The 497,546-nt window shown below is 45.0% G+C and overlaps 4 protein-coding genes and 1 long non-coding RNA gene across 15 annotated transcripts; 1 reads left to right on the top strand and 4 right to left on the bottom strand.

The window, feature by feature from the left end:
• Window positions 1–13,311: 13,311 nt before the first annotated feature.
• MMP12 (matrix metallopeptidase 12) lies at window positions 13,312–26,008 on the bottom strand. The gene is made up of 11 exons (XM_044260604.1): window positions 25,830–26,008; window positions 25,593–25,652; window positions 24,213–24,460; window positions 23,487–23,635; window positions 23,275–23,400; window positions 21,202–21,363; window positions 20,602–20,725; window positions 15,902–16,035; window positions 15,372–15,531; window positions 14,557–14,660; window positions 13,312–13,643 (listed from the first exon to the last, which is right to left on the bottom strand). The coding sequence occupies exons 1-11, from the start codon at window positions 25,932–25,934 to the stop codon at window positions 13,543–13,545; spliced, it is 1,473 nt and encodes a 490-aa protein (XP_044116539.1). The 5' UTR covers window positions 25,935–26,008; the 3' UTR covers window positions 13,312–13,542.
• Window positions 26,009–76,982: 50,974 nt separating this feature from the next.
• MMP13 (matrix metallopeptidase 13) lies at window positions 76,983–87,773 on the bottom strand. The gene is made up of 10 exons (XM_044260603.1): window positions 87,546–87,773; window positions 87,214–87,455; window positions 86,371–86,519; window positions 86,074–86,199; window positions 83,989–84,150; window positions 82,543–82,660; window positions 81,873–82,006; window positions 80,732–80,891; window positions 79,292–79,395; window positions 76,983–78,258 (listed from the first exon to the last, which is right to left on the bottom strand). Exons 1-10 carry the CDS (start codon window positions 87,672–87,674, stop codon window positions 78,158–78,160), a joined length of 1,425 nt encoding a protein of 474 aa, XP_044116538.1. The 5' UTR covers window positions 87,675–87,773; the 3' UTR covers window positions 76,983–78,157.
• A 95,000-nt stretch (window positions 87,774–182,773) lies between these two features.
• Window positions 182,774–209,090, bottom strand: DCUN1D5 (defective in cullin neddylation 1 domain containing 5). Of its 3 annotated transcripts, XM_044257773.1 has the most exons (8): window positions 208,741–209,090; window positions 206,639–206,730; window positions 201,685–201,755; window positions 201,183–201,274; window positions 187,127–187,235; window positions 186,938–187,042; window positions 184,831–184,933; window positions 182,774–183,112 (listed from the first exon to the last, which is right to left on the bottom strand). In XM_044257773.1, exons 1-8 carry the CDS (start codon window positions 208,824–208,826, stop codon window positions 183,057–183,059), a joined length of 714 nt encoding a protein of 237 aa, XP_044113708.1. In that variant the 5' UTR covers window positions 208,827–209,090; the 3' UTR covers window positions 182,774–183,056. The 3 variants fall into 3 exon arrangements, with proteins under 3 accessions (XP_044113708.1, XP_044113709.1, XP_044113710.1); XM_044257774.1 differs by lacking the exon at window positions 206,639–206,730 and having other exon boundaries at window positions 208,741–208,809; XM_044257775.1 differs by lacking the exons at window positions 201,183–201,274; window positions 206,639–206,730; window positions 208,741–209,090 and having other exon boundaries at window positions 201,685–201,757.
• A 2,293-nt stretch (window positions 209,091–211,383) lies between these two features.
• LOC122912249 lies at window positions 211,384–221,851 on the bottom strand. The gene is made up of 3 exons (XR_006385586.1): window positions 221,486–221,851; window positions 211,879–211,969; window positions 211,384–211,779 (listed from the first exon to the last, which is right to left on the bottom strand). It is a non-coding gene; the product is annotated as an uncharacterized LOC122912249 (long non-coding RNA).
• On the top strand, window positions 220,833–495,014 carry DYNC2H1 (dynein cytoplasmic 2 heavy chain 1). Of its 9 annotated transcripts, none has more exons than XM_044257764.1 (90): window positions 220,833–221,047; window positions 224,751–224,921; window positions 225,329–225,464; window positions 227,076–227,194; window positions 228,367–228,511; window positions 229,207–229,439; window positions 231,819–231,953; window positions 232,060–232,173; window positions 232,291–232,402; window positions 232,728–232,852; window positions 233,991–234,166; window positions 236,210–236,405; window positions 238,539–238,634; window positions 241,552–241,704; window positions 242,255–242,353; window positions 243,325–243,464; window positions 243,547–243,775; window positions 244,607–244,734; window positions 248,297–248,412; window positions 249,269–249,396; window positions 251,305–251,454; window positions 252,299–252,504; window positions 254,051–254,206; window positions 254,293–254,407; window positions 254,929–255,099; window positions 256,954–257,336; window positions 258,864–258,996; window positions 259,098–259,215; window positions 260,649–260,761; window positions 262,949–263,068; window positions 266,429–266,555; window positions 267,910–268,115; window positions 269,314–269,496; window positions 271,177–271,359; window positions 272,890–273,113; window positions 273,852–273,967; window positions 277,224–277,423; window positions 278,555–278,819; window positions 280,110–280,317; window positions 281,327–281,456; window positions 284,170–284,325; window positions 285,577–285,836; window positions 286,684–286,930; window positions 287,988–288,139; window positions 289,113–289,257; window positions 290,876–290,978; window positions 291,374–291,541; window positions 294,900–295,030; window positions 296,300–296,548; window positions 297,051–297,159; window positions 298,817–298,930; window positions 300,202–300,344; window positions 304,492–304,573; window positions 306,495–306,649; window positions 307,728–307,865; window positions 312,483–312,596; window positions 313,141–313,301; window positions 313,884–314,007; window positions 314,819–314,940; window positions 317,229–317,315; window positions 319,738–319,864; window positions 324,802–324,943; window positions 325,526–325,635; window positions 330,894–330,914; window positions 332,296–332,394; window positions 333,985–334,108; window positions 344,453–344,616; window positions 346,296–346,415; window positions 347,170–347,304; window positions 349,462–349,605; window positions 352,698–352,787; window positions 359,223–359,288; window positions 361,011–361,061; window positions 361,834–361,911; window positions 365,754–365,885; window positions 366,808–366,880; window positions 379,901–380,061; window positions 383,145–383,270; window positions 384,245–384,355; window positions 385,186–385,341; window positions 389,998–390,073; window positions 394,673–394,881; window positions 397,675–397,779; window positions 415,970–416,086; window positions 437,576–437,785; window positions 443,978–444,067; window positions 456,478–456,587; window positions 457,501–457,582; window positions 469,814–469,930; window positions 494,447–495,014. In XM_044257764.1, exons 1-90 carry the CDS (start codon window positions 220,853–220,855, stop codon window positions 494,603–494,605), a joined length of 12,918 nt encoding a protein of 4,305 aa, XP_044113699.1. In that variant the 5' UTR covers window positions 220,833–220,852; the 3' UTR covers window positions 494,606–495,014. The 9 variants fall into 9 exon arrangements, with proteins under 9 accessions (XP_044113699.1, XP_044113701.1, XP_044113698.1 ...); XM_044257766.1 differs by having other exon boundaries at window positions 266,429–266,558; window positions 291,395–291,541; XM_044257763.1 differs by having other exon boundaries at window positions 266,429–266,558.
• The last annotated feature ends 2,532 nt before the right edge of the window (window positions 495,015–497,546 follow it).

Here is a 497,546-nt window from a genome sequence, read left to right as displayed (position 1 = left end):
AGTACTGCTGAAAGAATTAATAATCTACTAATTATGAGTGAAAGTTTCCCAGGAAAAGTCAAAGAGGCGAATGAAAAGTCAAAAAAACTTCATCAATCATGGAGATGTTTCTAAATCCCCTGATCTTACCAAATACCCTATTAACTGAATTTTTTTCTTTTCTTGACTTTGAAAAAGATGCAAGAGACCATCTTAAGTGTGTCTAATGAAGAATAAACTGAAGGGTTATCTACACCTCTTCCCCATCTCCATGTCTGTAAAATTCTCAGACGGCAGCATCGGAGCAACATTGCATGAGAGAGGATTTGCATTTTGTAGATTTAATTTTAAAAGACAATGCATTGTATCTTAGGGTTTCTGAACTTGGAACACTCTTATTGGAGATATCTATTTACTTTTATTTATTTTGCATGTTGATATAAGTTCACGTTCATTACATTGAAAGTCTGGGTGTTAAATAATATCAATGACTCACGTATTTTTTCGAGTATTTTAGTTTTGAAACTCATAAACCCTAAGATACAAAGTAAAAGACTGTCCATGAATCTGTGTTATCTCTGCATAATCTAATCCAGTGCTATTTTTGGGTCATACTAACTTGAATAAATGTACTCTACAGTAAATTAGTAAGTAAGTAAATAAAAGTTCGAGAGGTAGATTACAGAGCAGCTGAGCGGGAGAGAGAAGGAAGAGAGAGTAACTACACCAAACGCAGAGGGGATCTGTGAACACTGGGGAGAAACTTGGGCTTTTCCAGCGCAGGGACGAGAAGGACCATCCGGCAGGATTTGTCGCACGGCTGAGCCACGGCGGAGCCGGGGAAGGGCGGGAGGCGCAGAGCGGACCCGCAGGGCTCCGAGACGCGGCAGGACACTCAGACGCGAGGAATCCAGCTTGGACTCAAGAACAGCATCGGTCCAAGTCACAGCCTCTTTGACAGCCTCCCCCGTTTGTGTCTCCGCTCGCCGCGTTCTCTAGGACTGACACGACTGGGTAACACGGGCGCCTCCACCTCGGTGACGCGGTCCTCTCTCCTGAGTCTGAGTCTCTGTCTTCCAATCCTTGCGTCCCCAAACCGAGAGCAAACGCTTGCAGACCACAGGTAACGCAGAAACATGGAGAGAACAGGACCCAATGACTCTTTAAAAGTAGGAAGGAAGGAGGGAGGATAAAACGCAGGCAGGAGGGAAGGAAGACGGGAAGGGTCTCGTCCGGCAGGGCAGGGCGTGCCCAGGGCGTCGAGGGAGGGGCTGGCCCGGTGCTCTGCCCAGGGAAGGTGTCCCCTGCAGGACAGGCCACCGAGGTGCGGATGGGGAGGGAAAGGCAGGAACAGCATGAACGCTGATGCAGAGTCAAGGAAGCTGAATGTCTGTCAGGAAAATGACAGAATTCATTTCCTATTGAAGTAAAACGTGCGTGGAGATAGTGACCAAAAATGAGAAATGAAGTCGTGGGCAGACAGGCTGGAACTCATTCATGAAAACCCGCTAGTCTCTGGCTAAGATGTTTCGTTTATTCTGTGGTGATGGAAAGTCATGTCTGTATACTACGTTTTAAATAAAGTTTTATATATTTCAGTAAAGCTTCATATTTTTAGTATAGGAAATTACAGAATATAGAAAAAAGTAGAAGGTAGAAAAGAGATCATAAATAGTCATGCACAAGGAGGAAAACGATGAACACTTCACTGTGCTTCCTTCTAATTTTTACTTTTTTACATCACAGTGATCAGGGGAAATTATAAAAGTGCATCTGTTTTTCCACAATTCTGAATCTCCCCAGCCAGAGAGGAGGACTAATCAGGCAATATATCCTCTCTGAATCATAGGATAAAACATGTTGCTTACACGTTTTTTACATTCCTCAAATTATTTTTTATTTTTTGCACTTTTATTTTTATTTTTAAAATTTTTTATTATGTTAAGTTAGCTTCCATATAGTACATCATTAGTTCCTGATGAAGCTTACAGGTTTTCTTTAATCCATGTTTTTCATAGTTGAAATCCTACCCTATACGCTAATCTTCATGGCAGTTTGCCGCAGAAATGTCCAAACATCTTAGCTGGAAGGTGAACCAGAGCAGAAGAGGAAATTAGGAACAGATCATCTAAGCACGTGGATGCCTCGGTCTTCTTTCGTTTATGAGAGCATAATGACTCAGATCACTACACAGGAGTGGTAAAAATGTCGCAATCCATCCCTGACATTCCTTGGTGGTGGCAACGGGCTTTGTGTGGCTCCGGGCAACTCTGGTATTATGGAAAGAAGGAGACTGTTTTGTAATATTCTTGGCAGAGGTACCGCGATTGTGCAAACAGAGGAACACGAATTAAGGTTTCTAGTGGTTCTCCAACAGGCGGCATGTTCCATCTGATTGTACAAAGTGTCACTCGAGAAGCACGTTTTCTGATGTGAGGGTCACCATGAGCCCAGAGGGGGACTGGTGGGAGCAGCCGTGTGGGGCAGGCATGGTCCCAGACTTCCGAGCTCACCTGCAGGGCAGCGTTCCATGGGAAACGGACTTGTCAAGCACACTGTGGAGAGACAGCTCTGTTCCACTTCGTAGGGCCTGCCCTATACATTCTGGAGATATTCCTTTTGAGTCAGTTGGCAATAGTACGCTTTTATGTAATTTTCTTCCAGGGCAGGTGCCCCCATGTCTGAGCACATCCTTTGTTGACCTTTCCTGCGGGACGTGCCTCGGATGGGTATGAAACAGGTCACAGATTGTTTTTTGTCTCTTTCCAAATCAACACCTCCCCAGTAGAGACGTGGCTTCTGCACTGTCTAGTGGGCAGAAAGTACTAGAAAGCAAGTGTCCTGGTGCCTGAGCACACGTGAGGAGCAAAGTCTCTTTCTCATTCCTTCTGATTACCAGAGTTCCCAAGGTTTCGTAAGACATAGATGGGCCATCAAATCTTTTCCAATACAACTTCACCATCCCCAGAAGCTGCAGAATAATTCATTTTAAAGCGGGAGACTTTGTCTTCAATGTCACAGCTGTTGGGTTTCTTCTTATTGTATGTGCGAGGCTGGGCGGGCTTGCTTCAGTGACTACCGGCCTGGGTCTTTCTTGTTTTCCTTCTAAAGGAAATGTCTATTGTAGAGGCAAGTAAAAATATAGAGGCAGATAATTTCCAAATTTCTATTTTGGACCATAAATTAAAGCACACCCTAGTGGCTGCCCTTCGACTGGCCATATCCATGTGTCACTGTGGACAATGACGACAGCATTTGCTCACATTAACTTTCTAGAAAAGGATTTATTCTTTTAGTGTAGTTTGGTTTTGTAGCAAAATGGAGGGTGGGTACAGAAACTTTCCATGTACTCCCTGCCCCCAAACATACGTAGCCCCCCAGGAGGAACCACCCCCCTCAGAGTGGTACCTTTGTCACAATTGGTGAACCCACACTGACATGTTGGTGTCACTCCAAGTGCATCACTTATTGACATGGGGCCCACTCCTGGTGCTGTACAGCCAGCAGGTCTGGACAAGTGCATGATGACCTGTGTCTCTCCTGATGACATCACACACGACACCTTCACAGACCCAAGAATCCTCTGTGTTCCCTTCCCTTCCCCAACCCCTGGCAACTGCTCATCGTTTTACTGTCCCCATGGTTTTGCCATTCCCAGAACATCATATAGTTGAAAACACAGTATATAGCCTTCGGATTGGCTTCTCTCAGTGACATGCATTTAAGTCTCTATATCTTATCATGGTTTGATAGCTCATTCCTTTTTTATTTTTTTTAAATTTAATTTTATTTTTTCAGTGTTCCAAGATTCATTGTTTATGCACCACACCCAGTGCTCCATGCAATCCGTGCCCTCCTGAATACCCACCAGCAGACTTTCCCAACCCCCCATCTGTCTCCCCTCCAAGACCCTCAGTTTACTTCTCAGAGTGCACAGTCTCTCATGGTTAGTCTCCCATTTCCCCCAACTCACTTCTCCATCTCCACATGTCCTCCATGCTATTTGTTATGCTCCACAAATAAGCAAAACCATATGATAATTGACTCTCTCTGCTTGACTTACTTCACTCAGCATCATCTCTTCCAGTCCTGTCCATGTTGATACAAAAGTTGGGTATTCATCCTTTCTGATGGAAGCATCATACTCCACAGTGTGTATGGACCACATCTTCCATATCCATTCATCTGCTGAAGGGCATCTTGGTTCTTTCCCCACTTTGGTGACTGTGGCCATTGCTACTATGAACACTGGGGCACAGATGGCCCTTCTTTACATCTGTATCTTTGGGAGTAAATACCCAGTAGTGCAATTGCAGGGTCATAGGGAAGCTCTATTTTTTATTTTTTAAGGAATCTCCACACTGTTCTCCAAGGTGGCTGCACCAACTTGCATTCCCACCAACAGCGTAAGAGGGTTTCCCTTTCTCCACATCCTCTGCAACACTTGTTGTTTATGGTCTTCTTGATTTTGGCCATTCTAACTGGTGTAAGGTGGTATCTCAATGTGGTTTTGATTTGAATCTCCCTGGTGGCTAATGATGATGAACATTTTTTCATGTGTCTGTTAGCCATTTGCAGGTCTTCTTTGGAGAAGTGTCTGTTCATGTCTTCTGCCCATTTTTTGACATGATTATCTGTTTTGTGTGTGTTGAGTTTGAGGAGTTCTTTATAGATCTTGGATATCAGCCCTTTGTCTGTAGTGTCATTTGAAAATATCTTCTCACATCCTGTGGGTTGCCTCTTTTTTTTGCTGTTTCCTTTGCTGTGCAGAAGGTTTTGATCTTGATGAAGTCCCCAAAGTTCATTTTTGCTTTTGTTTCCTTTGCCTCTGGAGACATATCTTGAAAGAAGTTGCTGTGGCTGATGTCGAAGAGGTTACTGCCGATGTTCTCCTCTAGGATTCTGATGGATTCCTGCCTCATGTTGAGGTCTTTTATCCATTTCAAGTTTATCTTTGTGTATGGTGTAAGAGAATGGTCAAGTTTCGTTCTTCTATTCATAGCTGTACAATTTAAGGGAAAAAATTCCTACTTTTAGGTAAAATAAGATAGCCCATTATAACACTGTCCACCATGTTTGGAACTTATATTCCCTTATATTGCCACAGAAGTTACTGTTTGGTGTCCTGGATTGTTACTAGAGATCACAATCTGGCTTCCAGCAAGTCTGACTTAGAGCAGGCTGCCTTCCTGAGCTATTTAGTGTAGATAAGGGAATTGGTTTCCTGGGCATGTTGTCACAGATTGTGGGTCAAAATTCTGTTTTTATATAGGATCTGGCCATTGTCCATCTGTATATTCAGACTTGCACAGGAAAACTTGTCTCTACCCCATGGCTTATGCACCTCTATAACAGAAGAAAGCCTTGGTTATGTACTGAATGGCCTCTTCTTCTGCTATCCATATATTCTTTGCTGGAACTCTGAAATTTGTAAGTGCTTTCTCCTGGGAATTAGGTTTCTTCAAGTTCTCTCAAATACCTAAAACCAGTAATGTCCATCGTCCTGACAGATCTGCTGCAACGGTCCTAGGCACTGCCCTGGGACACCTCTTCTTCTTTGAATCATGATTTTTAAAGTTGACACTTCTTCAGGGGAGGGTGTCGCATTATGTAAGAATGACAAAACGAAGGTTTATATTGTCATCGCTGGGGCGCCTGGGTGGCTCAGTGAGTTAAAGCCTCTGCCTTCGGCTCAGGTCATGATCCCAGGGTCCTGGGATCGAGCCCCGTGTCAGGCTCTCTGCTCTGCAGGGAGCCTGCTTCCTCCTCTCTTTCTCTCTCTCTGCCTGCCTCTCTGCCTACTTGTGATCTCTGTCTGTCAAATAAATAAATAAAAATCTAAAAAAAAAAATTGTGTTATATTGTCATCGCTAAACTGAGCGCTGGGTACATACCAAGGCAGGATGAACTCATTCAATGTCACTGGTGTTGGTGTTCTGGATTTTTCCCCACTAAAACTACATTGTGAGAAAAACGGAATCAAGTTTCTGAACTTTCATTACTTTATATGTTTTTAGGTAATTAATGTCTCGGCGTGTGTAATATGGTCAAACAGATGTATATTCAGACCCGTTCTTCCAGAAAGGCAGAGACCATCTACGATGTGGTGGTGTGTCTGACCCCCACACCACCTGCACCATACGGTGAAGATCAGCATCCTCATTTCACACGTGAAAAAAACAGAAGCTCAGGAAATGCAGTCATTAGCTCAAGACCACGAATAAACTAAATAGCAGGGATGATGCGAACATTGTCCAGTCGAAACCCCGAAAACCAGAAGCCCGAGTTTGCAGCTTCTGCAGACTAACGCCGGTCCCTGGATCTCATTGCTTCCTGCCCCTTCCTCGGCTGGACTTAACTGTCCTCACAAATGTCATCTCTCAAGCTTTCACATTTTAAAAACTGCATCCCTCTATGCGTCTCTTAACCCAGTGTCCGTCCGATAATCTGTCGCAGTTTGGAGGGCACCTCTAATCAGTTTCAGTCCCCGACTTCCACGTCGTGTTTCCAAGTCCAGGCTTTCCTGCCCTCGCCCTTCACTCATGCTGCCCAGATGTGACCCAGTTAGGACCCAGGAGCAGTCACAGTGCGTCATGGAGCTTCAGAAATCCACAAAGCCTCCTCGTTCACCAAGGTTAGTCAACGTTCCAATTCCTGAAACAGTTCGCAAAGCCTCGCTGGCCGCGAATTCCGGAGTGCTGATCAGAAAACCCAGTCCTCAGGTTCTGAGCATAAACACCCACTTTGATACCTTTGTGTCCCAAAACACATTTCACAATCCTTGTTTCTTTTCAAAGTCATATGTTACTCAGTTACGGGATGGGAACATGCTGTTCTAAGTTATGAATTTAGGGCTTAAGTAGAAAAATGTCTCTTCAGACCTCACTTGTATTCACATCTCTCCTAAGATGTCTTCTTGCTAATTTAACTGCTGTAAGAAAGTACAGAAGCCTGGGATTTGGGGGTTTGATGATAATTTACTGATTTTTTTTATTTTGCCATTAGTCATGGGGCCAATTACTATCATATCGTGCTCCTTGTTAGTTAAAAGATTATCAGCCAAAAGAAGGAACGTCGGAGTTTCCGACTGGAGTCTGGAGTTAAACAGCCCTCAGTTTGAGTCTGGCACCTACCAGCTCTGTGACCCAGAAAAACCACTTATGTTCTCTATGCCCTTTCATTTTTGTTCTTAAAAAGGCAATAAAAGTCTATCCTACAAGCTTGATATATATTACAGAAACAAATATAATATATACACACACTCCTAGGCACATAGTAAACATGGTTATTCATAACAATTGGATATCTAGAGTGATGGCAAAAAAATGATGTGACCGTATTTCTAACTTTGAACAATTTTTAATAACTGGGAAGGAAAGAAATATGGAGAAAATGGCAGAGGGAGACCCTGAAAGTCAGAGAAGTTGCTGGGATGTGAACAGACTGCTGGAGGAGAACAGCAAGTCTGGGGAGTTCTGGGTCAGGGAGAAGACCAGATGGGAAGAAACAAGCTCCAGGTGAGTAACTACGAAGTACCAGGAACACTGCCGACGTGAATCCTCAGAACAAACCTCACAAACGTGTGCTGTTTCCCCTGAGATGCAAAGAGGTCCACGAACCTGCTTTAGGTCAGTGAACCACAGTGCAAGTTTCCTGACTGATCAATACCACACATGTCCCCCCCACACTGGAGCAGATGACACAGTCTAAAACGTCCCCTCCCTGTGAAACAGCCTCAGACCAACGAAGCTCACTTTTTAATGCTTTCCTGGGCTTGGAGGAGATGTTTGACATCTCCAGGGCTCCCCATTCCCCCATTCCCCCTGCACATACTCACATACGCATGCACGCACACACACACAGACATATGGGTTGAAGCTAGATTAAGGAGGAATGAACAGCTTGTGGAGAACAAATTGGGGGGGGAGGGAAATTCTCCAAGGTCATGTGCTTATGTCAGAAGGACCCGGAGGACACTAAGTCTTGAACAATTTGCAAGGCAGAGATTTTGCACCTAAAAGCTCCTGCCACAAATCCTAGAAAGAGACCCAGGTGGTTTCAGATGAGAAAAATCCTTTTGCTTCCTAACAGAAGCAAAACCAATATTCTTGAGGGGGAAAAAAATACCAGCATGCTCTTTTTAGAACCTCTAGATTGCTGCAAATTAAGATTCTTAAAAATGGATCCCACAAATTCTCCTAATATACAAGGGAACAAAATCTAGGAATGAAAGTCTATAGAAAGATCAAATACCACATTTAGATCCACAAGGTCTTTGGGAATTTTTTAAAATTATGTTCAGTAAGTGAACATATAGTTAAGCACGTCATTAGTTTTTGATGTAGTGTCCAGAGGTTCATTAGTCATGAACCCCCAGTGCTCATTATGAAATCTATGTATCATATGTTATATACAATGTATCAGTGTATGTTGTATGTACTGTATGCGTATACACATACACACACACACACACATACACACACACACACATTATAAAGGTATAAAGACACGAAAGATGAAACCACAAACAGAAGCAAGCAAGAAGAGACTAAGAAGTGATTAGTCTGATCTGAAAATGAATCCAATGGAAATTCTTGCTTTCCAGCTCTGGTTCCATTTACTCACTTTTCATATCTTTCATTTCTGTCTGTATTATGTCTGTGTTTTCCAAGAAACAGTGGAATTTGTTTATAACTGTTTTTAACATCCTTTTTCTGTAAATCTCATCATCTCTATCATTCCTGCATATGTTTCCATTGACTCATTGTTTTTTGTATTATGGGTCACATTTTCAGACTTCTTTGCATATCTGGTGAGTTTTTATTGGATGATAGACATTGGATGCTATATGGTTAGATATTTATATTTTTAAATTTTTTCTTTAAAAAGTGTTCAATTTTTAGTAGGGGCAGGCAGTTAAATAACCTAGAGCTCACCACGATCTTTTTTCCAAGGTTTGATTTTAAACATTTTTAGGATGGGTTTAGTGTAGGCTTCCTCTGAGGGCCTTCCAGTCCTCCTCTTATGGTAGCTTTACTGGTCCCCGCAAGCGTTCTCCGTCCTCCCCTCCAGCTGGATGGGGCAGAAGCTCTCCCTGTCCTGTGCGATGCCTGGGGCTTGGTCAGTCTGGGGCTTCCTGGAGATACATATGTAGCTTAGCATTCATTGACAGACCCATGGGGACTCCTCTCTCAATTTCCGGAATGTTCCCTCTGCACAGCCTGACAGCATTCTCTTCTTCCACTCTGCTCTGCCAAGTACAGCCACGTCCGTCTACCTGAACTTCAACGGTGGTCTCCTAACTCAGGGAGACAACATGCTCTGCTGGGGTCCCTTCCCATGTGCTGTGTTCGGAAACTCCCTGAAGATAGAAAAGCAAGGGAGATTTTTGGGCCTGCATGGTTTCTCTTCTCTCCTGGACTCTACTTCCTGGCACCCCGTGAACGGAATCAGCTGCTTCATACACTTTGCCCAATCTTTTAATTGATCACAGCGGGAATGAAAATTCAGTACGCGTGTCTCCAATACGACCAGAAACAAAAGTGACCCTGGCGAGTTATGTTTATATGCTAACCACAGAAAGACAAACCCTGGATTTTAATCTCTGTGAGCTGGACGTTTTCTTGGATAAGTAAGCACAATCCTTCCCTTCAGTACCTTACAACCACAGAATGTTTTGATATTCTAGTAATAACGCTAGCAAATCACCCCGAGGGATAATGCTTCCTGTAAAGCCTATTAATTGTGCTTCTGCTACATCCCGTTAACTACTAAGTTGTTACCCTCCCCCTACGCACTGTGGGATACAGTATTTTCATTTCTTTTTACTGGGCCTGATTCTGCCCTGTTAACTACTGCACATCCCCACCTGAATGTCCTAAGGCTCCCAGACCCAGCAGACCCGAGGATCTCCCTTCCATCAACCACACCACTACCTCCTCCTTGACCTGCTTCTCCTCACCTAGTCCCTATTCAAGGTAAGTTCTTAAACCAGAGCCTGAAGATAGCATCCTCTGTCCTTGCTTTCCAGTCATCACCCACATGCAAAGCAGTCACTAAGCCTTCCGCATTCTCCCGCCCAGTGGTTACAGAACCCCGCTCCCGCATCGCCTCTGCCCTACCCACGCCGAGGACAGGTGCCCAGGTCTCCCATGTTCCTCAGCAACAGTAGCTGTTCTCCCTCAGACTGAGCCGTAAGCCCTTTGATCTACGTCCACACTGCATCAGAACGACCTCCTAATAAGCAACTGAGTCATTTCTCTCTCGGGTCCCTCCAACAAAGCCAGGTCATTTATGAGACAAGGGTCAGACTCATGGCAATGGTCGCTCATGACGTGGCGGTTACCCTTGCCGGCCTTCCTCCGCACCGCGCGCCCCGGCCCGCACAGCGCTACTCTGTGCGCTACGGATCTTTAAAGAGGTTGCTGCTTCCGTCTTGGATCCCCTTAGTTTAACATTTTTCTGCTTGACAGATTTCTCTTGTCTTAAAGCACGTCAAGAATACCATTTTCCACAGTATTCTGTGCCCCGTATCTGCTACATACTTGTTAGTCTACCCTCTTAATTACAGAGTGATTTGTTGTTTATGCATCTTTTTTATGTTTTTACATTTCGTGCCTTCGAGGGCAGAAGGGCAGAAGCCGTCTCAGTCCGCTTAGGCCCCTCATGCCTTTCATAGTCTAGAATCTGTAGATTCTCAATAAATACTTTTCAAGGAAGGAACAAAGGCAAAAAAGGTGAAACTGGGAAACCGTAAGCCTCCCAGAAGGGACAGCGTCCCCTGCCGCACGGTTAGAGGTAGAAAGCAGACAGGATGAGGCCGGCTGGATATGGGTTCTGTCTGGCTTGAGGAGTCGCTCCGGCAGCATGTGCTCTTCCCCACCTGGGGGCCCAGACGGGGGGAGCGCTCTGTGCTCCTGGCGGCTGACTGACGCTCAAGTATAATTTTCAAAAAAGTCAAAAGTGACTTCAATGTACATATGAGATGAACATGTTGAAGATATTATCCAGCTCATTAACTAATGAGGGAATTGGTCTAAAGAAAGATCTTCAAAGTATATGTGCCGTAAGAGATGTTAGGACGAATTTTCTGATTATGTAAATGCATTAATGTCTTACAGGGCAATGAAATGTCATGTTTGGGGTTGTCTCTTCCACCAGGCAGAAATCAATTATACTTCTAACAGGTACCCTTTATTTGAATTTATGTGTATTGCTGTCAGAAGAAACAATTTTCATTATTGCCATTTTTATACTATTTCTGTCCTTATGGATTTATAAAATCATCCGGTTGATGAGAAGTCAAAGGCGCTCACGCTCATAAAATCAGCAGTTCTCCAGCTGATGTCCAAATGCCCAGCCCTCCAGCCTCCAGGTGTTGGATAATTTCTTCCAGACATTAGCTTCCACTACTTTTCCCAAGCAAAGTGATATTCCGTGGACTGGACACACAGGAGAGCCCTTCTGACGTGTTAGAGACCTTTCCACTGAGCAGCCCAGTGGAAGTGCGACGTGCTGCGGAATGCCACGTTTGCTTGGACTTCAGGACATTGAAAGGCAGAATTTTGTGGCGGTTAATAACAGAGTCTAGAGTCAAACTGGCTGGCTTTGAGTTGCAGCTGCAAGGCTGTGTGACCTTGGGCAAGTAAGTTCACCTCTCAGGGCCTTGGTTTTTGGATCTGAAAAATGAGAAGGATGGCACCTGCCTCACGCTGCCCACGAAACCATGTGTGTGCATCACTCAGAGCAGTGCCCGGGCCACGGCGACCGCTGTAAGGGTTTGTTAAAACGTAAAGCTGTAACGGAAACAGAGGCCGACGGAGGAGGGCCCCATAACTCTCCAGAGGCCTTTCTCGCGAGCCCGGCGAGACGGAGCCCAGCGCAGTCCTGGCTTTTGTTCTAGCGCCGTCCTCATTTAGGAGAAACAGCTCCCCCACGAGCTACCTAAGGCCAAAGACAACTCAAGCCAGATACCGCGGTTTTCTTTTGATGCTAATCCTACGGGGAACTCTTTTCTTTTGAAGGATGTCCAGTACGCAGTTCCCTGCGGGGAAGTGACATTTCTTCTCAGAATGACGCGACCCTATGCCTTGCAAAGACAACGCTGGGACTATTACATTGAAGAAGCAAGTACTTGAGGACAGAGCTAAGCTCCGATGAGGGGAGAACTCCAACCCCATGCCGAATCTCTGATCTCCACATTTTCTGACCTCAGTTCTTTCCATTAATTAAAAACGATTAATGCCAATCAACAGTGTCTGCAAATAAATGAAAAATTCCAAGCATTCCACGAACCCACATCCTCTTAGCTGGTGTGCGTATGACGCAAAAAATGGGGAGTGTGGGTGTCAAGGCAGTGACAACGGGCAGGGGCAGTCCACACCACCAGCACGATGGGTCTTTTTCCTCAGTCCATCTACGAGGCAGCTAACGCTACTGCTTCTTCCTGAAGTTAAGGAAGCTGAGAGGTCATGCAGCGATTACACAGTGAGCCCGGCTGCCGTGGAAATTACACGAGAACGGAGAGCTCCCGTTCCATCTCTCCTGTCTGGGCTCATTGTCGAGCGCTGGGAGTGCTCCTCGGGCTCACACGTGGTCTGGAGGACGCGCCCCTGACCCCAGACTAGGTGGCCTTCAACATGTGCCAAGACAAATACAACGTTTTTCCCGTTTGCCATTCTCATTCACTCGATGGTAGTTATGTAGAGACTTGCTTTATTCAGGAGCAGGTCCAGAACTATTTTCGAAATACACATTGTTTTTCAAGAAAAAATTCTCAGAAACCAAGTACTTTCTTTCAAAGTTTTTATTGGAGCAAAAGAAAAAAATATACATATATACTTCATTTAAGATTTAGAAAAATCAACACTGACAACAAAATAAATAACATTATCACCATGATTATATAATCCGCATCTATGTTACTTACAGTAAATGTCATTTTCTGGTATATTCTGTTTCTACTCTGAAACAATTGAAATGATACACTTGCTGAAGCACTTAATGGCCACAGAAACTAGTCATTGCTTAATGTTAGTTAAGGCAAAGAAATAATAATCATTTCTCAGTTCTTGGTTGTTCTAGGACCAAGATATTCTGTTGCTCCTCAATAAAGTGCCTGTTTCCAAGCTTAATAGTTGAATCAAGTAAAAGTTGACAATGAGGGTTTTCTTTTCTTTTTCTTTTTTTAAACAATTAGTTATTTATTTATTTGACAGACAGAGATCACAAGGAGGCAGATAGGCAGAGAGAGAGAGGGGAGGAAGCAGGCTCCCCGCCGAGCAGAGAGCCCAATGTGGGGCTCCATCCCAGGATCCTGGGATCATGACCTGAGCCGAAGCTAGAGGCTTAACTCACTGAACCACCCAAGCACCCCACAATGAGGGTTTTCAAAATAAAAAAATCTTACGTAGTTTGTATAGTCACTGTCTATATGATAGTTTTTCTATAGGGTTTACCTTAAGACACATGTCCCTGTGGTATTACACACACTAGCCACGTAGCAAGGATGCAATAAATACTTATTTGACTGAAGGGAACTGACCATCACCAACCACACCATTCCTAACAACCTGACTTGATATTTTGTTTCAGCACTTTGGTGACACGTTGGGATACGACATCATATTCAAATATGTTTGATCCTTGGAAGAAATAGTAGTGTCCTAAAAATGAAAACAAATCGAGTTGTTTAATCCTTCACTTGCATTTCTTTAAAAGAAAAAGAAAACACAGATCTGTGCTTTTATGGGTTATCTATAGGAGACCGAATGTTACAGAGCATCTATACTAGACATTTGAGAATGTAGATGCTGGGGACCTGTGCGGGGGGCTGCTCCGGATATCTGGTTATGGCCCTCATTTCACCAAAAAATACCTTCATTAATGTCATTGAGACGATAGTTTCATCTTAAAACTGACTCTGAAGATGTGATTTTGAAAAGCCGCACTCCAGGTGCAGAACTCACCTGGGAGGGAGGAAATTGGGTGTGGTGGGGCACAGAGGGGTCTTGATGGAGGAGTAAGAAAGACATGGTCGGGGGGGTAAGAAACCTAAACGCCTCGGCCCAGCTGACCATTCGCTTCGGCTGACTTTGCCTAAAGATATTCCCAGACACAGACACCAACAGACTCAAGTGTTTCATATCCCACCCGGAGGCCTAGACCACGAGGGCCCATGCAGGGTGGGAGGGGATGCGAGGAAGGTCAAAGATGCGAGCCGTAAAGAAGAACACGAGCCCAGCTTGCCTGAGTCTTGCCACTCGCCCGCCTGCATACGCCGCCCGCCCTGATGCTATCAGACGCTCCAGAAACTCCGGCGCTCAGGGGCCAACAATCACGCGCTCCCACACGCTAACCCACACTAGAAACCAAGGGTTTGCGCTGTGTTACTCAACCTTCAGCCCACCTGTGCTAAATCAAACAGGCTCTGAATTTTCCCTCTGCAGCCCTACAGAGAACCGCAGGGTCCTGCTCTTTTCCTGCTTGAATCCCTGTTCTCTGACCTTGAAGTCTTTATCATCATCCGTGTTTTAAAAAGGGATTTTCAGTATCTTCATGGCTTCCCTATCTACTTACTGTTGTAATAGTAGACGGCATCGATTGTGGGTCCAAGTCCCGGAAAGTAGTCGGTTATCAATTTGGGATAACCAGGGTCCATGAGTCGTCTCCTCTCATTGTACCTGAGCGAGGAAATCATCAGTAAGGCCTCCATTTGAAAAACATCTCGTGGTGAAGAGCTCGGCATTTCCTGACACGAACCACCAAACCCACCCAGTCTCTCTTCAGACGCCACAAAACCCACCCAGTCTCTCTTCAGAGGCCTCTCTGCACCGATAAGAAAACCAAGGACCGAATTAGCTCACTGACTGATTCCAAGTCCCTACAGGTCAGACCCTAACGGTCCCGACTTCTGGTCAGGAACTTTCCCCAGCCCACACAACGCCTCTGCCAGGGCCTGGTCCTGCTTTAGGAAGTCTGATGGTCCCATTCCCTGCAGGTGAGGACCTTGCAGGATCCACTGCCCCTCAAAGATGGTCTCCTCATTTGTCTCCTTGGGTCCAGCGGTTATAAAAAGGAACCTGGAAAGCCACACCCCCTGGACGGACTGTGTGAACACTGTGTCTCGTCCGTCTGTGCCCCTGCTCCCCAGTGTGCTTCCTGCTGTGACTCACGACGTGACATTTTATTGAAAGTGCCATCTCAAACCAGAATCCCGAAGTGCAGGGAACAGAACTAGGATGACAACAGCTAGTCGGGATCTGTGTCCTCTTCATCCCTCCTAGGAAGGGGGAGGTTCCTCGGGAGTTCACAGAAAGACTACCTACCGAACACCCCATTCCCTGCCAGTTTCAGGAATGTTAGGAGTCACGTTACCAGTCATTAAAGCTCACCTCCAGTACTGGTTACCTACAAAGAAGTAGGTCTTATAGAGAAGTGGGTTAAAAACAGCTGCATCAATTTTTTTCACAAAGTCAGGAAAGCCCAAAGAATGTATGCTCCTGGGATAGCGCGGCTGTGCTCTCAAATTGCTAATTAACCAGTACTTATCATCTGTGAAGAGAAGGAGAGAAGATCGGCTGGGCGCACACCGAAAGAATAACAGAAACACTGACTCAGTCCGGGCGACACCGCTCTTCACCGCAGCTCCGTGCTCGCCAACGTGCTTTGTCTCCTACGGTTCTGTAGCTTTTCCGCAAGGGTTATGATCTTACATTCGACAAACTTCTCTTGAAATTTTTACACATTACTTAGGTATTTAAGCTCTTTTTAGCTCATAGTTCAGACTCACCATGAATTAAGTCTGGAGTGTTTCTTTCTATGTTTATAAAAATTAGTAGCATTTCCTTCATTTATTCTCTTCCTTGAATATTGCAAGTAGCAAACTCAGTAGACTCCGTAGCAAACAAAACATTAGAGTTACCTTTAAAAAGAAAAACTTGATTTCTGGGTCCAACTTCATAAGCAGCTTGAATGCCAGATGGTAAGGTCGGCCACAGAGAAGAAATGAAACTAATGTTGCTCATTGGACTCTCAGGGTACCTCCACCAGAAGAATCTGATGAAAGACATTTAACACATGTTAAAAATCACGACAGACTCAAGAAGCATGACATGGTCACTGGGAAGGACCTGTGAAATGACTTAATGGTTTTTTTCCCCCAATATCCTCACGTTCTGTTCCAGGATGTCTTGATAGCAGCACCACAAGGAATGGATCTCAATTAATTCTTTTATAATAACAATAATGTTAACAGTGGCTAACTGAACATAATAAAAAAAACACAAAAAGTAATAACAATAATTTAATGGCCAAGTCACCTTGTGAAAATCCCCTGATATTTGAAAACAAGGGATATAGGTTTTAGTCTGCACCCACAATTCCCTTACCAGTTTTGTAATCTAAAAGAACCTATTTATCCCAAATGTCTCAGTTTTTGAATATCAAGAATGAAGAATAATGAGACTAGAGATCAATGACAAGAAGAAAACTGGAAAAAAAAAACCTCTATAAATGTAGAGACTGAATAATGTTCTACTAAACAACCAATGAAGAAATCAAAAAAGAAATAAAAAAATACCTTGGGGCAAATGAAAGTGAAAACACAATGTTCTGAAATCTTGGGGATGCAGCAAAAAAGTTCTAAAAGGAAAGTTCATATTGATGCAGGGCTACCTCAAAAAACAAGAGAAATTTCAGATAAATAATATTTATTTTAAAAAGATTTTAACTACCTATTTGACAGGGAAAGAGAGAGAGAAAGAGCTTAAGCAGAGGGAGAGGTAGAAGGAGAGGGAGAAGCAGGATCCCTGCTCAATCCCAGGACCCTAGGATCACGACCCTAGGATCTGACTGAGCCACACAGGTGTCCCTAAAATAAATAATCTAACCCTACACCTGAGGGAACTAGAAAAAGAACAAACAAAGGCCAAAGTTAGTTATAAGAAGGAAATAATAACGTTTGGAGTAGAAATAAATGAAATAAAGACTAAAAACATTTTCAAGATCAATGAAACTAAGGCTTATTCTTTCAAAAGGATAAATAGAATTGGTAAGCCTTTATGCAGACTCAAGAAAAAAGATAGAGGACTCAAGTAAATTCAGAAATGGAAGAGCAGTTACAACTGATTCCACAGAAATACAAAAGATCATAAAAGACTACTATTAACAATTATATGTGAACAAACTGGGCAACCAAAAAATGGATATAAATTCCCAGAAATATACAATTTTCCAAGACTGAATCAGAAAGAAATAGAAAATTTGAATAGACCCATTACTAAAATGGAATTGAATCAGTAATCGAAAACTACCAACAATCAAAAATTCAGAAGCAAGCAGTTTCACAGGTGAATTCTACCAAATAATTAAAGAAGACTTAAAATACTCCAAACTATTCAAAAGAAGAAGAAGAAGAAGAAGAAGAAGAAGAAGAAAGATTGTTCCCAAACTCCTTGCACAAGACCACCACTACCCTGATACCAAAGCCAGACAAAGATACTGCCAAAAAAACCCCACAAAATTACAGGCCAACATCCCGGATGGACATGAATGCAAAAATACTCAGCAAAATATTAGCAAATCAAACTCAACAACACATCAAAAGGGTCATATACTACTACCAAGTGGGATTCATTCCAGGGATGCAAGGATGGTTCAATATTCACAAATCATTGCAATGTACCATGTTAACAAAATGGGGAATAAAAATCATGATAATTTTAATAGGTGCAGAAACAGAATTTGACAAAATTTTTTATCCCTCCATGACAAAAACTCTCAACAAAATGGTCACAGAGGGACCACACTTCAACATAATGAAGGCCATGTATGGCAGACCCACAGCTAAGCTCATACTCAGTGGTGAACAGCGGAGTTTTCCCTGTTAGACCAAGAGCAAGACAAGGAGTCCACTCTTGCCCGTTTTAGGCAAGTGCAGCAGTAGGAGTGCTCGCCCCAGAAGCTCGGCGAGGAAGGTAAGACGTGTGAGAGCTGGAAAGGAAGCGCTGACATGGCCGTTCTTGCAGATGATGGGGCACCAGCATCAGAAAACCCTCAAGACGCCACCGAAAAACTAGCAGAACTAATAAGCGAGCTAACTCAGTAAAGATGCGGGATATAAAATCAACATTCAAAATCTGTTGCATTTCTATATGTTAATAACAAACTATCAGAAGAAATTAATGAAATAATTCCATTTATAACTGCATCAAAACGAATGAAATACCTAGGAATGAATTTTACCACAGAGGTGAAAGATCGGGACTTTGAAAACTATAAGACACCGATGAAAGAAACTGAAAAGGACACAAACAAATGGACATACGTACACCACGCTCACTGACTGTGAGAAGCAATATCGTTAGAATGTCCGCACTATCCAAAGTGATTTACAGATCCAGTGCAACCCTATCCAATACCAATAGGATTTCTCACAGAACTAGAACAAAGGGTCCTAAAATCTGTATGGAACCACAAAAGATCCCAAATAGCCAAAGCGATCTTGAGAAAGAACAGAGCTGGAGGTAACATGCTCCCAGATTTCAGGCTACACAACCCAGCTAAACTGATCAGAACACGATGGTATCAGCAGAACAACAGCCACACCAATCAACAGAACAGAGTAAGGAACCCAGAAATAAACCCACACTTATATGGTCAATTAATTTATGACAGAGGAGCCGAGAACAGGGTAAAGACAGTCTCGCCAACAAATGGTGCTGGGAACACTGGACAGCCACATGCAGGGGAATGAAACTGGACCAGCTCCTCACACCGCACACAAAGACTCCAGACGGACAGAAGATTTAAATGCAGAAACTGGAAACCATCACACTTCTAGAAGAAAACAGAGGCCATGAGATCTGTGACATTGGCTTTAGAAATTTCTTTTTTCTTCTTTTTCTTTCTTTCTTTCTTTTTTTTGGGGGGGGGTTTCTTTTCTTTTTTTAAAAAATTAATTTATTTATTTTCAGAAAAACAGTATTCATTATTTTTTCACCACACCCAGTGCTCCATGCAAGCCGTGCCCTCTATTATACCCACCACCTGGTACCCCAACCTCCCACCCCCCTGCCACTTCAAATCCCTCAGATTGTTTTTCTGAAAAACAATCTTTTTTTTTTTTGATCCATCCCCTCAGCAAGGACAACAAAAGCAAAAATAAACAAGTGGGACTACATCAAACTAAAAAGCTTTTGTACTTTTGTACAGCAAAGGAAATCATCAACACTATGAGAAGGTAAACAACCTAATAGGAGAGGGTATTTATTTGCAAGAGACATACCCAAAATATATAAGGAACTCAACTCAATGTTTTTTTGTTTTTAAATTAAGCAATCTGATTTCTAAAAATCAACAAACTGCATGGATATCCTTCCAGAGAAGATGTGCAGACGGCCAACGGGTACATGCAAAGATGCTCAAAACCACAGTGAGACGTCGCCTGACACCTGTCAGAGGTCTAGGGTCAGAGAAGAAAGAGCGATGCGGAGAGAAGGAAACCCTGTGCCCTCGGGGGGAAGGCAAACTGGCGCGGCCACTGTGGAAAACAGTCCGGAGGTTCCTCAAAAACTTAACTATAGAAACACCGTACGATCCAACAATTCCACTTGCAGGCACTTATCCAGAGCAAACAAACCCTAATTAGGAAAGACAGAGGCAGCCCCACGCTCACAGCAATGGCGGAGATATGGAAGCGACGTAAATTCCACCGGCGGCTGAACGGCTGAGGAAGATGCCGCCCGCGGAGGAGGGTCAGCCGTACAGAAGAGTGAAATCCTGCCGTCAGCGGCAGCGTGGCTGGACCCAGAGCACATGCTAAATGAAATACGTCGGACAGAGAAACGTCACACGGTTTCTCTTAAATGTGGAATCTAAACAAAACAAAACAAAACACATGAACAAACAAAACAGAAACAGACTCACAAGAATGAAGCGATGGTTGCCCGTGGGGAGGGGTTGGGAGGGGCAGACCCCAGGGCTGTAGTAAGACACGGGCATGAAATGCACAGCTCAGGGAACAGAGTCAGCGATGCTGTAACAACGCCATACGGTGAGCAGGAAACCAGACCACTTTGCAACACATACACGATCACCCAACTACCGTGTTGCGCGCCTGACATGAACACAACAGAGCATGCCGGTTACTCTTCAGTCTAAGAAATGGAGACTACTGTCCCACCGACCAAATTCTAAATTCTCCACACCCCACGCCTCCAATCTCCACTGCAATCTGTGCTGTATTTATCCTGGAATTCCCTTCTCCGTAATCAAGAGTCAGGACTTTTCAACTGGTGCTGTCCCGATTTTAGTCCTAGACGTAACCATTTTGACTGTGAGTCAAGGGGTCTGGCTTCACGTCCTACCTAGTCTTTCCTCACCCCAGATTCCTTCTGCCAATCCATTTTTCACCCGTCAGTCTTCTCGCTAAACAAAGTATGATCACACCACTCTCTCCCTTCAAAGCCGCGAGGCTGGCTACTTCCTACAGAACTGAGTCCATGTCCCTCCTCAACTGTCCTCTACATCCTTGTCCATCATTTTGCGCCATTCTCTGACAGAACGTCCTAACAATCCAAGGACAGAGCCTTTAATGTTGGTCAGATATGAAGATGTTTTTACCTGTCTTTAAAGAAAAAGATTTTATTTCCCACTGTAGTGACAGCATCAAAACTCAAGCTGGGGTTGCAGGTGGGTGTTTGTCTACCGTCAGGATCTGATGAGGGTTGGCGCCTTTCTGGACGTCCTGAAAATACATTTCAAGGAGCATTAGGGGGAAAAAAATCTGCATTTTAGCTACTAAAAGGAAGAGCTATTCTTCCTAAAACATTATCTTCCTGGATGAAAAAATGGATAAAAATCTATATATGTGTCCTCTGACATTCATAGGAAGCAGACAATAAGATCTTTCCACCTTGGTTTTCCTGTTCCAGGCCGATCATTTGTCTGCGTGCCTTCTCCAAAGATGGCACTGTGGTGGATGGAAAGATCTAACCTGAGGCCCAAGACTCAGATTCTGTTCCTCCCATGGGCGTGAGCACAGGAGGTCTCCTGTGCTTTTCCACAAAACTCAGGTGACGCGCGGGCTACCTCCCTCACAAGGTTTTCATGGGGCTCCAGACAGAAGACAGAGAGGTGAACCTTTTATGCAAATGCAGATACTATGACATTATTCACAAGAGTGTCTTTGTAAGGCAAAATGGTAAAAAAAAGTCAACTCACCATAGAGAGACTGAATACCACGTATGTCATCAGCAGCGAGGCGAAAGGTGTTGGGGTCAACGTAACTGTAAGTCGGGAACATGATGGCGTTTCGGTCATTGGAATGGCTAAGACCCAAGGAGTGGCCGAGCTCATGAACGGCAACGAGGAACAAGTTTGTGCCTGAGAGGAAACCAACCAGAAGGGGAGGAAGAGCCGTGAATATGTCTGCGTCCGAGGACAATGACACAGCTGCTCTCTGGCATGAGGAGAAGGGACACATTTGGGAAGATTTGACTCATCTCCTTTCCCTCTGACCCAAGGCTTTTTGATGTCGGCACAGCTAAAGTGTAGGCCAGATCATTCCTTGTGCTTATGGCTGTCCTGTGTGTCACACGTGTTTAGAAAACTCTGGGCTCAACACGTAAATTCAAGTAGTAAATCCCTTCCAGTTTGGACAACCCAAAATGTCTCCACATGTGTCAAATGTCCCAACCTATTACAATTTGACCTAAACCTGGATTTCTCCTATTTTCAATCCCACAAGGCTTTGCACAAAAGACCACCATCAGCCCTGATCTCAGATCATGGGTTTCTGCATGTGCTCTGTTTCCTTCTAGATTGTGCGCTCTTCTGGGTTGGGACTGTCCTCTTTGTCTCTGTATCCACACGCTCCTCCGTCACCCAACGCGGTGACAGCAGCCACTGAGGGAACTGTTCACTTAATTACTGGGTCAAAATTAGGCTGAGAGTGGGCACTCGAAGTTACAATTTTCATAAATAATTTAGCTTTTTGAAAGGACAAAACTGCGCCAGATAAAAACAAGGCAACATGGACAGGTGGGAAGTACACCCTGGGTCAAAATAAGTGAACCAGGAAATGTGTGCTCTGCCCCAGCTTTACCACGAGCTGGCTGCTAACCATCTCCTGCTCTGAATTTCCTCTTTGTGTAAAGATCTGTACTATGTTATTTTTCCTAAAATCCTTTAGAATTCTAAAACATTTCATGAGGTTAACCAACCCAAGTCCATTGAATCAGATGAAAAGATTATACACCCAAAGTAACCTTGGATGAAATGCAAGCAAATTTAACCTGATCAATGAGGCTTTGAAGCTCAACGAGGACCTAATTCTGCATCAGTTGTCTTTTAACAATATAAAACTCCTCTTCTCAATCAAGAATTTGATAAACCTTGGGTCATGGGTCAGACTAAAACAAGGAGCCTTTCTGGTCTATGGAAACAGCTCCATCTGGGGCGATTTCAGCCAGGGAGAGGGGATCTCCACAGAGCCCATTCTTGAAGACTTTCTCGCCATTTACTTTCCATATGAGTCAGCCATATAATCTAGAATTTCCGCTAGAAACATCAGGAAGGTTTGTGATGGGAGGGTGAGAATTTTCCAGTAGAAGGTGATTCCTCCAAACAGGGGAGGCTGGTTACCCCTCTCCCCAAAATGTCGGAGAGGGCTGGTTAATTACAGTGTCCTCTGCAAATACACACAAGGCATCATCAAACAATCACTGGGAGTTCTGTAATTCCTATCCCGGAACCTCGGAAGACCATGTAACCATACAACTTGGTGTTTTGATACAGGGATTTCTAAATTTTCTACAATGTAACTCCATCTTTCTGTGTCACTATAAATCAAAGAAATGGTCGGCATATAATGGACCACGCAGATGACCGCCTACCCTAAGAGGTCTGCTACACCCAGCATCTGCATCTGTGTTGGCTCAAGTTGATGGACTGCCCCCGCCAAAAACTGACGGCCTCAATCAGTTTTTACCTTTCTAAACTGTGGCTTTTAAGGTTCCTGAGTTCACACAAAGGAACTAGCTATGTCTCAGATTCTTAAAACTGATCTTTAGATAATCTAGTCCAATATCCTCAATTTATAGAGGATGAAATTGAGACAGAGTGTTACATTTTACTTAGTGACACGATTACAGTCAGAATGAGTTTTCCACCCTATAATAATTTCTCAGAATGAAGCCTTTCAAAATTGGGAGATAATTTAGAATTTGTAAAGGGCGTGTCACGTGTGGTTTTGCTTTTTTTCTGTTTTGTTTTGTTTTTGTGTCTTCTGCTTACCTCTGTAGCTTTTAGTCCAGATTTCAGCCTCATCAAAATGTGCGTCTCCCCCAATCCCCAGTCCAGGACCGAAAGCATGGGCTATGACCCCACCTCTGCCATCAAAAGGGCTGTAGTCTCCATGAGCTTTTGGAAAGGAAAGAAAATTAGTCCTTCTTTACAGGCTCTATGTCATGCTGATGACACAGATGAAATAAGTCCACATTCTTTACCTCCAGATGCAAAAAGTATCATAATGTCTGCCTCTCCTGAATTAATCTTTCTGAATTTCAGGGGGGTCACGTCACTCCACACTTGAAAAGCTTTCTGGATGGCAAAGTCGACATCTGCAGGCCGCATGTCAGGAGTGTAATTATTGATTCTTTACCAGCAGAACAAAGAGAGAGAGAGAGAGAAATCATGTGTTAATTCTGTCTCATTGTGACACTTCATTTTTGCCTGCACTGGTGGAGAAAGAATCGTTTTGCAAATTGATAGTCCAGGTAACAAAATCCTGCATCATTAGCTACAGAAACGTGTATCCCTGGACAGCTTCTTCCTTAACCAAAATCTAACTGGAGTTCTTCTCATTCGTGATTGATGGGTTTTCTTTCTGCAGGACTGACGTTCACGGAAGCGTATGCCTTTTACCCTCACTTCCCGGCCTCTTCATTTCTCTGTCTTTCCTGTCCTGTAAAATGTTCTCTTGTCTCTTGTTTATTATAGATCTAGCTTCATTCTCCTTTTATTTGCAACCTTCCTACTGTGCTCTGGACTGACAAACAACTCCTCCTTGAGTGGACAATCCCCCTTCCAGAAAGAATGAATTTTCACACAGGGCAGTGCGGACAACAGGAGGCTTCTTATCTACCTCCCGACTGAGGGCTTTATCGAAACGGTTCAGGTTTCTGGAGGTGGGACCTAAGGGAAGGCAGAGAAGCATACAGCTACCATGTTACCTGTAGGTAATTAAACGTTTCCTCCACACTGGTCTCCCCGGCATCGTCCTGAAATGATGGACGTCGGGAACTCCGCATCGGGGCATGTGCATCATGTCCAGGGTAGATGGGTCCAGTTTTCCAGTCACTTTCAGTCCCAAGAACTGTTGCATTTCCTGAATTTTATCCTCCATGAAGTCCCTGCTGACTTTCATTTTTGTCGTTGGAAGTGTGTCCATCACGAGGCCATAAAAGTTTTCCAGGTACCACTGGAAAAAATACATTGAGTTGGACATTGTCACGCATGCAGGGGCTTCTGAAGGGGCTCAGCGTAGCTGACGCAGCTGCACTTTGGTGCTTCTGAAACAGGCTCCAGACAATTCATCATCATGAGAAAAAATCTGAGTTCTCGGTGCTGTCATGGTGAGTCAGAGACTGTCAGCAGCACTGGTCGCTGGAAGGCCCTGGAAACACCGTACGTGTCTATCTCTTTGAACTCGCTTCTATTCTTTAAAATCTGTTCCGGCAGCTGGCCCATCACAGCATCAGGTAAGCAGCAAAACCTTTACTGTCAGGGTACACAAACTATTGATTTAAGTTGGGATGAAATTTTCCTGCTTAAAAATCCAAAGCTCAACGCAATGGGCAACTATGGCAAATGCAAAGTTAAAAGAATCTTAGAGAACGGGAAGATCATCTGGACTCATGTAATTAGGGAAATGAAACAAATGGAAAAAAACCCCTATTTTTAAAACAGGCTCATGAAGAAATATCTGGGATGCCAGAAAGTAAAAATGTTCTTGAATCATCGTGGCAGGCTGCAGTGGTTACATAATCAAGCCGTTGCTCAAATCTCAGATCATTAAATGGCATTAAATGATTATTATAAAATACTGAGCAGAGGTTGAACTCTAATTTAACTCTCCTTGGCCAAACCTATCTAGTAAAAGCTTTTTAGTAAAAGGAACAAATTCATCCACCAATTTTATAACACTGTTTCCAATACTTTCTTACATTCATCTTTGCCAAAGAAAAATACAGTGTTGAAGCCTCCTAAGCCAGTTTTCAACTAGTACTTTTCAAGATAGAACTGGTCAAATGCCATAATTTTAAAAAAAAATGTTTATTTATTTGAGAGAGAGAGAGATTGTGTGTGTGTGTGTGTGTGTGTGTGTGTGTGTGGAGAGAGAGAGAGAGAGTGAGAGCAAAAGTGGGGGGAGAGGGAGAAGCAGGTGCCCCAAGCAGGAAGCCCAAGCCCAACTCAGGACTCCACCTCAGGACCCTGAGATCATGACCTGAGCCAAAGGCAGATGCTTCACTGACTGAGCCACCCAGGTGCCCTCAGTGCAACAAGTTTAGAGATCAACCAGGCTGGATCAACACTTGAACGTCAGAACTTACCTGAGCATATGCTTCAGAGCTGGAAGCGTTAGCCGATGGAGCTGTTCCGGAAGCAGAGACCTAGGAGACAGGGTCAATGGGAGAGTTTCAGACCCTCCTCTCCAACTTTTCTCGTTGGCAGAGTGCTTCAGTGCTAAAAGCAAGTCGTCTCCTAAACTAGTTTTCAAGTAGTACTTTCCAAGATAAAACAAGTTCATGCAATACGTTTTGAAGACAAAAATCAGGCTCAATACTTACTTGAGCCCACAGCCCACCATCTTCTTTAGAGCCTGCAGACTTGGTCAGAGGAACCGTCCCCGAAGCAGTGACCAGCACGGTCAACACCAACAGAAGAAACTTCATTCTGTGCTTGTGAATGGCTCAACCCCGCTTACCCGGTTCCTTCTCAGCACAAAGTTCCCCAAATGCCCCGACTTATATAGCCCTTAGGCCGTGTTCTGTGAATATGAAATCCTTCAAGTGACTCACGGTTGATATCATCCCTTGACTTACCTCAAAAACACGGAAACACAATCACATATCCTTTTCTGAAAGGACCAACAATGGGTCACTTCGCACCATACTCAAAACTCGGACAACTCTGATATATTCCCCCACAAATAAGCCCACCAAAACAATGTCTCAGGAGAAACACTGCACACCTGAAATGTTACGATAACTTACAGATGTAGGTTTAGAAAGTTCAGCATCTGAATTTTTACTGTAATTATTTTCTTATACTTTCTATAGGTGATGGGCTTTTAAAGGAACAAAAGGTAAAACGTCAGATGAATAAAACCCTTTTGCTGGAATAGAAGAATCCTCTCCAAGGTGAATCTAACTCCTTCTCGGCCTGGCTTCCTCTGGCCTTGGCCCGGTTGCTGGGTTCACTCAGGATCTGCCCATGAGTCGGTAGAGAAGCCTCAGAGACTGCAATAGTGGAGAATCCAGGCAGAAACTATGCAGGCAGCCGTGGGAGCCAGGGGGCTGCCTCCCTGTTCTGTGCGGATGGGCTGGAGGCGGAGGAGCCCCGGAGTGGTGGGTTACGATTCAGTCACGGCTGTGGCCCTCCTCCCCGGCCCAGGAACCGCGGGCTGCTCCCCGCCTTTCCCCGAGGCAGGTGCTCCAGGCAGCCCAGGGGCACCGGCAGCAGCATGGTGGCTGACTTCCCACCTGCAGCTTGGCCCTGGTCAGGTTCTGCGGTTTGACCCCTAGGACCTTTAGATATCTCATTTGAAAATGAGGGTAATGATCTTGGCCTCCTTAAGCTTTTGCGATGATGAGAAGAGAGGGCGTGTTATGAACGTGAGTGTGTTCTGCACACGCTCGTGGATATTCACTTCCTTCCTCTGGGCCTGAAAGGACACCGAGACTGTACAATCCCGGAGGGGACGGTCATGTAGAGGTGTTGTTAAGGGAATTCTGTCAGACACCGATCTTGACTCAAGAACCGTGAGAGGATCATGGTGGTTTGGCTAGGAAGCTGGAGAAGACGGGATTGATCAGAAAGTCAGGGAGGGCCAGGTCCTCCGCCAGCAGGAAAGGTGCTCCCTGAGGGCGGGCTCCATCCGCCTTGACCACCCTATTTCTGAGCCAAAAACTGCCGTGACGTTGGTAGGCGCTCGAGAAATACGCACGGATGACGTTTGTTGGAGAAGAAGGCCTAGCGCTGGTCAGTAGTAAGCTTTCTTTGTGGGAGGGCTTGCTGCACAGAAGACGTGCTCCGAAACCACACCGAAAGCAGCCAAGAACCGGTCTCACTCCTAGCAGGAACCGGTCTGGTTCAGGGAAGACTTTCAGGAAGTCTAGAAAGTGTCGGATGTCAGATACAAGGCAAAAGCTGCCCAAGATACAAAGGAAGGGGGAAAACGTCCTCCCTGGTAGGTGTCTAAAAAAACCAGAAACAAAACTATACCCCAGTTTTAAGCCACAGGTCTTGGCTTACCAAATACCCCCACGTGGGCTGAGAATGAGGGAGGAGGACGACTCGCACAGCCAGAGAGCACCGCATCGTGAGGGCTATGCGCTTAGGTTCTGCGGGTCAAGTCCACCAGCCTGAGAATCTGCGCGCGTGTTGCCATCTTTCACAATCATTAATCTCCTAAGCCTTAATCTCTCCGTTTGTGAAACTGAATAAAAACAGCAACTACCTCCAGAGTTGCTACCAGGATTATGTTAAATTATAGGGAAGAACACTTAGCCGCACGCCTGACACACCTTACGGGTTCCGCGACCTGCTAGCCTCCTTCCTCTACGGCTCTCATAGGTATGATGCTTACAAGAGGCTGGTCATGGAGACGAGAAGGGCGGTCTCCTGCGTGCCCAGACCTCTCTCCTGTGTACGAAGGAGCTACACGGTTATGACTGGCTTCCGGGGGACATACTGACGGAAATTAGAGTCAAGGGGTCCCTGGCGAGCTCCCTGTGAAGAAGGGCGTTTCTACGAAAGCACAGAAAATGGCCAAGGCCAGAGACCCTCATGACGGGGACCACTTGCCGATAAGACCTTCCTTAGTAAAAAGCAGATTCCATAGCACAAGGCTTCTCTGTTGTGTTGTTTCCTTCCTGGGCCAGACACCAGGACCTTTGCAGGCAGCTCCCTGATAGAATCACCTGCAACTCTTTGGGGGTCATCCCTGAGGCTCTAGAGGCAAATGTTGCATGGTCATCGGCAAGGACCAGAGAGGAGGGATGTTCCCGAAAATACGAAGAAATCCCTTAGCTGACCCTTCCTCCCACAGTCTTCATGCAGGAGGAACACTCAGCTGGTTAACTCTCTCCTTTTATGGACGAAGAATTGGGAGTCCAGAAAAAAGGAAGTGAATTGCCCAAGGAGACATCTGGGAGGTCTCCTGACTCTGTCCTGCCTTGTTGCTACAACACATATGATTTTGTCACGGCTCCCTTTAATTTTTCCTCAGATTTCCGTCTTCCTGTGGGTTTCTCACCACTGCGAACACCGCACCGATGACCCTATGAGACTCTCAGTCTCTTCGGTGAAAGCCACACTTTCCCTCAGCAGCGTGGGGGCCAGGAGGAGCTTGCAGTCCTGACTGAGTCTGGATGCCCCGGGGAGGCCGACCTGGGCTGCTCTCGGGAGAATCGCCCCTGCCCTTGCTCCCCGGCCTGGGCGGCACGTCGTCCTGCTGCTAAGGGGGCTTTGCGCCCGAGCTCCGCAGGAATCGGCCCAGAGCGCCCCTGAAGAACACGACACTGAGTCACCCTTGTCAGCCGTGGGCCCGTGGCTCATTTTCCATGCTTCATTTCCTTTCTACGTAAAATGGGGATAATATGAAGGTCTTGTAAAGAATTAATGACCTGATCCACTAAAAGCGCCTTCCCTCACGTGACAAGACCTCGTGAAAGTGCACCGTCTGCCTTCCCCTTGACCTCTGTCCCTGAACATCTGTCGCGCCGGGGCTGGGTTAGACCGGCCAGCTTTTCCCACAGAGGAGCAAAGTCACCTCACTGACAGTTTTCAACCTCAAGTGCCCCTACGTCCGCCAGCACGGACCCGCACGGAGCCGGCCGCAGTGCGTTCAGATGCGGGGCGCTCGCGGAGTGCGAAGGATGGCGGAGCCCCCACCTTCCTCCAGAACGACCTGGAGCGCGACCCGGCTTGGAGCTGCCCGGCGGCGGTCCGCAAGAGGACGTCAGAGCCACGGGTTAGAAATCTCAGCCTTTCAAACCAGGGCTCGGCCCCAAACCGTGTCGCCGGGCTCACCCCGCCCCCGCGGGAGGATGCGACGGACGTCCTGGCGGGAAAGCCAGAGCGTGTCCGTTCGGGGGTGAGGATGCTCCCACGGGGCGCGGCCCGCGGGAGGGAAGTGGAGGGAGGAAGACGGGGACGGTCCAGGTCACCGTGCTGTCCCTCTGTGGTCTCCTTCCCCAGCGAGTGCAACTAAGACACGAAACGCAGCAGGAAGCCCGCGTCCTACGCGCACCTCACGAAGCCGACAGGGCCAGGGGGACACGCGTGCTGTCAGCCGACTGTGACTTCTCCGGCTCCTGCTCTCCCGCCGCAGGGTCAGCACGCAAGGAGGGGACGGACGGTGATGCAGAGACGTCCATGATCTCGAGTCCGCAGCCTGGCTGACCGAGAAGAGACACTTGGCAGCGCCCCTCAGCTAAGCCCCCTGCAGACTGTGTGGTTTTGGGCAAGTCATGTAAGTCCAGCTTCCTCATCCGTAAACAGCCGTTTGGAGGGCTAAGTAAGACGATGCCCGGAACTACGCCGGGCCCCTTAGCAGGCTGTCCGTGAATGCTGGTTCTCGTCCTCTCCGGACACCCACGGCAGTGACTCCCAACACTTCTTTCCTTATTAAAAGAAACAGATCTCCTGCCATGAAATTTTAATACCAGAGACATACTAAGTATTTGTTTATCGGTTCTACAGTTATCTGTCCTTTATACATGAAAATGAAGATGTTCTTGCGCCCACTGACCAATTTTCACCTACTTGGGGGAGATGCGGCACCGAGCGTGTATGGCCTGTGGTAGCATGAACCCCATGGGGCTGGTTAGTAACTGACCGAAGAGCCCGGTTCTGCCTGGTCCGACGTGGCGTCTCACAGGGGGACGATACAAGGCTCGGCCTCCAGGAGACGTGTGGGAAGCCAAGAGCCCTGGATCCCAGAGACACTACAGAGACTGCAGAAGGCAAATCTGTCCAACTTTGTGTCAGTAGAAAGTAGTGACCGTCACGCAAACTACTGACCAGCTGTACTGTGGTTAGATCAACCCAGAGAGAAAACAAACCAGCAGAAGGAGGCTCAACTAGAGAGAACACACACAGTTCTCCTCCAGAGGGAGGCAAGATAATTTTGAACCACGACATTACTCTTCCTCTGCCTCTCTCCTGCCCCTCAGGCCGCACTCACACAGCTCACCAGCTCCGTGCTTCTTGCCTCAACTGCTGTGCTGGGAGCGCACTATCCTGGTTCTGATTTCTTTCCGGGCACTGGAATTCACCGAAATGGCTATGGGTTCAGGACAGCAGGATGTTTTCTACACGGAGCCAATGCTGGAAGTGGAGGGGAGGGTCCGTGGGTTCCAAGTGCCAGGCAGAGCCGGGGCACATGCCACAGCAGCCCTGCAAGGCCGTGCTGGGACCGCAGAGCCGTCGCGAGGGGCAGCAGGCAGACGGAATCGGGGCCTGGGGCTTCTAGCTCCTCCGAAGGGGGCCTGGGGCTTCTAGCTCCTCCAAAGGGGGCCTGGGGCTTCTAGCTCCTCCAAAGGGGGCCCTGGCCACGGAAGCGACATGTGGCAGAGGTGAAAGTGCGTGCAGCCTCCGTGACTCAATACGGAGACCACGGAAGGCAAGCACGGTTGAAGCTTCGCTTCCCACCAGCCCACTGAGATGGAAGCTCGGATTTTGGGCTAAATGTTTTAAAAATGCATCCTATCTGGCACAGCCGGACTGAGAGTCATACGTGTTCCATATACAGGCTAGTTAACATGGTCCTTTCTACAAGGATGATGATGATGATAAAGCAGGTGTGCTCTATCATCATCATCATTAATATCCATATAGTTTAAATTTAATATTCTAAATGTTTTATCTAACTTTTCCAGAAGAGTATCTGTTTTATAAATTAGCAATCGTCGTGAACCCTTCTTCAGCCTCAGAGAACACGAAGAGATAGTATTACGAAGCCATCAATAAATGGATGTTTGATATTAAAGGAATTTAAATAAAAACACGGAGGGGACATTCCCAGACCTAGTGTGGACACAGGTTCACAGGTCTGCAGCAACGAGTCCCTTTGCTAGGACTGTCCTTAAATCCGGGGTGATCTAAGGCAAACTGGTGAAATATTTAAAGACCTGCCCACTCCAGTTCCTGAGCCTTTTCCATCCCCCAAAATTAGAGCCCCCAGAAGCCTCTCTCGCTCCCAGCTGCCTTTCAACAAATTTTTCTACCGGGTATTGTTCAAGGACGCCTGAAGGAGCTACCAACACTGTGGACATTTTCACAGCCACAGAGCACTCTAAAAGACACGAAGAACTTCAAAACATTGACCGAAGGCTCTCCACTGGGGAGATGTGCGGTCCTAACCAGTCTTCACCAGAAGACTCGGAATCACTAGCTTGCAAGGGAGACCGTTTTGGGGCAAGAACTCTCACTGGGATATGCCAGGGTCTTGACTGGAAGTAAACTGTGTGGGGCCGTGCTGGACAATCACACAGGCCCACACAGAGGAAGACAAGTGGGGCCTCTAGGGAAGGGAAAGCACGAACCAGCAGCAGCACACACACACGCGTGTGCGCACACACACACACACAAGCAGACACCGAATGAAGTCACCTGGGTATGGATTCACGAAATTGGAAGGGGGACGCTCTCTGTGCACACCGGCTACCTCATGTGTCTGAGACAAGTACAGATAAAGGAGAGAGGCCCTTCCTCAGCCCCAAGAAAATTCACAAACCCAAGTTTCACATCTCAGTTTCACTATGAATAACAAGCTCTTGGGATTTCCAGCCTGAGATGCCCTGGATCCCCTCTGCGGAGACAGCAAAGAACTTCCTCCTTCCTAACACCAGCTCCATCAGATGATTACTAAGCCCTGCAAGGAAGCATGAATCATGCTTAGAATCCATTTTACAAATGGAAAATATCTCCTAGTGAGTGACAGCAATGCCCAAACAACCGTGTTTTAAACATAAGTCAAGGAAGTTCAGAGAGCTCCCGAAGTGTCTGGTCAAGTTCTTGTCTGCTTCGGGAAAGACTCTGATCCTACTTTTCGTCAGTCCTAGGGCAGCTGGTCTTCCAGGACATATCCGTGTGTGTTCTGGAAACACGACGTCCACGAAGCCCACACCTGTGCTTCGAGCTTCCGCAAGCCTCTAGCAGACTCTGTGCTTCTTGCTTCTACGTCTCAGGCTGAATAGATTGTTTTCCTTCTGACTTCTTTCCTAGAGTCTGAAACACTCAAGGAGAATATGTCATCCTAAAATGTGTCTCTTTGGCATAAAAAATTGTTTTGAGCTGGAGACAATTAAGAAACAGCAAAGGCAGAAAAAGCTCCCCCTTTTCTGCCTAAAGGCAAGACATCAATTCTCCTTTGACCAGAGTCAGGCTGGAGGAGTATGTGAACAAATCTCACTTCATTAATGTGCTCCCGTGTGCTTACGGTCCCTCAGTCGCTGCTCTTGGAATCCCAAGACTGCTTTGCTCTGTCTCGCTCTCTGCAAACGCACTGTTCCCTGTTGAACACGGACTACAAGCGGGAACTCTGAGCAGGCATTCTGAGTTACTTTTCTTTTAGGATTTTCCTGCATGATGTGGGCTGCACGCAGTTCACGGTTTTTCTCTTGTTCATCTGCCTTTTTGTTAAGAGTTCTGGCTGAACCCCTAAGGTGGGTGGAGGTCATGTTCTGCCTCCCCTACACCATGAATGTAGAGTTGTTCCCTCCCGACTTCAAAGCCCTCTGTTGACGCCATATCCTTGCGGAGTCTGCCCGAGTGCGGTGCCCGACACAAACGCTGTGACTTCTGTGCCCCCCCCACCCCGCCGTCCAGTTTCTGCACACGGTGAATTCAGTGGCTCCTGGAATGTGACAGAGAGAAAGAGAACCACCACCTGGAATGAAAATAAGCAAACATTTCTCTTTTTCTGACGATGAAATTTAAACTATTTTCTCTGATTTATATAATAATGCATGCCCCTCATAAATCACCGGAACTACAAAAGACGTCTGGAGAAGAGTAAGAGGTCAACCGTGCAAAGCCAGAAGCATGACTGTCAGCTACTGTTCCAGGCATGAGATGGTCACCACGTGAAGCTCTACTCGGCTTTATTGAACGACTCACGAGTCAGGCATCCTGTCTAGCAAGGACGGGGAGCACTGTTGAGCCGCAGAAAAGGACAGTTTTTATTTTTTTTTTTTAAGGCAGAGAAAGAGTAGGGAAAAAAGGAAATTATTAGCAAAGAATACATTGCTTTAGGCAAGGTTGCTCTCTAAAGGGAACAGGAAGGGTCTATGAACAGACGACCTCCTAGTGTTAACCAGGATGTTCCAGATTGGCTGGTTACAGACTACATTCCTGGGGGAGCTGAAACTGTAACAAGTTAGATACTAAGTCTTGGTTTACTGGGTGAGAATTTAACATAAGTGATGCATGCAATCTAACTTCCCCACACTGTTTATGCTTTCCTCTTGGCTAGAGTTCTTTTACAAATTTAATTTTATTTATTTATTTGAGAGAGAGAGAGAAAGAGAGACAGAGACAGAGAGAGAGAGCACAAGCAGGGGAGCAGCAGGGGGAGAGGGAGAAGGAGGCTCCCCGCTGAGCAGAGAGCCCAATGTGGGGCTCGATCCCAGGACCCTGGGACCATGACCTGAACAGAAGGCAGGTGCTTAACTGACTGAACCACCCAGGTGCCCCTTGGTTGGCATTCTAGTGGCAAAAACCAGTCCCAAACCCCAGCCAAGAGCTGCTGCCTTCACTCTCCTGTCCCCACCGACAGGACAGGAAAAATCTTTGTAGCATATGCTCAGATTGATGGGTGAGAGGGCAGGAGCCTTCCAGAGAGCCAGTCCCTGCTTCTGTAGTGACAATAAACAAACGGGCTGGAGACGTTGAGGTCAGAGAATCAGACTTTCCTACATCTGTTTCCCCTTCATATGGCCCTAAAGAGGTAAAGGTCAGCCCAAGGCTGTAAGGCACTGGGCACAGTCAAGGTCAGGGGTCCTACTGAGCCAAGGCTGGGACCTTATCACCCAACAACATATATGCTATCACCTCTGGAGTAACTTTTGCACTTAAACATGACATAATTTTAAATAACAAATTCCCTGTGTTTAAGTCACAGGTTGATGGGATCGATCATTATATTGAAGTGAAGGAAAGGAAAAATTCCTCCTCTGAGTTTCAAGCTCTTCCAGCTGGATGAAGAAGCAAATTTACATGATGCAAATTAACAGGAGAAAAAAAATGCCCAAGTTTATTACGTGTACACAGAGTCCCGTTACGAGACTGAGACCTGAAGACATGACCCGGGCGGGCAGCTGTTACACTTCCGAAGCAGAGAGCGCACGGAGCTGTGAGGCACCGGCAGGATAAAGGAAACGTAACTCTGGGAGCTTTGGTTGCTAAGGAATTGTAAACAGACTTGGGCTGGCAGAGCCCAGTAGTAACAGGTCGCAAGGGCTGTGGACACGGCCTTCTTGCTCTAAATGCCCCATCTCCAGTGATGAGGACGTGTCTTTACCTCCTGGCACAGGGAGGGCAGGGCGCCCTTCACCTGAACGTTCGCCCCCTGCTTTCAGGGACAGAGTCGATGGTCTCAGTATCCCTCCTGCCCAGGCTGGCTCCTGCGTGACTTTCATCTATAATCGACATGCGCAAGTGGCCCCTATATAAGAAACATGTCACAGAAAATACACGCTGCTGGGTCTACGGTGGCACAGAAGTTATGGAGACCACAACCTCCTCGTCCCAAGGAGATGAGCTGTCAGTGGGGGACACTGACCCCGTCATGTATGATGTGGAGGAAATCCCTCAGGTCACCGTGTGAGCCCACCAGTCTGCAGCTTCGGGCCAAGGCTATCCGTGACATCAAGAAGGCACGGAAAAGCAGAGAAGATGAAGGCCACGATGGGTCCCCCAGGAAGGAAGGGAGGAACCGGGAAGGCTTTAGAGCTAATGACTATGCAAATTCTATTGCTGCATGAACCTGGATCGGGTTAGCTCAGGCACCAAATGCAGGAGAATGGAAAACTCAGGGAAAATCATCGCAAGAAAAGCAAATTAATGTGACATGCTGCCCACAGCAGACGATCCCAAACCCCGTGTCAGAAGACGACACACAAGAAAACAGCCATTGATTCGATTTTAATGAGTCAACCAGAATTCCTGTAAGACTAGCACCAAAAAGTAACCCCAAATTCCCTGCTCTACTCACACCATGGGAAAGTCCACTGTTTGGATATATCGTATTGCTATATTTTGACTTATTCCCCCTATTTTTCTGTGGGGAAAATCTGCACAGTGAGCACATACTATAATTTCAGCTTTCCTTGTTGTCATTGGCATCCCGGCGGCCGCGTCTGGCTGGCCTTCAGTGATGACAGGGAACCCTTCACATTTTCCTTGCACTCACGAGTGCCAGCGCCTGGCGCCTCTCCTGCTTTCCAGTCTTTGGCTCATGTGTCCCAGGAGCATCTCCCTTTGACCTCACTGGGTGCTCAGACCCGGGCATGTCTGGGAGGGTGTGAAAGGGGCCATTTCTGGAGAAAGTGAGGCTGGGATATTCGTACACCAGACCAGCCCCTCCACACGTCACCTTGTTCAGGCGCGGAGTAGCTCTGGGACGTCGATGGCACTCCCATCTTGCAGAGGAGCTCCGTGAAGCTCGGAGACTGAATAATCTGCCGGCAGCCAACCAGCTCGTGCGGGAAGTGGAACTGGAAGGTGACATGTCCACATTCACCGACTCCCGAGTCGGAAGCCAGGAAGGCGCTCCTCACCGACCACGCCAATGGCCTGTCCCCAGGCAGCCACCATTCTCCTTGTCAGAGAAACAGAGAAGGGTCTTTCTGGTTTGTTTTGTTCTTGTTCTTTTTGAGAAGACCCTGTATCTGGAGCAATTTTGCTTTTAAATAAAATTTGTATTGCTGTATGATAGATACACAAAAAGTATCCAAGTTATAAATCTCAAATTACTGATCTTGGAGTATTTTCACAAAATGGACACTTGTGTAAACCAGTGTTACACAAGTGGGCCATTTTATTTATTTAGTGTTTTTTTTTCTTCTGGAGTTTCTGAAATTTTCTGTGGTTTTTCTAGCTATTGACTACTAATGGAATTTTTTATTAGAGGATGTCTCTTCAGAGTGAGGCTAATTCCCAATTTTCATCATGAAGGAACTGGCCTGTTCACATCTGGCACCAGCCAGAAACTAGCCATTGCATAATGAAGGGTTTTTACACTTCCATCAGAAGCAAGTGTCTTCTTTCTTCACTGGCCAAAAAGACGCTGGCTCACAACTTGGGCTGCAGCCTTGATCATATATGCCTGCATGTGGGAATTAAAGGAATTGTCTACTCTTGGAAAATTCCACAAAGGAGTTTTTAACTTTCCTCGACTGCTCTCCCAGCCTGAATCTGCCCGTTCTCTCCACGGGACCAAGCGGCGGCCACCTGAGCAGAAGCTAGAGGAGGGTCAGCGGTTCGCTGCTGTGCTCAGAGATGCACCTGTCACGCCAGAAATACAGAGCTGCAATTTGGGGAGCACAGTGCTGACGGATACCCAGTCGCGTCCCACTGCAGGGCGAAAGCTGGGGGCTTGGGGGGCAATTACACGAGTTGGAGGGAAGAAGGTGTTCCGACGGTGCTAGCGTGCGGTGCTGCCCAGATCCATACAGACGGACGACTCGTTTTACCTGCGGAGAGTCTGCAAGCCCCGTCCCGTGATCAGGAAGTCTGCTCCCGCACTGACCTCTCCAGAAATCACGGGGACAGCTGCCGTCTTGCACAGTCTGGAGGTTACGGTGCAGCTGACCTGAGGACAGAAAGTGACTTCTCTGCTGTGGGACTCTAGAGTGGCCGCAGTCCTGTCCAGTCCTCACCCTCGCCCGCAGACCAGTGCTGGGAGCAGACCAGCACCTGATAAATATTCGATGAAGGAACAGATGATAGTACGCCACCTCCATTCATCCAATCTCAAAATCTTCCATTTCTGTAACAGTTTATTAACCTTTAGGTCAGCAGACCGTGTCCCCCTGCTTCACGTCCTACTATCCATCCCCTCCAATCCATTTCCAGGTCCTGCCACCACGCCTCCTACTTCCTTCTCCCATCCCTCTGCCGGCACACTTGTGATTTTACACCCAGAGCTTGAATCCTCAGCTAATTGGTCTTTCAAGTCCACTCCCTATGCAAGACACGTTGTTGCCAGAAAGCTCCTACATTCTCCTTTTTAAGTAGTATCCCAATGTAAAAACTAAAAGGAGCTACCTCAGTATCCCCTGATTCAGGGGATTACAAATGATTTTCACTTCCTTCTTGGCATGCTGTCATATTTTCCAAATTTTCCAGAATAAAAATTTTAATTCAAAATTTCCATGGATATTGTTTTTTAAAAACACAATAGTCTTCATCCATTAATTCTGTTTTTATTGACAGTGTGTGAGGTATGGTTTCAGGTTCTCGGGACACGATTCTCCCTCTCAAGGAGCCCACAGTGTAATGGGGGAGAAAGGAGTAAACAGATCCTTGCAATTAACTGAGAAAGATACATCCTAGGGGAGCCTCCCCTGGGGGCCTGTGGGGATCAGGCCATCACTGTGTCGTTTTGGAGCCTGCAAGGGACACATAGCCTCTCCTCTGGGTCAGGAGAGGCTTCCCAGAGGAAGTGTAAGGGGGGTCTTAGATGGGGTGAGACTATAGAGGGAAAGCAGGGGGTGAGGGAAGTGAAGGGGGAAGAGAATGTGTGAAGCCCAAGAGAACAGTGGGGAGCAGAGGGGTGTGTGTGTGAGCGTGTGCGTGTGTGTGCACGCATGTAGGCATGTATGCGTGCATGCGTGGGCGTGTGTGTGTGTGTGATGGCAAGGAGGACATCTAACATGGAACTGGGGAGGAAAGCTGGGTCCTGGGTTGCTACAGTTCCAGTTCAGTCCTGAGGTCACCAGCTGGATGTGGAGGATGTGAGCCAGGGCAAGACGGGGTTGATGTTTATTTACATATGTATGCACATGTGTGTTATTTCCATCATGTCCAGTTAGCTGACATATAGGAAGCACATCATTGATTTTTGATGTAGTGTTCGCCTTCTAACATCCAGGGCTCAGAAGTGCCCTCTGGCCTATGTAGAATGCAGGAGAGAGAGGTGAAGCTGTAGGCTAGTTTGCTGAGGGCAGATTTCTTTGTCATCCGAAGTATCAGTTGCTTTCGTATACACTAACGATGAAAATACAGAAAGGGAAATTAGGGAATCAATTCCATTTACTATAGCACCTAGAACCATAAGATACCTGGGAATAAACCTAACCAGAGGTAAAGGATCTGTACCCAAGGAACTACAGAACACTCATGAAAGAAACTGAAGACACAAAAAGATGCTCATGGATCAGAATAATAAATATTGTTAAAATGTCTATACTGCCCAGAGCAATCTTTTTTATTTTCCTTTTTTTTTTTTTTTTAAGATTTTACTTATTTACTTGAGAGAGAGAGAGCATGAGAGGGGAGAGGTCAGAGGGAGAAGCAGACTCCCTGCTGAGCAGGGAGACCGATGTGGGACTCGATCCCAGGACTCCAGGATCATGACCTGAGCCAAAGGCAGTTGCTCAACCAACTGAGCCCCCAGGCGCCCTGAGAGCAATCTACACTTTCAATGCCATCCCAATCAAAATTCCACGGCATTTTTCCAAAAGAGCTGGAACAAACAATCCTAAAATGTGTATGGAACCACAAGAGACCCTGAATTACTAAGGAAATGTTGAAAAAGAAAAACAAAACTGGGGGCATCACGTTGCCTGATTTCAAGCTTTACTACAAAGCTGTGATCACCAAGACAGCATGGTACTGGCATAAAAACAGACACAGAGACCAGTGGAAAAGAGTAGAGACCCCAGATATGGACCCTCAACTCTATGGTCAAATAATCTTTGACAAAGCAGGAAAAAATATCCAGTGGAAAAAAGACAGTCTCGGGCGCCTGGGTGGCTCAGTGGGTTAAGCCGCTGCCTTCAGCTCAGGTCATGATCTCAGGGTCCTGGGATCGAGTCCCGCATCAGGCTCTCTGCTCAGCAGGGAGCCTGCTTCCCTCTATCTCCCTCTCTGCCTGCCTCTCTGTCTGCTTGTGATCTCTCTCTGTCAAATAAATAAATAAAATCTTTAAAAAAAAAAGAAAGAAAAAAGACAGTCTCTTCAATAAATGGTGCTGGGAAAACTGGACAGCTATATGTAGAAGAATGAAACTTGGCCATTCTCTTATACCACACACAAAGATAAACTTGAAATGGATAAAAGACCTCAATGTGAGGCGGGAACCCATCAGAATTCTAGAAGAGAACATAGGAAGTAACCTCTTCGATATCAGCCACAGCAACTTCTTTCAAGATATGTCTCCAAAGGCAAAGAAAACAAAAGCAAAAATGAACTTTAGGGACTTCATCAAGATCAAAACCTTCTGCACAGCAAAGGAAACAGTCAGCAAAACAAAGAGGCAACCCATGGGATGCGAGAAGTTATTTGCAAATGACACTATAGATAAAAAGCTGATATCCAAGATCTATAAAGAACTCCTCAAACTCAACACACACAAAACAGATAATCATGTCAAAAATGGGCAGAAGACATGAACAGACACTTCTCCAAAGAAAACCTGCAAATGGCTAACAGACACATGAAAAAATGTTCATCATCATTAGCCATCAGGGAGATTCAAATCAAAACCACATTGAGATACCACCTTACACCAGTTAGAATGGCCAAAATCAACAAGACCCTAAACAACAAGTGTTGGAGAGGATGTGGAGAAAGGGAAACCCTCTTACACTGTTGGTGGGAATGCAAGTTGGTGCAGCCACCTTGGAGAACAGTGTGGAGATTCCTCAAGAAATTAAAAACAGAGCTTCCCTACGACTCTGCAATTGCACTACAGGGTATTTACCCCAAAGATACTGATGCAGTGAAAAGAGGAGCAATCTGTACCCCAATGTTTATAGCAGCAATGGCCACAGTCGCCCAACTGTGGAAAGAACCAAGATGCCCTTCAACGGATGAATGGATAAGGAAGATGTGGTCCATATACACTATGGAGTATTGTGCCTCCATCAGAAAGGATGAATACCCAACTTTTGTAGCAACATGGACGGGAGTGGAGGAGACGAGGCTGAGTGAGATAAGTCAAGCAGAGAGAGTCAATTATCATACGGTTTCACTTATTTGTGGAGCATAAGGAATAACACGGAGGACATGGGGAGATCAAGAGAAGGGAGTTGGGGGAATGGAAATGGGAGGCGGAGACGAACCATGAGAGACTGAGGACTCTGAGAAACAAACTGAAGGTTTTGGAGAGGAGGAGGGTGGGGGGGTTGGATGAGTCTGGTGGTGGGTATTAAGGAGGGCACGGATTGCATGGAGCACTGGGTGTGGTGCAGAAACAATGAAGCTTGGAACACTGAAAAAATAAAACTAAATTTTAAAAAAAAGTATGACCTAGACATCTCCAGGATCGGCCCCTCCCTCCCTCCTTTAACAGCACCTCCCCCCCAGGGTACTAAATACACACCCTGCAGAGGGGTGGGGGTGGCCAGCATTATTTCCTGGGGGGACAGCTTCTTTTCCACGTAGATGAAATTCCTCTTGGAGAATCCCTCCATTAGCTCAAATATACTCCCTCTTCAAGGCTGATTCCTACATGTTAACCAAAGCTTTTGTCAGTTTTTCGTGCAACAGGAAGGAAGCTCGTCGGGTTCTTTGTGGTGATTTGGTAGATCCTGTTTGGTGGATTTAATCCTCTTTTGTCCAGGCCAGAGCTGCGACGTGGCGGGGATGGAGACCCAGGGTTTGGGACTGGAGAGGGGAGGCTGCAGGCCACCAAGGCAAAGGACGAACTCCCAAACTGCTGGCAGTGTAGGAGGGCTGCGGAGCTGATCTTCTGGAACACGCGCTCCGGGCTCCCAAGCCATGGTCCCACACCAGCAGCAGCAGCCTGCCCTGGGGACCTGCTAGACCGGTGAGATTTTGGCTCCTTCCCCAGACCTTCCTGACGGGAACCTCCAGGGAGGGGTCCTGCAGCGGTGCTCTGGGGCCCACCGCTGTGGAGTGTAAAGGGGCATCTGTGAGGATTCACATAAAAATACTACTCTAGTTTCTTCTCCTTTCTGTCCCCCCATGATCTCTCACGGCAAAGGCAAAACCTGACAAAAAATCAGGCCTTTCAGAGACCTTTGAACGGCTGCATTAAGGGAGGTGCCATTTAGAAGCCCCTCCGAAAAAAGGAAAGGAAAAGCTGCCGAGCCCTGTGGTGTCCCAGCTCCCTTCCAGGCACAGTAAATACAAAGATGAGCCCTGGACCTGCCATGGCGGAGGCCTGCCCTGGCCTGTGCGTGCGTGTGTGCGTGTGCACGTGTGTACCTGCGTGTGCACGTGTGTGCCTGTGCGCGCGAGTGCATGTGTGCATGTGTATACCTGCATGTGTGCACATGTGTGTGCCTGTGTGTGCACTATGTGTGTCTGTGTATGTGTGTGCACATGTGTGCACCTGCGTGTGTGCCTCTGTGTGTGCACGTGTGTGTATCTGTGTGTGTGCACGTGTGTGTGTCTGCACGCATGCGTGCGTGTGTGTGCACATGTCTGTGCGCGTGTGTGCGTGTGCGTGTGCGTGTGCGTGTGCCGGGAGCGAGAGGGCATGGAGAGTGAGGAAGACGGGAAGCGAGCCATCCGTGGGAGACCCCAGTCCAACAGCACGAAGGGGCCCCTTATCAACGGATCAGCCTGGAGAAAAGGCACGAAGCTTCCCTCATGGGCGCCTGATCCTCAGAGACACAGAAGGGCATTGCAGGCCCCAGGAAGTCAGAGCTGGCTTTTTTTGGTGGCTTCGCTGTGACGGCAAAGGGGCATCTGTCTCCTAGTTACTCCCGATCTTAGCCAAAGTGCTATGTGGCACTTGTGTTTCAGGGATTTCTCTGAGGTGCCGCCCCCTTTGCTTCTGCCTGAACCTCCCACCTGCTCAAAGGAGCAGCCGTCTGTACCCAGACCTTCCTCGGGCCGGCTGGTGCCCTGCAATCCTCTTTCCCCTGCTTAGCGTCCATCGAGCTTGCTTTGCTCCCAACAATGAACCTGGTGCTTGAGAGGTTTCCAAGGAGTGTGAGACACCCGCCCTCAGCCTACCACCTGGTTAAGGACATGAGACCCGGAGCAAACGACACAACAGCAACAGTACGGACGGCAGACGATCTGCGGAGGAGCCACAGGACCCCCACACCAGAGGCGGCTGGAGCCGAGTCCGGTCCACCCACGGCTCCCCCACAGCCTCAGGCTAAGAACGGTTTTCCATTTTAAAATGGCAAAAAAACTGAAAGAAAAATAATACATCAAGACACATGAAAATTATATGAAGTCCGAGTTTCGGTGTTTACGAAGAGGATTTATTGGAGCACACCCATATTCGTTCCGTTCTGTCGCGTCGACGGCTGGTGGTTTGCCACCAAGCAGAGCCGGGCAGTTGGGACAAAGACCACACAGGCTGCCAAGTCTCACATGCTGCCTCCCGTATGAGGAACAGGCCCTACAGCAGGCGGCGGGGTGACGTGCACCACCACCAGCAGCACGTCCCTCTCACTTTTCAGCGTTCGCCTTTGCCCAGCCTCCCAGCACTTTCAAGAACCCTCAGGGCTCCTGGCTGGAAAATGTGGTCACTCTGGTCATTCAGAGCAGGTAGAGATAGTCTGGGGCGGTTAGAGATCCCCAGGAAAAACGAGCACCAGGCGAGGCTTTGAACACTGGAAAGCATGAAGCAAGAGTACGGAAGCCTGGGTTTCCAAAACTTAAAAACGCGACTAATGTAAGCGTCTATTCAACTGACTGATGAGAGAATGAGTGGGATGGCGCAGCCAGTCCAAAACCTGTTTGGGAAACGAGGGGCCCACGCGTTTGACAGAAGGATCCTAGATTAAGTTGGGGCTACACAACTGCGTACGACCCTACAAGACAATAAAACCACAACCTCTGGGTTTGCTTTCCTACAAGAAACAAATCACTGATATTGCCAATAGGCAAAAATTATCCATTCACATGTGGCTTCGCTGAGTCTGGACTTCCAACCAACAGTGACTAAGACACCGAATAAAACCCGTTCTCCCGCACGAGCACATGGTCCTGGGGCGGGCCAGTCCCACCATGCTCTGACAAGACATCAAAAGGACACGCTGCGCTCTCTGCCTTGCCCACAGTTTTGTCCACAAGTTTTGTCTTTTTCTTCACAAAGGGTAGAAAAGAGTATCTCTTAAAGGAAGAAAATGTTGAGAGGTGAGAATGTACACGGGTTCTGGGGGCTGTTTGAGGGGCTCACTCCTCCCTAGGAGCTGGATACTGGGGGGAGGCTCCAGCCCTGCCTTCCTGTGTGTGAGCAGCTGCCCTCTGCTTGGTTGGGCTTCCAACTACGCTATTGACCTTCTCAACCAGAAGTCCCCCAACTTCTGAGGGAAATATTAAGTTTCCCTTCACCCTTTGAAAAGCATTTAAGGATGAAACGTCCCGGGACACCCGGGTGGCTCAGTTGGTTAAGCAGCTGCCTTCGGCTCAGGTCATGGTCCCGGCATCCTGGGATCGAGTCCCACGTCGGGCTCCTTGCTCGGCAGGGAGCCTGCTTCTCCCTCTGACTCTGCCTTCCACTCTGTCTGCCTGTGCTCACTCTCTCTCTCTCTCTCTGACAAATAAATAAATAAAATCTTAAAAAAAAAAGGATGAAACGTCCAAAAAACTCCCTAAAGAACCAAAGAAATGACAGTGTGAATTCATTTTCGCTCATCTGGCCGATTTCATTTTCGCCCATCTTGTCAATACCAGAATCGCATCTTCCTGCGGTCTGACGTGTGTTTTGCGGCTACGAGACATCTGCAGGTACACGTGTTCTCCGCGTTTCCTGATCATGCCTTTAGTCTTCATATTTCCATTTTCTTACTGAGCTGCTTTCTTTCATCTCACAAATCTGTAACAGCTCTTCTATATTTATAAAGGAAATGACTCTTTATCTATTATATTCACAGCAAATATTTTTTCCAGGTTGTCATATTGACTCAGCTTACGGTGTCCTGTAACACTGCAAACATCGGAGGAGACGTTTCCCATGTAATAGTGTCTGCCCATCTTTCTCCGCGGGCGTCTAGACTCGCTCCACTGCTCAAGTGCGTCTCCCCCTCACTCTCAGACCGATCGGTAGATTCTCGTAAATCATCTCCTCACATCTTATATCTTTTCTTTCTTACACATGGATCTTTAATCGATCCCAAACTTAATTCTGTACGTAGTATGAAGAGGAAGCTAGCGTTTTCTTCTCGAGGCCACCTGACTCAGAACGACTTTGCGGAGTTCACCATCAAGTCCCCAACAGAAATCGAATGCTGCCTTTGTCCCACATCGAGTTCTCTTGTATACTTGACTTCTCAAATGTCGTTCTCGTTATAGATTAATTCCCAAACTCTTGTGAAAATCCCCGTTTTGAGTGCAGGTCAAAGTTCCTCCGGATTCCCCTCACACATGATTCAGCTCCTCACGGCCGTCTAGACGTGCTGCTGAGAACCAAGCCGCGGTGTCCCGGGGGCTCTGGAACTGCCGCACAGCTGGGCAGCCGCCCCCGGGACCAGGCCAGGGAGGTTTTCCCTGCACCTGCATCTGTAACCGGGCTCCTTCCGCAGACAGTCCCTTCGGAGCAGAACTCAATCGACAAGCAACGTGTCTGAAGGAAAGTAGACCCAACACTGAAATCTGGTTTGTGGCTCCTGGGGTCTGCCCCTTCCCTGGGAAAACGGAGCGGTTCACGTTCACTCATACAATGTCCGTCACTCAACCCCGAGCACTCGCCACATGGCAGCGACGGACCAGACAGTAAACACAACAGACAGAAGTCCTTCTGCTCAAGGGGCGCGCTGGAAGAGACTGGGACGTGTGGGGAGGTGGGCAAACCTTCGGCACACAGCACAGGTGACTACCTGCCCCCTCACCAGGAGAGAGTATGTCCGGCTTCCCAGGCTTCCTGGCTCTGCCCGGCCCTCCGAAGGAAGAACGCTCCAGAGGGAACTCTATCTGATGACAAGCGCTGAGAAGCTGCTTTGCCGGGTCCTGAACTTTATATAAACAGAATCCGCATATGGGCTGCCTTGGGTCTGACGTCCTTCTCTCGTGCTGCTGAATCCAGCTGAAATGCGTTCTTTCTGCTGTGTGGTATCCCAGATTAGGGAAATGTCACCATTCTTCTACCCACTCCGGATATTTCATTATTTCCAGTTTGGGGGTATTGGGAATCGAGTTGGTCTGATCATTCTTAGAAGTGTGTATGTGTGATCATGTCATTTATTTCATTTTTCTAAGTCAGGAATGGATTTGGCCAGTTCGATGACACATACAGTATATTCTTATAGTCAATTATATATATAGATCATATACGGAATGCAACATTATGTATTTTTATATGTGTGTGTCTATATATATATATAGACACACAGCGTCTGTTACATAACATGGTGTCTTGGTGTCTTTCATTATTCTGAACACCAAAAATTTTGTGTGTGATGGTATCTGTCCATCTTTTATCTTTTGGCTTTCAGATTGCCAGTGTTGTTCATTAATCTCTCTATATATTTTTATATAATCTATAAATATACACACATGTATTTATATACTATACACGAGGCAAAGAATTAATATACAGAGTATATTTAAAAACTATGGATAAATAAGAAAATGACCGATAATTCAATTTTTAAAAAGATAAGCAAAAAAAACTAGGACACTTAACAAAATAGAGACTATTTAAATGGTCAATACACACATGAAAACATTCAATTTGGAAATGCACATTAAAATTATAGTGAAGGGGCTCCTGGTGGCTCAGCTGGTTGAGACTCTGCCTTCAGCTCAGGTCATGATCTCAGGGCCCCGGGAGGGAGCCCTAGCTCGGGTTTCCTGCTCAGTGGGAAGCCTGCCTCTCCCTCTCCCTCTGCCGCTCTCCCAGCTTGTGCTCTCTTGCTCTCTCTCTCTCTCTCAAATAAATAAAATCTTTAAAAATATATAAATAAATAAAATCACAGTGAAATGCTACCACTCCAAGTTACCAGAATGGCTAAGATTAAAATGACCCAACACACTTCCCAAAGCAATCTACAGACTTAATGCAACCCCATCACAATACCAATAGCGTTTTTCACAGAGCTGGAACAAACCATTCTAAAAATTTTCCTGGAACTAGAAAAGGCCTCAGATGACCAAAGCAATCTTGAAAAAGAAAAACAAAACTGGAGACATCACGATCCCAGATTTCAAGTTATATTACAAAGCAGAAGTAATTAAAACAGTACGGTACACACAAAACAGAAACTTAAGCCAATGGAAAAGAACAGAAACACAGAAATAAACCCACAGTTATATAGTCAATTAATCTTCGACAAGGCAGGGAAGGACGTACACAAGAAAGTCTCTTCGACAAATGGCGTTGGTCGCAGGGTGATGGGTACTAAGGAGGGCACGTGATGTGGTGAGCACTGGGTGTTACACACAACTGATGAGTCATTGTACCCTACACCAAAAACTAATGATGTAGTGTACAGTGGCTAACTGAACATAATAAAAAACAAAAATAAATAAAAACAAAAAACCATATAGTGTTGGGAATACATGGATGAGGAGGTCAAGATGGCAGAGCACAGGCTGGAACCAGAAGCCACCTCCAGGACATACAAGAACGCACGAGGCCAGAGGACGGCGCACGCAGGACTGCGAGCCTCAGGCTTGTAGAGGAGAGCACACGGAGTAAGGTCTGAGCAGACCAGACGCCCCCCGCCCGGGCTCCACTCTCCCTGCGGTTCTTGAGATCTCAGTTGGCCAAGGAGAGAGATTTGAGAGCATGAAAACAGCTGTACACGTGCAATCAAAGAAGCCAACATTTACCGCACGTCTAGTTCATGTAGCCACTGCAGACTCTATCAACCGTGAGCACTAGAAGTCAGTCATGTAATCAGATTGAGGGGAAAAGTGTAAGTTTTAAAAAAACCAGTCTAGTTAGCATTTCAAGTGTCTTGAATGTTGATTGGAATGGAGACAAATCACGGGTAATCAGCCGATTACGATTATTGTGTGAAAAGAACCAGTGAGAATTCTTATTTGGGTAGCGACACTCAGACAATGGAAAGCTGTGATCTGTCCAGCTGGCGGGGAGCTCACTACGTGTGTGCAGGATTCTTCTTACCCCATTCTGCAGGCGGGAGTAACGAGCTCAGACCAAGACCAGGCAGCTAACTGCACACCAAGGTTCAAAAACAGGATCGGACTTCAAGGCCGAATTTGCGTCACTATTTTGACAGTGGACTGTCGGAGAAGAAACGTTTACTCCTTCAGTCAAAGAAATGTTACTGAGCATCTACTGTGTGTGAGACATTTGTTCAGGCACCGAGAACGCAGCGCTGTGTGTAGGAGGCAACTTACTTTCCATTTAGAAATGGCGGTGCCCCCGTGAGGACCTCCTCACTGTCCTGAAAACACAGTCTGGCTGGAATCAATCTTGAGAAGAGAGAAATAACCAGTAAAAGTGAGCATAGCTCATTTATCGGAAAATCTTATCCAAGCAATGTTATTTCTCCGTGGAGTTTCGTGGTGGATTTGCAGGCTGCTGTGTACTGAAGGAAGGTATCTGGGAGCAGTTTAGGCCATACCGCTGGTCTCAAACATTTTTTTTGTTACCTCACTTTTTTATGAATTTATTTTTAGTCAGTTTTACTGATGTGTATAACGTACATGCAGTAAGAGGTATATTTTGGTGATTTTGTCAAATGTATCCAAACCACCGCCACAATGAGGATATGAACCTTTGTGTCATGACAACAGCACGAAGGCAGAACGGGGGTCCTTTCCCACCTGAAGACTCTGATTCAACAACAGCTGGACCCACTCTGCTTGTGAGAAACCCAGAAACCAGTTACACGGCGCCTGCGCCCCTGCTGAGGGCAGAGTTAGCCTGACCAAAGCCAGGAGCAAAATTCGTGGCCTGTACTCCCCATAGCACCTCCTGCGGGGTCGGCCCGGCGGGTGACGAGAAAACTCCCAGCTCCCAGCTTCTGCCTGGGGAGAAAGAGAGAAGACGACATTACACCCAGGGTTCAGGCTTTTCAGGGAGCTGCCTGGGAAATGGTTTCTGCCTTGCTGAAACCGTCAGGTGCTGACGGGAAATGGCATCAGCTGGGGGGGGTGGGCGCCGAGAACACGGGCTGTGGTGGCAGCACTCGCTCACCGTACTGCCTCCCCCGGGCTCAGTGCAGTGAGTGGAAGAGAAACCCCAACTCCAGCTCCACTCTGGGGAGTGTCTGAACTTCAGGCTCTGCGGGGCTTCCCGAGGGAGTTACTTCTGTCTCCCCTGTCTCAGAGCACAGGTGGGACCTGACAGACGGACACACAGCAGCCTCTGAGAACAAGGACAGATCAGCAGCAAGCTGCTGCTTCAGAAGGCACAGAGTAGAGCAGACAGAGGTCCCCTTCTCGGGAGAAGGAGAAGGCTGGAGTGTTAAGTCCAACATTCTGACTTTTCACGGTGCTGCCCAAGGGACTAGCATTTGTCTCGCCTGACACAGTGGGGCTTGGAATATTCTAGAAGCCTTGGCAGCGCTGGAAACAAAAGTGGGCTCAAGAGAACCTGCATTACTCCAGACAGATCCCCAGGGAAGCAAAAACTTGCAAGCTCCTGAAACAAGAAGCAGGCAGATGTGCCTAATTCAGAATTGACAAGTCCAAGCACGGAGAAGATATGTCCCAGAAAAGGTCTGAGAGGTCTTCAGGTCCGAATAGAAGGGTGTTAGAAGCACCACCAAATATGAAAATGGAAATCTCACTGGTAAGAGCAAATATACAGACACATGCAGAACATGGAAATACCGTAGGAGTGGTGTGTAAATCACTTCTAATGCTGTTTGACAAGTTAAAACAGAAGTGTAAAAATAACTTTAACTATAAAAATATGTTAATGGATAGACAATACAGAAAGACATGGTTTGTGACATAATATCAGGCAGTGGGGGGCAGACGTTAAAGTGTAGTTTGGGTGTGTGCAGCTGAAATTAAGTCATGGTCAGCTTGAAGCCGGGTGTTGTGACTTTAAGATGTTCTAGGTCAGCCCCACGGTACAAAGAAAGTTCCCCAGGAAGATATACAAAAGAGAATGGGAATAGGATGAAAACATGTCATGCAGACACACAAAATCAATAAAACTCAGCCAGAGAGGCAGGAAGGGAGGGACTTGAAGAGCTACAGGACAGAGGACAACAATGACCAAGAAGACACGGCATGTCCTTCTCTACCTAATTATGTTAATGAACCTGACCCAAAGACACACAGTGACAAAGTACGAAACACAAGATCCAACAGCACACTGTGCACAAGAGACTCATTTTAGATTTAAGGACACGCAAAGTCCGAGAGTGAAGGATGGAAAAGGTATTCCCAGCAAACGACAACCTAAAGAGAGCCGAGGTGGCCACACTTGTATCAGAATCGGAGACTCTAGGTAAAACGCTGGCACAGAAGACAAAGAAGGACATTCTGCAACGGCAAAGACACAGCAGTAGTACGTACACACGCGCCCGACCTTGAACAGCTGCGTCCACGAGGCAAACACTGCCAGACGGACGGGGACAGGGACCGAACGCAGGAGATCTCTACTCCCTGCCTTGCGCAGCGCACACAGAAGCCGGCTCACAGCGGATTAGACCTCAGTGTGAGACAGCTCAGGGGACGAGCTTCAGAACATGGGTCTGGGCAGTGATTTACCGGGTCTGATACCGACAGCACAGGCAACAAAAGCCCCCAAAATAGGCAAGCCGGATTGTATCAAACTAAGGGATTTCCGCATGGCGCAGGGAACAGCCAGCAGAGTGACAAGGCGACACACAGGACGGGAGAAAGGATCTGTAAACCGCACGTCTGAGAAGGGGGAACCCCCAAAGCAAACATAATGATCTCCAACAACTCGAGAGCAGTAAGCACGTTAAGTACTTCTAGAAACCTAAGGGCCCAATTCAAAACTGGGAAACAACTTGAATGACCATTGCCTGAAGGAGACGCGCAGGCACCGGAGAGGACGCCCGTGAGTCCTCGTGAGGAACCACCAAAGAAACGCACATGGAAACGATCCCACACCCGGTCACCCCTGCCAGGACGGTCGCTGTGGAAACGAACCAACATGGTCAGCGCTGGCGAGGGCGCGGGGGCCTAGAGGCCGCGGCGCTGCAGGGCCACAGAGTGGTGCGCGCCGTGGAAAACGGTACAGAGGTTCCTCGGAGAGTTAAAAACAGAGCGACGCGCGATGCCGCGGTGCCAGCTCTGGGTACGACCCCGAAGCCCGGACGGGCGGGTCTTGGAGAGGGACTTCTGCTCCTGTGGTCGCGGCAGCATCAGGCACAAGGGTCAAGAGGCGGGAGCGTCCTCGATGTCCGAGGAGGAGCGACCGCATGGAGGGAACGTGGTCTCGCCTGCAGCCCAACGCGACCGAGCCCCGGGAGGAAGGGGCCGCCGCACACGACAGCACGCGTGAGGCTTGAGGCCGGCGCGCTGGGGGAAACAGCCAGTCCCGGAAACCGAACCTTGCTGGCTCCCCTGGCCAGAGGCGGATCCAGCTCACAGGACGGCCGGGGCGGTTTGCAGGGGAAACACAGGGGCTGTCCAGGGTGGGTTTCAGTCATGCAAGACGGAGAAGTTCGAGACACCTGCCTTCCCTCTGGATGCCGTTAACAGCAGTGGACTGCACCCCTCAAACATTTTCTAAAAACACAAGAGTGTGTGTCATATGTTCTTCCTATAATAAAAAATGGGGAAAAATAAATCCCTCCCTCTTTGGGACATTCCTGTCTTTAGAAACACTAATTACCGTGGAAGTATCTTTTGTCCTTCCCTGTGGGACAGGATCTGTCATCCCACACAGTCTTTCATCCCTCACTCCCGGGAGACAAACAACCCAAATCCTGGTGCTGAAACTTCGTGTAACAAGCCAGCATCACTTCAGAAGTCTGGGCCATCCCGACCTCCAATCAACACAGTGTAGTGGGGGAAAAAAAGACATAAACCATCTCTATTACCTCAAAAAATTCCTTTGACCTTTTGCATTAACCCCTTTCTCCCACTCTTAGTCCCTGAGAACCAGTCATTTGATTTTTGTCCATGTGCTTTTTTGTCTTTTCGAGAAAGCTGTAGAAATGAATCGCAGCATGTAACCTCCTGTGACCGCCTTCTTTCACGTGCTACATTTTTAAGAAGGATGCATTTTGTCGCCTGTATCAAAAGTGGTTCATTTTTGGTTTCCTGCCACGTCCCGACTTGTTTTGAGTTTTTCAGGGATGTGTTTGCAACCACGCCTGCACGGTGGTCTCCCAAAGACACCTGATGGGGAAGTCAATATCCAAAGTCGGGCAGACTTCTTTGCTGAGCGACTCTGCACACTCTTCCTGGAGAGCCCAGCATCTCCCCGCCCAAAGTCACGTAGGGAGCTCCTGCTCCCTGGTGGAGCATGGAGTAAAAGCAGGTTGTAAACCGCTCATCCAAATCACTGGTTTTCAACCCTACCTGAGCAAGAATGTTACCATTAGAATCTTCAGACAGGTCCACATGCCAGTCCCCACCCCGACCTCGACATTAGAAGCTCCAGGTTGGGGCTACAGGACGAGCATTGTGGACATGGTGGCCGGTTCCAAGTGAATCGCCAGAGTTGAGAAGCCCGTGTTGGAAGCTCTCCTTGCTTCTGAGAACTTGAACTCTCTAGTGCACAAGAGACTTAAGGCTCCTGTTTTCTCATCTGTCTCTTCCTCTTTCCCCAAGAAAGACGAAGACTTTGGAGTCTTTGGAGAAGTCGGAGGAGAAGCCTGTCCCACCCACGTCCATGCACGGTAGAACTGGCTGAAGGGAGTCTGGACCCATGACTCTGGAGGGTCCCAGGGTGCCCGTCACCCGGCCCTGCTGCCTCCACTGAGCGGGAAGGCCAGAAGAAGCCAGTGTCAACGTGAGGAAAGACTGAGGTCAACGTACTGGTTTACTCTTGAGCCCGGAGCAGTGCCCAGAAACAGCAGGGGCTGTAGCACTCTAGGAAGGCTGGGCAGGTCTGGGTGCCCAAACTGCTTCACCATGGAATGGCCAGCCTCGTACTTGGGGCAGCTTAGTGAGCAGACCAGAGAAGCTCTGTAGCTAACTGTATGGTGGAATTCTACAAAACTAGTCATGAAAAGTGCCCCAAACTACTGTGCCATGAAAAGCAGTTAATCTGTTGTCTACATATAGACATGGATTTTTCCCCCTCACTGACTTAATGTTATGGTGACTATTACTGGCCACTGTAGAGGAAATGAAATCATTCCCGAACACATGAGGCATCGCTGAGACCAGAGTGCATTTACAGAGAAATCGCAGACCACACCTTCCTAAATAATGTGAACAACTCTAAATCTGGTATTGAAGTCTGAAGGTTCTTATTTTTCCTTCCTCTTTTGCAGAAGACTCAGAATGATTTAATTTAGACTCTTGTACCTTTCCTTGCCTGGCATAGTTAGGTGGAAATGAGAAAAACTGCATACGTGACTTTAAAAAAGTTACTGTGACAGCAGGCTTCAGCGGGACGAGGGCAGCAGCACGTCCTGGGCCGGGAGCTCGGGACGCCGGCTCTGCTCACGGCCTCTGCACGGCCCATGCCCAGAGAGCTTCTCTCAGCCCAAGCCCCCATGCCTCTGTGGCCCCCTGACCTGCCATCGCCGCCGCGGGTGTGTCCCACAGAGGGACGCCTCACCCAAGGCCCCCACGGGCTGGCGGATGGGCTCGGGGCGGGCGCAGGAAAGGTCTGCTGCAGAGGGGCTGCACACCGAGCAGTGCCTGGCCGCCAGGGGCTCCTCTCTGAGAGCACCCTGAGAACGAGCAGTTCAGTTGGTCCGCGCAGACAGCAGACTCGATACAAGCCCATGTTAGAAGACGAGTCAGTCCTTGAACAGAGTCAGAGGGAGGGACGATGCCCACTTCCAGGGACGCAGTGAGCATGGAGTCTTGGACCAAGAAGCCAGACTGTGTGCAGGGTTACCTGAAATACTGTTGGGGAGCCACAGGGAGCCACGGGGCAGGATCCAAGGGGAGACCCGCCTACTGCACGTGTGAGTAGTTAGAAGCTCCCAATCAGATCACGCCCGTGGCTCCTCTCTCATTCCCAGCCCACGACCCGCAGCCGGTGTGGGCTCACGGACCGGAGGGCAGGGAAGCAGAGGACCCCGCCTCTTCCTGCCCTCTCTCCACACCCTCAGGTCCCCCAGTCTCCTGGGTCTGCTGTGCCAGCATGGAAGCCGGGCTCTGGAAGTCATACTCTGTAGTATGACTGGCCCTGTCCGAACCTGGGATCAGGACGCATCAGGTCGAGCGCTCAGGGGACCGCCTCAGCCTGTCCCTTTCTGACTTGAGATTTCCAGGGAGTCGTAACCACCTTCCCGGACTGCACGACGCCAACAGAGAGGAGCAAAGGAGCAAAGACACCGGGAAGCCTCGTCCGCAGAGACGCACACGTCGCGGGATGGGGGCGGCCGCCTCCTTGCCCGAGCCCACACCGCTCCCAGGCACACCCTGCCGCCCGGCCTCCACGGACGTGCAGGGCCAGTCCGCCCTGTGCTTTCTTCTCCCAGGTGCTGCTCACTGAAGGGGCGAAGATATGCTCAGAACACCTTCTTGGAATGTCAGATAGAAAAATCGGCTTCTCTAGGACATACGAGGCTCTCTAAAGCCTGGGGCCCACATTGGGGCCTTTCTTGTCCTGCTCCCAAGGTGGCACTGGCCGTGCGCCCACAGAGCTTCTGACCTTCCCTCTGCCCACAGCCCCTTACCATGAGCTCCCGCGTGGAGTAGCCCAGGGCTGTCCTAGCCCCGCGCTCGAAAGACCCTAACTGCAGGGCATGAGGTCGTGACGGGTGAGACCAGTCATTTCCCCTCTCTCCTGCTCGACGTGTGTGTAGATAGAGTATCTGTGTGTATAGAATATGTGTGCATATATAACATGTGTGCACTACATGTGTGTACGTGTGTACACCTGTGTGATACATGTGTGTAGAGTACATGTGTGTATCTGTGTGTATATGTATGTGTATACTGTGTGTATACTATGTGTGTATATAGCACATGTGTATATAACACGCATGCATATACTATGCGTGTATATATGTCTGTGTATACGTGTGTGTGTGTGTGTACAAGCATAAATACATTTAGAGCTTTCATTTCCCTGCCATGAACTGAGCTCACATCTGAGCGGAGAACCCAGAATAGAAACAGGCAATTCTAACGAACAAAGGAGGGTCATGCCCCGACCCAGACCTACGGCCAGGGGAAGCTCCCAGCTAAAGTGACGTTTAAAGGAAGACATGAAGGTTGAAGAGGGAGTTAGCTGAGGCAGGAAGAATGGCGGACACCATGGCCAGGTGGGAAGCAGACTACGGCATCTCCAAGAAGCTGCAGGCAGAATGTCGGAGGAGGGCGGGAAGGGGGCGAGAGGGCAGAGGACGGGGGCCACGGAACCAGAGACGGAGCTAGAGCGGAAGCGGCCATAAGGCCGGACCAGGTGACGTCTGTAAGACACACTGCAGAGTCCACACTGAATCCGGAGAGCTAAGGGCCTGATGGGCTTCAGACAAGGCGGGGACACATCGTTAAATAAGGAGGAAACGACCAGACCCTCCCGTCTCCTCCGTGAACAAAGGCCTGTGAGTAGTACATGACTTTGGCCTCCTGTGTGTTTGCACTCTTGACGGATTTGGAACTAATCTGAAATTCTGCTTATCTATCAATTATTAATGCAAGAAAACCATGGATATAAGCTAGATGGAAAGCCGAAGGAGGTGATGTATTTCACCTCTCTAGATAATGTTCTAAGTAAAATTAATAAAAAAAATTCACCTGAGAAAACAAAAAGATTTTAAAATTCCACTTTCTCGGATTTTTTTTCTAGAGTGTTTTTAATAATCCATATAAACAGGTATGGGAAAACTCTGTTTTGCTTCTGGCCGGCCTTTCAGCCTAGGAGACAAGTCCTTCTCATTCAGACTCAGTCCTGACGTTCGCACAATGGGCACGGAAGGCGCTTCTGTCGACTTCTGGCTGACCCTGACCGCTCAGGTGTGCTTGTGAACAGCGGAGGTACTCCTTCAGGGGCACTGGAGAAAGAAAACATGCATCTCCGGATCTCTAAGATCACTATCTAACTGGGGGAAGGAAGACTGGGCGGAAGGAGAGAGAAGGCCACGCTGGTCCAGCAGCATGTGGGCAGGTACGAAGCCCCATCCCAGACTGAGAACAGGGATGCCCGTGTCTCAGTCTGAGGGCCATGAGCGTGTATGCAATGCGCATTTCTGGGGAGGACCCCAGGTAAGACACACGCTAGGATCTCAGAGCCGCCTGTAAGTTTGCGGGGGACCAAAGAAAGGAACGAGGATTCCGTGTGCCCACCGTGGAGCAGAGCCCGAAGACAGCATGGGAGCTGGGTTAGGATGTGAGTGGTGAGTCAGGACACGGAGGAAACCACCGGCTTCCATGGAAACTGCTCCCTTCCCCTGGATGTGGGTGAGCTCCTCGTGAAGGACACCCAGATAAAGGAAATCTTCTACTACTAATGTTGGTGGGCCCTGCTCCCAGGCTCCCAGGAAGGCTACACCTTTAGCATTTATGGAGGTCAAAATGATTCAAAATGATTCGAGCAAACCTCAGTGCAGGCTCTGATTCTGCCCTGAGTGCACGATGCCCATCTGCTTCATTTAAAAAAATAACCAACAAGCAGCATACCAAACAGAAAGGTAAGAAAAAAAGCCTCCCTGGTTCCCATAAGATTACAGTTGAACATACTTGAACATACTAAAAACGGAAGATAAAGTCTGCAACTTTCCGGGATGTTCTTCGTTAGGGTAATCTAACCCGTCATGTAAAAACCACATATAATCCTGCACCAAACGGCCCTTCCCAGGAGCTCTTACTTCCCTGTGGAGACGGAGTATCCAGGGCACCTGTCCTTACTCGGGCTCAAGTGACACTGTTTTCTTTCTCTTTATAATTTGTAAAAAGGTTTGTCCATCTTGCACCTGCAAACCTCAGCTCCGACTACCTTGATGAGACACAGAGAGGGGAAAGGCCGTGACTCGTTGCCGTGAAGACCAGTGCCTAGGTCAGGTCACCTGGATCCCCAAAAGGCCCTGGATTCCACTCATTTCAGGTCAGTCTTGCCCAGGACGCCTCCTCGCCCCTCCCCACCCCCACCCCCGGCCAGCCTTCTCGGAGCACCAGGGACTCACCTGAGAGCGCCTCCAGGTGCACTTGTCCCCACCGTGTGTGTGTCCAGCAGGTGCTTAAAAATCGTGTTTCCCTTCTCTGGGGAGGAGTCGTGTTCTAAGAGCACGGGGACTGCGGCGCCAGGTGAGGGGTTCCCTCCAGCCCCGGCCCCGGCCAGCAGGAAGCTGGGCGGTGGGAGATGCAGCGGCATTCGTCCCCGAGAGGAAGGCAGCCCTCGGCCCTGTGCGGGCCGCACGCGGACTGAAAACTGGCCGTTTGAGGGTTTCCACCTGCTCCAGGGGTAAGAGCCAACAGAACCCCGTCTCCTCTTTCAGAGAAGCTGACGGCGCACAGAACCCCGTCGCGGACAGCTCATGTCTGCTTCACAAGCTGGGCGGTCCCTGAGCCGCGGACACTGAGGCTGACCCACCAGGTAGCCCGCGGCTTCCCACGAGGCTCCCTTCTTTCCTCGGCCACTTCTCCGCTATCCCCGGCTCTCGGCGGCGTGTGTCTGCGTGCCTGGGTCTTCGGCAGGCGGCTGTGTGCAGGAGCCAGCGATTCCCGGCGTCTTGCCCTCGCCTGCTTCCCAGCAGGGGCCTCGGTGCTCTGCCCTGGGGAGTCAGCACGGCGGGGAGGCAGAGCGAGCTCTGGGGTTCCGCACGCTCGTGGTCCTGCTTCCTTTTCTTCCCGACTGCCTTGCGGTTCTCCACCGCTTCAAGCCACGGTGTCCCCGGCAGCAGAGTGAGCTTAGTGACACAACTCCGTCAGCGTCTGCTAAGAAAATCAGGTGCGACCTGGGGCGTAGGAGGGACACTCAGTCCCGGCCCTGACTCCCCGTGTTTGCTCAGTAAGCGGGGGACACAGTCATCTTGTGGTGGGGAGCAGACAAAGTTGGCAACGAACCGTGCCCTGGAGGGGAATATGCATTCCCTGCCTTCTCCGACGGAGACACGACTGCGGAGAAGAACCGGCAAGTCTTGTTTTGTTTGCCGGCAAACATCCCCCTCCTTCTTGTAGTAAAAAGCAGTCCTCCTGTGCAGGGAGCCGCGCTGTCTCCCCGTCCCACGGGCTCCCGGGGCTGTGGGACTGTCCAGCTCAGGCCCAGCGGGGCCAAAGGTTTTAGGCCAAGAGAACTCCGCTCACGTCCTGGAGTCTGCCCCCGGAGTGGGGAGCCCTGTCGGTGTCGCCGCTGAGCAGAGTCACGTGGACGGCGCGGCCTGGAGACTGCGGGATCCTCCCCGACCTATCGGGACGGTGCTGCAATCTGTGTTTTCGGAGAGCAACGAGGGTGGCTTTCGCTGCAGCGCTGCGGACGCCCCAGGACCCTTCGCCAGGATGTAGCTCTTTATTGCCTGCCCTCAAGGAGCTCCCAGTGGCGCAGAGAGGAACAAAAGACAAAGCAGAGGGCCTAAGTGCTGCGTTCAGGTGGCTTTTGTCTGGCGTGAGGAAGGGAGGCTTCCAGGAAGAGGTGGCGCCTCCATCGGGCGTCCCTCCATGTAGGGCAGCCGCCGTCTTCCTCCAAGCCCCCTTGCTCTCCTACAGCCGAGGACCTGCCTCTGCGCTCCTCGGCCAACGCCTCTTCTGTTCCTCTTCCTTCTTGTCCGTCCTGAAGTCTGCGGACTCCCCCAAGCCCTGCATTTTCACTTCCCAGGAGGAAACACCAGATTGATTGATGGCCACCTTTTAGACAAAATTCTTTTGCCAGTAGACTTAGAGGCCATGACCCAGGCTGTTAATGCCTCACCAGGAAAGTGAGGTCCCGCGTCCCAGGGCCTGGTGACCCCAATGTACAGACCCGTGACAAGGGGCTGTGGTGAGCAGGAGTAGCCTGTGTCCAAGATGGGCTGTGGGCACATCACTGAGATGCTTGACAGCTGTGGCTGATCAGTCGTTGTGTGGGTCACAGGTCGACGGGAGACACACAGGGAGAACTGTGAGGCGGCCACTGTAGCAGGCCAAGGCTGACTGGGTCCTGACCCCCTGCACCCCGCTTACATGGGGCCTTATTTCCATCCTTGGGGAACGGAGATAAGAGGTCAATGAGGAAGTCACTTAGGACCATTGGGCAAACCCTTGTGTGGAGAAGGGGAAGAAGGAGGAACTGTTAAAAATAACTCGGAAGCTTTGAATTTGGGTGATGATTCCAAAAATATTTAGTAGAAATAGTAACAGGAAATTCGATCTGGCTGTGGTAAGTTGGGAGGGGTGAACGCTCCAGGAGACACGGTCACAATTTGAGATGGAAGGGGACTTAATGATCAGAATCAGTGAATTTTAAACTTTGCATTTTTAATAGTGATATGGATGACTTTCTTCGAATGAAATCTTGAGAGGGGTCCAAATGCACCGCAAAGTGAAAGCAAAAGGTTCTTGTTGCCGGGCCAGTGGGTAGGAGCCCAGGGTCTTCCCACTCAGGCGCCCCCTCCTGATTCCCCATCTCAGCACGTGCCGGTGGGGGGGACCTCTCGGTACCTGCGCCCCAAATGCTTGGGGAACAGCTCCTTCCCCTACAGACCACGAAACTGCTGCACGAAGAGGCCAAGTGAGTTTCCTCAGTGCACACAGCCGCTCTGCGGCAGGCACAGGACGGCGACCCAGACTTCTGAAGGCCGAAGGCTGGCTCCTCCGGGGAAGGTGAACCGCGCGCCCGGCCTGCGGATGTGATGCGCTCGCAAGGGACACAGCAGGCTGCGGGAGAGGCTGGCCTGGGGCTCTACGCGGTAGAGGGGCCGGGAGCCGGGGAAGGGGGCTCACGGAGGAGCGGCAGGGGCAAAGTCCGGGAGGTGGACAGGAGCTCCGTTTGTGTGCAGAGCACAGAGGTGCCCTGCGCTGAAGGGCGAGACCCAATAAGGAGACAGAGAGAGGCCGAGTGAGGTCAGAGAAGGAGACTGTAGTCACCCAGGCCCCTCCTGCCTTGTGCTCTGCGGCCCGCAAGGCCTCTGGGGCGAGGCTCACACACCACACAGGAGAGGCGTCCTGAAGCCCCACCAGACTTGGGCATACAGCTGCCCCTAAAGGACAGCTCTGAACTGCACGGGTCCACTTACACACGTTTATTTATTTTAGGGAGAGAGTGAGCTTGTGGCAGGTGCCTGGGGGGACAAGGGGGAGAGGAAGAGAGAATCCTAAGCAGGCTACGTGTCCAGTGCGAACCCGTCAAGGGGCTTCATCCCACTGCCTTGAGACCATGACCTAATGGAAACCAGGAGTCAAGGCCCACTGACTGAGCTGCCCAGGTGGCCCTCCCCCCCTTTTTAAGAGTTGACAGCAAAGCCACATGTCTTTATTCACGACGCACCCAGGCTCCCAGGATCTTACTAGGCTGTGGGCGCAGGGATCCCCCACACACCGCCCCGCACGCGTGCACTGGGGAGGGGAGGGGCAGCACTGCAGCCAAGGAGGGTGCCCGGGGGGCCAGCCGGCGCTGCACAGGACACCCCAGTCCTCCCGACCCACCAGGACTGCGCTGGGACACCGAGGCCCCAGCCCCACGTCCCCCAGCGGACGCTCAGGAGAGGCCACAGCTGCGGGCTCAGGCCCACCCCCGGGCAGGTGCACAGAGCCTGTGCTCACGCAGCAGCTGCCCAGCGCCCCCCATCCTGGCTCAGCCCCCGGGCCCTCCTGTAGCTGCCGGCCTTCCAGTCAACACACGTGCGGATGCGTAAATGTCTTTTCTCTTCCTTACGATTTTAAATACCTTTTCTGTTCTCCAGCTGACTTTACTGTCAGATACGGGTTATGATAGAGGTAACATACAAAATACCTCTTCACTGACCCTCATGCTACCCTGAGGCTTCCCAGCGACAGTAGGCTACGTAGTTGAGTTCTGGGCGGGGATCAAAATTGTATGCACCATTTGTTGGGGCAGTGGCTGCCACAGAGTCCTTCTGTCCAAGGGCCAACTGCGTCCGTCTCCTCACCGTCTTGCTCTGACTCTTCTGGGTCCTATCACACTCACTGGCGCAGAAGGTGATGGCATAGCAGGTGCTCCCCACCCCCCACAAAGAAAGGATGTCCCCCAGAACAGAAATGCAGCTTGGAGCAAGGACGTCAGGGTCATTAATTAAACATTTGCTTTAAAACTCTTCTCTGTAATAAAATTTACTTGTACTGTAATTGGTTTTCCTCTTTCGTATGAATTAGTCACTCTTTGAACTACAGGTGAATTACCAGCTCTGGCTTGTTCCCGGGGCTCTATGTTCCCTGTCAAGTTTGCACCGGGTCCACTGTCACGGAATAACAGAACTCTCCCTAACCCGCTGGTGTGAACACCCAAGAGGTGCCAACAAAAAGTCACGGCCTCTAATGGAACAGGTTTCGCAGGACTGAAAGCTACGAAGGACGGCGGAGTCTCTCTCACTATGGAAATACCAGAGGCGCTTTTTTATAAAACATCTTGGCTCTAAATGCGGTGACTCGCCCGCTCTGGCTTCCTTCTTCCCTGTCGATCAGGGGTAGCTCCTTGAGGCTCACTTGGGTTACGTGTGGGGACGCAGCAGCTAAGTCATGCACCTAGCTCCGCCCTTGGCTTGGCGAGCACGGCAGGATGTGTGCACCCCCCTGCGCCCCGTGCTGCAGGACTGGAGGGTCGCCACACCTCCCCGCCGCGGACACACACAGAACATGTCCCACCTCTGTCCTGCTTCCCGTGTGCCCGTCTGGGGACAGACACCTTTCCCCAGCATCCTGCAGGCACAGCGGTCGATGGCAGGATAAGGACCTGCAAACAGCACATTCTCCTCCCCCCGGGGACCCTCGTGCTCTCGAGTATCCCCTCCTCTTTCCCTCACCCCTGGCAACTCCCACATCCTGTGGACAGGCCTCTCCTCCAGGCCAGGGGGCAGCACCTCACACACAAGGGTCTCTCTGAGACCAGGAACCTGGGGAGTTCTCTAGTCAATATGACTGTCTCTGAACAGAACGACTGACCGCCAGATCCGTTCAAGGCCGTACAACTGGCCTGGGCTGAACATGATGATGTCCAGTCACCAGCTTGCCACAGTTCAGGCTGCAGGACCCCATGGAGACCACCCTCCATGGGGACCACCACCTCTGGGGACCACCCATGGGAGGACTCTTTGGAAGTTGCATTGTTTGTTACAGATAAGGACTGACACTGCTCAGTGCCACACAGGAAAGATGAGCACCTGTCTTTGTCCTAATTCAGTGATTGTCTGGATTGTCTCCTAGACCGCCCCAGAGAGCGGCTGCTTCGGGAATCACTGGGACTTTGGCTCTTTCATGGAGGGTGGGAGGGGAGGCCCAGTCCATTTTCCAGCCTTCTCTACCCTCAATCACCAACGATGTTGCCAGTGGACAGGGACTTTAAGTATTCACCCCCTCTGCGGTGAGAAGCTTTAATCCCTGTGTGTAAAAATAACCTAGTATTTTGTAACTCTAACCTGCATTACCAACTCACATGATTGACTGATGATGTCTCTGGCACTTTTTACTTAAACTCCTTACTTGGGTGGCTTGGCCCAGTTTTACACTAACCTCATCTCTGAGAAATATGCCCACAAATTCAGGAAACAGAAATCGTCTGCTATGTACACAGAATGTGTGTTGTGAAGAGGAAGCAACAAACAAAACTCCCAAAGTTAAATTTGACTCCAAGAAACCTGGGTGATGGTCTTATCACTGGTAGTGTGCCTGTCTCCCAGAGCTTTGACTATGGGAACGAGTCTCGAGGGCATAGACCAAGAGCCTTCCCAAGCTTGACTCAATTCTGACGATCATGATTTCATGTCTGTAACAGGCAATCAGCGGGTGTAAAACATGCCGCCACAGGGAGTGTTTTTGCCCCCAGGACCAAAGTCTTAACTCTTCTCACTAAGCAGAGAATCATCTGGGATTATTGTCAAAGGAAACACCTTAATGCATCGTCTTCCTTTTCCTAAGGAGGTAGAATTCAGGAACGGATGGCCCCAGCCGTCCGTTCAGGCTGGCAACGGGTAAAGAGACGGCCGGCGCATCCCGCAGGCCGCGTGGGGAGTGTCTCTAATGCTGGACCCGGAGGGCGAGGCCATGCGAGCGTGCCAGCCGCGCAATGACTACATCTGCTCCACATGGTTTTAAAACGAGGGGATTAGACTCAGAGGATTTGGTGAGCTCGACTATGGCATGAATGTTCAGAGCTGACTCAGTCACTAATACTGAAGTAGAGTCAGGCACGTGGCTAGAAAATAGGACTACGTGTGCTTCAGCTGACGGGATCACAGGGCACGGCTGTGCGGTGTATGGGAGGAAATGGGTTTAGGATACCAACATTCCCGTTCGTGCCCGTTCTGAGGACGCAGCAGGATTTTAGGCTCCGCCAGGCCATGCCCCAGAGCGCGATGCCTCCGTCATCCCTCCCGTCCCCACCTTTCCTTGGGAGAAATTCTTGATGACTAGCTAGTCTTCCTTACACTTTAGGAGCCACTGGCTCTTTCCCCTAGGGAGCGTCGAGGAACCGCAGGAACATTTGCAGATGACATCTGAAACTTGCCCGAAGACGTCCACTAAAGGGAAACTGTCTCCTCCCGTAGCCTTAAGGCGTATTTCACAGACAGATAACAGTAAGTCCGTGTGGGGTGCTCTGCCTTGTTTCTGAGCTGCTGCGTTCCCTGGCTAATCCCTGCTGCTGGTATGGGACAGGACGGTGGTGGACAGATTCATCCCACCGCAGGAGGAAGCCTCACTCTGCCCGGGGATGGAAGGAGGCAGGACTCACTCACTGTGAAGACGTGCCTGACAGACGTTTCTGTTGATTCTGCACTGCTGCTTCTTGGAAGTTTTAAGACAGAATTCCATATCCTCAAGAAGCAGAACAGATCTAGAAACACTTAGTCATTGCACTAAACTGAAGGGAAGTGGCCTGCGGCCTGTGTGAGCAGGAAGTGTGGAGGCCTTGCAGCTCTAAAGCAACAGGGTGACCTCAGCTTCTGGTCTAGGGGTGTGCTGCCAGCCACCCCCACCCTACCAGCCTCTTCCTTGCTGTCCTACGAGAGGCTGTTATGTGTCCCTGCTACATGCCCAGGAGTCCACAAAATGCTACAAAGGCCTCGTTGCAGTGCAGTATGAGGTTCAGATCCCCAGTTTTCCCCACACCAGTTGTGTGACTTAGGACAAGGCTCTTGGCCTCTCTGTGCTTGGTTCTTCATGTATAAAGGAGGAACGAAAATAGAAACGTCGTGACCATGAGTAAATCAATACATGTGAAGCCCTTAAACAGCTGTGGGACCCAGGAGAGTGTGGGTTTCCATTACTGTTAGTCTGTCTGTCGTTTTAGATGAGGTGAGGTCTGTCCCCGAGACCCAGAGACGCGGAGTCTCTCTGCGCGTTGTGCACCAGCCATCCTGGGCAGGGCAGGTGTTGCCCTGAGGCACTGTGTTCTCCCCATGGCGCATGCATATTGTACTCTCCGCTCTGGCCTCGGGGACAGCCTCCCCACCCACCGCTAATCCTCCCCAGGGTGGACAGTTCACACGGAGACCCCGCGCTCGGCGGGTTCCTCCCAGACCCTCCACACTCTGTACCTGGAAGGGAGACTGGAAAGGGTTGGTGGGCTGGAGTGATGGAAGGACGCGAGAGGCGGCACGGAGGTTCTCACGAGGTTGGGGCTAGATGTGCAATATGCTGAAGACAGAAGGCAGCTGTCAGAGAGAACGGGGCCGGGGGCGAGGTAGGGACAGTACCGCACGTGGAGGGTGTCTGCTGCTCTCCTCTGCCTTCCAAGGTGCAGGGATGAGGCCAGCCGGCGCCTATGTCCACTCCCTCCCGCTCCATGCCTTTCGCAGCGGCTCGCACAGGGCACCCCTGGGCATGACAAACGAGATTTGCTGTAAGTGAGAGACAGGCGCTGGAGGGCCAAGACTCCGTGCGAAAAACAGAATGCAAAATACCTCACTATTAATTTCTCAGAATCTTAATTATATCTGAAATACTGATATTTTAGATGTATCGAGTGAAATAAAATGTATCATTAAAGCTTATTTTACCTGTATTTTCCAACTTGTTTAATGAGACTTCTATAAAATTTAAAATGACATATGTGAATGGTGTTCTATTTCTGTTGCACAGGATTGCTCTAGATCACGGGTGCCCTGAATTCCCCACTGCCAAGGCCAGGATGGGTCTCATCCACTGCCTGATCTCCCGAGGGTGGACCCCTCAATGATGGGGTCATCTCCAGTGGTGGCCCAGGAGCTACTGGGGACAGCAGGTGGGCACAGTATGCAGGTCTGGGCGTCCCTACGTATGTGTGGGGGTCTCCTGCATCGCCAAACAAAGCCAGAGAGAGGACAAGAAGACGAAGCTGCTAGAAACAGGGGCCTCAGAGATATCAGGGACAGGCATAGGCTCTGGGTAAAGGTGGCCTGGAGGGGGTCCAGAACCCGTAGATTCTAGGAGGTGACGCTGATAGACCTGGAAGGAGCAGAGCTTGTGACCAGCTTTGTGCTGACACCGTCCAGAGTGGGGCCCCCGGTGGGGGGCAGTGCCCAAGTGCTGGTGGAGGCCTCTGCAGGTGGCAGCTCTTTCCTTTGTGAAGAAGCCACTCGACCACTGAGAGGAAGAGGGGGAAGAAAACTTGAAGACACTCAGGATAGACCAAGCAAAACTGAGATAGTCATATGTACTTGTCTCAGTATTTATGTCTTCGCTGAAGGAAAAGGCCAGCCCATCATTAGCAAAGAAGGGTCCCAGCCTCTGGGTTGAGGCAAAGACCCAACGGTGAGTTACCCAAGATCTGGTAAAAAGAAAGCAGAATGCACTGGACACAGAGGGGGAATGTAGAAGGGTACAGTCTGGAGCAAGAGTAGGGAGTCCGACTCGAGAGAAACAGAAGCTGCCTTGTCAAAATTGGAGGCAAAGCCAAAGTTGCTCTGGCAGAGAAAATACTTCGCTGAGCCCCAGGCCATTGAGTGGGGGCTCCCTCAATTGCTACCAATCAAGGTCGCTCAGGGTCAAGCAACCTCAGCTGTGGGGAGAGGACAAGCCGGGAAGGCAGAGAACGCGGCGGAGTGTGGCTGTGAGCTGAGGCCATCGCAGTAGCAGTGTCCTTCTGGAAGAACCGGGGCTATTTCACAAGCCCTGATAAGCAGTGCGGGTCTCAACACACTGCGCCATGGCGGGTGGAAGGCAGGGGAAGCAGCAAGTTGGACGGAGAAAGGTGGGACGATGGTGTTATGGACCAACCTCTGCCATTACTGCACGATCTTGGAGAGAACATTTCTTCTGTCTTGGCCTCACTTTCTTATTTGTAAAAAGAAAGCCATGAATCGGATGATCTAACTGTTTCCTTTCATTGTTTTTCATCTTCAGTAAACAGAGGACACACAGTGCTGTTCTGTCCCCCCTTCCCCAAGCTGGCTGCTCTGGTAGACCTCATGAAACATTTCGCACCTCAGTGTAAACATCAAACAGAGCACGTAAGTATACAGAGTGCAGAGTGGGATTCCAGTAAAACAGCTCGGACTTCCTAATTCGTCTTCCAGCGAATCCCACACAAGTTCTGAGTCATTTCGTTGTTCAAATACTCTGCCTCCATTACTGTTACGGTGTAATATCGCCCAGCATTTCACTTCCCCATCACCCGGCTTCCTTGGCCTCTATCTTATCTCACCGTTGCTCAAACCATGAATGTTCAGATGTTCCCTGTGAAATCTGCAATAAACTACTTAGCCGGAAATCGTACTTAGAAGGGGTAAGTTAGAAGGTGAGTGGACTCAGAGAAGCGAGCATGGCTGCAGGCGTGGACGGTTCCCGAGGCCAGTCCTCTGCTCCGCTTGAAATGACCCAACTGGAGCTTTCCACAGACAGAGCCAGCATAAGCACACACTGTTCCCCTCGTGCTCAGAGGTACATGGAGCTCTCAGAACCCCATTTCCTTGCGCTGCTGTGCAAAGAAAGGCACAGGCTCCCGGTGCTCATCAGGTGAGGGGCAGGCTGGCTCGAGTCCGCAACCCAGAAAGGCCATGCCTTTAACCACAGACAGCAAGTCCTTGGAAGGATTGCAAGGGTTCCCTCAACTGCTTTGTCGGTGGCCTGTGCTGGGCTTTCAGCACTCAGCATAGCCAGGCAGAGGGAAGGCTGTCCAGTAAAGGAATCTTGCTGCTGTGCGTAAACACTGAAAAATAAACCGCAACACACTTGTAGTTACTGACTGCAAATGTTTCTGGCACAAGCAGAAAGGACATGGCTGAGGATGCTTGGACAGTGTCCTTAAAGCCAACATGGAGCTGGGAACACAGGAGTAGTAAGACCTTCTAAAGAACTGCTGAGATCTAGCAGGTGGGCTCTGACTCACACAAGCCCAGTTCCAGGTAACCCAGACTTGAGAGACCCACAGATTGGCGGGGTATCATGTACACCTTAACTGTTTCTTGACCAGCTGATGTGTGGTGACATTTTTAAATGACTGATTCTAGAGTGGGCTACGATGAATTCAAAATAGATGGAAGTTTTCCTTCTCTCAGTGCGTAATGTTAGGGCGTAATGTTGTCCTTATGGGTTAAATACGAGGGCTTGTGAGCAGGGAGGAATTCAAGATCAGCATTCGGCACACTCCAGGGTATCAGATATAAAGAGTCCCCCCAAATCAGAAAAACCAAATCATGAGAGTGAAAGAAAGTTTGGAAGGCTTAAGCATTCTCTTCCCCTAAGGGCTGAGTGTCCAGGTAACAGGACACTCAGGACCAGATAACAGGCCCGAGGGTTCAGGGGTTTTGTCCCTCTTGCTCCCTAGTTAGTGGGTTCCCTCCTGCTCCCTAGTTAGTGGGTCTCTGTGGTCTGTGCACGTTGGGTATTTTGTACTTAAAGTTCAAGTCTGTCACCCAGCGTCCTGTGATGACTCACAGGCTCAGGCTCCAAGGGTCTTGCCGCCGTCTTGGTGGCCGGGGCAGGACGCATGCGTCTGACGCCCATCTCCGAGAAGGAAGCTTTACAGTTGAGGGGTAAGTGACAGGGACACAAAAATCAGTGGCATAATGTCAGGAATTGAACCACTGGTAATTTGGCCAAGTTCCTCATCCTACACTAAACAAAGCCCTCCTTCTGCGACTTAATCAATCTTCCCAACTGTTCATCATCCTCAGAAGAGTACTGCCAGCGCCACCTAGCGGAGCTACTGTGAATCTCAGTGTTGCACAGACTCCTTAACACCGGGCGATTTCCTGTGACTGGGGCTTGGGTTGGAGAGCGGGGGACGCTGCTGTCTCCTTCTATGAGCTTCTGCTCTGTGTGTTTCGGCGTTTTTATTCTGGCAGAAGGATGTGCAGATCCAGAACACTGTTTTTAATTTAACAGAAAAATTCTCCCCAGATAGTTTCAGGGGCAAACTGGGTCAGCCTAGCATGGGATCTTGTCCGTGGCTCCTAGTCCAAATCCATCTGGACGACAGACCCAGTCTGCGAGGCTTTTCAAACTTCCCAAACCCAGTGCGGAGGCTGTTCCTGGGCGGTCTTCCACTTGAGGGAGGCTGGACATGAACGCTTATCTGTGCTCCAACATTCGTGGGCCTGGAATCTCTTCTGCAGAAGTCGTCCCGTGGTTTCCTCATGCCACGCGCGAGCAGCCGTGTGCATGGGCTCTGCACCTGAGCTGACACGCCATAGCAGATCCTCGGAGGACCAAGTGCTCAACTCAGTGAGCTTCTCTTAACCACGACTCTCCCCTCCACAGGTGCGCTCCAAATACACATTTGGTATCATTTGAATTTGATGTTCTGGCCACAATGGAAGGAGGCCAATCCAGGCAGCACTAGTCAAACTGGGAATGTGCAGCTGAGACTGGAAGGAGATGGGAGTTGGGAAGGAACCCTGACCATCTATCTCTCTCCTCTATCTACAGAAGGCACGCCATGCAAGCACAGGAGCGAGTTTTTTTCTAAAATCAAGTTTAGCATCTTTTTTTAAAATGACAGTGTAAGAAAGGAAATAATGTATGTACAGATACGTTTGGGAAATCTTGTTCAACAAAGTTAAACCGTTTCTTGGCCACAGGACTGGTCGTAGCCTAGTATCCTAGCACCTACTGTGTACTACACCTACTACGTAGCTGGTACACCTACTGTGTACTACACCTACTACGTAGCTGGTACACTAGCACCTCCTCTGACTCTTCCAGACGGGCGCATAGAACCCTACGCTCCTAGATCTTGCCAGGAAGTTTTGAGTCCCAGCAACACCCATGTAATCTCTCAGAAGTGCTACAAAGAGCACTTCTTCATTTGCTTTTTTTATTTTTTATTTTAATTATTCATTTTAAATTTTGTTAGTTAATATATAGTGCAATATTGATTTCTGGAGTAGAATTCAGCAATTCATCATGTACATACAACACCCAGTGCTCATCCCGGCAAGTACCTCCTTAATACCCATGACCCATCCACCTCCCTCCATGGACGCTGGATTGTTCTCTATCACTAGGAATCTCTTATTATTATCAATCAATCAATTGATTTCTCTATTTCCTTTTCTCCCCTTCACATAGGTTCATCAGTTTTTCTCTCTCAACTTCCACATCTGTGTATTCCACATAGGAGTATGTATCTTTCTCCAATTTATTTCACTCAGCATAATTCTCTGTTGCTCCATCCACATCACTGCAAATGGCAAGATTTCATTCTTTTTGATGGCTGAGTAATACTCCGTTGTCCACAGAGACCACATCTTTTCTATCCATTCATCAGTTGATGGACATTCAGGATCTCTCCAAAGCTTGTTGCTATAAACATTAGGGTGCTTGTGCCCCCTCTGAATCAGTATCTTTGTATCCTCTGGGTAAATACCCAGTAGTGTAATTCCTGGATCATATGGTAGCTCTATTTTTAACTTTTTGAGGAACCTCCATGCTGTCTTCCAGAGGGGCTGTACCAGTTTGCATTCCCACCAACAGTGCAAGAGGGTTCCCCTTTCTCCACATCCTCACCAACATCTGCTGTTTCTTGGGTTGTTAATTTTAGCCATTCTGACATGTGTGAGGTGATATCTCATTATGGTTTTGATTTGCATTTCCCTGATGATCAGTGATATTGAGCATCTTTTAATGTGTCTGCTGGCCATCTGTATGTCTTTTTTTGGAAAAGTGTTCATGTCTTCTGCCCATTTATTAACTGAATTATTTGGGTTGGGGGGGTACTGAGGTTGATAAATTCTTTATAGATTTTGGATACTAACCCTTTATCAGATGGGTCATGTGCAAGTATCTTCTCCCATTTGATAGGCTGCCTTTTAGTTTTACTGACTGTCTCTTTTGCTGTGTCGAACCTTTTTATCTTGATGAAGTTATAATAGCTCATTTTTGCTTTTTTCCCCCTTGCCTACAGTGACATCTAATGAGATGTTGCTATGGCTAAAGTCAAAGAGGTTGCTGCCTGTGTTCTCTTCTAGGAATTTCATGGTTCCAGGCCTCACATTTAGGTCCTTCATCCATTTAGAAATTATTTTTCTGTATGGTGTAATAAAGTGGTCCACTGTCATTCTTCTGCATGTGGCTGTCCAGTTTTCCCAACACCATTTGTTGAATATACCATCTTTTTTTTTCCCACTGGACATTCTTTCCTGCTTTGTCGAAGATTAGTTGACCACAGAATTGAGGGTCCATTTCTGGGATCTCTATTCTGTTCCATTAATCTGTGTGTCTGTTTTTGTGCCAGTACCATGCTGTCTTGATGATGACAGCTTTGTAATAGAGCTTGAAGTCTGGAATCGTGATGCTTCTAGTTCTGTTTTTCTTTCTCAGAATTGCTTTGGATATTCTGGGCCTTTTGTGGCCAAATCCAAAATGAATTTTGGATTACTTATTCTAGCTCTGTGAAAAATGCTGGCGGTATTTTGATAGGATTGCACTAAATGTGTAGCTTGCTTTGGTAGTATAAACATTTTAACAATGTTTGTTCTTCCAATCCATGAGCATGAAATGCTTTCCCCTTTCTTTGCATCCTCTTCAATTTCTTTCATAAGTGTTTTGTAGTTTTCAGAGTATAGGTCATTCACCTCTTTAGTTAGATTTACTATTTATAATGCAATTGCAAATGGGATTGATTCCTTAATTTCTTTTTCTGCTGCTTCATTACAAAATGCAACAGATTTCTGCATATTGATTTCATATCCTGCAACTTTGATGAATTCATGTGAGTTCCAGCAAATTTTTGGTGGGTTCTTTCAGGTTTTCTACACAGAGTATCAAGTCATAGTGCAAATAGTGGAAGTTTGGCTTCTTCCTTGCTGGTTTGGATACTATTTACTTACTTTATTTATGTCTGATTGCTAAGGCTAAGATTTCCAGTACTATGTTAAATAATACTGGTAAGAGTGGTCATCCCTGTCATGTTCCTAACCTTAAGGAAAGTCCTCTCAGTTTTTCTCCATTGAAGATGATATTAGCTGTGGGTCTTTTGTATGTGGACTTCATAATGTTGAGGTATGTTCCATTTAGTCCTACTTTGTAGAAGGTTTTTATCAAGAAAGGATGCTGTACTTTGTCAAATGCTTTCTCCACATCTATTGAAAGGATCCTATGGTTCTTACCCCTTCTTTTATTAACATGGTGTATCATTGTTGATTGATTTGTGAATATTGAACCATCCCTGCAGCTCAGGAATAAATCCCACTTGATTGTGGTGAATGATTATCTTAATGTACTGTTGGATTCGATTTGATAGTATTTGACTGACACTTGTTACATCCACGTTCATCAGTGATATTGGCCTGTAATTCTTTTTAGTGAGCCTTTTTCTGGTTTTGAAATCAAGGTGATGCTGGTTTCACAGAGGGAGTTTGGAAGTTTTCCTTCTGTTTCTATTTTTTGGAACAGTTTGAGAAAAATAGGTATTAACTACTCTTTTTTAAGAAACATATTTATTTATTTGTTTGTTTGTTTATTTAATTATTTGACAGAGAGAGATCACAAGTAGGCAGAGAGGCAGGCAGAGGGGGAGAGGGAAGCAAGCTCCCTGCTGAGCAGAGAGCCCGATGTAGGACTCGATCCCGGGACCCTGAGATCATGGCCTCAGCCAAACGCAGAGGCGTAACCCAGTGAGCCACCCAGGTGCCCCATGTATTAACTACTCTTTAAATGTCTGGTAGAATTCCCCAGGGAAGCCATCTGGTCCAGGACTTTGATTTATTGGGAGATTTATTACCAATTCAGTTTCTTTGCTGGTCATGTGTTTGTTCAAATTTTCTATTTCTTCTTGTTTCCATTTTGGTAGTTTATAAGTTTCTAGGAATTTGTTCATTTCTTCCTGGTTGCCCAGTTTGTTGGCATATAATTTTTCATAGTATTCTCTTATAACTGTTTGTATTTCTGGGATGTTTGTCATCTTTCCTCTTTCGTTCATGATTTTATCTATTTGGGTCTTTTTTCTTTTTGTTAAGTCTAGCTATGAGTTTATCAATATTATTAATTCTTCTGAAGAACCAGCTCTCAGTTTTGTTAATCCATTCTACTGTTTTCTTTTTGTTTCTGTATCATTTATTTCTGCTCTGGTCTTTATTATTTTCCTCCTTCTGTGGACTTTAGGCTTTGTTGTTGTTCCTTTTCTAGCTCCTTTAGTGTAATTTTATGTTGGGTATTTGAGACTTTTCTTGTTTCCTGAGATAGGCCCATATTGCAATATACTTCCCTCTTAAGACTGCCTTTGTTATATCCTAAAGATTTTGGACTGTTGTGCTTTCATTTTCATTTGCTTTCCCGTGTATTTCTTTAAATTCTTCTTTAATTTCCTGGTTAAGCCATTCTTTCTTTAACCTTTAGTAGGATGCCCTTAACCTCCATGTGTTTGTGGTCTTTCTAAATTTTTTTCTTGTGGTCAACTTCAAGTTTCATAGTATTGTGGTATGAAAATATGTGTTGTATGACTTCAGTCATTTTTTTGTACTCAATGAGGCCTGATTTGTGACCCAGTATGTGATCTTTTCTGGAGAATGTTTCATGTGCACTTGAGAAGAATGTGTATTCTGCTGCTTTAGGATGACATGTGGAGTCTGTCCTTCAAAGCCAGTTTCCTTGTTGATCTTCTGCTTAGATGATCTGTCCACTGCTGTTAGCATGGTGTTAAGGTCCCCTACTACTACTGTATTATTATTATAATTATTATTACTATTATTATTGTATTGAATATTTCCTTCCACTCCTTTCTGGCCTGCCAAGTCTGCCGCTTCCAGTCGGTGACGAGAGAAGAATTAGGCACAAACAAGTCAGCTGCAAAAGACTGGGAGCAGGGGACAACAGTCGAAAAGGACTGCTGCCACGGGCAACTCCACAGTCTCACTTTTATTAGATAAAAAACAATAGCCAACAGAAGGACTGATGAAGGTCAAACGTGAATCCCGTCTTGCAGACAAGCAAGAAGGAGGATAAAGTTTACAGTTAACCAAGCACATTCAAAGGACTCATCTAACTAACAACGGGCGCTTCTGGGAAGAGAAAGGAGCGAGAACGGACAAGGGAAGCAGACGGTTTTCATTCCACCCTGAGCTGACCGGGCGTTCCCGGGTGCTCGGCTTCCCTGAAGCAGGCGGCGTTCCACCCTGAGCGAGCCGGGCATCCCCCGCTGCCCAGCTTCACGGTCGTATATTGTCCTTCTCCCCAAAGACCTGCTGCCAGTATATGTATTTCTTAAGGCCATATCTAAATGTGCTTGGCAACTAGTAAAATCCTCCAGGGGTTACAGTTTAAGTAACAAATTGTTCCGAGGGGCAGCAGCAAAGTCTCTGTGGGCAAATCCACTGTGAATCTGATCTGATCTGTTTTCCCTTGTTAAGGACTTTTTTTCCATTGCTGCTTTCAGGATTCTTTCCTTGCTTGTGTATTTTGTTTATTTATTTAACTATGATACACTTTGTCAGTGGTCAGCTTTAGTTGAAGTCAATGAGGGTTCTCTGAGCTTCTTGGATTTTGATGTCTGTGTCCTTCCCCAGATTAGGGAAGTTTTTGGCTATAATTTGCTCCAGTAACCTTCTTCCCATTTTTTTCTCTCTTCATCTTCTTAGATGTTATTCATCTTCTAAAATGTTATTACATTTAAATAAGTCACCAAGTTCCCAACATCTACCTTTGTGGTCCATTACCTTTCTTATCCTCTTCTTTTCAGCTTGTTTTCCTTCATTTTATGTTTAGTATCACTGACTCACTCCTCTACTTCATCCATCTTCATTTTTAAGACTTCCACTTGGGATTGTGTCTTGGTTATAACAGTTTTAATTTTGGCCCGACTAGATTCTTTTATATCTTCAGTAAGGGATTCTCTAGTGTCTTCTTTTTTCAAGCCCAGCTAGTATCCTTATAGTCATTGTTTTAAATTCTAGTTCAGACAACTTATTTTTGTGTGTATTGATTAAATCCCTGGCCATGAGTTCTACATTGTATTCTTTTTTGTGGAGTAAATTCCTCCATCCCATCATTTTGTGCAGAAAAGAAAAGAACAAAGAGAAAAAAGAACCATCACCAACACACACACACATACACACACACAGCAACAAACAGAAACAAGAAAAACAATAACAAAAAAGCTGAAAAATTAGATCTGGGTATGTTTTGGTCCGCTTGTTAAAAGAATCTAAGTCCCAAAATAAAATAAAATAAAAGTAAAGAAAAATTAGAAATATACATAAAAGTGTTTATGTAAAAATAAAAAATAATTTTTTAAAGTTTACAAAGGATTGGAGCCTATACGAACATCAATGAAAAGAAGAAAGAAGTAGTGAATAAAATAAGAAGGTCGGCCCTCTTGCCCTGGAGCAGAAGCTCTGCAGCCCTGTAGGCTCCGTGAGCTCGGGGGCAGGAGCTGCTGCCCCGGGGAGCCGGGGGACGGATGGGGCACAGGCCGGGGAGGCGCCGCGGGGCAGGCAGGCGGGCTGCGTGCACAGCTAGCGGCCTGCACTAGGGGGCGCTCCTCGGTCCCCGGATGGTCGCGCGGCCGCGAGGGAGGAACATGGCGGCGCCCGCGCTGCACGTCAGCCCGCTAGTCGGCGAGCCTCGCACACAGGCCATCACCCTCCCCGTCTCCCCGGTTTCCTCTGAGCCCCGCTCCCCCTGCCCCGTCCGAGGCTGTTTATCTCAGGCGCCCGAGTCTCAAGACCCCACATTTTGGGGCGGCCGCGGGGCAGGCGCTGTGCCCGGGGCGCGTGTCCGTCCGGGAACTGTGGGTCCCGGGAAAGCGGGGCTGTGGGGGGTGCGGGTAAGGGGGACTGCGGCGCGGGGGGGGGGACCAGTTTCCCGCAAAGCCCGGCGTCGCGCTCACCGCCCCCCCCCGCTGCTGTGCGCAGGAGCAAGGCCGCGGCGGGGTGTCCCCCTGTTCCCGAGCGCGGTCCGACGGCCGTCCTGTCCCGCCCCCGCTCCTGCCACGGTGACCCTCCCCGCCTACCTCCCCGAGGACCGCCGCCTTCCTCCTCCGGACCGCGCAGGCCGAGCTCCTGAGCTCCGCGGACACCCGCAGGTGTGTCCCCCCCCCCGCGCCTGCGCCGTCGTCGGGGGGGGGGGGGGTGGGACCGTCTGGAGTGAGCGGGGCGGGGGGGGGGCGGGAGCGGGTGTAGGGGTGAGGCCGCCTCCACGCGGTGGGGTCCTGAGCCCCCCGCCGGGAAGGGGTGCATGAGAGTCTTTGGTGCAAAATGGTGGCTTTTCCCAGCCAGGGGCAGGCCCCGGGGCGGGGAGGCCGCTGCAGGGCGTCCGGAGTCCCGGCTGCCGAGTCCCGGGGGCTGGGGGGGGTTGGGACAAAGGTGTCTGCAGGGACTGCCGCCCGCTGAAGAGGACTCGGGGCCCTGGGCACCAGCCACGCCGCCTCTGCTTCTACCGAGGCGCAGGCGGGGCGCGGCTGCGCTTTCCCGGAGGGAGGGATCCCCGCCCGCCCCAGTTGGCACCGGGGCTCCGGCGCGGGGAGCGCGGTCGCGTGTGCGTATCCGTCGGCCCGGCCGCAGCTCATGCAGGGGAGGGGGCGCGTGCGGTCTCCAGTCGCCGGGCTGCGGGGACCGAGGCTCGTCCTGGGAAGCCGCCGGGACACCTGTGAGCCGAGGGGGCCACCGCGCCCCAGAGCGAGGTCGAACGCGCACCCACAGGCTCGGAAAAGTGTCTGCGTCAGGCCCGGCTCCCAAGACGCGGCCCGTCGCTGGCCAGTCCCCCGGGGACCTCAGCGCAGGCCGCTCTCCCCATCCATCCGCGTATTGTCGGCGCGTTTGCGTGTCACGGGAAAGCGTGAGTTCACGCAGCTCCGGGAAGGGCCGCGGGGCAGGGGGTGTGCGGGGGCGCGGGGCGGCTCGCCCGTCTGCGCACCGCGGGAGTCCGCCGCGCTCCCCCGGCCTCTCCCGCCGCGCTCCCCCAGCCTCTCCCGCCGCGCTCCCCCGGCCTCTCCCCGGCTCCTCGGTCCGCGGGGCGCGGTGGGGCCCGTGCCGACCCTTCCTGCCCTGCATGCGTGATCCACAGTCGCCGCGTGTCCCTTCCGCCCCGAGGACTTTCACCCTCCGGGGCCCCTCGGCCCTGCACGTGGAAGCTAACACCCGTCTTACGGGAGGGTCTCGGGGTACCCGCTCTCTCGGCGGCATCTGTCGTAGCCGTATCTCATACTTACTGGTCAATGCCCGGCTGCCCAGCCAGACTCTGGGCTCCAGCAAAGCTGTGAGGTCTCCGCTTCACTGCAGCCACGGCGTCTCCTTACGGTCCCGGCACGATGCAGGTGCCCAGGCACGATTTACCACGTGCACGGACGGACGGACGGGCAGGCATTTCTAGTCCAACTGCCAGCCTCGGAAGAACCCTAGCACAGTCCAGGAGGACCAGCAGTGCGGAGACCGACTCTGAGGGCTGTGCCGGGAGCAGTCAGTCTGCAGCCCTCTCGGACCGGCAGTGACTAGTCACCCGCCCCTCAAAACCACTTGCTAACTTTCAGTCGCTGCTGAACCATACAAGATCTGTGGGCTAGAGAGCAAGTTTTTCCAGTTCATCTCAACATCTTAGCTGCCTGACCTTTAACAGACATTTGCTAAGTGTCCGGATGGACAGTGTTTAGAGAAACAGAAGGGACCTAGTCTTAAGCTCCGTGGACCCTGAGGTTCCCAGACAGGGTTTGCCGTCCTCAGGAGAGCTGCCTGCCTCCCCGTGTTTCCTGACTTCACCAACTTGCAATACTCTCATTGTAAGCCTCAAGAGAGTCAGGCCCCAAGAGCGTCAAGGTATGCATTAGAACACAGTCTTCCTTGCTCCCAATTTAGTACTCCTCCCTCTTCATTTCTAAACGGTGCTCCTGCAGGGGAGTCTGAGCACCCGTGTGCTCCTCCTGGGGAAAGGGCTCACCAGCACAAAACGAAACAATGAGTGAGTTACATCCATCAAGAAGTCTGAGCAAGAAAAAGGAATACTTTAAATGGATCCCCCTTGTGTAAGGAAAGCCTAAAATTACACCAAAAGACAAAATACACTATATAATAATGTCCATGGAAAATATTTTTTATTATAAACAGTATAAGTGCTTCCTGATACATCTTGCAAATACCATACACTTTCTTTTCTTTGCCTGAACTTCTGTGAACAAGAGGTCCCAGCACGTCCGAGATCGCTTGTGGCCATTCCCCCGTTCAGCGAGCTCCCCACGTGGGGCAGGTAAGCTGTGCCCGAGGGGGAGAGGACAGCACGGAGAGGGAGAAGCTCATTTCCACATCCGCAGGAGGACTGTAGTCCAGTGGGATGTTCTCTTTATTTTGGATGTTTCCTTATTTTGGAAGTATGTTTTTGCATGCTTCCAATTTACAAGATACACTTTCTATTTTTGGAAAAGAGCCTGTCCATCCATGGTGAAGGGGACAATTAGAGCCATTATCTAGGCACTACCTTTCATCTTAAAGAATCTGTTGATTTATGGGAGAATGACACCTTAGATCATTGTGATAGCCATTTTAATCCTTTGGTATTTGGGGGAGACCAGGAATGTTTGAATACAAAGAGAGATGGGCTGTCTTTATCTTCTTTGTGGGTAGGCCTGGGATCACGGTCAACAGCGAGAATTAAACCGAGCCCACAGACCACTTCTACTGTCCTCGGCCTCGGGCCCTGTGTCTCATCCGGGGTGACTGATCCTAGTGTCAGTAGGAACGGGGCACATACATTCAAATATTCTCAGTGCAAAACCCAAATCACTGCTTTGGGAAGCTGTCCACAATGTCTTTATTACAGATACTCCCCTTGGGTTTCTGTCTGTTCCTGGTATCATATGCTTCCCGCAGACCCCATTCACACACTATTATACTTTTTAATAAAGATGATTCGTTAATTACATAACTGTGACTTGCTTGTATGCCTGCACAAAGTGTCCTTATAAATACATTTCAACATTGTGCTCCCTTTGACACAGCGCACCTCCCGTGTCTGTGGTGGGAAATAGCGTGGGCCGTGGCTCCGTGCAGCGCACGAGAATCAGGTGATCCTCGCAGCCGCTGGATTCCGTTCCTTCAAATCCACCGTGGTTCCAGCCACGGCTCACTGTACAGATGCCCTCTATTCTGAGATAAGTTACTGAAGCTTGTTCCCAGAACTAAGCTCTCCCGACCTCCCCTCCCCCACACCCGGATCGCTGGAGGTGTTCTGTCCAGTGCTCACCAGGATTTAAATAGCAATATGTGGAAGACACTTAACACCACAACAGGGAATTCGCTGGCATGACACGCACAACACGCTTGCTCCAGGTGCTGTACTCAAACTGCACGGGCCCGCTGAAGAAATAGATATAACCTGGAAGGAAAAGTCCAAAAAGAAAATTGCAGAGTCTGAAAACAGGAAGAGTTTACGCCAGCTCACACTAAAAGTCCAACCTGTTAGACCCCACTGTTTTCTCACACGTCAGCGTCTGTGATTAGAACCCTCATAGATCGCTTATAGTTACAGGAGGGAAAAAGTATACAAGTTTCCCAGGTCTCCTAAACTGTCACCTTGAACGAGTGCTCATTATTTTTAATAAAACTTTTTAAGATTTTATTTATTTATTTGAGAGAGAGAAAGAGCGTGAAAAGAGGGAGGGCTTCCTGCCAAGCAAGAAGCCCAATGTGGGACTCGATCCCAGGACTCCGGGATCATGACCTGAGCCAAAGACAGATGTTCAACCAACTGAGCCACCCAGGTGCCCTGAAATAGTGGTCACCTTGCCGTGAGTTCCAGTTTTGATGCTTGACATATTGATACTACTTAAGTTTGGAGAAATGCCCCTTTTCATAATTAAAGCAAAAATAACCATGTAGTTACGATAGTCACTGATCTTTCTATGGAAATGACTCCCCTCTCTGCCCCTTCTTTGAATTATGGCAATAATTTTTGTCTCTTGGCATCATTAAGCACAATTTAAGATAATGTTGGGACACCTGAGTGGCTCAGTCGATTAAGTGTCCAACACTTGATTTCAGCTCCGGTCCTAACTTAGGGTCATGAGATCGAGCCCCACATATGGCTCTGTGCTAGGTTCTCTCTCTCCTCCTGCCCCCACCACTTTCTCTCCCTGTCACTCTCTCCAATAAAAAATAAAATCTTAAAAAGATAAGTTAAGATCGTGTTTAAAGTTTGCATTTGTATTTGTGGAATTAGCAACCATTTAAGCAACATTTTCGTTTATTCTAAGTGTGGTATGTTTTGTTTCCTATGTAACTACTCCTTAACTGGTCTCTTGATAGGTCTCTTAGCACGTGTAAGTCCTGTGTAAAACCGCTCTCTAAGGGAAATGAGTTTGAGGGGCTACAGAGCCCCTCGTTGAGGTCAGCGTGATGGAACTCGTTACCGTTTTTCTCGTAGACGGCATCCACTTTATCACCAATGCCTGGGAAGTCGTCTTCTATCAGCCTGGGGTAGTCTCTATCCATGACCTGGTTGGTGTCATCATAGCTACGCAGTAAGAAATAGAAACTCTTGAGTATTTCTTAGGAATTGTCTTAGAAATGACACAGTGGATTATCATGACACCTTTCAAAACTGACAAGAGTTACAGAATTTTAAGTCCATTTAGAACATCCAGTAGCTTTTTCAAACTCGGAGTCAGGATGCTGAGTGCAAGGCAGATGCTTGCTGAGTGGCCTTGTCTCGGGCCGTCTTTCTAAAGATTGTCACAGGCTCCCTTCCATTTCACGAATGGCTTACCGGTTATAAACGTGGTTATTAGGAAAGTGTTCTTTAGTGCATTGAACAACTATGTACTGATCTCCTAGACAACTCACTAGGTGTGGTAATGGAGGCAGGAATATTTGACATATAACTTCTGGACTGAAAAGTTATCGGGGTGTCTGGTGGTTCTAAAGCAACGAAGGGGAGCACGGCTCGCCCCTCCCATTGCTACAGTTCCACAGTCCACCTGCCCTGTACACAGGCACACCTGAGCAACCACACACATCCTGAAATCAGCCTGGAACGGCCTCCCGTCAGGTACCGCCATTTCTGTTACTGATGAGAGCTTCTCGTCCTTGCGCTATGTTCCAGTAGGTGAAAGACAAGACGCACTGAACCGGGAAGGGAGGCGGGGCGCGTCTACACAGCAACACTAAGCAGTGGAAGCCAAGCGTCAAGACAAGGAGACACCAAGGGCCATAGGAGGACATGAGAAGGGACGTAGCCTGTGGATGGGGTGATCCAAAAGACTTTGAGCTTAAATGGTATTTCCAGTTAACTTTGACCAGAGGATAGAATCTCAAGAGAGAGAGATGCAGGGAAAGATGTTCCAGCCAAACAGGGGGATAAAAGCACAGTGTTCTTGTGACATGGTAAGTCACACACCCTCACTGCACCACGAACCTCACCTGGGCATAGGGACTGGAACAGCAGGACCAAGGAGAACCCGACTGTAGTACTTAGACTGTCGTGAATGTCATTGTCAGACTAAGGAACCCAGACAACAAAGACGCCACATACAGGGATGTGCGTGTGTGCACATGTGTGTACACATAAAGCTACTAATGTAAACCATTCAAGTATGGGATTCCTATGAGAGACTCTCATCCCCAAATACATACATGGCTCTAAGCTCATAAATGCTGCCAGTGTCAGAGCTGCCTTCCTGCTGACCTACGCTCGGAATATTCCAACTCCGCCTGTCCTTCTAGAAGGGGCTGACTTTAAAAAACCACGGGCTGGCGGCTTCCTGGCCCACCTCTGCGCTGGATGAGGAGAGCGGTGTGGGTCTCACTCAGCCTCTGGGACACGGTGCGATGGGTCCGTGAACATGGCTCACCTCCAGACCTGGTTTCCCGAGAAGAAGAGCGTCTTCCCTGTGTCTTCAAAGTGGACGGCTGCGCTGATCTTCTTAACCTCTTTTGGAAATCCCAGTTCGGATATTTTTTGGGGATAACCTTCCAGAATGTCATAACCATTAAGAGCCCAAAATTTTCTGCCTAGAGTAAGTGAAAGGATAGATTTATTACCCAGGGGACTTCAGTAGGATTCATATTATATAGATATTTACTTTAACGAAGAAACTCATTTTACACATTTAGAAATCGATTAGGGTCTGTGTTTGTGAAACACAGAAATATGAGCATTCTTCAAACAAAAAATAGGATTTAAGATGCTAATTTCCTAACTATGAGTACAATTACCACCAAATATCTTAATCAATTTGGCAACATCTTACGTCCGACTGCTAATCTGGAGGTGGGTGAAAAGTGTGTTAAAATTTCTTCATGAATAAGCAGGAGAGTGGGAACAGCGAACTGGACTGAAAAGTCAGATTTCATGCCAGATAATGTGATTTTATTGTAGCATTAATTATGATGTCAGTAGAGTGAATGAATGATGATCCGGAAGACAGAGCAGCGGTTTGGAAAACTGTCCCTAATTTGATGTCGAGAGAACAAATAAAATATGAAAATGTATATATACTATGAATATAAATATTCAAAAATCCCTATGACATATGGTGAAGGGCTACAAAATAAAGGTGAGAAAATGAATAAAACTGACTTTTCAGAAGGGGGAATTATCGATCATATTTTTTCAGTGTTTCAAGAGGTGCATGATCATAACGTTTGCTCAGCAAATAATTTTTGAGAGGAAGTAAGAAAAAACTGACATGGCTGTTACAAAACAAACAGTGAATTTGTAATGGTAAGAAATAATGGTGACTTTTTACCAGTCTGATTTGGGGACATTTGGTAGAAAGTTTCCAAATATGTTCTGTTTAATATTTTGTTATACTTGGCTCTTAATTTAAGTACTTTTTAATACTTTTTAAAATACTTTTAAATAATTTTTAAAATTTTTTAAATATTCCAAGTATTTTTTTTTTTCGGGACTGGTCATCGTGCTGACTCCGGCAGCATCGGGTTCATCCCCGCCTGCCCGGGGCATGTGGGGGCCCCTGGGGAAGGGCTCACCTCGGAAGATGAAGATGAGGTCCCGGGAGGGGTGTTCGTAGGCGGCGTCGATTCGGTTGGGAAGTTCCGGCCAGAAGGATTTCGTCAAGAACAGCTCGGCGTCCACCTGCTGAGGGTGCAGGCGCCAGAAGAATCTAAACCAAAGTGAAAATCCAGAGTTTGATGAATGAATACACAAACACAGGAACAAACAAGCCTACCAGACCACGGTAGAAGCGCAAATTTCATCTCTCGTGTCTCGGTACCCCCAAGTTTAGGTTGTAAACATGCTCTTAAATCACCACATTTGTCACCAGGACAAACTTTCCAGACCCAAAGGAATTCGTGTGGACGCTCTGACAGTTTACTGATGTGGAAACTGATTCCAACACTTGGGTTTTCAAGTAGGTAAATTGGGTTCTCGTACTGACGTGGTTATCTTTATAAAGGGAAGCTGCGCCACGCCCCGATGAGCCATGGACAAGGTAAAAGTAAAGTGTTCATCCCTTAGTCACTTATTTCATCCGAAATACATAAAAAGAAAAAAAAACTACCCCTAAATCTATTATTTTCATTGTTAACGTCGCCTCTGGAAATGCGACTGGATGTTAGGCACGTTGCAGACACAGCCTCACAAGTGTCTCACAAGTGTCCAGGACACGCGGACGGGGGAAGAGCGTAGCAGGAGCACCTGTCTTTAAAGATCATCATTTCTCCTCGGAGGCTGGTGATGGCATCCAGGGTCAAGGCGGGGTCACATTTTTCTGGTGTCTTGGGATGTTTCGGGTTGGGGTCTTCGTCTCCTGGGCCTGCAGGCATGAAACGAAGGGAAGAAGGGGGTGAGGCCGGCCTTCCCCATGCCGGCCCCGGCTAGCGGAGGGTCACAAGGTCCCCTGGGGCGGGGCAGGACATCCCCAGCTTCCACGCCAGATCCAAACCCCTGTGACCTTCCTCCTTTCCTGTGGGTCACCAAGCTCTTGCGGGTGGGCTGGCTCCTCCCGCTTCCGTCCTCAAGACCCTTTGAAATTCGACTCAAGCAGATTTGGGTTTCTTGAGGTTGGAGAGAGAAATGGGAGGGAGGGCACAGGAGCGAGACTCTGAGGAAAGCTTCCCCCTGCCTGGCACGAGCTATGGCCCAGGCTGCTCTGCAGACGCACCTTTCTCCTCGAGCCGTTTCTGGGGGCAAACCGTCCCCGCGGGAGTCCTCCCTCTGCTCTATCTCTCCTCTTTTACCAGCTGGCAACGTCGGACGCAGTTTTACCCCCGTGTCACGGCTGTGAGTGAGAAGCCAGGCCTTCGGCAGCCCTGATGTGCCATGAGTTAGCTTCCCCCGGCTCGGGCCGTGCCCAGTACCAGTCCTGGGCTGCTGCTTGTCCACCCGGCTCCCGCTAGCTCTAGGGTCTACTGCCTGGTCACAATATTGTAGAGATAACAAGAAACACAAGGCGCTTGTCCACACCCACACTAGCTGCTAGAGTCGATTTCAGTCCAGAGCGAGAATGGTTGGCCGCGGGCTGTGAGCAAGGCTTCTGAGCTTGCGGCTCTGAAGAGTTCACACTGATGACTTTAACTCTGTGAATAGCGGGCAATTTTGCTAGATTGGGTGAGGTTTAATTATTTTGTAACTATTACTGAAAATTTGGAAGAAAAAAAAGAAGAGATTCTTAACAATGGTCATCTATAATAGTAGATGTGGATTAAAAGTTACCACAGGCCACTTGAATGGATTCTACTGTGGCAAACTGACATGGCGGAAGAAATACCCAGAATTTTAAAAAGCTGGTTAAGGCCATACCTGCACCCTCAGCCTCGGTACCAGCAACACGCTCTCTAAGCGCTACAGGGTGTAGTTTCTTCATTGGTTAAATGGGGAATAAAATAGTTTCCTTCCCTACATCAGAAGTGTTTTGTGGGAATCAAAGCTACCCCTCGCAGTAATAAAATACAAATAGGAATCTGCAGAAGCTTTGGAGGATAGGATATTTTCTACTTGCACAGATGCTCTGATTCAGAAAGGGAAAGTAGGCATGTCTTCCCAGGTTTTAGTAACAGAACCAGGCCAGCAACATTGGTAACAATAACCTCACTGACGATCTTCAAGTCTATTGTGTTTCTGGACTAATAAATTAAGAGTTACCGTAGAGAGACTGGATGCCTTGTACATCGTCATCAGGAAGCATAAAGTGGTTCTTGCCCGTGTAGGTGTAGATGGGAAACATGAGTGCCCCCGGGTCCTTGGAGTGGTCGAGGCCCAAGGAGTGGCCAAACTCGTGGGCAGCAACAAGGAACAAGTTGTAGCCTATAAACAAAGCGACGATGAGAAAGCAAGGCAGTGACCCATTAATGGAGGGAATGCGACTTTCCTCGCCTCTTTCTCTTTCTTGGCTGTTTCACTCTTTTTAAAAAAAAAAAAAATTAAGATTCAATATTTGGTTGCTTGAAGGAAGAGTCAAAATACTGATTTAATCCTTATAAATCATTTAATGTTCTCTTTGATTATAGCCGCCTACGTCATTAGGATATCAGTAGAGTGCTGTCAAACAGTGAGCAATCAGTGAAGGTTTACTGGGTGGACAGTAGGAATCCCGAGGTGCTCTTTGTTTTATCAGGTCAGGTGAGGAAAGCAGACAATGGAGGCCTTGAGGGAGGAGTCGTGGGAAGTCACATAGGGAGCTACCTGTCGGGGTGTTTCTAGAACATTGGCTGAACCAGAGGCATCACGCAAATAGATGATGACCAAGTATGGAGCATGCACTAAATAGGGTCTCTGGAATCTCCCTGGGAACAAATCCTAACCAAACGATTCTTTCCAGAGTATCTCTAGACTCTAAAGTTTAAAGAAACAGAAACTCTGGAAATGATCGGGCAACTTTCCTCAACTTTAGAAGACTCCTGTGGCACTGTATTTACATTGTTTCCTCTAGTCATTCTTTCTACCAATTTCTGATCCTCCTACTACAGATATTTTAAATTGAAAAAAAAAAAAAAAAGGATGAAAAGTTCGGGAAAAAAATACGTGGAAGCTGGAGTCACTGGTTTCAATTTGACCTTAAATACCATTTGCTGCCAGAGCCTGTCCCTGAAGGAAATGTACGAGCAGCGCAGTAACCCTGCAGACCATAAGGGCAATCAAAGTGCACATCATCTGGGTATAAAGCAATTCTTCACTGAAATGACTCATGATGGGTCCCGTTCTTGGCCTTTAGCTGAGAAATCAATCATGGTTTGTTTGTGAATATTTTCATTCATTTCCACTAGCTGTTTCAAATCCAGGAGCCTAAAGCTGGGGTTTACTGTGGCTCTGTCTGAACAGTACTAGATGTTAAGATCCTTCTTACCTGTGTAATATTCAGAACACAAATGCATGAATCTCACCTTTCTTTCCAAAGATACATGGAAGCATTGAGGCTGAGGCACTGGTCAGCCAAGGCCCAGTTTTACTCTTTGGAAAAACAATTCATCTGATTCTAACGAATAACAAAAACGAGCTGCCTTTGAAGACTAGCTCTAACCATCACAAGCAAGGGTCAGCGGAGATCCGCAGGTCCGTCGGTGTTGGAACAATCTCGCTTTTCTCCTTACATTAATATTCTCAATTCTTTTGAGCTTTAAAGATTCATCTACTGACTGAATTCATTCAACACTGAGTTTCATTTTGGTCTCATAAATGTAATTTTTATCTGGTCTGTCTCATGCTGTTTGGAGCAAGACATCATCTTGATTTGTTGGAAAGGTATTTGTAAAATCAGTGACATGCATGTGTCTGAAACTAGGAACTAACATAACAGGACAGAAAACACACTGCATTTGTGCTGTTAATAGTTCTGTCAAGGAAAAGAAAACTCTTTCAACTCACATCCAGTTCATCTGGGACCTGCCTCTCCAGCCCTAATAGTTCCTAGGCATGTATTTGTAATAAACTTTTCTTCCTCCGCACAGCGAAAGGAAACCCACAGTAACACCACCTTGGCTGACAGAAAGACATTTGGGTCCAAATTCCCTCAAACCACTAAACTAAACCACTCACTTTTAGTGATCTGCATAGGTTTGTAGAAATGTCCCTTGTAGAGACTAATAAGCATAAGGTAGACTCGTGCTTTTTTTGAAAACTATAATCAACTATGGAACGTAATTTACAGTATGCTTCCTCACTTCTTATCAATGGGATCACCGTCTAACCTAGTCTAGTAATCATGAATCATCCCTTTGTAAGAAATATTACCTTTGGAACTACTTGTCCAAGTTTCATCATCATCAAAATGGGCATCCCCTCCATAGTTTGGCCCAGGAGGAAAAGCATGAGCCAGCAGGCCGGAAGGTCCATCAAATGGGTAGAAATCGCCATGTTCTACACACAAAAAGGAAGAGTTAAGAATCTAATTATATCCAGCAATGCCTGGCACAAATGCTTGGTGAATTCTGCAAAAAAACAATGAATGACTGAAAGTAGGAATTTAAAAATGGAGACAACTAGGGGGAAGAATGTAAAAATGTCTCAAAAATGATTCTGCACCATTACCTTTAGTTCCAAAAGAGATCATGATATCAGCAGTGCCATTGTGAAGTCTGGTGAAATTCAGAGGGGTCACATCTGACCAAACTTTGAAGGCTTTTCTGAATGCCTTTTCAACCTCAGAATGAGTCAGATCAGGGGTATAATTCACAATCCTATTCAAGAGAGAAAGTTTCAATTACATTTTTGGAAGGAGAAAGCTATTTGAGAATATATTTTCTTGGGATACTACTTTGCAACTCAAAATGCAATGGCTTCCCTAAAAGTTCTACCAGAGGTCCATTATTTCAAAGAACTTAGTAATTATGATGCCATGCAGAGATAACAAAATGAATTCAGACATTTGAGTATCTCCAAATATCTGACCACTTGTAATTTTACACTTAAAGTATTCAGATATTTAATGAAACTTATATTTTATGATACAGGTTTGGAGTTGTATTGCTATGATCTAAATAATGGAAACAGCTTTGTCAAGTTCCTAGAGAGAGTAGTACTCTCCATTTTTGAGCACTCTTAATAAATATGCCTCATGTAGTACATATGCAAATTTTATTACACCTACTTTTACTTCTAACTTGATTTCTTTCCTAAAAAAAAAAAAAGCTTTGCGATTTCCAATGAAAAATCATGCTGGGTTAATGGAGCTATAATAGATGTCATGAGATATTCTCACCAATATTAAAACTATTACTGGGAATTATTTAACCTCTAATTAAATATGTAAAGCCTACCTAAAATAAAATGGAACCAAACATGTTCTGTCACCTACGGCTTGTGCTGAAGATTAGGCATCTGATACTATTTTAAACACTAACAAAGATCCCAGAAAGATAGCTGACGGCTCACCTGTAGGTCAGATTCGTCTTGGGCCACTTGAGAGCTCGGGGGAAAACATTGTACTCGCCCACATCGGGGACCCCACATCTTGGTTTCTTCATGATGTCCAGGGTGTTATCATCAAGTTTGCCAGTGACCTCTAAGCCGAAGAAGGACTGCATTTCTCGGAGCCTGTCAACCACGGAGCCTGCGCCCGACTTCTTCAGGATTCCAGCGGGATTCAGGGGGTAGTAGTAGGATTTCAGGTAGTGCTGGAAAAGAGACCAGAATGACCTGCCTTTAAAAAAGAGAAGGGCACATGTGAGATGCAGCACCCCTTGGGGATTGGCAAGACACCGTACCTCGGCAAGCTGGAAGTCTTCCTCGGACAGATCGTCCTCGCCATCGCTGGGAAGGGGCAGGGACCAACATTGAGTCCAGCTCAAGAAGAGCACGGCAGCCAGGACGCCCGGGAGCATCGTGATGGACATGCCTGGAGCTTCTGCCTTCTCCCAGACAAGCACCTTTACTTTTATAGACCTGCAGGGTGACTCACCATTTGTGGGCAAGTTCCCGCTTCCTAGTGCATCTAAAGTAAACATGCTTACATGGCGACTTTTTTTTTTTTTCTCCCAAGAAGTGTGGTTTGTGGTAGAATTTGAGGGAAATATAAAACGAGGGCTTCTCTCATTTCAGCAGGGCCTCCAAAACCATCTGGCAAAATAAACGGCCTCAGCATTTTTATGGACACTGTGGGAAGAAGCAGAGTTGTAAAATTTTCACTTTACTGGGCAAAAATATTTCTCCCTCCTTTTTTTTCAGATAAGAGTGTCAAGATGCTGCACTTGCTTCCATGAAGAGTCCTGCTTCTAGAAGCTCCGTAACCTGGTTCATTTTCCATAGGGCGACTCCAGAGGGAGACGCTGTGTGTACCTAGGGGCCACAGAACTGCACCAGACCCCAGCATGGAGGCCGGGAAGGGCCAGGGCACAGGCGCTGGGCTGAAGGCTGCAGTGGACATTTAAAGACGCTGGTGTGACTCTCAGCAACCCTGGGATCCCACCTGAATTCCCTGCAGGTCCGGGAAGAAGTGGGAGACTGCATCCGAGTAGGAGATAAGGGCCAACACAGACGGGGATCACCACCCACTGGGCTGGACAGGCATGATCTCACTTAATCTGTAGAAAAACCTTGGAAGTAGGGACTACCCCAGAGGGCTTGTTTTCATTTTACGTATGAATAGTCTGAGAGGCAGAGAAGTTAAATGCTTGTTTGAGGTCAGGGAGTTAATAAATGGTACCGTCAGTACTTGAATCCCAGCCCGTAGACTTAAGATTTCATGTTTTTTTAAAATACCATCTGGTATGGCTTCTCCCCCATTAACTCTCAGAAATTTCAAAAATGGAGTGTCTTTGGGACGCCTGGGTGGCTCAGTTGGTTAAACAGCTGCCTTCGGCTCAGGTCATGATCCCAGCGTCCTGGGATAGAATACCACATCGGGCTCCTTGCTCAGCAGGGAGCCTGCTTCTCCCTCTGCCTCTGCCTGCCATTCTGTCTGCCTGTGCTTGCTCTCTCTCCCTCTCTCTCTCTGATAAATAAATAAAATCTTTAAAAAAAAATGGAGTGTCTTTGTTCCCACACCACTGGGAATACCCAGGAAAACTAGGGGTCTAGGTAACTCAGGGCCAATTTCAAGTGTCTTAATTTTGACTTTTAAATGTAAGTAGTAGAAGTACCTGAGGTCCAAAACCTCAGGCAAATCGTTCACGAGGGGATTTCAAGAAATCCCACTTTTAGAACCATGATGTCAGAATGTCATCTTCGGTGCCCCACACATGTAAGTGGATAGAAAAATATGAGTCATGATCTTCAGACAGAATGACTGAAATTGTAAGTTAATTTACGTGATCCAGAGTCGGAGAGCGGCTCGGGTCTGGGACGTGTGAGGACAAAGGCACGGAGCGGGAGTACAGGTGAGGGTGGGTACGGCAGGGAACCCCCCACGTGGGGACGTGCCATCATCTGGATTGGCCCAGGCCTCCGAGGTAACCAGAAAAGCCTATGAGATGTAAGCAGTCGGTGGAGGGCAATTTATAATGCTTTTTCCAGAGCAGAGCCAAATAGATCCTTACAATCTTAAATATTTTAAATTTAAATTTAAATAGAATTTTAAATATTTCCAATGAGTTCAAGATTGGATTTAGGCTTAACCAACAATGCAAAACTATCACTTGCTTGAAGCATCGTCCAAGAGCATCAGTTAATTTTAGACTGAGTGTTAATGATCGAAAAGTTTGGCTCATCTATTGAGCTTATAGGAAATTCGTTCATTTGAAATCTTTTTTTTTAACCAATAAAATTTCATAGTTTTTTAAAGTATCATCATATTTTTAGAAAGAAGTCCTGACAAAGTTCAGAAGCGAATGACATTAATGTTTGGAAGTGGGGGAGATGCATCAACTAGTTGACCGTACTTGTAGGTTGAAGCCACAATTTTTTAAAAAGCCACTTTCGATGAGGCATTGACTATACGGGATATCGTACTGGTCACTATGAAGATAGAATGAAGGAAAAAAGCCTTTTTCTTAGGATGATGCCAGTTTTCTCTCCCTGGGAAGACACGTTTTCCATGAGCAGTGACTGACAATAAACAAACGTCCCTGTTTACCCACTTCAGAATCCGGGCTTATCACCCAACATCGCTGGTGTTCTCTTAGTTTCTTGTTTCGCCTAAGGACAGACTCAGTGCAAAATAAAGGATATAGGTCAATGGCACATGGTACTCAATTCCGCAGAGTTCTGAGTAAGGTAAATAAAATTGGAAGGGGAGGTGAACCATGAGAGACTATGGACTCTGAAAAACCATCTGAGGGGTTTGAAGTGGCGGGGGGGTGGGAGGTCGGGGTACCAGGTGGTGGGTATTATGGAGGGCATGGATTGCATGGAGCACTGGGTGTGGTGCAAAAACAATGAATACTGTTATGCTGAAAAAAAAAAAAAAAAGTCGTCCAGACGATGAAACCAGAAATCGATTCCTTCAGGAAGGGGCCGGGCTGCTTGTGTCCGGCTACTGTTCACGGGGAGCGAGCTGAGCCGGTGATCGCGATGTGTCATCCACAGAAATGTGTCGGCTAGTCTCCTGTCAGCACACGTCCTTATCTCGGGCTATTAATGGTGAGGATGGAAGCCGGGCCTTCTGGCTGCGGCGGCTGAAGTGGTTGGCAGTTTCTGGTGACACCTTTGACTCCGAGAGGCTGAGCCCGTGTTTACAAACACTTTTCCCGGGGTCCCTGGAAATCGGAAAACCTGGGGAATGGGCAAACAGAACTGGACTGAATAAGAAATGTGTGTCTCCTGCTGATTCAGACATAAGCAATATGGGACTTTTTAAAACAGACGTCATCATCTGTTTCTAAGTCCAAAACATCACTCAAGAGAGAATCAGAAATGTCCGTGACCCACCCCTAAGTAAAGCGTGGGGTTGGGGGGGGGCGGTTCCAGACCAGGAAAAGTAGGAACAGAGGCCATTGGAGTTGGATTAAAATTATGAAGATTCTGTAAGTCAGAGAACCTTTAGGATAAGAATTCCGGCTTTAGTTTACAGGTTGTACATTAACTATGTTGACAATGACACTTAGTATCGTTGTTTCCGAAAGCTAAGCCGTCTGATGGTGCCAGGGCAGGAAGTGCTGGTTTCTGTAAATACCCTCTGATGGTTGCTTTGTTCTAGTTTCTGAGTTTTCCACCCACAGCCCCAGGGAACGGGTAAGGCCCTTAAACAGGAGCACGAACCTGGAATGTGGACCCTGGACCGCAGGGACACGAGCGTCCCACCAACCCGCTAATGCACAGCTGTGATATCCACCCGGGTCAGGTGCTGAGCCCAGAGGGACTCCAGTCAGAAGCTGCAGGTGCCGAGCAGGAGGCCAGCAGCTGAGGGGTGCGCTGGCCTCCCATGTGTGGACCCTACACTCCCCGGGGCTGGCTGGGTTTGTCCTGGGGGTCCCCTACAGAAAGAAAGGCAGTCTGCAAGAAAAAAGGACATTCTTTCTGTCCTCTTACTCGCGGATGACATGGGGAAGTCAACACTTAACTTTCTGGCCCCACATTCTTCCTTTTTTAAATGTTTTGGAAGATTTTATTTATCTATTTTAGAGAGAGCGAGTGAGAGCGGGATGGAAGGAGAGGGAAACTCAAGCAGAGCACAGGGCCGGATGTGGGGCTTGATCCCACGACCCTGAGATCAGGACCTGCGCCACAACCAAGAGTCGGATGCTTAACTGACTGGGCTGCCCCAGGTAGCGCCCTGGGCTCAGTGTCAATGAGCTGTGATTTTACGGTGCTTTGTTAAAAAGACTGGATCCTGGATGTCCACGTCTGCCCCCATTGAACCAGAGCTGCGAGAGAAAACAACCAGGAATAGCACAGTCATTCTAGCCCATCCCTGTCCAAATACCTCTGAAAAGGGAAAAATCTGGATTGCTTGGCAATGAATAATGGAAATGAAAACAAACTAGGAAATGGGAACTTCGTGGTTTTAACAACAAGTAATTGTAATATATTTAAAGATCCCCAATATTTAAACAAATGAAGCAGTAAGTCTATTTTTATAGTAGCCTGGCCTCACCTTGACACCCTCATTCACTAAAGTCAAATTTGGTACATATTCTTAAACAATAATTTTTTTTTAAAGATTTTAATTATTTATTTATTTGAGAGAGAGCACAAGCAAGGGGGGAGGCAGAGAGAGAAAGAGGGAAAAGCAGACTCCTCACAAAGCAGGGAGCCCGATGTGGGGCTCGATCCCAGGACCCTGAGATCATGACCTGAGCTGAAACCAAGAGTCGGATGTTTAGCTGACTGAGCCACTCAGGAACCCTGCCCCCCATGTATATTTTTTAGGTTGAGTTACTTAGATAGTAGTCGATCGTAAAGGTTTTTTTAAACGGTACTTTCTAGAACAGAAAGCTTCCCATGTTGTTGGTATGCTGCATCAACTTTATTTTCAATTCCAGGAAAGCCATCTGGAAGGAATTTTGGGTGCTGTTTCAGAGTTTGCCCTTTTCCCCTGAATCTACCATAAAATTAAGAATGAACTCAAAACCACACAAAATCTGTCTTAATAAAACTATGTGTTAAAGAGGTTTAAATTTTAAACATTTTCTATAAGCTCCAATCAGATGATTTCAGACAATGGTAGACAGGAATTCACTGCAATCACGAGCGGCCAACAAAGACTCCTGCAGGTCAGCCCAGCCGCGGGGCTGATTTCCTGCCTCCGTCTGCAGGGGCGAAGGCGGCCGTCGCAGGGTGAGGACCACGGGCAGCATCTGTGCCTCGGGCGTCAGCCTGGAATGCCAGTGCCCTGACTTCCTGCGGATACCCATCAGCACTACGGAGGGTCCCCACCAGTTTCCCCGTATGACAAGGAGGGAAAGGCCTTATTCTCGGCCTGAGAGTTCTGACCAGGCAACTAAAACACGGCTAAAGTGAGGATCATGGTGAGCTGACCTCTATCTGGCAAGGAAATCCCTTCACGCTGTGGGCTGCCGACGGGTGTGTGTTTCTTTACCGTCTCTGGGGATTCTGCTCTTGATCAAGTCTGTGGGGACCATGCGTGGATTGAGGACACGGGCCTGGGAATCAGTCACAGCAGCTAAAATCCCAGCCCTGCATTTGGGAGCTCTCTGACGCAGGCGATGTGTTTCCTCTCACTGATACAGCGGTGAGCAAAGCACATGCTAACCCTAGCCCGGAGGAAGGTGATGAGATAATGAGAGAGAAAAATAGCAGGAAAGAGGGGTCACGGGGGATGTTGCAATTTATTGACAGTGGCAGGAAAGGCCTCAGGGAGAGGGGGCTTTTGAGTTGGGATCTGAGGGAGATGGAGGTGGGGGCTCCCGCGCTGTCTGGGGTAAGAATGTTCTCAGCACAAAGAAGAGCAGGTTCAAAGGCCCTGAGGTAAGAATGCTGCAGGCAGCAAGAAGGCCAGCATGCCTGGAGCAGGGTGAGAAGAAAAGTTACTGAACCTTAACTCTACAGACGGGATCTTCACAGTCCCTGTCCTCCAGCTCATTTGAGGATTCCAAGACATCACGATGAAGGGCGCCGGCACGCGCGCCCGGCACTCGGTCCGTCGCCTACACAGCGCCCATCAGAACCACTGTGCTCAGCGCCCTTGTAGGCGCAGCGGCTGTTGCAGCAAGGGTGTTGACGGGCATGTCACCTACACGTGTGGAACAGAGACGGGAGGACAAGACAGGCTTGGCCACGCGAAGACCGGCGAGCAGAGCGCTAGCCCCGGCGACAGGAGGAGCAGGCACAGAGGCCCTGGGGTGGGGGCCAGCTTCCGCGCGGGGACAGAGAAATGCAGGCTGGAGCCCAGTGGACCGAGAGTGAGGGAGGCGGGGCCGGGCACCTCACAGGGGCTCCCTCGGGGGCTCTGCCCAGCCTGCTCTGTCTACATCCCGGGAAGTCATTGGGCCCAAACCTTGACTTTCGTGTCCACTCTCCGGGCAGCTCCACCACAGGTCACCCTGCTCCCTCACCTGCAGTGACCTGGAGGTCACTCGGGCTCCCGTTTGGTCAGGTGACCTGCTCCCTGGATCGCTGCTGCCCCAGGGGCCAGTTTCCAGGTTGGCTCACTCTTCTCTGTTTATCTTCCGTCACCTGTGAAACTCGATCCTTTAACACCTAAGGTGGCTTCTGGTTCCCAGTTGGATCCTGACGAGTACAGGTGACAGTATGAGGAATAAAATGAGAAAACAGAAAAATGAACCCATGAACACTAACCAGGAACTAACGATGTACTGTATGTTGGCTAATTGAATTTAAATAAAAAATTTAAATTTAAAAATTTAAATAAAAAAATAAAAAGGGAAAACAGAAGTACATTTTCTAGTTCGAATTAGCACTGACTTTACTATATCTTTTTGTGTAACTTAATGTGTATCTTCATGTACCAATTATAGATTTATTTTCAGATATGAATCAAGATAATGCTCTCTGCTCTTAGATCTCACAGAAAGTGAGAAAATACAATGGAATAAAACTTCCATTTGAAAGAAAATGTAATTATTATTTACCCTATTCCCAAAGCTTACAGATGGGTAAGGAATGTTCCATCCTAGCTGTGGCCAAAGACGGATGCCCCGTCCTCCGCTCAGTAGATTACACATAAGTGACGCGCTATGTTAGCTGACCAGAGTTTATTTATTCATTAAAAAAAGAAAATTTGTTTATTAGAGTAGATCCTATGACAATGCTAAAACTATAAGCTCCTTTAAAAATGGTCAGACTTCAATGGGAAACTATGGACATCTACATTCTTCCCATAAATGTCCAACGATCGATACATTTTTGCCCTAAAATCATGCTGATGGAGTCATTCACTCTTCCCTCCTGTGACCTTTGGCTCTATACCCCTGGGGACATGAACTTGACGGCCACAGGGGCACCTGATGAGGGGTGCACAGTCTCTTTTCACGTGATCGTCTATGACCTTCAACACCACATGGAACTTTGTCTTCTGATTCTCTCCTCTGACTTGGATGCGGAAACTTCTCTTGTTGCCCTTTGCTTCCCCACTGGAAAGCTCCTTTTGGTTCCTTTTCTTTCTTCTGTTTCTTCTTCCTTGAGCACTGTTGAGCTTGGTTTGCGTGTTTCAGAGAAACTCTCAGAGGAGCCCATCATTCTGCTGCAACAACTTAACATAGTAAATATGAAGATTTTACTAGGTCATTCTGGAACATAAAACTTACAAAAACGATACAATAATAAAATATATTCATCTTTTTTTTATTATGTTTCGTTAGTCACCATACAGTAGTTTTTGACATCATGTTCCATGATTCATTGTTTGAGTATAACACCCAGTGCTCCGTGCAGTCTGTGCCCTCCTTAATTCCCACCACCAGGCTCACCCAACCCCACAACCCTCTCCCCTTCTAAAACCCTCAGTTTGTTTCCCAGAGTCCAGAGTCTCTCATGGTTCCTCTCCCCATGAGTCTCCCCCTTCATTTTTCCCGTTCTTCTCCTAATGTCCTCCATGCTATTCCTTATGCTCCACAAATAAGCAAAACCATATGATAATTGTCTTTCTCTGCTTGACTCATTTCCTTCAGCATAATCTCCTCCAGTCCCATCCATGTCGATGCGGATGGTGGGCTTCATCTTTTTCAGGTAATTAACTCAATGCTATTAGTAGACTCAGGCACTCAGTTTAATGAAGACTAGATTTTCTTAAAATGAAAATGAACTATTAAAAAATACATCTCAAAAAACAGAGAATTCTAAGGGTTACCTAGAAAATTCCTTGGATGACCTAGTAGTAAACTTTATAAAAATTTTTTTTAATTATTAAAACAATCCCTGTAAAAATTTGGAAAATAAGGACATTGTGAATAAAAAATAAAAATTGCTCATAACATTAAATCCTGGAAATAATCAGTGTTAATATTTCTTCCAAACTTTATATATATATTTTAAATTGCATATTATACTCAATTTTGTATCCTACTACTTTACTACATTATGATATAAACACTTTTCACTGTCATAATATTCTTTTTTTCCATTTTTAAAATTTAAATACAATTAATTAACATAAAATGTATTATTAGTTTCAGAGGCAGAAGTCACGGATTCATCAGCCTTAACAAACCACGGCTCATTCCATCACGTGCCCTCCTTAATGCCCACCCCCCAGTTACTCAGCTCCCCACACCCCTCCCCTCCACCAACCCTCAGTTTGTTTCCTAGAGTTAAGAATCCCTTATGATTTGTCTTCAAGGTGCCCCTACACTTCAATCAGCTTTGTTGCTACTTAAATTATTACTACCTAAAGCACTTGGCAAATACTAAATGCTCAGTGTAAAGTAGTTACAAAGATTAGAGTCCAAATGTAATGATTATGGAGTTTATCCAAAGTTTGTATTATTGGCATTTATGAAACAATTGCTGAGCTGCAAATGATAATGGGCATGGGAGGGAAATTCATATCTGAGGCATGAGGTTGCTTTATTTAGTGACGTTTGAATCTCCCTGATGGCTAATGATGATGAACATTTATTCACGTGTCTGTTAGCCATTTGTATGTCTTCTTTGGAGAAGTGTCTGTTCATGTCTGCTGCCCATTTTTTGACGTGATTATCTCTTTTTTGAGTGTTAAGTTTGAGGAGTTCTTTATCGATCTTGGATATCAGCCCCTTGTCTTAGTGTCATTTGAGATTCAAATCAAAACCACATTGAGATACCACCTTATACCAGTTCAAACGGCCAAAATTAACAACACATTAAGTAAGTGTTGGAGAGGATATGGAGAAAGGGGAACCCTCTTACACTGTTGGTGGGAATGCAAGTTGGTGCAGCCACTCTGGAAAACAATGTGGAGATTCCTTAAGAAATTAAAAACAGAGCTACCCTATGACCCTGCAATTGCACTACAGGGTATTTACCCGAAAGATACAGATGTAGTGAAAAGAAGGGCCATCTGTATCCCAATGTTCATAGCAGCAATGGCTATAGTCACCAAACTGTGGAAAGAACCAAGATGTCCTTCAACGGACAAATGGATAAGAAAAATAAGGTCCATATACACTATGGAGTATTATGCCTCCATCAGAAAGGACAAATACCCAACTTTTATATCAACATGGATGGGACTGGAGGAGATTATGCTGAGTGAAATAAGTCAAGCAGAGAGAGTCAATTATCATATGGTTTCACTTACTTGTGGTGCATAAGGAATAACATGGAGGACATGGGGAGATGGGGAGGAGAAAGGAGTTGGGGGAAATCGGAGGGGGAGATGAAGCACGAGAGACTGTGGACTCTGAGAAACAAACTGAGGGTTTTGGAGGCAGGAGAGTGGGGGGTTGGGTGAGCCTGCTGGTGGGTATTAAGGAGGGCAAGGACTGCATGGAGCACTGGGTGCAGGGCATAAACTATGAAGCTTGGAACACTGAAAAAATTAAATTAAAAAAAATTTAATGACATTTGCATAAAATTATAAACATGCCAATTACAAGAGTTTTTGTTGATTCAGGAAAGCCTTCTGGCAAAAAGAACTGGACAAACATAAATGTTAGTGTGTGGCGAGACAAACACACACACCTTCCTAGTTCCACATTTGCCCCAGTTAGGGACGTTTTTACATCAGATGTTTCCTAGACAGATGTTTCCTAGCTGGGAGCCAGAATGACCCATTTTTTCTCTAATAAAGACAGAAAAACTGTAGGCAGACATTTAATGCTTGTATTGTCTAACTCTTAATAATACAATATTTAGGGGCATCTGGGTGGCTCAGTCAGTGAAGTGTCTGTGTTCAGCTCAGGTCATGAGCTCAGGGTCCTGGGATCAAGCCCCGCATTGGGCTCCCTGCTCAGCTGGGAGCCTGCTTCTCCCTCTGCCTGCTGCTCCCCCTGCTCATGCTCTCTCTCTCATTCTCTCTCTGAAATAAATAAATAAAGTCTTTAAAAAACTACAACATTTAGTCCATACTGAGTGAAGAGAAGGAATGTGGTACAAAACAGGAAGACATGCAATAAAGATCTATAAACCGAATGATGTGTTTTAGTCGTGAATCACTATAAATTATTTTCACCACATGAAGTTTAAATGATCAACAGTTGCCAAACTCTGTTACACTTTCTTCAACCACAGGGGGTGAAAACCGGGTCAAGTCACACCCCATAGCGGGACCACACAATCCCCGCGGCGTCAGCGTGAGCCTCCGAGACCTCAGAATGCATCTGGGCTGATTCTGTTTGTTGCTTCACGTGCTGTTTGGGGCTATGAGATGGAAACCTCGGCGCTCCAACCGTTTATGTACATGAGAGGAACAAGGCAATGTTCTCCCAAATGGGAGATTTCTGTAAGTTTGACCACTCTCCAAGGTCAACGACTACACAAGGCCAGTGACTGGGCTCACACTGGTCTTAACCTCGGAATATTCACCTCATCCTCAGTGCAAAGGCTGCCTCCTCCTCGGCAATGACCGGGAAGACAGGTATGAGCCCGCTGTCCAGAGGCCCCATCAGATGGGGGAGAAAACTCCATGTTCTAAAAGGGAAATGACTCGGAAAATAACTGAGAAAATTGTCAAAACAAGAACAAAACCCATCACTTCGAGTAGAAGGTATTAAGGAATGGGAAGTCTTCAGTAGACACTGTTCATCCTTATTCTCTCTTGCCAACAATTCTTTTTTTTTTCCAATTTATTTATTTTCAGAAAAACAGTATTCATTATTTTTCACCAATTCTGATGCCAGCAGGGTCCCAGAAAACTCCAGGGAAACTGGGTTGGGTCTCAGGTCCCCACTCTTCACTGATGCTCAGACAGTGTGGTCCACTGTTCCAGGGGAAAGATCTGGAACATAAGTCACTGTTCTAACACACGTATGCAAAGGGGCATTTCGGGAAGCTCCCAAACGTGACATTTTAAGGATTGTCATACTTTGAGAAGCTGTCCTTTTGAAGGTTTTTTATTTCCTTATAGAATCAAAAATGTAAGATACATCACAGTATAATAAAGTTTCTTTAGAGATAGCCTTAATTTTTATGTATTTCCAAATATTCTTGGTTTTAAAAAATCTGAACTGCACTATAATTGCCCAAGATTTAAAAACTACTGGGGTGTTCGGGTGGCTCAGCTGATTAAGTGTCCGACTCTTGATTTTGGCTCAGATCATGGTCTCAGGGCCATGAGATTGAACCCCGCATTGGGCTCTGCACTCAGCACGGAGTCTGCTTGATAGCCTCTCTCCCTCTGCCCATTCCCCAGCTTCTGCTCTCTAAATACACACACATATACGTAAAATGTTTAAAAAAATTTTTAAAACTACTGTAAGACATGAATGTTAAATACAAATATGTAAATTCTGCTTACGATAAAACATTTGAATATTGTTTTAATTTCATCACAGTGTAAGGCCAGAGATAATGGAGAACAACTCGTGAATCAACATTGAACCTACACTACGTATCAGTGACACACTGAAAGACCTAATTGGTGGTCCCAGAGTCCTGAGCCACAGCTTTACAGAAAGACTATTTTAAAACACCGAAAATCTGTACTTTGATAGATTCTTGCAAAGTTAGCTACCACACCCTAACTTGCTTTCTCCTTCAAGTGCAGCTAAACATAAGCACAGAAAGACCATAACGCGTTTCTCCAACATTCTGCTGAACGAGATTTACACACACTACATTAACTACTACATTAATGAACTCTATCAGTAGCCTTGAAATGAGTGAGGGTTTACTGTAAACAGCATTCAGTAGTAGACACATACCATTCTGAGCTACTTGAAATTGAGGGCACAAGGTCTGGTACGCGTCTTTTATCCTTAAGGACTTGGGCCATGCTTGTCAGATGTCTTGCTGAAATTATCTCACATCCTAATTGTTTGCTTCCCTTGAGAAAGAATCAGACCCACCCAAGAATATGGCTTCAAGATTTGTTGTTTCTGAACTTTCTAAATTCACAAGAGAAGTCTAATGTACTACACTACTGTTGTTAAGAGACAACTGACTTTGACTTTTACTTAAAATTCAGTTCTTACTGGGAATTATTAAATAAAGGGGAAAATGAAACCATTCATTCTCAGTAACATTTTTTAATTGAAAAAATAATGTAAAGGTATTTTAAGCCACCTAGACAAGATTTATTAAGTCAATATTCAAGTGAGAGAGACAAGCAAGGCCTGGTTTGGAATGCACAAGAGTGTGAAGTGTGGATAACTGAGGATTGTAGACCCCAAAGGACCTCCAGAGATCATCTAACCTGATCCCTTTATATTCCACTGGGAAACAGATCGAGAAATTTCCTCAAAGCCACACAGTCAAATACAGCCGATGCCAGGGTTAGCATTCCAGCCTCTTGACTAGGACAGTCCAGGATCCTATGTGTTACTCCCAAAGTACTTAACCCGTGAGGATATGATCTGCCAAAGGTCATCCTGCAAAGACTTTCATTTGGGGCTGAGGGTGTGGAGGGAGATCATGTGAACCTCTGCCTCCTCGAGCTGCCTTTACAGGGTCAGAATATTCACAGAGGATTCATTTCTTGTCCTGATTTTGTTTGTGTTTCTGTTTGTTCAAGGAGAGCGCACGTTTAGCCCATTTTTTTTTTTTTTGCCCAAAGAAAATGTTTATGGATAAAAAAAAAAAGGTTTCCCTCCTTGTTTCATGACCATAAAGGCAGACTGTCAGTTTTGCCTGTTTTGAGGACGTTCTCTCTAAAATTGGTTGAGCAGCAGGGGACTTGTAATTTGCTCTCTGCCGCGGGAAGAGAGGGAAGGAGAGGAAACGGAGAGAGGAGGAAGGGGAAGAGGTGGGGAGGAAGGGAAGTGGGTTAGGAAAGACATTTATCCTGGAACAACAGGGAACTGGACACTGCCCTGGGGCTTTCTGTCTTGTGTCCTAGTGAGTGGCAAGAATCCGAGCGAGTCCGTCCCAGTGCCGTGACCCCATGAGGCTACAAACACAGCCAGCCGGGCCTACAGGGCGCGCGAGAGCTCTTCCCACCAGCCAGGCCACGGCCGCTCACACTGTGGGCCTCCATGGAGCCCATCTCGTCCCCGCTGCCACGACCACTCTAGCCACGGGTCCGAGCGGGAATGGGATAACTGAAGCCAGATGTCGGAAATGAGCCATCTGCTTAGGAAAGCAGAGTGAAAGATGTGTCAATTTTTTCCAAAACCAAGATTCTTTCCACAATTTCCAAAACACTGACCAACACAAGTGATTAAGACGTGACCCTGCTTGCACAAACACGCAGCTGATGAAGACAATCGCGCAAGAGATTGAGCACAGGATCCGACCCGCTGTTCTCCGGACCGTACACAGTTCACCTGCATTGGAAGGGCCTATACCTGCCTGTTCCGGCTGACCTCATGGTGCCGTCGGCTCGGAGGGGTGGCACGTTACACAACCAGCAAAAACGGAACCGTCATCCAGATATCTCATTTGCCCTATCCGTATCCAGATTAAATAAGTTATTTGAACCAGCGCGCTCCATCACTAGCCACGATCTTACCATAGACCCCAAGTGAGTTGACAGGGACGGAGGCAGGTTCCCCAGGTTAAGATGACCTGCCCGTCTGAGCTGAGGCAGGGGTTCTCAGAAACCTGGGGCCATCAAATAGGACTTGGGGACGAGACCTAGGTGGGCTCACCCCACTCTCCCCCCGTCTCTTGTCATCCCAAGCAACGGCCCACAGTCATATGTGCACGGCACGCTTCCTCGACCAGCACAGGATATGACCTGTACCCCCGCTTCCTCTGCACTGGCGAACAACACACAGAGAGCAGTCAGAGTGATACCATCACACGTGGTAGCCCAGAACACGATACAGCAAATTTTAAAATGTCCGTTGCTGGATGTCAGAACTTAAGCACAAGCATACAAATCTGTAAGTCCACGCCAAAAGAAGGTAAATTGTTGGAAAAATTCAGCACTTTATTATGATTCCTCATGATGGACATGAGGAGGCAAATGATTACATTACAACCAACAGCAAAGGGGGAGATTTCCCCAAAATGTAGCCTATGAAGACAAGAATATTGAAAACTGATACCGGAAATCTTAATCTACAAATGATGAAACTAAAGACTATGAAAACAATTTGTCTTTTATTTCAATAATGCCCTTTTTGACTATTTATTTTGGTTATTTTAGAAAGATAACACGTATTTAAATGTTAATACATTTTAGCTTCTGTAATAGGTCTATAAATTTGTAATTAAAATATTACAATTACCTAATTTCGATTACTTTTTAAAATGTTATATATCCTGGACATGTTTTAAAAACGTGAGGGTTTTTTTATGATTTTATTTATTTATTTGAGAGACAGAGAGAGCACAGAAGCAGGGGGAGCAGCAGAGGGAGAGGGAGAAGCAGACTCCCCACTGGCCAGGGATCCCGACATGGAACTCGATCTCAGGACCCTGGGATCATGACCTGAGCTGAAGGCAGATGCTTCACCATCTGAGCCACCCAGGTGCCCTAAAAAATGTATTAAACAAAATTTTATGAAACAAATATTCCCATTTTGTTCATTTCAGAAATTCACTGAAATCTCTCCGGTGCTAATGAACCCTCCCGTTCTCTTGGTTTGATTGTGCTTTATGAATGTTACTTCTTCTATATAGTTTTAACAGAGGAAGGATTTACATACGGGCAAATTTGTCTTCTGCTTGGACTGTATACTCCGTGACAGAATGAAAACACTGTTCTTGATTATGTTTCTTATATTTCTGTGTGTCTCATGCGTATCCGTCAGTGGGAAATAATACATAGGTTATTGGATATGACTCTCTGTCACTCATACGTTTACCGAGCAGCTGTGTTCCTCGGTCTGAATACTGGAGCACTGATGGGTCCATTTCTCGTGAGTAGCTCTGGTCCAGATTGAATTGCCATGACCTAAAGATGAGTTTTGGGGTAAAGACGTTAGAGCAGAGGAGATGCCAAAAAACAAACTGGTGACCCAATCGAGCTGGGCTGCCACCTTCCATCCCCACCAGTCTGACCAGCGTACTGGCCTACTCTGCTCTGCGGTCGAAATGCAGTGACCCTTGGTAGGACACACACGGACGAGCTCAGGAAAACAGAGACAACAGAATGGGACACAGCAGCTCCCTGATCAGGCGATAATGAACCAGGAGGAGTTCTGGGGACTGGTTTTATTGGGTTTTGGTTTTTTTCTTTAAAATTGTTTTTAGTTGTCTGCAGAGTGTTCCCTCTGAACCTAACCTCCTTCTAATTCATAACTGTTTCCCTGTGAGCTGTATACTATTTGCAATTATTTTTTAATTCCTGAATTTTTGAAGTCAGTGATCAAAAATTACTTGGTTAACAGATGGATTAAGCATAAAAGTCGCCCAATTTCAGTTCCAATTGCAAGTAACCTAATATTCAAAATAAGTGAAAAACTAATAAAACTGAACACCAAAAAGAGCCCAGTTGGATTAAAAAATGGGCAGAGGGCATTCATAGAGATTTTTCCCAAAGAAGACATCCAGATGCCAACAGAGACATGGAGAGATGTTCATCATCACTCATCATCAGGGAAATACATCAAAACCACATGAAACACCTCCTCCCACCTGTCGGCATGGCTAAAAAAAAAAGACAAGAAATAACAAGTGCTAGCGAGAATGTGGAGAAAATGGAAACTTCGTGCACCGTTGCTGGGAGCGCAAGTCGGTGCAGGCACTGTGCAACAAAGTAGGAGGTTCTTAAAAGAATTAAAAATAGTTTCCACGGGGTCCAGTAATTCCACTAGATACTTGCTCCAAAGAAAACAAACACCAACTTGAAAAGACAGATGCACCTGTGCGTTTACAGCAGCATTATTTACAGTAGCCAAGATATGGAAGCGGCCCAAGGGGCCACCCACAGATGAGCGGGTGATGTATACACCACACACACACACACACACACACACACACATTGTGAGGCTGAAAAGAAGGATGAGATTGTGATATCTGTGACAACATGGATGAATTTAGAGGGTATTATGCTAAGTGAAGTGAGTCGGTCAAAGACAGGTACCATGTGATTTCAATTATATGTGGGGAAAAATGAATAAATAAACAATAAAGTAGAATCCAACCTATAACTACAGAGACCAGACTGACGGTTGCCAGAGAGAAGGCATGGGGGGTTGGGAGAAATGGGTGAGGGGTGCTGGGAGGTCCGGGCCTCCCGAGAGAGAGAAGGGAAAGGCACAGCACAGGGAACGGAGTCAGCGATGCTGGGATAGCACAGTGTGGGGCAGATGGTAGCCACGTGTGGGGCGAGCTCAGCCTGAGCTCCAGACGCACGGAATCACCCTGTTCTACACCTGAAACTCGCTGTGTGTCGACCAGGCTCGGAGAAAAGAACGTGAGTCCAAAAGTAAGTGAATTGTAAGTAACCTTATTCAATTAGAATGTTTGTGGCCTAAACATTATTATTCTATCATTGGCACGAGTACCTACAGTTGGATGAGGATGTTTACCATCTTCTACACATTGATAAGATTTAAGATACAAAGAGTCACCAAATAACATGAGTCATGTCGTCTGAGTTCCGCTCTAGACGGTATTTGTGGCTTACAATGAATAAAAATTTAAATGATGCGAGGGGTTTGTGAACCATGCCCTTGGGACAGGGAGGAGGGTGCGGCATACCTTTCGTGAAAACTTTGAAATGGATTTCGTGTGTATGAGTCACCACTGGATTTTCCACAACCACAAAACAGAGAGAGGGAGAGCGTGCTATAGATATAACATAAGTGATTTTTCACTTCCTTAAGCACCATTTAAGGAAGAGAAATACTAGTTCAGAAATGCAGAATGTGTTCAAAATAAAAAGTAAAATGGTAAAAACTCACATTTCAGTCTACAGAGGACAGTAGCACCTGAGACCTAGGGTCCCCTCAGTTAACACTGGAAACATGAACTGTCCATATCCATGTAAGTTAAACAGGCACCCAGTTTAACTTGATGGGGTGACTTAATGGCTGGGCGACTTCGGCAAAATTACTGAAACCTCAGTTTCCTTTTCCTCACCTGAAAACCAAGACTGAGAAGTGTCCTTGTTTCATCTCCGCGTGAGGCACAGCGGCCAAGTGAGCGAGGGGACGGCAGCAGAGCAGACACTCAACAGGCCGTCCACACTCGCGTCACTCACCCTGGGACGGCTGGCATTGCGGGTCAGTGAGGACGCGTCAGCCCACGTGGAGCACCCGTGATGCAGGACGCACAGCCCCTGAAGTTTCAGAAGATGCGCACGACATAGAAGACGCAAACTTTCAGACACAAACAAGGGGACACACCCACGGACACACCTGTCACGGACAGGACAGACCCGCAGTCTCTCCTGTAGGATGGCAGAGACGCAGGAGCTGGGACAGAGGGGTGGAGGTCTGTCAGCGGGAGGCTGTGAATTCTCACGGGGTTCTGCAGGGGTTGGGTGAGGGGTCTGTCCCGGCAGAGACAAGGACAAAGAACATTTTGGATGGACAAAGTGGCATACGTGGCCATGCACAGAGGTAAGCAGGGTGTTTTCTGTTGGACAAATTACACTCCTTCTGGCTTTAATGTCTTCACCGGAGTCTCCCCCTTGACTCCTTGCCAGTCTTGACCTTGAGTACGGGGTGCAGGGGGTTTCACAGTCAAGGCCAGTCGGAAGGGAGGCTGAAGGTACGCAGTTCGTTAGATGTGCTGCCGGATGCTTGGCCAGAAGTGTTGGCAGTCTCGCCCAAGAAAGGAAGTAAAGGCACAGAAAGAAGTCAGAATGTGGTCATCTGTAAGGGCCAGAACCCCCAGAGTCTGGCAGTCTCCCTCCCTCTCTCTCTCTCTCTCTTCCTGTCTCTCTCCCCCCTCTTTTTTTCCCACTGTTTCCCTCCCTCTCTCTCCCTCTCCCTCTCTCCCCCTCCATCCCTCTCTCTCTCTCTCCTTACCTCCCACTCTGATATACTCTAAGAGAGAGAATCTGATTAGTTCATCGGATAACTCTCCAACATAGAATTGTTCCTCCTGCATAAGGTTTTCCAGGAAGCCTAAAAACAGCTCCTTTTGGGTCAAGGGTCCTGCTAAATTAGGTGGCCAGGATGCTGCTCTGGCAGCCGACATAAAGTATGGCATAAGGAGTACGTAAGGAGTCAGTCCTGGGCAGGTGGCTGCGGGCATGGTGACATGGAGCTCAGCATTAACTCCTCTAAGATTCTGGGCTGCCTCACAGTCTTTGCTGGGTTTGGCTAATCTTCCTATAAGAATATAGACGATGGTGTAAGAAGGTTACAAGGTCAAGGTTAACAGACCCCAAGAGGACAGCGCTTAGATCAATCCCTTCTGCGCTGAGGAGCTTTCTGGGGGCTGATGTGTCCCTACACCATTGTGCTGCATTACGCACGGTCATACGGAAATTGGATGAGAAGACGATGATGATAATCGCTAATATTTATTTAGTAGCTAACCTAAACAATCTCATTTTAGTTATATAATAACATAAAACTACATTTTACTGTTATTATCATTCCTTTCTTATAGATAATAAAACTGAACTTTGGAGAAGTCAAGTCTCCCTTGTCAGAGCCGACAAACGGTAGGAAGAGGGTTTGAGCCTCGCTCTTTCTGACACCCACGCCCCTGGGCTTAGTCACTGTCCCACAGGGTTTCTCAACTAAAAGGAAGAACGTGGTGGGGGAGAGGCAGATCTCGCAGAAGAATCCAGGGACTTGAGATCAACGCGGGTGGAAATGAAACCCTCCAGATCGAACGACTCAGAAGATCTCTGTGTGACACTCGGTCCGTCACCCATCGGGTAGGGGACAAACACCAAATCAATGGCTTTCTGCTGATGGTGACTCAGGAAGCTGTGTGCTTTGAGAGTCCGGGGGCAGCAAACAAAAACCGGCCTCAACGGCCAAGCGGGGAGAAAATGAGAACTGTCCCAGGCCCGGGAATTCCTGGTGAGATGCTACTCCAACACTCTTCACCGGCTGACGCAGCTGAAGCCTTCTGCTCTCATCACCAAGTAGGCATCCTGAAAACCAAGTGTACGCTTAGTTGTTCTGCAGAATTCTGGACTCGATCCTGTCTTCGCCATGGCAGGTTTTGTTTTATATAAGCCAAACCGGTCCAGATCAAAATTACCATCCCGAGCTGCATACTGGCTTACACTAGACGCGTGGTAATCACACACAATGCCACTAGTCAGCCTTTGGGTCAACCTGCCCTAAATAATTACCGGGGAAGGGCTCTGCAAACTTCGGGCAGAACAAAACTCCGTGTCACAATAAAGAGGACTTGTCACCCAGATCCCCGTTCTCCGTAAAACCACCACCAACAAGCCAACCAGGAGAAACACAAGAGACTCAAAACAAGCAAAAATAATTCAAGGCTCATCAAGGCCCCATTATAAGGTCTAGAATAGTATTATCAAGGCAAACATTTCACTGTTTCTGTTTTGAAGAAAGTGTCTGTCACATTAGGAAAACAGTTTAACATAATATTTTTCTTTAGGTTCCTGGAAGCCACTGTGGGGCTACCAACAGAAAGTTGGCACCACTCTGCTGTGGGATGAAATGCCCTCCACTTAGGGCTTTTCCTTTTTTCATACCCCACAGCATATAATTTGCACCATAGAGACATTGAGCAACACATTGGGTCTATGTTTGTCTGGTAAGAAGCCTGAGGAAATTTCTGTATTTGCTAAACCGTGCTTTCCCTGAACCCCTCCTTCCAGAGAACGCATGGAGGGAACGGAAATTGGGGGCTCAAGCACCCAGGAGCTCTCCTTGACCGCTCACCTCTTGTCCCAGCTCCTGCAAAGCCACATTTCTTGGGCTTTTCTTTTTTTAAGCCCAAAGAGTAAGAATTCAATACAAACACTAACTGATCTCCTGACCTCATTCTAGCCCTGCTGGCTACAGAAAACAAAACACTCCTGACCTGAATCTTCACCATTTTGACCCAATTCCTATTAGTGGGCACCTGTCTTCTCGCTGGACAAAGCCACAGAGACCCAGCCAGCCACCGGCTAGGAAAGTCCCCGAGTTGAACCGTCAAGATCTGAACCATTAATCAGGAGACAAAACCCGGGGGTGGCAAGTCATTTCCAGGAGGCTGAACAAGGGGCTGGCGAATTGATAGGACATTGGTCACTGCAGGTCTGAGAAGCTGAAAAACAACGTAATGGTGCCTGTCTCAGGGCTGGCCCATTCCACTGTGATAGCCAAGAATGGCTACAGAGAAAAATATTATGACTCACATCCTGGCATCGACGTGACACAACACCTCAAGGTTAATTAAGGAAATAAAAACCAAATATCAAGGCAGTGTTAAGCTGTATTTTTAATTTGCCTTGGAAGGTTGGGCATATTCTCTTTTTCCTCTTACAGATGAGCGTGTTTTGAAGAGCTGACATTCACACAGCATCTAGACGCCAAAATGGTCCTTGCACCGGGCTCACGTCTCTTTCCTCTTTGTCAGACTGTCCCAGAAACAGACAGGTGTCTCCAGCTCTGCCCTTCTGTCCTCTCCTTACCCACTGCGCTGCCGGCACGTCCCACCGGGTCAGGAACCCTCCACCGTGCCCTGAGGTATGGGGTTGTGCTTTCTGTATCCAAAGAGCGTCCTTCTGACTCTTCTGCCACTGCTCGTCATTCCATTACATATATAGTTGGTCAAAATATACTAAATTGCCATTTTTGTACGTGAAAATGGTCCGTGCTGGTGTTTTTAGGAGGCCTGACCTGACATTGGTGTGTGAGTGTGTATATGTCTTATAGGTTGAGTGTCTTTACATGCATATGTGTGTGTGTGGCAGAAACACTGTGCATGCTTTACGCCCATTAAATTCTACCACCTCCTGTAAGGCAAGTCAATTTCTTTAAGGTACACACATGAAAACAAGAGCTAAGAAAATACGATAACATGTTTCCTAAGGTCTTCCAGGATTTCAATTCTGATTTCCAGCCCTGGGTCACATGCTCGCCATTCTGGGCCCTACGGCACGTGCTTGACTGAGACCACCGAAGCGTCTGGACCTCAGAAGCCCCTGCTGAGCGGTCCTGTGCTCACAGACGTGTCCTCCTGCACCCCTCCCTGGGACGCGGCACACACAAGGGAAGAAGTCGGCATGTGTGTGCTTAGCCCCTTAGCAAGCATTGGGACAATTAATGGGGAACGTCTCAATGACTGAATGTTTCTTTCTCCAAGAAACTTTGAATTAATTCTTCAAATTATTGTGCTGTGTGGGGCTGGGGGGGCAGGTTTGGGCAAAATCTTGCATTGATTTTAGAGAAATGCTAGTTTTCCCAGAAATCTGAAGGTGGAGTATGCTTATACTATAGTGAACAAAGGTGTCCAGACACTGTGAAATCCAGTCTCTCTCCTCTCCCAAATTACAGAGCGTGAGAAGTGGTTTCCCGGCTTTCCGCTTCCTGCTCCGAGCATGTTGGGAAGTGAGACCACAAGAGTCTAGATTTACATTGTTGGGATTTTTTTTTTCAGTAAATGCTTAAACAAATCTATCCTTTCCTGTTGGTTTTTGACTAGTTTGTTTGCAACTCAGATTCTTGGCTGAAGTTATTAAGAAAATAAAAAAGCTTTTGCTCGATTATGAAACGTGTTAAACCATATTCACAGCTCACAGGTTTTGTGATCATTGGCAGCAAGAGAGCTGTCTTTGCTGAAAATCACAGCGTCCTCAGCACCCTCTAGCACAGAACAGGACATGAGGAAGCCAGCGTAACACAGACCAGCAAACCAGAGTGAGGGCACTAAGACAATGTCTCTGCCCAGTGACCTCGTTCATAACTGAAAGGCAGGAGAGGGAGAGTCATGGCCAGTGCAAACCTTGCCAATGAGAGGGCCCTTTGGGATCACAGTTTTCTCAAAATGGGTTAATCAGAGGTTCACTAGTTTGTTCTCAGTCCAAAGGGTCTGCAAGCTTCCTGAGAGATTTTTTTTTAAATCTTCTGTTTTCATTTAATGGTTGCCTAAAAGTCTTCAGCGTAAGCACATCCCAATTATGTGGCTGACCACCTCGTAACCAAGAACTAGGCATGATTTCGGGGTCCATGTGTGTTGTTGTCCCTACAATTGGTTGAGAATTATTGGGGGAAAAAAAAAACAAGCAGGGAGACCTGAACCGGCCAGGTAAAAGCTAACTGACATAATGAGCGTTACACGCAGGAAGCTTCTGGTGCAGCAGGAAGGGGGGCAGAAGGACGCGTTCCACCCGCCCGGGAGCGGGGCGGTAGGGAACGTTTGCACGTGAGGAGTCATGACAGAGTTATGGCCAAGTGGCACCGGCTGTCAGGTTAATACACTATAGTGTATTTAAGACTTTTTGGGTTTATGGTGTTAAGTGTCTGTATTTTGTAAATTTGTCTTGCTGGGACGGCCACAGATGCGCGGGTGCTGGGTGGAGGCAGGACTACATCCGTGACGTGCTGGTTTGCCAGAGAAGCCGTAACCAAGCACCGCACACTGCATGCTCTAACAGCAGAAATCATTCTCTCGCCGTTAGGCGGAGTCCAGATGTTGGCAGGGCCCTGCTTCCCCTGAAGGCACTGGGGGAGGACCTGTTCCAGGTCAAACTTGGTAGTTCCTTGGCATGTGACTGTGACTCCGGGCTTCCCATGACGCTCTCCCCGTGTGCACGTCTGCACCCAAACTCCCCCTCTCTGGAGCAATACCAGTCATGGTGGATGCGGAACCTGCCTGACCCCATCGAGCATGACCTCATCTCCAGTAATAACACGGGTCACAACCTTACATCCAAATAAGGGCACACTTAGAAGTCCTACGGGTTAGGACTCTGACATATGAATTTGGTGGGGAGGGGACACAATTCGATCCAAAACAGGAAATAACATTAAAAAAAAAACAATTTACGACATCATTAAATAGCCCAAATATTTCCCCCCTTTAAAAGTGGTCGAGTATTGCTCAATATGGAGAAACCGTGCTCAAGACTAGAGCATTCTGGCGAGAACAAGAATTTATGACTTCTCATTCACCCATAAGAAACCATTTAATAAATCTTCAGCTCTTAAAAATAAACTCCTGATGGTTCCAACCATAAAAAGCCTAGGGGGAGAAGAAGACTTCAATATTAGTCAGACCTCTTGAAGAGGCTGAATCTCTCAGCCTAGAGGTAAAAGAAGAGATAAGATGGAAAAAGCAAATAAGCTTAATGGTAAAAAAATGAAAAAAATGGACACTTTAAATCACAGACTAGGGAAAAATATGTACAACACAGAACAGAACAAAAAAGGCACGATATGCTCATTTGACAGGACACAGACAAAATGATAACAGATGCACAGACTGCAATAGACAAATAAAAAAAAGAAAATTTTAGATGAGAAATGTGAGAAGCAAACAGTCAAGGAAGGGGCCTTCTTCACTGAAGTATTATTTGCAAACATAGGGACAGGTGTACAAAGAGGAACCAGGACCCTCACCCTGCTGCCAGCTGCTTAGAAAACACTACACTGAAAACACCCTCGGGTTCTCAGAGTTGAGAAACGTACAGATGACTCAGGAACATGCTGCACTGAGGTGAAACGCACACACGACGAAATTACCCGCCAGAAAGTGTGCAATTCCGTGACATCTAGTGCGTTCACAGGGTTGTATGAAGAGCACTTACACTGAGTTCCTAAACCTTTTCACCTTCCTGCGGGAACAGCCTGGGTGCGTTAAGCCGTCACAGCCCGTGGTCCTAGTGCTTTCTCTCTCTCTGGATTTGCTGCCTCTGGCTATGTCATGTAAATGAATTTGTACGATACGTTATCTCTTGTGTCTGGCTGCTTTCACTGATCACCGTGTTCTGGAGGTTCATCCCCTTAAAGCACGTCCTTCGTTCTGAGGGACCGGTGACTAACGGGCCGCTGCACGTACACACCCCAGCGCTCCTCTAGTCCTCCGCTGGTGGCTGTGTGGATTGTGCCCCCCTCCTGGCTACCGCGAAGAGTGCTGGTACAGACCACCCTCGGGAAACCAAGAATCCTACCTTTTCTTCAGTCGTTCTAATTCGGGAATTCTCCCCAAAGAGAATAACCCAAACTCTGGAAAAAAGTCTATATCCTTCTGTTTATGGCAGGGCTATTAGTATAACCAGGAAAAAACATAGCTGCAGTAAGACCGAGCTGACCGGGGGCTCTTGCATCTTGGTTACAGCCTGCTACCTGTTACCCACGGACTCTCCCCTCCCTAAAATTTAGTCTTCCAACAAGAACCAGAGCAAATGTTTCCTTACAGGTGGTCAGGATATCTCACTTCCTGGTTAAAATATTTCCATTATTTTCCATCTCAGTCAAAATAAGCCCAAGGCCACGGTCCCTGATGATGAGGTCCTGAGTGGTCCCACCCGAGCCCCATCTGTGCACACCCTGTCTTCCCCGCTGAGGACCACTCGCGCTTCCCTTCCGTTCCCGAATGACGTTGGCTGTTCTCCAGGTCTGTCATACTCCTCCTCTTGGATGCGCTCCCTCTGCTCCCTCCGCGCTCACTCACCACTGCCGTCTGACCTCTGTCCTACCGCTTGAGCAGAAGCGCAGCCTGGAAGGGGCTCATATCAATGATGTGGAAATAAAGACCCATACGTTAAATCCTTGTGAGGGTCTCCAATGATGATGACGGCCATAAAAATAAATTGCTAAAAAACGTAGTTTAAGACATGTTTGAGCTTTTCTTCCACTAGCTGGTCAAGATGTGTGTGTTCCCATCTTCCTGCAGCGTTGTCTACCACAGGCAAGATGTGGGAATAGGCTCAGTGCCCATCGCGGGACGAGAGGGTAAAGGAATTGTGGTGCGAGTGTGTATAGTGGAATACTATTTGGTCATAAAACCAATGAAGTCGCGCCCTTCGGAACAACACGGATGGACCTTGAGGGCATCATGCCGTGCAAAAGAGAGAAATCCCAGTTCCATGCGATCTCTCTTACCTGTGGAGCCAAAAGCAAACAAAACCAGGCTCATAGATACGGAGAGCAGAATGGTGGTCGTCAGAGGCGGGGCGTGGGAGGTGAGAGAAATGGGGAAGGGGGTCAAAAAATAAAAAGAACAAAAGGAGTAAGGTCTACGAACACGTGACAATTAAGCAATACACATTTCACTTAAGGTTACACGTGCATCCACTTTACAGAGAGAGTAAAACCTGATCCCTGCTGCCAATGCGAACCACAGACCACGTATACACAGTCATTATCCATGTGTGTAGTTACTATGGACTATGCGTATTACAAAACATACCCTGAATCGAGTTCTTTAACGTAGTAACTGAAAACATCGGAAGATGCAGGGAATGAACTGAGACAATGTAGGACTATTATCCTTGATTTTTCAGCACAGTTTGAAGGTGATTTGCTCATTTGCTTAATTAAATCCAAAAACCACATGGTGGCCGGCTGCATTAGACACAAGATGATTCTGACAGGGTCTCGGTTCTAAAAGCTTCACAAATAATGTTGAGAAGACAGAAACGAAGGAACAAAGGAAGCCCAACAACCAGCATCTTCTTCCCCACCAGGCTTCAGAACAAACTGAGAAATAAGATTAAGAAAAAACCAATAAAAATTCGATAAGTAACACATCAACTTTGTTAACAACAAAGACTAGGTTGAAGGACAAAGCCTAGCGTGAAAGCCAAATTGGCTTTGGTGCACTTTTTGGGTCCCTATTTTCCACTGCTCCTTGATCCTGTACTGTAGACTTCAGAGCAGCCCAGCAGAGGGCAAGGCGGGGTCTGCAGACACACTGGCTTCAGGTCTTACCTCCCCTGGTCACCGCGGAGATGAGATGAGAAAAGGGGCCAGATACGCAGCCTCGGGACCATCGGTGGATTAACTCCACCCAGTTAGATACGTGGACCAGTCTTTCACCCCCCCGAGCAGGGACCTCCTCTGAGATGAAAAGTCAGCGAGGAGCGAGATGCCAGAATGTTAAGGGAAAAATCCTTCTCCATGGAGATGAGTGCGAAGGAGACCTGCACCCCAAGAAGATATGCACACAGCCCTCTGCGCCTCAAGCCTGACTCTGATAATCTGTTCTCAAAGTGGTGGGAAGAAGGCCTTCCGGAGACACAGGAAAGAAAGGAATTGATGCCGACAGTGGGAGCAGGACCGTTTGTGGAGAGGAGGGGTCATCTGGATGCGTCGAAGAGATGAGCAGGTTGGACGCGTCTACCCAGGAGAGGAAGAGCAGAGTGAGGCACAGACTCAGGGGCAGAGGGAACCAACATGACCAAGGCACAAACGTGACCATTCACGGAGACCCAAAGAAACAAGCATCCAGCAGGACGAGGACAGGGTCATTGCACGAGGCCAATTTCATCTGGATGGTTCTGGGCTTGGCCTAAAGAGCAAATAGCTTTTGACTGAGTTACTGAGCAATGGGCCAGCGCACTTCACCATGACTCAGGATGGGGTTAAGTTTGAGGGGAGGGGAGATTCAATCAGTGGGTGCCAAAAATGGGGATGGGAGTATCTGTTGTCCGGGGTCCTTGATGATTAGAAAACAAAAACAAAACAGCGATGGACGTTCTGATGGGCCATGTTGAAAGCCGATTCGTCAAAATGTCTCCTATCCCAGAACAGCCTGCTTCGTACGTATGGGGAGGGGTGGAGAAAGCAGGAGACGGGGTGTTTTTAAAAGATTGGGTGAAATTGCAGGGAACTGGAATAACTTTCAGGTTGTGATGGGAAGTATTCAGACCGATCACCCGGACGCCCAGCAAACGGCCTTCTCTTTTGTTGATTTAACTCCCGGGTGACCCAGCTGTGAAAAAGTAATTGGGCTGACCAGGCTGCCTGTTTGTCCACTTAGAAAACTATAGGTTAGACTCCCCGAGGTTTCTATTTTGCCAGGAATCTGAACCACAGTCAACGCAAAATTATGAAACTCGATGGTCAGGAGAGTCCAATGGGAAGCTCCTCTCGGGCGGAGGGAGGGGAGGCAAGTGCACATGACAGAGTGGACAGAGGCAGGGGACCCGTGGACTCTCATCGAGAACTCTGCACTGCAGGTGACTCTGCAGCAGCGCTTCAGAGCCTGTAAACTCAGCGGCCCTCAGGGACGCTCCTTCCTGCAGTGCTGGCCCGTCCTGAGCCACCAGCGAGCCGCCGCTCTCCCAGGAGCTGCGGGAACAGTTGAACGGTGACAGAGAACGCTGACTCTCCGGGACGTGCATCTCAGGGAGAGGAGAGGGTAGAGATTCGCATGGGAGGTCGGGGGTGACAGTCGCTGCGGGGTGAGCGCAGCGCAGGGAATCTTCCTGAGAAGCCGACACGGGCATCGAGGCCTGGAGGTGGGAGAGAGTGTGCTGGGCTAGCTCAGGAGGCCACCGGCTCTGCATGGCCTTGGGGAGCCCCGGCCAGCCGTCTGCGCCTCCACCCTTCCAAGCTCTCCACCCAAGTCTTCTTTCAAGCGAGGAGGGTTCCTTTCCGACATCCAACCTGCAGCTGCGTTTCCGCCCCCGCTCGCTCGCGTCGCCCTCTGCCCTGAGCATGCGGCCCTTCCTGTGCGTCTCAGTCCCCTGCACACTGCCCGCCGGCCGCGACCCACCTCCTGGGGAGGCCACTGCCCGTGTGCGTGCCGGCAGCCACTGTCGCACCCTCCTGGCAGAGGACAGACCAGCGGCAGTTCTCTCTCTGGAAGCGCCCGTCTCCCCAAGATCTCAGCGGCGAGCCCGCAGCAGGTGCCCATCTGGTCTCCCCAGGCGCTCAGGGCTGGCTCGAGGCTGCGGGAAGTGCTCACGTTTGAGCCCAAAGTCCGACGCTTCCTCTCCTTGAAACTCGGTCCAGGAGCAGCAACCTCAGGGGCTTGCAGGGCGGTTTGCCCTTCCCCGCGCAGGCAGAGGGGAACATGCTGCTCGGAGCCTTCCTCTTCGGGTCAGAGCAGAGGCCACTATGTGGCCTGCCTGTGGGCTGGTTGGTGCAGGACCAGGGACAGGACTTCCTGCTGATTCCAGAAGCGAGTCTGCGGGAGCTGAGCCCGTGAGGCCGACAGGGTAGGGCAAGCAGACAGAAGCGGGGGTCGGGCAGAAGGCTGTGGGCGCTCACTGGGATACTGAGCAATGACTCCAGTGTCACGACGTGTATAAAACGCTCAGGGCACAAGGACCGGCACGTGCCCGTGTGTGCATGCTTACGTGCGGGGCTGGGGTGCGCGCAGGGGAGGGCCAGGGATGAGGGCCTGGAGGGGGGCTGCCCACAGGGGTGCAGGACCGGAGAGGGGGGACCCTGTCAGCAGCGTTTGCTCTCGGACGGGGCGGCGGCCGTGGGCTTGGGTGACGTGTGGACCTCCGCGTGCTTTCGGTTCTCTGCCCAGCCCCCAACAGCCGTGTCGCCTCCATCCGCCGTGTGGCCTCCGGCCAGCCGTGTCAGCTCTCCAAGTCTCTCCCTACACAGAGCGGGTCAAGAAAACCATCCCAGGCTGCCGCAGCGAGGCGGTAGGCACCCCGCGCTGGGCGGCTGTTGTGGGAAGACGGACCGACAGAAGCCAGGAGAAGCTACAGACAAACTGACAGGAGGACAGCGAGCCTTGGCGAGAGAGGGGCCCGAGAGTCTGAATGCAGGACAGGGTGGGGGACCGGAGAAGGAGCCCCGGGGAAGGCAGGACTCAGCCGATCGCATAAGCCCAGCCGAGAGGAAGGAGGGTGTGAGCGGGACGCCCAGCCTGCGGGTCCGCGAGAGCCATGAGCCCGCTGAGCCCGTGAGCCCGGTGCCGGGTGTCCCATCGTGTGTGCAGGCCTGGCCGCTCCCAGCCCGCTGTTCTGCCCGGCGCTCCCGGCCGACGGCCTGGTCCCCGAAGGCCTCTCTGGCCACCCCAAGCTCAGCTCCGCCGCCTCCAGTCAGTTCTGGCCACAGGCCCGTTAAGGACCAGGTCCTTCACTCTGCTGCCTTCTGGGGTTTTAGGCCTGACGGGCCAACCCCATTTTTGCACCCCTGCAGTGAGAGCCGAGGCTCACCCACTTCCCCGTCGTCATCTCAGCCTCAGGTCCACGCCTACCCACGGCCTCTGTGACTCACACTCACGCCTCCTTTGCTCTGGACCTTCCTGCAGTGCTTGAGAAAAGGATGCGGACCGCCGTGACCGCCTCATCCGGAAGGGAGGGCGTTTACGAAAGGAGGAGAAGAACGAGGCCCGAGCCCCGAAAGAGCAAACAAAACCCAGTCAGAACCGTTGGACTCAGCCCTAGGGTCCCCACCACCGAGGGCCCTGAACCCCGCCCCTTTCTCAGGTTTGGGATCACCCCGTTTAGCCCTCCCAGCAGCCCCGTAAGGTAGGGAGGTACTAACCCTTCTCATTTCTCAGACAACGGTATTCACTGCTAGCGGCTAGTGAGCGATGGCCGATGGACGCTCGGGCGCTGTCACCCGCCTCATTGGGTTGTGCCGCTCGCCAGAGGAAAGTGAGTGTAGGGGAGGGCGAGGGTAAGACAGAGCTCAGCGCGGCGGGCAGCACTGGGCCAGGAGTCAAGGGCCTGGAGCTGTGCCCAGAGCGAGGCAAGCTCCTTCATCTGGAAGGTTAAGGGGTGACACTAGACAACCCCCTGAGACACATCCCAGCCCCCAAGTTCCGTCTAGAAAACATTTGCTCCTCGACGTGATGAGAGGTTGACTCATGTCACTCCTTCACACAGACGCACACATTCTAAGGGGGTCACGGAATTCGGAGGAGCAGGTTCATCTGGGAAGGTCACATGCAGTTTTGAGAAGTGTTTTGAAACCAGAAAGGAAATGGTACGAAGTGGAGACATAACAGGAGGTCAGGGAGGGGATGGTCAGAAAAATGACTAAAAGGAAGCAGCGCGTGAGTCATGCCCACAGGATCACCGGCAGATTCGCCTGGCTGCAGGGGGCCGCCCCGTCCCCGCAGGAAACAGGCACCATTAGTCAGGAGAGGACCAGGTGGGGAACAATCACAAAAGCAAGGCCTTGAGGCCCCAAACCTGGTGCAAAGCCTCTCCAGCAAGGTTTCTGAGTTTGTGCGGATGACAGATTGATTAGGTAAGTTCGATAAGTGCATCCGTGAACGTCTTATCTGGGTGTAACAGGAACACAGCTTTCTAACAGGGCTTCTGGGAAATGAAAGGTAGGGACTAGAACGTCGTTCAGGCAGGACATTCTGAAAGCCACCTGAGCCCCATGAAAGGTTTTGGGATACGAGAGTGAGCTTCCCTCGGGCCATGCTGAGAACTGTGTGCGTGGTCGGGGGGAGGGTGCGGAGCATGTTCTGAACAAGGCATGTGCACAAATGTAAAAGGAAATTGTTGAGGTCTGCGTGCTCGGGGGTGGCTTTTTAAAAAAATCATGGCTGGTGTATTTCTTAATTTATTCCCAGAATATAAAATGAACTAGCCTAAGTTCCCCAATACCCCACATATCCTTTACACTTTGCTTTACCGTTCTGAAATCTTAGAATTCAGTAAAAGATTTTTATCAAAGAGGAATAAAATTAATGAAACCTTGTGAATTCTTTTTGGAAGACAGCTGCACTTCTGAATCATGAGAAAACACCAGGGCTGTTTCACTTTCAAATCCTAATAAGACATTTGGTTTTTTTTTTTTTTAATATTTTATTTATTTATTTGACAGAGAGAGATCACAGTAGGACAGAGGAAGGGAAGAGATCACAGAGAGAGAGGAAGGGAAGCAGGCCCCCCGCTGAGCAGAGAGCCCGATGCGGGACTCGATCCCAGAACCCTAAGATCATGACCCAAGCAGAAGGCAGCGGCTTAACCCACTGAGCCACCCAGGCGCCCCAAGACAATTGGTTTTGATAAGAAGTTAGATAGGCTAAGTTCTTATCGGACTCAAATGTTTTTCCTAAAACAGACATCATAAAAATAATTATTTTCTATGCTCCTATTTCTGAAACACATTGTCTTAATTTATAAAAGTGACCAAGGCACGTTTAAGATTTGGATTTCCACTCACGTGGAGCTTAAGAAACAAAACAAATGAACAAAGAGGAAAAAAAGAGGCAAACTAAGCAGACTCGGAACCCCAGAGATCACGCTGCTGGTCACCAGAGGGGAGCTGGGTGGGGGATGGGCACAGGGGATGGGGAGGAAGGAGCGCACCTGTCGTGACGAGCACCAGCGATGTCTGGAAGTGGTGAACCACTACACTGTACCCGTGAGACTAGTATTACACTGTGTTAACTAAATGGAATTTAAATTTAAAAAAAGAAAAAGAAAACAAAGAGATTTCGATTTTCCAGTGGGTTCATGGGAAAGGTTCCTGGGCGGAGCCGGAGGGCGACGTTGGACGGGAGCAGGAGAGGGTTTGAATATGAGTGTGTGTTTACTGCGTATCAGGCGCTCTGCTGGACCCTGGCGCACACTGTCTCACTGAGCCGCGATGCCCCACACGTGCCAGCAAAGCCTCTGAGTCGTGGCCTGAGTCGCCACAGCCTGTAGGAGAAGGCGTAAGGCTGTAGCCAGGCCTGCTCCGCTCGACTTCCAAACCCATGAGCCTTCCAACCCCAACAGATTGTTATTACCGACCACTCAGGTGGAGGAAAGGGAGTTCCTGGCTGCAAACAAAATTAATCAATTCATTGGTGTTAAAAATAATACATGCCAGAAGAATATATAATATATAATGTCATTTTTTAAAAGTTTTTTTAAAAAGATTTTACTTTTTTTTTCTTTTTTCAGAGCCTTTATTTTTTTTCCAATTTATTTATTTTTTGAAAAACAGTATTCATTATTTTTTCACCACACCCCGTGCTCCATGCAATTCGTGCCCTCTATAATACCCACCACCTGGTACCCCAACCTCCCACCCCCCGCCACTTCAAACCCCTCAGATTGTTTTTCAGAGTCCATAGTCTCTCATGGTTCACCTCCCCTTCCAATGTACCCAAATTCCCTACTCCTCTCTAACACCCCTTGTCCTCCATGCTATTTGTTATGCTCCACAAATAAGTGAAACCATATGATAATTGACTCTCTCTGCTTGACTTATTTCACTCAGCATAATCTCTTCCAGTCCCGTCCATGTTGCTACAAAAGTTGGGTATTCATCCTTTCTGATGGAGGCATAATACTCCATAGTGTATATGGACCACATCTTCCTTATCCATTCATCCGTTGAAGGGCATCTTGGTTCTTTCCATAGTTTGGCGACCGTGGCCATTGCTGCTATAAACATTGGGGTACAGATGGCCCTTCTTTTCACTCCATCTGTATCTTTGGGGTAAATACCCAGGAGTGCAATTGCAGGGTCATAGGGAAGCTCTGTTTTTAATTTCTTGAGGAATCTCCACACTGTTCTCCAAAGAGGCTGCACCAACTTGCATTCCCACCAACAGTGTAAGAGGGTTCTCCTTTCTCCACATCCTCTCCAACACATGCTGTTTCCTGTTTTGTTAATTTTGGCCATTCTAACTGGTGTAAGGTGATATCTCAATGTGGTTTTAATTTGAATCTCCCTGAGGGCTAATGATGATGAACACTTTTTCATGTGTCTGATAGCCATTTGTATGTCTTAATTGGAGAAGTGTCTGTTCATATCTTCTGCCCATTTTTTTTGATATGTTTGCCTGTTTCATGTGTGTTGAGTTTGAGGAGTTCATTATAGATCCTGGATATCAACCTTTTGTCTGTACTGTCATTTGCAAATATCTTCTCTCATTCCGTGGGTTGCCTCTTTGTTTTTTTGACTGTTTCCTTTGCTGTACAGAAGCTTTTGATTTTGATGAAGTCCCAAAAGTTTATTTTCGCTTTTGTTTCCTTTGTCTTTGGAGACGTATCTTGAAAGAAGTTGCTGTGGCTGATATCGAAGAGATTACTGCCTATGCTCTCCTCTAGGATTCTGATGGATTCCTGTCTCACGTTGAGGTCTTTTATCCATTTTGAGTTTATCTTTGTGTACGGTGTAAGAGAATGGTCAAGTTTCATTCTTCTACATATAGCTGTCCAGTTTTCCTTATTTATTTGACAGACAGGCACAACGAGAAAGGGAACATAAGCAGGGGAAGGGGGAGAGGGAGAGGCAGGCTCCCCACTGAGCAGGGAGCCTGACGCGGGGCTCGATCCGGAGATCCTGACCTGAGTCGAAGGCAGACGCTTCACTGACTGAGTCACCCAGGAGTCTCAATGTATAATATCATATTAAATATATATAATGTTTACGTATTTTACAAGGGCTATTTACAGTCAATTCCATTGAACTTTCTCATTTGCTAATTTGCTACTGGAGGGTTGGGAATTGGGGGAATTAATGGGGGCAGATGACTCATTCTGCTCCATGGTAAAACTCACGTCCAGACTCAACCTACCTCTCGGGGCTGCCGGCTACTGCCGGGACCCAGCTTCCTCCTGATCTACCACAGTTAGGCTTTGTTCATCCGCTTAGTATCCCAGAGGGACCTTTACAGTTCCAGACACAAACTTGTGGGCTCAGACTCTGTGGCTTTCCATCTCAGTAGAACACAACACAAAATGCTTAAGGGGCTGAAAGGTCCTACTTGATACAGCCCTGGGGCACCCCTCTGATGGCTTCTCCTGCAGATTTCCCCTCTCCCCCAGGCAGAACTTCCCTGTCCTACAATACAGCAGGAAGGACCCTGCCTCAGGGCCTTTGCTCCTGGTTTCCCTCTCCCAAGGTCCAGAACACTCTTCCTCAAGATGGAGGCGTGGCTTGTTTCTTTAACTCTTTCAGGTCTTACTGGGATGTTAACAGCTAAAGTAAGGCTTTCCCCGAGGACCCTACTCTAAAATTGCGACCCTGCCCCCACCCCTGCCGCACATGCACATCCCTTCCATCCTCCCCGGCTTTATTTTTCTCCGTAGCACGATGCTGCTTGAATTGCTGTCTTTCAGTTAATTGCCTTTATTTGTACTATTTTATTTTCACATTTAAAAATATTTCATTTTCGGGGGCACCTGGGTGGCTCAGTGGGTTGAGCCGCTGCCTTCGGCTCGGGTCATGATCTCGAGTTCCCGGCATCGAGTCCCGCGTTGGGCTGTCTGCTCGGCAGGGAGCCTGCTTCCCTCCTCCTCTCTCTGCCTGCCTCTCTGCCTACTTGTGATCTCTCTCTGTCAAATGAATAAATAAAATCTTTTTTAAAAAAATAAAACTTAAAAAAAATTTCATTTTCGCATTGAAAATTACTCCAAGAAGGGATCCAACACTAGGTTGCCAAGAGTTCATGGCCCCAAATCGCTGAGAATCCCTGACTTACAGCTTCAACTTTTCTGAAAAACAGCTTTATTAAGCTATAATTCACATACAATAAAATACACCCACTTAAAGTGTAAAATTCAGTGGTATCTAGCATATTGACAGAGTATGCAAACATCACCAAAGTCAAATTTTAGAACATTTCCTCATCCCTAAAAGAAATCCCATGCTCATTAGTCACTCCGTACTCCCTTGTCCCCCACTGATGGGCAGTCACAAACCCACTTCTCGTCTCTATAGATTTGCCTGTTCTGGACCTTTCATATAAAAGAAGCCATACAGTATATGATCTTTCACGACTGGCTTTTTAGTATAGCGCTTTTGAGGTTCCCTCACCTTGTAGAATGTATTGGTGGCTCATTCATTGTTCTATTTAACGAGTATATTACATTTACTCATCCATTCATCAGCCGACGGACATCTGGGTTGTTCCACGGTTCTATAACTGCAGCTAGTTTGTGACTGTGTTTACTGACCATTTCCCTAGTGATTAATTTGCATTCTTTACATATCGAGGAAATTAGCCATTTGTCTATGGTATGAGTGGCAAATTTCCCCCAGTAATACTTGTATTTTGACTTTATGTTTTTCCCTCGATGGATTCATTTTTTAACTTAATGCAGTCGAATTAAATGTCAGTGTTTTCTTTTATGGGTCCTGAGTTTTATTTCAACTTAGGAAGACTTTCTCTATTCTCAAATCATATTAAAATTTATCCTATATATGTTTTATTACCTTTATGATTTTGTGTTTTACATTCAAAGCTTCGTACCATCTGAAAGTATTTTAAGTGAAGGTAGAGATTCAGGCTGGTATTTTTTCCCCTTAGGTAGCCACCAAAGGAAATGTCTTATTGTCACCTAAGGAAATTGTCTTATCTATATTCGATATGTCTTATCGAATACGATAATAGATGCTTGTCGCTGTTCTGAGTACATGCTCATAAACTGTCATATGAATCACTGCCTACAAAAGCCGTGATAAATACTGGTAGAACCAGGATAGCAAGAAAACAATAATAATGACAATACTAGCCACACCTACATGATGCTTACTATGATCCAAGCACAGTTCTAAGCACTTGGCACAAATACTAGCGGCTAATCATCTTGAATCCTTAGACATGCCAGATCGACTGAAGGAGGGAGGCAAGAAACCAGATTGTTCCCGTGCGCTGGGATGACCTGGGGAGAATGGGAATGAAAAGAGAACAAAACTCCTCATCTTTCCAATGGACTGGCTAGAGCTCCTGGAATTCAAGGAACATATTCTCTTAGGTCCATGAATAAACAGGGGTTCAGCTGGCATTCGTCTGCACCAGGAAATGGGATAGACACCCACAGGCGCAGTCTGTGTGCCAAGCACCGCAGACCGTCCCCGCCCCGCACTGGAGGGCAGCACTGGTGGGCTCTGCTCGGGTGACCGAAGCCAATGCTGTAACTGTCCTTGAATAGTCTGAACGTGACCACAGTGGCCAGTGCGACGGCCACACTGTCCATGCGCTGCTACCTCCCTGTACTTCTTCACAGCACTTCCTACAGTTACACACTTCCGTACGATTAGGTCGTCTCTCTGCCACATTAGACTGTAAGTTCCCTGAGAGCTGTAACACATCTGCTTTGTTCCATATTTTATCCCAGTATGTAGCATCTAGTAGGTGCTCAATAAATGTGTGTCCATTGAGTGGCTTCGTCAGCCATGGTAGACGGACCCAGATCCAATTTCTAGCTGACTCCTCCTGTTCGACCTCGGTCGGGTTTCAGGGTTCCCTCCACTTTACTCTCTGCACTTGAAAATGGACGCTGTAATGAATAGTACCTAATAGGGATGCTATGGGAATTAAAGGAAATAATCCAGCATCACCATCACACTGGGTTCTAGTTCTCCTTGGGGGACTGCTCCGAATATGCCCTCATGTCTGGAAAGCCAGCCCTGACACGGCTCATCCGAATATTGAGGCTTCCCCTAATCCTGTGACTCAAACTCTGCCCAGCACAGAGTCGGAAGGGGGCACGTGGGTCTTTTACATACGTGTTTGGATTTTGCCAACGGTGTTTGTCTGAGACTTTTAAAACCACAGCAACAGACACGTACTCTATCTAGTGAGCAGACGAGGTAGCAAAGCTCCCGTCAGGCAAGTACAAACAATTCTGATGAGAGTGTGCATGCTTTCCCCTGGGGGTTTCTCCTTCGCTATGCTGCAAAACCAGGTGACGCCTCCCTTGCATCAGCTCCGTGAGGGCCCGAGGGTTTACCGAGCTGCTTTGGCCCTCAGCTTCCCTTTCCTATCACGAACTTGATACTATCTCAAAGGGCTTTAAGAACTATAGGAACCTACGGACTCTCACAATGAGAATCTGACAGTAGACAAAAATGTCATTTTGGGGGAAAAGTGCTCAAGGGGGATCATAAAACAACTGAACTCATGTGGCTTCTCTCTAGTTGTGGTCACCAGCCGGAGCGTCGCCTCCTAGAACAGCGAACCTTCAGTGCGTTCGTCAGATTTCCTACCGACGTGCACTGTGAAAGGTGACCAGGGAACATTCCACATGTCTGAGCTCCCCTACATGTCTTCCTGCACGGTGTCCGTCCAGGGAGCTTTTTGCCGCATCTTCAACCAAATTCTGTTTGTTCATTCATTCAACAAATACTTACTAAATGGACATTTCTATTAAAAAGTAACCAAGTGAAGGTTCAATAATAAGACACGGCCCATTCCCTTAAGGGGTTTATAATCTAGTGAAGAAGAGAGACAAGAAAACTCAGTGATAATGGAGTTGCTCTTTTCAAAAGTTTTTAAGTACTCAGATGAGCCACTCAGATTTACAGTCTGACCCGTTTATCACTTAGGCATTCACTGAGTCCACCACATACCCAGAGCACAGCAAGGACACCCCGGGGAACCTCCCAGAAGCAGCCACTGGACCCTTGACCTCAGGAAGCTTCTTCACTTCCCATCTATACCTCCTGTGTGTGTGTGTGTGTGTGTGTGTCTGGTCCAGTTCTTGCTAAGTTTCAGGCTGTTGTATTAAAATGCCTACTGGACGTCTCCACGAACTGTACCAGAGTCTCATCTGCCTCGCATATTCCAGACAAAATCCACTAACCTTTGCCCCGATTAATGTCCCCTTACCTGCCCAGGTGGCCTTGCCAGAAACTTGGAATGGAGCTTAGTGTCTCCCTCCCCTCAGTTCCCCACGTGCAACCTTTCAGAACACCTGTCAGTTTTTTTTTTTTTTTGCATTTTTCCCCCAATTTATTTATTTTCAGAAATACAGTATTCATTATTTTTTCACCACACCCAGTGCTCCATGCAAGCTGTGCCCTCTATAATACCCACCACCTGGTACCCCAACTCCCACCCCCCCGCCACTTCAAACCCCTCAGACTGTTTTTCAGAGTCCATAGTCTCTCGGTTTTATCATCTGCACATTTTCCTTATGCCCTCCACTGCTGCCGTCTAACTCCCGTCTTCATCGTGTCTGACCTGGACAACCTCCTATGTCCCTAGCTCTTCCCTCTGCCTGGAGCACATGTTCCCCTCCTGTTCTCCGTCTGATGCCCACCATCTAACCATCATCAAAGACTCCGTGCAGAGGCTCAGGCACCTCCTCCTCTGAGACCTTCTGTGCCTTCTCTGAACTCCCATTGAGGACACCCTCCTTCATCACATTGGTGGGGTTCACGTGTCTTTCGGCAGCATCTCACTGGAGAGCTGTTTTTATACATCTTTCTAGATGGGGAGGGCCTTAAAACTAACATTAGGCATCTCTCAAATCCATCAGGCTCTCTCATCACAGCCCTTGCTATGCCACCATGACCCCTCCTTAGAATGGCTGCAATAGATTCCTGACTGATGAGGCTCTCTGCTTCCAGGGTCTCCTTATAACCTAGTCTTCACCCTACATTTGGTGATGCACACACAACCGATCCTGTGTATGTATGTATGTATGTATGTATGGTGTGTGTGTGTGTGTGTGTGTGTGTGTGTCTCCTTTGCTTCTTAACATATGTTAATGACTCCACATTTTCCTTAGGATAAAGACCAGAATCTTTGGCATGGACCTTATACCCCTCAAGATCTCTCTGGCCTTACCTGTGCTTTTGTTCCTTCCCTCTTCCTGTCTCTACTCCAGCCAAACCAGCTGCATTCCATCCCTGTGTCCTACCATTTATCACAAGGAGGGTCTTAGATTTTCTACTGAAGGAAATAAGGTCAGTGCAGACATTTGATCCCGTGGGCACCATGATGCAACAACACCAGAAAGAAGAAATCCAGACCTATATTAATCAGTTGGATGAATCCTGTGTGACCAGCCACAAAGCCGGCACACAAGCACATTGTGACTTGTCTGACAGTGGCGCACACAAAACCGGCCATAAGAAAGAGGAGATGTTTCAGAGAAAAGATCTGTAAGACTGGGTGCCTGGCAGGTTGTGAAGAATGAAGGGAGAGGAAGAATGAGCCGCATGAGAATGGTTCTCCTGATGGAGAGGGAACATGCGGAAGGCGGGGGCGGTTCTTGGTTGAGAGGTTTGGATAAAGAGTCCTGCTGGACACTTGTTAGGTCAAACTGAGGGACACCCGAGAGAAGGAAATGCTCCCGTGGAGGGACGGACTGTATAGGAATACAGACATGGAAGCATTCACATGGCTCAACGGGAAGGGCAGAGGCTTGAGCAGATCTGCTGTCCTGGGAGAGAGCACAGAGCAGAATCCAGAAGGTCAAACAGAGCCTGAGGAAGTGCCCAGAGCAATGAGTCAAGAGGAATATGAGATGCTCTAAAGGAAGCACTAGCAAAGAGGTAGGCAGGGACGAATGGTGACGTCTTGCAAATCAGAACAGAGGAACATTCAAGGAGGAGCAGTTAGTCAGTGACATCAAGTGGAGCTCATGCAAGGTCATAGAAAACCCAAGACCAAGAGTACACTTTTGGGTTTGGTAAAAAAGAATATCATTCCTTGACTTTTGAGGGAACATCATCTGAAGACGAAAAAGAATAAAACCAGAGAAGAGAGTGTTGAGGAAGAGGTCCTAACTCCTGAAAACAAAAACAGTTTTGTGATCAGTTTAATTTACATATTTTGAGAAGAAGAAGGCAAACCACTGTTCATTCAGCAGGCATCCTGAAACACCTCTTTGTGTTCCAGAAGAGGCTGCCATACTTCGCAAGCAGACACCAAAGACCACAGGAAACAATTCTCTCAAGACCTTTAAGGCTGGGAAAGCTTTGAAAAATCCAGTATGAAGTGTTTTCCAATGCTTTCCCCACTTCTGCTCCTGCTTATTCAGGAGAATATGTGCAGTCCATTGTTTTTCTAAATGATGTCCATGTTCTGACATGGCGACATACAAGAAGGCAGCCAGCTGCATTCCTCCTATTTATGTCTTGCTCTTAAGTAACTCAGACCTGAAACAGTCCATGTCTCCAGGCTTCTTGAAGCTTCAGGAAACACTTACACTCTTACTGCTTCATTCTAAACCTCAGTATAAACAGTTTTGCTCAGAAATACATATCTTTCAGGGTGCCTGGGTAGTTCAGTCAGTTAAGCTACTGCCTTTGGCTCAGGTCATGATCCTGGGGTCCTGGAATTAAGCCCGGTGTGGGACTCCCTGCCCAGCAGGGAGCCTGCTTCTCCCTCCCCCTCTGCTACTTCCCCCTGCCCATGCAAACTCTCTCTCAAATACATAAGTGAAATCTCTAAATAAAAGTAAAATAAAATATAATAAATACCTGTCTCTCAGCTTTCATTCAAGGAAACCAAGTGGCTGTGTCCAAAAGGTTTTTTTAGCACTTTTATTTTATTGGATCATGACCTGAGCCAAAAGCAGATACTTAACTGACTGAGCTACCCCAGAGCCCCAAATCACTTTTAGTTCACCATTTAGTGAATTTCAAAGTGTCAAATGCACTTTGCTAGTTTCTGAAAAGGAAATGAGTTCCTGACCTCAAAGAGTTCACACTCTTCCCCCCTTAGAAGGTGTGATTTCTAAGAACAGCAAATAGGAAAGTATGTGAAGAATCCCAGCCCAGCGCATCCCAGGACCCCACTGAGGCCCTGCTCAAGAAGGGAAAAACCACACAGCATAGCTCTTTCCTGAAAATTACTCTGTCATTACAGTAGATCAGTGGGGTAGGAACCAGGGCAGGATGCCAAGGGCTCCGAGACAACAGATTATTTCACTTGAATGGGCACATGGCTTACACTTTGTTCTTTTCACTTTGGAGTAGATGTTAATGGTTGTTCTCTTCTGCTTACTGGGAACCTAATTATTATGTGCTCTGAACTCTGCAGAGAATAAAATTATTAGAGATACACAGGCACTGTCAGTTCTTCATCTAGATGAGCAAATGTATTCCCCCCTTTTATTGGAAGAGCTCGGCCCAGTTAGAGCAACAACTTCATTCCCCCTACTGCAGGGGAGAAATGTCAAGCAAAGGAAAGCTGCCAAATCAACAAAATGTTTCTTCAAGATGTTTGATGTTTCCAAGAGCAAATCCAAAAGGCTGCCATTCAGAACCTGAATTGAGTGTGCATCTCACTTTATCCTATAATGTTTAGAGTTCGTCATTGTGAAATGTCTACACAGGCAGCTTTTCCTCTGGCTGTATCCCTTCCTCCCCCAAATATGAATTCAGCCCTTCAATATTTGAATATCAATGACCATGATGATGCCATGGTGAATTTCTAAATCTGTGCATTTTTTGGTATTGGTAATGTTTTCTAAAGGTTAAATTTCATTTACCTAGTCATCATTTTTAATGTATGAGCATTTTGTATCCTCATGCTCCAAGGTATTTCATGCCTTGAAATTTCTCTTATTCTTCTATTCTCAGTTTGAAGGTACCACATACACTGCAAGCTTTAGATAATGGTGGCCAGGAGAGCAGTTACGTCCCACCTTCTTGGTAGAATTCTCAAAAATTCAACAACCCTTAGGAATTCCCTAGAAATATTGAGTTCGCCTCGGGCTCCCTTGCTTTTCTTTACATCCTACTTAACAGATCCAAGCTAATTTTTCTCTAGTTGCTCCATGTGTGCTGACCCTCATGTTACAGTAGGCATTAGAGCAGGCGCTAATGGTTCCAACATCAGTCCAAGATCTCATACTTAAGTTTAGCCTTTATAGTGAGATTCTGAACTTCTTGAAGGCAAGAATCACTTTAAATTCTCTCTGGATCCTTTCTCCTGAATAACTACCAGAAATCAAAATGTTTAGGGTCATGGGACTGAGGAACCAAGAAGGATATTATCCATCCGGGAGAGCGGCATTGGCCAATAGAAATATGGCATGATTCATAATGAAGGCCACATTCTAAGGTCCCTAGTTTTCACATTAAAAAGGCCAAAAAAAGTGATATTAATTTGATAATATATTTTAATCAAGTTAATGTATCTAAGATATTGCCATTTTGATATACATTCAGTAAAAGATATGAATAAGATATTTTATAAGTTTTTATTCTAATGTTCGAAGTCTGCCATGTACTTTCTACCGGCAGCTCACCTCGACTCTGACTGACCACATCTCATGGGCTTTGTAGTTGTGTGCAGCCGGCACAGCAGACAGTGCAGGTCTGGGTGTAGATGAGAACACAGACGCACAGAGGTAAAGCACCTGGTCGGCGGAGGAAGCGGAGATACACACTTGGGAGAAAGACACTGCATAACCTGAAATTTCAGAATTTCCCTCCTGGGAAAGTTGGAATGACTTTTCCCACTTACTAAGCCCATGTAATGCCTCTCCTCCTTTCCCCCGCCTCCAGACACCTTAACCCAGCAGTCGGGGGAATGCTGATGAAATCACTGCCTTCAAGTGTAGGCGGGCGGCGTCCTCCCAGGGGCTGACGGCATGTCCTCGCTCCACTCACCATTTTTGACGCGGCTGCTCTCACCGTTCTCCGGAAGAGCATTTTCAGATACTGACTAACTGCTTTCCAAGGGAAGAACAATTTCAAAGAACTCTCCATGGGATGGTCTCTCTCGCCCCTTGAAGACAAGATCACCTCTCTTTCTGTTCATGACCTTGTTTTTGGTCAAAGTAAGTGAAACCAGAAGTTAGAGAGGGAACCGAGAAGGTTTCCAAAAGGTCCAAAGAGAAGGAGCAAGGTGTACATGCAAGGTGGGGTCTGACAATTTAGAATATATTCCTAAGGGACACCTGGGTGGCTCAGTCAGTTAGGCATCTGCCTTCAGCTCAGGTCATGAACTCAGGGTCCTAGGATCGAATCCCACATCGGGCTCTGCTCCGTGGGGAGCCTGCTTCTCCCTCTGCTGCTCCCCCTGCTTGTGCTCTGTCTCTGACAAATAAATAAATAAAAATATTTAGAATATATTCCCCAAAGGTTGTGGACAGGCATGCGATGAGCACCGGGTGTTACACACAACTGATGAATCACTGAACATGACATCAGAAACTAATGATGTACTGGACCTTAGCTAGCTGAATTTACATGAAAAAATAAATGTAACTGAGAGACTGTGAACTAAAAACTAGCAATAGACCATAAGGAATGATTCGGGGGAATGCCTGGGAGACTCAGTAGATTAAGCATCTGACTCTTGATTTCAGCTCAGGTTATGATCTCAGCGTGGAGCCCCGAGTTGGGCGCCACACTCAGCGGGGAGTCTGTGTGGGATTCTCTCTCTCTCTCTCTCTCTCTCAAATAAGTAAATAAATCTTTTAAAAAGGTGATTTGGGGGATTTTAAGGACAGATCGTCTGACGAGTGATGAGGGAGCCCTTCACACTATCAGTGCGTCCCCAGCAGCGTGGCTGTCATTAGAGAGTCCCTCAAGCAAACACACAACAGATCAGACTGCCCCTCCCTGACGGGAACACCAGCCCCACCACGGGCGCCTGCCAGATGGGGCCCCACCTCCAGCTGCCTTTCCTTAAGGTTTCACTTTACATTCACCAAATGAACCCAGCTCAAAGGCGACTTTTCCTAAGAACCCTCCCCGGACTCCCCCAGGACACAGACAAGGACTCAGTCTTTTGTGGGCCCCATCCCCTTCTTGGAGCTACTTGGGAAAGCGCAGTGGGCTTTCCCTCCTCTTGACTGGTGAGGTTTTAAGAAGTATTAAGGAAAGTCTCTTAGAACAATGAAAGTACAGCCTCTGTGGGTAGAGTCTGCTCTGTCACTGGTATTTTGCTGAAGACCGAGAAATGAAGTCACACTTGCATTCTGAACAGTGAGACGTATGGGCTCCAGCCATTCCCCAGGGTCACACTCAGCCCTCGGAACCCTGGCCGTCAGGCTCATTCCCTCAAGGCAGCCCTGAAGGAAGGCCGACAGATACAGACACTTGAAGGGGAGGAGGGCAGGAAGGGTCAGGCTCCTGCTTCCACCGATCAGCCCTGCTCACACACACAGCTCTCACTCAGCTTCTGACTGTACCTCCCTATTAAAAATAAATGCAGAGCCAAGGACTGCCCAACACTTAAGTAAGGGGTCTAGTGTGAGAGGTAGGGACCAAAACTGACAAACAAGAAATAAATATCTAAGGAAAGAGGCAATGCAGAAAAAAACCTGAAAAAAAATTATAATGAATAGATTAAAATCCTCAGAAATCTAGCATAGCTAACTCGTCATCCATGAGGCGAGCAGGGGACGCTAAGGGAATAAAAGGAGCATTCAGAAGAAAAACTCAGGGGATAAAAACACCCAAAGTAGAAAATAAAAAGTCAGTGGAAGTATTGAGAGAGGAAATTTGAGGATGTTTCCTAGGACAGAGACTAGAATAAACCATCACAAAGATAACAAGATTACAAGATCAATCCAAATAATACTAGTAATTAATTATAAATACTAGCAGTTCTTTTTTTAAATAAAGATTTTATTAATTTGACGGGGCACCTGGGTCACTCAACAGGTTAAGCATCTGCCTTCAGCTCAGGTCATGATCTCAGGGTCCTGGGACTGAGGCCCACATCAGATTTCACATTCAGCGGGGAGCCTGCTTCTCCTTATCCTTCTGCCTCTCCCCCCACTCATGCCCTCTCTCAAATAAATAAACAAAATCTTTTTTAAAAAGAGTTTATTTATTTGAAAGAAAGACAGAGAGAGCAGAGGGAAAGGGAGAAGCAGCGTCCTGATGGGGTACTCAATCCCAGAACCCTGAGACCATGACCTGAGCTGAAGGCAGACGCTTAACAGACTGAGCCCCCCAGGTGCCCCAATAACAGCAGTTTTGGGGGAAAAATGGAGGGGAGAAATCATCAGAGAAATAATACAAGGAACACAAGGGTACGAACAAACCAAGCCCGGAGATGGCATGGGCCCAGGGAACAGGGGATGGAACACGAGGGCTGCACAGCTGACCACAGCAGACCCTGAGCGTGACCCTGGAGTGGGGAGGGTGTCCCTAAGAAAGAGTATACCCCTGAGAGGTCACCTGACGTGTTTGGTCCAGAAACACTTCAAAGCTCTGGCAGATGGTTCTGGATAAGTTAGCGATTTGTATATAAAAGGGTAATTCGGCAAAGGTAAAAGTGAAGCAACTCTTTTTTTTGCCTGCAAGAATAAAACTTGTACAATATGAAAACATAATCCCCGGACATCAGAGGGCTCAGCAGTGCACAGTTTGTACGAGGTCCTCACGGACGCCCTCCACAGGGCTACCTCCAAAATGGCGGTGTCACCAGAGGGCGGTGGCTCCCGACGGGGCTGCCCTGGGAGCCGCGCAGGAACTTGCACAGAAACACTGATGCCAGACATCCTGATCTCCACGGTGGGGGATACAGCCGAGGCCTTGACGATTTATAAAGGCCTCCAGTGGTTCTGAGGTGCCACGTGAGGTGATCTGCATTGGGGGAGGACGGAGAGGGGAGCCAGAGCTTGCTGTAGGAGGGCCAAATTCCACTTTGCGGAATCAGAATTCCTCTGCTCCAACATGGGAAGTTTCTCTGCAGATAGACTCCAACCCCACCCTCCTACAGCTTGGCTCTGCTCACTTCCCCTAATTCCAGCCCCGTTGGGTCCTGCCTTTATTGAAACTTTGGTATTTTGCTTATCATGGATCTTTGGCTTAATTTTAATTTTTAAAATATTTCATTAAAATGTTATTTATTTTGATGATGGCGTTTGGGGGCATCTTCATAAACACTGTGCCTGAAGCAAGTGCCTCCCTTGCCTCACCTGAATTCTGGCACTTGTAAGGATGCAATTATAGCAAATTATAGAATAAATTCATCACTCAGGATGAATGAGAGGGCTACCAGGAGAAAGCGCTCATGGAATTAAACACTGTTGCCTCGTGGAAGCAGGACTCGAAGGCGGGGAGGGGTAAAGCAGGTGACTACTTTTTTCTGACTTTACAACCCTTGATTTATTACTTGACCTTTGGGGCTGAAGGCAACTTTCTCCTGCCAACAGTGACACAACCATAAACTGTCCCCAGCCTCTCTCATGACCACTTGTAGCTCCTACCTGTCCTTAGTTCATGCCTCCATGTGTTCCCTACCAGAGATCAGGGCCGTTCTAAGATCTTGAAAGTCCTGGGCATTCCGAGTCTCAGGGGTCCGTCCACATCGTGTGAAACACAAAAACATGCCCGCAGCTCCATAAAATCATTTTCATGTTTATTTTCATGTATAAAGGGTTTTTTTTGAAATCTTCTTTTGAAATTACCTGGAGTCACCCATTTTGGTTGGCTAAGATCTCTTAGCAATAATTCGGCATTCTTTGCAACTCTTGTCAAGTGAGAAAACCGGCCCACTAACTGTCTTTGAAAGCACCGAAGTCCTCGTCACTCTTCATTAAACGATTCATCAAATGGACACAAGGGGCATTTTGTAGTAATTTTAATGACGCACATCAATTTTTAGTTTTTCAGTTTTCCACATTCTAGAGAGCACCCTTCCCTTCCCAGTCCGCAGACCTCTGCTCAGCTCTTTCTGAGAACAGATCCCAGCTGCTCCGCATTTTCCACGCTGTCGAAGAGGTTGAGTCATCTGTGGGTCATTGCGGCAACCTTCCCCCGGCGCCTGCCTTTGGGGACTTTCCACCCCTCTCCCAGCCGGTCAGAGTAATCGTGTCCCTCCGTGGTTTCAGACTCTTCGATGGCAGACCACACAGGCATTTCCTTAACTACCTGCCCCGGTGGGCTTTGTCCTCCTCACCCCCTCCTCCCTGCGGTGGTCCCACCGACAGGATTTCTTTCTCCGCTGAAAGACCAGGCTTGATCTTGCCTGCATGTCTGGGTTGGTGGCGTATCTGCTGTTTGGGTTGCTTCCCCTCATCCCAATGTCACCTATCAAACTGGCAGGTTTTGGTTTTTTTTTTTTTAACTTTAAATATTTGGGTTTTCTTTGCATAATTTCTCTGCTAGAGTACTTAAATTACCCTACTGTCGTGGTCCACATTGTTATGTCTGTCTTGTCCAATAATGCCAGGAGGACAAGCATCAAATTCATCTCGTATCTCCAAACGCTTGGCCCGTGGTAAGCACAGAACCTGTTTGTCTGAGCAAAGGTCTGCAGCAACACGGCGGCTGTGTGGCAGGCGGCAGGACGAACTGCGCATTGTTCTGTCCAGGACGCATCACAGGTTTACTGCGCTGGAAACACGCTGAAGCCGGAGTGAAAGCTTCTTTGCTCTGCCGTCCTCCAGTTAAGGGACTCTGAGAAGCTTAAATGAATCCCAAACCTTAGTTTTCTCACCATTTCTGTGGAACTGAGATGATACCACCAACCCTGCCTGTTTCCCAGAGGCGCCAGGGACATCAGATGGTTCTTAGGGCACACACCTGTACACAAGCCCAAGGTCACGTCACAACAACACTGGGACGTGCTACCCCGGTTAGTGACAACCCGATGCAGCATGGGGGTCCCCTCCAGCCCCTCGGCAGACTGAACTTGTATGTCTCCCTCGGCAGCATGGACAGCACCCTAGTAGGTGAGCGTCTGAGGACCAGGACACAGGAAACCCCAAACCCTTTGAGCATAGCACTCCAGACTCATCAAAGCCGGACCACGGGAGTAAGAATACCTCAGGGGAAAGAGGTTTTATCTTTATAACCTGCAGCGGGAGATTAGAAATTAAGTTTCTAGTTTGAAAAGAGAGCTCTTTATTTCAGAAGAAAGGTACAAACATTATAAACATATATATATATATATATAAACGTATAAACATTAGCAGCAAGCTTCACTCGTGGAAACCCCACTGGCCATCCAGCGAGGGCCCCTGTGTGTTCCTGGCTCCCGGCCCCCGCGGTTCCGAGTCGTCCGCTGTAAACCGGGGCTGGTGTGCGCGAGCTGCTCTTCTCCTTCCAACTTGTAGGTCCCTGGTGCCCGGTGACCGGGCTCTAACCGTCCTGCCCGGCACCGCCTCGTGTTCTCGGGACGAGCAGAGCACGACGCGGTCTCATGCTCGGTTGGGACAGAGAACGACAGGTATGTCCACAAGGGCCAAGAAAGCACATCCCTTCTGACACACAGAGAAGATGTGCCTGAGAACCCAGTCGGAGCAGCGGGTCTCGCCCCAAACCCAAAGCGATTTTCCCCGGCGAGGCGAGAAGCCAGGCAGCTTGAGGAAGGGCTCGATAAGGCTTGCTCACTCCCTCCCTCGCTGGCGTCCGCTCTGTTTCAATGACTGCCTCTCCCAGACCACCTGGGAGGCAGACGTTTGGTCCTCCCAAACCCTCCGGTACGTCCCTGAACCCCCAAGGCCCTGCTTTAGAGTTGAGTTGAACAATGGTCCGATCGCTTGTGACGAGCAGAAGCAGGGCACGAGCGTCACCAGCAGCCCCCGCGCACCTTGGGCCACGGTCATCAGGACAGAGTCTATTCACTCACGGAACAAACGTGTGTGTCGTGCACCTATTCTAGGTGCTGTGTGTGTAGGAACTTAAAAGAAAAAAAAAAAAAAGATAAAACACCAGGCAGTTAACCCTGCCTTCTTGGAGCTTTCCTTCCCGTTAGGACGGCAGTGAACCGATAGCAGGACAGACGGTGAGGCATCGGCTCCCAGAAGGACAAGGACGCAGCCGGGCCGTCGGGAAGAGCCTCCAGCAGAGGGAGGGGCAGGCACATGGGCAGCCGGGCAGTGCGGGGACACCGGGGACAGCGGGGAGTCTGCATCCGATGCGGCGGGCAGAGGGCGGTAGGGACTGAGGTCAGAGCCTTAACAGAGGACAGGCTGTTCAGGGCTGGGCAGGGCTTTGCTTTTGTCTCGGGGGCTGCTGGAGTTGGAGATGCTGGGTACACAGAGATGTTGTAGAGGCAGTTGGAGATACGTTTCTGGAGTTCAAAACCAAGGATGTCAGCACCAGAAATATACATGTGGGACTGACTCGTGCACGGTGGTGTTCAGTGTGATGAGGCTGCGTGGTGGGGGGGGTAGAGTTCCGAGGGTGGGCAGACGGGGCATTCAGAGGTTCGGTGGGCAGCAAGGTAGGAAGGAATGGGCAAGGAAGCCTGAGAGAAAGAGACGGGTGAGGCAGGAGAGAAATCGGGAGAGCCCACTGTTGGGGGAGCCCAGTGAAAACACGTCTTTCACCGAAGAGGGATCCGTCAGATGTGGCTGATCAGCCAAGAGGAGGAGAGAGAAGTGGTCACGGATTCATCCATCATGCAGACAAGAGCCGCCTCGGTGATGACCCGAGGGACGAGGCTTCGAGAGACTTGGAGGAGAAGAAATGGCTCCATCTGGTGTAGGTCACTGAGGGAATTCTCCAGAACAGAGAACCGGGGCAGAGCATGAGGGGAAATGGTTAAGAGAGGGTCTTATCTTCTGGATGGGAGACTCTACAGCCTGTTTGCCTTCTGATCCGAATAATTAAGGAGAAGGAGAAGAAAGGAGGGGGAGAGAGACGGAGGAAGGAAGAAAAGAGAAGGGAAGGAATGAGGGAGGGGAGAGTCGCACAGGGAGGAGAAGGAGAATGGGAGGGCAGGGGAAGGGGGGAGGGGGGAGGAGGGATGCGGTGGGGAGGGGCCACTACACACTCATGTTGTACAGAGAAGGAAAAGAAGGGGGAAAGAGGCAAAAATCCAAAATCAGAAATGAAGGTGGGGGACATTACGACCAACCATCAGAAATAAAAAAGGACTGTAAAACCATCTATGAAGCTATAAACCAACAACTTAGACAGCCTGCATGAAGTGAGTAGCTCCCCAGAAACATTCCAGTTACCTAAATGGATTCAAGAAGAATGTAGAATCTTAACAGACCCGTCAAAAGTAAGGAGATTGAATCAGTAATCAAAAGCTGCCAACAAGGGGTGCCTGAGTGACTCGGTAGGTTAAGTGTCTGCCTTCTGCTCAGACCAGGCTCTCAGGGTCCTGGGATCGAGTCCTGCATCGGGCTCCCTGCTCAGCAGAGAGTCTGCTTCTCTCTCTTCCTCTGCCCCTCTCCCCACTCAAATAAGCTAATAAAATCTTAAAAAAAAAAAAACCTTCCTCAACATGATAAAAGGTAATTATGAAAAACCCAAACTAGCATCATATTCGATGTTTTCATAACTGAAAGCTTTTCCTTTCTACATTCATGAACAAAACAAGGAAGCTCACTTTCACCATTGCTATTCAATGTTGTATTAGAAGTTGTAGCCAGGGCAAGTAAGGAAGAAGTAAAATGATCTCCATTTACAGATAAAATGATCTCATCTATAGAAAATCCCAAATAATCCACAAGAAAGCTATTTGAGCTAATAAATAAAATCAGCTGTTTCAGGTACAAGTTCAACACACAGAAATCAGTCATGTCTCTACATGCCATCAATGAAGAGTCTGCAAAAGAATTAAGAAAGCAGTTCCATTTATAATCACATCTAAAAGAATAAAATGTCTAGGAATAAATTTAACCCAACAGGTAAAAGAGTTATACACTGAGAACTATGCTGAAAGAAATTAAGGACGACTTAAATAACGGAAAAGACTTCTTGTGTTCATGGATCCTTTGTTCAACTTACTGCTATTAAATTCATGTTAATACTACCCAAAGTGGCCCATAGATGCAATGCAATTTCTATCAACATTCCAACAGCTGGTTTTTTTAGAAATGTAAAAGTCAGTCTTTAAATTCATATGGAATTTTAAAGAACCCCAAGTGGCCAAAACAACCTTGGGGGAAAAAAAAAAAGGACTCTTCAAACTTCCCAATCTCAAAACTTGTCACAAAGCTACAGTAATTAAAACAGTGTGGTCTTGGCATTGGGATAGACATGAGGTCAATAATGCAGACTTGAAAGTCCAGAATTAAACCCATACATCTACGGTGACCTGACTTTTGATGAGACTGCCAAATTTCTTCAATGCAGAAAGAAGAGTTTCTTCAACAGACAGTACTAGGACAACTAGATGTCCATGTGCAAAAGAATAAAGTTGGAACTATACCTCGCCTCATATACAGAAATTAACTTGACATAGATCAGTGACCTAAAAATTCCTAAAACTCAGAAGAGAGTATAGGAATAAATCTTCAAGACCTAGAATTCATCAATGGATTCTTAGATAGGATACCCAAAGCAGCAGCAACAAAAGAAAAACAGATAAATTGAACTTCATCAAAATGTAAAGCTTGGGGCGCCTGGGTGGCTCAGTGGGTTAAAGCCTCTGCCTTCGGCTCAGGTCATGATCCCAGGATCCTGGGATCAAGCCCCACATTGGGCTCTCTGCTCAGCGGGGAGCCTGCTTCCTCCTCTCTCTCTCTGCCTGCCTCTCTGCCTACTTGTGATCTCTGTCTGTCAAATAAATAAATAAAATCTTAAAAAAAATTTAAAGCTTTGCACACCCAAGGCATTCTCAAGAAAATAAAAAGACAACCTCTGGGATGGGAGAAAATATGTACAGATTCACATATCTGATAAGGGATTTGTGTCTCAAATATATAAATCGGTATGTAACTCAACAACAAAGACAACTCAGCTTCAAAATAGGCATCAAATTCAAACAGATGTTTCTCTAAAGAAGATATGCAGATGGGAAATAGGCACATGAAGAAATCCTCACCATCATTAGTCATCAGGGAAATACAACCCAAACCACAATGAGATATCACTTCCTACCTTTGAAAATGGCTGTAATCAATGAAGCAGTAAGTGTTCCTGAGGATGTGGGGAAATTGGACCATCCTACACTGCTGGGGGGGGGGATGCAAAATGGTGCAGCCACTGTGGAGAAGAGTTTGGTGATTCCTCAAAAAGCTAAACATGGGATTACCACATGACCCAGCAAAGTCACTCTTGGGTACATGCACAGCAGCACTGAAAACAGGGACTCAAACAGAGATTTGTACACCAATGTTCACTGCAGCATTGTTCACAATGGCCAAGAGGGGGAAACAACCAAGATGTCCACAACAAATGAATGGATAAGCAAAGCATGGCACGTATGTATAAGAAAATACCATCCCACTGTACAAAGGAACAGAGTTCTTGTATATGTTATAACATGAATGAACACTGAAGACATTAGGCTAAGGAAAATGAGCAAGGCACAAAAGACCAGATACATACAATTCATTTTCTGTGAAACATCTAGAACACAAGTCAAGTTCACAAAAACAAAAGAAAAGGGTTGAGGGGTGAGTAGAATGGAGAGTATTGCTTCATGGTTATAGAGTTTATGTTTGGGGTGATAATAAAATTATGGAACGAGATAATGGTGTTGGTTGAACAACCATGTGGATGTTATTAATGCCCCTGAGTTGAATGGTTTAATCAAATGTCAGTTTTAAAAATTAATAACATAACTTGCCAACACAACTGAATCATGCACACTAAATGGGTCCACTGTATGACATGTGGATTATATCTCAGTAACGCTGCTTAAAAAAATCACTGATGGAGGGTGCCTGGGTGGCTCAGTGGATTAACACTTCTGCCTTTGGCTCAGGTCATGACCACAGGGTCCTGAGATCAAGCCCCACATTAGGCTCTCCGCTCAGCAGGGAGCCTGCATCCCCCCCCCACCATCTCTGCCTGCCTCTCTGCGTCCTTGCAAGCTCTGTCTGTCAAATAAATAAATAAAATCTTTTTTTAAAAAAATCACTGATGCAGAAGACAGAAGGGAGAAGGCTAGAGTCCTACCCTTGAGAGCAGGAGAAGATGAGATCGACCACTCATTCACAGGGCCGTGGCTAGGATGGGGACGTGGGCAATTCAAGCACAGTGACAAGGACATAAGTCAGAGAGTACGGACACAACAGCAGGGAGCATGTTGGGCAGTTGGGAGCAAGTCTGTCAGCTGTAGCTGCCTTAGAGTCGCCCTAAAGCCACCACGCTCATGGAGCTTATTCCACTCCGCCAGGTGAGTCCTTGTCCCTCTGCCCGTCAGCCCTCAACTGCAAGTTTCTCGACTGCTTGATTCACTTTGAATTTCCATAGAAGCCGGGATAGCATGCTGGTAAACCAGTGAATGAATGGGTAAGTTATGGGTATAATAGACACGTGGCTTCAAAGAGCTCAGTTGGTTCTCACTCTCTATGTTCATTTTAGTCCCCACTCTGCTTCCGCGTCACACGGAAGTCAAGCGGGCTTGGTGAGAAACCTCTGTAGCCTCCATCCCACTGTAGTCACCCTTCTCCCGTTCTTGTCTAAAATTTTGTTTATTTGTTTGTTTTGTAGGTCTTTTAATCTTAGGTGGGATCTCATCCAGGGTGGCCTGTTGCAAAGAGCAGAGGGAAAAATGCCCCACGGGAAAATAACCACTGGAGAACTGGTTGTCTGTTGAAGACAGAATATGTGAGATAGAATTAAAATATTTATGAACATCGTCATGAGCAAGTTCTAAATGATGTTGGCCCTTGGTACAAGCTGCAAAGGGCTTCTACCCTTTGGGCTTTCACACTCAGTTGGAATCAGTCAGAGAAGACTTTCTGGAGAAGCAGAGTTTTGAACAGTTTGTTAAAAAGGGGATAAACCCAGATTGCAGCAAAGGCAGTAAGATCTTCTCAGCAGGTAAAAACAGCTCGAGCAAAGAGATGTAATGAAAAGCCAAGTAAGGGAGCGGGATAATGGGGGAAAGCAGGTTTGTTTTCATAAAGCGGAAATTTAGGGGCACCTAACTCAGTCGTTCAGTCAGTTGAGGGTCAGACTCTTGATTTCGGCTCAGGTCATGATCTCAGGATCGTGAGATCGAGCCCCATGTAGGACTGTGCGCTGAGTGTGGAGCCTGCTTGAGATACCCTCTCTCCCTCTCCCTCCGCTGCTCGGGCACACACTCTTTCTCTCTCTCTCAAAAAATAAGAACAAAATAAAGCTAAAAGTTAATAACGTAACATTTCAAACTTTAAGTCCTAATTCTTGTGTAACTTCATTTAAAGCACAACATATTGAGAAATAATTAAATAAAAATGAGAAAACGACTCCAAAAATCACTAACAGAATGATGCAATCCAGGAAATGTTTTGATACACTCAAAGGAACCCACAGAGTCGGTCTTATTCTGCCTGTTCTTATAAAACCGAAGCGCCATCCCAGCATTGTTTTGGAAATGGTATTAGAGCTAACATTTATTGGGTGCTTACTCTATCCCACACACTCTTTGATGTGGTCCACATGTCTTTTGCTACTTCCCGCAACCATCCTCTGAGGCAAGCCCTACCCTGTTAGCATAGTGAGGAAATGAGGCACAGAGAAGATAAGTCAGTCCTCTCCAGGTCCTACCACAGGTCAGGATGAGACGACACGTAGCAGCTTTTCTTCAAAGCCACGAGGACACGTGGCATCAGATTCACCTGATGGGGACAGATTATAGGCCAGCGCCAGAGGAGTAGGGGGCAGGAGAGGAACGAGCTTGGGTCATGTCAGCCCCGGGATTTGGCTATGGCCTCACACCGTTTCTAGTTGAATCGAGGTGTTTTTGCTGCCACAGCAGAGGTGGCCTCTGCTTCACATTGTGCGGGGCGTAGAGAAACCCGCCTCTGTCATCATCGGGTGAGAGCCTGGCTTGATAGCTTTTCATAAAAAAGAAAAAAAAAAGAACAAGGTAGGAGAAATAGTTTTTGCCTCTAAAGCATATAATTTCTGGGTGCCTGGGTGGCTCAGTGGGTTAAGCCGCTGCCTTCGGCTCAGGTCATGATCTCAGGGTCCTGGGATCGAGTCCCGCATCGGGCTCTCTGCTCAGCAGGGAGCCTGCTTCCTCCTCTCTCTCTCTCTCTCTGCCTGCCTCTCTGCCTACTTGTGATTTCTCTCTGTCAAAAAAAAAAATCTAAAGCATATAATTTCTGGGAAAGTACTATTAAATAGAAGGACAGTGTGTGTGATTATATCAGATAATTCAGCACGAATGTCCCAGGGCCACTGTTTCTCTATGGTCTCCGCCGGCGGGAGAGTCACCGAGCCCTCCCACGGAAAAGACATGTGAATCAGTTCCTGCCCTCAAGGTGTCTATAATCGGATGGGAGAAAAGTGCTGATCATGAACATTTATCCCACGCCACTCAAATAAATCCTGTTCTTGAGGCATCAGTCCTGTGAGAGCACAGGGAGCAGAATGATTAGTTCGGAGTGGGCGGTGGGCTGGACTTCAAAGTGGAGCGGCCTTTGAGCTGAGCTTGGCAGGATGAGCGGGATTTTCATGCGGTGAAGCAGCTGCAGAACCACAGTCTGCGCATGAGCAGAGGGCGGGCACATGGAAGGCTGCAGGACAGTCAGATGTGAGTGCTGCACCCGTGGGGGACAACGGTGCAGGACAGGAGGCTGGAGAGGCCGAGAGTCCTCATGATGGACGGCCCTGAATGCACCACATCGAGCACAGGACTTCATTTTTACGGCAGTGGCATCTGGCTTGTGTTTTCAGTTATAATGTAAGCTCTTTCATTTCTGAATTCCCTGCATCTTCTACAACATCTAGAACACGATACATACACAAGATGAAGAGATGGATGGATGGACAGATGGATGTATAAATAGATGGATGGATGGGTGCATGGATGGACAGATGGATGGACAGATGGAAGGATGGATAGATGGGTGGATGGGTGCATGGATGGGTGGATGGATGGACAGATGGACGGATGGATGGATGGATGGATGGGTGCATGGATGGGCGGATGGATGGATGGATGGATGGGTGCATGGATGGGCGGATGGATGGACAGATGGACAGATGGACGGATAGATGGATAGATGGATGGGTGCATGGATGGGTGGATGGATGGATAGATGGACAGATGGACGGATGGATGGATGGATGGATGGATGGGTGCATGGATGGGCGGATGGATGGATGGATGGACAGATGGACGGATGGATGGATGAATGGATGGGTGCATGGATAGGCGGATGGATGGGCAGATGGGGCAGACTCAATATCAGCCTTAGAAGTATAAATGACAAAATTTAATGACTAATTGGATATCTGAGCATCAGGAGAGAGTCAAAGATGGCTTGAATTTCATAATACAGATTACGGGGAGTACAAAAGACAAGCTGGTTTGAGGAGGTGAGAAATATTTTAATAAAACTGCATCCTGCATCTGAGAATGAGGGGTGAGCGGAGAGGGGGAAACACACCACACAGAGGAAACAGGAGGCATCAAAGCGGGTAAGCACAGCCCAAAGTCCCTGTGTCTGGGGAGGGGGGGTACAAGGACGCTCATCATTCTCCTGGGTAAGCATCTTCCAGGGTTCCTTCAGGTAAGATGAATGCAGTGTCCTGGGCACAGGGGAGAGCAGGAAGAGTGTGGATTACGCCCTTGGGCACAGGGGGAGGGTAAGGAATCCCTCAAAGCTTCCTCTTCTCCTGTCTTCAGCTTTACCTGAGATAGCCACCCCATCTCTGCCCCTAACCACCTCCTTGTTTTCCTAGTGTTACTGCTACCCCACAGGCCAGCCCACTGGGGGACGAATGAGATGGGCTAGAAATGTCACTTGTAGACTATCGGCTTCTCATAAGCTTTTCATACTCCACCTGGATTTCTCTGGCGTTTTGAAAGTCTGCACAGATCACTGTACTCTGAGAAGGAAAAGGACCAAGTTTCTATGCATATGGATAAAAGGCGGAGAAGGCATCAGCCAAGAGAAAAGCTATTAGCGAAACCCGCGGAAAGTGCAGAACCACAGGAAAACTCCACTAAGTGTGAGAGTGTAGCCGGGCGCACAGTTCACACAGGAAGGACTGTGTGTAGCACAGAGCCCGCAGGTAGCCCCAAACTGCAAAGAACTGGGGTGCAGCCTGGACAGACGGGACTGAGTCTTGCCTCTACCCCAGAGCCTCTGCGTAACTAGCCACCGAGTGGACTCTTCCGAGCCTCCATCCCCTCATCCCTCGGATGGGTTGCATGATCCCTCCTTCCCAGGGTGCCCGCCACAATGAACCGAGGACCCGCACACAGCTCTTGGGGCAACTCTCGGGCTGGCACAAAGAGGTGTTCAGGAGTCCCCACTGTGAACGGACTTGCTGGGCGCTGGCTCATGTCCACAGAGAGAGGAAGACGCTAAGCCCAGGCTCGCATGTGTCGGAAGTGTGTGCGACAGGGGAGGAGAAGGGGCCCGGGACAACCAAGGGAGACACTCTGTGCTGGGGGCACAGATTTCGAGGACCCCGCAGGTTGCTCTTGCCATGCCCTCCTCCTCTGGCTCTCCCCGCTGCCTCAAGATGACTAACCCCTCTTCGAGACCTTCGCAAGGAGGGAAGAAAGAAGGGAAGCCCAACCAACAGGCAGTGACATGCCCCTGAACTGCTTGGGCTTAACTGGAGTTTGATGATATTGTTGAGGTGACTTGAGGACTTTGACATTCCCCCCGCCCCAGTTTTGAGAATATGATAATTACATAAAACCCTGGCTGACTGAGTGCATTTTAACCTCCACAGCTGTATCCTTGCTAATGGAACCTTTGCTGCGTTTAAATAGGGAAAAGGCAATAGGAATCTAGTTTGTAGCAGAGAAGTCATTTGGGGGAAAACTCGTTTTAACCCATTCTCCACAACCTTCCAACTTGGTTTTTTTGCCCCCACAACCTTTTCATCTTTTCTCTGTGTCTTCCAGCTAGTAAGTCCCAGTTCTCTCAATCATTTGTTAGGTCAGTCGTTCATTAACGAATACTAAGTGCCTACTGTATTCCAGGCACTCTCTAGGTACTGAGGACTCAGTACTGAGTACAGCTGGACCCCTGCACTGTAGAGACAAAGAGAGGGACAGGGAATAGACAAATAAGCCTATAAATATCATGACTGAGCAGGTGCTTCATGCTGGCAGCGGCCTTCCAGACGCTCAGGGCTGCAGACTTCCCCGAGCCCCACTGCCCCTCCTCACTGCCGCTCAGCAGAGACCGGTGCTGACGTGTGGGAATGTGCGATGCGATGCCCCCACTTCCCAGGGCCACCCGTTTCAGTTAATCCCAAATACTGATATGAGGGCTAAAACATTTCAGCAAATGAGCCAGACTAGATATAGAGTAAGAAAATAATTGAAGCACAGGGTTGCCTGAGTAACAGCATGGCAGGCCCCTCCCCCAGAAGACAGGCTGGAAGAACAAGAGGCCGACGACCTCACGGTCCCTATGAAACAGGTGCATCTTGCTTGGGCTGTGGTCAGTACTTTGGACTCAGTACATTTCCTCAACCACCCCTCACCAGAATGACTAAGAGGAGGAACACCCAACAGAGGCAAGAACCAGAAAATGTGGCCTCTGCCACAGGACTAACGGATATGGATATAACCAAGATGTCAGGAATAGATTTCAGAGTAACAATTATCAAAGCAAAATTGCACTACTGGGTATTTACCCCGAAGATACAGATATAGTGAAAAGAAGGGGCCCCTGCACCCCAATGTTCATAGCAGCAATGGCCACAGTAGCCGAACTGTGGAACGAGCCAAGATGCCCTCCAACAGATGAATGGATAAGGAAGATGTGGTCCATATACACTATGGAGTATTATGCCTCCATCAGAAAGGATGAATACCCAACTTGTGCATCAAAATGGATGGGACTGGAGGAGATTATGCTGAGTGAAATAAGTCAAACAGAGAAAGATAATTATCATAGGGTTTCACTTATTTGTGGAGCATAAGGGATAACAGAGGACTTTAGGAAAAAGAAGGGAAAAATGAAGTGGGGGATATCAGAGGGGGAGAAGAATCATGAGAGACTATGGACTCTGGGAAGTAAACTGGAGGTTTAGAAGGGACGGATGTAGGGGGATGGGTGAGCCCAGTGATGGGTATTAAGGAGGGCACGGATTGGATGGAGCACTGGGGGTTATACACAAACAATGAATCATGGAACATGACATCAAAAACTAATGATGTACTGTGTGGTGACTAACATGACACTAAAAAAATTATTTAAAAAAGAAGGAAAGAAAAAGATGGACACAAATAAGTAAATAATTTTGTTAAAGAATCCAGGCATACGTAAAAAAATCAATCTAGAACATCAGGATCTAAGAGAAAGAGTGTTTTCATGGCTCTGATGCTAAAATGCTCTCAGTGATTGATGATAAAAGGGAAAGGAATAACCTGGATGCAAAAATGAACAGATAGCCGAGACCCTCAATACAGACAAAATTTCGACACATATCTGCATCAAATTTCTCACGGGAGCATCACACAGAGAACAGACTCTTCGCACCAGGGACAGCAAGGATTTAGGAAAGGCAGCAGAGAGGAAGAAAGAGGTCTGGACTGTGCACCAGATTAAGTAACTGGCAGCCAAACAGCCCTTTCCAAATTGACTCGTAAGTGCTCACCGGAGAATCAAGGCAGTATGAAATCAGAACTGTATGAAATCTAGGCTTGATTCTCAGACAAATCAGGTTCCAAACTCTATCTCTACCCTTCAGGAAAAAGTCGAGCCTCGCTTGCCACATTGTTAAAGTTAGAATACTGATGCTTCCTCAGCAGGCTCTAGAATTTGCAAGGTCTAGGACACAGCAACTGCTAAATGAATAGAGGCCTTTATTATCATTGTTAAAAATTTTCGGGGCTCCTGGTGGCTCAGTCAGTGGAGCATAAGACTCTTGATATCGGGGTTGTGAGTTTGAGCCCTACGTTGGGCTTAGAGATTACTTAAAAATAAAAATCCTAAAAAAAAAAAAAATTTTTCAGACTCATGACCAGTTTGGCTCTATAATCTTTTTAGACGATGTTAACATTAATAGGCTACATTTTTATGATTCTTCATACTGTCTAAATTTATTTTTTACAAAAGCATTGCCAGATATTATATTATATAATTCTATTGCCAGATATATATATTATATAATTAGATACTATGATATCCAAGTAAACCATAAGAAGGAAATTTTAAAATCATAATCATCTCACTACTTAGAAACAGCTAAGGGAATACACAGCACACACACACACACACACACACATATACATACACATATGTATACACACATACATATATTATTTTAGATCTTTATAAAAATGGAGTCATACTATCGATACATACAATAATTAATTTTTAAATGCAATAATGTAGAGTGACAATCTTGCCATAAATATTGATCTGAAACATTATTTTTAATGGCTGAGCTATCTTCCACTGGATCAATCACTAACATAAATATTCAGTGCCCCTTTTAATTAGCATTTAGATTTTTACTGATTATTAGATACGATGAAAAGTTTTGTGGTAATCTTGGTGCACATCCTTAATAATTTTTATTTAATTCAATATTTATTTTAATATTTTTTAAAAGCTTGATGAAACGTCTTGCAAAAAAAAATGGTTGTAAATGTTAAGGTCTTAAAAACAGGGTGTTAAATTACCATTCAAAAGCAGGTGTCAGTTTACACCCTCAACAGCTGCGTGTGAGAATAGCCTTTCCCTGCACCTTCAATCGTAAATATTTCTTCTCATAATCTTTGTCAGTCTGATAAGTAAAAATTATGTTGCTTGAATTCAGTCTTTTGTATTAATAAGGCTAAATTTTTATGTTGATTGGCTATTTTTTCTTCTATAAATTGTTAGTTTAAATCCTTTATAAATTGGTATGTTCATCTTTGTCTTATGAATTTATAAAAGCTTCATTTTCCTTAAAATCTTTTTAATTTAAAAAAAAATTTTAAGCAGGCATCACCCCAATGTGGGACTTGAACTCACAACCCCAAGATCAAGAGTCATGTGCTCCATACACCGAGCCAGCCAGATAGCCTGATAAAAGTTTTATATATCAAATAACACTTTGTCTGTCTCATGTGTTACAAATATTTTTGCCCAATTTGTCATTTGCTTTTAAGAAAATTATTTTGTTATATTTTAAATTCAGGTTGAGGTAAAACTTAGAAAAAGTGAAATTTACCCTTTTTAATGAATCTTAACAAAAGCATACACTCACGTAACCACAATCAAAATATAGAATAGTTTCATCACTCTCCAAGAGTTCCTGCTTATTCCCTCCTCCACTAACCCTTCTCCCCAGTACTCACTGATGTGTTTTCTGTCCCCGTGACCTGCCTTGCCTGAAAAGTCACATAAATGAAAGTGTGCTATACACAGCCTGTTAACCCCGGCTTCGCTCACTTAGCATAATGCATTTAAGATTCATCCACGTGTCAAGAAGCTTTCCGTTTCTGTCGCTGAGTAGTGTCTGCTCTGTGTGTGTCCACAGGGTCTTCTCCCATTCCCCAGCTGATGGACACGGTGATTGTTTCCAGTTTTTGGTGATTATGAATTTAATTCATGAAGTCCCAAGGTGCCCATGGAGCACTCTTGGCTTCCGCTCAGGGCCTGAACTCGGGGCGGTGGGATGGAGCCCTGCCTGGGGTTCCACAGTCAGTGCAGAGTCTGCTGGAGAATCTCCTTCTCCCTCTGCCCCTCCCCCCACCACCGCGTGTGTGCACGCACTCTGAAAGAAAGAAAGAAATCTTTAAAAAAATAAAGTCTGCATGACCATTCACATAGATACTTTTGTATAGGCCTATGTTTTCAATTCCTGTGGCTAAGTACCTAGGAGCGTGGAAAATGTACGTTGAACTTTTTAAGAAATCGCCAAATTGTTTCCCCAAGTGGCCGTACCATTCTGCCTTCCCCGCCACAAGGTGTGAGAATTCTAGTTGCCCCGTGTCCTTGACGGTGCTTGATGCCGTCAGGTTCGTTTCCTTCATCCTCTTCCTCCTCCTCGTTTGTTTCTTTTCATGTAGCCATTCTAATGAACGTATGATGGCATCTCACTGTGGGCTTCATTTGCACTTCCCTAATTATAATCGTGTTAAACATTTTTCCATGTGTTCATTTGCCATTCTTACATCTTTGGTAAAGTGTCTAAACCTCTTGCCTACTTCAAAAATGAGGTTGGTTGTTTTCTTGCTATTGAGTTATGAGTGAATCTACATACTCTAGATGCTAGTTCTTTATCAGATATGTGTTTGCAAACATTTTTTCCTAGTCTGTGGCTTTTCTTTTCATTTCCCACAGCATCCTCTCCAAAGAACGTAAGTCTTTAATTTTCATTAGGTGAAATATATCAAGTGTTTCATTCATGATTCCTACTTTTTTTTGTCTTACCTAAGAAATATTTGCCTAACTCAATATTGCAAAGATTCTCCTCTATGTTTTATTAGAAAAGTTTTATGGCTTTGGGCTTCACATTTAGGTCTATACTCCCTTGTCAGCTCATTTTGCCTATGGTGCAACATAAGGGAGATTATATATACACACACACACACACATACATACACATATATGTAGTATACAATATATACTATATACCATATATACATAGTATACAATATGTGTATATATTTCATATGTATGTGTATGTATGTATACAATATATGTATATATTTCATATGCATGTCTACATATGTATGCAATATGTATATATATTTTGTATACAGATGTCCAGTTGTTCCAGCAGAATTTATTTAAAAACACTATCTTCCTTCCATTAAAATGCTTCAGCGCTTTTCTAAAAAACCATTTGAGTGTATATGCATGGATCTATTTCTGAACTGTATTTCTCCACTTACTTTTGGTCAATCCTTTGCCAATTCTATTCTGGTTTGATTATTCTCAATTTACAATGAGTAACATCGAGAAGTGGGAATTCTTCAACTTTGTTCTTTTTCAAAATTGTTTTGACTGTTCTAGTGCTTTTGATTTTCATGTAAATTTTAGAATCAAGTTGTGGATTGCTACCAAAACAGCATGCTGGGATTTTGTTTGGAATTGAATCAAACCTGCCACTCAATCTGGGAGGAAAATTTATCTGAACAAAATTGTCTTCCAGTCTGTGAGCACATCTCCATGCACACTGCATCTCTCGAGTTGTGCAGGTCTTTTGTGTCTCTTGTCAGTGATTTACAGTTTTCAGCACACATATTTGTAGATTTTTATGAAGGCACTTCAAATTTGTTGGTACAACTGTAAATGATACTTTAAATGTTTCCCATATTTATAGCATTTTTGTATTTATATATTTATTGTAATTTCTTGTATTTATATATTTATATATTTATTGTATTTATTGTAATTTTGTATATTTAACAAAATTCGTCTGTCCTAGATGTTACCAACATTTCTCTCTTCGTTGTTTAATTTTATTTGTAGCCAAATATTTAAGTCTTTTCATGCATGGTTCCTCCTTTTATGTCAATTTTTTGTATTTCAAATTATTTTAATTACTTTTATCTGTATTATTTCATTTTACTGTTAACAATACCATAGTGACTATTTAAAAACACTGTTTTTAAAACCATCCCTCCTCTATGGTTTATTACACTGATATCAAAAGATTAATTTGTCAAGGTCACAGTTTCTTAGAGGCATTGTTTAAACCAGACTCTTAGGTACTGTGATTCTCTTATAAACACTTTTCACAGACCCTACACTCTACACTCAAGAAGCACATGGTCTGGGTGCCTGGGTGGCTCAGTTGGTTGGGCAACTGCCTTTAGCTCAGGTCATGATCCTGGAGTCCTAAGATCGAGTCCTACATCAGGCTCCCTGTTCAGCGGGGAGTCTGCTTCTCCCTCTGACCCTCCCCCATCTCATGCTTGCTCTCTCTCTCTCTCTCTCATTCTCTCTCTCTCAAATAAATAAATAAAATCTTAAAAAAAAAAGAGCACATGTTCTAATAGGAAAACAGGTAAGAAAGAGAAAGTGATAGGGGTCAGCTGTGAAGATGGTGGAGTAGGAGAGCCCTGAGCTCACCTCATCCCACAGCACAACCAGACAGCACCCATGTCAGTGTAGACAACCCAGAAAACAACCTGCAGACTGGCAGAACACCACCACAACTCAAGGTAGAGAAGAGGCCCCATCAAGTAAGGTAGGAAGGAAGAAGTTGTGGTCTGGGAGCAGAATGGACTGTGGCCATCCTTGATGGAGAGGGAGCTGGTATACAGAGAAGGGCGAAAAACTGACTTTCATACCAGCAAGCCCATGAACTAGGAGAACAAATCTCTGTAATATTTGCCTTTGAAAGTGAGAGGGGCCAAATTTTGTGAATTCTTACAATCAGTAGGATTTATAGCCTAGAATTTTAAAAAAATCAGTGGGCTGGGCTCTGGGAGAACTTGGAGGGCATTAGGAAGTGGGGTCTCTGCCCTAACAAGGCAGCACAATATGAGTCCTTGCAGATACAGTTTAGAACCAGCGGTTTGAAAAATGCCTGGGCAGACAGGAGGGAGAGTGATTTGCTCATTTCAGAGCATGGTCATACAGACAGGGATGGAGGCAGGGGGACCACTGTAGGAACTAAGGAGCTGGCATTTCTTCTCCCCTTCCCAGCATAAACACAGGTCACCTGTGGGAACAAGTACTGTACCCGCACTTGCTACCTTCCTGGCTTGCACCAAGTCTTGCCATGCCCCTCACTGCACTTGGGTGCATCTGCTCTTGCCAGCCACAATGGCTTTAGTCCCAGCCCCGTGGGCCTCTTCCCCAGAATACCAGCCCAAATCCCTGACAACACTACATCTCCTGACCTGTGTGGGTATTTTGCCAGACATCAGTTCTGGCGCAGGTCTCATTTCGTGAGCAGACCACCACACACCTTGTTAAAATGTGCTTCCCCCAGGTGCCTAGGTGACTCAGGCGCCTTTGGATCAGGTCATGATCCCGGAGTCCCAGGACTGAGTCTTACATTGGGTTCCCTGCTTGGCAGGGGATCTGCTTCTCCCTCTGACCTTCCCCCTCTCATGCTCTCTCTCTCTCTCTCTCAAATAAATAAATAAATAAAATCTTTTTAAAAAATGTGCTTCACCCCTGCTGGGGACCAAACACTGGCCACAATAGGCCAAGTGAGCCTCTGCAGACAACTGGACAGAAGGAAAATAGGCCAAGTCTCGACAGCAGAGCACACAAAACACACATACAGGAAACACCCCCTGAAGCACTAGGCCTGAGGAAAGAGGGAACACTGCACCCCAGGCCACTACAGGACCTCTTCTTCATTAGGCTGTTACTGTTAATAGCAAGGGATGTAGCTGACTTTCCTACCGCAGACACAGACACAGAAAGTGAGACAAAATGAGGAGAGATGGAATCACTGCCCAAAAGAAAGAACAGGATGAAACCACAACAAGAGACCAAACAGAAACAGACAAAAGTAATATGCCCAATAGAGAATTTAAAGTAATGATCAGAGACATACTCGCTGGACCAGAGAAGAGAGTGGAGAACATCACTGAGACCCTTAACACAGAGATAGAAAAGAAGAAATCGGAGATTAAGAATATGAGAAATGAAATTAAAAATTGATAGAATAAATGGCAGGCTAGATGAAGCAGAGGAATCAATTAATGTCCTGGAAGCCAGAGTAACAGAAAGTAACCAAGCTGAGCAAAGCAGAGGAAAGAAATTTATGCAAATTGAGAATAGACAGGGAACTCAGTGATTCCATCAAGCATAATAATATCTGCATTACAGGGATCTCAGAAGAAGAGAGAGATAAGGGAGCAGAGAACTCATTTGAATAAATGATAGCTAGAAACTTTCCTAATCTGGGGAAGGAAAAAGATATCTAGATCCAGAAGGCACAGATATTCCCCCCAGCCCTCAAAATTCAACCGAAGGAGGTCTACACCAAGACACATAGTAATTAAGATGGCAAAAAGTAGTAATAAAGAAAAAATTTAAAAACAACTAGAGAAGACAGTTGCATACAAGGGAAACCCCATGAGGCTATGAGCAGATTTTTCAGCAGAGATTTTGCAGGCCAGACAAGAGTGGCCTGATAATATTCAAAGTATTGAATGGGAAAAATCTGTAGCCAAGAATACTCTATCCAGCAAGGCTATCATTCAGAATAGAAGGAGAAAGAGTTTCTCAGACAAACAAAAACTAAAGGAGTTCATGACCACTAAATTAGCTCTACTAGAAATATTAAAGGGGACTCTGAATGGAAAAGAAAGACCCTAAGTGGGATTATGAGAAGTGAAAACCAAAAAGCAGTAAAAATAAATATTTCTGTAAAAATTAGTCAAAGGATCCATAAAATAAAAGCATATAAAATATAATACCATATACCTAAAACATGACAGGGAGAGGAGTAGAATGTGGATTTAAAAATAAGTGACTGTCAAATTAATATGACTGCTATATGCAGAAGAAGCTATATACAAACCTAATGGTAACCACAAATCAAAAACCAGTAATAGATATATGCAAAGAATAAAGAGAAAGGAATCCAAGTATATCACTAACGAAAGCCAGTAAGCTATGAAAAAAGAGCAAGAGAAGAAAGGACAGAGAAAATCTATAGAAACAACCACAAAACAAGTGATAAAATGTCAATAAACACATAATTATCAATAATTACTCTGAATGTAAATGGACTAAATGCTCCAATCAAAAGACATAGGTTGACAGAGTAGATAATAAAATAAGACCTACCTTGATGCTGCCTACGAGAGACTCATTTCAGACCTAAAGACACCTGCAGATCAAAGTAAAGGGATGGAGAAACATTTATCATGCAAACTGGATGTCAAAAGAAAGCCAGGGTAGCAATACTTCTTCAGACAAAATCATCTTCAAAACAAAGACTGTAAGAGAGACAAAGAAGGACTTTATATAATAATAAAGGGGACAATCCGACAAGAGGATATAACAATTGTAAATATTTACACATCCAAAACAGGAACACCCTAATACATAAAATAGTTAATAACAAACACAAGAGAAATATTTGATAATAATACAATAATAGTAGGGGACTTTAACATGCCACTTGCAGCAATGAACAGATCATCCAAACAGAGCAGTGGCTTTAAATGCCATATTGGATCTGGTGGATTTAACAGATACATTCAGAACATTCCATCCCAAAACAGCAGAACACATATTCTCTTCAACTGCATGAAGAACACTGTCAGGGTAGATCATACATGAGATCATGAAACAAGTCTCAACAAACTCAAAAAATCAAAGTCATACTATGCATCGTTTCTGATCACAACCCTATGAAATTAGAAATCAACCACAAGAAAATATCTGAAAAGACCACAAATACATGGAAGTTAAATAACATCCTACTACACAATGAATGGGTCAACCAGGGAAAAAAAAGAAAAAAATACAAAAAATTATGTGAGAACAAGTGAAAATGAAAACACAACAGTCCCAAATCTCTGAGATGCAGCAGAAGTGGTTCTAAGAGCAGAGTTTATAGAAGTACAAGCTTACTTCCAGAAGTAAGAAAAATCTCATCTTACGCCTGAAGGAGATAGAAAGAGAAGAACAAACAAAACACACACCCAACAAAAGGAAGGGAATAAAAAGATCAAAGCAAAAATAAATGATAGAGAAACTAAAAAAAAAAAAAAAAAAAAGAACGGACCAATGAATTTATCACAAAATTGATAAATGTCTAGCAAGAAGTATTTCTAAGAAGGACAGAGAATTTACTTTTTATTTTTATTTTTTAAAATTTTATTTATTTATTTGACAGACAGGGATCACAAGTAGGCAGAGAGGCAGGCAGAGAGAGAGAGGGAGAAGCAGTCTCCCCACTGAGCAGAGAGCCCGATGTGGGGCTCGATCCCAGGACCCTGGGATCATGACCTGAACTGAAGGCAGAGGCTTTAACCCACTGAGCCACCCAGGCGCCCCAGGAGAGAGAATTTAAATAAAATTACTAAGAAAAAGGAGGAAATAACAACCAATACCACAGAAAAACAAACAATTGTAACAGAATATTATGAAAACCTATATGCCAACCAATTGAACAGCCTAGAAGAAATGGATAAATTCCTAGAAACTATAACCTCCCAAAACTAAAGCAGGATGAAATAGAAAATTTGAACAAATTGTCAGCAATGTAATTGAATCAGTAATCAAAAAACTCCCCCAAAACAAAAGTTCAGGACCAGATGGCTCCACAGGTGAATTCTACCAAACATTAAAGGAAGAGTTAATGCTTATTCTTCTCAAACTGTTCCAAAAACTACAAGAGGAAGGAAAACTTCCAAATATATTCTATGAGGCCAGTATTACCCAGATACCAAAACCAGACAGACACCATGGAAAAAGAGAACTACAGGCCAGTATCTCTCATGAATACAGAGGCAAAAATCCTCAACAAAATATTAGCAAACCAAATTCAACAATAAATTTAAAAAACCACTCACTCTTATCAAATGGGATTTATTTCCAGGTTGCAAAAGTGGTTCAACAGTCACGAAACCATCAACATGACACATCACACCAATAAGAGAAAGGACAAAAACCATATGTTCATTTCAATAGATGCAGAAAAAGTGTTTGACAAAGTACAAGATCCATGCATGATAAAAATCCTCAACAAGCAGGGATAGAGGGAATTTACCTCCACATTTTAAAGGTCATCTATGAAAAACCCACAGGCAATGTCCTAGTCAATGGTGGAAAACCGAGAGCTTTCCCCGTAAGGTCAGGAACAAGACAAGGATGTCAACTCACCACTGCTATTCGACATAGTCTCGGAAGCTCTAGCCTCAGCAGTCAGACAACACGAAGAAACAGAAGGCATCGAGACTGTCAGGAAGGAGTGCAACCTTCCCTGTTTGCAGACGGCATCACACCACACACAGAAAACACTGAAGACGCCACCACAAACTCCTAGAGCTGATAAACAAATGCCACAAAATGCAGGATACAAAATCAGCTCACAGAAGTCTGCTGCATTTCTATACACCAATCATGAAATGGCAGAAAGTGAAATGAGGAAAACAATCCCGTTTACATTGCACTGCAAATAATAACAAAATACCCAGGAATAAACTTAACCGAGGAGGTGGAAGAACTGTACTCTGAAAACTGTAAAATTCTGATGAAAGAAATGCAGGATAATGCAAAGAAACGGAAAGTCATTCCATGCTCGCAGACTGGAAAACAAATACTGTTAAAATGTCTGCATTAACAGCAAAGGAAACAGTCAAAAAAACAAAGAGGCAACCCACGGAATGGGAGAAGATATTTGCAAATGACAGTACAGACAAAAGGTTGATATCCAGGATCTATAATGAACTCCTCAAACTCAACACACATGAAACAGACAAACACATCAAAAAATGGGCAGAAGATATGAACAGACACTTCTCCAATCAGGACATACAAATGGCTATCAGACACATGAAAAAATGTTCATCATCATTAGCCCTCAGGGAGATTCAAATTAAAACCACATTGAGATATCACCTTACACCAGTTAGAATGGCCAAAATTAACAAAACAGGAAACAACATGTGTTGGAGAGGATGTGGAGAAAGGGGAACCCTCTTACACTGTAGGTGGGAATGCAAGTTGGTGCAGCCTCTTTGGAGAACAGTGTGGAGATTCCTCAAGAAATTAAAAATAGAGCTTCCCTATGACCCTGCAATTGCACTCCTGGGTATTTACCCCAAAGATACAGATGGAGTGAAAAGAAGGGCCATCTGTACCCCAATGTTTATAGCAGCAACGGCCACGGTCGCCAAACTATGGAAAGAACCAAGATGCCCTTCAACGGATGAATGGATAGGAAGATGTGGTCCATATACACTATGGAGTATTATGCCTCCCTCAGAAAGGATGAATACCCAACTTTTGTAGCAACATGGACGGGACTGGAAGAGATTATGCTGAGTGAAATAAGTCAAGCAGAGAGAGTCAATTATCATATGGTTTCACTTATTTGTGGAGCATAACAAATAGCATGGAGGACAAGGGACGTTAGAGAGAAGGGAATTTGGGTAAATTGGAAGGGGAGGTGAACCATGAGAGACTATGGACTCTGAGAAACAATCTGAGGGGTTTGAAGTGGTGGGCAGGTGGGAGGTTGGGGTACCAGGAGGTGGGTATTATAGAGGGCACGGCTTGCATGAAGCACTGGGTGTGGTGAAAAAATAATGAATAATGTTTTTCTGAAAATAAATAAATTGAAAAAAAAATGTCTGCATTACTCAAAGCAAGTTGCAGACTAATACGATCCCTCTCAAAATATCAACAGTGCTTGGGGCACCTGGGTGGCTCAGTGGGTTAAGCCTCTGCCTTCGGCTCAGGTCATGATCCCAGGGTCCTGGGATTGAGTCCCAAATCGGGCTCTCTGCTCAGTGGGGACCCTGCTTCCTCGTCTCTCTCTGCCTGCCTCTCTGCCTACTTGTGATCTTTGTCAAATGAATAGATAAAATCTTATTTTTTTTAAAGATTTTATTTATTTATTTGACAGAGAGAGATCACAAGTAGGCAGAGAGGCAGGCAGAGAGAGACGAGGAAGCAGGGTCCCCACTGAGCAGAGAGCTCAATCTCAGGACCCTGGGATCATGACCTGAGCCGAAGGCAGAGGCTTAACCCACTGAGCCACCCAGGTGTCCAATAGATAAAATCTTTTTAAAAAATATATCAACAGTGCTTTTCACAGAGCTACAGCAAACAATCCTAAAATTTTATGAAGCCACAAAGGACCCCAGGTAGCCAAAGCAGTCTTGAAAAAGAAAAGCAAAACAGGAGGTACCACAACTGCAGATTTCAAGTTATATTACAAAGTGGAAGTAATTAAAACAGTATGGCACTGACGTAAGAACGGACACATAGATCAATGGAACAGAACAGAAGCCCCGAGATAAACTCACAATGACACACAGATCTACAATGGAGGCAAGAATACACAATGGGAGAAAGGCGGGCTCTTCCACAAAAGGGAGAGCTGGACAGCGATGTGCAGAAGAATGAGACTGGGCCAGTTTCTTTCCCTGTACACACAAAACCACCTCAAAGGATAAGACCTAAATGTGAGACCTGAAACCATAAAAATCCTCGAAGAGAGCACAGACACTAACTTCTCTGATGTTGGCTGTAGCCACGTTTTTCTAGACATGTCTCCTGAGGCAAAGCAAATAAAAGCAAAAATAAACTATTGGGACAACATCAAAACAAAAATCTTCTGCACCATGAGGGAAACGATCAAAACTAAAAGACAACCACTGAATGGGAGAAGGTATCAGCAAATGACATTTCCAAAGGAGGGTGCGTATCTAAAATATATAAGAACTGATACAACTCAACATCCCAAAACCAAATAATCCAGTTAAATAATGGGCAGGAGCCATGATGAGACATTTCTCCAGAGAAGACATCCAGATGGCAACAGAAACATGAAAAGACGCTCATGGTCACTCATCGTCAGGGAGATGCCAATCAAAAATACCATGAGATACACCTCACACCTGTTGGAATGGCTAAACTAAAACCCACAAGAAAGAACAGTTGTCGGCGAGGGTGCGGAAAAAGGGGAGCCTCCTGCACTGTTGGTGGGAACGCAGGCTGGTGCAGCTGCTCTGGAGAACAGCAGCGAAGCTCCTCTGGAGGAAGGACCATAACGCAGCATCTGACTGTGGTGAGGCCCGTATGGGCCGAGAGCTCCCCTGTGCCTTGTACACGCAGCCCCTCCACCCATGACAAGTTAGCTCCTGGCTGAGGCAGAACTTATAGGACTGAATTTTAAGGCTCCCTTTACATCCCTTTTTTGGACATTCTGACTTGTGTAGATTAGACACAGAGATTAATCTCATCATGTGACAGCTCCCAGATGGGGTAAACCAATATTCTTAAGTGTAAACTCTTGTATTACTTAAGTGGAAAATTAAAAAGCAGCACTCAAAATGACCCAAACCTAGAACATACTATCATGATGGATAAGGCTCTGGAAAGGCTTGCATGTGGACTAAAATGGAACATAATATTAACGGGACTCTTGACTTGCCCGGTAAAATGTATGAATATATATTAAAAAAATGAACCGCTAATTACTTTCAGATTAAGATCACATTAAGCCTGTAAGAGAATGACACATATTTTCCATCCTAGAAAATATTACTAATTATCAAAATACAGGAAATAGCAGAGGACTGTGAACATGATTTCAGCAAACAGAGGATTATTTCCTTAAGCTAAACATAAATTCTGATCAGTGGCCTCATTTCACTCTATTCCCAGAAAACCTGCCCAAGCTGAGACGGCCCCTCACTTATGACAAAACCCAAAGTGACTCAAGAGCTCAAGTTAATGGTCAACAAGACAGAGTTTACAGTGATTTAAAATTCTTAGTCTTCTGGGGCACCTGGGTGGCTCAATAGGTTAAAGCCTCTGCCTTTGGCTCAGGTCATGATCCCGGGGTCCTGGGATCAAGCCCCACATCAGGCTCTCTGTTCAGCAGGGAGCCTCCTTCTCTTTCTCTCTCTCTATCTGCCTCTCTGCCTACTTGTGATCTCTGTCAAATAAATAAATAAAATCTTAAAAAAAATTCTTAGTCTTCTGAGGGAAATACAATTAACCTTAAAAAATATCAGAAATCATAATTATTCAATGGGGCGCCTGGGTGGCTCAGTGGGTTAAGCCGCTGCCTTCGGCTCGGGTCATGATCTCAGAGTCCTGGGATCGAGTCCCGCATCGGGCTCTCTGCTCAGCAGGGAGCCTGCTTCCCTCTCTCTCTGCCTGCCTCTCTGTCTACTTGTGATTTCTCTCTGTCAAATAAATAAATAAAGTCTTTAAAAAAAAAAAGAAATCATAATTATTCAGAGGAGTTCCCATTTGGGTCTTTACCGATCACCCAGATTGCAGTAAACCCTCTGGAAGGAAAGGCCTTTCCATCTGAGGACCACTGACCCACTCACCTGTCTACACAATTCAAGCAAACTAACGTGTTGGTTGCAGGGATTTTATTTAGGTCCAGAGAATACAGTGTTTTTTTTTTTTTTAATGAGATTTTGGGACACAACATTTTATTCAACACACTTATAAATATACTTTTATTCAACTTTGTTCCAAAGAAGGGAGGAATCCAGGTAGGGAAAGAGAGGGATACGGACCAGGGAACTAAAGGTAAGAGAAGCCTACTTTCAAGAACACATTTAAGGAAAACTGTTCAACTTGAAAAGACTGACTGGAAAGAGTAAGGAGCAGAAATGGGGAAGCACAAGGGGAGGGAGGGGTGGACGAGAGACTACGATATACCTCCTACAGGTGCACTAGTAATTAGGGAGAAGATCACGAAGCCGAAGTGGGGGAAATTAAGTAAGCAGAAGCTGCGTGAACACTTGGAGAGGAGATACGCGTTACCCACAAATAAATACGGAGGAGTGCACTAAACTCTGGTCATATCAGTGGATTTACTTCCTTCCTGTAACAGGCTTTTTCCGTCTTTAGACAAAGGGGTTATTTCCATTGATTTGGGATATATCTGATAAAGCAAAAATAGAAAATGTAACCTGGACGTTGGCCAAGTAAGACGGGTCGATGTCGGATAACCACAGCCAAGGAAGTGACAAGCAGCTCTCCACTAAGCAATCCATTCCCTCTCCGGTGACAGACTCTCACGAAGCAAACACTATCTACCAGCCACGACACGACCTGAGGGCCCCTATGGGGACCAAGCTCACAGTCTATACGGGAGACGCACTCCTATCAGAAATAACCAGAAGACTAATCAAGAGTAGCGGGAATCCTTTAATGAGAAGACGCTCACAGGGTCCTCGCAGGCCATATCTTCTTGGGTGTTTTTATCAATAATGTAGCTAACAACAAAAAGGACTTGTTTATCATTTTTGCTGATGTCATAAGACCTCTAGAGGTAGCTACTCATTGGTAGGTAAAAAGAAGAGGTCAGAAACACTGCAGGGACTGGTATGACAGGCGAAAACCATGATGAATTAAGTCAACTATAAGTAAGCACAGTGGTCTACATTTCGGTTAAAAACCACAACCTCACAATCACAGGCCCGGGAAGACAGAGCAGGACGGTAGCTAGGACCTGACCCCCACAACACACAATCTGGACCTAGCTTGGCTCCTAGCTTGGCTCCTGCTGTCAGGGATGTAAATGCGGGCACAGCCCAAGGCTGCCTTATCCCAGCGGGAGCGTCCTGGCCCAGGGCCGCCATGACGCTGATCCTGGGCTGGCATGGCAGAGCGACCCCGCGGCGTGGGGGCCAGTCCTGGGCACCCGTCTCGGAAACATATGATGTACCAGAGAGGATCCATCAGGGTCCTTGTCCAGGAGGCAGCCAGGACGAGTTTTTACATGAAAACCATCACTTTCATATTTTTAAAGGTACATAAGGAAGCAGAGCTCTTTCGTATGAAGAAGACAAGATGTAATGAGGCGCACCCCTGTTTTCTTTGATGATGAGTAGAATTGTTCTTCAAAGTCCAGGAGGTAGAAGAGGAACAACCAAGCTTTCTGTTTGGATTTATTCCTAGTAAAGGAAGAATAAATCCCTGCTGGGTGATTTTGGTTCTCGTAATGCCCCTGTGGGTTAGGTAATGCAGACGTCTTCACACCTATTACCAATTACGGAAGCTCTGCAGGTGAGGAGGCAGGTTCAGAGAGGTTGGGACGTGCCTCGTGTGAAAACATTGGAGGCCAGATTCCTATGTTCTGACCCCAGGCCTAAGCTTTCCCCACAACTCCATGCCATCTTTCCACCTGGAAGCAGATTTTATCTCAGTATAAGGAGAGCCTTTCTAATAGTAAAGACCACACAAGAATGAAACAGACCACCTCACCAATTAAAAAACGACCCAGCTTCGCCAGAAGACCAATAGGGGCTGGCCAACTTTGTGACAAAGACAGTTTGGAGGTGACTTCTAGTCACAGAGGAACTTGGGTCAGGGGATCCCCAAATCCACTGGAATCAAAGTTTGCCATGGGGACGAGAGGGAAAGCAAGCAAATGAGAATTCAGAGACTGATTCAAGGTGATACTCATGAGTCGTTCACGGAATTCCCTCGTTCATTAGGCAATATCGTATGACTATTTCATATGTGACACTAGATCCCGCAACAACGACGAGCATACCAGACTTGAAAAGAGAAATTACCAAATCAGTTACCAAGCATGCGCCTTGTTGAGGATGGAATTTTCCACACGTTCACTGTGAATGGTAAAATCCACCTCGAGAATTGTTAGGACTGGATGAGAGAACATCTTTAAAGGACTAAGCACATGGTAGGAGCTCAACACTCATGAGGTCATGTCTCCTCTTCGATTACGGGAGGTGCCAGGAAGTTCCGAGGGGAAGTTTGGAGGGACTGACTGTGGCGAGCCAGGACCTGGCTGTGGGGAAAGGGGCGTGCAACAGAACATCTCTTGGAGTTCACATCATTCGGCAGGTCTCAGACTGAACTTCGTAAGAACAGGACAGCGTGTTAATTTGCAAGCCTGGGGTAGAACATGCTCTGAAATGTTATTTGAACTTGAATTCTCAATCTAAGATCATTTCCTTGATTCTTGCACCCTGTTGAGCAAATTAGACGAGTTTTTTCCTCGGAACTGGAGAAAAGAAGGTATTTGTCTGTTGGCTGCTCTTACAGATGAAATGCATACAGGCAGCTTACCTAACAGTGATTACACATCTGAAACCATATCCATCTAAATATATTTTTAGTCAGAGAAAAAGAAATCATTTGCCTGCAAATAAGGAATGTTCCCCTCAGTAGATCCGCCAGCTGCATGGCTCCACGTTGACAACCGAGCTTTTGGCTGTATCTAGAGCGGCTGAGCACACAATATTTTAGATAGTTTTGCCAACTGCATGATCTGGCCAGATACAAGAAAACAGCGGGGACAACGGCTCAACTGGTTGGTACACAAGCCCCACCCAGCTGTGGAAACCAAGCCTGTAAACCAAACTGGGCTCAGCCCTGTTGAGCTGTTCTTCCAGAAATAAGACTGGGCAAAGAGTCATTTGATGTATTTTTTCCTATTTGTCTTCAACATATAAATTAAATATTTGCTTGGTTCTGACTTAAATTGTTCGTGGAAACGGTGAACTCTTACTGAATACAGAACTGGTTTACCGACATTCGTCTCTACTACGTGCACAGAGGGTATCTATTAGACACCACAAAAATGTAGGCCCGCACATGTAAGTCTACACTGAGGTGTTTTCCCATGTTGAGAATATATAGTCAATACACAGGAAGTGATTAAACAGTGATACAAAATGTATCTGATATTTAGAACAACAAATACATACTCTGTGTCTAACCTCTCAAGTGCCATGCACCCATCCTTGAGTGACGGACAGTCTGAAGGTGGAAGGTGTGAGATACAGAAACACCTGTAGTAATGGGATGATGTGAGGTGGGTTTTGTTAGTGTTTAGGACTATGGGACCATCGGAGGCTGACAGGATAAAGCTGTGTGTCTGTGTACACACACACACACACACAGAGAGAGAGAGAGAGAGAGAGAAGGCCCCGCTCTCAGACATCACTGTCTTACTGAACCAAGCATCATCCTAAGTAGCTTGAAATTACAGAATGGAAATTTTAAAGGAGTGCAAAACAGGATTTCATTTTCTAGCATATTAAGGGTCAAAACAATAATTCTCACCTCCTAAATATCTAAGAAGTACCTGAGAGCACACTAAATGCAGACTCTCAGGTTCACCCCAAGACCTTCGGTTTGGTAGTTCTGGGGTGGGCCCCTGGATACCACGGTTTAAAAACACCAGGTGGTTGTAATATAGGTTAATACTAGGCAGATCTTGTTTTGAATTATTCTACCAAGGGGATAAAAGTTAGGAAGAATGGGATACAGCTTTTTCAAATCACAAACTCCAAAGACTTAAAACACCTTAAACAAAACAAAACAAAGCAAAAAAGAAAAAAAAAATCAATTCCTTAAAAAAAGAACTCTAGGAAAGAAAGAGCTGTTTTTAAAAATCAAAATAACTAACCATGATCATAACCACATTTCCTCCTTTCATTTCATCCAGATGGTAACATCCACGGAAACAGGGTGAATTAGGATCATCTCCAAGAGAAATCTTCTGACAAAAAGAGTATATTTTGGATGGTAAAAGGAATGATAAAGAAGAGAGAATCTTTTTTCCCTGGTATAACTAGGTAATGACTCCATGACATCAAGCCATTGAGGAACCTAAACTATTGCTTAAAAGAAGAAAGACAAGCGCCCAAAGCACATACATACAATACAGGAAGCGTGCGGTTCGGGCAGGAAGCACTGGATTAGTTGGTTCCTGTGGTCTGGATTGATCTAGGAAGAAAGCACGGGCAGCCTGATGGAGGGGGGCACCGCTGCTGCGCCAGACAAGAGGAAAGAGCGCCGCAAAGCACAGCACCCTCCTTCACTCCCAGGCTGCTAAACACGTGGCAAGGTCGAACTGACCAGTCGTTTTGAGGTCACCAAACCACACCGTTAGCTTTTCAACAATAAAAACCAGTAGTAACATGAGGTGACAAGAGTGAGAAGCATGAGACAGACACAAATAAAGGGGAAAAAATTGCAATGTAGAAAGAGTAATTTCGGCTGTTGGGCAGACGACACGTTTCCTCAGGGAATACTCTTGGGTTGATTTAAAAGAACAGTCTGAAGAAGTAGCTAGTATTTATGCACACTGATCTGCATCGGACACCGTTCATTCCAAGCACTGACACGATCAATTCCTTTAATGTCCCGACAAGCATCGTGAGGCGGGAACTCTTCCCACAATATCATCAGGCTTCCTAACAGCCCAGGAATCCCAAGGCGGATCTCTAAAACAAGGAGCTTTCAATCCAAGATTAATGTCATTTGGTCATTTTCAATCCTTCCTGTTTTTATGCATCAGAGAAGTTCGCATTAGGAAAATATCCTTTATTTTCCATGAACAGGACATTCAATCCATTGACACGTGAGTTTTAGAAGTTGTAATCATAAACAATGAATCTTGGAACACTGAAAAAATAAAATTTTAAAAAATTTAATATAAATATAAGAAAATGAAATAAAGCCATGATCAGGAAATTCCTATTGGTTGTTTTAACATAAACTTTACTTGTGTGTCTTCTGTATACAATGTTTAATTATTCGTGTTGAAGAGAAACAAAGTTATAAACTGATGTATCGGTCTTAGAGCATGGGCGGTCCCTATGGGACCGAGGAAGCAGAGGACAGTATCTGAATAAAGCCGTGTTAGGATTTAAGAAGTGAGGCCAAGCAGAGTAACCCCGTGGCCTAACTGGAGAATGTATCTTCTGTAATTTTGCATTTATGCTCAGAGACCAGTTCTATCTGTAACAATCATGGGGGTTTGAGAATTACAGCTTCTACTACTTGAACTTCCCAGCAGTCCAGAAAAATCAATTTTTTAATTTTTGCAATGGGGTTTTAGGGTGACTCTTTTGAATAATATTCACAATTCCAAACTTCTCTGATCTTTTCCGAAATTTAATGAGCAAAAATTAATGACTTAAATGCAGATTCCCCCTTGCTTAATGATTACCGAGTGTCCTTCAGATGTTAACAATCAATTTCCCCATGTATACCAAGCAAGTTGTCTCTTCGTTTTTCTTTTTAAGATTTTGTTTATTTGAGAGAGAGAGAGAGAGAGCACAGAAGGGGGGATTGGCAGAAAGAGAGGGAGAAGCAGGCTCCTCGCTGAGCAGGGAGGCCAAGGTGGGACTCAATCTCAGGACCCTGAGATCACGACCTGAGCTGAAGGCAGATGCTTAACCAACTGAGCCACCAAGATGCCCTGGTCTCTTTTATTGACTGAATAGGTTCAAACCACTAAATGGCTTTCGAAGTTGGTGAAATGGTCAGTGATGTGTTAATCACAGTTTTAGTGACATGTTTATTAGATTAGTTTCCTAATCATAGAATTCTGCCACAGTTACATGCACTTCACACTGTTAACTGCTGCATACTGACTTATTCATACCATCTGAACTCGCTGAATGGTGCTTTAGAGCCTATAAAGTGCTCTGCCAGGCCTTATCTTATTAGAACCTTATGACAAACGCTGGAAAGGATCCTGGCAAATGGTCTGGCTTCTAATCCAGAGCTCTGTTGACTGGTAATAACTAAGGGTATGAAAGTACAAAGAGAATGGTGAACTCCCAGCTGTAAATGGTCATTTTCTAGTTTTCTCCAGCTTAACTTTTAAAAGGATCAGACCAGCCCCACAAAGAGGATGTGCAAATTCCCTTGACATATTTATAACACGACAGACCATTCTCCCCTGAAGCACACAGAACTTTATATTTAAAAGAAGTAGTTGCTGATTTAAAGAATCGATTTCTTTTTTTTTTTTTTAAGATTTTTATTTATTTATGAGAGAAACAGCAAGAGAGAGAGTGAGCCAGCATGAGAAGGAACAGAGGGAGAAGCAGACTCTCCGCTGAGCAAGGAGCCCAATGCAGGGCTCCATCCCAGGATCTGGGGATCATGACCTGAGCTAAAGGCAGACACTCAGCTGAGTCGCCTAAGAGCCCAGAAAATAAGTGATTTCTGCTGATCCCTTTTTACTTTTAGATATTACTGGGCTTTTTCTCAATCACTTCTATTTTTTAAGTACTTAAGTAATCTTTTAAATTCACATGTTAAGTAGTTGGAATCTCTGGCAAGGCCAGAATCTGGTCCATGTGATTTTCTTTCCCCACGTGTCATTCTTTCCACTTAGTTACCCTCTGGAAACTGGATTGTGTCATAAAGTGATACAATACGGATCTGTTTATACTTCTGAAGTACCTCCTTCCTGTTTTGTTTTTCTCCTATTCCGATTACATACATGTATTAGAAGTCCAAACAATTTACTTGTCTTCCACTAGCCCCACTGGTTTCTTTCATGTTTTTCCGATCAAAGGAACAGGACGGACAACTCATAGAACCCACAGCGAGAGTTGGTGTCATTTCCTTTGCCCTTTCCCATCCCTGCTGCACACACACTGTGCTCTGTGCTCCCACTTCCCCGTGTTATGATCCACCACCACCTGCCTTCGCAGAGAAGACGTGGAAGGCCTCTGTATGTTAATACTGGAAGGGAATAAGGAGTTCAGGGCAGACAGCACATTAATGAATATTGGGAACCACATTAAATCACAGCTCTTGTTCCTAAGAAAGCTTGTATCACTTTAACACATAACAGAGGGTTGCTAATCATCACTTTTTTAAAGTCTTACATTAACTTAAAAAAAAAAAGACTGATTTATTTACTTCTTTGACAGAGAGAGAGAGAGAGAAGGCAAGAGCACAAGCCGGGCGAGTGGGAGAGGGAGAAGCAGGCTCCCTGCTGAGCAGGCAGCCGGATGCGGGGCTCGATCCCAGGACCCCAGGGCCATGACCTGAGCCAAAGGCAGGTGCTTAACCCACTGAGCCCCCCAGGCGCCTCTGGTTATTGACTTTTTCATGTTAAAGAAAGGCGTGCATGAGTTTAGCAGGACCTTGAGGAGGAAGTCAGAGGACGGTGGCGTGGCCCGTCGCAGCGGAAGGCAGCAGAAAGCATGGGGTGCAGGACAGAGGCCAGGGCGTCTCAAGAGCGGCCTCACGAGGCAAACAGAGAATGCGGGGGGCGTGGGCAGTTGTGGGCTCCCTCGGCTACACTCGGGGCAGAACAGCAGAGAAAGGCACCAGGGCCAGAGGAAGGACCAGGCAGGTGCTTGCCGAGTTTCCCTCTTCTCCTAGTAATGTGAATGTGAGTCTGAAATTAAGTTAAACACAGAGCTGCCCTATGATCCCTCAGTCGCTGCTGGCTATGTACCCAACACAAAACACCCACTCGAAGGGGCACGCGCGCACCCGTGCTTACAGCAGCAACCAAGACAGGGAAGAGCCCGAGTGTCCGTGGACGGATGACTGGGCAGAGAGGGTGTGGTCCACACAAACAACGGACTATGACGCGGCCATCAGAAAGAATGAGATCCTGCCATCTGCAGTGATGTGAACGGAGCCAGAGGGCATGATTAAAGTGAAACAAGTCAGTCAGAGAAAGACAAGCACCACACGATTTCACTCATGGGTGGGATTTAAGAAACAAAACCAATGAGCTAAGGGGGAAAGACGTGACTACGCCGGCCCCTGCACCTATACTGGAGGTGTCACCTCTGGAGTCTTATGGTTCTAGGCTCAATATTTTCAGAGGATTCAAAGGATCATGAGACAAGCATGTATTTGTCTGTTCACCGTGAACTCATTTATTCTTCAATAAACATTTCTTGAGCACCCACTGTTTACCAGAACCCACAGTACATGCTAGAAAATCATTCATTCATTCATTCATTCATTCATTTGCTTGTGCATGCCCACTATGTCCTGGGCCTTGGGAACAGGTCAGTGAAGGCCCCCTGCCACATAGATGTGTAAGAAACTTAAGGTACAATATAAAATTCACTGTAGCAAAGGTTGTGTAAAACATAGTAAAGCAAGAGAGAAGCAGAGAGGACAGAGGACACGATGTGGCTGGACGAAGAAAGGCTCTAGTTGGGTCTTGAAGGATGTGGTTGCATGTATGAAGGGAGAGAGAAAGATGGCTCAGGCAGAAGAATGGCGTCTTCAGGGTCAAACAGGTGTGGAGGTACGAACGGGCCGCTCCAGGGATGAAGAACCAGTGGGTCCCAGGAGAAACTGTTAAAGAAACTAGAACTTTCCAACCTGGAGAAGATGAGACTCATGGCTGGGACACTCCTGTTATTTTCAAATTCCTCACAGTCTGTCACGTGGACAAAGGAGTCCACTCCACAGGACAAAGCAGAAACAACCCCGGAAGCTTCGAAGAAATGTGTAAAGGGTCAGCATCAGGGGCGACCCGCAGTGAGTGGGACAGAAAACACCCACACACAGCCTGAACAAGTGTGAGGCTATGGGGCAAGCCCTCCTCTGGCCTGAGCACTGACGTTCGAAGCCAAGAGCAATGAATTAATTCTTCAGGTCCTGTGAGAGCAAACGTCAGGTCACGGTACTCCAGGAGAACACACCAGCCTGCCGGAGAGTCCTGGAGAAGGAAGGGGCCATGGCCACCGAACCCCGTGCTCTCCCGTTACACTGAGTAGCAGAAGCCTTGGAAAGATGCATGGCCAGCCGAACGTCCCCCAGCAAACTCACGGCTGCACCTGGACCAGACTCACCTCTTCCATGCCCTGGGAGGCGATCGTCGCACAAGATCAGCGGCTGCTCTGAAGCAAATCCGCATCTGGAGCCTGAGTCCCCGGGGAACACACACACACGGGACACCCAAAGCATGGTCTGTGATGTGCCGGGAGCTTGGAACGAGAAGCTGCCGTGCTAGACGACAGGGGAGTGGTTCGCATTTTCCATGATCGTCCACAGCTACCGAGGGCGGCTTCTCCAAAATGTGGCCCTGTGAGATGGTTCTCTCAACCCAGGAGAAATACACAGCGCACTCCTGACCAGTAATGAAGAAGAGGCCGTGATAATAGATCACAGGGAACCGTGCAAACAATTCACTCCAAATTAACCTCTGTCAGCCTTCTAACACGGTAAGCAAATAGACGTGTTCATCCTGCCGCCATCTCCTCATCCAATCAGCAAGGAGGCAGGCGTGTGCAGACCTGCTGGCCTCACACGGAACTGAGCGCGTCCGGAGAATACCAGGTCCTGCTGGCGGGTCTCACACGGAACTGAGCGCGTCTGGAGAATACCAGGTCCTGCTGGCGGGCCTCACACGGAACTGAGCGCGTCCGGAGAATACCAGGTCACAGCAGCGGTTTCGAGGAGCTCCGAGCAAGACAACGCCACGTGACAAATGACAGAGGAGCGAGAAGATGCTGGGGACTGGTGCGGGTGAGCGAAGCCTTCCCAGAAGACGCAGGATCTTCCCTGGTTGAGGGGTTTGGGAGGAAGAGAAAGTGGTGGGTCAGGGCTATGCTGTGGAAGGTAGCACACAAGGAACGTGTCCATGGAAAGTTGCCGTAGCGCCGTGCCGGGCTGTAAGGAAAGTGTCTGGATTTCAGCAAAATCTACCTAAATCATCTTTTCGCAGAAAACAGATATACTCAATAGATGGGTTACTGACCGGCTGAATAGCCGCTCTCCACATGTAAGAAGCAAGAAGTTGATATGGAAGGAAGAAAGGTTTTCATCGGCTTTGTCCAGTTGTATTGACGAGTTAAATACAAAGCAAAACTAGCATTTGAGGGACAAATAACTTAGTAATGGCTAATATAGAAATCTCCTGGACACGAAGCTTTAGTTCACTACAAATCCTGTGAGACCAAGGGAAGCCAGTTCAGGCCTCTGAAGATAGGAGGCAAGAGACACAGGCATCGGGTCCAAGATGTCCTCTCAGTTTGCGGGTCTGCCACGGCGCAGATGGGCCTTTACGACAGGAAGCCCAGGTGACCAGAGAGAGGGAACATTTCCCAGGTCCCGTCTAGATGTGCTGTTTATGGTCTGTTCAACCTTGGGCCAATCTCTTTGGGATCCATTTCTGACTCCAAAGAGAGAGAGTTTTCCTAAATCATCTTCATCGAACTCCCGGTAAGTCTGTGTGCTGATGGAGGCCGCCAGGCCTACCCTGAAGGCCATGCCATGAGGCGTCAGGTGCCCAGACACTCTGATGTGTGCCCGGAACCATGTCAATCACACCTTAATGAAAACAAAACCCCCCAAACACTGTGAGCCTTCAAGATTTGGACACTTCTCCTTATACCCCAAGTCCTGAGGTCATCGCAGGACGTCAACAACTACTTCCTGGATGAGCGAGTGATGAGTGAACCAGTGTTACTTCTGGAAGCCTCCAGAGTGTCCTGTGAGGCCCTGGGCACCAGCGAGACAGCGGGGAGCCTGGCCCGCTGCACCGGGTCCAGGTGAACGCTGTTTTCAGCTCGTTCCCTCCTCCTCCACTGGGAGGGGCGTGTCATCAGCAAAGGGGGAAGCACGCTTCTTTATCACACCTTTATTTATTTTTTAAAATTACACAAGTGATACATACTCATGGTTAGGAGAGAAAATGCGGAGGATGAAGCAAACAGGAAACTCCTGGTGGTCGACATTTTCCAGTTCTGGAACGCAGACGTTCAGGCTTCTCCTGGTCCGCTCACACACATGCCAGAGCAGCCGGTGGCGTGTGCCGTTTCCAAGCCCGTTCCTCCCCACTCCCACGACGCAGCGTGGATTCTTCTCAGCAGAGTACTCCAAAGAAGGATTGTAATGTGCATGACCAGCGTTCGTGTGGTTAAACATTGAGACGATTTCCTTCCCTCCCAGCTAGAAACTAGGTTATGATAAAAAATCTTTTGCAATTTTTTTTATTTATCCTTTTGGATAAATTTTCAGGCATAGAATTGGTGGGTGAAAGGAGATAAGCATTACCAAAGCCTTTGATTGTATCTCCCCCTAAATGCTTTCCAGAAAAGGTCCTGCCAGTTCATATTCTCCTTAGAAAATACTAATATAAAATGTATTTCAGCAAAATTCAAAAATCCTTGTTTCCCTGGACCTTTATCAGCCAGGGGTGTGACTAGTTTTAAAAATTTGTGCCAGTTCCGGAGGCAAAAATGTCCTGTTTTAATGTGCATTCCTCACTTGGATTTACACCTGATGACAACTTTCAAAGGTCCACATTAAAAACAGGGCTGTAATGGAATGCGTACCATACAGTAAGAAAAATACACAGAAGATCATTAAACATCTTACAGAAGCAAAATCGTTTCTTATCTGTCCATCTTTGTTCCACTGATTGCCTTCCCTGGACTGTGCAGCTGTGAACAGTGGACAAGCGAAGGCAAGTACCCCGGCCTGCTCTCAAGGTCACAGTCTAGTTAAGAAAATGAACTTGTAAATTGTACGTTACAATACAGCGCTGTCAACACTCGAAAACAAGTTCCTACGAAGTGGACAGCGGCTCAAAGATGGGCAGGAAGGGAGGGAGGTTTCTCGGGATGAGGGGAAGGAACCCCCAGCGGCTGCAAGAGGCAACAGAGAGAGAGAGAGAGAGAGAGAGAGAGAGATGCCTGTGCGCCAGAGGGACCAGTGACAACAAACCCAATCCTGCGTCACAAAGACCAGGCTTGCTATTCCAAGTCATACATTCCGAGGTAAAACAGAATCCTACTTTCCCTTCTCGGCGTGGCCCGCCACCCGTTACGTGTCCACTGTTGGGCAACAGGAGTCCAGTCGGTGTACAGCTGACGGCCACAACGTGAGACAAGTTAGCAGCGGAGGAATAAACACAACAGAGGCCGAAGGAAGCCCAGAGACGAGCCTTTAGCGCCAACGGAGCAGCCACCCCCAGGAGGGTTTTTGTGAAGCTCTCCGGCAGGGTTTCCTCTGGGGTCCGCCTCTCTGAGCGCGGCGCCGTCCTCCGGAATCGGGTCGGCACGAAGCGCTCGTGACGGACTCACCCCGACATAGCTTGGCGGAGTCTCAGCGCAGCTTCCCGCAATCCCCGAAGCCCTTCCTGGACCGTGAGATCTGGTGGCTTCGCGTGTTCACTTTCCTTCCCCTGGGACAGCCTCACGGGCAGATGCCGGAGCCGACGCTCCCGAGCGCCCTCCTTCCCGTCGGCGGGTCCCTCGCGCGGTCCCTCCACAGACGCGCGTCTGGAGGCCAGCGAGCGGCGGGGGCTTTCACGAAGTGTCTCACCGGCCCCTCGGGGCGCGGCGTCCTCTGAGCACCGGTCTTCCCTCTGCTTCTGCGACAGGGCCCGGGGAGCTACGCTACTCTCGAGCCACGGGGCCGGGAAGCGGCAGAGCCAGGGCCCCCCAGATCCCGCCGCTTGGAGCCCAGGGCGCTGCGCGCCGCGCCTCCCTGCTCCAGCTGTCTGCGTCCGGGTTCCAAACACCCAAGTCGCCGCTTCTCACAATACACCTCCCTCTAGTCTCACTGGCTCTGAGAACCCGTCCTGGCCACGCTGGTCCATACTACTGTCCCTCCTCTGAGCCGCAGTGGCGTGTCACTCAGCACGCAAATGGTGCGGGCTCAGACAACGCTTCATGGGGCACCGCTCCTGGGTCAGAAACCGCGCCAGGGCCAGCTTGTCCGGGACGACTCTGGCTCCGCTGGAAGTGAAGCTCGTTCAGGTCTACAAGCACAGCTGACAGCCTCTGTGAGTCAGGCCACCCGAGCCCGAGCGAAGGAATGGGGTTCCCTCCAGCATCTTAACTCAAACCGGAAGGCACACCAAGCGTTCAGGCCCACAGGCACACGTTTGCTCATTTATTCGTCCCCTGATGAATTCTGCAGACTAGCTCTTTAAGTTACTGGCCACGTGCCCCCACTGGGCACAAAACGACCAACAAGGCAGACACTGGGAACGACGGGGCCACACTGAAGCCTCAGCCCGCAGACGCTCACTCACTCCTGTGTCTCCTGTGTCTCCTCCAAACCTCTCGTGGCAGCTCTTACAGCTCCCACCTCTCTAGACCAACTCTAGGTCATGAAATGAAGACAGAACAGTCACAAAACTTATCATTCTAGTATAAACATTTCCAGTGCTGCTCGAACTAGATTTCCTCCCATTCCGTGCTAAAACAATGCCAGCCACTTCCTGGCTTCTATACAGAGAATGAAACCAAAGTTTCTAAACAGGGTCACATGTTCTGTTCACATTTGACAGGGCAAGGCACAAACGTGGGTAGACTGATTTTCACAGTACGCTTGTCCGAAAGCAAGGAGCCCCTCTGAGCCTTCCCGAAGCGGTCTGGGTCTTCCACTCCAACTGGAGCATGACATCTTTGTTGTAAATACTGTGCTTCTAAATACAATTCCGTTTGCAAAGCAGTTCTGCTACTTAAAAAAATTTTAAACAACTAGTTTAAGAGAATCAAACAGTCTAATAAGAAATTCCAGTGTTTTGGCTTTATAATTTTTATATTAAAAAAAAGTCCCTGCTATGAGGTCAAATCGATCCACTTTCAAGAAGCCACGGCAGCCGGTGTTGCCAGCACTCAGTCCTCGCTGCCGACTACACTCTGCACCGTCATCTCGTTTAGGTCTATTTATTGTCCCTTTGAAAATCCATTTCACTACATAGCCCCACGGTAACAGAATAAAACGAATTAGTTTTTATCATTGATTAAAGACTAATTTCCTGAGAGATTTGCATTTTTTAATCTATCTGATTTAGTGGATCTTTTCCCCCATTTATTTGATTCTATTATAGTAACACTCACTCAGTGACCACAAACCCATCCTACACAGTCCAACTGATGCTTTTCCAGATGGCAATAAAGCTAATACTCGCTGCACCCCGTTTCAGGTCATCCTCAAAACAATGCTACGAGGTCACTGTAAGATCCTCATTTTACACGTACTGGAGTGAGGAACTGGCATGTACACCTAGTGGCCCTAAGAGAACTGAGCGAGAAGGGTCACGTGTGTACAAACTTAGTGGGTGAGAAGTGGGAAAAAGAGAATTGGACCCTTATTCCTGCAAGCTCCTTTCTCCTCATACTTCTCGAACAGACACAAGCCGGACAGGAAGATGTGTCCGTCTTCCGCACCGATCTTCTCCACTCAGAAGCAATAAAAAGCCTAGCCCTCCTCCATGGAGAGCGAGAGGTCATCTCCCCTAGCCACGCCAGCTCATGGAGGGCGCTGGGCAGTTCGGAAGAGGAGCAGGTGCCCAGCCGGAGCTGGAGTCACCTCTCCCACCACGCCAGCTCCTCACAGGTGAGCCTTCCTACAGGGGACTTTTTTTGCAAAGGAACCAATCCCCTCACTGTCCCCCTGCCCCTTAGTTCTGTGTCTTTTCATACACTACGAGTTAGGCAGCCTAAGTGCGGGCCCTGTGAGGGGCACGTGCAGGTGCCAGCGATAAGCAAGCCTGAATCTCTAACATTGCGGGGAACAAGACAGTGAAACCGGGCACGAGACGGTAAATGCTGAGAGATGCTACAGCAAAGCTGCTTTAGGCAGGGGCTTTCTCACACTCAGCTCTGCAGCCCCAATTCTTACAGCACAAAGCTAATGGCACGACATTCCCTGAGTAAATCCAGTCCAGAACTCCTCCCGACCGGCTTCAGACGGTCTGATGGACCTGTGGGGCTGGGGGCTCTGTACCAGATCCTACCTGAAGTAAAATACACCTGTCTCCTTGAACTTCACGTGCAAGTATTTATCAGCCCCCATCCTGGATGCTCTGAAACCAACCATCAGAATTGGATGCTTTCCCAGCAACAGAAAACACACAGCATCTACTGAACTTGACCCTCTAGAAGCCCGTGTGTCATGGAGCAGGGCCGAATTCAGGTGCAGCTCTGCAGAAACGAGAAGCAAGCCTGCCCCCTCGCGCCCAAACGGAGGAAGTGAAGCAGAAGTGCCACTCCGGGCCAGCAGAAGGAGCGCGGAGGACAGCTCCTCACGTGCAGAGCTCTGCCGTTCCGGAAATACGACGGAGTTCATCCTCTGAATTTAAGTGCCACGTGCATACATGTGCTTCCAACCCGGACTGGTAAGCGTCCGTGCTTCCATTCCGTGCTTCCTGTGTGTAGACAACAGGAGCACTACACGTTTCGTCCTGAAACATCACAAGTCAGCTCTCAACGTCACTCGTCAGTGTCTTTCTGCTCTGCTGCACGCACTCTCGCCGCGAGCTCATCACGGCCTGACCTAAAAGAGGGCTCTCCACCGGTGACTTCCAGGTAGGGTCAACTCTCCAACAACGTGGCCACGAGGGGCACCACCCATGTGCCATCAACCACCTGCGTGACATCTGACTCCCCCAAACCTTCCATCTAAGCGCCTGATAGCCAGAGCCCCTAGTGAGAACACAAACAGCCCATTCACGCGCATTTTGTACACTGTACGTATAGCGCTGCATCCTGATGACTTCTGATGTAAATCATAAGGAAAATACATTAACAGTAATTTATCAACAAAAAAATCCACATATGGAGTAGACCTGCACAGTTCAAACGTGTGCCGTTCCCGGGTCAACCGTGTGTGTGCGTATCCAGCTGAGAAGCCCCCTCCAACCCCAGACTCAAGTACCCCCGCTCCCCGGCCTGTCCTACACGCCCCTGGGAACACCTACCAGGTCTATCTACCAGACACGTCCTGCGCCAACCTCCCCAGCCTGCTCTTGGGGGGTCTTCCCTCTAGTAGCAAATGGCTGCTTCGTTCCTCACAGGTTTCCAAAAATCTGAGCCTCTCCTGACTCATCCTTCTCATACCCCTCATCCAACTCCTCTGTGTAGACTCTCTCCTCTACTATCAAAATATATGCCAAGTCTACTATTTTCATTGCTCTTGGCCTCCTCCGAATGATGCCCTTTTTCGTCTGGATTATTGCATTACCCTCCCACCTGAAGCGCCACCTTCTCTCCTTGCTTTGATCAGAACCCCATCTGCTTCCCACCTCCCTCTGTGAAAGCCTGTCCTTAGAAAGGCCTACAAGGCCCTCTATGATGACCTGCCATGAGGCATGATGACCACCCCCGATCTCTCTAACCTCAGCTTCCTAGTGCTGGCCACTCCTCTGTTCCTGCTCTGTACCGTCACAGTGATCTCCTTGCTGGTTCTTGAAGACACTACGCACACTTAGCAGCTCAGGGCCTTAACGTGGAATATTCCTTCTGCCTGGCAAGCTCAATCCCAGATATGCAACCAGCACAATGGTTCATGGCTTCAGATCTCTGCTCAGTGTCACTGTCAGGGCACAGTTTAAATAGCGATCCTATATTCACACACGCCCCAGACTCCTTCCTCAACTTGCTTTGCTATCATATGATCAACTGCGCATGCGCACACACACAAACACACACACACTCGGGCCTAGAACACTCGCTGGCACAGAGCAGATATTTTGGGTTTACTGAAATATTTAGTCCCAGAGGAATATGAATAAGCCTAATCCTAAAAAAAAATGGGAGAATAAAACAAGAAATCCTGACAGTTTCAGTTTATACAGGACAGAAAACTTTTAGAAAAGCTATTAAAACGAATCATTTTTTTGTTCAAATATCAAGGTGTATTATTCATCCAACACTTACTGACCAATGCTAGGACAAGGCCCTGCTGGACTCCTAACAATTCTGGCAGCTGTTAATGCTATTCTATGTATGGTGAAGCTGAAGAGAACACAGGTCAAGTGACTGATGTAACAAAATATGGCAAAGACAAAACCCACCCAGGTTTCTCTGGTATTACTTCCAGGTCTTTCAAGGAATGATGTGAATCCAAAACAAGTCAGGTTTCTGCACTCATTTGCTTGACAGTATTATACAGCTAAAATACTCGAGGCATGCTGACAACACCCACAGAAATTAGTTTTGCTAAGCTTGATGAATTAATGATACTAAGTCTCACATGGCTAGCTGCTCCAGTATTAAAGTCCTTCGTGTTTTGTGGTTCAAATACATGGTGGTTGCCACAACACATGAAAGCGAAATCCTTTTACCTTCAGACTTGGAAAGAGCTGCTACGCACAACCTTGTTTCCTCCACAGAAAAACAAATTACAGGTAATAGTTCACACACATTAAGTCTCTGTCTCTCACACACACACACACACACTTACACTGGATTTCGAGTAAATCTGGCTTTCTACATATCCACCTTGCTTCCTGCTGTTAGCTTCTAATATGGCATTTGGTTATTTCACAGTATCCACAATTTTAACTTAATACTTGAAACAATCCATGGAAAGAGTTTCATTAATATTTTAAAGTGAGAAAGCCAAAACGTCTTCAAAATGGCAGAATTTGGGAGGAACTAAGACATTTCTAATGAAACTGTTTTACTCTAACTCTTCCATTTACGGACCACAGACCCAGAACATAAATACAAAAAAAGGTCTAATAAAATTGGCACTGCAAGATAAGATTTTATACTCATATTAACATCTAACTTTACTATATATTTTAAAGAGTACTTAAGACATGGTAAACTAGAACTCACGCAAAAATGAGCCATATTATAGATCCTGGATATCAACCTTTTGTCTGTACTGTCATTTGCAAATATCTTCTCCCATTCCGTGGGTTGCCTCTTTGTTTTCTTGACTGTTTCCTTTGCTGTGCAGAAGCTTTTGATTTTGAAGAAGTCCCAGAAGTTTATTCTCCTCAAACTCAACACACACGAAACAGGCAAACACATCAAAAAATGGGCAGAAGATATGAACAGACACTTCTCCAATCAAGACATACAAATGGCTATCAGACACATGAAAAAATGTTCATCATCATTAGCCCTCAGGGAGATTCAAATTAAAACCACATTGAGATATCACCTTACACCAGTTAGAATGGCCAAAATTAACAAAACAGGAAACAGCATGTGTTGGAGAGGATGTGGAGAAAGGAGAACCCTCTTACACTGTTGGTGGGAATGGCAAGTTGGTGCAGCCTCTTTGGAGAACAGTGTGGAGATTCCTCAAGAAATTAAAAATAGAGCTTCCCTATGACCCTGCAATTGCACTCCTGGGTATTTACCCCAAAGATACAGATGTCGTGAAAAGAAGGGCCATCTGTACCCCAATGTTTATAGCAGCAATGGCCACAGTCGCCAAACTATGGAAAGAACCAAGATGCCCTTCAACGGATGAATGGATAGGAAGATGTGGTCCATATACACTATGGAGTATTATGCCTCCATCAGAAAGGATGAATACCCAACTTTTGTAGCAACATGGAAGGGACTAGAAGAGATTATGCTGAGTGAAATAAGTCAAGCAGAGAGAGTCAATTATCATATGGTTTCACTTATTTGTGGAGCATAACAAATAGCATGGAGGACAAGGGGCGTTAGAGAGGAGTAGGGAATTTGGGTAAATTGGAAGGGGAGGTGAACCATGAGAGACTATGGACTCTGAAAAACAAACTGAGGGGTTTGAAGTGGCGGGTGGGTGGGAGGTTGGAGTACCAGGTGGTGGGTATTATAGAGGGCACGGCTTGCATGGAGCACTCTGTGTGGTGAAAAAATAATGAATAATGTTTTTCTGAAAATAAATAAATTGAAAAAAAAATTAGCCATATTACAAAAGGCCCTAAGAAATTACAGACAAAGCACACAAAATAAAGACAAAATGGTCAAAACAGTAACAAGTGGTCTAGTGAAGGAGCAAGGGAACCACTACAGGATTCAAAGGATCATAAGGTGGATATAGCAAATTGAAGATGTTTTATTAAGACTGGTGTTTGGGAAAAGGTAAATCATTTGTGCTCATTAAAAGCTCTAAAGATATGCGCCAAAGAAATAGAATTTCACTAGAAAAATCGCTAGAATTAGCAAATTAGTGACAATTTGCCTAAGCTGTGGGACTGAAGCTCTTCGTCCCACAATCTTTTTTTCTTTTTAAAGATTTTATTTATTTGACAGACAGAGATCACAAGTAGACAGAGAGGCAGGCAGAGAGAGAAGGGGAAGCAGGCTCCCCGCTGAGCAGAGAGCCCGACGTGGGGCTCGATCCCAGGACCCTGAGATCATCACCTGAGCCGAAGGCAGAGGCTTACCCCACTGAGCTATCCAGGCGCCTCCATCCCACAATCTTTAATCTACATAAATGTATCATACAAGGGAGACAGCTTTTGGGGTTTCCACAGTACCACTCATAGGTAACTGTGACTGTGTGACCATCAACAAGATAGACTAACCCTTAAGCAATCTCTTTTTCTGGTTGTTAGGAAGCATTTATGAAACTAATAAAACTACATTCATTAAAAAATTATATGATTCAGAAAATTCAGATCAGCATTCCCTATTGAGGAAATCAATGTGATTTTGCTGTTTTTCTTTTCTGAAAAAAGGAAAATTAACTCTAATGTGAATGTTTCCTTGTAACGATTTCCAGTATGACTCAAGAAGTACTAGTTCCTTAGGAATTCTTTAGGAATAGGTTAAGAGATTACTGTGCCTTCTCTCTTAGTTAACAAAAAAATGCATTTGAATTGTTTTAACATATCCCTAATTTATTTGACACTTTAGTTATCTGATAAACATATGAATTATGCCACAAAACTTCAGGCGACAAGAGCTTGCAAAGCCCAAACAAAACTTGACCCAACTATGAGTTACCACAGTTTTGGAAAGTACACTTCTTCAAGAAAGCAGTAAAACAAATCAGCAATCTTATCTGCTTCTCAGGCTGACCACAGAATATATTCCAGTAAATCCATTCATAAGTTCACATGAGCAGTTAGAAAGGAACACTTGGTTCAAAGTGCAATGTTTCATCGCAAACACGCTGCTTCTGTTCGCAATCTAAGCTACTCCACACATCCTGTATGCCTTGAGATGCTGTGCCCTTTCTCCTCCCCTCCTGCAAAATGATGGCATTCAATGTTGTTAAAGATAAATTTTTGGTCTTCTAGATGTAAAGGCATTTGTTTTAAGAGAAATAGTCCTCGGGGTCCCTCTCACATCCCCCAGGAGACTCTCACATCCCAGTTTAGGAAACACTCATCTAGAGGACTTCAAACAGAGTAAAACCCAAATCAACACAGTCTAGGCATTATCCATAAAAATACTATCACTGTCAAAAATGTATGTCAAGAATTTTACTGGCAGCATTTAAAAAAGAAATTAGACCATAGAAGACACTGTGATGCAGATCAGCCCATGACTAAACATCCTTTTTATCTCCCATTCAGGTCCAAGTGTGGAAGCTGCTGGGAGCCAACACTGTGTGACCCGAATCCCTGGCAACGTCCTGCAGAAACCAGGTCTGGTCAAACAGTACCGGCTCCAAGGGGCCAGGGGACAAGCTCCGCCCCCGCTCACAGTTGGGAATACAACCCCACTCTACTTCCTTCCTGCAGGGTCACACCGATGTGCTCTTCTAGAAGCACGTCGTTCCCAACCATAAAGCACCAGTGAGATTTCATCCAATACAAAGAATGTAATTCAGAAAATTGTACAACAACATTCCTGGGAAGGCACTTGTAGCTAACTAAAAAAGAAGAGCCTCGGCAGTTAGGAGACTTTTTCGATACACCGCAGGCTCCTTACTACTGCCCTATTTGCTTACAGCACTCAACCTCTTCTACTTTTCCCAGTAAATTAACTGCTGTTGAAATATGAATCAAGAGATGAAAGATAAGGAAGAAGCCCACATCCTGACTGATGGATTAGGGGGGGTAAATCTGCCTCCCCAGTAAGCAAATGTTAGGAACCTAAGGAGTGAGAGAAACAGCAGGAACAACAGAGTAAAGCAAGTATGGCCCTGGCAGGACTGGGCTGTTGACTTGAAGGGAAAAAAGTTTCATTTTAATTTTGAGATTCCAAAAGTCAAAATGTACTTTGGGTAAGTGCAAAGTAAAGAGTGTTCTTTCTTTTACTTAAATAAGGAGGACAGCAATGACATTACTATTACTTCATGTTATAAACTGACAACTTTTAAGATTTCACTTATAGGTTTTGAAGTTAAACAAAAGTGGGCGACATTCTTCAAGTTTAGAAGTTGTGCTTTGCAGAAGGACTCAAATTTAAAGATTCAAACATCTAAAAAATCTAAATGCTTTACTTATAATAAATTTGATATTAAAACCTCATTCGTGTAATTGAATCATAGCACTGTCAATATACACTCGGTTCTAATAATTCAGTGGTTCTAATACTTAGAAGGAACATTTCAGGGAAATTATCCTTATTGATAAGACATTTAGGAAAAATAAGTTTTTGCACTGTCGTATCAGTGTTTTACAAAGCTGTACAAAATGTTAGCATTAAAAAGCAAGTAAAACATAATCACTTTCTCCCAGCTCATTAGCCAAATAATAAAAATCTTTAAAATGCTATTTTCCCTTATGCAGTCAATACTGAAAGTCACTCATTAAATAAATTCACCATTCAAAAATCAACCTTTATCTTAAATCCCAACAGAAATGTCCTTATTGTGGAAAAATAACCTATTTACTTCCTTCCACTCATAAACTGAAATTAGCAATGCTGCTGAGGGTTGCGGCTGGACCGTGAATGGGACGCGCGATGGTCTGAAAAGCAATGTCCATGCAGCTCCACTCCTCTTCCGAAGATGCCTTTTGTGTGAATTCAGAAAGGCTTTCCTTTCCTCAAGATACTTTACTGCCAACATTTAGAAAGTTATGACAATTAACAATACTGTGATTATACCCATATAAACAGCATCCTTGGTTGTGCACCCTTACACCCAGAGCTCTCCCAAGACTTCCTAATTTAGTATCTTCTCTTCCTGTATGTATCTTAACTGAATCCACAACATCAGAGCTAAGGTTCTCTTTTAAGACAAAAAAAGGGCCCTCAACAAAGCTTTCCGTATCACAAAATGACAGTTAAAGAGATCACACATACGCCACCAGCAATGACAACAGTGATGATCATACAACCTTGATATTGCTCTTGAGTCTCTCATCAGCTGACTTTTGAGACCATTAACACAGGAACCTTGCTCTCTCAAACAGAAATGGAACTCTGTAATTGACACAGTGCAGAAACTTGAAAGTCATACTAAGAACATACATGCAATGCCGATGAATGCTCACTGATGACACTATTTAACAGTTAGGAAAGCAAGATACTGGGACAAAATCATTCCAAATCCCAACTTTTCAGATAAAGCGTGTGCATAAGACCATGGCCGGTTTCACAGAAAACCAGAGCTGAGAGCCGGGGAACTCCCAATTCCAGAAATGTTTTGTATTCGCTGTATCAGAACATCATTTTCCCAGAAGCTAAGGCCAATACTCTTCCTAATTGTTCACAGCTGATCACAATGAGCCGTACCATCAGTGGACTACGTTGCCAAATATTAAGGTTGTTCAAAATCTTTTTAAAATTCCAAATTCATGGTGAGAAACATCCTCTGAAATTCGAGAATTAAAATGTACAAAAATAAATACCACTCTGACACTCAGGGGAGATCTTCACTTTAAGGCCTTTGTCACAAATCTGAATCTTTATTGTTCTGAAATAAATGTTATAAACATAACTCAAAACAAAAGCTTCAATATTCAGTCTCAGAAGAGGTGTGGCTCAATGCCCATCACATGTAACAAGAAAACTTCCTTTAAAAAAAAAGGAAAAAAAAGTACTATGAGAAGTCTTTCATACGAATGAAAATGCACCCTTTGGATTTTTTCCTCGTCTTGTTAGTCTGTGTACACATGGGTGCCAAAAGGTTTGCATTTTCTTCACATTAGTTCTTGCTATGATGTTTGACGGATTTTTTGCCACTCAACAAATTCATCGAGAAGAACAGGCCCTAGAAATAAAGAAGCAATTCTTGTTAGAATGAAGTGAACTCATCCCTCCAACTATAGGACACCCTGTCCACAAGCCCTGTGCCAGCGTTGAGGATGGACCCTCTGCCACTGCAGGGGTTCTGCTCCCCATTCTGCTGCTGGACTCCCCAGAGCTTGCTTCCCCAGCCTTTTCTTTCCAAACAGATGGGACTTCCCACCATGGGTATTTGCTGCAACCTTCTTCGCAAGGTTCCGGTGTTCAACTCTCCAATAACTAAGTCAAGATTAACCTCTCCCCTTCTCTAAGTGTTCATAGCATCCTGCTATTTAGTTACTAAGGAATACTAAAAGTGTTTAACGTAGCATTTCCAGGTTCCCTCACCATGAAATGTGTAAGCTTGTTGAAGGGGTGGCCGGTAACAGGCCCCAGTATGAGTCTAAACACGCAGCAGGTGTCTAATCAACAGCTGGCCTAAGAACTACTCTACAAAGACATTTGTATAAGGTGCGGGGGCGGGGGGGGGTACAAACTCATTTCCTGACAGAAGCCAGGTAGGCAGTTTAAATGACCTCATTGTTACCTCTTTTTTTAAATAGGGAAAACTCACTGCCAGAAAAAAAAAAAATTGCTAGCTCTATTTTCCTCAAAACACACAACGTTCTGGTGGTCTCTCTTTTCCTCCGGATTTCACAGACACACTTCTCTACACTAAGACAAGCAGCAGGCAAGCCCGGCTATATATGGCTGCTGAAAAGGAAGCTGGCTGTTGGCATAAGCTGCGGGCCAGCAAAGCAGGAAGCGAGTCTAACACGGGCTACTACTCCGCTTCACTCACTAATTCCAGGTACAGTTTTGTCAGATTTTCTGATTTTTCAAACAAATCTGGAAGCTTTATTTTTATCCAAAAACTCTTAACTTAAAGGTTGCCTCAAACACACACAATATACACATCTGCAGGCCACAGATAGTCCTTAGGCTGCCGGCTTACGGCTGCCAAGGTACTGTCTCTAAAAAATATTATTAAGTGTTACACCATTCTGTAGGGAGAGGTCACTACACACTCGCACATGCGCGTGCATGCGCTGAGAAATAAAGTTACCCCTTCTCTAAGTAAGTCCACACCTCAATTCACGTTTATAGGAATGTGTCTCACCACAAAACTTCCCAACAGTAACACAACGCGTGCAATCGAACTGGAGGAGGAAAGGGAAGACATCTTGTACCGTCACAGAGAACACGGCTTACCCAACTGATCATTACTTCACAGATCTGCTAAGGCATTGACAGTTAACAGTTGAGACATGCTGTCCTTTCCACTGAAGAATACTGACAAATAACTTGAATGACTGAAAAATTGCATTTCTTTTCAAGAGATTTTATTTGAGAGAGAGCAAGCATAAGACAGAACAAGAGCAAGTGGAGGGAGAGGGATTACAGGAGAGGGAGAGAATCTCAAGTGGACTCCCCACTGAACACGGAGCCCAAGATCATGGCCTGAGCTGAAATCAAGAGCCGGACACTTTGACTGACTGGGCTGCCCAGGCGCCCCTGCTTGTAATACACTGCTCAGTCGAAGCTCTTGATCTACATTCTACACCCGCTCTCCCCACACTTTCCATATGATTAAATAATAAAAGTTACTGCTAGAAAATCTAAATCCTTTATGGCAATGCTACACAAATGTATATTCTCATTTAAGGCTGTAAGAATTTTATTTTTGTAGGAAAACATACTTACAAGCACCATCTTCATCATAGTTACTAAGATCGGCATGGACAGTTCTGCTGAATTCTAATACGTTGTACCACTGATCTTTGTTCATAACACGATACTTTGATTGCTGTAGAAAATGATGTAAATATTTGAATACAGAACAAGCATTATTTATTAGGAACTGACTTTGATAAATCTAGTTATAACATTTTTTGTGATTTGGTCTTTCTTAAAACACTTATTCCTCTTTAAATTACGCGTGCTTCTAAGACCAATCTCAGGGACATTTACAGGTTTTCCTTTATCTTTCCTTCATTTTAGATAAGTAACAGGAACATCCAGTAAGTGTAGAACTCGAGTCTGCTTGGGAACATACTTTGGAACCACAATGAGCTCAAGATCGACAGCCGACTGCACAACTGCACCCCTCCTGCTCCCACGACACCCGTCTTCACTGAGGTACTGTTCAGCCACATTTTGAAGTTGGCATCTTTGCAGGCAGTGCACAGAGTACTGGCTTCGGTTCTAACCCACTTCTCCACTTACTTGGGTGACCCTGGGAGCATTATTTAACAACAGAGCCTGCTTCTTCATTTACTGAAGGGGGATAAGACATAATTCAAAACAGTGTTACAAAGAACTAAAGAAGCACTGCAGGTCGAACACCCTCCACATAACGAGCACTGAAAATATTTACTTCTCTCAGCTCCCTTGAGAGGTTACTATTTTTACACTCAGTCTATTTATTTATGCCCAAAACTGCTAATAGGAGGAAGACGGATAACAGCTATCGGCATCTACTTTACTAGCATTTACATCCACTTTATTATGTTTAAAGATTTAAGCGTACGTGAAACCCACTCACTTAAGTCTTTTTCTTATTATTGTTTTTCTTTTTCATTTTCTTTAAGATTTTATTTATTTAGTTGTCAGAGACAGAGAGAGCACAAGCAGGGAAGAGCAGAGGCAGAGGGAGAGGCAGGCTCCCCACTGTGCAAGGAGCTGGATGCAGGACTCAATCCCAGAACCCTGGGACCATGACAGGAGCCAAAGGGAAAAGCTTAACCAACTGAGCCATCCAGGCACCCCGTACCATTGCTTCTTATCAGATGCTTTAAACAAAATTATTCTGAGGAATTTGCTATGATAATCAGCTTTATGAAAAATCAAAGCAAAAACAAAAAGCATCTGTACTCAAGAAATGGTGACCAAGCCATACTGTGAGAAAAGACACAAAAACAGATAGAAAACCAAAGAAAGCGGTGAAAGAATAAAAGTATTCTCAGAACCACTGCTGGCCATGGGTGCTATGCTAAACCTTCTAAAAGAGTATTTTCTCCATGAACTCAGCGTACATCACTCACTCATCAGTACACTTAAGTACAGGATTATAGCCATTCTCATATTTGTGAACATAAAATATTTTAATTCTAATTATTTGGATTGAACCTAAGTGAAAAATAAAGTTTTATTATTACTACAACTGGTTCCCTTTTGTAGATTTCAGCCTCAGATCTCATATTAAAGAAACCTGATGGGATTGTCTGGGTGGCTGAGTTGGTTAAGCGTCTGTCTTCCACTCATGTCATGATCCCAGGATCCTGGGATCAAGTCCAGCGGCATCAGGCTCCTTGCTCAACATGGAGTCTGCTTCTCCCTCAGCCTGCCTCTCCCCATGCTTGTGCACCCTATCTCTGACAAATAAATAAATAAAATCTTAAAAAAAACAAAACCAAATACGATTTAGAAGCTTGATATTTGTATACCAGCATCAAACCTCTTCTGCCAAAAACCCAAGAAACCAATTCTGCATAAAGCACATTTTTGCTAAAATTTATTTCTTGAAGGTTACTTTTTTTTAATGAGAGGGATGCAGTGCTGGAATACAAGTATCTCATGTACAGACTGTATTAATGAACATGAACTTGTGTCTAAAAATGACAACGTATATGTACACATTTTAATGGAAACTTTTTACTACTTAAGCAGATTTTTTTAAAAGCATAAGTATTTAAAAATCTGTTTTTCCTCCATTAAAGGTATATTTTCAATCAGATTAAGCTTTAAAATAAAAATTAAAATTTAATATCCATTAGGTTAATATTTTCAAAAAAATAAAGAATATACATACCTCCAGGTACTGGTAAAATACTGAGAACAATGGCCATGTCCTTCCAAGCAGAAGAGCTAGCATAGACTTTGCGGTATCAATATCAAGGCTTCTCTGATCTTTATCCTAAAACATAAGGAAAAATTCTCCTGAGTGTGGTTTCAAGATTAAAAAAATGTGAAAATTACAAAACATGGAAATTCCACCTACCCTTGCAAAATCAAAGGCATATCTGTAGATATTCTTAAACGAAGAAATATCATTCAACTGTGAGCGCAAAAAGTCAAATTTGTTCTGTAACTTTTCTGTGCAGTCACACCTTAAATTAAAAAAGCCAAATACATTACATAATCCAGAAAATTAAATAAAAGTATCTTTAGAGGGTTGGAAGAAATGCTTTAAGAGAAAAGTGAGTGCATTTATGAAATTAACCTATGTTTAAAATTCTGATTCACAAATGTAGAATTACTAACAAACTTGTTGCCCTGTATGTACCAGTAGAATAAAAAAAACAAAAAGGAAAAAACGAGAAAACGTGACAATCAGTGAAAGTTCAGTTCAATGACTTTCCGTTAAAAAAAATACAACTCAATCAAAAACTCCAGTAAAATCACAAGTCTCTCCTAAGAAGAGGTGCATTAAAACGTGCTTTCACCACTTGTGAAGTTCAAAAGATGGCAGAATAAAGGAAATGAATCTGGCCTCTGTCACATTTTTCACTGGAAAGTTCTCACACACCAGCTTGGTGAAAAGAGATCAGCCATGAGTGGTTTTAAAAGTTTAGGAATATAACACAGAGAAAATTAACACATTATATTAGTGCTTCAGTCATAAATTCAGATTCCTTCATTTTTAGTGACAAAAATCAAGGTAAATAGTGGCAGCACCTGACCTCAGATAAGATACATAGGCAGAAGAGCGCAAACAAGTTTCTATGTTATTTCTAAAGATCAGACATGAAACATAAAAAAGGCCAACAGAATGTTCAAAGACCTTCACCGGTGTCCTGACTCACTGGGCTGAGACACGCACCATGGCTGAGCAAGAAGCAATGCAGAGGCCGCCTTTCATGAATGACGTACAACGCATCTCAGCGCCGGAGCTCGAGCTCGAGCCCACCGACCCCGCCCAGGTGCCACAGCTGTGCTCTGACTCACAGTACTGCCTCTACCTGCAAGGTGTTCCCACCAAGTTTCACAAAGTACCACTCACCGACACCTAACTCACACTTTGCCATGGCTGACAGATCGGACTCCCTTCCATTGAACTAGTGTGCCATCTACGGTGACCCACAGTCTCCCACTCAAAACTGAGTCTTAGTACTCATCATGTAGCAGACACCTAGCATTCTCAGATTTAACAAAGACCTTCACTATTCTAAATCGACAATGTGACATGTGACTCATAATTTTACTAACGTGTAAATATTTTAGATACATTTCTAATGTTGATTAAACCTTGCATTCCTGGAATAAGCCAAACTGGGTAATTTACCTACTTCATACATTGCTAGATTTTATGGCTATGTTCATAAAAGAGATGGGCTTGTCAATGTCATCCTTTCACACTCTATTAATTTTGATAACAAGCTCATAGCAGAAGCCCCAGAAAACCTAAATGACAATTAATCTGCCCCCTCTTTTTTTTTGTTTTCTGAAAAAGTGTACGGAATACTAGACTTAGCATTTATCCAAAATCAGCTGAAAAACCACCTGGGTCTTTTCAGTGAAGGAAGGAATTTTTAACAACTCAATCATTGTTTTTAATGGTTATAGGATCATTCAGATTTTCTACTTCTTTTTAAATCAACTGATCATTGACAAAGTTTTTTGATAATTTATTTCACATATAATTTTATTTACAGATGACTAAATTTATAACATTTTCTAATATGCATTACTATTTATTTTTGCTTTTTTGTTTTTCTTAATCATCTTGCCAGAACTTCCTAATTTTCTCAACTGCAGCTTTGCTTTCTCTCTTACTAAGGTCTATACATCTTTCATCTCTTTTTCTTCAGGTTGGTCCTTTCTCAAACTTCTTAAATTAGGCTGGTTCTCGACTGGAGGCTTCTTTCTCTTTTAAAGTACAATTAAGGCTACAGACCTTCCTCTAAGTACAATTTTAGCTCTGGCCACAGTTCTGATGGATACTACTACTTTACCCACTTATAAATGGTGCCTCAGCAAGATGGTTCCCGAGGACCGGAAGGGTGGGAGGCTTACCAGGTTTAAGAGAGACTGAGAGGCAGGGGCTGGAGAAAATAAGTAAAGGTGACCCTCAAACAACAGATTTCTGAACCGTGTGGGTCAACTTACATGTGGAATCTGTTTAAGAACATATTCTTTTCTCTACTCCTCTAGTTTACTTTATTGCAAGAATATAGTATATAACACCTTTAACAAAAAAAAGTATGTGCTATTTGACTGCTTATGTTATGGCTGAGGCTTCCAATCAACTTCCAACAGCCAGAAGGCTATTAGTCAGTGAAGTTTCAGGGAAGTCAGAAGTTACACACGGATGTCTCTCTGCAGGAACTCCCCCATGCCTGCTAACAGTGATGAGGACTTCCCTCCAAGTTCTGCCAAGGTGGTATCGGAGGCAACTAGCTAAAACAGAATGTTTATGTAAGATCTAGAGTTTTAGAACATAATACTCAAAAATTCCAGGTTTCAATAAAAATTCCCCTCACTGTTCAAGGGTCAACTGTATAGAAAAATGCTGCCAAAGAATTCGGTTCTAAAAGGGAGCAGAGAAAAGTGACACTTCACTAGTGTGGGATGGAGGCGGACAGATGGTTTGCTTTCTTTTTTTTTAATTAGACAAATAACTTCTGCTTTCAGGAAGATGAAGTAAAGTAAATGTAGTTTTTCCCTATGTCTCCTGCTAATTCAACTAAAAGCCCTGGACATTAGCTATATAATGGAAGAATCTGAAAGACTCTAAGGAACAACCTAGTGGTGCATTTCCTGGGTTTTCTTTTGCCCTACCTATCCCAGACCTGGAGATGAAGGAGTCAGCAAACCAGAATGTCAGTGGAGTAGACAAAAACAAAAAGAAAAACAATAAAAACCTGCTCTCCCTCCCACAAAAATCAAGCAGCCGAGGAAGAAAGAAAACTTTTAGAAAAACACTTCTTTATTCAACCACCAAGAAAAAACTGGCTCCGTGCCCACCCGCATCAGCAGAGTCTGGAGGAGGACCTCAACAGTCCACCATCACTAGGATGCAGGGAGGCCTCTCACCTCCTGTGCGATCAGCGGAAGCCACATAAAAGCATGAACTTCCACTCCAGCAAGTAGTAAGGAGCAGTGCCTGGGGGCAGTGTCAGCGGAGGCCTCGTGGGGGCTGCCCACAGCAATGAGGAATTCCCTCCTCCTTCTGAGGTGGCGCTAGGGAAAGGTAGCTAAAATAGAAGGTTTAAATAAGATCCGGAGTTTCATAACAAATCCTCAGTATTTTCAGGTTCCAGTGAAAAAAGCACTTGCCATACCAACAACCAAGATGTCAAGTAGAATGTAAAAAGAGAGCCAATATGTGCAAATACTGAAATGGCAAGAAATGTTTAAAATGATGCAAATTTTAAATCTGCAGATTTTAAAATCTGATGCAGATTTTTAAAGGAGCCATTTTGAAACTGCTTCAATAAGCAATTATGGACAAAATAAAACAAATGAAAAGATAGAAAGTCTCAGCAAAGGAACAGAAAGTCCAAGAAAAGAAATCTAACATAAAAAAGAACCAAACGGAAATTTCTGAACTGCAAAATACAGACAGACTTAAAGCTTAAAGTATCAACAATTTTATCAAATATAAGTGGTCTACATGTATCGATCAGAAGACAGAGATTGAAAGAGTGAATCAAAAAGACCCACAAAACCAAAATGACCCAAGGATATGCTATCTAGAAGAAAAAGATTTCAAATATAATACAGGCAGATTGAAAGTAAAAGAATGAAAACTGACTCATCATAGAAACATTAAGAAAGGAAAGGCAGCTTTATTATTATCAGCTAATGTAGATTTCAGAGCAAAGAAAATGATGAGAACAGAGAGGAACATTACAATGAAGGTTGATCCAGAGGTGCCTGCGTGGCCTAGTTGGTTAAGTATCGGCCTTCGGCTCAGGTCATGATCCCAGAGTTCTGGGATTTAGCCCCACCGTAGGGCTCCTTGCTCAGTGGGGAGCCTGATTCTTCTTCTCCCTCTGCCTGCTGCTCCCCTGCTTGTGCTGTCTCTCTCTCTGTCAAATAAATAAGTAAAATCTTAAAACAAAGCAAAACAAAAAAAGAGTCGATCCACCTCGAAGATGTAACAAATGTGTGTGCACCAAGCAAAAGAACTGCAAAATATGTGAAGCAAAAACTTCTAGAAAAGGAGAAACAAATATACAATTATTGTTAGAAATTTCAACACTCCTCTGCCAAAAATGGATAGAACTAGACACAACACTGGCAAACAAAGAATTCAACACCATCAACCAACAAGATCTAATGGACACTATTTGAACATGACACTGAATGTCAAAAAAAATACGTGTTCTTTTCAAGCATCCACACAACATAAACCAAGAGACACCACAGTCTGAGCCATTAAGAAAACCCTGACAAATACAAAAGAACTGAAATCACACAGGGTATGTTCTCTGACTATAATGAAAACAAACTAGAACCAACAGAAGATAACAAGATCTCCAAACACTTAGAAACTAAACAGACTCCTGAATAATCAATCACGGGTGAGAGCAAGTCTTGGTGGAAACCAAAAACTACACTGAACTGCATGAACACAGGAACACAAGTCAAATTTCCTGAGACACAAAGCACTACTGAGGGGGAAATTCACACAACTAAATGCAATTAGAAAAGAGGAAATAAACCTCAACCCATAATCTGAGCTTCTATCTTCAGAATCTAGAAAAAGAAGAGCAAAATAAACCTAAAGCAAGAAGGAGAAAGTAAATTAAGAGCAGAAATCAGTAAGACTGAAAAGAGAAAAGAGAAAAATCAATGAAACAAAGAGCGGATTCTTCAGAAAAGAGTCCATGAAAAGGACAAGTCTCTAGCAAGAATGACAAAGGAAAAAAAATACAAAAATCACCACCGTCAGGAATGAAACAAAAGGTGCCACTATAGACCTGTAGATATCAAAAGCATATAAATTTGGCCACTGAGATGAAATGGACCAGTTCTGAATGTAACACATTAACAACACAAAATAAATAATCTGATAAAATGATTTGAAATAAATAGTAATTTGAGTGGCCCTTTAACCACTAAAGAACAAATTCAAAACTTCTAAAAAAGAAATCTGTAGATTCAGGCAGTTTCAATGGAAAATGCTACCAAGCTCTGAAGGCCAATTCTATGCTATACCTTCCAAAAAATATAAGGAGAAACTCTCCAATTCCTTTTATAAAGCCAGATTTACCTTGACATCAAAACCAGTTACAGGCAGTATAAAGAAAAAAAGAAGAAAAATCACAAGAAAAAAATTTTAACTATGTATGAAGATGGATGTTAATTAGACTTACTGTGATCATTTCCCAACATACACAAATATTCACTACATTATGTAATACACCCAAAATGAACAATGTTATGTCAATTATACCCCAAGAAATAGGTAAGAAAAAGACAATAATAGACCAATATCTCTCATGAATCCTTAATGAAATATTAACAAAAAGAATTCAGCAGTATATAAAAACAATTATATACCACAACCACGTGGGATTCGCTCCAGGTAAGCAAACAGACTCAATATTCAAAAACCAAAATATAATCACATTAACAGTCTAAAAAAAAGAAAAGCTACATGATTAGACGATTTAATGCAGAGAGGGTATTTAAAATATTTCACGTGCATTCATGTGAAAACTCACAGGAAGACCTGGAGAGGAGAACTCCCTCAGCCTGACTTAGAGCAACAACCGATAGCAGTAAGAGACTGAAGCGGTCCCTGGGATGGTGAGCCAGGAAGGGATGTCCGCTCTCACCAGGCACATTCATTAGCACAGTGGAAGAAGTGCCAGCCAATGCAATATGTCAAGAAAAGGAAATAAAGGACATACAAGACCTGGAAAAGAAAGAAAACGGTCTCCATTTCCCTATTTTATGTTATAATCATATGACATGAAAACCCAAGGATGACATACATACACAAAAACTTACAGTGAGTTCGGCAAGGTCACAGGATACAAGACAACCACACAAAAATCAACTGTATTAGTAATGAATATATGGATGCTCAATTAAAAATACAACGCTATCTGGGCGCCTGGGTGGCTCAGTGGGTTAAGCCGCTGCCTTCGGCTCAGGTCATGATCTCAGGGTCCTGGGATCGAGTCCCGCATCTGGCTCTCTGCTCAGCAGGAAGCCTGCTTCCCTCTCTCTCTCTCTCTGCCTGCCTCTCCATCTACTTGTGATTTCTCTCTGTCAAATAAATAAATAAAATCTTAAAAAAAAAATACAACGCTATCTACAGTGGCTGAAAATGAAAACTGAAACATTTATGTGTAATTCTAACAAAACATACAGAATTTGTATGTATGCTGAAAACGATACACAAATGATGAGAGAAATTAAACACCAAAAAGAGACATATCTATCTTGCATGTATTCAAAGACCCAAAATAGTACAGATGTCAATTGTCCCCATATTCTTTACACAGTTTAACCAAAATCACAGTAAGATTTTTTTGTAGGCAAAAGGAAGATCATTCTAAAATTTTAGGAAAAGCAAAGAAATTGGAAGAGCTGAAACAATTCTGAAAAAAAAATCAATCATCTCAGGGTCCTGGGATCGAGCCCCTTCTCGAGCTCTGCACTCAGTGCAGAGTCTGATTGAGATTCTTTCTGTCCCTCTCCCTCTGACCTTCCCTCTGCTTGTGCTCTCTCTCTAAACAAATAAATAATTTTTTAAAAAAGATTTTATTTATTTATTTGACACAGAGAGAGAGATCACAAGCAGGCAGAGAGGCAGAAAGAGAGGAGGAAGCAGGCTCCTTGCTGAGAAGAGAGCCTGATGTGGGGCTCGATCCCAGGACCCTGAGATAATGACCTGAGCCGAAGGCAGAGGCTTTAACCCACTGAGCCACGCAGGCACCCCAAAACAAATAAATAAAATCTTAAAAAAAAAAAAAAAAGCAAAGAAACGAAATCAATCAGTTACATGGTTCCAGACTTTGTATACAGCAGCTGTCACCTAGACTGTGTGGTGCGGCAGGAGGTTAACACACAGATCCAAAGAACAGAGAACCCAGAGACAGACCCACACACAAGTACATCCAACTGCTAAAGGACAAAGGTACAAAAGCAATTTAACAGAGGAAAGACCTTTTTCAACAAATGGAAATGTGGAGCAAGTGGAATTCTGTAGGCAAAGAACAAACAAGAACCCATCTCACATCTTTTAAAGAAATGAACTCAAAATTCATCACTAATTTCAAGGTAAAATATAAAAATATAAACACTTCCAGGAAAAAAACATAAAATTCTCAGGATGTAGGGAAAGAAGTCTTGAACTTGACACCAAAAACACAATTCACAAAAGGAAAAACTGATCAACTGAACATCATCGAAATTAAAAACTTTTGCTCTGAGTCCTCATAAGATGAAAAAAAAAAAAGCTACAGAGTGGGAGAAGATACCTGCAGACCATGTACTCAATGAGGACTTCCACCTAAAACATACAGAAAACTCACAGTGTAAAAAAGTTCATCTCCTATGGCCCTCAGCCTCTTAACTATTTTCCTCAGAAACTCTAGGTCACCAATTCCTAGTCCATCTGCGTCCACCTCCTTTGTAATTCGCCCACGGAGTTCTAAATCTCGAGTATTTTTCACTTTCAGAGATTTAATTACGCATCTGAAATCTGATCATCTGACACAATTCTTTCTTTCTTTAAATATAATGTATTTATATTTTATGCTGACATTACAATTCAAAATACTTCCCTTTAAGAGTCTAAATTCTGAAGTTTAAGATCTGTTTCCCAACATGCTTAGTGATTTTTGATTGTTAGTTAATGAAAACTGAACCTTTTTCTGCAGAAATTGAGGCTTCTGCTTAAAATGTCTTCCTATACAGAAGAATGGCTTCCACTATACACAAGACTACTTACCTGGGACATTTGTAAAGATTTTTGGCCTGTCATACCAATAACGAATTCCAGCTTTCATCTGCCCGACGAAGAATTTTTTTTACAAGAATTCTCTTGGGGATAAGCCCTTCACTGTATGTAGAAGCAAGCCCACGCATTCGTATCTCCATCTGCTGGGTAGGTGTGATATCCATGACTTAATTTGAGAATTTTGATCAGATTCTCACCCTACTCAGGCCTTGCAATTTTGTCTCTTGCTAGATGCACCACTGGTTAATGGCCAGACCTAGGTGATTAGGAATAGGTAGGCATCCTTAAAGTAAATGCCTGCTCCACAGATCCCTATGGCATTACCAGCTCTTGTCATTTCTGTCTCTAATTATCTTCCTTAATTTATAGTTAAGTCCAGGCATGCTCTTTAAAAGATGCTTTTATATTTTATCCAGCATTTAAGTGTTTTACATGATAAATGATTTCTTCGCACATTTAGTCTGCCATATGGCCCAAAAAAGAAATCAAAATCTGGGTAAGTTAACTGTCCAATTTGTCTGGGGCCTAGCTCCTATATATGAATGAGTATATAATATATTTCATGCAGAAACAAGAAAACTTTATTCTTACTATTTACTAAAAACATATTACATACAATTTCATTAAGTGGCTTTTATCAGCACAAATATTCTTCATGATGTGAAAAATAAAGCTTTAATGGCGTCAAAAATTTAGTTAACTTCTACCAGAGGGATATACAAAAGAAACAAATTCTCTGATTACACACTCTATCTATAATGGTGCTTGACAATTTGGCTGTCTTCGGCATCCCCGGAATGATCAGCTGATGAGGTTCGGGAGTACGACATTTTAGGGAGCCTCTTATGTGTACTACCTTCCTCATACACCTATCTTAAGTAGAGGCCTCATCTTCTCAATCTTTGTAGCTTTCTGAAGAAGCGTTTTGCACATATTTTTTAGTAATGTAATTCACATTTTCTCACAAAATCTCATTCAGAATCTTAATACACTGGAGACTCAGGAAAGCAAACATGACAGAGGCTGCTTCCCAATGTTCAGAAGTTCCTTCTCTTACTGCCCCCAGAGTTTGAAATCATTCTTCAGGGCCTGGCATATGAAAGCATTCCAAAATTATTTGTTAAACAGAAGTATGAATACCAAAAAGAAGCCACAAAGTAAAAAAACTTTTAAAGGCACAATGTATATATTTATTTGATTATAAAACGTTTCAAAATCCCTCCCTGGGGAAAGGTTAGCGGAAACTGTAGTTCCAACAAAATCATCAAGTGTAAAAGTGGCGACATACAAGTTACCAAGGAGACAGGAATCCAAGAAATCACAATCTTTTCCAACACTTTACATCCCGCAGGTACACAGAGCAACGATATTATTTAGGCTATGATCTCAATAAGCTTAAGGCAGATAGTGAAAAGCTAAGTTTCCAGTCAAACTGAGAGAGACCAGGTGAAATCCCAACTTCTCCCTCGGCAGAAGTTGCGGTTTCCCTGTGGCTTCAGGCACATCACTGACTCTTCACTTTAATGGGACAGAAAAAGGAGCAGACAGCCTTGCAGTTAAGGAATACACAAGCTCCGTGATCACGACAGTTCTCCGCGAGAGATGGCCCTTCTCAGGCCGTGGCTTATGATCACCTGCACCCTGCCGTCTCTGCGCAAACTGCCTCACACCACTCCCACTGTCCACCTCACTCTCGAGCAGAGAAAGAATCTCATAGAACACAAACAATTGATGTTTTCTTCTTGAAGAGTGAAAGAAACAAGAGAACAAACTTTCGTGTTCAGTACCCACATCACAGAAAGTGAAGGACTGGCAAAGCCGGGGAGCGTACCCAAGCGGTCACGGACACTTTACAACTCTCCCAGTTAACCTAGCCCAAGAGAGACTCAGAGATTAGCATGTCCATACCTCGTAGCTTGGAAAGATTAGAAAGAACATTTCCCTTGAAGTAAAAAGAAACGCGCACTTCACTAGTACATCACAGAAAGCAAGAGAGTTTCTAAATAACAACTAAACAAAACCCCACGGATTTTAGGGACACTGGCACCAAAGGATACCATTCCCCAAGGCGACTGGTTAGAATGAGTAGAAACGGGTTTAAATCTCAACATTAGGACTTAGACATTAATTTCCCGAGTATTGCTAAATATTTGATTAATGGGAGGCTTTTAAATTTCTGCTTCTAATTTAAAGAACTCCAAAATGAGAAGAAATTACCATTTACATATTAGATCTACATGAGATTCTCATCTTTAGAGAGGTCCCAAATAAGCATGCTGTGACACTGATCCACAACAGAAAAATTTTACTCACAAAGTTCTTTATCTAGAACTTTCTCTGAATGAGGTCTACTGACCAAAACGGTACATCCCTGGGGGTATTTGGAAATGTGGAGGGGGCATTTAAAATTGTCATGGAGAGTACAGCAGAAGAATGCGAATGGCATTCAGTAGTTGGGCCCCAAATGCCACGTAAATGACAGTCACACACGACACGCGCCACAGCACCCGTCCACCTCACTCTTCCATCCTCACCAAGTCAGATAAATGCTCCCATTCCTTTCTCACCTAAATCCAGTCAAGCCAGACCCTGCCTTGGATCTCCACGGTCCGGAGCTCACTACAGAGACCAGAGAGTGGACCACCTGTCACGCAGGACACGCAGCGTCGTTGCCGCCACTCCTGGGAGGTGCCTACCTCCTGCCGCATCTGCTCAGGATCGTAATCAAGGCCAGTCCGTTCAGGGTTCTATGCTGTCTTCTCCACCAACACCATATGGTGTCTCACCCTTGCTCCAGCCCCCTCTCAGCCAGCAGATGGGAGAAAAGCTCTCTGCCGGGCCAGCGAGCACCCTTGGACTCCAACAGGCACGGATGCGAGGAGGAGGAAGAGCCGCGCTGTGCGTGCAGCGCAGGTGCGTCGTCATGGGGACGAGGCCAGATTTCATGAGGCTCTCGCAAGAGTCCATGACATCAGACATGAAAACAACTGCTCTACTGCAAACTATCTGCTCTCTGATGACTTCCCACGGCCTGTAACATAGGGCTGAAGCTCTGTCCACATTATTCCCGCTATCTGGAATTCAAACCTATTCTGTCGATTTTCTTTACGTACCTTTGGATTAGAACCAACCAGACTACTTCTCCCCCCCACACACACACACGTGTTCCTTTCCCAAGGCTCTGCTCATGACTTCTCTTCAGCAGTAACATTTCCTATATCCTTCACCATCAAAAGCCTACCCACGCTTCAAGGCCCAGTTCATCGAAGGATCCCTGCCTACAGCCTCTCCCATCTCATGCGGCCTCAGTTAATCTCATCAGTGGCTGTGCTTCCACACTCCAGCGCCTGTCCTGTTCCCCCTGGACGTGGGGTGGCAGCATCTCAGGGCCCTCCCTGCTCTCTCGGCATGCTCAGCAGAGGGCAGAACCAGCCTTCTGTGTCACCGTGGTAACAGGTAAGCGGCAAAGCACCCGACAGAGCGCAGGAGTGCAGGTACGGGTCTACAGATCAAAGCCCATCTGAGGGGCAATGAGGCAGTTACTGAACAACGACGGCAACTACAGAGCAACGTCCCTGCGAAGGAAGTGGCAACTCTGTCTTCCGATACCTAGGAAATGGCTACTTCTACACAAACTCACACCCACAAATTCTTCCACACGAAACAGAAAGGCAATTTACATACACAAAGTCTGTATGAATTAACAGCCTGAAAATAAATGAATGTAAGAAGTATTCTACACAATGAGAGATTTTAATCCATCACGACTGTTACAGTCTACAATCCCCAAGCACGTCTAGGTTTTAGCTACCAGGCTGTTTCTATTCCTCAACAGAACCCTACTAAAGTTTTCTAAGGGTTAAAATAATTAATTTGAAACAACTGATAGCTACATTAAGACAATTTAGGGACCAACACATAACTATGCCCAAGTTAAAGCAAATCCTAGGACTATGAAAAATCTACAAAGGAAATCAAGTCTGTGAAGTTTTACATTTTATGACTATACGTATTAAATAAAACCAAGTACACCAGGAAACTATAAAATCAAAAATTAAGACTTCTATAGATTCTTTTGTTTCTCCGGCTTTCAATTTTATACTACTATAGTCTTGGCAAGATTTTTTTTACAAGAAAATTCAGGGAGTAACAAGACTTGGCTAACTGACAAGAGACGCTCTGTACTTCACATAGCAATCTAGATTGTGGATAAAAAAACAACTATTTTCCCAGTCGAGAAGACTTGTCAAATTTGAGCGTAACAAGGCTTTACAGCATAGAGTAAAGCAGAGGGGCAGGGGATAATAAATGAGTGAAACATTTACTGACCTCAGGGTCAATTTTAAACTACCTTTATGTTATGTAGCTTGTGAACTTCCTACAGAAAAGATGTGCGAATAAAAAATAATATGTTCAAGGGTTAAGTCAATTTCTATTCTTGTAATGAAAGCCATATGCTAATTATTCTAATTATTAGAAATTATTTGTGTTTCCACATTTCTGTTATACAAAGACTATATTACATCAAGCTATGCAAAAACAAATAATGAGAATGTTTTGGTTTAAAAGTACATGAACACTTGTTAGCTGGGATGTCCAAAAAAGCAATATACAAAAAAATTCAGCGGGAGCAGTACAAAAAGCAATTATAGTACCAAATAAAATGTCTTACAATCAATAAGCAATGTCAAAACTGATACAAGCTCCAATAAAACAAAAACTATATGAAAACTAGTTTATATTCTTTGCATACTTGTCTGTATATTTTATTTTTCTAAAAAGCTAACTGAAGGTTAGATATTTCCAAAGAATTTCAGAATCAGCATCATTTGAATCTGGTATGTTCTGACACCTTAGTCACAGTGACAGGATTCAAGCGCGGCTGTAAATACTATGATTCAAAAACATTCAAAACATATACAGAAAGATGACGCAACAGGAAGCACAGTGTGCTAGACTGGTAATCTGGAAATTTAAATTCTAGGTCCTAGCCGGGCCACCAAACAGCTACATAAACCTTGGCAAACATTTTGTTCACCTCTCAAGTCTGACTCCTTATGTCACGTATAAATAATTAAAATGACAGGGTTGAATTTATGTTCTATTTTAGAAGCTATAATTTGGCTCATATAAGCAAAGGTTTTTACATAAATATATAAGAAATATCTACATGTTAATACTAGTTAAAAAGGACAATTACAAAGCATGTAATGCTGAACATTCAAATATAAAAATTCAGTTCCATTTGAACAGATACACTTAAAAAAATAACTGAGGTATTCTGAAATTTAAGGACACGCAAATAAGTAATAACGAATAAATTGTTAATAAAAGCATAACCACAACAGGAAACCACATGGCTAATTAACCCCCAACTTTTGGTTCAAAAGTATTGTAAATTAATGCTTCCTCTATTTTAGAATGTTGGTAATTAGTAACATCCTGCATGAATATCAGGAACATGACATAATTTAAAAATAACACATAATTACTAACTGATTTTGAAACTAAGCACACTTTACTCTGGAAGGTTGAAATCACATGATTTTTATACAGAAGCAATTCTAAAACCTCACGAAAGAGTTCGAAGGCAGCATTTGAAAGTGTGTAACTGGAACGTGGCTGGGGCTACAGGGAAGCCTCACAACTTTTCACTTATCTTTTTGTCAGATTAATTTAGCAGAAGGAAACAATAAAAGTGCCACGTAACTCTATCTTCAAATATCTTTTCAAAATCAGGCATAAAATTGCAGAGAAGAGGCCCCAGAGCTTAGGACTGCCCCAAGAACAGACTCCTTACCAGTAGAACTCTATATTCAGAGAAGGAAATCCCTGACTGCTCAAACAATCTGTGCATAAATAACTCGGATCACAAACCTCTAATTCACCCACCAAGAGTCAATGATTTTAATAAGACTGTACTGAGGTTCCCAGAGAGTATGAAAAATGGGGTAACAGTTCATTTTGTTAAGACCACGGTATAAAATTTTGTCAATCCCTAACTGATTGTTATACATCAAACCAATTTGATTCCTTTAAGGTGAAACCTTACTTCTAAAAGTTATGAAGCACAAAATATCAATTAAGATCTTCAAATAGGCCATCAAATTTGTTTTTTAAAAAAATGTCTTACTGTAATGAAGTCATCCCCTTTAACCATTCTTCCTTGGTAAAAAATCCCATGCTTTCAGCCTCCAATTTCCACGCTAAAACTAACATAATAATCTGGAAAGAACAGAACATAAAGGATAGGGGAAAAGTCAGCACAGAGATAATCATGTCTATATTTATCATGGAGAGCATTTTTATACAACTATTTCCATCCTTCAACTATTAAAGAGTTGACCTCTGGAATTATTAACTCCAAAGAAATTTAGATGGGCCAATTTCTTAAAAGTACAAAGTTCTAACAGTTTCTCAAGGTAGAATCTCTTTCTATTACAAATGACATTTGTTATCACAGAAGAGAACATGTGCCCAACTTGAACTGATTAAAAATACTAAAAATGACAATCTACAGCATTAAACATGAAGAAACAAAATCTTGATATAAGATTAAAGTGTCCCAAATTTTAGAAACTTACAAATATTCTATACCCCACTTGTATTCCATTCTACTTAGAAATAAAACATACATTTTCAGGTTCAACACCAATGTCTTCACAAAATTTTTCCATTCCTTCTGGCCCTACAACTTCATCAGGACCTTCAAAGACAAAAATAATTTATATATTTTATTGTTATACTTTCATATCAACATAAAACATAAGCCATTGTACTAAAGGCATCTATGAATACACGTAACTTTTTTTGTAAATAACAAAATTTGAATTTTGACAGATCTTTGATAAAGTATAAGTATTTGCTATACAATTTAAAATGTAGAATTTTTGAAATAGTCTTTAAACTTTTTTTAAACTTTCATTACAAAATGAAATTTAGGGGGAAAATGAAGTAATATTAGTATCGGTCATTTATTTGTATAGTAACTTGAACCTATCCATTAAAAAAAGAAATTACTGAAAGCCTTCTTTGAAGAAAAATTTTGACAATGCGTAAATATAAAAAACCATAAGAAATTTTACTAGAATGTGTAGGACCAGCCCACAATTCAAGACAGTTAAAAGAGAATACCTGTTTTCTTAACTAAAACATAAGGTCATTTATTACCTTTTGAAATACAATCAAATAAACTTTAATAGTATAAAAACATACACACATTTTGAAAATAATTACTTAGGAAAATACTACTTTCCTTATCATCTTGGATCTAAAGACACAGCAAAGCAATAACTATGCCACCTTAATAGAGAAACAAAAGTTTAATCCCTCAATTAGCTTATGTCTATCACTTGTCCAAAAATTAATGATACTTCGCTTGGATCTTAATTTTCTCCCTTAGCAGCACCAGATATAAATCAATACACCAACTCTCCTATTTCTTTATGTTACCAGATTCCAAAAAGATCGTGATTACATGATCTTTCGTAGCTTGCTAAGATTACAACAAATCTGTGACAACATGAATGGACCCAGAGAGCATTATGCTAAGGGAAACAAGTCGGAGAGGGGGCAGATAACATATGATGTAACTTGTATGTGAAATCTACAAACAAACAAGGAAAAAAACCCAAACTCATAAATACAGAGTACAGATTAGTAGTTGCCAGAGGCAGGGATGGGGCGTGGGGAAAATGGGTGAAGGTACTCAAAAGGTACAAACCTCTAGTTCTAAAATGGATCAGTCCTGGGATGTAATGTACAGCATGAAGACTAACTACAGTTAATATACTGCAAGTTGCTCAGAGTAGATATTAAAAGTTCTCATCACCAAGAAAAAAAATTTGCAACTACGTATGGTGATAGATGTTAACTAGACTTATGGTGATCATTTTGCAACGTATACACATGTTGAATTATGATGTACATCTGAAACTAATGTCATATCTGAATTAAGACAGAAACAGTTAATTAAAATAATTATGAAATGATAGAAATATGTTATCACATAACATATGATTTTTGAAAACATAGTCTTGAAATATTAAAGTGGCCCAAAAAACCCCTGTCTTCCTTTCTTAAGGACTTAGAGAAATCCTGCAGCTTTACTCTCCATGGACTAGACTACGGCTACTCATTGATGGCGCTGTCCGCCACCCTCATTAGTTCACAACACGAAGCTAGCACAATGGTTTTGTCTTCACAGAAGAGTAGAGCCATCCAGTATGTGGGCCAATACATTCTTGCTGTTTCAGATGAGATCCAGGCTGCTAAGATGATGTTAAAACATGGTCTGAAACCAAAACCCTTAATTTTCTGGTTTAAATAACTACTGCGGTTATTCATGCAGTGAGGTGTTAAAAGGTGACATGGATGGTAATTACAGGACACCTTCACTTCCTAATATGTATTTGGAGGATTTTTTAATGAGAATGTGTTAATTATGTAATTTTAAAAGCATACATATACAATAAAGCTGTTAAAAATACAATATGCATCCTTACATATGGTTTGGTGGAAGTAAAAATTAGATAAAAAATTTAATATGACAAAAAGATAAATTTTTACTATGAAAAAGAAAACTGACCTGCCCTCAAAGCTGCCGCCATTAGTAATCAGAAGAAAAAGCTCAAGAGTTGCGTCAAGAAGTATCAGTTAAGTACTGTAAAAGACAGACTCCCTAGAAACTGCAGGGCTAGTTGGTGGTTAACACTGGATGAGAATCAAATCAGGGAGACAGATAAGACATACACAAGACCCTTCTGTAAATGTTAAGTGACTTTTCCAAACCAATGCAAATAACTACAAATCTAACTCTAAAACAAGGCCAGTACCAATGTTCTTTTCCTGGACTGCCCCGTGTTAGTTCTACTCACTGAAATACATCTTCCAATAAATCTACTCTGCAGCTGAATTTAACTCTTTCAGGCAAAAAAGATTTCCAAAGCTACAGGAATGATTTAGTTCACTCTACTAGCAGGTAGAACTTTATTAGAAGTTAGCAATTCTATCCTGCCTTTGGGGCTCGTTGTAAGGTTTTAAAAGTGCCTTTTCACTTTCCATGCTTTTGTTCAGTAATAGGACCCCTGTATGCTAATGTTTGCTAATGTAATTATTACTCAAGATGAGAGGTCTTTTGAAAGAGCAAAACCATCAGGCTTAACACACATCACCTATGGTATCATACTAACAAAATTAATGGTAAAATATTTTTCAAAGTAAAGAAAAAAATCAATTTTCTTTTTTTTATAACCGTAAAATGTTGCCAGCAATATCTGCACAGTCTAAATCCACGCCAGCCATAGCAGACGCTCAGGAAAAAAAAATGTGCTTCATGGATGACACAGCACCTTCCGCATGAGCTACACAGGAGCTATCCTGCTAATCCTGGGACAGAACTGTCAGAATCTACAACCCATAAATCTAATGCCGTAATGCTATTACTGTGTTAGTAAGAGCTTCTGACTACTTCCAGGTACTGCACAAAGTGCTGTACAGGTATTATCTCCAGTAGGCACAATGGCCGTCTCTATTTTAATAAGGGAGAACCTCATTTAAGACAACAGTGACTGTTTATTTGGTAAAAGACTGGTTCTTCCTTGTCAGTTAGGTCTCTGTCCAAAGTAATGCCTTCCCTCATCACCCTCCTTGAAAGTTACCCAAACTTTCTACTTTCTATCCCTACACCTGCCATATTTTTAGCTTTACAATGCTGCAAGACCTAGCACTGCCTTGCCTACTTAGCTATTTACTGTCTTTCCCACTAGAAAGCAAGTCCCTTGAGGGCAGGGATCTTGTCTAACTTGTTCACTACGACATCCCTGGCACTTAACAGTGCCTGACGCACAGAGAATGCTCAATAAATATTTATTAAATCATTCAATAAATGACATAATGTAAATTACCCTCAAGTGTATTTACTAATATTTTTTTGTATAAGGAAAATTAGTTGCCATGTACATATTTTAAAAAAGAAATTATAAGATTGTAATTAAAAGCATAGGCTCTCTAATCAGAATGACCAAGCTCTGAATCCTGGCTTTTGTCACTGTATGACCTTGGGCAAATTACTCAATCTAAACCTTGGTTTTCTCATCTATAAAAAGAAATAACAAAACCTATCTAACAGAATGATCGTAAGGAAACATTATATAATTAAGCACGATTTTTGAAATAAAGACAGCAACTATTATGATAACTACTACAAAAATGCTAGAATTGCAAATAAATGTTGAGCTAATTAGAATATTATGCTACCCAGGAAAGTCACAAGGAGAGGAAATACAAATAAGTGTGAAAGAAAAAAAAAAGCACTAAATTGTGGTATCTCTTTATAAGTGAAATAAGATGAGTGGCCTTTTGATTCTGTATCGTGAATTTCAGTAAAACCGGCATTTTGAATAATGGGTCAACATTTAAATGGAGGTCAGTAAGAAATGAATTCCCTTCATTTAATTTGGGTTAGACATTGTCTTGGGAGGCCAGTAATAGCAGTTTTTCTGGACTACAAAGAAAAAGTTCTGTTACTAAACAATTTTTAAATTATACTTTGGGGATCCCTCAGTTGGTTCAACAGTGAAGTTGCTGTCCCCCATCAATAGTCTTACTTTCCACAATTAGCCTAAACTTACACCGAAAGTTCACAGGCCTCACCAGCACAAGATATGAGCAAACATATAATACACTGTTTTATTTTAAATGCTGAGAATGATAGCAATAAAAGGAGGGAGAAGCGATAAAACCATTAACTCCCTAAGACCCAAATTATTCTGAGAAAAATAATGTTTTCACACATGCTTATAAAAAAATTAGGAATAAGTGGGAAAGAAACAAGTTGCTTTTTCATACACGTGTTTAACTGGGACATCTCCTCCGGGGCTATTTCACCCCCAGGCTACAGCTCCACCCCAGGCCCCGAGCTGCCAGCACTGAGAGGATTTCGCTTCAGTTAGCTCCTTCCAGAAGCCCTTCCCTGATACTCCCAAGGCTGGGTGACCTGTTCCTCCTCTGAACTAAGTAGCAGGACATCTTCCTAATACAGCATTTGTCACACTCTATTAGTATCAGTTTGTTTACTTTCTGATGGATTACCACATTTCTAGAAGAACTGAAGGGGGCTAACCAGCAATGGTGAAGGGGCAAATGTGTTGTGTCATGACAGATCTGAATCGTAAATTATACTATGGCTCCCCCAAAGTTTCAAAAAATGTCAGTTTGGGTTCAGAAAATTTTCAATATGGAAAAGAAAAGAACTATATAAAGCATAATGTTTTATTACATACTTTGTGTTTCCCAGAATATTAAGTCTACTTTAGCTAGTGAACATAAACCAAAAAAAATCTCTTTACACACTGTATCAAGAGTAAATGAGTTTCACTCCTCCCACTATATACTGAATTACATAACTAAAGAAATATCATCCTGACATGACACCAAATTCTTACTCTACCCATAATCCTCAGTCTTGACCCTCATCCCAGGACATAGCACTAACACAAAGCAGGCCTGCAATAAATGATTTGTTAAATAAATGAACCAAAAAAATTGTTAAAGCATGTGACTGATATCTTCTTATATTAATTTCATTACCTGCATACTCATAAAACCAAGCCAGGCACTTCTTGCTTGAAAAATGTTCCTCTCCACTTATTAGTCTAGCAGGGGGTTGGGATCTGCAATAGCTTAGAAAACACACAAATGCCTAAGAATTTTATCAAATCTCAACTTTCAGTGAAAAGCTAAGTTCAATATGAACTACTTCAAAGCAAAGTAAACAAAGTACTTTTTTTTACAGCTGGTATTATAGGAAAAAATCGGGAGTTTTTTAGTATTTGAAATTTGAAACAGTAGAGTATACGTAAAATTTTCTTGCTAACAAAACCCAAATGCTACTTTGCTCACTATCAAAATCCAGAATATCAGCTAAAGTCATTTCCCCAGATTTCAAATGACCACATGGAAGCTCAAACCTAATGGTCTCCAGACAAGACTAGTAGTTGGGAAAGTATTAATCTTTATAGCAGTTCTCCTGCTGACTTGTATGGAAATAGATTTGTGTATAATACACATAATTAGAAAGCAAAATCTTATAAAACATATTTTGATACTTAATGCATCAATATTTTGAGAAAAATCATATATTAACAGTTGTTTATTTATCATCTGCTAAACTTAAATAGATATTTAAAGACAGAAGATGATTTAGGACCCAAAATTATATTAAATTTCACAGATTAAAAACAAGGGTAACTGTAAATATGAAAACAATTGTACAAATAATTGGGCCAAAGCCATTTAATTCCAAAGCCTTTCTCTTCCCCCAAATCATTAAAGGTTGGCAAGTTCATAAATGGCCTTTAGGATTTAATGAACTTCAAAGAGCTCAGAGAGTTCCACCACCACAGTGACCTAGAAAGGCTACAACTCTAGCTACTGAGTAATGTCATAAATAAACTACCATATTTAACGTTTTAAACTGACAGAGCAAAGTATCCCCCGAGTTTTAACAACACTGACTGTTCAACTATTTTAATGTGCTTTATTTAAATAACTGTTCTGTTACGCACTTAAGACGGCTACAAGTTAGAAGAAGAAGAAACTCGTGTGTTTGATCAAACTACGAGATGCTGGAGCGGCGGTGGCACATTCTGGTGTGAGTGACCTAGACGTATGAGAAAATATCGTCTGTCACCCTCACAGCTCCCAAATATTCTTAGTGGTTCCGTCAGGCAGGAAGGTAAGATGCGCCGAAGGGAGCCGCTCCCCCACTTCCGAAGCCGCTCTCTGTAAGCAGAGCTCGGTCCTGACCTGTCCACACCGCTGACTACAGTCCTGCCTTAATCGTAGCATCTGGAGTTGTCACATCAAGTGCCAACCAGAGACACAAACACCCAGTGAGGTTTAGACAAGAGCCACTTCTCACGCCTAAATTGCAATGGTTTTGTGCAGCGCACAACGTTGCTGTCATGCCTCGTGACATGCTACAGTGGGATCAAAGAGCTCTAATTACAGCTCTGCTCTGTCTTCTTTTTTCTCCAAGAGGATACTGAGCAAAATAAGCCCCGGCTTATTAATATTGATGCCGAGAGGGAAGAGCATTTTGAGTGCTAGAAAACAAAACCGCAAGCACGGCCCTTCCAGCTCCGCACGCAGGGACTGGGCGCAGGTGGAGGCACTATCCTTCCAAAAAGGGGCTTCCTTCCTGCTGGGATTTTCCGGCTTAGACCCCTCCAGAGGCTCCATTTCGGGGCCACTTACAGCACAGGGAGCTTTCCTTCCCACCCCGGCAGTTGTCAGGTCGACCTTCCCCAAGCTCCGCTCCCTTCCTCGCACGCTAAAGATTCTGGAAGTGACCCTTCCGCGGACCTGGACTCACTTGCAGGTACGGACGAAGTCGGGGCGGGGACGCAGGGGGCGCGGGCGCCGCTGCCGCGCGCAGTCCCGTCCCCCCACCCTCCCGGGCACGTAGAGCCAAAGGTGAGGCGGCTCCCGCGGCGGCTCCCGCAGCGCCTCCCGGGGCGCACACGCCGAGCACGAGGTGCAGTCGGGCTCGGAGCCTCGAGGGGTCCTGCGCCCAGCAGCCGGCTCTCTCGGAGGGGGCTCGCCTCCGCAGCCCGAGCCCCGGAGCCCCGGCCCGCCTGCTGCTCCTCTCGCCGCCCGGCGGAGAGAAGAAGGAAGGGGGGAGGCGATACCTGGAGATTTTACACTTCTTGAGGCCCCCGTCTTCCGCCACGGCCGCTGCCACCCCAGGGGATTTTCTCTTCTTCTTCACCGGCATCTTCCGCCCTCCCCGGCAGGGCGGCCAGGGGAGCCGGGGCAGGGGGTCGCGGTCCGCCGGAGACGCCTCAGTGCTGGCAGCCGGCTCCCAGACACAGCAGCAAGCGGAGGAGCAGAGCCGCCAGCCCGCGGCAGAGCGGCCCAGCCCGGCCGCAGCCCGCGCCTGGGTCTCCGCCCGTCCGCCCTGCGCGCGGCCGGGGGCACTCCTCGCCGGTGGACACTGCGGCTGGCTCGCACCGGGAAGAGAGAACGAGGACAGCGCGGCACCGCCACCACTCACACACTCCGGGAGCAAGAGGCTCGCTCTGACCCGGATGTGGACCGCCCCTGGCCGGAAGTGACGCCAGCGCGGCGACGGCCGCCGGCAGGGGCGTGGCCGTGCGGAGCCGTGTGCGGCCGGGGCGGCGCCGCGGGCAGCCGGGTTGTAGTGGTGCGGCCGTGCGAGGCTCTCGGCCTCTGTGGGTCGCCCGCGGGCCCCGGCCTTTGTCGCGGGGCCGCTGCCTGTCCCTCGTGCTGGGGGCCCCCTGCCCTCTGCGGCCCGGAGCGAGGCGGTGGAGCAGGCCGCGGGGCACCCGCTGCGGGGCCGCCTGGAGCCCCGGCTGTGGCTCTCCCGGCGCCCGCCCAGCTCGCGGTCCAGGTGAGGGGCACGCGGCGGCGGCCGGCCCGGCGAGGAGGGCCCCTCCCAGACCCTCCAGAGCCCTGCGGCGGAGCGGAGCCGGGGGGCCGGCCTGCGTGCGTCCGAGCTGCGGGTGCGCGCGGCTATGCCGCCGGGCCGCGGGCGACTAGCGACCGACGTTCCCCCCGGGGGCTTCGGCTCCGGACGCGCCGCCTCCGCCCGCTAGCTCGCGACGCCCGGTGCTCAGTGCGGCGTGCACCGGCCCGGCACCGAGGCGTGCCGGGGTCCCCCAGAGCAGTGTGATCCCACAGTAGCGCGGTCCGGCTGCTTTCCTGGGGGCCTTGTCTTGGGTCCGCCCGTGCCGTCCCCCGTGTAGCATTTCTCTCTCTCTCTGCGGGGATCTCACACCACTTCGTCCGCTCAGGTGCTCGGGGGCTTTCAGGTCGTTCCAGGTCTGGGCCTGGGGCGAGGAGAGCTTTCCGGGTTGACGCTCACGTTACCTTTCACCTTGGAACAGCCCAGGCTGGCTTCGCGAGCCTCTCTCGGCGGCGGGTTTCTGCTTCGGGGCTGTAAGTGTGCTTGCCTTGGGGTTTTCTTCCTAACCCTTTTTCTCCAGCTGATCCAGTGTCCGTGCCGCGGGTAGTCCCTGCGACCCAGGGAATCTGCGCTCATCGGCGGGTGCGGCGGGTGAAGGTCCTGAGTGGGCTGTTGGCAGTAATGTTTCTGGGAGTCACAACTTAAACAGATTTTCAGCTAAGCACGGGAGTGTTGGTGCTTCTGACGCCCATGTCATACAAGGGGCGCCTGTCCTCCTGCAAAGGGAGTTGCTGGGGCACATGGTAGTTCTCTGTTTTTGGAGGATCTTCTGTACTCTTTCCCAGAGCAACTGCAGCAGTTTGCACTCCCACCAACAGTGCACGAGGGTTATTTTTCCTTTTTCCATGCCAGAACTTCCTGTCTCATCTTTGACAAAAGCCATTCTAACATTGACTTGGGGTCATAATTCACTGTGGTTTTAATACGCGTGTCCCTAAGACTAGTGATATAAAACATCTTTTCATGTACGTGTTGGCCTTTCATATATATTCTTTGGAGAAATGTCTGTTTAGTCCTTTGCCCATTTTTTAAATTGGGTTATTGGTTTCGTGGCTGTTTGTTGAGTTGTACGAGTTCTTTATATGTTTTAGATATTAACACTTTATCAGACATATGGTTTGCAGTTTTTATCCCCATTCCATAGATTGTCCTTTCACTTTATTTTGCTGTGCACAAGCTTTTTGGTGTGATATCCTCCCACTTACGTTTTATTTTGTTGCTTATGCTTTCAGTGTCACAGCCAAAAGTCATGAAGACCATGTCAGGGAGTTTTATTCCTGTTTTCCTCTGTGAGCTTCATGACTTAAGGTCTTACAGTTAAGTTGTTAATTCACTTGAGTTAATTTTTTTTTAAATTTTATTTATTTATTTGTCAGAGAGAGAGAGAGAGCACAAGCAGCCAGAGTGGCAGGCAGAGGCTGAGAGAGAAGCAGGCTCCCCGTTGAGCAAGGAGCCCGGTGTAGGACTTGATCCCCAGACCTTGGGATCATGACCTGAGCCGAAGGCAGTGGCTTAACAAACAGAGCCACTCAGTTGCCCCATCTTGAGTTAATTTTTGTGAGTGGTGTATGAGCACGGTCCTATTTCATTCTTTTCCACGTGAATATTCAGTTATCCCAGCACCATTTATTGAAGAGACTGTCTTTCCCCATTGAGTATTCCCTAAAGAAGAACTCCTCTCACAACAGCTACAGCTGCTGCTTCTAGACCCGAGAAGGAAGAGCCCACCACACCTGGACTTTAGACTGGATAGGATCTCACTTGCATCTGTGGAATTCTCTGGGGGGAAAAAAAATGAAAGCCCGAGTCTATGGATGGTATTCACTCATTAAGTTTATTACTCACACAAAACTTAATGATCGCTTAAACCAGGAACTGTGCTGGGTTTAGGGACAGACAGGCGTGACTCCTGTATTCATGAATCTTACAGTCAGCTAGGGGGGGTGACATGGGTGCATTTGCGTTTAAGAGAATTTTAGGAACAAAGAATAGGGCCAATAATTTACACTCATCAGTGGCATTAAAGAGATGATGATTTCCAGAGTGATGGAGTCGGTTTTCTTCACTTTTAATCTGTACCTACTGCCGCCGCCGTACCTCTTTGGTCAACATGGGCCATTCCAGTTACTCACAGGAGGGGCCTCACTGCCCCCGAGCAGTATAAGCACTGAGGTACGTGGTTTTTAGCTTTTCTGTTGCTAACACATGGAAAATACATTCGTTTCCATCAAGAAGCCACCTACTGTGGAGAAGCAAAATATGACACAGTACTGTGGTTCTTTCTGTGTAGAATTTTGTTAATGAAGATAATGAGAAGGAAGGAGAGGCATGAAGCATTTACCTTAAGCAGAAATCACATGTTCTTGTTTCAAATCCGAAGATGCTCAGTGACTTCAGTAAGATGTAATCCCTTTATCCTTCATCTTATCCTACTGTAACATAGAAGAAGAGAGAAAAAACACAATTAAATATCCATCTAGCACAGCAATGGACACGGATTCATGCCAAGCAGGGCAATAAGCAAAAGGACAGAGCCACAGCTCTGCCATCTACTCAGCATCCTAATTACACGCACATCCCTTAGCTTTTGAAGGTTATAGAAGTGATGAAAAAAGTACTTTAAAAGATTTGCATCTGAACTGAGGCAGCCAAAAATGGGCCCCTAAAATGTGTTAATTTATATATTCTGTACACAGTTTATTTTTTCTTAACACCTCTTTAAAATAGGGCATTGGCACTTGCCAGAAAAAGAAGCAACACAAAAAAATAAATTGATTTCTGGGATGCACATGGAATTTTGGTCCTAGATCTGCATAAATACTCCTTTCCATACGTTATTTATTTTCAAAACAACCTTGCAGGCCAACATTTTATAAACTATTTCCACACACATAAAACAGAGAAAGAAAACTTGGAGGAGAACAGTAGAAATAGATGCTAGAACATCTTTCACACAAGCCCACAGTGACTCTTACTGCTCGAGAGAGGCCCTGTAGTGCATAACTATGGAACACATGCCAGGTGTCCTCCATGCTCTAAAGCAGGGTGCTAAGCACATCGCCTGCAGCCCGACGGTGGCTGTGGTTCTCTCTGGGACCCCACACGGAGTAGCCACCATCTGGGGCCACTGCCTTCCGTCATGGTGGAGGGGACAGAAAACATGATGAATCCCGTGCTGGCTGTTGAACATCCTGCTCTAAGTGACACCACTTCTGTTTCAGTCCTGTGTCTGAGTCCATCAAGACCTGAATGTATTGTCCTGCAGAGAGAGGCTCCAAATGAAAAGAAGTACAGTCTACAATAATATGGGGTTGTGATGAAATTGCTTTTAGGATCCAGGGAAGAAGGTACTGACAGTTTTGAAGGGACACTGTGAAAAAGCAAACCTCCGGCCTCACAGAGACCCCCTCCGAGTCTGAGCCAAGATGAGCTTCAACTGTTACATATTTTTAAAGTAAAAACCTCAAACCAAGTGTTCTTTTCATTTCGATTTTATAGTCCTGTTTCTCCTTGAGGTAATATGCTGATCCTTTATATTGGTCACGAGCAACAATGTGCGGAGAAGAAAAGCACGCAAACTTTTTCAAAAAACCCTCTCTTGAGCAGTAGGAGTCAGTGTGGGCTTGTGTGAAAGATGTTCTAGCATCTCATTTCTGCTGTTCTCTCCACAGGCTAAAAAACGCAGCCAATTCTCAGACAACCTTCCACAGTTGTCGCACAGTCTGTCTGCAGCCCCGCTTCCATCCACACAGGTTCTGGGTAGAGCCCACATGCAGGCCCAGCTGCACATCTGTGGAGCAGAGTGCCTTGTTCAGACCCTACTGGATGCTCTGCTCTGAGAGAGCCGGCCGCTGAACCCCCCCCCCCCCCCCCCCCGAGCACCAGGCTGTGTGCAACAACAAAGGGAGCTCAGATGAGAATTGGTTGGTGTTCTGCAGAGGGTAGAGGGTACTCAGGAATTCTACAGATCAAGGCCCCTTTAACGTTAGAAAAACTGACTGCTCCTAGACCCTAGGTCTAGGTAATAACTTCCTAAAAGCTTTAAGTGACAAAAAGGCACTAAAAGCTCTCTCAGTTCAAAACTGAGAAAAAAAAAAAAAAAAAAGCTATGCAATCTTTCTGCAAAGATCCGATGAAAGGTTCTGACCTTGCCAGAAACTTGGTGTTTTGGAGAGCCTTCAGATAGCCTTGTTTGTTGAGAGAAGGGCACGTATATGAGGAAGCAGAGATGAATCGTTCTGGAGACTTTGTATGGAAAGAGCTGCGGGATTTACAATACGGGAACCAGAAGCACATATATCAGAAGGCCAAGTTTTTGAGGTAATCATATTGGTTAAAAAAACACTTTGAGCCTTAAAACAAACAAGCTCTCAGAGCGTCCCCAGCAGGATGCCCCGAGGAGCTATCTTTCTGGCTTGCATTTTGCTGGCCCTTGAGGAGCCACACTTGAACCTGCATCATGTGGAGATTTCAGTCCCTCTCTCCAAAAAAGGACTGAGGCAGATAAGCATGCGTTGGCTTCGCAGCCCCGGCAAGAACAGGAGACACATGACGGAAGAGTCTTCCATTAGTTTCAGAGACTAAGGTCCTCAGTGGTGTAAAGTTTCACATTTCATACTTGTTAGATACCTGCGGGGACTAAAGGTGCCAAGGACTAAAGGTGCCAAGGTGATACTTGAAAACTTGGGTCTCTCTTCCTTTAAATCTGTCCTGAGTTACCCTCTTGAGTAATTGATGCCACCAATCTTCTAGTGCTCTATTCTCGTAGCAACAGGCTGTGATGTCACAGGGTTATTTTATCACAGAAGTTATCCCAAAAAAGATGCTGAACTGCAAAGCTGTGGCTGAATTGCCTGTTCTCAGCTATCACTTCACGTAAATAAAAATGGAAATAGAAAATAAGAGACTCCTACTAACAGTTCATGTGAACATTTTTATTAGGAGTTGCCATGGTACAAAGCTTTCCTTTTAGCACTTTGTATCAGTGGTTACATATTTTTTTAGAATAGTATTATAAGATGTTCTGTTACAAGTCTCAGCAGGACTGTCTCCTGCAAATAAAGGTAGGCTAGGTCAGGCACACGGTCAAGAAAGCCGCATTAAAGCATTTAAAATTAGCATCATTACAGAGGAAAATATTACCTATTACTATCTTGGGAGTTTTTTTTATAGTAAGAACCTTAAAACAGTAGTTTTCACTAGCATACTTGATCACACTGAAAGGCAAAATTACAGGCACCGGCTCTGTTTATCAGACAAACGATTGTCACTTGATGTGACTGGTGTAGGGAAGACAGCATTCCATAAAGCCACCCCAAACTTGCTTGGTCACGTAAATTCGTGGAGTGTCCTTGGTGTGAGACAGGGTGGGTACGTCTGCAGGGCTCCATTCGGCCACAGTGACAAAGAAGGCCACAGTTGTTGAAGACATGGGCTTGCTTGCTGGCGTTCCACCTTGATCCAGGGTCAACTGGGGGCTCTGTTCTTTGTCATTCGAACAGCCACTATCCAGAACTGTGTTCATGACTCTGGCAGAAGAAAGAAAGTGGGGGAGGCTATTTTGTGTGGCCCAAGCAGTATTTTTTCTCTTAACTAGAAAGATGTTGGAAGGTGTGGTCTTCATCTGGATGGCTCTCAAACTTCTGCTCTCTCTCCTTTCGTGCACAAGGCCTAGCTGCCCTTACCTGGCCCTGATGGTAGATGTGACCCTGCGACTTGCTTGGCTAATACAGCGTGAATAGAATTGACGGGAGAAGTTTCCAGAGCTCATGAGTGCTCTGCTACATGGTTTCTCCCTCAATACCCAGAAGATATTTGTCAGTTAAGCCCGCATATAAGCAAATATAAGCCAAAGCTCAATAAATGTAAACAGTGTTTGCCAGGAAGTATAAAAACATCACAAAACTACCCTTAAAAAAATTCTCCCCTGGCACCTGGTTGGCTCAGTAGGTTAAGCATCTGCCTTCAGCTCAGCTCATGATCCCAGGGTCCTGGGATTGAGTCCCACACTGGGCTCCTTGCTCAGCTGGGGAGTCTGTGTCTATCTGTCTCTGTGTCCCCCACCCCCTGTTCATGTACACTCACTCTCTCTCTCTCAAATAAATAAATAAAATCTTTTAAAAAAAATTCTCCCAAGACCAGTGTACTTTTCATCTTAAAATAAGTGCGGGGTACTGTGTCTGCCATACCTCCCATACTTCTTGCCGTTAATGTTTAAAATGAAAAACGCCAGCACTCAAATAAATAGTATTTAAAATTTGACAGAAGATTCAAAATATTAAAATTATTTAATCATAATGTCTTTATTTTTTAAATAATAAAACACAAGTATTATCTGCAAGGAACTCCACCATTTTTGCTCTCCTCTAATGTCTGTTTCTGGTTCTCTTTGTGAGAAATCATCACATTTCTGGCCTCTTACCCTCCTCCTGTACTCTGCCCAGGATTCCTGGGGGGGGAGCAGGAGGAGCACAGAAGTGCAGACCAAAGAATTAACTTCGGCTGTGTGTTACAAACAAACACTAACTCCCTCGCTTACACAGCTCCTTCCTCTTGCCCCATAATTTTCAGTGCAATTGACTATGGAGGAAAGGGCTTCCTGTGTCCCAGCAGGGATGGTTGGCGACCACTCACTGACTTACTAACAGTCAGAAGAAACAGAGTTCCTTTGGTCTTAGTGGTGTAAATATATGTAAGCATTAAATGTCTCATTAGGATGTATCTTTTCATTATGCTGGTGACTGTAATCCCCAAGTGCCACGCCCTAGGTAAATCGCAGCTTTGGTAAGCCTGAAGAAGGGGTTCTGAAAACACCCATCATGCATGGCCCCCCACTAAGAAGAGTTAACTAGAGGGTTACTGCTGTATTATCAACAGTTCTACAACAGTCCTGTGGCATGTTTTTCCTTAAACTGAGTCAGTGTAAGGAGCATATTTAATAAGGGGAACAATTTTTATAACTAGCATCATAATGTAGTTGGCCCAATCTTTGTCAAACATAATGGATCAAACAGAAAAACATTTTTCCTAGCATAGAACAGATGCGGATCTGTTAGAGATCAACTGAAACAATGGATCCCTGCAGACATGGAAGAACTTTTTGGGGGTTGGGAGGTCCCAGTGTCTTCACAACCTAAGACATTTTCAGTGATAGTGCAAGATCACTGGTGTGTGTGGTAGGCAGAATTCTCAACCGGCCTGAGGCTTCCGCATACCATGTGACCCTCTAACTTGGAGCCAGGGGAGGAGGGTGACACCTGTGAAAGGGATGGGTGATCACTCCCATGCTGAATTTACTATTCAGCTGACTTTGACTTAATAAAGGAGGTTATCCACTGGGTCTGGTCCAATCAGGTGAACCCTGAGAGGGAATAAGGCCTTTCCTGTTGTAAGAGGTTGGAGACACAAGGTCGAGCTGGTGTGTGGGCGCTGCAGAGAGAGGTGAGGAACGTGGGGGCCTTGACCTACTCACGGTCACTGTAGTTGACTGCCTGCAAAGAAACAAGGACTGCAGTCTTATACCTGCAAGGAATTTAATTCTGCCTCCACGATGGGAGCTGGGAAGAGGAGCCTAAGCTCCCAATGACTCAGCCTGGCCAGCATCTTGATCTAAGTCCCATGAGACCCTCAGCGGACAACCAGGCATGTGGTTTCCCACAACCAGGCTGATGGTTCCACATTTGTAGCACTCTGTGTGGAACAATGGCACAGATCCAGGCTAGGACACAACACTGTTCCAGTAGTCACCTGTTCTTCACTTCCGTGAGCCACAAGAGAGTGTCCTTCTTACAGGAGTAGAGACTATCGACTTCCCCAATCCCAGAGCTGGAGGCATGTGGGACACATGCAGAGGCACAGTGGCTGCCTTCCGGAAAGGACCGGCCACTGGAGTCGTGGTCTGCACCAGCAGCTTATGTCGTGCAAGACCATGCTTACCCGAAGAGTGACAAAAACTACGATTATGCAGATGGGATATGTGGCAAACGTTTTTCCCAGAAATGAATGAAATAAGGCTATCATTTCAGGGAAAACAACTGACACCATTGGTTGCCAATCTTGCATGCAAGAAAAAGAATTTTGGAAAATTTAAGTTTTCTGATGTGAGCTTGACAACCTCTTCAGACATAAAAACTTTTAAGATCAGTGGTATACTGACGGATGTGATTTTTAAAATATTGCCTAATGAAATGTATTCACATTTGGAAGATCGTCATAGCTCAGTGAACCAGTATTTTTCAAAGGACCAATACGTGATGTTACAAAACTGCGTGGGTCAAAGATCCATTCAGCATGCATGATAATCAAAGGTTTTTAATGTAGCTGAGTGTGAAATGTTGAATCACCGATACGGTTCCAGATTTCCAAACCGCAACTAGCCTAGAAGAAACTACCACTTGTGGAATGTTACTAACAATGAACAACATTCACAATGATCTGAAAAGGCTGTTAAAGTTCTTTCCCATTTTCAAACTACACGTCTATGTGAGGTCAGGTTTTTCCAGGTACTTCACTAGGTCAGCTTATTGCAAGAGATAGCATGAAGAGGCAGAGAGAGTGTCTAGCTGTCTCCTACTAAGGCATAAAGAGATTAAAAAAAAAAAGTAAAACAATGTCAGTCTTTTGACCAAATTTATATGTGGGGAATTATATTTTTAAAAATATTTTATTTATTTAGAGAGGGAATGAGAGTATAAGGTGGGGGAGGGGCAGAGGGGAAGGGAGAGGGACAATAGGACTGTTTGCTGAGATGGAACCAGACATGGGGCTCAATCTCATGACCCCAAGATCAAGACCTGAGCAGAAACCAAGAGTTCACACTTAACTGACTGAGCTACCCAGGAGCCTAGGAATAATTTTCTTTATAAAAGCATGTCATTTATGTTACTAAGTCATGGACTTATTTTTAAATAGATGAGTAAATATGTTTAAGGAAGTCTCCGTTTTCATGACTGTTACAGTAACTATTGATAGAAATAATGCACAAAAAATCTTTTTGGTATATGCAATAGTTTTTTAAAGTATAAAGACCTGACACTAAAATGTTTGAGATATGCCAATATTGATCAAAATCAGGAAAGCTTGGCTCAGAAAGGCTTTGTCCCTTGTTCTTCAGCTTACATTTCCTATTTTCATGCCACCTGCTAGCCCACTACTAAACCAACGTCGTACATTCAATTAAACAAAACAAACAGCACCCTACTGCTGATATAAATTGCTCTGTTGGTGGCTTAACTCACTATAAAAAGCAGACCCACATACATATGCGCAAAATGGTCCAAACACATAAAGGTTATTTCTTGCTTAACAGCCCCTGGTCCTGCTCCTTACTGAGCAAGGAGCCCTGCGACCTACACATTTATGGTTTTGTCATCTCTTGTTTTATATCCAGCTGGCAAACGATGAAGGTTCACTCACTTCTTTCAAACCCTGGCTTGTAAGTGGCACACATTACTTCTGCTCACATCCTATGGGTGAGAATGAGTAAATGGCCACAACTGGAGAGTAGCCACTACTTAGCCGTGGAAGGAGAGAAGGGATATTGGGGAGCGGCTGGCTGACCTCCACTGTGATGTAGAGCCTGGAGATCTATTTGGGTAGCAGTCTTCGTTCTACAACTAATCATCTGCGTATAAGTTAGTTATATCTGAGATTCCTTCTGATTTATTGAAGCTTCATGAGTACAGAGACCTAATTGGTCTTTGGTCCACTCTATGGCTAATTTTTGGTACACAGCAGTGACATACAAAATTCCTACCCTCATTGGGCTTACGTGTCAACTGGAGTTTCTATGATTCTTGATGTCTGGGTTACACTATATCTGAATAGTCAAATGCTTTATCTTGTGGAAGTCCAAAGCCCAACAAAGATTCCTACAATTTCCCGGGAGGATGACATTCACTCCATCCCATCTGCTTCCCACACTCATCTTCCTACCTGCCTTCATACCTACCACATTGCCATGGATGCTGAATGCAATCATTTCACGCATTTCCACCGGAATGGCTCACCTAGACCAAGCATTTGTGAGTACAGGCGGCTTTCCTGAAGACCACGTAAAGGGTCATAATATCCGCTGCAGAGCAAAAATCCCTGTGTCCATATTTAGCCATCTTTGCTTCCAAAATCTGTCTTAGCTACCTAGTCATCTCAGGCTCCTGTTTGGATCTGTTTCCCATCCAGCGGCCAGCAACCCAATTCATGGACTCCTCGCTCCCACTTCGAGGATTATTTCTTGAGAATTTGAATTCCTTTCCCTTTATAATTCACAGCGTCCCACTTTCTTTAGTTCCCATTCCCAAATCCTACTTAAGATGCTCAGAAGATAAAAAGACCCTCTTTCCAATTATAAAATATAGTTTTACGAGGAAGTTGTGAAAATTGAAGGCAAATTAATTTGCATTAATTAATTAGAGTTCCTCAGGATGAGGGCTCTAACCAGAGGCCAGATGACGCCTGAGCAGACCACAAAGTGCTTCAAGGGCAGGGCGCACTCCAGGGGCTGCCCAGGGCTGGGCCTAGCCCAGGGCTGGGCCCACAGCAGCGCGCAGCCACGCCGGGCGGTTCTGAGTCCCGACGCGCGAGCGCTGAGCGTGGGGCCGCGGTGTGCAGGGAGACCCCGGCACCGCCCCGCCGCTGCTCCGTCCGTACGGGGAGCGGGCGCAGTTCGGCTCGGTTCCGAGCGAGCGAGCGGCAGAGTGGGCTCGGGCATCCCGCACAGGCTGCTGTCGCGCAGCGGCCGAGACGGAAGGCCGGTGGCCGCGGTTTTTCGGGAACCGCAGCGGAGCACAGGGCGAAGGTGCGGGATGAGGCAGCGCAGCAAGCGGCGCGGGACGAGGACGCGGGGTCACGCCCCCCGCCTCAGAAGCTCTCGCTCGGCCTCTTCCCAGGGCCGCCGCCGCCTTCCGCCGCAGCCCGGCCCGCACCGGTCGTCCCCGCAGAGCGGGCCTGGCGCCGGCGGCTGCAGGTACGGCGGGAGCCCCAGGGCCCGGCGCTCCGGGGTCCGGGTCCCGCGGCCTCCGCGCGGCTGCACGGCCTCCGCCGCCCCCAGCCGGCCGTCACAAGAACTTCGCGCGGGGAACACGCGGCGCGCGGCGACCTCACGCGCACGCGGCCGGAGCCCTCCAAGCCCGAGCCCCCGGGAGCCTCCGCGGGCCGTGCGTGCGCGTCCCCGAGCGCTGACGCCCACGCCGCGCGCCCGGCCGCGCCGACGTCGCGCTCCGTCGCCATAGCGACTGGCCCTGGCAACCGCGAAGCCTGCGGGCCGGCGGGCGGGCTGCGGTGCGGGTGCGGGCGGGCTGGCTGCGGGGGCCGGCGCCATGGCGGGCGCGGGCAGGGACGTGCGGAAGGTCTTCATCTTCACCACGACGCAGAATTACTTCGGGCTGGCGTCGGAGCCCTGCGACCCGCCGCTCGCGTGCAGCGGCCCCGAGATCAACAACTTCCTGGACGACGGCAACCAGATGCTCCTGCGGGCGCAGCGCTCGGACGCCGGCGTCTCCTTCTCCAATGCGGTACGGCCCCCGCGCTCGGCACCCCCCGGAGCGGGCCCTGCTCACGTCCCCTCGGGGACCGCCCCCCCCCCCGCTCGGGCTCCCTTCCCCGGAATCCCCGCGGCCTACCCCCTAAGAGGGCCCTGCTCAGCCCTTAACAGGGACCCCCACTCAGGCTCCCCTCTGAGCGGGACCCGCTTCAGTCCCCCGTCCACCTGCCTCCTGGACACCCCCCCCCCCACGGGCCCTCCCCCCGACCTTCCCCTCCTTGCGTCTTCTCCTTCGGGGGTCCTCCCTCATCTCCCCCAGCCCCCCCCCCCCCCGCCTCCAGGTCTCCCCCCACGCTGTGCTGAGCTGCATTCGCGCCCCTGAGCAGACACCTCTGCGCTCTCCAGTTTTGCTTTGTTATTAAACGCTACACGTGTGTTAACAGTTAAAAAGAAATCATCTGTTACTTACTGGAAAAGTTGTTTTTCTCCTCCCTCTTGAGGTTCTTTGAGGCACATTGTAGTGTATCTTTTTTGGGGTATGCGCTGAGCTTAAATGGACTCGAGGGAAAGGTTGCTTAGGAGTTCATATCTTTCAGGAAATAGTAGAATACGAAGTTTGAATTCCTTTTTTTTTTTTTTTTTTTGAGTGGGCAGTATGTAATTGACTCACTGACCGTCGGCGCCGCTGCAGTCCCGGCTCAGATAAGGAAACCTGAGGGTGGTGCTCTGAAGGATGGTGTCAGGCATTGCAGGGTTCCGTAAAAGCAGGAAAGACCTATTGTAAAACCTCTTCCTCTCCTGTTTGCCCATATCTGAAGGTCCGGGAGAGTCTTCCCACAGCAAACCTGGAGAGCAGTTTTGTTCCATGATTGAGTCATTCACCAGGAATCTGTAGTCTTGGATGTAACTCGATGCTTTTCAATAAACTTTGATTTTGAACTCTACATATTCAGGGCACTTTGCGGGGCTCCACCGGTCTAGAAGACACTCTTCAGGCACTGCTTTACGGCCTCAATGCGCATGGGCTCATTCAGCATTCACAGCAACACTTTAAAGCGGGATTGTCTTCATTTCCATTTTATGGCAAAAGAATGAAATGAGGCACAAATGTTCCATCCCAGGTGGTAACCACTCCACTGCTCTAAGTGGTGGTAGAATTCAGAATGGAAGTCTCTGCCTCTGCCTTCCAGAGCCTCCCTCCAGGGGCCCGAGGTGACGGGCAACACTCAACAACTTCAGGGTACACTGTTGGAAGTGCCACGGAAAGTTTAAGGAGAGTGTGGTCCAGGGAAAACACGATGAGGAAGGGTTTGGATTGCTGAAAATGTATCTTGGGTTGGGTACTGAAAATTGATGTGATAACTTTTTTTTTTTTAAGATTTATTTATTTATTTATTAAAGAGCGAGAACCCAAGAATGGGGTGAAGGCCAGAGGGAGAAGCAGATTCCACACTGAGCAAGGAGCTTGTTGTGAGGCTCGATCCCAGAACCCCAGGATCATGACCTGGACCCAAGCAGATGCTTAACTGACATTTCAGGTGCCCTGAAGCGCTCTTTCAGGTTAATGCAGTTTAGGCTAGAGCCCAGCAATATATTTTATATTTAGTCATACAGCACACTACAGACTTTCAGTTACGTTTGAAATGTTTTGTTGTGTCTTATGTTGCACTGTAGATGTCTGACAGTCAGCATGATTTGAGAAGTTAGTAAATATTGAGTACTTAGGATGGGCCTGGCACTGTACAGGATGCTTGGAATAAAGCCTTGAAAATGGCAGGATTTGTCTTCAAGGAGTAGCATTGTAGTGCACAAAGGCAGGGTAAACATGTACACACAGATACATAAATGTAACATAATTTTGGGCATTGATAAGTGCGGTTAAGATCAAAATAGAAGGGCGCCTGGATGGCTCAGTCAGTTAAGTGTCTGCCTTCGGGTCAGGTCATGATCCACGGGGTCCTAGTGCTATGTTGGGCTCCCTGCTCCATGGGGAGTCTGCTTCTCCCTCTCCCTTTGCTGCTCCCCCTGCTTGTGTACTGTCTGTCCGTCTGTCTGTCTTTCTCTCTTGCTTGCTTAAATAAAAATCTTAAAAAAAAAAAAAAAAGATCAAAATAGAGTAATGTTGACGTACTGATGGGGGAGGGATGGGGAGCTGTGTTAAAATGGAGGGGGAAGGGCTACCTGTCAGGATTAGTGAGCTTTGAAGTGAGATTTCCATGATAAGCTGTAGGCAGACAGAAGATTTAGAGGAAGCATGTTCTAAGCAAAAGATAAGTACCAAGGCCCTCTTCATTTTTTAAAAAACCTGTTTTTCTCTTGGGCTGCGCAAACACAGGCAGCAGGCTGTGGTAGGCTGGTGCCTGATGGATCCCAGTAGGTGAGAGAATTATTTTGCAGCCTCAAAAAAGAAAATTTTTGTGCTTTGAATTAAGAGCCATCTGAATTTCCTCAGCTAAGGGAGAATCACAGTTGCCACTGGCAGGGAAACTGGCAGGAAGGGCAGCGAGCAGTGCTTTCTGTTTTCCTCTTGGGACTGAGGAGCAGCTGTAGCCCACTGCACGTGCTAGGACAAAGCTCATCATCCACCGTGGCTGACGGCCGGGGGGCTCGGCCAGTGACTGTGGGTATTGTTTCCAAAGTTTGATGATAAAATATATATTCTCTGAATTTCCTTTCTTTAGATAGGTGGGAGAAAGAGAGTACTGGGGTATGCACAGTTTAATGACTAAAGAGTGAATTTTTCAAATTTACCTTCTGTAGTTTATTGTTCTTGCTTGTAATTGGAATACAATGATCATACTGCAATAGAATTTTAATGTGTGCAAATGACATTTTGAGAAATGCGGCAATACCGAGTAAATGCCAGTTCCTTTTTTGTGCCTAGAAAATATAATGATTAGGGTAAAAGAAAAGTAGCATGAAATCTCACTCATCTATAAGGAGTTTTCATGCACAGCAGTGAACTTGTTTCAAAGCTTTTTAATACATATACTTCTCTTTCTGGAAAAAGAAATGAGAGCAACTGTGAAAATGCATATATAAAGCAAAAACTTATTTTGGGTAAGACACTTTTTAGCCAATGGACTAATTACTGTGAACTGACCTATTTTAAACATGGTTGCTTTAGTGAATTCCAATTTAGCTCCTCCAGTTCCAACTTTAATCTAGTTATACAACTTAAATGAAAAAGTTTGATGCACAAATACTTTAAGGAAACATTTTTGATTCATATAAAGATAAACCTAGGAGATAGACACTTACGTCTGTTTTGGTAGCTTTGAGTTTATGACTTAAAAAGCACCTTCTAAAATGCTAGTTTCAGGTGAGAGGGTAATAAACATCCTTCGTTTAGACTTTTTGGAATAGAGTGGAAACACACACTACTAATCAGTGTGTGCCTGGGGTGCACAACTTTGGTCTGTAGTATTACTGAATCTGGTTAGAGTGGAGTAGTTAGCAGTATATGCCCACAATATTTATATAGTCCTCTCTCTGTTTGTAAACCACTTGTCACGGTGGCTTTAGGATATAGTCACACATAAGTGGGGATACGTTTTAAAACCCAGATACTCTTAAGGAACAGGGATGGATTGGTTGTCATATACTGTAATTATTTTAAAGTAACTAATTTTTTCCCAAGGGATAACAAATACAGTAATAGAACAGTTTTGGGGAAACATTTCTTTCAAATACTTTCATGAAAGTAACATTAAAATCTTTTGTTTATCACTTAGATTGATTTTGCTGACACAAAAGATAAAGTGCTGGTGTTTTTCAAGCTGCGACCTGAAGTAATTACTGATCAGAATCTACATAATAACATTCTTGTTTCGTCTATGTTAGAGTCACCTATAAATTCTCTTTACCAAGCAGTACGGCAAATATTTGCCCCAGTGTTGTTAAAGGTAAGTAAGCTAAAGGAGCTGTATGGTCATTTTTTTAAAAGCTAGATATTTATATAAATATCTTTATAAACAAAGACACATATTTTATTTGCTGTTAATAGCATTCTTTTAGTGTTTTAAATGTTATAAAAATTATAAAAACATTTAAACTCAACTTTGTTGACAGAGAAATGGGAGAAGGAGATAAATGTAACCCATATCAGCTTTTATGTTGCTCTATAGTAAATGATTTCGTAAAGTTTTACCTGTTGAAAGGCTTCTTTTCCCTCCCTTATGAGATGGAGGGCAGTGGCAGGCTTTGAGTGAAACAGGTGTATTTGGACTTATTTCTCTCAACAGTATTTTAAGGAAGCCAGTTTGATCGGAAAACTTTTGATCAATGTTTGCTCTTGTCTGTTTTTCTTCAGGACCAGGAATGGAGCAGAAACTTTGATCCCAAACTTCAGAATCTTTTGAGTGAACTAGAAACTGGGTTGGGTATAGTTCTACGAAGATCAGACATTAACTCATCAAAATTGAAATTTAAGGAAGATGACACACGAGGTATAGAACCATAGCTTAATGAAAGAAAGTCAAAACCGTTTACTTATCTGTACTAGTATTAGTAAAGTAATATATTTTTTCATAGATTTATTTCCATACATTTGGATCTTCTTTGAGCTTCAGCTTCTTTTAAATGAATGGATTTACATGGATTTTGAGAGGAGGAAAATGTAATCTTTAACAATGTGCAATTCATGGACATAGAAAATATAGTTGTTTCTCATTATTTGCAGTGGGTCTGTTCTGTAAATTCACTGTGAATATTGAATTAGTAAATACTGAACTCTTGGTCCTAGGAAGAAAATGAAGTTAGGTTCCTATGAGCCTCTGGTCATAACATTTTTATTGACTTCTCACCATGTAACCTTATTCTATGTATGTTCCAGTTTTTAATATAGTATTTTATATGTGTTTCTGTTTTAATATAATTAACACTTTTTAAATATAGATTGTTGATTTTTAAATATAGATTGCTGATTGATTAACATAGGTTTCATGTCTAGCAGCTTTGTAACTCATGCCTGAAGGAAAGTTCCCCAACACAAGTGTTCTCTCTGGAGTTCACACCATAGGGTTCTTGTCTTCGGCAACACTGGACACCACTCCAGCACTATGCTTGGGAGCCATGCTAAAGAGAGAAATGACCAATAAAAAGCACAACAAATGAGAAAGCATAGCTAACAGAAAGGATACTTGTATATAGTAGGAGATAGGAAACAGGAAGGCAGTGTTGCCTTGTTCATCCTTAGCTGGGAACATGTGTGGGGGGCAGCCCCAGTTTTTCATTGCTCTGGACACATCTGTGGATGACCATAAAAGCGTCGCAAGCATTGATGGTAGATTACAAATAAATGTTAGGAATGGATGAATTCATAAATCCAGCATACACGAGTAATGAGGATTGACCCTAATTGTCTACTTTGCAAAGACAATTGACCTTTATTTTAAAAATATATTTTATCAGAAGCTAATTATAATTTTGTTATGGCTATAAATGTTACTTGTATGAACAATTACTATGAAATGAATGACCTACACTAATCATTATTTTACAATGTTGGATACAGTTTTATATTTTTCTTGAACAGTAAATCAGGTGCTTTTTGAAATGCCATAGACCCAGAAATAATAGTGCACTTTGTAGCCTGAGATTAAGCAACTAGAAATTGTCCAGTTCATTGGGAAATATAAAAGCCAGTTGGAAGGTAAAAGTATTTTGATTTACATATATTTTGAAACTAAATTATGAGCATTGATTATAATCATTTCTAATTTGGATGGTATTCCCTAACATAAATGGTGATGGAAAGCCTTGTGTTGGAGAAGCAACCTTCCAGGTAGAAGGTGTAGACAGACGGTACAGAGACAGGTGGTTTACAAAAGCATGGGGAACACACTGAGCAACAAACTGGTGAAGTGTGTGTACGTTTGGTGCTGCTGGTTGTTCTTAGTAGATTTAAGGAAGAACTTTCTTTCAATAGAAGTTGTGACACTGATTTTCCATACGTCTTCAAGAGCATAGGAAATAGGCAAAATCAGCAAATGAACCAGAAAATTTTCTGTTTTTTCGTTTTGAACTGATACTTCTTTTTTTCCTTCTCACCTTTTCAGGTATTCTTACACCAAGTGATGAGTTCCAGTTTTGGGTAGAACAAGCTCATCGTGGGAATAAGCAGATTAGTAAAGAGAGAGCCAGTTATTTTAAAGAATTATTTGAAACAATTGCAAGAGTATGTGACTCCTCTATGGTTATATATAAGATTTTTGATGAAAGTACTTTAGGATTCAGTTTCCACTAGCTTTACCTTTGTTTTGACATTATTACTTGATGCTAATAAACAACATATATCCTTAGTATGTAGCAGGGTTTCCTTGAAGTATGCCCTTAATTTGAGTACAACTTAAAAACTGGAACTTTTAAGAAAGTTAGATTCTCATTTCTAGTAAATGTTTTTCTCAAAAACATAATTGCTTTTCTGCAGGTACGTAGGGAAAAGCAAAAGCGTAATGTACTAACAGAGGTTTATCTACATGCAGGTAATATGTTCTTCTGAGGGAGTGTTCAGTTTATTCATATTAGCATTTTGGAGTAATCTGAAATAGGAAGTCTTAGTTTTATACTTGATTGATTATTCTTTGAAATAGTCCTACAAGTTAAATAAGTGACCACTTTAAGTATGGTTACAAAAGTCTGTTCTTTTTAAAATAAATAGTAATTTTTAATTTGTTTCCAGTATTATTACAATAGTATCATTTTAACGAAGTGTTTGAAATGGTTTTGAAATTTTTTGTCATAATGATGGAATGTGAAATCACAACCCTTGACTGTGATCGCGTAATTGGTAACAAGCAGTGTGGTCCGTGAGTGGTGATGCATGGGGACTGCAGTGAGGAACGTTGTCTGGCGCAAGGACCACCTCCTTTCAGGGGCTGCAAGAAAGAAACCAGACTGTAAGAAAATTAGGTCAAGGGCAAAATAAATGACTGGACTTTGCGATTCTTATTTTTTCCTCTGGCTTTCCTGAAAACTTGTAGGGTATTTGCATAAAGAAGTAACACAGTGGCAGAAAAAGGAGGAGGGAATGATGTGGCAGGGGTTAGAATTGTAGCTATTGGGGGCGCCTGGGTGTCTCAGTGGGTTAAAGCCTCTGCCTTCAGCCAGGTCATGATCTCAGGGTCCTGGGATCGAGCCCCACATTGGCCTCTCTGCTCAGCAGGGAGCCTGCTTCCTCCTCTCTCTCTGCCTGCCTCTCTGCCTACTTGTGATCTCTGTCTGTCAAATAAATAAATAAAATTAAAAAAAAAAAGAATTGTAGCTGTTGAAAGGTCTGGGGACATGTTGACTATATTGATGAAGCTACAGTTATAATTGTATTTAAAAATGAATGCCTTTTGGTTTTAGGAATTTTATAACTTGGACAGTCTATCCTTATTGGAAGTGGTTGACTTGGTGGAGACCACTCGGGATGTCGTAGATGATGTGTGGAGACAAACAGAGCATGACCACTACCCTGAGTCGCGAATGTTACATCTCTTAGACATCATAGGTACTGTTGAAGAAGTAAATTTCTGAAACTTTGGAAGGCTGTCTTTGTTTTCTAGTTTTTCCTCCAAGCCCTTACTGAAAATGCTCCTAAATGTAGTAAATGTTGCTTATAGTAATGCTTAGAGCAGATCATACAGGATTAACCAGAAATTTGTCTGTAGTTGGTTAATTTAAATCATATGTGGCAAATTCTTTGACCATTAAGGCAAGTAAATTTACATAGATTTTTTAGCTTAAACTTTATTTTGTATTGATTTCAAAAGTCTTTAATATGTATTGGTTTACTTGTTGATGCTTAAAGTGCATATATTTTTTGACCTAGAAAATACCATTCTCTTTATTATTCTCAGGAACTATTAGACAAGTACATAAAGGTAGAGGTATAAGGGTAGTTACGGCAGCATCGTTTTAATGTGGGAGTAGAGAGAAATAGCAATTGAAAATTGGTTATATAATGCTATCCCCATATAGTAGTGTAGCCTTTTGAAAAATTACATGTATTTTTGCACTTGTGAGATGCACACACTACCTTGAAAGATGCAAAAATACAAAGAAATTTTTTGGGTCCAAGGATGTGCATGTAGGATTTCATAGATCCTTAGTTTGCTAATACGTTTATTTTTGTCATAGAGTGTATTCTGTAATTATTTAGTACAAACACACTTCCATTAAAAAATTTGCTTTCTGTTTTATTAGGTGGTTCGTTTGGAAGATTTGTTCAGAAAAAGCTGGGAACTTTGAATCTGTGGGAAGACCCTTATTATCTCGTGAAAGACAACCTGAAAGCTGGCATTTCAGTTTGTGAGCAGTGGGTGACGGCCTGTCATCATCTGACCGGTCAGGTGTGGCAGCGCTACGTTCCTCATATGTGGAAAAATGAGAAATACTTCCCTGAAACACTTGACAAACTTGGCAAACGCCTTGAAGAGGTATCATTTGATTACTTGGGTCTTTGACATACGTGTGAAGTAGGTTCTCTCTTGTTTGTGCGTAGATTTTATCATTAGTTGGTATTACACATCTCATAGGAGTTACTTATGTTTTGGGGAAAGCATAATAATTAAAGTTAATGTGAGATAATTTTTGGCAGTCATGTGACTGGTACCCAACTAAGTGCTGGTTTCCACCTGCTTGCTTTTTTTGGGTGCATGACTGTTCATCTCGTAAGTTGTGAACTTCTATTTTGTACTTCTCTGTTGTGAAAAAGATAATCAGACCCCTGTCCAGGAATAGACGCTCTCAGACGTTCTCTTGGCAATTGAAGTTGTTAAGAAGCAGGGACAGCTTTTCAGGGAGTACTCGGTGGAAATATTTGGGAGAGCTGTTTAATTTACATAGGTTACAAGTTTCAGTGTAGAACTTACGTTTATAGCGTGAGGGGATAAGCAAAACGAGAATATGCAAAGATTGCAAAGCTGACTTTTCCCCTTTGTGCTTATAGTTCTTTGGGGATTTTTAAAAAACCTTTTCATTATGAAAAATTTCAAACATACCCAAAAGCGAAACAGTATAATGAATGCCCGTGTATCCATCACTCAATTTCAACAGCCGCTGGCATTACTCAGTCTCTGTTCTATCTCTGTCTACCCTGCCTTCCCTTGTTTTTTGGAGTATTTTTAAAGCCAAGCCAAGAAATTGTATACATACACCCTTAAAACAAGCACAGTACCACCATCACACTCAACAAAACCACAGTACTTTCCTTGTACCATTTTGTATTTAAGCAATGTTCCATTGTCCTGATTGTTCCAGAAGATTTTTACAGTTAGTTTACTTGAATCTGGCTGCTTCCCGGGTGAGCTGTGTAATCCCTACCCGGTGAGTCAGGAGACATGCAGCCTCGATTTCCCGCCGGCAGGAGTTCAGCTTGCTCTTGGCTCTCCTCATGATGCTCCGCCTTCAACTCTTGCTACGCGTCTACCAGCCGCGGACAATCGTGAGCCCTTGTGATGTCGTGGTTCTCTAGTTCTTCTGTTCCTTATGCATCTCTTGGTGATGATGGAAGAACATTTTGTCATCAGTTTTTTAGTTACCCTGAAATAGTTTGTACATGCATGGCAAAAGACACAATTACCTTTTTCCTTGGATTTATCATTTTTTAGAATGATGAACAAGTTAGTGTCAGAGTTCAGTTCCATAGGCAATTAATGGAATTTTTTTTGCTAGTATCATTCCAAAACCATGAGTTTTTATATTCTGTGAGTTTCGATCTGTTATGCTTATTGTTAGCCTCAAATTGCTCCATCTTTGGGCATCAAGTGCCTATTTTAAGTTGGATCTTGTGTTACTTTGACATGAAGCCAGTATTTCTTTGATAACTTCCTTACTTTTAGTGCCCCCCCCGCCCCAAAATGTACCAGCCCAACTTGGACATTTTCTGCCTCATTCCTGGAATTAGTCATTGCTCTCAAGAGGCTGGTTCTTTTTGGTGGAAAATGGTATTTAGCAATGACAGTCTGTGGGAAAGAGCTGAATGTTACTTAGTTGTCAGTGCTTTTAGGCTTTCTCAGCAGATGGGGTTGTTACCTTTCATTTGAGTTGGAAAGATGAATAGAAACTACTGATGTTGTTTCTTTGAAGACACCAACTCAAATGAAAGGTTATAGTGATTTTACCAACCGTTTTGATTAACTTTTAATTGTTTTTGGAAATGTTATTTATTTAATTTGTTATTTATTTCTAAATTGAAATAACACACATTTTATTCATTTAAACTATACACAGTTTTTTGTTTTGTTTTTGCTTTTTTTTTAAAGTAGGCTGTATACCCAGCGTGTATATGTTTTATATATATATACATATATTCATATGTATATGAATTCATGACCCTGATAGTAACTCACATGCTCTGCCCACCGACCCAGGCAGGTGTCACTGTTGGTGAAAGTTTTAAACACCAAGTGCAACAATTTGTTTCCCAGCTGTTTGTAAATTATACGTGATAGGGTTGTGAACATATCATTTCACTGTTGGCAGTGCAATTTAATGCAGAATAATGAAAATCAGAAGTTTTTACTATATCAAGGACTCTAAAACATACTTAAATGAACCTTAAACATGGCTTACCCATATGTAGAGTTCGTGTGTTTTCACCAGGTTTGAGCACTTAACTGCGAGGAGTGCGACAGTGACCGGCCTCCTTGAGCAGCACTGTGGTGATGAGGAGTAGTAAATCTCAGGTTCCTGTTCATTTACTCCCTTCAGTGAACCCAGTTCAAAGAGACTCTTGCTGAATATATGTAGATTCTAAACCTTTTTGTGTAGCTTTATCAATTTAAATAAATCTGTTTTAATATTTTATGTTTTAGGTTTTGGCTGTTAGAACAATCCACGAGAAGCTTCTTTATTTTTTACCTGCCGGTGAAGAGAAGATCATATGTCTGGCTCGAGTATTTGAACCTTTTACTGGCCTGAATCCTGTGCAGTATAATCCATATACTGAGGTTGAGTATATGTGTTTTTGTCTGTATAACTTCCTGTTTGTGGTGTTCTTCTCAAGGGTAGATGTTGAAAATACTAAAAGTCTAATACTGTTATTAATTTGTTTAGCCTTTATGGAAAGCTGCAGTGTCTCAATATGAAAAAATTATTGCACCTGCGGAACAAAAGATAGCAGGAAAGTTGAAAAATTATATTTCAGAAATTCAGGATAGTCCACAGCAGGTAAAATACTGGAATATTTTACTTTTAATACTTCCCGGAAGCTGGTTTGGGAGGTATTTATGTATTTACCGAGTAGATCGACTTAGGATGAACATGGGCGTTTTTATTTTATGTTAGCTTCTTCAGGCATTTCTGAAGTATAAAGAGTTGGTGAAGCGTCCAGCTATAAGTAAAGAATTGATGTTGGAAAGAGAAACTTTACTGGCAAGACTTGTGGACTCAGTTAAAGGTAAAAGTTTATCAGAGATTATAGTGTTTGAGAAAATATTTTTGTAGGTTACTTTTTCTTGTATACCATTTAGGATTAAGACTATATTTTACAACATTATTTGATGAAGATTAATTTACTGTTTTTGTTATAAATTACAGATTTTAAAAATTAACTAGTTATTTTCTTACTCTGTCTCATTTGATGCATGTTAAGTTCCCTGAGGTTAAAGGACCAAGTCTTCGGGTTTTTCTATTCACAACCTTTTGGTTAGTACTTGGTACACGGAAGGCACTTAGGAAATCTTGGCTGACTGGGTATAATTTATTTGACTTAAATTTTACAGATTTTCGGTTAGACTTTGAGAATCGATGCCGAGGAGTTCCTGGTGAAACATCCGGACCACTTTCTGGCAAAAACCTTTCAGAAGTTGTTAATAATATAGTTTGGGTTCGCCAGTTGGAACTGAAGGTATTAGTTTTAATAGATGTTGAAGAACACTAATTGTAAAGGTGCCCAATTAATATGGAAGTCACTGTAGAACTCTAGTGAAAATGAAAAAATATTCTCTGCGTTCTGTGGCATATCCATCTAATTTTCATGTGAAGTATAGAATTCTGAAAAAGTGTACAGAGGAGGTTTGAATGATCTGCTCATTTTCTAGGTAGAGATAATTAGCACATTCTTTATCATTCAGAGCAGTTGTCCCAGGTGAAGGATCTTCTTAAGGAAATGTTAAAGAGGAATTCATCTTTTATGTATTTTCAAAGGATTTTTTTAATCCTTTGAGATTATCACTGTAAAATCTGAGTAGTTGCAGAGGCTGTTGGCAAGTATGTTTATGTAGGTAAATCATTCTAGGTTGAAAGAAAGTTAAAGGAAAGGTGAAATGTAATTAGGACATTGCCTAATGTAGCGTCCATAATTTATGGATTTAACAGCTATTCTTTTAACATTTCGATATTATCAAAATGGATCTAAGAATCTTATATACTCACTAATGTATATGGCCCAGATGGAATAATGTGTATTCCGTCTGACTCGCATAGTGGGTATTGGCTGGTTGCGGCCTGTGACTAAGAGCGAGCAGACCCAGAGTGCTGTGAAGGCTAGCGTGTTGGAGAGTTCTGCGGATTCACGGCTGCGTTTTTGATGTTCAGTTTTCTGAATAGAAACTGTCAGCTTTCCAAAGTGCTGTCGAGTTCTTTGTACAAGGGTTGTGGAAGGAAGACATTTCTTTCCTCTGATTGCCCTTCAGATTCCCAAATATTGCGTGAGCTCTTCACCAGAGCAGTGAGCAAAGGACGGCGTGAGTGCTGCCCTGCAGCAGCGATGCTGAGTGCGCGGGGGTCTCGGCGGGATTTCCCTCATCCCACTCTTCCCGCTATGCCTCGGCGCCTTCCAGCTGGGCTGTGCTCTTGAGTCGTACAAGTCAGAAGCCAAGTAGGGTTTGATCTGCTCACATTTGCTGACAAATCTTCTATCTGACTGTTTATAGGTGAATAGGAAAGTAAATTCTGAACCACACATCAGAGAAGGTGGTTCACTTTATGCTAATTTTGTTGTATTAAGATATTCTTGTAATATTGTTGTAATGTGGCTTTTTAAGGTGGATGATACTATCAAGATTGCAGAGGCTCTCTTATCTGACTTGTCAGGGTTTCGATCTTTCCATCGAAGTGCCGAAGATCTGTTGGACCAGTTTAAACTGTATGAACAGGAGCAATTTGATGATTGGTCCAGGGATATTCAGTCTGGTTTGTCTGATTCCAGATCTGGCTTGTGGTAAGTATAAACGCATTAAATCGTGAAATCCGTGCAAGAGTCCTGTCCCTTGTGGTAGTAATCTAAGTGGCAAGGTGGAATTTTCCTTCTTCTCTCCTTTGTCCAAACTTGCTGCTGCTCATAAAACATTTTCTTGTTAGTTTTTGGTGATTAACTGTTAAGTCGCTAATGTTGGGAACTTGGAAGGTCGAGTTAGTCAGTGAGTTGACTGCCCTCTCCCTGGCCCCGCTTCTTCTGTTTCTTGGGTCTGCAGATTCTCATTTTAAGATGAGGCCTTCCTCTCCCGTGGTGTTGCTGTCGGTGTTCATATTTGCTTTTCTGCCTTTTTACATTGAGATTATTTACATGGATACACACACACATTATAAACTATACAATTTGATTATTTTAAGCTCCTTGAGGGAGGAAGTAATCTCTTCCTGAAATATTCGTGTGGTGCCCACCATAGGGTTAGGGTTTTCTAAACACTTACTGAGCATTATTGAACCTAATTTAATTGTTAACCTAATTGTTGTGATGTGTATTTAAAATGGATGATCTGGGAAAAAACCATTGTTTCTTTTTTTTTTTTTTAAAACCATTGTTTCTTTGTTCAGGTCAACTTACCTTAGTATATTACTGTATTTTGGAAACTGGTCATGTTTTTAGAAACTTGTTACTTTTCAAAAGAGTAACTACTGCTACTTTGTCCATGATAGGAAATTCTCTTTATTTTTCCTATTCTAAAAATTCCTATTTTTCCTATTTAAGTATTCAAAGAATACTTAAACTTAAGTGAGAGCTTCTTATACGGAATGAATAGTTTTTTCCCTTGTCTTGCATTTTGTATGTGGAGGAAGAAGAAAAGAACCAAAAGGTTCTGGGGTGTAATGATTCTAACCCTATGCTGTTCCCTTCCTGCTTTCAACCTAACATACACCAGATGGTCCAGGCCGAAAAAGAAGAGTTCTTTAGTCCACTAATTTTGGGAAATGTTGACAGTTGTCTCACTGCGGTTCTGGTGGAGAGCCACTGTGAGTGACAGCATGTGGAGGGGCTGAGACCTTCCGTAAAGAAGCCCGTTGAGGGCTGCTCAACCCAGTGTTTCCCGTGTGGCAACGAAACACTTGGACTCCCGCTTTTTCTTTCTGGGCAAAACTCTTTATCGTTCTGTAGAATCAGCGTGTTTCAGAATATGTTTCAGGATATGCAGGTGTGTAGAAAGTAATTTTGAGGATTAGTTCAAAGAAAATCACCATTAAAATTTTCTGACAAGCTTTATGTTATATTACAGGAAAGTTGAGGCTCATCACTATTTTAAGTCACTCTAAAGTGCCTACTTTTTATTCTGTGTTATTGAATGTGTCAATAAATCGGTGGCATGGACTTTGCGTTTCAAAAGCAAAGCTTACTTTCCAAAACCTACAAGTTTTCTTAATTGTGAAAGTGGTTTGAAGGAATAAGCATTGTGTAAACCTGATCCTGGAAGGGAAGTCGTGAAACTATAATCCTTCTTGGTGAATTTAGTGTAGTATTTTCATAGTCATGCTGACTCAAGTGTCCTGATTTAACAATTGCTACTGTAGCATTTTCAGGAAACACTGAAGGACAGTCCTTAGAGAAAAAAGGTAGAGGGATAAAATATTTGACTATCTCTCTTCCTACCATTTTGATGTTCTTTACTATTGATCCTTCAGTAAACATATCAAGTAAGTAGGCTGACTCAAAAAACCCAAGGTACCGTTTGGAAAATGAATCAAACCCTTCTCTATGGTGAATATCATGCCAGTTTTGAGCCTGAGCTGAAGGCTAAGAGATTGATTTTCCTGGTATCAGAAACTGCTTGGTGGAAATATTAATGCGATGGTATGTTTTGGATATTATAGTTTATTACCAAAATCTGAATTGCGAGACACTATGTGAAAAAAAAGGTTGCTTGAAAACTATAAAATTTTTTTTACTTTGAATTAATTTTATATTTACAGAAAAGCTGTAAAAACTATTGTGTTTTTTATCTGTTAAAAGAGTGAGAACATGAATCTTAAAAATATGTTTATTTTGTAGTATCGAGGCTAATAGTCGAATTATGGAATTGGATCCCAACGACGGATCATTGAAAGTACATTATTCAGATCGGTTGGTGGTTCTTCTGAGAGAAGTTCGTCAGCTCTCTGCACTTGGCTTTGTTATTCCTGCCAAAATACAGCAAGTTGCAAACATTGCACAGAAATTCTGCAAGCAAGCAATCATTCTTAAACAAGTATGACATTATATTTTTGAGTATATGACCGTTCTGAGTTCATTAATTACAGTATTTTAAGGGGTTTGTTTTCTAAATTTGATTTTTTTAGGTAATAGAATAGCACAATTTGGAAATTATGATTTGCTAAATGATTATATTATAAATTTTGCTTTGCAAATCTAGGTAGGAATTCATTAATTTGTGGTATTACTATTTTTAGTCATTCTATTTTAGTCAATCTTCGAAAACACAGGCTTGCTCCCTTCTGTGTCCTGTGCACTCAGTGTAACACAGCAGGAGCTCGGGCGGTGCAGGAATGGCCGTGCGCGGTCTGTATTTGCCTGGGGAAACCTGTGCGCGAGAGCGCTGTGGAGCTGGCGTAGGGAGTGTGAGGTCGGAGCTGGTGAGCAGTAGCTGGGCCAGACTGCTATGAGAGTGTGTGCGCTTTTGCTTCTAGTTTTCTTGATGAGGCTTTTTCTTGGACTACTGTTGTGGTACAGGCTAAGTACAGTGGGTATTCTCCACCAGATAAAGCAGATTTTCATATGTACTAGTGGAAAGAAGAGGACTCTCTGTAAAAGTGCTTAGGAATTTTTTTTTCTCTTGGGGAGAGAGAGAGTGATGGGGGAGGGGCAGAGTCTTAAGCAGGCTCCACGCTAGCATGTGAGCCTGACGAGGAGCTCGACCTCCCCACCCTGAGACTGGGACTTGAGCTGAAACCAAGAGTGGGACGCTAGACTGAGTCCCCAAGTGCCCCAGTGAGGAAATACTTTTTAAGCACATACTCTGGGCTAAGAATTTTCTGAGGTGCTGGGGACACAAAGATTACAAGAAAGTCTTTAAACTCCTTAGACTTGTGCCATGATGCCCACTTAGTGGGCTTCCCTGAACTTCTCCTTTTTCCCCACAAGAGTTGATATGCCCTCTTCTGTTCATCACTGTGCCGTGTAGGCATCTCTGTTTTCTGGCTCACTGATTCACAGGTAGTACTGAGTGCCTCCCCCTCGCTGGACGCTGTCATTCTAATTTGGGAGATAGCAAACATGTAGTAGGTAGATGTAGGTCGTGATGAGTACTTTGAAGAGAAAGAAAACAGAGGAAAGATACAGAGTGGTCAGGGTAGGCCTTGGTGAAGGGTAACGTTGAGAAGGGGTACGACAAAGTGACAGCAGAAGCACACAGGCGTCTGGAGAAGCACTAGTGCATGTGGAGGGAGCAGGTTCCATGGTGGGTTCCTGAGGCAAGACTCACACCGTGGCTTAGAGACCTGGCGGCGGGGGTGGGGGGCGGTGAGGCTTCTGTGCAGGGACGGTTTGTGCTGGGGCTGACGGCCAGTTGATGGCCAGTTTATGTGCGATATTTGTACTGGTGGAGGGCCATTTGTGTTGGACTTGGATTTTATTCCCGAATATATCAGAAGCCTTTGGGATTTTGGATTTTATTTTCAAGTGCCCTGGGGAGTCATTGGAAGTTTTTGAGTGGGCAAAAGTATGGTATGATTCATGTTGAAGGAAGGACAACAGTGGCTTCTTTGAATGCTTTGAAAAGAAAGTAGGAAGCCACAACTGGAAATGGGCACTGGTCTTGTCAAGAAACAAGGGTGCTTGGACTGGTCTGGGACTGATAGAAGCGGGTGAGATGGCTAGATTTAGTACGTTTAAGAGTATAGTCAGTAAACATCACTGATGCGGGTGTGAAATACAAGTTAAGGACAACATGAAGATTTTTTTGGTCTGAGAAATGGATTACATGTTATAAGCATATAAAGCATATAAAGAAAGAAAGAAAGAAAGGAGCAGAGAGTTGTAAGAACGAAGAGTTGCGTTTTTAGTATTTGACATGCTTTACTGGTTTCCTCTGTATTTCCCTTGATATTATGATCTTGATTGCAGGGACTGGGTTTTATGATCTTTGTTTAATCAGCCCCAGGACATGATTTGGCAAATTGTAGGAACTCAACACTAATTGTTCATAGCATGCATAAATGCTACATTAGAGATGAAAAATAGTTTTGTTAAATCTTAGCATGAAGATTTCATGAATTTAATAAAGAGCTAATATTTCCATTCAAATAATTAAAAATGAAAACAAATGAAACACTAAATATGTTACTTATTATTGATTATTACTAACTGGACTTTTACTTTGTAGGTGGCACATTTTTACAATTCCATTGATCAGCAAATGATTCAAAGTCAGAGACCAATGATGCTACAGTCTGCGTTAGCGTTTGAACAGATAATTAAGGTAAATAAAAGGACTTTTTATGTTGTTAGAATTAGAATTTACATGTGAGATGTTTCTCTTTTAGTTTTTTAGTGTATCCTTCCACTTGACATTGATCTAAGGTTTTGTTTTGTTCCCCAATGACTTCCTTCACTCTTAACAAGTAACATTTTTCCAACTGTAGATTTAAACAGCTACATTGTTTCACATACTAAGGCACTGAATTTGATCAGTTGACTTCATGTATGTATATACAATTGGTGTGCTGTTACAGTTACTTAGTCACTGAAGTATGAGGTCCTTATATATTAGAAAAAAATTTCCTGATTTTATAATTCGGTATTAATTTTTTTATCTGTGCTTATTCAAATATGCACACTTATGGCATTAGAAAAACCTATAATAGTTTTTAAACTGTTGCTTTGTGACTAGTGGCTTTTTTGAAATTTACATTTTTAGTTTTAACAGAACCTAAAATGTTTTAAAAATAGGTAGAAGGGAATAAATCCTTTCCTTCTTGTTTTATTTGAGGTGGATTGCCAGTTGTGGTCCTCCTCCAGATTACCCCCAGGTTCTGTGATTTTCTGGGAGGACTGATAGGACTCAGGGTGCAGTTGTACCCAGAGCTGGTTTATCATGACTTACTGCAGCGAGAGGATACGCAGCAGAGTCAGCATAGGGAAAAGTACACGAGGGTGAGGTTCTGGGGACGCCAGGCACAAGCTCCCACGAATCCCTCCCAGTGGAGTCGCGCTGGCGTTCTTCTCCCCCGACCCCAGCAACAAGCTGTGGTGCATGTGAAATGGTGTCTTACTGGGGATACCATTAGTGACTTGGTGCCCAGGCGCTTATTGGGGGCTAGACATGGAGTTATCTTCTGCCTAACATGTACCAAATTTCCACGTTCTTGCGGGGGATTGACTGTTGAGCATAAACCTTCGTGTTTCGGTTTAGTGAGCCGGGCCTAAGGGTGGGGCGGTGGGAGGCCTCCCGGGTGCAGGGTCAGGTGCCAGGGATGGGTCTGTCGTGGAAGCAGGCCTTCCGAGGGAAACCATGGCGACCTCCTCTGCCAACTCTGTTCTGCACACTAGATCTCAGGCTTCACATTTACTGTAAGTCAGATAATTCATATTAAAAATTATATTAAAAACATATTTTTTATTGCCAAAGCTCAGTATGACTTTATAGTGGAAAGTTTAAAAAATACTGGCTAACAAAAAGAAAAAAAATGTTTTAAATATATACCATCAAGGGATGGCCTTTGTTAATAATCTGGTGTATATCCTTTCAGCTTTTTTGGGGGGCATATTTATAAGAGTACTTTTGGGAATGGGGTAAGATTTTATTATTTTTCACCTAATAATGTTTAATTATATACCCTTAGAACTTTTTCTTCTTTAATAAATACATTCAAAGTGGCATCTGTTGATATTTCTATGAGAAATTTGGTTGTGAGAAGTAAATAATTGGATATAGACTCTGTTAAATGAATCTGAAGGGTAGATAGAAACTAAGAAGGACAAAGAACAGGGAAGTTTGTCCCAATCCCCTTGCCGCTTGCTGGGTTGGAGAGCAGGGCCTCTCTTTAACTAACTTCATCATCTCTAGGAATACAGCAGAGGTAATTACTAGGTAAATGTTTTCACGGCTGTCCACAGAGGATTCTCTCGGATTGATCATCTTGTCAGTTTCACTTATTTTTCAGCTACTGGTTGAGGGTCTCCCGCATCCAGGCCCAGCTGTCCTGCCTTACCGTTGCCCACGTCAGGGACATCTAGGAGCCTGACTGCTGCCTCACTCTCTCCTCTCCATTTCCCCATATTTGTCCTAAGTGTGAGGTACCCTCTGCATTCAAATGGGGTGGTCCTTTTTGCGTTAGTCATCAAGTAGAATTTAAGAAAGTCAAAGAATGAGGATAGTTTATTTTCTTCATGCCCAGGTTTTCCTTTGCTTTTTGCAGTTCCCACTGAGAGGCCTACCTCTGGCCAGGCATTGGGAGCAGGTTCGCTAGAGGCAGTCTCTTGGTTTTCCGTTGTCAGAAAATGTTTTTATGCCCCTGTTATCTGAAGGATGCTTCGCAGTTGCAGAATTGACGGTTGCAGGTCTCAGCCCTTGAGGACTGTGGTTCCGTGCGCTGCTGGCCCCGCTGTCGTAGCTGGGAGATGCCTGGGGTGGGATCGTGGTCCCTTCTGTGTGAGCGCTGTTTCTCCCTGAAAGAGGGAACTGTGGTGAGGGGCCTGGGTGAGCGTGTGTGCACGGCGGCTGCTTGGCCCCGCGGACACTGTGCTGAGGAAGGTGAGGGATGGCCTTGCGCCGCCTCCCAGGAAGGGAGCTGGAGGTCACGCCCCCTCGGGCCTCGCCAACGCCTGCCTGTGAAGGGCGGCAGCTCACAGTGCCCGAGCCCTGTTAACACGGCTGTGAGGAAGCTCGGGGGGACTCGGCTGGCTCCCTGGCCCCACCAGCGTTACCCCGCGGGAGCTGCCCTGGCGGGGGACGTGTAGCACTGCATGCTTGGGACAGTGGTGGACAGCAGGTCGGCTCTCTGCAGAGCGGTGCTTTCTGGGCTGGTGTCTGCCACAGAGATGTTCCGGGTGGAGGCTCGTCCACTGGCCGCCCTGCGTATTTGGGAGACAGTAAGGACACGTGCGTCTGTGTTGGCTCGGGTCCCCAGGCCTCTCGGTTGCTTTCTTCTGTTCCTTCTGTGTGTGTTCGTTGTGTCATCAGCTTCTGTTCTGTGTGTGTTTCGCTCCAAGAGGAACTTCAAAGGGATGGAGCTATTCAGTTTTGCTGGACTGCCTTGCCATTTATAAAATGGAAAAGTACTGTAAGCTTTTTTCTTGCAAACCAGTGGTAGGGACAACTGATCTTAAAATGTCTGTGGAGTCTTCAGGAAAAGAGAAACACATTTAAATGCTAAATGACACTTGTTGTATTTTAGAATTCAAAAGCAGGAAGTGGGGGAAAGTCACAGATTACTTGGGATAATCCTAAAGAATTAGAAGGCTACATCCAAAAACTCCAAAATGCTGCTCAGCGACTTGCCACCGAAAATAGGAAACTGAGGAAATGGCACACTACGTTTTGTGAGAAGGTATGTTTTATTTATAAAGTTGCATGGGCTATGACTAGTATTATTTAAATGGTAATTGGGATATAATCCTAAGGACTTTTTATTTGGAAGTCTAATTATGTAACAGACTTAAAGTTGGCAGGAACAGTACGAAGTTCACACTTACTTCGACTTCATCTGTTAGCAACTTGTATAACTGTAGCGCGTCTAACAAAACTAGGAGCTAGACGGCTTTGAGCTTCCAGCTTTCCCACTGATGTCCTTTTCTAGGATCCTGCCTTGCATGGAGTCCCCGAGGCTCGGCAGGCCCCTCCTCCACAGACTTTTCCTTTGTTTCATGACCCTGGTATTGGTAGATGCTGGCAGAAGGCCTCTCCCTGTGGGCTCCCTGTGGGCTTCTGTGCCGTTCTCGTGCAATGGGGATGGTGTGGTCCGGGCAGGTACGCTGCGTCTCGCTGTAGGCAGAGGTACCTGATCTTTGGTTTAGGTGCTGTCAATTTTCCACTGAGAAGTCACTGTTTTCCCAGGGCTCGGTTACTTCTTGGAGACTGTTTTGCCTTACTTTTCACAGGTGGTAGTTCTTATGAATGTTGACCTGCTGCGGCAGCAGCAGCGCTGGAAGGACGGGTTACAGGAGCTGAGAACCGGCTTGGCGAGTGTGGAAGCTCAGGTGAGGCGTGCCGTACGGGTCCTGCACTCTGGTGTCCCCTTCGCCGAGTGTGGCTCTACACTGATGAAAAATCGCGCATGAATTCCTAATTGAGAAGTCTCCTGAACCCCATACAAAGACCACAGGTTGGCCATGCTTTCACATTTCAAAGTAAAAAAGGGAGTTTCCATTTGCCTCATGGAATGCCAAGTTTCTCAGTTCTGACTTTGTAGTTTCTCTGAAAACTTGGTGCTTAAATTTTGTCATTGCCTAGTTTCCTTTTAGGTGATCCTGCTGACCATAGGATACAAAGCTGAGGTTAGACAGAAGCCTAAAAAATGAAATAGCTCTTTCAGCATGTGGTGCCCCTTTTTTTGGGTAGAATTTCAGTTCTACCACATCTTGATAGGAGATAATGTATGTGATAGTAGTGGACACAGAGCCTACCAAAAATTAAAAATTAAAGTATTAGAAATTTAAAAATTTAAAGTATTAGAATCAATATATTTATGGTTAAATGGAAGCAAATGAGTGTATAAACTGTCCTGAGCATCCTCGTGTTTTAGATTGATCATTTACAAATGTGCCATGGAGCATTTAGGGAGGAGAGGGAAGAGAAGAGCTGTACTTGATGGGAATTTGAGGAGGAGGACCAAGAAGTTCATAAAGTAAACCAGTTTCTGTGACTGGTTCTTCTGTTTTGTTTTGTTTTTGTCTTCAGCATCATAAAGTCCACAGGTAAAATCTACTTGACATTAACTCAGTGTTTAGGTGTTGCTGATCGTTAGCGTATTACTGATGAGATGAGAGATGTTGGTGTTCGACTCGTGTAAGCAGTCCCACGGCACGGAGCTGCTGCAGAGCTCGACAATGTTGAGAATGATGTGTTTGGTTTTTGGTTTTGCTTATAATTTTACGTGGTGGTAGAAAAGCTTTAAATGGCAACTGCATTCCAGTACGTGGTTTTTAAGAGCTGTGAATTACCCGCTCAGGGTTTCCAGGCGAGCGACATGCGGGCGTGGAAGCAGCACTGGGACCACCAGCTGTACAAAGCTCTGGAGCACCAGTACCAGATGGGCCTGGAGGCCCTGAACGAGAATCTGCCGGAGATCAGCGTGGACCTGACCTACAAGTGAGGCATGGGGCACCCGGGCTCGCCCTCAGCCTCTGTGTTCCTCCCAGTGCCCATTTCAAAGCGATTTCCTTGTTTTTAGACAGGGGCGGTTGCAGTTCAGGCCTCCTTTTGAAGAAATCCGGGCTAAATATTACAGAGAGATGAAGCGGTTCATCGGCATTCCCAATCAGTTTAGGGGAGTGGGTGAGGCCGGAGCCGAGTCTCTCTTCTCGGTTATGATTGATAGGAATGCAAGCGGATTTTTGACTATTTTCAGCAAAGCTGAGGATCTGTTTCGGAGATTATCAGCCGTTTTACAACAACATAAGGTATGGAACACGTCATTTTCTGGTATTACAACTTTCATCTGATTGCATTAGTATGAAGTGGGCCATCTGCAGTGTGTCTTGTGTGTCCTCACGTGGGGCGGAGAGTCAGCACTGGTGGTGATTCCACCTGCGTGGATTCCACACCTGGGAAGAGAGTCAGGCTAAGATTTTTTTGTCTTTGACTATTTAAAAATTGAGAAACTGGTTGTTGCATCAACATGGAACGGGACAGGATTCTGTGGTGTCAATTTTAATTCCTCTCAGGAAAATATGTCCTTTTCCTCATGCTTTGGATCAAGAGCAAAGCATGGAGCAAAGTGATGTCATGAAGATGATGAGCGGTTTATTTTGTCTGAGGGAATCCTGCCGGCCTCCCAGGCCCCGCCCCCCTCCTTGCTCCTTGCTGCCTCGACAGTGACGGTGACTGAGAGTCCAGCCAGTCTCACCCCTGCATCTGTGATGCTGCTTCTCTACTTTAGGTTTCTAGAATGGGCTGGGTCTGGACCCTTTCAGATTTGTAGTGTTGGCTTCACCAAAGTGATTCTGTGTAATTGTCAGATTTCAGTAGAGAATCTTAGAAAACGGATTTTTGTGATCTCTTAAAAAAAATTTCACCATTGTAATAATACTTTAATGTGTTACATAGTTTCTTCCTCTGTTCATTCTTTAGGCTCTGCAGTAATGGCTACATTTGCATACTTAAGTTGAAATTTACATGAATAACTTACATTTGTACCTTTTAAATCAGTGTTAATGTGGGACCCTAAGCTTTTAAATGTTCGCATATTAGTACTGTTTCTTTACTAACAATGTTTTTCATTCTTCAAATAGGAATGGATCGTAATTGGGCAAGTTGATATGGAGGCTCTAGTGGAAAAGCATCTTTCTACTGTCCATGATTGGGAGAGAAATTTTAAAGCACTGAAAATAAAAGGGAGAGAAGTAGAACGACTTCCAAGGTATTGGAAGTTAAAGTTGTATTTATGCACCATCACAGTTTCTGCCAGGAGATGGGAAGGGTACTCCTCGTTTGGTGGTGTCAAAGTCAGGTCACCGTCTTAACGCCTCTAAAGCTCAGCTCTGACACTTGATTGTCATCGGAGTAAGATGTTGCTGAGACCAAAGAAAGTTCCGCTATCTGGGACCTGGTTGGATAGAGGAGATTGGGGTGGGGAGACTTGGAAGCACACCTGGCATGCGGATCTCACAGCTGACTCAAGTTTCATGTGGCCTCACTTCCTTTTGGAAGGCCCTGGCAGTCGCCCAACAGTGTGCTGCGTCTGGGTGTTGCCTTAGTTGTAGGAGACCCTCTGCTGGGCATGTCCTTACCTACCTGCTCGAGAAGGTAGCTCCCCCATCACTCTCTGAAATTCGTGGCCTTAGAACCAGTCTTTGCAGTAAGTTCTATGAGAGGCCTGTATAATTGTGCACATATTACCTACAATCTCAATTTTACTAAATCATTTGTCTATTCTTCCAATAAATATTTGCTGAGCATTTATATTATGCAAACTTTGTCCTGTGGTAGTATAAAGTTGCTTGGTGCACTAGACCCAGAACCTCACGTGGCTTACTCTCTGGCAGTGCACTGAGACGTGACCGAGTGCGTCTCCACAGGGGTTGAGGGGGTTGGCTCGGGGTCATCTGATGATGGCTCATATCAGCTTCAGGAACTCGACAGCCACTGCGAGGCCATGAACCTCAGTTTACTCAGCTTTAACATAGTTACCGCTGTAGTATTTATCCGGAAGGGTTTTGAGAATTCAATACGTACTTTGGCTACAAAATACTGGTACAGATGGATTGTGAGTAAATGCTAGTTACTGTTGTTATTGCTAGTATCAGACAGAACAGTGTGTTTCATCTGAGAGGCTGAGCTGAAGACTGTGGAGACACACAGGATGCTGACATCCCGTCCATTTGGGTCAAAATCAGGGAAAGTCTCCTTAAGGTAGAGATCTTTGAGCTAGAACTCTGACAGCTAGAGATGAGGATTGAAGGTTCAAGCAGAGATTTCCAGGTGAGGAATTTCTATGCTGGAAATCAGAAGTTGGTTAATTGAGAATTGGATGAATGAATATTTTTTAGGAACTAGAGGGAAAGTTCGTGGAAAGGGGCAGTTAAGGAATAGATATGGGAGAGGGTTCCATTCTAAGGTGGGAGTTTCTCCACATTCGAGTGGTTAGTTAGCTCTTGAAGATTTCTCAATGGAAGCGTGTCAGTACCTGAACAGTAGGGGTGTCGGTCTGGAACTCATGAGTCTGGTGGCGAAAGAAACAGATCCTGGAGGAAGAGAGGTTAGTCTGTCAGAACCACAGTAATTAATCGAATCAAGTTGTTGGTACTCAACATGGGAGGCAGGAATATTAGGAAGTGTTGTCAAATACTTGGGGGATTATGAGGTTTTGTCTTTGGCAGAAGATGAGGGATGACGAATAGCAAAGAGACAAATGACAGGTGAGTTTGGGCTGAGATGACTTAGATAATGATGCCGCCATAGTGGCGCGTCTCTCTGAACCCGGCTTGCTCATTGTGTTTGCCCGCTCGTGGACCTCGGCTGCTGTCAGTGTAACCTGTCTGTCCTTCGGTGTACACAGCCTTCCTAGCCTGCCCGCTGAGCTAAGCAGAAGGAAAAGAATGCCTGTCCTGCATGCCTTTTCTGCAGTTTGCTCTTGTTAATGATTAGCACAAGTTCATGTAAGCTCGAGTCTGCGCTAACTCACACACGGATACTGTTTCATGGGGGCTTAGGCTGTATTGACGTAGGCTATGAGGTTAGAAAAGTGATACTCTCATGTATTTCAGATGCTATAGGAAGGGTGTGATTTGGGGCTAGGTCGTCTAGGGCCAGGCCATCCTATCCGTGGCTGAAGGGACCCTCATCATGTTACCAATATTTTTGAGTGAAAGGTAAGTTCAGTCTGTCCACAGGATTCTGTAGTCTATGAGTATAAATCTGCTGCCCTCAGACGTCTTGATGTTAATTCATTCGCAAAATATGGTATAATTTAATTTCTCGGATTTGCTAAAATCGTCTGTCAGGTATTAGGAATTTTGACATTTTATGTGTCACAATTTCAAAAATTATATAAAATTTCACATAGCAAACAAACTGGCCCTTAATGTTTTGCTGGTGAAGAACTGGAGTTTAAACCTTTGCAGCTAGTGGGTGTTTGAGAGTACATAAAGCTTTAAGGGAAAATTATATTTTTAAAATAGAAGTGAGGATTTAACTCGTACAATTTGCTATCTAAAATGTCACCTGGCTCTGTTCCTCAAAAAGGATGAGGAGCTTTCTAAGTAATCTTTGTGATCACAATTTCCAGCCTTCTTTTAACTTTGTATGCTTTAACATAAATAAGAGGTTTCTTCAGAGGAACAAGTCTGGTTCAACTTCTGTTTACTCAGAACATTTCAAATTGCCTTAAGGATACCATGCAGTTAGTGTTCTTAAAAATGAATGTCCTTTTTCTGATCATTAAAACAGCACATTTGTTGTATAAATTTTTTAAAATATAGAAATTGTTCTTAATATTTGATGTTTTGGAAATATTAGTACATACACTTAAAAATTTGAATTATACTGTATGCTGTTATTTAACACTAAATAAATAATATAATAATATATTCCTGATTAATAATAAATAATTATTTAATTAAACTTAAGTTGAAATAAAAATTAAACTCAAATTAAGGTAAGTTATAATAAATAATAAATAAATTAATTAATAAATTGATTAGTCTTGTTATTACCTACTCCTCAAAAAACTTGATTTTTAATTGTATGGATATATAATAATTTAGCCATTTTTGTATTTAACTTTTTAATTATTTTTCACTATTATAATTGATGCTTGGAAGTAGATAGATTCCTTAGATTCCTTAGAATCCGCTCTGGAATTTTCCTTAGGATAAATTCTAAAGGTGAAGTTAATAAGGTAAACAATATGCCTATTTTAAAATTGCTTGATAGATCTGGCTGAATTGCCGCTCACAGAAGTCGCACGGTTTTATACTCTGACCATCAGTTCTGAGGGTTCTGTTGCACCACACAGTTGAAGATATGAATTAACAATTCATTACATTTTTGTTGATATGATAGGTATAAAATGATACCTTACTGTTTTATTGTCTTAGGGCCTTAATAATCTATATTCCCCCTTCTGTTTTGTTTTCTTTTCCTTATCCTTATTGTATGCACTTTGCAGAATTGGGATTTCATGTTATAAATATTTGAATAAGTACATTACATGCCATGACAAGTAAATGGCTTGTCGATATTTAAATATATTCATGTGGGACTAAAAAACTGTAGTATTGTAACAAAATCATTGTTTAAATGTGTTAAAACTTTGTATAGTATGTGGAAAGCATTCTTACTAAATGAAATCTAACTGTGCTTAAAGATCACAATAATACTTTCTGATTTACATTTTGAAAGGTATTATGTAAAATCATTATAGCGAGACTCTTCTCTAGTAAGCGTTTCTCATGGCGTGCATGTCTGTTGGCATTTTGCAGTGCAGTCAAGGTGGATTGCTTAAATATTAATTGTAACCCTGTGAAGACCGTGATTGATGATCTCATCCAGAAGCTGTTTGATATGCTTGTTCTTTCTTTGAAGAAGTCCATCCAGGGTAAAGACACTTTTTACTTTTTATTTTAACTTAATTTTATACATAAAGGCATGTATTTTGGTAGTTAGGAAGTGTGAATCCCAATGATGATTAAAATCAGCCAACCTAGAAAGTATTATGAAATGAAGTGTGCTTAAAATGATAATTTTAATAAAATAGGAAAGTCCATATCCAACTGTTTGAGCTTAAAAAATGAAGGGCGTTTTTACTATTTGTAGTATGAGCCACTATTAGTTTGTTGTATATGTTCCTGACAAAGGTAGATAATGCTGCTAGAATGTATTTCTTCTTCTTCTTTTTTTTTTAATTTATTTGACAGACAGAGATCACAAGTAGGCAGAGAGACAGGCTGAGAGAGAGGAAGGAAAGCAGGCTCCCTGCTGAGCAGAGAGCCTGATGTGGGGCTCGATCCCAGGACCCTGGGATCATGACCTGAGCCGAAGGCAGAGTCTTTAACCCACTGAGCCACCCAGGCGCCCCATGAATGTATTTCTTCTTATCTCTTCAAATTACCACTGTTTTCCAAAATACCACATTGTTTCTTTTTCGATTAAACTGAGATATTCTGACATATTATCTAGAAGACTGGAAAAGTTACTAATTTTGAGTTTAATTTACTAATAATGAGTACATTTTAACTTCCTCAAAATTTAGAGGTATAATGTGAAACAACTAAACTTTCATGACAAGAAATTTTTTTTGCTTATTCTGTATTTTAAAGTTTTGTTGTATGAGCAAATGAAAATTTAAGTTTTAATGTATGCTTTGTAGTGATCACTTCTAACACTGATTTCAAAATGATGCAACGGAGTAATTTTGGTGTTGATAGCATTCTCTGTACATGTCCCCTATTCAGCTCACCTACATGAAATTGATACATTTGTCACTGAGGCCATGGAAGTGTTAGCAGTTACGCCCCAGTCTGTGGAGGAGATCGGCGATGCAAATTTTCAGTACAGTAGGCTGCAGGAACGGAAACCAGAGGTGAGAATCGCAAAGTAAAGTTACCGACTTCTTCGTAGCACGTGGGAGATGTTTCAGTTAGGCAATCTTATGTGACTCTTTAGGAAGACCGCAGAAGTTCAGAATTGTAGGGAGTGCGTGTAAGCCGGCCCAGCTGGCCGCTCACGGTGCGACTCTTGCTGTTACCCTGGTGCCGTGACACAGTAACAGTCACATTTATTACTGTCTCAGGAGTATTCACAGTCTGCTTTATGAGGTGCCATGGTAGAATGAGACTAAAATAATTCATGCTGTTACTTCCAGGGTTGTAACTTTAGGATGCTGGAGAGTGAAGTTAATGCTGAATTAGGAATACTTACACACAACACACACACTCACATACGCAGCGGTTCCATTATGGTTGGTTGTAACTGTTTAGAAGATCAGGAAACAAACGTTTATGTGTCCCTCCTGTGAAATAGACTTAAAATTATTAAGATAGTTCAGAGGTAAGTGAAATAATATCCCTTCTTGTTGTAACACAGGGAGTTGGTTCACAGAAAGAGGAATGAGTGTGTCCTAGAGCTTTGGCTGAGCGGCTGGGAAGCTGCTGGTACCATTTCCTGCCAATGGGAATGACTGGAGGAGGAGGGTGTTGGGATATCAGAGGCGGTAGGGGCTGTGGTGTGGGGGCTGTGGAAATTGAATGAGGAATATGGAACTTAAGAGTACCACCGGAAATGAAAACTTTAACGCCATCTTTACATGCATGAAATGCGAAGCCATGAGATTGACTAGACCACCTGGCTGACAGCAGACGACCGACGCTGTGGGAGCAGGGTAGAATATTCCAGAATTTAGAGTTGAAGTGTAAGAGGAGGTGCAGAGGAGAATGAAAATGAAATGGGAGGGAAGATACAAAAACAGGAAGAGGAGACACGGATGTCGCATGTGAGGGCAGCGGGTGAGGCAGGAAGACTTAGACAGGATTTCTGGCACGGGAGCCAGTGAGGACCTCAGGGTCCATCCCGTCGAGGCTGGGGAGTCTGCTGGGCTGCGCGCGGCAGGGTGTTACAGAGTCGTGTTTTGAGGTCTCTCTGTTGCCATGTGATTGGAAAGAGGAGGAGTAGGGGCAGGCTGACTAGGAGACTGTCGTCATGTCTTTTCAGTCTCCTCTAAGTCCTCCTCACATGTGGGAAATGAGAGCCTGCCTTTCTTCTTTCTCTTCTCCTGCTGAGTGTCCTCATGCACAGTGGCTCACTTCCATGAGTTTAGTCGCTCTTTTCTTTTTCTTTTCTTTTTTATTTTTTTTCAAAGATTTTATTTTTTATTTATTTGAGAGAGAGAGAGAGAGAATGAGAAGAGAGAGCATGAACGGGGAAAAGAGTCAGAGGGAGAAGCAGACTCCCTGCAGAGCAGGGAGCCCGATGCGGGACTCGATCCTGGGAGTCCAGGATCATGACCTGAGCCGAAGGCCATCACTTAACTAACTGAGCCACCCAGGCACCCCTAGTTGTCCTTTTCTTAAGGACCTTATTCATGACTTTCCCTCTTTGTTGAGTAGAATAGTTTATTTATGCTCTTAGATAATCCTAATCTTCGTTCTTTTAGAAGCCCTTTTAGCATTTTTCTTATGAGTGGAACTGGTATAATCAGAACTTCACCTTGAATCCCGCTGTAGCATTGTGTTTATGAATTCATGGTGTCATTCAGTCTATAGGGGCAACTTTAGGATCCTTTTTAACTCTCATGTTAGAGGGCCTTAGCTGAGTTTGCATATAATAATAAGGAAGTTTTAGGAGCTTCATATCCAGGAATTTAACAAGTCATTTCAAAGCAGAAATCTTGATTTTAAAAAGCAAGTCATGAAACAAATTAGAATAAATGAGCCTTAAAAAATTTGATAAAATAGGTTTTTTTTTTTTTATGTATTATTTCTTCAACCTTTAGATTTTGCCCTTATTCCAAGAAGCTGAAGATAAAAACAGACTTTTACGGACTGTGGCAGGAGGAGGTTTGGAAACAATTAGCAATCTGAAAGCTAAGTGGGATAAATTTGAGTTGATGATGGAAAGTCACCAACTTATGATTAAAGATCAGGTAAGAACACTTTTTAGTCATTTTCTTAAAATGGAAACTTGATTTTTTGCTCACTTAAGATCTCTCACTTTAGGGGCGCCTGGGTGGCTCAGTGGGTAGAAGCCTCTGCCTTCGGCTCAGGTAATGATCTCAGGGTCTGCCTGCCTGCCTGTCTGCCTACTTGTGATCTCTGTCTGTTAAATAAATAAATAAAATCTTAAAAAAAAAAAAAAAAAGATCTCTCACTTTATTCCATTACAGTTCAGGTAGATGAGAATTTTATATTGATGATGAACTTGGCCTGCTCAGTACTTCCATGTAGCAAAACACTCCCCACCGTTTTCCCTTCGCTTCCTACCATACAAAGAGTGTATGTCATATCATGCCCAGTTTTTCTTAGGAGTGGATTTGTTTGCCGCCATATACGGCATCTGTTAAGGGACAGCCTGGTAGTTATACACGTCTGTCGTACTTCCGTCCTGTTGACTGAACTTACTCTTTGGCTGGGAGACAGGGACACCCCCGTCGTGAAGCAGCTGAATGCTTGGGTGGGACAGCTCTAGTGCTAGGCATTCTTTGATCACGCCGTCTGCGGGGAGAGCTGTGGGGGCAGCTGCTAATAGTGTGAGTGATGTTCTCATGACGATGCTCGCAGTGTACCTCTAAGTACTCAAGGTTTGTGCTCTAATTTATGGTCTAATTTTGAAATAAAAATTTTACTGTACTTGAAATTAGTAATTGAAAACAATCTGTTGAGAAATTGGTATTGATGTTTTTTTTACCTCTAAATAAAAAATGTTGGAAATGTGAAAGGAAAGCGAGATTTTACTCTGAATTGAATTATTTAAACTCTTGACTCTTACAGATTGAAGTAATGAAAGGAAATGTGAAGTCACGTCTTCAGATCTATTATCAAGAATTAGAAAAATTTAAAGCTCGTTGGGACCAATTAAAGCCTGGTGATGATATTATTGAAACCGGCCAGCAAAATGCTCTTGATATAAGTGCCAAGTCAATAAAAGAGAAGAAAATTGAGTTTGATGATCTTGAAGTCATAAGGAAAAAGCTGGTGTATGTTTTTTCTTTAAAATTGATAGTAGTGGGGGGCACCTGGGTGGCTCAGTGGGTTAAAGCCTCTGCTTTCGGCTCAGGTCATGATCCCAGGGTCCTGGGATCGAGCCCCGCATCAGGCTCTCTGCTCAGCAGAGAGCCTGCTTCCTCCTCTCTGCCTGCTTCTCTGCCTGCCTCTCTGCCGACTTGTGCTCTCTGTCTGTCAAATAAATAAATAAATAAATAAAATCTTAAAAAAAAAAAAAAATTGATAGTAGTGGGCACCTGGGTGGCTCAGTGGGTTAAGCCGCTGCCTTCGGCTCAGGTAACGATCTCAGGGTCCTGGGATCGAGTCCACTGAGCAGGGAGCCTGCTTCCCTCTCTCTCTCTCTGCCTGCCTCTCTGCCTACTTGTGATCTCTGTCTGTAAAATAAATAAATAAAATCTTTAAAAAAAGAATAAAATAAAATTGATAGTAGTTGTTTCGGTTTATATTTGCAGATGTTCTTATGTCTGTTTATCTTAATGTTTTTCTTCATATAATTCTGTAGTTTTAAAGAAAACTAAGAAGGGCCCACGCCCAGGAGTTGTGGCTGCGTTCTGTCAGGAGAGAAAAAGAAAAGCAAATTTCTGTTTAGGCCTAGAAGTAGAACAGATAACCAAATTGACTTAAAAGTTAAATTCCGGAGATGGAGCACTTGCTTTCTGTGATTTCATTGTATTTAAAAATGGAATATATGAAATTAATGGAAAGTTGCTTTCAGAGACTCTGAGAAAAAAAAAATGAACCTAGCAAAATAGGACAATTCCACGAAAAAAATTGTTTTGTGTTATAATAATACAAGGTATTAGGTGTATTTTATTTTATTTTAAAGATTTTATTTATTTGAGAGAGAGCCGAGTGCGAGAGAGAGAGAGCACACATAGGAACAGTGAGGGACTGGGGGAAGGGCAGGGGGAGAGGGAGAAACAGGCTCCCTGCTGAACAGGGAGCCCAAAGCAGGGCTCCATCCCAGGACCCTCGGATCATGACCTGAGCCAAAGGCAGACACTTAACCCACTGAACCACCCACGCACCCGCAAGGTATTAAGTTTAAGCGTTATTTTAGGTTTGGTCTCTGTTTAGGCAAATGCATCGATTGGTAAGATGATTGTCTTCCAGGGATAGTGAAGGATTTAGTACACGCTTACTAAATGGCATTCTACCTTTTCTCTAAAAGGATGTCTTATATTCTAGAATCTAACTCTTGGATATTAATATTAATCTCTTCTCAGTTAATCCATGAATAGATATAGTTCTGAATATTTCTATTTTTATGACATATATGTCGTACATAAATATATTTATGTGTGTTACTGATGGCATTTAGAGTCCTTTAGAAAAACGAACATTAATGAATTTAGAAGAGGTTATACTTAAGCAGTTAGAGTGAAATTCTCACGTAGTCGCCCACTGTCTCACCATCGGACCTGTGGGCGTGTACACACACACAGGGAAGGTGGTTCAGTAACAATGATCGGAACAGTTTTTAAGGATGTAATGGTGTTTCACCCTTTGTTTCTATAGTGATGACTGCCATCATTTTGGACTAGAAGAGCCCAACTTCTCCCTGGCGCACAGCGTCTCCAAGGACATCGAGAGCTGCGCGCAGGTTTGGGCGCTGTATGAAGAGTTTCAGCGGGGGCTTCAGGACATGGCCAGCGAGGACTGGATCACATTCCGGTAGGGCCCATAGGCTCTACTGAGATTCTCGTCATGTGGTAGTGTGTTTGGGGACGTGCATTTTAAGGTGTCGTGGTGTTTTCCAGGACAAAGACCTATCTGTTGGAGGAGTTCCTGATGACTTGGCACGACAGGTTACGGAAAGTGGAAGAACATTCCGCCATGACAGTGAAGCTGCAGTCGGAAGTCGACAGATACAGAGTAAGGACCTGGCACTCCTGCCGCTGTCCAGGGTAACCATCAGGTCACCATGCCACTGAGAGAGTGGGGATTCCAGCCTCTGGTGTCCCTGATTCCATCACATGAAGAAAGTAGCAAGTATAGAGTAAACCACAAACATTACTGATGTTTCGCCTACACTTCTGAAAAGTTTTAACTAAGAAACTTATGCTTCAAGTTATAAATTAGAGTGTCGATACCTCCTAGTACAATTTAGGATATGGGTCATTTAGCATATTTAGGATATAGGTCGTATTCTAAATAAAAAAAAAATAGCAACATTTTAGGTCATGTTTTAAAATATATCAAACTACAAAGGGATATTTACATGTATCCACAGTAGGGTTTAATAAAAAGTTTTGTACAATTCTATTTGAGAATTTGATTTCAAGATTATTAAATGAGATAACAGTAATTAAAAATTTTGTAGCTAATCGTAAAAGGAAATAACAATTTGCATTTAGATAATATATGTTCATGTGTGTATATATGTTTTTTCACAGACTGTAATACCTATTTTGAAATATGTGAGAGGGGAGCATCTTTCTCCAGATCATTGGCTTGACCTTTTTCGTCTACTTGGTCTTCCTCGGGGGACGAGCCTGGAGAAGTTACTGTTTGGTGATCTCCTCAGAGTAGCTGATATGATTGTTGCCAAAGCTTCAGACCTTAAAGTAGGATTCACTTTTATAAATAATCTCAAAAAAATATTAATTTTTGTTAATATTTGGTTTTACTTTGTATTTTATTTAAATAGCAAGTTAAATATATTTTCTCTTACTATGGTGACTGTGTTCTCCTATTCCATTCTTCTTTTTTTAGTAATGCATCTGAATCTGTAGGGGGTGTAGAAGCATTATAAACCTCTTTCTTCAGAGAGAGAAAAAATACGAAAAGAAATGTCTTAGTTTAAGAAGGGAGTCAGCTTTAATCAAAAAGCAAACAAATTCAAATCATTTGACATAAAATACATTTAAAATCATGGGATATATTGTAAATGGAAGCAAAGAGATGTTAAGTTCCAGAGAACAAAACCAAGAACCAATTTGCTAATTAGGTTTAGAAAAAGTCTGAGGTAAAAGTAAAACGTGCACAGTTCTCAATTCTAACATTAGTTGCAGACTTTCTGTGTTGCATCTGCCCATTCAATGTAAAGATAAAAGAACTCACTCTCTTTTAATGATTTTATTTATTTATTTGTGAGCAAGAGAGAGAGAGAAAGAGAGTGCGTGAACACACTGGAGTGGGGTGGGGGCAGAGGGAGAGAATCCCAAGCAGACCGTCCACTGAGCGTGGAGACCGGCGCACCACATGGGCTCCATGTCATGACCCTGAGATCTTGACCCGAACTGAAACCAAGAGTCAGATGCTTACCCAACTGAGCCACCCAGGCGTCCCCCAAATTAAAGTATTCTTGCTGTTGAATTGTCATATTTTCTACTTAATATATGTACCTTTGTGTTTGTTCATAATCTTGGAGCTTATTAAATAATTGTGAGGTTATATGGGGCGCCTGGGTGGCTCAGTGGGTTAAGCCACTGCCTTCGGCTCAGGTCATGATCTCAGGGTCCTGAGATCAAGTCCCGCATCAGGCTCTCTGCTCAGCAGGGAGCCTGCTTCCTCCTCTCTCTCTCTGCCTGCCTCTCTGCCTACTTGTGATCTCTCTCTGTCAAATAAATAAATAAAATCTTAAAAAAAAATAATTGTGAGGTTATAAAGCATGATGTCTATAGAAGGTGGTAATTAATCACTTGAGGTGTATCAGAACTTAAATTACTGTAAGATTTCTGAAGTCTGCAAAATTTTAAATATGTTAGGTTTATTGTTTTTTTTTTCTTTTTCTTTTTGGTTGCTTTTGTTTTTTTTTTTGGTTGGTTTTGTTTTTTTTTGAGAGATGGTGGTAGCAAGGGGCAGAGGGAGAGGGAGAGAGAGAATTTTAAGCAGACCCCATGTGCAGCACAGATTCCAGTCTGGGACTCGATCTCATGACACTGAAATCATGACCTGAGCCAAAATCAGGAGTTGGACACACACCCGACTGAGCCACCCAGGTGCTCAAAGCCAGACTTTTCAAGAATTCTTGAATTTTTTCTCTTTTTAAAATAAGAAGCCTATAGCAGAACCTTTTATATACTTTGGACCATGTGAACCTGGATACTTAGTGTCTGATCTCTTTTTTATTTATTTTTTATTTTCAGCATAATAGTATTCATTATTTTTTCACCACACCCAGTGCTTCATGCAATCTGTGCCCTCTATAATACCCACCACCTGGTACCCCAACCTTCCACCATAGCAGAACCTTGTGTATACTTTGACCATGTGAACCTGGGTACTTAGTGTCTGATCGCTCTTGATACATTAGTGATTCTTTTGGATTGCATGTAAAATATATTCATTTATTATTATTATTACTTGCTTTATTGTGAAAAACCAAATAAAAATATAGCTTCTTATGAAATGTTTTATGATTATGTGTATGGTAATTAATGTTGAAATAATAAATATGGATATTTTGTGTTAATTAGGACTTAAATAGTCGGGCACAAGGTGAAGTTACAATTAGAGAAGCTTTACGTGAACTTGATCTCTGGGGAGTTGGAGCAGTGTTTACCTTGATTGATTATGAAGACAGCCAAAGTCGAACTATCAAGCTAATTAAAGACTGGAAAGACATAGTAAATCAAGTTGGAGATAACAGGTGCCTTCTTCAGTCCTTAAAGGATTCTCCTTATTATAAAGGATTTGAAGATAAAGTGTCAATTTGGGAGAGAAAACTGGCAGAATTGGATGAATACCTACAGAATTTGAACCACATTCAGAGGAAGTGGGTGTATCTGGAACCCATCTTCGGCCGTGGAGCATTGCCCAAAGAGCAGACACGCTTCAACAGAGTCGATGAGGACTTCAGGTAAGGGTAAAGCCGTGTAGGAGCTCGACTCGGGCGGCAGCATTTTCTCCCACGTCACCAGGCGCTTAACACAAGTGGGTGCCTTTACGTTATGAGCGTCGTCGGTGACTCTTGCCTCTTCCTCCACTGGATCCCTCGAAGGAGCTGTTTTTACTTCTTGATTGCTGTCCCTCCCGCACAGCAGCTGGTAGTGACAACACTGTCGCTGGAGTGTCAGGGTACCGGTGGTAGCGCTGACCTCTCCCCATCAGTACCGTGGTGACTGAGGTCATCCATTCCGTTCCCGCTGGAATACGATGGGCGTTGTGCACGCCTCGTTTTCCTGCCTCTCTGACCAATATTTAGAGAGGCGAGCACCTCTGGCTGGAAGTCTCCTCCCGTGGCTTCAGAGGGACCGTCCTCCTGTTCTCTGCTCGTCTCTTGGGGTCCCCTCAGGCTCCCGTGGCTTCGGGGAGACCGTCCTCCTGTTCTCTGCTCGTCTCTCGGGGTCCCCTCAGGCTCCCGCGCTCAGGCCTTTCTCTGCGTGGAGGTGTGGGCGCCCCCACTGCTTCCCTCCGCGCTTTGTGGGCGCTCCCGGGCACCCCCCATTCTCTCCTGCCCGCTGTGGCTCCTCCATGGCTTTATGGAGCCCATCTTTCTCTTCCGAGCTCCAGATAGACGAAACACACCCGGCGCATCAAAGCCACAGTCCCCGTCCGTGCCTCACGCAAGTCTGTGCCCTTCCCCTCCCTGTCTCCACGGCTGGTGCCATCCGGCTCGCTGCTCACAGCGGCAGCCTGGCGGGTGTTGGACCTCCCCAGGCACCTCCAGCTCCATGAAGCTACCAGATTTGTGCACTCTGACCTTCTTGCTCTGTTTGAGTCTGTCTCTTCTGTCTGTCCTTTCTTGCCTCTGCTCTGAGGTACAGTGGTCTCTTGCTCGCGCCGCCGCCTGGCCTGGGGCTCCTGCTCGTCTTCCCAGGAAGCCACTCACACAGCAGCCAGAGTGTTCTGGGCCGAGGCTGGGCTCACGGCTGCTTTGCTTTCCCACTGCTCCAAGGATGAAGCCCGGTCTGCTCCGCGTCCCCTCCTGCAGCTTCTCCTGTGCCGCTCTCTGTTTGCTTTAAAGAAGAAAAACCCAAGGGACACCTGGGTTGCTCAGTTGGTTAAGCAGCTGCCTTCGGCTCAGGTCGTGATCCCAGCGTCCTGGGATCGAGTCCCACATCGGGCTCCTTGCTCGGCGGTCCCTCTGCCTCTGTCTGCCACTCTGTCTGCCTGTGCTTGCTCTCTCGCCCTCTCTCTGATAAATAAATAAAATCTTAAAAAAAAAAAAATTAAAAAAAAAAAAAGAAAAACCTAAGTATTTAAAAACAGTAATGGGCTATTCTTAATTTTTAGCATGATTTTTTAGAAGTGTAGTGATGTTTTGCTGTTATGACAGTGTTGCCTCTAGTTTGTTCTATGCAGGCAAAAAATAAATGTCTCAGTATTTCTCTTCCAGCCAAAAACTGCTCAAATAAAGGTAAAAATAACTGTTTTTTCTCTGCAGGTCAATAATGGCTGACATCAAGAAAGACAGTAGGGTCACGACGTTAACGACTCACGCGGGAATCAGAAATTGTCTGCTGACGATACTCGATCAGCTTCAGCGATGTCAGAAATCGTTAAACGAGTTTTTGGAGGCATGCTTTTTAAATTAGACTTCTATAATAAATTATGAAGTCCTTTTTTGTACGACTCATTGAAAAGATAATGCTCTTACTCTCGTTTGTGTTTGTGTCAGGAGAAGCGCTCAGTGTTCCCCAGGTTTTACTTCCTTGGCGACGATGACCTGCTGGAGGTGCTGGGCCAGTCGACCAGCCCGTCAGTGATTCAGTCTCACCTGAAAAAGCTGTTTGCTGGTAAGATCGGCCTGTCTCTAGCACGTACTTACTGCGTTCCAGGCTCTGCCAGGCACAGTGCTCGGCTCGGAGGTAAACTGTCGAATAGAATGCGTGTCCCACCCTCGCAGCGTTCATGGTTTAGTGGAAAGACAGCCTGCTGCGTGGACAGCCCTACCGCACTCCCTGCAGCTGGCACGGCTGAGCTGTGGAGCGGCTGGAGGCATCTTGGGGCACCTGCAAGGTGGCATGGGTGGCGTGGTCTGCAGAACGTGCAGAACATGTTTGCTCGAAGGACGCTGGGTGGGCAGCAGGAACGGGCTGTGGGGAGGGGGAGAGCATGCTCCCTCACTGCGGAGTGGATGCACTCCAGTGGCATTGTTGTGAGTGGGGAGGTCGGGCGGAGTAGTGACGTCAGGGGTCGTCTGGGTGCAGAGGGCCGTCGGGCTGTGGGCCAAGGCGAGGTCACCTGGTGACCAGTGTGCCAACGGGGCCGAGTGTCCCTCTCGCTGAGCCGCTGTCCGTGGGCCAGGACCTGTGCAATCCGCCTGTGATAAAAATCAAGACGAGTATTTTTTCAGAACCTTCCATTTGTTGGAGAAGAGCCGTGTTTTTCAAATTCAGTCAAACATTTCCATCACCTACATTGACAGGATAAGCGCGCGGCGGGCCCCCGGGGCCTGGTCTGGCTCTCTGCGGGATGGTCTTGCTGGACCAGCCATGCCCTTGATTGCGTAGCGCTGCTCTTGGCTGCAGGGCACACTGGAGTAGCCGACACGGACGCTGTCCGGTCTGCGGAGCCCTCATGTTTCCGCGCCCATGTGTGCGGAGCTCTGGGGCGCTGTGTCCGCAGCCGTGACCTGGGCTGTGGGAGCGGCCGGAGCCCTTGCAGTCAGCAGGCTTGCGTTCACTCGGCCTCCGCCCTGGGTTAGCCAGTTCCGAATTTACCGCTCGAAGCTTGTTTTCCTCCTTCACGTTGGAGATAATAACTTACAGGGTTTTTGGGTGTTTACACATCAATATATTGAAGTATTTTTGTACACCAGAAAATAAAGTACGCATCTGGGGGAAGGGAAGTCCCATTTGCCCTCCCACTTTGTTCTTCCGTCTTCTGTTGTGGTAGCAGAATAATCAGTGTGTGTTTAGGCGCTTGTTTGCATCTGGCCTTTTTCTTTGCTCCTCATCATGTCTTTGAGATGCCCTTGGCTACGCTTCACTCCTTTTTGTTGCCGAGCCCAATGCCGGTGGGGGAGTGTGCCGGCCTAGACATCCGCCTGTTGGGGGCCTGTGGGCTCTTTCCATTTTTGATGAGGAGAAACTGTTGTGTTATGTAGGAGAATTAACATAATTCTAGCACATATTATGAGGTACACATATACTGTGGGAGTGACGTACCTTGTTTAATTAATATGTCTTTCACCCTTTCACATTTCCATTGATCTTCTGTATTCTAGGTATTAACAGTGTCTGCTTTGATGAGGAATCCAAGCATATCACTGCAATGAAGTCTTTAGACGGAGAGGTCGTGCCTTTTAAAAAGAAAGTTCTTCTCTCAAATAATGTAGAGGTAGGTATTTCTTCCAGTATGAAAATGAAAAGAATTAACTGTATGAACTTTGTATCAAAAATAATTTAGTCTAGGGGCCCCTGAGTGGCTCAGTGGGTTAAAGCCTCTCCCTTTGGCTCAGGTCATGATCTCAGGGTCCTGGGATTGAGCCCCGCGGCTCGGCAGGGAGCCTGCTTCCCCCCCCCTCTGTCTGCCTGCCTCTCTTCCTGCTTGTGATCACTCTTTGTCAAATAAAATCCTTAAAAAAAAATTAGTTGATTTGTTAGGTGAAACTTAGGCCTTTTAGGAAACTCATCTCATATCTTAACAAGATGATTTGTTAGGTTCGGAATGATTTGATATTGAAAAAAATAAAGATTTTTTAGTCTTTGGAGAGTAGTATGTACTCTCTACGAAAAGAATCTTTGCTTTGGAGTCCAAAGGACAGGTTATTAATCTTTGCTCCTCAACTTATTAGCTCGTGACTTAGAATCACAGCTTTCTTATCTGTAAAATACCCATCTTACTACCCAGCTTCCTGTCTGTTGCAAAGACTGTTGGCAATTAGATGAGGCGTGTGGCTCTACGTCTAGTGCGTCGCGTCTGCAGCGTGAATACGCACTGGGCACTCGAAGACGATGTATTTCAGGAGGCGGATTATGATTTGTTACTCACTCCCATGCTCCCAAAATGTGTTGTGTGACGTGATGGTTGGACAAGATAATTTTATATGAGAGGATTTGGGTGAACAAGTAAGTGTACAACTAATGCATTTACAGGAGCACCACTGCTCAGTTGACCCTGCAGCCCTGGTAGCGAACCATCCTTTGTGTGTACCTAAGGCAGGTACACAGCAAACCAGACTGCAGGAGGTCGCAGCCCCGTGCATGGTAATTGTCACGGACCAGAGTTCTCTCCCAGCTAGTGGCTGGGGCCCAGGCCTTACCACACTCACGTCTATACAGCTGAGCAAACGTTCTGTTCCTAAGGAGGCCTCAAGGTTTGATGGGATGCTGGTGACATCAATCAGGTGATTGAAAGCATGGGTTTGTTAGTAGCTCCCATGTTTGTGTTTGGTGAAGAGTTTTGTTGTTTTGTTGTTGTCGTTTGCCTTTCTTGGGGTTCTCCTGGGAGTAGACGAAGAGAGAGAGGAAGGGCATCAATTCCAGCAGCGGGCCCCAGGGAGCTTTGCCGGCGGAGGATGCTGGAAGTCTGCAGGCTCGGCCGCGGTCAGCAGAGCGGCGTCTGCAGCCTGGCACGGAGACCTGAGCCCGAGCTTCTGTGGCATTGGAAGTTTGTGCTGTTCTTGTACCGGAAAGGGCTCTAAAGATGGAGAAGTCCAGAGCGTGGAGTCTCAGTAATGACAAAGAGCTATTTAGCATTGTAGGTTTGGCACTTATATTTTATTGCAAATGTACGGTCTTTTGGAGTCATGGTTAATAAGTATTCATTGCTATTGTTATCGGTTATTATTGTTAGGTTAACTTCACTTGGCTTTATTATTTTATCTACCTTCAAGTGACAAATGTATTATTTTCGCCCTGAAAGAAAATTAGTTTTAAGGAAGTGGCTTAGCTCCCCAAATAACAGAGCTCACCATAGAAAAGCAGTCCCTTCTTCCACTGCAGCTTCTGCGTGTGAGCGCACCAGGGCAGGCTGAGCCAGTCACTGTGACTCTCATTTCCTCTCCTGCTGTCTGGTTTGATTTCTTGCAGCACTGGAATGGAGGGGTCAGTCTGCTCGTGTTAGTCATTTGCAGAGATGATGACAGTCATAGCTAACTATACATTTGGGAGCTTTCATACGTAGCCATCATCCCAAGAGGTGAAAAGATGGTTTTCCTCAAATTATGTAACTTCTTTAATAATAAAATAAATGATTATAGGTCATGTAACACATTTTGGGAGTTTGAAAGTCAATAAGAAATTAAATCCTGCCTCTTGAAATAAATGAATAGGGTCAGTCAATAGAGTGTATATTTGTTTTATGACTGGTGTATATTATTATTTTTTTGAGGAGTTTCCCTTATTTATTTATTTTGAGAGAGAGAGAGAGAGCACGAGCAAGCATGTGAGTGAGCAGGAGGGGCAGAGGGAGAGAACCTCACCATCGTGAGGTCACAACCTGGGCCAAAACAGGAGTTGGGTGCTTGACTGACTGAGCCACTCAGGTGCCCCTTGTGTGTATTATTCTTAATTTTATTTTCAGACCTGGTTAAATGATTTAGCCTTCGAAATGAAGCAGACTCTGAAGCAGCTGTTGATAGAATGTGTTACTGCGGGGCAAAGTTGTCAGGGCTCAATTGACCCGTCTGCGTTCCCTTCCCAGGTAAGGGGGCTCCTGTCTGCAACGTAGGCAGGTGGGTTTCGTGGGAAGATCCCCGACGTAGAGGCCAGGGGGTCAGACGGCAGCATCTTTGTTCTTCCTTTCTCTAGCAGCTGATACTGACAGATTGCATAACTGCTGAGTCTTGTCCCCGCACCTGTACACGGTGACAGGACCGCCTAGCCGTGCCATTTCCTCTGGCTCCGCTGGTTTGCTGACAGCGAGATGCTCTCAGGCAGAAGGCACTGAGATCCGAGGCCCTCAGGCCAGCGAGGGGGGGGTCAGTGGTGCAGGGGCGCCCCAGGGCCTGATGGTTAGTGTCTCACTGATGTACTGAGGCCTGTCCCCTGGGCCCCCTTCACCTGTGGACTCATCTAGGAGGTCGGTGCTGGCGGGAGGTTAGCGGGGTGTCCATGCATGTCTGGATAGAGCCCTAGCGCTGACTGGGGTGTTGGCAGGAAGCCGAGAGCTGCTCTGCTTTGGGTTCATGGACTTCCTGCAGCTCCGTGTTCATAGGAGCTCACACCTGAGATCCCGGCCCACGGCTGTGGTTACAGAGCGAGGTCGGGGGTCTTACGCTGGTGTCCCTCTGTGTGGTCCTGAGGCCGGCATGAAGTCCTGCCTTGTGCAGGATTCGTTTCCCTGGGGCTGAGACTCACGCTGCAGGTGAAGTCCTGCCTTGTGCAGGACTCGTTTCCCTGGGGCTGAGACTCACGCTGCAGGTGAAGTCCTGCCTTGTGCAGGACTCGTTTCCCTGGGGCTGAGACTCACGCTGCAGGTGAAGTCCTGCCTTGTGCAGGACTCGTTTCCCTGGGGCTGAGACTCACGCTGCAGGTGAAGTCCTGCCTTGTGCAGGACTCGTTTCCCTGGGGCTGAGACTCACGCTGCAGGTGAAGTCCTGCCTTGTGCAGGATTCGTTTCCCTGGGGCTGAGACTCACGCTGCAGGTGAAGGGCATGAGGGGCGTCAGCTCTCGGGAACTGCGGAAGGCCGGCGTTGGAGATGTTCGCGGCTTTCTCACAGGAAAATCTACTTGGTGCTCAAGGTTCTATGCTTTCCAGATGATATGGGAACAGGTTTTATGTTGGTTCTTTTAACGCTTGAGAAATTAGATGGAAAACTTGAATATTTTAGATTCTTAGCCATTGTATTATTCCTATCATTTGCATCTTCTAGCATGTCAAGACAAACTAAAGTATGTCTTACAGTTCTTGTTAAGCTCTTAGAGAAAATTAATCATCAGTGAACAATAATAAATTGCAAAGTCACAGGTAAGCTGCTTTATTACTTCTGGAAGTGTTCTCTACTCCTGTCAACTTCTGGGTAGGATTTAAGTAAACTTGGAATAAAAGGCAAAATATTAAAAATTTCCAGAAGGAAGGATTGCAAAGCGATTGATCGGGGTAATGACAACAGTGTCAGGAGATGCACAGGCGGGGCGGGTGCAGGAGGGGACTGCTGGGTCCTAGCCCGAAGCTGACCTCCGGGCTCCCACGCACCTGGCTGAAAACAGGGACCACAAAACAAGTCAGCAGTTCATGGTCCCATAAAATCTGAACTATTGAAAATAGGGATAGTTTGTTGTCAACCAAAACAAAAAATTCTAGTGTCTTAGCAGTTAATGCTAAGGAAAACTTCCCTCAAGAGTGTTTATGTGCAGGAGTTGGATAGCTTGACTACGTGAGTGTCTGGTAGGAGTTATGGCCACTAGGTCAGGATTCTAGAGGTGCTTTTGTAAGGACCTGACCTAAGGTACAGAAGGGACGTTCTGACGTGGGAAGGAGACCACATGCTGAGTGCAGGGACTTGGCCAGACCTTGGTCCAATCCTGCTTTGTCACTGTTCTCAGAGGGACTCCTGCAGACACAGCGCAGAGGGCCTGATGATACGTGCGTTGCCCGTTTATTTGGAAGGTTAAATTGTAAAATGTTTGCAAAGCACTGTTAATGACTGCTGCATTTTAGGTTATTAAAATGCAGTATCATTGCCCGGATACTGTAATGGTGGTGTGACTTGAGAATTAGCCAGGGCGGTATTTTGATGACCATTTCTGCTAGCCTCTTGCAGAAATTGTCGAGCAGATGGTTAAACAGAGATTATCCATGTGCATTTATAATACAGAAGATCAGTCCTGTTGCCTGTGAGGAAGTCCACAGGTAGGAGTATTAGTTTGGAGGTGGCAAGTGAACATTTTCGTATGAAGGTTAAAGAGCAAAGGTCTTTTCTCCAAAAGCAGATTTGGTCTGCTTAAATGCCGTCTCACACACCTGAGGAAAGAGCCCGGTGAGTTTGTCCCACAGGTGAGGGGAGATAACTTTGCCCTGGAAAGAGTTACTGTTCCTTTAAAGAATGGTATTTAATGCTGCTTAAACAAAGATATTTATGTAATGTTTTTGATAGTAGACTGATGCAGTGTGTTAAGTTAGAACAAGACGGCAGCTTCGCCTGCCATGTGAAGTTCTCAATGTGCGCACAGATGGGGGAGCCAGTAAGGAGAGGCGTCTGAGGGCATTCACGTGGGCGCTACAAAGTATCTGCTTAGTAGCGTTAGTGGCTTTATGTGATGATGGACCACGTCTTTAGTTTAAGGGAGGATATTGGTTTTCTGCATTCATCGAAGAACTCTTGAACTATTGCAGCATAAGCTTTCGAAGGCTAGTGTTTCAACGTGTAACGGCTTTATCAGTAGCCATGCTAGGTTGGTTCTGTTACAGAAAGCCTTTCAAGCAGTGTTAACACTTCATGTTTTATGTAAATATAAGGCCTCCTTGATCTATAGCTAGTATCTCTTTATGGATATTAGACTCAAAGATGAAGACAGAACTTAATTTAAGATGAACTTGGAATTTGGGGATTTTAGACTTCTGGAGTGTCCTGAGATGACTTTGGAATGCACTGGTACCTTTGCATCCTTGAAAAGAAGCTGTTCAGGGGTGCGCTTGGCGGTGGGTACTCAGGAGGGCCCAGATTGCATGGAGCACTGGGTGTGCTGCATAAACAATCTTGGAACACTGGAAAAATAAAGTTTAAATAAACAATTTTTATCAAAAAAGGGGGAAAAAAAAGAGGAAGCTATTCGTAAACAGGAGAGTCGGGAGAGGAAAGTAGAAAGCCTCTTTGGTTACAGGGGCCTGGGAGCCTGGTGGGTTCTAGGACCAGAAAGGAGGCGTGTAGGAGAGTTGTTGGCAGTGAATTGTTCCCGAGCTTTGCGGTGGACTGCTCAGGACTGTGCGAGGCGCCAGTAACGTTGAGTTAGAGACGCGGAACAGGACTGGAGATCCAGAGGAGGGTGTCTTTCCTTAAGTCCATGAAATTTTCTGAGTAAATTTACCTTTTAAAAATAACTTTTCTCTTTGGTCCTTAGATACTGTGTTTGGCAGAGCAGATTAAATTCACCGAAGACGTGGAAAATGCCATCAAGGACCACAGTCTCCATCAGATTGAAAGTCAGCTGGTGGCGAAGCTCGAGCACTACACGAGCGTGGACACAGGTGGTGAGGATCCCGGGAACGCTGGTGTGAGAACTGGCCCGCTGTCCGCCGCTCTGGGGCTGGTTAGAACGTCCTGCTTTCACACTGTACCTAGAGTGCGTCCTTCATTACTTGAAATGGATGTGGGGACCTTCCCTGGACGAGGGCGTCGTCCTCCTGTGGCCGCGGTGTCGTCCCTCCCCCGCACGCCGGCATCCCCGGGTGGGACGCCGAGCGGCGATTGCCGCGCGCTGGCTGGAGGAGCGCGAGGGACGCGGGGCGAGCGGCCGGCCCCGCGCACCGCCGCCACCCTGCCGCCGCCGCCGCCGCCGCCGCCGTCCCGCGCTTGCCCTGCTCTGGGCGCGAGCGTCCGGCAGAGCGTCCCGTGGAGCCGAGGCGCCGGCTGTGCCCTCCGTCCCGCAGTCGGCCTGGCCCCGGTGCCGGGTCGTGTTCCAGTGCTCTGGCCCGTCGCGGGTTCTGGCGCCGGTGACCTTGTCGGGCTCCGGTGACCTTGTCGGGCTCCGCCCCGCGTGCCCCCCCCCCCCGCCCCGGGCCCCTGCGGCCGGGGCGCCCCTGCTGGCTCTGCTCTGCGGCGGGAGCGGCGGCGGCCACGTTGGGCCCCGCGGCCTCTTGGCCGCGACCGCCGGGGGCCGCCGCCGCGCTTCCGAGAGGAGCAGTGTCCGCGGCCGTCCCGCGGTGCCGCCGAGGCGGGGATCGCCGGCAGGGAGGACGCCCGCGCGGCCGGAGGGGAGCCCCGGGATCGCGCTGGGTCTCTCGGGCCGTCTCCCAACCCCTGCCCCGCCGAGCCCGTGCGGTGCTCGCGGCTCCTCTCTGCTCCCCTGCACCGCCCTCTCCTCAGCTGCGGACCTCGTCCTGCGGTCCCACAAGGTCCCGGGAGGTCCCGGATGGCCCAGGAAGCCTCCTTCCCTCGGGCCCCGGCGCTGCTCGGGCTCTGCGGCTGCGGCTCGGTTCTGCTTCTCGAGCCTGCGCTCCCGGCGGGCACCAGACAGACCGAGAGAAAGGAGTCGTGGGTGCGGGGGCGCGGCGCACTCGGATCGCGCCCCGTTTGCGGACCGTTAGGACCTCCTGTCGGCTGCGCAGCGGTCGGGGAGCTCCGTGGGCTTCGTGCTGCTGCGACTCCCTCAGGCCGGAGCCCCGTCCTCGCCCGCAGGTTCGCGGCAGCCGTCCGCGTGGGCGACCTGCCCGCTTCTTCCCGGTGAATCTGACTGCGCTGTGGCGCGTGTGACTTAAAGGCCCGGATCGTTCCCAGGGTCGTGAAATTACCCCTCGGTTTCATTAGGAAATCCGCGTGTGTGTGTGATAAAGACACTCTTGCAGGCTGACGTTTCCTCCAAATACTTTAATTTGCCCACAGAGTCTGGCGTTCTGGAGCTTAAACTCAAAGCACTGATTCTTGATATTATTCATAACATTGACGTGGTAAAGCAGTTAAACCAAGTTCAAGTTCATACCACCGAAGACTGGGCCTGGAAAAAACAAGTGCGGTTTTATATGAAGAGCGACCACACCTGTTACGTGCAGATGGTGGATTCCGAACTTCAGTACACGTACGAGTACCAGGTACGGCTGGGGCAAAGGGTCACATTTTTTCAGCTGAAATCATTTATCATTAATTTGCTATTGGATGACAGTTGTTTTTTATTTTAGTCATAACTTTTAAGAATTTATGTGTGTGGGACTGTCTTTTCTGTTTCATCATAACACAGAAGGTGTTATAGCAGAGAAATATTTGCAGAAAAGTTAAGGTAATGGCAATATTGTACCAAATTCTGTGCGTGTGCCTTTTCTTAGAGTAACAGTTACTCGGAAATGGAGCTCTTCAGTCCAGGGAGAACGGAGCCTGGCAGCGTTGACGGGAGTGGTCTGGCCTGCACCTCTTCCCTCCCCATCTCTCTTTCTCTCTCTCTGTGTCACTCGCTCTCTGTCTCTCTCTCACACACACACACACACACACAGCCAAACTCGGTGCCGTCGCCACCACGCCAAAATACGCTTTTGCGTGTTTTCAGAGAATGCTCCCAGTTTGTGAGATGAGAGAATCCTCACACAAATAACCTGCCTCATGGAACTGTCTTCAGAAAAGCCATCGCATCCTCTGCCTTGTCCTGTCACAATGACTCAGTCATCAGATGTGTCAGGCAGCTACGTGAATAAGTGTATGTCTGGACAGTTGCCAGTGGACACTTTCAAAAGGAGATGCGTTTTGAGACCCAAATCTGTCTACCTAAGTTAAGGAAAAATTCTGTAAGCTGCAGCTGGAATTGGAATCTGTTTTCCCTAAAACTTAGAAATTTTGAGAATTATTTGATGTGTTGATATTAATATCATAAGGAAGTTTTCAAAATAATTACAGTTGAGTCTCTAAAGTGGTTCTGACTTATGAAGATCCTAAGATTCAGGGAATTACTTTACATGAATTTTTAAATACAAGACATTGATTATTGTATAATGCAGTTTTGAATTTCTTTGCCTTAGTATCATGTCTCTGTACCATCATCAAGAACTTGAGAGACTTTTCAGAAAACCTTCTGGTGTAGTAACTGAGGGTGGGGTAATCTACTGCTTTGGAATGACAAAGTTTAATTTCGGTTTGTGCTTTAAAAAGCTTCCTCTAGTAAAAATGTATTTTGGGTATATTTCTATGTTAACAGCTCTAACTTTTTGGTTGCTTTTTTAGCTTTTTAACGAGTCCCACCACGCCACATGTATAAAGTTGCATAATACATGAATACTGAGACTTTGTATTTCCCTTGTGTAGGGCAATGCCCCCAAGCTGGTCTACACGCCGCTGACGGACAAGTGCTACCTCACACTCACGCAGGCCATGAAGATGGGCCTCGGAGGAAACCCTTACGGGCCAGCGGGAACAGGCAAAACCGAATCAGTCAAGGCCTTAGGTGGACTTCTTGGAAGACAAGTTTTAGTTTTTAATTGTGATGAGGTAGCATGCACAATTACAAACTGTACGGTAGTGTGTTAGTTGTGACTTTGGATTAGTATTCATGTACTAATATATGAAATAACCTATTTTTTTGGTAAAGATTTTATTTGTTTATTTGACAGAGATCACAAGCAGGCAGAGAGGCAGGCAGAGACAAAGAGGAGAGGAAGCAGGCTCCCTGATGAGCAGAGAGCCCGATGCGGGGCTCGATCCCAGGATGCTGAGACCATAACCTGTGCTGAAGTCATAGGCTTAACCCACTGAGCCACCTGGGTGCCCTGAAAGCCCTATTTTAAAATCACTTTATTTTTGGGTAACTTGAAAACAAAACTTGTTTTAATTGAACAAAAAAATGGAGAGTTTGCAGAGATTATAGTCTCAGAGCTTTTCTAAGAGAACTAGTACAAATAAATAATTTTCAAGATTTTATTTATTTATTTGACAGACAGAGATCACAAGTAAGCAGAGAGGCAGCCAGGGTGAGAGGAGGAAGCAGGATCCCCTCTGAGCAGGGAGCCTGATGTGGGGCTCGATCCCAGGACCCTGAGACCATGACCTGAGCCGAAGGCAGAGGCTTTCACCCACTGAGCCACCCAGGTGCCCCAACAAATAATTTTAAATTCAGAATGAAGTTTTATGTTAGAGTAGAAAAGAAAAATGTTTTTGTTTTGTTTTTAACTAGTGATTCATTAGTTGCACATAACACTCAGTGCTGGGGGGCCTGGTGTCTGCCTTCAGCTCAGGTCATGATCCCAGGGTCTTGGGATTGAGTCTCGACTTGGGTTCCCTCCTCTGAGGGAGTCTGCTTCTCCCTCTGCCTGCTGCTGCCCTGACTTGTGCACGCATGCTCTTTCTCTCTCTGTGGCAAATAAATAAAATCTAACAAAAAAAAGCCAAACAAGCAAACTACCAAAACACCCAGTGCTCATCACATCACGTGCCCTTCTTAATGCCCATCCCCCATTTATCCCATCCCTTCACCGCCCTCTCCCCCAAGCAACCCTCAGTTTGTTTCCTAGAGTTCACTCATGAAATTTAAGAAAGAAAACATATGATTATAGGGGAAAAGAAGGATAAAAGTTTTTAGCAAGGACAATAGTGAACAGAAAAGAGAAAAAAATTCATTTTGAAAACACCATTTTCAAAACATTTTGTGTAGGATTTGTATTTCAGCTTAAGGATAACAAAAATTTTTTTTTTATTTTTAATTTTTTTATTTTTATTTTTTATTAAAATATTTTATTTATTTACTTGACAGGCAGAGATCACATGTAGGCAGAGAGGCAGGCAGAGAGAGAGGAGAAAGTAGGCTCCCTGCTAAGCAGAGAGCCCAATGTGGGGCTCGATCCCAGGACCCTGGGATCATGACCTGAGCCGAAGCAGAGGCTTTAACCCACTGAGCCACCCAGGTGCCCCAGGATAACTGAAAATCTTATATCTATTTAGTTCTGGGAAGTACCCAGAACTTTCCAGAAGTGAGTGTACTTCCCAGAACACTCACATGAATTATTTGTTTATTAAACCCTATAAAGTATAGCTATTTAATTTATGCTTTAAAAAGAGCCAAAAAGGCACCAGTGGATGAAATGATTACCTTGCCCCTAAATGTCAAAGTATTAAATGATTATTAGAGATCCTAACTACTTCTTCACGGATACAGTTTTTGCTGTTCCTTTTTAGGGCATCGATGTGAAGTCAATGGGACGAATTTTTGTTGGTCTGGTGAAGTGTGGGGCCTGGGGCTGTTTTGATGAATTCAACAGACTGGAAGAGTCCGTGCTGTCAGCCGTGTCCATGCAGATCCAGACCATTCAGGATGCTTTGAAGAGTCACAGAACTGTGTGCGAACTGCTTGGCAAGGAGGTATAGAAAAGTTGGGAATTTAAAGAATTCAGGTATTTTTTACAACTCTGCCTACTCCCACTCAGGCAAATATTTAGTCTTTGTTTCTTCTGGCACCCTTGTTCAACCTTTTCACGTGTGTGTTGTCCAAGGTTTGTCACCGTCTTTTGGTCCCCCTTGACCGTTCACCTTCAGAGTTTCCGTACGGGGTACTTCATCCCTGGTAGTACCTGCTGGCATAGCCGGCTCCGTGCCCAGTGTTCCCTGTCCCATCTCGCTGCGTACTTGTCAGCATCCTGCCGGGGATGGGCTGCTGTACATTTTCTGCTTTATGATTGGGAGAACGCGGCTTGGTGAGTGAGGAGGAAGTCATGGGGCTGGGAACTGACCCCAGGACTGTCTCAGTCTGAGGCTCGTGTTTCTGATCCCTGTCCGTGAGGATCTTACAAGACTAAGCACTTGGCTCTTTTTCCCTTCCTCACTTTTCCCCATCAGAGAGACACACTCAAGTCATGAGAGCGTGAACTTGCTTGTGTAGAAAGTGGGAGCTTCTCTGTATAGTGCATGATGATGACGACACCACAAGTTCAAAGTCCTGTGAAATTATCCTCTGATCCGTAATAACATTTTCACAGGACAGGTTTTTCAGGGCAGGCAGGGAAGTGAGACCGGTTCTCAATTACTAATAATGTTATTTACATGCTGCTTAAACTCTTCATAAAGAAGAGAGGAATGATCCAGTTTTTACCTTTCCGCCATCACAATTTACTTTCTTACCCACTGAGTTTCCCCTCCTTTCCTCCTGCAACAGAGGGAGGGGGTTGCCCTTTCTCCCAGTCGGCATTGATCTTCCCACTTACACGCTGGAGTCTCCTTCCCAAGCACCTTGCCTTTGTTGTGGCCTCCATGATAGACGGAGCCCGTCCTCCTCTCCCCACTCCTCTTGAGCTTTGAAACATAACCAGATCTTTTCCTTTGTAATAACATGCAGTGTCGTATGTAATACTATTATAATATTTGATCTAATTAAAACAGAAGCCACCCTTCCCTTTGCTCAGCTTTCCAACCACTTCTCTTTCTCCTTTCTTTCCTCTCTAGCCAGGTTGTTTCGCTCTAGGTGTCTGTGCTCACCTCCCATTCATTGTTCGCGCACTCTGACTTGGCCCTGAGTGTGCTGTCGAAGGCGTTCCTACCAGGGACTCTCGTGGTCTCGGGCCTCCCCTGTCAAAGCGTGAATCACACGGTGCTTGCCTGTGGGCTGTGAACTCCAGAAGGGCATAGACTGTTACGGACTCTCGGTCAGAGTTGTGTTGTCTCTGTGTACCCAGCAAAGGGCCTGAAACCAGGAGGCTTTCAGCAGGCACGGACGATTCCGACAACTGGTTATCAGGGACTTCTGCGAGCAGCGCTCTCCTTGGGGGGTGGTTGTGCGTCTCTGCCAGGGTCGAGGATTTGTGTGTAGGAGTATGTACAATAAAATGTAGGCTAGCAACCTGTTTTATATTTATAGTTACAAATATTTAAAGCCTATATTTTAAATTAACATTTCAGGTAGAAATAAATTCTAATTCTGGAATTTTCATCACAATGAATCCTGCTGGAAAAGGTTATGGAGGAAGACAGAAGCTACCTGACAATCTTAAACAGCTTTTCAGGCCAGTAGCCATGTCTTGTCCAGACAATGAGCTTATTGCAGAAGTTATTCTGTATTCGGAAGGCTTCAAGGATGCCAGAGTCTTGGGCAGAAAATTGGTAGCTATCTTCAATCTAGCCAGGTGAGTTTTCCTTTCTTAAGTATTTTTGTATTTTTTGGTTCCAGTGATTGATTATGGATTAGTGATCATTTTTCACATTTATCCAGTGAGATTTAGTGATTTTCGTATTGGTAATTATATTGTACTTTAGGTATCGATAGGGAAGATTCTAGTTTGAACAATAAAACATCTGACTGAAAACTTCGTTTTCCTTAAACGCTATTAATTTGATCTCACTTCTTTTCTGCAACATTTTTTTATTGGGGTGCTCCAGCTAAACGATACTGATCATACGTATCAGCAGACCCTTCGAAGCCTACTGTTCACTGGAGGGAATTTCCCACAATTTCTCTTATGTCTTATTTCTAGTAATAGCAGTGGGCTTGTAGCTTCTTTGGGCAGCCTAGAGTTCTGGTTCATACTACTTAAGAGCTGCTGAAAACTGGAGTGCCAGAATCCAAGAGCCAGGCGAATGGACGGAAGAGTTGAGGGGTAATGGCCCCAGGTGCTTGTCCTTTAGTGTCTTCAGGAGGGTGGGAGCCAGGTCACGACAGGTTCACCCTTGTCTTTGGGAATTGTCGGTCTTCAGTGTTTTACTGGAGTGACAGGTCCTGTGACTGGGTCCTTTTCATATTGGAGTATCAATTGGAGTATCAGTACTTGTTTCTATGTGTCTGTAGTTATAGTCTGTTTTTCTTTAGTAATAAAAATAATTTCGTACAGCTATCTAATGCTTTGTGATTTCTGTGTCTATTTAAGGGAACTTTTGACACCTCAGCAACATTACGACTGGGGTCTAAGAGCCTTGAAGACCGTTCTTAGAGGAAGTGGAGGCCTTCTTAGGCAGCTGAAGAAAAGTGGCATTAAGCAGAACGGTAGGGTTCATTACTCAGCTACAATCTCATTTTTTAAAAAATACCTTTAAATTAGAACACTCTTAGATTCTGACCCCTCGTTTCTCCTGTTGTTAACATCTTAGACTAACAGCTCTGTTTCTCACAACTAGTAGACCAGTATTGATAGTATTTTTTAACTGAGATCTGTACTTCATTCACATTTTCCCTAGTTCTTACCCAGTGTCCTATCATAACTTTAAAATGTGCATTAAATATTAAATAGTTGTGCTGTGTAGAGGAATAGTCTAGTTCACGTCTCCTCAACGTGTGATGGGCATTAGAATCACCTGGAGGCTTGGTCAAACGCCCGTGCTGGGTCCTTATGCCCAGCTTCCTGAGTCTGCAGTTCTGGGGCAGAGCCTGAGAATTTCTCTCTAATGAAAACCAGAACTGTAGAAACTGGCAGGGATTTTCTCTTTCAAAGAGATAGCATAACAAGCAAAGTTACCCTTTAAAAAACTTAACATTCCGAAAAATACCTTTTAACTGTAGAATAATTGTAGATTTACAGTAAAGTTGTAAAAACAGCATTCCCATTGTTTCCTTTCTTACTATGGCACGTTTGTCCAAATGAGGAAACTAAGACACATTACTGTTAACTGGCGTCCAGACTTCTTCTGGATGGCGCCTGTTCTGTGGTTAACGCTCTTTCTGCTCCAGGATCGAGTCTGGGGTGCCTTGTTGTCATCATGTCTCCTTAGTCTCCTGGGTGCTATGATGCTTTCCCAGCTGGGCTGGTTTTGTTTCCCGGGTCCAGGTCCTGTGTCCTGTGGACTCTTCCTCAGTCTGGGTTTTGTCGTGATGTTTCTCTCACAATGAGACCAGGCTCTGAGCATGTGGAAGGAACACCAGAGAGGCGAAGGGCCCATCCTAGTGCATCACTGAGACCCTTCATGTGTCTGCGTGTGCACAGTGAGCACACAGTGTCACTGCTGATGTCCACCTTCTGGATGGTCTTAGTATTTGCGGGGTGTCTCCACTGTAACAGTAACTGGCCGTTACTGTTTTCCTCTTTCCTCACTGTCAGAATCTGGTTACAGAAGGTGGCTCACCTTCCAAGCAGGCAGGCAAGGATTAAGCCCCATTTCTTAGAGGGGGAATATCTATAAATATTATTTGAAACTTTTCTGCAATAAGATTGATCTCTTCTTTGCTATTTATGTATTTATCAATTTGTCTATTCAGATCAGACTCATGGTATTTTACTGCCTTTTTTCCCCAGTTGTGTAAGATAAATAATTCCCCCACCCATGGGTGTGGGCCTTTATGAAAGGCCAAATATTCAGCCCTCCAGATTGGTAAAACAAAGCCTGGGATGCCAGGGCGGCTCTGTTGGTGAAGCATCTGCCTTCAGCTCAGGTCATGATCCTGGGGTCCTGGGATCAAATCCTACGTCAGGCTCCCTGCTCAGTGGAGAACCTGCTCCTCCTCTGCCCTCTCCCCCTCAATGTTCTGTCACATACGCTCAAATAAATAAACAAACAAATAAATAAATAAATTCTTAAACAACAACCACAAACCAAAGTAAGTTCGGGGTCCCTGGGTGGCTTAGGCGGTTAAGTGTCCATCTCTTGATTTTGGCTCAGGTCATGATCTCAGGATCCTGGGATTGAGCCCCTCATTGGGCTTCCTGCTCAGCATGGAGTCTGCTTGCAATTCTCTCCCTCTACTCCTCCACTCAACTTGCATGCCCTCTCTCTTTTTTTCTCTCTGTTAAATAAATACTAAAAAAACCCACAAATAAACAAACAAAAAACTGAGTTAAGACACTGAAAATAAGTCAGTGTAGAAAAATGCACATGTGAAATTATCTGGGCTTTAAATGATCAAGGTCTGCCTCTTACACGCATGAAGCTGCTTAGCTCTGTTATTGGGTTGGCACATGCCAGGGAAGAGAAGTCATTTTGTGAGCTACTTAAATTACTATTTTTCTGTTGTCTCTCTCTGCTGATTTTTAAGAAATATTGAAACCAGACCTGTAGTAATTAAAGATGGCTTACTAATGCTTGAGACAAACTCTGTTGTGGCCATGCATCTTTGCGCGTACTTCAACAGGGAAATATTCAGCCATTACAGAGAAATACCAGACAAAAGATGGTTTCTTGCCCTGTTAGATATGTCTTATCTATCAGCAGCTACTTAAAGGATATTAATTATTCTTGAAAAAGTAAGCATCTTGCAACAATTTTCGTATTTATATTTGGTTTAGGGATGGGTTTCTGAATCATTTTTGAGCAGGTCTGATTAAAGGTTGTTGCCGAGTTAATTTTTAGTCTCAGGACTTCGAATTTCTGGGAGGCAGTCCCGGTGGATTTGGAGATGCCTGAGTCTGGACCTTTTTGATCTGGGTGTGAGTTCAGCCATTATACTGCTCTGCTTCCTCGGTTAAATCACTTAAACCCTCAGATAGTTAATATCTTCATATGTAAAATCAGAATAATGTAGCAATTCTTACTTTATACAGTTGTTATAAGGATCATAATGGTGAAGTTCTATACAATTGTAAGTGCTAGCGACTTCTATTTTATTTTAAGCTTGATTGATTGATTGATTTTTCTGAGGGAGAAAAAGCACATGCGAGCGAAGGGAGGGACAGAGGGAGAGAGAATTTCAAGCAGACTCTGTGCTGAGGCCTGAGCCTGACACAGGGCTCGATCCCAGGACCCCGAGAACATGACCTGAGCTGAAACCAAGAGTCAAACATTTAACCGACTGAGCCGCCTTAGGTCCCTCAGTGATGTTTATTATTATTATTACTTTTAAAGATTTAATTTATTTATCAGAGAGAGAGAGGGAGAGAGAGCAAGCACAGGCAGACAGAATGGCAGGAAGAGGCAGAGGGAGAAGCAGGCTCCTTGCCGAGCAAGGAGCCCGATGAGGGACTCGATCCCAGGATGCTGGGATCATGACCTGAGCCGAAGGCAGCTGCTTAACCAACTGAGCCACCCAGGCGTCCCAGTGATGTTTATTATTAACTAAAGTCTGGGAAACTTGGAACTCAAATTCTATGAAAGAGTCCAGAACTGTACTTAGGGACCCTTGTTTCTCAGTGGTCAAACGATAGTAAGGTAAGCTCATCAATACACAGGGTACTGCAGGGCTTTAACTGTTACTGAATTCTAGCACCTCACGTAATTACTAGTAGTGCTCTCAGGGTACTTGAAAATTGTGTTTATAGTTAGTGAAACTTTCTAAAGTAAGTGACTAATAATTTTAAATGAAACTTTTCCTCTAGTTGATGAAAGTCATATTGTGGTACAAGCCCTGAGGCTTAATACAATGTCAAAGTTTACATTTGCCGATTGCTCGCGGTTTGATGCGCTGATTAAAGATGTGTTTCCTGGAATTGACTTTAAAGAAGTGGAATATGGTGAGCTGAGCTCTGCGTTACAGCAAGTCTTCGAGGAGGCCAACTATGAAGTCATACCAAATCAGGTAACCGTCAAGCGTGATAGGAGCGCATGCACGGCTCAGTCGGTTTCAGCGTCTGACTCTTGGTTTCGGCTCGGGTCATGATCTCAGGGTCATAGGTCGAGCCCCACTCAGGCTTCCTGCTCAGTTTGGAGTCTGCTTGTCCTTCTCCCTCTGCTCTTCCCCCTACTTGCCCTGTCTCTCTCTGTCAAATAAATAAATAAAATAAAATAAAAATACTTTAGAATATATTGATCCTTTCTCTTAATTACTTACTAGCTATCTTTATCTCTTATTTTCTGTTTAAATCTCATTTACTTATGGATGCCTTCCCTGATCTTTGAGTCCAGATGAGGTTTCCTTGCTTGCTGTGTGTTTCATTACTTTTCCTGTTCTTATTCACACTTGATCGTATATTGCATGAATACTGATTTTCCCTCATTAGAGTAGTGTTCATGGAAGGTGGGATCTGTGTCTATTTTTTGTTTTTTAGAGATTATTTATTTATTTATTTGACACAGAGTGTGCTCAAGCAGGGCAGGGTGGGGAGCTGAAGGAGCGGGAGAAGCAGACTTCCCACTGAGTGAGGAGCCCAATGCAGGACTCGATCCCAGGACCCTGAGATCATGAGTTGAGCTGAAGGCAGACATTTAACCTACTGAGCCACCCCAGTGCCCCAGGATCCATGTCTATTTTTCTCATCATTTTATTCCTGGTGCCCCTTACAGGACCTAGCCCATAGTAGATCTGTCAAACGTGTTTGATAATTGATTACTTATGGTTTAGTTTCACATTGACAGTTTCTTAGGAGAAATTCTTTTTAGCAGCTTTTTTAATGTAGCACTAGTACATGTTCACGATGAACATTTTTCTGTCAGGTTTTTTTTTTGTTTGTTTGGTTTTTGGTGAGATACAGAATATCCATGAATCAACAAATGAATAAAATAATGAATAATAAATATCATATTTGAGTGATTAAAAGAATGAGCATGTGTTGTCAAATGACTTGGAAATTATACTTGTGTCTTTTAAATTTCAGACTTAAAGATCACAGTATAAATGTGCTCAGATTTATTTGGGTGTTATTTTGTTACAGAGTGAGAACAGATGGTTACGTACTGTAAATCTCATACAGACATGTTTGTTTTCTACTAGATCAAGAAGGCTTTAGAGTTGTATGAACAGTTACGCCAGAGAATGGGCGTTGTCATTGTCGGTCCGAGCGGTGCTGGGAAGTCGACCCTGTGGAGGATGTTGCGGGCAGCGCTGTGCAGAGTCGGCAAAGCCGTCAAGCAGTACACCATGAATCCCAAAGCCATGCCTCGGCATCAGCTGCTGGGCCATATTGACATGGATACAAGGGAGTGGTCTGATGGCGTTTTGACAAACAGTGCTCGCCAGGTGGTCCGAGAACCTCCAGGTTGGTCTGTGTTCTGTGATTCACTGCTTTTCTTAGTCCTTTAGAGAGGATGATGGGATGTGTCTCTAATGCTGTCCTTACGAAAGCCTTCACACGACTGTGAATTGCCTTGTAAATGATGTATGTGACCGTTTACTTGAGAGGGACCCAAGACGTGCTGTCATGTTGATCTGGACTGAACAGGGGCTCCTGTTACAGTAGGAACTTGGGGTAATCCAGATGAGCTGTAATTCATGACTAGATTAAGTTACTGAAAAATAGAAAATCTTTCTGGGTTGCTATCTTAGTGCCTTATAAATAAGAAGATGACAGATTTTATTTGGGGTTAAAATCAGTGTGTGTGTGTGTGTGTGTGTATGTGTGTGAATACTTCTAACTCACAATTTGTAATACAGTGTTTTGGATAATTTTAAAAATTTAAGTTATGAAACAGTAGACGTCTTGCTCTAAATTTTTTGATTTGGTGTTTAAAGCAATTTTTGGCCAGAATCTGAGAAGACTTCCTACTTTTTGTAAGGCCATAACTAAAAGTTGTGTTTCTAAGCCAGTGAGAGAAGGGCTTAGAATTGAGACATTAAAAGAGATTTTCTGGGTAGTTTTTCATTTTCACTGTGGTTAATAATATCACAGTAAGTAAAAACCAAATGTTGCCTATTTTGATTTATCACACTTTTATGGGTGATATTTTCCTATTTGAATTGAGGTCTAAGGACCCTTGAAACCTCTCTCATTTTAGGAAGGATGAATTTAAAAAAGAAGTTTGTCTCTGAAAAATCTTGTGTACACAACACTGCCTCTCCGCTTTGAAGTCAGCTTTTTAATGTATCAGAGAAATTTGATGGGTGAATTTTGTATTTCTCAAGTAGAATGCTAAAATGGGTTTCCTGTATTTACGACAAGAGATACTCTATTCTTATGATCTGGTAGAAGACAGAAGTGTGGAGAATATCGCACAGGGTCAGGGGGCTGGAAATAGCTCAGTCTCGCACACTGTCTTGTCCTTTAGGGAGGTCCCTGTTGTGTATGTCTGGGGGCAGGTAGGGCATTAGCGCGTGGCTCGCGGCCAGCCTTTGGTCAGCGATGCCAGGAGTGCCCGTGAGGCCTTGAGGGCGCCTGTACTGCAGGTTCACAGGGAAGAGCTCAGCTTGTGCTTTAGCTCTTTGTAACACAAAATAACACTGGGTGAAAATCACCTCTGAAGAGGAAGAGGTGGTTATCGTATTCCTTATTTTTAGTTGTTATCACTGCGTCTAGTTTCATTTTACCTCCACTTCTTCGTTCTGAAAACAGATGTGAGCTCCTGGATAATATGCGATGGTGATATCGACCCTGAGTGGATCGAGTCCCTGAACTCCGTTCTGGATGACAATCGGCTCCTCACCATGCCCAGCGGAGAGAGGATTCAGTTCGGCCCAAATGTTAACTTTGTGTTTGAAACTCACGATTTAAGCTGTGCCTCGCCAGCCACAATATCTAGAATGGGAATGATCTTTCTTAGGTAAACCATCAGAGCTCTTGCCTGCGTGACGTGAGGATAGTCTGCAGTTACCGGTTTGGTTTCGGAGTGGAATAAGTTGTATGAATGATATGTAAATACGCCTCCTCATTTTCTGTTAACTTCTTGTTAGGTGTTACTTCTGACAGAGAGTAACTGCTGCAGTGCAGTTACATTGTTTCAGTGTTCAGTGTGTTACAGTTGCTAAGGACTGTTTGTTTACTGCAGTGACACAGCAAGTATTTCATTGTTTCTTTTTTTCCCCCTCCTACTTTTGTTTAAATGTTACCAGTGCAGGAAGTGAACAAGCTGGCAGTGAGCTAGAGGCTAATAATCCTAAACTAAGCAGCGGTATCTTAATCATAGAATCTTTGATTCATAGAATTTTAGGGCCAACTCAGGCTACCCTAGGAAAGTGACTCTCACTCTACAAATTGGAAACCTCTTGACTTAATGTTTCCTTTCTTCTTCCGGATAGTTGGAGGAGGCTTCAGGGGCAAAAATGAAAAATAAATGAATTTTAGATATCATGTAGAGTAGTCTGAGGCTAGAGCATAAACATTGCAGCCAATTCCATTTTCCAAAACAAGTAATTACAAAGCTTTCTTTTGCTTTTTGAATTCTTGTTTTAGCGTTTGACACATATAGGTCTGTATAAATGCCCTACTCTTGTAGCACCATTTGAAGCTATTTTTGGCATTGTGTGACAAGATAGTGTTATCAAGTTGGTTCATACTGTTTCCGAAATTAATTGCTTGCTGTTTCTTTATTTTTTTTTAAGATTTTATTTATTTATTAGACAGAGAGGCAGTGAGAGAGGGAACACAAGTGAGAGAGGAGGAGCAGGAGAAGCAGGCTTCCTGCTGAGCAAGGAGCCCGATGTGGGGCTTGATCCTACGACCCCGGGATCGTGACCTTAGCCAAAGGCAGACGCTTAATCCACTGAGCCACCCAGGCGCCCCTGACAGTGTCTTCATGAGTAATTTCCTACATGCTTATTAATCTGTTTCAGTGATGAAGAGACAGATGTTAATTCTCTGATAAAATCTTGGTTGAAGAATCAGCCTCCTGATTTCAGGAATAATCTTGAAAACTGGATTGGAGATTACTTTGAAAAAGCTTTACAGTGGGTTCTGAAGCAGGTAAGTTAGCCATAATATTTCATAATTAGTCATTTAGGCTAGAAGTGATTAAGAGTGTTGCTTAGAGACAGCTGCCTGTCAGTTGGAATCTGGGGGCAGAGTGGGAAGTAGGTGTCTTCACTGCTATCCTGCTCTTTGTCTTGGCTTAACTTTTTATTGTGCTTAGAACACTTCAATTCTCCCACCTGCACTGCTTACCAAAAAATCTTGAATAGTGGAATCTCCCCCCCCCTTTTTTTTACTAGCAAAACCATGTTACTGTCACGTTTCACTGTAAGTAAATATCCCCGTGGTGCTAAGTATGCTTAGTGTACTTACATTTACTTTACTGCTTATATTCCTTGATAAAAACAATGTCAAGTTCATACTAAAGTAGAAAAGGGAGGCAAGTTATTACAATATTATTAAGAACTGTCTATCCAAAATATTACTGGATCTGTAAAATACATTATCAAGCATAGCACTAGACAAGACTTAGAGGGGGACAGGACAATCTCCGACTGGGAAAGGTTTGCCTAATGGAGAAAGACAGATGTGAAAAGAGCATCAAAATCGGATGAAGAGATTTTCTGTCTTCTAGGAGAGTTTAAAAAGGTGATCACACTTAATTTTTTTTTTTTTTTATCACACTTAATTTTGAATTTGAAGCATGAACAGAAGTTTCACTTGCACAGAAGATGTGGGAGGGCTTTTTACAAGTTCTACAAGATTTTTCAACTATTTCTAGCTTTTATGTCGTTGCTTTTATGAGAAATGTAAACAGAAAAATTAAGGAAATAAATAGCAGTGCAGGTACTTTTGGGAAGTGTCTGGTTGCTAATTTGAACTTGATTTAGTGGTTATTGCTTGGGGACCAAATAAGATTTATGGAGAAATGGAGATATCACTTCGGTTTTCTCATCCTTTCCTTTCCTTCCTGTAAGGCTGGGATGGAGGGATAGGGACTGGTGAGTAGCGGGACATGAGTGACGGAGGTTTCCCTGGAGGCCTCGGGGGACGCAGCACTCCCTCCAGCCTGATGAGCTGTCTGCTTCTTTCTGTCACACCTGCACACCTTCAGCTCCAAGCACCATGAGGGCGAGGACCACGCTTTAGTGTGTCCGCAGACCCAGCTGTGGTCATGGAGGCACGCAGGAGCGTGTGTGCTTTAGGAAACACCTGCCGCCGCTGTCCTCACTGCTCTGCAGCGGCTCTGCTGACTTCAGGGGTGTGAGGGATGCGGAGCCCGCGAGGGGCTCCAGAACAAGTTCTGGAGGTCGCCTGTGGGGGGCGGGAGGGGGCGGAATGTTATGGGGGAAGGGGAACTGTAACACTGGGCGGGATTTACTGATATACGGGGTTTCTGGGTGCAGGCATGAGGACTGGATAAATGATCAAGCAAAAGAATGGATTTCAGTTAGAAAATAAACTGATTCTGTTTTGAGATCAGGTCCCTATGCTTGACATTTTTTTTTAATGTGTTGAGGATTCCTTCCTTCTTATTTTGTACTTTGTTCACTGTGTTTACATTCTGAGATATACCATAATGGGTACCCAAACCAAATGCTGATTTTATCTCTAACGAGAGCTTTGCTTTCTTGTATCAACTGAGCAAATAAGACAACGTAGAAGAAAGTGCAACTGTTTCCTTTATCTTACCTTTAAAGCCTAGAATTCTTAGCACAGCATTTCTACTCACCTCCTCCCTTTTTGGTGCTCCTCCTCCTGTTTCTCCAATCCTCTAAAAATATTTTTTTCTTGCAGAGCAATTTTTTAAAAAATGTAAATTAGATCATTTTACTCTCTTACTTAAAAACACTTTTAAATTAGTGAAGCTAAAAGTTGCACTCCTTACTGTGGCCTCTGCAATTCTGCATACTCGGGCCCTTGCCTCTCTCTCATTTCTGAACTACCCCAGGGGCTTACCTTTGCCTGTGCTGTGCTCTCTGCATGCCCTGCAGATCCCATCCTTCAGGGGTGGGCTTGGCTGTGACCGTTGTCAAAGAGGCGAGCTCTCCATCTGACTGAGAGCCCCGTGTCCTCCTCTGCAGCTTTTCCTGGGACTTGCGGGCCGTCTCCTCTGTGAGACTGGAGTCGCAGGCATGGGAGTTTCTGTGTAGCTCACCTTTCTTTTTCTTCCTTTCTTTTTTCTTTTTTTTTCATACCTAGCACCACAGGGACATGCAAGTGATGCATAAATGGTTCTCTGTAAGTATGTGGGAGATTGAATGAATGAGAACCTTCCCCCCTTTTAGCCCCTTGGCAGTTGCACAGGGTTCCAGGGGCCCACAGATGGAAATCACTGCAACCCACAAGTTTCATTTTGGTGGAGAGCCAAATCCACATGGTTTTTGTGTTAAGTCTGCTTGTACCAGCCATACTTGTGCAGTGTTCTCTAGCTTCCTTTTTATCAGCAGGGGGAAGTGGGGGACTATTCTTTTTAGACCCTGCTCAGTGATGGTCTTTTTCTTTTCTTCAAGTTTAGGAAGTAAACAAACCACCAGCAGTTAAGGGCTCTAGCACTTACTGCTAGAAACACACAATTTGCATTTTTTTAATCACTTTTTAAAAAAGTTTATGCATATAAACTGAATGAAATGTCAACTTTCTACATCTTGAGTAGAGGGATACATTTAACAATTGTATTTGAAAAGATAGGTGAATGTAAATCTGTATGTTTGTGTTTGCTGATTAATGTTTGTTTTTTGTCTCTTCCATGGATTTTAATCAACAGAATGACTATGTGGTTGAAACAAGTCTGGTCGGCACTGTGATGAACGGACTGTCACATCTACGTGGTTGCCAAAATCATGACCAATTTATTATCAGTCTCATACGGGGACTTGGTGGAAATCTGAACATGAAATCACGTCTGGAATTCACCAAAGAGGTGATGCACACTTAAAACCTATTTCAATCAACATTTTTCTTTAATTTTCAAGGACTCTTAATTGCCAAAATTCAGTGATTTATAACTGTAAGGTGTAGAGCCATTTAATTTTGAAATTATGCATTCAATAAAAGTTATGCATTTGAATATATGTACTTATTTTCTCCTTTGAACTAGTTTATAGTATTTTATGATATTTAAATTTTATAAAATAATGTTTTAATATCTTTTTTGTCAGATGTTTTTGAAACTAGCCATATGAATATATATAATTATTCATTTTAAATTTTAGAATGATACATATTTTTACTCATTTATTTAACCAGAACAGTTTTAGCAGTTTGGAGTGTTAGGATGGATTATTCATTATCAACATTTTCTTTAATAAATGTAAAGGTGTATTTCAGCCAAGTTGTTTATAAAACGATATCGTATATATTAAAGGCTATCATCCTGTTGGCTTCTGTTGAAAGCATTGAACATGCATTTCTCTGGGTTGGCTCACACATCATCTTTCTGCATTTGTGTCATCTCTTTCTTCTTTGGTGCCATCATGTACTGCTTTCTCTGTGCTACTCCCTGTCCATGTCTGTTCTGCTGCCCCGTTGCCAGGTGCTTCTTGCCACTCGATCCCGGATCTGTGCTGCATTTGAGCAGACGTTCTCATGCCGCAGATCGGAGGCAGGGTGCTGAAGCTGAGCACCAGGTGAACTCTCTGATTTATATCTGCGCAGACAGCAGGTTTTCAGTGTTCGAGGGAACAGCGCTTGGGAACAGTGCCGGGACCACTGTAATGGGTGGGACTAGGTTCCTCCAATGATTCAGTGTTTAAAAATATGACTTTTATTTATTTGCTTAAATAATCATTAAAAGAATGATATTTGACATAGCATTATTGCTGTAATTATATTTATTTATTTGACAGAGAGAGAGAGATCACAAGGAGGCAGAGAGGCAGGCAGAGAGAGAGGGGGAAGCAGGCTCCCTGCTCAGCGGAGAGCCCAATGTGGGGCTTGATCCTAGGACCCTGGGATCATAACCTGAGCCGAGGGCAGAGGCTTAACCCACTGAGCCACCCAGGCGCCCCTTCATTGTTGCTGTAATTATAAAAGACATTTGGTAGGGTTAGCATAGGAGAATGTTATTTTAAACTGAGACAGTTGACTTTGGGACATTGACTTTGAAGAATTAAAATTTCACACACTCTTGTTTGGAGTATGTGAAAACCCATCACAATGTTTTCCTCTGCAGGTTTTTAACTGGGCACGAGAGTCTCCTCCAGACCCTCACAAACCCATGGACACCTACTATGACTCTGGTAGAGGACGATTAGCATCTTATGTGCTGAAGAAACCAGAAAACTTGACGGCCGATGATTTCAGTAATGGCCAAACTCTCCCCGTCATTCAGATTCCTGACATGCAGCGAGGCCTGGATCATTTCAGACCGTGGTTAAGTTCTGATACCAAACAGCCATTTATTCTTGTCGGACCAGAAGGATGTGGCAAAGGGTAAGGGCAGAAACTTGGTGGTTGAGGCGCATGGTGTGGACTCATGCTCTTGAATTTAGCAGCTTTACCTTCCGTTTGGTTAAAGGAGCATTTACATATACATTTTCAGGAAGGACTCTTCCCATTGTCACTACTGATGTAAATGATATGACTACAGAGAACTTCAGAGAAGAAAATGTCTTTTTTTTCTCCCAGGTTACGTGTTTTCTAATGGAAAGAGAACAGTCTAAGAAGATAGCCTTCAAAAGAAAACATGCATACAGTCCCACCAAAAACTAAATACCTTAGATATACTCACAAACTATTACCTGCTTTAGTTACAAAAAATGCATCTTGAAGTTAGCTATTTAAAAATAACTTTTATATCTGTGTAATTCAGCCTATTTTTGGTGCCTACTGAGCGTAGTTTCTGGAAATAAAGAAGACATGATTATTTGTTTCACATTTTAGTAGTAATTTAAAAATTCTATAAAATCATAGTTTTTTTTTTTTTTTTTTTTTTTTAGCTTGTTGTACTTAATATCATAAAATCTTTCCTTCAGCTGTGGGGAAACTGGTGGTATCTTTTATATGTACTTTGTCAAATTATTTCTGTAACCTTAGATTATTATTATTATTTTTTTTTTTGCTGATTGACTCCCAAGAATGCCTTAAAATATGAATTTATATTTTATATTGTAAAAATTAGAAAGCTACCTGTTAAGCCATAACCTTACCATTTTCCTCTTAAACATCACCTTATATGATTTAGACACCACAACATTTGTGAAATAGAAGTTTCATATTGAATGTATGCGGTGTTTCCCTGGTAGTGTTTTCACCGTCTGCCGCTCTCCGCCTCTCGCAGGATGCTGCTTCGGTACGCCTTCTCCCAGCTCCGCTCCACACAGATCGCTACGGTTCACTGCAGTGCGCAGACCACGTCCCGGCATCTCCTGCAGAAGCTGAGCCAGACGTGCATGGTGATCAGCACCAACACGGGCCGCGTGTACAGGCCGAGGGACTGCGAGAGGCTCGTCCTCTACCTGAAGGATATCAACCTGCCCAAGCTGGACAAATGGGGCACCAGCACGTTGGTGGCTTTCCTGCAGCAGGTGAGTTTTCTTCCTTAAAGTGCTCAGATGTGACGGGAAACGTTGGAAGATGCGCTTTCCTCCTCAAGCCCAGTGTTCTCTAGCACGCGTTATGGATCTTACACTCCCGAAGCTTGTAGGAATCTGGTTCTGGGGTACTTTCTTCCTTTCCCTGTCTCGTCTCTCTTTTTTAGAGAGACTTTATTTTTAAGTCATCTCTACACCCAGCATAGGGCTCGAACTCACGACCCTGAAATTAAGAGTCACGCACTCCACTGACAGAGCCAGCCAGGCGCCCCCACGATGCTCCCTTCTTTGACCTTCTTCCCTGTGGAAGCTAGCATCACAGGAAGGTGCTATATGACAGGAAGAGTCAAAATGACCTTCACGCTGTATGTATTTCCTGTCCTTTATTTCTAAAACAGGGAAAGCAGCAGGTGGGGATGATGTGGGATTTGGGAAAATTTTTGCTTCATTTTTCTAGGGATGCATTTTTCAGAGAGCATGTGGACTTCCTTGGTCATGGCCCCTTTCGGGCTTCCTTAGCTCAGTCCTCTCCCTTTTTGTCCATGTAAAGGCAAAGGTCGGAGACCATACATTCCGTCAGTGTGGAGGCTTTACTTCTTTGTGGGATTTTCATCACATTAGAAACCCTGCGTTCTAAATTAGAGTTTATTATGTTTATATGGGTTCAAACTTAGCTTAACGATGTAACTGTAGAAGATAATAAAATATTTATAAAGAAAACCAAAATAGTTTCCTTATATTTTTCCTGATTTCTTTCACTTTTTTTTCTTAATTGCTGGTAGATTTATACTGTCATCTGGATTTTAATGTTTATTGGAGACAAAAGCACTTTAAAAATGAGGGTAAATCACCTAATATTAAATGCAGACTGGTGGTTAATAAGAGTATTATTTTTTAGTGTTATAAGAATTTCAATCTTAAAATTTTGAGTTAGATAGAGGAGGGTGATTGCATTTGGAAACAATTGAATTTTATGCAAAAATATTTAATAACTCTACTAGAAAATCCTAAGCCTAAATAACACGTTTGCAATACATTTATTTTCAAAAAGGTATTGACTTATCAAGGATTTTACGATGAAAATTTGGAATGGGTTGGTTTAGAGAATATTCAGATTGTGGCTTCTATGTCAGCTGGAGGAAGACTGGGAAGACACAAGCTGACCACCAGGTTCACTTCCATTGTTCGCCTTTGCGCTGTGGAGTATGTATCATAGTGTTCTTAATTGTTTTTTGTTTTTTTTTTTAATTTGGAGAGATGTCTTCTATATTTGAACTTTACTAAAGGTATCCATTAATGACATTTCTTTAAAATGGAGACTTTAAAATTAGTAAAACTTGAGTTTTGATCATCTTTTTACCTGCCCTTGCTAAACTTTAGGCAGTAATTTAGGGTAATAAAGGTGTTAATCAGTGCTTGAAATAAAGTCCAAAATGTTCTAAAATGTCAGTATCAGGAATCTGAATGATGGATTTTAGATTTAAATATGGGTTTTATAAAACAAAAATATTATCACATTTCATCAAGATAGATAATGTAACTAGGCACGAGGTAAGTCGGGTCGGGTGTGTGGGTAAGTGTTAAGCCTGATGCATGCATCCGTCTGCGTGCCCAGAATTGTTGCAAGGATGTGCAGATTCTGTGGGCGTGGAGCTGTTCCTCTGCTCCGTTTTGCCTCACAAAATCCTGTTTGGATGCTTCCCTGCTAATCGCACCCATCTATTATATGTACTTTCAGAAAGGTTATAGCTCCCAGTTAGGCTGTATTGAAATCAATTTTGGCTTGAGAAAAACAGGTTGATTTCATCTGTTGTATTAGTTCTGCTTTTACCGTTCTGAGGCGGATTACTGCTTTATGGGTAGGCGTTACTTAAAATACTGTTTCTTAAGCAAAATTTACCTTTTGGTCCTTTCTAAAAATCAGTGGTTTCCAAACAGTTATGTTTTTAAGTAGTTTCCCTGGAAACTTCTATTAGGGCCCTCAGTGTTTGAGAGCAGATAAAGAGCTGTCAGAATAGGGACCTGGAATGTGGCTTTAGTCCCTCGATAGATTGGGGGCAGGGTGTGGGTACCCAGACCTCAGAGCAGCACAGCTGGAAAACTGCTGCAAATGAACACTAACAGAACAATCTGGAACATTGCTTTTTCAGCTGTTTTCTTATGTGCCCTTTTTCAGTTACCCAGAAAGAGAGCAACTGCAGACTATCTATGGAGCATATTTGGAGCCTGTTCTCCATAAAAATCTGAAGAGTCACTCCATTTGGGGCTCTTCCTCAAAAATCTATCTCTTAGCAGGATCTATGGTCCAAGTGTATGAACAGGTAAATACTTGCTCATTTATATTGTTGTCGTTGTGTCTCTTGGCTTCAGTCCCAGAGGACTGCCTTTAATGCTGACCTGCGCTGACACTCCATCTTTCTGCTCGTCTTGTCGGTTGGACTTTTCTGCCAGACAGCGAGCTCTCTGAGGCCAGAGGCTCTGTGCTGAGCCACCCGGCACTGTGTGAAATGGGTTGGACACTTGGTGAAATGGGTTGAACAAGTCGTGCTTTGTGGTTATTCTGTTACCTGCTAACATGCAGCGTATTCAGAATGTTCCTCTGCTTTCCAAAACTCAATCTTTCTCCTGACTTCTGTCAGTGTCTGTCTGCGATTCTTCAAACCAGAGCATGGGCTTTGAGGTTTCTTTCTTTCTTGTGGCATGTGAGAAAATGCCTCAGGTTCCTTCCATGGTGAAGCAGGACGGGCTTGGCATCAGGTGGTAAGGGCACAGGAGACATTTACACAGTAACTGCTTGTCTAGTGGCCACACTGGGGATGCAGAGATGACCGAGTCTCTGCCTTCGGGAAGCTTACAGACCCGTCAGGAACCCGCTCCTGTAGACAAAGTCCGACTGCAGCGGGATGAGTCGTAGATCGGTGACAAAAGGCACGACTTAGCAGCGGAGGGGAAGCACGTGACTGTGCTGTGTGCTAGTTGTTACGTGGACATGAAAGGTGATCTGAGTTGGTTTGTTCTGAAAGACTGATTGCAAGATCCGTTTGAAAGATCGGCTTATTTGTGAGAGGGCATGCGGCGTGGCGGAGGGAGGGGCGGAGAGAGACTCTCCAGCAGACTCCACACTCAGCACAGAGCCTCGATCTCAGGACCCTGAGATCACAACCTGAGCTGAAATCAACCTTCAGATGGGTGCTCAACCGACCGAGCCACCCAGGCACCCCAGTGTGGGGTCTGAGTTTTGAGAAATGAATAGACGTTCCCAGAGTGGCTGAGATGAAAAAGAGCTTCCTGGGTGAAGGGAGCAGTGTGTTCAAGTTAGGGATGTGTTTGCGGAGGATGCTTTTTGTCGTTGTGGAATAGAAGTAGGGCAAGAGAATTAGAAAGCAGTGATTACTTTCTAAATTAATTCAGAAGTTAAGGGATCAAGGGCGGAATGAGAGCAGGGGTCCTGTCCGTGGAGAGGAAGACGCAGGCTCTCACTGGTTCTGTATCCAGGAGGAGCGCTCTGGTTTGTCAGCGACTCACGGACTTCGCGAGCACACGCTGCTCTGTGGCCCCGAGCCCTCGAACGCGCGTCTTTCCCAGACCTGGGCGCCGTGGAATAGCGACGGCTGTTCAGGAAGCTTAGCTTCATCTTCCTTGAATTCTTTTGCTCACCAGGGCTTTTTAACCTTTTATTTTTCTCTTGGACAATGTTTTGGCAGTTTGTTGTTGCCTATGAATAACTGCTCTTAGATCATGTTTTTGAATGGGTAAAATACAATGTCTGAGGTAGCGAAGGAAATCAGTTCTATGAAATACAGTTTTCTCCTCACTAGTAGAACTTGGGCATTCCTGTGAGTCTGTGGTGAGTGAAAAACTGAACACATGTATTTGGAAGTGCGTTATATATATGTTATGTATCTAGATGGTAGACTGACAGTTTATTTTCTTTTCCAGGTGCGGGCCAAGTTTACAGTTGATGATTATAGTCACTATTTCTTTACTCCTTGCATTCTTACCCAGTGGGTTCTTGGCTTATTCAGATACGATTTAGAAGGAGGTAAGTTTTGCTGTCATGATTTCAAATTGCTTCTCTTTGGAATGCCACAGTGTATCTGTGCATATGTGCGTGTGTTCTGAACTGTTTGCGATTGTCACTGTTAGAACTTGATTTGGGGAAGAATAAAACCATTACTCGTGTTTAATATGCTTTTTGGAATTAATATTTTTATTGAGTAAGTAGAGATAATAATGGCTAATATATTCTTTAAAACAATTTGTCAACTTAATAACACGTGGAATTTTACCTTTTTTCCCTTTTCTTTTATTTATCTGACGCCAACCTGACGGTATGCAGATTTTTATTCTCTATTTCTTTCTAGTATTATGTTGAAATAGATCATCTGCAAGTCATTCGAATTCTATTACAACTAAAGAAAATGTTGTCTTTTTAAGGATCTTCAAATCATCCACTAGATTATGTATTAGAAATCGTGGCTTATGAAGCACGGCGCTTATTTCGTGACAAAATTGTTGGTGCGAAGGAACTTCATTTATTTGACAGCATTTTAACCTCGGTGTTTCAAGGAGATTGGGGCTCAGACGTGCTCGACAATATGGCAGGTAATACAGTACGGGGTGACGCGGCGTGTGAGTGCTCTAGAGCTGGAAACTTACTTTTCTGGGTAATAGCATGATTTTGTGTTTCTGCACAAATGAAAGGTTTGGGTAATTCAATTTTTTATTGCAAGGGGCTGCTTTTTCCTTTTTGCTAGATTTCTAAGTAAATACAAATAAAATAGAGTGACAATAATTGTTTTCTTGGATTCAGGCCATAGTGTTTTATATGTACAGTTCAAAATTGTGCTTCCTGAGACATTTTTACTAATAAAGGTTTTATTTAAAGCCGTATGTAGATGAACCTTAAAGATCGTTGGGAAAAGCCCGTTTGTGACTGTGATTAACTTCTGCTTGAGAGTAAGCCGTGTCGTCAGCGTGGAACTCCTTATGAGCTCTCAGCTCCGGCCTGGGTGCTGGCGGCCCGAGTCGAGGACAGCGCTGCCCCCAGCTTTGTCCCTTCGGCAGCCGTCAGCACCGGCCATCAGCCCGCAGCTTGAAAACTGCGCTGGGAGGAGCGCGTGTGATAGGAAAACCGTCCTGGTGAAAGGACCTGTGATGCAGGGCCGTGCCGTGGGCGTGTCCGCTGGCAGCCCGCGCGGCCGCAGGAGCACTTTCTGCAAAGCTGGCCTTCGCAAGCGCTCCCGGCGGGCCTCCTCTGTGTGCGCTGCGGGCAGCTCTCGGCTGCAGGGCCCTAATTGCTTAGGCCCAAGGGGATTTTGAAGATGGGGAGGATGTTGAGGTGCAGAGAGGGATTTTCCAGGCTCGAGTTTCGGACCTGGGAAGTGCACTGCGGTGGCTGAGGCTGGACGGCAGGCGGGAGCGTCCTGCTCGTGGCTCCCGGTCCGAGTCGCTGGTTCTCAGGGCGGGCGGCCTTGCCGGGGTGGCCTGTGGCTCTCTCCGGGTACCGCAGGTGGGTTTGGTTTCTTCAGTGACATCGGCTTGCTCAGACTGACACTTGCCTGAACGGTGTCTCTTCCTGCACAGACGTCGGTGGTCCACTTTGAGTCCGTGTCTGTACAAAGAGTGAGGCCTCGGCGCTTTCCTTACTGACGGATGTCCGCTTGCGCCGGGGCCATTTATTGGAAAGGGAACTTCTCTTCCTTGAGCTGCTTTGCACTTTGTCAGAGTAGTTGTGTGAACTTACTTCTCGGGCTCGCTTCTTTTGCGGCACTTACATGTCTGCCTCCCGTCCGTACCGCTGGTTTTTGTTACGTTACCTGCAGAAGGCTCGAAGTTGGGAAGACTGATTTCCCCTGCTGTCTTCTTCTTTTTTGCAGTTTGTTTAAGCTATTTACATCCCTTTGCCTTCCTATGTATTTTAGAAGAATCTTCTGTATAAATAATGTTGCTAAGCTTAGGACAGGAAGTACCATAATTCGATGTTGCTTTGGGGAGAAGCGGCAGGATCCGTGTGCTGAGTCTTCCAGTCTTGGAGCATGATCTGTCCGTCCATTGATTCACATATTCTTTGCTCTCTTTTGTCCGTGTTGTGTAGTTCTCAGCATATAGGTCCTGTACATAGTTTGTTAGATGAACAACTAAGATACACCATTTTCTGTGCGATACAGGGAGTGTCTTGAGGGATGACAGTATTGCGTGAAGGAGAGGGGCAGGGCATTCCCTTGAAGAGAGGAAGAGTGTGCATGGCCTCCGAGGCTCCAGGGAGCTGGAGTGTGGAGCGGAGTGCAGTGGCAGACAGGAGACCCAAGCAGTCAGGGGGTCGGGTTGCAGGGGCCTCGGTGGGGGCTTGGCGGTTTTTCTGTGGCAGTGGGAAGCACTGCATGATTCTGTCGTGTGTGCCTCGGGAGTGCTAGTAAGGATGCCGCTGGAGGGGCAGAGATGGGTCGCAGAGACTCACGCTGGGAGGCTCCTGTGGTCGTTCAGGGGACACCTGATGACCTGTGAAGACGGTGAGCAGCTGTCGCCAGGTTTCAGTGTTTGCAGGCTTCTTGAGTGTCTTTTGGGGGATCTGCGCATCTGCTCCGTGAGCACAGCAGTCATGTCTGTCTGACTGCTTGTCTCTAACAGGAAGTGCGGGGTTTAAACACGGGGAGCTCAATGGATGAATGTTATGTGTTCATCATATGTCTGTTGAGCAGCCGCAAGTATGGGACCAGACTAGAGCTTAGGAGATTTGTCGGTAGGTGAATAGGTTTTGGCACAGAAGTAGTTGATGATTTAACCCACAGAATAAGGTTAGCTAGTTCATGGGGAGTGTTTAGGAGTAAAGAAAAATGGACTGAATTTTGATCCCGGGGCAGGTAAGAGTAGAAGGGGTAGGCAGAAACTGAGAACTGGTGCTGTGGCTTGTTGAGTATGGTCCTGCAGATCTGAGGAGGAAGGCTTCCCAAGCACAGCAGCTCATGATGGGGGCAGTGCCTCTGACGGGGATTTGCACTTGGTGATTATGGCAGCGTTGTTCCCAAGCAGGAGTTGGACTAGAGAGGTTTCTACAGAGAGGAGAGCATGTGGGAAAAGCGGTGGCAAGGGAAAGGAGAAGGCGTGCTGGAGCTGGGGTCTGGGTCACTCCAGCTGCCTCCGAGCGGGGCGTGCAAGGAGCAGGAACCCTCACCGAGAGGCCTTCCGAATGGACCGGAGGGAAAGGTTCCGCGGGGCAGTCAGCAGATTTCCCTCGTGTGCTCACAGGCAGCTGCTAGAGACAAACTTTTTTTATTTTATTTTATTTTATTTTATTTATTTATTTGACAGAGAGAAATCACAAGTAGACGGAGAGGCAGGCAGAGAGAGAGAGGGAAGCAGGCTCCCTGCTGAGCAGAGAGCCTGATGCGGGACTCGATCCCAGGACCCTGAGATCATGACCTGAGCCGAAGGCAGTGGCTTAACCCACTGAGCCACCCAGGCGCCCTGCTAGAGACAAACTTAAGGAGAAGTGGTGGGGTTTTTGTTTTCTAATTAAAATTCATTTAATTTTTCCTTTATTTTAGAATTAAGGCTCTTGATGGTATATATCAATCTGTGTTCTTTCTCAAGGAGAGCTTTAGGTTCGTTTCAGCTGCCCATTTCGTATGGAGGTTGTGGAGAAGGGGTGAGAAGTAGGGAGAAAGAACAAAAAGAAGAGGCATGGGGAGCATTAGGAGGAGGACACTTCATCTGGGTAGAGGTCGTGGGGGTCAGGGCTGGAGCAGGGACACAGCCATTCCTGGTCAGGGACAGTTTGACATCCTTTGTGTCTTAGCTGACTTGACTATCTCGCCAGGCACTGTGGAATAACTTACTTCCACTTTTTGGGGATGATCTTGGACAGATTAACTGAAGAATAAAATTTAGTGAGCAATGTATTTCCTGGTGCTGCCATTACAGGTAACACTTATAAAACCAAAACCACTTTTTGTTTCTGCAGACAGTTTCTATGTTACATGGGGAGCGCGCCACAACTCCGGAACAAGAGCGGCCCCAGGACAGCCACTGCCTCCTCATGGGAAACCCCTTGGAAAACTGAATTCTGCAGACCTCAAGGATGTTATTAGAAAGGTATAATCTGGGGCACTTGGGTGGCTCAGGGGGTGAAGCGTCTGCCTTCGGCTCAGGGTCCTGAGATTGAGTCCTGCGTTGGGCTCTTTGTCAGTGGGGGGCCTGCTTCTTCTTCTCCTCCTTCCTTCCCCCTGTTAGCACGATCCCATGTGCGTGTGCGCGGTGTCTCTCTCTCTCTTTCAGATAAGTAAATAAATAAATAAATCTTAAAAGAGAAAGTTATAATCTGAATCACGAGGTTGAATTGGCATGTGGTTATCATTCTAGTCATTTAAGAAATATTTATTGTAAGGTTTTCGAGGCAGACAAAGATTAGCCACCAGACCAAGCCGGTTCTTGTAGAATACAGTCAGCTGCGGCAGATCTAACTGAATGCCCGCATAGACCCGGATGTGGGTAAGATGGCCAAGGTACCTGTTAGCAGAATGTGTCTGATGTTGGAATAACTGGTGAGGTTTAATAGTAATTGTAAAATCATCCTAGAGCAATGGTGTCCAAGTTCAGCGGGCATTAGAATCACTTGGAGAACCAGGAACTACCCTGCCCCTTGGGTCCCAACCTGAGGAAGTCTCATTGCACATTTCTCATGGGCCCTCAGGTGATGCTGATGCTGCTGGTCACTGAAACTGAGGGGCACTGCCCTAGAGACGTGTTCCGTTCTTTGTTTTTTGTGAAATTATAATAAAGAAGGAGAAACACTTATATATGATGATTTAAAATTAGTATTTGCTTTGGAAGTGAGTGTGGATTTTAGATCCAGAGAAGTTCGTACTGTGCGTAGGATGGATATTCCAAAGTTTGGGGACGTTAGAGGTTGCTAAGTATGTGAAGTCTGGTGTCCATCAGATACTGGGGGCCGCCCGCACGTGCGTTTGGAGTCATTCCACCGTGGCGCAAACCAACAAGAGTTCCCAAGATTAGTTCTTATGATCTGCGCAGGCTGGTCTGATCCGAGGCCACTAAGACAGCTGGAGAGTTCTTGAAGGTTTTGTAACTAATCTGCTGTATCTCACTACGTTTAACTCATTGTGTTAAACAATGAATGATCAGCAGGTGTCTGATCACTGTGAGCTTCTGAATGTTTTTGACATCGCAAGATTTTTCGAAGAAGAGGTGGATGCCTGGGGAGGCTGTGGCGCCTGAGAGGACACCCTGTCACTGAACCCCTTTTCCAGAGCGCATCAAAAGTATAACTAATTCTAGATCACATTTTGTTATGTGTTGGGGCATATACTAATGATAAAATGTTCTTTGTGATTGTTTTAAAAGGGCCTGATCCATTATGGACGAGATAACCAGAGTTTAGATATTTTACTTTTCCAAGAAGTGCTGGAGTATATGTCTCGGATCGACCGAGTGCTGAGCTTCCCCGGGGGCTCCCTCCTCCTGGCCGGACGCAGTGGCGTTGGCCGGCGGACCATCACTTCCCTGGTCAGTCATATGCACGGAGCTGTGCTGTTCTCTCCGAAGATTTCCAGAGGGTATGCACTGAAGCAGTTCAAAAATGATCTTAAACACGTGAGTGCCTCAAATCCTTTACTGTATTTGGTTTTAAATCACAATGATCAAAAGCCCTCAGAGACCATTATGTCTTTAATAATACAACATAGTCTTTAATTTCAATGATTATTTTCCCCGTGGTTATTAGAAAACTGTATTTTTATGTACAGATAGGAAAAGGATTCTTTTTAGGAATCCTGGCTCTCAGGCATGCTGGCTTATGAGAGGCTTGGAGGACGTGGAAGATAATAGGACAGTTTATATGGGACACAGGGGGTATATTTAAAAACGATCATCTGTCCTAGCTGTGAAATCATATTAATGTTTCCCCACCCGTTTGTTCCTGGACTTGATTTACTTGCTGCACTCTACGGCTGAAGTGTGATTTTTAATGTTGATGATGAGAGGAAGAGAGAGGGGAAAAGGGGACCAGAAAGATGTGCTTTGCATCAAGAACGGTGGTTTTGGAGTGGGCCGCACATGTGACCCCGGTGTGAGGACGGCTCTTGTCACTGTGCAGGTGCTGCACCTGGCGGGGATCAACGCCCAGCAGGTGGTCCTCCTGCTCGAGGATCACCAGTTTGTCCACCCTGCCTTTCTGGAGATGATCAATAGCCTTCTGTCTTCAGGCAAGTGCACGATTTCTCTTCCAAGGAAAGAGAAGTAATAATGTGAAAACTATTCGGGTCATGTTGCCTTGTGTAAAATTGTGTTTCTGAGCACATGCGGTACGCACGTGACTGCTGGCCGGGCTCCAGTGAGCTGCCGGAGGGCCAGTCTCTGGCCCGAGGTCTGCAGAGGCCTGGCCACAGTGAGGCTCTGTGGGCTCAGGAGCTGCTCGCAGGACTGCCTCTGTGCACGTGTGTGTCTGTGTGTGTCCCTGCATAGCCTTCAGTCGTCACTAGGTGGAGGCCTGGTCCTTAGGGCTGAAACTGTCCCGGCAGAGAGACAGATTTTTGTTTTGTTTGTTTGTGAAAGCAAACATCCATATAAGCAGCGATACACTAGTTGTTTTTGTTTTAAGATAAACTGGTCTTTATTATCAAGTTGTAACGATAAAAATAAAATTTTAGAAACATTTGTAGCAAAAAAAGTATTCGAAAAATACTTTCAGGGAAAATAGGCCTTTGTCTCTTTTTTCTATTTTTTTTCTATTTCAAAGTCTTATTTGCCAGAGTGGATCATATGTACGTAGAGCTAGGTTTCATTGCTAAAGTTAAGGCATCGGAAGTGTCTTGTTAGGGCTGAAAGTGAGAAAAAGACAGAACAGGTTTGTGTGTGCGCGTGTTTGGGTGTGGATGAGCTTGGTGGATGGGGCACAGCTGGCAGCTGAGTCGGGCCTGGGCGATGCTGGGGGTGAGGCAGGGACAGGCCCTGCGTGAACGCACTGCCTGGGATGTGTAGCAAAAGGGTTTTCACTTAATTTACTGTTTCTTGCAAACTTGAAATATATTGGCTTAATAATTGTTTATTAGACACCTGTTATGTGCCAGGCCCAGTTCTGAATACTGGACTCACAGTGGTGAGTAAGACATAGTTCAGTCCCCCATCAACACTTGTGGTTGTAATCCAGTGTGATTTGCCTTTCATCATTCTCTTGCCTTGTAGCAGGCCCTGGGCTAGTTTTGGTTTCTAGTACGGGTTCATTCATTCATTCATCCATCCATCTAATAAATATTTATTTGTTTCTCTGGAATACTTTGCTGAGGATGTTCTGAGGTTAATATTGAATGTGAGTAAATATTTGTCCTTTGGAAACTCAGAATCTAATGTGGGAGGAAAGGAAAACACTTCTCCATGATTATGTGACATGATACATGCTGAACAGTAACATGTTTAGAGGTGGGAGAGAGAGAGAGTGCTCACCCCAGCACCCAGGAAGTCGGCACAGCAGTGTCTCCTAGGACACACAGTAACTTGGGGCGGAAGGTAAAGGCCAGAGGAAGACTGTGTGTATAAATTCCGGGAAGAGGAGTATTTCATTATCTTTATGGGACACAGAGAAGCTCACTGAGGCTCAGGTACAAGGTCTCATCTGGGAGGAGTGGAGAAGAACCGGACAGCTAGGTGGCCCACTGCCTTGGACGGCTGTTCAGGGGTTTGAGTTTTAGCATGTGAAGACAACAGAGGGAGATTTGTGAGTAATCGAGAGGCGATGTGTATTTTTGAAACAGCCCGAATAAGGGCAGACGGGTAGCAAAGTAGAAGAAGTGTTGTGGATGTGTTTGAATGTGCTTGAACTGGGATAACGCAGCTAAAATTCACGAGAAGTGCCGTGTCTCGTAGGTGAAGTTCCTGGACTCTATACCCTGGAAGAATTAGAGCCTTTGCTGTTGCCTCTCAAAGATGAGGCTTCGCAGGATGGCTTTTTCGGGCCGGTCTTCAATTACTTCACATACAGTAAGTGACTACTGAATTCATCAATTTAGACTCTGGCTCATGTGCAATAAATAACATTTAGTTTGCCATATTTTCTGATTAGGTTGCAAAGGTATCTTAAATCTTGGGTCTGTTTGGTAATTTACACTTTTTTTTTAATATGGTACTTTTAGAAAAGCTAATCTTTAGTAAAAGCGTGTCAGCAAAATTTTAGCAAAAGGGAGAGGTGAAAGTGTTTCAGTCTCCCTTGGAACATTTACTTCAGTGCTTCTGTTTCTCTGTGGTAAAGCCAGTATTTAGAACCTCCTTTCTTAGAAAATTACTGAACTGTTTACATTTTGCCAGACTCTCTAGTTTTCTCTAGCTTAGCAACTTTCTCTGAGCCCTGAAAGCAGTTTTTTTTTTTTTTTAATTTTATTTATTTATTTGCCATACAGAGATCACAAGTAGGCAGAGAGGCAGGCAGAGAGAGAGGGAGGGGAAGCAGGCTCCCTGCTGAAGAGAGAGCCCGACTCGGGGCTCGATCCCAGGACCCTGGGATCACGACCTGAGCCGAAGGCAGAGGCTTAACCCACTGAGCCACCCAGGTGCCTCCCGAAAGCAGTTTTATGTGCTATGTGTGTAGCCCCATTGAAGACGTGGGGGTAAGGCACTGCTGTGCTTAGCTCCACTCTGTCCCCGAAAGGACGTTTCTTATTGAAGCAGAGAAACTGGATGAAGGGCTACCGCCCTTCCCTGTCCTTCAAGTTCACAAGGAAATGCTACCGCAGTTCTGAGACACAGGTCATCCCGGTGCTGTTTGACCCAGTTTCAGAACAAAGAAAATGAAGCAGAGTTTCCAAATTCCTTTTAATGAAGGGAAAATAACATTGATATTGAAACAGGAAAAATAATTTCTCCTGAAAGAAAATTGGATATCAGTTTGCTTTGAATATTTGAATATGAAACTGATTTTGAATATCAGTTGCTTTGAATATTGAAGCCAAAATCCTTAAAAGAAACATTGTAAGGTAGAATCCAGTATCACCTTTGAAAAGTAACATATGAAGCAGCAATGTGGTACACACACTTGCCTTCTTCAGGAGTTCCTTCTGGATCTGTTCTCTTAGCATGCACACACACATACACACATAGGTGTTTTTTAACAAAAACAAAAATTGTAACTGTAATACTGCTTAATGGCTCCTGCCATTTCATTTTAGAAAATTTTAAACTCATAAAAGCAGACCACATACAGATATCCCCAGTTATTATTGTTTTAATGCCCATAATAATCTTCTTATTTTTTTTAGGAATTCAACAAAATTTGCATATAGTCTTGATAATGGATTCTACAAATTTAAACTTCATCATCAACTGTGAGAGTAACCCAGCTTTGCATAAGAAATGCCAGGTCTTGTGGATGGAGGGTTGGTCAGACAGCAGCATGAGGAAAGTAAGTTTAACCTCTAAGCATGGAAATGCAAACCAGCATATTTTCTTTTTAAAGTTACAGATTTTCCTGACTTTGCTTTGGCATTTGTTATATTACCTTAATTGTGGCGCTGAACATACACGTTTGAAAACCCCTCTTTTTCCTTTGTGCTCTTGTGTGACGTGGTTGAGGTCGGACTTCATGTTGAAGAGTATGTTCTTAAGGACAACGGAGGTACTTACTGTACTTGAAAAATGTTATCCTTTCATTAGCTAGCCTATGCTGAAAACATCGCAGCAGTAATTTGAGCCATATTTTTAAGTTAAAAAAAAATCAAATCTTTAAAACAAAAACTATCATTGCGGTGCTAAGTTTTGGGAGAGAGATGTGTGTGAAGTGTGAACCCTTTGTACCATCCTAACTAGAAGCCTTTGCCATAGCTTTGTTTGAGAAATTATACTTGTCAGCTTTGTCTCTTTGAATAATATTTATATTCTCCATCATTCATTTCTTCATTCTTGTGTAGTAGAGGTACAAACTGTGGCCTATCATGAGTCAGAGGAGGAGTATAATTTGGGTTAAGAGACAAGGTTTTACAGCTGAGATGATATTTAGTTAGATTGCAGCAGTTAAATAAAGGATAGGAAAATGCCACAAATGAGCAGCTTCCTTAAGAAGTAATTATTGGGACTCTAAGGTGTGTCTGTTCTATGTGTTGGGGTTATAGGAGAGAAAACGCGGACGGAAGTCCTGCCTCAGGGAGTTTACATGGTGCGGGGGGATCGAAGAGAGGACAGCATGCCTGGTGATTCGGGGGGTCAGCAGAAGCCCATTTGGCGGTTAGAGAGTGGTTCGGAGGGAGAGGAGTTGGAGCTGAGGTCAGGGAAGGACGAGGTCAGCAGTCAGGATGGGGCTTGGGAGCCATTCTGAGGACTTCAGCTTTTCCTGGAAACCGGGAAGGGAGCCTTTGGAGGTTTTGACACATCATTCTAATGTCTTAATGGGATGACTTTGGCTTCTAGCTTGCAAATAGATTCTCGAAGGCCGGGGTCGCATTAGTTGTTACAAAGCTGCTGCAGTAATCCAGCAAGGGTGAGGGATGGCGTGCATTAGGGACGGAGTGGGAGAGGCCGTGAGAAGGGGTAAGATTCGGAAGACGTTTTCCTGTAGAGACAACCGAAGCTGCTGCCAGACTGCACTAAGGTGTAAAAGGAGGGGAGGACCCTAGGGTACTGCCGAGGATGCTGGCTTCAGTCCCGAAGGACGGAGCGACTGAGCGTAGAGAACGGGGGCACTGAGAAAAGCTTTTTGATGGGAGGACACGAGGCTTCCAGGTGTAGACGTGTTCGTTACGCAATGTCGGACCTCCCAGCGGCAGGGCGGAGAAGGCGTCCCGATGCAGCAGTCCGGAGTGCAGGGGAAGGAAAGGTCAGGCGTCCAGGATAAAAAAGTGGGAATTGTCAGCGTAGAGGTGGTATTTTCTGTTATGAGAATGAATGATAGCCCCAAGGAATGAGCGTTGACTGCAGGGTGCAGAGAGCCCCGGACTGCGGTCTGGACTGGGTTCTTCTTCAACACGCTGAGGTTGACGCGGGAAGGCGGGAACAGCAAGGGCTACGGAGAAGGGGCTGCTGCGGGGAAGCAGGAGGGAGACTGGAGGACTGGGAAGACAAGCACACGCTGCATTTCGGTGGGGGGCACATGCAAACACAGGGGGCCTGGGAGCCGTCGCCTGTTGCTGCACGAGGAGATGGGGAGGCTGATGAAGCAGCTTCAGTTAGGAGCTGCCGCCTTGGGGTGTGTTTCAGAAACAATGAGAAGGGCCTGGAGAGAGCGAGTGTGGTCCCCTCTTGGGAGGCGTCTTGTTGTTAAGTGGAAGAGAGAAAGGGTCAGTAGGAAAGGAGTGGGTGAGAATGATAGCTTGCTTTTTTAAGTGTCTGAGAAGAGACAGACTGTTGCATGTTCCTTTGCTGCTGGGAACGCTGTGCCGGGAAGGCAGAAGCGCGATGGAGCCATGTCCCTGCGGAGCGGACCACGTGCGGGTCTAGTGCACACGTGAGAGGACCGGGCACGGGCCTTTGCAGTGAAGAAGGCAGAGTCCGGGGCCCGGCTCCAGCAGGGGTGCCATCGGGAAGAGTTGGACAGTCTTCTGGTTGTTTCTGTTTTCTCAGTGAAAGGAAGGTGAGGAGCTGAGAGAAAAGCCCAGGGAAGAGCTGGTGGTGTCCTGAAGGGAGGCAGGAAGGCCTGCAGGGAGGTCTGCACGAGCCACAGCGGGAGGCTGTGGAGAAGGGGGCGCGAGGGCCGGGTGGCCTAAGGGTTGGCGTGAGTCGGCCACCAGGCCAGTCAGCGTAGCGTGTGTGTCCCTCAGTAACCTGCGCGCTCACCAGTGCGGGCCTGCCGTGGGCACTCGCTTGCCCTTGGCCCGCACTGGGGTCTGTTACTCGAGTGTGACCCCACGTGCGAGGGCCAGGGACTTGCGAGCTCTAATAGGAAAATGGCGAATGACAGCGCGGCGACGCTCAGGCTCCTAGAGCGCAGGTCTCACTGGAGCCTGAGGGTTATTGACCTCACGAAGGGGGCCGGCTGGGCCCACCGGGATACTCAACAGTGAGACAGCGGAATGTATCCCGGGGTGGTTAGTGACACGGTCTCAGGGTCCAAGCCTTTGGGGTGGGGCGGGATTGGCGGGGGAGAAGGTGGTGGAGAACCTGACGGGAGGGAGGATTTGAAGGACTGGAGAGGCGAGGCTGTGAATGGGAGTTCCTGGAGCTCATGCGCCATTCTTACCTCTGAGGGGACGTGGAGGTAGAGGCCAGCGTGGGCCAGTCCAGCCAGGAATGCTTTGCAGACGGGGGCATTGTTTAGGGGTAGACCATGGTCTTGTCACCCAGCATCACTGATGGGACTGTACGTAATGGACACGTGGACTGATACGTGAAGTTGTACGTGTGTAACGTGCGCAGCGGGACACGTTGGTGTGCGCACGTCTTGGGAGACACCGTGTACGGACTGTGTACGGCCCGGCCGGTTGACGGAAGGACAGACTAGTTTAACCGCCTGAGCCACCCAGGCACCCCAGGACACGCTAGTTTAAAGAAAGCAAGTTTCCTATGAAAAAATTAATGTTGATTTGAAAGGATAAATATAAAGTATTCTCCTAGAGGCTCAAGGTTTTTGGCAAAATCAGTGAAGATGTTTGAGGAAAAAGATGTACTCTCTGGTCACGAACCATGGTACTCTCAAATTCTTCGTCAGTTAAGGGCCTTTTGTGTGATGCTGCGTTTAGTCTGGGAGATCGCGGAAGTGAGGCTTTGACCTGCGCGCCTGGACGCGCTGGGCCTCCTGTCACAGAAATGTGAAAGCTACTACTTTAATTTTATTCCCAGGAAACTGATAGTTTCTTTCTCTAAAACTTGAAAAAAAAATTTTTTTTAAGATTTTTTTATTTATTTGTTGAACAGAGAGACAGCAAGAAAGAGAGAGCACAAGCTGGGGCTGGGGCAGAGGGAGCTGCAGGCTCCCCACTGAACAGGGAACCCCAATGTGGGGCTCCATCCCAGGACCCTGGGATCATGACCTGAGCCGAAGACAGAGGTTTAACCCACTGAGCCACCCGGGAGCCCCTGGATTGTTTCCATCATCATAATGATGTGTTTATGAAACTTGGTCTTGTCGGTGGTGGTATGGCAAAATCTTAGCAGTAGCTTGACAACAGATAGTTTTTAGGATTATCAGTTATGAAATTGTTAATTACCAGTTGTGGAATTATTTTCTTTTAGTTCTTTCTTATTTAGGAAAACTCAGAATCCTTACTATCCCTTTATGCCCTGATGCCAAATAAAACTTTTTTATTTTTCTTATTTTATGATTCTAAATAGCATTTGTGATTATTTCCTAATTCAGTCTAAATGGATTTCCTTCATTTCACATGGTCTAGTCATTTTCAAGTGAGGTTGTCAGTCATTCGCAATCAACTGGTGGTTGATGTATGTCAAAATCTTCTCTAGGAAATAATATCTCTGAAGATGCATATATTCATTATTTCTCTTAGTCTGGTAAGAAACCTAGAAGAAAAGCATTTTTTTTTTAATTCTTAATCTCGATACTGGGTTTATCTATACTTTATCATACTGAGATGATGTTTGAAGAAATGCTCTTTCTGTTTTAGATCCCTGAAATGTTGTTCAGTGAAACAGATGGTGAAGAAAAATATAGCGACAAAAAAAGGAAAGAAGAAAAAAAAAACTCAGGTAGTATTTTGATGAAACTGACTTTGTGAAAGACTTGCCATTTTCTGATGTTACAGATTCATTAAAGATTCACAGCGATGATGAATTTGAACAATGATAAACTAACATAAAGCTTTCTTTTAAAAAAGGTTTATTTATTTATTTGAGAGAGTAGATGGGAAGGGGCAGAGGGAGAGAGGGAGAGAATTCCAAGCAGACTCCGTACTGAGGGCAGAGCCCAACGTGGGGCTCCATCCCTGACTGAGATCACGAACTGAGCAGAAACCAAGAGTCAGATGTTCAACAGACTGTGCCCCCAGGTGTCCCCTAACAAAGATTTCTTTTGATGAAAACGAAACTAAAGCTATGTTTATAAACTCATGTTTATGTCATTTTATATGGGACCTAACTCATTATCTGTTGTTTACATTTAAGAAGTTAAACAATTATACTTTGCCCAGATGATTGGATGTGCTACTTGCTTGGGTATCTTTAGCTGGAAGGCTAAACTTCTCTATTAGTTTTCACTTTTTGCTGAGATAGGTCACAGCATGCAGCTCATACATGAAAAGGTTTATGGTGCTCTTTGAGTGTGGACATCATATTTTCTTAGCTCTACTCTGATTAGTTTTGCCAGTTCCCAGTTCATTTTGAATGTAGTCTTTTTTAGTATCGTAGCACTTCATTAATTTGCTTATCTAATGATCCAGGCACCAGTTAGTTATTGAACTTGTTTTGCCTGAAGCACGGGGCTGGATACTGGAGGTGCCTTGGGATTTCTAGTGTAACGGAGAGTAACAGGAGTTGTGTTCTCTATCAACATCAACTCTGGACCAGTGAGGCGAGTGATGGCAGGAGGTGACATGGAGTGACTGTGAGAGTGAGGGGACGTACTGGCCCGTGTCACGGCAAATGGACACGGCAGATGGGGGCAGTTGGGGGAAGACGGACTAGGACGGACAAGGCTCTGAGAAACCCAGCAGCTGCTTTACGGGATCTGTGAACAGCCCAACGGCTGAGATGTGGGCGTGTGAGAGGTAGAGTGAGAGATGAAGGGAGGGCAGGTGGCTCTGGGAACGACAGGCCTCCCGTGTCGCCCTGAGGAATTCGGGTTCTGACTTGCGCGTGATCTAAGGTCCTGGAGAGATGTTAGCAGAGATGTGGCCAGAATCTTACTGTAGAAACACGAGTGTCTGTGTTCATCCTTTTTCTCAGTTACTGGAAACTAGTGGGGTGTAGGGAGAAGCCGAAGGCGATCAGTGCCCTGTGCAAGGCCACTGCAGGAATCCAAGAGGAAGGAATGGACGGGGGGTACCCAGCGGCGTCCTAAGGGGGGGCCTGATGACCCGATGGCTGCAGCCGTGAGGAAGGAGGACATGAGGACATTTGTCAGGGTTCTGGCTTAGAACAGCAATGAGAAGTGGACTTTACTAACTAAGGCAGAGAATGTGAAAGAGCACGGATCGAGGCGATGAAAGGAAGCTAATGTGTTTAGTAACGGATGTGTTCATCCTGCGTGAACTGACTCTTCCTGTTTTGGTCTGGAGGTCCTGTTTTGCCCTTTGTCAAACGACAGTGGATCTGTGTTCCTTGCTTTGGTGTCTCTCTTCCACAAGCAGCTTTTGCCACGTTTGCTCCTAGATTACATGTTCTGTTGTTCCAACTAACTGACGTGCTGTGGCAACCCGTAGATTTCTCTTTCTTGCAGTGATAAAAGTGTTCAGAGGAACCACGTCACAGTGGACAGACAGCACTGAAATTAAGTAACTCAAATACATAAGGAACATGGGAGCTGTGAATAGATGTACCTTTATGCAAAGATGATGCGTCGTATTTATAGTTCTGTAGATGGAAGTATCTGGTATGAAATAGAGTTGAGATGAGTTTCTGTCCTTCGTGACGGATCATGTATATATCGTATCATTTTGTGTTCTCTTTCCAGTTGATCCTGATTTTCTAACGTCATTTTTATTAATCCATGAGTCTTGTAAAGCACATGGTGCGACGCCAAGCCGGTATATGACCTTCCTGCGCGTGTATTCTGCCATCAGTAGCAGCAAGAAGAGCGAGCTGTTGAAAAGACAGAGTCATCTGCAGGTGCTGTATCGGTCACCTCCAGCCATTGTACTTCACAGGATCTGAGATTAGGCTTTAGAGTCACCTTTAAAATGAAATAATACCTTATAAAATAATACTTTTATCTGTCACTGAGTACATTCTGAACAGTTGTCTCTACATTTCTGTAGTTACAGAGCTTCAACTTAAATGCTGGCTTCGGAAGTTGTCTGAGAGCATGTGCTCTCTAGAGTCCTCGTGTCTCTCTGTTAGTGTCGTAAACTAGGGTCCTTCCTAACTGACCATCCTCTCACGCCTCTGTCTAATTCAGAGCAAGCCTCTGACTGTACTTAGAAGGTCATTCTTTTGCTTCAGTTCTCTGTGCTGCTGTGGGTAAACTACTTAAACTTGCTGACCTGTGACTTAATGGGGTCCGTTGGGTGTGAGTGGGTTAGATGAAGAGCCAGCAGGCTACTGTCCTCCGTGCTGGGTGCTTGGTACGTGTTGGCTATGATGCCTTTTGCAGTTACTGTCTCTCCGAATCCTCTCTCTTGTTAGGTGACCAACCCCTAACTCCTACTGCAAAGGAGGGGGCATATTTTTCATATATTTTTCATATATGGAGGAGGGGGCATATTTTCCTTGCCTGGATGACTCATGGGTCGTGGGATGGGGTGCTGTAACAGCCAGCACAGGGTCCGAGGCCCACCCACGAGGCCTTTTACGTACTCAGGGAGCCTGAGAAGTGCCTCAGCTTTGCTGAGTCTTTCCTTGCATTCTGTTTTCTGTCTCAGCAGTTCAGTGGGGAAAACCCTGGTCTTGCAGCTCTCAAACATGTGTCGCCTATTCAGTGCCACTTAGAGATGTTTGTCTTCTGTGCCTCAGCTTAGTGGGCACGCTGCTGAGTGAGTCGTTGCCATGACCAGCGCGGACAGCCCCAGCCCACTTGCTAACATTTGCGTGTACACGTTTTCCCTGGATTCTTTCCTTCTGAAAGATTGCCTCGATTCTTTCTCGAACATAAGAACATTCCGTTGGATGTATATATCCCCCATCTTGATCCATTCATCAGGAGAGAGTGTGTAAAATACCTTTCTTTATGCCACTTCGACTGTTGCAGGCTGGTGTGTCTAAGCTGAACGAAGCTAAAGCGCTTGTAGATGAGCTGAGCAGGCGAGCCGGGGGGCAGAGCGCGCTGCTGAAGACGAAGCAGGACGAGGCGGACGCCGCCCTGCAGGAGATCACCGCGTCCATGCAGGTGGGCCGCTGCCGGGGACGCGTGTCCGCTGCCGCGCGAGGGGCCACATGTCTACTCACCGGGCTTGAAGAAGTATTCCCCGTCTGTGCTGAGTCCCACCGCCCATGTTAGGGACTTGAGCTTTGGCGGAAAAGCAGAGTATTTGCCCATGTTCAGAGTCATAGCTGTGTTCTTCTCAGTTCGCCATCTGCTGACCTACCCAAACCTTATAAGTACGGAAACATTTCAAGTTGGTTTGAATTTGTTGGTAAGCAGCTTTGCTTATCCTCCGCTAGTTAAGTCAGTATTAACTTTTATTTATTATTTTATTTTCTTAAATTATCCCCTTAAGTCTTCAAAGGTTTTTTTCTCCTGTCTTTAATAATCTCAAGATTTACAAAGTAAGTCTTTATTCATTTTACTTACACTTTCATGATATTTTAGTATTTTGATTCTCTCCACTTTTTGCCATTGCCTTTCCTTTGTCAAACCCTTCAGGGGAGAGTTCTTTGTTGGTCGTCTCCGCGCGGGTGCGGTGTCCGCATGCCCTCCCCTGCGGCTGTGGCCACGCCTCAGTGCTGACCGCCTCCTCATCCGCCCCCTCATCCTCAGCCCTCCTGTGTCATCTGGGCTGCAGACTCCCATCCCCAGTCATCTGCTGGGCGTGTCTTCTTAGGGGTCTGTGAGCATCGTGGCTGGGTCACATTCCGTGGTGTCTGTGTTATATCCCCGTCTCCTTTATCCGATCATCTGCTGATGGACGCTTGGGCTGCTTCCATAGTCCGGCTATTGTAGATAATGCTGCTGTAACATCAGGGTGCCTGTGTCCCTCTGAATTAGTGTTTTCATCTTCTTCAGGTAAATACTCAGTAGTATGATTGCTGGGTCGTAGGGTAGCTCTATTTTTAACTTTCTGAGGCACCTCCATGCTGTTTTCCAGAGTGGCTGCACCAGCTTGCATTCCCACCAACAGTGCAGGAGGTTCCCCTTTCTCTGCAGCCTCGCCAGCACTGTTGTTCCCTGTGTTGTCGGCAACATAGCTAATTGTTCAAGACAGAACTTCCAGATTATATTAGACTTACGTTCTCTCAGTCCTTCCTTTCACAAATCACTCAGTTCTGTACGCGTACCTCCTCGATCACGTCTCAGATATGTTTCTCCATCTTCATGTCGGTGACTGTTAACCTTACTGCAAGTCTAATGCCTCTTTTATTTAAATTAACTTCAGTATTTAATAGACTAACATATAAATCCCAATAAAACGAAGTGGCACAAAAACTCACAAAATAGTAAATTTGGAAAGTTATGATTTAAAGACTTACTATTGAGGGGCACCTGGGGGGCTCAGTGGGTTAAAGCTTCTGCCTTTGGCTCAGGTGTTGATCTCCGGGTCCTGAGATCGAGCCCCACGTCAGGCTCCCAGCTCATGGGGAGTCTGCCTCTCCTTCTCCCTCGGCTGCTCTCCCTGCTTGTGCTCTCTCATGCTTGCCTGCTCTCTCTAAATAAATAAATAAAATATTAAACAAAGGAGACTTATTCTTGAGCTGCAGTTATCTAGGCCATGTGATATGGAGTCATGGTGGTCAAGCAGGTCACTGTAACATTAGGAAGTTCAGAAACAGGCTAACGTGCATTTTATTGATTTTATTCAAAATGCCAAAAAATGGGGGAAAAGATAGTCTTTTTAAAAAATGGTATTTGAATATCCACATAGGGAAAAATAAACAAGACCTTTACCTTAAACTTGAACAAAAATTAACTGAATATGGATCCTAAATCTAAACGTACAGCATAAAATTAAAAACTTTGGAAGAAAACAGGGGAAATGTTTATGATGCTGGGTGAGACAAAGCGTTTATAGTTGGGACACCAAAGTAGGAGAAGAAAAAAAGTTGATGAAATTGGACCCTGTCGAAATTAAAAACTTCTCTGTGAAATACGTTCTGAAGAAAATTAAAAAGCAAGTCACAGACTGGGAGAAGTTTACAAAACAAAAATCTGATAACTGACTTGCATCCAGAATATACAGAAACCATTAGAACACAACAATAAAACAAAAAGTCTAATTTTAAAAAGGGCAACAGATTTGAAGGTGCCCGTGGGATAGAGGACATAGTAAGGGTCAATAAGTGCTCGAAGAGAGGCTCGGCATGGTCAGTCATCCAGAAGCATGATCCCTTCCTTCCAGACATTGAAAGTGCTGCTCTGTTTCCTTCCAGCTTCTGTTGTCGTAACGGGAACACTCCAAGCTCCGTTTTGTTCCGGTGCTTTGCAGGTCATCGTTTTCTTTTTTCTGTCTCAAGACTTTGTGGAAGTTGTTGTTCTGCAGGTGACGCGATCTGCCGTGGCTTAGGTTTACTTCTGTTCACTGTGTCGGACACGTGTGGCTTCTCCCCCGGGACTCTTCCCTCCCCGTTCCCAGGAAGGCTCCGTGCCGTGTGGGGTCAGGACTTCCCTCCCTCCATGTCTCTGTCTTCCCTCTCCAGGATGCTTAGTACTTGGATGTGGGCTTCCCCTTCTGCTTCTCTAATGTTCCTATGCTTCCTCAACTTTGTCCTTCTCTTTTTGCTCTACTTCCTTTAAAAATTGCCCCTTTTCTAATTCTTCTCTTGGGTGTTTCATTCCTGCTATGATGGTATCTCTCAGGAGGGTCGTTAGCTTCTCGCGTCCCTTTTTGTCGGTCTCTTTCATTGTTGCATCATCCTCACTTAGGCCTTGGGGGATACTTGCTGGGATCTTCTGTTTCCCAGCTGTATTTTCTTAGGTATTTTTCATACTTGATTGTTTTATTCTTATTCACAAGAGAAGCTTTCTTTGTAAGTTTGGTCATCTTCACTGCAGATCTGAGGGTTCTCAGGGACTGTGAGATTTACAGGAGGGTTGTCTAGACTGACTCAAATGACAGAATCAGGATTTCCCCTGATATGCCTGAAGAGTTCCATTGGCACCTGGGAAACTCCCCAGAGTGGCAACATTTCCAGATATGTGATGGTTACGCACACACTCAGTGTTTCTAGGATTTTATTGAGTACCTGACCTGGTCAGCAATGTAATAGAAAGTCACGTGTAATTTTCATGCTATAAAACTTGAGCATCACTTTTACCTCAAGGTATTTTGGGAACAATACAAATATTTATGTAAAGCAGACAGCCATTTTTATTATTAAAAATACCTGTCACATACTTACCTCTGGAGTAATTTGAGATAGGAAACCCGTGAAGGCTGTGAGAAGGATGACGTTGTCTACGAAAGGAGGCCATTGAGCAGCGTGTGGGCCTGGTGGGCCGTGGGCCGTGGTCACACGGGGATGGCTGGGCCTCTCTCTGCTCGGGCCGCTTGCAGATGGGCTTTCTACAACTGTAACTAGTGGTGTTGCCTAGCTGAGGTGCAGGAGAGTGGCCGTGTATCTTGTAAGTCAGCAATTTTGCTTAGTTAAAAGAAGCAGACATTTTGGTTCATCATTTTATTTCAAAGTCCAGTCTGGAGAGACAGCTAAATGTAAAACCGGGTGAACTTCCAAAGCTTGCAGCTCCGGGTTTGTGACATAAGGAAAGTACAAATTCAATACCATGAAATCTCGAGGAGGGGTAACTTCCAGTTGGTGGAGCAGGTTAAGAAAAGAAGCATCACGTGAGCTGGGCCCTTGAGGGAGTGTCCGTGTGCGGTGGAGAACGGAGCGCCCACCTGAGGGCGCTGGTGGGGACTGGAAGGTGGGCAGCCGAGCACCGACTGGCCTGCTGGGCAAGGGGGCTGACAGGGAGACTGCAGAGGGGCGGGCCGGGGCCCTGATTCTCGACTTTGGCTCCAGATTGAAACCACCTTCATCTCTAAATATTTCTGGGCCCTCACTGCACCCAGATGAACTATTTTAATATATTTGGCAACAGAGCACCAGGGGTTGGTGTTTAAGCTCCCCGAGTGATTAGAATGTAGCTGAGAACCGTTGTGAGGGCTCTTGAACGGTTTCCTTACAAAATTTCCTCTCTGGGTTTTCAGTAAGCATCGACAAACCAGATGGAATCAGGCACAATCATCATCTTTATGTATGCGGGATTCTGGATGTTTGCACGGCCAAAAACACGTGGCACCAGTATATAATTTAGTGTTGGACTCTGTACTGGTTTTTGTTGATTTATTTACCATCGTATGATTTGTCACAATTTCAACTTTTGTCTACAGTAAAGTATGGAAACACAAAGTTTTAATATTCTCTAGTCTCTCAGGATTGTTAGTCTTTGCTGTTAGAATTATGGAAGATTTTATTTTTAATTTTTTCATGAATGAGATGAGCATAGTAGTACTAACATCTGGATCATTCATTGCAAGTGTTACATGTGTCTTATGATGATTTTCTCAGTTCTGCAATTCTGAGTTGCTTGACTTTTATATAAAAGCATTTATTGCTTTGCTTTTCAGAAAAATTAACAGCAAATAAAGCGTTGAAACTTCCTGATAATAAACGTATAATAAATTATAGCATTCGTTTCCCAGGCATCTTAGAAACTCTCACGTCAATTAACATTAGAAAAATATTTAATAGAAAATGTTATTTTAAGATAACTTATATTTTTGATATAATGCTTTAAAATACTGAGTGCATGAAAATTAATTGGAATGCCATTTAAATATTCCCATAGGATGCTAGTGAGCAAAAGACAGAGCTTGAAAGACTGAAGCACAAAATTGCCGAAGAAGTTGTTAAAATTGAAGAAAGAAAAAACAAAATTGATGATGAATTAAAAGAAGTGCAGGTGAGCTCCAGTGGCCGTGTGGTTGGAGCCGGGTCTGACTCCCAACTGTGTCTAGGAGTCCTAGTGGTGTTAGCAGCTTGGCCTAGCTGTCCACCAGGAGAAGAGAGTTTTCACAGAGGAGAAGGGGTGCGGGGGGTCTGCGGGGAGAAGGAAGGTCATCAGAGACTATCTGTATCTTCCCTGAACCATGGTGTTCGTCTAGGAGAAAAATGTGCTGTAGGGGAATTAAGTCAAACTCTTGAGCCCCTTTTTTGGTTCCTCACTAAGTTACCAGCCAGCTGGTTGTAGAATGTAAGGAGTTTCTTGAAAATGGCAAATTGTCTCAAAACAAATTGGATTTTTCTAAATTAAACTCCTACAGTCATGGTGGCAAGAATGTGAAGATTTTGTATTTTGTGTGTTTCAAGGCATTTTGATGTTTGAAGAGAAAGGGTATTAATAAGTCGAATTGTTTTTAATAAAATGACAAATATGCAATAACTTCTAGAGTTAGTGACTTTTACATATATTTTTTGAAAATAAAAAGTGGTCTTTGTCTTTTTAGCCTCTAGTCAATGAAGCTAAACTAGCAGTTGGAAACATTAAGCCCGAGTCTCTTTCAGAGATTCGCTCACTGCGCATGCCGCCCGATGTCATCAGAGATATCCTAGAGGGTGTTTTAAGGTTGATGGGTATCTTTGACACGTCTTGGGTGAGCATGAAAAGGTAAGTTTTTGAATTTGTAAAAAATGTTGTTATTTCACCAATGAAATACACATTGATTGGTTGATTCATTTATTTAGATTTTATTTTTAAGTCATGTCTACAACGCACAGGGGGCTCGAGCCCACACGCCCCAGATTAGCAGTCACGTGCTGTACGGACTGAGCCAGCCAGGTGCCCCTTGTTCATATTTTTAAATATTTCTTATATTGTTTCTCGAGCTGTGCCTCATTAGTTCCCTGGTTCCACACTTGGCTATAATATTTCAAGATACTGCATGTGATTCTCTAGAGTAAGTGACATGAGTGTCCACAGAGGGAGAAAGGAATGCCTGAGATCCTGAAGAAATCTCAGTAAACGTGGTCATTTCTTTGGCCAGCACCAGCACAGAGCACTGTGTCGCCTGTGATTTACTGAGGGGAGAGCATCGTCCCTGTTCTCAGACGCTTGCACTCTTGGCAGAGTGAGACCGGAGCGGAAGGAGTGAGGGCAGGGCCCCATAAATAAGCCGGGACATAAATCCGTGTTCCTGCCAGAAGTGGCAGACTTTGTGTAGCCTCATTTGAAGTAATGTTTTGATTCTAGTTTCCTTGCAAAAAGAGGTGTAAGAGAAGACATAGCAACTTTTGATGCACGAAATATTCCAAAGGAAATAAGAGAGAGCGTTGAAGAACTTCTTTATAAAAATAAGGGATCTTTTGATTCAAAGGTAATTTTGAACAGCTGTGCTATCTTTTCCCTTCCCACACTGCATAATGTTCTGCTTGTTGAAATGTGATGACTTTTCATTACTGATTATTTACACTGTCTAAAAATTAAAAGTGGAAAAAAAAGATAAGCCGTAGGGATTCTGTGTTAGAAGGCTTGACTGCAGATGGGGGGCAGGACTCTGGGCTGGGTCTGGGGAGCACCGTTAGTGTCCTACGTGCTGTTGAACCTTCTGACCTGCTAGAAGTCCTCTGTCATGTCTTGACTTCGAACTTGCCTGGTCTGCTTCTCTTTCTTCCTTCCTGCATATTTGTCGTATAATGACAGATACCCTGCCCTACAGTACTTGCATCTCATTTTAGTGAATAGTTTGATGTCCAGGATTCTGGTATTTTTTTAAGACCTTTTATTCAAAGTGTCACGTGCAGCATCTCTGACACTGGTAACCTGGTTTCAGAGTTGCTTTTACCCAGTAAAGATGTGTCCTAGGGCCAGAAGAGGAAGAACCGATGCTTGGGCATCGTTGTGGACAGACACATGTTCATTACAAACATAGCTAATGGAGTGCTGGTGTTGATAAAATATCATTATGTTAAATATCTATGTGGCTCAAAACCATTCATTTTGAAGCAGAAGTTCAAGGTTATCTTAATGAAAATAATAATTCACATTATTGTTATTTTAACTGTCAACCAAAAACTTCATTGGGGGGGGATAAATTATTAAATGCTTAAGTAAAATAGACTAGAATTACCTTTGCTTTTATTTGAAATGACGTTAGGGTGCTGGCTAACTTGTGCTGCATTTTCCAGAATGCGAAGCGAGCCAGCACGGCGGCCGCCCCTCTGGCCGCGTGGGTCAAAGCCAACGTGCAGTACTCCCACGTCCTGGAGCGCATCCGGCCGCTGGAAGCCGAGCAGGCGGGGCTCGAATCGTGAGTGAAAGCCGGGAGAGAGAAGTCTGACTGTTGCTTATTTGCCACAACTTAATGACTTAACTATTGGGGTTTGTTTATGTTTTATGTCTTGTTTATATCTAAAAAGTCAGCTGACAACATCAAAACATGTAACGTGAATCAGTTAAATAAAATTCAATGTCAGGCCAAAAGAAAAAGCAATTAAAAGAAGGTAGAGAGCAGAACCAACTCATTTTTCCCCTCTGCCATTACTCTGTTGTTGGGAGGATAATTGGTGCAAGTTCTTTCACAGAGAGCTAACATTCTGTGAACGAATACTACTGTGGTACAAAAAGTAGGTTTCGCAAAGTTAGGGTTTTTCGATTTGTTTTCTCCTTTCAAGTTCAAGGAAATGTGTTATATATATTTCACAAAACATGGTCTGGGCAGGTAGGGAGACAGTTTCACATTTACTTTGGGGCTCACTGCTTTACCTGGTGGTGTTGCCCAAGTCAGCGTTGGTTCTAGCGCAGAACAAGAGACAAGTTACCTTCTCAACTGATCTACGTGTGACCTCATTTCCTCCTACCCTGGACAAGGAGGTGGTTAGCCGCCTGAGCTCCTTTTTCTCATTATACTTATGTGAAGTGTATGTGGGTTATATACATATGCGGGTTATATATACGTGTGGTGTATGTATATATATATGTGTGTGTGTGTGTGTGTGTTTTATATATGTGGGTATGTGTGTGTATATATATATATACACACACACATATATATGGGTTATATTCTATATATATAGGTTGATTTGTCACATATTTTTGTGTAATGGATAATGTCAGGTTTTAGCCTGATTTAGAGTAAGTATTTTTCACAGCTGAGTCATACTGTATCTTAGGGGTATGTTTCCTTTCTTGCACATCTTTTTGTTTTTTTTAATTTCCTCCTTGTTAAAGTTGACTATGATTTGTGTGGTCATATCACATATTTACCCACAGCCTTAAAACAGAAGCTCACCCACATTCAGAACCTCTGTGTGGTATGTGTTCTTCCTTACTGTTCTCCCCCGGAGCCTCCTGCCCTGCTCCGTGTGGGCCTGTCCCCCCAGGCCTGCGACTCCCAGCTGCTGTCCTGACGCTTCTCTTCACCAAGGTCCCCTTCCTCTCGTTTCTGATTGTGTTCTTTTGTTTCGGGTCCTACTCTTTCTTAGGTTAGTCCTTCATTTTTCTGGAACACATCCTCCACAGTAGAAAGGGTATGTAGGTCGAAAAACGTGACATCTTGCCCGTCTGAAGTTACGGGTGTTGCTGCTGTGTCCGACCAGGGACTGAGCTGGTGTACGACACTAGGCGAGCAGTAGTTTAATCTCACGGTTTCGAAGGCCTTATTCTATTACAGTAGTTCTCCAAGCGAGACCCCCAGAATGTTAGCATCCGCGTCCCCTGGGAAGTTGGGAAGATCGCCCCCTTTGAGCTCTGTCCACACTGAGTCAGAGGCGCTTGGGGAGCTGGGTGCGAGGCCTTACACTCTGTTGTGATGAGTCCTTTAGGTGGCTGTGCGCAGCGCATGCGCAGCACTGGGGACGGGTCGTTTCCGTCTGAGCAGCGTGGCATTTTTGCAGGGAGGGGGCGAGCCTAGTTGTCTTCTCTGGAAGAGTCTTCCTACTCTCTGCCCGGGGTGTGGGGCGGTGGGTAAGGGTTCTAAGCCCGACTGTCAGGGATGAGTTAAGAGGATGGTCCCTTCTCATGTGGGAGGGGGTCTGGGGTTGACGGGTTGATGATACCAGCTATTGGAAGACTCTCTGTGTTCAGCTCTGTCACCCTCAGAGGCTCTGCTGTCCCTGTTCCCAAGCAGTTGGCATTCTTCTTTGGCTTTTCTTCCTGCAGCCCCTGAACTTTTGGTTTTTGCATTCCATTATGTCACTTAACCACCTTTCAAAAAAATTTTTTTTTAAGATTTTATTTATTTGACAGAGATCACAGGTAGGCAGAGAGGCAGGCAGGGAAAGAAATGAAGGGAAGCATGTTCCCTGCTGAGCAGAGAGCCCGACTCGGGGCTCGATCCCAGGACCCTGGGATCATGACCTGAGCTGAAGACAGAGGCTTAACCACTGAGCCGCCCAGGCAACCCCACTTTTCAAAATTTTATTAAAGCTACTCCATTGAGGTCCTTTTCTCTTTCATTCTCTTTATCTTTGCACATGAATACCTTTTTTTTTTTTTGTTCCCTTGGTTTCATTTGGTAGGGCTTTTGAAGGGATAGAAGAGGTTGTTTCTGCTATTATTGATATATAAAATAGAGTAACTTATAAAATTATATTTTAGAAATTTGAAGAAAACTGAAGACAGAAAAAGGAAACTAGAGGAACTTCTAAATTCTGTTGGCCAGAAAGTGTCAGATCTCAAAGAGAAGTAAGTTAAGTTTAAAATGTATTTTGAAAAAAGAATGTATTTTGGATATTTGAAAACATACCTCAACTAATGTTTTAGTTTTGAAAATCTTATAATCATTATTTTCCCTTCCTTTAGTCATTTATCACTTTTCAAATCGGGAAGCATTTGAAATAATACTGAGGGTTTTCCTTTTTTCAACAGTGACTTGGAACAGGAACAAGCGTTCCTGTTCCTATAGGAACGCTTGTTCCTGTTCCAAGTTAGAGACTGTTCTGTCCTTTTAACTTTGTTCTTCTGAGTGTTTACAAACATGTTCCCTCATGCAAGATTGCACTTAAAAATTGGGAAGTGGGAGAAGATGTGATTAAATACGATGTTATGTTATCACTTGCTTTTAGTTTTGTAAGACTCAAACTTTTCTAAATACAAACCTCTTTTTAAGTGATGTGTTCCATTTTCCTTCCTTTTCTATGGAAGAAATATAGATTACTATACCAAGAAAGAGACTCATCAGACTGAAAACGATTATTTATTTTCTCCAAACAGGAAATAATCATCTCGTTTATGCTTATATATATTTACTTGAAGAGAAAAGAAAAACCAGAAAAGAAATCTTAGACCCATACATCCAGTGTTTTCAGTATTTCTGAATTTTTTTGATGTTATAGATAAGGAAAAAAACTTCATCATTTTTTTCTGGGTGTAATTAGAGAAGCACAAGAAACATACTTTTTCCTTGCAGTGTCGTATGCTGAGAGCCTGTGCTTACTCTTCAGCCAGGTGTCCGGTATTTACTGGGTCATTCGCAGGTGGCAGCCGTGTGTTGGCTGTTGTCCTGGACACTTTACGTATGTGTCATCGTTAGTACCTCACATAAACCTGAGGAGGGGATATGCTTTCATTCTGCACGTGGGGAAGGTGTGTGTGCCTGGCTTGGACAGTCAGTCACCGACAAAGCTGGCAGTGGATCATAGACTATCTCACTCCCTAAAGTCCCTGTTGTTAATCACGGCACCATCCTGTCAGTATTGTGGGAGGATGATTTAAAAAAAAAACCTTCAGAATTTGAATTTTAAGTAAAATGGAATGGCATTTTCCAGTTTAGAGTCACTATCAAGAATGAGTCAATGCCAGTTAATAGCCGTTTACTTGATCCTTAATTAAGGTTTAACTGACCCTAGGTTGTGAATGATAATCTTATATTCTTGTATAGGCCCGAAGAAAGAAATAGTTGAAAAATGAGTGTGTTCTATCAATTTTATAATTCTAACTTGACAGAATTGAGACATTTGTCATTTTAGCAACTTATACAGAAACATGCAAGTTAGCTTAACTCAGCGAGTGCCTACGGCAGAACCTTGTGCACAGCCTGAGCTGCTGAGCTGGGTACGTGGGGTCTCTGCTTCCCGGCCTTGAGCAGAGCCATGTGTGGAGCCTGATGAGGGGCCGGGAGGCTCTCTAGCCCACGCTCTCCAGTACGGTAGCCACTAGCCCTTGAAGTGTGGGCAGTAGGATGGAAGAGGAATTGAATTTCAGATATTGTTTACTCTTAGTTAATTTAGATTTAAGTAGCCACATGGGGCTGGCAGCCACCATACTGGAAAGCCAAGTCTGGCTCCTTTGTGTAGTGAAGAAGGTGCTGGGCACTTGGAGAGGCCACAAGGTGTGCACTGCAAGTCCATGGAGCGTGGCGTCCGGTGCGCCTGTCTGTGCACTACACACCCCTGCTGCTTCCGGGGGGCGCCCGTGACGCCCCCTGTTCAGATAGGCCTGTTCTGAGGATTACATGATCTGCTTTTTCGTCGCTGCTTATTGTTTTGTTTCTCATGTTTCACACAATCCTGGGCATTTTCTAAGTACTTACGTATTTGTTGAAGGACTAGGTAGTCAGCTGGAATGTTACTGTTTCATTTCATAAAACAACCACCTTGTACAAGCATTTTTTAAGGAAAATAATTAGAAAGGGCAGTTATAAACCTGGGCAAATGGGCACATGGGGAAAAAATATATGTATTGGGTTGGATATTTGAAATGATTTTTAAACTTTTATTTATATTTTTGATAGGTAGATGTTTGAAGGAGTTAGAATGCGGGTGAGGAAGGGGTAAGAAAGGGACTGGAAGGGTTCCAGGCACGTGGCACATCCTGAAGAAGCAGGTAGAGGATAGCGTGTTTGTCCTTCCGAGGCTGACGTGAGGTTTGAACGATGGAAAACTGAAGCACCGATGGGTTTTGACTTCCTGGGCCCTGAACGTCACGTGAAGTTTGTGTGCAGATCTGCGCGCTGCTGCGTCTGCTCCGTGGGCGATAATCTTGAACACGATGACTATCAGTATTACCGTTAACTACATTCTTAGACAAAAGCTCACTTTCCTAAGGATCCTTCAGTCAAATCCCTCTCATGTCCCTTTGCCTTTAACTGATGCTACTGTTGTCACAGATTCCAGAGCAGGACGTCCGAAGCCGCCAAACTGGAAGCTGAAGTGAGCAGAGCGCAGGAGACCATCCAGGCCGCCCAAGTGCTCATCAGTCAGCTCGACAGAGAGCACAAGCGCTGGAACGCTCAGGTGTGCTGGGCGGTGGGGGTGGGGGGTGACAGAAAGAGAAGCTCCCTTTAAAACACACAAAACCCGCAGTGTAATGTATTCATTAAGAAAAGGAAACAGGAGGACAGTAGCTGTGCACGTGGAGCTGGCTGAGGGTCAGCGGTGTAGACGTTCGTGGCCATAACAGAAGCTTGTCATCAGGCAGAATGTTCCTGTGTGAGGGCATGTGAGGGCCGCCTGTTTTCTGGTCATTGTGTGTGTCACCGGCGGGACGGCAGGGACAAACATGACTTGAGGGGAGGTGTGGCACTCTCTGGAAATCCTGTTGGACTTGCCTGTCTGGGACCACAAGCTGAGGATTGGACACTCTTGGCCACTTGCTTCTACAGACACTCTGTTATTTTGATTTTATCCAAGTGCTGTCTCTTTTTTTTTCTTTTTCTTTTCTTTTCTTTTTTTTTCTGGTTGGTTGATGGGTTTTTCTTGAATCCATTGGATCCCCCCCAACTGGACTGTCCTGCGCGCATCCAGGACGGCGTGGTCGCCCTCCGGGTTCCTGTCCCTGCAGCCATCCCGGGGGCACTTCATTCAGTCTTAGCAACGTCCCCTCCGCCAGGACACCAACCAGAGCTGTGTTTCTAAACTGCTTAGCTCTGTGGTGTCTGTTTTTTGGGTCCAGGCTTCATTTTCCTTTTATATTTATTTATCTTGTTACTGAACTGTAGTTGACTTGTGTATTACATTAGTTTCAGGTACACAACATCATGGTGTGACACTTGCGTGCATTATAACCTGCTCAGCACAGTAGGTCTCAGTGCTGCCTCTCATTTCCACCCGCAACCATACGGCATTATTAGAACGTTACCGACTGTGTTCCCGGCGCTGGACGTCACATCCCGTGACGACCTTATGTTATAGCTGGAAGTCTGTCCCTCTTAATCCTCTCCACCTGCTTCTCCCACCCTCCGTTCCTACCCCCTCGCATCTGGCACTCCTCAGTTTGTTCTCCGTAGTCACGAGTCTGTTTCTGTTTTTGGTTTGTGTGTTTGTCTTTTAGAGTCCACATGTAAGTGGAATCATGTGGAATTTGTTTTCCTCTGCCTGATTTGTTTCATTTAGCAGAATATCCTCTAGGGTTCATCCATGTTGTCACAAATGGCAAGATTTCGTTCTTTGTTATGGCTGAGTAATAACTCCATTGTGTGTGTGTGTGTGTGTGTGTGTGTGTCTTCTTTATCCATTCTTTTTCTTTTTATATTATGTTTTTTAATTTTAATTCCAGTGTAGTTAACGTACGGTGTTACGCTGGTTTCGGGATGCACTGTAGTGACTGAGCAGTTCTGTACATCGTTACTCAGTGCTCCTCATGATGGCTGTGCTCTTCACTTGCCCCCACCCCCTGCCCACCCCACCTCTGATAAGTTTTCTGTTAAATGAGCACCCTCAGCTCAAGTTACTGGTTTTTTTTCAACAAGAACATTTTTTACTTAAAGCATACTTCAGAATACACAGTTCTAAAAGATCTGTAAAAAAATTCCATCCAAAAAAATAGAATACACATTTTTTTTTTAAGATTTTTATTTATTTATTTGACAGAGATCACAGGTAGGCAAAGAGGCAGGCAGAGGGAGAGGAGGAAGCAGCCTCCCCGCTGAGCAGAGAGCCCGATGTGGGGCTCGATCCCAGGACCCTGGGATCATGACCTGAGCTGAAGGCAGAGGCCTTAACCCACTGAGCCACCCAGGCGCCCCTAGAATACACATTTTAAGTATACGCAGACGAATCCCTTGATTAAAATCACATAAAAAGAGACATAACAAATATTACAAATTTAAGAAGACTGAAATTATGCCAAGTATGTCTTCCAACCGCAATGAGACAAAAATAAAGATCAACAATAAAAAAGAGCTGGAAAATCTACAATGTAAATATTAAATATTTAATATATAAATATTAAACAACATACTATTGTATAAGTAGTAGGCCAAATAAGAAATCAAACAGCAAATCAAAGTATGTCTCAAAGCAAAAAAAAAAAAAAAAAAAAAGAAAACAATATTCTAAAACCTGTGGGATACAGCAAAACTAGATGTTAGAATGAAACTTATGCTATCAATGGTTGTATGAAGAAAAAAAAAAACCTGATGCCCAAGGAACTAGACAAAGAAGAAACTTAGCTGAAATTAGTAGACGAAAGAAAAAAAAATTAGAAATAGTGATCGAAATAAACAGTAATAAAACATTGAAAATAATGACCAGTTTTTCCAAAAAAGTAAACAAAAATGGCAATGTTTTACCTACATTAACTAAGAAAAAGAAGACTGAAAGTCAAAATGAGAAATGTAAGAGAAAAATAGTACAACAGAAATACGTAGTGTGGTAACAAATTATTATAAACGATACTTGTTTACTAACAAGTCAGATAACTTAGAAAATGGGCAGGTTACCCATGATTGAATCATGAATTATGAATTCAAGAAATAGGAAATCTTCTTAGACCAATAAGAAGAATGAAAGATGAATTAGGATCTGGAAATTTCCTAGCACAGAAAATACAAGACCACATGGTTTCCTTGGTCAATTCTGCCAGACATAAAAAAATAACATCAATCTGTATCAAAATCTTACAAATATCATGGCAGAGAAGGAACACATTCAGAGTCATTCCATGAGGCCGGTACCACCCTGAGTCCAACGCAGGACAGAAACACAAGAACAAAAAAGTCTAGTTTCTCTGATGTAAGTATTGCCGGTCTGACTTTCTTTTGATGTCCATTAGCAAGACACGTGGTTCTCCATCCCTCACTTTCCATCTGCTGGTGTCTTTAGTTCTGAAATGGATCCCTTGTAGGCAGCATATAGATGGGTCTCTCTCTCTCTCTCTCTTTTTATGCATCCTGACACCCTGTGTCTTTGGTTAGAGTGTTTAGTACATTTACATTTGAAATAATTATTGGCACATAGTTTCCTGCAACATTACTGAATTCATTGATCAGATCTAATAATTTTTGGTGGAGTCTTTAGGGTTTTCTATGTGTACTATCATGTTTTCTGCAAATAGTGACAGTTTTACTTCTTCCCTAGCATTTTGGATGCATTTTGTATTTCTTTTTCTTGTCTGATTGGCTAGGACATCTAGTATATGTTGAATGTAAGTGGTAAAAGTGGACATCCTTGTCTTCTTCCTGATCCTAGATGGAAAGCTTTCATCACCATTGTGTATGATGTTAGCTGTGTGTTTTCATATATGACTTTAATTATGTTCGGGTATGTTCTGTCTAAACCCACTCTGCTGAGAGTTTTTATTATGAACACATATTGTATTTTGTCAAAATTTTTTTCTATATCTCTTGAGATGATCATATAGCTTTTACCCTTCTTGCTAATGTGGTGTAGTACGTTGTTGGATTTTCAAATATTGAAGCACTCGTGCATTCCTGAAGTAAATCCCATGTGATTGTAGCATGTTTTAAAATGTACTGTGGAATTTGATTTGCTAATATTTTGTTGAAAGCTTTTACATCTTGATTCATCAAAAACATTGGCTATGGTTTCCTTTTCTCTCTCTCTCTCTTTCTTTCTCTTTCTTTTTGTAGTGTTTTGTGTGGTTTTGGTATCAGGTAATGCTGGCCTCATGGAGTGAATTTAGATATTTTCCTTCCTCTTCTATTTTTTCAGAATACTTTGAGATGAACATGTATTTTTGTTTATTTTTTACTATTTTAAAATGTTTGGAGTACCGTTGTCCCACCATGTTGTATTAGTTTCCGGTGTACAACGTAGTGCTCGAACAGTCTACACATTATACTGCGCTCACAACAATTGCAGCTGTTGTCTGTCACCAGACAACACGACCGCGTCGTCGTTGACTGTTCCGTGTGCTGTGCTGTTTATTCCCACAACTTACTCATTCCATGACTGGAACCTGTGTCTCCTGCCTTCACCCATTCTGTTCATCCCCTAAACCAACACTTTGTTTTTTTTATTAATGGATCTGGTTCTGCTTTTTGCTTGTTTACTCATTCATTTTGTTTTTTAGATGCTTCATAGAAGTGAAATTGTATGCTATTTGTCTTTCTGTTATGACTTATTTCACTTAGTGTATTATAGAAAGAATAGATAATAACTCTTATTTAAATACGTGGTAGGATTTACCTTGTGATTATTGGGAGTTTTTTGATGGCTGATTGGGTGTCACTGCTAGTCATCGGGTCCGATTTCCTTATTTGCTTGTCATATCCATTTGCAAATATCCCTCGTACTTGTCTTCCTTCAGGCCGTTTCTTTTATTTATTTTTTTACCTAAATTCTCCTAACTTGTCTCCCTCCTACCCGGCCCTTAACCTGGTGCGTTCCCCGTCTGTGTGCTGGCTGTCTTCCTAACCCCGGTCTCATCACATCGGTCTCTGCCCTGTTGAAGTACTCGCGTAGATCATTCCTACCGCAGCTCACAACAGAATCTCCTTTGTGTGCTTCCTGCGCCCGTCACGTCTGCCTCTCCCTTTTCACGTCTTCCGTGGGGCTCCTCTTTCTGCCCTTCCGTAGCCACACTATGCTTTTAGCTAACGAGTGTCCCTGCTTTCTTACAGTTTTGTTTTGTGCCTTTGCTCGTACGGTCTGCGCTTAATAGTGTCTTACCCAGTGACGCTAATTCACAGTATTTAACTGTCATTGGGATGAAAGTTCTGCTTCACTAGGAATGTTCAATGACAAAATACGTTCATCTTTACAACTAACAGTGATATGTCATACATTTTTAAAATTCCAGCAGGGTCTGAGAGATCTCGTTGGTATTTTTACACTCCCCGGATGTGTTCAGGACAGGGGTTATTACGTTAAACCAGTGCATGATTTTGTCTTCTATGGTCCGGACTCTGATTTATGAGGCTGTCATGTTTTTCACATGTCAGAACATCTCTGTACCCTACTCCCCACCTGCTTTCTCATGTCTTGTCCAGGTTGCAGAGATAACAGAGGAATTAGCTACTCTTCCTAAGAGAGCTCAGCTCGCGGCTGCATTTATCACTTATCTTTCTGCTGCTCCTGAAGGTCTGAGGAAAACCTGCTTAGAAGAATGGACCAAGTCAGCTTGTCTTGAAAGTTTGTATTGAGTCATTCATGTTGTGAAATTTCAACATCCTAAAAATGCATCTTTAAATTTTTGCCATTTAACTTTTTCTAAATGAGAAAAACTTTCTGTAAGCTAAAAGAAACCAAATCTCTTTTTAGATTTGCTCCCTTGTGTAATTGTTCTCTGAATTGTTTTGTTGCAATGATTCTTCTATTCCTAAAATCACTCTATGAGACCATGGAGTATTTTTGATAATGGATGAATGCAGTTAAATATTTTAATATATTGATTTTTACAGTAATTTTATATGATAAAATTAGATGTAGGAACTCCAAAATTCCTTGTGAATTTTGTGGTTTCCTCAAATTATTATAGTTGTGAAATATATATTAAATATATAAAAATATAGTTTCACTGAGTTCCATTCCTTTGCACTTTTTGTCTTAAACTTCTATCCCCCTTTACTTCTTATGCTGAAGGGGGAAGAATGGATTGAATATTAAAGGATGACCGTGGGACTTTTGTTTGAGTATATTTTAAATAGTTTTGTTTCCTTCCCCTCTCAAGTACATGATCACTGTAGTGAAATATTAATATCTTAAACTTTTCAGAATTTGATCTAAGGAGATTTCTTTGTACTGAAAGTGAGCAGTTAATTTGGAAAAGTGAAGGCCTACCATCAGATGACCTTTCCATAGAAAATGCTCTTGTTATCTTACAGGTAATTAATCAATTTTCATTTCTCATTGGAAGTGTTCCTGTGGAAGCTTGCCCCAGGCAGCACCTTTTTCAGGTTCTTAGGCTTTCACAGTTATTCTTTTCATTACGTGAAAGTGAAGTTATTTGGGGAATGAAAATCCATTTATGATTTGGCTGGTGAATCTACAATTTTCATTATAATTTACTTTTTACCTGAATATAAAAGTGTAAACTAAAGTGACATTATTTTCATGACAAAAAATTCTAAATTGAACTCCCTAATAGTAATGGAAATATTTTAGTGGTACCTGATTCACCTTGTTGTATAGTTCCTGCATCTGCAGTATATGATTTTACCATTTTATTTTACTGTGTTTTACAAAGCAAAGTTCTACAAAGTGAAGTGAGGTAAGTTTGGGGTTGTAGGTTAGGGATAACGATATGCATTTTTTGAAAATTGTTCTTTCCCATAATGTGTATTTCTCCCAAATCATTGTTTAAATGTGAAACTCTTACAGCCTTCTTAGCACGATGAATGGGAAAATCAAATTGCAGCTCTGGTATACAAACTGGTAGTTCTTCTAGTGAAGAAAGATTTTGACCATTAGCTTGGTGCCCCTTTGTGTGACGTAGCAGGTCGCGGGAGGACGGCTGTCCCCGTGCCGACAGGCGCTCCCGTGTTGCTCCTGTCTCCGTGCGCTGCACTTCGCACTCCGGTTCTTCTTTGCTCCCTGCAGCCCTCCTCTGCCCACACAGTCTCGGTCCGTAGCTCCCATGAAGCGTGAACGTGGAATGCTCCTTTTTAGGTCACACCAGCACAGTCTTAGGGCGCTTGCACTGTGGGCCGCGCTCCTGGGTGAAGCAGGGTCCTCTGATGGCTGTCGGCCAGCTGCGTGCTTTGGCTCCTCGTACTGCTGCCTTCCCAGCAGAGCGGTTGCTGACCAAAGAGCCAACGGTCTTGACTTCTTAAAGCACTGATTTTTTTCCTCTTTTAAAACATTTTCCATCATTGTTTTTCAGAGTAGAATCACGAATCTGGAACTCTATGTAGATAAATAAATTCATTACATTATATAAAAAAGTGTGTACTTTAAAAAATTTCAAGTTATTTAAATTCAAATTAGTTAACATATATGGTAAAATTGGTTCAGGAGTAGAACTTAGTGATTCATCACTTACGTATAACACCCAGTGCTCCTCACAACAATTGCCCCCCTTAACAGCCATCCCCCGTTTAGCTCGTCCCCAGCCCACCTCCCTCTCTCAACCCTCCGTTTGCTCTGTATCGTTGAATCTCAGCTGCCTTCCTTCCTAAATTCCGCATGTGAGAGCACATGGTATTTGTCTTTCTCTGACCTATTTCATTTAGCATAAACACTCCAGCTCCAGCCATGTCTCTGCAAATGGCAAGAATTCATTCTTTCTGATGGCCGAATAGTGTTCCTGTGTGTGTGTGTGTGTGTGTGTGTGCATATACATGTATGGATACGTATGCATCTACATGTACATGTAGGTGCACACACACATGCAGATACACATGCACATAAATACATATACACATGCACATACAGTTACACATACATATATATAACACCGCTGCTTTATCCATTCATCAATCAGTGGACATTTGGGCTCTCTCCATAGTTGGCGCTTTTTATCCAGTTACTCCTTGCCCAAAGTTTCATACTCACCTCATCTTCTTTTTTTAGCAATCTAAGTAAACAATCACTTGCAGATTTAAAAAACACAAGAGTTTAAATATTATTCTTTTTTTATTCCATAAGAAATCAGGGGGGTGAGACTTTAGAAAAAAAAAATATTTATCACAGTATTTTTTTTCCTGACGATACTAATTGAAAATGTTTACTTTTGTGTTTTGAATGGTCTTTCATGATGAATATAGGACAGATTGTTTTTGGAATTAATTTTAATAATAAGCTTAGATTTACTTTGTATTTAATATTGCCGTATTTATTGTAGATATTTATATGCATTTATATGACAAAAACCATATGGAAAAGTGTATCAGGGTAATTAGTTATTTTGGGGGGGATGCATTTGTACTCTAGTCAGCCTCTGTCTCAGGTCTCAAGTAGTCTGCGTGTAGAGTAAGCTCTTGCGGGTGACGCCATGACTGTATGGCCCGCATCTGTAAGACCTGCTCAAGTGCTGTGTGACATTAGATGTCTAAGTGGATACAAATTGGATTTCTGGGAAGTCTTCCCTGAATTAAACATGACTAGGCATGATGAGTCCAGTGTAATTTGGATTGAAAGATGTAGCTCATCTCACAGATACCACTAGCATGTTCCTGACGCTCTCCCTCTCCTGGGGGGCTTTCCCACATTCACGGTCTGCAGCTCTCTCTCCGTCAATGGTCCTACATAGAGCCTTTGTGTCCATGATTATTCCTTTGTTTGTCTTACAGAAGTATTTGTGTTAAACTAACTACTGAAGTACAATAATGTCTGGAAGAGGAAACAGTCAACTAACGGTCTCCCATTGACCTTGTGATGGGAGTTAGTTTAAGTACATCAACAAGAGGTTCCCGTGACCTGTGTCCTTATGAGCTGGGAAGAAGGTGGCCATGGGGACCCTGTGTCCTGGATTGCCTGTCCTGCGATTCATATCTGTGGTCCTGATGCAATTAATATTAGCTCTCCTTTTATTCTCCAGAGTGTCCTGGCCTGGGTGATAATTTCTGTGATCCTTCCAATATTGTGGGTGGGACCCAGTGGTAGCACAGAGCCCTAAGGCTTAGAAACCACGGGGGAGGTATGAGTGAAAAGTATCCCAAAAGGAGATGGGAAAGGTGATTAATTTAAATTTTACAGTATTATAAATTTTTCTTGATTTAGATTTCGCAAATATTTTCTTGTGAAGACATGTATTGAATGTTATTTATTTATTTTTTTAAGATTTTATTTATTTATTTGACAGACAGAGATGACAAGTAGGCAGAGAGGCAGGCAGAGAGAGGAGGAAGCAGGCTCCTCGCTGAGCAGAGAGCCTGACATGGGGCTCCATCCCAGGACTGGGATCATGACCTGAGCCGAAGGCAGAAGCTTTAACCCACTGAGCCACCCAGGCGCCCCTGAATGTTATTGTTCGTAGACAGTTCAGTGTCAAATTTTTTTTTAAACCACATAAAATTTTTTTTTTGTCAAATTTTTTTTTAAATTTTTTTTTTATTTGACACAGAGAGATCACAAGTAAGGAGAGAGGCAGGCAGAGAGAGAGGGGGGAAGCAGGCTCTCCGCTGAGCAAAGAGCCCATATGGGGCTTGATCCCAGGACCCTGAGATCATGACCCGAGCCGAAGGCAGAGGCCTAACCCTCTGAGCCACCCAGGTGCCCCCTTGTCAAATTTTTTTTAAATCACACAAAATTTCTGAGATTATTTTCCTTTCTGACATTTAGTGTATGTTGAGGAAATGCAAATTAACTGGATCTTAATGTAAAGAACACAAAATTTTAAAGGTAAATCACATAGGGAAAGTTTTTTTGCACATAAACCTCAAATAAGTAATAGTAACACTGAAGCACTCATACTATTTCGTACACATATCACTGTGTAAGAATGAACACAGGGAAAACACTTCAACCCCTATCTCACTGGATTTTCAAATCAGCCTTGTCTGGTCCATGTGTTACCCTATTTATAGATAAGGACATTGCAGCACAGAAGGGTGTAGTCATTTGTCTCTGTCTCTAAATTAATCATTAAAAAATTTAAAAAATTAAACAAAGTTTTTTTTTTTTTTTAGTCAAGAATTTTTTTTAGTGGCCAAGCATAGTAAATTTAAGAAGGAAAAAAGGGAACTTGTGCTTTTAAGTTAACCGAGATGTTGAAAACATTGAGACCAGCTCTAGGATTCAAATGGTGTCACCAGGACATTGTTTTCCCAACCCATCTCAACAGACAGACTCATTCCCAGCTAGGTTCTGTCTGCCCTGTGTCAAGGACGGCCGTTGGTGGCTCCTGGCTTGCTGTTATCAGAATTTGTGCTCCGGCACTGGAGATGCGTCTGCACCCCCGACCCTGACACTGTCCGTGCCCTCTCCCCAGAAGGAGTCTGATCAGTTAGCGTGGGCAGTGTTCTCGTCGGTCTGGGCTAGATGTCGGTTAGTGCTGGCCGACTGATGGCCCATCGCAGACACATGGAGCGGGCGTGCAGGTGGGCAAAGGTAGCTTTGCACACTGAGGATCTTCTCTCCTCCTCCTTGCTGTGACTTGCTCTTATTTATTCTACCCGTGGGGATGTCTGTGCTGGCCCAGGAGAGTAAGCAGCGTATCCGCAAGTCACTTTTTGTCTCTCTAGTTTTCCACTCAGCCGGTTCCTCAGCACATCTTGTCATATCTACATCTCAGGAGCGTTGTGGATTTATCCTGCTCTCAGTGCGACCACGGCCAGTGGGTTCGCTTCGGCTGCGGAGTGAGGCTTTGGATGAATACAGTGTCACACTGGCGGTCATTGGCCCCCCTGCATCACTCCTTCCCCGCTGGAGGGGTGCTCTTTCCACCTTATTAACGTTATCAAGACAACGCTCTGATCAGTAGATTTCAGTGACTCTCCGTTGCTTGCAGTATAAACTTGTCATTCGTAGGCACAGCGTAGTAAGCCCCGAAGCACCGAGACTGCTCCTGCCCTGTGCCGTGCACTGTCCGGCCTCTGCTTCTGCACTCCAGGCTTGCCGGGCTCTGCCATCTTCCAGATTGTGCCGAGCTTTCTCTCCCCCTGTCTGTGTTCTTCCCTTTGCCTGGCGTGCTGTTTCTACTTCTTCTCCAGGCTAAGTATTGTTTCTCTCTGCTGACTTAGTTTGATTTGAAATGCTTTCTAGCGGCTTCCCTAACCCACCTGTGCCCTGCCTGTAGACTCCTGTGTGTTCTTTACGGAACTGTCAGTTTCATTGTCTTTCCTGGGTGTGATGTCATTGAGGGTGAGCCGGTGCGTCCCTGATTTCTGTAGCCCTCATATTGTCTGACTGAGTAGTTGTTCAACATGTGGTAGGTGAATGAACTCATGAATAAATGAAAGCTCATCATATTTGGATTTATTGTAATTTGTTACGTGGAGAACTTGACGACATTTAATCATGGATCATGTGACATTAAACATAATAATCATATTAAAATATAGCTCAGAGATTTTGTCTAAATCTCTCTGGAGGAGTATAAATAGCATGAAATCAAAATTGTAAGTGCTCTTTGGCATTCTAGGGCATGTTTTTGGTCCTACTGAAATATGTTATCTTTTTTTTTTTTTTTAAATTGCATCAGATCATTGGTTTGGAATCATGGGTAAGAACGTTTTTTAAACTTTAAAATTCTTGTTTGTGTGATTGGGCAAAATCTTGTAGTTTGGTGAAATGTTTGCTCCCGAATACTAGCATAAAATTAGATCTCCAGTGTAGGTGTGGTACACAGGAAGTACATACAAGGCTGCGTACCAAACCTCATCTGCTAGGAGAGGCACGTTTTTATGACGGAGCAGTAAGTAGGAATAGCTAGAGAGAGACTACTTGAGAGGGGATCCTACTGCCCTGTGCCCCTGGGGGAGCTCTGGGGGGCCTGAGCGGTCCATTCCAGGTGCAAGCAAAAAGGGGGTGTTGTGGCTTGGAGGGCATTTTAAAACAATAATAAAGCCGGTTTATTGTCAGTCAAGTCTTTATGACCACCAGCTGTCCAAAGCAACGTTGCTGACAAAATGCTCTCTGTCCCTGGGGTGGATTGTCCCTACCCTCAGCCTCCTTGGTGTGTCCCTGAAATAGACAGTAGACAGTTCAGTGTCAAATTTCTGCGCCTGTGTTAGATGCTCCTCGGGGCTACGTCTTCATGTCTCCTGCACTTCCATGCACTTCCTTAACCCTGTTGCCCGGCCGCATCACAGTTTTCTAAGTGTGAACATGTAAGAAAAATTAGGTCAGTTATTATTTAGGGCTGATTTACTGGGTAACAATGTTTGTAATATTAGACTTTCAAACTTGCCAATATATGTATTCGTCTACTTATATATATTTTTATTAATCATATCTCTATCATTGGCTTCTTTTCACCTGCTAAGTGACACTGTGTGTTTATTGCATTTCCACTGGTGTCTAACTCTCTGTTTCAGGGTACCTGTAATGGGCTTAGTTCCTAGTTCATTAGATCTTAATCTACAAGCTACATCTTTCCTAGGATGCTCCTTTTATAATATTAGCCATACTGCTTTCTAAAAATTAATGTTATATTGATAATTATTTGAACAATACTTTTATGATGAGTTCATACTTCTCTTTAAGGTCTTTATGGCTTATTCAACTGAAGCATATATAAAGTTTGGAATAATTTGACTGTGTCTTTTCAAAGCCAGAAGACAGGTGCCAGTGGTGTCACACTGGGACCGGAGCCTCGCTCCCTGTAGTTCGCTGTACGTCCTCTGAGTTACCGTGCAGTGAGGGGACTGTTCGTATTTTACTGTGGTGGCATTTCATTTTCTGATGTGAATTTCCGGTAGCTCTGAAGTGGACTGGTGCAGCCCCTGGGTGCGGCTCAGAACTGTACCTTTACCCCCTCCTGAGGGCTGTGTATGTACCTTCTCCGAACCTGAGAGAAAATTCACTCAGTAATGGATTCACCTTTTTCGGGAAATTATTTCCATCTGATGAAAGCTTATAATTTTTTTCTTTTTTGGAACTAGAGCCAAGTATGCCCATTCCTTATAGACCCTTCTTCTCAAGCTACAGAGTGGCTGAAGACACATTTGAAAGACTCGCGTTTGGAAGTCATTAACCAGCAGGTTTGTATGACTTAAAATTGAGACACCGACTGGTACCCGTGTGTGACGGTAGGCACAGTTCTGGGTCTGTATTCAGGAGGCACAGACTCGGTCCTGTGACATACCTGGCGTGGGACCCAGGGAAGGAAAGGGGGAACTTTAAGCTTTACTACGAAAGGAATGAGAATATTTATTTGATCGCTCCAAATGCTAGGCATTAATCTAAACCCTGGGAATTTGCTAGTGAGTAAGGTAGTCGCATGTCTGTCCTCGTGGTGACGCCGGGCTGGGAGGTTAGAGAGACAGTTACATGAGCATTTACATGGCATTATGATCAAAGCCGTCAGTATAGGCTCCTAGAGAAGGAAGAGTTCCCAACACTGCTTGGAGAGAGGCTGCTGGACCTGCAGCTTACGGTGCTTTCTCTCCGCGCCTCTCCTCATGTCCTGTGCCTGCACCTCACCGGGGAGCGTCTCTCACGTCCCAGCAGGAGACACATCGATTCGCAAAACATAATCATAGTCGTGACCTCTCACTGCCATATTTATCGTGCTGACAAAATTATTTGGGGTCAGGTTTTTGTTGTGTTTTTTTCTCTTTGAGAAAGTCCTAGTGTAATTTGTATTCATTTTCATAGATACTCTTTAGGTGCTTGAACAGTTACCTCGTTTAAACATATTTCATTTATAAAATGGAGGGAGGTACTTGCTTCATTTGTGTGTTAAGAATAAGTTAGGGGCACCTGGGTGACTCAGTCATTAAGCCTCTGTCTTCAGCTCAGATCATGATCCCAGGGTCCTGGGATCGAGCCCTACATGGGGCTCCCTGCTTGACGGAAGCCTGCTTCCCCCTCTCCCGCTCCCGTGCTTGTGTTCCCTCTCTCGTTGTCTCTCTCTCTCTCTCTCTCAAATAAATAAAGTATTTTTAAAAAAGAATTAACTATAAATTAGATAATACATAAAATGCTTTAATACCATTTTTATGGTTTATGGGAGGAGAGCTTAGTAATTATTATTCCAAATATTTAATTTTTGTAACCATAGTTGGAGGCTTGAAGTGATGTTTAAAACCCTTTTACTAGCTAGAAAGTCTAAAAATCTCATCTGGTTACAGAATTTTGTCCAGATGTTCTTTCCACAGTGATTGGACCTAGCACATACCACATCAAGGAAAGTTGGCTATAATTCATCATTTGTCTTTCCTCTTACGTTCAGTGTTTGATTTTGAACATAACCAAAGTAGTTCTTAGTAATATTTGGGTGAGTAGCTTATATAAGGAATTTGGAAAATTTGTTTCTGCATCAAGTTGAAATTTGAAATCATCATAAAGGATTGAAAAAAGCTTTCTTTTTTTTGTAAAAATCTTCACTTTTTGTATGTCTATTTGAATTATTTATGAAATCTATTTGATAATTTTTCAACTAAATTGATTCATCAGCCAGTACTTATAACTAGAAAAGCAGTCATGAATAATTTGAATTATTAGTATGCATATTTAATTTTAAAGTAGTCATATTATTCCTATTAATATATTCCTTCATTATCTGTAAGGACCTTTGTAGATATTAAGGTAATAAAGGAATTAATGTGTATTCTTTTTTATTTTCTCAGGATAGTAACTTTATTACGGCTCTTGAGTTGGCAGTACGTTTTGGGAAAACCCTTATTATCCAAGAGATGGATGGTGTAGAACCCGTTCTTTATCCGTTATTGAGACGAGATCTGGTTGCTCAAGGTAAGCATTTGACACTTTCCAGAGTCACTATTTTTAGAATTTCCACAGTAAGTAACTTCATAGCTCACTTGGACCTGTGTCGGTCTTGCCGCTGAATGTGACTTTTCTGGCTGAGTGGGGGAATGCTGTCGTGGTCCAGAAGGGAGAGTCGGTGAGCTCTTGCCTTTATAGAGGTGTCCTCGTGTCAGGGTTTCCAAGACTCTCCCAGGGACAGTGTGTGTCCAGAAGACACAAGATTTGAAACAGTCTCACTGTGGGCTAAGATGCGTCGCAGGGACAAGACAGAAGATGAAGTCAGCCTAGAGAGAACGTGTAGCGTGAGGTCAGCAGTCCGGATGTGAGGTGCCAACCTCCGAGCCTCTGCCGTTGGGGTCCTGCGGGGGAGCCTGCTGCTCCCAGGACCAGCTTGTGACAGCGCCTGTGCAGTGGCAGGGGCCAAGGAGGCTTAGTGGACACTCGGTCGCACGGTGTTGTGGCCAGCCCGTCCCGCCGGACAGGAGACCACATTCCAGACCCCTCCTCCCCAACGAAAGCAACCCTTGGGCATAAACCATACTGTGCGGTGCGCGCTGGGGGCGGTCCACCTGAGGACCTGGCCGGTATGCCCGCTCCAGAAGTGGGGAAGCCGGTCGTCTGAGCAGCGGGCCCTGCCGTGGGCAGAGTCTCGGGACCCCAGTTTTCCTCTCCCTGCACAGCTCCCGCAGTCCGCCCCGTTGGCGGGAACGTCTGAGCTCCCGCTCCGGACCGTGGTAACTGATACGCATGCGCACGCACGGACTGACACCGCGCCGCGCTGGCCCCGCGGGACTTAGCTGACCCTGCGGGGCTTAGCTGACCCTGCGAGCTTGAAATAGAACCTGGAGCTGCTGCGGCAGACGGACGCGGGGCAGAAGCGGGGCGGGCGCGGCCTGGCAGGGGTTGATGTGCTGTGACGGGGCCAGTAGCGGTGGACTTTGGACTTTTTAAGCAGGAGCTCCCTTCCAGATGTCAGTCTCTGCGCTCAGGCTGTTCCTCACCGGTACTAATCCGGATCTGTGAACTAGCTCCGATACCTTTTTTCCCCTTATAATTTTTACTTAAATTCTAGTTAACACACAGTGCAGTATTGGTTTCTGGAGTAGGATTCAGTGGTTCATCACTTACATGCCACACCAAGTGCTCATCACAAGTGCCCTCCTTAATGCCCAGCCCTCACCTAGCCCATCCCCTACCCACCTCCACCCATGCACCCTCACTTTGTTCTGTGTCAGTAAGAGAATCTTATTATTTCCCTATTTCCTTCCCCCACCATATGTTCATCTGGTTTGTTTCTTAAATTCCATGTATGAGTGAAATCGTATGGTATTTGTCTTTCTCTGACTTGTTTCACTTAGCGTTATACTTTCTGATTCCATCCACATCATTGCAAATGGCAAGATTTCATTCTTTTTGATGGCTGAGTAATATTCCAGCACACACACACACACACACACACACACACACCTACACACACCCCTTCCTTATCTATTCATCAGTTGATGGACATTTGGACTCTCTCCATAGTTTGGCTATTGTAGATAATGCTGCTGTAAACATCAGGGTTCATGTGTCCCTTTGAATCAGCATTTTTTCATCCTTTGCATGAATACCCAGTAGTGCAGTTGCTGGGTCATGCGGTAGCCCTATTTTTAACTTCTTGAGGAACCTCCATGATGTTTTCCAGAGTGGCTGCACCAGCTTTCATTCCCACCAACAGTGGAGAAGGGTTCCCCTTTCTCCACATCCTCACCAACATCTGTGATTTCCTGACTTGTTAATTTTAGCCATTCTGACTGGTATGAGGTGGTATCTCATTGTGGTTTTGATTTGTATTTCCCTGATGCCCAGTGATGTGGAGCACTTTTTCATGTGTCTGTTGGCCATCTGGATATCTTCTTTGCAGAAATGTCTGTTCATGTCCTCTGCCCATTTCTTGATTGAATTATTTGTTCTTTGGGTATTGAGTTTGATAAGTTCTTTATAGATTTTAGATACTAACCCTTTGTCTGATATGTCATTTGAGAATATCATCTCCCATTCTGTCAGTTGTCTTTTGGTTTTGTTGACTGTTTCCTTTGCTGTGCAAAAGCTTTTGATCTTGATGAAGTTCCAGTAGTTCATTTTTGCCCTTGCTTCCCTTGCCTTTGGCGATGTTCCTAGGAAGAAGTTGCTGTGGCTGAGGTGGAAGAGGTTGTTGCCTGTGTTCTCCTCAAGGATTTTGATGGATTCATTTCTCACATTGAGGTGTTTCATCCATTTTGAGTCTATTTTTGTGTGTGGTATAAAGAAATGGTCCAGTTTCATTTTTCTGCATGTGGCTGTCCAATTTTCCCAACACCATTTGTTGGAAGAGACTGTCTTTTTTCCATTGGACATTCTTTCTTGCTTTTCGAAGATTAGTTGACCCCAGGGTTAAGGGTCTATTTCTGGGCTCTCTATTCTGTTCCATTGATCTATGTGTCTGTTTTTGTGTCAGTACCATACTGTCTTGATGATGACAGCTTTGTAATAGAGCCTGAAGTCTGGAATTTTGATGTTGCTAACTTTGTTTTTTTTCCCAACATTTCTCTGGCTATTTGGGGTAATTTCTAGTTCCATATAAGTTTGAGGATTATTTGTTCCATTTCTTTGAAAAAATGGATCGTATTTTGATAAGGATTGTGTTAAATGTGTAGATTGCTTTAGGTAGCATAGACATTTTCACAGTATTTTTTCTTCCAATCCATGAGCCTGGGACATTTTTCCATTTCTTTGTGTCTTCCTCAATTTCTTTCATGAGTACTTTAGAGTTTTCTGAGCACAGATTCTTTGCCTCTTTGGTTAGGTTTATTCCTAAGTATCTTATGGTTTTGGGTGCAATTATAAATGGAATTGACTCCTTCATTTCCCTTTCTTCTGTCTGATAGCAGTTTATTCTTAATGGGCCGTATGGGCTTTCTCTCTGGGCACTGTCAGTTTGGTCATCTGGTTGGCAGGGCTTTGTATGTGTCCGCACTTAGATCTTCAGCTAGTCAGCCTGGGATGGTATTCAGTATAGTGGAGCAGTTGTGTCAGTGGAGACTGTCACCCCATTGTTACCCATTAATGGAATGTTTGATGGCAGTTCACATGGTACTTGGATATGTCTAGTTTAGATGATAATATAGTTTTGAAGAGTTTGGACCTGGAAACAGATACAACGTCTGTATCTATTATAAATGTTGACCAAACCATAATCTGAAACCTGATCCAGGTTTAGAACCAAGATAATAAACATGTCAGTTTGGACTTCCCTGGAAAGAGAGCAGGAGACCAATCTGTACTTGTGTCCCATCATGGTGTGTCTAGGCTTCTCTAAGGTTCACAGAAGATTTTGTGTCCAGAAGAGAAAATGGTCAAAATGGACTTTGCCACTAACCCTGTGGGTTAACTCCAGTGTACACTGAGGCCTGAAGCCGTCCGCCCGTGTTGGGCTTTAGTGTTCCGCATCTGATACTTCCTAACGGTAGGACATAGCACTTACATCCAAGCGTCCTTTTTAGACAATGAACCTTTTACTTTGAAATATTTAAAAAATTTTATGTCAAAATAAAACATGCACAATTTATAAAACCAAATAGTACAGAATGGATGGAGGTTTCCATCCCTTCCTTCCTCATGACAAGTCCTATTCACCAGAGAAAACCAGGTGTTTTTCAGTTTTAACATTTTATTGAAATATGTATGTGTTGCAGTTTATGAATTTTTGCAAATAGCATACACCTGTGTAAGCACCCAGAGCCAGATCTAGAGCTTTATCTGCACTGCAGAAGCCCCCTTGTTGACGACGCTCCCGCACAGGGGTGACCGCCTTCTTGACAGTGTAGATAGGTTTGGCTTGTGTCCGTATGTTGCCTAAATGGGAGAGAGAGCAGAAGCCCTGGACTCCTGTGGGCTGGCCTGGCCCTCAAAGCCTGGCCGTGGTGTTCGCACGGACCGGGAGTCACTTCACAGCACCGAGCAACACACAGCATGCTGGGACCGTCCTCAGGTCTCAGTCTCAAATGAGAGTATGTTCCGGTCACACCGATAACCAGCTAACTGGAGTGGCTTCTGCTTTTGTGGTGTTTTAACCGGTTATCACATAGTTCCCTTCCACTTCCCTTCCTCCTCGAGAAACATTATTAAGATCACAGTCATCGATTGTCCGCACCTGTTCCCCAGGAAAACCACACGGTCCTTGAACCATTGTCCGGTCACCTAATGTAAGCCCCTCCTGTGACCGACGTCTCTGGGCCATCTTCCCACGACCATACCATGTCTCCGCAGGACCTCATTGTGAACTGCCAGCCGGTATGACTTGTTCGGTTTGTCTTCTATGGTGTGTGTGTATCACATTTGCTAAAGTTACGTATCTTTAAAGCATTTGCTCATTTCGTCTAAATTGCCAAATGTAATGGTGTGTATTTTGTATAATGTTCTCATAACTTTTTGGTTTAAGTTGGTTGTATAATGATGTCTCTTTCTTGACATTGATCATTTTTTTCCCTCGATCAATCTTTAATGAAGGTTTATCAGTTTTACTAATCTCTTCAAAATACCAACTTTTAACTTTGTTGATTTCCTTTATTTTTAAATTTTTTAGCTATTTTTTTTGTTTTGTTTTACTTTTTTTTTTTTAAGGTTTTATTTATTTATTTGACAAACAGAGGTCACAAGTAGGCAGAGAGGCAGGAAGAGAGAGGAGGAAGCAGGCTCCCTGTGGAGCAGAGAGCCCGATGCAGGGCTTCATCCCGGGACACTGAGATCATGACCTGAGCCGAAGGCAGAGGCTTAACCCACTGAGCCAGCCAGGCGCCCCTTGTTTCACATTTTTACTTGAGTTCTAGTTAGTTAGCTTACAGTACCGTACTGGTTCAGGGGTAGAGTTCAGTGATTTGTCACTGAAATATGACACCCAGTGCTCATCACAACAGGTGCCCTCCGTAATGCCCATCGTTCCCTTTTTGTTGTATTTTTGAACTGGTTTTTCCTCTTTGGTATTCCCTTCCTGTTATTTTTCCTTAGATTTTCTTTGGTGTTCTTTTCTCTAGATTCTTGAGATGGAAATTCAAAATACTGACATTTAATCTTTTTTTTTAAATACATGTATTGATGTCTGTAAATTTCCCTCTCGGCCCTCCTCCAGCTTCATGCCAGTGTTTCAGCTTCTTTTCAGTTCATTGACTTACATAACTTTGTCGTTGTTATTTAATGTCTCGGCACTTGGAGATTTTCTCGTGCCCTTTCATGTTCAGCACAACTCCCTTGTGGCCAGAGAACTTGCTCTGCAGTACTCAGTTGTTCGAACCCCAGTGTTCTTTCTCTATAACTGGACATTTCATTAATTTTTCCATGTACACTTGAAAATTAGTGAAATTTGCTCTTTGTTGTTTTAATTTTTCCTAAAATTAGTTTTGTCAGGTTTGTTCATTAGAGTGTTGTTTTGTGTGTCTATACTCTCTTTGCCTTGTTTTTTTTTTTTTTTTTTAATTTCTTGAGAGAATTTCTTAAAGGTTCTCTGATTTTTAAATTTGTTTTTCTTTTAGTTCTCTTAGTTTTTGCTTTAAATATTTGCAGCTGTGTTTTGGGGTGCATACATACTTGAAAATGTGATCTTTCCTTGTTCGGGTTATTTTCTTTATCGTTCTGAAGTGTCCTCCTTTTTTACAGAAATGTGTCAAGTTTTAGAGTCTGCTGTTAGAATCGTTACACTGCTTTGGGGGGTTAGTGTCTGCATGGTAATGATTTTTATTCTTTTACTTTCCACTTTCTGTTAGTCTTGTTTCTCAAGGGCGCCTCTCTTCACTTTATCACTTGGTTTTCATTTCCACTCACTGTGCAGTCTTTCTGTTTTTTATGTAATTTAACGCAGCTAAGCAGGTCATTTGATCTCTGATCCAGTTTTGTAATTAACCTGGTTTTATTTCTTGATAAAACATTTTCTAATTTTTAATGGCAGTATATGTATATCTTTGACTTTTTATTTTATTGCAAATGAATGCATATCTTTGTGATATATATAACAATGTATATCTTTGATTTTTTATTTTATTGCAAATAAATTAAATGCGTTGCCACTTCCCCAGGGCACTGGACCCTGTGGATCCCTGCCTGCCCCTACATTGTTGTTGTAACACACCATCATGGTCACAGGATGTCCTAATGACTATCTTCAGAGCCTCATCAAATCTATCTATGAAAGACCCACAGCAAATATCATCCTCAATGGGAAAAAGCTTGCAGCCTTCCCGTTGAGATCAGGAACAAGACAAGGATGCCCACTTTCACCACTCTTGTTCAACATAGTATTAGAAGTCCTAGCAACAGCAATCAGGCAGCAAAGAGAAATAAAAGGTATCCAAATTGGTAATGAAGAAGTCAAACTCTCTCTCTTCGCAGATGACATGATTCTTTATATGGAAAACCCAAAAGACTCCACCCCCAAACTACTAGAACTCATACAGCAATTCAGCAACGTGGCAGGATACAAAGTCAATGTGCAGAAATCAGTGGCTTTCTTATACACTAACAATGAAAATACAGAAAGGGAAATTAGAGAATCGATTCCATTTACTATAGCACCAAGAACCATAAGATACCTGGGAATAAACCTAACCAAAGAGGTAAAGGATCTGTACTTGAGGAACTACAGAACACTCATGAAAGAAATTGAAGAAGACACAAAAGGATGGAAGACCATTCCATGCTCTTGGATCGGAAGAATAAACATTGTTAAAATGTCTATACTGCCTAGAGCAATCTATACTTTTAATGCCATTCCGATCAAAATTCCACCGGTATTCTTCAAAGAGCTGGAGCAAATAATCCTAAAATTTGTATGGAATCAGAAGAGACCCCAAATCGCTAAGGAAATGTTGAAAAACAAAAATAAAGCTGGCGGCATCACCTTACCTGATTTCAAGCTTTATTACAAAGCTGTGATCACCAAGACAGCATGGTACTGGCATAAAAACAGACACATAGACCAGTGGAACAGAGTAGAGAGCCCAGATATGGACCCTCAACTCTGTGGTCAATTAATCTTCGACAAAACAGGAAAAAATATGCAGTGGAAAAAAGACAGTCTCTTCAATAAATGGTGCTGGGAAAACTGGACAGCTATATGTAGAAGAATGAAACTCGACCATTCTCTTATACCGTACACAAAGATAAACTCAAAATGGATAAAAGACCTCAATGTGAGACAGGAATCCATCAGAATCCTAGAGGAGAACGTAGGCAGTAATCTCTTTGATATCAGCCACAGCAACTTCTTTCAAGATATGTCTCCAAAGGCAAAGGAAACAAAAGTGAAAATAAACTTTTGGGACTTCATCAAAATCAAAAGCTTCTGCACAGCAAAGGAAATGGTCAAATAAACGAAGAGGCAACCCACGGAATGGGAGAAGGTATTTGCAAATGACAGTACAGAAAAAAGGTTGATATCCAGTATCTATAATGAACTCCTCAATCTCAACACACATGAAACAGGCAAACATATCAAAAAATGGGAAGAAGATATGAACATACACTTCTCCAATGAAGACGTACAAATGGCTATCAGACACATGAAAAAATGTTCATCATCATTAGCCCTCAGGGAGATTCAAATTAAAACCACATTGAGGTATCACCTTATACCAGTTAGAATGGCCAAAATTAATAAGACAGGAAACAACATGTGTTGGAGAGGATGTGGAGAAAGGGGAACCCTCTTCCACTGTTGGTGGGAATGCAAGTTGGTGCAGCCTCTTTGGAGAACAGTGTGGAGATTCCTCAAGAAATTAAAAATAGAGCTTCCCTATGACCCTGCAAGTGCACTTCTGGGTATTTACACCAAGGATACAGATGTCGTGAAAAGAAGGGCCATCTGTACCCCAATGTTTATAGCAGCAATGGCCACAGTCGCCAAACTATGGAAAGAACCAAGATGCCCTTCAACGGACGAATGGATAAGGAAGATGTGGTCCATATACACTATGGAGTACTATGCCTCCATCAGAAAGGATGAATACCCAACTTTTGTAGCAACATGGATGGGACTGGAAGAGATTATGCTGAGTGAAATAAGTCAAGCAGAGAGAGTCAATTATCATATGGTTTCACTTATTTGTGGAGCATAACAAATATCATGGAGGACAAGGGGTGTTAGAGAGGAGAAGGGAGTTGGGGTAAATTGGAAGGGGAGGTGAATCATGAGAGACTATGGACTCAGAAAAACAATCTGAGGGGTTTGAAGTGGCGGGGGGTGGGAGGTTGGGGTACCAGGTGGTGGGTATTATAGAGGGCACTGCTTGCATGGAGCACTGGGTGTGGTGAAAAAATAACGAATACTGTTTTTCTGAAAATAAATAAATTGAAAAAAACCAAAAAAATTAAAAAAAAACCCTGTATTTACACAGATTGATCTTTCTATGGTTCTCAAAGTTTTTCATCATTCCCATCATCTCCTCATTTATATATAGGTTATTTTTCCTTTTTTAAATTGTCATTCTTTTTTTTTTTAAGATTTTATTTATTTATTTGACAGACAGAGATCACAAGGAGGCAGAGAGGCAGGCAGAGAGAGAGGGGGAGAAGCAGGCTCCCCGCTGAGCAGAGAGCCCGATGCGGGGCTCGATCCCAGGACCCTGAGACCGTGACCTGAACCGAAGGCAGAGGCTTAACCCACTGAGCCACCCAGGCGCCCCTTAAATTGTCATTCTTGTTTGGCTCACAGGCCGGGTTCTGTTAGTGTCAGGTGTGTGGCCCCGTGACGGAGCACTGGCGGACGCGGCTCAGTGCTCATCGTGGGACGTGTGCGCCCCTCTCCGCCCTTCTCAGCTTTCTTCTGTCTGAGGCATTTCCTTTCTTGTGTCCTTCAGGAAGACCCATTGGGAACAAACTTCTTCTTCTTTGATTTCTGAGGGAGATTTGTTTTTCGGCCTGGCATGGAATTCTGGGTTGGTATTTATTTTCTTTAGCATTTTAAAGATTTTATTCCTTCATCTTCTAGCTTTTGTCAGTCCCGTTGAGAAACCACCCGCTGCTTTTATCCTTGCTCTTCAGTGAGCGATGGGTCATTTTCCTCCCGATGCTTTACAACTGGTTCCTCCTGATGCTTTACGCTTTATGCTGGTTCCCAGCAGTTGATTATGATGGCACTAGAACTGGCTTTCTTTGCATTTATCCTGCTTAAGTTTTCTTGAAACATCCATTTGATGTAGAAGTATTTCATTGGGGCTTTAAATTTGTGTTTTTTCACAAATGTTAGTTCAACATTGTTTTGATACTGTTTTTTGGACATTTATATATCCTTTTTCATAAAGTGCTTATTGAATTATTTTCATATTAAATTAAAAAAAGCTTTTAAGTAAAATTTAAAAATCCATTCTGGGGTTCTCAAAAACTCCTTATAGTACTTTTCTTAGTCTTTGAAAATAATCTTTGAAAGTGTGTATTTTGTACTTAAAAAATAAATTATTTGTTGTCAACTTAAAATTTTAAGTTTTTGGTATAATTGCTGAGTTATTTTTCTGTGTGTGCTGTATAATGGATATCATTTTTTAATTAAATTTTGGAATGTACTCCTTTATGAGGCGGAACTGCATTTTCTCTTAATTTCTTCCCTCAGATCACTTGTATATGGCAGTCTGAATAGGTCCTTCGAAGTTAATAATGGGCATCCTTGCAGTTCCTCATATATTGATAATCCTAGGTTTTCACCAGCTCTTTCTGTCTTTACGTAGTACATCTTAAAAGCTAGAAAATGAACACTTTTTAAAAAATATGTATTTTAGAGAGAGCAAGAAAGAGGCAGCATGAGTTGGAGGGGTGGAGGGAGTGGGAGAGAGAATCCCAAGCAGACTCCCTACTGAGCAGGGAGCCCAATGCGAAACTTGATCCCAGGACCCTGAGATCATGACCTGAGCTGAAGGCAGACGCTTTGCCGACTGAGCCACCAAAGCCGCTCAATGAACGTCTTTTAACTGATGAGTTACGTGGAGAATTGTATATAATTGAGTTGTTTTTGTTTGTGTCACCTATAATCAGTCATTTCAGGAAAATTTTGAATAAAATGTAATATGTATATATTTCTTTGATGCATCAGTATCCCCAAATCGTCTTACTGACTGATGCTTAGCCCTGTTTGTGTATGTGCCGACGAACAGGGCATTCTGGTTCCTAGTTCCTTGGGCAGCTAACTGCTACTATTCCATACGCTACTAAAAAGCCTGTGCTAGTGTCTGTTGAGAAATACTAGGAAATGTAAATTGGGTTTTGTAATGTCATGAAGCAAAAGACAGAATATTGAAGCCAACTAATTGTGTCATTTTAAACAAATAGGACCACGTTATGTGGTACAAATTGGTGACAAAATTATTGACTACAATGAAGAATTCCGCCTTTTCTTGTCAACAAGAAACCCGAATCCCTTCATCCCGCCGGACGCAGCCTCCATCGTTACAGAGGTCAACTTCACTACCACCAGGAGCGGATTGCGAGGACAGGTACGTGTGGCCCCGAGACGTGACCTCTGTGGTCTCCGGCAGCTTGGTGCAGCTTGGTGTTTCAGAGGACTCCCGGCACTGGAGGTGCCTTTGTGGAAGTGATTAGCGTTTAAACTTGTGGAACCGTCTTGACAGTCTGTTCGTGGGTGGAGTCCAGCGTTGGGGTTTCCTTTATCATTTGTGTCAGACTCGTGGGTCTGTTGTTAGCATGGAAGCGCTGCTTCTGCCAGCCGCACGTTAATTTCAGGGTCGATTTCTGTCATGTGTGGGAGGGTTTGGGAGAGAGAAGGATCATAGATTGAGTTCAGCTACATTTTCTGTTTTAATTATAAAAACTGAAGTTCACATTACGAGAACTCCGTTTCAGTTGACTTGTTTGGCTGATTGAGGGCGGGTGTTAGAGTCCCCAGCTGACATTTGTTTTTCCACTAGAACGTATGCCTCTTTGAATTTTCATCTCTGTGTATGACTTCTTATGATTTAGACCATTATGTGAATCTCAAAATGATTTTTTATATTCTAGGCTTTTGCTTACATAGTTTCCTCACTCATTTTCCTCTTAAGGCTATCTTGCCTGTTGACTTGGAGTCCTTCTGTTTTTCACTCACCTGACAGTTGTAGACTCTTCCTGTTTTCATTTACTATGATAGTGTGTATATTTGGTACATTTTTACTTGGTTATAATTTTCAAAAATTTCCTTTAAAATTCTTTTTCTTATAATAACGTACAGCTCACAGCATGTGTTTTTATGGACGGTATGTTTTGACTTACTTGGATGATGCTTCTTATAATAAAACTATGAAGGGATTACTCAGAGCCTGGCAGAATTGACTGATGAAATTGCTCATTCTTTCTGAAGCCTGGCCGTCTCCACGCATGGGGTTAGATCCGTCCAAAGTGCTCAGTGAGGTCGCTTGTCCGGCAGCTTTGCAGTGATGTGTTCTATGTCCCTCCCGTGTCATAAACCCTAATTTAAAGTTTCAAAATGAAGAATTTGACATATCATTTAAAAATAGCTTTAGGAAGATTGATTTAATTCACCCATTTAAAGTGTGCAGTTCTGTGGCTTTTTAGTGGACTGCCGGGTTCTTGTGGTAACTCTCTGTTGCACATTTTGAAGAATAGCCAGACTTTTCCAGGGTGACTGTGCTTTACTTCCCTGCCAGCAACATGTGAGGGTTCTGTTCCCCCCTCCCCGTTTTGCTGACACACATTGTTATTTGTCTTTTCAACTGTAGCCGTTCCAGTGGGGGTGAAGTGGTATCTCACTGGGATTGGGAGGATAGAGTATTTTAAGTAAGAGATCTCTTTGTTTCTTTATAGGGGTATTTGCCACTTAAAAAATCTAGTTTCCATTGTTGTTACATATTTAATCTAATTTTAGAACTAAATATTACATATTGATATGTTAAGTAAGAAAATTTCTTACACGTCGTATACTATTTAATGTTTTATTGATCAGTTTAACTATTTGCCTCTTCATCAAAAATAATTACGAAAATTATAATATATTATGAATTATGAATATTACAATAGTCATATTTAATTAAAGTCAAATGAAGTACATAATATCATAATAATTGCAATATTTGGCACAACACAAGGCCTATTTGTGGGAAGTTTGTTTTCTGTTTGAACTTTACTGCTAAAACAACTGACTTAAAAAAATTTTTTTTAGCTTTTGGCTTTAACTATTCAGCATGAGAAACCTGACTTAGAGGAGCAGAAAACAAAACTATTACAACAGGAAGAAGATAAGAAAATACAGTTAGCCAAGCTTGAGGAATCTCTTTTAGAGGTAAAATTTAGTTATTCAGGATGCTTTCTTATATTATATTTTTTAAGTGAATATAATTAATAGCTATTTAAAAATTCAGTAATACCTTCCACATGTTTTTGGTTGTATCAAAGATATCTTAAAATAAAAAATCAGAGAGAAAAAAGTAGATGTCTTGGAATACAAGATCCTAAGAAGTAATGGTAATTAATGTCTACAATAAGTGATTTTTAAGGAATACTGACTTTATATTGTATTATTTCACTAATGTTTAATTATCTATTATGTGCTTAGAGTTTCAAGTGGCATTAAAATGTAGCATGAAATTATGATTTAATCTGTAACTTTAAGTAGTTTTTATTTTATTAGATTGATAAAATTAATACATATCCTTTGATATACTATGTAATGATTTACTCTAACATTCTCATAAGCTATAAAATGTTGAAATTCTTTTAAAATAAAGTAAGTTTTCATAAACATTATTTAATGATAGCTAAGATGGGCTTCTTTTAAAACTTTTTTTTTTTTAATATTTTATTTATTTATTTGACAGAGAGATAGAGATCACAAGACGGCAGAGAGGCAGGGAGAGAGAGAGGGGGGAAGCAGGCTCCCTGCTGAGCAGAGGACCCTGAGATCATGACCTGAGCCGAAGGCAGAGGCTTTTACCCACTGAGCCACCCAGGCAGGCGCCCCTAAGATGGGCTTCTTTTAATAGGTTATTTTAATATGTATGATAATATTCACATTATTTTATGGATTTTTGCTGCAGACACTTGCCACATCCCAAGGGAATATTTTGGAAAATAAGGATTTGATTGAGTCTTTGAATCAGACGAAAGCGAGCAGTGCACTTATTCAGGAGTCGCTGAAAGAATCTTACAAACTCCAAGTTTCCCTTGACCAAGTAATTGTTTCCTTTTTTTTTGTAATCTTATATCATGTGTTCTTAAACTTTTATGTTAATGTGACTAAACAGTGGAGAGTCAGGACTTCGGGGGAATGACGGTTACAAAAAAGAAAGTTCTTCAGAAAGCCCAGAACCTGGGTCTGATGGGTCCTGCTTTGGGGGTGGGGTGAGATGCTCAGGGCACCGAGCCTGAGGTCCGCTGGCCTCTGCTGACTTCTGGCGCCGCATTAGCTCTGGTTCTGGGGTGACAGTTCTATACTGAAGTTGAAAATGAGAGTACTGAAAATGACTGCTAAGAGCATCTTTGCCATTCCTGGAGCTTTTTAAGATTAAGGCACGTTCAGTATATTAAGTAGGAGTTCTAAGGTGTTTTTTCCATTAAAAACGTTTTCTTCTCTTAAGATGCCATGGCTTAAAAAATGCCTTTTGCCTTTCTTTTGATAAGCCCTTTTGCAAAATCCTAGCCCAAGTTCAGAACAGCCCGCCTTTCCTTCGGCACTCTGGTGATGGAGCTTTGCCTGAAGGTGGACAGATGCCCGGACAGATGAGGGTTCTCATGCATTTCTGGGCTCCAGCCTCGCCTGGGCCCGTGCTGAAGGCATCCTTTCGGTGCCATCCAGCCCTTGTCCTGGCTGTGCCCCTGCAGGGCACTGCCGTTTGTCCTGGGAAAGGCCCTGCGGGAACCACTGCAGGAGCAGGTGTGCAGCCCGTGGCAAGCCCGGCCCCCTGGCTGAGCCCAGCCGATGGTGCACCCCTCTCTTCCCGGTCTCACAGCACAGGGCTTGGCCTCCCTCCTGCACGCACAGCACTGAGGCACCCCGTAACGGCACCACCTCTGTGATCCTGGCGCTGGGATCACAGTGACTCTTGAGTCCCGCTGGGAACACTAGGCCCTGCCCCGTTGGGGCCTCTTCCCTGCCGTCCCAGGAGTCCGTGTGCTCTCCCGTTTGTTCTGCGCCCACGCGGAGCCTGACCCCCGGTCAAGGCTCCGCTCCACCAGTGTTCCTGCGGCACCAGCACCCACATGCTCTACACTCGGGGTCGCTCTACACTGGGGGTCGCTCTACACTGGGGTCTGCTCTACACTGGGGTCCGCTCTACACTGGGGGTCGCTCTACACTGGGGTCCGCTCTACACTGGGGGTCCGCTCTACACTGGGGGTCGCTCTATCCTGGGGGTCAGCTCTACACTGGGGGTCGCTCTACACTCGGGGTCGCTCTATCCTGGGGGTCGCTCTACACTGGGGGTCGCTCTACACTGGGGGTCGCTCTACACTGGGGGTCGCTCTACACTGGGGTCCGCTCTACACTGGGGGTCGCTCTGCACTGGGGGTCCGCTCTGCACTGGGGGTCCGCTCTACACTGGGGGTCCGCTCTGCACTGGGGTCGGCTCTGCACTGGGGTCCGCTCTACACTGGGGGTCGCTCTACACTGGGGTCCGCTCTGCACTGGGGTCCGCTCTACACTGGGGGTCCGCTCTACACTGGGGTCCGCTCTACACTGGGGTCCGCTCTACACTGGGGGTCGCTCTACACTGGGGGTCCGCTCTACACTCGGGGTCCGCTCTACACTGGGGGTCGCTCTACACTGGGGGTCGCTCTACACTGGGGTCCGCTCTACACTGGGGGTCCGCTCTACACTGGGGTCCGCTCTACACTGGGGGTCGCTCTACACTGGGGGTCCGCTCTACACTGGGGGTCGCTCTACACTGGGGGTCCGCTCTACACTGGGGTCCGCTCTACACTGGAGGCTGCTCTGCACTCGCGGTCGCTCTACACTTGCGGTCTCCATGCTCCCCTCCCCACAGGGGCGGTGGTGCCCTGCCGTCTGGCCACCCTAACAGCGACCCTACGCTGCCTCCCTCTGGGCACGCACAGTCGCACCGCTTCTCCTGGGGCATGACTGCTGAGCAGTCCCCCTCACTGCTCCCTCAGGCAGGTGCTCTGCGCCCTCCAGAGGGCCGCGCATGTGGTCCCGGAGCTGAGACTTCTTTAATCTGCGGTGCTCAGTCTTGTAAGAGGAAGGCAGGCTAGATGGTGCTGTGTGACCTGTCACCGTGTGGCACCCGTGTGGGACGCGCAGGGCGGCCGGCGGGGCATGGGGTGGCAGGTGCATGCCAACGCTGAGGGCTAACTCCCCGCCCTCTGGTCTGCAGGAGCGGGACGCCTACCTTCCCCTGGCTGACAGCGCCAGCAAGATGTACTTCATCATCTCCGACTTGTCCAAAATTAACAACATGTACCGCTTCAGCCTGGCGGCCTTTCTGCGACTTTTCCAGCGAGCTCTGCGGAACAAGCAGGTACGCCGTCCTTATCCCATAGTGGGCAGTGGCTGAGGTGCCTTGACTAGGGGCTTGGCTTACGGTGAGAATTGCCTGTGAAAACTTGTCTGGAATTCTGTTTCAGAAGGCTGATGGGACTGTTTCAAACTATCTTAAGACACTAGCTCAGAAACCAGCTGAATTGTTTTGCCCTCTATACCAACCATCCTGGGGTGACCGTCCTCTCAATGGAAATGATTTCAGTTCTGACTACAAATCCATAAGTAATAGATTATCATTAAAATGGTATAAGGCTAAGAAATTATCTACATAATCTCATTCCTTGGGGAAAACAACACTGAAAATGTCATTGTCAGTCATTTGAGCTGTGCTCCGTGCCAGGTCCTGTAGCTAAGGAGGCCAGAGGAGTGTCCTCTGCCTTATGGAGTGTGTCTGCTAAGGGGGAGGGGGTGTCTTCACCCACAGGGATCGCACAGTCCTTACAGTAAGCCCCAGCATAGCGCGGACAGCTTTCATGCCCTCCGTAGAAACCTGCACAGTGTTTCGAAAGATTGTGAGGCTGGACGGTCCGAGCCCTGTGCGCACGTGCTATCTAGACGTTTTCCTAACCCCAGGCTCGGCCGATCTGATGGTGGTTTTCTTCAGCTCATGGCTTCTGTGGGAAATTTGGCCAGGGCCGAGCAGCGATGGCTCCCCTCTCTTTGACAGTGTTTGGGACCTCAGCTGGGACAGGAGGGGCAGAGCAGGGGTGAAAGGGGGAGGCTCCCCTGCTCGCCCGGTGCCTGGGGCTAGAGGGCTTGGTGAGGAGGACACCGAGCTGGACTTCTGTGCCACACAGAGTTGCAGATGTCTGGTAGGACATGTTGGTGGCTGAACATGTGTTCCGGTGCATGAGGCAGAAGCTGTTGTAAGTCAGCCTGGGGTCAGTGTCACTTGTGTTGTGTGCAGTCTGGCGGAAGCAGTCCCAAAGCTGCTGGGATCGAGAGGGTGTGTGGGGGGGGCACACCTCTTGGCAAGAGGCTGTCAGAGAATGGGCCTATGGGGTTTTTTTTGTTTTTGTTTTTCTTAAGGATTTTATTTGTTTATTTGACAGAGAGAGATCACAAGTAGACAGAGAGGCAGGCAGAGAGAGGAGGAAGCAGGTTCTTTGCTGAGCAGAGAGCCTGATGCGGGGCTTGATCCCAGGACCCCGAGATCATGACCTGAGCCAAAGGCAAAGGGTTAACCCACTGAACCACCCAGGCGCCCCAAAGAATGGGCCTGTGTTTTAAGGCAGCTACAGACATTGATGGTTTCTTTTTTTTCAGTGGGTTGCTTCTCTAGTTTTCTTCTGAGTTAAATTCCTAGACTTGGATGACCGGGACCAAAGTGCCCGTCTGTAAGCTCTCAGACAAATGCCTTCTCATTGCCTTTGGGGACACATGCTGTTGGCGTGTTAAATCAAGGCAGTGACAACGCCTTTTCCATCTGTGTCTCCACCAACTGTGGATTATATCTTTGAATAATTTTTGCATGATAAATTTCTCATAAATTACTTAGAAAAAGCACACAATTATAAGTTTATTTTAAATTCTTTCTTTTCCTTTAGTGTAAAAATATTCCTGTTCAAAGTCAGTGACTCTGGCGGCACCTGGGTGGCTCAGTGAGTTAAGCCTCTGCCTTCCGCTCAGTTCATGATCTCAGGATCCTGGGATCGAGCCCTGCATCGGGCTCTCTGCTCAGCGGGGAGCCTGCTCCACCCTCTCTCTGCTGCCTGCCTCTCTGCCTACTTGTGATCTCTGTCTGTCAAATAAATAAATAAATAAATAAAATCTTTAAAAAAAAAAAAAAAAGTCCGCGACTCTGAAGGAGAATGAGAACTGGTGAGGAGGTTAGCAGTTCTGCCTGAACCCAGTGAGAACTTGGGTTATTCTGGTGCGCAGCTCCGTGTCTCCTCAGGAACCGGCAGTCTTTGGTGGTGTAGCTCTTGAATAACATTGACCTTTGTGTGTGTGTGCATGTGTGTGTTTGTGTGTATTTTGTGTGTGCATGTGCATGTTGGTATTTCCGTATGTGTGCCTGTATATGTTTGTGTGTGTGTGTGTTTGTGTGTATTGTGCATGTGCGTAATCTTCGTGAAGCAGTAGTGAAGGGGAGAGGCTGTTTGCCACGTGAGCTCTCAGGTAGGACAGGTACCCCGGGCCCGGGCCGGGGCCTGCTGCACAGGAGCTCCAGCCTGTGTGGTTTTATGTCGGTGTCACACCTCACCCTGCTTATCCTGGATATAGTTCTTGAAACTGTTAGAATTGTCGTTCGAAATGTTACAATTGTCGTATGAGGTTTTTTCTTGTCAGTTATAATCATAAGCAAGCAAGAAAATTTAGCTAACTAGTACAGCAGAGTGGAACTTTCACGGGCTGTTTCCTCCAAGTGCTCCCTGAGGTGAGATGTAAAGCTCTACCACTGTTGGGGAACAGACCAGCCTTGACAGTCCCCTCTGTCGGTGTCCACACCAAGCCCTTCTTAGTAAGCAGAGGGAACAGCCATTAGGGCTATTTTCCGGATCATGGCAGTCATGTACCACACAGAAGCAGAGAACAGGTGAAACACTAAAGGTGGTATGAGTTCTTAAACAGCATCACGGTCGAAGTTATTGTCCATCTTCAGCTAACGTGGAAGGCGTGGTTTAACATTGTTCAGGTTCTTATATTGAGGATTAGAAAATTTTATATTGGGTGGTTCTGGTCACCCTGTTTTGGGGCTGGGTTGATCATTATAATACAAGGAATGAAATGGATTTATCCCATACTCATAGTATTTTAAACGCCATTAGGTATCAAAGTGGTATCGTCAAATTCAATTCACATTGTATTATTAGAAATTGACTGTAATTTTCATTCATTTAAATCCTTAACTCTGTGCATTAAAGAAAAATACATCAAATATTTTTCTTGTATTAGTGTACAAATTTAATGTACTTGTTTGGCCCCTTGAATTGACAAAGATAATTGTTCCAGAATCAGCTTTGAGTCTGGAGGAGCAGTTTATAGGTGTGATTATGCTATGGGGTATTATTTACATGTTTATAAATTTCCTAATGGTTTTTTAAATTTTCTAATTGTAATCTATAGGAATCTGAAAATACAGAACAGAGAATCCAGTCTCTTATCAGCTCATTAAAACATATGGTCTATGAATATATATGCCGTTGTCTATTCAAGGTAAGAAGTACTGTTTTTTCCATGTATAAAATACAACCTGTATTTTGATTTGATTCATTATTACAGTTAACTTGTATCACATTTACCTACAGAAAGGTATTGAAATTGGCATTTCTGGTACTTTCCCAGAATGATGCTTATTGCTAACTGGAAGGTCTCATGGCGTGGCGGGGTGTGGCTGGGAGGGAGGAGAATGCGAGCAAGGAAGGGAGAGCACACGTGCAGGGGGTCGGCCGCCATGGCTCTGGACACCAACAGCCCATAAGGAGGACCCTGTGACAGGCTGTGGAGGTCATTTTCTAGGTGCACCGGTGTCCCCTGCTCAGCACTGGTGCCAGTGTGCACCACAGTAGGACGTTTGGGGGGTCTGTTTGGGAATACTTCCTCTACACAGTTGTTAAATTCAAAAATACCTCTTGATATGGCCAGTATCCCCTAGGTTGGGAGACAAAACTGGTTCCATTCCTGGCGTTAGGAAGTAAATTAATGCCTAATCTTGAGTTGTGAAATTTGTCATGGGTGTCTTCGTATTACAAGGGTCCCCAAGGAATAGAAAGTGAAATGTAATTTAGAAATTTTTGAATGTTGTAGAAAATAGAAGCTTTCACTTAGGATTTTTTTTTTTTTTTTAAGTACTGGTCTTAGGGTATAGGCTGAGCTAGATGAGGAAGAGCTTTGTAAAGGCAATTAACTGCATGAGAGAAACAGAGTTACTATGGTACGGGTACATAGGGTTCTTAGAAAATCTTGGGAAAGATACAGTGAATACATTCTTCAGAAGGGGACAGTAACTTTTTTGAGTAGTCAGAATATTGATGATCTTTCCTTGAGATGGAATTATTACTGGACGCTCAAAGACCTATAGTTGGACATTTCTGTGGGATGTTTCTTTAATGAGAACTGTGGAGACTCCATGTAGGTCTATAGACAGTGTATATGTGTATTTTGGACTCTTATGGTTAGCCATCCTTCTAAAAATTTGGCTCCCAGTTTTAACTTGCATACATGAGGAATTACAAGCAGATAAGGAAGGTAAAATAAATAGCTTTAATAAAAATTCAGAGGAGATAAAAAATATTTATAAGCCATAATTTGATAAAAAATAGAAAGATTAATAATATCCAGATTAATAATAACCAGATTAATAATATCTGCTTATAAGCAGATGATCTCAAAGCCCAATTTGTCCCTAAAACGTTATGACCTTAGGTGGATATGAGGATGGCATCTCTAACATTTGTGTAATGTATTTTTGCACATAATACTTAAGCATTTTTATTACACAGACACAACTTAAAAATATTTTCTGAGTTTCAAGCTTTATTTTAAGTTTATTTTACATTCCTTATTTGCCGTGTTTGTTGATTTTCTTGGTATTCTAAAGAATAAGCTGTTTACAGAACAAGTCCATTTTATTGTAATTATTTTTAAATTTTATTTTTTAATCATTGGATTTATTTTTGATTGCTATGTTATGAATTCTTATAATTAGTTTTTTTTTTTTTTACTTTTTTTTTCCAATTTATTTATTTTCAGAAAAACAGTATTCATTATTTTTTCACCACACCCAGTGCTCCATGTAAGCTGTGCCCTCTATAATACCCACCACCTGGTACCCCAACCTCCCACCCCCGCGCCACTTCAAACCCCTCAGATTGTTTTTCAGAGTCCATAGTCTCTCATGGTTCATCTCCCCTTCCAATTTACCCAAAAGCACATACCCTCCCCAATGTCCATAACCCTACCCCCCTTCTCCCAACCCCCCTCCCCCCAGCAACCCACAGTTTGTTTCGTGAGATTAAGAGTCACTTATGGTTTGTCTCCCTCCCTATCCCATCTTGTTTCATGGATTCTTCTCCTACCCACTTAAGCCCCCATGTTGCATCACTCACATATAATGTATTATTTGCTCAGGGGTACAGATGTGTGATTCCTCAGGCTTACACACTTCACAGCACTCACCATAGCACATGGCGTCCTCAATGTCCATCACCCAGCCACCCTGTCCCTGCCCACCACGCCCCAGCAACCCTCAGTTTGTTTCCTGAGATTAACAGTCTCTTATGGTTTGTCTCCCTCCCTGATCCCGTCTTGGTTCATTTTTTCTCCCTTCCTTTGGTAGCTTTAACCTTTCTTATTCTTCTAGCAAATACATTAGAGCCACAAAGCTTCATTTTGATCACTCTCCTAAGAATATACTTAATGCTTTTTTACTTTTCTTTTAAGACCTATACACTGAAATAGGCTGTGATTTGTGAAAATATCACAGACCTGCACTTAGTTTAAAAATGTTTCAATGGAAAGATAATAGAAACTTTCCTATTCACTGCAGAGATCAGCACCTTGTTCGGAATTCCTTGTTTCTGATCCATAAGTCTGTGCCTCTGCCTATGTGTTCTTACTTTTTTTTTAGTAATACACTGTGTTGACTGATGAGATTTAAACCCTTATGTCATGTGTTCTGTCATGTAATTAGGGAAGATACAGTGCATGTTCAGCGTGGAGATGGTTGACTCTGTCAGTGGAGTTTAGTTGGGGCTGCTCCCTGGGCAAACACACGGCAGTGAGGCTCCAGCCAGCTTCCTGTTGCACGACACGGGGGCGCGAAGGCTGGGTGTCCTCAGCAGTGTGGTGCGCATGTGCAATTCCTTATTGCCCGTCTTGAGATATACTTCTCTGTTGTGAGCAGTTAACACTCACCTTTAGAGAGCTGTCATGTATAATTCTAGAGTCGTGTTTTAACTGGTGATGGACTGTCTGGTTTCTGATACTCAGGTTTCTCTATCAGCAATCCACAGAGTTCCAGCGTTGCATAACAAGAAAGCACAGGAATTGTAGAGCAATGAGATAATTTCTCAAGACTGAGCATTGTAATCTGACCTAAGGTGGAACTGATTTCTTATTTTAGTGAGAGGTTTTTGTAATTGTAGCAGTCACCTTCACATTACCCTGCCTGCCAGTCTCTCTTGCTGATGTTGCTGGTGTGTTGGTGACAGCATTGTGACAACAAGAGACCCTAAAACAGAAGCTGGGTTATTAGTGGTCATGTCACACCCACAGAAAACCAGCTTGACTTGGAACAAAAATGATTGACTTGTTTTGTAGCAGAAACTTTGGACTTTTAATAAACCAAACCAAATGGAGAAAGCTGTTGAGCTCTTTCCCTTGAGGTCACTGGCTCTGCCGTTCTTCTTCTCCAAGTGACCAAAAAGTGTTTCTTTCAGTAACCAAAGTATTTTGGACAATTATAGCATAAGTAGTATACTTGGTTTTCCCAAATCTATGATTATAATGGAACTGTATGCAAGTTAGTACTTCTCCAGGGAATTTCTTCATCCCAGTTTATCACTTGGAGTAGATAAAAAGTAGTGGAAGTTGCGTTGGAGTGTTAAATAATATCCACATATATTGGATGGGAGTAGAGAAAAGGGTTGGAAAGAGGCCTCGGAGAGCATGTACTCTCAGTGTTTGCCCTTCCTCGCGGAAGTATTTCCTAAGGGAGCTCTGATGTGGTGCAGAAAGACGTCTGCTGAGGTGTGGAGAGCCCCTCACCTCCCTCTTCCAATGAATTGGCTAGTTGAGTAAAATGCAGACGAGTCATACATTTTCAAAATAAAATCCTAGTGTCTCATGATTGTATTTCTCTGACTAATCATTGAATTTGGATTCTGGTATTTTTTTCTGTCAAAATGTGTTTTCTTTAACAGAGAAGTGGACGTTCTTTGATTGGCTGTTTATAAATTTTTTAACTTGTTGCTGTTAAAATGAATCCTGATAATTTGGATCATTTTCTTCTGCTTAGGAAATTTTGAAACTTAGCATTTATCTAACTCTTTAGATTTTCATAAGTAGAGTTGGATTGCATATAATTATTCATTAAAACGTGTGACTTCGAGCACAAGTGTGGCTACTCAAGGTCGGTGCTGTCTCAGTATTGTGTAGATTAGAGCAAGGCTTCATACGGTAACATCGGTTTTATACTTTCCCTGAGTGTGTTTGCGAGTGACGAATAGTGTAGAGTACTCTTCTTCCTACTGCTTCTTAATCTCTGAGAATCATGCGGCTTATAGAATTTTTTAAGATAAATTTCTTCTTCAGTGCAGTATTATGTAGTACATCAGGTTACTGCAAAGTGGGTAGTTATTTTCTGTCACCTTCCAATGCTCTAGGCACTGTGCAAGGACATGCATTGTTACTTAATTCCTACAACAACCCCATTCTAGAAGGGAGGAAATCAAGATTTAGAGCTAGCACCTTTCTGTAGGTTTTCTGGATGTAGAGGATGTCGGAACTGGAATTTAAACCCACTCTGCTGGATGCCGGAGACTTGGGCTGACCAGCTGGGGGTGAAGCTGAATGTTGTGTCTGAGAAGGTAAACTGTGTCCCAGCCGAGACATGCACTTGAGGATTCCCATATCTCCTCTGAGTCCTGTGCTAATGGTTTTACCCTTTGTGAACATTGACCAGCACATGTAATGACAGAGGATGCACTGTGTGGCTGAGTCGTACCATGAAGTCATCTCCTAGTGCTCTCTCTTCATGCTAATCATGTTGATAATCACTTGAGAGGCTGCTTAGTATATAACCCCTTGATAGTAAAGAATTTTGTAAGAGAACCCAAGTGTGATGAGACAAATTGACATTGAACTACAAAACCCTAAATTTTCTGGTCTGATGAGCGGTGTAGATCAAGGACATCGGAGGCACAAAATGTTTTCTCAACTAGATATTGGCAGGTTTTTTGTTGTTATTGTTTGAAATAAGTACGCAGGAAGTTCGTAAGCTTGATGTTCATTCTTAATTTGACTCCGGTTTATTTAGAAATAATATGTTCTCTTGTCTCTCAGTAAATTATATTTTTAGGAGTACTTTTGAGTCATAATTGTTCTTTATTAGAATACTGTTTCTAAATACTACGGCTGACTGCCAGCAACAGCTTCTTCGGCCATTTTCAGCGGGGAACACCATTGACAGAGATCCCGGTGAGCCTGGTTGGGCCACGTGACTCATACCTCCCTGATACCTGAGAACACCGCACATCTCCCCAGATGGTGTGTCCTGCTTTTTATATTTTTAAGCCACATGGGAGTTATTTCACACACATAGTAGTTGGTTGTAACTTTTTTTCCACACCCGAGTGATGGCCATCTGCTTAAAGTTTTTCTGCTTTGAGAATTTTTTTTTTCAGGCATTGACTATGTTATGGTTGTAAACACATGGTTTTTATTTATTCACTTAATAGGCATTCGTTGAGTACTTGTGTATACATGTGTAACCTATACTTTCATAAAGGAAATTATCCTCTCGTGTTATTCAAGACACTGAATCTTTCCGACAGAGGGGCGATTTTCCCGCAGGTGAGGAGATCACTTGCTGGTAGTCTCTACAGCCCTGACAGTTAGTCTAGGTGTAGATTTATAATCATATGCACGTATGAGGTATAAAATGTTATTTATAGTGTGGGGGAAGCGATATAAAATGCTTAAACTATAAATTGGCGGGAAAAATGGTGCTAGAGTAGATGATTTTTTGTTGTTTTTAATAAGCATTTACTGTATTTTTAAACAGAAATGAGATAAGTTTATTTTAGAAAATTTACAAAATATACTTAAGAGAAAAAGAAGAAACCAAAAATAACTTATAGTTGTAAAAGTAAATCACCAATAAAAATTGATGCCATTTTTTTCAAATTTTTTTGCAGATATTTATCCACATATGTTTATATGAACATATTGCCCTTCTTTCCATTGTATGGGCTATGTTATTTATTTTGATTTGAATATTATTTATGATAAACTTGTGAACATTTGGTTTGTTTCAGTTTTTCCTCCATAATAAAAAATCTTGCATCAAATGTCCTCATTTCTTATCTATAAATACATTCATCATCCCTTTGCATAACTTTCTAGAAATGAAATATCTTGATTTAAGGGCATAGAGAATGTTCTGGATCATGTAAGCATACACAATGACAGATTGAAGATTACTAATGCAGGGGGTTGATCTTCATGGTAATGACTAATTCAGACCTCAAAATTGGATTTCAGCTTGTTAAATAAACCTGTGTTTTTTAATTATAGAATTATATGATGTATATTATTAATACATAAATTATATGATGTATATATAAATGATACATATGCATTTATATGATATACATCAATAAATGTAAATTATATGATGTATATATACAGTTATATGATGACTCATCTTTAACATTTTCTCTAAAACTTCAGGTACTTTCTCTGTCCTTCTCGCCTACAACTTGGAAATATTGTTCTGTGTAGGGGCCACTGGGATAGTCATTTCTTATATTGGTAAAAGTAGATAATTTAAAGATAGGACACAGATTTTGTGAACTGACATTTCAGGACTGTGCTTTTCTGAAAACACAAATTTAGAAACAGCAAGATAACATTTGTTATTCTTTTCAGGCTGATCAGTTGATGTTTGCTTTGCATTTTGTTCGAGGCATGCATCCTGAACTTTTTCAAGAAAATGTAAGTGGGGTAAGGGAGGAGACTGTTAGAGTTACATAGAAGTTTGGTAATGGGCAGATTTATGGTTGGAGTAGAAATAACTTCGTCTAGAAATTATCTATCAACCTATTGATTTTTTACTAAGTTAAAAATTTAGTGCAAGATGCTGATTTCTGCTTCTCCCCTCTGGGTGGGCCCAGCATGTGGAAGGGATGGTGAGGCAGAGTGACTTACCCCAGTGTTTCTAGACCTTTTTGAACCCCAGTCCCCTGCTTGTCTTGCTCGCACGGGCAGTGGAGCTGACACATACACAAAGTGAAACAGTGCTGGTGGACAGCTGCCTTCTTTACCCCCTTCACTGACTTGCTCCGAGTCAGCAAGGGAAGCAAGAAGGGGGGCCGTTTCCAGAAACCTCCTGGAGCCCAGAGCCCTGTGTTAGTCTTTTATGTATAATTCATCTTCGTTGTCTATAACTTCATTCCTGGTCTGCCTTATCAACCTCTCCCCCTTGAAAAGAACCTCCTTCAGGTTAGAGCTAACCAATCCATCTCTGGTGTGCTTCTGACATTTAAAAAGTTATTTGTAAGCGATTTTTTGGTTTTGGTGTCACCGTCATCAGTGAGAGCAGAGCATCGAGGTGGGGGGATAGCGCACGGACAGACGGACAGTCCAGCTGTGACCGTCCCCGCTGCTTGGTCGGATTTCATGTCCTGGGCTCTCCTTATTGGAATCAAACTTAAAGAACGCAGACCTTTCCACGTGCCTGTTTTTCTCTCTTGCTCTGGCCAACTTGTATCATTTCTCCTGAATTTGTGGATTTGACTCCTTTTATTTCCACCATTAGCTTTGATGCCTTTCCCTCCCCCGTATCGTGTTCTTCACCATGATCAGTACATTCCGCACTGTGTAAGACTTAATATTCCCTGGTTTTCCCTGCCGGAGTGTATGTCAACATTGGGAAGAGAATGTTTTTCTCTGACCCCCGTCTAGTAATAGTAACCATTTCTATTCCATCGTGACTGTGGGATTTCAGTGAAGAGGAGTGAGTGTTCATGCTGGGTGGAGGCAGGAAGTAATTTTGTTTTTTCCATATTGCTCTCAAGTTGTATACGTTTTCTCTTTATTTGCTGACCAGTACTTAACAAGGACTATGCTAGTGCCCATTATTACCTGCAGGGAGGTCAGGGTGAAGACCGAGATCTTGGAGCACTAGATTCTGTAGCCCTGCGTCAGTCATGATTTTATGGATTACTTTAAAAAAAGAATAATGGCAGTCTTCTCCTAATCTGTTGAAAAAGATAAGCTAATGGAAGTACTTTTCTCTATTTTTTTCCGGCATACAGAATTTTTTAAATTTTTGATGCACTTTATTGCTTATTTATTAGTGAAAAATGGCGTATAATGGGGCAAATCAAGATAAACACTGACTGAACATGACATGTAAATTTGTGGATGTTGAAGCATTGTATATATATATAGGGAGAGAGACTGTAGATAGGTTTTTGCTTTAGTAAAATTATTGCTCATTGTTTGCCTAGGAATGTCTTATGTTGCTACATGAACTCATTCTTGATGTCAGTGTTGAACCAGAAAGGGAAGACATGACATGAGTTTTATTGTGTTTTTTTTTTCCATGTCCTTAGAAAGCTGCACTGTAAGCCATCTTATAGGGAAATTGAGAAAATTGTGTTAGCTGGTTAGTATTTTTGTATTTTTTGAGTAAATCATATTTTTATTCAATAGGAATGGGATACGTTTACAGGTGTGGTTGTTGGAGACATGTTGCGGAAAGCTGTAAGTAAAAATAATAAAATTATTTCACTCTTAGTGAAAGTAGTTCTCTCTCTGGCTTCCTGAGATGATATTTGCTTCAGAGGAATTTTACAGTTCTGTTGAAATTATACTTTAACTAGAAGAATATATTCTTGCCTCTACTACCATACTATAAAACAGATCTAAATATTTTTGTCCTTAGAGACATATATTCTTATGAGAATAATACGAATTAAATACTAAGAAACTAATGCAGTTTCTTTCAGTACACATTTTATCCCAAGAACACTTTATAATCCTGAAAAAATAGAATTTTGTGTTATGACTAGGAAAATTCTCATATAGCTGAAGTTTAAAATGTTTTTAAAAATTTTCGATAACTTCATTCAAGTTTAGCTTTTTCTCTACTACTTTTCTATTTGAACATGTAATGAATAATAGTTTTCTTCAAAGCAGAATACCCAAACTGTAATGCAAAATCTAGATTATGTATGAAATGCAAGATATTATTAAAAATAATGTAAATCTATGGCCATTTTTATTATATTTTATTATATTTTTAAGCTTCATAAAAGATAATATACAATGAAAATGAATGCAACGTTTGTGTAGATGGTTATTATACCTTATTACATTGAATTTTACAATAGTGTTATATAGAATTTTACAATCATAAAACAAATGAAGTAATAATACACAGAATGAGTTTTTCAAATCAGAGTTCATACAGTTAGCTAGTCTCTTATTAATTTTTCTAAGTCTGAATGTCACCAAATGTGTTGCTCTTCCGAAGGACTCCCAGCAGAGGATCCGGGATCAGCTCCCGTCATGGATAGACCAGGAGCGCAGCTGGGCAGTGGCCACACTGAAGGTACTCGCGACTTTGCTGCTGTGGGGGGTGCTGCAGCTTCTGCGTCTGAGTCCTGTTTATTTCTTTAGGTGCTCCCTGTTCATCTCAGTGTTGATACCGCGGTGACTTTGCCATCAGAGCCCTGGGGAAAGGACGTCAGAGAGTTACTGTGTTCTTATTAGTCCTTTCCTCCAGCACACACACGTTTGGTCTCCATGGCACAAGGTTCTGTGCGGTGCACCCGCAGGGGGTAGAAGAGAAGGAAACTGAGGATACGATATGGAGCGTGGAGGCCTTATCGATAGACTAATTCAGGATTGGTAGAGAGATGCAGTGCACTTAGGAGTTTCCGATTCAAACTGTTTGTCTCGCTTTATTCATCTTTGAACTGTCCCTCGCCCACAGCTCCTCCCCGTCCTCGCGGCCCCTCCCTCGCCCGCGCCCCTCTGTCCTTGGCATCGCTCCCTGAGTTGTGACTCTTACCATTCACCAGGGCTTTGCTGCAGAGCCTCTGCTTCCGATCTTAGGCCTCTCTGTTTCATTGTATTCTTTATGTTTTAAAGCTGACGCACACTTCAGTGTGTGCTCTACTAAAGCCTTGTGAGGGCTGGTTATCGCTCCCAGGATCAAGTTGTCGTCATTTGCGTAGGACAGAAGACAGTCTGTGGCCTGCTCCTTGCCCGCCTCTTCCCTGCTATCTCGTCTGTCCCCACACGGTTTCTCGCACTTAACACTTCCAGCGGCTGCTCCCTCTAGCCGGCCTGCCTGTGGCCGTGCTCACCTGGCAGACATCGCTTTCGCATTTGAGGACTTACCTTCCTAATCCTGTCTCTTCTATTGGCATCCATCTTGAACATCCTATGTCACAGCGCTTGTCCTCCTGAGTCAGAACGATGCAGTGTGTCGGTCGTTTCTCCCAGCTTGCAGTGCATAGAGACTGGGATCCGCACCTTGTCAGGCTTGCTGTCCCCGACAGTGCAAAACCTGACTGGTACGTTCCTCTGTACCCTCAACGCATAGTTCGCTCTCCGTTACGCACCTGTTCTGGCTGCACACATGAAGATGAGCGGATAAGCTAATGACGAAACAGGGATGTAGGTTTCACCTCGTTCATGCATTCTGTTGAGTGATAGTATTTGAGTGAGTGATAGTATTTACGAAGTATTTGTAATCTGCTGGTTGACAGCGGAGAGCACAAATGTATAAAAGTCTTGGTTTTCTAGGAGTTTGTTACCTCGTGAAACACTTGTGACACAGTCCTAAGACCTGGCTCATGAATTCCGAATGAAAAAATTAATGATTATTGTTTGATCTCTAGCTGATCTCTAGTTACACTTGGGGAGCAAAATCTTACATTTGTAACCCAAAAATTGTAATGATGCTTTTTTTGCCCCACATACTCATTTCTTTTTAAGTAAGGAAATGTAAAACATTTAGGGAAGCCAGCTTTCCTATTGAAAGAAGGTTTATAATACATGTTAACATTTCATTATCAGTTAACAAAACATTTTTAAGTGGATTATCTCATTCATTTCATTTTTTGTTTTTATTTAAATTACAGCTAATATATAGTTCAGTATTAGTTCCAGGCATACAATTTAGTGATTCTACACGATTTATCTTATTTAGTTATGATACCAACCCTGAGACAGGTATTATTAAATTCTCTTTTTACAGATGAGAAATGAAAGTCAGTAGTAGTGAGTTAAATGAATGAGCCTAAGGTTTCTTTTTAACTCCACACATATTTTTGAAGATGCATTATGTGCCAAGCAATCGTTAAATGCTTTGCACATATTATCTTGCTTTATCATCACAGTAACCTGATGAGGCCGTAATGATGCCGGTTTCAGAAAAGAGGCAGGCGAGGTGGGGAGAGGCCGAATGACGGAGTCCGTCAAGCAGGTGGAAGTTCTGGAGCTGAGACGGCAGCTCAGGCCTTCTGACACCAAAGTCAGAGCCTTCAGTATTTGATTTTCCAACTACCGTGTTTTCCTTCTCTGTCTCCCAGGACTCCCCGTCCTCCTCCCTGCATTCCCGAGTGGGAGGTGGGTGCTGAGGGGGGCCGTGGGCTGCCGTTCTGGAGCCCAGCTGCCCAGGCTTCTGTCGCGTTCTGAACTCAGGCCGCGTGGGCGCTCCTGTGGGGAGGGGGCGCGAGCCGACTGTCCTCAGAATCTGTGTGCTTCTCCTTCCTTCCTCCCTGCTCTGTACGGCGGCTGCCGCAGGGTGGTGACACGTGCTGAAAACCGCCAGACGGCTCGCGGGTGACTGGCGGGTGACTGGCGGGTGACCCGCTGGTGGCTCACTGGGCCCACCGCATCGTGCGGGATGTGAAAGCCGATCACCTCACGCAGTGTGTTCAGCCCCCCGATGAGGTAGCTGCAGGTACTGTCCTCGCTTGGTGGATGCGAAGACCAGGCACCGCGCGACGTGGTCACTTAGAAGCCGGGCCAGGATTTGAACCCGGGCTCGTTGCGGCAGAGTCTGAGGCTCCCGCAGCTGCGGATGGTCTGTTCGCAGACGCCTGGGAGTCGAGTCAGCACAGGCTGCTTTGTCGTCAGTCGGCTTCTCCTGAGTCGGGCCCCTCGTGCTTCGTGCCTGCAACGGGTGGGCACTGCGCCCGCGGGGGCCAGGTCGGGGTTGTCGGTCGGGGCTGTCAGTCGGGACAGGCTGCGCCGAGCCCACCTGCGCCGCGGGGACTCTGACAAGTACTTGTGTGCGGACGGGGGGCGCCACGCTGCGCCCACCCCGGGGACGGGCCCAGACTCCGGCGGGACACACACGCCGCCGCGCTGCCTCGGGTTTCTGGCGGGAAATGGTGATCACACACCGCGCAGCACGCAGAGGCAGCAGTGGGCGCTCACACGCCACCAGCCCCTGGATTTCACAGGCGGCCTTCAGGGGTTCTCCTCATAGGCTTAGATCACTTATTACAATATTTAAAGTGAAATGTACTTAATTTTCTACTGTATGAGTTTAATTTTAGTTAAGTTCCCTCATGAAATTTGGGCAATATGATGGGTTATTTAGGGATGAGTAGAGCTACTTGGATGACGCATCCCTGAGCACTTGGCTCCGGGCCGTGGTACGCGCCGTTCTAGTGTCCGCACAGGCACCGGGCTTCCCAGCGCGCCACTGTTTCAGTAACCCTTCTCCCTCTCCTGCCGCACATCGCGGACCTGGCAGTCCGTAGTTGGCGAGAGTTTGGAGGAGAGGCTGCCGGAGGGAAGGGGGACAGTCAAGATGGGTGAAGTAAGGGAAGGAACAAGTCACGGAAAGAGCAGGCACCGCACAGGGGTGTGGTCGGGTGAGGCCGTGGTGTTCTGTGGGGCCAGGTGACGCTACCCTGGTGGGAGCCCCACAGCGTTTAGAGATTTGGATCACCGTGTTGTATATCTGAAACTAACGTAGCATATATACTCCAAAAAATTATACTAAGAAATTCTTCTCTAATGGGCAAAAGACTGGAACAGACATTTTTGTGGAGAAGGCATACAAATGGCTGACAGATGGACAAAAAAAGGTGCACACACACACACACATGCACACACACACACACACGTACACACACACGCACATACACACACGCACATGCACACGTACACACACATACACACATGCACACATACATACATGCACACACATGTGCACACACACGCACATGCACACGTACACACACATATACACATGCACACGTACACACACATATACACATGCACATACACAGACACACACATGCACACGTACACACACACGCACATACACATGCACATACGCACACACACGCACATGCACACATACACACACACACACATCCCGGGTTTGCTTGTCGCTCACCGTGCAGCGTCATGTCTGTGTTTCAGATCGCTCTCCCCAGCCTGTACCAGACCCTCTGCTTCGACGACGTGGGTCTGTGGCGGACCTACTATCACAACTCCGTGTGTGAACAAGAGTTCCCGTCTATTCTGGCAAAGAAAGTGTCCTTGTTTCAACAGGTGAGTTTGCTAACTGCCTCAGAGTACCTGGCGTCTGTCTCACTCTGAAGCAGTTTACAGGAGGGCTCTGCCTTCGGGGGTCATGTCACGTTGCCTTGGGGAAGGGCCTTGTGCCTGTGCCATTCCCCTGGACTTGGAGTCCCCACAGAGTGGCTGGTGGGACCCCTCTGCCTCCACCTGAGGGTGTCTGTGCGCTAGAGACCAAGTCTGAGAGAAGGGGCTTCAGGTGTAGTTTGCACAGGCTTGCCCCTCACCTCCCGGGACTGTGTCTCCAGAAAAGGCCTCGGGGCACACGGCAAGGTATTTGCTCCCCTCTGGCCCATGCAGGCGCTCAGGGCAGAGGCCGAGTGTCGGCAGGTGCCCCGGGGACGGGTGTCCGGGCTTGTGCCCCTCCATGTGCCTCTCTTCCCTTGGCTCCCAGTGCTCCTGTCCTGCCCGCGTCTCTGTGGGGAGTGACACTTTACCAAGTGTGGCTTAAAACAAGAAGGGAACAAAACCAAGAGAAACTACTTGATAACTTCAACATCTAGGGAAACACATAATTGAGCATAAGAAGAGTGATGTGAAAATTTTAGGCAGGGTTTGGGGGCCTCTGTTGTCCTGTCATCAGAAGGTCCTTGCGTACCCTTGTTTCACCTGCTGAGCCGTCCCTTGTGAGATGCAGAAGACACAGCTCACCCGTGACCACTACTTGCTCGCGGAGGCCTTGCTCGTGGTGGCTTTTGATGAGAAGTTGGAGGAAATCAGTGCATTTTAGTAACATTTTCGCTCTTAAACACGTGGCATTTTGTGTAAGTAGATACAGTGGGACGATGATCGGTGTGGACATGTCCCCGCGGGAAGATTTGTTCGTTCAGTAACAGTGACGCTGTGTGAAGTGTGCGGGGTTCTGTGTTTAACCTTCCCTGCGCTTCGTCGGCAGGTGCTGGTGGTGCAGGCGCTGAGGCCAGACCGACTGCAGAGCGCCATGGCTCTGTTTGCCTGCCGAGCTCTGGGTAAGTCCCCGGCTGCAGCCAGTGGGACCTTGGCTCCCGCAGACGTTTCATTTATGCTGACCTCGGTTTAGGAGATTAGATCTTTTCCTTCCTTCTGCTTATCTTCAGACCTCTACTGGATGTGATTGAACTTAATGTTGTGTTAGATCTGATGCATAGTTGAGATCTGTATTTATTTATGGTGTTTGAAATTTATAGAATTATTGTACAGTGAAAGCCCTTTAGGCATTAATACATTTGTTCTTAGTTAGGACTTAAAAGCAGGGAATCACATGTTTGACTTAGATAATTAAAGTAAAACAAAAAAATAACCATAGTCTTGGCCGGGGGGCGAAGGAGGCTTCAAAATAAATTATTTTTTTTCTCTGAACAAAAAATGAAGGATTTGTTTGTCTTTTGGGTTATAAGCTATGCAATCCATTTTTGAAATCTCTCAGATAGTCTTACCAGAAAGAATTAAAAGTTACTCATTTGTAAATAAACTATACTTTGTTTTGATTTGCTCAAGAGAATTTGGAAAAACGACGTTAAGGAGAGAGAGTTTGACTTCTTCATTGCCAATTTGGATACCTTTTATTTCTTTTTGTTGTCTGATTGCTGTGGCTAGGACTTCTAATACTATGTTGAACAAGAGTGGTGAAAGTGGGCATCCTTGTCGTGTTCCTGATCTCAACGGGAAGGCTGCAAGCTTTTTCCCATTGAGGATGATATTTGCTGTGGGTCTTTCATAGATAGATTTGATGAGGTTCAGGAATGTTCCCTCTATCCCTATACTTTGGAGCGTTTTCATCAGGAACGGATGTTGGATTTTGTCAAATGCTTTTTCTGCATCAATTGAGAGGACCATGTGGTTCTTCTCTCTTCTCATATTAATCTGTTCTATCACATTGATTGATTTGCGAATGTTGAACCATCCTTGCAACCCAAGGGTGAATCCCACCTGGTCATGGTGGATAATCTTTTTAATGTGCTTTTGGATCCTGTTTGCTAGGATCTTGTTGAGAATCTTAGCATCCATATGCATCAGTATATTGGTCTGAAATTCTCCTTTTTGGTAGAGTCTTTGCCTGGTTTGGGGATCAGGGTAATGCTGGCTTCATAAAAGGAGTCTGGAAGTTTTCCTTCTGCTTCAATTTTTTGAAACAGCTTCAGGAGAATAGGTGTTATTTCTTCCTTGAAAGTTTGATAGAATTCCCCAGGGAATCCATCAGGTCCTGGGCTCTTGTTTTTTGGGAGGTTTTTGATCACTGCTTCAATCTCACTGCTTTAGTCAGGTGACATGATTCTTTATATGGAAAACCCAAAGTCTCCACCCCCAAACTACTAGAACTCATACAGCAATTCAGTAACATGGCAGGATATAAAGTCAATGTACAGAAATCAGTGGCTTTCTTATACACTAACAATGAAAATACAGAAAGGGAAATTAGAGAATCGATTCCACTTACTATAGCACCAAGAACCATAAGATACCTGGGAATAAACCTAACCAAAGAGGTAAAGGATCTGTACTCGAGGAACTACAGAACACTCATGAAAGAAATTGAAGAAGACACAAAAGGATGGAAGACCATTACATGCTCTTGGATCGGAAGAATAAACATTGTTAAAATGTCTATACTTCCTGGAGCAATCTATACTTTTAATGCCATTCCAATAAAAATTCCACCAGTATTTTTCGAAGAGCTGGAGCAAATAATCCTAAAATTTGTATGGAATCAGAAGAGACCCCAAATTGCTAAGGAAATGTTGAAAAAAAAAATAAAACTGGTGGCATCACGTTACCTGATTTCAAGCTTTACTACAAAGCTTTGATCACCAAGACAGCATGGTACTGGCATAAAAACAGACACACAGACCAGTGGAACAGAGTAGAGAGCCCAGATATGGACCCTCAACTCTATGGTCAAATAATCTTCAACAAAACAGGAAAAAATATACAGTGAAAAAAAGACAGTCTCTTCAATAAATGGTGCTGGGAAAACGGGCAGCTATATGTAGAAGAATGAAACTCGACCATTCTCTTATACCGTACACAAAGATAAACTCAAAATGGATAAAAGACCTCAACGTGAGACAGGAATCCATCAGAATCCTAGAGGAGAACATAGGCAGTAATCTTTTCAATATCAGCCACAGCGACTTCTTTCAAGATATGTCTCCAAAGGCAAAGGAAACAAAAGCGAAGATGAACTTTTGGGACTTCATCAAAATCAAAAGCTTCTGCACAGCAAAGGAAACAGTCAAGAAAACGAAGAGGCAACCCACGGAATGGGAGAAGATATTTGCAAGTGACAGTACAGACAAAAGGTTGATATCCAGGATCTATAAAAACTTCTCAAACTCAACACACACAAAACAGATAATCATATTAAAAAATGGGCAGAAGATATGAACAGATATACTTCTCCAATGAAGACATACAAATGGCTATCGGACACATGAAAAAGTGTTCATCATCAAGAGCCCTCAGGGTGATTCAAATTAATACCACATTGAGAGGGGCGCCTGGGTGGCTCAGTGCGTTAAAGCCTCTGCCTTCGTTTCAGGTCATGATCCCAGGGTCCTGGGATTGAGCCCCGCATGGGGTTCTCTGCTCAGCAGGGACCCTGCTTCCCTTCCTCTCTCTGCCTGCTTGTGATCTGTCAAATAAATAAAGTCTTTAAAAAGAAAAAACAAAAACAACTCATTGAGATACCACCTTCCACCAATTAGAATGGCCAAAATTAGCAAGACAGGAAACAACATGTGTTGGAGAGGATGTGGAGGAAGGGGAACCCTCTTACACTGTTGGTAGGAATGCAAGTTGGTGCAGCCACCTTGGAGAACAGTGTGGAGATTCCTCAAGAAATTAAAAATAGAGCTTCCCTATGACCCTGCAATTGCACTCCTGGGTATTTACCCCAAGGATACAGATGTAGTGAAAAGGAAGGGCCATCTGTGCCTCAGTGTTTATAGTACCAATGGCCACGGTCGCCAAACTGTGGAAAGAGCCAAGATGTCCTTCAACGGACGAATGGATAAGGAAGATGTGGTCCATATACACTGTGGAGTATTATGCCTCCATCAGAAAGGACGAATACCCAACTTTTGTAGCAACATAGATGGGACTGGAAGAGATTATGCTGAGTGAAATAAGTCAAGAAGAGAGAGTCAATTATCATATGGTTTCACTTACTTGTGGAGCATAACAAATAGCATGGGGGACAAGGGGAGATGGGGAGGAGAAGGGGGTTGGGGTAAATTGGAAGGGGAGGGAAACCATGAGAGACTATGGACTCTGAAAAACAGTCTGAGGGGTTTGAAGGGGCGAGGGCTGGGAGGTTGGGGGAACCAGGTGGTGAGTACTGTGGGGGCACGGATTGCATGGAGCACTGGGTGTGGTGCAAAAACAATGAATTCTGTTACGCTGAAAATAAATAAAAAATAAATATTTAAAAAAAAAACTACGTTAAGGAAAGGATCTGTAAAGTATTTTAGTTGAAATACAAAGTCATCCAAGAGTAGTGAATCTTTATTCTAAACCACAGGAGTTTGGAAATGAAAAATCTGGCGTAAGTAGAAAAGCATACTGACATTTTTTTTTCTAGAAGTTCTCCATTTCTTTTAACATTTACCCATCTATGAAATTTTATGTGGGTATTTTTATAATTTTTACTATTATGTATGTTTTCATTAAATTATAATTTATCATATGAGGAAGCGTAACACAGAATTTCAGGAAATTGAAAACAATATACTGGGTTTTCCATGCTCCTCCATGGAACCTTTGCTCAGGAATCCCTGTCATGCTGTCTTGTGACGCTGTTGGGGTCGGCCACAGCGTCGTCTTGGAGAGGTCGTCCCAGCCTCCCTGCTCCCACTCTCTCGTGTCCTCTCAGACGTCTGCGATCTCCTACGGCTCACACTTGAGCTGCCCCCGTGACACCCTGCACCCCTGTCCGCTCGCGTCACCGTCTAAGTGTTGGGTTAAAGACCGGGAGATAGAACCCCACAGCTAGCAAGTGGCAGGACCCAGACCCAGCTCCATAGTTTGTCTTCTTGCTAAATCCTGAAGGGTCACATTTTTCCCAGTTTAGAGGGATATTTTTGGCAGGTGCTCACGGAAAGCTGTGTCCGTAACCCTTACGTGATCCCTCACACACAGACGTCCCCACCCTCACCGGCTAGACTGGTTTCCTGGGGCTTTGGTGAGCATCGTGCACAGGCAGGCTTCAAGCAGCAGAAGTGGTTGGCTCCTGGCTTTGGAGGCTGGAAGTCCAAAATCCGCGTCCCCGCAGGCCGTGCGCCCTCCAAACCCTGTCGCAGAACCCCTCCCTGCCCCTCCCGGGATCCTGGTGGCTTGCTGGCGGCTGGTCTTCCTTGGCTTCCAGCTGCTTTGTCCGAATGGCATTTTCCCCACATAGCTCTCTCCTGACATGTCTCATGTCTTACGGGCCCTGCCCCAGGACGACCTCCCCGGAAGCTAAGTGGTTCTGTCTGGGTGACCCTGTTTCCACAGCATGTCATGTTCTGAGCTGTTGCAGTTGCAACTTTAGCTTCTCTTCTGGGGCGGGGACAGCGTTTGGCCCACACTGCGGCCGTTTTCTGCTTCGCCCTCTGGTAGGACACGCGTGTGCACGCTGTGCAGGCATTTCGAGGCTCCCATGAACCTGGTCGCTCGGTGGGCTGCCGGTGGGGGAGTGGAGAGCTTCTACCGCTGCCCTGGGCCTCCCTTTCCTTACACACGAGGGGCAGTGTCTCCCTGTCTTTGGCGGAACGTCTGTCTCCTGGGTTGTCTTTACTGCCGTCTGGCAGAATGTCTGTCCGCCCTGCTCCTGGTTGCAAGTGCGGGTGCCCCTCTCGGACTCACTCCAGCGCGACAGGGGCAAAGTCAGAACCAGGACTCAGGAAGGAAGTGCGGGCAGGGCTCTGCACACAGGGCTCGTGGACTCGTTCTTGGTCTCGGTCCCGCACGTTCTCCCTCCGCTCCTCTTCCCTCTTCCCTCTTCTCCCTCTGTCTGTGTCCCCGTTCTCTTTCCTGCACGTGCCTTGCCCTTAGTCTCAGGGTTCGTGTGTATCCTGGGCGTCAGGCTGCGACCTCCTTGTGATGATGGAGAACTTTCCCTCCCAGCCTCACCCGAATCCCAGGAAGGACTCTGCTGTGCTCGGCTTGGGGGACATGACCTCTTCTGCAGCTAATCCCGCCAGAAGTACATGAAACAGCAGTTTGTCCCCCAGAAGCCGGGGAGGGGGGGCTGCTCCCAGAAATGAGGGGGGAGCTGCTGGTGCCAGACGAGAGGCCTTCTAGTCGGCGGGCTTGTGGCGTGCCCCAAGTGCTTCTCGTATTCACGCGGTTGTGGAGTCCAACCGTTCACATATAAAGTGCATTTCGAGAGTCAGACTCCTTTAAGAGTCCCAAATGCCGAGCTGGTGGATCTGGAAAGTGAGGTGTTGGCTAGCAACGATGTTTGTGTCCGTGTCAAAAAATACTCAGCAGCACACTTTCTCTTGTGACAGTTAACATGTTGCCAAACGTCGACACGGCTGGTAAGTAGTACTGGGTGGTTGGCGTTTTATTTAATAAATACGAAATCTGCCCCTCTGTTTGCCACTGGGAAGTTGGCTGGTGAAAGTAGCCTGTCACCAGCATTTCTGAGAAAACAGAGGCAGGGAGACAGGAGCTCTGCGCTTCCCGTCCTCCAGTCTTCCAAGGGGTGCACGGGCACACGGTGGTTCTGCTCACCCTTCTGTTAGAGGGATGGCCTTGCTCCCATCAAAGGCCAGCCTGGCTGCTCCTTGTGTTTTATTCCTGCCCTTATCTCCTCTCCGGCAGCCTGACCTGTGTTCCAGTCATCCTCTCTCAGCCTGCTCCTGCAGTGTGTCCCTCGGAGGAGAGAGCAGTGACCCAGTCCCTCCGTGCTCCCCCCACGTCCTGCCAGCTCCCTCTGTGGCCAGTCCCCATGGCCCCACAGACTGTGCCTCTTCCATTCAGTGGTGTCTTCTGCTGTGTTGCTGCATCCCACACCACGTGCCATAATGACGACTGTGCCCTTGGCTTATTTTGTGTGTCAGTGGCTTCCTTTCAATGCCCTCCACTTTCTTGTCTTGGTGATTTTGTTTCTTCTTTCAGGCCTCAGCCCTTTCAGGCTCTCCCTTGTCATTTCCCTGTACTGGCTGTTTCTCTGCATGTCTCTGAAATTTGGCCTCTCCTTCCTTCCACTTCATTCTCTCTCTAGGTAAATCCCCTCATCCCTGGCTTGCAGGGTCATCTGTGAATGACTGACTCTTCGATCTCCTGTTTTCAGCCCTGACCTCTTCCTGGAATTCTAGACTCGTATACCCGAGTGCCTGGCTAATGTTTTCCCACGAAGGCCATCCTGCCGGTTTATCAGGACCAGCCCAGAGCTCTTGACCCAGCTACACCCGTACCCACTCCGTTGCTCCTGCCAGACACCTGAAAGAAACGCCTTTACTTTGTTCCTTACTTCCTTACTCCAGCGGGTTCTTTCGACTCGGTCTCTAAAATCTGCTCTCAGTTAATTTACTTTGTGTCATTTGCTCCCCACCAAATGCACGCCATTGTCCTCACTCCAGTCATCGCCGTAGCTTTGGCTCTGCCCTCAGAACGTGCTGGGAATCCACTGCTCACGTCGCCACTGCCACCTGCTCGCTCTGTTTAAGCCTCAGTTTGCTAAGTGGGGTTATTGCTTTTCGGGCCTCTCTGCTTGCCCTCTCCCAGTTTGCTCTCAGCGTAGCCTCCAGAGCGCCCTTAGAAGTACAGGTGAGCTCTTACCGCTCCTCAGTTCCAAGTCTTGTGAGGGCGTCTCATCCTTCCTGAGTCCTGACCTTGTCTTACACGGCCTTACGTCTTTCAGTCTTTTGTTTCGCCCTTAGGTCTCCTCTCCTTCCACTCCCATCCTCTTTTTAATCCTTTCCAACCATGATGGCCCTTTCCCCTGTTTTTCCAGAGCCTCCACTGTGTTTCTGCAGTCTCAGGACCTTTGCACTTACTGTTCCTTCTTCCAGGAGCGCTCTCTCCCTCCCCCATTATCTTCCCCAGTTCTCTGCTCAGATGTCATTTTTCCAGTGTCAGTTTCCCTGAGGTGTCTCTGTAAAAGAACGTACTCTGACTCCTTTACCTTGTTTTTTTTTTTTCTCTTTTTTTTCCCAATTTATTTATTTTCAGAAAAACATTATTCATTATTTTTTCACCACACCCAGTGCTCCATGCAAGCAGTGCCCTCTATAATACCCACCACCTGGTACCCCAACCTCCCACCCCCCCGCCACTTCAGACCCCTCAGATTGTTTTTCAGAGTCCATAGTCTCTCATGGTTCACCTCCCCTTCCAATTTACCCAAATTCCCTTCTCCTCTCTAACGCCCCTTGTCCTCCATGATATTTGTTATGCTCCACAAATAAGTGAAACCATATGATAATTGACTCTCTCTGCTTGACTTATTTCACTCAGCATAATCTCTTCCAGTCCCGTCCATGTGGTCTATATACACTATGGAGTATTATGCCTCCTTTACCTTGTTTGTTTTTCTCCAGAACTATGACTCCCGTTAATTTTCAGGCCTCCAACTGGAGCATAAGCCACGTGAGGGCACATATTTATGTGGTCTCTGGTTGTGCCGCAGGACTTAAATAGCTTCTGGGATGGAGGGGCTAGAAGTGTTTGTTCCTAGTTGGTCGTTGGTCTCCCTCCTTGAGTGCTTGCTTCCTTTCCAGCCCATGCTCTTCATACAGCTGTGTGGTCTTTAAAAAATTGAAACCAAATCATCTCCATGTTTGAACAAGATCTCCAAAATCTTCCCAAAACGCTTAGAATAAACTCTGGAGTTTTTCCATAAGCTGACAAGACTCTGCTTGCTTGTCTGTCGCCATCCGGGGCCATTCCTGCCGACCCCCTTGTGCCAGTGGTCAGAACCCCTGCAGTACTCACACGGTCCGCGGCTCTGCGCTTTCCCTCCTGCGTTTGCGTCCCTTCCTGGAGACTTTATTCAATGCAGGGATATCTTCCAATGACCGGAATAATAGTTCTTAGTCCTCCAGTAGTAAAGATTATTATTTCCTTTAATACTTTTTTTTTTTTAGAAAAAAAATGTCATCTTATTAAAATTCAAATATATTAGCATACGGTGCTGTATTAATTTTCAGGCAAAAGATACAGTGATTCACACTTGCCTGTGACACCTGTTGTGATGAGTGCCAGGTATCGCCTGGACATGCTGAACCCTTTATTCTCTTAATGGAGAGCTCCTCTCTGTCGTTCAGACGCCAGCTCACAGTACTGCGGTTGCAGACAGGGCCTTCTGGGCCACCGAACAGCGGCAGCATATCAGCCTGCTTTATTTTATTTATTTATTTTTTTAGATTTTATTTATTTATTTGACACACTGGGAGAGATCACAAGTAGACAGAGAGACAGAGGGGAAAGCAGGCTTCCGCTGAGCAGAGAGCCTGGTGTGGGGCTCCATCCCAGGACCCTGAGATCACGACCTGAGCCGAAGGCAGAGGCTTAACCCACTGAGCCACCCAGGCGCCCCCATCAGCCCGTTTTAATTCCATCTGTAGGACCCAACACTCACTGATATTTCTGGCTCGTCTCTCTATCATCTGCTTCTCTAACTCGGGGCGTTTCAGTAAAACAGGGCAGTTTCCAGAGAGGCTTTTCAGTGTCTGTCTTTCCTCACTCCTGTGGTCTTTAAAGATGTCGTCTTTGTACCGCATCACATGACCTTCCTTACTGCCTTCGTAGTCTGACCTTCTACCAGCCCCGTGGAATACTTCCGTTGCGGCACTGTCTCACCTCTAGGTTCAACGACATTTGAGGTTTAACGGCATTAACTAAAAACCTCATGCACCCACATATTCAAATGCCGTGAAAACTTAATATACTTCTAAAGTCATATTCTGTCTGTTTTTAAGCAGAAGTTACATGTACTGGTACGTGGCTGGATGACTTTGTGTTGGGTCAGATGGTTTTATTAATAGAGTTTTCATATAAAATTGGATTTCTACTGTATGAATAAGTTTTTAAAATTCAAATTGCTCGAGAATGACAAGCACTTATCTCTTTTTAATCAAATTGTCAAGATTTGATTTTAAATAAAATTTCTCAAGCATCATTCATATGGAAAGAGTTTTAATAAGTTTTGGCAATCCTTTTTATAATCTATAAACTTACAAACAGTAACTTAGAAAGCTATGTGAGTAATTTGGATGGACTTGGGACTTTTCCAAGGAGCTGCTCTGAGCAGGGACTGTGCTGCATGTGTGAGGTTCCTGGGGGCAGCCCTGGAGAGGCTCCCTACCCTCAGGTCAATGTGAGCCAGGCGGGTTCCCCGCTGTGGAGCTCCTTCCTGGACGCGTGCCTGTGCCCCATCCCAGGCACGTGGCCTCCGTGGCTCCATCATGCTCGCGAGGTCTGTGTCTGAGAGCAAAGGGGAAGGACAGGAGGACTTGCACATGCATTTTCTGTTGCCTCCGTAACAAATCGTCCCAAATCAGCAGCTCCCGACGGTATCCACGTACTGTCTCATGGTCTTGGGGGTCAGAGGCCCGCCGGGCTGGCCTGCTTTCTCTGCTCCGAGCACACACGGTGGAACCCTAGCATTGGCCCTGCGCTCTCTGGGAGGAGGATGCTGGGAAGGAGGCATCTCCCAGCTCGTCCAGGCTCCTCTCAGAGTCAGCCGCATGCCTTGTGGGCTTGAGCTCCTCCTTCCCTCCCTGTCCCGGAGCCCTCCTCGGCATGCAGAGGCCGCTGGGGTCCTGGGGTCCGTGGCTCCTGTCCTCCCTGGTCACAGGCAGCAAGGGCAGAGGGGCTCCTCCTCAGGCTTCCCACCCCTCTGCTCTGCTCTCCGCTCTTCCCTCTGCCACATCTGTCCTGCTTCTCCTGCTGCGTCTCTCCAACTTGAGCTGGAGAAACTTCCTGTTCCTAAGGATCCAGGTGATTGAAGTGGCCTCCAAGGACGATGGAGGTGAGCGCTGCTGTGAGGTCCATAACCGTCACCGTGCCTGCGGAGTGCCTTCACGCAGTGCCTGCTTAGGGCCCCGAAGCACATCATGTTCTGCCTGCCATGGAGCATTCGACTTGTTCGATTCTGTGCTCGAGTATTAGTCTAGGTTTAAAGAGCTTCTGCCCATTTAATTGGTTGATGTGCCTTGGGTTAGACAGTGGTTGTCTCTTTTCTTTCTTTCCCTTGACATTGGTGGTACGATTTTTAGAGTTGTCCTCACTTGCTGATATAGGAAGTATAATTTTGTGCACTGGAAGCTTGTCAGTCTCTCTGCTGGATGTGGGGAGTGAGGAAGAAGAGATCTCTTGTACTCGCCACCTGGAGTAGTTTGATATTAATTTGCTACTTCGTTTACTCACTTAGGTACCTAAAAAGTGCCGGATTTTGATATTCTTTCTTTTTTATACTGTAAATTATTTCTTATTTAATGATTTTGGTATTTTATCTGAGTAAAATAAAATGCAATAAAGGTTTAAGTTTTTTCCTTGACTCATTTTTTTTCCTTTGAAAAGAAATGATAATATTTTAAAGATGCATGTCAAAATTTAAGATCCCAGTGATTTTTCAGTCGTGATAATTTACGGTGCAGTGAACATCTGTGGCTCTTCAGTTTGACTAGTTTTGGAAGATTCACCCTAACAGTGCTAGTGATATAGTGAGTCAAAAGGACTTAATAAAACCAGTGATTATATGTCTAGGTCAGGTCAGTTAAAAATGCAGTTATTTTATTTTGTTGGTTATTTTATTGGGAGTTTTGTGGGCAGAATGGTTGATAAGGGATTCCAAGTAACATGAACATTACTTCTATTATCATAAATGGTATATTTTTTCACGATTTTTTTCTCTAATTCAAAGTGTTCCAGTACTTCGAAATATTATATAAAATGAGTCAGTGAACATCTGTTTATCTTCCGTGGAATTTTGACTTTAGAAGGGATATTTAAATTTATGCTAGAGGGTGCCTCTAGAATGGTGGGCAGAACAGACATGATTCCTGTCCCTGTGGAGTGTGTCGTCTGTATTTGTTAATGTAAGAGATGGTGTGGTAATCTGTACTTAGACACTTTTATATTGGCATGTAATTTCCCCCCACCCCCCAAAAAACCACACCTGTTACAGTCAGGAGTTATTTTATAGGAACCTGCAGGTCCGCAGATGTTTATCGCATGATACCTGTCAGGGGAGCTCTGGGAGAAGACGGAGAAGGCAGGGAGCAGCGGGTGCCCCGCGTCCTCACCTCCTCGTGGCTGGCGCTAGCGGGCGCGCCTTGCTGTGCCCTCCCGGCAGAGCTTGTGCCGGTGTGGACTCCTGTCGTCTGTGGAGCAGTCTTCTTTCCAGTCAGTCTCCACTTACCTCGTCCTGACCGTGGTTTCAGCCCTGCCAGGTGGCATCCAGAAACCACTCAGACCCTCAGGCTGTGGCCCCCGAGTTTTCACTGGCGTCAGCAGCTGCGGCGCGAGTTTTTGTGCGTGCTTCTGCGTTCGCATCCCAGGTGATTTCTTAAATTAGTATAGTCTCAGTGACTGAGGCAAAGGCCAGACACGTTTTTAAGACTTTTGATACATACTATAGTGTCAGACAGTTCATTTAATTGGCCAAGAATGTTTATTGAACTTATGAATGAGTCAGTGGGTGAACAGAAGCATAGCTAATTATCTTGCTGCAAGTAGTTAAGAACTCTTTTCGATTAGGTCTTAAAGCAGGATGATTGTTAGCAACATCAACTTAATTAAAAATGAAATGCATACAGCCGGCGCCTAGGAGTGGTGGGTGAACTTCGAGAGGCAGTTGGCGCAAACTCAGCGGGGGTTAGGAGCATCTGCCGGTGACAGTTCTTAGTTACCCTGACGACTTGGCGTGGTGAAGAGAGGAAGGCAGCGAGGCAGGTGTGCGGTCCGTCCCCTCAGTGTAGTCGTCCAGAAGGGCCTTCTTCAGCCTCTCTGGAGGGCATTGGATTTATATTTTAAAGTGCTGGCTGCAGAAATCCTTAAGAATGTCTTTCTCAATAAACAACAACAACAACAAAAAACAAACAAAAGAGAATGTCTTTCTCCAGTGATTTTAGAATCTCTGAGGTTCTGTGTCGTCTCATCATGTATACTTGTGAGGATAGAGGAGCTTCAGATTCGAAGAAAGCACAGGTGAACTCTGTTGAATACGGTGAGCATCTAGCTGCGGGTGACCTTTGGCAAGACCGTCACTCTTCCGACGGTTGGGTCTCTTACATGTCGCATACGGAACTGGTGTCATAGAGTACGTGATGAGTAATGGAATCTGATAGATCAGATTATATGAACATCCTATGACATGGGATTATTATGATTTTATGATTATAAATGGAATCTGCTTTGATGATTATATCCTGTTTTGCTTCCAAATGACTTATGGGTTGTTTTATGCCTGTTTTACAATTGAGGAAACTGAGGCACAGTGTATCTTAGGGTGACTTGGCTAACCCGAGAGCTTATATATTTCTGTCTCCAAACTAATATTCTTCTCATTCAGTAGCACTTTCTTTCTCCTTGTAATGCACGGAGGTAGGAAATAAGTGTCCTATAACGATGACGGTGAGGTTGTTCACTGGGCCACATGTGATCTGATGCCAGTGTCCAGCACAGACTCGGCTCTCCGTTGCCACAGAAGTGGACGAAAAGCAGCATCGCTGGGCTGTTGGGTTCAGTCTTCTCTTGCAGGCAGAAAGTCTCACAGAGCACAGCACAGATGTGTGTTCTTCGGGTGCTGGGCATGGCTGTCCAGACGCCCACCTGCCGGTGTTAGTGATTCGCAGAGATGACAGGTGGAGACGGGTTAGAGCCGTGCCTGGCCCTTATGTGAGCGTTCAGTGAGATGGTAGTTTTCGCTAGTGAGTGAGTGATCTTACAGTTGAGAAACTCTAGTATGTCCGGGATTGTCACTCACCTATGTTTTCTGCTACAGCCTGTAATTAGCTGGACTAGACTTTGTCGGAATCACGTCACTTTGTCATTTCGTGTCTTTCACATCTGTCTTCCAGGACTGAAAGAGCTGTCCCCACTCCCCCTCAATCTCAAACGGCTCTACAGAGAGACCCTGGAAATCGAACCAATCTTGATAATTATCTCCCCGGGTGCCGATCCGTCTCAGGAGCTCCAGGAGCTTGCCAGCGCCGAGAGAAGCGGAGAGTGCTATCACCAGGTCAGCGCCCAGCCTCCGTGCTGCTGGAGCCCCCGCTCCTCCCGTCCGCCCGAGCCGGTTAGGGAAACACGGGTTTGGTGGTGGTAGGCCAAGCAGTGTCCCCCAGAGTGCCCAGGTCCTGCTCCCCAGAGCCTGTGAAGCTGCCCGCTCCCGCGGGGGAAGGAGCTCTGCAAGTGCAGTTCTGTAAGGTCTTCACATGCACACGTTGTCTTGCCGCAGTCAGGTGGGCCCAGGGTGACCATGGGCTCCTTACATTGGGGAGGCTGGGGAGGCCGCAGGAAAGTGCCGGTGTGTTCATGGCGCTGTGGCCAGAGCGCTGGGAAGCGCTGGGGTACTGACTTGGAAGGTGCCAGAAGGGACTCCTAGAGGCTGGAAAAGCAAGAGGGAGATTCTGTCCTCGAGCCTCCAGAAGACCCAGCCATGTGGTAAAGCCGGACTCCTTGATGTTAGGTGGGGCTGTCGTCTCCAGAAACCTGCTAATGAGTTTGTCTGGTTTTAAGGTACTAAACTGTGGTGGTTTGTTAGAGCAGTAACAGGAGACTAATATATTTGCTAAGCTTTTGAGAATAATTTTTAAATTTTACTTGGATGCTTTTATAATAAATCACAGCAGTATTTACCAGCAAAGGCTGAACTGCATAAACTTGTGAGTGAAACTGAGGTCATGTCGAACACCATTCTCTCTGAGGTAAATTTAGGAGCTCTACCCTGTTCCGATGGCCTCCTTTGTGCTACTCCGCTTGCGTGCCGGCCGGAGCAGGTATTAACTTACTGTCAGTTTTTGACAATGGAATAAATAAACGGTTTCCAGTGGGACCGTTGTGATGATGAAACAGCAAATGGAGAAGTCGCGTGTTGTGTGGGGCCCGGGCAGGAGGCAGCAGCGGAGCAGGGGGCTGGGCCCGCTGTTGGGGTGGCTCTCGCGGGGGGTCTGCTTCTGCCCTGGCTGGGGTGTCCTGGTGCCCCTGGGGGACAACACGCAGCTGTCAGGGAGGAGCCTGCAGGAGGGGCCTGCTCTGCACCCCCTTTCTGTTGGCACCGATTCCAGCCGCGGGCAAAGCTGTTTGGGTCCACAGATAGGTTTGACAGCTGAAACCTGTCAAGTGTTGGTGTACTGAGCCTGCAAAATTGTTAAATTCAGTAAAGCCTTTCAACATGGACATAATTACTCTTCATTCTGTTAAAGTTTTATTGCTGTGCTGTTATATATGCTACGGCTAATACATTCTTGATGCAAAAAATTAATGTTTTTAAAATATTTATTGATTTGACACAGAGAGAGAGTACAAGCAGGGGAAGGGGCAAAGGGAGAGAGAGAAGCAGGCTCCATGGGGAGCAGGGAGCCCGATGCAAGGCTTGATCCCAGGACCCCAGGATTATGACCTAAGCTGAAGGTACACGTTTAACCAACTGAGCCACCCATCTGTCCCCCAAAATAGTAATTTTTAATTGCAGAAGTTGTGACATTTCAGAGGGGATGTGCAGCTCACCATCTTCTTGACATTTTCCTGTTGTACTTTTTAAAAATAATTTATTTTTATAGTAAATATTTTTTTCTGAGGTTTTATGAATCTTTAAGCTTTTTTCATATAATTGATCCTTTATGGGAAATGCTGAGTTGTGTATTTAGCTGTCATTTCCATTGAGCAAAATGCTTACCCTTTTCTCTGATTCTGTTGTACATGCCTGTACTTCCATTTTTTGTTTTTTGGGTTTTTTTTGTGGGGTTTATTTTGCCTTTTAATAATGGCAAACTAGTAAGTACATCAAAACAATTCAAGTACTTTGTTTCACCTCCTATTTGCCTCATTTGGGGTTAGACCTTGAAATTTTAAAAAAGTCAATATGTGACTTTCTTACCTGTGTTATTGTATGCTTTAGTACACAGTGGATTAGACATGGTTCCCACTCTCAAGAACATTATAGTCGAATTGAAAAACAAAATCAATACTTGTAAAAGTCAACTGAAAAGCAATGAAATGCTATGTTGTATTCATTATGGGACATTGTGATCTGAGAATATGCAGGGAATAATCTCAGTCTTTTGGTATCGGTTGAGTCCTGATTTGTGAAATCACTGTGGTTTGCGTCATCTTGAAAGTATTTTGATCCAGTAAGAGGCTGGAGCTAGGACTCTCCCTGTGTGTGTTGGTAAGTTCCTACACACGCACCCGCCTGTCCTGGTATGCGGCTCTGCTGGAAACGACCCTTTACAAACACGCCGGGGGTCTTGACTGCCCGTGATCTGTGGGTGTAGCCCCCCTGGGGCTGCTGGCTGACGCCTGCGGGTTCTGACCCTGTCCGGGCTCTCAGGCCCATCTGTTCGGAATATGCCTGCTGCTGGTCTGCTTTATGAGGCAGACCGGGCCCTGCCAGAGAGTCCTCCGCAAAGGCAGTCGGCAGCGCCAGGGAACATGCACTGGGATTCCGGTGGGCTTGGGATGCCCGTTGCCTCTCTGTCTTTATTCTCTCCTTGCTGCACCCCACCCCGCCTCGGCCCACCCCGAGCAGCCCTAGAGGAGCAGTGGGCAGAGTGGAGAGTCCTTGCCGCGTGTGAGGATTTACTGGATGATGGATGGCTAGGGAGTAACACCGCCACAGCATTATACCTGCGGCTAGAGAGCAGAGCCAGACGTGCATGGAGTTGGGAAAATCAGAAGTAAATTTCAAAAGGTGGTAGTGATTAAACATTAATATTAATGGTTAAACATTAATGATTAAACACTCAAAGAATTCAAGACGACAGTTAAATAAAATTTCCTTTTTTTTTTATGGTTCATGTTTGAGAGGGTAAGGATTGCAGGAAATAGGGGAATGTGAAACAACTATTCTGGAATTCTTTATACTGTTCTGAAACTTGCAAACCTATAATGATAATATATTTTTAATAAACATGAAAGTATTAGAAATCTGCTATTGCTGAAGGACAAAAACAGCTGTTGGAAATGGCAACAGTGTTACTAAAAACTTAGAACGCTCATCAGAATAATTGAGTTCATTATGTATGACAGGTTAATTTGAATCTCTTCTGTGACATATTATCACATCTGTAGTTAGTACTGTTTTTCATTTTGTTGTTGCAGGTTGCTATGGGTCAAGGTCAAGCTGATTTAGCCATTCAGATGCTGAAAGAATGTGCCCGAAATGGGGACTGGCTGTGTTTGAAGAACTTACATCTGGTGGTGTCTTGGCTGCCAGTTCTAGAAAAGGTAGATTGAGATAAACGTGGTATAAATAGAATATGATGGTAACTGTTCTGTGGCAAATAGTATATATTATAATTTACAATTTTATGCATGTACAATGTTTTTACCAAAGCCAGGTTTTTTTGTTACTTTCATTCTGCATTTTACATTATAATAATGTTTATATCAGACATAGATTATATTTATTAAAGTAATTTTTAGACCTCATTCTTTTAGAACTCTTGACCATTCTTCTGTCATTCATTTATTCCTTTAATCTGTAAGCACTAGTTTAGCACAGAAAAAACCCAGCACTTGCCCCAGGTGCGGGTTGCATACAAGTTTGTGCCTGCTCTGTCAGAAGGAACTTGGTTTAGAAGAGACGGGCACTCACAGAGCTCGCTTGTGGCCTCAGAAACACTGTGGGAGGGAGTCAGCAGACTGCCGTCCCTCTGAGATGGGATGTTTAAATGGACAGATGGAGGAATGTGTCAGGTTCCAGAGAGAGGATGGGCAGCAAGAGTAGTATTTGTAAAGACACGCATGAACATGGGAAGGAGCGACCAAGGCACACGGCGTGGGCAGAGGAAATTGTGTGGTGAAGTTTTGAATTTGCATTGTAGGTAATAGGATACAACAAAAATTGGTAACGAAGGAAGTGATGTCATTAGAGAACCCAGCGGAGGCATGGACAGAAGCGGTGAAACCCCGAGCCCTGCACACGGGTGCTGGCTGAGGCCTCGGTGGCCGCTCTTACTTTGCACACATTGTGCGTCGGCACCGTGACGAGTGTCGTACATGGTGCGGACTGTTACCGTCCTTGCTTAGAGCTGGTGTTGGTCCTAGACCTCAGGTCACAGAGCAAATAAGCAACAGAATGAAATGTATCAGCATGTCACAGAAGGATCTGAGAAGGAAATTTTACTTAATAATATATTTATAAAGTGGAAATTAGTGTGTGTAAGTAGATTTTTCTTGTTGCTGTTTTTGTACACAAGGAATTGAACGCTCTTCAGCCTAAAGATACGTTTCGCCTGTGGCTCACGGCGGAGGTCCACCCCCACTTCACCCCCATCCTACTGCAGTCAAGTCTGAAGATCACCTACGAGGTAAGGAGGCAGGAAGCCCGGGTCATGCGGCGGGAGGTGCTGTGGTCTCGCACCTCCTGAAGCTCCTGTCATGAACGCCAGTCACATGGAACACACCAGGGTGTCCTTCCCAGCAGTCCGCTCAGGTAGTAGGTGGGTGGAGGACCTGCACAGACGTTTCTCCAGGCACGCGCACGGCCGGCAGAGCCACGGGCGGGTGCTCAGCATCACTTGTCGTCAGGGGACGCAGATGAGAGCCACGGGGGGTCGGCACGCTTGTCCGATTGTCAGCGTCCTTTTCCTTTTTTCAGCCCGTCGTGCTCCGGACACGTAATGTCCAAGCTTGGTGTATCCAAGACTGTATGTTTGCAGTGTTAGTCTGTGGCTGGTCAGAGTCATGAATAAAATAATGAACTGAGTTAAAGCTTTTAAAACTGGTAATAGAGATTCTGCTTGTTTGTTGTTTTCTCGCTCTGTAGAAATGTCTTTCTCCCCGGAAAGGACGAACCTTCTATGAAACTGAAAACCACAGGCCCCATAGCAGTCAGTGTCAAGTTCATTGTGTAAATGACAATTTGGTTTCAGTAAATTCCCTCAATAATCATATAAAACTCATTTAGTTGTTTTGAATATTGTTGGTTTTAGAGTTTTTGAATTTGAAAATGTTTGAATTTATAATTGGTAGGAACTGTTAAGTACAAGGAGTTTAAAACTAGTTTTGAAGTAGCACAATGGTAAGTCAAACTGGGTAGTAGTGAAAACTTTGCTTTATTAAAATGTCTCTAAATATGTTAAATATTAACTTCGTCTGTAAGATTTGAAACAATAGGATGTCAATTTTTTGTCGTTAGTCACCTCCAGGTTTGAAGAAGAACTTAATGCGCACTTACGAGTCTTGGACTCCAGAGCAAATCAACAAAAAAGACAACATACCTCGAGCTCACGCTCTCTTTAGTTTTGCATGGTTTCACGCTGCGTGTCAAGAAAGAAGAAATTACATCCCGCAGGTGAGTTAGAACATCTTGGACATGTTGTAAGCTGTGCATGTTGTGTAGTAGTGTTTCTTTGACTTAGTGGAAATGGCTGGGATTACTTCATAATCTGGCTCATGAGTCCTAACTGTCGCTCTCGAATTCCGTCTGTGCCATTCGCCTTGTGGACTGTGTACAGTTACGTAGTTCACATCCCCGATTGACGTTGTTCAGAACAAGGTGTGACCCGTCATAAGCCCTCAGTGATGGTTAGGTGTCATTTCTGAGGTCACAGTCATCTCCAAGGTCAGACCTGAATTCTGCGTAGTTTTCCTGGGGTGTACCGCCCTCAGTGGAAGCCACGGATAGCCGAGTCCTGAGACTGGGCTCCTGGGGACCGTTCCCACCGTCTTTCTTTCTCAGCGGCCCGGCTGGTGCATTCTCCTGGCCAAGTATGCTTGAGATCTGGATGTTTCTCTCCACTGTTTTTCCCAGGCCTCCTTACCCCTTACTTGTTCTGTTGTCCAAGGTCACCTTCTCCTGTGTTTGCTCTGTCCACGGGGCAGCCAGTCTTGTTTTCCTAAGTGGGATGATTCGGCACTCTGCCTCCGGCCCATCAGATGGCTTTGTTGTCCGCGTGCGGAACCGTGCACGTTTCCTGCTCTGGTCCTGAAGGAAAGCCCTGCCTTGGTCCCCAGCCTCCTCCTAGAGCCCCGCCCCCGCTCAGTCTCCACACTTCCTCCTGATCTTTGAGTTCACGTGGCTTGGTGTTGCCAGAGGTTTTGGTTGTGACCACACCTGCCCCTTGCCGCACGGTCTGAGCTGGGCCATGTTCCGTTCTTGCCGGATGTCAAGGCCACACGTTGCATCACGGCAGATTCAATTTCTCCCGTCTGGTTTTAGCATCGCCTGCATCTGTCTCCTCCTGAACCGCAACCCCCCCCCGCCCCTGATTGAACCTCTCTCTCTCTCTCTCTGTGTCACCTTCATGTCAGAGTGAGAATGTCGTGGGGATTTGCAGATCTGGGCTCGAGTCCTGACTCCAGATTTCCTGGTCGCGTGAGCTCAGCTGCATGGTGGGGACACTCCTCGCGTGCCCCTCTGTCACGGGGATTAGACGAAGTAGTGAAAGTTTAGAAGAGCCTTCCATGTCGCCTGTCGGTAAAGATTGTCAGACTGCTGAGCTAGTGACTAAAAACAGCAGCGTGTTGTTGCACAGAATTTGCAAGCTACACTCAAAAAGGAAAGGTGCGCCCACTGTCCTCAATTGCCCACGGAGCCCAGTGAGTCATGATGGCATTACCTGCTGACGGAGCCGCACCTCAGACGCTCTGGAGCTTGTCGGGGGCCAGGCCCACCTTCCTTCAAAGCCCCCAGGAGTAATCCTGGCAGGAACCACAGTGACCGTCATGGCCCGTCATTGAAGAAAGGAATATTTTTTAAATGAAATTAGATTTTTTTTAAATGAAGCAATACATGTGTATAACATGAATTAAAAAGTTATGAGAAGATCTGTTGGGCGCCTGGGTGGCTCAGTGGGTTAAGCCTCTGCCTTCGGCTCAGGTCGTGATCTCAGGGTCCTGGGATCGAGCCCCGCATCGGGCTCTCTGCTCCAGGGAGCCTGCTTCCCTCTCACTCTCTCTGCCTGCCTCTCTGCCTACCTGTGATCTCTGTCTGTCAAATAAATAAATCTTAAAAAAAAAAGTTATGAGAAGATTTGCAACTAAATTTTAGCCCCCCCCCCCCCCCGCCTGTCCTGTCTCCTGTCTCCTCCTTCCATCCCCAGGGCAACCGCTGCTCCCCAGTCCTTGGGGTCCTTCAGGGGGAGCGTATAAGTCAACAGCATGTGGTGTGTGTCCGCAGACCCGCATGTGTGCTGGTTAACTCTAGTAGCACCACTTTACGCACACAGTGCTGCATTTTGCTTTATTAACCAACGCATTTCAGAGATTTCTAAATCTTAGTGACCATGTAGTTACTGGTTGCGCTCACAGTATGGAGCCCTTACTGGGAGTTCTGTTTTGTGGGCTGGAGAGATACACTCTCCTTCCGCCTCTGCTACAGTGAGATCCGTGCACCTGCCTTATGTCAGGTTTCCTCACAGTGGCAATTGGGATGTTGGGGTCAAAAAATACATATAATTTAAGGAATTTGTAAATCCTATCAAAATATTCTTTTTAGAGCAGTTTACTTTTATACACATAAAATATTTAGAACTGTCACTTTTTTTTGAACATGTTAAGTTGCTCTCTTGTAAATGGTGAAATTAGAGGAAAACCCAGTCAAAACCTGAACTCGCATTAATTGCTACAGGCACTGTCCCAGGGATATGCAGTCCATAGACTATCTCTATGTCCCTTCTTTTCCTCATCTAATCACCAACTTCTAGAAATGAAGATCACCCAGTTCGACTACCAGGTCAACTTAGTTTTCGTTCCTCATGTTAGCAGAAGATGTTTTGCTCTTTTTCACCAGGGTGCTGTATTTGCAGAACTAACCTCCTGTTTCCCACACACATACCATACTTCATCTGATGTTTTTATTTGATGTTTGTCCTTCTTGGTTGTCTTGTCATTCGTCCTAGACCGTGAGCACCTTGATGACAGGCTTCATCCCGTTCGTCTTTGCAGAACCCTTCCCACGGCGCCTGGGTTTCCGGGGGCTGAGCAGGATTCCATGGGCTGTCGAGAGAGCCCCTCCACGATTCACCACTCGGCTTAGAAACTATGACACAATTAGCAAATACTGCCTTTTGAACTTTTTGTTCCATGTGTTAGAAATCCTTCCTCACATACCTGTACGTCAGTAACAGTGTGACTCAGAGGCCAGTTCTTACCGTTTTAGAATTGGAATCTCATTTGGAAATTGCTGTGAGGCTCTAGTGAGGGTTGCAGTCCTCTAACTGGAGAGGTTTATAATACTAATCTTTAAAGTATTGAAAAAATATTTTTTCAAGATTTTATTTATTTATTTGAGGGAGAGAGTGAGAGTATGCGAGCACAAGCAGGGGGAGCAGCAGAGGAAGGGGAAGCAGGCCCCCCGCAGAGCAGAGAACCCGATGCGGGGCTCGATCCCAGGACCCTGGGATCATGACCTGAGCCAAAGGCAGAGGCTTCACCCAGGTGCTGAGCCACCCAGGTGCCCTAAAACATTTTAAATCAACATTCACAAATAAGATCTAGTAGAGTGATATAAGAAATATTATTAATAAGGCTTTATTTCGAGTTGGTAGGAAATTTAGTTAAAATATTACGGAAAGTTTTTTAACTGTGATGGGCACATTACGGATCTCACAGATCTTCAGTTCTTAGTTGTACTGAAACTTAACGAGCAAGGTTTAAACCTCTTGTGTTTTTTACAAGATCTATAAATGTAAACAAATGGATCCAAGCGTTGATGACACCCACATTCATAGATCTAGCTCAGATCGGTTCCTGAAGGTCTCGGCTTGTGTGTGCAGCGATTTCTGTGACATACCAGTTAGTTTCGAAAAGGACTGAAAACCCACGTACTCTGGACCCAAGTACTAGAGTGTAAGCTTCTCGGGAGCACAGATTTGGTCTCCTTTGTCCGTTGCTGTATTTGCACGGACTGGACAGGCACTCGGCCACCTTCAGTTGGACACTTTTGTTCTTGGAGCTCATGGAGCGCTTCCAAGCCTTGCGTTCTTACGGCGGATCTCCGCACCACTGACGCCACTGGAAGGCCTTCCTAACACTCTCTTCGTGGTGTCTTCATCTGCCATGACCACACAGTACACGCGTTCTTTAGTTTCCTTGTCCTGACTACCCATGTACATGTTTCTTCCTGTCTGTCCTACTCCCCTCCCCAGCAAGGAGGCCCTGCCTTACCCCTTAGCTAGAGTCAGACTTCCTTCTTGTGTGCATCAAGTCTGTTTCCTTCCGGCAGAGCGTCGTAGCTTGTCCTGCAGGTGTGTGCCAGTGCTGGAATGTGTCCGCCCGCTTCCCCCTTCCCCACCTTTGACTGACAGTGACCTGGGGGCAGGGATTATTGATGTTGGGGTTCATTCGCTTAGAGATTTAAAACAGAGCTTTACTTATAATATGCATTTAATAAACATTGTTTTAAGTGACTAATGGATGAATGAAATTTGTGTTGGTGCTCCTAAATACTATTAAAGTCTAAAAAGATTTTAGTTTCCAACGTAGTACATTGAACTAATTGAAGTTAATGGAAGTGCCATCAAAAGTTTTACTTTTATATTTTTATAAAACATAGTGCTCTATTAATGTTCTTTTTATACAAGCATTGTAGTTATTAACTTCAATTTATGATTCCAACAAGAATGCTTCATGGGTGTAACGTATAGGGAATAATGCTTTATGCCTTTGGGCCTTTAAAAATGTTTTTGTAATGTTTCTGTTGTCATGTGTACTTGACATGTGTACATCATACTTAAGCTCAAAAATTTACCAATTTGTTGTATGACTGAATTGCCACAATACTAAACGATAAAAACTGTAGTATTAAAAGTCTTTGGCATGCTATGGAGGTCAATCAGTTACTTTTAAAAAATTATTGTTACCTTAGAGTTGCTATTTTTATTATAAATTTTCAGGGGTGGCCCTTTTATTTTTTTAGCGTGTTTTGAACATCCTTAAAATTATAAGGTGCATATATATATATTTGTGAACACTATAGTTCTTTAATACTTGTACATTTATTTTGTAGGGTTGGACCAAGTTTTATGAGTTTTCTTTATCAGATCTTCGGGCTGGCTACAGCATTATTGACAGGCTCTTTGATGGTAAGTTCTGATAGCTGTCGTCTCTGGTATTAATGGGAATATTTTTTTTGAGGTCTTACTAATAAAGTGTTCTCTTCAAGAGGGACTTCCTATCATAAAACGTGCTGTTTGCTTTTCACGTGTTTCATGTCCTGCTGTGCTTGTGTTGGTGGATAGTACGTGGACAACTGCGGTCATTGGTTTTATGTGCCATGGTTTTCTGATTGATCTGTAGCTCTCAGGAAACAGAAAGTGAGAAAGATCTTGTCTTCACTCTGTGGCTTTCCTAAGTTTCAGACTCCTGAGAAATCTTTCACATCTTGGGAACTGTTAAAATGCAAGAGTGTGGTAGACTACGGTCCATACTGTGAACCTGTAGAGTCTTAACTATGATTAAGTTGGAGTCAGGAATCAGGGTACAAATAATAGATCGAAGTAGGGCAACAGACAAGACCGTGATCTGATGGGCAGAGACCATCCTGCTCTCCACCTCCGCAAGCCAGGAGCAGTGGAGTCTCTGACCTGTACTGTGTAGGCGAGGGCAAAGGGACGCAAGAGTTGAGAGCAGTGATGGATGGGAATAGAGCGCGTTGATTGGAATCTCAAGTTGGAAGGTGATTCCTGTCTCCCTGTCCACCTGCAGCCCTGCCAGACCTCCCTTCCTAGAGGCACCACTGTTCATGTATCTGTTCAGGTTCAGGACCTGTGAATCACCTGGGATTCTTTCTCTGATCTTAAACATAATGTGTTTGGGCATTTTATGTCCCTTCCAAGTCCAAAGCAGATCATGATTCTGTTCATTTATTGTGACTTCATCAGCACCTTGGGGGTCCAAGCAAGAGCTTCAGACCCAGTCTTCTTTCTGGTTCAGCACCCTTTGAAAACTCTCCACATGGTAAAGAAACTGTGAGAAAAGTAAAATGTAGGATTCCCATTTAAAACCTCCAGCAACACTAGTCTTTCCTCTCCTGTAGCCAACCAGGTCCGTTCCTTCCTGAAGGTTTTGGTCAGTGCTCTTCTGTCAGAAATGCTTTCTCTCAGTGTCTGTCCTCCTCTGACCGTTCACATCTACTTTCCAGGTGTCCTCTTCAGATGAGCTTTTGGCTACTATCGGTCTAAAGTAATTTAAACATTATTTTCTCCCCCTTGTTCTGTTGTTCTGGAGTACATCAGTGCTATGTAGTAGTCTTTTGGTTGCTTATTCATTTGTTTTTTTATACCTTCCCACTAGAGCATAATCTGTCTCAAAGCAACGTCTTTGACTGTTGACGACGTATTTCCTAACCCCCGTAGCAGGACCTCGTCTATAGTAGGCGCACCCAGTTATCATTGGCTGGATTAATATCAGCTCTCAGAAACAACTCTGTAACATGTCTGTGGCAGAATGATAGGGTTAGACATCTAGGATGTGTCCAAGTCCCACTCTACTTTATATGTTTACGGGATTAAAGTTTTGAATGATCTGTGTATGAAAAATGCTACGTTCATACAGTCACAGCTCAGTGAGACCGCCACACAACATGCTCCCGTGGCCAGCGCTCTAACCCGGAAACAACGTCGCCAGGACCGCTGCCTTCCAGTTAGGACCGTCTCCCCGTGCTCCCCCCGCCACCCCTAGCTTCTGTGGTGCACACCAGCATCTTACCATGTAGACCAGTTTCGCCTGTTTTTGTAAAGCTGGAATCCTACATCATACAACCCTCTCTTCAGGCTCTTTGATTTAACCTTCTGTTTGAGAGACTCATCTGCGTGGTTCCATGTGGCGAGGGATGGCTTGTTCTCGGTGCTATGTAGTACGCCGCTCTGCAGGTCCTCCTCTGGGGTGTCAGCTGGGTCCTTTGCGGTGATTCTGAAGAGAGCTGCCACAGCTGTGGGTGATTAGCTGATGTACGTATATTGGGTATATCCGTACGAGTAGCTAGGATATTCATATCTTCACATTTTATTTATCGTTAGTGAAATCAGTGAATGCCAAATAATATTCCAAGTGAGTTTTTCTTTACTTAACAAACTTTGAATTCTACATCAGAAAACTACATAAACTTACAGCTTAATAAATGGTTATATATGGAACCATTGTAATTGTCTCCAAGTTGACAGAGTATTACCAGCCTTCCAGAAGTGCGTCCTTTATTCCTTCACGCACGTGACCCAACACTGCCCCACTCCATGCCAAGGGTAACCACTCTTCTGGTTCTATAAGCTGTTTTTGTTGTTGTTGTTGTTGTTGTTTTTGACAGAGAGAGGGAGAGAGAGAGAGAGATCACAAGTCAGCAGAGAGGCAGGCAGAGAGAGAGGCAGAAGCAGGCTCCCCATTGAGCAGAGAGCCCAGTGTGGGGCTCGATCCCACGACACTGGGATCATGACCTGAGCCGAAGGTAGAGGCTTTAACCTGAGCCACTCAGGTGCCCCAGCTGTTGTTTTTAATATTAATTTTGACAAAGTTTTCTGGAGAATCTGTACTAATGCTTTAGCTTTCATTGAAACTTGGTGATGTTTCTTTCTTTTTCTTTGTATTTTCATGTTTCTATTTAAATTCAAGTTAGTTAACCTACAGTGTAGTATTGGTTTCTGGAGTAGAATTCAGTGATTCATCACTAATAAATGACACCCAGTGCTCCTCACAACAAGTGTCCCCCCTCAACGCCCCTCCCCCATGAAGGCCCTCTCCCACGCACCTACCTCCATCCACCCACTTTGTTCTGTTTTGCTGAAACTCTCTTACGGATTGCTTTCTTTTCTCTCTCTTTTTTTCCCTTTCATTTTCCCTTCCCTTCTGTCCATCTGTTTTGTCTTTTTTTTTATTCCACATGTGAGTGGAATCATTTGTATTTGCCTTTCTCTGACTTATTTCACTTAGCATCATACCTTCTCGGGAAATGGCAGGATTTCATTCTTTTTGATGACTGAGTAATAGTCCATCGTCTATGCCCCTTTAAGGTGAAGCATCCAAAGCAGGGAGCTGGCACGATGTGTCCTTGTGATTGAAGCTTGTGATGGAATTGATTAACAGCATCACAGATCTTACATGCACCACGCCACAGACTTGATGTGACTAAGAGGCCCGTGCTTTAAAGTGATAGTGAATCTCATGGTGAAAATCTGTGTAAACTCAGGACTACAGAATTTCTTGACATTGGGGATTTCCACATGTACAGAATTAAATGCAAAAAAAGAGAAAAAGTTCTAATTATAGGGGTGAGTTGGCATAGAAATTGCATAGGATTAAAGCAAACAGTACACGTATATCCTTGATGCCCGAGCTTCCTGAACTGTAAAATGGGAATAATAGCAGACGCTGTATCCATCGGTTCGATTCCGGGGAAGTTTGAATGAGAAGAGCCATGGGAAACGTTTAACATTTAGTACGCTGAGTATATGGAGTGAGCTAGTGATAATTATTGTTACTGCTGCTGTTCTCATTCAGTTCTGTTTGCTTTAATCCTAAACAGAATGAAACTTACTCTGCGATTATAAAATATTTTACATAATAGCTGTTTTTATTTTATAAGTTGAAAGGTATGGCAGTGTTTCTGTATGCCCTGGCGACCTACCTGGGAATGAATGAGCTATCCAGGACCAGTACGTGACTTAGTGGAGATCAAGGCAGAGCGAGGGCGTGGGGTTCTGGTGAAGTCCATTGTCATGGCTGCTTGGCCACAGTTGATAAGGTGATGGCGGCAGGAGGCTGCAGCTGCCCTTGGTCTGCAGGGGGCCGCCCACATTGCCCGGGGCCAACACACGCAGCCACAGCACCCTCGGGCTTAACACGCGTCTCTGGATTTGGCAGTAACCTGCACTGGAACTCGACAAGCCAGCCGTGTTCAACAGCCGGCTTAAGTACAGCTGTATTTGCGCAGACCTGATGGTTCATTCTTACAGTTTAAACTTAACCACTGAGCTGTGATGAAGAGGAGGCTCTTTTTGCAAAATGAAATAGCAACTTCGAAGTCTCGTTGTGTTTTATACTACATTTCTCTTTTAGAATAGAGACTGCACAGTTGACTTAAAGTCATGACACTATGAGACTATAACAGACTATAACGTGCCAAGTTATTTTGTAGCATTTCCTTATTCACATTGTTGCAATGAGCTGAGGTTTTCATCATAGTGTAACATTAGGCTTTGAATATGTTCTAAGGAATTTCCCATTTAAGGAGGCAGTGTTGTGTGCCAGATGTATGGTTTCAGAGCACGTCATTCCGGTTCAGATCTGTAGGATTGTGTGATTTTCTGATTGGGATCACTCACCCTCCCTATTCCTCAATTTCTTCATTGATATAACTGCGCAGTTTTAATACTTCTATGTTAGAAGGCTTAAGTGAGTTTATACATGGGAAGATGTTTGGGGAATTTTACTTGATTAAATAATCTCAATAAATTTAGCCATTGTGCCATTATATTAATGTTAATTATTATTAATGAGAATATTAATGAGTTTTACATTCCTATTAGCCTTTTAAGGAATGATTTAACTTAGTTAAATTTATGTTGTTCTATCCTAGAAATATAACTGGAGCCAAGAATTTAGTTAGTATTTTAGAATAATTTAGAATATTCTTAGGCCATTTCTAATATCCTAGAAATAAAGCTAATAAAAGTATGTTTTTAAAATTATAGGTACCAAAGATGTGCAGTGGGAATTTCTACATGGTTTACTTGAAAATGCTATTTATGGCGGACGCATAGATAATTATTTTGACCTTAGAGTTCTTCAGTCATACCTGAAACAGTTTTTTAATTCTTCAATAACTGATGTTTTAAACCAAAGGAATAAGAAAAGTGTTTTTCCGTATTCCTTATCTCTACCAAAATCCTGCAGCATTCTGGTAGGTAAAACTCATCATTTTTAATATATTACCAGATACTTGAATCCTTTCTTAAACTCTTAAATACATGTTTCTTTTCAAACGCACAAGTAATTCTCATTCTCAAATACAGATGATTGCTATGGCCGTACATGGCCTGGCCGTGTAAACTCTGGTGAAGTGTGTTATCCACGCTGGGTACTTAGGGACTGCTTGATGGAAATAGGGTAGAGTTACCGGTTAGGAAGATGTTCGAGAGGTGAGCCTGGGAGGTACTGGAAGGAGGGAGCCTGTGTGTTCTAGATGGGCCTGATCCCTAATCAGATCCCTAACACCTGTATCTTCACTTTCTGGCCGATGAGTTAAATCAGGTCCGACTGCGTGAGGGACGGCTTTGAGCTAGCTTTGACCGCGGCATTTCTGTGGACGTGTCTTTATCTTAGCTGGCTGGAGCTTTTCTCCCTGACTCATCCTACAAAAGTCTTGTAGAATGAAGTCATCTTTTCCAGAAAATAGTGCTAATTATGGCCCAAAGATTTCAACTCTGATATATTTTGCCACAAACTTATCTTTGCTTAATGTCCAGATAATGCTTTTATTACCTGGAATGTTATGATCACATTCATACATATTCAGTTACATAGTTCTTCTCACAGGATTGGGGATTTTTCTTTCATCCCAAGTATTTTTTGAGAAAGTTCTTTTGTTTCAGTGACATAATTGTCAAAAGTCAAAGTTTGAAAACTAGTGTTGTATATGCTACTGAGTTTATACATGGGAAAATGTTTGGGGAAAATATTATCCTAATAATATAAGATACTGAATATCTTGCCTGTTAAGTATCCCGTCTGGTTTTGTTTTTCAGTATCTTTCATTCACTCACTCATTTATTGAGTAAGAGCCTGGCCTATCTGTCCGCCCCGGGTGGTCCTGTTCCAGACTGCACAGGCACTGTGGGCATCTCTGGGGTGGACTTGCCAGCGGAAGGGCATCCCGGGGCTTTTCATGGCCCAGCTACCTCACACTGTGCACTCACAGGCCTCCCTCTCTCTGTGAACTTTAAACTGAGTAATAAAACTGCTACAGAAATGTGCAGTGAATGTTTATACACTGAACCCAGGAGTGGAACTAGTGCTGGGGTCCAGAAACAGTGTGACCGACCAGCAGCCCAGAAGTCCTCCTTGTGTTCCCTCTAGTCGTTGCCCCCCCCGCCCCCCAACAAAGGAGACATCATCCGGGCTTCTAACAGCCTATGTTAGCTTTTTTTTTTTTTAAAGATGGATTTATTTGAGAAAGAGACAATGTGTGTAAGTGGGGGGAGAGCAGAGGAAGAGAGAATGTCAAGCAGATTCCCCACTGAGCAGAGAGCCCAATGTGGGGCTCAATCCCAGCATCCTGAGATCATGGCCTGAGCTGAAAGCAGGGATGGTTAACCCACAGAGCCACCTGGGCACCCCATCCTATATTAATTTTGCCTATTTTTGAGCACCATTTAAATGGTATCCCTTGGTGTATATTTTTCTGCATCCAAGGGAGGACAGCTTGGTGTGGGTGTGTAGCTGTCATTTAGGAAACACGTCTGTGCACAGTTGGGGCGTCGGGGGGGAGACTGTAGCCAGAATGCATGAGAAAAGTTCACAGCCATTCTGGAATGAGTGAAGGATATCAACAGAGAATGAGTTTTATATCTGTAGGATGATTTGTGAGAATCATTGTTAAGTTTCCGTCTAAGAGTTCTAGAGAAGGAGGAAGCCAGCATTTCCCAGGAGGGTGAGAACACCTGCTTGTCCCCTGCCCCACGTATACACACGCGTGTGTAAGCGTGCACCCACAAGCTCTTATACACACATACTGATGCATACGTGGATATGTTGCGATTGAACACCCTGAAGAAGTAACAGGTGTTGAGTTACAGGGTGGGAAAATTTCAAAAGACAGCCCATCTTTCCAAAATCTGACATGTTTACAGGCCCTGGGCTTCCTGAAGTCCCGCCACTGCATTGGGAGGACTTCATGGGCAGCTGCTGGGGCTGAGAAAGGAGATGGGAGGGGGAGGAGACAGCCGTTTCTCCTAGTTCAGCTGCAACAGTGTAGGCACATATGCAGGACCCCTCTGCATGCCAGCGAGCAAACTTAATTCTTACCCTTGAGCCAAAGTGAGTAAATCCTCCTGGTCTACACTTGAGTTTCCCGTCTAGTGTTTGGAGTCAGTAACTGCAGACGCCTGCTTGGTAAGGACCGCGTGCAACACTTGCAGTAATTCTGGGAGGAAATGATGGGCTTGTCAGTGCGTTTCAGCGCACCCCACCAGCGGACTGAGGACTCACGGGGAAATTGCTTCATGTAATGTGATTGGCAAAGCAGTGTGCACTCAGCAGAGCATGTGTGTATGGGGGTCCCTGGGGTTTCTGTAAGTCTCAGAGGATAGCTGGACTCTTCTTGGAATAAGCAGAACTGCACTCTGCAGATGAGTCTTGGTAGGTTCGGGCTTTCCTAAAAATGTCTCACGTGATATCTTACATGTAGGAGCCATGGCCATTTAAGTATTTTTGTTTTAATTAGTGCAGGGTCCCTTTGAATGTGGTGAGTTAAATTATGTGATGCTGTATTTGTAAAATTTAGGGATGAAGAAGTCATGACCAAGGGTATCTTCTGTCCACAACTAAGTATTACATAGACTGAAGGTTAGATTTACCTAGAAAATGTGAACATATGAGTAATGAGAGATTTAGTATTTCCCAGTATCTGTTCTGATTTTAGTGGTTCTATGTTCAGTCTTTATAGAAAAGCTCTTTCTCACTTCTCCACATTCAGGACTACCGTGCCGTCATTGAAAAGCTTCCAGAGGACGACAAACCGAGTTTCTTTGGTCTCCCTGCCAACATAGCTCGTTCGTCTCAGCGTATGATCAGCTCTCAGGTAACCGAGGAGAGGAGCTGTTGTGCGGAAAACACGGAGTCTGGTTTGGTACATCAGACCCCACAAGCTGTTGCTTAACAGTCCCCTTTTATTTAGCACAGTAAATTCCAGCTCTGCCTTAAATAAATTTTAGAAGAGTCAAAGAGTTCTATATAATACAACTGTTCAAATTAGTAAAATAACATTGAGCACTGTCACTTCCTCCAAAATATATTTATTTTTCCCTCCCGTGATTATATTAAGGCAACATGTTTAAAAGTGTTTTCTTTTAATCCCAGTGTTTGTAACGCGCAGCGTCATATTCGTTTCAGGCGTGCGAGACAGTGATTGAGCAGCTCTCCACGTCATCCACTGCTCATCAGGATGGGGCGCGCCTTCGTCCCCATCCCTCGGCTCCCCCAGCCCCCCCACCTCTCCTCTGGTGACCGGCAGTGTGTTCTCTGGAGTCGAGAATCTGTTTCTTGGTTTGCCTCTCCTTTTCTTCCCCTCTTGGCTCATGTTTATTTGGTTTCTTAAATTCCACAGCTGAGTAAAATAACATGGTACTTGTCTGTATCTGCTTTAGTTCGCTCGGCATCATACTCCCCGGCTCCATCCACATCATGGCACATGGCAAGATCTCATCTTTTTTTTTTTTTTTTTTTTATGACTGAGTAATATCCCATTGTGGATCTATACCCCACACCTTCTTTATCCGTTCATCGGTCCATGTACACTGGGCTGCTACCATAATTTGGCCGTTGTAGATGCTGCTGCTGTGAACGTGTGTGTGTCCCTTCAGATTAGTGCTTTTTTCTTCTTTGGCTAAGTACCCAGTAGTGCGATTGCTTGATCATATGGTAGCTCTGTTTTTAATTTTTTGAGGACTCTCCATGCCATTTTCCAGAGTGGCTGCACCAGCTTACGTTCCCACCAACAACCTAGGAGGGTTCCCCTTTCTTCATATTCTCACCAACACCTGTCATTCCTAACCTGTTGATTTCAGCCATTCTGACTGGTGTGAGCTAGAATCTCACTGTAGTTTTGCTTTGTATTTTCCTGATGCCGAGTGATGTGGAGCATCTCTTCACGTGTCTGTTGGCCATCTGGATGTCATCTTTGGAGAAATGTCTAATCTTCTGCTTATTATTTAATTGGTTTCTTTATTTTTTGGGGGTGTTGAGTTGTATAAGTTCTTTATAGGTTTGGGATACTAACCCTTTATTGGTTATGTTACTTGCAAGTATCTTCTCCCATCCTGTAGGCTGCCTTTCAGGTTTGATTTTTTCCTTTGCTGTGCAGAAACTTTTTATCCTGATGAAGTTCCAGTAGTTTATTTTTGCTTTTAATTCCTTTGATTCAGGAGACCTATCTAGAAGGATGTTGCTATGGCCAACGTCAAAGAGATTACAGCCTGTGTTTTCTTGTAGGATTTTGATGGGTTCCTGTTTCATATTGAGGTCTTTTGTCCATTTTGAGTCTATTTTTGTGTGTGGTGTAAGGCAATGGTCCAGTTTCATTCTTCTGCATGTGGTGTCCCATTATCCCAATACTGTTTGTTGAAGATGCTATCTTATTCCCATTGGACATTCTTTCCTGCTTTGTTGAAGATGAGTTGTGGTTTGTTTCTGGGCTCTGTCGCATTGACCTGTGTGTGGGTTTGTGCTGGTCCCGGTGTCTCTAGCGTGTCTCCTGTGTGTGTTGCACACACCCTCCTTTTGTGGCTACGATGCTTTCGCCTTGAGTCCTGTTGTCTGCAGTGACTGTGCCTGGCCAGTCTGGGCTTGTGTTGAGTCAAATCTAGAATTCGCCAGGGATGCAGTAATCCCGAAGCACAGGGCATTTTCCCTGTGTTGTCCCCTGAGAAACTGCTGGGGGTGGGCAGTGTCTGCAGGTAAACTAGCTGTCTATGTCCAGCCCACTGCCGGGGCTGCTGTCTGACTGGCATGTGTGGTTCTCTTTCCCTCTCCTTGGGGCAGGGGACCCTGTGGAGGGGTTCCAGCCCATGTCAGTGCTGCTGGCGCAGTGCCAGCCCATGGCCCAGCTTCGTGAGGGCCTCAGCTAAGGGCCTAGTGCAGGACATGCTGCTAAGGAACCTACAGCCACCGAGGACCCAGGCCTGTGGGGCCGGAGAGGATGCACCTGCCAGAGCACGGGTGGGCCAGGCCGTGTCAGCAAGGGCTGCAGGGGTGTCCTGTGAGGGGAGCTCTGGAGGCCAGGCCCGTGCACAGAGGCTGTCTGCGGGAGGATGTGGGTTTGGGCAGCACAGTCAGCACGCCAGGGGCTGTGCTCATGCCAGCCGGCGGCCCCTGTGTAGGCCGGACAGCAGGGGAGGGAAGTGGTGCCCAGGGTCCTGCTTCCAGGCTGTGCTCCTCAAGCTGCAGATGGGGCTGTGTCTTCAAGAGTGGGGCCTCCGTTTCCCACTGCCCTCTGCGTCACGCAGATCTGAGCGCTCTGGTTTTTGGAGTTGCAGGTGTTGAACTCCACTGACAGTAAGAATTTGCAAAGTTAGGCCCCTCTGGTTTTCAAAGCCGACTTTTAAAGGAATTCATCTTCCCTTCATGGGTCCCCCGTATCTGGGGTGCCTGGTGTGGGTCTGCTCCTCGCCCCTCTCCACGCCCCCACGGACTGTACCCACGGGTCCTCCTGGCTCCCGACTGTGACTCTGCCCTTCCTGCCCTCTGCAGTGTGGCCTCTCGTCTGCGTGTAGCTGTGACTTTGGGTTGTTTTCTGGGTCACTTAGCGGGGGTGTTACCTAGTTGTATCTGTGGAACCAGATGAGCTGGGGGTCTTGTCCCACCGTCTTCCCAAGAAGCTCTTCTTGGTTTACTCTCGAGTCTGCCAACAGTTTACCGCTTGATCTTTGCAAAAAATCAGATCCTAATTTTATCGATCTTCTCTATTATTTTTTAAAAATATGTATTTAAAAATTTTTTTTGCTCTTTATTATTTCTTTCTTGTACTAATTTAGGGCTTTGTTTGTTGTTCTTTGTCCAGTTCCTTTAGGTGGAAAGTTAGGTTTTTCCTGTTGCTTGAGGTTGGCCCAAATCTCTATAAATTTCCCTTCTCGAAACTGCTTTTGCTGCTTCCCCAAAAATTTGAACCATTATGTTTCCATTTTCATTTGTCTCAAGGTATTTTATTTTCTCTTGCCTTTCTTCATTGACGCATTGGTTGTTTAGTAGCGTGGTTAGCCTTTGTGTGCTCAGGATTGTTTTTTTTTTTTTCCATTTTCTTAAGTGTAACTGATTGTTAGCTTCCTTTTGTTGCCTTTGGAAAAGGTGCTGGATGTTATTTCAGTTGTCTTCAACTTACTGAAACTTCTTATGTGTTTGAACATGTGATCTTTCCTGGAGAATAAATCGTGTTCACTTGAAAGGAATAGGTGTTCTCTATTTTTGGAATGGAATATTCTCTTTGTTTCTGCTCAGTCCTTTGAAAGCTGGTGTCTCCTTACTGACTTTCTGTTTGGCTGATCTACCCATTAATGTAAGTGGGCTGTTAAAGTCCTCTTCTCTACTGTTACTGAATAAATATGATCCATTATGTCTATCAATATTTGGCTTATATATTTAGGTATTCCTATGTTGGGTACATAAATGTTTACAGTTATTATATTCTTGTTGGATTGGTCCCTTTATCCTTATTTAATACCCTTCTTCGTCTCTTCTGTACAGTCTGTTTTAAAGTATATATTGTCTGATCTAAGTGTTATTACTGACTTGTGGTTTTCTCTTCTATTTTCATGGATTATCTGTTTCAGTTCCTTCCACTCTGTATGTGTCTTGAGGTCTTTTAAAGTCAGCATATACGTGGGTCTTGATTTTACTTTTTCTAATCTAGACGTTCCATCTTTTGATTAGAACGTTTAGTCCGGCGCTGTTTAAACTGCTTATTGACGGATGTGTGCATACTGGTGCTGTAGGGGCCGTGGTGTCTCTGGGTGGGTGCGGGTTCCTGAGGAGCCTGCTGGCAGGGTGTGGTGAGACAGTGCCCCGTGGGCCCCGTGGGCCCCATGGTCACTACTGGGCTGCCCATTGGGTGTGGCAGCTTGGGAGCCACTTGGGAAGGGTGCCTTGTAGGGCGCTGGGGTTGGGCAGGCCGACGGATGCCGGGGCGGGGCAGGGGTTCTGGCAGGACCGCGCTGTCAGAGTCGGCCCGGCCGGCTGGGCTCCTGAGAGGAAAGGACAGTGATGCTAGCTCGCAGCTTCTCTCCCACAGAAGCTCCTACGGGTCCTGCCTCTCTGCACAAGTCCGAAAATGAGGAAATCTCCTTCACTTACACCCTAGGTACTTCTTATTTTTTTGTTGTTGTTTTTTAAATTCTTACTTCTTTATTTAAAAATTCAACTAATTAACACAGAGTATTCGTAGTTTCAGAGGGAGAATCTAGTGACTCACCCGTTGTCTCTGCCACCCCCGCCCCCTCCCTCCCCCGCCCGGCCAAGCTCATGACCTCAGGGGCAGCTACCCCACCCCCACTGCCCTCCCCTCCAGCCACCCTCCGTCTGTTTCTGAGCACTTTTTAATTTTCCCTTTGGAAAGGTGCTTTTGTGCTGGGTCTCAGGCCTCCTGATCTAGTGCGTTGGTCTTTGAAGAGCAGAGACTCTGTGACTGTAACCCTCCTATCCTCTTTGTTACACCCCCCCCCGAGCCAACCTCACCGCTTTTCACAGCCAGACGCGGTGGGGGCTTCTGTTGTCGTTGCGGGTCCCTGGGGCCGGGGCCCAGGTTGAGGCTAGCCCTTCTCGGGGAGTGAGTGTCTCCCTGCTGGCCTGTGGTATCCCTCCTGCTTCTGGTTGCCACCTTGCGATGGGTTGGTTCCCCGTGGGGGCTCCTTCCCTCCTGACCTTCTCCATGGGGCCTTTTCTCAATGCCTTTAGCCACGGAGGATCTGGTCTGCCAGACTCAGGCTGTTTCCAGAGGGTGTTGCTTCGTGTGTGGCTTTTGGCTGGGTGAGGGGAGCTTCAGACCCTCTCACTCCATCATTGTCCATGAATTAATACTTGTTTGCCCAGACGTATGAAATCACTAGAAGAGTCCTCAAGAAACAGTGCTTACCACGTTATTTGATGTTCTGGAGGGATCAATGAAGTGTCCTCCTGCTCTCTTCTCCACATCTCTTGTTTCCTTGCATCAAAGTTAAGCAAAGAAGGGCCTCTTCCTGGGGCAGTGGAGGCAGCCAGCCAGACCCCTTCCCTGGGTCCGAGCTCACACATGGAGACCAGAGGGTGTGTTCGTCTTTGGTTAGATAGGCTGCAGAATCCGAAATCTTTCCCTCGTGTGGCCGTGCTTGTGACCAAAGGAGGGCCATTGTGGTCAGTAGTGAGTTAGAGAGAGATGGAAATGGATGGAGGGAGCATTGTTCTTCCTCCAACAAACAAGACAGGTCATGACTTCTCTCGAACCCACCAGAGAGAGATGAGCACTGGCCGGCTGAGACCTGTGGGGAGGTGAGAGCCGCAGGCGTGGTCAGACCTGGACCATGTGACCTGCATCTCCCCTCCTGGCAGGCCGCTTCTCATCATCTGTCCGCAGTGCCTGCTGATGATAGTCTCAGAAAGCCTCCTTCCGGAGAGCAACAGAACAGAGTCCCTGTGGGCAAAGGAGGCGCATGGAACCGCCCCTGTCTGCCTTTTGGAACGGAAGCCTCCATCTCAGAGGAGGAGGCCAAAGACCAAGACAACGAGGGAGAGCAACACGATCGCCTTTAGGGTACTGTCGAAACACTGCCCCTGGTAGAAGGCAGTAGGAAGAAAGCCCTGCACCCTCTGTTAGCGGGAGAAGCCCGTGCAGATTGCAGCTCCGAGGACGGGAGCAGTGAGAAGGTCGCATCCCCTGGGGCTGAAGGCTGGTTTACGACAAGAGTGCCCCGGTCTCTGCCATGCCCACAGGCTGGGGAGTCCTGGCTCCCAAGTGCCAGCGATCCCCCAGCTGGGAGGTCTGTGAGGGCGGGCGCAGAGCGCTTCCTGGAGGCATATTAGCGGGTAGAAAACCCTCCAGACCTGTGCGCAGGGGTCACATCTGGGGCCTGCTTTAGAGCTGCAGGGGGACAGAAACGGGGCTCTGAGAAGGCCGATCTTCAGCCCCGGGGGACCATGTCCGCTGAAGACAGGCGCAGTCAGAATGGCAGACGGTGGGCTGACAGTGAGTAACGAGGGACCGTTTGATGCTCCTGCTGGGTCACCGGTGACCGACCCTCTGTGAGGTGCAGAACCAGGAGCCCTCATCGTGACGGGGGAGCAGACGCTGATGGCAGCCCCACCGGCCTACTGGCCCCTAACCTCAATCAGAGCACCTCCAGGAGCTCGGAATCTACGGTGTGTCCAGGGGACGCTAGCAATAATCTTCAAAGGTCGCCCAACCCCGGGCTGAACAGTGACCCTGTTCTAAGGCCTCGTGCCCCTTCCCATGCGTCAAAGCTGCCCGAACCTCTGTGCTGCCCGTGAGCTATTCTGCTCTCACCAGCAGAGCCGGGCACGAGGGCCTGCCCCACGCAGGGATGCAGGCCGCGCTCCCCACAGCTTCATCTCCCCAGCAGTCAGTGGGGCCAGATTCCCATGGGACGTGGGGGTCAGAACGGTCCACTGGGTGATTTAAATAATTATGATCTGTGTGCTAAAGATTCTGATGGAAACTCCAAAAGTTAATTTCAGCAGTGGTGGAGAAATTGTAAGACTGGAGAAACTGAAATAACTAGAAATAAAACCTGTTAATGAAGAAGAAAATCTTCAAGCCAACCAGTAGACCTGAAACCCCAAGGAGAGAACACATGAATTTGAAGATCGGTTAACCGAAGTTACCCAGACTGAGACACAGGAGGACCCAGAGCAGGAAAGACACATCACGAAATAACCAACACTGCGGGACAATATCACACAGCCTGGCTGCAGGGTACCCGGGACCCACAAGTCCGGGAAGCTCAAAGAGCACTGTTGCAGGTGACCTCCACCACCCTGAGGGAAGAGGTCCCAAGAGGTGCACAGATATTTGGACTGTCAAAACAAAAGTCTAAAATCCTGAGACCTTTGTCCCACCAGAGCACAGAGGAGCGAGCCTATTCCCCGGGCTGCCTTCTCTTCTGGAGCCGTGCGGGCCTCACTGGAGAACCTCTTGACCCTGGCTCTGTACCCGGGAGAGCGTCTGCCTCAGAGGAAGACATAAGGTCTTTCATAGACAAACACAAATAGAATTTATTGCCTGCGGATTTACCCTGTGAAATGGCTACAGGATGTTTTCAGGGTGAAGATGTAGGACACCCGACACAATTGTGGATTCACACAGAAAAGGGTTCTGGAGAGTTCTGGAATCCACGTGATGAATGAAGTTCAACTACATCATCCCTGTGATTTCTCCCAAAGAACGGGCTGGCCGGTGGGAGAAGAGCGCGGCTACGGTTGTGTATGTTTATAGCAGGTGCACAAATGGGATCAGCAGCAGCAGCACCATAGAAACTCAACTTCTTTCACTCTTACAAGGTTATTGATTCGGTCAGTTTTGGTAATCTACGTATCTGTATATATGTAGAGATACCTCAGAATCTGTCTCTCATCTTGATGATCACGCTTCTTGCTGTAATGTTGTTCAGAACTTTACTATCCTTTTAGTGTCTGGAGTCTCGAGGTTATTACTGTGTTTCTCTGCCTAATGTTCTTTTTCCCTCCCTTTCACGGCTTTATTACATTTTCTTTTTGCAACTGACTTCAAATATTTGGATTATGGTATAGATTTCTTTTCCTTCATCTTACTACTAGTGTTCACTGGGTTTCTTGGACCTGTTTTATAATTTTCATTAAATTTTGAAAAAAAAAAAAACCCTGTCTGTCATTACTTCTGAAATGTTCATCATATCGTTGATACTATCCTATAGCTCACGAGCATTTCTTTATTTTTTCAGTCTCTTTGTCTCCCTGTATTGGTTTGGACAGTCTCTTTCTCTGGGTAGAGAACTTGAGAACCTTGTGTCCACTGCCTTCTGTAGTGTCAGCCAGGAGGGAGGGCTCTGGGCTAGTGAAGGACAGCTCTCGGGGGAGGAGGTTCGTGCGCACCACAGCTCCTTACTTTCAGAGGTGTTTGTGGTGCAGCCCTGAGTGTTGCTGTGTGTGACTGTGACATAGCAGTTGTGTTCCCGAAGGTACAGCCTTAGTAAATAACCAGCTGTTGAGTGACAGCGGGTCTCATTTCAACATTATTTATAAAGCAGCATTTTGTAAATTCAAAATGGTGACAATAGGGGAGTCGTAAAAGAAGTTACAGTAAACTCTTGAAAGCATCAGGACTAGTAACAACCACAGTTTAGGACAGTAGATCTTAACCTTTGCTTTTGTCGGATGGATCCCTTTTAGCACCTGAAGCTCTGAATCCTCTCCTGAGAAAAATACAGACATGTATACACACACACGAAATTCTGAAAACAATTTTGGGAAGTTTTCAGATCTCATAAAGCCAGCAGGAAGTAGTAAATAAGTAAATCAATGAAATGACTCATGAAATGTACATGTAATATGTATGTATATATACATATAAATATGATTACATGTTATATACAATTGAATGAGTACAGACTAAAAACTTACAGCTACTTTATAATTTTCATACATAGCCATCATAGAAGTATTTCTGTATCATTCCTGAATCAGAGGTACAATTTTTATAAAACAAGTAGAAAAGGTAGAATTTTTATAAGGTTACATTGTGTTTAGGAAAGGAGTTATCTGTGGGTATGTGTTCATATGCCTTTTTATTATATGGGATCTGGGTTTGGTGGTTTTTCCCTTCATTGGTTTCTAAGGTTGGATTTTAGTTATTGTGTATCTTCACTCATTTCTCACAAAATCTAATAAACAGGATAGAGCAAATGCAAGTTCGTTAATCATCATAGACACTAAAGGACCATGGAAAGTTAGCTTTTGTCATGTAGAAGCTTGCTTTGTTTTTCTTTTTAAAGAAATTAGGTGCTGAAGGAATCTGCAATGAGTTCAACTGTAGGAGACCCTTCTTTTAATAATAGCAGTTCTATTTAGGAATTGTGGTTTTAAAAAATTTCCTTTTAATTTTTCTTTTTATGTTTGCATTTGTTGGTAATTGTGCAGTGACAGCGTATTCTCTGGACTAAGAAAACGAGGGGCATGTAGCTTAGAAAAAAATGGTATGGAATTTTGAATTTGGTCAGAAAAATAGGAGAAATCTTTTTTTTTAATTGATTTATTTATTTTCAGCATAACAGTATTCATTATTTTTTCACCACACCCAGTGCTCCATGCAATCCGTGCCCTCTCTAATACCCACCACCTGGTACCCCAACCTCCCACCCCCCCGCCACTTCAAACCCCTCAGATTGTTTTTCAGAGAAATCTTTAACTGTGAAAATGTCCTAAGCAATTTAATATTTAAACAGAAATTAAGATCTAGTAGAATTTTAATTCCCAAATGTTTTCCAGCTGTTCTAGTTCCTGTCTAGAGTAAGTGTGAGTTTGCTGTGGTGTGTGTGGTGGGGAGGACCGGAGCCGGGCTGCGTAGCAGGATCTGCGTTATGCGACCCAGTCCAGTGATTCCATAGGTGAAGTCTTCTCTTTCGGTTAGCTGGATATTTTAATTGATTCTTTGTTCCTTTTTCTTGTTATTATTTTGAATTAAATATCAACAACTAACACTTAGAATCAGTGTAAACTGCTTACAATTACTTCTACCCCTGAAGGGTCTGGGTCTCTCCAGCAGTTGAAAATTTTATCTCAAATATGTCGATTTACACATTTTTTAACATTGTAGTAAGAACATTTCTTAAATCACCAAGGTAGAGAATGACGAGCAGACACTGTGGTGAGGTCCAACCACGGACCGACTGGGGGGGGCGGCGGCAAAACTCTCCCCAGGAATTAGATAGTAGGTGTACAGTCTCATTAGGGAACGGGAAGCTTTACCCATGTGGGTGCGACCCTAAAGTCCCAGTGAAGCAGTCAGAGAAGTAACAGCTTGTCTACTTGGTGTTTTCAAAGCGTGTCCAGTAACCACATTCGCTTGCCTGCCCCAGTAATGCACTGCTTTGGTCCCTAGGTGTCTTTACGTGACTGTGACCTTGGCCGTGGCTCTGTAGGAGAGCAACTCTCCAAGCAATTCTGTTGTTCTCTCTTTCTCTTCCCCAGATTTGTCTTCTTGTCCTTGTACAACCAACAGACTCGTGTCTTTGAGACTTTGTTCTTTTCTTTCCCTCTCTCTACAGTGAACTGTTAACTCATGATTGCAGTTTAGACTGATCATCAGACGGACCCGTGCGTCTTCCTGCTCAGTCAGGCCCTGGCGGGTGTCCAGGGGTGGTGGCGGCCACTTACATGGGAATTGCTGGGGAAGTTTGAGAAGGTAGATTGCCAAGTTCCATCTGAGATGGGTGGATTCAGACTGCTGGGAGGAGGGCTCTGAAATTCAGAATTTGGGGTGATTCTTTGGCATCCTCAGCTTTGAAAGTGTCTGTACTAGAGTCTTGAGAAACTGCAGAGAATGTATCAACTTGGTATTCTCGATAACATGAAATCTGCGTATCAGATTCTCTTTGACAGTTTAGTCCAAAACCAAGGACAAACAAAAGGTATTGTGCTGCAGGAACAGACTTTAGAAGTCATCTGTCCAAATCATCTCTTCATCTGTTCTTCACCTAGAGAGGTAGTGAGTACCCGTTGTTGTGACCTGGTAAGTGCTAGGCCCTGGAACCTGGGTTTCTCGAATTATTAAATACAGAAAGCTATCTCCAAAAATTCACTGTTAAGAATTTTTTTCTCAAATGATGTTTTAAACCTGGGAATTTTGTGAATTTGGGAACTGTCGGTTTTTCTCATCAATTTATTTATTTATTTTAGTTAATTAATTTATTTTCAGCGTAACAGTATTCATTATTTTTTCACCACACCCAGTGCTCCATGCAATCCGTGCCCTCTCTAATACCCACCACCTGGTACCCCGACCTCCCGCCTCTTCAAAACCCTCAGATTGTTTTTCAGAGTCCACAATTTGGATTGCATGGAGCACTGGGTGTGGTGAAAAAATAATGAATACTGTTACGCTGAAAATAAGTAAATCAATTTAAAAGTCTCTCATGATTCACCTCCCCTTTCAGTTTACCCCAACTCTCTTCTCCTCTCCATCTCCCCTTGTCCTCCATGCTATTTGTTATGCTCCACAAATAAGTGAAACCATATGATAGTTGACTCTCTCTGCTTGACTTATTTCACTCAGCATAATCTCAAAAAAAATAAAATAAAATAAGTGTTGTTTATATTGGCTTTGTGACTTCGTTCCAGGCTATGAGGAAAAGATGTTTTACCATTGGATATCGTATGTCTTTACACTTCAGCATTTCAAGCTGATATTTGTGGAATTAGTAAACTCAGGGTTATGAAATCTTAAATTGCAGTCTTAGAATTGTTTTCAACAAAACCATTTCCTTTTTTTAGAAATCAGTGGAACTCTAGAGCAATCTGAGATAATTGTGAAACTTTGGTGCAGATTGTTCTTACGTTTCTGCATTTGTCAATACCCTGCATGATTCAGAAAAAAGTCTTCAGTCAATTGAATCAACATTTACCCAAGCCCTTGAATCTTCCTAGAGGGATTTTGGCTTCTGGGCAAGGCCAGCCCAACTCAGGAAATAAGGTGTTCCAACAAAAGGTCATTTCTGAAGTTTCAACAAAAGGTCATTTTCTGAAGTTTTGTCTTGTTCTTTGATTTGGAACACGTCCCATGTCCTCATTTTGCCTGACTGTGTGTGTTTCTCTGTACTAGGTGAAACTGCTTCCTCTCCCATTCTTGAAAGAGTAGTCTTACATAGGAGACAGTTGGTGAAGTCCCAGGGGCACAGTCCCCTGTGGGCACAATGGTCTGCTCCCAGGGAGTTTGTGGGCTTTTTGTACCCCTCAAAAATGGTGGATCCCTGGTGGCCGTGTGAAGGGGGTGAGACACTCAACCAGCTGTTGATTGGCCGAGGCCAAGGGGTGGAGGGTAACTAGGGAAGCGTGGTCTCCCAGCTGGCTGTGCTGTGCTTACGTTAGGTTGGAGTGGGGGCTTTCCTGGCTGTTTGGCCCTAGGCTGTGGGGCTGGGGCAGCACACGCATGCTGTTACTGTTATGTGGCTACAGCCAAGTGGAGTGGGGCTGACGGGTTAGAGAGTGACGGCCAGAGTTGTGCCTGCCAAGTGTCAGCGTTGGCAAGGCAGAACAAGATTGCAGAAGTGATGCCCACCCATGCTTCTCCCCTGGTGAGAGTCCCAACAGGTTTCTGTCTTTCCAGTGGTCAACTTAAGATTAGTAAGTCAGTCTCCTTTACCAGTGACGTGGTTACTTTTCAAACTCTGCTTTTGCACTTGGTCTGCTGTGAGTGAGTGTGTGTGTGTGTGTTTGTGAGTTCATTAAGAGCAGGTCCTCTGTTCCATATAGTTGGGTTTCTCCTGGTCATACTCTTCATTGCTTTCCAAAGCCCAACATTTTCAGGGCTGTGTCTTTGGTACAGATTGGGGTGCTTGATGGGGAGGACAAAATCCTCATTCCTCTAGGGAAGATTCCATATTATTGAGATCCCTCCTAATTGGGGTCCTCATTCCTGGGGTGGGATTTTTAGCAAGGGGATGTCTACCTCTCCCCTGATCCTGATGTCGCTCTTTTAACCTGTTTTGAGGAGGCTCTGTCCATGGAGTTTTCAGGACTTTTTCCAAGGAAATTATTCCATATGTAGCCATAGATCTGTTATGTCCATGGGACAGGGTGAGTTCAGAATTTTCCTAGACTGCCATCTTGAACTACCTGCCTCCACCATTATTTTAATAATGATCTTTTTTCAATTTTTACAGCTTTATTGTAGTTAGTTGACATTCAGTGAACCGCACGTATTTAGAGTGTATGATCTGAGGAGGGTTTATGTATGTACACACTTGTTAGACTTTCATGGCAAATGGGGGTGCCTGGGTGGCTTGGTCGTTGGGTGGCTGCCTTTAGCTCGAGTCGTGGTCCCAGGGTCCTGGGATCTACCCCTGCATTGGGCTCCCTGCTCAACAGAGGGCCTGCTTCTCCCTCTTCCTCTGCTTGCTGCTTCTGTTCCCTCTCTCTCTGTCAAATGAATACATAAAATCTTAAAAAAAAATGAATTCCACAGCATCAGGACAGTGAACATTCCCATCACCTCTGAAAGTCTTCTGTAGCGCTGTGACCTCTCCCTCCTGCCCCTGCAGCAACTGTTGTCTTTTTTGTCATGGCAGACCAGTGTGCATTTTCTAGAATTTTATGTAGAAGGACTGTACGACTAAGTACTCCCCTCTGTCTGGCTTGTCAGTCAACATAATTATCATAAGAGTCACCTCCGTACTTGAAGCTGACCTATTTGCTGGTCCTAGCAAATTTAAACCTCCCGTGATGGAAGTTCAGTCTTAATTTGCTTAATTAAGTTCCATAAGCTAGAGATCTCCTGAGATTTTATTTCACCCTTTTAATATGTGCCTTGGAAAAATGATGACATGCGTCCCTCCCATGGGGGGTGGACTGTGCATTTCACCTTCGACCCCGAGTGACCTCTCAGATGGCCTTGTGTGTGAGTGATGTAATACTCTTATAGAAGACATGAGAGATAGGGAAACCTTTGTTAACATAAAGATGAACTAGATGTTTTTCTGTGTCCTCCTCTACTGTGTTAGTGTGTTGCCTCCTTCTTGCAACATGTGGGAAGATGAACGGGGTTTGTCACACCGGCTGCGTGAGGGGACACAGCTCCACACGCTGTGCCCGGCCCAGGCAGGAATGAGAGTGTTGACGGACGTCTTAAGGGCTTCCAAGTAACTGCTGAAAAGGACATAATTCCCAAGCTGAAGTTAAAAAATAATCTAATGAATTTTTTAAAGATTTTTTTAATTATTATTAGGATTTTATTTGAGAGAGAGCGCTGAGGGTGGAGAGGTGGGAGCGGGTGGGGGAGAGAGAGAGAGAATCCCAAGCAGCCTCCACTCCCAGTACTGAGCCCACCACGGGGCTGGATCCCATGACCGGAGCCGAAATCAAGAGTCGGATGCTTAACTGACTGAGCCCCCCAGGCGCGCCTCTCTTTTTATTTCAAATATACACAAACAGAAAAATGTATAGCATGAATATAATATATATGAAAATTTTATAAGTTTCTTCATGTTTTGGTAAATTGTTATATTGTCTGAGAAAGTGATGTTTTAGCTTTTTTTTTCCCCCCCTTTCCAGTCTTTATTCACTTAACTGCCTTTTCTTGTTTTCTTGGGATAGCTAGATACTTGGGTGAAAAGTTGAATAAACATAGTGACAGTCAACATTCTTTTTTTTTTTTTAAGATTTTATTTATTTGACAGAGATCACAAGTAGACAGAGAGGCAGACAGAGAGAGAGAGGAGGAAGCAGGCTCCCTGCTGAGCAGAGAGCCTGATGTGGGGCTGGATCCCAGGACCCTGAGATCATGACCTGAGCCAAAGGCAGAGACTTAACCCACTGAGCCACCCAGGCGCCCCAACAGTCAACATTCTTATCTTGCTCTGATTTTAAAGGGATTTTTAAAGGCTTCTAACATTAGCTGCATTTTTTAGGTGCCATTTATAACATTTCACTTGTCTGCTTGTGCTACTGTAACAAAACACAGGTTCTTCCTGACTTACGGTGGGGTTTTAGCTCCATCAACCCATCATAAGTTGGAAATATCATAAGTGGAAATGCATCTCATACACGTAATCTAGTAAACATCGTAGCTTACCTCGCTGACCTTAAACGTGCTCACAAGACTCGTGTCAATCTACGTTGGGCAAAATCATGGGATGCGAGGCTTCGTTCATGATAAAGTGTGGAATGTGTCCTGTGATTATCGACTGCTGTGCTGAAAGTGAACCACAGAATGTTGTGAGCCCGCGGGTGGTTTGAGCCCGTGGGTGGTTCCCCCCGTGATGGCGGGCTGACGGGGAGCTCACCCCTGCTGCTCCCATCCTGAGGGAACAGCAGGGCAAGGTCAGAGTCTGACGTACCGTTTCCTCCACACAACCTCGCGGAGCTGAGATGCGTTAGGAGGGGCTGTCATGAGTAGGGGCGTGAGCGTGAGCACCACACGCGGGGAGGCTCACACAACGCCGTGTATTTCTTCACGGTACTGGAGCCTGGGAGTCAATATGCTCCGTTTTCGGTGCAGACTCGCCCTCCTGCTTTGTGGATGGCTGTCCCCTCACCGTGGGCTCATGTGGCTTCTCCTCTGTGCTCACGTGCAGAGAGACACACCGAGAGCGTGCAGAGCTCTCCCGCGTGTCTCTTTCCTTCCATCATCACTGGCGTGTTGGGGCCGGAGCGTCCACCTTGCGCTTCAGAGGGTGCAGACCGTCAGTCCACAGCAGGCGGTAAGGAATCGGTCTCTTCTTCTCAGTGATTTAATTAGTCTTGGCTCCGCAGAACACAAGCCCAAAACATTATGACTTGAAACAGTAATATTTTATCATTTTTTTCTTTCTTTTTTTCTTACAATTCTGACGGTTGGCTGGGTTCTTGCTCTTTGTTTTCATCTTCGGTTTCCCAGTGTAGCTGCCTTCATGAGGAGAGTCGACAGGGCTGGAGGGTTCGAGACGGCCTTACTGCTGTCTGTGCGTGACGCTTACTCTTGGCTGGGGTGACTTGGTTGTCGCTGACCTTGTCTTTCATCTTCCGGAAGCTCACTTGCTGTTCCAGGGTTCCAAGGCCAGAGCATGAGCTGTTCATTCTCTCAGTGCCATTTATTTAATTTCTTTGACAGTCCATTTTCTCATTGGTAGATTGGGAGTGTTTGTTTTCAAAATCTATATTCCTTCTCATTCCAAAAAGGAGTATGCCACAGGCGACTTGGAAAAATACAAGTAATCTGTTGGGAGTAAAATCAGGAGTGGAGGAAATCAGCCAAAGAGAAAAGGAGGAAAGGAAAAGAAAACTAGGGAAATAGTTTATGCCGAAAGAAGACAAAACAGACAACAAAGTCCATGCTCCGAAGTTCTATAATTTCTGGGCACCTGGGTGGCTCAGTGGGTTAAGTCTGCCTTTGGCTTAGGCCGTGATCTTGGGGTCCTGGGATTGAGTCCCATGTTGGGCTCCCTCTGCTGCTCCCCCTTCTCGTTCTCTCTCTCAACTAAGTAAAATCTTTAAAAATAAAGTTCTATGAAGTCAGTGTTGTTAGGTCAGAAATTCTTCTGTGTGCTTCACAATATCCAGAGGAAAATACAGTTTGCTGTAAGAGTTACTGTCTTAAACACACTGCTCAGGAGAAGCGCAGGTCTTCTCAGATGGCTCTCACTGTCCGTGGAAGGAGGGCGGGTGCAGCGGGGGTGCTCACACCTTCGGTAGCTTCTGTGGACACCGCACGGCACGCGGCGGCCTCACGCATGCTGTTCAGTACGGACAGACGGGGAGAAGTGATGCCAGTGGGCTCTTCACGGGAAGTCTCATCCCTTTCGATACCATTTGAAAGGAGTACTATTGAATAAAGTAATTTTTAATTGTTTAAAATATGGATAATGAAAAGATAGCTTTTGTAAAAAGACGCACATGTAAGATTTTATAAGAACGAAAGATGGTCTGTCACTTCAAGTTATAGCTCAGTCCTCATTGTAAAAATAAATTTATTAGATATTTGAACTTCTCTTTTATTAAAGATTATACTATGATAGTGTTATTAAGAAAAGCACTCCTTGCATATTATTTTTGCTGGACAGAAAACATGACCTTTTGGGACTGGTAAATATTTTATTCTTAAAATAGGTTTTTACATCATGTAAAAAATTTTTGAACCTTTTTTCCTTTGGACATCCCTTTGCATTCGTATTTGTTTTCTGTCATGTTTGATAAATTTAAAACACAAATAAGTGATAGCAGATGTTACCAGAGTTAGAATAGCACTCCTTCGGACTACCAACTAGTAATATTTTGTGGTGTAGCAAAGCTGATGAATTAGGTGCTGTTGTAAGGTTCAGCTAGAGCAAATGAAAGTAATTTATCAGAAAAACAAAGAAAATGAAACACTGAATCACTAGGAGTTTTTCAAGATTGGAGAATCAATCAAAAGCTCTAGAAGTAACTTGAGTTTTACAGTGTGATTGTGGATGTTTAACAATCAAGTAGCGCGTTCATTTTGAAAGATTTATAGCCCTTATTTTGTTACAAACTTGACTAATGTAAGGATCCTGCAAAATATGAAATATAGCCCAATCTGTTAAAAAAGGAAAAACAATTCACATCTTTCAAAAAAAATAAAACGGAAATTGAGTCAACTTATTGCAAAAGTTGGTGTTTTAAAGACTGGCTTAGAAAAGCACATGCCTGTTGTGGGTTTATTTTATGTCGGGTAAGCGAGGAGATTTCGCATTTCGTCGAAACATTTGTGAAGGTGAGTCAGTGGGTCCCTCATGGGCTGAGACACGCATCCGAGTCTCTGCAGTCCAGTGCTGGGCGCGCCCTGTTCTCGCCGCCTCCGTCTTGGCAGGTGACTGACAGGGGACTTCCTGACGTGGAAGTCCGTAAGGACCACTGAGAGAACAGAAGCGAGGGAACGGGCTTGGGTGAGCTGGGTGATGAGGAAGCTGGTCACAGGGAAGTCACAGACGGGACGCTCTGCGGAGGGAGGAGTCCCTGTGCACCTTCCCTGGTCCCCCCAGTCTGACCACACCCGTTCACTGGCGTCAAAGCGTAGAGGGAGCACTTACAGGACAACTAAAAATACAGAGCCTTAAGACTTAGATTTGTGACGTTTATGACAACAAACAATTACTTAGACCAGCTTTACTGTTTTACGTGGTTTGGTGTGCTGTGTACTGTCTTTCCTGCCGTTTCCTCTTTACGGAAAAACTGTCTTCAGTTGTAAAAGCATTTGGAAATTACAAAGTTTAAGCCAGTCAAACCGAAAAATATTTTGGGTTTCAGACACAAGGAAACAGAGACACTAAGAAATTGTTAATAATAGGTAATTGGAGCTTTCTGACTAAAGAAGTCACTTTTCAAATAAGAGGCATTGTAACATGTAATTTTTATAGTGGTTTCATTCACTTCTAAGTTCACTTATTTTTTAACTGCTTAAGTAAATCAGTTAAATGCTAAGCCAATGGAAGATAATGGGATTGAACACATATATTTGGTCTTTACTTTATAAAGTCAGTATAGCTATTTTTGGATCCTTACTATTTCTCTCTGTTCATTTTTTGCTACTTCTTATTTTCTTCATTCAGGTCATTTCTCAGCTGAGGATCTTGGGCAGATCAGCAACAGCTGGTTGCAAATTTGATAGAGAAGTCTGGTCAAACGAGCTGTCCCCTGTCCTCAATCTCTGGAAGAAACTTAACCAGGTAAGTACTGGATATTAGTCCAATTGTTTCCTTTTTTCCTCCCCTTTTTTCCCTAGTTTTATCCCCAGATTGTTCTTGTTTGTTAAACTTTGCATTGATCCGCCCTTACTGTGTACTGGTTTCCTGGAGGGAGAGGGCAGAATAGTGGACAGATGAGCCCAAGAAACGGGTTGTGACCACTGTCAGTGTCATTGCCCAACTGAACACTGTCAGTTGTCGGCACCTGCTGGACATTCCTGTGTTCGCTGCGTGCCTTCTCTGTCCTCTTTCTGTTAAGTCAACCACTGCTCTTAAAAGTGGCATTTTTCAAAGAACTCAGGGTGCTGAGGAAGTGCTCTGGTCTGGGAGACTGGCGTGGCTTTGGTATTGTGGAGTAATCACGTTGTTGGTTATAGACTAGTTGCTTGCTCACCGGGCAAAGCCATTAGAGTATTGTGATTCCTATTCTTGGTGAGGAGGGTTTTAAAAAATAGAACTATGCAGTTCATCCATTTAGTAATACTGTAAAAATGCCTGTTTATCAGATCTAGCCTTGTGAAAGAAGGGAGGTCCAGTGAAGGTGATTACAGAACCTACGGAAAAGGTTACAACCTTCTGAAAATTCAAAGGCGTCAAACCTTACAGTATTGCAATTTTGAGTTACTAGAACAATCTGAACACTCGGTGAGTGTCAGGCGTCTCAGTGAGCACCGATCCCAGCCGACTGGAAGCACCGCCTTGACTGAGCTCACCACGCTGTGCCACGCTGGCACAGTCAGCGGGAGGGGAGGTTCGCCTGGGGAAGCAGGGCTTCCGCTGGCATCCCACGCCACGCTCCCCGCGGTGCCTGCCAGGAAGCTCTGTGTGCGCAGCCTTGCCGAGGGCCTGGTCTCTGTGCCCTTCGCCATGAGGTTACTCCCCTTCCCTCCTCTGTGTTTCCCCTGGCCTTTGTTCCCTTTACATTAATAACCAGATTCACATACATCTTAACTTTGTCGTATCAGGTAAGTGTCATCGGGGTATGGTAGTGCTCTCCTTGTCAGCCTTCCGCTCCTCGCCAGTGCCCAGCTGGGTTTCCTTCTTCATATGTCATTGGCTATTTTGAATTTTCTGTTGACTTTTGGGACATGCCGTCCTTAAAATAGGAACGCGTGTGCAAACACATACATACTCAAATGTGTGCATCGTGTATCCTGTCATGAGGTAGCTATTTATTCTGAGATTAATAATACAAAATTAGGGCACCTGGGTGGCTCAGTGGGTTAAGCCGCTGCCTTCGGCTCAGGTTATGATCTCAGGGTCCTGGGATCGAGTCCCACATCGGGCTCCCTGCTCAACAGGGAGCCTGCTTCCTCCTCTCTCTGCCTGCCTCTCTGCCTATTTGTGATCTCTCTCTGTCAAATACATAAATAAAATCTTTAAAAAAATAATACAAAATTATTCTCAAAGACTTCACTTAGAGAATAAAATTAAATAATTGGAGTAATTTTCTGTTTATCCCTTATTAAATTGCTAAAGTATTGTAAAAGTAATTCTAATTCTACATTTTAGAGACGTGATCCATGTGTCTGCTGGAGACATCCTTCCTTCCCTCTCAAGTATAAGTGAATTTGTTTGACCCATTTTCCAGTTCGAGTAAGACCGAAGTCTACGCCATGATTTTTCACCTTGCTGTCTCACAGTTTTCTTGGTCTCTGACTGAATTTGCGCTGGTCATGTTTTTATCTCACCTTCAGTCTTGCCATGAGGTACAACTTGTGTGTGTGTTGCACAAGAAATCCAGCCCCATTTCTTTGTAGGGTGGGAAAGGAAAGGAATCTTATCTCTTACTGTTGGAGATTCTCAGCTGGATCTGCTACAGAAGATGGGTTAACCAGACAAGAGCGTACAGATGTATTGAACCCAAGTTTTGTGCCCAGCGGGAGCCTTCCTGCAGAGAAGAAGCTGTGGTTAGACATGAGCATTTGTGTGCCAGTTTGATGAGGAGTGCAGAGTTGTGACCAAATAGGACAGAGGGGTGGGGCCATGGAGAGTGCACTGGGGAACATTTCTCAAGGCTGTCATATAAATATATACAACTTCAGGTGGTTCTTAAAGGTCTGATGTTGGCTCTGGACACCATGTGGCATTTTCGGGAATATGCTGTTTAGTCTTCCCTCCTGAGCTGGCCCCCCCGCCCCCCGCTGACACGTTCTCTTCTGGGCTGTAGGTGCAGGCAGTTTAGCTTTCCAATGTGGGATTCACGTCCCAGCGCACCCCGCACGGCCCCGTCCCGCACGCGGCACTCGGTGTGTCCACGTGGACGCGGAGCGCAGACTGCAGTGTAATGCCGAGACCATGTATTCTAGGCACCTTGGGGAGGGGTCCGGCTGTTAAGCTCCATAAGGTCTTCAGATGAGGCGTTACCGCGGAAGGCTCCATGGCCGGAGGCATCCAGGGACCCAGTGGGAAGCCAAGCATCCCTGTTGGGTGAGCAGTCTGTCCTGAGCCACGTCTTTGGACCCACTGGCTCGCGGTCACTTCAGTGTCCACGGTTCCCTGTGCAGACAGCCGGGGCTCGTGCTTGGGGTACAGCTGGCAGCTGCATCTCTCATTCGCCTGCACACTCTTCTGAGTTGCCTTCCTGCCTCACAGATCTACCTCTGAGTGCAACAAAGTGCCGCGTTCCTAGCGTGGGCATCTGTGGCCTCCTCTCGGACTGGCAGGCAGTGCCTGCACCAACATCTCTGTACCGTGTGTCCCATTTCTGCAGCAGGTGCTTGCTGGGGCTTTCTGCTGTCTGGCTGGGGGAGGGGGCTGGTTGTGGGTTTGTAACATGCCAGGCTCTTGGGACCTTCTGTATCTGCTCTCGTGGTTCCCTTTGCGTAGCTTCTCCTTGCTGTCTGTTCTGTCGGATGACTTTCTCTGTAGAAACCTCACGAGTCTAGCCCAAGCTCTGCTGCGCTCTCCAGCTCTGCAGAGCTCCGCACGCAAACACGTGGTGATACAGACGTGTGAACTGTCTGTCATGCTGTCCTTAAACTCAAAAAATATTTAACACGTGGGTTCACAGAAATGATGCATGTAAGAAAGGTTCGCTCTAGGTCTGTTTTCATCCTTAGTTCGTGACACGAGCTCCTTTTTAGTCATCTCTGAACGGTTTCCGTTCTGTAATTTCATCATTATTCCTTCATACAGGGAAACATAGCAATCAAAGAATTTTCTATTTGAAAAAGATTGTGATTGTCTTTCCCAAGATAAAACTCTCAGTTACTATCATGTTGTATTTTCATATAAGCCTGTTATAAACCTGCGATGGTTTGTTCTGGTGTCGAGTGTCATTATTGGGACACAACTGTTTTCCTTCCACTTCAAGAATCAGTAATTGCAGTTTGTTGAAGTCCCCCCAGATGGAATCTTTATGTCCTGCTGGCAGTGACTCTTTCTCCTCTGGGGATGACGGGAGGCGGGGGGGAGACTGCAGAGACTCCTGAGAGGTGCCCAGCTGGGGTGCTGCGAGGCTCCTCGTCTCCCCACCCCCGCCCACAGCACTGCACTTGGTTCTGGGCAGAGCGCCCAGCTGTCCACCGGCAGGACCCGGCTCATCCCTTAACTAACACGGGATGAGACAGGGGCTCCTGGAGCCCGACTGCTGGGCTCAGATCCGAGCACTCGTACTTACTAGCTGTGTAGTGTAGGGAAGCTACTCACCTTCTCTGTGTCTTTGTTCTCTTATCTAGAAGACGGGGATGGTGACAGTTACCAGCCTCACAGGTGTCTCGTCAGGACTGAATGAGCCAGTACACGGCTTTTATAGCAGCACCTGCTGTGTGGGGGCACTCTGGGCCGAGCAGTCCTCCTGCCGTTACTGAAGGTGACAGACATCTCATGTGTGAACGTCTTCTTCCAGAGAGGTGGACACATAACGTGTGTCACTTTCCAGAGCGTGGTTCTTTTATTATTTGTGTAACTGGAGTTCATCCGGAATGTCTTCATGGAGCGCCTTGATCGTTTTAGTGCTTCTCGGGACCATGTGGCAGGCAGAGCCCACAGAGTCACACATGGGTTTTGAGAGAGAGAGTTAAAAAACTAAACAAGTAAATAAGGTAAATAAGCAAAAAAAAGATATCACAGGTTAGTGTAAATGCCATGGAAGCAGAACGCAGGTGCTATGATGAAGAAGATGAGCAAAGTCCTATTTTGCAGTGGGCAGTGAGGTCCATCTCAGTCCAGGAGTGAAATTGAATCTGAGAAGGGAGACAGAGAAGGCTCGAGCCAGATGGAGTTGCAGGGGAAGAAGACCTTTCTAAGCAGCGAGACGGCGTGAACACAGTGTCCAAGCAGAGGAAAAGCACAGTCCCTGAACCCGAAAGGAAGTCTGTGTGACCAGGGCTCAGAGATGACAGGGTCGCATGGAATGAGCTGACACTGAGGGTTGATGCCTGAGGTGCAGGATGACTGTGATTTACGCCAAGTACAGTGAGACCCATGGAGAGAGCACTGAGCAGGGGGTAGCGCTGTACCTCCTGACAATTTTAGACACTCTCCCCGGCTGTTGTGTAGAAATGAGTTTGGAGTGGGGTTCGAGAAGAAGGAAGGGGAACAATCAGGGGCCGTCGTCGGGTTGTGGTGGTGCTGTCAGATTGGATCCTGGAAGCATTGCGGGAGGAGACTCCCTGGATTTGAATGTTGGTTTTCTGGAGAGGGATCGGGTGGATGTGGTGTCACTTACTGTGCCTGGCAATGGGGGACCGGGGGAGAGCCTCAGGGGCTGCCGGGGTAGGGGTGGAACGGCCATGCCGCTGCAGGGGTGGTGGAGAGTTCCCATGCGGACACTGAGGAGAAGGTCGGCTGCACAGTGGGCACCTTAAAAAGGTTGCTAGGACTTGGGATATAGATTTGGGACTTCCTAGCATCTAGGGAACATTTAAGTGATTACAAACATTACATCATCTGGGGAGAGAGGAAGGAAGGGGACTTATGAGTTGGTCCCGAGGAGTCCAGCACATAGAGTTAGAGGCAGGAAAGGCACAGCCAAGCTCTCCTTGAGGAAACCCAGCAAAATCCCAAAGCAGGCAGCAGCACAGAAGGCTGAAGCATCACAGAAGCCTTGAGGAGGGCGTCTGCGGACTGTGCCAAATTGCTGGTGTGAGGTGTAGAAACCGAGTACAGAGTTGGCCCCCGGATTTTCAGAATAGAAGTTCTTGGTGACCTTGACCTTGACAGGAAGAGTTTAGGCGGGGCTGAGAGACCGGAGTTTATGTTTGAAGGCTGACTGCCTTGGCCTGTGGAGCAAGAAGGGAGGCAGTGTGGAGAAGCAGTTCTTTCCAGAATGTGCTAGCCAGGAGAGAGAAGGAGGAAGGCGGCTCGGGAAGAGCATTTGAGCTTCACAAGATTCCCGTGCCTCTGTGCAGGGTTTTCAGCAGGTGACAAGCCTGCTGAGGTTCAGAATGCGTGTTCTGTTTCTCTTCTGCGGGCTGCGTCCCACTTTCATGTTAGAGCACGGAGCCTCTGCTGTTCTAGCCCGCCCCACTGTGCCTTCCCAGACAGGACTGTCCCCTGCGGGGGAGCCTGAGGCAGAGGGGGAAGGGCACTCCTGCCAGCCATAGCAGTTGGCATGGGGGTCAGCGTGCCGTCCTCAGGTCCTGGGCCGGGAACAGTGTCCTTCACTTCAGGGACGGTGTGTAGGTCAGACTCCTGCTGGAAGCCCCACCGCCTGCCTTCCTGTGGCCCGGGGCCGGAGTGACTGCTGACTTGCAACAAAGGAATCACTGATGTCCCTCTCTCTTTTTAACCATTATTTGTAGAACCTTTTAGGTTGATAAGCTGAAGGTGTGTGTGGAGCTTTCACAGCTGAGTGTAATTAGTAAGAGGAGGTTACTGGACATTCCAAAATATCTTACGTAAAACTCAGAAGGTGGTTTTTTTTTTTAATCTTTTTTTTTTTTTTTTTTTTTTAAGATTTGATTTATTTATTTGACAGACAGAGCTCACAAGCAGGCAGAGAGAGAGGAAGGGAAGCAGGCTCCCCGCTGAGAAGAGAGCCTGATGCGGGGCTTGATCCCAGGACCCTGGTATCATGACCTGAGCCGAAGGCAGAGGCTTAACCCACTGAGCCACCCAGGTGCCCCCAAACCCAGAAGTTTTAACTTTTTATTCATGCGAAGTGGAACAAGTTAGGAACTCACAAGAGTACAGTAAGTATTATACTCAGAGACTACAAATATGTTTGTTGATCCAAACTGAATCTAGAAAAAGGTGTGAATTTAGCTCATTATTGAGATCTGGGCTTGGGTTTCCAGTCTTCACTTCTAATACAGCTGAAGGAGGAGGTTTATGGTAAACTAAATGAGTTTAGTGATGAAGTCACTTATTGTACAGGGAAATTTTATTCTCTCTCTCCTTCGGAAGACTTGATTTTACAAAGAAATTGCATGCTATAAATTTTAAAACTTGTATTTTATTTGGATTTAAGCTTTTTAGCTATGTTCACATTGATTGAAAGTAAACCAAGAAGGAAGTAGTGCTCATGCACTTTGGGCCAATTTGCTGCTTTTATGACTCATAAACTAGTTTTACATAATCTTTAAAAGAAACTAGGAAGAACAAACTTCTTCGGTTTTGTAATGTAAACTCGAGTGCCGGACAGTGTAACAGAATTGCTGGCCAGAACTCACGAGAGTTCTGGAGAGAGGAGTGTTTGTAATTTTGTAGGCACGAAGCATGTTTGAAGTTGTATTTGTGTGAAATGTCATTCATGGTAGTGGGGACAATGGGGCAGAGTGTTCTGAGCTGGGGTCAGGTGGGCAAGGCAAGTGGAACAGTCCTCAGTGTCTTTTGGGGGTTCAGTATAAGGGTCACTGTCCAGGCTCGGTGTGCTCTCTCAGACATTGGGAATGCTGATTTCAGTTCTTAGGAATTCCTGTCTGTGAGAGAGAGAGAGAGAGTGAGCGAGTGCTTGCTCCCAGAGTAAAAACAGACCCCATAGTCCGATGCTTTGGATAGTACGGACGTTTTAACAACGTTTGTTCTCCCAGTCCATGAGCACAGAATGTATGTCCTTTGTGTGTGTGTCATCTTTGGTTTCTTTCATCAGTGTTTTATAAAGTTTTTAGGGCACAGGTCCTAACACTTGCTTGGCTAAGTTTGTTCCTAGATATCTTATGATTCTTAGTGCAGTTGTAAATGCCACTGCAGCTTTGAAGTGAAATGAATTCATTTATCATTTTTATTTTTTTGATGGACTCCTTCAGCTTTTCTATATAGAATATCATGTCTTCTGCAGAAAGCCCAAGTTTACATCTCCCTCACCAAGTTGGATGTCTTTTCATTCTTGCTATTGTCTGATTGCCAAGGCTAGGACTTCTAATACTAGGTTGAATAACAATGGTGAGAGTAGACATCCTTGTCTTGTCCTTGAACTTAGCAGGAAAGCTCTAGTTTTTCACCATTGAGTATGAATGCATCTAAAAAAAAAATATTTTTGTTTGAGCGAGAGAGAGCATGAGCAGGGGGAAGGAGGGGGAGAGGAGGAGGGGCAGAGGGAGAATGTCAAGAATGTCAAGAATGTCAAGCAGACTCCCCGCTTAGCATGGAGCCCAACAGGGGGCTCAGTCCCCGACTCTGAGGTCGTGACCTGAGCTGAAATTAAGATTCAGATGCTTAACCAACTTAGCCACCCAGGTGCCCCAGCTGCAAATTTTTTTTTTTTGTAGGGTCTTCATTAGGTTGAGGTCTTTCCCCTCTAAACCTACTTTGTTGAGGGTTTTTATCATGCATGAATGTTGTACTTGTCGAACGCTTTTTCTGTGTCTGTTGAAATAATCAAAGAGTTTTTATCCTTTGCCTTCTTGCTGTGATGGGTCATTCATCTGTTGTTTTTTTTAGTTTCTATATCATTCATGTCTGCTCTAATCTTTGTATTTTCTTCTTTCTTTTGGTGTTGGGATTGTTCGTGTTTCCATTACTAGCTCCTTTAGGTGTAAGAGTATCCTTTGTCTTCTTATCGAAGAAGTTTACTGTTACTCCTATTCTTACTTGTTTGTAACTGATTTGTGTTTTTCCTCTAAGAAGGTTCTGTCTCTGATTTCTTAAACTTTACCATAATATATTCAGGCATGGATTTCTTTTTGTGTCTCTTCTGCTTGGTACTCCGATCGCTTGCAGTCCCGGATGCCGGCCTTTCTCCTTCACATGTCACCGCATCTCCCACCCCCACCAGGCCGCGCTCTGCATCATTCTGGACACCATGTTCCCCGGGGCTATCGCTGATGCTGCTGTTTTTAGCCGGAAGCAGTGACACGGTGGAAGGTGATCCATACAGGGCAGTGTGCAAAGTTAGCGACCGAGAATTCTCTCCAGCCTGGCCCGGCCCTGGCAGCCCGCCCTTTCTGGCCGCCTGCTGGCATGGCCCCCCGCTGGCATGGCCCTCCGTTGACAGGCGTCTCCCAGCAGGCCCTCTGCTTGCTGTGCCGTCCTCTGCTTAAGTGGGAGACGGTTTGCTGTTCTGTCAAGAAGCAAGCATAACTTTTGAAACTTCACTTAACTTATATTTGTAAGAAAAATACAGACTATATAAGAATCACCATTGTATGAAGTTCACAGTGACCACATTAGTGTGTCAAGTACCCTGCACTTCATTCTGTTGTGATGATTTGTGTTTTGTCTCTTCCGTTTCCTTCCTGAAGCCATTGCCCTGATTTAGCTTTCTGTTCTTTCATATGGATTGTAGCAGGAAACTCCAAATTTGACTCTCCTTCTAATATATACTCCTTGAGTCCTGTTTCCTGTCATTATCCCATTCATTTTCTTAAAGAAAAAAATCTTTGATCAGATGGCTCCATAGCCAACCTTACTTCTAAGTGTCTTCCGTCGTAAAGCAGATCTGAGTGTTGCACGAAGAAACACGGAAGTGCAGATTTGTCTGTGAGGACTTGCCAAGTGCTGTTTCCGTCTCCTTGGGTCTGCCCACTACACTAGCAACCAGTAATGACCACATAACGTCCCTTTCAGCATCTTTCAAACGCTGTCTCTGTTGTTATGCAGTTCCTTCTCTGTGTTTCTATAGTACTAATTTATAACTTGCATAACAATTCCCATAAAATAGGCAAATTATATATGGCCCTTAAGAATAGGAATTCTCTTATTTTGGAGGAGTTTTAAAATTTATGTATGTAAATGTTTCAAATGTAACAATACCACATTCTTTTTTTTAGAGTTTTTCATCATTATTTCTATCAGGTTATGGTTAATTACTAGCTAAACTTGAAGATTAATTACATCTAAGCAATAATAATAATTTTATGAAAAGTAATTATTAGGTAGTCATCCAGGTCCTAATCTTTCCCCATTAAATGGCTAGAGGACATTAGCTGGATCACTTCTGAACTTTTTCTTAGCTTTTTTTGTGTGTGTGTGTAAAAAAGAAACACTAACCTCTTCTCTCACTCATGTATTCATTTACTTCATCAGGCATCTGTTGATGTTCCTGTCACATGCTCGGAGCTAAGATTCATTAAGACTTGATAATAATTCTAAAAAATACAGGTATTATAATGTTTTGGGGAACCCAGGTGAAGGAATGCTTGATTCTGCTGAGAGGAAGCCTGGGAAGTTTGCGTGATGAGTAGGAAATCCCCAGATTAAAAAAAAGGCATGGTGTTGCAGAGCGATGGAAGAGTTGGCCATGTTTGTCACTCTAGCGTGCCAGGGATGAGGGACGCTTGGACAGAACGGCGAGCTGTCAGATCACAGCTCGTCCTCACACCTGGCTGGGGTGCTTACACCTCATCTGCTGGGCAGTGTGGCAGTGTGAACATACCGTAAGAGACGCGTCCAAGGTATCCCCCAGGTAGTGTCGGTCGTTGCAGACTCTTGTCCATACATCTGATAAAAAGTAGACGTGAACATGATTTGAGAAACATGAACCCTTCATGGATTAAACATTTTTTTGTTCTTAGTTCTTTAAAGATTTGTGGATTTTTAAAAGCTTAGTATAGTGGCCCCTGGGTGGCTCAGTAGGTTAAGCATCTGACTCTTGATTTCATTGAAGGTCATGATCTCGGGGTCATGAGATCAAGTTCCACGTCCCACACCCAGCGTGGAGCCTGCCCAAGATTCTCTCTCTCTCTTCCTCTGTTGTTCTTCATCTCTTAAATGCATGCATACATATATAAATGCTTCGTATAACAAGCCCTAGTAATATTGATAACATGGCCATCTTTAAGATCTTTTATTAATTTAGTCTTCATGCTTGAGGCTGATTCTCTACATTTTGGTGACTATATCAATAATTATATCTCTTTCAGGAAAAAGATACATATAAATATGTAACTATAACTTTTAGCATTACTCTCTTATTCATTCATTTATGTTTTATCATTTAAAAATAGTTCAGATACATAATTTACTAACATTTCTCATTTTAGTGACTTTTTTTTGGGATTTCTATCGAAAAATAGTAATTTAAAAACCAATAATTTGATAAGCAAAACACTGAAAAGTATAACAGATAAAAACTTAGTCTCATTTTATATTCTGTGTGTTTGAATTCAAAAGGTCAGTTCATGCTTTAAAATTTTTATTACACTCCAGCTACCACTCATCAATTTTTAATACCTGTTTGATGGTGATAACTGATGAGAATTACTGGCATTCTACCACTTAAATCTCCTTTATATGGCATGAGAATTCCCATTAATTCTCACTAAAATTACCCATGTGGTAAGAGGTATGTATACAGGCATCTCTTCTAGGCTGATAGAGTTGTTGAGGGAAAATAGGTGACGGACTTTTTTCTGAGCGATAATTGAACCTGTTGATCCGTAGCTATGATTTCTTTGTTCAGATTGGTAAGTAGGTTGTGTATTTGTCAAGTTAAACTTGTGGACTCAAATAGCCTAATTTTAAAAGTATGGATTACAATTAAGTAAAATAGAGAGTGCTAGAATAAACAATAGGACTAATACGTTCTTATATTCTTTTTTTTTTTTAAGATTTTATTTATTTATTTGACAGACAGAGATCACAAGTAGGCAGGGGGAAGCAGGAAGCAGGCCCCCTGCTGAGCAGAGAGCTTGGGTGTGGGGCTCCATCCCAGGACCCTGGAGTCATGACCTGAGTGAAGGCAGAGGCTTAACCCACTGAGCCACCCAGGTGCCGTGTACTTTCTTATATACTTAAACTAAAAATATCTTCTAAATTATTTTTCCTCAGACTGTTATTCAATTTTCTTCCCTTTTAATTAAGGTGAAATCATAAAAATACGATTAGTATGTCCTGGTTTTAGAAAACTTAAAGTAGGGAACATATCTATACTACATACCTTAGTTGTCTAAAGCATTTCTCAGTTGTACTTAGAGCCGTTTTGTTTGTTTTGTGTGGGTTTTTTTTTTTTTTTTTTTTTTTTGCTTTCTGAAACATCTAAAATTGAGCACATTTAATCTCCTGATTCAGTGAGTCTCAGGTGAAAGATTTCCCTTGGAATTTAGTTCTTGGTAAAGCTTTATACGCCACCTCTCTCCCCCCATCCACCCTAACAGGTCTCCTTCTTTTCAGTCACAGCAAGTATGTAGTTTACACTAACCTTCTGCCCGTGGCATTCCAGTCAGCGAAGTAGAAAGAACCCGCGGTATTTCAACAGATGATCTCATCCAGGGAATTGGTTAAATAAATCTTGCAGGGTCTTATGGCGGAAGACGCCGACGGGAAGAACCGGACTCAGGAAGCGCCTCCCTTCCCTGGAGCCAAGGGACAGAGGGAGACGGCTGAGACGGTCAGCACCTGCAGCCATGGACAGCGCCCGCCCTGGGCCCTCTGACCCAACGGAGCGCTGCCTCCTGGGGGCGCCGTCCCTCTGTGAGTCCCTCTGCTGAGCTGTGGGCTCTTCCCAGGCTGGAGCCGCCACTGCCCTGCTGCTGGGAGCACCCCCGGGAGAAGCTGAGCTAGCAGGAAGGATGGAGCCCTTTTCTCCCAGCAGGCTTGCTGTTCCCCTCTGGACATTCCCTGAGGCACAGCCTCTGCATCACAAAGCTGCTCGGAGAGGATGGGAAAGTGGGTTGACTGGGCTTAGGGACGGTATCTTGTCTCTAGGAACAGGCTCTGCCTTTTCGTGGTTCTTCCTCCTCTTGTTTCTGCTTCTTGATTTGGGGTTTGCTTCAGTAATTCCCCTCTTCTGACTCTGGGTTAGCACTGAAGGCTCTATTGCTGTTCTAACCGTTACCCCTCCAGTTCTTTCATTTGTGTTTTCAGTATTGCTCAGTTTTAAATATTTCCTAAATTCCGTTATGAGTTCCTTTTCTATCCCACATTCTTACTGATGAGTTACTCTCCTGGCCACCTTTTAGTTGCAGATTTCTGATGTTCCTATTCTGTGGTCTTACAACATGTTTTGTGGTTGTCTTTTGAAACTTGAGATTACCTGTGTGGCCCAGTTTATCCTTAATAAGAGATTTTCAGGTTATGTTTAAAAAGGATGTGTATTCTGCTGTGGTGGACTGATGTGTTCAAATTATGTCCTTTAAGTGAAGGACAATGTTTTACAATGTTTGGTTCACAACTCATATATATATATAGAGAGAGAGAGAAAATTGTTTTTTAATCTTTGAATTATACAAAATTAGAATGTTATCTCTGCTTTATTTTAAAATTTTACTTAAATTCAAGTTAGTTACTATATAATGTGTTAAAAGCTTCAGGGTAGAGGTCAGTGACTCCTCAGTTGCACACAACACCCAGTGCTGCTTGTATCTTGTGCCCTCCATCATGCCCATCCCCCGGCCACCCCATCCCCCACCAGCAACTATCTTTTGATAGGTTGAAACTTAATCATTGTAATTTCCTTTAGCTCTTGAAGTGTTTTTCTTCTGATATTAGTAAATTTTTATGAGCTTTCTTTTACTATCGGCTAGATGTAGCTTATTCCCTGCATTTACTCTCAGTTTTGGGATATGTTCGTATGGGTGTATCTTATAAAGAGCCCACAGGTGGCTTTTGATTGGTCTTTAGGTGGACCCTTCAGTCTATGTACATTAATTGGGACTACTATATATTATTAGGTTTTGTATCTTTCCACTTTTTTCATTCCTTTCTTACCTTCCTTTGGACTGATTATTGTCTCTCTCTCAGAGTTTACAAATCATACACGCTTTCTCGTTGTTCAGTGATATTTAGCTGCACCTGCTTAGCTTAGCAAAGTTAACAGAAATAGACTGGCTTACCTGGAGGAGGATTCCAGAAGCTCAGGACACGCTGTGCAGCCTGATGTCCCAGAGTCTCAGGCACAAATTGCTAGTGTCACTTCCCTCCTGCCTGAAGTCCTTTGGTGGTGAGCTCTTGGAGTGCTTATTTCTCTGAAAATGCCCTTAATTTTCCTCTGTTGTTTACATGTGCATTTTCCTCAGTCAGCAGTGACTGTCTCTCATTATACCAAAGGCCTAGTGAGATAATTTCTGCTCTTTGGTTTCTCCCGTTGCTGCTGAGAAGTTCCTTTTTGCTCTTCGACTTCTCTTTACTCGCTTACTGTTTTTAGATCTCTTTGTTGTAGTTTTCTGCAGTTTTCCTAAGACTCGGTGTGGGTTTGTTTTCTTTATGTCTTCATTCATTCATCCTTCGATCCTGCTTGAGACTGCCTGGGCTGTTTGGATTCAGGTCACCGGGGCTCATCAGCACTGGGGAGCGTGCTGGGGAGGTTAGCTCTGCTTTCCTCCACCTCACTTCCGGAGCTCCGGTCAGGCGCAGGCTAGCCTTTTCCTCTCACCCATCATGGGTCTTATTTCCCTTACTTTCCATTGTGCCTTGTCTGTGTGATGCATTCTTAATAAACTCATACCTGTCTTCAGTTTACCCACTCTCCATTCAGCTAAATCTAATATATATTGAAGTTTTACACTTTAATTACATATATAATTAAATATATACATATATATGCGTATGTATATATTTAAACTTCCAATTTTTTAAAGACTTTATTTGTTTTTCAGAGAGAGAGAGAGCATGAGCATAAGCAGGGAGAATGACAGGCAGAGGGAGGGGGAGAAGCAGGCTCCCCACTGAGCAGAGAGCCCAGTGTGCGACTCGGTCCCAGGACCCTGAGATCACGACCTGAGTGGAAGGCAGACACTTAACCCACTGAGCCACCCAGGCAGCCCTAATTATGTATTTTTTAATTTTTTAAAATTTTCTTTGTTCATCAGATCTGCTTGTTGTTTAAGATTCTCTATCAGTTCTAGAAATATTTGCCATAATTATTTTATGTTTTGTGTGTGATTATTAGAAAAACTGAAGTGCTTGTGGATTTAATTATTTTCTACATTGTATGTGAAAACTTGATAGCATACCATCTTTATAGAGTTTGGGTTTTTTGTTTTTTTTTTTTTTAGCCATGAGCTGCTGATTATTTGGTAGTTTTACCTGAAGGAATTATTTGTAGGCTATAATTATATTCCCCATTCAATTTAGAATGTAAAATTGGGGTTTGGTTTGATTTCGGTCTGGGTCAGGACCATGTGCCCTTCAAATACTTTGAGACAGGCCTGCTCTGGAACTGTACAAACTAAATTACCCTCTTAAAGTGCATTAGAACCTCTGACGTAGTGCGCACAGACTAGCATTAAAGTTCTAGTTGTGCCCATTAGTTTTGAGAAGAGAGTCCTACGCCTACACTCCCCCACTCTAGTTACAGCCCAAGTTTAACACCCACAGTCTCCCTTCTTGTCCTTGGGGCAGAGGGTGGTTATTTCTCTTTCGCTCTTCTCCCAAGAGCATCCTGGTTTGGGATTTCAGTTCTGGGGGCTTCCTAACCCCTCCACCTGAGCAATACTGGACTGGCTCCCTGGTCTCGCAGCCCCGTTTTGTGAGTGCAGACGCTCTGGTTCTCCGGCATCGGTGGACTGGAGTGTCCTGCTTGCCGTTTGCCCACTCTTAGTATGGAGAAGTAAAAAGCCTTCCCGACTTCTCATTGTTGCTGTAAAAAGCCCCAGCCTGTGTGACTCCTCACACACCATGAGCATTAGCTTTGTAGGCCTTTGTCCAATTAATTGCTCTACCCAGAAAGAAAATGAACATATCCTTGTTTCTCTGAGAGGGCCACGGGGTCTCCGAGTAGACCCTGACTGAGCTCCTGAGCCCCAAGGTGCTGGAGAGACCAGAGCATTGTTTCCCTGGGCTCTTACAGGTCAACGGGGTGAAGCCCAAACTTGGAGCCATCTCTTGGATGGCTTGGCTCCTGAGGGATTTTATGTATGTGGGAATGCAAGCCCGTTACATTTCGTGGAACGGCCTCTCTGGAGGGGAAGATTAGGGGCAGCCATGTGCTCTAGAAGGAGGGCGTTGGCACCTCGCCCGCCCCTTGTCTACCTTGTGCGTGTCTGGCTGCTTGTACAGGACGCTCAATCCGGCTCTCACCAGACACCCTCGAGGCCAGGCCCTGGACCGGGACAAGGACAATAGCAGCACACTTACCACTTAGCGTGAGGTCATGAACATACAGTTCTCTCTGCTCCAGGACACCATGTTTGTGATCGGGGAAAGTTCATAGCGATGAAGATGGGATACTCGGCACTTAGCTGTTGAAGTGACTATCTCTTCTCTCGAGGTTGCGTTTGGTGATTGAAGAATCTGCTTAGCATCTCAGTCGACACAGTTGTTGTCAGCCCCCTCCTACTCTGCCAAAAGCAGAAGCTGGACTTCTCCATTTCTTACTTTGCGTGGTCATAAAGTAAGTCGCACGCGTCCTTCAAGTGACCGCTTTGTTGACCACCTCTCGCCGTGCGGTGGTGTGTTGTGTGGTGCTGGGATTGTTTCTTCTCGCTGAGTCCAGGCGCTGCCTGGCCAGAAGCTGCGTGTCCCCTTCAGCCTTGACGTTGTGAAGCAGTTCACTCGCACACGGGGATGTTGGGCTCTGTCAGACTTCCAGTGCGCGCCCGCACAGCGTCGTGGGTCGTCTGGCTGTCTTTCTGGGGGCCAGTGCGCCCTCAGGGTCCCAGTTCCAGGGGGGCATTGAAGAAAAGGTCGCCCTTCATCATAGGGACATGTTGCATGACATTTTTAAGTTCAGTGACACTGTCGTCGTTCATGACCCATCCCGCCCTGATTTTTCTCTTGCTGAAACTGTTGCCATGTGACCGCACACCTTTGTGTGGGAGCTTCTGGTGTGCCTGGCACACAGCCCCTGCTCTGGAATGTTAGTCACCTTTCCCTCGGGGACCCCAGTCCGGGGGACGTCTCTCTTGTGCGACTGTATTGTTACCTCCCCCCACACCCCACCCCACCCCACCCCCACCGAGTGCTCCACGGAGTGGCAGAGCCACGGCTGCCACCGCGTCCCGGAGCAGAAAGCCTGCGAGAGATCCTCTCCCGGGAGGAAACGTGGTCTTACTGATGGGCCATTTTATTCTGCATACCCACGGTTGATGGGAGAAGCAGGGGGTCGCATCCACAAGGCAAAGGGTGCCCCTGACAGTGCCGTCTGACCCCAGGGCGACCATGCCCTTCTCCTTGGGGCCAGTGGGGAGGGCTACTTGGCGTGCTTGTCCGTGACTATTGCAGCAAACAGAGCCAGGAAGTTTTCAAGGCACATAATATTAGCAAATTTAAAGCAAAAGATTTTCTTTTTTTTAATTAGCACTTTCTAGCTTCCTCTCAGTTTTCAGAGGACATGACAGCGTCCATCTCTCCAGCGCACCAACTCCAACCTGCCCCCGCTCCCGTCCGCGGCGTGAGTGACCGCAGTGGGATTTGACTCCGTGAGCACACACATGTCCTCTGCTCAGTGAACACGCATTTAGTTGTGACTAAACTAAATAAAATGAGCGTCGAAACATTTGGTTTCCTTTGCCCCCTCTGGTCGTTGGCGTGATCCTGTCACTAATACCTGACTTCAGGTGCAATAACACGAGACAACAACGCAGCTGGCTCTTCTGGGAAATGGGATGCCAGGAATTCCATAGATCTTTCTCCCCTTCACCAGATGGACAGGACTGTTTATTTCCTATTTCCCTTTTTGTTTCCTGCCTTGCTGTCTCTCTCCCACTGTCTTGTCAGAAATCCGCTTCTAGAGAGACACAACGTAGCATGGATATGTCAGACTTGAACCTTTCTGACCAGGAGTGCGTTTATCTTCTGTAATGCATTAGAACACGGAAGTGTGTGGAACGGAAAGAGCTGTTTCTCCATCATCACAGAATGGCCACACCTCTTCTCCACCTGAGGATCTCTTAGGTCCAAGTCTAGTGGAAACAGGCACGTCTTTCTCAGGAGACCCAGCAGAATTGTCGCAGCCATGGACGCTGTCTCATCGGCGGGCACCGTTGTCAGGAGAACGGAGTGCTCGTATTTAGGAAGCTTTAGTCACATACTAATTTCTACAACTGAATTCAGTAAACTCTGGTAGAACCACATGGACTAAGACTTAGGAAACGCTGTTTCCGCCCCAGAGAGATTGTAGGAAATGATTATCTTAAGAAGAATGAAGAGTTCCTGGAGGGCAAAACACAGTTTCTACCCCATGGAAATGAAGATATTGCCCCCTTTTCTGTGACTCTTATAGAACCACCCACCTCTTTGTTTCTGTTTCTCATTTCCTTTTCTGCTTTTTAAATGGATGGTATATTGAGTCCTTTTAATATCTTCCTTATCGTAGAAAAAACATCTTGGACCTAGACATGATCATATAAGCGGGTGGGGGAGCCTCTGTCTGGCTGTTGATCACTGTTTCATAAGCCATGGACACACAGAGACTGTGATCTTACCGATTTCACTGCTTTGCAGACGTGAAAAGGACTCACACCACAATCTCCAGGACACTTGGAATAAGTGATAGTGTCCCTGAGAGGCTGGCCAGCCCCCGCACGAGGGACACCTCCCTTCCTGGAAATTGTTTGACTGAAGCCCAGCCATCCTACCTGTCTGTCAACCGTCTGCAGCCCTTCCCTACAACAGTGTGCTGGGTTGACAATGGCCGCGCAGCCTGACCGAGCTCCTCTCGGGACCTCTGTGGACACGCCTGCCAAACCCTGGCCTGGTCAGTGCTAGAGTCTCCTCTCCTGATGGAAATTCTCCCACAAAGAGCCGTCTTCGGAAATCTCTAGCAATCACAAAACCACCCCACTTTGCGTGTCGTCCATGTCACCGGAGTCTGAAACAGTATCCCACCTACAAATTATTTCAGTTAAAGCACAGAAGTCCTGGATTCACAACCATATTATGCCAAATTAGGGTCATTTTTCTGGCCTGAGAGACGCTTTAATAGTTAAGTTTTAAAATACCCATAACCTTTTCCCCCAGCAGCTCCATAATCACTTAATGATTTTCTCTGAATACACTCAGCTTTTTCATGACAAGATGAACTTTAAAATGTCAAGGCCGTCCTTCAAAGGAACACAGTTTACTCATTTGTATTTAATCATTAGAGAAGGCTTTTATAATAATCAGCTGACAAAAGATACAACTGTAGTTCCTCGGTCGCTTCACCAGAAATCGTGCTGTCTGCATGTTGTGGTTATTCATGGCAGTTTTAGCGAAGGTATGCATATACAATGAATTAGAAAACACAATGAATTATTCACACGTTTTTGTCTTAAAATGATAACATACCGCTCCTACTATGAGTTCTCTCTCTACTTCATCCTTTTGGGTGTGCAGAGTAGCTGCATTTATTTCTAGAATTAGTTATTTTGATGTGATTTTTTATGAAAGGTTTGTGAAGGTGCTGAGGTGGACCGTGTCGCCGTCCAGACTACAGTGTGCCACGCAGTCTCCTGCTGCCTTACACGGCTCCACCGGCGGACTGACCTCCCTCAGCTCGTAGAGTGCATTCTGCCTTCTTCTTTTCTTCCTTCCAATGCTTTTTCATCTTATTAGTCACTTTTGAGACCAGGCTATTTTTTTCTGTTCTTTTGTTCTTATTGCTGACACACAGCATTTTACTGGCTAGTCTCCCGAGCAGGACTGTGTGCCGGGAGCAGGACGTGAAACCAGACGGCCGTGTAGATAGCATCTGTAGTGAGTGCAAGCGGGAACTTAATTTTAATGTGTTTTATGTCACCGATAGATCCAGAACACCAGCATTTTAACATGTGGTCAGTAGAGAAAACTATTCATGTGATATTTCATATTAAGTCTCTGAAATTCAGTTTGCATTTTGCACATACTGCACATCTGTAAACCGCAGTCCCTATGTGAACCCTGTTTGAATTTTAAGCATTTTTATGCTCTCCTAAATCACCCTCCTAACAAGTTTAGTACAGTGAGCTGTTTTCTTGGATTATGGATCCAAGACTGGTGGGAAATCTCTCACCCAAGTATGTCTGCTTAAGTAATGCAGCTGGCCACTTTGAGTCGCAGCCGCTGCCGCTGCCGCTGCCTGGTCCCAAACTTCTGCGGGCCTCCGCACAGAGGACACTCGGTCAGCTCCGCCTGTGCCCTGGAAGTGGGACAGCGAAGCCTGCATGAGGCTGCTGCTGTTGACACCGGGGTGCACGGAGTCTCTCAAGGCTGCCCGGGAGACCTCCTGCTGCATGAGAAGGTTCCGTGGCAAATGTTACCGCTCGTGCACAGGGCACCAGGTCACCCCAGAGCTCCGAGGGACACAGACCGTGAAGGGACTCTCGCTCAAGGGCCTGTGGCCGTGGATCCAGGCGTCGCTCCGACTTTCGGGTCTTACCACAGAAGAAACGGGTTTTGTAGAGTGGCAGCTGCCGTGGGTGGTGGCTCCTCTCGCGGGTCTGGGCGGAGGAAGGGGAAGGGATTCTCTGTGCTCGATGCGGTAAAGAACGTCGTGGCTCACGAGCCATCAGATGTACAGCAGAGCAGCAGCCCGGGCAGGACTTCGTGGTGATGTTGGTTCCCGCCCTCAGGAAGACTCGGAGGGGTCAGGAGCTCGGGGCGGGAGGCGGCTGCAGACGGGGTGGACACAGTGAGGGCGCTCCAGTCAGACGCGGGGCCTGCCACAGGCTGGGCAGCGGCCGTCTAGTGAGCAAACTCGGAAGAGGAGGATGTGCTGCTCGGGGCTGGGCAGAGACGGTGGTATCTCGGGCTGGAACCTCCCGGGGAAGGCGCCGCGAAGTTGGTTGAAACGGCAGCAGAGGGCTCAGTGTCCCGTCGGCTCTGCTGATGGAGCAGCTCCGGGTCTGAGCGGGGGGACCCCCGTCTGGAAAGAAGTTCTCCTGCGTCAGAAGATGCATGGCCGGCCTCCGGGGCTGCAGGAACGCGATCCTGATGGGAGAGCAGATCCGCACAGCCACTGCCTGGTTGTCTTGGGAGCTCGCCGCGGCCGCCTGACTTTCTGCAGCCCACAGCCCGGCCGGCGGCGCCGTCAGCACTACAGGGGGACCCCTGCCCACCCAGAGCTCAGGACCCACGGCCAGCTCAGATGGTGTCAGCAAATTTAACAATGAAGTATTTTTTAATTAAGCTGTATACATTTTTTTTGAGACAATGCCATTGCACAATTAAGAGACTACAGTAGAGCATGAATATAACTTCAATAGGCACTGGGAACCAAAAAATTCATTTGACCTGACTTACTGTTATATTTGCTTTATTGTGGTTGTGAGGACCTGAACCCACAGTATCTCTGACGTTTGCCTGTATAGCAATAATAGAAACAAAAATGTCTGAATTTGAGGTCTTAGTCTAAATCTAAATCTGCCTTCACGTATAATCTTATACTCTAAAGCCAGTAAAATTTATTTAATGGTGATTTATTTAATGGCAATAGCCACGCTAGATAATCATGTTATTAAATTATTTATCATGCTCAACAGGTGAAAAAGACAGTGCTCTCGTGGGATGTATGAATGTGGCCAGCATTAGAGCAAAGAGAAGGGATCCTTAACCAGGCCTGTAAGCAGAATATATAAAGAAAGTTAGGATAATGTAAAGTAGGTAAGAGAAAGGGACTACCTGCACTTATCTCTTGATTGTATTTTGGCACATTTAGAATATTATTGGAGGTAATTTTTTTCCCTCTTAACCATATGAGCTCTTCAGATACAATTCCCATTCCTTGAATTTTTCCTACTAATTTGAGAAATCCTAGAAATCCCGGTGTCAGAATCTTTGTTAAAGTATAGATGGAGAAATGAACACGAACTTGTAATAAGACGTAATAACCCCTGATCTTGGGCAAAACATGCGTAGTGTGCTTCTGTAATGTGCATGTGGGGAATTTTCAGATTGGATTAAATAAGCATTCACATTTTATTACATAATTTCTTCTCTCATTCACGGTGTCGCTGTTCTGCTCTCTGCATTGGCTTCCAGATGCCATTCCTGCCATCCTTCCGACCGTGTTGACTGCTGCCTCTCAGTGTGGCTCGCCCATTCTCAGTTCCCACCCCTGTACCACTTCACATGGTGGGGAACTCCCGAATTCCCTTCCTGTATATTCACCGCTGTAATAAACTTGGCCACCAGAAAACAACAGTATTTCAAAACAGACTGGGACAACAAGGAATTTTCATTTTGAAGTGTTTGGTGTCAGTGATTTGTGCTGCTTTTCAGTAAGTTTGACCTGACATATTATTCTTCTAGAATTCAAACCTGATTCATCAGAAGGTGTCTCCTCCTAATGATCGGCAAGGATCTCCAATATTGTCATTCATCATTCTGGAACAGTTTAATGCCATTCGCTTAGTCCAAAGCATTCATCAGTCTCTTGCGGCTCTCAGCAAAGTCATCAGAGGAACCACTTTACTGAGTTCGGAAGTACAGAAATTGGCAAGTGCTTTATTAAACCAAAAGGTAAGCCAAAATTAAATATATATGTTTTTATTTCATTACTAGAAGAGCCTCTTTCATTACATATACATTTTTCAAGTCTTACAGTTAACAGTAACAGAAAACCCAAGGTAAACTACATAACGGCAGATAGCAATTACGTGACTGATGGAATGAATGGAAGGATCCAGGGGTAGCCGGGTAGCCGGCACTAAGGCTGCCTGGTGCAGGAGCTTCAGATTGTCCTGAGAATCTTAGGATGTTATTTATTTGCCTGTCTGGTCATGTGGTGTGTGAGTGCACATATATGTAGATGTATTTCTGTGTGTAGGTATATGTGGACGTATGTGTGTATAGGTTTGTGCCCTCCATGTTGATTTCACCTCGGGGCAGGTCTTCTATACATGATGCTGCCCTCTCAGGATGAGTCTTACTGTCTCTGAGCTCCAGGTCCAACAGAAAGAACACTTTTTCCTGGTGACTCAGGCAGAAGTCTTGGGATTAGCTTTCATCCAAACTGAGTAGCTAGTGGTTGATGCCTGGTCCCTTGACCATTCTCGGTGCAGGATTTGCAAGTTCTCATTGGCTAGGGCTTAAGCCGAATATGTATCCCCACAGCTAGGATGGGTCTAGCTCCATCCGTAGTGTGGTGTACTCCCGGCTAGGGGGATCGTCACCCCGTGCAAGATCAAGGTACTTTTAGCAGAAGAATGAAAGAAACATGTCTCTTGCTGAATAATCAGACCACTTCCTGGTTTGCTCAGGGACCTCATTCTGCTGTGTCCTCATGTAGCACAGAGGAAGGACAGAGGAATCAGCCTCTCTCTGGTCCCTTCTTAGGAGGGCATTAGCTCCATCAGGAGGGCTCCACCCTTACGACCTGTTATCTCCCCAAAGTCTTGTCTCCAAGTACCATCACTAGGGGATTAGGCTTCCGCATATGGATTTGGGGGAGAACACAAGCATTCAGTCCACTGAAATACTCGTCTCTTTTCTGCATAGGCAGAAAGGCATACTCTGGTATTTATGTAGGTGCCTCTCTATATTACACTTTGAATTGAGAAGTACAGCCTCTAAAATATCAGTTTTTGAAGTATTTTTATAATTTGCTTGAAAACAAATTGGCTAAAATTCTTTCCAAGGATGCAAGCATGTTTTGCAAAGCACATTCATATTATACCCCAGAGAGTGTCTCTAGAGATGCTTCCTCGTGTCCGATACGATGAGACTCGGATGAGACTAGGCTGACCTTTACAAAGACAAGAGCCATAAAATAGTTTCTGACATTTACTTTCCAATGAGTTTTTTTTTTTAATTTATTTTTTATTTATTTTCAGCATAACAGTATTCATTGTTTTTGTGCCACACCCAGTGCTCCATGCAATCTGTGCCTTCTCTAATACCCACCACCTGGTTCCCCCAACCTCCCACCCCCCCGCCACTTCAAACCCCTCAGATTGTTTTTCAGAGTCCATAGTCTCTCATGGTTCACCTCCCCTTCCAATTTACCCAAATTCCCTTCTCCTCTCTAACGCCCCTTGTCCTCCATGATATTTGTTATGCTCCACAAATAAGTGAAACCATATGATAATTGACTCTCTCTGCTTGACTTATTTCACTCAGCATAATCTCTTCCAGTCCCGTCCATGTTGCTACAAAAGTTGGGTATTCATCCTTTCTGATGGAGGCATAGTACTCCATAGTGTATATGGACCACATCTTCCTTATCCATTCATCTGTTGAAGGGCATCTTGGTTCTTTCCACAGTTTGGCAACCGTGGCCATTGCTGCTATAAACATTGGGGTACATGTGGCCCTTCTTTTCACTACATCTGTATTTCTGGGGTAAATACCCAGTAGTGTAATTGCAGGGTCATAGGGAAGCTCTATTTTTAATTTCTTGAGGAATCTCCACACTGTTCTCCAATACTTTCCAATGAGTTTCACCAAAAATTGTGAATCTAGTATTATCCCATTCATTTCAAGGTAAAAATTTAATGTTTTATTACATTTGAATGCAACAAGTTCTGTATTCAATGATATGATTTAATGTAATGTAGGAAATAGTACATGACATGTTCTCATGGTGTCTGACATGACTGGAGTAAGAATTTTCTTAGAATTACAACTTTTTTTACTTCTTTGTTTCTGGTAATCCTCTAAAACTTTTTTTGTAAAAAAAAAGCCAATTGTGATTATAATTTGTTAAAGAGTAACAGTACTGCTAAATATTGTTACTCTTCTTTTACATATTAGGATACAGGCTGTAAATTACAAGTTAAAAGATATGGATTGAAAAGATACAGTACAAAATCATTTCATCTTTCAAATATGCACTCTGTTCAGATACGCATGTAGGGCTTCACTGTGGAGCATCAAGATGTGTAAGAGCTAGGATCTCCCTGCTGCCTAGTTTTCTCCTTTCACTCTTTTCTATGCCATCATCTTGGTCATTGCTTCTCCAAGTGTGGTCTTCAGAGCGGGAACGTCCACATCACCTGAGAACTTGGTAGCATGTGTTCTTGGGCCCCACCCCTGACTGTGTGACTCACACTCATGTTCCCTGCAGTCTGCATTGTATCAGTCCCTTCAGATGGCTCTGATGCATGCCAGTGTACTAGAAACACATCGTGTAGTCAGAATTCCCATAAAAACTGGCAGAAGCACCTGCTGCGTCACCTTCCAGCTCTCCCCACTTCACTTATCACTGTCTGTGACCACCCCCATCACTGGTCTGTAAATCTTGGGGGAAAAGAGAAGATGTTCATTCTTATAGAATGTTTGGGGAAACCGCCAACCTTTCTTAAAGGCTTCCTCTTTTAAAATTTATCTACCTTCATGGAAATAGTGCTTTAAAAAGTCATCAACTATTTTACCTAATGATAATTATTAACAGTGAGTGATTTGCATTTTTCCATAGAATAAAGTAATACCTTGTGTTTTATGTGACATTTTCCTAGTTCCGAGCACTTTTGCACTCTGCTCTCGACGTGTCCCTTCACTTAGGTCAGAAAGCTAAAGCTGCAAGGAGAGGCTGTCCCGTAAAGAGGCCGAGCCCATTCTGCCGTCCTGGCGTTGTGTCTCCTGCATCAGTGCTCTCCCCACCTCCTCCGCCACTGAGTCGTTTGTGCATGCTGTCATGCAGTGGCAGGGTCGTCTTTGTCACAAGGGGCACTTAGCAGCTTTGTGAGCACTGAACTCCACATACTCATCTCTGAAGACTTATCACGTACCGGGATGGAACCGCCCTACCTTCTCATCTCTAGCGTCACTTAAATCCGACTTTTATTAGCTGCACTCACAAATGGGAATCATTTCCTGCTGATTTATGTCAGTACAAGGGGGCCCACGTATATCCTGAGTCTCTAGATCTTGGAATTCTCCTTCAGTATCCCTAATTTAATACTGTTAATTTACATGATAAGAGAATATATGCTTTTTTTTTAAAGCGGAGATTTTTTTTTTAAAGGCATTTCAGTATTTCTTTTTTTAAAGATTTTTTATTTATTTATTTGTCATAGAGAGAGAAGCGAGAGCAAGCACAGGCAGACAGAGTGGCAGGCAGAGGCAGAGGGAGAAGCAGGCTCCCCGCCAAGCAAGGAGCCCGATGTGGAACTCGATCCCAGGACGCTGGGATCATGACCTGAGCCGAAGGCAGCCGCTTAACCAACTGAGCCACCCAGGCGTCCCTTAAGCGGAGATTTTTAACTCCGAAGTTTATTCTTCCCCTTGTCCTTTTTTATTCATTTAGCAAGTGGAAATGGAAGTACGGTGTTCTAAGACTTTGTGCTATATGTGAAGTTTTATTAGTATTATTGGAGTTTTAGTAATATCACCTAATATTTATTGTTTTTTAAAGGTAGGCTGTAGTAAGTTAAAGATGTGTACTATAAATCCTAAAGCAACCAATAAAAATAAAGTTAAAATACCACAGAGGTATGTGTAATGAGCCAATATAAGACAGAAGAGGGAAATACAACCTTTACTTAAATAGTCCAAAAGAAAGATAAGCAAATAAAGAGAGAAGTGTGAAGTTACCAATATCAGGAATAAAATAAGAGACATCACTACAGTTTCTACAGACATTAAAAGCATAATAGAATTTTTTTTTTAGAAAATTTTTTTGAAAGATTTTACTTATTTATTTAATAGAGAGAGATCACAAGCAGGCAGAGAGGCAGGCAGAGAGAGGGGGAAGCAGACTCCCCCCTGAGCAGAAAGCCCGATGCGGGGCTTGATCCCAGGACCCTGAGATCATGACCTGAGCCGAAGGCAGAGGCTTTAACCCACTGAGCCACCCAGGCGCCCCTCAAACTTTCTTAAGATTAGAGTTTGTGTGGTATATCTTTAACCATCTTTTTACTTTTACCATATCTTCATGTCTTCATATTTGAGGTGGATTTCTTTTTTTTTTTTTTTTAAAGATTTTATTTATTTATTTGACACAGAGAAAGAGAAGCCAAGCCGAGAGCCCGATGTGGGGCTCGATCCCAGGACCCTGAGATCGTGACCTAAGCCGAAGGCAGAGGCTTAACCCATTGAGCCATCCAGGCACCCCTGATTTCTTATGGCCTGGACCTGGAGACTGGCACGGGGTCACCGCTGCCATGCTCACGGGACCATTATTTAAGGAGAGGGGCACTCCTTTGGGTCCCTGGGCGAGAAGCCTTGGACACCTGGGGACCTGTTTGAAAACCACAGCACCTGTCTTAGTTCGAGCACCGTTCAGGCACTTTTCTGCCGTATTCTAAGGAAAGCTTACTTCACACGTGTAAAGTCATTAAACCAGATATTTCTAAGGCTCTTTTATGCTGTGAATTCCCGTCATCTTGTAATTGCTGTTTTCCTGCGTTGTTGGTCTGTTCCCTGGTGTTGTATCTTTACTGTGTAATCAGGCAGTGCTTGGGCGTTTGAAATTGATGTTTTGTCCTTATATTATTCTCCTAAATAATTACTTACTATTATTACACTTAAGAAGTTTGAATATTTATATAATGTTTGGAAAGTCCAGCAAACCCTCGTAGAAAAGGTATGATGAACATGAACTTGAAGAATGTTGTAAAGTAAAGAATTATGTTTTTGTAGAGAATACCAGTTAGTAGAAGGTCAGTATTTAAAAGATAACTCTTTTGGAATGGTTTTATTTACCTATATTTAACTTTAATTGAGAGTACTTTTAAAATTTCTTCTCGCTTCATCATGTAGTTCAAGGTGGTTTGGGGGATGAAATTTCCATTATACTTCTGTGTTTAGAGTCTGAAGAAATTCTGAAGGAACCAAGACTTTTTTTTAATCTTTACCACTTATAAAGTGAACTTGTCTATTTTAATTTGATTTCTTTGTGTGCTACTGTTTTTAGAAAACACAGTTTGCTACTTTGTACATAGCAGTTTGCTTATTGTTTCAAAAATGTTACTTTAAAAAATCCTATTTTTTTCAAGTTTCTATTTAAATTCTAGTTAGTTAACATACGTGATGGAATTGGTTTCAGGAGTAGAATTTACTGATCCATCACGTACACATCACCCAGGGCTCATCACGACCCGTGCCCTCCTTGATGCCCATCCCCCATCTAGCCCGCCCCTTCCGTCTCCTCCCCCATCAGTACAGGTCCCTGCAGTCAAGCATCTCTTGTGGTTTCCTTCCCTCCGTCTTTCCCCCTTCCCCTGTGTTCACCTGTTTGTTTCTTAAATTCCACGTATGGTGAAATCACATGGTGTTTCTCTTTCTCTGACCGACTGATGTCGCTTAGCATAACCCCCTCTAGTTCCATCCGTGTTATTGCAAATGGCAAGGTCTCATTCCGTTTAAGGGCCGAGTAATATTCCATTGTCTGCACAGACCACCTTCTCTTTATCCGTGCATCTGTCGTCATTTAGAGCTACCCTCCGTCCAGCAGTCACGCTACTAGGTATTTACCAAAAGGATATAGAACCACTGACTCAAAGAGGTGCACACTCCCGTGTTTATAGCCATGTCAACAATAGCCAAGTTAGAACAATATCCTTTTAGAGAAACAGATTAATTCATGCTGTCTCTGTCATTTATTTTTATTATAATAAGATCAAAGGAAAGCAGATGTATCTTAAGGAAATACATTCATGATACACATAATGTGGATTATGCTAAAATAGTTCCCCATCACATTAGTGTTAAAGGACTTTTGTATGTAATACTATACATGGAAACTTAATTTGGACCCTTTTTCGGTTGCAGTGTCCTCTTGCGTGGCAGAGCAAGTGGGAAGGCCCTGAAGATCCCTTACAGTACCTGCGTGGTCTGGTAGCTCGAGCCCTCGCCATCCAGGTAAGAGCGCATCACTGAGCAGCGCGTGGAGGGCGCCGTGCATTGGGGACCCATGGACACGTGGCTGTGCAGAGAGCGCGAGGTCACGTCCTCTGCTGTCCTCAGTGTAGACAGGGCACTCCTTTAAAATGGTCGTGTGGGGTTTTTTGCTCACTGTGGCTCTTCCTACCTTTTGGGAATGTAGAGAAGGATCTACACGTTTACTGTATGCGAGTCAGACGGTCGGTAACCGAAACCGATTCCTAGCTGTGACTAAGTCACTGTAGAGCATGACCCCTCCCCGGAGGGAGCTGCTATTTTCCTTTTTTTTCTTTTCTCAGCAAATCAAGTTTTTTTTCCGAGGGACCAGTCAGGGAACTTGCAGGAAAACTGAGGGGAATGAGGAATGGTCTAGAGTCATTTTCTGGAAGGAGTAGCACATGCTGCTGGTTAGCGGGGTGCGCAGTGCACCCTCCCCCATGTGGTTTCGCGGTGTCCCACTCCCTTCATCTTGCGCGGCCGCGCCTGCTGCACCAATGGCTTCTTTACCACGACTGCTGTGGGCGTGAGGCCTCCTCGAGGACGCACGTCTGTCCAGCTGCAGCTGTGTCGCCGCTCGTGCCGGCTCCGCCGCTGAACCCTGGACAGCTTTGAACTAGACTCTGGGCTCTTCCTGCTTAGCGTTTGCCCTGTCTCTTTCTGGAAGCTCCCAACTCAGCCTGGAGTCCACAGCCCGTAACTTCAACTATCCCCTTTCAGAAACTTCATTATCTTGTCTCACTCTCCCTCGTGCCTCATCCTTCCTAGAAAGAGGGCACTTGGGTTCGTCTCTGTCCACACACAAGCTGCTGAGCTCAGGGGCTGCACAGGGTTCGGCACGGGAAGGGCTGGCCCTGCCCCTGGTTCCACCAGGCCTCTTCCCACAGTGCACTGCTTTCCTGAAAACCACTGTCACCACCTCCCCTTTCCCTTGGCCCAACCCCTCACATTCTGCATTACAGAGAAAATTCAAGCTGTGAAATGGGACCCTTTGAGATGTCCCACCCTTCTGAACCCACCCTCTCCTCTTTATGCTAGTACAGAAGAAGTTGACCTTCTGCGGGTGAAGGCTCCTCTTTGACCCACGTGCTGGACTTTGCTGTTCTTAGCTGGGGGGGGGGGGCACTGCCTGCAGGGGCTTGTCCCTTCCTCTGCTCCTCCTCTCCCCTCCCTTCCTGCTCCCTTGTGCCCTCTACAAATGAGACCTCATTCAAGGGGCCAAGCTCCTCAGAACATTTGTTTGGCTTCTAATATGACTAATCTCTTGGTTGTAGGATTATTGGAGAAAAAATTACTGGATCTGAAAATGACTTTAAAATCACAGGCAGAGAAGAATCAGTCAGGACTGATTTGCTGTCTGTCCCGGTGCCTAGACACACACATAAGCAATAAATGGCAGAAGATGGGAGGGAAGGAAGGAGGGAAGGGGGTGGGTAGGGACGAAGGACACAATAGTCCATAAGTAACTCAGGAAAACAGAAATGCTCCCAAGTTCTTGGTGTGTTCTGACTGCATGGCTGTGATCATGTGTCCGTTCCCGCGTTTGTTAGCATTCCTCGCTGTACTTATCAGGGGCAGGAACTGTCTTTATTAGCTGGAAATAGTAGCCTACACGACCCTGTGTCATATATGTGCATATGTGCTTAATTATGTGCATATGATGTGAACATGTGAATATTGCATTTAACATATAAAACAGTGTTTCATGAATTATCATTTTCTGGCACGATCGTTTATACTAAGTGTGTTGAAGACCCATCATCACAGCCGAAAACCTTTCCACTGTCACTTCCACTGTGTAATTTCTTAAAACCTTTATAGCCATTTCGCCTGAATTGTCATGGTAAAGCACCCTCCTGGCCCTTGACCTTAGCTGGTCTCCCGTCCTTCTAACCAGGGAATAGCAATATTTGTCATTTCAGCCACCACTTAGGAGCATGGTGTTTTCCTATCTTAATTTGTGTATGTGGCTATAAACGTACAGCGATGACTGCCTTCCTGCGGTGACTTCTGGCATCTGGAACTCACAGGTGCCATCTGTATGTCCCGGGTCAGGGCCCAGAGCAGCTTGGAGCCGTGCGGATGGGGGCGAGAGGGTGAGGACACACGAGCACTGTTGGCGCTGCGTGACGAAGGCGGCGGGTGCTTGTGATGCTGGGACGCGGAGACGGCCTCGGGCAGGGGTGCAGCCGCGGGAGCTCGTCCAGCTTCGCTCACAACCGGAGCGCATCGTTCGGAGGCGGGATGGAGAAGGAAAAGAGTGCTGCTGGGGGTGTCCCCCACGGAGCCTGCTCGCTGCAGGGTTCCGAGCAGAGAAGTGGAGCCTGGCCCGGGTGGGGGTAGTGTCCGTGCTCTGAGGCCTTGATTCCTTCATTCAGTCAAGGGACCGGGAGCAGCTGCTTGAAGCGGGGTGTGAGGGAAACGGTCAGGAAGCTGGTTCCTGCCTCACAGGTGTCATTTCTGACCTGAAGTTTCCGCGTGGTGTCCAGCCCTTCTCTGAGGTCGCCGTGCAGAGTGGTAAACAGACACGCTGTGTCCCAGGGAGCTGTCCTTGCAGTGTCTCAGAGGAGAGGGACAACAGAATCAGCAACGGTACACACCCTGTAGGAAGTATGGTGCCCTGGAGCAAGCAGCAGGAGGTCCCGGGGGACAGGGAGCAGGGGAGTGATACCCGGCCTAGAGGGCAGGAGGACTTAGCCCACCACCGGGGAGAGGCCAGAGTGCGCCAGGCAAGGCGAGGGCAGGCGTCCAGAGGAAGCCCGGGGCTTTCACGTAGCTGCAAGCCTAGCACGGAGCACAGGAGGAGAGGGGCACAGAGAGTAGGCGGGAGGGGCAGGAAGGGTCAAGTCACAAGACCTTATTAAGGAATGACGGTTGATCCTTGGGAACCTGCTGCAGATCCCGAGGAAGGGAAACTAGATCATTTTAGAGGTGAAGATTGCATGTGGCGTCTTAGTCCGCTATGTGGCCAGGGGTTGAATATTGAAGGCTGGTGATTTGTGGAGAGCTAGAGAGTCCCTGGGTCCCCAAGGAGTCGCCGCTGAAGAGTCTTCGGGGATCCTGGCGTCCATTCTCTGGGCTCCTCTCAGCAAGATCTTCTAGAGCAAGAACTGCCCCACCCCCGTACTTCTAATATAGCATACTGTCTGCTGAATGAACAGGCAAATGGACAAGATAGGTTATTTCCTGTGGGGATTCTGGAAATACTTCTCTGGCTTCAGGTTTTTCTGCCTTTTCTTTGGAAATAACATCTTAGAGTTTCTTTGGCTCCTGATTTCCAGGCTTTGTTTCTTCTCGGCGTCCTGAATACCCCTGCAGTATGTCCAGCCCGTATATTCCGAATCTCCTGTGCTGGTTGTTGCAAATTCCGAAATACTTTGGTGCCAGCCTTTGCCTTTGTTTCTCTTCCTATTCTCCACCTCCTGCAACCAGGTCCCTTGGCCGCACACCCGCAGTTCTGTTCCTTCCCAGCTTGTGAGCTGCTTCTGTCCCAGCAGCATGCAGGGACCTTCGCCTCTGAGACCCGGTCGGGCTGGGGTGTGTCAGAGCAGTACTCTGACCATTCGGACGGACTCCTGCTGTGTCCACACCGTCCTGATACTGCTGACCACACTCGGACTGCCGTGTGCCAGTGGCAGGCTCGCAGGCGCGTTTTCTAGGCCTGAGTTTATGCTTAGGTTCCGTGTCCTCTGTTTTACACTTGATAGTGACGGCTTCAGCTCTAACGGGACGATGATGGTGGTGGTGGTGATTATCGTTCTAACTCAAGCCCCTGGCCGATATACTTGTATACGACCACATTTGGCCACCCTTCCTTCTTATGTTAAAATCTTGTTATTTATTTATATCAACCTTTAGCAACTTTGAAGGCTGGGGAGATCTGAACAGTAAACAGAAGTAGTGAACACCAGCGTTAGCACGTCATATAAATGCTCCTTAAGGTCTTTCAGGAAGTAAAGATAACTAAACAAGCAACAGCAATCTGAACAACTCTCTCTCTCTCTCTTTAAGATTATTTATTTATTTATTAGAGAGAGAGCGAGCGTGCAAGTGGGGGGGGGGCGGGGGACAGAGAAAGCATCTGCTGCAGACTCTGCACTGAGCGCGAAGCCGGACTCCTGCTCCTCCCCATGGCAGGAGATGATGACCTGAGCTCAAACTAAGTCGGTCGTTCAACCTGCGGAGCCTCTAGGTGCCGCAAACAGCTATCCATCTAAACAACGAAACTCTGGGAGAAAATACCAGATGTGGTGTCACCTAGAGTCTCTCAGTGTCCCCCCCCCCCCCCGTCCCCACTCTGCCCAAGTGGCTCCTCCTGCCAGGGCCAGGGTTCATCGTGGACGAGGCCCGAAGTGGGCGCAGTACCAGGTTGCCACGCCCCCTTCTGCCCACAGTGCTGTACACTGGGTCCTCTCCTACCCTCCGCACCCGGCAGTGCCAGAAGCAGACCTTTCCCTCGCCTGGCTCTCAGTCTCTACTCCTCCCTCCCTCTTGTTTTTCCTGAGATTCTTTTTAGAATCTCTGTTGTGTTCTATCTTATGATCAGATAATATTCAGGCACGGTTTCTAGCATGTCTGCTAAGATGCTTCTTGTGACCTTAGCCACACAGATTGCTTCTTCAATGTGTTACATTTTACTTCTCCTCTTCACTGGGAGAAGAATGAATGGTCACTGAAAACAATCTTGAGAGCCTCTGGTTCTTACTCTTCCCTCTTTGACCTTGACTGTTCTCTAAGGACTCGAACCGGCCTTTCTGGATCTCGACATCTCAAGACGCCCTTTTTAGGTTCATCTAAGTAGCCCTTCTCATTTTCCTAGATGTAAAATCTGAGCTTCAGATTGTTTTTCTTGTCATTGTGCCACTTTATATATTCAGACTTTTTTTTAAAAAAGATTTTATTTATTTATTTACTTGACAGACAGAGATCACAAGTAGGCAGAGAGGCAGACAGAGAGAGAGAGAGAGGAAGGGAAGCAGGCTCCCCGTCGAGCAGAAAGCCTGATGCGGGGCTCGATCCCAGGACCCTGAGATCCTGACCTGAGCCGAAGGCAGAGGCTTTAACCCACTGAGCCACCCAGGCGCCCCCCAGACTTTTTAAAATGATCTCATGAAGGACAGAAAAGAGAAAACAGATATTCGTAAGAATTGAGCTCATTCTGGAGACTAGGCACGTATATGCTGTACTTGAGATCGGGTAATATTTACAGTACACGAGGTGGGTGTAATTTCCGTTTTTAAAGATGGGAGAAATGCAACCCCAATTTCAAGAATAGTTAAACCGTTTACAGGAATTACATGCTAAATGAAAGAACTCACACTCAACTGCCCTTTCTTTAAAAACGTGCCAGTTTTTGATCATTCCATAAACTATCAGCAACATTTTAGAAAGATTTTCACTCTCCCACTTGAAATTTTTTATGTTGGCCTCTCTCCATACAGCCATTGCCGCAAAAGTCATTGACTCCTCCTCCCTTCCTGTGACAGAGGCTGAGAATCTCAGAATCACTGTTAACTCCGTCCTCTCTTCGTGTGTGTCCAGCCCGGCAGAAACATGATCTTGCCTCTACATTCGAGAACACTCACATGTACCACCTGACCTGCCACTGCCTTGACCAATGTCATTATCATTGCGGCCGCCACCTACCTGTGCTGCTTCCCCCATGCCCCCCGGTTGGTTCTTGGCCAAGCATCCTGGATGTTCTGGCTAAAGCATGAATGAGACACTGTCCCTCCTCTCCTGGGAATATCCTCGCGACATCTTATCTCCAGAGTCACACCGTCCTTCCAGCCACCGGCAGGTGAAGGTCACGCGTTTTCCCTCTGGTTTCCTCCTCTCTCCACTCCCTCATGTCCTTTGCCGCAGCCTCGCTGGCCTCGGGGCTGTCCAGTGACCAGACCGGCACCCCCCTCCCCAGGCTTTTATTCTTGCCACGTCCTCCGCCCGAGCTGCTGCTCCCAGATTCTCACCGAAGGGATTTTCTGTCTCTGAGCTCTCTGCCCCGTCATCTCAGCAAGGCCTTCCTTGGCCACGCTGTTTCAGGTCGTAGCCCCCTCCTTTCCTTCTTTGTTTTTCTCTGGAGCCTACCTCCCCAGCTGATGCTCTGTGCATTTCCCTGAATTTTCTTTGTGCTCCCCCCGGAAGCTTTAGAGGGGCAGACATTTTTGTCTGTTTACTGCTCTATCCAAGCATGTGGAACAGGGGCTTGCACAGGTAGCTTTTCAGTATCTAATGTATAAATGAATGATTCGATCACAGTTAGGGTTATTCTCAAGGAAACTGGCATGAATCTCTTTGACGTTTCCTTAACCTTCGTGATTTACCCCCCCAATATGTGTTCTGTAGCATCCGTGACATGCTTATGAGATTTAATTTCTATTTAAGTCTGCCCGATAGATGTTACAGTTTAATTTTTTACTCTCTAATCTAACATTTGAAGATTTGCTTTATTTTCTCTTGAAACCCTAGTTGTTAAAAGCAGTCTTACTAAAATTATCTTTTTAATTTTTCATTTGTGTTCTGGGATATCTGACTCTACTTTGGAAAGTTCTGCAGTACTTTGCCTTCCTAGAAAAGTCTTTATTTTCCAACTCCTTTTAGTAACTCTCACAGTCCCTAGTATAAGGTTTTACACATAGCAGGCACACTGCGAAAGTATGCATAGGAAGACATATCAACAGAATTGAAAAAGCAGTCTGTTTGCTATCTAAAACCTCTAACATCCCATTTTTCTATACGGTACTCAGCCAGATCACGTATGTGATGGATCTTTTTAATTCATATTCATTCATTCTTTCACTCATTCACTCACTATTTATGGAGCTTCTGTTTTGTGTCTCCATTATTCTAAGTGCTGGAAGTACACAGTAATGAGGAAATCATGAATTCCTGCCAACAGGAATCTCTACATTTAGTGAAGGAAATAGATAACAAATAAATAGATTAATAGTTGAATTTCATGAAAAAAATACATCTTAGCCCAAATCCCGAGATTTATGATTAACATACAGCCAAGCTTTAAACTGTTTTGTCACTATCATAAAATGAACTTAGGGTACATAACCGAAATATGACCCAGTAAAATAGAGCTATTGCTATAGCAGTAGTATTACCGGATTTTAGGAGTTCCATTTTGTACAGGGACAGTAATTTCTCCACAATCTCAGCTAGTAAATTCTGCCTGTGGTCAGCTGTCTTGCACATTCGGAATACTAAGTGGTAGTCTGTGGTCTGTGATCGTCTGCAGTTGTGCGGAAGCAAGCCTATAAACTGCTTGCAGAAAATAAATCTCGGTTCTAGAAATGTGACAATATAGCAACATAATTGGCTTTCAAGATAACAAAATCTTCCCTGAATTTTTATCTGCATCTCGCTTTTGTTACATGCATACCAATTTCGGCGGCTACTGGTGCGGCATAATAAGAGGCTCCTTACCGTGGAGGCCTGCGGAGACCGTGTCAGCAGACCCCCCAGGGCTCCCGCAGCATCCGCGGGCTCCACAGACAGGCCGTGGTCCCCGCAGGAGGCGGGCCTGTGGGCGCCCATGTATCAGCACTGCCCGCCCCCATCAGGGTGTGGGCTTGTGAGCTCAGGAAGGACCCAGCTGCAGGGACCCTCTGTGTCCCGCAGCCGTGGTGTGGCCACAGAAGGCCAGTGTGGGTGTCCCGGGGCTGGGGGACTCTGCCCCAGTCTGGGCTCTCCAAGGGAAGGGTCCAGCCCCCAGACAGAGGAGCAGCCTGAGCTCACGGACTGCCACATCCTGTGCTTGGGGGTCTCCGTGGTCTCCCCTTTCCCAGGTGCTCCTTCTCATACCCCCCACCCCGGCTTCCTCCCTCAGGCCTGAGCAGCTGCTCACATCCCCCATCTTCAGGAAGCAGCATCTGTTGGGGGGGGGAACACCGCAATGCAAATGATATGATAATAAGATCCTGTCAGCCCTGGGGTCACTAGCCCCAGGGCTCCTTCCCTGCGCATGCTCCCAAAAGGGCCAGGTCCTGGGGCGAGGCTGCTGGTGAACCTCTAGCTGCGCCCTAAGCCGCCCCAGTGGCTGGTGTCCCTGCAGTTTCCAGGCCCAAGGGCCTCAGCTCTTCCCCTGCTCCCTCTGGCCACCTGCCTTCTCTAGCAAACTTGTCCACAGTTTTCCTACTGTAGTCAGAGCCTGTCCCAGGAGTTCATGAACCATCCTGAGTCCCTGAAAGCCCTTGCCACATGGTGGCGTGGTCAGTGTAACTGGAGCACGTGGTCCTGGTTTCCCTTACCTTCGGTTCTGTGCCTTCTGTCGTCAGAGCCCCGTGTCCTGAGCTCCTTGCACCCGGCTGGCTGCACCTGCGCACCCTGTGGAAGGGCTCTGGGCGGTGGGCTCATCGGACTGCGGTTGCAAAGAGCACAGAAGTGAGCCCTCAGGGAGGCTACCCAGCTGTCTGCACCCCGTACAAATAGCTCAGCAAAGTACTTTTCAGTAATATGTTTTCTAGGAAGAACCTTGAACAGAAAATCCTTACCTTAAGTAAATCTCAAAAAACTCTTTTTTTACTAAATGTCCTAAGAATGATTGCTGATCTAGATCTGCAATTTGTTAAGCTTTTTTTAGACCTCTGATTTTTAAAATCTCAGTAAAATTTTTTTCTATTTTTTTAATTTTTTTTTCAGTGTTCCAAGATTCATTGATTCTGCACCACACCAGTGCTCCATGCAATCTGTGCCCTCCGTAATACCCACCACCAGGCTCCCCCAACCCCTCACTCCCTTCCCCTCACAAACCCTCAGTTTGTTTCTCAGAGTCCACAGTCTCTCATGGTTCGTCTCCCCCTCCGATTTCCCCCAACTTCCTTCTCCTCTCCATCTCCCAATGTCCTCCGTGTTATTCCTTATGCTCCACAAGTAAGTGAAATCATATGATAGTTGACTCTCTCTGCTTGACTTATTTCACTCAGCATCATCTCTTCCAGTCCCGTCCATGTTGCTACAAAAGTTGGGTATTCATTCTTTCTGATGGAGGCATAACACTCCATAGTGTATATGGACCACATCTTCCTTATCCATTCGTCCGTTGAAGGGCATCTTGGTTCTTTCCATAGTTTGACGACTGTGGCCATTGCTGCTATAAACATTGGGGTACAGATGGCCCTTCTTTTCACTACATCTGTATCTTTGGGGCAAATACCCAGGAGTGCAATTGCAGGGTCATAGGGTAGCTCTATTTTTAATTTCTTAAGGAATCTCCACAGTTCCCCAGAGTGGCTGCACCAACTTGCACTCCCACCAGCAGTGTAAGAGGGTTCCCTTTTCTCCACGTCCTCTCCAACACTTATTTCCTGTCTTGCTAATTTTGGCCATTCTAACTGGTGCATGGTGATATCTCAATGTGGTTTTGATTTGAATCTCCCTGATGGCCAGTCATGATGAACATTTTTCCTCAACATCATTTGTTGAATAGTTTTTCCGTTCCCCAGTGATCTGTGATACTGCCTATATAAAATATTGATTTCTTATATTTTCTCTCACTTTGATCAGAGATGGAAGTTCAGCTTCCTTTTGTATAGATCGATGATACATCTCATAAACGTGTGTGAACATGTGAAGGGCAGTGGGGTTTTGCCTGTGGTGTATAACTGATGCTTTCCTGTTGCTCTTTGAGTTCATCTCAAACAGTTCATTATATGAATGTAATTTTGTTACAATAAGGATATAGATCTAATTCTATATTTAACCAGCTTCATTACTGATAGCTAATAGCTTTAGTCTCTGACTTTTATATCCTTAAAAAGCTTAGTTTTGACTAATATATAAATCAGTTGAAGAACATTTTTGAGTAATGTTTAAAAAGAAAAGGTACAGTTGTATATTTATTTTCTGAACTCTAGCCTATACAAAAGTGATACCTAGTTGTATTCACGAATGAAAGGTAAGTTAAGGGGCGCCTGGGTGGCTCAGTGGGTTAAAAGCCTCTGCCTTCGGCTCGGGTCATGATCCCAGGGTTCTGGGATCGAGCCCCGCATCGGGCTCTCTGCTCCACGGGGAACCTGCTTTCTCCCCTCTCTCTCTCTGCCTGCCTCTCTGCCTACTTGTGATTTCTCTCTGTCAAATAAATAAATAAATAAATAAATAAATAAAAGAAAGGTAAGTTAAGTAGATGAAAAGTTTTTCAGGGAAAAGCCTTTTCCTTCAAAATTCTGTCTGCACTGGTTCATATAGGAATAGAACTCTCCTTCTTGTGTGTTTGGTTTAAAACGAAGGATGCACCTGCCTTGACGGGTCGTGATCACCCAGGGTCCGCAGTTGACCTTCAAGTGTGTTCCTGATGTGTGACCCATATGCGGGTTTGGAAGAGTAGACGATGACGCGCTCGTCCTTCCGGCAGCACACACAGTACTTTCACCGTCCTCGAAACTCCCGCATGCCCCCCAGCACCCCTCACCCAGCCCGGCTAGTCGCCGGTCTCCTTCCTGTCTCCAGAGTCTCTCGCCTTTTGCGCTACCGCAGTCCTGTGGAACTGCCGCCTGTTCTCACGGCTTCTCTGCCTTGCAGTGTGCATCGAAGGTCCCTCCTGTCCTTCGTGGCTGACAGCCCGGTGCTTCAGTGCACTAGTCCGAGACGTCCTGAGGGACCTCTTGGTCGCGTCCCAGTGGTGACAGCATGAAGAAAACTGCTCCAAACAGGCTGAAATGTGATTTTTAAAAAATGTGCTTCACTGTGTTTTCTTCTGTGAAGTTTGCTGTTCAAAGACAATATACATATTAAAAGAATCTTTGTTATTTAGATTCTTTTATCAAATATGCCTTTGCTTTAGTCTGCCTCTAAGCCTGACAAAAAACGTTTGTTCCCCGCCACGGACTAATAAAAACATTTGTATTATAGAAGCTTTTCCTTTTTCTTACTAATGTTATTAATTCATATTTTAAGTAAAAATATGATTACTAGCCACACTTTAATTTTTAGTTAATTCGAACATATTGCATATCTAATACAGGCAACAACTGTTTTGAAATTTTTGAATTAAAATTTAATTTTAAGAATTAATGATAGTATTAATTTGAAACATGTTTGCATTAAATATCACTTATAAAAGATCATGCAAGCATAATTTGTTAGCTTTGTCTAGCTAATGAAAGTAGAAGGCAGATAATGAAAACATTTCATAGGGAGTAAACCAAATAAACAATAATTTAAACTTCCTTAAAATAGGTAATATCCAAGAAGAAATAATTATAGTTTGCTAAAGAGCTCTTTTTAGGTTGTTTCTGCTTTTTAAGTAAGAGTGTGATGAACTGGTGTTAGGGCTGCAGGCAGGAAGAGGTCAGAGGCACTAGACATTCCCGCGAACACAGGAGCTGTGGAGCGGCTCCTCTGCACCTGGCTGACAGGTGTGCGTGCTTGGGGGAACGGGTGTTGCAGCATGGGACGCAGAGCTCCCCCGCGCGGAGTGAGTAATCCCCGTGTCCCCAGCCTTCATAATCATACAAAGTGAACGGCTGAGTGGATGACCGCTGTGCGGGGTGGTACCGCTGATATCACCGTGCTACCGCGTCTGTGCTCGAGCCGGGCTGACAGACTGACGGACTGACCCGGATGGACACGGGAATCACCAGTAAGTTACCTTTCTCCTACGGCGCCTCAGCACCTGCCCTGCGGACTGCACAGAAACCATCGCATGGGGCCGCTTCAGTCCGCCTCCTGCCCTCCGAGTCCTGGGCGGCGAGGGGAGTAGGACGCTCGGGGCTCGGTGGGTGGGGAGTGCAGGGTCGGCTAACACGCAGGAAGCCTGTCGATAGTGTGAGACGCCTAAGACATGCTAGGGGACGATGTGTGTTTCTCCAGGAGACATAGCGGGTTTATAAAATGCCAGATACTGAGCAGACTGAGCAGAAACACCTTTTACCAAAGAACCCTCTCTTGTTAGATGTGACCCTCCTCTGCACTACTTGGCTCAGAAAGGTGGCAGATCTGCAGGCAGTCTGGATCGGGGCCCATTCAGTTCGCAGGACCAGGACTCGGGGGCCCTGGGGGTCTGTGCTCGGACCCCATTCTCCGGTCAGCTTCGGAGCACACCCTGAACCACGGCTCATCAAGAGAAGCACTGGCTCCGGCGGAAATGCCGACTGTGAGATAACTTTTCTAATTTTACGCTTTTTATTTGGAGTAGAATTTTACCAGCAAAGGATTGTGCAAGGAAGCTTTTTTACGGTGGATGGATATTATATCAAAAACAAATTACAGTAGACTCCCGACGTAAAGCAGAATCTCTTTTTTCCAGGCACTATTTCGGAGCAGCTGGGAATGGTGTAACTTCGTCACTGAACACGACTTCTACATAATAGTTCTTTAACTATTTATTTGTTTTCCATGTTTACAAAGTTTTTAAATGAGTGTGTGTCTTGTTCTTTCCCCTCTAGAGCTGGGTAGAGAGGGCTGAGAAGCAGGCTCTCCTGTCTGACACACTCGACCTGTCAGAGCTCTTCCACCCAGACACGTTTCTCAACGCCCTCCGCCAGGAGACGGCAAGGTGAGCCGAACTCTCGACGCGTCTGTGTCTCCGCTTCCTGTGCTTGCGATCACATTCCCGTCGTTGTTCAGAAATAAACTTATTATTAAATCAAGGGAGTTACGTTATTTCCTAGTACTTGATATTTTTTAACAGGGAACTTTTAGTTTGAAAAATATTGCTTAGAATTATGGTATTTTTATTAGAATTGAAAAGATGAAATTTAATTTTTAAATTGTCGGTGATTGACCTGGATAAGCCGTGTCTGATAGGGTAGGCGGAGGAGCTACTCATAGGTAAAGGGGTCAACGGGAAAGAACAGTACGCATGGGGTTTCTCAGTCTTGCCAGCCACGTTGCGTCTCCCCGTGGTGACCACTGGGCCCTGAACAGAAGCATTTTAATTTTTGCAGACGCCTCTCTCAGACATGCCGGCCAGGCTTACTGGTGGGGAGCAGGGTTTGATAGTTAAGATCAAGCTCTTTATTTTAGGACACACTTGGATAATCATGTCATATAGACTGATTTTTTAAATAAATTAGAATGGACTAAAAGGTACTTGGAAAAGTAAACGGAACCAGATTTAGTTCTGTATTGATTCGGGGGGATTTCCATATGTAGTACCTGGGGGTCATTTCATAAGTGTCTGTGTTTTGGTTCAACTCATAAGCACAGTGGCACACTTCCCGCTTGGTGGTCCGACAGGAGGCGGAGTATGGAGCGGCGAAGCCCTGTGTGCCTTAGCAGCAGGGGATCCTGTAGGCCGTTACCTTTACAGATGTGGCGTGAGGTCTAAGACTCTGCGTCATTTAGGAAATCTGCTTCCGTGCACATTATAAATATTTCAGTTGTAAACGAAGAGGAACATGTCAGCCTTACTGTCTGTTTTTCAGTTCCTGAGATGCTTTCTAACATTGGCTGCTTCCGTGTTACAGGGCAATGGGCTGCTCGGTGGACAGCCTTAAGTTCGTAGCCTCGTGGAAAGGTCGGCTGCAAGAGGCAAAGCTGCAGATTAAGGTAGGGGTAATTCTGATGCTTATTCAGGCCTAAACGTAATAATATTGCCAACTTGATAATGATTCTGAAACTCCCGTTGCTGACTTGCTTATCTTAGTAGAGGATTAGCCGAAATATCATATCTCCTATGTGAAAAGTCAAAGTCAAGACTTAGGATGAAGCAGCTTGGACAAAACAAAAATGCTTTCCACTCTAAAAATAAGACTGTTAGGGACACAACGTATTGAAAAATGTAGTTTTTGGTAAAAAATGATACAAATCTTGAAGTTTGGTTAGGTTTCTTGCTCTAAAATTCAATTCAGTAAATGTTAACTGTACAATAAAGCAAGTATAAAGTTTGTGGAAGATAGACCAAGTCTTGTTTTTACGGAGGTTACAGTTTGTGAGTATATTAGTTTGGTGTAAAATTCAAGTCATCTGTGCTTTTTTTTTTTTTTTTTTTAAGATTTCATTTATTTATTTGACGGAGAGAGAGAGAGATCACAAGTAGGCAGAGGCAGGCAGAGAGAGAGAGAGAGGAGGAAGCTGGCTCCCCGCTGAGCAGAGAGCCGGATGCGGAGCTCGATCCCAGGACCCTGAGATCATGACCTGAGCCGAAGGCAGACCCTTCACTGACTGAGCCACCCACGTGCCCCCAGCCCTCTGTGTTTAAAAAGAAAGCCTCTCAAGCCATGTTTTGTGGCATGAATTTTCTCTGGTGGCTTTTCTGTTAAAACCCCATTGCTTTTAGAGGGGGAATGGGTCAGGAGAGACTATGGGGTCCTGGAAACAAAGGGAAGGTTTGGAGGGGAGGGGGAGTCAGGGGAGATGAGTGAGGCTGGTGATGGGCAGTCAGGAGGGCATGTACTGTACGGAGAACTGGGTGTTGTCCTAACAGTGAGTCTTGGAACACAACATCCAACACTAATGATGTACGGTACAGTGACTGACACGACACAATGAAAGAATCCATTACTTTTAAAATAATAAGGAACTCTAGCAGCATACTCATGCACATGTTAATAACAAAACCAGTTCACAGTCTGCAGTGGCAACGTCTCCCAGCGACGGCAGCCTTGGTGCGCAGCCCGGCCCCTTCTAGCCGTTCCTCCCCATCCGCACGCAGGGGCCACCGCCCCACCCGCAGCCCTCGGCCCTGACACGGCGCGTGGGGCCGGTAGCTGGTGTGTCAGAGGCCCACAGACGGTTCCCTTCTCGCATCCCCACCGTGTCTTCCAGGGCCTCACATTCATTCAGTCTTAAGTCAACCAAATGTCCACTCCAGTTCTTTCTCTTAGGCAGCCTGGGCAAGTGGCTTTTCACAGTTTCTGTTTACATAGTTGTGGTTCCCCGGTGTTTTCACTTCCCTAGTGCTCTGTGGTGTACTGTAGAGTCTGTTTATTAGGTTTACTCGTTGTCCGTCCTAGTCCACTGGAACGAAAGTCCCATGAGACGAGGCATTGTTCTCGTGGTTTGTATCCCACATATGCCGAGCCACAGCTCTCACATGGTGGGGGCTCACTTGAGCCCTCGCTGGGCAGTTGAGTTTGGGCCTCTAGTAAGAGAAGCCCCGTGGTGGGGTTGTAGTGTCTGCAGTGGCTTTCTGGTGTGCCAGAGATCTGCTCATCAACGACAAGCTGGGTCTCTTTTGGCTTCTCTAGAGCCGGCTATACAGTCCTCCCCCAGAGCTGAAGGAGTCAGAAGGATTGTCCTTCATCCCATTGTGTTTCGTTTCTTTTTTTTTTTTTTTTTTCAATTTATTTATTTTCAGAAAAACATTATTCATTATTTTTTCACCACACCCAGTGCTCCATGCAAGTCGTGCCCTCTATAATACCCACCACCTGGTACCCCAACCTCCCACCCCCACCCCGCCACCTCAAACCCCTCAGATTGTTTTTCAGAGTCCATAGTCTCTCATGGTTCACCTCCCCTTCCAATTTACCCAAATTCCCTACTCCTCTCTAACGCCCCTTGTCCTCCATGCTATTTGTTATGATCCACAAATAAGTGAAACCATATGATAATTGACTCTCTCTGCTTGACTTATTTCACTCAGCATAATCTCTTCCAGTCCCGTCCATGTTGCTACAAAAGTTGGGTATTCATCCTTTCTGATGGAGGCATAATACTCCATAGTGTATATGGACCACATCTTCCTTATCCATTCATCCGTTGAAGGGCACCTTGGTTCTTTCCATAGTTTGGCGACTGTGGCCATTGCTGCTATAAACATTGGGGTACAGATGGCCCTTCTTTTCACTCCATCTGTGTCTTTGGGGTAAATACCCAGGAGTGCAATTGCAGGGTCATAGGGAAGCTCTATTTTTAATTTCTTGAGGAATCTCCACACTGTTCTCCAAAGAGGCTGCACCAACTTGCATTCCCACCAACAGTGGAAGAGGGTTCCCCTTTCTCCACATCCTCTCCAACACATGTTGTTTCCTGTTTTGTTAATTTTGGCCATTCTAACTGGTGTAAGGTGATATCTCAATGTGGTTTTAATTTGAATCTCCCTGAGGGCTAATGATGATGAGCATTTTTTCATGTGTCTGATAGCCATTTGTATGTCTTGATTGGAGAAGTGTCTGTTCATATCTTCTGCCCATTTTTTGATGTGTTTGTCTGTTTCGTGTGGGTTGAGTTTGAGGAGTTCATTATAGATCCTGGATATCAACCTTTTGTCTGTACTGTCATTTGCAAATATCTTCTCCCATTCCGTGGGTTGCCTCTTTGTTTTTTTGACCGTTTCCTTTGCTGTGCAGACGCTTTTGATTTTGATGAAGTCCCAGAAGTTTATTTTCGCTTTTGTTTCCTTTGCCTTTGGAGACGTATCTTGAAAGAAGTTGCTGTGGCTGATATCAAAGAGATTACTGCCTATGTTCTCCTCTAAGATTCTGATGGATTCCTGTCTCACGTTGAGGTCTTTTATCCATTTTGAGTTGATCTTTGTGTACGGTGTAAGAGAATGGTCGAGTTTCGTTCTTCTACATATAGCTGTCCAGTTTTCACAGCACCATTTATTGAAGAGACTGTCTTTTTTCCACTGTATATTTTTTCCTGTTTTGTCAAAGATTAATTGACCATAGAGTTGAGGGTCCATATCTGGGCTCTCTACTCTGTTCCACTGGTCTATGTGTCTGTTTTTATGCCAGTACCATGCTGTCTTGGTGATCACAGCTTTGTAATAAAGCTTGAAATCAGGTAAGGTGATGCCGCCAGCTTTATTTTTGTTTTTCAACATTTCCTTAGCGATTCGGGGTCTCTTCTGATTCCATACAAATTTTAGGATTATTTGCTCCAGCTCTTTGAAGAATGCCGGTGGAATTTTGATCGGAATGGCATTAAAAGTATAGATTGCTCTACGCAGTATAGACATTTTAACAATGTTTATTCTTCCGATCCAAGAGCATGGAATGGTCTTCCATCTATTTGTGTCTTCTTCAATTTCTTTCATGAGTGTTCTGTAGTTCCTCAAGTACAGATCCTTTACCTCTTTAGTTAGGTTTATTCCCAGGTATCTTATGGTTCTTGGTGCTATAGTAAATGGAATTGATTCTCTAATTTCCCTTTCTGTATTTTCATTGTTAGTGTATAAGAAAGCCACTGATTTTGGGGCGCCTGGGTGGCTCAGTGGGTTAAGGCCTCTGCCTTCGGCTCAGGTCATGATCCCAGGGTTCTGGGATCAAGCCCCGCATCGGGCTCTCTGCTCAGTGGGGAGCCTGCTTCCTCCTCTCTCTCTCTGCCTGCCTCTCTGCCTACTTGTGATTTCTGTCTGTCAAATAAATGAATAAAATCTTTAAAAAAAAAAAAAAGAAAGCCACTGATTTCTGCACATTGACTTTGTATCCTGCCCCGTTGCTGAATTGCTGTATGAGTTCTAGTAGTTTGGGGGTGGAGTCTTTTGGGTTTTCCATATAAAGAATCATGTCATCTGCGAAGAGAGAGAGTTTGACTTCTTCATTACCAATTTGGATACCTTTTATTTCTCTCTGTTGTCTGATTGCTGTTGCTAGGACTTCTAATACTATGTTGAACAAGAGTGGTGAAAGTGGGCATCCTTGTCTTGTTCCTGATCTCAATGGGAAGGCTGCAAGCTTTTTCCCATTGAGGATGATATTTGCTGTGGGTCTTTTATAGATAGATTTGATGAGGTTCAGGAATGTTCCCTCTATCCCTATACTTTGAAGCGTTTTAATCAGGAACGGATGCTGGATTTTGTCAAATGCTTTTTCTGCATCAATTGAGAGGACCGTGTGGTTCTTCTCTCTTCTCATATGAATTTGTTGTATCACATTGATTGATTTGCGAATGTTGAACCATCCTTCTAGCCCAGGGATGAATCCCACCTGATCATGGTGGATAATCTTTTTAATGTGCTGTTGGATCGTGTTGGCTAGGATCTTGTTGAGAATCTTAGCATCCATATTCATCAGTGATATTGGTCTGAAATTCTCCTTTTTGGTAGGGTCCTTGCCTGGTTTGGGGATCAGGGTAATGCTGGCTTCATAGAAAGAGTCTGGAAGTTTTCCTTCTTTTTCAATTTTTTGAAACCGCTTCAGGAGAATAGGTGTTATTTCTTCTTTGAAGGTTTGGTAGAATTCCCCAGGGAATCCGTCAGGTCCTGGGCTCTTGTTTTTTGGGAGGTTTTTGATCACTGATTCAATCTCATTATTAGATATCGGTCTATTCAGGTTGTCGATTTCTTCCTGGTTCAATTTTGGGAGTTTATATTTTTCCAGGAATGCATCCATTTCATCTAGGTTGCTAAGCTTATTGGCATATAACTGTTCGTAATAACTTCTGATGATTGTTTCTACTTCCTTGGTGTTCGTAGTGATCTCTCCCTTTTCATTCATAATTTTATGAATTTGGGCTTTCTCTCTTTTCTTTTGGATTAGTGTAGCCCAGTGGCTTATCGATCTTATTGATTCTTTCAAAAAACCAGCTTCTAGTTTCATTGATACGTTCTACTGTATCTCTGGTTTCTCCCTCATTGATCTCAGCTCTAATCTTGATGATTTCCCTTCTTATGTGTGGAGTTGGTTTGATTTGTTGTTGATCCTCCAGTTCTTTAAGGTATAGAGACAGCTGGTGTGTTCTGGATTTTTCAGTTTTTTTGAGCGAGGCTTGGATGGCTATATATTTTCCCCTTAGGACCGCCTTTGCTGTATTCCATAGGTTTTGGACTGAAGTGTCTTCATTCTCATTGGTTTCCATGAATTGTTTCAGTTCTTCTTTGATCTCCTGGTTGACCCAAGCATTCTTAAGCAAGGTGGTCTTTAGCTTCCAGGTGTTTGAGTTCCTTCGGAACTTTTCCTTGTGATTGAGCTCCAGTTTCAAAGCATTGTGATCTGAGAATATGCAGGGAATAATCTCAGTCTTTTGGTATCGGTTGAGTCCTGATTTGTGACCCAGTATGTGGTCTATTCTGGAGAAGGTTCCATGTGCACTTGAGAAGAATGAGTATTCTATTGTTTTAGGGTGGAATGTTCTGTATATATCTATGAGGTCCATCTGGTCCAATGTGTCATTCAATGCTCTTGTTTCTTTATTGATTTTCTGCTTCGATGATCGTCTAATTCTGAAAGAGGCATGTTAAGATCTCCTACGATTAGTGTATTCATATCAATATGACTTTTTATCTTGATTAACAGTTTTCTTAAGTAATTGGCTGCTCCCATATTGGGAGCATAGATATTTACAATTGTTAGATCATCTTGGTGGATAGTCCCTTTAAGGATTATGTAGTGTCCTTCTGTATCTCTGACTACAGTCTTTAGTTTGAAGTCTAATTTATCTGATATGAGAATCGCTACCCCAGCCTTCTTTTGAGTCCCATTGGCATGAAAGATGCTTCTCCACCCCTTCACTTTCAGTCTGCGTGTATCTTTAGGTTCAAAATGGGTCTCTTGTAGACAGCATATGGATGGGTCCTGTCGTTTTATCCAGTCTGCAACCCTGTGCCGTTTTATGGGTGCATTTAGGCCATTCACATTGAGAGTGATTATTGATAGATACGTTTTTATTGACATCGAGTTACCTTTGAAGTCTTTCTTTCTGTAGACTGTCTCTATATTTCTGTTCAATGCTGTTCTTGGGATTTTTCCTCTTTTATGGAACCCCCCTTAATATTTCCTGCAGTGTCGGCTTGGTGGTTGCATAATCTTTTAAGCCTTGCCGGTCTTGGAAACTCTTTATCTCTCCATCCATTTTGAATGTCAGTCTTGCTGGATAAAGTATTCTTGGCTGCATGTTCTTCTCATTTAGTGCCCTGAATATATCTTGCCAGCCTCTTCTGGCTTGCCAGGTCTCTGTGGACAGGTCTGACGTTATTCTGATGGGCTTCCCTCTGTAAGTAAGGAGCCTCTTTGCCCTGGCGGCTTTCAAGAGATTATACCTACAATTATAATTCCTCAATTTGACTATCAGGTGTCGTGGTGTTTTTTTGGAATGTATAATCTTGGGTGGAGACCGTTCAGCCTCTAGTACATGAACGCTCGTTTCATTCGCGAGATTCGGAAAATTTTCATGAAGGACTTGTTCCACTATATCTTCTAGACTTCTTTCTTTCTCCTCCCCTTCAGGGATTCCAATAAGTCTGACGTTGGAACGCTTCATGGCATCATTTATTTCCCTAATTCTGCTTTCGTGGGATCTAAGCTGTTTGTTCCAGGCTTCCTCCTGATCCTTTCTCTCTATCTGTTTGTCTTCCAGATCACTAATTCTATCTTCTGTCTCAGTTACCCTAGCTTTGAGAGAGTTTAGATTAGATTGGAACTCATTGAGAGCATTGTGGACCTCCTCCCTGGTAGCTTTAAGCTCTGCCCTAACATTGTGAACATCCTGTCTGGTCGCTTTCAGTTCGGCCCTAATCAATTCTGTTTGGTCATCCATGGCTTTCTCCAACCTAGCTATTGCCTGGATAATTGTTAGCCTGACTTCTCTTTCCGACATATTGTCTATGTTGATAGCCGTTAGCTCTGTTGCAGAAGGTCCATCCTCTGTATTTTTCTTCTGTTGGGCATTCCTCCTCCTAGTTATTTTGGTGGGAGATGACTGAACAGATGTAGCTGGATGTATCAACTCTGGTGCAGTCAAGGTGCACCCTGGAACACTTCTGAGCAATCAGGATTCCCCAGCCAAACGAGAGACATAAGAAAAGAAAAAGAAAAAGAAAAAGAAAAAAAAAAGGAAAAGAAGAAAAAGAAAAAAGAGAGAGAGAGGGACAGGAAAGAAAGGGAAGATGAAAGAGAAGGTTCAGCCCAGATGGGCCCCAAGGTAAGATTTATGAAGTAGACAAACAAAGAGATAAAAAGACTGATACAATTATATGGCAAGAGAAAGAAAAAAAATATATATATATGCAAATAAAGAAAGAACCTCATCAAAAAGAACCACAAGTGTAAAATTTATATGCTATCAGGACAAACCCAAAAAGCACAGAACACTGGTGGAAGAAGATGGGAGAGTTCTTATAAATTCTCAGTGTGTGCGAGGAAGGTTGTTTTAATTCTTCCTGGATGTATCTTGATATCTTTGTTAAAGGACTCAACTTTCCTAAGATAAAGGGGATTAAAAATTGGTTTACCTATAGGGGTAGTATTGATTGGGGAAAGGGGATTACTTTGAAGTTAACTCTATATGAATATTAGAGGATAAAAATAAAAAGGAATATACTAGACTAAACTAAACTAAAATTTTTAAAAAAGGAATTCAAAAAATAAAAATGCAAAAGAAAAACCTAGGTGTATGTATCAAAAAGTTCAGGTTAGAAAGGTATTATGGAATTTGATGTACTGTACAGCTCACTGTGATGGTAAATAGGTTAAAAAAATTACCTATGTATAAAAAAATATATATATATATGAACCGGAATAGTGGAAGCGAGTGAACAATACAAGTTTTCCTATGAAGTAGTGGTGGTTCTCTTGTAGTCCTTTTTTTTTCCTTTCTTGTTTTCTGGAGGAGGGGCCTGCCACGTGGGTTGTCAGTCAATGATGTTTCCTGAGTTGAGTCCCCCCGCCCCCCTCAAGAGGGTGGGCTCTGGGGAAACTGGTTTTTTTCAGGCTTTTGTTCTCTGGCGGTTTTTTTGCTTGTTCACTTTTTTCCCTCTCACCTTGATCGCCTTTGATGGTTTTTGTAGTATTAGAAGAAATCAAACCGCACCCTGATCTCCGTCTCAGAGAGAAGCCTCAGTCTGGGTGCAGAAGCTGAATAAATTCCCCCTTGGCCGCTGGCAGCGCAGGTTCCAAGTTGCAGACCCTGGGGGCGCAGGATCCTTTGCTTGTACCCAAAGCCAAGGCAGTGGCGGCTGTCTGGGAGCTCCCGACCGCCAGAGAGGTTCCAAGCAGCGATCGCACACTGAGCTTTTGCCGCCGGCCCGGGCTGGGAGTGCCCGGCTTGCTCGCACCTCTTTTCAGAGGCGGCTGTGGGTCGGGCGCGCGTCTGAGGCACTGAGAACGGGGCGCTGGTCCGTAAGCCCCAGGCTGGGCTTTTGCACGCCTCTGTCCGGGGAAGAGTTTCGGGCGCACGGCTTAGGCTTTGAAACTATGGCGCGGGTCCAGGAGCGCCCGCCGGGCCTCAGTAACTCAGGGGAGCTTGAGGGACATGCACACGTATCTCGAGCTTTGTGGTAGGGCTAGTGTGCGTTCCGCAGACCGGCACGGCTCCCATCCCCTCACAGGAGCCGGACCCCACGCGCTCTGGGGCGCGCTGGCGGCTTAGGGACCAGGAGCTGGTTTCTCCGCCGCACTCTCTCTGCCTTCCCGCCGGGGAGGCCGTCTGGGACCGGGGACTTAAGCCCCGGTCCCTAGCCGCCCCGATTCCCACAATTTCCCCCCGCGATCCTTTGCTCTTTTGGAGTGCTTTCAACCAGTCTCCAAGTTACTGCTGGTCCCCAGACGCAGGGCACTCTCGCTCGTATTGGGGTATTACTCTCCCACCGGATGCCACTGGTGGCTCCCTCCCCCTTTTGTTTATCTTCCGATATCAGTCCGCAGTTCCCATTCCGCTTTACCTGCTCACTGGCGTCTTCTGCCCCTGTAGAGATCCAGACATGTATAATTCTGATCTCAGGCTGATTTCATGGGTGATCGGAGTTCTTTGGTAGGTAATCAGCTCACTTTGGGGTACTGGCTGAAAAGGCGCCTCTTCCTACTACCCCGCCATCTTGTCCCCCCTCCATTGTGTTTCGTTTTAACCTGAGCCTCTAACCCATAAGAACGACCTTCTCTGTCACTGCTGGTCTGATACTCTGGCCCAGCCGTTAGGGACAGGGAGGGCAGGCCTGTCATCCAGGAGCCGTGCCCCGAGCAGGCTGTGTGGTCTCGGGCTGCTGGGAGCCCCACGGATGTTGCAGGCCTCATTCTACAGATGTTCACTGTTATGAACAGCAAGGGAAATGGGTTACATTCAGAGTCAGAGCATGCTAGTGTTTCTGGAACCATGTGACCTCTGCTCTTACAACATAGGAGTAAAAGTATCTACAACCAGAAAACCCCAAGCTTCTATGTTATGTTTTGTAGATTGTAGGGGAAAGGCGGATAGTTAGTAAAACAGTATTCTAATCTTAGTTCTCCAAAAAAAACCACGTGACTTTGAGCAATTAATTCATGGAGTCATCTGAGTCCTTGTCGTCTCATTTGTCAATGGGTTTAAGAATGTTTACTGGAAGACTGAAAACTCAGGTGTGTGGGAGGGTGTGTGTTTGTGTCTGGGTCTCTTTCAACCTCCCGCGCCTTAGGCCGAGTCAGCCACAGACGTGTTCAGGCAAGGCTGTAGTTCCTCTCACCGGTCAGTGTCCCTGACCCTCCAGACCTGCCTAAGAGAACTCCTGTGTCTGTTGATCCCCAGTCCCTGGACCGTGTTCCTCTAGGGTGTCCTCGCTTCTGCTACTGACCTGCCATGGCCCAGCAGGGCTGTGAGGCGCAGGGCCGGGTCTGCCGGCGACAGGTTGCCCACGTGTCCCCACTTGGAGCTGGCCTGTGGCAGGGAGGGAACCTCCCCGGCAGCTCCGGAGCCCCCCGCTGTCCCCTGTACCACTGAGGCCACCACACCTCAAAGGGCAAATGAGGCGGCCTCGGCCCAGTCAGGTCATTGTGTTTCCTGTGCCACGGGGCTGCTTGGGAAGGCCGGGCCACCTAGTGTCCCCGTGTGCCGCGCTTCCTGTGGGAGCTGGGGGAGCTCTAGTCTGCCTTGGGCTGTCTCTCTGGTCTTGTGTTCTGCTCCTGTTGGGCCGCCTCTTTGGCTGGGTGCTTGGCTCAGTACTCTGCTGAGGAGGAGTAAAACCTGCCAAATTGTTGATTTGAGTAGTAGGAAATCCATCAGCCTGGAGACTGATGAGGTCCTCCAAGCTGTCGTTTTCGGCAATGCAGGAAATGTTTTGAGCCTGTCTTCGTCATGCCTCCCTTTAAAGGAGAGCTGCAGGGGAAACACGGGGGACCTTTGTGGAGACCTTTCCAACCCCCTGTATGTTGTTTTACGATGCAAACAATGCGGTATTATGTGTTGGCATTCTTACATTTTAGTTTCATTCTCAGGAGTAAGGAGGTCTTTAAATCCCACCGGTGACCCTTAAATTTCATGATAGGATACTCACAGGGGGTGCGGAGAGAGGAGGGGAATTTAGAAGGTGTTTCTTGGAAGTGGCAGGTCTGGGCAGTTTGGCAGCCCAGGGGAGGCTGGGGGAGTCCAGATGGCTGTTGGGGCTCAGAGGTGCCGACGATGAAACAAGGCTCGGAGAGTGTGCTTTCTCAGCCGGCCGCTCATCGTTAGCAGGAGCAGTGATGCGCCTCTGTCTCAGGAGCCGCCTGTTACAAGGTCAAGTTAGGGCTCTCTCAGCGAGAACCATGTCTACACATTTCCAGACAGACTAATTCAGCTTGAAACCTAGAGACACTCTAGGGCTGAAATTAGCAGGTACTCTGAAATTTGCACATTTTGTCAAGGCCACCATGCTTTTTCAACTTTCAAAGTGGCCCGAGTGTCATCACATCTGTGCTGGAGTAGAAAGAGTATTAAACTTAGGTCTTGCATAATTCTGTTCTTATATCAGCGCTCTCACTAACAAACAAGGTGTCTGTCTTTCCTGTGGTGCAGCAATCTTGCTGTAAAATTAGCTCTTCAGAATTACTGGTCCAGGCGTACCCCACCATGACCCCCTCACCTCCACGCTCCCTCGACCCGCTCCCGGCTACATTCTGGTAAGCCTCTCTGGACTTTAAAGGCCAGAGCACTTCCATTACCATTTGATAAAACCTGAAAGTACTAGGTAATGTTTAGAAGATCGTTCTGTCTTCGGGCACCTGGATGGCTCAGGCAGGTAAGTGTCAGACTCTTGGTTTCGGCACAGGTCGTGATCTGGGGGTCCTGGGATTGAGCCTCACATTGGGCTCTGTGCTCCATGTGAACTCTGCTTGGGATTCTCCCACTGCCCCTGCCCTGCCTGGGTATGCTCGCTCACTCGCTCTCAAATAAAACCTTTAAAGAGAAGAAATTATTCTGTATTTTCTATCAAGTCTGCACTCTGAGCCTACAAATGTGGCTCTGAACGCAGAGGACCGGCTCGACCTCTGCTGCCTTTGGATACGCTCTGGCTGGATTCACAATGCAGACACGGAGAGGATGAACACTTTCAAAGAGAAACATGAAACTAATGTTATCAGAACATTTGTATTTTTATTTTCATAATTCCCTAAATGTACACGAAGGTTAGTGTAGAGAAAGAGAAAGAGAACTCTTCATTCCTCTCCCAGCTCCGCAAGGCACGGGTGTTTTACCTTCGACTTTCGGAGCTTTATTCTTTTCTTCAAGAAATGCTATCAGAACCCAAGCAAGGGGCACACATGGTCTCCTTTAATTACACTTTTCTCTCACCCTCTTGGAGAAAGGCTAACTTTTGGTCATGTTCCATCATATTTATATTATATTTCTACTAATCTAACATCGACACACCTGCAGTAGTAGCTAAATACATTTTAAGGAGCTGTTTCTGAACTATCTGCTAAATAAATAGTCCGAGAGGCAGAAGTCCTGTGAACACTGGCCCCGGTCTTCACCTTCTTCATTCTCCGATTAGAGACCGTCATCTTTGTTTGCAGAACACGTGGCGTCCGGAGTTGGGAGAGCATGTGCGGCCTTAAACTTAGGTCTTGCATAATTCATGGAGAGCGTGTGCGTTCGCGCGCGCACAGTGGCTCCTGACACGTCAGACGGTCCGTGGGTTTCAGTGTTTGCTTGTTTCCCCAACAGATGGGCGGCCTGCTGCTGGAAGGCTGCAGTTTCGACGGGAGCCGGCTCTCGGAGCACCACCACGACTCCCCCAGCGTGTCTCCTGTTCTCCCTTGCTACGTGGGCTGGATTCCCCAGGTAACGCCACGCCGCCGCTGGGATGAGATAGTCTCGGCCTTGGCATTTTTTTGTTTGCTTTCTGATGTCGCCTGCATTTGAACAAATTTAGAGTCAAAATACCGCATCCTTTATGAGTCCTAAAACGTATCAGGCATTTAAAAATCTTTGTTTTGTTATGGAAAGAATAGCATTATAGTTTCTGATTTCTAAGTAATGGATATCCTGCTAAGGAAAAAAGCCTCTACTGATAATCTGGATTACCATATAGTACGTTCTTCATTTCCCACGTCAGCCATGCAGACATGGAGTGCTGACAGGTTAAGACACATCAGATTCCTAGCAGGCTGTGTCCCTGTGCTGGGGTTAGGCAGGGGAAGAAATACTGCGGTTGACACATAACATTACGTGAGTTTCAGGTGAACAACACAGCCATGTTGTACTCACAAGCGGGGCCACAGTCTGTCCCCCGAAAACACCATATCGTCAGTACCACTGATCATATGCCCTGGGCTGCGCCGTTCACCCCCACGACTCATTCTGCAACGGGAAGGCGGCACCTCGCACTCCATCAACCCCCTCTGCCTATCCCCGCAACCCCCACACCCTCGGGCGACCCCTGCATTGCTTTCTGTATTTGGGGTCTGTTTCTGTATTGTTGATTGGTTCATTTGGTTTGTTCCTTAGATTCCACATAGAGATGAACCCACATGGTCTTTCTCTGACTTATTTCACTTGGCAGAACACCCTTTCTGTTTACCATCTTGTCCCAAGTAGTGGGCTCACTCGCTCTCTGTGGCCATGTGAATGTGGACGAGCATGTGTGTGCACGTCCGCGCGTCCGTCCATGTGCTGCGTGCTGTCCGCCCGTTGGCCATCCGTGAGTGTGCACATCTTGGCTGTCGTAAGGAACACCGCCATCAACAGAAGGATGTGGGTATCTTTTCAAGTTAGTGCTTTTATGTTTCTGGGGTAAATACACAGTAGTGCGATCAGGGAAGGGTTCAGGTGTTCCCACTTTGACTTCGTAGGCAGCCTCACTGCGGTCTCCAGTGGCTGCGCCCGTTTGCGTTCCCAGCAAAGTGCACGAAGGTTCCTTTTTCTCCTCATCTTCACCAACACTTGTTTTTCGTCTTCTTGATTCTGGCCATCCTGACAGGTGCGAGGTTTCAGATCTCCTTGTGAGTCTTTGATACGTGTGTCTGATGGGGGCGGTGTTGAGCATCTTTCATGTCTGTCTCCGGCTGTGTCTTTTCTTGGAAAAATGTCTGCTCAGATCCTCTTTCTCTTGTTTCAATCATCTTATTTGTTTTTGGGGGTTGTCATAGAAGTTCTTGGATATTCTGGACATTAGTTCCTTATCAGATGTATCATTGCACGTATCTCCTTTCATACAGTAGGTTGCATTTTTGTTTTGTTGATAGTTTCCTTTGCTGTGCAGAGGCTTTTAATGTTGGTGTCGTCCCCCTGCTTTATTTTTGCGTTTATTTCCCTCACCTCGGGAGATGGATATGAAAATGTGTTGCTAAGAGCTTCCTGCCTGTGTTTGCTTCTGGGAGTTATATGCTGTCAGGTCTCACATTTAAGACTTTAATCTATTTTAAGTTTATTCTGCCAATGGCATAAGAAAATGGTCAATTTCATTCTTCTGTAGGTAGCTGTCCAGTTTTCCCAACACCATTTATTCAAAAGATGATCATTTTTTAATTGTATATTCCTGTGTACTTTTCCATAGATTAACTGACCACATGAGCGTGCGTTTGTTTCTAGGCTTGCTTTTCTGTTCTCTTGACCTGTGTCTCACACTGTTTTGATGACCACAGCTTTGTTGTAGAGCTCCAACCCTGGGATTGTGGTACCTACAGCTTCATTCGTCTAACATTGCTTTGGCTGTTTAGGGTCTTTTGTGGGTACCTACAAATTTTAGGATGATTTGTTCTAGTTCTATGAAGAATGCTGTGGGTACTTTGATAGGGATTGCCCTGACTCTGCACATTACTCTGAATAGCGTGGACATTTTAACAATAATAACTTTCCTAACCTGTGAGTCTGGTGTGTCTTTATATTCGTATTGTCTTTAATTTCTTTCATCAGAGCTTTATGGGCTTTAGATCACTCAGGTTTCACCTCCCTGGTTAAGATTTTTCTTAGGCTTTTTTTTTTTTTCACTTTGGTGCAATTATAAATGGAATTTTTCCCTAAGTTTCTCAGCTACTTTGTTATTAGTGTGTAAAAATGCAACAGGATTCTGTATATTCATTTTGTATCCTGCAACTTCACTGAATTCATTTGTTTTAATGGTTTTTTGTTTTGTTTTGTTTTGTTTTGGTGGAGTCTGTAGGGTTCCTACCTCTGCCATCACATCATCTGCCAACATTGACACTTTTACCTCTTTACGGGCTTGGGTGGCATTTGTTTCCCTGGTCTGATTGTCGTGGTTAGGACTGGCGGTGTCACTTTGAATAAATGTGGCAGGAGTGGGCACCTGGGTGGCTCAGTGGGTTAAGCCGCTGCCTTCGGCTCAGGTCATGATCTCAGGGTCCTGGGATCGAGTCCCGCATCGGGCTCTCTGCTCAGCAGGGAGCCTGCTTCCTCCTCTCTCTCTCTCTGCCTGCCTCTCTGCCTACTTGTGATCTCTCTGTGTCAAATAAGTAAATAAAATCTTAAAAAAAAAAAAATGTGGCAGGAGTGCACCTCTTGTCCCTGATCTTAGAGGGAAAACCCTGTTTCCCTCGGAGTATGGTGTTAGCTGTGGGTTTGTCCTATAAGGCCTTTATTATATTGACATATGTTCCTTCTAAATCCCTTTTTTTTAACCAGGAGTCTTTATCAGGAGTGGATGTTGAATTTTTTTTTTTCTTTTTCTGCATCTACTGAGATGATTGTGTGATGTTTAGCCTCCATTTTGTTACCGTGGTGCTGGCACTGCATGATCTGCAGATCGTCAAACCGTCCTCGCGTCCCCAGAATAAATCCCACTTGGTCATGGTGAGTGACCGTTATGTCTTTTTGAATGTCCTTCACTAATATTTTGTTGAGGATTTCTGCATCTGTATTCTTTGGGGATATTGGCCTGTAGTTCTCTGTTTTTGTAGTGTCTTTGATTTTTCTGTCAGGACAACTGGTTTGAATTTGGAAGGTTCCCTTCCTCTTTGATTTCTCTGGGACAGTTTGGGGAGGATGTTAAATCTTATTTAAATGTTTGGTAGACTGCACTTGGGAAGCCATCAGGCCTGGGAGTTTTTGTTTGTTCGGAGTACTGTGGATTACTGATTCACACTTTCATTATTAGTACTCAGTCTGTTCAGATGTTCTACTACTTGATTCATTCTTGGAAGGTTTGATGTTTCCAGGACTCTCTCCATTTCTTCTAGATTGTCCAGTGTGTTAGAATAGTTTTTCGTACTAGTGTCATATAGTCCTTTGTATTTCTAAGGTGTCGGCTGTTCCTTGTTTCAGGGGTGATGGCGTATATTCTCTCTCTCTCTCTCTCGGAGTCCATCTGAAGGTAAATCAGAGAACCAGCTCTTAATTTCACTGATTTCTATTTTTTTCTAGTTCATATTTCACAAACTTCTACTCTCATCTTTACTTTTTTCTTCTACTAACTTAGAGCTTTGTTCTTTTGTTACAGTGCCTTTAGGTGTGAGGTTAAATTGTTAATTTGAGGTTTTTCTAGTTTCTTGAGGTCAGCCTGCATCACTGTAAATTGCCCTCCTTTAGAATTGCTTTGTCTGTGCCGATGTTTTCAGATTGTTGTTTTTTAATTTCCATTTGTCTCTGTGAGTTTTTTATTCCTTTTAGGTTTCTTCATTGACCCATTAGTAGCATGGGGTTTAGCTCCCACCTGTTTGTTTTGTTCATGTTTTTTCTGATAAGTTCTAGTTCCATATCTTTGTGGTCAGAAAAGAAGCTTGATATGATTTCAGTCTTCAGCATACTTAGACTTGTTCTGTGGACTAACCAGGCATCTCATCTACAGAAAATCCCATGCCCCACACAGAAATGGGTTTTTGGTTTTCTGCCTGGATGATCTCTGTGGATGTAAGGAGTGTGCTAAAGTCCCCGATTATTACTGTATTATCTCTGTTAACGTTTGCATTTAGGTGTTCAAGTGTCGGGTGCGTAGACACTCACGACCGTCGCTCGCCCTTGCTGGATCCTGTTATCACTGCGCGGCACCTCTGAGTGCTTTAACGACCTCGGCTTTAACTTCTGTTTGGTCTGACGTACGTGTTGCTACCTCGGGGGTGTTTTCTACTACCGTCTTCGTGGCTTGTCTTTCTCCAACTCTTCATGTTCACCGTGTAGGCTCGGGGTCTGCAGTGAGTCCCCCACAGGCAGCACAGAGGTGGGTCTTCTTTTATATCCATTCATTCTCCCGATGTCTGTTGACTGGAGCATTTGGACCATTTACAGTTAAAGGAATTATTGATAAGAATTTATTGCCATTTTGTTGATCATTTTCTGGTTGTAGTTCTTCCTTGTTTCTTTCACCTTCTCTTGCTCTATCTCCTGGTAACACTTTGTACAGAACTTTGTACAGCATTAGATTTGACTTTCCCTTTAATTTCTGTGTGTCTCTTGTACATTTGTTTTGCAGTTACTGTGAGGTTCCTATATAGGATCCTAAGGTCTCATTAAGTCTGAATACTTTCTAAAAGAACTTCATTTTTACTCAGCCCCTTGATGTTTTCTGTAAACACCTTCATACTAGCTTTTTTACATCACTGCTTTCCACTCGTCACTACATATTTGCTGTTACTGATGAAATTTTTTCATTCATAATTTTATCTGATTAAGGTATTTCCTTTTCCCCTTAAAGAAGTCCTTTTAATATTTATTTTAAAGCCAGTTTAATAGTGATCAGCTCCTTTAGGATCTCTCTGGTAAACTCTCTCTCCCCTTCAGTTCTGAAAGGTAAACTCATGGTGTGGAGGACTCTTGGTTCCAGTTTTTTCCCTTTATCACTTAGTATGTATCTTGTGCCTCCAGTGTGGCCTCTAGCCTTTGGGGTTTCCCTGTGTGTAACTAGGTTGCTTCTCTCTTGCTGCTTTGAAGATTCTGTCTTTATATTTAACTTTCAACATTTTATTGTTTTGTTTCGTGCAGTAGCCCTCCGTGGATTCATCTCATCCGGAGCTCTCTGGGCTTCCTGAGCCCGGATGTTTCAAGGGTCTCAGAGGAGAGAGGGAAAGGGGCGGAAAGCTTACTGAAGAGTAGCTCTAAACTTCCTTGCCCTTGGAATGCCCATGTTGTCCAGGAGATCCCTTAACCTGATTTTCTAAACATCCTTTCTTTTTCCTGGTCAGATTGGGTGTTTCCCATGGCCCTGTCTTCCAGACAGCTGACCCATTCTTCTGCGTCCTCTCATCTGTTGACTCCCACTGTACTTTTCATTGGTTATTGTATTTCTTGGTTCTGACTGGTTCTTCTATTAGTTTCTCTTTGTTGAAGCTCATCTACTCTCCTCTCTAGTCCGGTATGCATCTCTGTGACCATTACTTCACTTGCTTCTATTCTAGTTGGTTCTTGAGGTTTTTATCACCTTCTTTCATTGGGAGCATAGTCTTCTGTTTCCTCATCTCGCTTGACTTTGTGTGTTACCATCAGTTAGGCAGATGGCAAGTTCTCCCAAACTGGGTCTTAGTGGTGGTCATCCCCTGTGTAGACGGTGGGGCTGGCTGGCTGCAGTGTTGGCTGGGAAGTCTGGGACCCTCTGTGCTGGGGCTGCCCAGTCACTGTGGACAAAGGCTGGGGCCATCCCAGCACACCTCACCCAGAGGGTGCCCGGGTGGTGCCGGAGCAGCTGGGGTAGCCTGGACAATCTGTCCTGGGCTGTGCTGTGGCAAGTCACCTGCAGTGTGTGGGCTGGAGGGGGTCCGCCCCTCTGTCAACACGGTGACCACTGACTAAGGGTGTCCCCGTGTTTGTCAGACGGGTGAGCTAGGGCACAGTCATGCTGTGACTATGGACCGTGTTCCTGCCCTGCTGTCGGGGCCTCTCCCACCCACAGAGGGTTCCAGCAGCTCCTCACCATGTGGCAGACATTCTCAGGCTGGATCTTTCTTATACCAGTTGCTCTTTTAAACTGCTGCTGTTCCTCTGTGACCCTGTGTGTCTGGAGCTGCAACAGGCTATGGGCCTGGGGCTTGCTGAGGCGGGGGCTGCTGTGGCCCCCGGACCCTGCCTTCTCTGCTGTCAAGGTGGAGGGAACCTAAACCATGGTCTCCCCAGCCTCCTAACATGGAGAGAGCTCCAGCAGGTGACCCCTAGTGGGCAGGAGTCCAGGCCTGGTTTCTTTCCATTCCAGCTGACCTTTCAAACTACGGTGCTTTTCCTGCGCCCCAGGGCAGAGGAATCTGCTCATGGCCCCTCAGTACTGTCCCTCCCCACCGTGCTTCCCTGTGTTACCTGGTTCTGCACCCCGTCCTCCCTTGGGTCTGGCTGCCGTGTCCAGTCCGCCCTCAGCTCCGTCGCGGGAGCTGCTCTGCAGAGAGCTTCTGTGCGGTGTCCCTTGCAGACACGAGGTCAGCATCCTCCTCCATCACCATCATGGACGCAGCACAAGAGGGAAGAAAAGAGCCTTAACAAAGACTTATTACCATCTCCCCCCTTTAAAACCCTCAGTTACTGAAAAACTTTGGAACTTGGGTGACATTTGCCTTTAAAACAATTGTAGATGAAGTACATGACTTTTAACACAATTTTACAATTTTAAAATCTTAAGTATGAATATATGTGAATAGACTTTGAAGTTTTGATTCTCTATGTGATGTAACATCTGTTTCTATACTGCTTACTAGAAGAAAAAGTAGTACATTGAGTTTTCTAATAATTATAAATTCCTTTAGAAAACATAAAAAACAACAGAGTAACTAATTAGGCTCTAGTAATAATTGGCAGTCATGGCTCTGAGACCTAAAAGTGCACACCTTGACCTAAAAGAGCATCTGTTTTTGTAGAGTATCCCCTTCCGCCTCCTGTCAGCTTCATTGTCTCCAGGATTTAGGAAAGGGAGTAGTTAATATTTACTCCAGTCTTTTAATAGGTATGTGAACAAAACTGAAAAATTGCATATGGAAGTTAAGGTTGGAGTTTGGTTAGGGTTTTTAAGCATAACCTATAAGTTGTGTATGATCGCAGAGGTTAATTAAGTTGGGTCCAAATTCAGTGTTAATTCTCTGGAAAACGAAATTAAAAGCGTACAATGACCTAAATGGAGAAAAAAGTAGGATGTGTACGGAGGAGTCCAGCAACACAAGCAGAGCACGGAGAGTAAGTGGGTAGTGACGACGCAGGAGAAAATGGCCTGAAGGCCTCGCACACAGCTGGCCAGAAACCGAATGAAATCAGGAACGTAGTGTTAGGGCCGATGCCGGTCTGTCTCCGTTGTTCACAAAGCTACATCACGTTACAAGACTCAGAATGGGAGCCATCGTACTTGATCTTTCCATCCTATTTTACTGACCTCACTTTACAAACGCCTTAATTAGGAAAACAGCTCTGGCACGACAACTCTGCGCACGCGTCAGAGAACGGCACAGAGAGCCCGCTCTGCGCACGCGTCAGAGAACGGCACAGAGAGCCCACTCTGCAGAGACCAGCTAGAGAACAGCACGAGGAGGAGACGAAGGAAGGAAACCCCAGGCTGCATGTCGCGACCCGCGGAAACCAAGCTGCAGTTGAGAAAAGCAGTGAGAATCTAAAAGGTCCTGCCAGCCGAAAGGGGAGCCGCTGCCCCACACTGTGTGAAGCGGGGTGGGGTGGGGGGGCACACCATGCACCTCCCGCATCTGCCTTCACAGTGCACAGGGGACCAGAGTCCAAGCATCAGAGCCAGCCTACTGCCCTCGGTGGGACCCGGGCTCCCAGCCCACGTCGTTCTCGGGGTCACACCAAGATCGTGGTGCCAGCACTATCCACACCAAGATGCCCCCGCTGTGCAGTCACCAAGTCACCCGTTGTCACACCAAGGGGGCAAAGGTGTGTAGTACGTACCCCAGAACACGCCAGCACAGAGCCCTCGGAGACCCGCTGCCCAGGAGCCCCTGCACCGAGCCTGCCAGGACCCCCTGGACTGTCTGTGCTGGCTCCTGCTACCCCCTCAGGCAGCCCCAAGGTGAAGCACCACAGAACACAAAGCCCCGCCCTATCAAGTGAGTCACCCTGTCAGTGTGTGCCCTGAACACGGAACCCGGGAACATCACAGCCTGCGCCAGCTTCAACTCCGGGTACCACACAGACTCTGCCTGAGCTCAGCCTCCAGGAACAACCCCGGCTTGCAACCAGTTCAGTTTGAGCGGCCCTGACGGGGCTTCCCTTACAGAGGACCCCAGGACACCCCAGCCCACACGCCACTGTGTCTTCAGCTGCTCTTCAGGATACCCTGCAGCCCCTGCTCCAAGGACCCCACGACCCCAGCCCGTGCCCGACAAGGCTCCCGCCCGCCAGCTCCCGCCAGCAGACACACTCACAATCCACTCTCAGACAGGCCTAGACGACTAAGTCTAGGCCCGCTCTCCTAAGTTCAGCTGTCGCCTAATTCAGAGACACACGGAAGGTCTGGCACAATGTGTTCCAACGCAAAGGAAAAGACATAACCCCACAATGAGAAATGAATGAAACCGAGGAAAACAATACATCTGATACGGGGTTTAAAGTAATGACCATTAAAAAATCCCACCAGACTAAGTGGAGGCTCTCAGTGACAGCGTCGACAGAGACACCCTAGAGTGAAGCCACAGGCCAGAAGACACAGAAGAAAGGATTGGTGATTTATAAGGCGGGGTGAATGCTGAACAGTAAAAAGGAAAAAGTATTTTTAAAAATGAGGTTAGAGAAATCATGGACAACATCCAGCAAACAAATGTTCATATTATAGGGGCCCCAGAAGGAGAATAACAAGACAAAGGGGCAGAAAACTGATGTACAGAAATAGTGATGGAAAACTTCTCTAACCTGGGAAGGGAAACAGACATTCAGGTCCAGGAAGCACAGAGAGATCAAAACAAGATGAACCTGAGGAGAACCACACTATAATACATCATAATTAATAGGGCAGAAAGTCGAATTCCTGATCTCAAAGGGAAGGCTGTCAGTTTTTCCTCATTGAGAACGATATTTACTTTTGAGATCAGGAACATGAGAAGGATGCCCACTGTCAACCACTCTTGTTCAACATAGTATTAGAAGTCCTGGCAACAGCAATCAGACAACAAAAAGAAGTAAAAGACATTCAGACTGGCAAAGAAGAAGTCAAATTCTCTCTCGTCGCAGATGACATGATACTTTATATGGAAAACCCAAAAGACTCCACCCCCAAATTACTAGAACTCATAAAGCAATTCAGTAATGCGGCAGGATACTAAATCAGTGTACAGAAATAGTGGCTTTCTTATACACCAACAATGAAATACAGGAAGGGAAATTAGAGAATCAATTCCATTTTCCTGTAACACCAAAACCCATAAGATACCTGGGAATAAGCCCAACCAAAGAGGTAAAGGATCTGTACTCGAGGAACTACAGAACACTCATGAAAGAAATTGAAGAAGATGCAAAAAGATGGAAAAGCATTCCATGCTCGTGCATCAGAACACTAAACGTTGTTAAAATGCCTATACTTCCCAGAGCAATCTATATTTTCACTGCCATCCCGACCAAAATTTCACCGGCATTTTTCAAAGTGCTGGAACAAACAATCTTAAAATTTGTATGGAACCAGAAGAGACCCCGAATTGCCAAGGAAATGTTGAAAAAGAAAAACAAAGCTGGGGGCATCACGTTGCCCGATTTCAAGCTTTACTACAAAGCTGTGATCACCAAGACAGCATGGCTGGCACAAAAAGAGACACATATAGACCGGTAGAACAGAGTAGAGAGCCCAGATAGGGGCTCCATGGTCAAATAATCTTTGACAAAGCAGGAAGAATATCCAGTGAGGAAAAGACACTCTATTCAATAAATGGTGCTGGGAATATTGGGACAGCTGTGTGTAGAAGAATGAAACTCAACCATTCTCTTACACCAGACAAAAAGATAAACTCAAAATGGATAAAAGACCTCAACACGAGGCAGGAATCCGTCAGAATCCTAGAGAACATAGGTAGTAACCTCTTTGACATCCGCCACCTCACCTTCTTTCAGGACATGTCTCCAAGGGCCAAGGAAACAAAAGCGCAAATGAACTTTTGGGACTTCATCAAGATCAAAGCTTCTGCACAGCAAAGGAAACAGTCAACAAAACAAAGAGCTGCCCACGGAATGGGAGAAGATATTTGCAAGTGACACTACAGACAAAGGGCTGATATCCAAGATCTATAAAGAACTCCTCAAACTCAACACACACCAAACAGATAATCACGTCAAAAAATGGGCAGAAGACATAAACAGACACTTCTCCAAAGAAGACATAAAAATGGCTAAGAGACATGTGAAACAATGTCCATCATCGTTAGCCATCAGGGAGATTCAAATCAAAACCACATTGAGACACCACCTTACACCAGTCAGAATGGCCAAAAATCAACAAGACCTTAAACAACAAGTGTTGGAGAGGATGTGGAGAAAGGGGAACCCTCTTCCACTGTTGGTGGGAATGCAAGTTGGTACTCTGGAAAACAGAGTGGAGATTCCTTACGAAATTAAAAATAGAGCTGCCCTATGACCCTACAATTGCACTACTGGGTATTTACCCCAAAGATACAGATGTAGTGAAAAGAAGGACCATCTGTACCCCAGTGTTCATAGCAGCAATGGCCACGGTCGCCCGACTGTGGAAAGAACCAAGATGCCCTTCAACAGATGAATGGATTAGGAAGATGTGGTCCGTATATACAATGGAGTATTATGCCTCCATCAGAAAGGATGAATACCCAACTTCTGTATCAAAATGGACAGACTGGAGGAGATTATGCTGAGTGAAATAAGTCAAGCAGAGAGAGTCAATTATCATATGGTTTCACTTACTTGTGGAACACAAGAAATAACATGGAGGACATTAGGAGATGGAGAGGAGAAGGGTTTTCAGGGAAATTGAAGGCGGGAGATGAACCATGAGAGACTGTGGACTCTGAGAAACAAAGGGTTTTGGAGGGTATGGGGGTGGGTATTAAGGAGGGCACAGATTGCACAGTCCACTAGGGGTTATATGTAAACAGTGAATATTGGAACACTATCGAAAACTAATGATGTACTATGTGGTAACTACCATAATAAAAAATTAAAAAAAAAAAGAAATGCTGAACACTATATCCTACGCCTGATATTAATGTAATACTGTATGTTAACTATATTGTAATTAATATGATATCAAAATTTAGATAAAGGATACACAGTAGTCCAAATTTTTTGGAATGCAGAAATAGAGGTTCTATGATGGAAATGGATGCCCACCCCATCTAACTCAGGAAACAAGAAAAATTTCAAATGAATAACTTACTTTGCACCTAAAGGAGATAGAGATAGAAGAAACAAAATCCAAAATCAGGCGAAGAATGGAAATAATAAAAATTGAAGCAGGAATAGATGATATAGAAGCTAAAAAACAAAGGAACAAAACAAAACAAACAGATGAGTGAAATGAAAAGATGGTTCTTAGAAAGATTAACCAAATGTATTAATCTCTACGAGAGTCATAAAAAGAGAGGGAGATACAGAAAATGCAAGTTAATAAAATTACAAATGAGAGAGGAGAAATAACACCAGCACAAAAAATATACAATTATATGATTATATTGCAAAAATTTACACACCAACCAATCAGACAATCTGGATGAAATAGATAAAATTTCTGGAAACACATAACCTACCAAAACTGAAACAGGAAGAAAGTGAAAATCTGAACAGACTGCGGACCAGCAAGAAATGGAGTCAGTTATCAGAAGAGTCCCAGAAACAAGAGTCCAGGGCCAGGTGGTTTCAATGGTGAATTCCACTAAACATTTAAAGAAGAGGAGGAAAGATGTCCCAATTCGTTCTGAGGCCAGTATCACACAGATACCAAAGCCAGACAACGATATTACAAAAAAGAGAACTACAGGCCAGTATCTCTCATGACTGTGGATGCAGAAACCTTAACAAGATATTAGCAAACTGAATCCAACACCACATCCTAGAAGTCATTCACCACAATCTGGAGGGTGCGAGGGTGGGTCAGTACTGCAGATCAGTCGGTGTGACCCATCACATCAATAAGAGAATAAGGTTATTAAAAGTATTTCAGTAGGTAGAGAGAAAGCATTTGACAAAGGACAACATCCACTTGTGATAAAAACCCTCAACAAGGACACTCAGAGGGCACAGAGCTCCACATGATGAAGGCCTTGTATGAAAAATGGACTGTGCGCCCCATCCTCAATGGGGAGAAACTGGGAGCTCTCCTCAGGGACCACGACTTGCACTCTCACTACTGTTACTCGACCGAGAGCCAGCAGTTCTAGCCTCCAAAGTCAGCCGACAGAAGGGAGCAGAATGCACCCGGATGAGTAAGGAATCCGTCGAATCCTCCCGGTTTGCAGGTTCTGACACGATGCTGTATGTAGGAAACCCGCAAGACCCCACTGAAGGACTACTAGAGCGGGTCCACAGATTCGGTAAACTGCAGAGTACAAAATCAGTCCACAGAAATCCGTCGCATTTCACCAGGGACCACAACGAGATATCCCTGCGCACCTGACGGGATGGGCATGATCAAAACCCTGAGAAGCAGCAAGTGTCGGGGGGGCTGTGGAGAAAGTCCCATGCGCCGTGGGTGAAAATGTCAGTGGCCCCTGTGGGAGACAGTGTGGAGGCGCTTCAGAAATTACAAACAGGGAACTCCCTTGTGACCGAGCAGCCGCACTACTGGGCATTTACCCAAAGAAGATGAAAGCACCAATGTGAGAAACACACACGCAGCCGCGTGCTCTTCCAGAGGTGTGTGAACAGAGATGTTGTCTCTAGAGACAATGGTGTCACTCAGCCACGAAAAAGGACACGATCCTGCCAATTGTGACAACATGGGTGGACCTAGAGGGGTTCTGCTAGTTTAAATACGTCAGAGAGACACATGCCGAATGGTCTCACGCAGATGTAGACTCTAACAAATCAAAGATACAAATGAACAAAACCCAGAAACAGATCCAGAAAACACAGCGAGCACGTGGTGGGTTGCCGGAGGGCAGGGGCCTGGGGAGTGGACAGGTTAGGGAATGACAGAAAGTGCAGCACAGGGAACAGAGTCAGGGATACTGTGATCATGCTGTGTTGGGGACATGAGGTAGCCGTGCTTGTGAGCACAACATGGGGTGGACACATGTGCCCCTGCAGCCGTGGCACAGTGTCGGTAGAGAAGGCAAGCCCAGACCAGGTCGTTCCCAGCACTCTGGCCAGGGGGAGCCTCTAAGAACTGAGAGCAGGAGCTTGGTTTTCGGAGCTCAGCCTGGTTTTGGAGGATGGCTGGCCCACGCAGTGTCCAGTTGGTCCCACCAGGCCTGCGGGTGTGCTACAGTGGCAGGGGGATCTCTGTTTTGCTGAAGAAAGCGCCACATCACCCATTCTGAGTAGTCCCACAGGGACCCTCACCCACAGGTTTTCACGGACCTGCACCCCACTCTTCCCTTAGAGCTGCCGTCTGATGGAGTGGTTTGGGAAGCCTGGCTGGAGGAGGTCGACTGTGGGAGGGGGCGCCCTGTTCTGACATTGCACAGGAAGTCACTCGGCTTCTGTTCCGTGTTTCCAGTAAAAATGCTGCCTAAGTTTGTCTGCCTCTGGAACCCCTAGGCCTAGACCTGCCCACAGGCACCATGGCAGACAGTTCTCATTCAGAATCCATCCCATCCCTAGGGCAACGAGGGTAACAAGGGGTTCCACAAGCCACTCACAAAAACAATCTTTACGTTACACATGGTGATAATATTTTCATATCAAAGTATCAGAAGACCTATGCCTACAGCTCAGCCTTGTACGCACTCCGGTTTAAGAACAGTGACTATGAACACATTTCCTCTGTGGCTTTTGTCCCCCAGACACTTAGGATGGAAGCGTGTCATTAGCGTTATGTCACTGAAAACGATGAGCCCGGTATCTCTCCTGACGCGGTGTGCATGGCCGCCGACATTCTTGACCGAACAGCCCTGTTCAGAACACTCATTGCTGGCAAGTGGTTGTTTGCTGTTCCGAGAGATTTCATTTTTCTGGAGTTGCATTGCTAAATTGTGTCACTTTTGTGTGCATTAAAACTCTGATTTCCTAATAGCTCCTTTTCTTAAAACAAAAACAAAACCCTGATGTGTTAGAATAAGTTAGTCGGACTCTGTGCGTAAACTAATGAGAAAAATACAGCAGGGCCACCCGGCTGGCTCCGGTGGAAGAGCTGCCGCTCTTGACCTCAGGGTTGTGGGTTCGAGCCCCACGTTGGGTGTGCGGATTACTTAAAAATAAAATCTTCAAGAAAAAAAAAAGCTAATAAAACATCTTTGCGAAATACATAGAACATAGTCAACCTATTTTCTGGTATTTCATTTTGTTATTTTCTTGGTTTGTGGCTGTGTGTTGTCGCCGGCTGCCGGCTCTGCCATCCCTTCTCGTAGCAGAGAGCCTGCGCTCTCCTGCAAGTAGCCGGGGGACACGGGCTTTCGGCGTCATATTTGTACTTGCCTGACTCTTCCTCCAGCTGGCCTGTGTCTGGCTGCTTGCTGCTCGCCAACCAGATCACCACAGCGAATGGCAATCTGAGTCTGGGTTTCTGAGTCTCCATTTGTCAAATTCTAGAACGAGTCTAACTTCTCCTGTAAGTCTCACTTCAACTCCGAGAAGTAATCTATCAGTTGAATAAAATTATGTAAGTTCAGTCAACACATTAATCCAAAATGTGAATTGGAAGTACTATGAACTGGTGATATTTTTCTTCAGCAAATCCATGCTTCTAAGCTCCAGTCACAGACTTGTCCGAGACCGAGCATGAGCGATCATTCGCCACACCCAGATTACAAACCCTGATACCGTTTCTCTTTAAAGGATCACAGATCCTCAGAATGACTAACTTGATTATTGAGGCAGGAAATGTACAAGACGACCTTGTAACACATACGAGAAAGCATGAAAGCTACTTAAGATGACTTGAGACATATAAAAATAAATAAATAAACACTCAAAAGCCAATTTAGGAGTTCACCCTGAGCCAAGATGGACAATTTAAGTAGCAGTAAGATGATGACTGCGTTTGAAGCACACCAAGGATGTTTAAATCCACCAATTCCTAACAGCGCTTTTAACAGGGAGAAGGGAGATCACCTTTACTACATGCTAAGGATCAAATCTATTTTGAAAGCGCATAAGAACAGGACCAGCTGAATGGCCTCTACACAGCAAAGGACAGAGGGGTCACGGAGAGAACAGTAAAACAAAACAAAAAAAGTAACAAAACAAGCCCCATCCCGCCACTGCCATCTGCAGCCGGAGGGACAGCCCTGAGGGCCTCTGAGCAGATGCGTCCACCCTGGCGCCCAGAAACAGAAGCTGTGGTTTCAGAGGGCAGCTGCAGTTCCCAGGACCCAGGCCCAGAGTGTGTGTCCGACTACGGGAGGGCCTGTGGCACTCTTGTGGATTGGGAATGGAGTAGGCAGGTACCACCGGTTATGGTCCCCTCCATCCCGATGGTACAGATGGCCCAGGACCTGTGCACCCTGGCCCGCTTGCTGCTTCAGGCACGTGGCCCACGCCAGCCCCAGACACCCCTGAGGCACAGGAAAAAGGACAGCTTAATCAAGAACAGTTGGAAGAGAACCAGCCTGGAAGAGTTGCAGGGGCACCATCTGAGGTCACAAGGACGGGTGACCCCCTTCACCTTGCTGGCATAGATGGGAGCCAGGCATGGAGGCCCTGGCCAGCCAGCTGCCCCGGAGAGTCCCAGGACTTAGCAGATAGACACAGAACACTGCATTAAAAATCAGCATAGTTCACATTTTCACTCCAAATGCCCATGGAACATTCTCCAAGATGGATCACATGTTAGGCCATAAAATAAGTCTCAAGAAATTAAACAATGAAGTCATGCCAAGCATCTTTTCTGACCACAAGGTTATGAAACTAGAAATAATTTATAAGTTTAAAAAAAAAAAACTGGGTAAAATGAGCTTGTGGAGGCTGGACAGCTCGCTACTTAGTAACCAGTAGGTCCCAAAGAACCAAAAAGGAATCAGAGAATGCCCAGAGCTGTAAGAAAATGAAGACACGATATTCCAGAATCTTGGGCAGGCAGCAAAAGCAGTTCTCAGAGGAAGGTTCATTGAGATATAGATCTGCCTTTCGAGAAGAAAGAAAATTGCAAACAACCTAACCCTACATCTAAGGGAACTAGAAAAAGCCCAAAGTTAGTAGAAGGAAGAAAATAATAAAGATACAGAGGATATAAATGAAATAGATACTTGAAAAAGTAAAACAGTAGAAAAGATCAATGAAATGCAGAGTCGGTTCTTTGAAAGATAAACAAAATGATTTAGCCAGATTTACCAAGAAAAAAAAAAAAAGGCTCAAATCTGGAAGGAAACACAAGTAACAACCAATAGCACAGAAATACAAAGGATTTTAAGATACTCAAGAAAATGACATGCGGGAAAATTGGACCTAGAAGTAAGTCCTAAAAGTAGAACCTACAAGTAGAAAATATGACCAGACCTGTTAGTAATAGTGAAATTGAACTGGCAGTTCAACAACTCCCAACAAGATAAAGTCCAGGACCAGGGTCACTAGGGTGGCTCACTGGGTTAAGCTTCTGCCTTCAGCTCAGGTCATGATCCCCCAGGATCCTGGAATCGAGTCCTGCTTTGGGCTCCCTGCTCAGCTGGGGTCTGCTTCTCCCTCTCCCACTCCCCCTGCTTGTGTGCTCACATACACTCTCTCTCTCCTGTCAAATAAATAAAATCTTAAAAAAAAAAAAGAAAAAAAAAAGTCCACGACTAGATGGCTTCATGCGTGGATTCTATCAAACATTTAAGGAAGAGTTAACACCTATTTTCCTGAAATTATTCCAAAAAATAGAAGAAGAAGGAAGTTTCAAAATTATTTCTACAAGGTCATCATTACCCTGATACCAAAATCAGGCAAATCACTACAAAAAAAAAAAAAAAAAAGAGCGAGAGAGAGAACTGTAAGCCAGTATCTCCAATGAACATAGACATTAAAATCCTCAACAAAATTATTAACATACCAAATTGAACAATCCATTAAAGGGATCATTCACCACAATCGAATGGGATTTAACTCAGGAATGCAAGGGTTCCACATTCCCACATCAGTCAGTGGGATAGATCACATTAACAAAATGAAAGATATGAACCAAAAGATCATCTGAACAGATGCAGAAAAATCATTTGACAAAAAGTAAACATCCATTCACGATGAAAACACTCCATAGTATGTTTACAAGGAACACACCTCAACATGATGAAGGCCATAAATGATAAACCCGCAGCTAACATCATACTCGGTGGTGGGAACAATACAAGTCCACTCTTGCCACTTGTGTACAGCATGGGAAGTCTTAGCCACAGTGATCAGACAAGAAATAAAAGGCATCCAAAATTGGTAAAGAAATAAAACTAACTGTTGGCAAATGACATGACACTATATGTACAAAATCCTAATACTCCACCAAAAAATTATTAGAAGTAATAAATGGATGCAGTAAAGTTGCAGGATACAAAATTAGTATACAGAAAGTTGTTGCATTTCTATGGACCAATAACTAAGTAGCAGAGAAAAAAACAGTCCCATTTACTACTGCACCAAAATGTATAAAATACGTAGGAAGAAATGTGCCAGAGGAGGTTAAAGACTTGTCGTCTAAAAACTGTAAAGCACTGAAGAAAGAAATTAAAAACACAAACGTAGTGATCCAAAGGGGCACGTGCACCCGAATGTTTATAGCAGCAATGTCCACAATAGCCAAACTATGGAAAGAACCTAGATGTCCATCAACAGATGAATGGATCAAGAAGATGTGGTATATATACACAATGGAATACTATGCAGCCATCAAAAGAAACGAAATCTTGCCATTTGCGACAACATGGATGGAACTAGAGCGTATCATGCTTAGCGAAATAAGTCAAGCGGAGAAAGACAACTATCATATGATCTCCCTGATATGAGGGAGTGGTGATGCAACATGGGGGCTTAAGTGGGTAGGAGAAGAATCCATGAAACAAGATGGGATAGGGAGGGAGACAAACCATAAGTGACTCTTAATCTCACGAAACAAACTGTGGGTTGCTGGGGGGAGGGGGGTTGGGAGAAGGGGGGAAGGGTTATGGACATTGGGGAGGGTATGTGCTTTTGGGTAAATTGGAAGGGGAGATGAACCATGAGAGACTATGGACTCTGAAAAACAATCTGAGGGGTTTGAAGTGGCGGGGGGGTGGGAGGTTGGGGTACCAGGTGGTGGGTATTATAGAGGGCACAGCTTGCATGGAGCACTGGGTGTGGTGAAAAAAATAATGAATACTGTTTTTCTGAAAATAAATAAATTGGAAAAAAAAAAAAAAGAAAAAACACAAACGTAGTAATGTACCATGCTTCTGGATTCAAAGCTCGGGTATTGTTAAGGTGTCCATAGTACCCCCAAACAATGCAGATTCAATAAAATTCTTAGCAAAATAACCCTCATATTTTTCCATAGAACCAAAAATTAAGGCAGGGGATGTAAATAGAAATTTCTTTGAAGAAGACATGCAGATGACCAACAGACCACAACAGACCAACAGACACATGGAAAGATGCTCAACATGACAAATCAGGGAAATACAGATCAAAAGCTTAATGAGAGATGACCTCACAGCCATCAGAATTGCTGGAATCAAAGAAGAGACAACAAGTGTTGGCGAGATGCAGAGAAAGGGGAAGCCTCTTACACCATTGGTGGGAATGCAAGCTGGGGCAGCCACTCTGGAGAACACTGTAGAGCTCCCTCATAAAATTAAAAATAGAGCTACCCCATGACCCAATAATTCCACTACTGGATATTTTCTCAAAGAAAATGAAAATAATTAGAAAAGATATGTTTATTGCAACATTACTTAAAATAGCCAAGAAATGTAAGCAATAAGTGTCTATCGATAGATGAGTGGATAAAAAAGAGAAGGTACGTGCGCGCGCATGCACACACACACACACGCCAGAATATTATACAGCTGTAATAAAGGAGAAGATCCTATCATTTACAACAACCTGGATGAACCTTAAGTGTGTTAGACTAAATGAGTTAAATCTGACAGAGACAGACAAATCCTAGATAATATTACTTATTTGTGGCATCGAAAAAACAAATGAAGAAACACACACCAAAAAACCAGTCAATATAGAGAACAAACTGATTGTTGCTGGCAGAGAGGAGCAGGGAGATGGGTAAAATATATAACTGGGGATTCAGAGGCACAAAATTCCAGTTATAAAAGAAAAGTCATGGAGATGAGAAGTGCAGCCTAGGGAATACGGTCAGTAATAGTGTAATAATGAAGGCTGGTAACAGTGACCACTCGTATGCCAAGCACAGAGTGGCACGTAGGACTGTCAAACCACTAGATCGTGCGCTTGAAACTGACGTGACATAACAAAAATTATTTTAATTGTTAAATTTGAAAGAAAATGTTTTAGAAATGTAGAGCAACTTCTCTGGAAGGTCCTATAAAATAGCAAACAATGATTACGGAAATCCTAAAACCCTGTTACTGAGCAGGGACGGTTGAGTTAGAGAAGTAGAAACTTCTGCCTCATTTCTGCATAGCACTAAAAGTTATCTTCAAATTGTCTAATTAAGTGAAACAGTAGTAACTTTCTACACACATAATTTATGTTTGCTGCAGTTTGATGTGATGACCCAATTATCGTGGAATCACCCACGACCCCAGTAACAGCAGAGTCTGTTAATGACAGAGAAGCAAAGCCGTGTGACTACTTACCTCATTTATTAGATATTCCTCCCCACTTCCCACAGTTCGGGATTCTCAGTAGTGAGCTCTGGCGGGGTTTTCTTTCTGAGCTAACAAATGACTTTCCTGTGCTGAGGCTTCCTGAAGCTGAAAAGGGGGAAAGAAAAATCAGATAGGTAAGGACCAATGCTGCCATCTCCCTTGTGATGGGGCACAGACGCAGGCCTGCAGCAAACATCTAGTTGGCTCTTTTTTTTTTTTCAGATTTTATTTATTTGAGAGATAGAGAGAGAGAGAGAGAATGAGCAGGGGGAGCAGCAGAGGGAGAGGGAGAAGCAGACTCCCTGCTGAGCAGGGAGCCCGATGCAGGGCTCAATCCCAGGACCCTGGTATCGTGACCTGAGCAAAAAGCAGCGGCTTAACCAACTGAGCCACCCAGGTGCCCCAAGGAGCTAGTTTTGGTAAAGTGGTGACTTAAGAATATTGATACAAGCATCAGTCTTACCTGTTAAATATGAAGACCGGCATGAAAGTGTGTGATCCTGTTCAGGGTGGTCTTTAATACACAAATTCGTTAAAGCAAGTATTTCACTGAGATTGTTTTTGTGTTCTCCAAAATACACTCTTCCATGCCTAACAAGGGAATTATTGTTAATATTGATTTGCAATAATAGCAAATAAAAGAGCAAAAATACTGTATTTTAAAGAAAATATTTGGGAGGAGGAAGCAAGATGGCAGAGGAGTAGGAAACAACATCAGATCCCAGGAGTTCAGCTAGATAGGTATCAAACCATCCTAAACACCTACAAACTCAACAGGAAATAGTAGAGAGGAAGAGCAGCAATTCTAGGAACAGAAAATCGACCACTTTCTAGAAGGCGGGACATGCGGAGACGTGAACCCGAAGCAACGGAAAGATAGACCGTGGGGGAAGGGGTCAGCTCCGGGCAAGCGGCGGAGCAGCGGAGCACAAAACCGGAACTTTTAGAGTCTGCTCCACGGAGGGACGGCGCTGCAGAGGCCAAGCAGGGGTGAGCCCTGCTTGACCACAATGCTCTGAAACTAGAACTCAATCACAAGAGGGAATTTGGAAAGAACCCAAATACATGGAGGCTAAAGAGCATCCTACTAAAGAATGAATGGGTCAACCAGGAAATTAAAGAAGAACTGAAAAAAACTCATGGAAAGAAATGAGAATGAAAACACAATTGTTCAAAATCTGCAGGGCACAGCAAAGGCAGTTGTGAGAGGAAAGTATATAGCAATACAAACCTTTCTCAAGAAACAAGAAAGGTCTCAAATACACAACCTAACCCTACACCTAAAGGAGCTGGGGGAGGAACAACAAAGAATGCTGAAGCCCAGGAGGAGAAGAGAAATCATAACGATCAGAGCAGAAATCAATGAAATAGAAACCAAAAGAGCAGTAGAAAAAGAATCAATGAAACTAGGAGCTGGTTTTTTGAAAGAATGAATAAGATTGATAAGCCTCTGGCCAGACTTACCAAAAGAAAAGAGAAAGAACCCAAATAAATAAAATCATGAATGAAAGAGAAGTCACAACCAACACCAAAGAAATACAAACAATTATAAGAACATATTATGAGCAACTATATGCTAGCAAATTTGACAATCTGGAAGAAATGGATACATTTCTAGAGACATATAAACTACCACAACTGAAACAGGAAGAAAAAGAGAACCTGAACAGACCCATAACCAGTAAGGAGATTGAAGCAGTCATCAAAAATCTCCCAACAAACAAGAGCCCAGGGCCAGATGGCTTCCCAGGGGAATTCTACCAAACATTTAAAGAAGTCTTAATTCCTATTCTCCTGAAACTGTTCCAAAAAATAGAAATGGAAGGAAACCTTCCAAACTCATTTTATGAAGCCAGCATTACCTTGATCCCAAAACCAGACAAAGACCCCACCAAAAAGGAGAGTTACAGACCAATATTCTTGATGAACATGGATGGAAAAATTCTCACCAAAATACTAGCCATTAGGATCCACAGTACATTAAAAGGATTATTCACCACGATCAAGTGGGATTTATTCCTGGGCTGCAAGGTTGGTTCAACATCCACAAATCAACCACTGTGATACAATACATTAATAAAAGAAAAAACAAGAGCCACATGATACTCTCAGTAGATGCTGCAAAAGCATTTGACAAAATACAGCATCCTCTTCGCAGTGTACGGACAAAGGGTACATACCTCAATATCATCAAAGCCATCTATGAAAAACTCAATAGCAAATATCATTCTCAATGGAGAAAAATTGAGAGCTTTTCCCCTAAGGTCAGGAACACAGCAGGGATGTCCACTATCACCACTGCTGTTCAACATAGTACTAGAAGTCCTAGCCTTGGCACCAGACAACAAAAGAAATAAAAGGTATCCAAATCGGCAAAGAAGTCAAACGCTTTGCAGGTGATATGATACTTTATGTGGAAAACCCAAGACTCTGCTCTGAAACTGCTAGAACTCATACAGGAATTCAGTAAAGTGTCAGGGTATAAAATCAGTGCTCAGAAACCAGTTGCATTTCTATATACCAACATTTATATCCCATTTATAATTGCACCCCAAACCATAAGATACCTAGGAGTAAATCTAGCCAAAGAGGCAAAGAACCTGTACTCGTAAAACTGTAATGTACTCATGAAAGAAATTGAGGAAGACACAAAGAAATGAAAAATGTTCCACGTTCATGGATTGGAAGAACAAATATTATGAAAATGTCTATGCTACCTCAATCAATCTACTCACTTAACACAATCTCTATCAAAATACCATCAATTTTTTTTTCAAAGAAATGGAACAAATAATCTTAAAATGTATATGGAACCAGAAAAGACCCCAAATAGTAAGGAATGTTGAAAAAGGAAGCTGAAGTTGATGGCATCACAATTCCGGACTTCAAGCTCTATTACAAAGCTGTCATCATCAAGACAGCATGGTACTGGCACAAAAACAGACCCATAGGTCAATAGAACAGAATAGAGGGCCCAGGAATGGACCCTCAACTCTATGGTCAACTAATCTTTGACAAAGCAGGAAAGAACGTCCAGTGGAAAAAAGACAGTCTCTTCAACAAATGGTGTGGGAAAATTGGACAGCTACATGCAGAAGAATGAAACTGGGCCATTTCCTTATACACATACAAAAATAGACTCAAAATGGACAAAACACCTCAACCTGAGACAGGAAACCATCAAAATCCTTGAGAACAGAAGCAGCAACCTCTTCAACCTCAGCTGCAGCAACTTCTTCCTAGTAACATTGCCAAAGGCAAGGGAAGCAAGGGCAAAAATGAACTATTAAGACTTCATCAAGATCAAAAGGTTTTGCACAGCAAAGGAAACAGTCAACAAAACCAAAAGACAACTGACTGAATGGGAGAAGATATTCACAAATGACATATCAGGTAAAGGGCTAGTATCCAAAATCTATAAAGAACTTATCAAACTCAACACCCAAAGAACAAATAATCCAATCAAGAAATGGGCAGAGGACACGAACAGACATTTCTGCAAAGAAGACATCCAGACGGCCAAAAGACACATGAAAATGTGCTCCACATCACTCGGCATCAGGGAAATACAAATCAAAACCACAGTGAGACCCCACCTCACACCAGTCAGAAAGGCTAAAATTAACAAGTCAGGAAATGATAGGTGTTGGCAAAGATGCGGAGAAAGGGGAACCCTCCTACACTGTTGGTGGGAATGCCAGCTGGTGCAACCTCTCTGGAAAACAGCATGGAGGTTCCTCAAAAAGTTGCAAATAGAACCACCCTATCACCCAGCAATTGCACTACTGGGTATTTACCCTAAAGATACAAATGTAGTGATCCGAAGGGGCATGTGCACCCGAATGTTTATAGCAGCAATGTCCACAATAGCCAAACTATGGAAAGGACCTAGATATCCATCAACAGATGAATGGATAAAGAAGATGTGGTGTATATAGACAATGGAATACTATGCAGCCATCAACAGATATGAAATCTTGCCATTTGCAACAACATGGATGGAACTAGAGGGTATTATGCTGAGCGAAATAAGTCAGTCAGAGAAAGACAATGATTATATGATCTCCCTGATATGAGGAATTTGAGAGGCAGCGTGGGGGGTTGTGGGGGGCAAGGAAGGAAAAAATGAAACAAGGTGGGATCAGGAGGGAGAAAAACCATAAGAGACTCTCAGTCTTATAAAACAGAGTTGCTGGGGGGTTGGGGGAGGAATAGGGTGGCTGGGTGATGGGCATTGGGAAGCGTATGTTCTATGGTGAGTGCTGTGAACTGTGTAAGACTAATGATTCAGAGACCTGTACCCCTGGGGCAAATAATACATTACATGTTAGTAAACATAATTTAAAAATAAATCAAGAAAAAGAAAACATTTAGAGATGAAGGGTTTGGATGTGTAGGATGGTCTTCACCAAGCTCCCAATTCAAGTTTCAGGGACCATGGATGCTGCACAGCTGGCTGGCAGTTGATTCACCACAGCTGGACTGTGGGGTTAACTCGTTAGTTCTTATTTAAAACATTTCAGAATTAACTACTACTTCTTACCATTGGGGAGTGTTGAGTTCATCATTGTCTGTCTCTCTGCAGGGCGCCTACGGGCCGTACTCCCCCGACGAGTGCGTCTCTCTGCCCGTGTACACGAGCGCCGAGAGGGACCGCGTCGTGGCCAACATCGACGTCCCGTGTGGCGGCAACCAAGACCGGTGGGTTCAGTGTGGAGCGGCTTTGTTTCTGAAAAATCAGTAGAGTCTTAGGGTAATAAAAGCTGTTTCAGCAAAAAGAAACATTTGCTACTTCAACTTTAAATCAGCATGTGGTCAGTCTACATTTAAACTGTTAGTTCAACACTGTCCCGTGGTCGCCCACTGTGTGTTATTGATCTCACCGGGGTTCATTTTCGTGGGTCATGACAGCATGTGCGACTTTAAAAATAGTGATTCATAGGGTCCGTGCTAAGATGCTGAATTCCCTTGAGAACATGAAGCATTTTTGTGAGGCAAGTTCATGTTTCCAGTGGCTCAAAAAATTTAATGTTGTAGGTACGAGATTGAAAATATTATATCTAAGGAATCAGTAATTAATTTTTGTGGCTATTTTTTGGTATTGTAACTTTATATCAATTAATAAAATATAAGACCATTAATTTTTTCAGTCATATATGGGTTTAGATTTGTGTTCTTTTTAAACACGTAAATATATTCTGTTTTGGTTAAAATATGCAGCATCTCCAAGTCATCCGGAAGACATGGGGAATAACAGCATAGAAACCAGGGTAAGAATTTTACAGATGGAATCATTAAACAATGAGGGGTTATCATTTCTCATGTAGCTGACTTTTTTTTTTTTTTTAGCATCTGTGTCCATGAAACAGTGAAATTCTACAATGGCTGGAAGCTTAAATAAATATATGTTGTGGTTTGGGAGTTTCTGAGCTATTGGAATTGGGTTCCGAGATCTTAACTACTTGCTGTCATATTACCATTTTCACGGGTCTGATCAGGAGACCAAAAACCCAACCAGACCACCGCACTGATTGAAGTGGGGACGTTGAACAGGAGGGTACACTAGGCTAGAAGAAAGAGTGGGAGAGCCCCATGACATATGCCGGGGCTGAGGGAGTCCCTGCGGTGGGATGTGCCAAGCGGGGAGCCTCCCGAAGCCTGGGGTTCGGGCCTCACCGGGCAAGGTCTGTGTGCAGACGGCTGGCGAACTGAGAGTTTTCCCGAGTCTCTGCAGTTCTGGGCAAGCCCAGGCCATGGAGAAAGGAGGTGCTGCAGAGCGTGCAGGGGCCATGGCCTCAGCAGGTGAACCGTGTGACCCACTTCTGGCCAGAACACTGTCGATACAGACAGGACACGGTACCTTCCAGAAGCCGCCTTCCCGGGACACGGCCCGTCGGCCACTCTCTCCCCTTCTCTGCATCTGTCCTGCCGCCTAGCCGGGGGCGCCACAATCTGGGGCCCTGTGTTTGCAGCCACAGGGACAGAGACAAACATGGAAAACGTGGGACTCTGGTCTTCCAGCCCACACCTGCTGCTTTCTTAGTTCGCACAGAACGCCGGCCATTAGAAATGAACATCATTTTAAGTGAGCCTAAAAAATGAGGTGTCAGAGCTAGAATTCCACATTCTGAGGGAATTCCCTTCGGAGCTCCCTCATTCGCAAGCTTCCTAGTCTATTTGCTGGGTGTGTTGTCGTCAAAGTTAATTCCCTCAACTTCTTATAACCTCAACCAAGAGTTCATTGACATTTGTCTATAATTTGCATTTGATTCGATTATTTCAGATCAAAGCAAAAATCGCATGATGTCTTGGCAGAAGCCACCATCCCATAGGCACGTAACTCCCAGTGGGAGCTCTAGGACGGTGAGCGCGGAGGTGAGGGACAGCGTAGGGTTCCTGTGACTCCAGCCGACTTTCAGGCTAGTGTGGAACCGCACGGTGGCTGGAGTCCGCTCCCGGGAGGTAGGATCCTGGGCTCCCAGTCTCCACCGGCCCCTCGCCTTTACCCAGACACCTGAGCCCTAGCGTTGGTTTCGTGTCTGAAATGTGGACCGTTGTACACACTGTACAGTGAGTCACAGAAGATCTGTCGTAAGCACGAGCGAACTCACGCTCAGGATACTGGTTGTGACTTAAGGGCTCAATCCGAAGTCAGAGCTTTACATAACACATTAATTCACTATCTAGAAATAAAAATTAAGCTGGGATTACTATTACTGCTACTGCTGCTGCTTCCCAGTTTTACGTTACCTACTGTGCCTGTGACTGTGTCTGGTGCTAAAGCTCATGGTCTTCAGAAGACGAACCACAGCGTCACCGAACGGCTGTCCACTGTCGAATGCTGTTCAACGCCCCAGACAGTACGTGCTGAGCACATGACCGCGGTGAGAGCAACTCCCAAGTGACGGACGGACGGACGGACAGGTGTCCTGTTCCTGTGACGTTCGTGTCCCAGGGAGGTCCGCAAGCCCTGTTCTGGTGGCCTGCCGGAAACTCTCCGGTCGGAAGCCCTTTTGGGTCTCCCTGCGCTAAGGAAGGGGCTGCAGTGCAGGGGGGAGTCCTCCGCGGTTGTGGTCCCGGGAGCGAGGACACAGAGCAGGTGTGGGGGTCCGTGCCGCACCCCCACACGAATCTGCCACAACAGACCTTCTGGCGAGAAGATAGGATGACCCGACAGTGCCCGTCAAAATCCTTGTGAGCTTATGTATTTTCTTTTCTTTTCTTTTTTTTTTTTTTAAAGATTCCATCCATTTATTTGACAGAGAGAGATCACAAGTAGGCAGAGAGGCAGGCAGAGAGAGAGAGGAGGAAGCAGGCTCCCCGCTGAGCAGAGAGCCCAACGCGGGACTCGATCCCAGGACCCTGAGATCATGACCTGAGCCGAAGGCAGCGGCCTAACCCACTGAGCCACCCAGGTGCCCCGAGCTTATGTATTTTCATTGACAAGGCAGCTCTACAAGGAAAGGGGCAGAGAGTGAGCGGGTGGGGACACTTTCCCTGGGGCGCGAGTGTAGGAACCAAAGTGCTGGGCAGTCTTTCAGGCGCCTCATAGAAGCTCCCGTGGGTTGGAGACATTGGGTGGTCAGAGGCCATCTCGTAGCCCTGTGGCCTCAGGCCTCATGGGTGCTTAGCCCTGATCTGCTGGTGTGAGATGCAGGAGGAGGGCTGGGATTTGCATTTCAAAT

Source organism: Neovison vison, chromosome 7, assembly GCF_020171115.1.
Source record: "Neovison vison isolate M4711 chromosome 7, ASM_NN_V1, whole genome shotgun sequence".
Lineage (NCBI taxonomy): Eukaryota > Metazoa > Chordata > Mammalia > Carnivora > Mustelidae > Neogale > Neogale vison.
This window is presented reverse-complemented; position numbering and strand designations above follow the sequence as displayed.

Coding starts and splice junctions, on each gene's coding strand:
- DYNC2H1 (XM_044257763.1), top strand. CDS start 220,853: ATGGCGGGCGCGGGCAGGGACGTGCGGAAGGTCTTCATCTTCACCACG. Junction 251,455..252,298: donor AACTTATGATTAAAGATCAG/GTAAGAACACTT, acceptor TGACTCTTACAG/ATTGAAGTAATGAAAGGAAA. Junction 263,069..266,428: donor CGTCTGCGTTCCCTTCCCAG/GTAAGGGGGCTC, acceptor TTTGGTCCTTAG/ATACTGTGTTTGGCAGAGCA.
- MMP13 (XM_044260603.1), bottom strand. CDS start 87,674: ATGTCCATCACGATGCTCCCGGGCGTCCTGGCTGCCGTGCTCTTCTTG. Junction 87,456..87,545: donor AAGACTTCCAGCTTGCCGAG/GTACGGTGTCTT, acceptor TCTCTTTTCCAG/CACTACCTGAAATCCTACTA. Junction 79,396..80,731: donor TCGGGAAACCAGGTCTGGAG/GTGAGCCATGTT, acceptor CTTACTGCGTAG/CTATGATGACACCAACCAGG.
- MMP12 (XM_044260604.1), bottom strand. CDS start 25,934: ATGAAGTTTCTTCTGTTGGTGTTGACCGTGCTGGTCACTGCTTCGGGG. Junction 21,364..23,274: donor CTGGACTAAAAGCTACAGAG/GTAAGCAGAAGA, acceptor GTTTCCTCTCAG/GCACAAACTTGTTCCTCGTT. Junction 14,661..15,371: donor GTAGGTAACCAGTACTGGAG/GTGAGCTTTAAT, acceptor TTCCTCGCTCAG/GTACAATGAGAGGAGACGAC.
- DCUN1D5 (XM_044257773.1), bottom strand. CDS start 208,826: ATGCCGGTGAAGAAGAAGAGAAAATCCCCTGGGGTGGCAGCGGCCGTG. Junction 201,756..206,638: donor TTGGTTTTATGAGTATGCAG/GTAATGAAATTA, acceptor TTGTCTTTGAAG/GTCCTGATGAAGTTGTAGGG. Junction 184,934..186,937: donor TATTTTACCAGTACCTGGAG/GTATGTATATTC, acceptor CATTTTCTACAG/CAATCAAAGTATCGTGTTAT.